Source organism: Polypterus senegalus, chromosome 6 (assembly GCF_016835505.1).
Source record: "Polypterus senegalus isolate Bchr_013 chromosome 6, ASM1683550v1, whole genome shotgun sequence".
Taxonomy (NCBI): domain Eukaryota; kingdom Metazoa; phylum Chordata; class Cladistia; order Polypteriformes; family Polypteridae; genus Polypterus; species Polypterus senegalus.
In genome coordinates this window covers 30131321-30548728 of record NC_053159.1, presented here as the reverse complement: position 1 = coordinate 30548728, position 417408 = coordinate 30131321, and the positions used below count along the sequence as shown (strand labels likewise).

The 417408-nt window shown below is 41.0% G+C and overlaps 1 protein-coding gene across 4 annotated transcripts; it reads right to left on the bottom strand.

Moving 5' to 3' along the window:
- Positions 1-14857: 14857 nt before the first annotated feature.
- ece1 (endothelin converting enzyme 1) lies at positions 14858-350935 on the bottom strand. 4 transcript variants are annotated; one of them, XM_039755712.1, is made up of 23 exons: positions 350835-350935; positions 271448-271503; positions 179456-179539; positions 122063-122204; positions 106279-106338; positions 106093-106167; positions 105739-105840; positions 93938-94150; positions 87076-87200; positions 81208-81354; positions 80912-80977; positions 79619-79807; positions 69036-69178; positions 68831-68945; positions 62362-62472; positions 52513-52611; positions 44593-44670; positions 44020-44123; positions 31489-31599; positions 31186-31253; positions 25584-25774; positions 22767-22862; positions 14858-15315 (listed from the first exon to the last, which is right to left on the bottom strand). In XM_039755712.1, exons 3-23 carry the CDS (start codon positions 179537-179539, stop codon positions 15139-15141), a joined length of 2496 nt encoding a protein of 831 aa, XP_039611646.1. In that variant the 5' UTR covers positions 271448-271503; positions 350835-350935; the 3' UTR covers positions 14858-15138. The 4 variants fall into 4 exon arrangements, with proteins under 4 accessions (XP_039611646.1, XP_039611645.1, XP_039611643.1 ...); XM_039755711.1 differs by lacking the exons at positions 271448-271503; positions 350835-350935 and adding an exon at positions 262349-262375; XM_039755709.1 differs by lacking the exons at positions 271448-271503; positions 350835-350935 and having other exon boundaries at positions 179456-180119.
- Between the last annotated feature and the right edge of the window lie 66473 nt (positions 350936-417408).

Genomic DNA, 417408 nt, shown 5'->3' with positions numbered 1-417408 from the left:
GGGTGCAAACATTAAATAGTGTGACGAAAAATATTAAGAGAAGAAAACACATGGAAACAGCATCAAAGTCAAACGTGCAGTCATGACAACCCGGCTGCCAACTCCTAAAACTAATCGTCTGTCCGGCAGCGACATCTCGTGGTCAATGGCAGCAATGCAACTTTTTAAAATAGGTAGAATACACGGTTCAAGTTCAAGTTTAAGCACTTTATTGTCATTGTGTAGCACAACGAAATTACTTTTTGTGACAGCCCCAAGGTGCATTTAAAGAAAAGTCAGATAATTCCAAATATGTCGTATACAGTGTTAAGTGATCAACTAACCAGAGCAAATTATTATTGCTCAAAGTTCAGCAGCATAAATTGTTATTGCAGCTGTTAATGAATAGCACATTACATATTATATATTGTATTACATTATTATATTGCACATTACCAATATAGCTTATTGCACATGTTCAATTAAAAGTGATCTCAGAGAGATTCAGAGTTCAGAAAGTTTATGACAGATGGGAAAAAGCTCTTTTTTTAGTCTGTTTGTGCGTACAGGGATTGACCTAAAGCGTCTTCCTGACAGGAGGAGCTCAAACAAAGAATTTCCAGGATGAGTTTTTTTTTCCTTGAGAATGTTTTTGGCCCTTCTCACACAGCAAGTCTTATACGAGAGTTCGAGTGATGGCAGTTCAGTCCCAATAATGGCCTCCGCTGTTTTTACGACCCGCTGCAGGGTTTCTTTAGCAGCCTTGGTGCAGCTGTTGTACCTACAGGCCATCATGCAGTTAGTTAAGATGCTCTCTGTAGTGCAGCTATAGAAATTAACCAGCAGCTTCTAGGGGAGGTCAGCTCTCCTTAGCGTCCTGAGAAGATAGAGGCATTGTTGTGCTTTGCCTATTATAGCCAAGTTGTTGTCAGCCCAGGGCAGGTCCTCTGAGATGGTGACTCCTAGAAACTTAAAGATGGAAACTCTCTCCACAGCATGTGCATTGATTGTTATCGGACTGTGATTGGTCTCTTTAGTGGTCCTAAAGTCCAGAATAACTTCTTTGGTCTTTTTGGTATTTAAGACCAGGTTGTTGGTGTTGCACCATGCTGTCAGATTCTGAACCTCTTCCCTATATGCAGCTTCATTATTGTCTGTTACAAGCCCAATGAGAATCGTATCATCTGCAAATTTAACAATAATGTTTGATTGGTGGATGGGTTGACAGTCATGGGTGAAGAGTGCATAGAGAAGGGGACTTAGTACAAATCCTTGCGGCACACCAGTGCTCAGGGTAAGGGTAGAGGATGTGTGTTTGCCCATCTTGACAGACTGGGGGCGGTTGGTGAGAAAATCCAGTAACCAGTTGCATATGGACGGAGCAAGTCCTAGTGCATAGAGATGTTGGATCAGCTGGTTCGGTATGATGGTATTAAATGCAGAGCTGTAGTCAATGAAGAGCATCCTAACATAGGTGTTGGGCTTTTCCAGGTGCGAGAGCGCAGCATGTAGAGCCACACCGATGGCGTCCTCAGTTGATCTGTTTGACCGATAGGCAAATTGGTGTTGGTCTAGATCAGCTGGGATGGAGGCTTTGATGCGGGTGATTACCATTCGTTCAAAGCACTTTGTGATGACAGGGGTGAGAGCGACTGTTCGACAGTCATTAAGACAGGTTATGCGTGTTTTTTTGTGGAACAGGTACAATGGTTGTGGATTTCAGACACAAGGGGACTACACCTGAGGAGAGAGAGAGGTTGAATATGTGTGTAAATACCTCCGCTAATTGGTCAGCTGACTGGAGGCTGGTTATTGTCCTTGTCAAACCATGCAAAGAAACTGTTAAGTTCCTCTGGTAGGTTGGCATTGTTATTGGCCAGTGTGTATTGTATGTCATTTTTCTTTTTGTAATCCGTGATTAATGGATGCCTTGCCACATCCGCTCTGAGTTTGAGTTACTGTCAAAGTCCTCCTTAATCTGTTGTTTGTACATTAGTTTACCAGACTTGATACCATTCTTGAGGTTGGTTGAAGTGTCTCCTAATTTAAAGGCTTTGTCCCTTTCCCTGAACAGCTTTTTGACTTTGCTATTCATCCATGGTTTCTCATTTGGGTAGACCTTAATCCTTTTATTGACGACATTGTCCACACAGTAATTAAAATATGACAGCACAGATGAAGTATATGTCTCTAGGTCTGTCTGATGAAAACAAAGTTACTTGGATTTCATGATTAGCTCAAAAGTACACAGGGATCAGGATTACCATACCTTGGATTTGGATCGCATAGTTATGTCGCAGTGTGTGGATTCAACGGGTTGGAAAATGGAAATGGAAAATGGATGGATGGATGAAGCCATTAAATATGGCCATGTCACCTATTGGGGTAGGACCTGAGCTTGAACCCACCACATGTACTGTACATGTATAAATCCTATTGACACAAAATTGAATTTGCAGCAAAAACCTTTCGCTTCCCCAAAAAATTTTAGAAAGCATAATGTTTCATGACCAGTGAATTTTGCATCACTAATACATGAGAAAAGGTGTTTGGTTGTATAAAGTTGATTCAGATGGTTTTATAAAGTGGATTTAGACTCCTTCACTTTCTGCACACTTTACTGTGTTGTATATTTAATTTTAAAATGGATACATTTGCAATTTCTTCTGCCAATCTACATTCAATCATCTGCATGTTTCAGAAACTGCGGTGGGTAGGTTTGTTTCCTGCCTTGCTCCCTGTGTTGGCTGTGATTGGCTCCAGGAGACCCCCGTGACCCTGTAGTTAGGATATAGCGGGTTGGGTAAGGGATGGATGGATGTTTCAGAAAGGTTGGCAAATATTTTAAAAATCAAAAAGTAAAATCTCTCATATAACTTTTCAGACCCAGTGCTTGAAGTGGCTGGTACTCATCAGTTAACTCTTCCAGTTTCAACGTAAAGTACCGGCTCCTTTTCTTGGTGTACTGGTAAGTACCGGCACCTTAACATGAATCTTTACGGGGGTCCCCCCCAGGGCCAGCTTAAAACCATCATTGGCCCCCAGGCAAAGTAGTGCACTGGGGACCCTGCTTTGATAGCAAAACAAAAACATACATAGGCATCAGAAACATCGTGAGACCCTGGCCAGTGCCCGTTGTGCCCCTATGTTAAGAGGGCCCTAGGTCCCCCCTCTCTTCGATTAACTTTCAGTGTATCCTGACGACTGAAGTTACACCGTAGCAGCACCTTTTCTTAGCGCATCAGTGAGTTGCACCTTTTTGCTAATCTTGAATGGAGTCCCCCCCTTTCATCAATCGACTGTCACCGTATCCTGACGACTGAAGTTACACAGCACCCACACCTTTTCTTATCATACTGTGCGAGTACCAGTGAGTACCAACACCTTAATGCAGGTCTTCACGGGGTCCCCTCTCTCTTTGTTTGACTGTGTCTGTATCCCGATGATCACCATACCAGCGCCTTTCCTTAGTGTACTGAGACTACTGGCACCTTCAGTGAACCTTAATGGGGTACACCTGCAATCCCACCCCTGCTCTTTGATCGAGTGCTGTTGTATCCTGGCACTTGCAGCTTTACAGCGACCTCCCCAACTTTTTGATCGAATGTCACTGTATCACCATAACTGGGTTCCACTTCAAGCACTATTCAAACAGTAATAGTAATAATACTACATTTTATTTATTTAGTGTCTTTCCTGTGCTCATTTATTAATGAGTCTGAAAGTCTCTTCACTGGCACCACCTCTCTCAAGCTCATTTCTGTCCAGTTTTATAGTTTCCATCTTTAAAGACAACAACCTGAGTATATATCCTACACCTTTGCTAGTCTCTTCACTGGTGCTCCCTCCCTCCAGTATGTTCCCTTAAAGCCTGCTTCTCAGTCTCTGCCATTATTTTCAAGGTGACTTTCTTGTGTGGAGGACTGCCGGCTTTGTGTTCCGGTCCTCACCCCCAGGCCGCCAGGAGGAGCTCTCCCGACAGCATGATCGTGCCCCGAGGTCCAGCAGAGGGCCTCATGGACTATGTAGTGTTTATACACAGCCCTGCTGGATACCTTGGGGGCCACAGGGAGTCACTGTAGGGGGGCTTGTGGGCTCTTATGTGACCTATGACACGGGAGTGCGTCACGTGACAGGAAGAAACAACGTGCTCCCGGGTTGAAGAAAAGGACTGTTTACCCTGACCCGGAAGGAATAAGGAACTGTGGACTGATTGGGCAGGAACACCTCCGGGTCAGGGGCTGTAAAAGGACTATGGGCCAGTCCAGACACTGAGCTGAGCTGGGAGGTAGAGAGGCGAAGTGTCTGGGCGAGGAGGAGAGATTCTTATTGTGTAATTTATGAGTAGAGTGGACGGTGCTTGGTGCACTGTGCTAAAGAAAAATAAAGAGTCTGGGACTTTTACCTGGTGTCTGGCGTGGTACCTGAGGGTCCAAGGGAGCACTAGCGCCCCCTACTGCCACACTTGCCTCCTTCTGGTTTTATACTTTCTGCCTCTGAAGGTGACTCTCTCAGCGTGCACCATTACTCATCTTTGATCATCTCACACTTGTGCTTCCTCTTTCAATGTGTCACCACAGCCAAAGTGACCAGTCAGATTGCTCTGAAGGACTGGGCACACAGACCTTAGCAGCCTACTTTATATACAGTCATATGAAAAAGTTTGGGAACCCCTCTCAGCCTGCATAATAATTGACTCTACTTTCAACAAAAAAGTTAACACTGGTATGTCTTTCATTTCCTAGGAACATCTGAGTACTGGGGTGTTTTCTGAACAAAGATTTTTAGTGAAGCAGTATTTAGTTCTATGAAATGAAATCAAATGTGAAAAACTGGCTGTGCAAAAATGTGGGTCCCCTTGTAATTTTGCTGATTTGAATGCTTATAACTGCTCAATACTGATTACTTGCAACACCAAATTGGTTGGATTAGCTTGTTAAGCCTTGAACTTCATAGACAGGAGTGTCCAATCATGAGAAAAGGTATTTAAGGTGGTCAGTTGCAAGTTTTTTTTTTTTTGTTTTTTTTTTTATTAATTTTATTACAATCCATACATAGCAATCAAGTTTTTACAAAAAAAAAAGAATTACGTTAAGAACAGATCGATCCCCACCCCACAGTTGCAAGTTGTGCTTCCCTTTGACTCTCCTCTGAAGAGTGACAGCATGGGATCCTCAATGCAACTCTCAAAAGATCTGAAAACAAAGATTGCTCAGTTTCACGGTTTAGGGGAAGGAAACAAAGAAATATCTCAGAGGTTTAAACTGTCAGTTTCAAGTGTAAGGAATGGAATCAGGAAATGGAAGGCCACAGGCACAGTTGCTGGTAAACCCAGAAGGTCTGGTATGTCAAGAGAAATACAGGAGCGGCATATGCACAGGATTGTGAGAATGGTTACAGACAACCCACAGATCACCTCCAAATACCTGCAAGAACATCTCGCTGCAGATGGTGTATCTGTACATCGTTCTACAATTCAGAGCAATTTGCGCAAAGAACATCTGTATTGCAGGGTGATGAGAAAGAAGCCATTTCTGCACTCAAGCCACAAACAGAGTCACTTGTTGTATGGAAATGCTCATTTAGACAAGTGCTTTGGACCTATGAAACAAAAATGGAGTTATTTGATCATAACAAAAAGCGCTTTGTGTTGGGGAAGAAGAACAATGCATTACTGAAACACCTGCACCTACTGTCAAATGTGGTGGAGGTTCCATCATGTTGTGGGGCTGTGTGGCTAGATCAGGGACTGGGGCCCTTGTTAAAGTCGACGGTCGGATGAATTCAACCCAATATCAACAGATTCTTCAGAATAATGTTCAAGCATCAGTCACAAAGTTGAAGTTATGCAGGGGTTGGATATTCCAACAAGACAATGACCCAAAACACAGTTCGAAATCTACAAAGGCATCCATGCAGAGGGAGAAGTACAATGTTCTGGGATGGCCGTCACAGTCCCCTGACTTGAATATCATTGAAAATCTATGGGATGATTTGAAGCAGGCTGTCCATGCTCGGCAGCCATCAAATTTAACTGAACTGGAGAGATTTTGTATGGAGGAACAGTCAAAAATACCTCCATCCAGAATCCAGACACTCAACAAAGGCTCTATAGGAGGCGTCTCGAGGCTGTTATATTTGCGAAAGGAGGCTCAACTAAGTATTGATGTAATATCCCTGTTGGGGTGCCCAAATTTATGCACCTGTCTAATTTTGTTATGATGCATATTGCATATTTTCTGTTAATCCAATAAACTTAATGTCACTGCTGAAATACTACTGTTTCCATAAGGCATGTCATATATTAAAAGGAAGTTGTTACTTTGAAAGCTCAGCCAATGATAAACAAAAATCCAAAGAATTAAGAGGGGTTCCCAAACTTGTTCATGTGACTGTACTTTATATACAGTATATATATTTATTTATATATAATATATAATATATGTCTGCGGTGGGCTAGTGCCCTGCCCGGGGATTTGTTCCTGCCTTGTGCCCTGAGTTGGCCGGGATTGGCTCCTACAGACCCCTGTGACCCTGTGTTAGGATATAGTGGGTTGGATGATGGATGGATATAATATATGCATAGGTCTGATCATGATCTGAAATTTGGGTGGTTACCTACCAGGTAACGCTTGTGGTTGGTTGGCCAGTTGGGCAGACATCTGCCAGGCCTCTTTCAGTTACGAGAAGCAGACCATAGAAATGTTGTATAGTACTTGCCAAATAATACAAAGACCAGAGAACATGTGTTTCACCGTACTTGGGGCTCATCTTTGTACATCTGATGAGCCCCAAATAGTACGAAACATATGTCATGTACTCTTTGTACTATTTGGCAGGTACTATGTAATAAATACAGTTAAGTCCATAAATATTTGGACAGAGACAACGTTTTTCTAATTTTGGTTCTGTACGTTACCACAATGAATTTTAAATGAAACAACTCAGATGCAGTTGAAGTGCAGACTTTCAGCTTTAATTCAGTGGGTTGAACAAAACGATTGCATAAAAATGTGAGGCAACTAAAGCGTTGTTTTAACACAATCCCTTCATTTCAGGGGCTCAAAAGTAATTGGACAAATGAAATAACCGGAAATAAAATGTTCATTTCTAATACTTGGTTGAAAACCCTTTGCTGGCAATGACAGCCTGAAGTCTTGAACTCACGGACATCACCAGATGCTGGGTTTCCTCCTTTTTAATGCTCTGCCAGGCCTTTACTGCAGCGGCTTTACTTTCAGTTGCTGTTTGTTTGTGGGCCTTTCTGTCTGAAGTTTAGTCTTCAACAAGTGACATGCCTGCTCAATTGGGTTAAGATCAGGTGACTGACTTGGCCAGTCAAGAATTTTCCACTTCTTTGCTTTAATAAACTCCTGGGTTGCCTTGGCTGTATGTTTTGGCTCATTGTCCATCTGTATCATGAAACACCGCCCAATCAGTTTGACTGCATTTAGCTGGATTTGAGCAGACAGTATGTCTCTGAACACCTCAGAATTCATTCGGCTGCTTCTGTCCTGTGTCACATCATCAGTAAACACTAGTGTCCCAGTGCCACTGGCAGCCATGCATGCCCAAGCCATCACACTGCCTGACTCCACCGTGTTTTACAGATGATGTGCTATGCTTTGGATAATGAGCTGTTCCACGCCTTCTCCATACTTTTTTCTTGCCATCATTCTGGTAGAGGTTGATCTTGGTTTCATCTGTCCAGAGAATGTTTTTCCAGAACTGTGCTGGCTTTTTTAGATGTTCTTTAGCAAAGTCCAATCTAGCCTTTCTATTCTTGAGGCTTATGAGTGGCTGGCACCTTGCAGTTCACCCTCTGTATTTACTTTCATGCAGTCTTCTCTTTATGGTAGACTTGGATATCGATACGCCGACCCCCTGGAGAGTGTTGTTCACTTGGTTGGCTGTTGTGAAGGGGTTTCTCTTCACCATGGAAATGATTCTGTGATCATCCACCACTGTTGTCTTCCGTGGACGCCCAGGTCTTTTGCGTTGCTGAGTTCACCAGTGCTTGCTTTCTTTCTCAGGATGACCAAACTGTAGATTTTGACACTCGTAATATTGCAGCAATTTCTCAGATGGGTTTTTTCTGTTTTCGCAGCTTAAGGATGGCTTCTTTCACCTGCATGGAGAGCTCCTTTGACCGCATGTTGTCTGTTCACAGCAAAATCTTCCACATGCAAGCACCACACCTCAAATTGACTGCAGGCCTTTTATCTGCTTAATTGATAAGACATAACGGCGGACTTGAACACACCTGCCCATAATATAGCCTTTGACTCAATTGGCCAATTACTTTTGAGCCCCTGAAATGAAGGGATTGTGTTAAAACAACGCTTTAGTTGCCTCACATTTTTATGCAATCGTTTTGTTCAACCCACTGAATTAAAGCTGAAAGTCTGCACTTCAACTGCATCTGAGTTGTTTCATTTAAAATTCATTGTGGTAATTAATGTACAAAACCAAAATTAGAAAAACGTTGTCTCTGTCCAAATATTTATGGACCTAACTGTATATATACTCACGAACAGTGGATTCTAAAAATATTTAAAGCTTTTCACATAATATATTTAATATAAACTTATCCTTCCATCAATTATCAGCACAAGGCTGAAATGTCCTCTTAGTATGGCACACAAACAATCACACACACATTTAGGACCAATTTAGAATTGCCAGTTAACCCTCACACATGTCTTTAGGCTCTGTGTCTTACCTGCATGGCTAATGTTTCCCCATAAGATGACAGAAATAAGGCCAAGGATGAGAGAACTTTGCATTTGGCAAACAAAGATGGAATGTTATTCTTGGATCAGGGTCACTGTAGCCGGTGATACCACACGTTATACTTGGATGTTGAGATGCCAGGGGCTGCCAGAGGGAGCTGACATATGCTGTCGATATTTTTTTTTTGTGGAGAGCCAAAGCTGAATCCCAGTAAAGATTTGCAGTGAAGCTGAGTTGAGGGCACTGAGATTCAGTAAGGTGGGCTGACTTTGTGGAGCAGCAGTGTGGCCCAGGAGCATTCTTGGGTCCAGAACTTGTGAACAGTAGGATGATGCTGAGCTCATCTGTGATTAGTTTGGTTTTAATTTCACTGTCCACACAATCCTCCCATTTTCTAAATAATCATCTTTTTAGGACAGTTAATCTATGTGTGGGATTTGTTTTTAGATTTCCAAGTGAAGATGGGCACGACTTGTTGTGTGGAGGTGCATTTCTTTCGGGTGAATTATACTGCAACTTTCCTTCAAAATCAACTGCAGATTTAGCAACGCTTTCCACAAAAATGATTTCTTTGGATATTTGCGCGTTAACGTTTGACTTCACCTACCTACCGTTGTAGTAGTAGGGTGTTGTACCATGTTAGCCATTATGAATACAGTGAGAAGTGAAGCAGAATGACATCTTTTAATGGCTACCAGAACAGATTACAGTGTGCAGGCGTTCAAGGCAGCTCAGGCCCCTTCTTCAGGCAAGTTGTAGTAAAAGATGTGTATTGCAGCTTGCCTGAAGAAGGGGCCTGAGCTGCCTTGAACGCCTAAGATTCAAGATGGCAGGTGAAGACCCCGGAGCACTGGATTATAGAGATTCACCTGAAGCTTCGGGGGAATCACAGAGAGAAGCACAGCAGAGTGGAAGACGACTGGGAACTGTGACCCGACATTTGCGCGATAGAAATATACGCGCCGACAAAATAGCGCCCATTAAAACGCGCCGTAAAAATCGCGCTGACAAAATCGCGAAAGTTTCATTAAATATGAATTACTAGTTTAAAGCATATATTATAATAATGTTTATTTTAGAAGTCAATATTATGAGACGCGGCATGCCATCAGCATGGCACGCAGATAGTCCTTACGATCACACCGTGCATATGTAAGAAGAATTGCAGGATTTGCAGCAAGCGCGTCCCACTCTCGCGAGTTTGTCGGTGCGCATTTGTCCAAAACCAGTTAGCGGGTTTGTCGGCGCTCATTTGTCTATCGCACTTGTCGGTGAACCCTGGGAACAGCACTAGAATGAATACAACTTCAGAAACAGAGCAAGAATAGCTGTGGCTGGCTGATGTCAGTAACTGCTACTTTATGAAGCATTTCCCATGGGCTTAATAGTGGAAAGGTGATTCTTCAGAAAATATGGCTGTAGATCATTCACTGTTAAATAAACAAGCCTGTTGCTGGGCTGTATTCTCATCTGGTTTTCTTTAGGTGGTTATTACAGTCTTATTCTTGATGTTATTACAAAATGGCAACAATTACGTGCAGCTTAGCGCAATATCCTAACTTATTATGTTTTCCTTCTTCTTCTTCTCATCCTGATTTAAATGTAATCACTATTACTAGCAGTGCCCCCATCTAAGACGGGTTAAAATCTAACTAATCAGTGTAGATCTCAGTATTAACCATCTATTGGAATGTATTTTGTAATGCATGATATCCATTGTTTTTTGTCTTTCCAACAAATGGAGCATCACAAACATTTAAAGCAATAAATGCATTACTACAAATGTTTGTGATGCACCATCTGTTGGAATGAAAAATGCAACATAAATAACTCTTATTTGCCATTTGCTTGGGATGCATACAGTGAAAAACTGTGATTGTGATTCACCATCTTTTGGAATGACAAATACAATGCATTTTTATTACTACAAATATTTGTGATGTGCCATCTGTTCGAATGACAAATGCAATGCATACATCTCTGTTATTTGACATTTGTATGGGATACATAAAAGCTGTGTTATTGCTTGTGATTTGCCATCTTTTGGAATAAAAAAAGGAAATGCATTTTATTGTTACAAATGTTTTGTAATGTGCCATCTGTTCCAATGACAGTGAAATGCATATATCTCTGATATTTGCCATTTGTATGTGATACATAATAGCAGTGTTAATGTTTGTGATTCGCCATGTTTGTAATGACAAATACAACACATTTTATTGCTACAAATGTTTGTGATGCACCATCTGTTGGAATGACAGGGACGTAGCAACTGGACAGACACACAAATATATAAACATGTACAGACTTATCCTTTTATTGAGGTATTTATCCTTGTGGTAAAGCCTTAGTGTTACTATCAGAAAAATAAAAGACGCCAATATGAGTGCCAATTTGCAGCTCGGGATGCCATGAAATTGTGATGTAATTCATATTCAAATGTGCTCCTTACTTTGTGTGGGTGTAGCAGGCTTCCTACTTCTCATGTCCTACTCTAAGGTAGAACATTTTTTTTTTATCTTAGTTCAATTCCTAGGATTAATTCTGAGACAGTTGATAAATGCAGGTCCTGGTCGCTCGTGCAACGTGAGGAGTCTGCATGCAGGAGTTTTGTCACATATCCAAAAGATGAGCATTTAGTGGGGATTGATCTGTTCTTAACTCAATTCTTCTTTTTGTAAAAACTTGATTGGTTTGTATGGATTGTAATAAAATTAAAAAAAGAAAAAAGAAAAGATGAGCATTTAAGTTAATCAGCAGCTGTAAAGAGATCCAGTATGACTTAAGAGTGCCCGACAGCCCATCCATGGCTGCTTTCTGCCTTGTGCTCAATGCCTCAACAATAAGCTCCAGCCCCTGAATCCCTGAACTGGATTTAAGTGGGTTCAATAATAAATGATGTTTCCAGAGTTTAAAAAAGGTGTTCAGATTATGGTGGACCTGCTTGGCTTTTAAATCACCGTTGAATTGTGAAAACAGAGGGTGGTAGGGTTTGAAAAGGTGATTGGGCCATAGCTTCTACTTAATTATAGTGACAGTCAAAAGGAATGTCATTCTGACATTTATACACCTTAACAGACACGGCTTCATCTAAAAATGACTTCTCAGACTGCACCATTATCGTTTCATATTCAAAGATACTAAAAGATATTAAAAAGGAAAGCTTAGTTATAGGACACACTCTGGACTCCTTGAAGGTTGTAGCAAAGGAGAGAAATAAAACAAAACTGAATGCCATTATGAACAATGCTGCTCATCTGCTCTCTGACACACAAACAAAAGTGCGTCAAGAAACACCACTGGGGCTCCTTTACACCAACAGCAATACATCTGCACAACGCTGCACTACGACTGTGAGAGCCAAGTCGGAACCTTTCTTTGCTTCGAATTATCTTCCTTTATGATCATCCTAGTGTGTGTTCAGAAAATAGTGTGTGTGAATAAATAATTACTTACTTAACTATCTATTTATGCATTTATTAAATGAGCTTCTGTAAAAAGCCAAATTTCCCCCTGCGGACAGTTCTTTTACTTTCTTTCTTTCTTTCTATTTTATAGTGCCCTTCAAGTCTATCTATCTATCATACTGTATAGTGCCTTTCCTATCTATCTATCTATCTATCTATCTATCTAACTATCTATCTATCTGTCTATTATATAGTGCCTTTCATATCTATCTATCTATCTATCTATCTATCTATCTATCTATCTATCTATCTATCTATCTATCTATCTATCTACACCAGCATGACACTTTATAAAGTTTAAAAATAATTATACATTTTGTGCTTGTTATAATGAAGGTGGAGATGTCAGTCATAAAACAGACTAAAATGAAACTTTGGACCAATCACCACCTTAACTTATAAATCTATAATATATGAGTGACTAGCAAAATACCCGCGCTTCGCAGCGGAGACGTAGTGTGTTAAAGAAGTTATGGAAAAGAAAAGGAAACATTTTAAAAATAACGTAACATGATTGCCAATGTAATTGTTTTGTCACTGTTATGAGTTTTGCTGTCATCAAGGATTTGATTATCATTATTTCTTTCAATCAGGTTCGGATTTGGAGGACGTGTTGTGTTCAAGTTACATTCCGTGTTTTTCTAGTTTATCCCTGACCATCTCATCTTCGTTGTCAACCGTTGTAAAGATAAGAGGTTTCATTCATTGACGTGATCACCACCCAAATCGGTACTCGTGAATCTAAGATGTTTAACAGGCATTCCAGGTATTAAGTTGTGAATTTGCCTGCGAATATTTAGCGGCAGCATGTCTATGAACGTAACTGTGTCCTCTCATTAAACTTGTATCTCATGAATATCATATTCGTCTTAGGCATGACAAACGCCAGCGGCAGCGTGTCTATGAACTTCATTTAAACTTAAGCTTTACACCTTGCTTTCCTACTGATATGTCTACAAAGGCTTGTTCAGATTCAGAGGGTTGTTCCTTTCTTACTGCATCAATAAACAGCTCGTCTTCCTCTTTATCTGAGACATCACACACTGCATGCACGGGTTTACCTTTCCCAGTCCTGCAAACTTTAGCGAATTGGTTCAATTTACCACATTTTTTATACCGTCTTCCTTTAGCTGGACATTGACTTTTTTCCACCGTGTGCTTTGTTTCCGCAGTACCCGCACTTATGAATATGCTTGTATGCGTCACTCGCTTCATATTCTTTTGCTGCCTTCTCAATTGTTTAATGCGTTTTTTGTTCAGTGCTCTTTGGAGCTCTTTGTTGTTGTCTGCGTACTGCGTTCACAGTCAGTTCACGTGAGCCGCTCGGAGTACATGCATCGAAGGTTGTCAGCTGTGCTTGTGCTATCTCATGTGATCTCTCAATGTCCACGGCTTTATTTAATGTTAGCTCAGACCCGGCACTTAAAAGTTTCTCTCACACTTTTGCTGAGTTTGTGCCAAACACTAGTCTATCCCTGACCATCTCATCTTCGTTTGCATAAGCACAGTCCTTCACCAGCAATTTTAACTCCGTTACAAAGTGATCAAAAGTCTCGTTTATACCCTGCGTCTTCTCATTGAACTTGTATCTCGCGAATATCGTATTCGTCTTAGGCATGACAAACGCCTCGTAGCGGCAGCGTGTCTATTGGATTGCTGCTGACGGACGTCCTTATATGGGCAGGCACTCAATTACGTGGGAGGCGTGACGATGAGGGACGTTATGCCGCCTCACATGGCGACCGAGCTGCAGGCTATGGCCGTATATATGTACGTATGTAGGATTCAGTTATGACTGTTACACGTCGAATTTTGAAATGAAACCTGCTTAACTTTTGTAAGTAAGCTGTAAGGAATGAGCCTGCCAAATTTCGGCCTTCTACCTACACGGGAAGTTGGAGAATTAGTGATGAGTCAGTGAGTGAGTGAGTGAGTGAGTGAGTGAGGGCTTTGCCTTTTATTAGTATAGATATCCGTGCATATTACAAGGAATTAAGACTTCCCAGAAAACAGCAACGGCTGGCATTTTTACAAGTACATGACCAATATGGCAGATGTGCATGGGTAACAATTACACTATAAGACTTTAACAGAAGATACTTACTCTTGTTTAAGAAAAACAATAAATAATAAAAAGAACTATGGAGACAATGACCATAACCACATAAAAGTTTAATTAAAAGCAGAAACAATCTTCTCTTTAAAAAAAAAAACCAAAAAAACGGACAGAATAAAACGGAGCAGAAACCAAGACCTCCGAGAAGCCAGATTCCCATCTTTAGTCTAAACAAGAAGGATCAAAATGAATGCAGCTCTCTGTGGCCGATTCAGTTTCTTTATGTTCTGTTTTCCTTTTCCTCAGAGATCAATTATTTACAAAGATTTAAAGGTGCAGCATTCCTGACTGGAGAGAGTGGATATCAGATCCCTCTGTAGTTCCATAAGACATGTCACAAAGGGTCAGATCTGTAGACAAGGCGAGTGAAGGCACATTTGGAGTTCATGGAATTCACGTTCTGCATATTTTGGCAGAAGTTTTTAGTGGTTTCAGAGTACAACTTGGAGCAAGACTGGAGCTCTTTGGTGTATTTGTTTTAAAAAGAAATGCAAAACAGGTGATTACAAAATGAAAAAAAAAAAAAAAAAAAAAAATATATATATATATATATATATATATATATATATATATATATATATATGCATCTATATAAAAAATCCATCTATTCTGCACAGCTGCATTTTCGCGCTTGCTGTGGAGTCCAGTGCTCAAATCATGTACAATGTCAAAAAATATATCATTAATCTTTAAAAACATCTTTATATATTTTTAGCTGAGCTCTTTATTCTCATTAGTCAACCTCTAGCTGGTCACTTGAAGCATTTTGTTATAGTGGTTTTCAATCCCAGAATTCCAGCTCCTCTTCACATTAAAGCTCTTGTAAGACTGGCTACTGGCAAACTACCAAAGTTGGCACTTTTGTCTTGGATTCATGGGGGAGCCAACTGGACAGTTGAAATGTTTGGAGAAGTCCAACGAATTAGATACCGTGCCAATGACTCTGTAACGGGATGGGCTGTGAGGGTCCGTGATCACGCCTTCATGAGAACTCTCTGGAGTCCGAACTGAACACCACACCTGTAACAAGGATGAAAGAGACAAATTTAAATGGTGTAAAGGCCTAATCTTACTGAGCATTACATGTGATCCACACACAAGCTGCTTCAGAAGACAGTATGTGACTACAGTCCCTCAGGATTGCATAACTAAAGGGATAGCAAGCAGCCATGTCCTGGGCAGTCACTCTAAATGCATTTTTGCATTGCAAATAGATAAAAAGGACTATCATTATTCTCTTATTTTAGACAGTATAGATATCCAAAGCAGCTTACAAAGGTCAGGATACATTTCAACTCTTTACATGTGTGTTTTACAGTTGGAGGGCACACAGGTAACATTAACCACCTCCAAACTACCAAGTCTTGTAGTTGAGGGAAACACCTTGAGCGCCTTTAAGAAGTATCTAGATAAGACATTAGGAGAGCTTAGCCATTAGCTAAACAAACAAGCCTGATGGACTAAAAGGTCTCTTCTTATTTGTCACATTTTTTTACGTTCTTATGACAGTCAGTGCATTTCGATGCCCGCACATAATTTGGGTAAGGCAGAGGTCTAGTTTCTTAATAATCTGCGTTTGCATGGGCAAGTAATCTTGTGGAGTTTTCCTCTGTCGAAACACTCCAACGTTATCATAACTAAATCCGAAACTAAGCATGACGCCTGTGATAATTTTCTTGTGTTTTATAAAAATGTTTAGTAAAAACTGATGCTTTATTTATAGGGGTCTGTTACCGAATTGCACGCAGCAAACTCCTTTCTGCCAGGCTGAACCCTGCAAATATCCAGTGCGTGTGCTTCTTGCCTAACATCTAGTGCTGCCGCAATAATAACACAGGTATTTACTTCAAAAAGATGTATGTTAGAATACTTGTTACTTTACAAAGTAATCAGACTACAGTGGAACCTCGGTTTGTGAGCATAATTCGTTCCGGAAACGTGCTCGCAGTCCACAGCACTCAAAGTGATTTTCCCCATAAGAAATACTGGAAACTCAGATGATTCGTTCCACAACCCAAAACTATTCATATAAAAACGATTAATACAAAATATAAAGTAAAAATACATAAAACAAAATAACCTGCACTTTATCTTTGAAAATAATCATGGCTGGTGTGAGTGAGTTTCTAAACTCTTGTGAGATTCCACCCAACGGGACGACACGCAGAAGAGCGTCCCAAAGCAATCGCGGTCTCCCAGCACTGTAGCAGTTCCCCATAAAAGTGGATCCGAAAAGATCGCGGACATGCTATCAGCGCCTGCCGTCGATGGGTGATACAAGGAATAAGGAACATTATAAATGCAGGGCACAGTACTGCTTGGCCACGACCCTGCCCGACTGCTCTGTCTGTGTACAGGAGAGTAGCAGATCCCGCTACAATAAATAACTGCGCTGTTGCAGTTTCAAGATGAATAAAGCTGGTGGCGCAAGACGGGGACTCGCACGTCACAGCACACACACACACAGTCACAATGCTGTAGTAAACAGTATACGCTCGTACAGATGTTGACTATATGAGTGAGGCACGCCAACTCAGACGGAGAATAGGAGATGATTGCCCACAATCCCACAGCGAGAGAGAGAGAGAGAGAGAGAGAGAGAGAGAGAGAGAGAGAGAGAGAAGAACCATCAGCTCAGTTGTGATTACATGACGCTCAGCAGACAAGGCGTATACATACTACTCGCATTGCAAGATGTCGCTCGTTTATCAAGTCAAAATTTATTAAAAATTTTAGCTTGTCTTGCAAAACACTAGTAAACCAAGTTACTCGCAAACCGAGGTTCCACTGTACTTCATGCACATTAATTTTTGGCATGTTATCCTACTGCTCTTCAAATTGTGCTGCTGAGTTTAGCACTATAAATTCAGTATATCAACATGTATTTAACGATTTCTGAAATATTACAACTTTCTTCAGCCAGGAGAACAAATAATGTGATCGCCTGAGCATCTGCCTCTTCTACCCTTGGCTGCTGGAAGCATGTGCAAAGCAAATACATGTGCAGGGTGACAGAGTGCACCGGACATGACTACAAAAATCTTAACAACAACCCGATTGAGGGTTTACATAGCCACATATTTGGCTTATTTGTGGAGAGATCTACCTCTGTTATTTAGGTTTCCCAGGGTGAACTTCTCCAGGCTGATGGTAAGGCTGTCCTCCTGGCATTGCAAGCAATCTTTGCTTCTCTTTGGGAGACGGGCGTGATCCCAACTAACTGGAAAACGGGACTTGTCCCTATCTGGGAAGGGAAGGGTGATTGCGTGGATTGTGACAACTACAGGGAGATAACACTGCTCTAGGTGCCGAGTTAGGTCCTTGTTAGGGTCGTCCTCAATAGGATCTGTGATCACTTGTTCACCTTCCAGTGACTAGAGTAGTCTGGTTTTACACCTAAGAGGTCTACCGTTGACTGCATCATTACACTGAGGGTTCTCATTGAGTGCAATGCGAATATAATCAGAGTTTCTTTGCAGCCTTTGTCAATTTTTGTAAAGCATTCGAGTCGGTTGATTGAGCTGCCCTGTGGGACACCTGGAGACTTTGTGGGGCCCAACCCCCAAGGTTTCTGGATATCATGGCCGGCCTGTACAATTGTACTGTAAGTGCTGCACAGAGGGGAGGTAGAACCTGTGTGTTTTCCCAGTTGATTTTATGGTTCATCAAGGGTGTATTCTTGCTCCTACTTTGTTCAATGCTTGTATAGACTGGGTGTTGGGCAGGGTCATGTATTCGAGTGGCTGTGGGGCATCTGTTGGTGAAGAAAGATTGACAGATCTTAACTTTGCTGACGATGCTGTGATCTTCACAGAGTCAATGGAGGCTCTGATTGGGGCTCTCGAGAGACTGAGTGAGGAGTCTGAGTGTCTGGGCTTGTGAGTGTCCTGATAAAAACCAAGAGCCAGGCCTTTAATGACCTCTTGGGCACAGCCATCAGCAGTGTGCCTGTCTGCGGAGAGAGTGTCAACCTTGTCGAGAGGTTTACTTACCTCAGCAATGATTTTCATGTGTCTGGTGACTGTTCCTATGAAGCCTTGGGGGTTCATGAGGTCACTGGAAAGGGGTGTGTGTCGCTCCAGATATCTTTGCTAAAGGATGAAAGTCCAAGTCCTAAGAGTCCTGGAACTTCCTGTTTTGCTATACGTTTGCGAGATATGGACACTATCCAGTGACCTGAGACAAAGACTGGACTCTTTTGGTACTGTGTCTATTTGGAGAATCCTTGGGTACTGCTGGTTTAACTTTGTGTTGAATGAGCGGCTGCTCACGGAGTCCTGAATGAGGCACATTACCTGCATTGTGAGGGAGTGTCAGTTACAGCACTACAGTCATGTGGTGTGATTCCCCGAGGGTGATCCGGCTTGCAGGATTCTCATTGCTGAGGACCTAAGCTGCTAGACCAGGACAAGGGGCCACCCACGTAATACCTGGCTGTGCTAGACAGAGGGTCATTTCTGGAGGGGGGGACTGGGGTGTTGCATGCAGCTTGATGTATTAGGATTAAAAGTCAAGACGGAAGTAAAAAACTGTTGACTGTAACCTGAATTTTAAATCACATATTCATCAGATCACTAGGACAGCATTTTTTCACTTAAGAAACATAGCAAAAGTTAGACTTCTTATATAATTGAAAGATGCTGAGAAATTAATTCACACTTTTGTTTTCAGTCGACTAGATTACTGTAACGCACTCCTCTCAGGACAACCCAAAAAAGACATAAATCATTTGCAACGAGTGCAGAATGCAGCTGCTAGAACCCTAACTAGGAAAAGAAAATCCGAGCACATCACCCCAGTTTTGATGTCACTACACTGGTTACCTGTGTCTTTCAGAATTGACTTTAAAATTCTGCTTATGGTTTACAAAGCCTTAAATAATCTCGCTCTATCTTATATATCGGAATGTCTGACACCTTATATTCCAAATTGTAACCTTAGATCTTCAAATGAGTGTCTGCTTAGAATTCCAAGAACAAAACTTAAAAGAAGTGGTGAGGCAGGCGGCCTTCTGCTGCTATGCACCTAAAATCTGGAATGGCCTGCCAATAGGAATTCGCCAGGCTGATACAGTAGAGCACTTTAAAACACTGCTGACAACACATTACTTTAACATGGCCTTTTTATAACTTCATTTAAATTTTATCCTGGTGATACTTTGTATGTTCAATTCAGTATAAAACTATTCATGGTGGCTCTAAACTCCATACTGACCCCTACTCTCTCTTCTGTTTCTTTTTCTGGTTTCTTTGTCGTGGCGACCTGCGCCATCACCACCTACTCAAAGCATCATGATGCTCCAACATTGATGGACTAAAAGCCACAAGTCTACATGACCATCATCATCAAGTCCTTCCGTGAGAACCCTAAATACAAAGAGGACTGTTTCATTTATGTGAGGTAGAAGGCCCAGAGGGGACTGGGCGGTCTCGTGGCCTCAGAACCCCTGCGGATTTTATTTTTTTCTCCAGCCATCTGGAGGTTTTTTTTTTTTTCTGTCCTCTGTGGCCATTGGACCTTACTCTTATTCTATGTTAATTAGTGTTGACTTATTTTCTTTTCTTACTGTGTCTTTTATTTTTCTATTCTTCATTATGTAAAGCACTTTGAGCTACATTTTTTGTATGAAAATGTGCTATATAAATAAATGTTGTTGTTGTTGTTGCCACCAGGGATCCCGAGTTGTTTCGTTGTGTGGTGGGTGTGACAATGTGCTTTGTCAATGCTTGCTCTCCAACCTGTCCTGACCTGAGAGGGCAATAATCCAATTTCCCCTAATCGGAATAAAGGTTTACATGGCATTTTAGAAATCAGGTTTCTGTGAATAATCAGGTTATTGAAGCACATGTAAGCATGCTAAGTGAATCACAAGCAGGAAATGAACCAGCAGCTTTAGGGTTTTAAGTTCGAATGCTTTAATCATCAGACAACGCTGCCTGAGTGATAACTGAAATGAACTTGTTGCTTTCTTAGACTTCATGCTTTCTCGTTTTGTTTTTGATGAAGTGCAAATAGGCCTGCTTTGTGGGATAAAGCAGACACTTACTGCTGAGTGCTTTCAGTTTCTATCTTGTTTTTAATTTTATCTGTCTGGTCATTCATCCATCACCTAAACTCCCTTTCAAAGACTTGCATTATGTGACTACCCATCCATTTTTTGGTCACTGTCTGGAAAAGGGTGACCTCTGGTGACAGGCAAAAGAACACCCATGTTATGTTTCTAGTTATCCCAGCTCGTCTGTCTATTTAGCACCCCATCTTTTTTCCGATCATTACATTGGCTCCCTTGTAACAGCACATGTTAAGTTCAAATCTTTGATGCTAGCCTACTGAGTTGTCAGTGGACCAGCATCTACAGATATGGAAACACTTGTGAGGTCCTATGCTCCTTCATGCCCACTTAGTTCTGCTGAAGAATGGCATTTTGCATTGTATCAAATCTTAGTCCAGACTCTTCATGTGTAGCTCCTAGTGGGTGAAAAATGCCCACCTTCATTAAAACATCTGACTACCTCACTGTGTTTAAGAAGCGTCTGAAGACTTTTGGTGAATTGCTGTCCAACTGATATTAGTTGGTAGGTTTTTGTAATCTAGGAATTGTAACTCACGTGTATTTTGTTCTTGCCTCTTCACTTGTGATGATGAATTTCGTAACCTTGTCCTGTAACACTTGTTCCCAAACAGTTCTCCCCTGACTGATGCTTACTCGATTATGTTCACTTCATTTGTGAGTCTCTTTGTATGAAGGTGTCTACTAAGCAAATAAATGTAAATCTGAAATGTAAATGTCATTTTGTTGTGGGCTTAATACTGTATATTATTGTTTAAGACTGGTCAGTTTTTAGATTTACCATTGTGTTCTAGTTTTATTTTGGAGTTATAGTTTATTTTTACTTTTGTAAAAAGTAGCAGCGCTGATAGTGGACCTAACAACAGAATTAAACAATGGCAGTGTCTAAGGACCCAAAATCATACCAAATCATGCTCCATGTCTCCTTTAACTGGATTTACCATTGCACGACCCAATGTTATTCTGTGTTGTGGTACGGTAAAGGACTTGTAATTTATCATAACTGGCAGAAGCTTTTTATAGGTGTACAAACCTGTGTTCCTTTTCATATCAGTTTGCAAACCATACAATTCACATAGCTCCTAATGGATGTATGCCTAACAAGCCTTCAGCCTCACAAAAGTATCTCCATCTTGTGGTGGGTCCATAGACCAAAGGGAAAAGTACAAGTGCAATCAGAAACGGGACAGTAATCCCCCATTAGCAGGTGGCCTAGATTTGTGTTAGGCAGGAACACACAATAAAATGGGGAAATTGCACACAACTGAGGAACAATTAATATCCCTACTCAATGTAGGAATTAAGGTTTCTTTTATATTTACTGTGTTCAGTTTTTTTCAGAAGGTGTTGTGTTTGGGAAATGTCAAAGGCATCATTGTAAAACAGTCAGCAGTCTAATAAAAGAAATCCTAAAGAATCTTTGATCAAAGCCAACAGAGACCAGGGAGAAAAAATATTATGAAAAATTTCAATTTTTAAAAACAAAATTACTGCAATAGCATCTTGGTTTTGTTACAGATGATGCCATTTTATACAAAAATGTGCATCCAGGTTGGTATGGAAATGAAAGGTCACGTTTGGTGACGTTACTGAAGCGACGATACATAAACCAGCTCCTCAGACCTTACGTACAGTGTTTCAGCATTCAGATTCATTGGCTATGATCTTATGACAGTTTCTTGACTTTGATTTTGGTTCACAGTTTGGTTTAGACATTTTTTAGGCTTTCTTTCCTTGTTTTGGCAACGTTCATTTATTCCTCTTCTGACTCATTTTCGATTTTTTTTCTCCATGGTCTTCCATTTTCCTTCTTTTGGCAGAATCCATCCATCCATCCATTATCCAACCCGCTATATATCCTAACACAGGGTCACGGGGGTCTGCTGGAGCCAGTCCCAGTCAGCACAGGGCGCAAGGCCGGAACAAATTGCCAGGAAGGGTGCCAGCCCACCGCAGGGCACACACACACACACACACACCAAGGACAATTTTAGAATCGCCAATGCACCTAACCTGCATGTCTATGAACTGTGGGAGGAAACCGGAGCACCCGGAGGAAACACACAGACACGGGGAGAACATGCAAACTCCATGCAGGGAGGACCCGGGAAGCGAACCCAGGTCTCCTTACCGCTACCACTGTTCCACCCTTTGGCAGAATAATCACTTTCTCAAATAATGTGAGTGGAGGACCCTCTACAATCTTAATCAAATAATGAAAGCAAGTTGTACAATTCAACATAGTTAAAGAAGACCAGCTGGGCTCATCTCACAGATGGCAAAGTAAGTATCAGAAACAGGACCTAATAGTATGTGGTCCACACAATATAAAGTCTGTCCATAAAAACAAAGTTCAAACCAGATATGGTGTAAGTCCACTTGCTTCACCATGGTAACCTACCTGTGCAAATCCTACAAAAAAGAGCTGCTCATTAGTTAATTCCAATGCAGGAAGAACTTCTTCTTCTCCATTTTTCTTAATCCAATTCTCATAGGCCTGTAAAAAACAAGAAAAATCAGATGCTCAGATCTTGTTTTGTGCTCCTCAAATCTATGTCACATTACATGACTTTTCAGTTGTGGACTTTTCTTACATAATCTTAGCAGTCAGGGGCAGCTGCAGTGTTCTTCCATGACTGCCAGTCTTGTAGAGTGACGTGCCCAGTGACTCAGTCCAACCAAATCAATCAGGTTTGATTTTGTCTTTAAACATAAGGGTGGAATTGTGTGCAAGAGAGCTAACAACCAATAAATACTGGTCTGGAAGTACAATGCATATAATGCAGTGATGAAGAATATACTGTAGAACACAGGCTTTTTGGACTTCATAAACATAAGACAGGCTCATCTGTCTGATGTCTTGTGTTTTAAATTGCATGACAGAATGGAAAAAAAGAAAACAAGGGGTAGAGACTGCAAGTGAAAATGTTATACTAGTAAACCCTTTACATGGGCATTAGCTCCTTCAGGTAGGGGGGCACATGATACTTTGAAAATGTGAAACTTTGAGAAAAGTGTCAAGCAGTTTTGTAATTTGACATGGCCTTACAGGATTTTCATCTTGAAAGGTCTGTCTTAATATTTCATTTAAATACATAATGGAACACAGTTACATAGTTGGGGAGGTGACTGCCCTTTTTAGCTGGGCATATGATTTTAGTAGCTGTACATACCACAATTAAATTATCAATTTAGAATGACAGAGGGGCTCAAAATATATTGAGTACATCTTTCTGCCTTGAACTCTTTTAACATACCATTTGCACTGTTATTCCAAAAAAATATATACTGTATATATCTGACCCGGTTAATTCAAATTAGGCTTACTGGGGCCTCAGCCTAACCCAGCAGGATCAGATACAAGCCCAAAACTAACTCTGGACAGGAAACTGTGCCATTCCATTGTAGCTTATACCAGGGACGTGCGTTTAGGGGAGGCAGATGAGGCCACCATGAAAAGTAAAAAAACTAATAATGTTAACATAAAATAAATTTCTCCACTGGTCTGTGCTATAAATTTGTTTTCTGTATGGTTCCAATAATTGTGATAATTTTTATAGTCAAAATCCCTGAATTTGTGCATTTCCTGTTCAAATAGAGGAGAGAAATGTGTGGTGCGGCAGTGACGAACTGAGCCTCCTCTTGGACTGCGCTCTTCCTCACACACTTGGCTGATGCATTCAATTGGTGCGTACCTGTTGCTCTCTCTCTGTATGTCGCCAACATAATGTTAGCAGACACGTTTATTATACACCCTGACTGTCCACAGTCTGGCTAATATATTTAATGAATGTGTGTGACATATTTAGCCTTGCTGATTGGACATAAAAATGCAGTGAAAAGGCACAAGGTGAGGCAGACAATACTATGCTGCACCAAAGGGGGCGCATGTGAATTTCCCCTTGGATTAATAAAGTATCTATCTATCTATCTATCTATCTATCTATCTATCTATCTATCTATCTATCTATCTATCTATCTATCTATCTATCTATCTATCTATCTATCTATCTATCTATCTATCTATCTATCTATCTATCTATCTATCTATCTATCTATCTATCTATCTATCTATCTATCTATCTATCTATGTGAGCCCAACAGGTGCTCGTTGCTGCTGTTCTTCTACGCAGAGGCGCCAATAAGTTAGCGATATCAGAAAGTCAAGTGCACTGCAGTGGTCCATTTATTTTTATTTGTTGATACGACTAACTGCAAAAATAGAAGATTAAGATTTTTTTAAAACTAAAGGAAAATAAGGAGGGACTTTTAGAAGAAGGTGACAGAGATTTTCGTGGAGAAGGATAGGCGCATGGACTTCATTTACAAGTAAAGGTAAGACCATAAACAGTTTTCAATTTTATAAAAAAAATGGGATCAGACTAAGAAAAAAAAAATCTCAATAGTTAAAAACTAAATTTTGTCCTTAAATAATATATTCTTTTGCTTTTCTTGTTGAACAGTCTCTTTTGCTTAAAGCATCAGAATAAAAACACTTAAAAAAACCTAAGTATTTCAATTAAGGTCAGGTTGAAATCAATTTTTTTGTATATCACTCAATACTTGCATTTGTATCGAATGAGTATGAATTGTGAAAATGCAACGGCAAATTTAGAACACACGGAGGATGCAGAGCAAATGTGATCCCTCCACTCTCTCTTGCTGCTATACATTTATCGTTCTTTCTTAGCCAAATATGTACCTTACAAATGTGTGTGTAAAGAATGCTGATGAGAAGTGAAACATAACCAGTAGTCAGTGTGCAAACTGTCAATTGAACAGTGAGTAAGCTACTCTTTGGGGTTCATATATTTGTAAATGAGCCATGAACCTTACCGAACGTCATTGGCTCATACTCACACACACAAACCTGACACACTGGGTCAATACAGAGTCACCAATGGAGTGAATGTGTACATATTTGGCATGTTAGGAGGAAAACTGGTGCAAAAATGGGAAGAAAACTTACATCTCCTAGTGACAGCAACAGGACTGGGGATCCAAACCTGAGACACTTGATTCATGAGACATCAGCATTAACCGCTGTCATTGTACTGCTACTACTACAAAATGTTTTAACTAGTATGGAAGACATCATCATAATTTAGAGGCAGATATTTAGAGAAAAACAGGGAAAAATGGAAAGAAACTACTCTTCAACTTTAATACTGAGCTCATGATCTGTCAGCGTGATCACAAATAGCCACACATGACTTACATTGTAGGCTGCTTTTAGTCCCCCGTTGTCAGCAATGTTCTCTCCAAGAGTGTGCTTCCCATTCAGAGCCTCATTGTTGATGCTGTAGTTCCCATACTGCTCTACCATGCATTCTGTTTGCTTCTTGAAGGCTTCTATCGATGAGTTTTTCCACCAAGGCCGCAGATTTCCTTCTTTGTCATATTCACGTCCTGCAATAGCATTTGTTTCACTCTAATTGACAATTAATGTAACATTTAAAGCTCAACTGTGAATTTTGCTCTCAGGCTGCCTGCACTTGGTACACAGCAAAAAATCAACCCTGGATGGGTCACATATACATTACAATGCACTCTCGCATTCGCTCTGATTAGGGCATTAGAGTGGTCAGTCTAACTTGACTAGTCTTTGGAATGATGTAGGAAACAGGAGCACCCAGGAGATAAGCGGAGCTCATGCAAACTGCACATAGACTAACTGAACTAGGATTTGAACATATGGATCTAGAGCTGTAAGGCCGTAGCACTAAGCACTTCTCTGTCTCAAAAAGCAGGCATTACGCTTCTAAAGAAAAAAGGCTAATACACACAGATTTTACATTTTATTTAGGCCTGATCTAATCAATTAAAACAGAAATAGGTAAACAGGAATTAACATGACATAAGATGCTCAGCCCTTCAGGGTTTCAAGTAAATAATTGATTCATGCATAAAAATATGTGCATTCATTCATTATCAAACCTGCTTAATTCAGTTAAAGAGTTGTGGCAAATTTAGACAAAAGACTGTAACCATCTCTGAAAAAGGCAACAGTCCATTCCAAGACACATTCATGCAAATGCCCACTCTTGCTCATATGGAGCAAATTTAGGGTCGCAAATTGACAGAACCTGCATATCTTTGGAATTTAGGAGGAAAACTGGGGTACCTGGAAAAAAAACCCAAAATAAGAGAATATTCAGATTCTGCACACACCATGACCAGGGGCTTCATTTACGAAAATATGCGCACACCAAAAAAATGGAAAATGCGTATGCATTAAAAAAATCAGACTTATAAAACCTGTTGCACACACATTTCTGCATAATTGACCTTTATAAATTGCAGTCATTTTGTAAATATGTATTCATGAACGTGCCTAAGTGCTAATCAACCTCATACATAGTATGTGACCATGATGTTGCGGATGTTTATTGGCTAGTAGTGCAGCCTCCCTCCTGACATGTCGAGACCATGCCACCTACATTCAAAAGAATCTGGATGTGCTCTGCAACTGAGTACACAAGATCATGCAGAGCATTATAGCTCCTCTCCTCTGCATTTTGGGGGTCCGGGAAAGGCATAAGGTGCCAGCGTTTGTGCAGTCAGCCACTATTACCTGGCACATGAAATGACATGATTGCTGATACAATGAATAGTTCAGTCCATATGAAAAACTGAGGGTTCAGCCAGTTACCTCACCAACAAGCCAGTCACCATGTACAGTACATTACTGTCATGTCTGCCAAAACTGGTCTGCCGCAAAATAAATGAAACACAGGTTGGCAAAGGCCACAGTGACATGATATTTGTTGGTATCATCTTGACATCTCATTTGACTTGTGCATTAATGGAATGTAACTGCCTATTGTTAGCAAAAGCAGCTTCATTCTCGCTAGGTGCCCTTATTGCAATATGAGTGCAGTAAAGTGACCCAATTACATTAGAAGAACTAGACACTCTGCTGTAAATTGCCTTTTGATGGTGGCAAAAATATGCTTTATGTATTTACAGCTACACCATACAGAAACTGAATAAAGCGCATTGTCAGTCGGTTAATGGCTTCCAGTAACGACAGCCATGATGCAGTAAAGCTTGGCTGAGATACTGAGGTGTCGGACAGTTTCCTGAGAAGTCACAACAGGTAGGTGATATAAACTGACAAAAAAATAACAATGTTCTTCAGTGGAAATACGTAGCATTGGCACTCTTAAAAGGAAACTAAAATAGAGCCTGAACATCATATTCAACATTTTTCCTGTTTAATATGTTTGTAATGTCAATGCACCTTATAACAACGACTCGGTGATATGAATTATTATTTGTGTGATTTGACATTTAGCTGGTCTGGCTGCATTCTTGATCAAGGGTGTCAAGTTTCTCTGAAAGGTTGTGTACACATGGTTCAGAGTAACCATAAGTATATGCAAGCTTTCACGTCAAGTTTCTTTTAGAAATCTTGATATTTTTGTGGGAAGTTCCAAACTCACATTTCAAGCTTCTTTTGGTGCAAGCTTTATAAATGAGGACCCAGGACTCTGAAACTGCAAAGTTGCAATGCTAACTAGTGAGCTGTCATTTAATCCTTTTGAGCTAATTCTTATTTGTGTATTTCTTTTTTTTTTTTGTTGTATTAATCAACATAAAACAAACATATTATTCAATGTCATGGAGTGCCCAACTACCAACAGGGTGCCAGTGACAAGGAAACAGTGATAACACAGGATAAAACAGCACAATGAAGTCCCACAGGAAATCCCTACAGAGAGGCAGACCCAAATTATCAGCGACAGAACATCTCTGCAGGCCAGTGGGAGACAGTGACCTTGGGTTTGGTGGGTTGAAACTGAAGTCCTCAGGATCACTGGTGTAAGAAATTGTGAGGGAACATGTGCTGGATGGTGGGCAACTTATCAGAGATCTCTGGACCTCTACTTGGAGATACAGAAATGCCATTAATGGTTGGCAAGAGTGACAAACCAGGGCTGCTATTCTGCCAGTTGGTTGCTAGTGACTGCATACATTCCTTGAATAGGATCAGTGGGACTGTGCTGCCCCATAATGGAACTGGCAATTTCTGCGGAGGCCAAGCCACTTTTAGTACTGCACAAGGCTTTGCGTGCCCAGACACTAGGTACACTAGAGGGAGTGGTAAAGTTGTGACCCAACAATAATAAAATAGTAAAAATGAATTGCATTTATATAATGCTTTTCTAATCTACTCAAAGCACTTGACATAGACAATGAAGAACCACTTTAACTACCACCAAAGTGTAGCACCCACCTAGATGATATGACTGGAGCCATTTATGTGTGAGTAGGCTCACCACACATTACCTCTAAGGTGATGATGGCGCAAGAGAGATAGTTAGCTAATAAGTGCCAGGGTATGATTAAGCTGCCAGAATGACCAGACTATTGTGGGCAATTTAGCTTGGACATCAGGGTACACCTTATTCTTTTCGAAAGATGCCCCGGGTCCTTTTATAGCAGTCGAGAATCAGGATCTCATCCAAAGGATGCACTGATTTTAACAGCACAGTGTCCGAGCAACTGCGATCCACAGACAAACCACAGAGTAAGCGTCCCAGATGGCTTCACTAACACCTCTACAAGCAGCAACCTAAGCTTATCCTAGATGCTTTGTCATCTATCAAGTACTGGCTGGGCCCAAACATGCTTAGCTTCAAGTGGACTACCTGTTCTGAAATGCAGGTGATATCGTTGCTGGCAATACTAGCTAAAAAAGGTGTCCCCCTAACTCCAAACATGGCTTCAGGGACTGGCTAAAACCAACCTCTTTTTGTCAGAGTTTATTTTAGGCAAATTAGTTGAAGCAAAGGTTCACTAGTGAGAGGAGGACAGGCCAAGACAACCACTCCATTTGGGACACTAGGGATAAAGACCTACCTGTATATAAGCTAGACCCAGGGAGGCAGCTGAACATCTGGCTTACTTTTGTCTGTGATTTTTGCATTCTCCTTTTGTGCCAACCTTTCCATTGTGGTTGCCTTAAATGCACTGATTTTGTGATATCTTTGCCTTCTTTGACATTATTTCAGCTGTGGAGTAACACTACAAGGGCACTCTTCTTTTACACCAGCGGCGCTACAGAATATTACAATCTGACCTTTTCACTGCTGTAGAAAATGTTTGTTTCTCTTGGTATGCAATCTGTAATCTCACTCAGTCTTTTTTTTCAGTCTGCAGTTGTATATTTGCTTGATTATTATAAACTGCTCAAAAAAATTAAAGGAACACTTTAAAAATGCATCAGATCTCAATGGGAAAAAAAATCCTGCTGGATATCTCTCCTGATATGCACTGGGTAATGTGTTAGGAACGAAAGGACGCCACATCGTTTCATGGAAATGAAAATTATCAACCTACAGAGAGCTGAATTCAAAGACACACCGAAAATCAAAGTGAAAAACTGATGTGGCAGGCTTGTCCATTTTGCAGAAATTTCATTGCAGCAACTCCAAATCGTACTCAGTTGTTTGTATTGCCCCCACGTGCGTATATACATGGCTGACAATGTCGGGAACGAGCATGCTCCTAATGAGACGATGGATGGTGTCCTAGGATCTCCTCCCAGATCTGGACCAGGGCATCACTGAGCTCCTGGACAGTCTGAGGTGCAACCTAGCAGCATTGGATGGACCGAAACATAATGTCCCAGAGGTGTTCTACTGGATTGAGGTCAGGCGAGCATGGGGGGCAGTCAATGGTATCATTTCCTTCATCCTCCAGGAACTGCCTGCATACTCTCGCCACATGGGGCCAGGCATTGTCGTGCACCAGGAGGAACCCAGGACCCACTGCACCACCAGAGGGTCCGACAATGGGTCCAAGGATTTCATCCCGATACCTAATGGCAGTAAAGGTGCCGTTGTCTAGCCTGTAGAGGTCTGTGCATCCCTCCTGGGATATGCCTCCCCAACCCACCACCAAACCAGTCATGCTGAACGATGTTACATACAGCATAACATTCTTCACGGCTTCTCCAAACCCTTTCATGTCTGTCACCTGTGCTCAGGGTGAACCTGCTCTCATCTGTGAAAAGCACCTGCCAATTCTGGTATTTTATGGCAAATGCCAATTGAGCTCCACTGTGCCGGGCAGTGAGCACAGGGCCTACTAGAGGATGTCAGGCCCTTAGGCCACCCTCATGAAGTCTGTTTCTTTTGGGCAGAGACCTTCACACCAGTGGCCTGCTGGAGGTAATTTTGTAGGCTCTGGCAGTGCTCATCCTGTTCCTCCTTGCCCAATGGAGCAGATACCAGTCCTACTGATGGGTTAAGGACCTTCTACGGCCCTGTACAGCTCTCCTAGAGTAACTGCCTGTCTCCTGGAATCTCCTCCATGCCCTTCAGACTGTGCTGGGAGACACAAGAAAACCTTGTGGCAATGGCACGTATTAATGTGCCATCCTGGAGAAGTTGGACTACCCGTGCAACCAAACTCTGTAGGGTCCAGTTTTAGACTCATGCTAACAGTAGTGACACTGACTGTAGCCAAATGCAAAACTAGTGAAAAAGCAGTCAGAAAAGATGAGGAGAGAAAAATGTGAATGGCCTCCTTCCTTTAATTTTTTTGAGCAGTATATTTTAAAGTAATTGCTTTATGAATAGAACAGTTAGCATCATAGAAATCAAGAACATTCTAATGCTCACAGGAAGAGTAGCTCACAGATGTGTTCTGAAGTTACTTGTGAGAACTTCATGTCAATCTAAGCAGACAGTAACCTGAGGTAGATTTGAACCCAGCTACTCTGGGCATAAGATGTCTGCATCTCATCTTTAAAAGACAGAACAAGGGCAGTGTTTCTGGGGAAGTTTAAACAGATTGCTGTAAGTTCATACCTTGGTCATCAAAAGCATGAGTCAGTTCGTGTCCCATTACTACTCCAATTCCACCAAAGTTTAAGGATCTGCAAGCACAAACAATCGATACAGGTAAATTGTGGCCAATGAAGACAAACAGGCTGGATGTGGACTGATAGAGGAATAGCCAGGAAACCACAAGCAAATGAGAATACTGATATCATTATTATACTAATCGGCAAAAAAACAATTAGGACAATGTATAACAGAAATACTGGGAAGACAGAGATATTAAAATGTGACATGACGTTTTTATTTGGTTAAGAATGTAAAATTTCTTACTTTGGCCACTTTCTGCTGTAGAAAGGAGCTTGGAGGATCCCTGCAGGAAAGACCATCTCATTTTTAGTGGGGGAGTAGTAGGCATTGACTGTTGGGGGGGTCATACTCCACCTGGGTAAAGATCAAAGCACTCTTAATATGCTAATCTGAGTCATGTGAATGTACGATCAAATGGAAATGATAGAAATAAAACACAGCGGATAGCCATTACTGAATCACAGACAGACAGGCAGGCTAAATATACTAAACAATCAGCAAGCACTTAAAAGAGCATCCTCAGGATCTAATGGTCAATTTTTATTATGATAGATAGATAGATAGATAGATAGATAGATAGATAGATAGATAGATAGATAGATAGATAGATAGATAGATACTTTATTAATCCCAAGGGGAAATTCACATAATCCAGCAGCAGTATACTGATACAAAGAAACAATATTGAATTAAATAGTAATAAAAATGAAAAGAATTAAAATAAAATTAATGTTCGCATTTACTCCCCCGGGTGGAATTGAAGAGTCGCATAGTGTGGGGGAGGAACGATCTTCTCAGTCTGTCAGTGGAGCAGGATGGTGACAAAAGTCTGTCACTGAAGCTACTCCTCTGTCTGGAGATGACACTGTTAAGTGGATGCAGTGGATTCTTCATGATTGACAGGAGTTTGCTTAGTGCCCGTCACTCTGCCACAGATGTTAAACTGTCCAACTTTAATCCTACAATGGAGCCTGCCTTCTTAACAAGTTTGTCCAGGCGTGAGGCGTCTTTCATCTTTATGCTGCCACCCCAGCACACCACCGCGTAGAAGAGGGCACTCGCCACAACCGTCTGGTAGAACATCTGCAGCATCTTACTGCAGATGTTGAAGGATGCCAACCTTCTCAGAAAGTATAGTCTGCTTTGACCTTTCTTACATAGAGCATCAGTATTGGCAGTCCAGTCCAATTTGTCATCCAGCTGCACTCCCAGATATTTAAAGGTCTGCACCCTCTGCACACAGTCACCTCTGATGATCACAGGGTCCATGAGGGGCCTAGGCCTCCTAAAATCCACCACCAGCTCCTTGGTCTTGCTGGTGTTAAGGTGTAAGTGGTTTGAGTCGCACCATTTAACAAAGTCTTTGATTAACTTTCTGTACTCCTCCTCCTGCCCACTCCTGATGCAGCCCACAATAGCAGTGTCATCAGCGAACTTTTGCACGTGGCAGGACTCCGAGTCATATTGGAAGTCTGATGTATATAGATTGAACAGGACCGGAGAAAGTACAGTCCCCTGCGGCGCCCCTGTATTGCTGCACACGATGTCAGACCTGCAGTTCCCAAGACGCACATACTGAGGTCTGTCTGTAAGATAGTCCACAATCCATGCCACCAGGTGTGAATCTACTCCCATCTCAGTCAGCTTATCCCTAAGGAGCAGAGGTTGGATGGTGCTGAAGGCGCTAGAGAAGTCCAAAAACATAATTTTTACAGCACCACTGCCTCTGTCCAGGTGGGAGAGGGATCGATGAAGCATATAGATGCATACTACTACTACTTCTACTACAAATAATATTAATAGTAAAATAATCCATCCATCCATTTTCCAACCCTCTGAATCCGAACACAGGGTCACATGGGTCTGCTGGAGCCAATCCCAGCCAACACAGGGCACAAGGCAGGAACCAATCCTGGGCAGGGTGCCAACCCACCGCAGGACACACGCAAACACACCCACACACCAAGCACACACTAGGGCCAATTTTGAATCGCCAATCCACCTAACCTGCATGTCTTTGGACTGTGGGAGGAAACTGGAGTGCCCGGAGGAAACCCACGCAGACACGGGGAGAACATGCAAACTTCACGCTGGGAGGACCCGGGAAGCAAACCCGGGTCTCCTAACTGCGAGGCAGCAGCGCACCCGTACCGCCCTAGTAAAATAACGTTAGTGGTAATTTTAGTAATAATAATAATAATAATAATAATAATAATAATAATAATAATAATAATCAATTTTATTTATAAGGCACTTTACATTTGTAGTAAACCGCAAAGTGCTACATAAAAAATTTAAACAAAGACACAACAAGATAAAAACAAAGATAAAACAATAATTAGAGGTAATTTTGTTAATATGCTTTCCTAAATAGAAAAGTCTTTAACTGTTTTTTAAAACAGCCCACAATCTGCTGTGTTCTCAAGCTCTCTGGTAGGGCATTCCAGAGCCGTGGAGCAGCAACTGCAAAGTCTCAGCCACCCATTATATGAAGATTGGTCATGGGGGGGCGCGAAGGCGGTAGGTATTTGCAAGACGAAGGTTTCTTGTAGTGGATTGTAATATAAGAAGTTCCTTAAGGTATTGTGGAATATTTCTATGGATACACTGATGAGTGAGCAAACAAAGTTTGTATTCAATATGGAGGTGAATAGGGAGCCAATGAAGTGAGCGAAGGATTGGTGAAATATGTTCATATTTCCGCACCCTCATTAGGATCCTTGTAGCACTATTTTGGATTTGTTGGAGATTTTGAAGGCTCTTGTTGGGGATCCTGATGAGGAGTGCATTACAATAGTCAAGCCTGGAGAAGACAAAGGCATGAACCAGCTTTTCAGTATCACAAAGGGAAAGGCAGGGACAGAGTCTGGCTTTGTTTTGAAGATGAACGACTGCAATTTTACAGAGGTGATGGACATGTGTATCAAATGACATATGGGAGTCTAATTTGACACCCTAATTAGTAACAGAAGGGGAGAAAGTAATGGTATGACCAGAAAAGGAAATACAATTAAAGGAGGAACCAAGTTGATGAGGGGGTACCAATTAAAAGAGCTTCAGTTTTGGTGCTGTTCATTAAGAAAGTTCTTGGACATCCAAGCCTCAAACTCATCCAAGATTTTCTGGAGAGACACAGTACCAAAGGAGTCCAGTCTTCATCTCAGATCACTGGATAGCATCCATGTCTCGCAACCATATAGCAAGACAGGAAGCACCAGAACTCTAAAGACTTGGACCTTCATCCTTTTGCATAGATATCGTTAGCGCCACACACCCCTTTCCAGTGACCTCATGACTCCCACCCCCATGCTCTCCCAATCCGTCTACTGACTTCATAGGAAGAGTCACCAGAGACATGAATGTCATTACCAAGGTAAGTAAACCTCTCAACAAGGTCAACACTCTCTCCGCAAACTGACACACTGCTGATGACTGTGCCCAAGAGGTCACCCAAGAGGTCATTAAAGGCCTGGATCTTTGTTTTTATCCAGGACACTCGCAAGCCCAGACACTCAGACTCCTCGCTCAGTCTCTCGAGCGCCACGATCAGAGCCTCCATTGACTCCGTAAAGATCACAGCATTGTCAGCAAAGTCAAGATCTGTGAACCTTTCTTCACCAACAGATGCCCCACAGCTGCTGGACCCCATGACCTTGCCCAACACCCAGTCCATACAAGCATTGAACAAAGTAGGAGCAGAAACACACCCCTGACGAACCCCAGAATCAACTGGGAAAAACACAGAGGTCCTGCCTCCACTCTGCACAGCACTCACAGTACCAGTGTACAGGCCGGCCATGATGGCCAGCAACCTCAAGGGGATCCCGCGAATCCTCAGGATGTCCCACAGGGCAGCTCGATCAACTGAGTTGAATGCTTTGTAAAAATTGACAAAGGCTGCAAAGAAACTCTGCTAATATTCGCATTTGCGCTCCGCTCAGTGCCAGGATGCGGTCGATGGTAGACTTCTTAGGTGTAAAAACCAGACTGTTCCAGTCGTTGGTAGGTGAGCAAGTGATCATGGATCCTATTGAGGACGACCCTAGCAAGGACCTTACCCAGCACCAAGAGCAGTGTTATCCCCTGTAGTTGCTGCAATCCAGGGGCCTCATGCATAACGCTGTGCATAGAATTCGCACTATAACATGACGTAAGCACAAAAGCCGAAATGTGCTTATGCCCAGAAAAATCCAAATGCATAAATCTGTGCATACGCCCACTTCCGCGTTCTTCCACTCCATAAATCCCAATCAGCGTGAAAACTAACGCGCCTTCTGTCCCATCCCGTCTCCTCCCAGAATTAAGCCTCTTTGAATATGCAAATCAATATAAATAGCCCTTAAGCTCAGCATTTTGTGAAAAGGCAACGGCAAAAGCAAGAGGGAAAATAGAAGAATTTCAGCGAATACCAAGCGGAGGCAAAGAAAAACGTACTATTTGTTGGTTTAAACAGTGGTATAATCAACAAAAGGAAGTTGATTGAGTGACATAGCGTGTTGGAGTAACTTGAAAGCTCAAGTTCACAAAGTCGCACAGAGCTCGAAATAAAAAAGAAGTTGTCAGATATCAAAGTCGCCATGAAAAGGCAAGACGTAGCACACCATCTGAGTGTCATATGAAAGCTTATTAGGGTACAGAGAAAAAAAGGCACATAGTAGGTAAAGAGCACGAAATGTTAAGTTCAATCTCGAAATTTCCACTTTAATCACATAGTTTATTTTGTCATTAAAGTAGAACATCATAAACCTCATCTTAAAATTGTTAAATTTACTAGTTCCTCAAATCCCATCGTAACTAAAGTAGCACGTTAAATGCTTTGTTTTGTATTTGATCTTTTGCTCTATGTGTGTGAATCACTACGTGCTTCCGCTTTCTCTTTCTCCGACTGGACACAGAATCCATTGCATTCATGATATTACAGCTCTCTGAATAATTAAAATACTGAGATGTATACGTGATATCTTTTTCATGATGATAGGAGTTAAAGCATGTCATTAAACGGGAACACGGTGCATGATTGTGTGCGACCTTCGATGAAATTATTGCAGCTGTACTGTCTCTTTCAAACGTACTAATCTCCAATTCCTGTCCTAACTTTTCTTTCTCCAAATACCCAATCGCCACACAATCAGCTCTGTAATAGACGTTAAGCCATCTGTAAGCTTACAACAACGATTCTTCAAATCTTTTAAGGAACATTAAAATATCTTTGTAGTACAAGTTTAATTATTCTACCCATCTATCCTTCCAGTGTCGCGTCAGCACCAGAAAGAATACAGCACAAAGTAGAATCAATCCGTGAACTAGCTAGCGCTGCGGCACCTGTCCTCACATGTTTAATTATTAACAATACAGATTATTTAAATGAAGTTAAAGTATTATCAATATAATATAATCAACGTATTTTGCTGAATTTCATCTTAAAAATGATATCGTCATCATATGTAAATACGTGCTTTATAAAGTGGCGCAGGTTGTGCGATATTATAACTGTAGTGCAAGTTTACAGTGGGGTGATGGTACTTATAAGTACAAACAGTTCTACAAGGTGCACTTGATGGACTGATTGATTGTTTAAAGTTCTTGGGGTGAAACTGTTTCTGAACGGCGAGGTCTGTACAGGAAAGTCTGTGAAGCGTTTTGCCGTGACTGAGGCAGCGTGTGCTTGATGCTGTATAACCGATAATTCTCTTTCCGATCAGCTGCTGCTGTGATTCCCCACTCAGATACAGTGATATAAATACTCCCGAGTGGTGCAGTGAGAGTAATATGGAAAAAGATGATCCGCTGTGGCAACACCTAACGGGAGCAGCTGAAAGAAGAAGAAGAAGGTGCAGTGAGAGTAACAACGCTAAAGCAGTTATGGTATTTGGAATACTATGGCTATTCCCTGGACCATTATATTGTTACAGGTTAATTACAATCAGATTCATTACACTGATAAACAATATGCGATTAGTTTCAGTGTATTTCTAAAGCTGTGTCAGGAAAATAAAGAGTAACCACACAGGAACAGTAGCACTGCTATGACGCTGGGTGCCGCCAGTCTGCAAAACCGAGCGGAGAACTTGCGTACGACAGGGTATGAGGTACCGTGGAAATGTGCGTGGCTTTACGCCAAGTTTAGGTTTTATAGATCGCGATTTGAACATGGAAACGTTCTTATGCAACATTTCTGTGCGTACGCACCGTTTATGCATGAAGCCCCAGGCGATCACCCTTCCCTTTCCAGATAGGGGTGACAAGTCCTGTTTTCCAGTCAGTTGGGATGATGGCAGTCTCTCAAATGGAAGCAAAGATTGCTTGAAATGCCAGGAGTACAGCCTTACCATCCGCCTGGAGAAGTTCATCCTGGATACCACAGATCCCTGCAGCCTTTCCCCCCCTCAGCTGGTTCACCACCTGCGCAATCTCAGTGAGATTGGGTGGTTCACAGCTAATTGTACGCTGCTATGCTAACAACAAGTCATGGATTACAAATGACATCAAGGGCCTTTTAAACCAGAAAAAAGGGCTTTTAAAGGCGGTGATCAACATGAGCTCAATCCCGTGCAGAAGGAGAAAGCTGGAGCAGAAGTTGCAGAATAACAGCATGAAGGGAGTGTGGGATGGGATGATGATCATCATTGGCTGCCACCATTGAGAGACGTGGAGAGAGCAAACCAGATGAACAACTTCTTTAACAGGTTTGACCACCCTAACCCACTCTCACCTCAGAGTACTGCATCCTCCACCCATCCTTCTGCTGATACCAGCATAGGAGAGGGTTTCCCCTCCATCCACAATTACAACAGCCCAGGTAAGCAGAGAGCTGAGGAGACTTCTTGCCAGCAAAGCAGTGGGTCCAGATGGAGTATTGCCACGACTGCTGAAGGCCTGTGCATTGGAGCTGGGGAGTCCTCTACAGTGCATCTTCAACCTGAGCCTGGAACAGGGGAGAGTCCCGAGGCTTTGGAAAACATCTTGCATCACCCCAGTCCCAAAGGTATCACGTCCTGGTAAGCTGAATGACTTCCGGCCTGTCGCTCTGACGTCACATGTGATGAAGACCATGGAGCGGCTGCTGCTTCACCACCTGAGGCCACAGGTCCGCCACGCCCTTGACCCTCTGCAGTTTGCATACCAGGAGAAGGTGGGAGTGGAGAATGCCATCATCTGTATGCTAAACCGATCCCTCTCCCACTTGGACAAAGGCAGTGGTGCTGTAAGAATTATGTTTCTGGACTTCTCTAGCGTCTTCAACACCATCCAACCTCGGCTCCTTAGTGACATGCTGACAAAGATAGGAGTAGATTCATACCTGGTGGCATGGATCATGGGCTATCTTAAAGACTGACCTCAATATGTGCGTCTCAGGAACTGCAGGTCTGACATTGTGGTCAGCAGCACAGGAGCGCCGCAGGGGACTGTACTTTCTCCGGTCCTGTTCAGCCTATATACATCGGACTTTCAATACAACTCAGAGTCCTGCCACATGCAAAAGTTCACTGACGACACTGTGGGCTGCATCAGGAGTGGGCAGGATGAGGAGTATAAGAACCTAATCAAGGACTTTGTTAAATGGTGCGACTCAAACCACCTACACCTGAACATCGGCAAAACCAAGGAGCTGGTGGTGGATTTTAGGAGGCCCAGGGCCCTCCCGGACCCCGTGATTATTAGAGGTGACTGTGTGCTGAGGGTACAGACATATACATACAGTGAAACCTCGGTTCACAACCATAATTCATTCCAAAACTCTGGTCGTAAACCGATTTGGTCGTGAACTGAAGTAATTTCCCCCATAGGATTGTATGTAGATACAATTAATCTGTTCCAGACCGTACGAACTGTATGTAAATATATATTTTTTAAGATTTTTAAGCAGAAATATAGTTAATAATACCATAGAATGCACAACGTAATATTAAACTAAATGTAAAAACATTGAATAACACTGAGAATACCTTGAACAACAGAGAAAACTAACACTGCAAGAGTTTGTGCTATAGCGCTATGAACTGCTCGCTAAAAACACTTTTTTTAATGAGTTTTAAGCACAGGGGAAAAAAATATTTACATTTGAAAAATCCGTAATTTAATAAACCACCAAGAAAAATAACACTGCAACAATGCACGCTACGAACCGATCGCTGTAAACAGACGTGAAGTGGAGGTTAAAATCCAATAGAAAAAAGTCTTCATTAAATACGAGGTTAAAACAATGCTCGGATCTGTCTCATTAAAAACAACCCTGGTGCATTCTTTAACTGCCTTCTCAGCCTTATGCGTCCAGCCGTGTCTCTCTCTCTCTCACGTGTGTGTTTCTCTCTAGCGTGCGTCTGTGTGTGTGTCTCTCTCTCGCGCACGTCTTGTGTGTGTCTCTCTCGCGTGCATCTTGTGTGTGTCTCTCTCTCACGCGCATCTTGTGTGTGTGTCTCTCTTGCGAGCGTCTGTGTGTGTGTCTCTCTCTTGCGCGCGCGTGTCTGTGTGTTTCTCTCTCACTGCACAGGGAATGCACAGGGAGAGACTGAACACTTGCGGAAATCATCGGCGAGCACAAACCGAAAGTGAAACTGGCTTGTTTGTATACCGAGTGTGTGGTCGTGAACAGATGCATAAGTTTGGCGAACTTTTTGGTCGTAAACCGATCTGTATGTGTTCTGAGACGTTCGTGAACCGAGGTTCCACTGTACCTGGGAGTGCAGCTAGATAATAAATTGGATTGGACTGCCAATACTGATGCTCTGTGCAAGAGAGGACAGAGTCGACTATACTTCCTTAGAAGGCTGGTGTCCTTCAGCATCTGCAATAAGATGCTGCAGATATTCTATCAGACGGTTGTGGCGAGTGCCTTCTTCTATGCAGTGGTGTGCTGGGGAGGCAGCATAAAGAATAGGGACACCTCACGCCTGGACAAACTGGTGAGCAACTGAGCTGGACAGTTTGACATCTGTGGCAGAGCGACGGGCGCTGATCAGGCTCCTGTCAATCATGTAGAATCCACTGCATCTACTGAACAGGATCATCTCCAGACAGAGGAGCAACTTCAGCGACAGACTGCTGTCACCATCCTGCTCCACTGATAGACTGAGGAGATCGTTCCTCCACCACACTATGCAACTCTTCATTTCCACCCGGGGGGGTAAACATTAACATTATACAAGATTATAGACTGTTATACCTGCCTCGCACTCTCCACCTTGCATTTTTTAACTTGCACTGCGCTTTTATTGCTCTTTAATTAATATTGTTTTTTATCAGTATACTGCTGCTGGAGTATGGGAACTTCCCTTTGGGGATTAATAAAGTATCTATCTATCTATCTATCTATCTATCTATCTATCTATCTATCTATCTATCTATCTATCTATCTATTTGTCTGTCTGTCTGTCTGTCTGTCTGTCTGTCTGTCTGTCTGTCTGTCTGATCAGCCTCAAGAACTGTGGACCCAGAGATATCCAATGTCCTAGCCGGAGGATCAACTTTGAACAACTACTCAAAGTAGTCAGCCCAGAGGGTCAGAACTGCAGTGTCATCAGTAAGGACCGTTCCATCAGCTGCCCTGACTGCGACTCTCGGAGGAACAGATTCAGATGTGCGTAATGCTTCGATTCCTCTGTAAACAGGACGTGGGTCGCTACACCACAGATGGTGTGTCACTTGCTCACAGATTCCTCTAATAAGCGCCTCTTTATCTGCCCTCAGAGCCATCCTTCTCAGTTCCTGGTACAGACCAGAGTTGCCACTGAGCCGTGCGCTGCGACTCCTCTCAATGATATCCAGGGTGCCCTACGAAATGAAACACCTCCTTCTGGGAACACTGGTAACACCAACAGAACCCTCAGGGTTTTGTCATGGAAGGTCTCCCACATCACATTAGGATTGGCAGTCGTATAATAGTAATAATTATACCTCATAATAAAAATAATGCATTATAAAATATAAACCAAAAAATCTTCTTGAACCTGCTTAATCCAACTATATACAGTATACTCATACAATTAAAGCAAATATAGCAAAACCTGCAATAAATCCTTTAAAAAAGTTTCAGATGCACTTGTACACATTAACTGTTGTTCAATTTTGCATTTCAGCAGTATCTTACTGCCTAAGTAAACTCGTTCTTGTTTATCTGCCACTTACTGTAGTCTTAAGTTTACTTGTTCACCTTTTATCGTTTATTTACATCCAAGTTCAGCTTGCACTCACTAAAATGTTCTTGCTAACCTAAAGATGTACTGAAGCTGCACTGACTCCGAGCGAGAGAGTAAGGTTATTTAAATGATAAGGATTTTGAGATGAAAAGTAGACAGGAACGAGCCAAGCTCATAGCCAAAAGTCTGTTGTTGATATTAAAATTGTTACTGACCAAAACGCTTAGCACAGCAGAATCCCGATTATCTGAGGTAATGTGGACTGATGTTACCTCAGATAATTGAAACATCAGATAAAACGGATGGCTGCTTTTCTCCTCATTCCAACTGTTTTATAGCTTTACTTACAGTACATACAGATAGTAAAAAAGAGTGTTTTGCAACAACGATACAGTGATAGCGTAGCAACAAATGTGAACAGCGAGAACACTAGAAGCAAGATGGCTCTAACAGAAGCCTGCAGTACAGTATCTATGCGGGCACCCGAGACGTCAGTCATGAAATGCCCTTTGAGTCAGATAACTCACCCACAACCATAATCTTAACCACAGTGTAAATGAGCATTTGATGGGCATTTTGTGGTTGACAATGTAGGCATTGCGTGGTGATGGGGCATTGGATGACTGGCCTCATAGGTATTATGGACTGCAATTACACTCTGTTGGTGGAAGCAGACTGGCTTGGAGTTCTGTAGAGAACTGTGGGTATGGAAACAAAGGGACATGAGTCACATATAGCCGCAACTGGGCTGATGGACTTTGCCATGTGACAGTGTGTACTTGTTTGGCGGGCGCATGGCTTGAAACTTATAAACTGTTTACCGTATTTTTGGAATTTTCCATTTTGTTTGTCATATCACGCGGAAAACTGAAAATGCAGATGCTGACATCTACTATATTTTACTCAGATAAATAATGCTGAATTGCTTGTTAAATGACACACATTTTTGAGTTGGCTAAATTATACAAAGTAACGTGAACATTGACATTTCTAACTGAAAAGGATAAGGAAAAGGACCCCTTCAACAATCTGCCATGTTTTATTAAATAAATAATTGTGCAGGTAACAGTTTCATTTTATGTTCTAAAAGCTATGCATTGTATTATATCTCATGTATTACAATGTATAATACAATAGCTTTGAATGTTGGCCCTCACATAAAATAGAAAATTTTAAAAGTAAATTAAACTGGCTTTAAACTCCAATATGTTTGGATGATATTAATACTAACAGACAGTACAGGGTCTTAGGGTCATTACTGTCATGAGTACAATGAAACTCTCACATGCATGTGCTAATCAACATGCAATATGTCGCCACTCTCCGGCACCATTGTAGTACCATGATTAAGGATACTTGAAAGAATTACATGGAGAAGATGCTGAATGAGAAGATGGGCTAATGATGCTCAATTTGAGGATATCGAAGGACTGGGTTGTATGTTTTCAAAAGAGCAGGTTGTTAAAGGACTAAAACAATGAAAGTAAAGCAGCAGGCCCAACTGGAATGGTGGAAGAAATGCAGAAGGCAGCAGAAGTTCCAGGAGCTGAAAGGTTGCTAGACCTGTGCAACAAGATTGTGTATGAAGTGAGGATTAATGAAGACTGGAAAAGAACTGTGCTCATTTTAATATACAAAGGAACGTGTGAACTACTGGAGTGTGGCTCATATTGAGTGATCAAGCTTTTGAAGCAGATACTGAAGATGGTTGAGAAAGTGTTAGAGAAAAGAATCAGGGATCAGGTAAAAGACAAATGATTTTGGAGGAATGGTTAGCATCTACAGTGGTTTAAATGTACGAAGAAGCACTAACTGTGGTCAAGAGTGCAGTTAGAGATAATCAAAGTTTTGATGTGAAGGTGGGGCTGCATCAGGATTCATTCTGAGTGCACTGATTTTTGTCATAGTGATGGAGGTGGTAGCCAGAGAAGTGTGTGAAGGATTTCCATGAATGTGCTTGTGTACCAATGATCCTGGTAAAAAAGAAATTGTAAATGAAAGGCTGTTTACAAGCAAAAGACCTCAAGGTAGATTCAAGAAAGACCAAGCTGATGGTTGGAGGTGAAGGTACAGGATGCGTGTTGTGGGACAACTCCACGCTGGGAGGACCAAGGGGGCAAGTGTGGCAACTCCCCTGGGTTGCAGCGGTGCCTCAGGCTCCCGCAGGGGTTCGTGGGAGTTGGGATGTGGGTGCAGCCCTGTTGGGATCCGCAGGAGCCACCAGGGGGTGCTACAGCAGGAGCTGCTAAGCCCTTATGGGCAGTTCTTCCATCACTCCCGGAAGTACCGCCAGAAATACACCATCAAGTACCTGGACCACTTCCGGGTGCCTGATAAAAGGAGCCAGCAGCCACTACTCAGGGAGTCAGTGTCGGGAGGAGGAAGATGAAGCTTGACCAGAGTAGTGGAAAGGAGAAGAGAAAGAGAAACAGAAAAGAAAGTATTGTGTATGTAGCTTTGGACCGTGCGGTGCCTGTGGGAAATGGGGAAGGCGTTTTTACATGAAGCTTTTAAAAGTAAACTTTAGACCTCTCCATTTGTCTAAAGATTTGATCTGAAAAATGAACCCACCTAACTCACAAAGTAGGAGACAGTCTGCACTTACAGCAGAAGTGAACGCAGGCATAATAAAACTTACTGTTCACGATTGGGGGCTTTTCTCAGCTGATCCACCATCACCTTTGCTGAAAAGTTATAATACTGCATCACATTCTGGAAATAGAGGTCTGACACCACTTCATACTACAAAAGAAGGAAAAAACAATCTGAAGAAACATGAAATTTACCATGAATTGTAATTACTCACATCCAGGATTCACACCAAATCTAAATGAGAGCTGCCTCTCGTATTCAAAGGTAGAACTAGACCTTTGACCACCAGGAAGACAGAAGGACCTGTTAAAGCTCAGTATGTGACATAAAGTGCTGATTACAACAGATTTGGTTTCTAGACTTGGTGGAGAGGCCTAACTGGTGCTTTTCTTTAGACATAAGACATAATCTGAAGGTATAAGATGCATGTTGAACAAAACGAGTCTATTAATTAGAGTCACTGCAGAATATAATTACCACTTACTAGAATTTGAAAGCTGATCAGTTCTAAAACATAAGACTACATGCATATTAATATTTTGATGGACATTTGGAATACAGAATAAGACATTAACAAGTATTTGTTGTTATTAGACTTCTTAGGTACTGTTTTACTTACATCATTAAACACTTTATCCAGTTCTTTGTTGTCCATAATGAATTTTGGGTAACCAATCATGTTATATATAGCATCAGCCTAGGTAAAGAAAGACAGCAGTTTGAAAATGGAAAAAAAACTGTCAGGAATGATTTCACATATAAATAGATATAAATAGAGGGTGCAGCAGACCGTGATCCTTTATCAGTAAAACACATTTCATCCTCAAATTTTAATCCAGATTTTATATCTACAGTGGTGTGAAAAACTATTTGCCCCCTTCCTGATTTCTTATTCTTTTGCATGTTTGTCACACAAAATGTTTCTGATCATCAAACACATTTAACCATTAGTCAAATATAACACAAGTAAACACAAAATGCAGTTTTAAATGATGGTTTTATTATTTAGGAAAAAAAATCCAAACCTACATGGCCCTGTGTGAAAAAGTAATTGCCCCCTTGTTCAAAAATAACCTAACTGTGGTGTATCACACCTGAATTCAATTTCCGTAGCCACCCCCAGGCCTGATTACTGCCACACCTGTTTCAATCAAGAAATCACTTAAATAGGAGCTGCCTGACACAGAGAAGTAGACCAAAAGCACCTCAAAAGCTAGACATCATGCCAAGATCCAAAGAAATTTAGGAACAAATGAGAACAGAAGTAATTGAGATCTATCAGTCTGGTAAAGGTTATAAAGCCATTTCTAAAGCTTTGGGTCTCCAGCGAACCACAGTGAGAGCCATTATCCACAAATGGCAGAAACATGGAACAGTGGTGAACCTTCCCAGGAGTGGCCGGCCGACCAAAATTACCCCAAGAGCGTAGAGACGACTCATCCGAGAGGTCACAAAAGACCCCAGGACAACGTCTAAAGAACTGCAGGCCGCAGTTGCCTCAATTAAGGTCAGTGTTCACGACTCCACCATAAGAAAGAGACTGGGCAAAAACGGCCTGCGTGGCAGATTTCCAAGACGCAAACCACTGTTAAGCAAAAAGAACATTAGGGCTCGTCTCAACTTTGCTAAGAAACATCTCAATGATTGCCAAGACTTTTGGGAAAATACCTTGTGGACTGATGAGACAAAAACTTTTTGGAAGGCAAAGTCCCGTTACATCTGGCGTAAAAGGAACACAGCATTTCAGAAAAAGAACATCATACCAACAGTAAAATATGGTGGTGGTAGTGTGATGGTCTGGGGTTGTTTTGCTGCTTCAGGACCTGGAAGGCTTGCTGTGATAGATGGAACCATGAATTCTACTGTCTACCAAAAAATCCTGAAGGAGAATGTCCGGCCATCTGTTCGTCAACTCAAGCTGAAGCGATCTTGGGTGCTGCAACAGGACAATGACCCAAAACACACCAGCAAATCCACCTCTGAATGGCTGAAGAAAAACAAAATGAAGACTTTGGAGTGGCCTAGTCAAAGTCCTGACCTGAATCCAATTGAGATGCTATGGCATGACCTTAAAAAGGCGGTTCATGCTAGAAAACCCTCAAATAAAGCTGAATTACAACAATTCTGCAAAGATGAGTGGGACAAAATTCCTCCAAAGCGCTGTAAAAGACTCATTGCAAGTTATCGCAAACGCTTGATTGCAGTTATTGCTGCTAAGGGTGGCCCAACCAGTTACAGTATTAGGTTCAGGGGGCAATTACTTTTTCACACAGGGCCATGTAGGTTTGGATTTTTTTTCTCCCTAAATAATAAAAACCATCATTTAAAAACTGCATTTTGTGTTTACTTGTGTTATATTTGACTAATGGTTAAATGTGTTTGATGATCAGAAACATTTTGTGTGACAAACATGCAAAAAAATAAGAAATCAGGAAGGGGGCAAATAGTTTTTCACACCACTGTATACTCACGTATAAGTCGAGTCTTGAAACCTGAAAAATCAATTATAAAATCAGACCCCGACTTATACTCCCGTTCAAAAATACGACACTTAAACAGTGCAAATGTTGCTTCGGGATATTTTGGGTATTACTGTGTGGTCACGTAGGCACAATAGGTAGAAAAAGAGGCAGTGTGTTCTGTGGTTACTCTCTCAGGTTGTCTTTAGTATATCATAATCTCTTGGATCAATAGCGTGAGTTTTCTGCATTCAACTTTTACAACCAACATTATAAAATACCAGAAATAATACAGTAAAATCAAGCCCTGACTTATCCGCGGGAGAACTTAAACGTGAGTATATACGGTAAATAAGTCAGTGTCTACCATACCACATCCAGGGATGATATGTCTCTTTATTCCTGATGCTACCAAGATAGGCTGTATTCCCCCAACTGTCATGAATCTTTTTTTTATGGATAAGACTTTACTAATTCTGTACATTTCTATCACTTAAGTTTTATTACTATCTATTAATAACATTACCGTTTGCATTGGCATTATTTGGTTTGTATTGTTTTCTTTCTATCCCTGCTATTTTGTGAAATTATTTCATAGCCAAGGCAAAGATGTTTATGGCTGCGATGTCCTTTGCCAGTTACATAACATGTGTTGCTGTGTGATGACATCATCAGCTGTAGACTATAAAAATGGAGGTATAATAGTCTAAATGTCATAGATGTGGGATAAGAACTCAAACAAAAACAGATCTGTTGGTGGGTGATTTAGTTAAGAACAGGCTTTCAGTTAGGATTAAGACCTTAAGTCGTGAAATATGGCTAGAATTTTTGGTACTCATCGGACAGTCAGAGTTTCTAACTTTTCTGACTTGTCGCTTGATTATGTCACTTCTCAAATGTGACAAATACTTCATCTCCTGATCTATTATTTTTATAGCGTTTTTCCTGCGCAGTTCTCTTTTGCAAATGAAAGCATCACCCCATGGCCCTTGTACTAGATGCTGGGGTTAAGAAAACAGTTGTGTGGATAGTTATACCAGCCTTAAAACCATTATTACTAAGGCTCACACCTATGTTCTTTACCCCATATTGTGTTCTTTTATTTATCCTGCAAGTGCATAGCAACCAAATTCAATGAATTCTCTCGTTGCAGGAATTGACTTAGGTTAATTTGACCTCTCCAGTGTATTTCATTCTACTGAAAGGTGCTTACCGTAAAAGAACAAATTCCAGTCATGTTTTTCATATTTTGTAATACAAATACTGTATATGGTACTTATTTGATATAATTTATAGCACTGGCTCGTTAGTTTGACACCTACAGGGTTTAGTTTATGTAATTTAAAAATAAATATTAATTGAATAATGAGGAATTCTTATTGATATCAAGTAGATATTTCACTGCATTGTGGACAAAAGAAGCTCACTAAACCAGCTTAAGAGGGAGCATGGCACCATGGAAAGTTAGGCTAAGCCACCCACTGTGGAATAACAGCAGTGGCCACCAACAGTTAGGTGACATTTTTAAATATGCAATCTGATAATTCAGCATTTGGTGTATTTTCATTAGGTACAGTGGGCTGAGAAAGTTTTCCTTCATTTCTGCCCATTTTATTGGGTTGTACATTTCATTTTAAATTGGTACATTTGCCATTTGTACCCATCAATCTATATACTCAATACAGCATAACGTTATGGGAAAGAGTAGTGGAAGCTACGTTGAAAAAGGGAGGTGATGATTAGTGAGCAGCAGTGTGGTTTCATGCCAAGAGAGAACACCACAGATGCGATGTTTGCTCTGAGGGTGTTGATGGAGTAGTATAGGGAAGGCCAGAAGGGGTTGCATTGCGTCTTTGTGGACCTGGAGAAAGCATATGACAGGGTGCCTCGTGAGGAGTTGTGGTATTGTATGAGGAAGTCGGGAGTGGCAGAGAAGTATGTAAGAGTGGTACAGGATATGTACGAGGGAAGTGTGACCGTGGTAAGGTCTGCGGTAGGAGTGACAGATGCATTCAACATGGAGGTGGGATTACATCAGGGATCGGCCTTGAGCCCTTTCTTATTTGCAATGGTGGTGGACAGGTTGACAGACTGCTGTCTTGCTGATGACATTGTGATCTGTAGCGATAGTAGGGAGCAGGTTGAGGAGACTCTGGAGAAGTGGAGATATGCTCTAGAGAGGAGAGGAACAAAACAGAATAAATGTGTGTGAATAAGAGGGAGGTCAGTGGAATGGTGAGGATGCAGGGAGTAGAGCTGGCAAAGGTGGATGAGTTTAAATACTTGGAATCAACAATACAGAGTAACAGGGATTGTGGAAGAGAGGTGAAAAAGAGAGTGCAGGCAGGGTGGAATGGGTGGAGAAGAGTGTCAGGAGTGATTTGTGACAGACAGATATCAGCAAGAGTGAAAGGGAAGGTCTACAGGACGGTAGTGAGAACAGCTTTGTTATATGGGTTGCAGATGGTGGCAATGACCAGAAACCAGGAGACAGAGCTGGAGGTGGCAGAGTTAAAGATGCTAAGATTTGCAATGGGTGTGACAAGGATGGATAGGATTAGAAATGAGTACATTAGAGGGTCAGCTTAAGTTGGATGGTTGGGAGACAAAGTCAGAGAGGCGAGATTGCGCTGGTTTGGACATGTGCAGAGGAGAGATGTTGAGTATATTGGGAGAAGGATGCTAAGGATAGAGCTGCCAGGCAAGAGGAAAAGAGGAAGGCCTAACAGAAGGTTTATGGATGTGGTGAGAGAGGACATGCAGGTGATGGGTGTAACAGAACAAGATTCAGGGGACAGAAAGATATGGAAGAAGATGATCCACTGTGGCAACCCCTAACAGGGGCAGCTGAAAGAAGAAGGAGAAGAATCTATATACTCAATAACCCATAAAGTGAAAACATGTTTTCAGAAAGGTTTGCAAATTTCTCTATTATAATAAAACAAATCTTGAGAAGAGAGACGAGACGTGACTTTCTCAGTGAAACACTTTTATGTCTGATTCTGACTGATTCTTTATTCTGTTTGGAATCACCACTGTACTGCTAGGGAAAGGTATTTACTCTCTATATATAAAAAATCCTAAGCCTAAAAGTGCAACGATTTTGTGCAACGATTTTATGTGACTTTTTATGTCACGTATTTTGTCACGCTTTAAATCGAGCTTATTTTAAAACCTCCATGTATATGTTTGGTATCATTCTTTTCAGAATTTATTGAACTTTAAAGTGATGTTGTTAGATTTTCAGATTCTTATTCTGTTTTTAAATTATGAACTAAAAAATATCAAGAACTCATGTCCCACGAGACGAGACTTTGTGCCAAGAGATTTAACCATGCCCAGGGCCAGAAATAAAAGACAAAGAGTAGATGACAAAGTAGAACGTCGTAAAGAATTAAAAAACATTGGCGCGATACACATGCAGAGCAGGTTAGAGATAATGAAAGTATGAAAATTCGAAAGTCTCAAAAAAATAATAGTAAAGATCGCATTAGCGCAAACAAACGGAAATTATTACTGGTGAAATAACGGAACAGCGAAAAGAGATCGAATATATTGTTCAGATTTAAACTTTACGTCGGAGACTTGTAGATCGTTTAATTTGTGTTGCCATCAGGGAAAAGTTGTGTTTCTTCCAAATGAAGAGGCGTATCCGTGAGAATTAAAATTTTTGTTGTTTGATAAAGGTGAATTCCCGGGAGAGAAAATTTCAAGGCCCACAAGACAAGACTTTATGCAAAGAGATTTGGAAAAGTCCTGCCCACACCTAAAGCATTTACAAGCACGCACACGGTTCAATAATTTCTCATTTGTGTGAATGCTATTGTCAGACACAGTTCATGTAGAGAGAAAGAAATGATATTCACTCGTGGGCAGTTATACGTTATGTTGTCACGATGTAATTCCAAACACGGAATCAAAAATGAGTGCGATATTGACAAAAAGGTAAAAGCGAAAAGAGATCCAATAGATGGACAAGGGTGATATGACAGAAGTATGTAGATATTGTATGGCTTTAAACTTTAAGTCGGAGACTTGTAGATCGTCTAATTCGAGTTGCCATCAGTGAAAAATAGTGTTTCTTCCCAATGAAGAGGCGTATCCGCAAGAATTACAAGTTTTGTTGTTTGGTGAAAGTGAAATCCGCATACGCGAGCGGCAGAGACGCGAAGTTGCTGCCGTGTAGCATAGGCCAGGGGGTTGGTGAGCGAAACGCCCCCTAGATTTTTAAAAATCACAAACTGAAATTTCTCATTTCTTTGCTGTGGTACCTCAAATTGTGCTTAGGCCAATCCTGTTTGCTTTAATTTTCCTTGAGATGTGTCTAGAACTTGATTGGAGTCCACCCGTGGCAAATTAAATTGACTAATCTTTGTTTAGAAAAGCACACCCCACATTTCCCACAACTGACACTGCATGTCAGGACAAAAAACAAGCCATGAAGACAAAGGAACTCTCTGCAGACCTCAGCAATCAACCTGTTGTGAGGCATGGATCAGGGCAAGGGTAAAAAACCATTTCTAAAACTTTGAGTGCTCCCAGGAGTGTGGTGGTCTCAATAATTGTGAAATGGAAAAACTTTACAACCACCAGAGCTCTTCCTGGAGTTGGCCATCTGACCAAAATGAGTAAACAGGCAAGAAGGGGTTTGGTCTCAGACGTAACCAAGAACCCAATGGTCACTGTATCAGACTTCAGAAGTTCCCTGCTGAGCTGGGATAACCTTTTGGAAAGGACGATCATCTCAGCAGCACTCCAACCATCAGGCACGTAATAACTCTCACAAGGAGTTTGCCAAATGGCATGAGGAAAAGTTTCTCATGTTTGATGAAGCAAAAATGGAACTCTTTTGAGAGAACTCCAAGCACTAAATCTGGCAAAGAACAGGCACTGGTCATCACCTGCCTAATACCATCCCTATGGTGAAGCATGATGTTAGCAACATCATGCTATGGGGGTGCTTTTTAGTGGCAGGTACAGGGAAACTGGTCAGAATTGAGGAAAGGATGAATAGAGTGAAAATACTGAGAGGTCCTTGAGGAAAACCTGCTATAGCATGCAGACAGCCTCAGATTAGGGTGACAGTTTACCTTTCAGTACGATGACCTGAAACCTACTTCCAAGACAATGCTGGACCGGCTTCTGGACAAGTGTCTGAGAGTTATTAAGTGGCTCAGCCAAAGTCCAGACTTAAACCCCTTAGAACATGTGTGGAGAGACCTGAAGATGGTGTGGAGCTTGACAGAACCTGCCAGGAAGAATAGGATAAATACCCAAAACCAAGGTGTGCAAAGCTGATAGAGAATAGCTGAAGAAACCAGAAAGCTGTAACTGCTGCCAAAGGGGCTTCTACAAAGTACAGTACAGAATTAAGTACTGAATACTTATATGAATGAGAGATTTCAGTTTTTGATTTTTAATAAATTTGTAAACCTTTCTGAAAACATGCTTTCACTTTCTTATTATAGGTTTTTCAGTGTAGACTAATGGGCAAAAATGGCATATTTATTCATTTGATCTACACCACATTTAAGTGTGCAAGAAGTGAAGGGGTCTAAATAATTTTGGAATCTGCTTAATATTATTTAGTAATCAGCAGAAATTGCAAATACAGATTTCAGATTACTTAGCTTGAGGAATGCTATAGATGTCTGGTTACACGGAGGCTGAGCTCCTATATTATCAGGCTAACTTTTCTTCTACAAAGCTATCAGGCTGTCTTTCTTCCTTCACTCTTCGGAAATTGATTTTGGCAATGCTCAAATAGCTCTACATAATCAAAGCGTACAATTCACTAGAGGTATGTGGGTGATATTCATAAAATGCTGTTAGAAGAACATCACAAATTAAAACAATGTGTGTTGGAGCAGTGCTACTGTGCATGTGGGCTTGGAGAAAAAGCACAGCAGCAACTAAAGCTATTGTCTGAATGATTTTAATTGGCTATACGCTGCCAGAAACGAATTATGGCAGAAGCGTAAGAAAATACCATACCCTACAAGGAAATCTGTGTTTCAAAGTTATTGCACAACTCGTAATAAAGACAGAAGTGGCAGCGGTGCCACTAACAAACTAGACACCTTCTCTTTAGCAGCTTGTCTGGTCTCGTCATCCATCCAGGTCACATCTTTAAGGCTATCTTCAAATGCTGTTTTTATTTCAGAGATCATATCTTCGGCCTGTTTCAAAGACAAGGGAAGCAAAGAAATGTCAGTAAAATAAAACTATCCAACTTAAGTGTTTCTAATAATAATACTACTACTACTACTAATAATAATAATATATCTAAATGTGTTTTTTTTTAATTCTGCTTTAGCTTTTTGGATTCAAGTTCTTGTTTTGCTTGTCTCAAGTTCTTGTTCAGATCTACATTTGTGATTCACTTGTCTTTCGATCTCACTGTACCTTTATCCTTTGGGAACTTATTATTGTTATTCACTGCTCATATATGATTCATTGCTTGTTTTTCTTTCGAACTTTTTAGATTGTCCATTCAAACAACCAACATCAGCAACCTTTTAGTCATAGCCATTTAATGCACTATATTGTTTTTTATGCACTTTGAAATATGCCTACGTCAGATGTGAGCAATTTCAAAAGTGGAAAAAAAAATATATAATTGCTACTACCTAGGATTCTCTCCAGTTATAGCTTTATTGTTTTTATGCACTTTTTGATATGCCTGCGTCAGATGAGACCAAATTTAAAAGGGAAACCATGAATAGACCTGACTTGTTTTTCAATACATTCATCTGTGTTGGTTTGAAATTTGTTATTACCTGCTGCTGAAAATGTCTGGCCCAGCTAAATTTCTTGGTTTGAAAATCTGGCCCAATTGAATCTGCAATTGAATAGTCTCGCTCTAGTGTATCACTCCATTAATCACTTAGCTAGTGTTCATTGTGCTCTCCTTTAGAATTTTGACTTTTGGTTTTTGGAGGTCTTTGGCCATTTAATGTTTTACCTGGCTAAGTTTGTTCTTTTCTCCTTCTCTTTTCCTTTCTTTTGGGTTTCACTTTCTATATGTTCTATCCATCCATCCTTTATCCAACCCACTATATCCTAACTACAGGGTCACGGGGGTCTGCTGGAGCCAATCCCAGCATATATGTTCTATTCCTTTTTAATTTTGCTCCGGGCTCAGTGAAAAGAGAGAGAAGAGTAAGAAATCAAAGACTGTGTTTTATTCTGGTTTCATCTTTGGATTGTTTATGGGAATTTTATGTCATGGACTGTCACTGATATTATGGATTATGTCTTTATTGGCGCTCTTTTAGCACTGCACTTTTGACACTTTGTTTGATTTTTTATTAAAACACTAAGTCATGCTGCACCAATGCCTTACTGACTAAGCGTGTCCTCATTTGAAACTATTAGAAACCTGAAACAGTTTAAATAACTCAATAAGTAGTCAGACTTATACAGTAAATGATGTGAGCAGCCGGATTAAATATTGTCACACCAATAACATCACCCAAAACTGTGCAAAGCTAAAGGGGACAGCATTTAGCAGCCGCTACGTCTCATATGTAGAATTCACTACCTTACTACATTAAGGAGACTCTTTCAATTGAACTGTGTGGCAGACGGCCAGGGACCTTGCCCCACTGGGATGCCTTGAGAAGGGAAGGACCGGAAGAGGGGCCATATCTGCGCTGGTGTGCAAGAGGGCAGCACCCCTGGATGGTTCCAGAGCCATGGACTGCAGCACTTCTGCCACACCAGGAAGTGCTGCCGGAAGAGGAGCCAGGTATGCCCGGAGTGCTTACGGGTGCAAGGGCGGCACTTCTGCCACACAAGGAGGTGCTGCCGGGAGATCATAAGGGAGCACCTGGAGCACATCCGGGTGTGCCATAAAAGGGGCCGCCTCACTCCATTCAGGAAGCCGGAGTCGGGTGGAAGAGAGGAGAGAGTTGGAGAGAGGAGTGGAGGCTGCTGGAAAAGAGAATTAAAGAAAGGACTGTGAGTGATTGGTGCACTGTGATGTGTGTACAGCGCAGAAAATAATAAACATGTCTGTTTCGGACATTGGTTGTCTTGGTGTCTGTCTGTGTCGAGGCTGATCTTCCACAACTGTTTAAAACTACAATGAAAAAATAAAGGCAATGATTCACACTTAATATTTTCAATCTGAACCAATATAACTCTTTTTAGCTTATTGATCCCACAATTTTTAACTTGAGGCAAATCATTTTAGAGTGATTGGGTGCAATTCACTTGTTTTATAATGAAGTAAATCTATTTTTTAAGTTGTTCTTCTTTTTTGGCAGTTGGAAAGCCATCACGCTGGAAAGTTCGACCAGAAGAATATACAAACGACCCCTCAAACACAGCACACGAACAACCTAAAATATTAGGTTAACTGTTACGTTTATTCCTTCCACCATAGCTTACTTTGGTACAAACACATTTTTTTACTTTGATTGAGATCTGAAACCAAATATTTCAAGCTACAACACTTAATGACTAATCTTAAGTTGTTTGAAAGAGAAAATGTACGTTGAATGAACAACATCAATGTTATACTTTTTTCAGTGTAGATTGAAGACACGTTTCTATTCTCTGGCTTTCTGTGACCTTCCCTCTTCTTAGTTCATTTGTATGGTTCAGTTTACTGCTAGCTGTATTGTGTTTTATTGCATTTTATTCTATGTATTTTATGTTTATTGTATGTTTTAATGTAAAGCATTTAGGCTACATAATTACCAATTGTTGTTTTCAATTTGCTCTATAACTAAATCGACGTTGACATTAACACTCACTAGAAACCTGAAACATTTTACCTCTTTGAGGGCTGAATATTTTTTTCCAAAAAATGCAGTTTTCTGAAAAGCAACCAAAGCAAGGGTCTCGCACATAAATGAACCTAAAATATAATTTGCTGGGTGTTGTGGCTGCCAGTTCATAGTCTCTTGTGGCTTGAGACTCTCACAGGCAGCATGGCGGCTGGCAGGAATGCGTGGCTGGCTGGCTGGCAGGCCGTCTTCATGTGACGGTGGTGAGGATGGCAGCAGCAGCAGTCGCAGTCACAGTGCGGCGCAATCAGGTTTTCACCTCGTGTCCTTATGAGTGGCGGTCGTCATCTACGTGTTTGGCACCATGATTAGCTGGAGATCAATTAGCTGATGCCGGTACCTCACTTTCGTTTTCGATCTCGATCTCCAGATCACTTGCATGAGAATCGGAGTCCAACGGGTCAGAGTCCAATTCAACGATAAAATACAAAATGTTGTTTGCTTTGTGCATTCGCTTCGAACTCTCACCACATGTCGTTGTTTGCTCTTCACTACTCCCACAAGCGCATGGAAATCTCCGTCAAACCCATGAAGCTGACTTTCCTTCTAGTAAAGAGAGTTGAACTAAAACGTGATGGGGGGTTTTGTCACCATTTTCAGAAGGACAAAAGTCGACATCCGCCCTGAAAGAGTTAAATAGCTCTAGCAGTAGTCAGACTTGAACAGGGAATGTAGCGAGTAGCCAGATTAATGCTCCAATGACATCCGTGAATGTGACTTCTAGTGGCTGTTAATCAGTAACCTGCAGTCACGCCAGCGCACAAAATGGTGATGCCCGTAACATAAAGAAAATGTCATTGCAGTAAAATAAAAATAAACAAGACTGAATTTATATTGTGCCATAACACTGATCCATAACACATATAACTGCACACTAATTTAAATCATCATATTCAGTGTAGCCAACATTTAAAGTTGTGATCTGTTAAGTTTATTTCATTGTATCTGATTTTATTCAGTGGTAGCGCTGCTGCCTCGCAGTTAGGAGACCCCGGTTCGCTTTCCGGGTCCACCCTGTGTGTAGTTTGCATGTTCTCCCCGTGTCTGCGTGGGTTTCCTCCCACAGTCCAAAGACATGCAGGTTAGGTGCATTGGCAATACTAAATTGTCCCTAGTGTGTGTGTGTGTGGATGTGTGTGTGTGTGTGTGTGTGTGTGTGTGCCCTGCGGTGGGCTGGCGCCCTGCCTGGGATTTGTTTTTGCCTTGTGCCTTGTGTTGGCTGGGATTGGCTCTGGCAGACCCCCGTGACCCTGTGTTAGGATATAGGGGGTTGGATAATGACTGACTGACTGATTTTATTCATCTGAAACAGAAACTGGACACATTCTGACAGAAAGGCACAAGAGGCAAGCTGACTGACAGAGGAGGCAGATTTGCTAGGTTACCAATATGACAAAAAGATAAGCAATAAACAACTGTTCACTGTCAAGGTAGGATATTCAGGGAAGTTCACTTTCTGGTTTAAAGTAGCTGTTCCATTTTCTATGAGTGATAAATGAGCAAACCAGAATGTACCCACCCATGTTGGGAGCTTGCATGATTGTGTTTTCAGACTCTTGAAGTGTAGGAAATGTGTAAATGCTTAGACATTGCCCAGAAGAGCAGAGCTCACCTACGGACGGATGGAAGTCATCACTCCTGGCCGTGCCTAGGAAAACATACTTTCCCACACTCTATCTCGAACTTGGACAAGCGCCGATTACAGGAAACCCTGACTGTATCATGCTTTGGCCAAGTAGATCTCCTTCAAGTATTATATTCTTGCGAGTGTTAAGCCAATAATAAACACAAGCTAGTATCATTTTTCTTTAGTGTTACTGATTCTTTGTTCTGTTTGGAATCACCACTGTACTGCTAGGGAAAGGTATTTACTCTCTCTATATATAAAATCCTAAGCCTAAAAGTGCAACGATTTTGTGCAACGATTTTATGTGACTTTTTATGTCGCGTTTTTTGTCACGCTTTAAATCGGGCTTATTTTAAATCCTACATGTATATGTTTGGTATCATTCTTTTCAGAATTTATTGAACTTTAAAGTGATGTTGTTAGATTTTCAGATTCTTATTCTGTTTTTAAATTATGAACTAAAAAATATCAAGAACTCATGTCCCACGAGACGAGACTTTGTGCCAAAAGATTTAACCATGCCCGGGACTGGAAATAAAAGACAAAGAGTAGGACTGCTGCTGTACAGGCTTTTAAATGTTTGAAGCACCGCGCGAGATGCAGATCACATGGCACGGCAGCAGCAAGCCAGCAGATAATCGAGCAAAGAGGAGTTAAAAAAAAAAACTATTTGTTTCCCATTGTAGCGACAGAGACGTGAAGTGGCTAGCGCATATCGCAGGTCAGGGGGGTTGGCGAGCAAAGCAATGGCTGCAACCTCTAACAAACCTCTTTCAAGGGTGCTTGCACCCCCTGCTGGATACATTCAGAAATATGCACAAAGATCAAAGAATTGTATAAAAAAAATGTGCTGAAGTCAGGAACATTATATACAGACACAAACGGACAACATCTGCCTTTCCTCCAGGCTCTTTACCTCTCTCTTACTAAGTAGAGCACGGGTGTCGAACTCCAGTCCTGGAGGGCCTCAGTGGCTGCAGGTTTTCATTCTATAATGGCATCTTCTTCAATAATGACCAGTTTTTCCTGCTAATTAACTTCTTTTGCTTTAGTTTCCATTAACTTGACTGAGGCCCCTTAGTTGTCTCTTTTTTCTTAATTAGCAGCCAAACAATAATGAGACACAAAACAAGCCGCCACATGGCCAGCTCACCTGTGCCCATCACACAATATGTGGAAGTAAAGAAAGATGAAGTTCTCAGTAAGGTTGATCTCTCAGGCCACCAAAACATTTTGACGGTGTTCTTAGAAAAAACAGAAAAATCAATTTTGGAAATGTCTGCTGTGGCATTAAATAACAGGTTTAATTAACAGCAAGAATCGGCTTCTCATTAAGAGATTAGTTGGAGTGAAATTGGTTAGAGTTTGAAATCCCAATTTAGCTGGTCGTCTGTTGGCTCTTTCACATCTCATTTCTGTTTGGTTGTCATTTAACGAAGAGAGGAATCAAATCAGAGGACTGAATCCTTAAAAACAAGGCTATTAAAATGAAGGGAAAAAGGAGTTAATTAGCAGTGAAAACTGCTCGCTGATTAGGAAAAGGATCAGAATGAAAACCTGCAGCCACTGCGGCCCACCAGGCCCGGAGTTCGACACCCCTGACGTAGAGAGTCTGTCGGGTCACGTGACACCCGGCAAACCAGGGAAATCACCTCCTGGGTGTTTCAGGGGATTTTACTTGCAGATGAACATGCATTATTAGGTCTACCCTAACTTACTGCCTTTTGTTTCACTACATTGGCTTGCAGGGTTGATCTATCGCTTGTATGATTCTTTCTCTTTTTGGAAGGTTTTCTTTGGGGATATCCTCCTCTCTTTTCTTTTTCATCTTGGTTGCGCCTTTTCCTTTGGTAACTTCTTGCCAGCTGGGATTTCTGTCACAATTAACCGTTGTTATGTACAAATACATACACTATGACTTGTTTCACTATAGTAATATTCTCTGTTTTCAAATGAGGCCAAATGTATTTTCCTGAAAGGAAAAATTGTCAAGAAAGAGATCAATGTAAACTTGGCACAGGTCTGAGGAGAGCGGGAATAACAAACGGTGGCTGTTCGGCAGTGTGCTTCCCCACGCTCTGCTGTTGGTCTAGAAGAAGCTTTAATGAATTTTGCAAACGTACTCTTGGCTTTCTGTTATAATTAAAAACAGATGCTGCCTAGACTTTGCAAGCTTGTGTCTGCAGTATAGGATGTGGAAAACACCTCTGCAATGCATATGGTGAGATTTTACGTTTTTTTTTTACTATCGACAACTTACTGAAATCCAACTCCTCATTATTAATTTCACCAATTATTTTCAATTTTAGGATGTAAACCTTTTCCAGATGCCTTTTTTGTCATTTGTTACTGCTTGCCGAAGCCTTGTATAATATCCTGTAAACTTGAAATGACCTCTTTAACTGCCTGTAGTTACTACGGTTCAGATGTTTTCTAATATGTGGTCTGCTATGAACAGCTCAACATTAACAGCCCCCCATCCAGACTTGGCAAAAAAAAAGAATACTTTCAGTTTCTATTTTTTAAGACTTCATCATAAACCTGTGACATCCTGTTTTGTGCTTGCTGCTTACAGAAAACTTTCAAGCTTATTGGGAAATTAAAATCAACTGGGGAAGGAAATGAATGTATCAAGATCTTTTAATTTACTGGCCATTTTTACCTCAGGTCTCCCAGATAGTTTTTTCTGCTCTTATCATTACACAAATATTTCAATTCAAACCAAAATGTATGTATTGTAATAGACGGCCGGGGACCATGCCCCACCGGGAGGCCTGGAGAAGCCAGGGATTGGTAGAGGGGCAATTCCTACCCCGGGATGCAAGAGGGCAGCCCTCTGGGATTGCATGGGAACCACGGAACTGGGCAGGTCAACCCTGTGGGGACCCTTGGCCACCGCCAGGGGGCGCCTGGATGGTTCCAGAGCCATGGGATGCAGCACTGCCGCCACACCAGGAAGTGCTGCCGAAACAGGAACCAGGCACACCCGGAGTGCTTCCTGGTGTGGCGGAAGTGCTACAGGAAGCTCATCAGGGAGCACCTGCAGCACATCCGGGTGCATTATAAAAGGGACGGCCTCACTTCATTCAGGGAGCAGGAATCGGGAGGAAGAGGACAGAGCTTGCGGAAGTGAAGTGAAGTGAAGTGAAGTGAAGTGAAGTGAAGTGAAATGAAGGTGATGGCGAATTTAAATGATTTTAGCATAAGCCTGCAACATATAAAAATGTGTAAAAGTGAGGGCGTCTGAATATTTTCTGAATACACTGTCAATAGCAGCGGTGTTTTTATATAAGCACACCACACTAAAAATGAGGTTGTTATTTTGGTTTGTTATCACTCCCTTTGTCTATTGTCCATTATACGTTTCCACTGAAAGTTCCTAAGTGAGCACTCCTCACGATTGTTGGGCTGTATGTCGTCTACTAAAAAAGCTCACTGCAATGGAAGGTGTGTTTTTAAAGGATTACAAGCAGGGTGACAAATGTTGTGACATATGAAACCCCTGTAAATGACAGATAGAAAATTTACTGCATGATAAACTCCATAACATTTTCGTTTGTTGTTTCATTTGCTTTCATATAAAATTAATATTTTTATATAGGCTAATGGGTGGCGCAGTGGGTAGCGCTGCTGCCTCGCAGTTAGGAGACCCAGGTTGACTTCCCGAGTCCTCCCTGCGTGGAGTTTGCATGTTCTCCCCATGTCTGCGTGGGTTTCCTCCCACAGTCCAAAGACATGCAGGTTAGGTGCACTGGCGATTCTAAATTGTCCCTAGTGTGTGTGGGTGTGTGTGTGTGCATGCCCTGCGGTGGGCTGGCGCCCTGCCCGGGGTTTGTTTCCTGCCTGGCGCCCTAGTGTGTTGGCTGGGATTGGCTCCAGCAGACCCCCGTGACCCTGTAGTTTGGATATAGTGGGTTGGATAATGGATGGATGGATAGAGGCTAATAACTTTTGTGCTTTGCACCCTCCCCAACGATAACCTATCATCTATGGGTTGAAAGCTTTAGATTTGTCAAAAATGTCAATCTCCAGTTTTCGACAGATCTCGATGTTTTAGGGACCCCTGATACTGAAAACATCAATAGCTCGATGATGGGTGTGTGTCACAGTTTCTTGAGGACGATCTACAGCTAAAACAGCTGGACGGAAAAATACCAAACTCGAAACTTAAGCCTGTTATGAGATGACGATGTGCTGATTAGTTTTTGAGCCAAATCATGCAAGAGAAAGAGGCACTCGAGAGCAGGGGTCTCCAACCCCAGTCCTGGAGAGCTACTGTGGCTGCAGGCTTTCATTCTAACTCTTTTCTTAATTGGTGAGCAGATTTTGCTGCTAATTAACCCTTTGCCTTAATTTTAATTGATGCACAACTTCAAGCTCAGGCCCCTTAATTATTTATTTTTTCCTTAATTAGCACCCAAACAATATTAAGACACAAAATGTACCAACACATAAACAACAACCTGCGTCCATCACACAATAACTGAAAATAAAGAAAGGTGAAGGCCTCAGTAATGTTGATCTGCGCAGGTCCATAAATCATTTTGACAGCGCTCTTAAAAACGAAAATCAACAGTTTTGAAAATGTCTGAGTGCCATGGAATTAAATAACGGGTTTAATTAGCAACGAGAATTGGCTTCAAATTAAGAAACTTAATGAAGTGAAGTTAATTGGAGTTTGAGGCCCAAAACTTAGTTGCTCATCTGTTGGCTCACTTCACATCAAATTTATGTTTAGGTGCCGTTTAAGGAAAAAACAATCAATTCAGTAGTCAGAGTCTCAAGAAAAGTCACTTAAAATAAAGGTAAATAATTAATTAGCAGCATAAACTGGTCACTAAATAAGAAAAGAGTTAAGAGTGAAAACCTACAGCCACGGTAGCTCTCCAGGACTGGAGTTGGAGACCCCTGTTCTAGATGAAACCTCAAATATCGTAATTCTGCACTTAATTATGAATTCTTCTCGTCAATTGCCATCGTAGTGACCTGTTTTATCAGAAAGGTCAGTATCAGAATGGTAAATAATTACTGAAATCTTATGGAATAGTTCAGGTAACTTGGTTCCGAGGGTGCAGAGCCTACTGATGCCAACGTCCAAATTTTAACTTTTAATGGCCTTGACTTGCTCGCAAATTCATAGTTCAGTCATAAAATTCTTGCAATTTGTGAGCCAAAACAATTGTTTGTTCTCTGTTCATGTAGTAAGCATGCACAATACTGCTGTTTCTGTTTTCTGTTAATTTCAGTGAATTGTATTTTAATCCATTCTTGTTTCTCATAGTGCCACAGAGTGCTAACGCATTTCATGCTGATTGGCCATGTAAATAAAAATTTCACTCTATACATGACTACTACTTTAATGAATAATTGATTGAATCCCACCTTTTCACAACTTTTAAATCTCCATTAATAGTAAGGCTGGTTTGAACACTTTTCTCAATGTTTATTTAATTGTGCCTTTAAGTGCAGACTTCTTTTATCGTATCAGGTATGATGGAGGGACCTACTATTTTCTTGCTGTCTTCGGCAAATGTGGCCTTCACAAACATGGCTCCCAGTGCAAAACCAAGGGCACTGTCTGTATCACTAACACATAACTTCCATCGAGGGGTACAGCTCTGAAATGTTAAAGAGAAGACAATAATCATTAGTTGTCAGTCATAGCCATTACTGAAAAGTAATTACCGGTTGTCACAAAGCTGAGACATACTCAAAGAAAGGTTTGGGGCAGCCACCCGTATAATCTCGAAACCTGGCTGCAAAATTGTTCTTTTCACAGAAATACAGCACTGATGTGTATATAACGAGTCCAAGACAAGACTGAGGGAAAGGGGAGAAAGGGCAGGCTTTTAAAGGGGAAGACAGGAAGTGAGGTTATGGGAATCGGGCACGTGTTCGTCATTGGATCAGGCCCGGACGTGACATCAGGGGGGCCGGCGCCGGTTAGTTCTGTCTCCATTGGTTCGGTCCCGGAAGTGATGTCACGAGAGCCAGGTGGAGTCTCCCAGGGATGGTCTACAGGGAAGTGAGAAAAAGAGTCAGTGCACTCTGCCACAGCCCGGCCTGTCTCAGAACTGCCGTCACTCAAGCCCTTTAGCTGCCTCCCATGCGCACGTGTGTGACACGGTATACGTGGGAGGTGTAACATTCTGAGTTAAGGTTGGGCGATTTGGCCTAAAATCAAAATCTCGATTAAATGAACATTTTAACTCGATTATGATTAATGAACGATTATTTTATTTATTTTTTTGCCCTCATAGTTTTTGTACAGTAAATATGCTCACATATTACAAGTGAGAGATTTTTGAATGAAAGGTGCATTACTTGATTTTAAAATAATTGAAGGAAACACACTATTATCTGTGATTATTTATTGAACATCAATGTTGAGCAACTGAAATTAAAGCACACATTGCCTAAAACGAACAGTCACTTTGTTCTTATAAAAAAAGTAAAAATAAATAACTTGCACTTTTGGAAACAAAATTAATTATTTTCAATAATTATTGAATTAATATTTTTTTAATATTCAAAAATTATTTATTTTTAATATGTTTTTCTTATTAAAAGTAGAAAATAAGCAGTATCTCTTCTAAATAAAATAACTCTTATATATCCTGTAAATAATATTTTAAACAGTGCATTTCTTGCATCTTCTGTAAACAAATATTTTAATGTGCGATGTATCAATGTAAACAACAGATTGTTGTAATGAAAATCGAACTCTCTAAACACTGTTGCATGAGGTGATCTTAGCGATCTTGTCATGTCACTATATGAACATGAATTTACTCTAAGTTCTTACTAAGAAACACGAGCATGTTGACCTTTTCAGGTTTCAGGCAGGACCTGAGGCATGTAACAATGTTTCTGCCCGAACTGAAAACCCGCTCTGATGGGGAGCTAGTAGCTGGTATGCAGAGATACTTTTTTGCCATCTTACTTAAAGTGGCAAAGTGTACATGATGCTTCCTCCACCAGTCCAGTTGATTTGCCTCACTATCCAGCATGGGGGACACCAAATAGCTGCTCATCTCTGCACCGTTGTCTGTCGTAATGGCTGAAAGTTTTTCTTCCGCGAGGTCCCATTCAGAAAGCATATCTTTCAGACCTTGCGCAATCATATCTGCCGTGTGATCGGCTGGAAAATATCTTCAATGTAGTGCAAAGTAAGGCTCAAGAATGGGTTTCTCCAGTTTTGATGTCACTACACTGGTTGCCTGTGTCATTCAGGATTGACTTTAAAATACTGCTTATGGTTTATAAAGCCTTAAATAATCTCGCTCCATCTTATATATCGGAATGCCTGACACGTTATATTCCAAATCGTAACCTTAGATCTTCAAATGAGTGTCTCCTTATAATTCCAAAAGCTAAACTTAAAAGAAGTGGTGAGGCGGCCTTCTGCTGCTATGCACCTAAAATCTGGAATAGCCTGCCGATAGGAATTCGCCAGGCAAATACAGTGGAGCAATTTAAAACACTGCTGAAAACACATTACTTTAACATGGCCTTTTTATAACTTCACTTTAACATAATCCTGATACTCTGTATGTTCAATTCTTCATAATAACTATTCATGGTGGCTCTAAAATCCGTACTGACCCCTACTCTCTCTTCTGTTTCTTTTTCCGGTTTCTTTGTGGTGGCGGCCTGCGCCACCACCACCTACTCAAAGCATCATGATGCTCCAACAATGATGGACTGAAAGCCAGAAGTCTACGTGACCATCATCATCAGGTCCTTCCATGAAAATATGATGATTTATGTTAGGTAGAATGCCCAGAGGGGACTGGGCGGTCTCTTGGTCTGGAACCCCTACAGATTTTTTTTTTCTCCAGCTTTTGGAGTTTTTTGTTTTTCTGTCCACCCTGGCCATCGGACCTTACTCTTATTCTATGTTAATTAATGTTGACTTATGTTTATTTTTTATTGTGTCTTCTATTTTTCTATTCATTTTGTAAAGCACTTTGAGCTACATTTTTTTGTATGAATATGTGCTATATAAATAAATGTTGATTGATTGATTGATTGAACATTTTTCAGTTCAGCAGCTACATTTTTACAACATGTCTTGTACATGTCTGGCAGCGCAGTTTTAGAAAAATGTGATCGCGATGGCACAGTGTATCTTCTGTCGAGAGTTTTAACGAGGTGTTTAAACCCACTTCGCTCCACTGTAGCCAAGGGAGTCATATCCTTTGCGATGTAATAACAAATAGCGTCAGTTATTTCTTTCCATCTTCTTGAACTCTTCTCATACTGTGTGGCATTTGTGAACATTAGTGTTATCGACATCTGCTTTGCGGAGGCACTTGTTGCTGGGCGCTTGTCAGTCTCTTTTTGTTTTTTTTGAGCCATGCACTGTTCATATTCAGTAACGTGATTGTGCTTCAAGTGTTGAAACAAATTGGTGGTGTTATCTTTGGGTGTCGAAACTGTTTTTCTACAGTGTCTACATCTGACTTCATTTTGTTCGATGTCATCCTTACTGAAGCCAAAATGTGTCCAAACGACAGAGACTGTGTTTTTCTTTGGTACAAGCTGCTCTTGTTGCTCAGTTGTGTCAGTGTTTAAGCTCTCCATGCTTGACATGTCGGCGGAATAACGTAACGTAACGGAGCAGGGTCACGTGATTCCACACGCAGTAGTGTTTTTAAAGGGAATGTAATCGAAATAATCGACCTGGAAAAATTTGATCGATTATAGGTTCTGAATGTCGATTTCGATTACTTTTCGATTAAACGTCCAGCCCTATTCTGAGTTTTCCTATTGTGACTACCAGGGGAATTTCGAGCTGACCCCAAACACAGAATGACCCAGACACACCACTGTAATCTAGTAACAAGGGATTTAATAAAGGAACAAAGTTCTAAGAGAGGTAAGAGGACAGAGGATCATATTCATATATAAAAGAAAACAACAAACACTAAGCCATCTGGGGCCTGACTCCATTACGTACAACACCTTGTCATCTGCCAGTCTTCCTCCACATTGTTCTTTCTTTCACCATTAATATTATCCTCCTCTTCCCTCTTCACCTTTTTGTCAGACAGACCCTTGTCTCCGACTCACTCCTGAATCTAGGCTCACCTCGCTAAAGGCGTGCGGTTCCTTTCGAAGGGAAGCATAAGACCTCTTCTGAGGTCATGGCTAATTGGCAAGCCTTTGGTCTGGAGTCATTTGTGAGCTCTTAGAAGGATGATGCAGCCATCTTCTTAAAGTGCTTGGTGCACATACACTGCTGGCCACGAAAATTGCAACACTGGTTCAAATCATCATACTGCTCAGAAACAGACAGGATGGCTAGGTCATGGTGGGGAGTGAAAATGATGTGTAAATGATGTGGGTATAAAGAATACCTGCAAAAAGAGCCTCATTGACTGACTGAGAAACAGTCAGGGACCCAACATGCTTCATGAAAGAGAACAACAGGAATACATCCAGGTCTTGAGTGACTGAGAATTGTGAAAGTGTATTAAGGCAGATTATCCAGATTTTAGCTCATGTTGGATGGAATGCAAGCACAGTGATGACAGTATAGCATCGGTGGGTAGAGGAGGGTCATATCCACCCAAATAAGGGCTTTGGATTAACAAACAGGAAGAAAGTTATCACACATGCACACCAGTGATTGACTGTACAGCCACATCTCAGACCCTAGTCCACGAGCTGGGTTCTTCCCACATCACAGCACTATTCAATGCCGTTTGCAGTAGCTCCTCTTGCTTGTCATCTATTGACTTGGATGTCCCTGACTCCTGACCACAGGCATCTGCGACTGTAAGCATGCTCAGAACATCATCAATAGCAGGATTATTGGCATCACAATGTGTTTTTGGATAAGCCTCAGTTCAATTTACTGCACTATGATGGACGGATCTGTGTTTGGAAGCACCATAGTTCTGAAGGCATCATTTGGCAGTGCTATATGGGCCCAGCACAAGGTCTTATAGTGTGGGCTACTATTGAGTTTCACCCCTTTTCCCAACTTATATCCTGTTCTGTTATCTTGACCAATAAGCGATACATCACAGAGGTGTTGCAGGATTAGGTGGTATGCTATCGGCAGAAGTTTCCTGGTCCCATATTTAAATAGGACAATGCTCAACTACATGTGGTATTATGTGCCACTTCCTCTGTCCCACATGTTAACTAGTTATGTCCCCTATTCACACTTCTAAGATATGGTTGGACAGTGACTGGCATTAAAGAGACCACCAGTGGTTACCCCAGATGAACTTTAGGCACATATAGAGGCTGCATGTCATGCAACTCCATAAATACACATCCAGAATCTCATATTGTCAATCCCAAGCCAAGTGCAAGGGATCATTTCTATGTGTGGCAGATACAAACAAAACTGATTTTTGTGTGTTTCACACACAAGGCTGAGTTGTCCTTCTAATCATGAATGCCATGCATTATAAATAACCTGCTGTCACACACGTGTGCATAAGTGGAAGCTAAAGGGCTCGAAAGAAGGTTATTCCATGCCAAACAAGGGGATGGCACAGTGTGCTACTCCTTTCTCTCTTTCTTTAGTAGACCAACTATGGGAAATTCCGCCCAGGCCTGACGACGTTACTTTCAGTTCTGGTCCCCGAATACACCAGTCCCGGTTTCGGTCCCAATGACAACACTTCCGGTTCTGGTGACATCACTTCCGGCTCCGGACCCTCTGATACCACTTCCTTTGAAGACGCCATTTTTGGTTGCAAGTCACTTCTGTTTTGGGCTCAAGTCCAAACCTTTTTCTTTTCCAACCTACCAATCTTCAAGCATACAGGGTGGCCACCCCAAACCTTTTTGTGGTGTCTCTGGCTTCATTTCACACTGCCAAATAAATATGGCTTGATATCTCATGCCTTTCTCGGTGCTGCAATTTTAATGGCCACTAGTGTACTGTATTTGGACCAAAGCTGCAGACTCCTGCTACTTCTGAGTGACCTACAGGATGAAACTTTTTTTGACCTCCTCTAAGCACCTTTAATAACTCATCTAGGAGGGGACCTCCAGCTCCCTGACAACCCAGTGGCCCCCCACCAACCAATGGTCAAGACCAGCATCCATATAAGCGGAGAAAAAACCATTGCAGTTCTCTACTGCCCTTCCTACTGTATTAAAGAAAACAGCTGTCAAAAATATAAATGTAAAAATGAATGTACAGTATGTGTGAGGCCAACTCTACTCATATCATTTCTTCTATTAGTTTTCTACCTATTTACTTTTGTTAGGAGTCAATTAACTATACAGGTAAAAGCAAGAACAATGAAAATGAAATGTGTCCATTTAGACCAGGGGTGTCCAACTCCGGTCCAGGTGGGCTGCAGGTTTTCATTCGAACCCTCTTTTTAATTAGTGAGCAGTTTTTGCTGCTGATTCACATGTTTTCCTTTAGTTTTAGCTGACGTGACTCCGACCCCTTAGTTGTTTCTTTTTTTCTTAAAAAGCAGCCAAACAATAATGAGACACAAAACAAGCCGCCACATGACCAGATCACCTGAAAATAAAGAAAGGTGAAGGTCTCGGTCATGTTGGTCTGCTCAGGTCACCTTGACGATGGTCTTAGAAAAAACAGAAAATCAACAGTCTGCTGTGGCAGAAAGAGAACAGCAACAAGTCATGATATTCAATAACGGCTTTAATTAACAGCACGAATTGGTTTCTCATGAAGAAACTGGTTGGGGTTTGAAGCCTCGACTTAGCTGGTCATCTGTCGGCTCATTTCACATCTCATTTCTATTTGGCTGCCATTTAATGAAGAAACAAATCAATTCAGAGGACTGAATTAACGGAGTTAATTAGCAGTGAAAACTGCTCACTGATTAGGAAAAGGGTTAGAATGAAAATCTGCAGCCACTGCGGCTCACCCGGACCAGAGTTGGACACCCCAGATTTAGACATAGAGCACTCCAGACACCAGTACACCGAATATCTGTTACAAACTCGGTACACCTAACTCAGTGATCTCACCTTCTTAGTTCCATACATGACCTCCAAAAACCTCTCCTCTGCATCCTGAAATCGCTGGTCAAGGCTGGATGCTGTTTTACGTACCACTGTTAAAATCATGTAGTTGTTGAGGATGCTGTAAATAGAGTTAAGGATGAAAACAAGGTACTTTATCACAAGATATATTGGGAAGTAAAGGTTATATGAGAAATGTATATGGGCTGACCTTTTATCAGTGCTATTAATGAGATCAGAGACTTTCTGAAGATACTCCTTGGCGTACACCACGACTAGCTCAGAGTCATTCAGCTCAATGGGTGCAAACATAACTGAGAGAAGGGGCATCCATTCCACAGCAGGAGCAAGAGTCTGGAAGACAGATTGAAAAACAACCGTTACACCACTGTGGCTGAACGATCAGAAATATTATCAAACTAGATGTGATGTACTATTTCCAAACAAATAAAAGCTTATTATAAGAACAACTCTTTTACAAAGAACGGATAGCAAATTCAAACCATTTTTGAACACTTAATTCTGGAAGAAAATCAACTCAAGTCAAATTAAGGGCCTGTAATAGGGAGGAATATTTTATAATAACATAATTACACATAAAGGTGAAGATGGAAGATACATCCTACGGATGCTCTGGCACGCATCACCAAAGATGTTTTCCTAGGTTCATAGGGTGTTTTGGGTCTCGCTCAGGTGACCCAGTCGGGGTTGTGTTCCAGCAGCATTAAGCCACAGCTCACCCCTCTCTTAATCCACAGCCCCCTGGGAATGGGAAGCTCATTCTGCTGCCTCTGTTGCAGACCTGATGGTTGTGCTTCTGAGCGGTCCACTCATGCCAAGTAGACTCTGTAGAGAGCGGCTGGCGTAGCTTCTACACTCTACTTCCACTGGATTCCACTCCCGACAATCCTCCAGAATCCCTAGTACATGGCCAGCTTCCTCTCAAAAGTCTCATCTATACAATCTTCCCAGGGCACAGTGAAATCTACCAGGGTAAGCTGTTTTGAGGCCCCGGACAGAATGACAATGTCTGGTCACAATGGTGTTGTCATGATATGTACCAGAAACTTAAGCTGCTTGCCCAGATCTACCATCATCTGCCAGTCATGTACTGTTTCAAAAGTAGACCTGAAGTAGCTCTAGGCTGCAGTTTCAGCTGCTCTCCTGCCTTGACGAATATAATCTTCTTCCTGGGGAGACAGTGGGGCCTGCTTATTGATATGCCTGAGGATTCACCCTCAGCAACTGGTCATGGTGCCACCAGTAGTTATCCTCCCCTAGGGCCTTTGGACAGCTGCTCAGGATGTGTCTGAGTGTCCCTGTCCCAGAACAGAGTGGACAGGAAGGTGTGTCATCTTTGTCCCACAGCTGGAGGTTTGCAGGGCTAGGTAAGATGTTATACACAGCTTGAATTGGGAATTGGATGTGCTGGGGCCCTGCTCGCCAGCCTTCGTTCCATTGCACTCTCCCATCTCATCCAAGCTCCCTACTGCATCCTGCCTGCTATCCTGCTGGTATTTTCCTCATCCATTGCTGCTCACACCTCCTCCTGGACAAGCAGTCACCTCTACTTGCCCTGGACCTTGTTGTATTGAGGCAATGGATGGCCAATCCTGTTGTTCCTATTGACACTGTCATCACCACAGCCTTGTGCCTCAGCCTCAATTCAGCCATCTCCAGCACTTCTTTCTGCCTGAGGGGACTGGACGGTCTCATGGTCTGGAATCCCTGCAGATTTTATTTTTTTCTCCAGCCGTCTGGAGTATTTTTTTTGTTTTTTCTGTCCTCCCTGGCCATCGGACCTTACTCTTATTCTATGTTAATTAATGTTGACTTATTGTGCTCTCACTTTGTCATTACAGGTTATTGAGTGTACTGATCAGCAAAAACAGGCAATTCATCCATTTAAAGTTAAATCTACAACACAATAAATAGTGCAGAACGTGATGGGGTCTGAACACTATCTGAATCCACTGTACATAAAGAAATAAGCAACAAAATTTGTGACAAATCAAATTTATGCTCAAATATCATTATGCTATTTATATATTGTCACATTTCAAAATACTTATTTGCATATGTTTTTGTATACTTAATTATTCTTGAAATATTGCTCCATATTTTTAAACTATAAGCCACCATCTCTGAGCCATGGCTTTAAATCCGCAGACTGGAAGAATGTCGACTCAATGTGAACAAATGAAGCAGAACAAAAAAACGACTGAATGTGAGCCGTGAGATCACGTGAGACAAACCACAGAGAAAGAACGACCTTTGGCACACATTCAGGCATGGATTTTTTTTTACCCTGCAGCTTAACATGTTCAGTAGGGTGAGTGGGGGTCCAAGGGAATAATTATTGTAGTGAGCAGCTGAGATTTATTTAGATTTTGTAAGGAGTATTTAACAGAGTTGGTTCATGTAAATCCTTACTAATCTTTTGACGTTACTAGGACAAAACCAAATCTACAACCACAAAATATAACATAATTCAAAACAAGTCATTTTTAACTATTTTTTTATTTTATTTGTTTGACTGCCAAGTTTCTCACAAAGTTATTCCTTTTGTTGGTCAAAATTCAAACGCTTCCCTGTACGTTGCAGTGCAGTCATGCCCGTGTCAAGTGTCACATACATGTGCACCAAATTGCAGCATCCATGGCCACAAAATTGAGATGCCAAATAAAAAAACGAGAACCTCAACATCTGGGAATTGCTCTCAGTCACCAAGCTTGTGGATGATTGGTTATCTGGTGGCTAGTGATGATGGGAACTTATCCTCGCTGTTGCCTTTCTTCTTCAGTCCAGCTCTAGACTGCCCCATTTTAGTCACTTTCTCCATTTATATTTATTATTGTTCCTCATTGGGCTGGTGATATGTATAAGTGTATGTGTGTGTGTGTATGGGATTATTTTATTATCTTGCAGCGGATCATCTTTTTCCATATCTTGTTCTGTTACCCCCATCACCTGCATGTCCTCTCTCACCCCATCCTTCTCTTAGGCCTTCCTCTGTTCCTCTGGCCTAGCATCCTTCTCCCAATATACCCAGCATCTCTCCTCTGCACATGTCCAAACCAACGCAATCTCGCCTCTCTGACTTTGTCTCCTATCCGTTCAACTTGAGCTGACCCTCTAATGTCCTCATTTCTAATCCTGTCCATCCTTGTCACACCCAATGCAAATCTTAACATCTTTAACTCTACCACCTCCAGCTCTGTCTCCTGCTTTCTGGTCAGTGCCACCATCTCCAATCCTTACAATATAACATAGCTGGTCCTACTACCATCCTGTAGACCTTCCCTTTCACTCTTGCTGATACCTGTCTGTCTCATGACACTCTTCTCCAACCATTCCACCCTGCCTGCACTCTATTTTTCACCTCTCTTCCACAATCCCCATTACTCTGTACTGTTGATCCCAAGTATTTAAACTCATCCACCTTCGCCAACTCTACTCCCTGAATCCCCACCATTCCACTGACCTCTCTCTCATTCACACACATGTATTCTGTCGTGGTGGTCCTACTGACCTTCATTCCTCTCCTCTCTAGAGCATATTTCCCGGCCACAGGGGATGCACAAACCAGTGTCTTTCTTCAATTGGTCCCAATCCCTGATAAATGGGGAGGGTTACCTCAGGAAGGGCATCCGGTGTAAAATTTTGCTAGATCAATATGCGGACAACAATACAGATTTCATTATCTTGCACATTGTTAACGTTAAGTTTTAATTATTTTATTCAAACAAATCTGGATGAACTAAATTTACTGGACTTTAATTACTAGCATTTCCCAGGCATTGCAAGCATTCTTTCTTGTACTTTCATCCTTTATTGCACCAGTAATTTATAACCTTAGTGCGTCTTGTTTAATTGGTTTACAACTTAATGGGTGAGAGAAAAGAAGTCAAGTACAAGACACAGAGTCACATAAATTGTTTTAGTATACAGTAGTTTATAACTTGGGAATGAATGGACACCTCAGGACTAGACATTACAGAACAATAGTTTGAAAAAGGAAGAAGTATGGAGATACTTAAAAGATGAAACACTCTGACCAGAGTCAATAATCATAAGGACAATATAGCCAATCAAATGTGTATAATGTCACGTGTCCCTGAATCCTACTGTTACAAAGGCACTATACGAGCGCTCAGCCCAATACAGACAGACGCAGGAGGCACACAGATAAAACAAATAAATGGTTTATTTTCTTTTTTTTTCTTCGCCTGTGAACAACGCCTTCCCCGTTCCCACAGGCACAACACAGTGCCAATAAACACAATACAAAACCAATACTTCTTCTCTTTATCTCCTCCACTTCTCTCCGGCAAGCTTTGTCTCCCTCCTCCCGATTCTGGTTCCCCGAGTGGAGTGAGGAGGCCTCTTTAATGCCACACCCGGAAGTGCTCCAGATGTTCCTCGATCAATTTCAAGCACTGCAGACCCAGGTGCCCCCTCGTGATGGCCATGGGCTCCTGCAGGGTTGAGCTTCTATGCCCCAAACCCGTGACCTTGATACAAACCAGGGTGGCTTCCTTCTCGTGTCCCAGGGGAGGTACTGTTGGTGACATGTCCATTCCCCCGGTCTTCTCCCCGAAAGGGTGTCCAGTCCGGGCAAGATCCCCAGCTGTCCATCACACGACGTGTGCATTTAAACATTTATATGGCTTGTCAGAGGGAACCAAAAAAAAAAAAAAAAGGGTGACGATAGAGGAAGTGATGTCAATTTTTGAGGCACATGTGACCATTTCTTCTAGATGCCGGAGAGTGTAACTTATAAATAACATCAACAGCTAAATCAAAAGCCATCCAGGACAACATTCCTTCCTTGACATTTCCAATTTTTACTTATCTTTTCTAAGACTGCTTATATCCAGGCTTTACTATCTATTTTATTTTCCATTATATTTTCTTCTATTTGGTATTAGTATACGTTAATAAATACCGCACTGCTTTTATATTTTCTCTACTTTGTCCGTTATCTACAGGGATTACCCAGGTATGGGTTAGATTGATACTTTCTTGCCCATAGGGTTTATCAAGACTATTGAGCTTGTTTCTCATTATCATTATCTCATTATTCATTAAGTAAGCCATTGGTTGGTTGGTAAGTGGCACATAACCAAAAGAGTTGAGCTTCTTTGTGTGTCACGAGGACCCCCACATGTTTGTGAGTGCTGATGGTAGTGAGTCCCTGTGTAGAGAATCCTATGCGGAATATGGTGGAGTGACTAGCAAATGGCACCACTCGAGACTTTGTCTGGCTAGGATTACTGTGTATAATGTGTATAGCTATGTCCTATGTCTGGACTGGACATGTGTATGTGTGTGTATCTTTGCGTTCGCTAATCTTAACATTGAGGTGCAGGTGACGAAGAACCAAATAATGAAGTCTCACAAAAATCTATGATAATATACTGTAATAAATATCCAGAAAATCTGAAAAAATCAAAAATGATAAACTAACATGTTCCTGGCATACCTTTGATTCTATTACATCAAGATTATATATAAAATGAAGATCTGTCAAAAATGCGCCACCAATAAATGGGGGTATTCATGTACACTGCACATACGTCTTCTTTGTACACCTTATGCAGTCCTTGATATGTGGCCTGAGCTCTAAAGTGGAAGGTAGAAGATTCAGTAAGATGTGGTTACACACCTGAGGTGAAATATTGTTTGTCATTTTCTATTTTGTTTTTGATGTATTTGAACAAATCTACATCCTTATATGCCAGACTGACATTTACAACCAGCGGGAGCTTTCCCGGTGGCCTAGCCTGGCATTCAGAGCAACCAGCGAAATAACCTAATGGTGAAATTATATAATTTTATTATTATACGGGACTATGAGCAGGCGTTATTGATCTGTAGTGGGCACAAATCCTTTTGGTTTAACGTTGGTTTCTGGTTGGATGGTTTCTTGTTTTTGTTCAAGTCAAGTTTTGACTTTGTGTGCGTCTCGCGCTCTGCTAGTTAAACAGGAGTGCTATGATGAGAGGTGCGCACGTCTGATGGTTTTGTGATTAAAGTGATATATGAAGATTGTTTAAAAGTTTAGAATATACTTTGAATTATATTTGGATGTTGTATGGGTTTTGGTATTTGTTACTGTGTGTTTGTTTTATTTTTGTTTCAGAATTTCATGGTGTAGCGTATGGTCACATTTTTTTATGTTTTTTTTCCTTTTCTCTCAGAGTGACTGAATAGGCTACACAAAATGTTTTATTTTATTATTTTATTAATGAAACACGTATGTGAGTGGAATGATTCTGATTTGTGCTTTTAAATGTACCGGTTGTTCTTTATTTCATGATAAGTTAGTTAATGAACGTGTCTTGTTTTTACTTTATTTTAATATTTTTAAAGTGCGTCTCTTGTGCTCCGACAGTTAAACCTTAGTGCTATGATGAGATTGTGACTGAATAAGCTACACGAAATGTTTCATAGCTTTTTGATTACTAAATGATTTCTTTAAAAAATGCTTGACAGAATTCTGTGGCACTGAGACATTTTTGAATCTTTTGTCTATTGAAGAAATTCAAAGTGATCTTTTTTGACCAACACTTCAAATGTTGTAGAAGAGTATTCAGCGTTACCATCCAGACACTGACGGCGGCTCAGCTGTGGAGATTCCAGACTCCCAGTTTAAACTGCAAGCATTATCTCTGCACTGGGGATTCCATTGACAACTACTTTTTGTGTTTCCGTGCTACATGGTAAACATATCTATGAAGTGTTGTTCCACACTTGATCACAGGATGTCTTGAGACTAATATTTAAGAGTGAAATGTAAGTGTAAAAGCTGAATCTACTGTCTCCTCATTCAGAACAAATTCCAAGACAAAATGGTGTTTTTTGAGTCTGTGCCTGTACAAGAAAACTGATGTGTATTTTGTGGCCTGGGATAGACTTGGGATTCCTGGCCTGAATAAGCTTCCCAGCCCGGCCCTGCTTATATGTGGTAGCTGTGTATTTAGTGAGTGGTGTAACCTATTCTTGCATTTTCTTTTGAGAGTTGTCACAGCTATCTACGCCTTCACTCAGCGAGCAGCGCTGTGCAAGAACAAAGTAGTTTGAACTGAGGTATTGTATTTCTGACCTGGCAAAAACAGATTGGCCATCTAGCTCTGGGAAGAGGATTACTTGTACTCTGTTTTGTTTGTTGTATTTACTCCATTTCTTGACACCCACTGCATGCCCAAACCAACCTGGAAGGGAGTCTCTCACTGAATCGCTCTTCCCAAGATATCTTCCAATTTTTTTTTCCTACACGTTTTATCTTGTCTTCATAGACAGCCTGTTAAAGCCCACTGAGGCATTCCTTTATGTGATTTAAGGTTATACAAGAAATACATTTTTGTTGTTGTTACACTCCTTGAGTTCAGCTGCCAAGGAGGAAGAAAGAAATGCAGGAGGAGTTGGATTCCTTAAACTTAAAGCAGTAAGCCATAAACGCACTTGACGAGAGAGGGGATCGACACTATACACAGTGTGTAACACTAACGGTACACCAGCCCCCCTTTCAGTTTATCACACCCTGAACTGCGTGCGCAAAAGCACCTCCTAAGCTTACTCCCAAAATGTCTTGCATAAGTGGAACATCACTGTCAATCTCTCACATAAGAAGGATACATCATCACCTAGGGTATCAAAAATGCTACACTGACTATACAAGTAGCTCACAAAGCTAACAGGAACCATTTGCAACTTACTTCATTCTTCATAGTACATACACCAAATACTAAAACGCTTACATTGCGTATTGACACAATACACTACATGTTGCATTAATAAATAGTCAACGGACTTTATTCACTTTACCCAATATTTTCTTCAACAGATCACAGCAATACATACAATGTATATTGATATTTTGTCTCTATATATATAAAATCCAACGTCTGTCTGTCTGTATGTCTGTCCGCTTTTCATGAGAGAACTACTTAACGGATTTAATTTGGGTTTTTTTCTATAATTTACTTGAACATTCCGGTTGATTTTGTCACTTCTCTCATCACGTTAAGTATCACTGATTTATTTGTGCAAATCTGAGAGAGACAGAGCGGGGCCCTACTCACTTGTACGCCTGCTTCGGGGCATTTCCTTACCTCTGTGTAACTAGCAAAAGAGAGAACTACTTAATAGATTTAACTTGGGTTTTTTCTATAATTTGCTTGAACATTCCAGTTTATTTTGCAACTTCTCTCAAAAAATCATAGTTCGCTTGCAGTAGCGATATATTCGCACTAATCCGAGAGAGAGGCTGTGGGCCGAGGGTAGAAGAAAGCTTGACGTCTGGAGTCGGGGGCCAGGCAGGGCCCTCCTTGCTGTCCTGTTTCACTACTACGTGGGCGGAGCCGCGAGGGACGGCTAGTACACTATATACGAACATATACTGACAACTGTAACAGAATTATAGCAGCAAAAAATATCAAGAAGGTTGTGAATTTGTGTGTTTTATGACATACACTTCCTGCCAAGCAGCATCTATGCATAAGCAAAAGTCCGATTCACACTCCAATGTAATGTGGAACTGAAAGGCTCATGACACACATTAGTCTCCTCACAACACAGAGAAATCTCTTCACTGATAGGTTTTATTAAACACACATTTATATTCAATTTTTTTTACATGTAATTTCATGGTCAAAACTGCTTAATCCAATTCCTGGGTCAAGGAGTATTTCCTCTAGGGGTTGCTTGCTCCCTGGTTGGAATAAGTTTTTTTGTAATTGCGGCATTTTAAGTAACCCGAAACTATATAGATATGATATTAAAAAGCAATACCTCTCCCATAGTGATACGACGGTATGAAATCACATAAGAGAAAATAACCTAGCTTTCTTTAATGACGATTTACACGGCATTACAGACAAAGGAAGCCAAATGGCAAGACAATTACCAAGGTGGGATCTTGATGTATATAGTCTGCCATTTTCGTCGCTATGCTGGAAGGATTTTCAGGACGGATGACATTATCACCCATCTGTCTGTTGGCTTTGAGGTGTTTGGCTGCTGTCCAAGTCTTTTATACTGTTTTCTTCACATGCAGGCCCTTACTTTAGGTTCCAAACAAGGCAAGGAGAGGATTCAATTTCATCTCTAACATACAGAAATAGTACAATGCCCATTTTCGTAGTTGCCCCCTTCTCTCTTGAAATGCTTGCCTAGCAGTTCTAAATGCTGAGAGCCCCTGGCCTGTACATGTGAGTGGATTTATAAAATAAGTTTTGTACAGAGCACAGTGACATTAAACTTATAATCTGATTACAAAGAGGTGTGGGTGGGAGGTGCATTTCAGTGTATGTGCCGTGTATGTGTTTTACTACATAATATAAGCATTTCAAACATTTAACTCATTGTACAGGCCACCTTAATGTAAGCATGTAAACGTCATTGCTTTTTGTAAAAAGTTCAAGTAGAACACGATTTAGTGCTACAAGTTTATTTTCTGGCTATGGCTATAAATAAATTAATAAATTGCAACCTTTCCTTGGCTGCTAAGGATAATAGGGATATTATCTGGGGGGTCTTAGAGGCCAAGGAATTATGTTTTTTAAATTACGATGTTTTTGAAGGCATTAGTTTTTGAAATACTGTCCTGTCTGTTATATTTAAATCAGGGATTCTCTCAGACTTATGTCATTACCTCATTAATCGTTAATAATTATTATTAGTTGTCTAATTATGTATTTTATGTTCATTTTATTACCTTTATGTTTTATTTTGTTTCTATGTGTAATCATGTTCTTTTATGTTTCATGTGTTTTGTGAGTAGAACCCCCATTACCTCACTGCTAAGGAAGCCCCCCCGTGAGGCTCATTACAATGCACTTTGGAGATTGTACAGTACTGGGACTTGGTCATTGTGTATTGTCTTTCAGGCAAATCTTTGTACCATGTGAAAGTTTTGGCTATTTTCCATCTTTTTTTATTCTTGTCAATAAAATCCCTCTTTTATTGTTGACTGTTCCTGTTGCCCTTTCTTATATAATTGCCATATGGCAATTCCTTTCCTTGTGGGGGATTCTTAATCTTTTTGTAATTTAGCCATTATCTTAGCACTTTCGAACCAAAGCCACATTTGGCCCAGTGTTGGCTGAAGCCAGCCAGTGGAGTATGCACTCAGGCTCTTGAAACATGAACCTTATCTGGGCAGGCTAATGAGGATTATGGCCTCCATTTTGGCTAAGTTTTTAGGGGGCTCACAACTTTTTCCGTTTCTGTGTACTGTGAAGAACAACACTGTCTTCATATAGCAACATTTATTTTTATCATGGGTGGTGCCATTGTTTGGTGTTTATGATGCAGGGTTGCCAAGCTGTTGCTAACTGGCCGGGAGTATGTAATGTGTGCTGTCATTATCATGATGGCATTATTATTATTGTTAAGGACATCTCTGGGTGCAAACTCTTTTCTGTTTGCCGACTTTGATGTATGTCTTGTATTTTGTCTTAGACTACATGAAATATTGTGGTTACTGACTCTCTTGCTATGATTCTCAATCTGTAGTTTTATCTCGCATCCTGACCATTGTTGATTTGATTTTGATTTACGCCTTGCATTTTAGCTTCAGATACAAGAAATATCCTGGTTATTGACTCTTATTTACATTTCTCCATTAACAATTGTATCTCATATCCTGACAATTATTTATTTTGAGACTTGTCCAACCAGTTGGGACTGTAATTAATATTACCGTACAATCCATCTTCCAATTCCATCTTATTTTAAGCTACTGCCGCCATTGTACAGTCAGTACAAATTGTAGCTGGAGTGACTGACCTGCAACTCCTTAGCTTGCATTCGATGATAGATTAGCTCCTCGTCTCTTCTGTCTTCTTGGGGCACAGTAATGTTGGCAAGGGCAGTCTCAAAGTCCAGAACCTTCTGCATTTGGTCCCATGTAGAAACGTTTGAGCCACCAAGTAGTACCCCCAGCTCCACCATGAAGCTGAGATAAGCAGTCAGCACCTGCAAATAATAATCGCTATATGTTAGACGAGAATATGCACAATAGCCTGGAACAGCTTGTCTCAAAAGAGAGATGGCCTTTTTTACATTGTTTTCCTTAGGTCCTGTCGTTTATATCTGTTATGTAACATGCGGTTAAATATCGATTGCCGTCATGAATGCAGCCAACAGCACACTAACATTGGCACCATCTCTTTGATTTTACCAAGGTGTTGGAAAATGGAGAGGCTGTGATGACTTATTACAGGAGCAGAATATCCTGGCAGTGGCATGCTCACATATTAAGACGCAGAATAAAATACTTTAAATCAAAGTTTCTCTCTCACATTCAACTTAAAGGAGATGCATTTGAATTCCTGAAATTTGTATGTTTTGAAAATATGTCAAGTAGTGTTTGAAAAGAAGGAAAACTGAATCTGTAGCTTGGAGCAAAGCAGGTTGTGTCTTTCTTAAACTAGTAACTTGACACCAAATGAGAATCCACCTTGACATTATTCAGTTGCTTTTCTTTGTCCACAGAAGTCAAAGGCCCACTAAAATGACTTTTCTGCTGTATAAAAATAATTGTGATTACAAAATTACGGCCAAAAGAACACTCACATTCACACCGATCAATTTTCAAACCACCTAATCCAGTTTTGATTTGCAGAGTGCTTCAGCAGTACCGCCATCTCACCTTTCTAGCCTGGTTGTCCCTACAGAGCTGTTTCTGTTCCAGTTAATCATTTTGGTTCAGCTTACACATGATGTCATTGATCATTAGTGCCTGTTTGTTAGATTTGATTAGTTAAGCACTGTACTATATGACAATACCAATCTAAAGTTTTGTAACTGCCAAGTGCTCTATTACTACAGCAAGTTAGTTTCCTACTTCACAAACGTTCAATTATGTTATTGCATTATTGCACTTTTTGCAAAAGGAAAGTCTGGAACTCTACAGTACGCTCTGTACTATTGACACACTAATTCATACAATAACCATCAATGACACATATTTATGAAATCTATTTCAAGTGACTAAAACCTCCACACAGTACCTTATATGTTTGGGAAAAAGTATTTTAACTTTGAGTCAGAACTATCTGGTGAGCAGAGCACACCTACCTTTTCATTGGCAGTTTTATTGAGGTAGTAGTTTCTAGAGGGAAGGCCCAATCCTGACTGATCTATCTGCAAGAGAAAAACAGACACCCTTCTTAGAGGAGACATGGAATATGACAAAAACATGTCTAAATTATGGCAAATTTATTTTATTATGCCAGTGTGCGGCAAGTGCAGGGACAGGTAGCAGAATGAATTGCAACCATCAATTTTTTTATGACCTGCGTAAATTTTCAATCATACTATGCAAGCACACAGTGATAAAACACAAGAAACCTTCAGGCATTCTGCCAACCTACCTGGATGATATTGCTGTTTGAGTTCTTGGAGTCTGTGCTCACATATATTGAGAAAAATGGAGACGTGTGGTAATTTGCAGAAACTCTTTGTAAGACCTCCTGAAAATTGTCTTTATTCCATGGACTAGTCACATTCCATCCACCAGTCTGAAATACAAAATGTACTTTAAGATAGTCCTCTTAGTCATACAGTATACCACACTGAGCAAGGTGTTCATTTAGAGCTCTTCATTTCAGTAAACATGTTCAACAGGAGGAAGCTGAGTGGACTCAAAGAAGGTAATTCCATGCCAGGCCAGTGGGTGGCAGGGCTCACTAAACCTATCTCTATTTTCTCTACAGACAAAAAACAGGAAAACCTGTTTGATTTCTCATATAATACATCACTTCTGGTTCAGACAAGCAGTAAGATGCCACTTCTGGCCCCCCAAGAAAGATGTCACTTCTGGCGCCGGCTCCCCAAAAAAGACACCACTTCTGGTTCCGGGCCCAAGAGTGATGTCATCCTGAGCACAACTGTGTAATTTCAATTAACCTTTGCAGCAGCTAGGTACAATATATGGGTGTCTGCCCCAAATCTTTTTGTGTGTCCTAGGCTGACTTCTTTCACAATGCAAACATGTGACATTTGTTTCTATTTTCCTCACCATTTACAGTTTAATAAAATGACATAACCAATACAGTATATGATTTTTGATAACTGAGTTACCCAGAGTGTGGTTTTAAAGGAATTTAGTTTATAACAAAAAGCTTCAAAAATACAGACTCTTGGCCCCACATATTTGTAAAAGTACTTTTAAGATACTTTGACAAGTTTCTCTTACACAAGCTAGAGCTTCTTAATGCAAAGGAGAGTTGCCTAGAAAGAGGGCCTCCATTGCTTCTTATTACATAATAAAATCTCCCTGTGGACAGACCAGTACATGTGACAATGCCACTAAAACTACTTTATACCCCACAAGGCAGGTGAAAGAAAAGAGTTGGCTAATGTCGGAATAAATCAGTAACTTGAGTTTAACCTTAGGCAATAGTCTTACCAAATAACGTGGCTTACATATTAAATAGATAAACGCAGTCCAATAATTAATAATAATATTATGATTTGCTTTTATATACTGGCACACATAGGAGTCAGAGGGTCTCCTTCTGGGCTCATATGAGGTAAGGGATACTACTCCGGGACACCAGGGAGTGATGCAGCTAACAGCATCATCCCTTTCTCCAACCACAGCTCAGAGAAGCCTGCCAATGACGGAAACTGACTCCACCCCTTCCAGTTTGGGGACTATAAAGCTGAGGTGCTCCTGGAAGGTGGCGTCTCATTTTGAAATTGGGCCAAACACGGAACAGAGCACTACACCAGTAGGACTGACCGCTTAAACGAGTTAATCTGTTACTGTGAAGGAACCACTGCATACCATGTTGTTGCTGTTTAGTGCAATTTATAATTGCTTTGCCAGCACCATTATTAAAACGGGTGACATGGTTGGCACCGCAACATTTTCTAGACTCGTGTTATACCTCACTTGACTACAATACACGCACGGCCTTTTTTTTGACAGTATGCGCCGGTACAGTACTGGCACTTCGACCGCGACAACTGGTCTACAGTTATCCACCGGAGACATGAGTCATGGGTTTCATCAGTACCTCATTAAAAACAGTCCAAAAAACTGCAGCCTCTATTGCATCCTCTTATTTGTATTGCACTTTCATCAGGTGAATGCGAATGTAGGTTTTTGCAAATGAATTTAGTTGTTACTCTAATGAGAGCCTTGTTACTGACAAGCACGGTCTCCACAATTCTCACTTCATATGATTGGTTGGCCCTCCACTCACACACTTCGATCCTGCGAGATATGTTAATAATGGCTTGTAAGAGAACGCCGATCAGACATTGACCCTCAAAGCAAAGAATGTATTAGGAAGGCTGTATTTGATGAAAACGTGCAAAAGGTTTGGAATTTTCCTTAAACCTCAATCAGATTAAGCAATTGATTGCTTTGTGGGACTACATAACAATTTTTTGTAAAATGTAGAGCTCAATATTAAGTTGCAGTTGATATTCTTCGATTTCGGAAATTCTGTGTTTGTAATTTTAAACCATCAAGAACAATATTATGCAGTATGGTACACCTGACGATTTGTCAATTTTAAATATTAAACATTATGTTTCACCACATAAACAAAACATGCAGCACTAGGAGTCTCAGCCTCCATATAATAATAATAATAACTCTCTACATTTATACTTTGCAAACTTCACGCAGAGAGAATCTGGGACTCAAACTTCTCCTAACTGTGAGGCAGCAGCTTTAACACTGAGCCACAATACCTCAACCTTGATCCAAATACAGCGTTTGTGTACCGCCATCTTTTTGTTTACAAAAAAAGCAGTGTATACACATATAGATACTGTTTATATTACATATACATATGGTAAAATAAAATACAATAAAAATTATTCAAAAAATAACAATCTGAAATTAGAAATAAAAACTAAACAAATTATAAGAGATGTTCCGTAGAGAAAGCACAAGTTTGAACAGGTAAGTTTTATTTTTTTAAAGAGGAAAATTAAATGCAGAAAACGATTATGAAGAGGTAGTGAATTACAGAGCAGAGGAACTAAAGAATGACCCTGTGGAGGAGAGGAGGACTGAGAGATGACAAAAAGGTCAGAAGATAAGAAGCAAAGTGAATGAGATGGATTGTAATTATAGAGGAGATGCTGCAAATATAAGAAGGGTCACAAAAGGAGGTGCTTTGGAAATGAACTTCAGTTAAACAGATTTAAAAACATACCTGTTTGACAAGTCATATTCTGTGTCGTTATTCTTTTCTGCTGTCTTTTTATGTATTTTAAACTATTTTGCTATGCTTTGTGCTGCATTCTTGAGCAGTGAAAGGCAAGTTATAAACAAAATGTGTTATTATTAGGTTAGGAGAGAATGAAGAGATCAGGCCATAAAGGCATGCTCTGGCACACTTAGTTTCCGTATAGAATCTATTTTATATCTCAGTGTCCATACAGTTGTATAAAATACCTTGAACACTTTAAAAACTATAGAATAAATAAATAAATAAATAGATTAATAAATGCCCTAAGATATCCCTTATCTGGAGAATAAAATGCTTCTATCAATAATTCTAAAAATACTGTTTTTTTAAAGATCTGTTCAATAAATACATTTTAAAACTATTCTGATCTATAAAACCTTAAGAATAAATTAATTAAAAGCTATCCTCCTTTATTGGGATATATAGCATCAAGCATCTATTTTATATTAGTGTAAGGCACTATATAAGATTTTTTAAAAAAAAATTTTTTTGGGGGGTTCTAGGGTTAATTTTAGGCCCCCAATATTAAATTAACAGGGTTACTTTAGGTTTAGGGCTAGTACAATATGTACAGCATGTCGAAATCCACTATCTCAACAATTTTACAAAGAAAAGATTTGTATAAGGAAGCTCCTTCCAAACAATAACCACCTTCCATTTCATTCTCCTCCTCCTCCCTTCCTGCAAGCCAAAGCTGCCAACTTAAATGGTGAGTACAGTATGAAATTGTTGTTTCTGGTACGCTAGGCACTTTTTATCTTTTCGGTTAGTACATTATAAAAATTATTGGTGTTTTTGGTAAATTATGCACATTATATAACCCATTTTTATTATGAAAAGGTTAACTAAGTGTTGCTGTGGGAGGTTCGGAATGCATTATAGGTATTTCTTGACTTACAACCAACTTGCGTTACAACCAGCCCTCGCGAACGAATTGAGTTCGTAAGTCAAAGTTTCACTGTATAATGATGGAGACACCTAAGCAGACTGGAAGCAGAATAAACTTCACTGGGAATGGCAGAAATATAAAAGCTGAATATTCTCAGTATTAAAATAAATGTGAACATCATGGTGATTGGAGTGAGCGATATGTATCATCTACAATAATATCGTAATTGTTGTTTTACAGATGTGCAAGCTGAAATTATCGAGTATGTCACTCACTTTGCAAAAAGCAATCAAAAACACTTGAGAGTCCACCCAATCAATGTCTCATGTAACCTAACAGTATAGTCTATTGCATGTACACAAAGTGACGCATACGCATGCACGGTCAGGGTGCCAGGAGTACGGAACCCCATAGATATCGTGCAAAAAAAAAATAATCTATTTGAACAAATTTTTGCGTATTACAAAGCACTTTTCTTTTCCTTAATTATTTAAAACACTCGCACAGATCCCTGCTTCCTTACCCCACTCCATCCTGCCCTGACTCATGTATAAAGTATGTACAATAATAACAACAATGTTAAAGCAATAATGAAGCAGAATGGAGATGCTGTGCCCACCTGTAAATCCCAGTCATCCTATGTATACATCTGAACTAATCATGGCTGGGTGAAAACGAAAAAGAAGTCTTTTGTCAGCTATTTCAAAAACACATAGGAATTCAGAGCAGGTGAGCCTGTGCAAACTGCCATTGAAAAAGAGATCACGAGCTACTTGATGATACCAGAGGTGGACATGGATGTAAGTACACCTGAGTGGTGGAAAAGTACATTTCCCCAAATTGGGGAAGCTTGCAAAAAAGTACCTGTGCATTCCTGCTTCAAGCAGCCCTTCTGAGAGCTTTTAGCACCGGAGGAAATGTTGTAACAGGTAACTGTGCTGCTCTGAAGTCAGATGCTGTGGATACACTCTGGTGTTTCTGTCATAAAACTTGAAGTGTCCTCAATAGAATTTTACAATTGCTTTACTTTTTCTGATATCTTTGTGCAATACTGGCCAGTCATTTGTTTACAAATATTATCAAATATTATAGGTTTTTATTGTATCTTTGTGCAATATATAACAGAAATTGTTTATAAGTGCTATACTTTTTGTTTTCTGTGCAGTATTTGACAGAACTTTGGATTTTTACACTATAGTACAGTATGTTAGGTTTTTGTTCTTGTTTATATGCTGCACAATTCACCTTACAGCAGAGCAGTTTATGTTTATCCATACTATAATGTTCATGCCCTGTAGTTCAATTATGATTAGTATTTTATTCCCTTTGGATTCATATCTTCTATAGGATAAGTGCCTGTTTAAAATGTTCTCTTTGGAATAGTTTTGTTGGTCTTTGTGTAAATCCTGCAGCCACTTTGAAATGGTTTACTCATAATTCCACTGTCTGATCTCACATACCTTGACTGGTGATTTTATATTTTTGTGTTACTTTATCTCTGTTTTAAGTAAATAAATAAGACCTGTTTTCCTTAACTGTTGCTTCCATTAATCTCATTATTAAACTACAATTAATATCCTATTAGTAAGACCAAGCTAGATCAGTATGACTTTCAACAAACACACTTTTAAAGGATGCAAAATATCGTCTAATTGCCATTATCATCAAAGTCCCAGAAAATATCAAGATATAATTTTTTGCGAAAATCGCACAACCCTATATGGTGATACATAATTGAGCCATAATCAGGTCAGGTACTAATCTCTGAAGCACACCTTGGGCAACTAATGAACAGTGAAAAGCACAGTTTTTCAACCGAATAAATTGAAATCTGTTAGTCAAGTATGTCTGCAACCATGAATAAGCGATATCAGTAACACTTAAAGAAGAGAGGCATTTAAAAGTAGTCTGAATGGTGAACTGGGATCTGGAAGGATAAAATTGCCTAGTAGTCCAGAATCAGCTGCGTTTAGTTAACCAAGGCTGTTTCTTTGCCATTTTATAATGGATACCAGATTGAAAAGATTCAGAATATTTATTAGAGTTCATATGGTCCTGAACTACCACAGTATCACGGTGAGGTCTGCGTTCAGATACGTATTAAGCCAGAGAGCAATTCATTCCAACTGCAGATTTACCTCGTTAATAAGTCTAATCAGAGGCAAGGCTCCCAGGTCTTCTATCTTCTGTTCATTCATGCAGGCCTGAAAATACCTTTGGGCTTTGCGCTCTGCCTCACTTGTTCCATTCATAGTTGTATTCTCTGCCAAGAATGAAGAAGCATGTTACAGGTAAGGCTGGAGCTCAATCACATTTACCTCTTAATGCTTGTCACTAAGGTCCTATCCTGTGAGCACTTCGAGTTAGTGACAAAAGTGCTACAAGCTGCAAATGTAAATAATAATAATTATTATTATAATTAAATCTTCCTCTAATTTAAAAAAAATACATCTCAAATTTTTAAACTTTTATAACCACTTTTTCTTTCTTTCCTTCTAATGAGGTAAAACCCACAATACTTACTTAACACTGAGAAGCGGTCCTATTTAAAGGAGTGACATGTCATAGGAGTGACATACAAAGAAGCAAAACCTCAGATATAAATTTCAAAGGAGTGACAACCATCCAACCAGCCATCCAAGTGGTAGGTGAGGCGACAAAGATTTTTTTGGCAAGTGTACTTTCAGTTGTGTGTGGTAGGTGACTCATTATGTCACTCCAATAACTTGTCACTTCTCTAACACAGTATTTATGTCACTCCTATGAAGTGTCACTCCTTCGTTATAGACCCCTGAGAAGGGACAGTCAATTGAGTAGTTCACCCACAATTCAAAATTTAGGAGTAATATTTGTACCTTAATAAACTGTCTATCATTGTAAGGAAAAACATTTGTACTAAACTTGAAAAAATGATGATCATGAAATAAAAAATAATATGGAAAAGCATAGCAATATACTGTAGATAAAGGAGTCATTAAATGGTGAAAAAATGCAGAATTTCAAATGCAATTTTATCTCCTTGTTTTTAAAATGTAGCTATACAAGGTGGTGCAGGGAAATGGGAAATTTTTAATTGATATTCAATGCATAAATAAACACATTACAAAATACATCTAATGATGAAATATATTGTATAGGATATGCAATTAATGATGGTAATCAATATTCATTCGATATTCATTTTATGTTTTGAAAGAAACATCATGAAGGTGTTGTCCATTTCTCCGTACACATTCTGACAGCCTGCGGTGGGTTGGCACCCTGCCCAGGATTGGTTCCTGCCTTGTGCCCTGTTTTGGCTGGGATTGGCTCCAGCAGACCCCCGTGACCCTGTGTTTGGATTCAACGGGTTGGAAAATGGATGGATGGCATTCTGACAGCCTGTTGTGAAAATTCTGCATTGCTCGATGTAACATGTCAAGAGGAATGCCGCCGATTTCCTCATCAATCCTTCTTTTTAGTTCAGCAGTGGTTGCAGGACGTACAGTGGGTACGGAAAGTATTCAGACCCCCTTCAATTTTTCACTCTTTGTTATATTGCAGCCATTTGCTAATCCATCCATCCATCCTCTTCCGCTTATCCGAGGTCGGGTCACGGGGGTAGCAGCTTAAGCAGAGAGGCCCAGACTTCCCTCTCCCCGGCCACTTCTTCCAGCTCTTCCGGGAGAATCCCAAAGGCGTTCCCAGGCCAGCCGGGAGACATAGTCCCTCCAGCGTGTCCTGGGTCTTCCCCGGGGCCTCCTCCCGGTTGGACATGCCCGGAACACCTCACCAGGGAGGCGTCCAGGAGGCATGCTGATCAGATGCCCGAGCCACCTCATCTGACTCTTCTCGATGCGGAGGAGCAGCGGCTCTACTCTGAGCCCCTCCCGGATAACTGAGCTTCTCACCCTATCTTTAAGGGAAAGCCCAGACACCCTGCGGAGGAAACTCATTTCAGCCGCTTGTATTCGCGATCTCGTTCTTTCGGTCACTACCCATAGCTCATGACCATAGGTGAGGGTAGGAGCGTAGATCGACTGGTAAATTGAGAGCTTTGCCTTACGGCTCAGCTCCTTTTTCACCATGACAGACCGATGCAGAGCCCGCATCACTGCGGATGCCGCACCGATCCACCTGTCAATCTCACGATCCATTCTTCCCTCACTCGTGAACAAGACCCCGAGATACTTGAACTCCTCCACTTGGGGCAGGATCTCTCCCCAACCCTGAGAGGGCACTCCACCCTTTTCCGGCTGAGGACCATGCTCGGATTTGGAGGTGCTGATTCTCATCCCAGCCGCTTCACACTCAGCTGCGAACCGATCCAGAGAGCTGAAGATCACGGCCTGATGAAGCAAACAGGACAACATCATCTGCAAAAGCAGTGACCCAATCCTGAGTCCACCAAACGGACCCCTTCAACACCCTGGCTGTGCCTAGAAATTCTGTCCATAAAGTTATGAACAGAATCGGTGACAAAGGGCAGCCCTGGCGGAGTCCAACTCTCACTGGAAGCGGGCTCGACTTACTGCGGCAATGCGGACCAAGCTCTGACACGGTTGTACAGAGACCGAACAGCTCTTATCAGGGGTCCGGTACCCCATACTCCCGAGCACCCCCCACAGGATTCACCGAGGGACACGGTCGAATGCCTTTTCCAAGTCCACAAAACACATGTAGACTGGTTGGGCAAACTCCCATGCACCCTCAGGACTCTGCTAAGGGTGAAGAGCTGGTCCACTGTTCGCGACCAGGGCGAAAACCACACTGTTCCTCCTGAATCCGAGGTTGACTATCCGACGGACCCTCCTCTCCAGAACCCCCGAATAGACTTTTCCAGGGAGGCTGAGGAGTGTGATCCCTCTATAGTTGGAACACACCCTCCGGTCCCCCTTTTTAAAGAGGGGACCACCACCCCGGTCTGCCAATCCAGAGGCACTGTCCCGATGTCCATGCGATGTTGCAGAGGCGTGTCAACCAAGACAGTCCTACAACATCCAGAGCCTTAAGGAACTCTGGGCGTATCTCATCCACCCCGGGGCCCTGCCACCAAGGAGTTTTTTGACCACCTCAGTGACTTCAGTCCCAGAGATGGGAGAGCCCACCTCAGAGTCCCCAGGCTCTGCTTCCTCGTGGAAGGCATGTTAGTGGGATTGAGGAGGTCTTGAAGTACTCCTCCCACCGACCCACAACGTCAGAGTCGAGGTCAGCAGCGCACCATCCCCACCATATACGGTGTTGACACTGCACTGTTCCCCTCCTGAGACGCGGACGGTGGACCAGAATCCCCTCCAAGCCGACCGAAAGTCGTTCTCCATGGCCTCTCCAAACTCCTCCCACGCCCGAGTTTTGCCTCAGCAACAACCGGCAGCGTTCGCTTGGCCTGCGGTACCTATCAGCTGCCTCCAGAGACCCACAGGACAAAAAGTCCTATAGGACTCCTTCTTCAGCTTGGCGGCATCCCTCACGCTGGTGTCCACCAGCGGGTTGGGGGATTGCCGCCACGACAGGCACCGACCACCTTGCGGCCACAGCTCCGGTCAGCCGCCTCAACAATAGAGGCACGGAACATGGCCCATTGGACTCAATGTCCCCACCTCCCTCGGGGCGTGGTTGAAGTTCTGCCGGAGGTGGGAGTTGAAGCTACTTCTGACAGGGGACTCTGCCAGCCGTTCCCAGCAGACCCTCACAACACGTTTGGGCCTACCAGGTCTGACCGGCATCTTCCCCCACCATCGAAGCCAACTCACCACCAGGTGGTGATCAGTTGACAGCTCCGCCCCTCTCTTCACCCGAGTGTCCAAGACATATGGCGCAAGTCCGACGACACGACCACAAAGTTGATCATCGACCTGAGGCCTAGGGTGTCCTGGTGCCAAGTGCACATATGAACACCCTTATGCTTGAACATGGTGTTCGTTATGGACAATCCATGACGAGCACAGAAGTCCAATAACAAAACACCGCTCGGGTTCAGATCGGGGGGGCCATTCCTCCCAATCACGCCCTTCCAGGTCTCACTGTCATTGCCCACGTGAGCATTGAAGTCTCCCAGCAAAACGAGGGAATCCCAGAAGGTATGCCCTCTAGCAACCCCTCCAGAGACTCCAAAAAGGGTGGATACTCCAAACTGCTGTTCGGCGCATACGCCATTTGCTAAAATCATTTAAATTAATTTTTTCCCTCATTAATGTACACACAGCACCCCATATTGACAGACAAAAAAAAGAAATTTTGAAATTGTTGCACATTTATTAAAAAAAACAACTGAAATATCACATGGTCCTAAGTATTCAGACCCTTTACTCAGTATTTAGTAGAAGCACCCTTTTGAGCTAATACAGCCATGAGTCTTCTTGGGAAAGATGCAACAAGTTTTGCACACCTGGATTTGGGGATCCTCTGCCATTCCTCCTTGCAGATCCTCTCCAGTTCTGTCAGGTTGGATGGTAAACGTTGGTGGACAGCCATTTTTAGGTCTCTCCAGAGATGCTCAATTGGGTTTAAGTCAGGGCTCTGGCTGGGCCATTCAAGAACAGTCACAGAGTTGTTGTAAAGCCACTTCTTCGTTATTTTAGCTGTGTGCTTAAGGTCATTGTCTTGTTGGAAGGTAAATCTTCGGCCCAGTCTGAGGTCCTTAGCACTCTGGAGAAGGTTTTTGTCCAGGATATCCCTGTACTTGGCCGCATTCATTTTCCCCTCGATTGCAACCAGTTGTCCTGTCCCTGCAGTTGAAAAACACCCCCACAGCATGATGCTGCCACCGCCATGCTTCAATGTGGGGACTGTATTGGACAAGTGAGGAGCAGTGCCTGGTTGTCTCCACACATACCGCTTAGAATTAAGGCCAAAAAGTTCTATCTTGGTCACATCACACCAGAGAATCTTATTTCTCACCATCTCAGAGTCCTTCAGGTGTCTTTTAGCAAACTCCAATTTTCAGGTTACATCACTGTTGTAGCAATGGAACTGTGTCGTAACCTGAGGACATCCTGTATTTATTTCAGAATGCTTCTTTTCAGCAGCCATGGACATTGCAATACCTCCCCCTGAACACCACAGGGGGTTCCCACAGGGCATTCTGGAAATTGGAGTTGGGTGCAGCCCTGTTGGGTCCCGCAGGTACCGCCAGGGGGCGCTGTATTTAGGACTCCTGAGCCCGCGTGGGCAACCAATTCGTCACACCCGGAAGTGCAGCCGGAAATCAGGGATCAAGCACCTGGAGCACTTCCGGGTGAACTATAAAGGGAGCCAGCGACCACCGCTCAGTGACTAGAGTCGGGCAGGAGGAGGATGAAGCTTGGTGAGGAGTGGTGGAGAAGGAAGACGAAATTTGTGTTTATTGTGTGCTTGGGACTGAGTTGTGTCTATGGGTACGGGGAAGGCGTAGCCCACAGATGAATAAAATAAAAGTTTATTTTATTTTACACGTGCCTCCCGTGTCTAATCTGTGTCGGGTCAGGCACTATACAGCGTCATTCTTTTTTTCACTCCTTCAACTTTTAGTGCAATTTCTAGGAGTAATTCTGAGACACTTGACAAATATTGGCCTTGGACTTGCTTTTAAATTTTTTAAATCTTTTCTTTGGCCTCTGAAATTAAGAGAGATATACATTTGGTGGGCTTTAGCCTCTTGAAATTAGACAAACCTATCCTCAAGTGATGAATAACACATAACAGATTTTATTTTGTTGTTATTCAACAAAATATAAATCAAGAAGCAGAAGCTATATAAGAAGTAGTATTATTAAGGTGATTTGAATGTGACGAGCCACAATGCTTCTGGGAGAATGTCCTTTCGACACATGAGACAAAACTAGAGCTTTCTGGCAAGTCATATCAGCTCTACATCCACAGATGAAAAAATGAAAATTTCAAGAAAAAGAACACCATACCTACTGTGAAACATGGAGGTTATGCTTTGGGGCTGCTTTGCTAGTAGCGGCGGGCCTTGAGTCTGCGCAAGAAGCAATGAAATCTCAAGACATTGTGGAGCGAACCGTACTACCCAGTGTCAGAAAGCTCTGTCTCAGTCTCAAGTCATGGATCCTCCAACAGGGTAATGAGCCAAAACGTACAGAGCTAAAGGCAACTAAGAATAACTATGAACAAAACATTGGACTACTCGGAAGTGGCTTCCTATGAGCTCTGACTTGAATCCTGTTGAGCATCTATGGAAAGAACTGAAACATGCAGATGGAGAAGACCCCCATCTGACACAGCTGGAGCAGTTTGCTCAGGAAGAGTGGGCCAAACTACCTGTGGACAGCTGCAGAAGACTCATGGAGAGCTCCAGGAATCGCTTGTTTACAGTGATGGCCTCTAAGGATTGTGCAGCAAAATATTAGGTTAAGGGTCTCATCATTTTTGTCCATGTCATTTTCATTTTGTATTATTATTTGAAATATTCTGTTGAATCAAAACTCTAAAGCAAACTCTGATTGTTGTTTTATATGGAACAAACAATGATGGGTGCTGATTACTTTTATCAGTTTCAGAGACAATTGTGAGTTCTTCTTTTTCCATGGAGGAGTAACCAACAAATTTGTTCAAGTCTGTACAAGTGCAGTCAATGGTGCGTCAATGTTGAAAATAAAGAACACTTTATTTCAAAGTGCAGCTTATTTTTATAAGACAGATTACAATGATATTTGCATTAGTCTCCTGTGACAAATGTGTCATATTTCTATTGATGTGAAAGATAACACCTCCACTTAACATGATTCTGCATAAACATCAGCTACACAAACTGTTACAGCTACCGTGACAAAATGTGGATTTAAAGAATTACTTGAGAGTTTCTTGTGCTGTAGATGGTGGTCTTAATTCATGAAGTTTCGACATGGATATGTTTTGTAAGTGTCAATCAAGTTTGAGTGGAATGGAAGGCGTGGAAGGGACTGTACCACTTCATTTTTATTCCTTAATACATTTAACTGTTACACATTGTTAATGAAATTAGAGCTATGTATGATGGATTCCTTGCCGTCACATCACACAGTGTTAAGGTGAACTTACCTAAAAGATGCTTCATTATTGCCTGGTTGTGCTCCCAAAGATTGTTAAAGGTTCCCCAGCGAGAGTGGCCATCAGGGAGTGGCTTGCTCTTCACCCATCCACCACATGCGTAGGAGTAGAAGTCCTCACAGGGGTTCACAGAGCGATCCAAAGACGCCAGTATGGAGCTGGACACGGTGATGCAGGACTCTGACAAGCAAAGCCTTGAGTGTGCTGAAATAAGACAAAAACAGAATTATTATTATTGAAGGAATTCTAGACAAAAACTTCCAGGGCAGAAGAGAAGGTATCTACATATTGAGCTGTGGAAGACAGTGTTGCACCTTAAAATGTTGTCATAATTGTTTACAAACAGCATAACATCTAAAAAATGAGTTAGCAGCTTTGAATAGAGGGCATATGATTCAAATACATGTAAGGTAATTCTCTAACCCATTTAATCCAGACAAGGTTTGCAGTTGGAGGCTGGAGCGTATCCCAGTTAGCACAGGGCACAAGGCAGGAACAAACCCTGGAATGGGTGGCAGTCTGTCGTAGGACACACACCCACACACCATATCACCAATTCACCTAACCTTCATGTCTTTGGACAGTTGGAGGACACTGAAGCACCCGGAGGAAACTCATGCAGACACCGGGAAAACATGCAAGCTCCATGCAAGGAGGAGCCAGGACATGAACCCTGGCCTACTTACTGTGAGGCAGCAGTAATACCACTGTGCCATCCACATTACATACAAAAATAATGTATTAAAAATATGGAACTAATCAGAAGATTATACTGTAAGATAGAAAATTAAAAAAAATATGAACGGCGGTATTATACAAAATTTACACCATAGGATTCATTTCCAGGCGACACGGTGGCGCAGTGTTAGCGCTGCTGCCTCACAGTTAGGAGACCGGGGTTTGCTTCCCGGTCCTCCCTGCGTGGAGTTTGCATGTTCTCCCCATGTCTGCGTGGGTTTCCTCCCACAGTCCAAAGACATGCAGGTTAGGTGGATTGGCGATTCTAAAATTGTCCCTAGTGTGTGCTGTGTTTGTGTGTGTCCTGCGGTGGGTTGGCACCCTGCCCAGGATTGGTTCCTGCCTTGTGCCCTGTGTTGGCTGGGATTGGCTCCAGCAGACCCCCCGTGACCCTGTTTTTCGGATTCAACGGGTTGGAAACTGGATGGATGGATTCTTTTCCATTATGGATATAGAGAGTGTGAAATGAGAGAAGTATATAACTACACAACCTTAGTGTGGAGCTGTGACAATTAAGCTTTTAAAATGTGTAAGCAGCCAAAATTGCCCATAGGCAGAGAAAAATTAATTGAAAGCTTCATATGAAAATCATTTTTGGATGTGGACAGATTCCAGAAATAGAGGACTAGAAGCAATATTGAGCCTGACATGCATAAGAAAATGTTTGATTTGTTTAAAATAGAATAAAATAAAAATGTATAAACTGAAATACTTTATGCCATGACATCCAGTGAAATGCTATGCTAATATAGGAATGCAATTGAAATGTAACGTCAGTTTTATATTGTGCTTGGTTTGGACATGCGCAGAAGAGAGATACTGAGTATATTGGGAGAAGGATGCTAAGGATAGAGCTGCCAGGTAAGAGGAAAACAGAAAGGTCTAAGAGAAGGTTTATGGATTTGGTAAGAGAGGACATGCAGGTGATGGGTGTGACAGAGCAAGATGTAGAGGACAGAAAAATTTGGAAGAAGATGATCTACTGTGGCAACCCCTAACGGGAGTAGCCGAAAAAAGTAGAAGTTTTATATTGTGCATGATTCAGAGTTTATTAATGATGCATGATGCTAGGCTTTGAGTAAATTAAACTCACATTCTTACAGTGCAGTGGATCTATATAAATGTAATGAATAATAATCTATACTAATAAAAGGCAAAGCCCTCACTGACTGACTGACTCACTCACTCTCACTGACTCACTCATCACTAATTCTCCAACTTCTCGTGTAGATAGAAGGCTGAAATTTGGCAGGCTCATTCCTTACAGCTTACTTACAAAAGTTGGGCAGTTTTCATTTCGAAATTCTACGCCTAATGCTCATAACTGGAAGGTATTTTTCTCCATTAACTGTAATGGAGTTGAGCTGGAATGACGTGGGGGGAGTTTGTGTGACATCATCACGCCTCCCGTAATCACGTGAACTGACTGTCACCGCAGTGCGTAGAAAACCAGGAAGACCTCCAAAAAGCGTTTAAGAAAACATGCATTATATAATTGAGAAGGCAGCGAAACAATAAGAAGCGAGCGAGTGACATATACTACCATATTCATGAGTGCTGCTACCTCGGAAAGAAAGCACAGTGTAAACCTAAACTTTAAATTAAGTTCATAGACAGGCTACCGCTGGCATTTCACATGCCCACAGGTAATGCGGGATACAAGTTTAATGAGAGGGGGACGGGATATAAGCGAGTTTTGATCACTTTGTAACTAAGTTAAAATTGTAGGTGAAGGGGTGTGCTTATGCAAATTCGAGACTGTGTTTGTGGGGATTGACAGTTAAAGGCGGGTGGGGAGTCCGTCATCATCTCCCTCCCATTTACCTCATTTCGCTCTGAGCTGAGCTCAGCTACGCCGTCTTCGAAGCAACCGTCAGACTGCCACCAAATACTCACAGAAAAATCCACAAGTTAATACACACGCTGTCTCTAGAGTTTCTCCACACTGAATCCTCCAGGCACTACTTACAAAAGGTCACATTGACAATCGTGTTACGTTATTTTTAAAATCTTTCCTTTTCTTAGCACAAGCACAGCTGAGAAGCTTGATGCATGTGCTCCATAAGCGTTAAAAATAATGCATTTAATCACACTTTGCATTACAAGCAAAGGGAGCTTTTGTCAATGCATGATTTCCTGGTACACCGATTACATTGATCAAGCGCATCCCGATTCATTTTACCCTCGCACCACCTTAGTTTGAGAAGAAGTATGAAAAAATATGAGGTTAACACAGAAAAACAGATCACCAATTCAAGCTTTATGAATAATCGATTAAGCCATCAATAATTGTTTTGGTAAAGCCATCCTCCTTCCATTTTATAATTTTTCCGCCATTAGCCATGATTAAATGAGCGGTAAATAAAGTAAGAGCAAAGCGAGGGTGACTTATTTAGGCAGGCATATATATGACAGCAACACTCATGACAATGTCAATCATGTTACGTTATTATTAAAATGTTTCCTTTTCTTTTCATTACTTCTTTAACACACTACTTCTCGCTGCGTAGGCGTGGGTATTTTGATATATATATATATATATATATATATATATCATATAATATATGAATGGCCTCCAAAAGGCTGAGACTTTTGATATCATGAGCGTGTCTGCAAAACTGGGGTCTCCTGCCCTGCAAAAGTCGAGCAGCCAGCTGGCGTGCATAGCTGTGCCGGCCTTTGACGCTGACTGCGCTTCTGCCTTAAGTCAAAGTGAGCACTTTTAATTATTTTCATCCTCCCCCTGCGCTATAGCCCAGACAAGTGCAAACACGGGACCCCTTTTCTACACCACGGCAAAATAATATTAAAGGCGATTCACACTTTCTTTTGCGTATACGATTATGAGGTCCTCAGCTCGGATTATGAAGACACGCACAGGAGTGGAGGACTGACAGTGCCATCACAGCCGATTAATGGCGGGGCGTCTCACCAGTCTACACAAGACCCACGTGACTGTCCCCAAAAGCGATCATAGCGTCAGCGAACACATCTCTCTATACTATATAAAAGAAAAAGGCAACTTTCCTTTCTTTACACCTTTTTCCTTTTATCCCAAACCAAAGCCTTTCTCTCTTAACACTGCAGAGGACACAAAACTAATTTTCTTTAAATGCCGGTAAGGCACATTACCAGAGGCACAAATTTGAGCGTTCACATAGAAAATGTAATTTCTATACCACAGCCGTCGTGTAGCGCCTTTCAAAGGGATCTACTACCGAGAGATGATCCATATACATTTTAGCTGCTGTTAGTTCTACTTACCTGTTGTGTTACACGTCTTTAAAATGTAGTTTACCATAACCACTCCAGTAGTGCTCAATGTACCTGTACTTCTTAAAACTTTAATGTTTTACTGTTTAATAACTTATAGACTATATTTTATTATTTTTCCTTGCACTCAGTGACCAAAGCTATACACACACATATAGACACATACAAACATACACACAAGTATATGTATGTGTATATATATGTATATATATATATATATATATATATATATACACACACACACCTATCTACATTATATATATATATATATATATATATATATATATATATATATATATATATATATATATATATATATATATATATATATATATAATCCAAACTGTGAGAAAACAGTAAAAAAGGAGGTGTGTCAGGCGTTGTGGTACATTTTCTGATGCAGCTACTGAAAACAACTTCGTGACGCTGCCGCCAAATACACAAAACAATTACTTTGACAATCATGTTACATTATTTTTAAAATGTTTCCTTTTCTTTTTCATAACTTCTTTAACACATGACATCGCTGCGAAGCGCGGGTATTTTGCTATATATATATATCACAGCGACACTCATAACAGTGACAAAACAATTACATTGACAATCATGTTACGTTATTTTCAAAATGTTTTCTTTTCTTTCTCTTTCCTTCTTTAACACACTACTTCTCCGCTGCCAAGCGCGGGTATATATATATATAGATAGAGATATATATATATATATATATATAGATATGAGAACAACATATATATATATATATATATATATATATAGATAGATAGATAGACAGAGATATATATATATATATATAGATAGATATGAGAACAACACTCATATCAATGACAAAACAATTACATTAATAATCATGTTACGTTATTTTTAAAATTTTTCCTTTTCTTTTTCGTACCTTCTTTAACACACTACTTCTCCGCTGCGAACCTGGGTATTCTGCTAGTATATATATATATATCTATACTAATAAAAGGCAAAGCCCTCACTCACTCACTCACTCACTCACTCACTCACTCACTCACTCACTCACTCACTCACTCACTCACTCACTCATCACTAATTCTCCAACTTCCCGTGTAGGTAGAAGGCTGAAATTTGGCAGGCTCATTCCTTACAGCTTACTTACAAAAGTTGGGCAGGTTTCATTTCGAAATTCTACGCGTAATGGTCATAACTGGAAGCTATTTTTCTGCATATGCTGTAATGGAGTTCAGCTGGAAAGCTGTGGGGGGCGGAGTTTCATGTGACATCATCACGCCTCCCCGTAATCACGTGAACTGACTGTCAACGCACTACGTAGAAAACCAGGAAGAGCTCCAAAATGTGCTGAAGAAAACATGCAGTATATAATTGAGAAGGCAGCGAAACAAAAAGAAGCGAGCGATTGACATATATACAACTATATTCATGAGTGCTGCTACTTCGGAAACAAAGCACGGTGTAAACCTGAAGTTTAAATTAAGTTCATAGACACGCTGCCGCTGGCATTTGATATGCCCACGGGTAATGCAGGATACAAGTTTATTGAGAGGATGCAGGATATAAATGAGAGTTTTGATCACTTTGTAACTAAGTTAAAATTGTAGGTGAAGGGGTGTGCTTATGCAAATTCCGAGACTGTGTTTGTGGGGATTGACAGTTAAAGGCGGGTGGGGAGTCACGTCATCATCTCCCTCCCATTTACCTCATTTGGCTCTGAGCTGAGCTCATGGCTAACGCCGTCTTCGAAGCAACCGTCACACTGCCACCAAATACTCACAGAAAAATCCACAAGTTAATACACACGCTGTCTCTAGAGTTTCTCCACACTGAATCCTCCAGGCACTACTTACAAAAGGTTACATTGACAATCGTGTTACGTTATTTTTAAAATCTTTCCTTTTCTTAGCACAAGCACAGCTGAGAAGCTTCGATGCATGTGCTCCATAACGCGTTAAAAAATAATGCATTTTATCACACTTTGCATTACAAGCAAAGGGGAGCATTTGTCAATGCATGATTTCCTGGTACACCGATTACATTGATCAGCGCATCCCGATTCATTTTACCCTCGCACCACCTTAGTTTGAGAAGAAGTATGAAAAATATGAGGTTAACACAGAAAAACAAATCACCAATTCAAGCTTTATGAATAATCGATTAAGCCATCAATAATTGTTTTGGTAAAGCCATCCTCCTTCCATTTTATAATTTTTCCGCCACTAGCCATGATTAAATGAACGGTAAAAAAGTAAGAGCAAAGCGAGGGTGACTTATTTAGGCAGGCATATATATGACAGCAACACTCATGACAATGTCAATCATGTTACGTTATTATTAAAATGTTTCCTTTTCTTTTTCATTACTTCTTTAACACACTACTTCTCCGCTGCGAGGCGCGGGTATTTTGCTATATATATATAATATATGAATGACCTCCAAAGAGCGCTGAGACTTTTGATATCGTGAAGCGTGTCTGCAAAAATTGGGGTCTCCTGCCCTGCAAAAGTCGAGCAGCCAGCGCGCGTGCATAGCTGTGCCGGCCTTTGAAACGCTGACTGCGCTTCTGCCTTAAGTCAAAGTGAGCACTTTTAATTTTTTTTATCCTCCCCCTGAGCTATAGCCCAGACAAGTGCAAACACGGGACCCCTTTTGTACACCGCGGCAAACTGATATTAAGGCGATTTGCACTTTCTTTTGCACGTATACGATTATGAGGTCGTCAGCTCGGATTATGAAGACACACACACGAGTGGAGGACTGACAGCGCCATCACAGCTGATTAATGGCAGGGGCGTCTCACCAGTCTACACAAGACCCACCGCGACTGTCCCCAATAGGCGATCATAACGTCAGCGAACACATCTCTCTATACTATATAAAAGAAAAGGCAACTTTCCTTTCTTTACACCTTTTTTCCTTTTATCCCAAACCAAAGCCTTTCTCTCTTAACACTGCAGAGGACACAAAAATAATTTTCTTTAATTGCCGGTAAGGCACATTACCAGAGGCACAAATTTGAACGTTCACATAGAAATGTAATTTCTATACCACAGCCGTCGTGTAGCGCCTTTCAAAAGGGATCTACTACCGAGAGATGATCCATATACATTTTAGCTGCTGTTAGTTCTACTTACCTGTTGTGTTACACAGTCTTTAAAATGTAGTTTACCCGCAACCACTCTAGTAGTGCCAGGGCCGTTTGAAGGAATTTGGGGGCCCCAAGCAAAATGGACATGGAGGCCCCCCGTCCGCACTACTTAAAGGAACAACAGCATAGCCATACAGTTTAAATTCACTCACACTTTATATAAATAAAAAAGGTTTACAGTGCAAATACTGCTGTTGCATATAAAGTGCATAAAATTTGAACATTTTCAACAATTGAACATTTGCAAAAAACACCACTGTACCATAAAATCAAATATACATTAAAAAAGTGCACAATAACTAAATCCAACATACTTAAAAACACACACACACATACATACTCACATTAACATTTTTCAGTTCTCTCAAACATGTGCAAATTATCTAAAACTGCTGTTTGCGAGCCTTGTTTTCTGCAAAGGCAATCACAATGTCCTCCATGTCCAAAGACTGGCGAACATCCCGCTCAATTGACATAAGTGCCAGTCCTGTGAGCCTTTCTTGGCCCACCGTGGACCTCATGTAATTTTTTATCAGCTTCAAAGCTGAAAAGCTCCTCACCAGAGGCCACTGACACAGGGAGAGTCAGGAGTAGGCATAAGCGATGCTTAAATTACTGTACAAATCCAGTAGCTTCTCACTGTAAATGTAATTAAGCATGTCAAATGGGGAAGTGGCTACATGGTCTGGAAAAGTGTAGAGAGATGAATTGATCTCAAGTGCCAAGTCATCAGCATCAATGTCATGGAGGGTTTGTTCCAATTTTTTGCATCATTCATGAAGCTTTCCATTCTTTATTGTCTGCTTCATGTTTTCCTTTGAGAACAGAAAGTCATAAAGGTCATAAACACCCTTCAGTCTTGAAAACCTGTCACTTAGGCTTCTGAGGGCTGTGTCAACCATGGGCAGAAAGAAGTCTCTTCTAAAAGTCTCGTCTGGAGTAGACCGAGTCTCGTTTGTACCTTCATATAGAGACTGTCTTTTCTTTTTACGCTGCCTTTTCTCAGGAAGGGTCATTTCCATATCCAGATTTTCTGCAATGTCTTTTGCATCAGTTTGACAGGAAGCAATCCCATTTTCCCTGAAGTCTTCAAGGTAGTCTTTTACTCCTTCTGTTTCTGATCTAAGTGTTTCCATGGAAACATTTGGACTTTGTAGCAGCTTGCTGACATGATTGATTTGGTACAAAACATTGTACCAGGTGATTGTGCAAAGCAGAAAAGACCAGGGGCCTCATGTATAACGCCGTGCGTAGAACTCACACTATAACATGGCGTAAGCACAAAAGCCGAAATGTGCTTACGCACAGAAAAATCCAGATGCAGGAATCTGTGCGTACTCCAACTTCCACGTTCTTCCGTTACATAAATCCCGAACAGCGTGAAAACTAACGCCGTGCACGCCAAGATTATGTAACGCCCAAATCCTCCCAGAATTACGCCTATTTGAATATGCAAATCAATATAAATCGCCCTTAAGCTCAGCCTTCTGTGAAAAGACAATGGGAAAAGCACGGGGGAAATATAAGAATTTCAGCGAATACCAAGTGGAGGCAAAGGAAAAACATACTATTTGTTCAAATAAACCGTGGTATAATCAACAAAATGAAGTTGATCGAGTGACATAGCGTGTTGGAGAAACTTGAAAGCTCACATTCACAAAATCGCACAGTGCCGGAAATAAAAGAAGTCACATATCAAAGTTGCCGTGAAAAGAAGAGTTGTAAGCCCACCGTCTGAGTGTCATATGAAAGTTTATTAGGGTACAGAGAAAAAAGGCACACGGTGGGGAAAAAGCACGAAATGTCAACTTTAATCTCGACATTTCCACTTTAATCACGTAGTTTATTTTGTCATTAAAGTAGAACATCATAAACTTCATCTTAAAATCGTTTAATTAACCAGTTTCTCAAATCACATCGTAATTAAAGTAGCACGTTAAATGCTTTGTTTTGTATTTGATCTTCTACTCGTATGTGCTCTATGTGTGTGAATCACTACTTGCTTCTTAAACTGGCTCTCTTCCTCCAACTGGACACAGAGTCCATTACATTCGTGATATTACAGCTCTCTGAATAACTAAAATACTGAGATGTATACGTGATGTCATTTTCATGATGATAGGAGTTAAAGCACGTTATTAAACATGTGTTTCACTTCGATGAAATAATTTATTGTCGAAATTTGTCGCTGCGTTTTTATTTTCTCTTTCTGTTTTATATTCAATATATATTGGCGTAGCCGTCACTGCAGTCAGTGCTTTTCTTTCCCCAAGTAACTGATCGCCACACAATCAGCTCTGCAATAGACGTTAAGCCATCTGTAAGCTTAGCGCAGATTCTTCAAAACGTTTAAAGAACATTGAAATATCTTCGTAGTACACATTTAATTATTCTATCCTTCACGACACTCCCAGTGAAGAATATAGATTATTTCAATGAAGTTAAAGTTTTATGTGTATAATTTAACAAACATATTTTGCTGCATTTCACCTTAAAAATGATATCGTCATCATATGTAAATACGCGCTTTATAAAGTGGCCCAGGTTATGAGATATTATAACTGTAGTGCAAGTTTACAGTGGGGTGATTGTACTTATAAGTACAAACAGTTCTACAAGGAGCAATTGATTGAGTGCATTTAAAGTTCTTGGGATGAAACTGTTTCTGAGCCGCGAGGTCCGTACAGGAAAGGCTTTAAAACGTTTTGCAGTGGCTGAGACAGCGTGTCCTTAAAGCTGTATACCGATAATTCTCTTTCCGATCAGCTGCTGCTGTGATTCACACTCAGATACAGTGATATAAATACTCCGAGTGGTGCAGTGAGAGTAATATGGAAAAAGATGATCCGCTGTGGCAACTCATAACGGGAACAGCTGAAAGAAGAAGAAGTGAGAGTAACAACGCTAAAGCAGTTATGGTATTTGGAATACTATGGCTGTTCCCTGAACCATTATATTGTTACGAGTTAATTACAATCAGATGCGTTACACTAATAAACAATATGCGGTTAGTTTCTGTGTATTTATAAAGCCGCGTCATGAAAATAATGAGTAATCACACAAGAACAGTACCATTGCTTTGACGCTGGGTGCCACCAGTTTGCAAAGCCGAGCGGAGAACTTGCGTACGACAAGGCATGAGGTACCGTGGAAAAGTGCGTGGCTTTACACCAAGTGTAGGTTTTATACATTGCGATTTGAACGTGGAAAAGTTCTTACATTAACATTTCTGTCTGCGCACTGTTTATACATGAGGCCCCAGGTCTTCAACTCACCATGTAAGCTTTTAGCAGTGGACATGGTCTCTGAGTCCCCCTTCTCTATACAAATGTCTGGAGTGCAGACAATGCATCCAGGATCTCTGGTAACTGGTATCGCACCACCTTCACGCTGTCAATCCGAGCTTCCCATCTTGTTGTTGACAAAGGTTTTAAAGTGAGCTGCTTTACATGTTCCTTTAGAACTGTCCAGCGTTGCACAGAGGAACTGAATAAGGTATAGAGTCTTTGCAACACACCAAAGAAGGAGATGGACAGCACTGAGGACTTGGCAGCATCTGCCACAACCAGGTTAAGTGTATGACTGCTGCATGGAATGTAAAATGCTTTGCTGTTCAATTGCAAAATTCTTGCCTGAACACCCTGTTTATGGCCCATAATATTGCTGCCATTGTCATAAGACTGACCACAGCAGTCAGAAAGACTCAGGCTGTGTTTCTGCAGGTGGTCAAGCAGGACTTCAGTCAGGCCCTTACCAGTTGTGTCTTCAACATCTAAAAATCCAAAGAAATGTTCTGCAATGGACACAGATGGTTCGCAATTGACAATTCTCAGAACAATGGAAAGCTGTTCCTTATGACTGACATCAGGAGTGCAATCCATAATAACAGAGTAATACTTTGCTCTGGGTACTCTTCTCACAATCTCTTCCAGTACCTTGTTTCCAATTAGTGCAATTATTTCATTTTGAATAGTTCCACTCAAGTAATGCACTCTTGTCTCTTGGTTTTCTATCCTTCTTATGTGTTCAGTCATAACTGAATCGAACTGTGCCATCAGTTCAACTTGTACCAGAAAATTCCCATTGTGTGGGTCATACAACTCACTCGTGGTCCCTCTTAAAGCCTGGTTGCATTCTGCTAAGTGACAAATTATGGCAATCACTCTCCTTATGACACCTTTCGAATGCTCAATCTCGATCCGCATCAAGTCTTGTTGTCTTTGATCTATGGTTGTATTGGTTTGCAGTCTCCTCTGCAGCTCATGCCAGTTTGTCATATTGTCACAATGCCCCTTTGAATATTCGTGTTCTTTTAAATGATGAGCTAGGTTCCTCCATGTACGGAAGCCACAGTTGCTTAAGGCATTGTCACGCTTCCCAAAAACAGTGCAGGCAAAACAGAACACTGTGTCTGTGCTCATGGAATATAACATCCATGATCGAAGAATTTTCTCCCCGTTTTTCATGCTTCTCATGTAATTGTCATTTGTAAATCTTCGAGGTGGATTCTCAGAATTTTGGGGGAATACAATGTTTGTGACTTGCACTGGTCCTTTTTAACAATTTGACAGCACACTATCAGTCAGGACTGCTGGCCACTGTGCAGGGTCATCAGCTATAATTACAGTGCTTGTGGTACCTTGAGCTGTAGAGGTAACCTCAGTGTTGGGAAGTGGTGTAGACACAATTTCTGTTCTGGATGCAGTATCTTCCACTGTGAGAGATGCTATTGACGGTGTAGCTGGGGAAAAATAATGTTTTTTTTTATTAATATAATCCATCTGTTCAGGTACAGAATGCATCACTGAGTATATATACTGTATATAAAAAATTCTGAAATGTCCATGGGCAAAAGTGACTAGTATTTACACAGTTTGATGGGAATTCAGTAGTGATTTGCACTGTTTTTTTCTAACAATATGACAGCACACACTTATCAGTTTAAACTCTGGGCTGTGCAGGATATCAGCTATAATTATAGAGCTTGTGGTACCTTGTGTTGAATAGAAAACATCAGCACTGAGAAGTGATGCATCTGTTGATGTTGAGGATGAAGTTGATGGTGTTGCTGGGAAAATAATAATTAAAAAAAATCTGAAATTACCATTTCACTGTTAGCATATTTAAAGAGGTCACTTTTAACACCTCAGCTCAGGTCAGTGAGAGAAATTCACTCTACCTTCATCAGTGGAGGTATCCTTAGGAAGAGCCTGAGGGCCGAGAAATTTAAGCAAAGCACCTTGAGGGAGAAAGAAAAGATGGTAACACTTTATAATAATAACAATCATTAATAGAAGGTAAATTGACAGTTAATTAATCTTTAGTCTTTAGCTATGCATTTACTGAATGAGCACTGTGCAGCTGTTCGTCCGACTGTACTGTATTTTATTTTATTTTTCTAAACTGTTTTAATTATTCTTATTTCTTTTTATTATTTTAATTTCTTCTATGTAAAGCACTTTGAATTGCCATTGTGTATGGAATGTGCTATATAAATAAACTTTTTACTGTTAACAAACAATGAAATTATAATTAAATGTTTACTAATTATTAGTAGTGCTGTGAGTCGACTACCAATGCTTAAAAACATCCCAAGCTAATGTTTGATGCACAGAATTTATTGTGTGGTTTTCCTAAATAGATTATCACAGTGGAATACAGTAATCCCTCCTCGATCGCGGGGGTTGCGTTCCAGAACCCCCCGCGATAGATGAAAATCCGCGAAGTAGAAACCATATGTTTGTGTGGTTATTTTATATATTTTAAGCCCTTAGAAACTCTCCCACACTGTTAACATTATTAGAGCCCTCTAGACATGAAATAACACCCTTTAGTCAAAAGTTTAAACTGTGCTCCATGACAAGACAGAGATGACAGTTCTTTCTCACAATTAAACGAATGCAAATAGATCTTCTTCTCTTCAGGAGCAGAGAATTTCAGAGAGAGAGAGAGAGCGCTCGCAAAGAAAAGCAAACAATCAAAAAATCAATACTTGTGCTTTTAAGTTTGCAGCTGCATTTTTAGAGGAGCGTCAGTATCTTCTAAGCAAACAGCCTCTGTGCAAACAGCCCCTCTGCTCACATCTCCTCCGTCAGGCGCAGAGAACGTCAGAGAGAGAGAGCGAGATTAAAGCAAACAATCAAAAAATCAATAAGTGTGTTTTTGGAAGCACCGCTGCCGGCATTTCTTAGAGGTGCGTTGGTATCCACTAGGCAAACAGCACCTCTGCTCACAGCCCCTCCGTCAGGCGCAGAGAATGTCAGAAAGAGTGAGATAGAGGCAGAGACAAGCAAACAATCAAGAACCGCTCAGGAAGCATATCATTGAGGAGTTTTAGTTAATATGTAATACATGCTCTGATTGGGTACCTTCTAAGCCATCCGCCAATAGCGTCCCTTGTATGAAATCAACTGGGCAAACAAACTGAGGAAGCAAGTACCATAAATTAAAATCCCCATTGTCCGCAGAAATCCGCAAACCAGCGAAAAATCCGTGATATATATTTAGATATGCTTACATTTAAAATCCGCGATAGAGTGAAGCCGCGAAAGTCGAAGCGCGATATAGCGAGGGATTACTGTAGTTAGTATAGCATGCTATGCCACTTTCATCAAAACCTATTACAAAGCTATAGCAATGTCATGTCATTTATGTATGATACATAAACATATTTCTGCTAGCCTACCTGCTGCAAAATTGCACCATTTGTACAAGACAAGTAGAGTTATTTTATGTGTGTAATTTATCACTTACCACTGTCTTGTTTTTTCTTATCCTCCTCTTCCTTTCTCTTCTTTCTTTTTTGGCTTCCGCTTCATGACTGCCGAGGAAGTTTTGTATTTTGCCGGCAGCAGAGATCGTGTGGTTGGCTGGCTGCTGTCAGCGAGGGGGGCTCCCTTGAGGGGGATCCCGATAACAGTGTCATTGCACTTTACTGCATTCACTATCAATGGGGCGCTCACACAGTTTGTCGCTGCATTTTATTCTTAACCAGTCGTTGTCTTGGGGCCCCAGGCCAGCTCGGGGCCCCAAGCAATTGCTTGGTTTGCCTGCCTTGTCGCGACAGGCCTGAGTAGTGCTCAATGTACCTGTACTTCTTAAAACGTTAATGTTTTACTGTTTAATAACTTATAGACTATATTTTATTATTTTTCCCTTGCACTCAGTGACCAAAGCTATACACACACATATAGACACATACAAACATACACACAAGTATATGTATGTGTATATATATATGTATGTATGTGTATATATATATATATATATATATATACACACACACACACACACACACATACATACATACATACATACACACATATATATAAATTGTGTGTGTGTATGTATGTATGTGTGTGTATATATGATGTAGATAGGTATGTGTGTATATATATGTGTGTGTATATGTAGATATGTATATAGATATGTAGATATGACGATATGTATGTGTATATATATGTATATATATATATATATATATACTAGCAAAATACCTGCGCTTCACAGCGGAGAAGTAGTGTGTTAAAGAAGCAATGAAAAAGAAAAGGAAACATTTTGAAAATAACGTAACATGATTGTCAATGTAATTGTTTTGTCACTGTTGTGAGTGATGAGTGTTGCTGTCATATATATATATATATACACACACACACATATATACATACATATATATATCTACATATATACACATACATATACATACACACACATATATACACACAAATACATATATATATATATACACACACACACACATATATAAACATATATATACATATACATACATATCTACATATATACACACACAGCTATTTCAGTATCAGTGCAATACGCTGCTTGTTAAAATGGATAACTCCGCTCTTACGTGCAAGTCTGCATGGATATTATGAACTATCGTATTTGTTCAAGTTCTATTTAAATTTTAAATAGAAGGAATTTTTATTTAGTCGACAGAAATATCTTTGGTAGGAATGGTAAAAACAGACAGGAATATTATTCCTGAATAAATCAACTCAAACCTTAAACAACTTATAATATTTTGCTCTCCATAAAAATATATCCTGTCTAAATTATACAAGTTAGAAATAAAGTAAACATTAAAAGAACAAACATTCAAATTTCTTTACTCTTATGTAATTTTATATAAAAATAAACTTAGATTTTAAATATCCCAAAAGATTTTGCTCTCCATAAAAATATATCCTGTCAAAATTATACAAATTCAAATATGAACATGCTGCATAACAAAACCTGGAAATATAAATAAAATGTGTTCCTTTCAGCAATAACAAATCAAATCATTCAGTTGTCTTTGCTCATATGTCATTTTAGAGCTGGACGCCTGGCATCTTTTTGGCACAAGTTCGTTTCTGTTTGGTGTGAGGTTCTGTGTTGTGGAGATTCTCAGGATGGATTGCAGGTGCTCATCAGTGAGGCGACTCCTGTGTGCTGTTTTGTTAGTCTTTATCACTGAGAAGAGCTTCTCACACAGATATGTGCTACCAAACATGCACAAGGTTCGAGCCGCATGTAGACGGACTTTTTTTGTTCTTCAAAGTCACCAAAGCGCCGTGCAAACTCAGTGCGCTCAGTTTATCAGCAAAGTGCGTTTGGGAACACCGTAGTGACGACTTGGTTTAACATTACTTGGCAACAGGGAAAGTGGGGCAAATTGCACTGGTGCATTTGTGTCTCCCATAAAAGCAGCTTCACTTGAAATCACTTTGTGATTGTGCACGGGTAAAAACGTCCGCTGAAGTGTCAGATTCTTATTTAATTCTTCTGCTTTCTGTATCTTCTGCATTGCATTCAGGTCTTTCAGGTTACCCTGATGTTTTGTCTCATAGTGCCGTCTTAGATTAAATTCTGTAATTACAGCCACATTAGCTCCACAAATGAGACACACGGGTTCAGTAAACATATACTCAGCCTCCCATCGGTTTTAAAGGCTCTATTTTCAGAATCAACTTTTCTCTTCAGCATCGTGTGAGCTAGCTTCGCAATAACTTGCAGCATCATAAGCTAGACTTGATTAACGCGGTAAGTGTTCAGAAGGCAGCTGAAGCGCTGCATTATGGGATCTGTAGTTTATTGTGTTACCAGCGCTTCATATACCGGCCATTAATAACAATAATACAGTATATAAAATGATCTCGGGCGGATATAATTACACGGGCGGATGTGGCCGGCCCTTGAGTTTGACACATATGGACTAAATAGAACTTGAAAAGATATATTTTTTCAAATGTGATCGCGCAATTCAGATAGAGTTGACGCAAGACTACAGCCTGCATGCCTCAATAAGTCATCCTCCCCTGCCTTACTTTTTACCGTTCATCTAATGAATACACTGAGTATGGCTTTACCAAAACAATCATTGATGGCGAATAAAGTATCCATTATTCGAGTATGTAGATCGGGTTATATATATATATATACATATATATATACCCGCGTATCGCAGCGGAGAAGTAGTGTGTTAAAAAGCTAGAAAAAGAAAAGGGAACATTTTAAAAATAACGTAACATGACTGTCAATATACAGTATTTGTTTTGTGAGTGTTACTGAGTGTTGCTGTCATCAAGGATTTGATTATCATTATTTCTTTCAATCAGGTTCGTATTTGTAGGATGTGTTGTGTTCAAGTTACATTCCGTGTTTGTCAATCGTTGTAAAGATGACAGGTTTCATTCATCGATTCGTTTCTTACTGCATCAATAAACAGCTCGTCTTCTTCTTTATCTGAGACCTGACACACTGCATGCACGGGTTTTTTACACTGTCTTCCTTTAGCGGGACATTGACTTTTTCCACGTGTGCTTTGTTTCCACAGTAGCTGGATTTATGAATATGCTTGTATGTATGAGACGCTTCATATTTTTGCTGCCTTTTCAATTGTGTAATTCGGTTTTGTTCAGCTCTTTGGAACTGTTGCTTTTATCTGTGCACTGCGTCAGTTCACGTGAGCCGCTCGGTGTACATGCATCGAAGGTTCCCAGCTGTGCTGGTGCCAGATCGTGCTATGTCCATGGCTGTATTTAATGTTACCTTAGTCCTGGCACTTAAAACTTTCTCTCGCAGTTTCGCTGAGTTTGTGTCAAACACCACCCTGACCATCTCATCTTCCTCTGCATAAGCACAGTCCTTCACCCGTGAATATTTACCCGTGGCAGTTTGCTATTGGATTGCCGCTGACGGACGGCCTTATATGGGCAGGCACTAAATTACAAACGCCAGCGGCAGCCTGTCTATGAACTTAATTTAAAGTGTAGGTTTACATCGTGCTTTGTTTCCAAGTAGCAGAACTCATGAATATGGTTGTATATGTCACTCGCCGCTTCTTATTGTTTAGCTGCTCAATTATATAATGCATGTTTTCTTCAGCGCTTTTGAGGTCTTCCTGGTTTTCTATGTACTGTGTGATTACGTGGAAGGCGTGATGATGTCACACGAAACTCCGCCCCACGGGTTGAAGCTCATCTCCATTACAGTAAATGGAGAAAACAGCTTCCAGTTATGACCATTACGCGTAGAATTTCGATATAAAACCTGCCCAACTTTTGTAAGGAAGCTGTAAGGAATGAACCTGCCAAATTTCAGCCTTCCACCCACACGGAAGTTGGAGAATTAGTGATGAGTCAGTCAGTCAGTCAGTCAGTGAGTGAGTCAGTGAGGACTTTGCCTTTATTAGTATAGATATATATATGTATGTATGTATATATATATATATATATATATATATATATATATATATATATATATATATATATATATATATATATATATATATATATATATATATATATATGTAGACTCAAACCCATTATGACAGCAGCAATCCAAGCTGTGAGAAAACAGTAAAAAGGAGGCATGTCAGACGTCGTGGTACATTTTCTGATGCAGCTAGACGAAAAAAACTTTGTGACGCTGCCGCCAAATACACAAAACAATTACTTTGACAATCATGTTACATTATTTTTAAAATGTTTCCTTTTCTTTCTCTTTCCTTCTTTAACACACTACTTCTCCGCTGCCAAAGCGCGGGTATTTTGCTATATATATATATACTAGCAAAATACCCGCGCTTCGCAGCGGAGAAGTAGTGTGTTAAAGAAGTAAAAGAAAAAGAAAAGGAAACATTTTGAAAATAACGTAACATGATTGTCAATGTTATTGTTTTGTCACTGTTGTGAGTGATGAGTGTTGTTGTCATATATATATATATATATATATATATATATATATATATATATATATATATATATATATATATATAAATATATATATATATTTACACACACACACAAACATATATATATACATATCTATACATATACACATACATATACATACACACATATATACACACAAATACATATATATATATATATACATACACACATACATACATAAACATATATATACATATACATACATATCTACATATATACACACACAGCTATTTTATCAGTGCAATACGCTGTTTGTTAAAACGGATGACTCCGCTCTTACGTGCAAGTCTGCGTGGATATTATGAACTATCGTATTTGTTCAAGTTCTATTTAAATTTTAAATAGAAGGAATTTTTATTTAGTCGACAGAAATATCTTTGGTAGGAATGGTAAAACAGACAGGAATATTATTCCTGAATAAATCAACTCAAACCTTAAACAACTTATAATATTTTGCTCTCCATAAAAATATATCCTGTCTAAATTATACAAGTTAGAAATAAAGTAAACATTAAAAGAACAAACATTCAAATTTCTTTACTCTTATGTAATTTTATATAAAAAAATAAACTTAGATTTTAAATATCCCAAAAGATTTTGCTCTCCATAAAAATATATCCTGTCAAAATTATACAAATTCAAATATGAACATGCTGCATAACAAAACCTGGAAATATAAATAAAATGTGTTCCTTTCAGCAATAACAAATCAAATCATTCAGTTGTCTTTGCTCATATGTCATTTTAGAGCTGGACGCCTGGCATCTTTTTGGCACAAGTTCGTTTCTGTTTGGTGTGAGGTTCTGTGTTGTGGAGATTCTCAGGATGGATTGCAGGTGCTCATCAGTGAGGCGACTCCTGTGTGCTGTTTTGTTAGTCTTTATCACTGAGAAGAGCTTCTCACACAGATATGTGCTACCAAACATGCACAAGGTTCGAGCCGCATGTAGACGGACTTTTTTTGTTCTTCAAAGTCACCAAAGCGCCGTGCAAACTCAGTGCAGCTCAGTTTATCAGCAAAGTGCGATTTGGGAACACCGTAGTGACGACTTGGTTTAACATTACTTGGCAACAGGGAAAGTGGGGCAAGTGGTTGTGTCTCCCATAAAAGCAGCTTCAATTGAAATCACTTTGTGATTGTGCACGGTAAAACGTCCGCTGAAGTGTCAGATTCTTATTTAATTCTTCTGCTTTCTGTATCTTCTGCATTGCATTCAGGTCTTTCAGGTTACCCTGATGTTTTGTTTTATAGTGCCGTCTTAGATTAAATTCTGTAATTACAGCCACATTAGCTCCACAAATGAGACACACGGGTTCAGTAAACATATACTCAGCCTCCCATCGGTTTTTAAAGGCTCTATTTTCAGAATCAACTTTTCTCTTCAGCATCGTGTGAGCTAGCTTCGCAATAACTTGCAGCATCTTAAGGTAGACTTGATTAACGCGGTAACTGTTCGGCAAGGCAGCTGAAGCGCTGCATTATGGGATCTGTAGTTTATTGTGTTACCAGCGCTTCATATACCCGGGCTTTAATAACAATAATACAGTATATAAAATGATCTCGCGGGCGGATATAATTACACGCCGGGCGGATGTGGCCCTGCCCTTGAGTTTGACACATATGGACTAAATAGAACTTGAAAAGATATATTTTTCAAATGTGATCGCGCAATTCAGATAGAGTTGACGCGCACTACAGCCTGCATCCTCCCTCGCTCTTACTTTTTACCGCTCATCTAATGAATACACTGAGTATGGCTTTACCAAAACAATCACTGATGGCGAATAAAGTATCCATTATTCGAGTATGTAGATCGGGTATATATATATACACATATATATATACCCGCGTATCGCAGCGGAGAAGTAGTGTGTTAAAAAAGCTAGAAAAAGAAAAGGGAACATTTTAAAAATATTGACTGTCAATATACAGTATTTGTTTTGTGAGTGTTACTGAGTGTTGCTGTCATCAAGGATTTGATTATCATTATTTCTTTCAATCAGGTTCGTATTTGTAGGATGTGTTGTGTTCAAGTTACATTCCGTGTTTGTCAATCGTTGTAAAGATGACAGGTTTCATTCATCGATTCGTTTCTTACTGCATCAATAAACAGCTCGTCTTCTTCTTTATCTGAGACCTGACACACTGCATGCACGGGTTTTTTTTACACTGTCTTCCTTTAGCGGGACATTGACTTTTTCCACGTGTGCTTTGTTTCCGCAGTAGCTGGATTTATGAATATGCTTATCAGACGCTTCATATTTTTTGCTGCCTTTTCAATTGTGTAATTCGGTTTTTGTTCAGCGCCCTTTGGAACTGTTGCCTTTTATCTGTGCACTGCGCCAGTTCACGTGAGCCGCTCGGTGTACATGCATCGAAGGTTCCCAGCTGTGCTGGTGCCATCTCGTGCTATGTCCATGGCTGTATTTAATGTTACCTTAGTCCTGGCACTTAAAACTTTCTCTCGCAGTTTCGCTGAGTTTGTGTCAAACACCACCCTGACCATCTCATCTTCCTCTCCATAAGCACAGTCCTTCACCCGTGAATATTTACCCGTGGCAGTTTGCTATTGGATTGCCGCTGACGGACGGCCTTATATGGGCAGGCACTAAATTACAAACGCCAGCGGCAGCCTGTCTATGAACTTAATTTAAAGTGTAGGTTTACATCGTGCTTTGTTTCAAGTAGCAGAACTCATGAATATGGTTGTATATGTCACTCGCCGCTTCTTATTGTTTCGCTGCCTTCTCAATTATATAATGCATGTTTTCTTCAGCGCTTTTGAGGTCTTCCTGGTTTTCTATGTACTGCGTGATTACGTGGGAGGCGTGATGATGTCACACGAAACTCCCCCACGGCGTTGAAGCTCATCTCCATTACAGTAAATGGAGAAAACTGCTTCCAGTTATGACCATTACGCGTAGAATTTCGATATAAAACCTGCCCAACTTTTGTAAGGAAGCTGTAAGGAATGAACCTGCCAAATTTCAGCCTTCCACCCACACGGGAAGTTGGAGAATTAGTGATGAGTCAGTGAGTGAGTGAGTCAGTGAGTGAGTGAGTGAGTGAGGGCTTTGCCTTTTATTAGTATATATATATATATATATATATATATATATATATATATATATATATATATATAGATAGATAGATATAAATATATATATATAGATATATATATATATATAGATATGAGAACAACACTCATATCAATGACAACACAGTTACATTAACAATCATTTTACGTTATTTTTAAAATTTTTTCTTTTCTTTTTCGTACCTTCTTTAACACACTACTTCTCCGCTGCCAAGTGCGGGTATTCTGCTAGTATATATATATATATTGTGGAGAATGGCCAGCCATTTATCCCGGCCAATACCCCCAAGCCGCCAGGTGGAGCCCTCATTTGCAGCATAGAGGTCCCCAGAAGACCAGCAGGGCATCATGAACAATGGAGTTTTTATGCACAGCCCTGCTGGATGCCATGGGGGCCACTAGGGGACGCGGCAGGGAGGAGTAATGGATATTTTCCCTATGCCCTGGAAGCACACGTGGACAAGAGGAATGACGTGGGGTGAAGAAAAGAACTGTGACTGAGAGCCAAATGGACTGGGGATTAGGAACACTTCCGGGTCAGGAGATATAAAAAAACTGTGGGAGCTCCCAGACGGCGAGCTGAGTTGGGAGGCAGGGTGGCTAAGCGTCTGGAAGTGGAGGATTGGTTTATTGATTATTGTGTATTTGTTTATTGAGTATTGTGGAGAGGAGCGTGCTTTGTGCACATTATTATTATAATAAATAATAATTGGACTTTTTATCTGGTGTCTGACGTGTGGTCTGAGGGTACAGGGGTGCGAGGAAACCCATAATCTGTCACAATATATATATTGTGGTGGACAGCCGGGTCCCATGTCCGGCCAGGACGCCTCTGCTGCATATGTTCCGGGGTAGCCACCATGGGCAGCTCAATACCTCCCTCGGGACACTTGGTGGCTGCCTCCCTGGCCGATGTTCGTTCCCCAGTCTCCCGCATGGCTCCATGGGACATGGAGTCCTCCACAACCTGGGTGGGAGCTGGGGTGGCTGCTAGGGGGTGCTGCAGAAACTCAAGAACCCGGCTGGATGAGTCATCAGCTCCACCCAGAGGTGAAATTGGGACCAGGTGGTCAAGCACCTGGATCACTTCCGGGTGGGCTATAAAACAGGCCAGCCTCCACCACTGAGGGGCCAGAGTCGGGTGGAGGAGGACAAGGCTGCCTGAGAGGAGTGGTGGTGCAAGGTGAAGAGGTGTTGTTGTTTGTGACAAAGTGCTTTTGGGACTGTGTATTACCTGTGGGTCACGGGGAAGACGTGCGCCCACGGGTGAAGAAAAATTAAAAGCCTGTGTGTCTTTTACATGTGCCTCTAGTCTGTGCTGGGTCAGGCGCTATATGTGTGTGTGTGTATATATATATATATGTGTGTGTATATGTATATATGTAGATATGTATGTATATGTATATATATGTGTGTGTTTGTGTATGTATATATATGTATGTGTGTAGATATGTATATATATATGTATGTATGTGTGTATATATATATATGTGTATATGTATATATGTATTGTGGCACCCGGCTGGGACGCCCACGAGGACCGGAGGAGGGCCTGTACCTCCACCAGACCACGAGGGGGTGTCCGCCCTGGTTATGTTGGTGGCCTCGGGTAAGGGGCATGGAAGCTCAGCCCTGTAGGGGCCCGTGGCCACCGCCAGGCGGCGCCCCGCTGCCTGAACAGCCCTGGAGCCCAGCACTTCCGCCACACCAGGAAGTGCTGGGGGGAAGACGACAAGGGACACCCGGACGGCTTCCGGGTGCGCAGCCGGCACTTCCGCCACACAAGGGCGTGTCTGCGAAGGAGTGACGGGAAGCAGCTGGAGCCCATCCGGGTTCCCATAAAAGGGGCTGCCTCCCAGAAGTCTTGGCGAGAGTCGGGAGGAAGGAAGACAGAGCTAGAGCGAGAACGGGAGGCGGCCAGGAGAAAGGCACCAAGACTGGAAGAGTGTGGCCTGGACTTTGGGGGATCGGTGCTGGAGGCACTGGGGTGTGACTGCACGGTAGACTTTGTACATAGTAGTTGTAAAATAAACGGTGTGTGGTGAAATTATGATGTCCGTCTGTCTGTGTCCGGGCCAGCGTTCACAGTATGTATATGTATATATATGTTTATGTGTGTGTGTGTTTATATATATATATACTAGCAAAATACCCACGCTTCGCAGCGGAGAAGTAGTGTGTTAAAGAAGCAATGAAAAAGAAAAGGAAAAATTTTGAAAATAACGTAACATGATTGTCAATGTAATTGTTTTGTCACTGTTGTGAGTGATGAGTGTTGTTGTCATATACTGTATATATATATATATATATATATATTTACACACACACACAAACATATATATATATCTATACATATACACATATATATACACATATATACATACATATATATATATATCTACATATATACACATACAGTACATATATATACACACATACATACATACACACACATATACACACAAATACATATATATATATACATTACACACACACATATATAAACATATATATACATATACATACATATCTACATATATACACACACAGCTATTTCGTATCAGTGCAATACACTGCTTGTTAAAACGGATAACTCCCGCTCTTACGTGCAAGTCTGCGTGGATATTATGAACTATCGTATTTGTTCAAGTTCTATTTAAATTTTAAATAGAAGGAATTTTTATTTAGTCGACAGAAATATCTTTGGTAGGAATGGTAAAAACAGACAGGAATATTATTCCTGAATAAATCAACTCAAACCTTAAACAACTTATAATATTTTGCTCTCCATAAAAATATATCCTGTCTAAATTATACAAGTTAGAAATAAAGTAAACGTTAAAAGAACAAACATTCAAATTTCTTTACTCTTATGTAATTTTATATAAATAATAAACTTAGATTTTAAATATCCCAAAAGATTTTGCTCTCCATAAAAATATATCCTGTCAAAATTATACAAATTCAAATATGAACATGCTGCATAACAAAACCTGGAAATATAAATAAAATGTGTTCCTTTCAGCAATAACAAATCAAATCATTCAGTTGTCTTTGCTCATATGTCATTTTAGAGCTGGACGCCTGGCATCTTTTTTTGGCCACAAGTTCGTTTCTGTTTGGTGTGAGGTTCTGTGTTGTGGAGATTCTCAGGATGGATTGCAGGTGCTCATCAGTGAGGCGACTCCTGTGTGCTGTTTTGTTAGTCTTTATCACTGAGAAGAGCTTCTCACACAGATATGTGCTACCAAACATGCACAAGGTTCGAGCCGCATGTAGACGGACTTTTTTTGTTCTTCAAAGTCACCAAAGCGCTGTGCAAACTCAGTGCGCAGCGCGCTCAGTTTATCAGCAAAGTGCGATTTGGGAACACCGTAGTGACGACTTGGTTTAACATTACTTGGCAACAGGGAAAGTGGGGCAAGGTGCAAGGTGCATTTGTGTCTCCCATAAAAGCAGCTTCACTTGAAATCACTTTGTGATTGTGCACGGTAAAACGTCCGCTGAAGTGTCAGATTCTTATTTAATTATTCTGCTTTCTGTATCTTCTGCATTGCATTCAGGTTACCCTGATGTTTTGTCTCATAGTGCCGTCTTAGATTAAATTCTGTAATTACAGCCACATTAGCTCCACAAATGAGACACACGGGTTCAGTAAACATATACTCAGCCTCCCATCGGTTTTTAAAGGCTCTATTTTCAGAATCAACTTTTCTCTCAGCATCGTGTGAGCTAGCTTCGCAATAACTTGCAGCATCATAAGCTAGACTTGATTAACGCGGTAAGTGTTAGGCAAGGCAGCTGAAGCGCTGCATTATGGGATCTGTAGTTTATTGTGTTACCAGCGCTTCATATACCTGGGCCATTAATAACAATAATACAGTATATAAAATGATCTCACGGGCCGGATATAATTACGCCGGGCGGATGTGGCCCGCGGCCCTTGAGTTTCACACATATGGACTAAATAGAACTTGAAAAGATATATTTTTAAATGTGATCGCGCAATTCAGATAGAGTTGACGCACTACAGCCTGCATGCCTCAATAAGTCATCCTCCCTAGCTCTTACTTTTTACCGCTCATCTAATGAATACACTGAGTATGGTCTTTACCAAAACAATCATTGATGGCGAATAAAGTATCCATTATTCGAGTATGTAGATCGGGATATATATATACATATATATATACCGCGTATCGCAGCGGAGAAGTAGTGTGTTAAAAAAGCTAGAAAAAGAAAAGGGAACATTTTAAAAATAACGTAACATGACTGTCAATATACAGTATTTGTTTTGTGAGTGTTACTGAGTGTTGCTGTCATCAAGGATTTGATTATCATTATTTCTTTCAATCAGGTTCGTATTTGTAGGATGTGTTGTGTTCAAGTTACATTCCGTGTTTGTCAATCGTTGTAAAGATGACAGGTTTCATTCATCGATTCGTTTCTTACTGCATCAATAAACAGCTCGTCTTCTTCTTTATCTGAGACCTGACACACTGCATGCACGGGTTTTTTTACACTGTCTTCCTTTAGCGGGACATTGACTTTTTCCACCGTGTGCTTTGTTTCCGCAGTAGCTGGATTTATGAATATGCTTGTCAGACGCTTCATATTTTTTGCTGCCTTTTCAATTGTGTAATTCGGTTTTTGTTCAGCGCTCTTTGGAACTGTTGCTTTTATCTGTGCACGCGCCAGTTCACGTGAGCCTTCGGTGTACATGCATCGAAGGTTCCCAGCTGTGCTGGTGCCATCTCGTGCTATGTCCATGGCTGTATTTAATGTTACCTTAGTCCTGGCACTTAAAACTTTCTCTCGCAGTTTCGCTGAGTTTGTGTCAAACACCACCCTGACCATCTCATCTTCCTCTCCATAAACACAGTCCTTCACCCGTGAATATTTAGTGGCAGTTTGCTATTGGATTGCCGCTGACGGACGGCCTTATATGGGCAGGCACTAAATTACAAACGCCAGCGCAGCCTGTCTATGAACTTAATTTAAAGTGTAGGTTTACATCGTGCTTTGTTTCAAGTAGCAGAACTCATGAATATGGTTGTATATGTCACTCGCCGCTTCTTATTGTTTCGCTGCCTTCTCAATTATATAATGCATGTTTTCTTCAGCGCTTTTGGAGGTCTTCCTGGTTTTCTATGTACTGCGTGATTACGGAGGCGTGATGATGTCACACGAAACTCCCCACGGCGTTCAAGCTCATCTCCATTACAGTAAATGGAGAAAAACAGCTTCCAGTTATGACCATTACGCGTAGAATTTTGATATAAAACCTGCCCAACTTTTGTAAGGAAGCTGTAAGGAATGAACCTGCCAAATTTCAGCCTTCCACCCACACGGGAAGTTGGAGAATTAGTGATGAGTGAGTGAGTGAGTGAGGGCTTTGCCTTTTATTAGTATAGATATATATATATATATATATATATGACAGCAACACTCATAACAGTGACAAAACAATTACATTGACAATCATGTTACGTTATTTTCAAAATGTTTCCTTTTCTTTTTCATTACTTCTTTAACACACTACTTCTCTGCTGCGAAGCGCGGGTATTTTGCTAGTTATTATTAAATAAGCTGTCATGTGACAGAAAACAAATGTTAATGGCATAGTGTCACAAGCCTGGAAGTTACTAGCACAAATATGTAAGTAGCAGGGGTAAAATGATGTTACAAGGGTTCCAGCACTTGTAGTGCATCACACTCTATATATTGTTTATTGGAAAATATAAAGGAATATTTTGATAAATTATTTAAAAAAAATATTTTCAGTTATGATGGAAATGTTATTTTTGGTTATTAAAGCCTAAGAGGCAGTTTACGTGAGCAAGAGCCACCGATAACTGCTCTGTTGAATCTGTGCCGAAGACTCTGTTTTGGCCTTTAGTAGTGAAGTCTGTTTTTGCTGCTGAACAAAATCTCTATCCTATTATGGGGGCCTATTATCTACTGTAGATACCCAAACTACAGTAGATGGACCATCTGTTTAAGTTTAGACTTTTCCTCTCAATGATATGAGAAGAAAAACATTCATAAATAAACAAAAGCAATGAGTGGACCATGAATGGGTAACCTGATCTGGACAAACATTAACGGCATAAATAATGTTGTGAACATTTAAGGAAACAGCAAGTCTTGTGTGAGAGGTCCTGTAAATCACATCAACAGCTGAGAGTTTGGGTTTAAGAAGGAATGAAACAAAAAAAAAAAAACAGCTGGGGAATAAAAAAGCAGATATGAAGGAACAATCCAAGAGTGAGGGACATCAACAAACCTCAGAGAAACCTTGCACTTGGCCCTGATGGCCCAATGGAGTGGGTATAGAATACTTCCTTGTGTATAAGCTTCTTGTTTACTATAAAATAAAAAACGCAAAATCTTCCAAACTGAGTGCTTGTCTGTTTGCCCTTTCTTCATACAACGCCTATAAAAATATTCAGTCCACTTTTTTTTGCTGTTCAGTGTCAAAAAAGCCAAATTAAGTCTGCTGTGATTCAACTTCCGAGGGGACGATTACTTTTTATGGCCACTGTAGTTGTGCTGCAGCAATGTAAAAAATAATAAATAAATAATAAATAATAAAAAAATACACAGTGTCTGTAAAAATTCAGGGACTTACTGTTCTTGTAGTGCAGCCCGAGGACGAGGATACAAATTAGCAGAGCAAGTGAGAGCAGTGCAGAGATAACCAGTAGCCTCTTCTCCACTGACGTCCTCTCAGACCAGCACTTGTGACCATGACTTTTCTGGCTGACAATCACCTAGGCATAATAACAATAACAATATTTAATAACAACTCACTTCGCTCGCCAACCCCTTTGCCAAGCGCTACGTTCCTTTGTGAAGAACGGAGCTGACCGCACCCCAAGCAGACGCATTCGCTCCTCTGAAACCCCTCCTTAAATGTGATACAATGGGAATCAAATCACAGTTGTTTTTTTTTTACCTCCTCTTTTCTCGATCAGCTGCTGGCTTGCCGCTGCTCCTGTGCAGCATGATCTGCATTTCGTTTTAAAGTCACTGCCTTGTCTCTCTTGTCCCACACACATCCTCAAACACTATTCAATCTTGTTTCTGTTCCTTCATTTCACCGAGTAATATTTTCCATTTGTTTGCGCTAATGAGAGCTTTACTCTCACTTTCTTGAGACTTTCAAATTTTTCTACTTCCATTATCTCTAACCCGCTCTGCATGTGCATCACCGGGCTTGCTTCTAAAGGTTGTAAGTATGATGTGACTTTCCTGTCTCGCGGAAAGTGAAAGTGTCTCTCTGTCTCTCAAAGATCTCCCTTCAAAAGATCACATCTCGTCCTAAGTTTTTTTTTTATAATAGAGAGATAATAATACAGTAGATTTTACTTATATAGCACCTTTCACATGCTTTAAGCACTTCACAAATATTCGGAAGGGTCCAATAAGAAAAGAAGCACATACAAAATTTACTGCATAACCTGGGATAGAAACACCTAAAGTATTATATACCAAATAAGAAATTGTGAGTGGTCCCCCCTAGACTTTCTTGTATACTCAGATATGGGAATGGATAATTGAGGAGTAAACCACAAGACAATTATTATATTTTTATACTATGTACATTACAGAATCATCAACAACAAATCAACCACCAAGGTAATTTAGTTCTGCACAGACTAGCAATTACATTTTAGAATGTGCTGAGTTGATTAAGTTTTCGTTAACAGATACAAAACAATGCATTTATGTACACAAGAAATCATAGTTCAAAAATTGTGCTAAAAGAAACAATTGATAAAAATAAAACTATAACAGATATAAATATAACAGATTCAAGAGACAAAAACATAGAAACATAGGCAGGAACAGAAAAACACAGATCTAGGTAGAAAAACACAGGACCAGCAACAGTGCTGGGGGGTCTGGAAAGTGGGTGGGGTCTAAAGAGGATGCTGTCGACAGGGGCGTCATCTTATGGGCCTCACAGTGTCTCAGGTCGCTGAATGAGCCTGAAGCTTCAGTGTGCCTTGTCTGCAGATGGAGTCTACTGGGTTTTGTACACGTCGTTCTAAATATACTGTGAGGATGCTGGTTTCAGAGAAGCACTGTTTTATTAGGTGGGCAGCCTGTTAAGCATGGGACATTTTACTGCTATTTATCACAATGTATTGCGTGAAAATTGGGACTGTCCCTTTCCGCTGGACGTCTGGCCATCCTAGTAAATTACAGGGAATGTGAAAAACTGAATCATTATAATGTGCAGATAATGGAGCTGTGAGCGTGGTTTAGTATATGGTAAGTGTTAGCTAAATCTGTTTTTGCTCTCTGCATATTGGCCTACACTTCTCAGAACACTTCATTCATATTCAGATAATCCTTTGTTTTCCTTGTTTGCATTTTATACTTTTACGGAATAGCAAGATCATTTACAGTATATACTTGCGGAGAAGTTCTCCAGCAGATAAGTCAGAACTTGATTTTACTATATAATTTCTGGTATTTCATAATGTCAGCTGTATAAGTCGAATGCGGAAAACTCACGTTATTGGTCCAAAAGATTATGATATGCTAACGCCCACCTGAGAGTAACCACGGAGTACACAACCTTTTTTTCTGTGTGTTGTGCCTACGTGACCACACGGTAATACCCGAACTATTCTAAAGCGTTGTGTTTATTGTATCTCACACCCTCATACACCTTTATTGTAAGAGCATCCGTTACCTACGACGGAGCATTCAATCAGAAGAAAATATGAAGCTGGTTTTAAATTAAACGTCATTAAAGTAGCGAAAGAAATTGGTAGCTGTGCTGCAGCAACAAAATTCGATGTGTCTGAGAAACTGATGAGAGATTGGAGGAGGCAAGAAAATGTTAAACAAAATTTAAGTGTCGCATTTTTGAACAGGCGTATGAGTCGGGGTCTGATTTTATGATCGATTTTTTGGGTTTCAAGACCCGACTTATACGTGAGTATATACAGTAAAATACCTGTTACTAATTAAAGCACTGTGAGGGGAAGATACTTACTGCAGTTTCTGTGTGCACTTCGCTGGAGCGGGGATTGCCGTCCACGCGTGCACAAGCAATCAGCAGTGAAAGTGACATCCTGCCCGCGCATGCAGACTGCTGGTTTTTCATTTAGTTATATTGAGTACTTGCTTGCCATCAGTAGCGTCTATCGAAGGTGAAATTATTCACGTTGGTGCGGGCACTCTTAAGGTACAATTGAAACAGTAAACTAATTCCTAGTTAAAGTTGCACAGAACATTTCTCCATTTTAAGTTAGACAGGTTTGCAATTTCGCCACTGCTTTCTAATGGGAGATTTTACAATTTTAAAACAGTGTACAGCGTGATCTGTTCAAGATATCTCAAAGAAAATTAAACAATAAGAACATGTGTGCCACATTTTAATAAAAATTGGGAGTGGTCTGCCCTAGACTTTTACGTATACTCAGATATGGAGATGGATATTTGAGGAGTAAACCACAAGACAGTGATTATATTTTATATTATGTACATTACAGAACCATCAACAACAAATCAAATCAAATTAATAATATATTGAACAATTATTATAAAAGTAAAGTTGAATAACTTGAACTCTGCACCTGCATGAATAAAAGGTAAAGTACCACTTCCAGTTAACGGAAATAGCCCACAAGTTGATAGAAATCTGTGTTTTGTACCTAATACTTGTATGCAAAATTTGGTTGACCTAAGTGAACGCGTACTCAAGTTATCATGTTTACATACACACACACAGACAGACGCACAGACATAATTCCAAAAATGGTATTTTCGGTTTCAAGGAGGTCTAAAACATCGAGATTCATCAAAATCTCGAAATCAAATTTTTGGACGATTCCAATACTTTTCCTATACTTCGTATATGAGAAAGTAAAATTGGTCCACAAGGGAGCTGAGTTGTTTCATGCATAAAGACAGACAGAAAGATATGGCTATCGATTGTCATAGGTACTATATGTGAACGCCCCTAAAAAAAGAACTGAAATAATATGCAAAATGCATCAAGACAATAAGCAAATAACACATCAAATATTTAGTGATGCACTTAGGCAGAGAACTACAAGATACATTCTACTTTATTAATGCTTTTCCATTGCTTTGAATTTTGGGATCCTGGAATGTAAATCCAGTCCTGACTAACTGAATATCTGAGACAGGAAGTGAACGATGCCTTAAGTAATTGATAAAGAAAGCTAGAAAGTACATAAGAGATGTATAGAAAGGAATTGTGCACGGGCTCAGTGCCTGGATTGTGAATAGATAACATTCATAGCCTTAAAAACGAAAAGAGAAGAGAGGATCTGCTTGACTGTACTTTGCACCTGCTAGCACATACAAGTAAGAATTTCACTGTGCATTGTGTATATGACAATAATGACCCTAAAAAACCTAGAACTGCTCTCCAATTAATTTTGACTTCTAAGAGTTAGTTTATGCATATTATACTCTATTATAAATGGCCAGATTAAGGGCTTGAAAGACTGCTGGAGTGTTACGCCACCTCTGTGTTCTTCCACCAGCTCAGTGGTTCCCAACCTCAGTATTCGGGAGCCCATGTGGCTGCAGGTTTTTGTTCCAATCAGATTCACAATCAGCAATAATAACTGACCTCATTTAATTGCCTGGCCTTTTTTCTCTTCTCTTATTCTGCATTCAGAAAAGCGCAGCACTGTGATTATAAAACATTTAGAAATATCTCATGCGATTGCTCCTAACCATCGTAAATGCAAAAATCCACAAATTCATTTTGGGCCCTGTAGTGAGGCGATGGGGGGTGTGAGTTAGTTTAAATTATTTAATTCCTTTTAGTGGTGGCACATGGATTGGTACAGGAAGCATACTCGCTGGCAGGAGGGATGATTAGTGATTGCTGGCCGAAAGCAGCATGGCAATTAGGCAGTCACCACTTCAGTATGACGTGGAGCATAAAAGTGTGTGGGGTCAGTGCAGGAAGGAGCTATAGAACAGAACAAAGAAACAACAGAAACGAAAAGAAATGGAGACAAGGCAATTGGCAAAATAGGGGAAAGGCACAGGATGGAGGATGAGTTGGGCAGCACCAGACAACTGAACAGTTTGTGGAGAGCAGGGCAGAGGGCTGGAGAACGTCTGGGAGGTGCCTACACTCTGATTGGCCACAGGGCTGGAAAAGCAGCGCGGGTGAGAAAGACAAAGAGACAGCAAGACTACATAGATCTGAAACATTGTAACATTTTACAAACTATAACTAATTATAATAAACTTGGGTGTACATTTATGGTAATAAGCGATTAATATTACAAATATTTTCTGCATTTAGGACTTACTAGACCTTTTTAGTTTTCTTTACATCTTCTAGCCTATGCACGTAGTCTGTGGTTTTCTGGATTAGGTTGCAAAACTCGCAAAATTAATTTCCATTGTAGGAGGAGAATGATCATCCCAGATGAGACAGGGTAAAATACACTACCTGGATTGGAGGCCAGAGTGATAATGAACAGGTGTGGGAGGAGAACTGTTAATATCAAGCTCTGTTACAAAATGTTAAGCAAAGCAAATGACAGACGAACCCCTTTAACCCCTGGCAATAGCACGTGTTTTGTATGGGGATGGTATATGCCTATATAATTTGGCAGAATTGTAGCCAACTGATATGATGCCTCCTGGATGACTCCCTGTGGAGTTTTTATAGGCATGACCAGCACTGGGAGGAGACCCTGGGGGAGACCCAGAGCTCGCTGGGGGGACTTTGTCTCCCAGATAGCCTGAGAACATCTTGGGATCCCACAGTATGAGTATGGGGGGAAAGGACGTTTGGGCCTCACTGCTAAGACTGTTGTCCCTGTGACCTGGCTTCAGACAAATGGTGGAAAATGAATGAATGAAATTTGCACATTGTGTTGAAATGTGCTCCCAGTGTCTGCTTTGTATCCAGATACAATCTGATGGCAATGGCCCAACCAAAACAAAAAACAATTTCTGTTTACATGGCTGGGGTAAGAAGACAGACAATGCATTAACATTTACACTTTTGTTAAATGTGGCCACCATCTGTGTCAGGCAACCTCTGAATGCGTTCTGAGTGATCTGATCACAATTTCATTCACTGGGTTTTAATTTGGACCAGTGCTATCCAGTTATGCCAGCTGTACAGGACGCCTACTACAAAGCAAAATACAAACCCACTGAACTTCCGAACGGTACAAGTGTCTACACAATGCCTGCAGTATGGTCTGTTCTCTGCGCTACATGTGCGCACAATTATTTGATAATAGTCTTCATATGCTCCTCAGCATGCTGTGTTACATTTTCATTTCAGATGTATACATCCATCCATCCATCCATTCTCCAACCCGCTAAATACTAACTACATGGTCACGGGGGCCTGCTGGAGCCAATCCCAGCCAACACAGGGTGCAAGACAGGAAACAAACCCCAGGCAGGGCGCCAGCCCACCGCAGGGCACGCACACACACACCAAGCACAAACAGTGCCTGGAAAAAGTATTCACTCCTTTGAAAGCTTTCACATTTTATTGTTATACAATAGTGAATTTCAGTGGATTGATTTTGGATTTTTTGACACTGATCAACACAAAGAGACTCTTTAATGTCAAAGTGATGAACAGATCTCTGTAAAGTGGTCTAAATGAATTACAAACATATCACTCCCTTCAAGTCAGCATTTAGTAGCTGCACCATTGACAGCCACGACAGCCTCGGGTCTGTGTGCACAGGTATCTAGCAGTTTGGCACTCTGGACTCTGCACTTTTCTCCATTCTTCTGCTTTGCAGAACTCTTCGAGCTCTGTCAGGTTGCATGTTGATCGTGACTAAACAGCCTTTCTCATGTCCAGCCTCAAATTCTCAATTGGACTGAGATCTGGACTCTGACTCAGCCACTCCAGGACATTAACATTGTTGTTTTTAGAGTCCATTCCTGTGCAGTTTTAGGTTTATGGTCATTGCCTTGCTGGAAATGAAATCTCCCAAGGTGCAAGTTACAGGACTGCATTTTGCTGCAATCATTTTACCCACACACCCTCCACCAAATTGGGGGACATGGTGGCAGAGTAGGTAGCACTACTGATTTGCACTCAGGACACCAGGGTTCACTTCCTGGTTCCTCCCTTCGTTTCCACGCTGTCCCCATGTCTTCGTGGGTTTCTTTCTGGTGGTACCAGTTTCCTCCTACTGTCCAAAGACACAAAGGTTAGGTGAGTTGGGTAAATTGTCCCTAATGTGTGTGCCTTTACCCTGTGATGGACTGGTGTCCTGTCCAGGGTTTGTTCCTGCCTTGTGACATGACAACGACCGTCCACTGAGTCAGCTTTGTGAGATCAATGATCCCCCGAGAGATGCTGCCGGGTGTCACGTACTCTAGGCAGGGTCACCCATGATTGACCCAACCCTCGATCCAACTAAGGGTTCATCCAAAGTGGGGCAACTTCCGGTCATACGTCATCATTCTGCACGTGTCTTGGCATGCGGAGTCCCGACAGGAAACTTTTTTTTGCATGTGAGGGTGGCACACAGTTGCTACCGATTATAATGTATGCTTCTGAAAACTTTAGTAGAGTCTCAGTTTATCAAATAAACTTTATATATAACATTTATTTATTATATGACTTCCTTCATATACCTTACTCCTGGTTTGTTTGTTTTTTTATTTCCCCATACAACCTCATCTAACACTTTTATAACATTTTAATTTGGATTACAGTGTTCCTTGCTATTCATACTTATTTTATGATGGCTTGCTTATGCAAACAATCAGCTCGAGATACCTCTAGTCATGTTCTACTCAAGCAGTTAAGCTTCATTTTATAACATAACATTCTCCAACCTTCTTAATCCAATTGCAGCAGGAGGAGACAACCAAAGACAGGGTGCCAGTTCAACGAAGGGGCTGCTCACACTCCCACCGTCACTAAGCCAAATTTGAACAAAACATCTAAAATGCATGACTTAGGGATGTGGGAGGAAAACAGCTAATATGCCCTGTTACAAAATGTGTGACTGAGGATTGCGCACCCTCACTACCAATATTAACAACTACTTTGCACAAGCTCATCATTCCATATATTTACCTCAAGGTCTTACCATCTTGTAGGGCCCGCTGCAGAGAGGGTTGGGAGTCAGTGCAGCCATGCAACACCTCAGCACCACACTGAAGAGTGTGAGGTTTTTTTTACGGTGGCTGGAGTGCCAATCCTGCCATCAACCCCCAGGTTTTCCCTGCAAGTTGGAGGACCTGGATGCAGATTAACGTCATTCCCAGGATGGAGAAATTGCAGGTTAAGGGCCTTGCTCAAGGGCCCAACAGATTAGAGTCACTTCTTGTGTCTTACAGGATTCAAACCAGCAACTTTCCGATTGCCGGTGCAGATCCCGAGCCACCACTGTGCCCAGCTGCAGCGAAGTGTCCTTAAAAATAGGATGCTGCCATTGCCATGCTTTTTGATTATTTTTATATACAATGTTTGGCTTACGTTAAATATGCTGTTTAGTCTGATGGCCAAAACGCTCAAATGTGGTCTAATCAAATGAGAGAACCTTCTTCCAACTGACTTTAGGGTCTTCCTTGTGCCTTCTGGTAAACTCTAGCTGAGACGTCATGTGACTTTTTCTCTTTGCCACTCTCTCATGAAGCTGTGTTGCTTGACATTTTTTCATAGTTGTCATAGGTTGTTTGGTGATCTCCCTCACTAGTCTTCTTTTTTTTTGCCCAATCTCTGAATTTTTATGGTGTGGTGGATGGCCAGGATGCCTCTGCCATGGAAGGACTGGAGGCGAGAGCGTGCTCGGGGCATTATCTCCCCAGCAACACTAGAGGGCAGACCATCTGTATTGCTGCGGCACCATGGACTCCCACAGGGCTTCATGGGAGTTGCAGTTTGGTACAGCCCTGTTGGGTCCCATGCATGCCGCTAGGGGGTGCTGTAGGAAATGTGGAATCCTTTATTGTGGCACTTCTGCCACACCCGGACATGCTGTCGGAAGGAGACTATGGGACACCTGGAGCACTTGCAAGTGCCCTATTGAAGGAGCCAGCTCGCTCCATTCGGGAAGGCAGGAAGACCAAAGCCTGCTGGGAGAAGTGGAGGCAGAAGGATAGAGAGAATGAGAGAAAGAAAGAGAAGAGGAGAGAAGGCAAAAGCAAAGTGTTGTATTTGTTGTATTATTCGTGTTTCCTTTATTGTGCTGAGCAGGTGGGAAATGAGTGGAAGCGTTTCCCACGAAAAAATAAAAAACACATAAGCTGAACTCGTGTCCTGCATCTGTCTGTGTCAGGTTTGGAGAGCTGTGTGCCCCCTGCAGACCACAATGGAGTGCCCGCCCTAGGCAGATTTATAGATATGCCTTAGCTTTTATATTTCTTAATGAATGATTTAACTGGACTCCTAGAAATATTCAGTGACTTGGACATTTTCTTGCCTCCGTCTACTGACTTGTGCTTTTCAATCACTTTTCACTGAATTTCATGGAGTCTTCTTTTGTGTTCGGTATACTGAATGCACCATACTGACCACTCACAGGTTGGACCTTCCAGATAAGGTGACTTTATACTGCAACCCCAGACAGAAGTCCTCCACTGAACATTTTGTGTGACTTTTAAAACCAATTGGCTACACCAAGGATTATTTAAGCATGTTATATTAAAGGGGGGATACTAATGGGATCAGTTATTTTGTGTTTTATATTTGTAATTAATTTAGATCACTTCACATAGGTCTGTTTTCACTTGGACATTAAAGAGTTTTTTTTGTTATGACCAACGTCAAAAACAACAACAAATGAAATCCATTGTGATTCAGTGTTGTATAATAAAATGTGAATATGCGTAAGGGAGTGAATGCTTTTCATAGGCACAGTGTTTTGTCTGTTTTGACATCTGTGCAGCACTGACTTTTCGGAAAAAAACTGGCTCATTCTCTGGACTTTGTGGCCTTGTCTCTTGTGCTTCTTTGGTATTCTGCTCCGATGTTCCAATAGATGCTCATACCAGGCATATGTGAAAAAAATCATAATCTGTTTTTGCTCTACTTATCAGTTCTTCAAAAATACTTCCTCACACTGCTTTAAGAATAAACTGAAATAAAATTCATTGCCCTTACTGTAAAGCATCAAGAAACATTAAATGGCTCTAAATAAGGAAACAAATGTTCAAAATGCCAACAATGCTAAAACCAAAGAGTTCTACTCCTCTGTTGGTGTCCAAACCACAAGCTCACAGGAAGCCAGGCAGATTCCCAGAAGACACTGATTGACAAGCTTGACCATGGAAGTAAACAGAATATTTTTCATGAACACAGCAACATTGTAAATATGTATTCTTCTTTCAGATTGATAAAACAAATGAAAACAACAAAGTACACATGTGATCCCACTCTGCTTTGGCAAACCCCACTGAACACTGAAACATGATGGTTTGTCTTCCTGCAGTTGGTAAACACCAAAGAATCACAAGATTTCCCGACTCAAAGACTACTATTCAGAGTAATAAATCAGATGATGAGCTGGCTTTAAATAAAATAAAAAAGACTTAAGTACGGAAAGAGAGAAACAAAGAATGAAATGGCTGGACTGCAGTGCTCCCTTTAAGAACTAACTAGCTGAAGTACCCGGTGTTGCCTGGATAGATTTATAGAATGGGTTAAGGAATGAAAGTAAAGGTCTATGTTTTTTAAAATGGTGTCCCTGTTACTGCAAGCTGTCTCATCTGTCATCCACCCTGCATGTTCATCAATGCCTCTGCTCTCGTGAACTGGGAATTTGTTCTTTTTGGGTCCAATTGGTTCCCAGAATTGTGGTAACTCCTTGCTTTGTTGTAGCCATAAATGCTGTCATGTCTGACTTATCCATTTAGTTCATGGTGGACAGTTCATAGTACTTAAATTATGACTTAAAGCTAATAAAGCAGGAGTTAAACAACAACCCCCTGATTCTATTTGTGTTGCTCTGCACTTCCACTCTTGATTAATCCTTAACAAACACCCCTCTGCAAAAAAACAAGATACTCCTTTTTATATTACACTAGATAGAAGCAAAACACAGGCTTCCACATTTTGGACTCCAAAGTAGTCTGTGTTGTCCGTATGGTCCTAGAGAGTAAAGCTATACAAAATTTGGTCCAGATCACTCAAAGGGTATAGGACTGTAATACTTGCTCTGAGCCAGCAGGTGGCACTGGTGTGCAAACCGTGGAATGCAGGAAAAACAAAAATCCACTGGGACCCCCCGGGTCAAAATTTTGAGTTCCAAAGTAACCTTTCTTGTCCGTATGGTCCTAGAAAGTGAAACTATGCACAATTTGGTCCAGATCACTCAAAGGGTATAGGACTGTTATACTTGCTCTGAGCCAGCAGGTGGCACTGGTGTGCAAACTTTAGCACACTGGAAAAAAAAAAAATCCACTGGGACCCCCAGGGTCAAAATTTTGGGTTCCAAAGTAACCTTTCTTGTCCGTATGGTCCTAGAAACTGAGTGCAAGGTAGGAGACAACTCTGGATGAACAGGCCACGCTGACACACATCCAGCTCACACATTGAGAACTAACCCAACACACATCTTTGGGAAGTGGGAAGGAAACTGGAGTAAAATATACACAAAAATGAGAAGGATGTGTAAACTGTGCAAAGGCAGTGCTTTTCTGGATGAAGGAATGGTGTTCATCCCAACCTTCACCTGTTTCATGATGTCTACAATTCATTTTGAGATATCACAATCCAACTTTCCGTTAATTTCAAAATATCTCAAAATTTGAACATGTGTCAAAAATACCTCATAACCAGGACTTACCAAAAACAGTACAGCTTTAGATGTTATGAAAGACAGCAGGCTGGCAGGGCATACCTTAATGACCCGTGAGCCTGGTATTTAGATGTGGTTCTAAATACTCCCTTGATGTTATGCCAAAGACAAGCTGGAGATGTACAGTAGAACACCATTCCAGATGGGATGCAAAAATAAAGAAAGCCTGGAGGATTCATCCTAAAGTGTTACTAGTCCTCAACATAACTGAAAGGGAACAACAGGCTGATGCCACAGTACTTTGGACAGCCTCAGACTTGTAGTCTTCATAGACAATCCACAGGACAGGCATTGCAAGGGCTGCTTTACGGAGTGCCAAAGTAATTTTCCTTCACATCCTGGGAGTGCACCTTACTGATGGCTTTTTGACATTCCCTGCAGCAACTGTTCTGAAGCACACCGCAAACCCGATACTAAACTCATTACAATGTGTCCTGCCACAATGTCTTGGAGTGTTTTTACTGCTGAGAGTCACAGTATGAGAGTTCCTAAGTAATTATAGATATAAACCTAGCCATCTATTCTCAAATCTGCTGAATCATGTTCAGTACATGGTGGCTGGAGTCTGATCTAGAAGTATCATTAGCAGCACAGGAATCCACTCCGGATGGACAGTCAGTCAACTGCAGTACCCACTCAGACGCGCGCACACACACACACACACACACACACTAGGCCAGCTTAAAGACAACCCTTAAACCTAACCTGTGATGGACTGGTGCCCTGCCCAGGGTTTGATCCCCTGCTAGGTGGGATAGGCCCCAGTCCTGTGACCCAGAGCTGGATTAAGTGGGTTACAAAATGACATGACATGACACTTAACCTAATGTCATGGGGATGGCTCTGAGCACATGGAGGAAAACTGCAAGCAGACACATGGAGAGAATATGTAAACTTCAAAAAGACATAGAGCAGCCCAGAAACCAAGCCTGGTGTCTTAGATAGTACTTCTTAATCTTTATGGTCTCATGACCCAGAGCGGGTTGGTGAGCCCACCCTTAGCAAAACAAGTGAGAATGGAAGAGCGAATAGTCTTGGGAGTTAGAAACAGGGAAAGAAAATATCATGTAGCAGCGCCGATCAACTCAGAGTTTGGCAAGTGGTTGAAACAACAAGTTGCGACCCACCAACGGCAACCCATGCTTTTCAAGTGCCTTGGCTTGAAAAATGGATATGCTTGAGAAGCTTTTAAGCTTTTCCTCTGTGGCCCATCGCCTACAATGTAAATCACCAGAGCGTGCCAAGATATTTTTTACATTTATAGAAAGCCCCTAACTTAAGAACACACTTTCACATAGCAAACACATATATAGCAGGTTTATGAAGAAATAGCACACTTGAAAAATGTGAAACTTATCCTTTAATCAACAAATAATAACCAATCGATGTAATTTGTTTATTACTAAAGTTAGAAGCTGGTGCATATGAAAGCTACTTAACTACACAATATTGTATTTCATTATTTTATCTGCTCAACTACTGTAATTACTTTCTATTAAAGTTATTTTTGAATGTGAGCTATTGTTACAAAAATATTCATTAAACAAAAATGTGATCTCTTTTCAAAACAATTAACTAAGTTCATGAATGTACCTGAATGTTACACTATGCGTGCATTTTCGAACCTGCACACATGGCACATTCATGAACTTAGTTAAACATTTTGAAAGATGGAAGATATTTCAGTTTTATGTTTAAGACAGATAATTGTATACAAGGTGGGACCCAAATGTTTTAGACAATTGTTATAAAATACAGATAACTTCTTATATGGACATAATATATTTTTATTCTTCAAAATACATTCCTCCTTGTTCAATACACTTGTTTACACGTTCCTTCAACTTCTTCCTGCCCTCCAGGAAAGCTGTTTATGAAATGTTGTTAAGCTTCCTTGTCACTGCACGCTGAATTTCTTCCACTGTTTGAAAATGTCGCCCAGAAAGTAGTTGGCAGGTGCAAGATCTGGTGAGGAAGGTGGGTCGTGAAAAACAGCAACATTCCTGTTCACCAGAAAGCAATTGCAGCATTATGAGATGGTGCGTTATCGTGGAGAAGGAACCACTCACTGGATTGGAATTTGGCCGTTCCAACTCGTCGAATTCCCTTCAGTAGCCGATCCAAAACACCCATGTAGAATTCTGCATTTAACTTTCTGCCTTTCGGGGACAAACTCGATGAATTACTACACCTTCTGCATCTAAAAAACAATTAACATCGTCTTCACTGAGAAGGGTCTAGCTGGAGCTTGCAATACCTATGACATAGATCAGGTAATGTCCACAACGTCAGTCACAAAACGCCCTTCGAGTCAGATAACCCTTCCACAACCCTAACCTTATCCATAGTGTAACGAGGTGCTAATGTTAACCATAGTCTAATGCGAAGGGTGTTACGTGACTGACGTTGAAGGCGTTTCGTGATGTTTGGGGCATTACAAGACTGACCTAATACATACTGCGGTCTGCAATTACACTCTGTTGGTCTTCACTCGCGATTTGCCCCACCACTCTGCACTCTGTCGTTTGGTGGCCGGATCACAGCTGAAACTCCATATTTCGTCACTGAAATTCCCAAAAATGTTAATCTTGTCCGATTAAAAGAGATCCTGGCAGTAACAAACACATTCTTATTTCTGCTCTGTGGTCAAAGCGTGAGGAACAAATCTCACACAGATATTTCTTTTTTCCCCCCAAGTCTTCAATTACAATCTGGCGATCAAAGGATCAGCGATCATCTGGAGAGTGGTATGACGGTACATGAAGAATAGTACTACGCAGTTACGGTGTCAGCCACTAGATGTAACACACAGTACTCTTTTAAAACAACTCGTCTAAAAACTTTTGGGTCACACCTTGCACAATATGAGGAAAATGTAAGATTTTTTGAATTAAAAAAAATGACAATAAATCAAAATTTTCAATGTTAGGTACATGTAAGGTTGAAAATGTTGCATGATTTATTGTCAAAGTTATTATTTTTAATCCTGAAATTTCTTATTTCACTCATACTGCAAATTTCCCAATAAAATTTGGTTTGGTTACAACTTTTTAGTACTGTAACTCAAATTATGAAGCTGAATTTAGGAGAACGATGCAATGTCCACAGGCTTAAGCTGCCACTTCATTTTCAGTGCTGCATGCAAATTCATTTTTGCTTAGTTATACTCGTTGTGAGTTCTCAATTCATCAGAGCAGACCGAGTAGATAGATAGATAGATAGATAGATAGATAGATAGATAGATAGATAGATAGATAGATAGATAGATAGATAGATAGATTGTGTGAACTGGGACCCGGACACAGGCAGACAGACAACATAGTTCCACCACACACCGTTTATTTACAAGTAATATATACAAATTCGTGCTCACAAGCCCCAGTGCCTCTTGCACCGATTCCTCAAAGTCCAGGCCACACTCTCAGTCACTGTGCCTCTCTCTCGACCGCCTCCCGTCCTCTCTCCAGCTCTGTCCTCTTCCACCCGACATCCACTGCTGACTGGAGGGAGACGGCCCCTTATATGGAAACCCGGATGGGCTCCAGCTGCTTCCTGGCACTCCCTCTTGGACACACCCCTGTGTGGCGGAAGTGCCGGCTGTGCACCCGGAAGCCGTCCGGGTGTCTCCTGTCTTCTTCTCCCCAGCACTTCCTGGTGTGGCGGAAGTGCTGGGGTCCAGGGTTCCTCAGGCACCGGGGCGCCGCCTGACGGTGGCCACGGGTCCCTACAGGGCTGGGCTTCCAAGCCCTCTAACCGTGGCCCCCAATACAACCAGGGCGATCGCCCCCTTGCGGTCTGGAGGAGGCACAAGCCCTCCTCCGGTCCTCCTGGGCGTCCTGGCCGGGCTCCAGCCCCGACCGGGTCCCACACGGGATACTCCAGCATCGGGGCGCCGCCTGGCGGTGGCCACGGGTCGCTACAGGGCTGGGCTTCCAAGCCCTTTACCCGAGGCCCCCTACATAACCAGGACGGACGCCCCCTCACTGTCTGGAGGAGGCACAAGCCCTCCTCCGGTCCTCCTGGGCGTCCCGGCCGGGGACTACAATACATACTTTATTAATCCCAAGGGGAAATTCACAATAATAATAAGAGAGTAATAAAGGGATCACGTACAGCACCCTCCACATGTGTATCTTTGATTCATCCAGGTGCCCGCTCACCCAATCTTTACCATTGTGAATATCTGACAGTGCAATTAAAATGCAAAGTATGAATCTGATTTGGGAACAGACAGCAGCTTCGAATGCAAATGTAAAGTGTCAGAAGACTCTCATAGGAGGTGATTTTGAAATCAAACAGATAACTGTTTTGCAATACCGTTGTGTCTTCATTTAGGGCTTAGCCTGGTGCTTGATAGTGGAAGCCACAGACTAGCTAAAATAATCCTTCTGCTTGTGTTCTAAGCTCGTCTGGTTAACCAAAGCCACACACAAGCAGACTGGAGAAATGTATGTATTTACACTTTGTCTACAGTACAATCCTGTGTGTATTGTACCACTAATCACCAGCAGATGGCAATACTTCCAAAGCTGGAGATTTAAATAGAGTGAGATTCCAAACCAAGAAGACCCCTTCCACTCAGGCACGCTGCACAGATGATTATGGACTACCTGTGGAAATGAGTCTGTCATGTGACTGCAGTCTACCAAGTGACACCGTTCCACAAAATCTGCATTCACACAAAGGCATACGTTTAAATGCTGTATGTCTGCTAGTTTCATGTCAGGAACTTAACAACTCACATACAACAAACATGAAAAAATTATAAGTGGTTGCTAGGAAAACATACATTAAATATGGTTATTTTATAAGATTGCATTTTGTGGTGGACGGCTGGGGATCCTGCCAAGCTGGCATGCCTAGAAGGACCGGGAGAGGGACAATACCTCTCCTAGACCATGAAAGGGTAGCTGCCCTGGTCTGCATTGGGGCCACGGGATCAGAGCTTAGAAGGTCAACCCTATAAAGCAGGGGTGTCCAACTCTGGTCCTGGTGGGCCGCAGTGGCTACAGGTTTTTATTCTAACCCTCTTCTTAATTAGTGAGCCGTTTTTACTGCTGATTCATGTTTTGCCTTAGTTTTAATTGACGTGACTCCAACCCCTTGGTTGTTTCTTTTTATCTTAATGAGCAGCCAAACAATAATGAGACACAAAACAAGCCACCACATGACCAGCTCACCTGAAAATAAAGAAAGGTGAAGGTCTCGGTCATGTTGGTCTGCTCAGGTCACCAAAACATCTTGATGGTGGTCTTAGAAAAAACAGAAAATCAACAGTCTGCTGTGGCAGAAACAGAACAGCAACAAGTCATGATATTCAATAATGGCTTTAATTAACAGCAAGAATTGGCTTCTCATGAAGAAACTGGTTGGGGTTTGAAGCCCCGACTAAGCTGGTCATCTGTTGGCTCGTTTCACATCTAATGACATTTAATGAAGAAACAAATCAATTCAGAGGACTGAATCCTTAAAAACAGGGCTAATAAAATGAAGGAGAATGAGTTAATTCAGCAGTGAAAACTGGACAATGATTTCGAGAAGAGTTAGAATGAAAACCTAAAGCCACTGTGGCCCACCTGGACGAGAGTTGGACACTCCTGCCCCACGATACCATGTGTCAGCAACAAGGCATGTTGACCTACCACACAAATATTTTATGAACGTTTATTTCTAATGCTGCAAGCAGGGTAATAATAACACAGAAAGTGAAAGACTTCAACTTACTTGCTGGAATGGAAACCAGCAAGTACACCAAAACCACAAGAACTTTTAAACACATAATCACTTGCTCAGGCTAGCCTGTTCAACACTACTACTACTACTACTACTAGCTCGTTTCAACTACAGTCAGCACATAAACACAATTATTTATGCTTCCACAATGTCTATTAAATGCAGCTGCCAGCATTTAGAAGTTTCAAATAGGATATGGCAGCATCCACATTTCACATAAAATCACATCAAAAGAAAAAAAGCAAAATGAACTACTGCACTGAGACATCCACTCATTTATTTGTGGATTTAAATTCATAAAAAGGAAAGCATAACATGCACTGATATATGAAGCGGACCAAATAACGCCAATAAAAACAAGAGAAGGCACTTCCCACGCTACTTATTAGTTTTGACAGACTTCAGATTCAATGTGTTTTACAGGTCACATGGCTAGGAGTATGCAATGTATAATAATGGGTGGTGGTGGGGGGCTTGTCGAAATGTTATGTAAAACAGATGTCATACGGCATATTTTTATATTGAGTGTCACAAACTGATCCCGGCAGCCATGACAAACAACTAGTGGAGGAGAAGGCTTGTTGCAGATGTGCAGCTCATCACATGCAGTACACATTAGGCCGGGATGAAGAGAAGGAGGAAGCACAGAAACAGAAAGCCACAAAAAATTCTGACCATGTAGCTTGAAAAAGGGTATATAAATTGTTTATATATAAAATAAACATGAAGTGTAAAATAACTTAAAATAGACAAAATAAAATGTTTTACCTGAATAAGGAGCTATGATACTGTACAGTCATGCTTCATTTGGCTGTATGGAACATTGGCCGCACGTACAGGTCATTGCAATTGGTGCTCTGTGGGTCTGGTGTGGGTCACTGGTACACAAACTTTAACTGCCAGTATGGAGTAGCCTAAGCTGATTTTTGTGTCTTGCTGGCTGCACACTCGGTCTGTGTAAGGCAGTGTTTCTCAGCCACTGGATCACGCTGCTCGTGGGTCGCTGTCACTGGTTCACAAGTGTGTTTTGGTGGATCGCTCAAGTGATTGGCAGAGCTGTACAATACGTTTCCCCATTTCTAAGTGACTAGACTAGACAAGACCCCCAATTGTGCTTGTTGCACAACAGGGCGGACTGCAACTATTGTTAGTGGGCCATGAATCCAGTTAAAAAGGTAAGAGTGTGGTGAGGACCATAAAGGTTGAGAAACACCTGTGTAATGAAGGAACGGCGGACCAAATGTGCAAGAATTAGCCATGTGGAGCAGCGTGATCAAAACAAACCTTAAAGGGCCATCCCAGAGTCAGAACACATATGAGGGTTTGAGAATTAGTAATACTTACAACAAAAGATTTATTACTTTGGCTGGTTTTGACAATGTGTGTCCTATTGTTTTTCTTTGGCCCTTGGCTATTGACAGCGGTCAGTTATAAATGTGGATTTCCCGGTATGTTTGCATGTACAGGTAACCCATTCACATATGCGCGGGTTAGGGGAAGAAGACCCCATGAAGGTGAAAATTTAAGAATAATACTTGGGTCCCCTAACACATAGATGAACATGGCATACCATTAGGTAAGTGGACCTATTTTTAAACAAGTTGAGTAAACTCATTAACACTGCATTGAGTTAATGTACTGGAAATAACAATCACAATTCTTAATATCTAATATAAAAAATGGGCGGAGTGGTGGCTCTGGGATCTGCACTAGTAATCGGAAGGTTGCCGGTTCAAATCCCGTAAACGCCCGAAGTGACTCTACTCTGTTGGGCCCCTTAACCTGCAATTGCTTTGTCCTGAGTATGACATTAATCCTCATCCAGCCCTGTAAGGACGTCCTCCAATTTACAGGGAAAACGTGGGGGTTGGTGGAGGGACTGGCACTCCAGCCACCGTAAAAAACCTCACACTGTTCCATTCCATCTGAGCTAGTGTGGTGCTGAGGGGTCTCATGGCTGCACTCAGGTCTAAATCTGGGATCTTGAGGTGGTTTCTCATGTGGTGGGTGTTGCAATTATGTTGTATAAGTGTGTACCCTTAACACCACCTAATACAAAAATGATTCCAAAACACAAAATCTAATGTAAAAAGCCAAAATTCCCCCTGGGGACAAATATCTATCTATCTTCATGCATGGTCTCCTTCCAGGCTTACCTAAAGTGGTACCAAGCGAGGGCGAGAGGGGGCGCTGATACTAACAGTCCAGTCTCCTTTTTCCTTCTCAGCCCCTTGAGGGCAGTGAAGCCAAAGAAGCCCCACCCTTCCCAGTCCATCCAGTATAAAAGGAAGTCTCATTTCAGAACTGACCATGATAACGTGTCAATCAAGAGTACAACATATAGTTGAGGAATATCTAAAGGGAGTTATCCCTCACAGAGAGCACCTACAAACACATATTTTGTATGTTATTTTTGGTCTTTGTTAGAATTAAATGGGGTTTTATCCCATTGGCACCTCAAGTATTTGGATTTAGTGCCTCATCATTAACTCTGCTACACTAGCTCTTATATAGTGCCCTTCCGTATCTATCTATCTATCTATCTATCTATCAATCATACAGTGCCTTCTATATCTATCCATCGTATATAGTGCCTTCCATATCTATCTATCTATCTATCTGTTATATAGTGTCATTCATATCTGTCCTTCTGTCTGATACACAGTGGTCTGTCTGTGCATTAAGTATCACTAGAACTGCCTCCCCAACATCTGCTTCTACTGTGTGCATTTTTATTTCTGCCCGAGTCTGTATAGCTTTGGAATAAGAAAAGATAAATGACATTTTCTGAAATAGTATACCTCTTTCTAATCACCACAAGCATACAGCAACTTTGGCCTCATTCAAAAAATTGAGCACATTCCACTTTTTCTTTTTTAAATAGCACTTGTCCACATGGACCCAAAGTAAAGGCATAATGCCACATTCCTTGGGTAATTTTAGAGAGGAAATGCAATAATCTTCTTGAAGACACAGAACACACCTCCCCTCCCACATTTAAATCAAATGATGCTTCTGTCTTAAATTAGGTATTGTGTTGGATAAACTCAGTTATGCACTCAGGGGCCTTTTTGAGCACAAACAGACCGAGTATAATGCAGTGTGATTTAGTTCATCCATGGAAAGGAAATAAAACAACAAAATCAAGCTGGTCCCACAGTTAAAAATAGCAGGAAGTGGTTTTTCTGGTTTCCCAAAGAGTTGAAATTACAGTCTAGTGTAAGGTCAGGAAGAGGTTTGGTTTTGGAGGTGTAACACTTCTCTTACTAGTTCTTATGTACTGAGTGTACATTTCACTCAGATTGTTCACAGCTAATTTGGTTTGCCTGAGCTGCGCCCCCTTTTTAAGACCCTAATGTAGCAGGAATTGGTGAAGTGCTGTAGGCTACGACAGTAGCTGAGAAGAAAAGTGGTTTAGGCTCTTTTTTTTAAATAGCTGTCCAAAAATGGAGAAATCTTGAGACAAAAAAAAGACATAAAATATTTATTAAAATATAGATGGTTTGGTGTTGCTGAAGAAGTTAAAAAAGGCCTCTCAGCATTTGAGTTGAAATGCCTGTCTTGAACTACAGCTATCAGTTATTTACCGCAGGCTCGGACCGCTTTGATCACAAATGGAACATCTTGGCACTGCATCACTTCTGGCCACATTCATTTTCCATAATAAGGATTGAAACAACCAAGTAAAGGTTATATATCAGTATACTGTATATCTCATCAAAATGGAACATATAGCAATATGTAAGTGCTGAAAGGGCCAACAAAACACAGGAAAAGAAGTATGTTCCGAAAGGAGGATTACAGCTGGAATAAACTGTCATACAAAGATGTGCACAGTGTCTGGGTAAAATGTTTCTTAAGCTTTCACTAGGTTTGTGCTCTAGCTGTCCTACGACCACACAATGACATGCATGTCAGGTGATCAATATGAATGAACTCGTAAACTATTTGCCAATTGAACTGATTTTTATGAAATTGCATGTGCTTTACCATTGGTCCAACTTAAACTATTTCACTATATTAGAACACTCTAGACGAGATCAGGCCATTCAGCCCAACAAAGCTCGCCAGTCCTATCCACTTATTTCTTCCCAAAAAACATCAAGTCGAGTTTTGAAAGTCCCTAACGTCTTATTGTCTACCACACTACTTGGTAGCTTATTCCAAGTGTCTATCGTTCTTTGTGTAAAGAAAAACTTGCTAATGTTTGTGCAAAATTTACCCTTAACAAGTTTCCAACAGTGTCCCTGTGTTCTTAAAGGAACTAATTTTAAAATAACAGTCTCGATCCACTGTACTAATAATTCCCTTCATAATTTTAATCACTTCAATCATGTCACCTCTTAATCTTCTTTTGTTTAAACTGTATAGGCTCAGCTCTTTTAATCTTTCCTTATAATTCATCCCCTGTAGCCCTGGAATCAGCCTAGTCGCTCTTCTCTGGACCTTTTCTAGTGCTGCTATGTCTTTTTTGTAGACTGAAGACCAAAACTGCACACAGTACTTCAGTTGAGGCTTCACCAGTGCATTATAAAGGAGGAGCAGAATCTCCTTGGACTTGTACTCCACACATCAAGGCGCTATATAACCTCACATTCTGTTAGCCTTCTTAATGGCGTCTGAATACAGTCCGTAATTCGACAGCTTAGAGTCCACTATGACTCCTAAATCCTTCTCATAAGGTGTACTCTCGATTTTTCGACCGCCCATTGTGTATTCAAACCTAACATTTTTACTTCCTATGTGTAATACTTTACATTTACTGACATTAAATTTCATCTGCCACAAATCTGCCCAAGCCTGTCTGCTGTCCAAGTCCTTCTGTAATGATATAACGGATTCCAAATTATCTGCCAATCCACCTATCTTGGTATCATCTGCAAACTTAAATAGCTTGTTGCTTATATTCCTATCTAAATCATTTATATGTATTAAAAATAGCAATATGCTGTTATGGGGCAGAAAGGTTGTAATGGGAGGCTACAACCCTGTAACCAGCACCGGCATGAGGACAACAATCGCCATTGGGCAGCAAGAGTGTGCTGGGGCTGATGGGAGGACAGCTTTATAAGTGCCAAAACAGGATCTAATCTTAAATTATATTTGGACAGGATTCATTTTACACCAGGTGGTGGATTTATGTAATAATAACCAAAGGACCCCTGTAATTTTAAGGCCTATTTGGACAAGATTAGTTCTAGAACAGGAGGTGAGGTAAAGTCAGTGCTTGAAGTAGGCCAGTGGGTGTTCATAATGGCACTTCCCCATTGCTATCTTATGAGTAATGGTAATTTATGCGTACTGGTGGGTGTGTACCATCTGTTCAGACCACATTAACAACTCTTATTTATAGCAACAATATGTCTGTTTGCATCCCCAAGGGGGGACCCCTCCTGCTTTTTGATACAAATTATGCCTATCAACACACCTGCACCGTTATTCAGCTTGCACATCAAGGAGTACTGGCGGCTCTTTTTTTTCCCACCTCTAGCACTGGGTGAAATGATTATTACCAGAGGACCTCTCTCATTTTAGTCCCATCCAAACTGCTCAAATGACAGAATTTATTGATCTTTTAATTCACACAGGACTACTACAACCTGGAGTTGGCTTTACTGACTTTTTATAGAATATAAAAAGCTCTGTAATCTTTACTGAGATGTGAATGTGCAGTCCATTAAAAGTTATGAGTGAGTTGGACAGGACAAAAATGACTGAAACAATAATTACTTACCTCACCACCTGTTATAAAACCAATCCCGTCTGAATAGGGCTTAAGACTGCAGATGCAGAGTTTTCTTTAGAGAACAATTTCATTACAGTTTATGTCCTCAGTAGTGGTTATCTGCTTGCTTGATGGCAAGACCAGAGCAGCGCAGGGAGCAATGAACACACTTAAGAGTCATGGCCGAGCAGTGTGAGCATGACAGGAGTCAGACTACTGTACAAAAACACCCACGGAACCCACTATGATACTCCTTGCACTGTGCCATGGTAGGTCAATAAATTACCTCTGACATTTATTGAAACACTGGCAATAGGAGCAACAGATGTGGACAAATTTGTTGATCCCCCTTACAGCTCATTGAAAAAGTACTGTATGCATATATGTTGGGTTCCATGGGGACCGCCAGTGGGAGCTGCAGAGTCCTACATTTGGCTCTCACCACACCTGGGAATGATTCTGTGTCTCCGATTAATGAGCCACCTGGAACACTCTCAGGGCCAGAATAAAAGGAGCCACCTCACTCCATTCGGGGAGTTTGCATACCAGGAGAAGGTGGGAGTGGAGGATGCCATCATCTATATGCTACACCGATCCCTCTTCCACTTGGACAGAGGCAGTGGTGCTGTAAGAATGATGTTTTTGGACTTCTCTAGCGCCTTCAACACCATCCAACCTCTGCTCCTTAGAGACAAGCTGACTGAGATGGGAGTCGACTCACACCTGGTGGCATGGATCGTGGACTATCTTACAGACAGACCTCAATATGTGCGTCTTGGGAACTGCAGGTCTGACATTGTGGTTAGCAACACAGGGGCGCTGCAGGGGACTGTACTTTCTCCGGTCCTGTTCAATCTATATACATCAGACTTCCAATATGACTCAAAGTCCTGCCACGTGCAAAAGATCGCTGATGACACGGCTATTGTGGGCTGCATCAGGAGTGGACAGGAGGAGGAGTACAGAAAGTTAATCAAAGACTTTGTTAAATGGTGCGACTCAAACCACTTACACCTTAACACCAGCAAGACCAAGGAGCTGGTGGTGGATTTTAGGAGGCCCAGGCCCCTCATGGACCCTGTGATCATCAGAGGTGACTGTGTGCAGAGGGTGCAGGCCTATAAATACCTAAGAGTGCAGCTGGATGACAAATTGGACTGGACTGCCAATACTGTAGCTCTGTGTAAGAAAGGTCAGAGCAGACTATACTTTCTGAGAAGGTTGGCATCCTTCAACATCTGCAGTAAGATGCTGCAGATGTTCTACCAGACGGTTGTGGCGAGTGCCCTCTTCTACGCGGTGGTGTGCTGGGGTGGCAGCATAAAGATGAAAGACGCCTCACACCTGGACAAACTTGTTAAGAAGGCAGGCTCTATTGTAGGAGTAAAGTTGGACAGTTTAACATCTGTGGCAGAGCGACGGGCACTAAGCAAACTCCTGTCAATCATGAATAATTCACTGCATCCACTGAACAGTGTCATCTCCAGGCAGAGGAGTAGCTTCAGTGACAGACTTTTGTCACCGTCCTGCTCCACTGACGGACTGAGGAGATCGTTCCTCCCCCACACTATGCGACACCCGGGGGAGTAAATGCTAACATTACTGAAAGTCACTGTCTGCTTTTACATGCATTTTTATTACTCTTTAATTTAATATTGTTTTTTGTATCAGTATACTGCTGCTGGATAATGTGAATTTCCCCTTGGGATTAATAAAGTATCTATCTATCTATCTATCTAAGCTGGAGTCGGGAGGAGGTGGACGAAGCTTGCCTGAGAGGGAGTGGAGGTGGAAGGACAGAACGACAGAGAAGAGAAGGACTAAGATTTATATTGTGCTTAGGGACTGTGCTGTGGGGAGCAGCGAAAAGCGCTTCCCAGCTGTAAATAAACCATATGTGTTGGACTGGAACCTGTGTCTGCCTGTCTGTGTCAGGTTAGGGCGGCTGTATGCACCCCGGTGGTCCACAACACATTAAATCTATCTATCTCTTATACAGTGCTTTCCATATCTATCTATTATATAGTGCCTCACATATATATCTATCTATCTATTGTGATAGACAGCCGAGGACCTTGCCCAGTCGGGACGCCCTTTTGAGGAGAGGACCGGGGGAGTGGACATATCACCAGCAGTACCTTCTCTGGGACATGAGAGGGGAGCCTCCCTGGTTTACATCGGGGTCATGGGACTGCAGCTTAGAAGCTCAGCCCTGCGGGGGCCCGTGGCCACCACCAGGGGCCGCCTAGACAGCTTCGGAGCCATGGTCTGCAGCACTTCCGCAACACTTGGAAATACTGCCAGAAGAGGAGTCGGATTCCCCTAAAGCACTTCTGCCACACCCGTAAGTGCTGCTGGAACTTGATCAAGGAGCATCTGGAGCACTTCCGGGTGCAGTATAAAAGAGGCCACCACACTCTATTAGTCGAGCCGGAGTCGGGAGGCAGACGACAGAGCTTGCGAGAGAGGAGTGGAGGCGGCAGAAAAGAAAAGAAGAAAAGAGGATTGTGAGCAATATTGTTGCTGGTTAGGGCATTGTATGTAGTGACAAAGACTGTAAAGAAAATAAACGTGTGTGTGTTTTGGACTTGGCTGTCTCAGTGTCTGTCTGTGTCCGGGCTAATCTTCATACCATCTATCTATCTATCTATTATATAGTGCCTTTCATCTATCTATCTATCTATTATATAGTGCCTCCCGAAAAGTGATCCAATGAAAAACCATTGTCTCCTGTCTATCTGCATGGCCTTATGGGCAGCAGTAGCTCAGTTGGTAGAGCGGGTGGTCCAGCAATCGGAGGGTCGCAGGTTCGATCCTGGCTCCCGGCATGAGAATGCAGCTGTTGTGTCCTTGCGCAAGACACTTAACCTACCTTGCCTGCTGGTGGTGGTCGGAAGGATTGGTGGCGCCAGTGTTCGGCAGCCTCACTTCTGTCAGTGTGCCCCAGGGCAGCTGTGGCTACATAGTAGTTTATCATCACCAGCGTATGAATGTGTGTGTGAATGGGTGAATGACTGTTGTGTTGTAAAGCGCCTAGGGGGGTTCTTGAACTCTAGTTAGGCGCTATATCAAATACAGGCCTTTTACCATTTTACCATTTATGTCTTTGAGTAAAGCAAAGCAAGCATGAAAAGAGATAAAGTATTGCTTATTCTACAAAGATATTATAAAATGGCCTGGACACATTTGCTGGTACCCCTAAAAAAGATCCTAAATAATTGAATTTGAGTGATTTTTCAAACTAGCTGTTTTCCTAATTTTGTTTCACACGTGTCTTCAATTGTGCAATCAGTCATTCAGCCTAAGGGGAAGTCATCACTCTGCTGTTTGGTATCATCATGTGTCCCAAACTGAACATGGACCAGAGATAGCAAAGAAGAGAGTTGTCAAAAAGAAAATTATAGACAAGCATGTTAAAGGCAAAGGGTATAAGACCATCTCCAAGCAGTCTGGTGTTCCTCTGACAACAGTTGCAAATATTATTAGGAAGTTTAAGGTCCATGGGACTCTAGCCAACCACTTGGCTCTGTGTAGAAAAAAACACCACAGAATGGGCAGAATAATAGTGGGAATGGCAGAAAAAAGGCCAAAGACAACTTCCAAACAGATATAAACTGATCTCCAAGGCCAAGATCCATAAGTGTCTTATCGTACCATCCACCATTTTTTGAGTGTCAGTCTCTCTTTCAGTTGTTTTTTTTTTTTGCATTTCAGGATAGCTATGTCATTCTACCTTTGCACAGACTAAACTGACTAAATTGATAAGTCTTTCTTTGTGGCTTATCGTTGACCTACGATTGCTACCAATAAGCTTTGTTTCCTGCTTTAAAGTATCTAATGTCCAGAAAAACAGAAAAACAAGCAGCATGACATTTGAAACAAACGAAAACAGAGAAGGTCCTCAATGTTTGCCAGTTTCCAGGTGGTCTTTTTAGTTTCATTCAAAACACTATCAAAGAAAAGAGGTGAAGTACCAACATACCAATCTAAAGATGATGTAAGGATGTGGTCTAGTGATGGGATAATGGGATCTAATTGGGGCCAGGGCAGAGTGCTGCTCTTTAAAAAAACAATAGCATGAAGTAGCAGAGGACAGCAGGCAAAAGCAAACCTGCGACAATGAGAGGTAAGTGGGAGTCTACATGGGTGGGTAACAGCTGCTTACACTACTGTTGTGTATTTATTCTATAAAAGACCCCATCAAAATGAGAGACTGATAGCCACTGTTGACTCCACTGAGTACTGAGGTACACTGGGACTCTGCTGACAACGGAGCAGCGCCAGCTGTAATTAATAAGGCACAGTCACCTGCGGTTATTACTTTTAATTAAACAACCATCAACATAAACAGCAATTAGAATAGAGGAGAGGACCCTTGAGTAAGCATAGCCTTAATAATAAAATAATTACCGTATATACTCGCATTTAAGTTCTCCCGCGGATAAATCAGGGCTTGATTTTACCATATAACTTCCGGTATTTTATAATGTCGGTTGTATAAGTCGAATGGGGAAAACTCACGCTATTGGTCCAAGAGATTATGATATGCTAATGCCCACCTGAGGGAGTAACCACGGCGAACAAGGCCTTTTATTTCTATGTTTTGTGCCTACGTGACCACACGGTAATACCCGCACTATTCCGAAGTGATGTTTGCACTGATTTGTGTTTTTTGTATCTTACACCCTCATACACATTTATCGTACGAGCATCCCTTATCTATGATGGAGCGTTCGATCAGAAGATAATATGAAAGTCGTTAAAGTGGTGAAAGAAATTGGTAACTGCGCTGCTGCAACAAAATTGGATGTGTCTGAGAAACCGGTGCGAGACTGGAGGAGGCAAGAAGATGTAAAAAAAAAAAAATTTAAGTGTCGTATTTTTGAACAGGCGTCTGATTTTCTGATCGATTTTTCGGGTTCCAAGATCCGACTTATACGCGAGTATATACAGTACTACACTTGTCTCTGCTATTAATTCTCTTTTAATATTTATGCAAGAAATAATGTTCAATTTGTAACAAAATTTACCTGAAGTTGAAGTGTTTTGAAAAAAGTCAGCAAACGGTTATGATTTTATATTGGTCGATTATTTTTGGATTAATTGTGTTATTTGTCAAATGAGGACACTAATCCACTGAACTGTTAGTGCAGTCAGTCTTGCCAAACTTACCCTTCTCAGTGTCTTTGACGCCCAGTTCATGATGACCACCAGATTTCTTCATGCAGAATCGCTTTGGTAGGTTTTATCCCCCTTGGAGATTTGACAGATACCATCACAGTGGGGGTCTCCCTTGAAAAATTATCGCTTATTTGTTACTAAACATAGGTATTAAAGGCTTTTGAGGACTAGGTAACTGTCAAATACATCTAAACATAATGTAACTTCATCAAAGGCCCAAAGATGATCAGTGTTGGTCCTGGAGGGCCGGAGTGTCTGCAGGCGTTTGTTCTAATACAGTTGCTTAATTAGAAAATGATCTTTGCCAATAACCGGTCCCATTTAATATCATGACTTGTTAGTGTTTAAACTCTGCCATGTCAGGTCTTCCTTATAGCTTTCTTTCTAATGATATCATGCAAATGATTTGAAGCCTAAAGTGGAGGAATAATTTCAGTTCTTCACTTTCATTTGCTTCATCCTGGATATGATGTTAACCTGCATCCAGCCCTGCAAGTAGCTCCTCCAACTTGCAGGGAAAATTCGGAAGTTGGTGGCAGGAATGGCATTCCAGTCACCGTTAAAAACCTCACACTGTTCCTGTGTGGTGCTGAGGTGTCATCTGCTGCACTTGGGTCCCAATCCAGGTGGTTCATCGTGTGGTGAGTGCAACAATGATCTATCAGCGCATGCTCCCAACCTCTCCTCTCCTCTCTTCACTTCACTCTCTCTTTAGTTTCCTTCTGAGTATAATTAGTAATAGGAGCAGCAAGAAGAAGAAGAAGAAGAAGAAGAAGAAGATGTTGACTACACGCAGGGGTAAGCGGAAACACCCCAGATGGAGAGCTGCTGGTTCGTTTGTCATTGGCATCTTATCACTAATAAGGAGCCATTAAAACAGTGAATGCAGCTGTTTAAGACTAAAATAAGCAATTAAGGGTTCAAAATCTTAACAAGCAAGACAACTAAAAGGAAGCAGAAAATGAGCAATACATGCATCAGCAGCAATAACTGACTTCTCATGACGCAATTGGGTTGGAACAAAAACCTGCCGCCATTAGGACCGACATTGTTCACCACTGATTTAACAAGTCTGAGTCTTAAGTAGCAAATCAATTACATGAAATTACTTAGTAGGAATGTTAATTACTGTTTCCTAATTTTAATTCTTATTTATTTTGTCTTTTTTCTCTTTCTTCATCATGTAAAGCACTTTGAGCTACATTATTTGTATGAAAATGTGCTATATAAATAAATGTTGTTGTTGTAATTAAGGAAATAGTTAGCATAAAAACCTGCAGACACTGTGGCCCTCCAGGATCAGAGCAGGCCGCCCCCTGATCTAGCCCATCCATGCAAGGTAGGAAAACGCTTTGGGAAGGGGAGAGGTGAATCTTATGAAAACTCGCTCTCACACAGGGCCCATCTGGAATTGACAATCAACTCAACCTCCCTATCCTAGTAGCAGCGGGCAAAAACAGCAAAAACAGCTTTGAACAAGGTGCCAGTTTCTGGTAGTATACCCACCCAAATGCTCAAATAGGGCAGATTTAGAATCAACTGCAAACCGAACCTGCACATGTTTGGGGATGTGAAAGGAAAGCCAGAGTACCCAGAGCAAAGGTCATGACAGACAATGGGACAAGATGCAAACTCAAAGAGATAACAATTAAGTCACACCATTTTTCCAACCTGTTTACTCTTTAATATTGTTTTTTGTATCAGTATGCTGCTGATGGAGTATGTGAATTTCCCCTTGGGATTAATAAAGTATCTATCTATCTATCTATCTATCTATCTATCTATCTATCTATCTATCTAATTCAGACCAGGGTCACAGGGAGACAGGAGCCTATCCCAGCTAGCACAGGGTGCAAGATAGGAACAAACCCTGGACAGAGTGACAGTCCATCACACACACACACTAGAGACAAATAAGCATCACCATTTCATCAACCCTGCCTGTATTTGGACAGTGGGAGGACACTGGAGCACCAGACACAGGGAGAACTTGTAAACTGCATGCAGGGAGGGACCCGGGACATGAACTCTGGTCTCACCACCGTGCAGGCCACACCAATTCCAACCCAGGATACTGGATTTGTGAAGCTGCAGTGCCTAGCGTTGTAACACCAGGCCCAGATATAATAAGCAATAACATTTTGAGGGGTATTCACTTTCCCAATACCCTACAGGCAGATCTGATTCTGTCACGCAGGGTCTTCCATGTCTCATATTTTTTTACCTTTTCTGGCACTCTGTTACAGAAACCACATTCTTTTGTTTCTGTTGCATTGAAGAAGAGAGCGTTCCCTAACAACACACTGCCTGGATATGACATCGAGGCACAGTCTTTTTATATTCCTGCCTGCTTCTTGGGTGTATGCCATTATTTTCCTCGACTGCCCCCTTGGCTCCTCTAGACAACCTTCGAACCACACAATTTGCTTTTATGAAACTCTTGCTCCCTATCAGCTTTGATTTTTTTTTACGATCAAGCCAGTCCCAGAGGCACTCATTTTTAGATTTAATCTAGTTTAATTCAACAATGCATGGTATGACAAAAGTATTGCCAAAGAACACAGTAATACTAACTGGAAAGTTGCAATCAACTTTGACAACGGGCAGCTTCAGAAAGCATGAACTGCATTCAAATTAAATTCATTTTGATTGAAATTTAATATGTTCAAGTAAATAAAAAGCAAACAGACATTACTGTAAATAGACTGTGTGGCGGATAGCCAGGACCCATTCCCGGCCGGAACGCCCCTTTGTCACTAGATCTGTGAGAACAGCCATGGGAGCCACACTACGTCCCTCGGAATCTTTGTCGGAGCTCATCTTGGTTGGGCCATAGACATATTTAGATAGACGCCGCATTTACTGTGTTGCCCAGTCGACACGATAAGTCAGTGCGTCTGCCCTATTGCGAGTGGCAAAAAAGCCATTTAAACTAATACACATAGACGTGGAAACTGGGTTTTCTGATGAAAAAACAATAATGTTTAAAACAGTCTTGTTTACATACAACAGATTTTGGCGAATCGTTTACATGCAATTATTTATATCCATTTATACACTAATAATGGCAATTATTAAATAATAATAATAATTATTATTATTAAATAATTCCTTCCATATAAGTAACATTTTTCAGACTGCCTTCTTCCATCTCTGAAACATTTCTAGACTTTGTCCTGTTCTTACGCAACACAGTACTGAAGTATTGGTTAATGTCCGAGTAACCTCACGTATAGATTACTGTAATGCTATTCTATTTGGCATCCCACAAAAACATATCCATTGCTTACAACTTATTCAGAATTCTGCTGCCAGGATAATAACCTGCTGTTCTAAATCCACTGAACATATTACACCTACTCTCTCAACTTCACTGGCTCCCTGTTAACTACAGAATACAATACTAAATACCGCTCTGAACATTTAAAGCTCTCCACAACCTCACTGATCTCCTCCTGACTCAGATCCTCATCTGCAGCTCTACCTTCTGTACCACACGTCAGACTGTGCTATGCGAGCTCGAGCGTCTCTCCTAATGCTCCTCAACTCGGGAATTCTCTTCCCTCTCATATACGTCAGCTTGATTCAATAGCACATTTTAAAACTGCCCTCAAAACTTATCTTTTCAAACTGGCATACCAAGTGTGAATTTTGCACTGTTACTGCCAGTTATCTTTGTTTGTTTGCTAATTATTGTGTTTTGATTTATCATTCTCTTGTTTTAATTTTACTAATGTTGTTTAATTTTATTGTAAGGTGACCTTGAGTGCTAAGATTATAAAACGATATTTTTCTGATGGCCAAATATAACCAAAACAATTGTTCAGCCTCTCCTATGAAATGTAATCCCCCGGGATCTGGTCTGGTTTGTACAATCCCAAGCAGCACATGCATGAGACATCTTTATCCATTACTTCACTCCACAGCAGTGCCACTCTCAATATGGCGGCGATGTTGACATACGATGTTGCTGGACATGCGGCGTGTTGTAATTCTATGTCTATGGGGTGGGCTCCGTGGCCTCCGCCAGGGGGAGCTGTATAGAGCTGCACGGCTTAACAAGCCCGTCTGGGCGGGAGCACAGCCACACCCTGAAGTGCAGCCAGAAGTAGGTCAACAAGCACCTGCAGCACTTCCAGGTGGGCTATAAGAGGAGCCTGCAGCCACTACTCAGGGCGCCAGAGTTGGGAGGAGGACGACGAAGCTGCCCTGGGAGGAGTGGAAAGAAGAGTGTGATTTGGGGTGATATTTCTTTGTATTTGGGACTATGTTGTGCCTGTGGGGTTCACAGGGCAAGACATGCCCCGCAGGTTAAGAAGAAATACAAGTTCTTTTGTTTATTTTACCCGTGCCTCCGTTGTCAGTTTGTGTCGGGTCGACGCCAGCCAAGCGTCAATATCACAACTGTTTTTTTTAATAATATTACTAATCATAATAAGTGATAAAATACTTTACTGTAATTCTTTGTTTTTTGTAACTCAAATTGGAGATTTAAATTAAGAAAGTGAGCAAACACTGGGCTTATGAAGTGGGACTCAGTTACTCATTTGGAAGCAGTGGGATAAGCAGGACTTTCTTTGTATTACTGTGAAGTTTATGAGACTTACCAAGAATGTTTATTGAGTTCCCCTACTCCCACCCTTAAAGATTAACACACACAGAGACACAGAGATCCTATCCAAACAAAGTCTCAAGTGGCGCCAATTGCAAATCACTCTGCAATATTCTACATAGGATTCTCTACATGGGGGCCACCAGCACAAAGAACCATGGAGGTGTCCTCGTGACACATATAAAAGCTCAACTCTTTTAGGTATGTGCCCTTTAATAACCAAACTATGTCTTGCTTTTACTGCAGTTGTTCTAATTTTTGAGGAGCAAACTTAGCCCTGATAAACCATGTGGGCAAAAAAGTGGCATTTTTGTGCTCACTTGGCACCCTCTTATTATTGCAATCATTATAGAAAAACATAAAAGCAATGTGGTATTGATTAACATATGATTAACAGTCGCCATGCTGGCCACTGCCGAGTGTTGATTCTACAATAAAATAAAATAAAAATAAAAAGAGAAATAAAAATCATCACCCCGAAAGTGGATAATAGAGGTCACGTAGTATATGTGTACCAAATTTCAGGTCAATAGGTCAAACCGTTTTTGAGCTACAGGTGATTTAAAATCCTGGACAGACAAACAGACAGCCACGGTAGCGTATTATATGAGAAGACTAGCAAAATACCCGCGCTTCGCGGAGAAGTGTGTTAAAGAAGTTATGAAAAAGAAAAGGAAACATTTTAAATATAACGTAACATTTGCTTCCTATTCGTTTACATAAGCATAGTCCTTCACTTGTATTTCGCGAATATCGTATTCATCTTAGGCATGACAAACGGCAGCGGCAGCGTGTCTATGAACTTAATTTAAAGTTAAGCTTTACATCTTGCTTTCCTATTCGTTTGCATAAGCACAGTCCTTCATTCACAAGTTTAACTCCGTTACAAAGTGATCCAAAGTCTCGTTTATACCCCGCATCTTCTCATTAAACTTGTATCTCACGAATATTGTATTCATCGTAGGCATGACAAACGCCAGTGGCTGCGTGTCTATAAACTGAATTTAAACTTAAGGTTTACACCGAGCTTTGTTTCCGCAGTAGCTGCATTTATGAATATGCTTGTATGCGTCACTCGCTTCATATTCTTTTGCTGCCTTCTCAATTGTGTAATGCGTTTTTTGTTCAGCACTCTCTGGAGCTCTTCCTTGTTCTCTACGTACTGCGTTCACAGTCAGTTCACGTGAGCCGCTCTCTTGTGCGATCTTTCGATGTCCACGGCTTTACCTGACCATCTCATCTTCATTTGCATAAGCACAATCCTTCACCCACAAATACTCAGCGGCAGCGTGTCTATTGGATTGCCGCTGACGGACGGCCTTATATGGGCAGGCACTCAATTACGTGGGAGACGTGACGATGAGGGACGCAACTCCGCCTCACACGGCGACCGAGCTGCAGGCTATGGCCATATATATGTATGTAAGTAGGTTCCAGTTATGACCGTTATGCGTAGAATTTCAAATTGAAACCTGCCTAACTTTTGTAAGTAAGCTGTAAGGAATGAGCCTGCCAAATTTCAGCCTTCTACCTACACGGGAAGTTGGAGAATTAGTGATGAGTGAGTGAGTCAGTCAGTCAGTGAGGGCTTTGCCTTTTATTAGTATAGATACCAAATAGAAGACAATGTAAAAGAAAATATAACAGATATCAATGTCTGGATATAAACAGTCTTAGAAAGGCTTACTAAAAATCAGAAATGCCAAGGGGCAGATGTTGTTGGTTTAGTGATTGGTGTTATTCATTGGTTATGTTTCCTGATGTATAAATCAGATGCTTTCACGTCCCTTGATATCTGATGTCGCTTATTCTGTCGTCGTCATTTCTATTCCATCTGATGAGCTACATTTATGTTAAATTGCACATGTGCATTTTGGGATATGTGACATTGCACACATTTGCTCTCTTGTCCTGGTGACGGATGACTCTGATCAAAGTGTTTGATCTTTTAAGTACCTCTGCACTTTTTTCCTTTCTCAAGCTGTAAACTAATTCTGTAATTCCTATTCCTATGGCGTCCATCTGTTCCTAGTTTATGAGTGAATTAAAACAGGTTTTGTAGCATCTGTACTAATTTCCCATTGCCAGGTCATAAACTAATTGAAAAAGAAAACGACTGGAACAAAAACATAAATTACTAGTACAATACAAGAAAATGTACAAGTCCTGTAAATTCAGTTCATCCTGGTTCATGTGAGCAAAATAATTAAAATTTAATATGAAGAGTCTGCAGTTCAGGATACTCTTTGAGCTCTCACTCACTTACACTTTCACAATGTATGCTCTGTGATTTCCACTTGCACAACTACAATAATTCTTACCTCTATGTACAGCTCACAGATGACACTTTAGATTTCAAAAATTTGAATCTCACACCAATATACTCAAGACGGCTTATAGCATAAAGCCACGCCGTGTCAGGCAGTCAGGTGTGGAAATGAATGCAATAAATATGTAGTGTAATGGATGGCATCAACAACTGGTGTCTCTGCCAGGGTGGACTCTCCACCCTTACCTGGTTGCAAGGCCCAGGTGGCAAATGGGCAGAGAGAGTGGCAGGGTTTTCCCTGCCTTAGCTAAGAGGATGGCAGAAGATGCCAGGACAGAAATGAGCAGGTTGGAATCTCAGCAGGGTTGAACTGAAGAACAATACCCGACTGCAAGGCCAGTGTGAAGGAAGGACAGGGGGAGAAAATCTGTCAGGGCTACGCTAAGTGGCAGAATCCCTGAGCCAGGATTCCCACACCGACACCAACAGGGAATGCTGGGACTTGTATTCCTGTGGGGCAGCCCTGTTGGGTTCCATGGGAGTAATCATCCCTACTTGATGGGACTTTGACCCAGAAGTGCTTCCATCGGGCTATGCTAGCATCAGAAGAACTTCCTGGTCCAAGATAAAAGGACTTCAAACGAGTTGAAGATGGGTGGAAGAAGACAAAGCTTTCCTGGGTAGTGTGGAGAAAGAAAGAAGAATAATATTATATTATAGTGCTTTTGTGGTATTTTGAATAATAAATATGGGTGTTTGCACCCGGGACTTGTGTCTATGTAGTTGTGTTTGGGGTGCTGCAACGTCCTGTACTGGTCAAAGTAGATAGACTGTAATAAACACACAACAGAACCTCAAATTTGAACAAACCATATACAGAATACAGATTTTAAGGCTAGTGCACACAATAATACTGCATTCATTTTTGTACATTTCATCATGCAAGCACATGTGCCATTTCCTCCATCTCCATTGCTTGACAGACTTTAAGGTTAAGGTTGTTACAGTATATGCAGCCACGATGTCTCCAAGAGCCATCAACCTACTTTCACTCGTTTATTTCTATATAGAAATTCTCAAGAATTAACTTTCTACATATGCAGCAGGTGAGAAATAGGCTCACAACTGCTGCAGCAGTTTATTTTATGAGCCAAAAGAAACTTAATTGTTGTCTTTATTCCTCAGCCTGAAATCGTAAGTTTAGCCAGGAAAACAAAATATACAGTAAGACTGAGGAGGATGATTTATGTAACTGGTGAGTTTGAAGACCACGACTTCAGAGTTACTTTAATGGCGCTTTTAAGTTGACCACACCTTTAATGCATGGCCCAAGTGATAACAAGCAATAATAAAAATAATTAAATAAAATGACAAGGCAAAGTAAGGATTAACACTGCTACTTCAAAGCCTCAAAGCCTTGGGTTCAAACCTTAGCCCCATCCACTGTTAACACATGGAGACAGCACAATCCTTCTATGCCCGTGTGGGTGTGCTATACATCTCCTTCCACATCCCTAAAATGTGCAAGTTAGTTTGAAACTATAAAATTAACTAAACAACAAAGAAGTTTAAAAATATTTTTTCAAAGCTCCGTGATTCTTTAGTACATTGGCCTGTAAGACTCTTGCTTCCACAGAGGTCATTCCATTGAGACCAGTCTGCTTTAAACAGCTCTTCCCTTCCCTTGCCTCCCCTCTTTCTTCACCGTCCTGCAACTTTACATTTTAATATAGTAAATCTCCCTCTGCATATTTCTGACCTCTAAAATATGACTGTTTCTGGGTTGGGCTGGTGAAATGATAATTCACTTTTCTGTTGAAATTTATACCGTAGGCTCTCATATATTTTCATGGTTTCTTTTATGACCTGTATGTAGACAATACCCAAATCTTCAATTCTTCTTTCTTTATTCAGTCCTCAGATCTCAACCCAGATGTCCAACTGCCACTTTGAATTAAGAATTTCATTATATTATGTTTTCAGGCAAGTATAAAAGGAGCTGCCTCATTCCATTCGGTGAGCCAGAGTCGGGAGGAGGTGGACAAAGCTTGCCTGAGAGGGAGTGGAGGCGGAAGGACGAAACGACAGAGGAATAAAAGAGATGAGAAGAAAAGTAAAGGATTGACATTTATATTGTGCTTAGGTACTGTGCTGTGGGGAGCAGAGAAAAGCGCTCAACAGCCATAAATATTGGACTGGAACTTGTGTCTCTGCCTGTCTGTGTCGGGTTAGGGTGGCGTATTTGTGGCACATATTTGTTCTTTTTTTTGAGCTTCTGTAAAGTTTAATTTCTCCTTGAAAACAAATTAAATCAATCAATCAATCTAAATAATTGACCTGAACTTGATTCTGAACTTGAGCTACTGTCAGGATACTTGCTGTGACCTTCAATGAACCTCAACATCCCCAGCCCAGTCCTTTTTCTTTTTCCTCTTCAGAGTTCCCAGAACCCCACCCTTCCTTACCATCTGTCATTAAACTCCTACTGTCACTGTCTGCTGGCAGGGCTCCCAGTAACTGCTATCCTGCCTCTCCCACTCATCCAAAATGCCACAGCTCGTCTTGTATCCTTTGCCCTCAGTCCTTCATTTTGGCCTCCTTCTGCTATTAGGACTGATGATAAAAACTCCCGGCTGCTACATCTTTGGTACTTCAGTGTATTTCTTTCTTCTTTCACGCTTTTAGAGCTTTAGTGTATGAATGGATATTAATAACATGATGACTTGTGTACACAGCCACAAATAAGTATGTGATTTCAGTAACATGCACGTAATATTAATGTATACTAAATATTCATGAAAAATTAAATCTGTAATTTAATAAACAACCAAGAAAAGTAACATTGCAACAATTCCAGCTATGAACCGATCGCTGTAAACAGAAGTGAAGTGGAGGTTAAAATCCAATAGAAAAAAGTCTTCATTAAATACGAGGTTAAAACAATGCTCGAATCAATCTCTTTAAAAGTAAGCCCGGTGCATTCTCTCTCTCTCTCTCTCTCTCGATGCACAGGGAATGCACAGGGTGAGACTGAACACGTGTAGAAATCATTGGCGAGTACGAACCGGAAGGGAAATGACTTTTTCGTGGTCGCGAACAGATGTGAAAGTGTGGCGAACTTTAACGCGATTTGCACACAGTCCGTGACGTTTGTGACCCGAGGTTCCACTGTATATGATATTAAATTTAATTTTTAAGTGAAAAGCAATGTGTGAGAATATCCCAAAATGTGTGCTGTAGATAGCCTCAAATAACAAATCACAATATTTTAAATTAACAATGGAAACAAGATGTTTATTTAGTATAACAAAATTGATGTGAAATATGATTCTCCGGAAAATTTTATCCACTTCCACAAGGCAAAATCAAAAAGTAAAGGCAGTTTGAAAATTACACAGTAACCAAACAAAACAGAAGGTGACACACTATAACATGCTCACAGTGGTTTATGGGTAGTTCAAACACTCCCTCTGCTGTTTGTCTAGCTAAAGCTAAGGTGAAATGAACACGGACGCTCCACTGCGGGATTGTATCATTGTTGGAGAGAGGGAGTGAAACCTCCTAAAATTCACTGAAGGATGTTAGTTCAGTATGGAAGTGAAAACAGCAAGATTCCACGAATGGTTTATGAATGTGTAGAAAGGTTTAAAATGGGACAAGAACAAGTGCAATCAACAAAGATCAAACAGATCGACCATCAACATCGCCCACACAAACTCACATCGACATGGTGAATGCTTTCATCAGAGAAGACTGGCAATATTACGTTGTCCGCTGTTGCTGGACATTTGGATATCAGCTATGAATCTGCACATGCCACAGTGCAAGATGACCCGGGGCACAAGATGGGTACCCAAACTGCAGAATCCAACATCCTTTGGTGAATTTCAGCAGGTTTCACTCCCTCTGCCCAAAGAAATCTCACCACAGTGCATTGTACAACAATGATGCAATCCCACAGTGGAACGTCCATGTTCATTTGACCTTTGTATCAACTAGACCAACGGTAGAGCGATGTGCTGTGCGTGGTCAAACTACCCACAAGCCACAGTGAACATGATGTATCGCCTCAGCTTCTACCCATTGTGGTTACCGTGTAATTTGTAAATGACTGTTACTTTTTCATTTACCCTTGTATTTTTCCAAATAAGCTAATACAAATATACTTTTCAAAGCAAAGGTTTCAAACATTTGTACAGCATTTTCAATTAGTGACCTGAACATTGCTAGGTGGAAATTTACAATATCCAGAGGTGAGTCGCTGGGAAGATGTGTTTGTGTTCACCCTGCAATGGGCTGGCGATCTGTCCAGGGATTGTTCATGCCTTAGGAGATGCTTGCTGGGACCTTCTCTGGATATGTGGATTTAGAAGATGGCTGAAGGGATGGATGGATATTTACAGTTCTGCAATATGTGGAATTGTGGAAGAAATCATTCAGAGGGCTACAGTTTTGTGGGAATGAACTGTCTCAGTTTCCCAAGGTGTTAGTAGGCCAAGGTGAAATGTGCCACTGAAAAGATGCTGCCCTGCTGCAGTTATTTAGATCAGATTCTAGTCATATTGAAAAGTAAAATGAAATAAATACGTAAATATAAGTAAACATTCATCCATCGTCACGCTTGCTTAATTCAATTTAATGTCATAGGGTACTGGAGTTCCCATATACTGTAAGTGAAGAGAAAAAAATGAATTTAACTTTTCACAGGTGCATGTTGAAATGTCAAATACAATATGCACAACACTTTGAAAGATAAAATGTAAAGAGAAAAAAAATTGAAATATAAACGTACAATATCAAAGAGAAGATGAAGCGTGCAGACAGCAATAATAGCTTGCATGAGTTTAGGCCCTGTCTGTTTGGCTCATTGTGTAGCACCACATCTAAAAGGAAATGTCTGCTTGGCAGAGTATACTGCTAGTCAGTTTATTTAATTAATTACTGATCTTAGATACTCCGCAACCAAAAATGGCTATTCATTTAATGCGATAAATTCCAGTACATTAGTGGCTAATCAACATGTGGTAAAGTGGGTCCAAAAGCTAAAAGAATGCACGCTAACAGAGAAGCGGAAATGTGCCTTACATATAAAATCAAGTGTTGCAATACGGTCTTGTATTGTAGTGACATTTATGAGTGTAACCTCTGCAGACAGCATGCGGAGGGCTCTGTGGGTGAGTTTTAGCAGAGCCTTATCTGGCCATGGTGGGTACCATGCTGTGCTTTGCCCCTTGGCCTGCTTAATCGAGCTCCGGAAGTCCTTGCTAAGGCTCTCACTTACTATACTAAAGTCTTTTACCAGTATTATTGTAACATAGTGTATCAGTGTGATGCCCTGGGTGCCCGCAGCCTTGGCATCTTCCTTTTTCGACAGTCATGTACCACGGATAGTCTAGTGCAATGACGACACAAACAACAAGGCCTGATGCAAAGTGCTTAGTTTAGTTTACTCTCAAACAATTTAGTGTCCCAGAAAAAGTCTTCAATAAAAAATTTAATAAGTCACACTGTGGGAGTTAAAACCAATCAATCAAGAAGTAGCTCCAAATAAATCTGTTACAATCAAAACTAAACACACAGAGTCAGAATAGGGTGGTTTGCCTCTTTCACTTTGAACCCAAGTAAGGTTCTTCTTTTTCTCCTGTCTCCCCTGCTCACACATCAGATCTGCTCAGTGGGGCTGAAAGACCGGTGGAGCACAAGTGGCTTTCATCCCTGCCACCTCAGTCATTACCTGTTGGGATGCCCAAAGCTCAGCTCCATCATCGCACTATAAGACAATCCACGAAGCCATCAGCCACTCCTGCTCCTGCAATGCTCAAAAGGAGTAACTCATACCTGGAGAACCGTCCATTCCCTTCTCTCACTCACTGCAGGTCCTCCTGATTGCCTGTAATTTGTGTATAAGTTTAATATGTCACTGTGCTCTGTACAAATATATTTTTATAAATCTGCCCTTTTTTACTCACATGCACAGTTGCAACTGCATCCTCTTTCGCCTTGTTTGGAATGGCATGATTCACCTAACTGTGGGCCTACACGTGATGAAAGAGTATAAAGCCTTTCAACACCGTCTTTGAAGCCGACAGACGGATGGGAGATAACGTCATCCGATCCTGAAAATCCTTCCACTGCAACAGCGAAAATGGCAGACTCTACACATCGGGCACCCACTCCCGAACTGGGTTCTTGCCGTTGGCTCCCTTCATCTATTATGCAGCGTAAATCGACATTAAATAAAGCTAACTTATTTCTCCTATGTGATTTCTTACCGCCGTATCACTAAGGGAGGGGTATTGCCTTTTTATATTATATCTGTATAGATTCGGGTTATGTAACACGCTGCAATTACAAAAGAACTCGTTCCAACAAGGGAGCTAACAGGGATACAGCGCCTCTGTCCACCGTGCTGGCTCACTCTACAAATCCGACTCTTTGTTCCCTCCTAACTTTCTTTTTTAATTTTCTCTCTCCCATAATCCCTTTCTTTCTTCCTTCTTTTTTATTTGCTTTATTTCTTTTTCTTCTACTACTCACATCCTTTTTCTGCTTATGGCTGTAAGTTGGCCTACGGAGTGTCAATGAGGAATGGCTGAGCTAATCACGACTGCATGTGAACCAGTGATTGGCTAGTTTCTCCATTGAATGGTCCATAGCCGGAAGCCTTTCCATTGGCACGCACCCACACCCATCAAGTCTGAACTGCACTGTTTTTAAAAAAAAAGTCACGCACTGCCACAGACCCCTGACATGGTGCAGTACAATCCACCAGCTATAAGCTGACAGCTTGCATGGGAAGGATGCACAGTCAGACCAACCCATGCAAACTCGAGGCCGAGATCTGTGGACTGCCCTCACGCACCTGCGATAAAAAGACATAAAACACTACAAATAAAACACACCTAAGCCTCTGTTTAAAACTCAGGACATTAAAAGATAGGAACTTTCAAACAAGACAAATTTAATAAACATATGGCTGGGTGTGACTATTTTAGTAAGACGTTTTACACTAGGAATATGGGTGAGTCTGCTTTGAAAAGCCATACAAAAGGAAGTAAACATTGTGAACTGAGGAAGGGCAAGGAAGTCAAAAAGAATTTTCTTGGATCATTTATGGTTGCTGAAAGCCTGTACTGTACATGGGTCCACCGCGCCACATAGCTAGAAAAATTCTGTGTGCAGCGCATGGCGACAACACAACATGCAGCTGATTGTGCCTCCAAATCTGACGTCTTTTCTGCTGCATGACCCTCGTACCCAGCCAAGTATAAATTAGGCTAAATCCACTGGCACTTGAACAGCTCACTGGTGCGGTGGTCAGATATGACGGTAGCCCTGTCTTCTTCTTTCGGCTGTGTTAGGGGTTGCCACAGTGGATCATCTTCTTCCATATCTTTCTGTCCTCTGCATCTTGTTCTGTTACCCCATCACCTGCATGTCCTCTCTCACCACATCCATAAACCTTCACTTAGGCCTTCCTCTTTTCCTCTTCCCTGGCAGCTCTATCCTTAGCGTCCTTCTCCCAATATACTCAGAATTTCTCCTCTGCACATGTCCAAACCAACACAATCTCGCCTCTCTGACTTTGTCTCCCAACCATTCAACCTGAGCTGACCCTCTAATGTACTCATTTCTAATCCTGTCCATCCTCGTCACACCCAATACAAATCTTAGCATCTTTAACTCTGCCACCTCCAGCTCTGTCTCCTGCTTTCTGGTCAGTGCCACTGTCACCAACCCATATAACATAGCTGGTCTCACTACCGTCCTGTAGACCTTCCCTTTCACTCTTGCTGATACCCGTCTGTCACAAATTACTCCTGACACTCTTCTCCATCCATTCCACCCTGCCTGCACTCTTTTTCACCTCTTTTCCACAATTTCCATTACTCTGTACTGTTGATCCCAAGTATTTAAACTCATCCACCTTTGCCAAATCTACTCCCTGCATCCTCACCATTCCACTGACCTCCCTCTCATTCACACACAAGTATTCTGTTTTGTTCCTACTGACCATCATTCCACTCCTCTCTAGAGCATATCTCCACCTCTCCATGGTCTCTTCAACCTGCTCCCTACTCTTGCTACAGATCACAATATCATCCACAACATCATAGTCCACGGGGACTCTTGTCTAATCTCGTCTGTCAACCTGTCCATCACCACTGCAAATAAGAAAGGGCTCAGAGCCAATCCCTGATGTAATCCCACCTCCAACTTGAATGCATCTGTCACTCCTACCGCAGACCTCACCATTGTCACACTTCCCTTGTACATATCCTGTACAACTCTCACATACTTCTCTGCCATTCCCGACTTCCTCATACAATACCACAACTCCTCACGAGGCACCCTGTCATATGCTTTCTCCAGGTCCACAAAGACACACTGCAACTCCTTCTGGCCTTCTCTAAACTTCTCCATCAACACCCTCAGAGCAAACATCGCATCTGTGGTGCTCTTTCTTTTCCTGTAAAAGGTCCAAAAAAATTTTAACAGAATTTTCTTGCCCTTCCTCACTTCACAATGTTTACTTCTTTTCGTATGGTGTTTCCAAGCAGACTCACCCAGGGTAAAATTTCATACAGTACTGACACCCAGTCATTGGTTGTCTTGCTGAAACCAATCTTGGTAGTCATCATTTGCCAACCATTTAAAGTTAAACACACACTTTTCTGCCATTTTCACTGCTCATTAAATCACAGTACGTCTAATATATACAATGTAATTCAGTCAGTCAGTCATTTTCTAACCCGCTATATCCTAACACAGGGTCACAGGGGTCTACAATGTAATTTCCCTGGCTAAATATTTACCAATTAACACTGACTGGCCAATAATAATTTGATGTGCAGGTTAATGGCTATTACTGTACATACAGTATCCATACCAGTAGGCCACAAACTTGCACACAAAATACAAAACAAGGTGATATAAATACACAAGGGCCTTAAACATAATATTAATGAGAGATGTGGGTGTTTTGTTGCAAAATATTAGATGTTTTGTCTCATGATATGTTATTATAATTCACTTTATATTTTCAGAGTTTTAAGTAACTTTTGCATTTTTTTTTTTAATTTCAAGGGTTTTCAGTACTGGATTTTGGCTTGTTAATTTTTAATGACTTTCCAGGTTTTCCTAGACCCGTATGAACCCTGACCTGGAATAAGTACCGTATATACTCACGTTTAAGTTCTCCTGTGTATAAGTCAGGGCTTGATCTTACCGTATAATTTCTGGTATTTTATAATGTTGGTCGTATAAGTCGAATGCGGTAAACTGACGCTATTGGTCCAAGAGATTTTGATATGCTAACACCCACCTGAGAGAGTAACCACACAGCACACGGCCTTTATTTTCTATGTTTTGTGCCTACGTGACCACACGGTACCCAAACTATTCTGAAGCAACGTTTGTATTGTTTTGTGTTTTTTGTATCTCACACCCTCATACACCTTTATCATGAGAGCATCCCTTATCTATGATGGAGCATTCGATCAGAAGAAAATATGAAGCTGGTTTGAAATTAAAAATCATTGAAGTGGCGAAAGAAATTAGTAACTGTGCTGCTGCAACAAAATTCGATATGTCTAAGAAACTGATGTGAGAGTGGAGGAAACAAGAAGATGTAAAAAAAAATTAAGTATCATATTTTTGAACGGGTGTATAAACCGGGGTCTGGTTTTATGATCGACTTATACAGTAGGTTCAGTAATGAATGAATATAACAGTTAGACCAATGTTTCCCAACCTTTGTGGTGCCACAATCCACAATTGGGTGTCCCATGAATTCACTAGAGCGTTAGATGAATCAAGAACATTCACCAATGCTTTCCCTCCTGTTCGTCCAGGATTGGCAGTGATCCACCTGTGATGTTGCTGCTTTGAATCAAGTGCGATTGTTGGACCAGTGGATTGAATTTCATCTGGGGTCGATTGCGATCCACCTGCATTACTACCACTGTGAAACAAGTGTGATTGTCTAAGCGATTTGTGGTTTCATCTAGGGTTACCTGTGGCCCAAAGGTTGGGCTGAGTTTCACAAATAAATGTTCAAAGATGTGAGGGACAACAGATGGAACTGGTTTGAGATCTTTAAGTGGCAGGAATACCAATAAAACAGAAGGACAGTTGGGAGCTATATTTCCAGCTTATTGTTCCCCTGTACACTAGGTGGCAGCTTCCCTGGGTATCTGTACCCATTCGGACAACAGCATGAAATGCCGGGAATTGTAGTCTGGTAGGGCAGCCCTGCTGGGGTCTGTGGGTGCTGCTAGGAGGTACTGCAGAGAATTACACTCCCTACTGTTTGGGACTTACGTATGACCCGGATGTGCTTCCAATGGGAAATGCCCTGGCACTGGAAGTACTTCCGGGTCCTCGATAAAAGAGACCACACCGTCTTGTCCAGGTGAGTCAGAGCCGGGAGTAAGGAAGACAACACTCGACTTTGAGGAGTAGCAGTGCAGTGGAGAGAGTAGAAGAGATACAGAATGAGAGATAACCTGTTTATTGTTTGTATAAGGTATTCTTGTAATAAATACCCTTTATTTGAACCCAGGACTGTTTTGTGTTTTTGTGATTGGAGTTTGGGGCTCAATGGTGCCCCCTAGCCTTCACAAGGGACACCACTCTATTCTGTTTATGTATAGGGTGGTCCAGATCTAATTATGCAGTTTTCATTACGCTATAACTTATTAAGTTTATTACATAGAAAATCACCTGAAAAATCCCAGACCATCGAGAAGTGTGTGAACTGATGACATGAAGAATCATCTTCGCGCTGAACTAGAATCATCCCCACATACTGTAAATCAAAGTCATCCAGACGATCTGGATCTGCATCATTAGATCTGGACCACCCTGTATTAATGTAATGTGTATTAATAACTGCTATGTTCATATTTCCACATTCCTTTCTGAGGCAGTAGTGACTTGGTATTCTGAAGGAAACTGCACTTACTCTGGGTTGTTATAAAGTATGATACGTGAGAGCGAGATCAAGAGAGCTACGTTTATGTTCAAATTTGCTGTTTCATTCATTAGTCACTACAACACTGGCTTCAATGTCTATTCCAAGCTTCTTTTAGCACACACTTGATTCACATTTTATTCTTGAAATAGCTGCTTGAAAAGTGAGAGGCTGGCCACATAAGTCAAATATCTTAGAAAATCATTTTGTGCATCTCTGCAAAAATCATTTTTATATTTTAATTTACGCTGGTTTAGACAAGTCCAGAGGAGAATTGCTGGATACATTGGGTAAAGGATGTTAAATATAGAGCTGTCAGACAAGAGGACGAAGGCCTAAGAGAAGGTTTATGGATGTGGTGAGAGACGACATGCAGGTGATGAGGGTAACAGAGCAAGATGTAGAGGACAGAAAGTTATGAAAAACGATAATCTGTTGTGGCGACCCCTAATGGGAGCAGGAAAAAAGAAGAAGAAGAAGATTTACTTAATTTATAGGAGGAATATTATGAGCACATTATGGAAGAATTTGACTCGATTTCAATAAAAAACACATACTACCATCCTGAACTGGTTAAGGGGTTGTAAAATGGTTGGATGGAGTGAACGTGGTGATGAAGTTGACAGATGTATAAAAAGGGCCCTCTTCTTTAAATTGAGATGAGTTGAGTTGAGAATGTATTGTCATATGTACAGTAAGCAGTCAGTCACACCTACAATGGAAATCTTACTCTGCACATTCATTTGGCCACCAGTATTAATAAATTAAACACAAGACAAAACAATTAACATGCTAATAGTTAATGGACAAAAGCTAAAAAACAAATTTCCACAATAAGTACACAATGCAATGTAAACATATATAGTGCAAATGCTGTGACTATTATGTCAACATATACTGTAAATCAGATAGTGAGACTAAAACATATAATCCAATAAAACATGGAATACAGATAACATAATTCAAAAGGTGACTAGAGTAGGTATATAACTAGCTCGACCTACAGTATTTGGAGCACTGTATTAATCACCGAGGGGAAATGGTCTTTTCACATGACCTTTGAGGGTCAGAGTGCAGGGTCAAGGCATTGTACAGCGTCCCTGGAGCAATTTTCAAGTTAAGGGCCCTGCTCAAGGGCCCATTGGAGTGTGCCAGCAAAGTCAGCTAGTCCAACTCCAATTGCTTGGGTTTAAAAACTGTCCCATAGACTCGTTGTCCTTGATTTCACTCTCCTATAGCATCTGGCTGATGGTAAGAGTATGAAGAGACTAGGGTTGCCAGGTCCATAAAAAATTTATAGCCCAAGGAAAGCTTAAAAATAGCAAATGTGCTCAAAAAAATAGCCCAACACCCGAGATAGACAAAATGACACACCGGAAAGTGGGGGGCAATGTCAGAGTGAGAGGGTTAGGTATGTACCATCAAAGCCCATGGTCGGGGCAGGTAGATGAGAAATATGGCAAAAATATGGTGAACGGGGTTGGAAAATAGTCCAAAATGCAGTGTTGTTTTTAAACAAGTAGCCAAAAAAAATACAACGTGCAAAGGCCCATTCTTTCCCATGGATTCTTTGTAAAAACGAATTTGCCAAACTCCCCCTAATTCACCTCCAATGGTCATAACACAAAATATTTTAACTACTTATTGTAGGAGAAGAATATTTGCAGCATTTCTGGACATTATATCAATTATTTGATAATTCACCATATTAATTCTTCTTGTATTTGTGTAAAACACAATGTAACATGGCTGACAATTGTTCACAATGGTTCATCTAAAAAGTATCAGGTATTTGAGAAAAACTATGAATGTTGCCAAGAACTCTAGCCTCGCTAGGGCATATATTTTGGGACTACCCAAATTGAAAGCTGTTTTATGAAAAAATTGTTTATTATCTGTTAGATATTGTAGGATTTATGATCCTTAAAGATGCTCCTTCAGCAGTCTTTGGGGTTATTTCAGATCAGTGTTTCCTACACTACATAGTTAATGTGTTGACTACTCCCGCTCTTTTGGAAAAATCCTAATGTACTCTTAATAGCTCAACGGGGAAAAAAATACATTCAAACTAGGAAAAATCGAATTTTCTTTTTGTGGGACTATGCAAAGCTTCTTAAAAATTTGATAATAATTTTAATGCTCTTCCAAAATAGGTCTGCTGCCAAGTTCCTGTCTGTGTCTCTACAAAATGTCTGTTCTTTAAATTAATACAAGTTTGTATAACACAGTAGGCCTCTTTTTTATTACTACTTCACTGTCTATTTGGATGAGTGTTGGAGATCTAGTGTGATTTATGATTATAAATTTTAATTGTCCGCGGTGGGTTGCCACCCTGCCAAGGATTGGTTCCTGCCTTGTGCCCTGTGTTGGCTGGGATTGGCTCCAGCAGACCCCCGTGACCCTGTGTTCGGATTCAGCGGGTTGGGAAATGGATGGATGGATGGATTTTAATTGTTTGTTTCTGGCATATTGAATCAGTTGCATTGCTGATTGTCTAGACTTGTGATTTTTCTTTTATATTGGTATACTGAAGTTATATATATTGTTATACTATCACATTATAAAGCTTCTTTTGTAATGCAGATTTCCATCCATCTATTATCCAACCCACTACATCCTAACCACAAGGTCATGTGGAGCCAATCTTAGCCAACACAGGGTGCAAGGCAGGAAACAAACCCCGGGCAGGGTGCCAGCCCACCGCAGGGCACACACACACCAGGGACAATTTAGACTCGCCAATGCACCTAACCTGCATGTCTTTGGACTGTGGGAGGAAACCCACACAGACACGGGGAGAACATGCAAACTCCACGCAGGGAGGACCCGGGAAGCGAACCTGGGTCTCCTAACTGTGAGGCAGCAGCGCTACCACTGCGCCAACATGCCACCCCCTGTAATGCAGAGATCTGAAACATAATACAATTTAATAAAATGGAAAACGCTGCTGTCTAAAATTATTTTTGGCTGAAGAAATGTTTTAAGAATAATCAGCAATAAGATATTCATTTAATAACACTTTTAAAGGAAGTAATGCTTGTTTTCTTGCTAATCCCACTTTTGGGATTTCTAAATCATAAAAGTTGAAAAAAGTATCACCAGTATGTAAATAAAATATAAAAAGTAGTGATATTTAAATGCATAATTGCATAGCTTTGTTTTCAAAAATGTTTTAAAAGCATTTTAAATCAAAATGTTGTACACTGCAGTCCCAAATTTTATTTTTAACATTTCCCCAGAGTAGAAACATTTTTAGGCTCATCCTCTTAAGAGACTGTAGCTATTTAAGAATTATGTTTCTTTAAATAGTAACAACTGAAATGCATTTTATGTGAAAGAATTCTAAACATTAATGCTGCATTTTTATTAAGTAAGTTTTCAGTTTGTTTTTCTATACAGGCCTGAGAAGGGACAACCAAGCAGGGACTGAATTTGACAGAATGAGAAGCAGTCAAAAAGTTTTGAAAGGCAGATTGATCAACTGATTATTACAAGTGCGCCGATTATGAGCTGTTCAGAGTCAACCTTACATTTTAGGAATGTAAATGGCCTGTCATTCAGTCAAGAGTCAGTAATAACAACAGCACCATGAAGACATTATTCAATATAAATACACTGGCATCAGTAGGTGATTCTTGTGATATGACAGGCATAGGCAACTAGGATGCAACTATCTGTCTGCTCCTCAAAGCAGGACAAAGCTGGCAGTACTATGAGGATTATGTTTTTTGATTTCTAAAGAGCTTTTAGCACCATCCAGCCATTCCTGTTAAGGGGCAAACTCAGAGGTAGGCAGGTGGAAGAGCCTGTGGTGTCCTGGATAATGGACTATCTGTCAGGCAGACCACAGTTTGTGAGGCTCAAGGACTGATTGAGCAACACTGGAGCACCACAAGGAAAACTCCTGTCTCCTTCACTCTTCACTTTGTACACCTCAGACTACAAATGTAACACCATGGCATGTCACTTGCAGATATTCTCAGATAATGCTGCACTTATGGGGCGTATCGGTAAGGTGGGTGAAACAGAGTATAGGAGTCAGGTGGAGAACTTTGTTCCTTGGTGGAGTACTAGGGTGTTGTAGCATGTTAGTCATTATGGATGTAGTGAGAAGTCAAGCAAAATGACACTTATCTACTGTATCTATTGTGGAACGTGACCCGGACACAGACAGGTGAACAACGGTTTATCACCCAACACACCCATTTATTATTTACAATATTTACAAGTTAGTGCACAACCCAGTGCCTCGAACACCGATCCCCCAAAGTCCAGGCCTCTCTTCGCAGTGCCTTCCTTTCGGCCACCTCCACTCCTCTCTCTCTCGTCTCTTGTCCTCTTCCACCTGACTCTTGACTCCGAATGAAGGGAGGCAGCCCCTTTTATACCAGCCCGAATGGGCTCCAGCTGCTTCCTGGCACTCCTCCGCGGACACGCCCTTTTGTGGCCCTCCGGGTGTCCCCAGTCTTCTTCCCCCCAGCACTTCCTGGTGTGGCAGAAGTGCTGAGGACCAGGGCTCTTCAGGCACCGGGGCCGCCCCTGGCGGTGGCCACGGGCCCCTACAGGGTTGGGCTTCCAAGCCCCCAACACAACCAGGGCGGTCGCCCTCTTGTGGTCTGGAGGAGGCGCAAGCCCTCCTCCGGTCCTCCTGGGCCTCCCGGCTGGGTACCACCCCCAGCCGCCCGCCACACTATCTATCTATCTATCTATCTATCTATCTATCTATTGTGCTGGACGGCTGGGGATCTTGCCCGGCCGGGACACACTTTTGAAGAGAAAACCGGGGGAAGGGACATATGACCAGCAGTATCTCCCCTGGGACACAAGAGGGCAGCCCCCCTGGTTTACATCGGGCCCACAGAACTGGAGCTTGGAAGCTCAACCCGGCAGGAGTCCGTGGCCACCACCAGGGGGCGCCTGGACACTCCGGAGTCCAGACATGAAGTACTTTCACCACGCCTGGAGATGCTGCCAGAGGAGGAGCTGAGATAAATCGGGAGACACTGTGAGCACTTCCTTGTCAAGTATAAAGGAGGCCACTTCACTCCTTTCGGGAACCTGAGTCGGGAGGAGGTAGACAATGCTTAGAGGAGTGGAGCGGAGGAGGCAGAACAAAAGAGAAGAAGACAAAAACAACTGTGTATGGTGGTGATTGATACACTGTGTTGTGTGTAGGAACTAAAAGAGAGAATAAATGTCTGTGTCCAGGGTTCAAGTTCACACTATCTATCTGTCATATAGTGCCTTTCATCTGTCTATCTATCTATCTATCTGTTATATAGTGCCATTCATATCTGTCTGTCTGATACATAGAGGTCTGTCTTTGCATTAAGTATCACTAAAACTGTCTCCCTAACATCTGCTTCTACTGTGTTCAGTGTTCTGAGTCCGTATAGCTTTGGAATAAGAAATGATAAATGACATTTTCTGAAATAGTGTCACTTTGCTTATACCTCTTCCTATAATTAGCACAAGCATATAGCAACTTTGTATTAGGCCGGGTCCAGGATATGTTAGGATATATCAGGTTGGGAAATGACTTACTGACCGTCTGATTATGCATAGTATTTAAATTGAACATTTCCCATGCTAAAAGTGCATCACACATTTTCAAAAGGGTACAAAAGGAATAGTAGCACAGAAAAACATCATATTAGTACCACAGTATCACCATAACTGCCACTGTGGAAGTTTCTAAAGACGGAGCGAGGAAATCACTACCAGCCATTTGTTTGTCCGGTTTTATTCATTTCAGGGTTGTGTGCACCTGAGACCCAATTGGGCAGCAATGTGCAAAAAGAGGGAACCAGTCCTTGGCAGAATGCCAGAAAATGACAGTGTAAATGTTTCTATACTTCTATGTATGCTTTCTTCTAGTGGTAGCAGCAGTCCAAAATCAGACATTAATATTTAGAATTGGTAATGTTATGAAGACTGAAGTAATATGGCACTGTTTACAAGAGTGAACAATAAGGTAGCACAAGTGGCCAGGGCTCCTAGGCTCACTGGGGACCACCAGAGTTCAAATCCCTGCCAACTCACTCTCTGTGCGGAGATTGCACATTCTCCTGTGTCCATGGGTGTTCTTTCTGAGTACACTGAGTGTTTCTCACCACATCCTGTAGACATGTTGATTGTACCGTTTTGATGAGAACAGGCCACTCAGCCCAACACGCTCCTCAGTCCTCTTATTTCGGATACATACAGTACAGGATAGTCAATCTGTATGAGTGAGTGGGAGTGTGCATGTCAGGCTTTCTTATGACAGACTTGCTTTCCATTTATGGCTCCCTCCTGCCTTGAGCCCAGTGCTGATGATATTCCAGGCTCTGGCTCCTCATGATCTTATATTGAAAGAAAGAAGAATTTATAATAATAGATGACGTCATGGAAGCTATTAGAGAGCGGAATAAGCATCCATGGATTTAACAGCCTTTTTAATGAATTAAATTAGGGAGTTTGAAGGCCGCGTGTTTAAAGATAACAGAAGAAAAACAAAATTTTTACAAAACTAATAGGATTCTTGTAGACTATAAGCACGGGTCAAACTGGGACACACTATTCAGTTTCAAGCTTTTAAAAGAAACAATAAACAAATACAGCTGAGAGTACAAATGCTCTATCAGGCTTTGCTCCTTATAATCTCTTTACAATAATCTCAAATGCACATTACTCGGTTCTGCGACAATCTAGCTAAACTGTACAAACCAGTTGATGGAAAAACTGGTCTTTGCCCATTTTGAGCAGGAGCCATTGCTTTTCCCAGAAAAGGAGCCTAACTGATTAGAAAGAAAAAGGTTGCAATATAATATGTAGTATGGCAATTGTTACAAAAAATGTATAATTAACCAGCACCTCGTACCAGCCTGCACAACCAGGGTAAAGCAAAAGTTCCTGTGACTACATAAAGAACTTCATTAGTTTATAGCCGTGTTTCCCAGATTCGGTCCTGGGGACCCCCTGCGGCTGCAGGTTTTGGTTCCAACCAGACTCCTAATCAGTGACAACACCTGATAGCACTGAGCACATTTAATTAGCTGGTATTTTCTTTTTCTTTTATTCAACATTCAGAAAAGCTTAGCAGCATGATTTTTACATTTATAAGATATTTTGAAATATTTCTGCTTTTGCTGTAATGCTTAACTCTGTTTTGTTGGTTTCATTATACTTTGCCCTTTCTCTGTGCAGTTTTCCTCTTCGTTGGATCTTAATAATGACAATTAAAAACAAGCAGAGCAGACACGCAGGCAAACAACACAGAATAATCAAAAGCCACTACTTTAGAGTCAGACCCACTAATTAGTAAATAATTAATTAATTAAACAATTAGAAGACCTAGAAAAGTAGAATGAAAATCAAGATAAAAAGAAAAAAAAATACATTATTCCTATATAACTGCTTGGTACATTTAAATTTTTTTTTTTAGCAAACTTAGTTTTCTAATTTCTATATTGTTCCCTAATCACAGAACTTGAGAAATACCACTTCACTTAATTATCCCAGGAGTTTAATTAAAAACAGAAGCTGGTTGGAACAAAAACCTGCAGCCACAGGGGTCCACCAGGACCGAGTTTGGGAAACACTCTTCTATACTACAGTATATATATGAATGCCCGTGAGAGGGCCATCAACCAGGTTCCACCCAGGTAGGTCGTAGCTCACAGAGGGGGTGCTACTGAGAGACAACTGACTTGTGACTGTAAAAGTCAAGCTGTCTGGAAGGATCCATCACTTGTTGACAAGAGAACTGGAGAGATGGAGTTCCTTCAAGCCGTAATAAGAAGGCTTGATAGGCAGCACTTTTCTGTAATCTCACCATCGAGTGCAGTTTTGTAGTGATGTTTGAAGTAAACGGGGATATCCAGGTTGACGCCTTAACATTTATTCTTGTTATAAACCAGTTATTCCCTTGGACGACCACAATGCATACACAATACACAATCCAAAGGAAGTAGGTGTCTCTTCAGTTAATAAAGTTAAAAACCTGTGGGCTTTTACGTGTCACATTATAAAGACCTTCGAGAGGCTAGTCCTGAACTAAATGAGTCCTCTTGTGAAAGACCATTTGGACCCACATCATGTGACTCTGAAGCACTGTAGCGTTACCTCTTTGTATTTATTTTCCAAACATGGAACACCAGAACATCCCATAATCTGCAGTTTTGCTAAGTACAATATAGAATAACGTTTTACACTACATCCAAATCACATAATGCCCTATTTCTAAGACCATATCACAGCAATTGTCATGGTTAGGGCTTAAATTTGAAGTCTTATAGTCTTTTCCTGTTACAGAAGCCTTTTTTGTTTGCTGTTGTCAGGGTCGAGGCCCGCGTTTCTGGTAGCGTGGTCTCTAGGGTCGTGACCTTGAACTACTCAGCAGACGGGACAAAAGGTCACCCTTTTGCAATGAGCTGTGTTTAACAGCTGAACCAGGAAGTCTGCTGGGTGTCGTAAAGGCCAACTGGATATCTTCTTTCCTTGTTTGTAAAAACAAAGCATATTATTCATAGATTTCTTGGAAACTGCTGACATAATGCAAGAATGAGAAATCCAGAACTCTTCCTTTAATTTAGGCTTGTACGATTTTGTATGTTACCTTCTTTTGTTTTATAATTGCACTCTTGGCTGCTTTACCAAAAACTCTACCACAGCGTTCACTGTGAAAGATACTAAATTGTAAATTCAAACTAAAGGATGAATTATACCTCACCACTACTAGCAACCTTGCAGAAATAGTTGCTTTTCCCACACAAATCCCATAAATGCAATTTTTCAATTGTCACCAAAATAATACAAATACTGTTAAAAGAGGAACCAACAGGTACTGTGAGTGCATGGCACTGCCATTGAGAAAGATGGGAATCGGGCAATTAGATGACCGGGTGGCTGGTACACTGGCAATGACTACTGGGTACACTTTTAAAAATAATGGTTTGAAAATGACACTATACTGGGCTGTGTGGTTTCTTTGGTAAGCTTTTAAACTTCTCCTCCATACCCTATAGCCTCCAGTGTAAAGTGCCAGTTTGGGTGAGATATTTTTCTAAATTTATAGAAGTCCCTACCATTAGAACACATTTTTGTGTGGCAAATTCATATTTATTCATATTCATAATTCAAATGAGCATGTTTGTGAAGAAATAACTTTCACTTGGAAAAAACAACTAGAAGGAGGAAGACAGGCCAGTCAGCAAAGACAAAGCATGAAAAAAGCAAGTGGCGATACGGGATCAGCCAAGACTGTACAGATAGGCCCAGAGTGGCACTAATGTATATACTTAAACTCCTTATTTGTATCTCCTCTTTATAACTCTGTGCCCTTTTTTAAATTTATAATACATCTTCCTTTCTTTTGATTTACTTTGGCTTTATTGGAGATCAGCATGTGCTTGGGTGCACCTCCCAAAACCAATTAATGTGAGGGGATATTAATGTATACGATATGCATTGATACAAAATATAAAAATTGTGAGTGGTCTCCCCTAGACTTCTCGTATACTCAGATATGGGGAAGGATATTTGAGGAGCAAACCACAAGACAATGATTATTTATATACAGTATATAATTCACTAAGGCACTGAGCGCAAGCAAGACACTGAGGGCACGCAAGACAGTAAGCGCAAGCAAGACAGAGCCCCGCCTGCCAACTCTAAGACCATGGGATACCCTTGACAGAGGCCTGCCCGCCTACTCTAACCCTCCTACCGCGTCATGGGATACATACGACAGAGCCACGCACGCCAACTGTAACCGTCCTCCCGAGTTCAGCGTCGCTCTTAAGGCACGCAACAACTCACCAAACACAGCCTTAGTCGCTTTCGTCTGTGCAAAAGTCCACATGCACCTCTGAACCACGTTGACTTTACACCACACGCAAGACAGAGAGCCACAATCGCCAACTCACAGAGCCCCGCCCACCAACTCTAACTAAGGGCAAGCAAGACAGAGAGCCCCACCCACCAACTCTAAGACCATGGGATACGCACACATTTAGTGTATAAATGGATATAAATAATTGCATGTAAACGATTCGTCAAAATCGTTATTTTTTTTTCATCAGAAAACCCAGATTCCACGTCTACCTGTATTAGTTTAAATGGCACTTTTACCACTCGCAATAGGGCGGACATGCTGACTTATCTTGTCGACTGGGCAACACAGTGAATGCGGCGTCTATCTATATATGTCTATGTTTTCCGTAGCCTGCTACAGGAAGGTACTCTCTCGACCATTGGCATTGGTTTCGCTCCTTGCTATTTTCGTTATACTGCGACGGTGGTTTCCTAAGACTTTGTTATACTGAATTACTTTCTCATCGTTTTCCATTGCTATTCTTACACCGCCGTATGCTACAGCGGGCTTTGGCTAGTATTTTAATATTATGTACATAATGGAACCAGCAACAACAAATCAAATCAAATGAATAATATATTAAACAATTATTGTAAAAGTAAAGTTGAATAAATCGGACTCTGCAACTGCATGGTAGAAATCTGTTTTGTACCCAATACTTGTATGCAAAATTTGGTTGACCTAAATGAAAGCGTACTCAAGTTATCGTGTTTACATACACACCGACAGACAGACAGACACACACACACACAGACCTAATTCCAAAAATGGTATTTTCGGACTCTGGGAGATCTAAAACGTTTGGTCGATAACAATACTTTGTATACAAGAAAGAAAAACGATCATAACAATTTTTTGACCACTAAGCAATCAAACGCCAGATAACTTTTTATAAAGCATTTCCCTGGAATGGCCAAATTGTGGTTCAAGCAGAGAAGGTCTCATTCATCCAGAGAACACCCTCAGAGCTGGAGGAACACACTTGATTTTTATTTTCTGAAAACAAACCCTAATGTAGTTTTGTGCCATAAATTCATCTGGTGCAGTTTAATTAAGTATTTATTTTGTACTGCTGCCATATTGCACCTGCAGATATTTTTCATGTGAAGGAAAGAATGATCTATGAAGCCAAACATTTAAAATACACTGCCTGAGCCTCACAAGAGCTCTCTCACTTGTTGCAGTGTCCTTAATTTCAATGTATTGCTCACTGACGGTCAGTTTTTTACCTGCCATAAGATCTCATTAGCCCCGCTGTTGTCTGTGAACCTGTAGCTAGTCAGAATGTGTCGTGTCGTTCTGCTGCTGTGTCACATGGGCGTGTTTGAGCCTAACTTTAAAAATCACCATTGTGGTCTCAATTTCCTGATTTACAAAATGCTGTAGGCATTTTACTTTCTAAATATAAACAGACTAATGTTATTTGGGAACCGGGGGGAAGCATTTATCTCAAGATTCATGTTAGATAGAGCCCTCTAATTACTCAGATTTTGGCCATCAGCTTTGTAAAACTTGATATGACAAGGCAGGCAGGCAAGCAGGTGTGTACTTGTGTGTACTGAAAATCTGTGGGGAGTCTAAGGAGGTGTCACTAATGGAGCAGGAGGAAGCTGCACCTTGTCACTCTGGAATTAGCAGGTTGTTACTGAAAGCAGCAAGAGGCTTGCCTAGCAATGGTGCCTGGACATTTGGTTACTGTAAGAAATAACTTGTCAGAAGAAAACTAAAAAAATGTATATTCTAGACAATACAAACATGCAAGATGCCTGAAGATGTTTACAGTTCAAAACAGCATACGCTTTCATAAGAGGTAACAACAACCTTATCAAAGTGATGGTATTTCCAGAAAATTCACATTGCACTTACCTGCATGCCATTAGGGTACACCTCATCTGCTGTTGAGTCCACGAGATCATCTTCCTCAAACGTAGCTCTCTTGTAGGTGGACATCTGAAATGTCAAGTGCAAAAAAGACTCCCTGAGTGTTTCCATAGTGAAGATAACAACTTCTGCCCTTCCACAAGAAGCAGAGCGCCGGTACAGCAAAAGGTACAAGTATGACAAAGGCTTCTATAAGCTGCCTCCCAGGTTAAGCCAGTCACGTGGAATAGTCCATGGCACAAGCTGCCGTGCTGCCCGCTTACATATTGTGCCTACTTTCTGCTCCCTCTCTCCCACTGTTAAATCCTTCAGTATGTATAATTCATGACACTTTAGTAAAAGGTTCTCTCTCATGTGCGACACAGTCTTCCTCGATAGAGTAGTAAGAGGGCAGATTGAAAAATAACACTAAAAAAAAACCCAAACAAAACCCTTAAAGAGAAATGAAGTAAAAAAAAAAAAAGTAGATAAATCAGGGCAGGCAGCAAGAGTGTAGATTAGGAAAATTCAGGCATTGTTAGTGCAGAGTTTGAAATCCCAGTCGGCATTCTTCTGATCACAGGAGCCCCGGTCTGAGCACTAACAAAAACAGGAAGCTGAGCTGCTTGATAAACTTTAGTGTGGTGAGTGTGAATTCCACTGTGTGGTTCAGCAAAGAAGTGGAAGCCAGTTCTCTTCAAATGTTTCAACCAAACCTGCCTCCAACCCCCGCTGGCTTCCAGGCAAATGGGTGGTTGCGTTCTTTTTGGCGACGCCTCTTTCCACTCCCAGCTGTGTAAGAAATTGTCATCTGAGTAGCTACCTCCAAACACTTATGTCATAGCCCCACCCTACAGGCGAGCGCCTCAGACCTCCCCCTTCAGAGGCTGAACGACCTCTGACCCTTAAAGACATGTGTGTTACAAATCCACCCAAAAAACTAGACACACACACTGCACTCCCACAATTGCCTAGAAAGGCACTTCCTCATTGCAGTCACTGGAAAGGATTTGTAAGTTAAGCTTGAAAACAGCCACTCTATTAATTAGATCAATTGAAAATAAACTCCCTTCCTTGTCTACATACAGAAGGACATAGGCAGCACAGACTGAGGTGAAATGTGATTTCATAAGGAGTCACACAAAGTTAAAAAAAAAAATAAAAATGCAAAAACAGCTACAGGCTCACATTGTTTCTGTATGTTTAAAACAGGTTTTTCTCCTTTTACATTCCAACATTTTAACCTCTTTTAAGAAGCCTGGATTGTGTCATATTATACTTCTTTAATAATATATACTGCTCAAAAAACTAAGGGAATACTTCATCATCACAGTCTACCACCAACTCAGTTAAGCTCCAGAGATAGCAGTCTGTCCCGTTAGGAAGCATAAGTATTAGTGGATCAACTTCAACTGCTTTGGTGCAAATGAAAGTGATGGGCCAATACACGAGAAGGCATCAATGTGTTTGTCAACCAGAAATCATCTATGCACTCTGGCCACATGAGGCCAGGCATTGTTCTGCACCAACCAGGAGGAACCACTGCACCAGCCTAAGGTCTGACAACAGCTTTGAGGATTTCATCGGCAGTCAGGGCACGTGGAGGTCTGTACGACCCTCCAAGGATATGCCCACCGCCAAATCGGTGCATAACATTCATCAAAGTGTCTCCAGATTCTTTCATGTCTCAGTGTGAACCTGCTCTCATCTGTGAAGAGAACAGTGGGCCAATGGCAGAGCCGCCAATTGTAGTATTCTCTGGTGAATGCCAATTGAGTTGCACAGTGATGGGTTGCAAGCATAGGTCTCACTAGAGACCGTCAGGCCCTTTATGCCAGTCTCATGGAGTCTGTTTCTGACAGTTTGGTCAGAAATATGCACACCAGTAGCCAGCTGGAGGTCATTTTGTATGGCTCTGGCAGGGCTCCTCCTGTTCTTCCTCGCACAAAGGAGCAGATACCAGTAATGCTGCTGGGCAGATGTCCTTCTACAGTCTTGTCCAGCTCTCCTTGTGTAATGGCCCATCTCCTGGTATCTCCTCCATGCTCTTGAGACTGTGCTGGGAGATGCAGCAAGCCTTCTTGCAAAGGCATGTCTGGATGTGTCATCCTGAAGAAGCTGGACTACCTGTGCAACCTGAATTGGCTGCAGGTACCGCCTCATGCTACCAGTAGTGACAAGGACACTAGCAAAACGCAAAACTAGACAAAAATCAGTCAGGGGGATAGGGAGAGAGGAATTGTCTGTGGCGACCACCTACACCTGCACCCTGTTTGGGGGTGTTTTGCTGTTGCCTCTCCAGTGCACCTGCTGTCACTTCTATTTGCACCAAAGCAGGTGAAGTTGATTCACAATCGCATATACTTCCTAACTGGAAAGACTGATATCCCTGAAGCTCAAGTGAATTGGTGTTAGACTGAGACGATTAAGTGGTTCCTTAATTTTTTGAACAGTGTACAGTATGTTAACAGTATACTGCAGTATCAGTGGGTGGCATGCTGGTGTAGAGTGCTGTAGAGTTCAGGCTTTGAATCTCAGCTCTCTGGCATGTCATCCTAAGTGGCCATTTCTCCATGCCACATTCTGAAAATGTATGTTACGTTAATTGTAGATTGTCCTAGTGTGTGCTTACCTTGTGACAAAGTGGCATCATGTCCAGGGTTAAGTCTAGGCAGCTCAATGCTCATGGGATAGACCCAGGGCCTTCATGACTCTGTATTGGATTATGTCAGTTTGCAATAGATGAGCGCAGCATTAATTAAAAGATAAGCGTGGCAATTTCCTCACAAAAATTATATATATATATATATATATATATATATATATATATATGCATTTGCCATGTGAAACAGTGTTCGAAAGTTAAGCACTATCTATAAATTAAAAAAATTACAAAGACAGTACCGGTGTTTTATAATGGAAGTTATGGGACATGGAGGTAGACTGGAAAACAACAGCATATAAACTTACAGAATAAATCCACTTTCAAATGACAACGTTTCAATATAAGAAAATATGCGATTCTTGTTTAATTAATCCTGTGGAAATAATCATTTTAGTACATATTCCTGGTGCTGTATTTCTTGAGGTAAGGATATGTTTCCTATTCACGTCTCTGATAGCACTGGCCTTCGTGGAAGGAATTCTCATAACCTCCTCTGGGAAAAACTGCCTATTTGCTCCTTCTGACTTTGACCGCGTCTTCCAGTTGTCACGCTTGCTTGTCAGAGGGTCACCTTTTGGGCAAGTCAAAGGTAAGCACTACCACCCCGGGACACCTGAGGGCACGATCCCTAACCACTTGGTTTCCTTTTCTACTCACAACTTTGTGATTATGCCCAATGAGGGCAACTAACTTTGCTCCTTTCGGTCTAGGAGCTATAAAAACATAATGCGTTTTCAGTTGCTCTAGTGGGGGAAGAGATACTTTTGTAAATGATGTGAAAATGCTAGTGCGGACTAAGATAGTTTTTGTTCAGAAATGCTGCTTATATCTTTTATAGAATTTATTCAAAGAATATAACATTCCATACAATCAAGTCAAAATTTAACATAACGAAATTCAAATCACACCCCACCCATGAGAAAGAGAGGAAGGCCAACAGCCACAGTAAAACTACTGAGAGTAGTAAAGAGAGAAAGGAGTCTTTTGCCCTAATATAAATGCTTATTCTAAAATATTATTGATTAGATCCTGCCAGGTTTTTAAAAAGTTTTGAACAGATCCTCTAAGTGAAAATTTGACTTTTTCCAATTTCAAATAGTATATAACATCAGTTATCTGCTGACTTAAAAGCGGTGGAGTGGGATTCGTCCAGTTGAGCAAGATAAGTCTACATGCTAATAGTATAGTAAAAGCCAATTCCAGTTTGTTTGTCCTTCTCCACTATAAGCCCATCTGGGAGACTGCCAAGCGCACAGCTGTTAGTGGATCAGGAGGGATTGTGACACCAAGGCTGTCTGAAAGGCATTTAAAGATTTTGGTCCAGAATGAGGTTAATTTGGTGCAGGCCCAAACTATGTGGCCCAGTGAGGCTGGAACTTGATTGCAACGTTCGCAGGTTGGATCTTACCCTGGAAACATTTTGGACAATTTTAATGCTCTTTTTAAATGAGGTAGCTTCAGTGCATGCTTCTGGTTGATATCTCATGCAGTGTAACGTTAGACAAAGAAAAAGCTGTTACTGGGCTGGACTCCCCCTGGATGAATGAAGTGTGGTTGGGGGGCATGTCTTTAACCCAAATGTTTGAGCTCATCTGTGTGTGTTGTACTTTGGTTCATGAGATAAGATGTGGCTTAAAAATACCAAATAGTGTTTGGGACGTTGTGAGCACATGACTGGCTGACAGGACATGTGGATTATGTGACACAAGTAAAATAAGACTTTTTCATAGCTTTTTTGACATTGCCTTCTGCTGTCCAGTTTTGGACACCATAATGATCACCATAGACTCCTCTTCTATCAGAAACTTTGTTATCTCCATTCTGCATGAAAATACGAGATTAAACATGTTTTTTTGTCATCACTACACACTACATGGGGTAAATAACACATAAAAAAATCATTTATGGGTGGAGTATTCCTTTAAATTTGATTTTAATGTAATCAAGCTCAATCCAGTTTTGATTGGACCATCACAAATGCATGTTAATGTTAGATGTAAAGGAGGCCTCAATATCAGATCTCATGATAATTAAAACTTGGGTTATCAATCAATCAATCCTGGGCCCTGCCAACTCCTCAAACTGCTTCACTCATTATTTTCTACAAGCCATGGTACCTGTCAATGACAGGTAGTAGAATAATTTTAAAATATTTGATGATTCTTGCCCTATGTGTATTCCAGAATGTTTACTCTGTATTCACGTGTGTCTGAACCTCTCTTCACCAGCGCTCCCCTCTTTCGAGTGTGTTCCCGTGATGCCTGTCATTATTTTCGAGGCGCCTTTCTCACCTCCCTTCCGGTTTTATACTTTATGTCTTTACTCCTCCCCGTGAGTCTCACACTCTGACCAATCACACCAAAAACAAACTGATCAATCAGACGACTCTGAGGGACTGGACACGCAGACATTAGTGTTTAATTATAGAGTAGAGAGCAAGATTTCCATTTATTGCACCACTTCTCTGTATGCCTTTATATTTACAAATATTTTAAAAACATGGAAAAATGTTGTGTACCACAATGCCACTTCTATGGACATCACTGTAAGCTTCTACAAAATATCATGTTGTAAAGTACAATATAATAAACAAAATGTTTTCACTTTAAAGGAATTGTATTAAACATATCCTTCCATATATTGTGTTTTGATATCTGACAGCCATCAGTCAGTAAATCATTCCACCTTCATTTCATACACGTATTGTACATATTTCTGTTTAAAACTTAAATATACCAGCTGACAACTACAGTTGTGCTTGAAAGTTTGTGAACCCTTTAGAATTTTCTATATTTCTGCATAAATATGACCTAAAACATCATCAGATTTCCACTCAAGTCCTAAAAGTAGATAAAGAGAAACCAGTTAAACAAATGAGACAAAAATATTATACTTGGTCATTTATTTATTGAGGAAAATGATCGAATATTACATATTTGTGAGTGGCAAAAGTATGTGAACCTCAAGGATTAGCCGTTAGTTTGAAGGTGAAATTCAAGTCCGGTGTTTTCAATCAATGGGATGCCAATCAGGTGTGTGTGGGCACCCTGTGTCATTTAAAGAACAGAAATCTATCAAAGTCTGCTCTTCACAACACATGTTTGTGGAAGTGTATCATGGCACGAACAAAGGAGATTTCTGAGGACCTCAGAAAGAGAGTTGTTGATGCTCATCAGGCTGGAAAAGGTTACAAAACCATCTCTAAAGAGTTTGGACTCCACCAATCCACAGTCAGACAGATTGTGTACAAATGGAGGAAATTCAAGACCATTGTTACCCACCCCAGGAGTGGTTGACCAACAAAGATCACTCCAAGAGCAAGGCGTGTAATAGTCGGCAAAGTCACAAAGGACCCCAGGGTAACTTCTAAGCAACTGAAGGCCTCTCTCACATTGGCTAATGTTCATGTTCATGAGTCCACCATCAGGAGAACACTGAACAACAATGGTGTGCATGGCAGGGCTGCAAGGAGAAAGCCACTGCTCTCCAAAAAAAAATATTGCTGCTTGTCTGTAGTTTGCTAAAGATCACGTGGACAAACCAGAAGGCTATTGGAAGAATGTTTTGTGGACGGATGAGACCAAAATAGAACTTTTTGGTTTAAATGAAAAGCGTTATGTTTGGACACTGCATTTCAGCATAAGAACCTTATCCCATCGGTGAAACATGGTGGTGGTAGTATCATGGTTTGGGCCTGTTTTGCTGCATCTGGGCCAGGACGGCTTGCCTTCATTGATGGAACAATGAATTCAGAATTATATCAGAGAATTCTAAAGGAAAATATCACGACATCTATCCATGAACTGAATCTCAAGAGAAGGTGGGTCATGCAGCAAGACAACGACCCTAAGCACACAAGTCGTTCTACCAAAGAATGGTCAAAGAAGAAAAAAGTTAATGTTTTGGAATGGTCAAGTCAAAGACCTGACCATAATCCAATCGAAATGTTGTGGAAGCACCTGAAGCGAGCAGTTAATGTGAGGAAACCAACCAACATCCCAGAGTTGAAGTTGTTCTGTACGGAGGAATGGGCTAAAATTCCTACAAGCTGGTGTGCAGGAATGATTAAAAGTTACGGGAAATGTTTAGTTGCAGTTATTGCTGTAAAGAGGGGGTCACACCAGATACTGAAAGCAAAGGTACTCATACTTTTGCCACTCACAAATATGTAATATTCGATCATTTTCCTTAATAAATAAATGACCAAGTATAATATTTTTGTCTCATTTGTTTAACTGGTTTCTCTTTATCTACTTTTAGGACTTGAGTGAAAATCTGATGATGTTTTAGGTCATATTTATGCAGAAATATAGAAAACTAGCCATGTGCGCCCAACTACGTTGCGCGTGTTAAAGTTGTCTGTGAAGGGCTCCCTGTTTAAACGCGGCTGCCAGTCGTGAACTGGGCCTTTCGTCGCATAGCATTATGAGTTTTTATAAGGGAAACAAAATTACAAAAGAAAACCCTTGGACATTGATTCGATAGGAACGGCCTACTCGGAATCACTGTCTGAATAGTAATTATGTGGTGGTGTAGGAGTATTTCTGCTTCTGTCCATTCACAGTCCGTCTCGTTTTCACGACGCTATCGTTTCCTCTCACAATGTCTTCTCAACCTTTCTCCAGTCTCGCAGGTTGCTTTGTGGCAATCCAAAGAGTAAGGCAATATACACGGAACAATGGTTATAAAAGGGGGACACACAGGTATCCAGGCTCTTTAAAGAATAAACAGGGATCACTTCACTGACATGTGAGCAAGCCACGGTAGAACTGTGAGACGCGCAGCACTCGCCGGCTACAACGTAACAATAATAATTTCCGGAACGTGCTGTTACGTTGTCATTCATTTTACCCACTGTCTTTCTTTCATTCATATGTTACGTAGACACGTACCTTTTAACTTCGGCAATCTCATTCTCTAACCAGGCCTCAGGAGCTAACCAGTGTAACACTGTCCACCACTCCTTTCGTTATTCTGGCACATTGTTGACATCCGTGAGTAACAACAACATACTAAACTGGAAGGTGGTCTACGCATGCGTGGAATTCGCGGACAAATAAAGATCAAGATCTAAACGAAGATCTCTTTAGTTAGCACAACAATTTGTTTAGTTTGAATGTCTGTGTTTTGAGGTGTGACTGGCGTTCTACAGTTTTCAGTAGTATAAGCCTGAAGGAGATTCTTAACACTAGAATTACCAGAGCCTACGAAAAAACTCGTAATTCCGTCCCACCTTAAACTGCTTCTTAAATCCCTTCACACCTCTCCGCCAGCGCCCTTTGTTCTCTAAATGTGCTGATAAAGAGAAGCTCGGAGCAGCCGGCTATTCCATCCCCCACCAATTTAGAACGTGCACGAACTTCTCTCAGCTCATGCCTTGATTGAGTATCTGGGAGTGAAGTGGAGTTTTAGAGTGAAATAATAGATCGTTGTTTGGAACACACGCATTTCATGTCTGTTCCGTTTCTACAGTAATCTGTGTCAACACATTGTTAAAACAGAAACTTTTTTATATTCTAGTAGTAGATGACAAAATGTAGGCATAAACTATATAATGTATGAAGCCTGAAGTCCAAATAGCAAAGAAACATTTTCACAAGAATAACACAATTGCACTTTTATTCAAACATATAACTGCAGAAAGAAAAAGCCGCCTTAACATGCGACATTGACACCAGCTTACTATAACTGACTCCGTGGTTCAATAGATACAGCCCCGCTTGGGAATCAAGGGTCACGGGTTCGATCCTGCGCCTCCCTTTTGAGAAGTAAACTGTTCTTAGTCTTACTGTTTTAGTATAAAAACATACATTTGATTTCAGTCTGTAACAGCCGGTGCAATTTATGATCTTTGTAAAGGTTAGCTTTTTTTTTATTCACTTTTCACTCTCTCAGTCGCTCAGAATCAATCCATACAACCCCATCTGACACGGCTGTTTTCACTAAAGACGCGCTTATAGCTCTGCAGTGTACCACGATGCATACTAACGCCCCCGGTTCTGACACACAAACGCTGGCGAAGCTGCCTTCTTCGATCTCACCGTCACTTGCTTTTCTTTTTATTCAGTTTTATTGAGTGTTCCTGCCAGTCCCCGCATGTTGCTGTATGCTTTTCTTTTGCACCCAGGACATGCAGAAGAAAGAATGGTAAAGACCAACTTCGGCACTATATGCAATCATCAGACACTCCCCATCTGCCCGTGTCGCTCAAACACAGGAACATATATTGGTGTAAAAGTATAACAAAAGTGCACTTTTATTCAAGTGCACTTTTTCCATCGCCTTTTCCTGTAAGAAGCAGTGTACACACTTCTCTCTATGCTGTGGTTTCTATTACACACCTGAAAGAAAGACAATATATGTGAAAATATAATCGCACTAATGCAATATTATTTGAAAACGAACAGCGCCAGATCGGTGTGAATTTATGCAGGAACTGGAAATTCTCTGATGCGGACCTTCCCCAGGGAAGAAAGTACAGTGTCAGGTGCTCATTCAGTGTAATAGAAACCATAGCACAGAGAGGTGTGTACACGGCAACAAGTACACGGTCGTAAATGTAGGAAGGACGGTCCTTGGGTGTGTGGGAACTGTTAATATTTGAATGTGATGATTTTATATAGCACGGAATGAAAATCTTCACTTCTTAGCATTGCACCATGCAAGATGTCGATCAATCGCCTACTGTATCTTGCTTTCTTTTTTCTTCGGTTATACAGGTAGTTTTGAATAAAAGTGCACTTGTTTTGTTTGCGAAATGAAGTGTCTGCGTGCACTTTTCGTGGCATTACACGTGTATTTTTGAGCATGCCCGCTTGAGCAGTATAAAAGTATTGAAAAGTATAACAAAACAACGGGCAGATGGGGAGTGTCTGATGATTGCATATAGCGCCGAACTTACTGCTCTTTACTATTCTCTCCTCTGCGTGCCCTGGAGTACAAAAGAAACAGAATACAGACGCGCTTATAGCTCTGTGCTGTACCACGATGCATACTAACGCCCCACCGGTTCTGACACACAGACGCTGGCGAAGCTGTCTTCTTCGTATCTCACCGTCACTTGATTTTCTTTTTATTCAGTTTTATTGAGTGTTCCTGCCAGTCCCCGCATGTTGCTGTATGCTGGATATGTTCATATGTATTGTCTCTTTCTTTCAGGTGTGTAATAGAAACCACAGCATAGAGAGAAGTGTGTACACTGCTTCTTACAGGAAAAGGCGATGGAAAAAGTGCACTTGAATAAAAGTGCACTTTTGTTATACTTTTACACCAATATATGTTCCTGTGTTTGAACGACACGGGCAGATGGGGAGTGTCTGATGATTGCATATAGCCGGTTGGTCTTTACCATTCTTTCTTCTGCATGTCCTGGGTGCAAAAGAAAAAGCATACAGCAACATGCGGGACTGGCAGGAACACTCAATAAAACTGAATAAAAAGAAAAGCAAGTGACGGTGAGATACGAAGAAGGCAGCTTCGCCAGCGCTTGTGTGTCAGAACCGGGGCGTTAGTATGCATCGTGGTACACTGCAGAGCTATAGCGCCTTTAGTGAAAACAGCCGTGTCAGATGGGGTTGTATGGATTGATTCTGAACGCGACTGAGAGAGTGAAAAGTGAATAAAAAAAAAAAAAAGCTAACCTTTACAAAGATCATAAATTGCACCGGCTGTTACAGACTGAAATCAAATGTATGTTTTTATACTAAAACAGTAAGACTAAGAACAGTTTACTTCTCAAAAGGGAGGGCAGGATCGAACCCGTGACCCCTTGATTCAAGCGGGTGCTGTATCTATTGAACCACGGAGTCAGTTATAGTAAACTGGTGTCAATGTCGCATGTTAAGGCGGCTTTTTCTTTCTGCAGTTATATGTTTGAATAAAAGTGCAATTGTGTTATTCTTGTGAAAATGTTTCTTTGCTATTTGGACTTCAGGCTTCATACATTATATAGTTTATGCCTACATTTTGTCATCTACTACTAGAATATAAAAAAGTTTCTGTTTTAACAATGTGTTGACACAGATTACTGTAGAAACTGAACAGACATGAAATGCGTGTTCCAAACAACGATCTATTATTTCCACTCTAAAACTCCACTTCACTCCCAGATACTCAATCAAGGCATGAGCTGAGAGAAGTTCGTGCACGTTCTAAATTGGTGGGGGGGATGGAATAGCCGGCTTCTCTTTATCAGCACATTTAGAAGACAAAGGGCGCTGGAGAGGTGTGAAGGGATTTAAGAAGCAGTTTAAGGTGGGACGGAATTACGAGTTTTTTCATAGGCTCTGGTAATTCTAGTGTTAATGCAATGCCTATGTTTTAGCTGTCTCTCTACTGCCATCTAGTTCTTCTTCTAATTCATTCGCGGACAAACAAAGATCAAGATCCAAATGAAGATTATATATAGAGATTCTAAAGGGTTTACAAACTATCAAGCACAGCTGTAACTAATGTTCTTTCAAAAGCATGTGATATTGCAATAAAAATTCTGATTAGAACATCAACCTAGCAATATTTGAAAAGTTTGGAAGGTTGACACTGTGTTGTGTTATGTTATAATATGGAGCTGTATGAAGTACTTAGCTCTGCTGCTTCCCTGATCCGGCATACTAGGGGATTAATCCTGAGCCTGGACACTGTCTGTTTGGAGTCTACCTGTGTTTGAGTGGATTTTGTACTCTTCGTACTCATTTTTTTTCCACCCTTATCTTCAAAGATGTGTTTGATGGGTTAAATGGCAATTCTAAACTGGTCCTTTGTGCATGTAAGGCCAGGTAAATACTTCACGTGTCGCATGCTGCAGCGGACGCTGCTGCTACACAAGCGTTTTACTGTTTATACTTGCGTGCGTACTTTACGTAAATCTGTAAGATTCCACCAGGTGGCAGTGTGAGATATCATCATGGTGAGAAAACGTTTGGATTCTCTGTGTTGTGAATTGCCTGAAACCTATTAAATTCCGATGGCACGTAACCGCAATATCTCTAAAAAGGATGTTTAATGATTAAATCCATGAATCCAGGGATAAGTCCATTCCAGCAAGCATTGGGCATGAGGCAGAAACAATCCCTGGACAAGGCATCAACTCATCGCAAGGTGAATACAAGCACTCACACACACTTGCGTCATTTTAGTGTCACCAAATCTGTGGAAACTCAGCAGGAAAACATGTAAACTCCAGGCAGGGAATACTAGCAACGTGACTACCTGTGAGACAGCAGCGCTACCCCTCCGCCACCATGTCACCCCTATGTGTGTAATCATTAACAGTATTCATTATTTAAACGAAATTACCGATTTATCTGTAAAATGTAACATACATACTTTAATGCATTTCATCATTAAAGTGTTATTAAGTTTAAATCTAAGGATTCAAAATGTGCAGAGAGCTGGACTATCATACATTTAATGTGCTCAGTGTGGCGATCTATTGCTGTTTGCCGCTGCTGTCAGGTCCGGAGGAAGCCCTGGAAAAAAAGACAGCACAGAAGATGTTATGTGAGACTTTTAAAATGTATTGTGTCATTACGATCAGGAATATGCAACTCTTTAAATATAAAAGCATCATGAATGCATCTATATGTCAGCATTTTGCTTCACTACATTGAACCATTCATCAAACATCGAAGAGCGCACATCAATCCCGTAGGATCCGCATAGCGGCTTTCTGTCACATGTTGATAGTAAGCAGAGACTCTGACGTCACATTAAAACTTTTATCACACTGCGCCCCCTGACATTTTGCTGGTACTGCAACTTGCCCACGTGTTGCGTTAGTTTCTGAGGACGCTCAGAGGACGTGTCAAATGAATGCTGGGAACGCGTAGCAGCCATGATGTGGGCGCGCACGTGTTGAGTGTGCAGTATAAACAAGCTCTTAGTGGAACCAGCAGTGGACTCGACCCCTGTCCAGAGTTGGTCGCTGATGTTTGCCTGACACAGTTAGGCTTCAGCTCGTTGTGAACCTCAACAGGATGAAGAGGAATATAATATAATATAATATAATATAATATAATGTATAAAGCAGACTGTAACAATCTTCCGGTCTTGTATGTACTGTATGTTATCATCCAGTTGACGATCCAAACGTTTCCGGTGTGTTCCATAAAAGCAACCAACAGTTTTAAAATGAAAAATCTGTAGTATTATTTGTTTGTTGTTTAATATTTGTTTATGTTAACTATATTTCTATCTTGCATTATTCTTATTGTAACAATGTTGTAGTGGTAATATAATTAAATCAACCTAATAATAATATTAATTTAATTGACATTGTTTTTTCATTGTCAAAAATACTGCATGTAAAAACTTATTACTACACCACAAAACAAAAATTAATCTGTCAAGTTGTGTTTTTTTTAATTATATTTTTCTCAAACAATTAAAAAAAACACTTCATTTTCCTCCCGACAACACTGGGTATTTCAGCTAATATAATATAATATAATATAATATAATATAATATAATATAATATAATATAATATAATATAATGATGAACTTGGTTTCTTGCCTTGCCACAATTTTCTGAGGTCCTAAACAGGATTACGAGGTCTCAGGAGTTTGTGGTTTAATGGCTAATCTACTGAACTGTAAACTTCAAGACTGCAGGGTAAATAAATACCTAACATATCAGTGAATCTCACAAAATGTTACTTAATATGGATGACAGAATTACAATAAATATGCTTTTGAATAGTTACAGACACCATATCCATGCACAGAATAAATCAATGCTCTTAATTCACATGCAGTATGTATTTCTATACAGGCTTTGCAATACAGTGCATTCTGTGAACACCAACTATAAAAATATAACATCCATTAAGATCAGCTTGAAAACAATAAAGCACAAAATACGCATTAAAAACAAAACAAATCTATAATATGAAATGGAATGTGAAGTGAAACTCTGCTGTGCTCATCTTCCTGTATGTTTCTCTAAGTACCTCAGCTGTTTCAAACAAGATAACAAGACACGACAAGATAAAAGGATGCCTGCCCTTTCAACAAAACATGCGCGGCGTGAATTTAATTAGACTTTTAACAGAAGTTGTGACTGTCACGTTAAAGACTTCCAAAATATTTTACAATTTTACAAAATGGCACAATCCGTATAATGGTCTTATATTAATACTTGCGTTAAAACACTGTAGTGAAATACCATCAATAACTTGATAATTATACTGTTCTCATTTGCTCCTGTTCCTGGCGCACTAAAAAATGTTCTCTCTAGTGGGAAAAACAGATGCCAAGCTTTGATTGGATGGTGACAATTCCTTATTTGCATACATTAGTGAAGATACAAAAACAGGGTTCATGGGAAAATGATTGGTGATAAACAATATACAGTACTTCGATTTCATTGAATTTGATAATAATATTAAGAGACACAGATTAGACTAAGAGCCTAAATATAATTTATATGGTTAAAGTTTATGGAGCTGAAATTTAAATTATAATAGTGTCAGCACCGTAATTGTAATCTACCTGGAAGGCTGGTGGTTTAAATAGAGAATTACCCTTCATAAAATTTTGTATATTTTGTCATTCACTCCTGTGAAATAGATTATATTTTTACAGAAATGTAAAATGAAGAAAAAAGACAGAAAGACTGCCAATACAACCCAACTGCCATGTTTTCTTCTGCAATGTCACTCCTCAAATGTGTATTCTTCTGAGGGACTCTTGTAGACAAATTCAGCAGAGATGATTCCATTCAAAGCATCTTTTAGCAACGTTAAATGTATTCAGCGGCATTTTCATAAATTACAAAGAGGATTTACAAGTTTGGAAGCAAAAATGTGGTAAATAAAACAAGAACAGGAAGAAAAGAAAAGCAGAACAGTGATAGGTAGTAGAGAATCTGTAATGTTGATTCTGTTAATTTAGTGCTGAGTGTAGTTAGTTAGTAAATTAGCTGGCTCGAATTTCAACAGTGCAATGTTTAAAGGGACCTGGAGGACATAGTGGCTGCATTTGCTGCAGCCAAGACCTGCAAACAGAGACTCTGAAAGTTACAGTAATACCTTTATGAGACATTTTTTTTACATTTTACTATTATGCACACTTCACGTTATGTGCACTTGCAACCATACCACATGCACATCAGAAGAGGCCATCCACCTGAAGCTAAGCATGTTTGGGCCCAGTAAACACTTGGGTAGGAGACCAACCAGGAAAAGCTTGGGTTGCTGCTGGAAGAGGTGTTCATGAGGCGAGCAGGGGGTGCTTATCCCAAATCCTCAGTGCAGTGATGGGGGCACAATGCTGTAAAAACTGCACCGTCCATGGGATGAGACATAAAACCGAGGTCCGGATTCTCTGTGGTTATAAATGATCCCTGTGCATCTTGGATAAAGAGTAGGGTGTATCCTGATGTCCAGGCTAAATTTCCCACTATGGCCTAGTCATATTGACTCAATAATCATCCCTTGTCTCTAATTGGCTATCTCTCTTACCCCTTCACCACATAATAGCTCATATTTGGTGAGCATACTTGTTAAAAAATGGCAGCCATCACTTCATCTGCATAGTAGTAGTTGAAGAGCTTCCTCCTTTTCTATGTAAAATGCTTTGAGTGTCGTCATCCATCCATCCATCCATTATCCAACCCGCTTATATCCTAACTACAGGGTCACGGGGGTCTGCTGGAGCCAATCCCAGCCAACACAGGGCGGAAGGCAGGAAACAAACCCCAGGCAGGGTGCACACACCAAGGACAATTTAGAACCACCAATCCACCTAACCTGCATGTCTTTGGACTGTGGGAGGAAACCCACGCAGACACGGGGAGAACACGCAAACTCCACGCAGGGAGGACCCGGGAAGCGAAATGAGGTCTCCTAACTGCAAGGCAGCAGCGCTACCCACTGCACCACCGTGCCACCCTATGAGTATCATCATTTATTTTTTTTAATATTTTAATATGAGATTTGTATTTATTTTTATTACCATGTGCACTTTACATTTACTATTCTACTTAGATTTTGAAAATGTACTTTATTCTATCACTGTTTTGTTTTCTATATCTTACATAATCTGTTTTTCACAATATTAAAATAAAGGATTTGTGTTTATTAAGTTCTCCATGTTGATCTTATTAATGTAGACTTTGTGCTGAAATAATAGTGATCAATTTTACCGTGTTGGGACGTGGGGGAAGATGACTTGGAGGGCCCAACGGAGTGTTTTTTGCCAAGGGCCCCAAGAGTCCCCTAGAGTTGCCCCTACGGCTCTGGTTATAAAGTTATCATTAACTAGCACCACCTCCTTTGTCAGTTAGTTTTTCAACTATTTTATGTATTGCCTTGTTTAGCACACATCTTGCAACCCCGAGTTGGACTACAGTAATTGGGTGAATGGGAAAAGAGGAACAACACATTTAAAAGTAGCCCTATTCTTAAACCTAAAGCAAAGGTGGACAAACCACAGCCCCCAGGTGAGGCCTGCACACAAGTTTAACACCTTTGTGATTTTATTAACAAAAATAACAGCAACGTCAATTTGAGCGGCCCATGGACAAGTGTAAAACGTTTGTGATTTTATTAACAAAAAGGACAAATACATAAAAAGTGCGTGTTTAAGAATGTGAACAAATGAGCAGGCTCATTTATAATGTTACATGTGTACAAGCAGAAACTTGTGTTTACGGAAGTGGACTTTGTACTGCGTGTAACCGTATGCATACTCTGACATCTCGACCGTACAGCAGTCAGAAGACATACGCATTCTTGTGTTTGAAACGCTCGGACTAATTTGACCGTTGTTGTCGTCTGAGCGCTAAATTATATCTCAAATATAGTTATCCCTAACAATGAGTGCTACTGTGAGAAAAACAAAACTGAAGATGAATGCCGTGTTTTTAACAAGGAATGGACATACAAGTCACTTTTATACAGTGTGCATAATATGCCATGACAGTCTTGCTGTTTTTAAGGCATTTTCAGACAAAGCAAGTAAGTAGTAGTGGAAGTAATTTATCAGAAAGTGAATTACAGCAAAAAGCTCATTTTATTTGCTATATAGTTATATGACTAAAATTTTTGTGTGAAAATAACATTCATTATTTAATAAATTTAGATTTTTGTCACATGTGGCTTACGAGAGACCTTACAGATGTCAATATGGCCCTCATGAAGAAAAGTTTGCCCACCTCTGCCCTAAAAGATATGCTCAAATGTCTCCCTTTTTATATCAAATGACTGTAAATGTACATCTTGTGAATGTTTGGCACATTACCTTTAACAAACTATTTTAATTTAGAAATATGAGTTTTTAATTCTTTTTGTTTCTGATTACAGGCTAAAAGTTTATTCAGTAAAACTTAGCAGACTGTCTGGGTGCACATGACATTGACTGCAGCACCGACTATCAGGCGAGCACAGAGGTGCAGGGGGTGTGATGATGGGAGTGATGTGGTTTTCAGATAATAAGCCTTTACTTAGGTGAAGAATCAGAGAAAACAACATTGTATCCCTAAAATATCTGTGGTCCTTTAATTCTGACAGATACTCTGTTTAAAGGCTCGACCTGATAGGAAAGTTTTGCTGCTACTATGTAACTAAACAAATGAAAAGGACTGAATTCTTCTCCAGTCTGGTAAGCATCTTCTCATGGCTGGCTTAGCATATTGGACTTGTGGACACAACAAGCCGGACTTTCTCTGCTCAAATGTCAAAGCCTTTAAATGTAAACCTGCAGTACAACTGAGCAGATCTGACTGCATCTTAATCGCACCTACAAGCCTGTGATTGCAGCTCTCCAAATCAAAGTAGATGCTCTTATGTGTGTTTGGTGGGTTGTTGTTTGCTTGTTTTAATACTTACATTGGGATGGGCGGCTATAGTTATTACCTGGCTTGAATGCCAACTGCATGGATAGACTCGGGAAAAGAGCATTGGCTGGGCAATACTTTCCACAGGACACCAGAGGGCAGCTTTCCTGGGCAGCTGTGGCACCATGGATTCCTGCAGGGTATGCTGGGACTTGGGAGTTTGGCATAGCCTTGTTGGGTTCCATGGGGGCTGCCAGGGGGAGTTGCAGAGTCCTACATTGGGCTCTGACCACACCTGGGAGTGATTCCAGGTCTGATTAATGAGCCACCTCGAACAATCTCAGGGCCATCATAAAAGGAGCCGCCTCACTCTATTCAGGGAGCCAGAGTCGGGAGGAGGTGGAAAAGGCTTGCCTGAGAGGGAGTGGAGATGGAAGGATGGAATGACAGAGGAAGAGAAGAGAAGAAAAGTAAAGGACTGAGATTTATATTGCGCTTAGGGACTGTGCTGTGGGGTGCAGAGAAAAGCGCTCCCCAGCCATAAATAAACCGTGTGTGTGTTGGTTTGGAACCTGCGTCTGCCTGTCTGTGTTGGGTTATGGCGTCTGTATGTGCCCCGGTGGTCCACAACACAAATTTGGTCTTTTTCTTGAGCTTCTGTAAAGTTTAATTGACCCTTGAAAACAAATTCAATCAATCAATCACAGATGTCAAACAATCTGCCATCAGTCATTTGGCCGATTTAAATGGAGAAAAGTCATCACTCAGCTCTTGATATTATCGTGCATTCCACACTGGACATGGACCAGAGAAAGCAAAGGAGAGAGTCGTTTGAGGAAATCAGAAAGAAAACAACAAACAAATATGTTAAAGGCAAAGGCTAGCAGACCATCTCTAAGCAGCTTGATGTTCCTGTGACAACAGTTGCAAATATTATTAAGAAGGTTAAGGTCCATGAGACTGTAGTCAACTTCCCTGGACGCGGCTGCAACAGGAAAATCAACCCCAGAATGGGCAGATGGATACTGTATACAGTGTTCTCCATTTTTAATTGATTACCACTTTCTTCCACGGTTTAATTAGACGTAATTAAAGTGAAATGACAGCACTTTTTCTACATGATCCCCCAATTTCAGGGCACCATAATGTTTGGGACAATTGGTGTCACAGCTGTTTGCAATTCCTCAGGTGGGTTTCACTGCTTCATAAGATACCTAGCTGTGCATGTACCCTTTGGAGTCTGTAGTTGCCATTGTTCAACATGAGGACAAGAGCTGTGCTAATGAAAGTCAAAGAAGCCATTAAGAGGCTGAAAAATGAGAATAAAACAATTGGAGACATCGGTGAAACCTTAGGAAGACCTAAATCAACTGTCTGGAATATCATTAAGAAGAAAGAACACATTGGTGGGCTCAGTAATCACAAAGGGGCTGAAAGGCCAAGGAAGACCTCCACTGCTGATAACAGAAGAATCCTCACTATGATAAAGAAAAAGCCTCAACACCTGTCCATAAGATCACATACACAGTCTTCAGGAGGCGGATGTGTGTGTGTGTGTCAGAGATGACTATCAGCAGAAGACTTCATGAACAGAAACACAGAGGCCACACTGCAAGATACAGACAACTAGTTAGCCACAAAAACAAGATGGTCTGGTTACAGATTGTGAAAAAGAACTTAAAAGAGAGAGCAGAATTCTGGGAACAGGTCTTGTTGTACAGATGAGACAAAGATGAACCTGATCAGAGTGATGGCAAGAGCAAAGTGTGGAGACAAAAAGGAACTGCCCAAGGTCCAAAGCAGACCTCCTCTGTTAAACATGGCGGTGGGGGTGTTATGGCTTGAGCATGTATGGCTGCCACAGGTCCTGGCACACTTGTCTTCATTGACACAATGAATTGTGAGGTGTACAGAAATGTTTGTGTGTATATATATATATATATATATATATATATATATATATATATAAAATATATATATGATATTTTACATATGTCATTGTTATAAATTGCATCGTAGATATAAACATTTTACAACACACTGAGCCTGTACGTCATTAAAAAAAAGAAACTCAATACTGCACATAAACTGCATGGTGCATTTCAATTAGGATTTTGCATTTATTGACTCTTTTTTTATGGCATATTGTCACTAGCAGGTGGGAGAAATTAATTGTTCTAAACAAACAAGGCAGTAAATTGAGTTTATACTTAATTTCATTTTAAATTATTTTGCCGCATTTAAAACCTACATTAATAAATATTCTGTATGTGTGTATATTGAAATGTGCACATGTCATGCTTTTTATATATTCAGCATTGGATTTTGGCATTTGGCATCACACTACAATATGTATTACTTTGTTTTAAGTGTATTGTACTTGTAAATATTTAGACAGCGCTCTGGCCTGTAAAATGCAAGTGTGATAAATAAGAGTAAATGGAACTGGATTTTTTCCTAGCACTATCAGCTCAGTTTCAAACTTCCCCGAACACTTGAGCCTTTTGGCCACTACTTGTGAGACAGATGTGTGGAAGGACGTGGGGGAGAGGAGGAGAAGATAAAGTGACTCACAGCTCTGCCAGATGTCCATTCCCCTAAGGCTCTTGGAGGGATTTTGACTTCATAAACAAACCCACTTCCCATTTACTCTTGTGGGTGTTGTTTTCTTAGACAGCTTTTTGGAGATAAGCTCTCCCTCTCTGCTTACCACAACAATCGATCTGTTGTTTTCTGAAGTCGCTTTGTATAAAGGAGGGCTGTGAGGATCTGCAGCTTATCCTGGTGGCAGCAGGGTGAAGAAATGCACCAGAAATTGAAGGGATGCCAGCAGACTGCAAGGAGCATTTTTACCTGTAATTCCTTTCATTCATCAAGTAAGTTTCAATATACCGGTGTACGTTTATCCTTAAAGATACTAACTAACAAGGCATGTTCTGTTCTTTGTGAATATCACTTACAAGAAGCCTAAGACAACTTTATCAGCCTCAATGTCATTAAATAGTACTGTTAAATGCTCAATCCAAGCCTGTTTATCTTCATTTTATTTACATTCCTATCAGCTTTCTCAGACAGGGCAGTGCTCAAGTAAAGTGAACCCTCTGCACCCACAGCAGTGCCAGTGAACACACAGCATGGAGCGAGTGAAGTCACTCAAGATGGCATCCTGATATAGAAATATGTGGAACTGCAGTTTCGCTTTTTTACTGGCATTTACTCTGAACATCTATCCATAAATTCCTACCTTTACATTAAGCACATTGCAGCACTACCCTTTGATCTTAGAGAAGTTGAAATGGGACGTTAAGACTAGAATTTAAACAATGTACTGTTTGTATATTGTAATGTATATACAGGGAGATTCACTCGAAAGTGGCCCCGAATATTCTGATGTAACTCCTGCTAGGATGAAGCAATCGGAACCAAAAAATACGATATATACCTTGACGTATGTGTAATTGATTGCATTACATGCGATGCTAGAAGTGGTTTCCGTTTTTCTGCCAAACACATTTCAACGCGGTGCTCCATGTTGAACAGCCCGTGGGAATAGCAGCAATTTCACGCTGGATGTTTTCCTTCAAATCTTCCACAGTGCGAGACTTGTTCTGATTGACTTTTCCTTTGAGCAGACCCCAAAGGAAGGAGTCTGGTGGTGACAGATCCGGCGACCGTGGTGGCCAAAGCCCCTTTGAACTTACCCTGTTGCTGAAGAAGGACTCGATTTCTGCCATGATCCTTGCCGATATGTGACACATTGCTCCACCTTGCTGGAAGTAATCATTCAGTTGATTCTGACATCGCTTCAACGAATTGGTGACCCAATAAGTTCGCACCATGAAGATCCGCTGCTCAATACTGTACACCACCATTCGGATAAGAAGTCGAGTGACTGACTGAAGGGGTACAGGTGGTATGCACCCAGAAGTTGCAAACAGAAGTTAAACATCGCAATGGCTGTCCGGCACCTACCTCATCGCTCAGATGCTGGGGCATCTCGGCTTGTTTGAAGCTCCATATAATGAGGAGCACATTGCACATTGTTTTGTTCAGATTGTTTCGTCCTAGCAAGAGGTATTACAGAATCAATCAAGTGAACCAATCAATCAATCAGTCAGTCTGTCTGTCTGTCTGTCTGTTATTTAAAACATAGTATTATATTTTAGAGGACAAGAAATAATAATGATTCAAGGTAAAGGTATATGTTTTCTACATGGGGTCTCAATTTCAATTATTACTATGTGGAGCCGCTCTATTAATCTGTTTAAGTGTTGTTCTTATGTAAGAAAAATGTACAGTTTAGCAGCTTAACTGAGAATGCAAGTGGAAAATGCTAAATGATTATATCTCAGATAAATATTTCAAGTAGCAGTACCTCAATATGTAAAACTAAAGTGGTAGAATTTCACAAAACATTTTCATTCCCTGCCAATCCAGTTTCATGTCAAACAGAGCTATTGTTGTTATCCCCACAGCATCATGGCAAGGCAGAAGCCAACCCTGGACAGGGTAAATTATATTTTTTAAATAAGATATTGTGTTTTCAAAAATAATCATATAATAAAGCCTCGAAACTGGAAAAACCTAATCTATCCACTTATTTTCTGACCCTGCTTTTCCACTACAAGGCACCCAAACCATAATTCTTTTGGACAGTATGGGACTAATTGTGGTGAGCTGGAGCCCCATTGTCTAAAACAATGGATTTGTGCCTTTTTTCTACTTTGAAAGACACCTTTTTTCCCTGTAAATTCAAAGGGTTTACTTTAATTGTGATATGATGTGCTTTAAGAATTCAGTTTGTACTGAAAACCTGACTCTGTCTGATAAGGGCAAAGACAAAATAGGCTTACAGTGAATATTAAAGCTCCACACACCCTTATTGACATTTCAACTCGTAATGACGTAGATTGAAATCAAACCAAACCACACCAGGTTTTTTTAATATAGCTTTATAACCAACAAACATTGAAGTGAAAAGCAACATTTTAAAAAAAAATGCCCACTCAGTCTGTTGTCTGATGGTCACAGTCGTGTCTGTGCGCCAAATGATTTTGTTTTTGATTGTTTCCACCTAATTAAAGATGATGATTTCCTATACATGGAGGAGGAAGTAGACATTTAAAGTCAAATTATTTCTGCAGGTCTTAATGAGAAGTTGTCATGTTCTAATCCCCAAATTAAAGATGACACAAAAGCTGGCAGTACGTTGTACCTATCGAAAGTATTCACCCCCTTGGATGTTTTCCCATGTTATTGTAATACAACCTTAAATCACAATGGATATAATCTGACACATCCAACCAACCATCCATCCATTGTCCAACCCGCTATATCCACACAGGGTCAAGGGGGTCTGCTGGAATCAATCCCAGCCAGCACAGGGCGCAATGCAGGAAACAAGCCCCAGGCAGGGCACCAGCGCACTGCAGGGCACACACACACACACCAAGCACACACTAAGGACAATTTACAATCGCCAATGCACCTAACAAGCAGATAATCTGACACACCTACAGTATATTATCCCTGGTGAAGCCAGTTTGTTTTAGGAGTCACATAACTACTTAAGGGGCGGCACATTGGCGCAGTGGGTATCGCTGCTGCCTCGCAGTTAGGAGACCTGGGTTTGCTTCCCGGGTCCTCCCTGCGTGGAGTTTGCATGTTCTCCCCGTGTCTGCATGGGTTTCCTCCGGGTAACTCCGGTTTCCTCCCACAGTCCAAAGAAATGCAGGTTAGGTGCATTGGTGATTCTAAATTGTCCTTGGTGTGTGTGTGTGTGTGTGTGCGGCCTGCGGTGGGCTGGCGCCCTGCCCGGGGTTTGTTTCCTGCCTTGCGCCCTGTGTTGGCTGGGATTGTCTCCAGCAGACCCGCGTGACCCTCTAGTTAGGATATAGCGGGTTGGAAAATGGACGGATGGATAACTACTTAAATTGTAAAATAAATGCTCCTGTATGTGTGTATTACTGAACTCTGATTTTGATGCAAACGATCTGGAAATTGCTCCACCGGGACGCCCGGAAAAGGGAAGGACCGCGAGAGGGGGAATATCTCCCCTGGGGCACAAGAGGGCAGCCCCCCCTGGATTACATTGGGGCCATGGATTTGGAGCTTGGAAGCTCAACCCTGTTGGGGTCCGTGGCCTCCACCAGGAGGTGCCTGGACGATCCTGGAGCCCTAGACTGCAGCACTTCAGGAAGTTCATCAGGGTGCACCTGGGGGTGCAAAATAAAAGGGGCCCCCTCACTCCATTCAATGAGCTGGAGTCAGGAGGCAGGGGAGGCAGCCAAAGAGAAAGAAAAGAGAAAAGGAGAAAAGCGACTGAACCTTATTATTGGTGATTTATACACTGTGTGCTGTGCAGGAGAAGAACGTTAATAAACGTGTGTGTTCTTGGACTTGGATGTCTTGTGTCTGTCTATGATGCTCCACACTACACAGATACAGATCCGTGGAAGGTAAGCTGGCAACTGTATTTCACCAAACGACACGGTGTGCTAGTGGTCACTACAGACTAATCAGCCACTCGACTACTTCAAGATATGACTTTCCAGAAAGTGCCTTTCAAGTTATGAGTGATGAGTCAAACAGGTAGTTAAGTATGCAAATTTACATACTGTAGGTCAGGGGTCTACCGGTAGCTCGCCACCCCTTTCCAAGTAGCTCTCCAAAGGGTTAATGAATCCTAGATAAATTTGAAAACTTGATTAGTCAAATTAGGGGTGGGAGATCTTCCCAAAAAATCATATTACGATCCTTTTAACACAAAATCACAATCCACAATCTGAATTGCAATCTATCTTTTCAATGTGGCATACACTTAAGAGAATATCCGGACTCAAACTCATTAAGACCTAAGTAACACTTTATTTTAAATATCAAGGTAGAATTCAATTGTTCTCTCGTTCGTTCGCTAGCTAAGTGGAGTTAAGGGACACGCCCCAAAGCTGGTGAGTGAGTGAGGAAGGCCCCTCCCCTCGGCCCACTGCGTATTTCTCACATACATAGTGAAATGAGAGAAGTCGCAAAATCAACCAGAATGTTCAGCAAATTATGGAAAAAAAAACCAATCTAAATCTATTAAGTAGTTCTCTCGTTTAAAGCGGACAGACAGAGAGACATTGGATTTTATATATTACTAGCAAAATACCCGCGCTTCACAGCGTAGAAGTAGTGTGTTAAAGAAGTTATGAAAAAGAAAAGGAAACATTTTAAAAATAACGTAACATGATTGTCAATGTAATTGTTTTGTCACTGTTATGAGTGTTGCTTTCATCAAGGATTTGATTATCATTATTTCTTTCAATCAGGTTCGTATTTGGAGGACGTGTTGTGTTCAAGTTACATTCCGTGTTTGTCAACCGTTGTAAAGATAACAGGTTTCATTCATCGAAGTGTTCACTACCCAAATCGGTACTCGTGAATCTAAGATGTTTGACAGGCATTCCCGATAGTAAGTTGTGGATTTGCCTGCGAATATTTAGCTGCAGCGTGTCTATGAACTAAATTTAAACTTAAGCTTTACACCTTGCTTTCCTACTGATATGTCTACAAAGGCTTGTTCAGCTTCACAGGGTTGTTCCTTTCTTACTGCATCAATAAACAGCTCGTCTTCCTCTTTATCTGAGACATCACACACTGCATGCACGGGTTTACCTTTCCCGGTCCTGCAAACTTTAGCAAAATGGTTCAATTTACCACACTTTAGCTGGACATTTGACTTTTTCCACCGTACGCTTTGTTTCTGCAGTACCCGCACTTATGAATATGCTTGTATGCGTCACTCGCTTCATATTCTTTTGCTGCCTTCTCAATTGTTTAATGCGTTTTTTGTTCAGCGCTCTTTGGAGCTCTTGCTTGTTGTCTGCGTACTGTGTTCACAGTCAGTTCACGTTAGCCGCTCGGAGTACATGCATCGAAGCTTCTCAGCTGTGCTTGTGCTATCTCGTGTGACCTTGCAATGTCCACGGCTTTATTTAATGTTAGCTAAGACTTAAAAGTTTCTCTCGCACTTTCGCTGAGTTTGTGCCAAACACTAGTCTATCCCTGACCATCTCATCTTCGTTTGCATAAATACAGTCCTTCACCAGCAATTTTAACTCTGTTACAAAGTGATCAAAAGTCTCGTTTATACCCTGCGTCTTCTCATTAAACCTGTATCTCGCGAATATTGTATTCGTCTTAGGCATGACAAACGCCTCAAAACGGTTATAATAAGTTTTCAGTACCTTGGCATCCTCCTGGGTGAGAGTTCATGTGTTAAAAATGTCTCTTCCTTTTTCCCCAGTCCACAGGAGCCCTGCGAATATTTAGCGGCAGCGTGTCTATTGGATTGCTGCTGATGGACGGCCTTATATGGGCAGGCACTCAATTAGTGGGAGGCGTGGGTATGGGGGATACAACTCCGCCTCACACGCCGACCGAGCTGCAGGCTATGGCCGTATATATGTACATAAAGTAGGATTCAGTTATGACCATTACGCGTAGAATTTCGAAATGAAACCTGCTTAACTTTTGTAAGTAAGCTGTAAGGAATGAGCCTGCCAAATTTCAGCTTTCTACCTACACGGGAAGTTGGAGAATTAGTGATCAGTGAGTCAGTCAGTCAGTCAGTAACGGCTTTGCCTTTTAATAGTATAGATATATTAGTAAAACTTTCAAAATAATGCGCAGTTAAAGTATCAACAGCGTTCTCAGTATTTCTGGAGCTTAGTAGAGGCAGATAACTATAAGAATCTTCACCAAGCAGCTATGAAAATGTCTGCTTTGTTTGGGTCTCCATACCACTGTGAGTTTGCCTTTTCTGACATCAGTCAGTCAGTCATTGTCCAACCCACTATATCCTAACTACCAATCCCAGCCAACACAGGGCGCAAGGCAGGATCAAACCCAGGCAGGGCGCCATCCCACCGCAGGGCACACACACACCCACATACTAGGGACAATTTCGGATCACCAATGCATCTAACCTGCATGTCTTTGGGAGGAAACCCAAGCAGACACGGGGAGAACATGCAAACTCCACGCAGGGAGGACCCGGGAAGCAAACCCTGGTCTCCTTACTGCGAGACAGCAGCACTACCACTGCGCCACCGTGTCATTTTCTGACATGAATGTCATGAAATCAAAGTTCAGAACAAGACTGACAGACGAACATTTAAATGACTCCATAACAGAGTGAACCTAAGTGGCTCCAATTCACCAGACACCCGCCATTCTTGTTGAGTCATCTGACTAACTGAAAAACACATCACACGTGCAACTGGACATGTGAAGAAAGTGAGACAGTGACATGTGACAAAATGACAAATGAATAAGGAATATTTGTGTATTTGGAATTGCATTGCTTTGTTTTGACAGCATTCATGTTTTAATTCAATAGTGTGAGATACACTAGAAAATGCACACAGATATACAAAATGCACTTGCAGGTGAACTCAATATTTTTTGTGATGTTTTAATGCAAAATGTGAGTTGTGGACACCAACATTTTGTAAATGTTCCGGCAAAACAAGCTTATTCAGTTTGTTTGGGTTGAAATAAGCTATGAAAATAAACATTAGAAAACATGAGTAGCTCTTGGACATTTTCATTTTGTAAAAGTAGCTCTCAGGGAAAAAAAGGCTGGAGACCCCTGCTTTAGGTGCTCATAGAATATAAAACAGAGTGACATTGGTCATAAATAAGTATTTTATGTTGCTTTATGTGATGAGTTTTTTGGAAAAATATTCATCCCTGCAACAAAAGGAAACAAAAATAGCCCCAAAAGAGTTAATGTACTAGAGTGGCCAAGTCAGAGTCCAGATCGCAATCCAACGGTTCACTCAGGATCAACATGCAACCTGACAGAGCGTGAGCAGTTCTGCAAAGAAGAATGGCAAACACAGCAGTGTGCAGACATTCAAAGCTGATAGAGGGAGACCCTGTGCACACAGACTCAAGGCTGGCATGGCTGACAAAATAAATACTGACTTGAAGGGGTGAAAACTTATGTGATCAATTACTTTGTGTTTTATATTTTTAATTAATTCAGAACACTTTGCAAAGATCGGTTTTCACATTGACTTTAAAGAATCTTTTTCATGTCAACAAAGCCAAACTGAAATCTGAAAACTTTCAAGGGTATGAGTACTTTTAATAGGCACTGCATAATTTGCTTATCTGTTTACCTTCTAGCACTGACCCAGACATACAAGCGTTGCAGTTGACCTGCCCGTGCCCATTGGCTCAACATCAAAAAGGGTGCCCAGAATATACCTGACTGCCTGATTACCAAGGAGGGAGATGGGACAGGACTGCTCTTATAGTGCACTTCCAATTACAAAAAGAACTGTAGAATCCTGGCTGAATTCCTAAATCTCTGCTTTGTCTTTGCAGGGCCATACTATGATCATTAAGGACAGATGGAGTTGCTTTGTCTGACAGAATTTGATTTGATTGCTGCACAGCTAAGCAAACATCTTTTTATTTATTTTTTTTTCACGACAAGTTGAGTGATCTTTCATTGAAACCAAAAGGCTAAGCAGAATTTGCCAAAGAACAAAACAGCAGTGACAAAAGTTCCCTAAATGGCATTTTGATTTAATGTTTGAGCTGAATGGTCTTAGTATTCAGATACTTTGCTGTGCCACAAACCACACAAGTGCCCACCACATCGTTCAGCAGCATGCCATGTCCGTGGCCAAAAAATACAAAGAATGATCACACATTTCATACAATGGAATAAAAACGAATAAAGTTCAGAAACAAAATAAACCACACGCGTTTCTAAACTGTTATTTCACACAATCCGAAAAATTAATGAGAAGTGTTCCTTTGATACTAATAATAGCCTGAGGCTGTCAGCAAAAATATTAAAAACCCTGCACTTTCTTTCAAAGACGTCTGTTAAAATCAGCTGGAAAAAACTTTCTTAGTAATATTAATAATGAGTTAGCCTGGGAGAAAATAATTCCTTCAGGATTCCATTGCAAAACAAAAACAGATTAAAGAGAGTATTAAAATATTTTCATACGCCAAACATTAGGTGAATATCTGTTCTGGTGCCCGAACATGCTGTGCCACTGTTCAAGCCTCCATTTTCTCATTAAGCAATTTGTAACTTTTTGTTTTCTTTTTAACTTTGATGACATTTGGTTGCGCAGTTTGAAACCTCTATTAGATGAATTCTTTCCATCCCTTTAATTCCCCACAACTGTCTATTGTGCACTTGAACATCAGGATCCCATGCCCTTGTCTTGCTAAGGTGGTGGACTAAGATCAAAGCTGGTCTGTGGGCCCAAACTCAACAGCAGTAATGTCTGTAATTGACTCTAAGGCACAATTATTGGATATATTTAGATTATAAAAAGTAAAGTAAAAATATATTTATAAAGTGCCTATCACAGATAAAACTCACAAAGTGCTGAACAGAATAAAATGAAATATCAAACCAACATAAAATACAAGGAGATATAAAAGTCAACCATAGATGGCAAAGCTACCCAAATGCCAGTCTGAACAGTTGCGTCTTAAGTTGGCACCTGAACAATTCAATTGATTCTGCTCATCTCAGTATCACTGGTAAACTATTTCATAACCTTGGAGCGATGGAGTGGAATGTGCGATCCCGCCATGTACTTAGTCTGGTGTTAGTAACTGAAAGCTGGTCTACCTGACCAGATCTCTGAGGCGTAGTGCTGAAGGAGGTTCATGATCTACTGGGGAGCTTGAGCATGCAGAGCTCCCCAAGTGAATTCTGAACTGGATCCTAAATTCCACTGAGATCCAACATAAAGAGAATAAACTTACTTCATACATCATGAAGACCTTTGAGAGGCTGGTCCCTGGTTTCAGAACACCTGTATCCTCTGCAGTTTGCATATCAGGTGTGCAGGATACTGTCATCTCCGTGTTCCACAGAGGCTACTCCTACTGGGACAAAGCTGGCACCACAGTCAGGATACTATTCATTGACTTTTCCAGTGCTTCTAAAACCATTCTGCCTCATCAACTGGAGAAAAAGATCATCTTGAGGCTTACAAAATCTCTTGATTCATTGACTACCTGACCAGCAAACAGCAGGAGATTGGTGAACCGTACTTCATCAGGCTTCCACCTCACTCAGAAGACCACGCTAATGGGCCAGCGGAAGTACTCCTGGGTGCAGCATATAAGCAGTTTGTGAGGCTGAGGGACTGTGGTGTGTAAAACTGGGGTATCTCAGGGAACTTCCTGTCACCCTTTCCGATTCTCCTCAACACAACAGACTTCCAGCACAATACCAGCACTTGCCATCTACAGAAGTTTTCAGATGACTCCTCCATCCATGGCAGCATTAATAATGAAGATGAGTCGGAGGACAGAAAAGTCGTGGAAGACTTAACCTTGTGGTGCAGGGACAAGAACCTGCAACTCAACTTCAACAAGACAAAAGAACTGGTGGTGGACTTCTGACATGAGACCAGTTCCATTCTGGGCGAAGATGAGGAATTGGTGCATATCTACAAGGGGTTCACATAAACAACAAACTGGACTGGTCTGACAACAGAGTGGTTTTCTACAAGAAAGGTCAGAGCAGACTGGACTTTCTGTGAAAACTCAGCTCTTTTGATGTATGCAACAAGCTGTTGGAAATGTTCTACCAGTCCACAGTAGCTAGTGTGGTGTTCTACGCTGTGGTCTCCTTGGGAAGCACCCTGAGCTGAAAAGATGCACAATGACTGAACAAACTTATCATGGAAGCATGCATCATCACAGAGTGCATCCCGGACACACTGAAACCTATTGTGGAAAAGATGATGATGGAAAAATTGAATGCCATCACGAAAAAAACCCTTCCATCCCCTACAGAAGGTGCTCTCTTGGAGCACTTTTAGCTACAGGCCCGTTCTACCGTTGTGTGCTAAAAGGTGTTTCTGGGGATCTTTTCTGCCCACTTCCACCCGATGTACTCATTAACTTCACTTTAATTGATTGTACTGTTAGTTCTGTGAGTCTGTATCCTTGTTTTTTATGTTTCTCCTGCGGTATGCATTTGAATTTCCCCTTCAGATTAATTAATCTGAGTTCATTTGTGCTAACATGTGTGGAGGACTGCCGGCTTTTCATGCCGGTCCTCACCCCCAGGCCGCCAGGAGGAGCCCTCCCGACAGCAGGATAGTGCTGGATACCTTGGGGGCCACCAGGAGTCGCTGTGGGGGGGCTTATGGGCTCTTTTGTGCCTTATGACCCAGGGGTACGTCACGGTCACGTGATGGGAAGGAACGACGTGCTCCCGGGTTAAAGTAAAAGACTGATTGCCCTGACCCGGAAGGAATAAGGAACTGTGGACTGCTGGGACAGGAACACCTCCGGGTCAGGGGCTATAAAAGGACTGTGGCTCAGTCCAGACACTGAGCTGAGCTGGGAGGTAGGGTGGCAAAGTGTCTGGGCGAGGAGGAGAGTATTGTGTTTTGGGATTGTGAGCTTATTGTTTATGAGTAGTGTGGAAGGTGCTTGGTGCACTGAAGAACAAAATAAACAGTCTTGGACTTTTACCCGGTGTCTGGAGTTGTACCTGAGGGTTCAAGGGAGCACTCGCGCCCCCTACTGCCACACATGGTAAAAGCCAGGCAGCTGCATTCTGGACAGACTGAAAACAAGATAAGGTAAAAAGGGAACTGCAATGATCCAAACATGATGAGATGAAAGTATCGATAAGCATCCGTCATGGTAAAAATAAATTTTGGCTTCGATAAGTTTCTTAAAAGAAAAGAACAAGAGCGACTGAGACACCTGACAAGAGCTTCAAAGCTCAGAGATTGAACAAAGACGGCATCTAAATTATGCAGGGATACATGAGAAGAATTAGAGGTGGAAGAATTTAAATATTTGGCTATATGGGCGCTCCAACTCTGGACACAAGCTGATGCAAACACAAGTCCAGCACAAACACAGGCTTTACTTCTGTTGTGGGAAACTCTTCCCTTAAGCATTTCCCACCACAGCCAACACAGTATATTGATAAAGCAACACAGAGCCCTTTCTTCGCCTTCTTTGCCTTTGTCTTCAGCACCTTTCTAAGCCTCCACTCCTCCTCATGCAAGCATTGTCTTCTTCCTCCTGACTCTGGCTCTTGGAAAGAAGGTGGTGTGCTTCTTTTATGCTGCACCCAGGAGTACTACTGGTGGCCATTAGTGTGGTCTGGGAGCACTTCTGGGTGACGCGGAAGCCTGACGAAGTAGGGTTCGCCAGTCCCTGCAGCACTCCCTGGTGGCACCCAAGGAAACCAACGTGTTACAACTCAGTGTTGTAGCAACCCAAAGGAGCTGCTATCGAGCGCTCTGGTGGAGGTAATGTCCTGTGCATGTTCTCTCCCCGGTCCTTCCAATACGGAGGCTGGGTAAGGGTCCTGGCTGTCCGGCATAGCTAGTAACCGATGACTGAAGTCCTTCAGACAGCTGAACAAATTGTTTCAGCTTAAAAAAACAATAAAGCTTAATATCGTTGAAATCCTATTATGTGGTATCATCTACTATTGAATTCTGGTCTGTACTTGTAATATTTCTATTGCACTATTATATTGTACTAGCCAACACCCGCTGTGGCATACGGCGGTGTAAGAATAGGAATGGAAAATGGTGAGAAAGGAATTCAGAAATCAAGAAGAAATAAATACTTCTTGAAAGACACAGTGTGCATGTAGAACTTCTGGTCAAGCAGGATTACATGTGAAAGTGATAAATAAATCAGGCTTTCTGAATTTAGGTACTGTGGCCATGGCATCCTGATTGTTTTGTTGCATGTATCTTGGACTTCCTGGAAATGTGGATGGTAATACGATCATTTTGCCTACACGTACGTTGTTATTTTCAGCCTTTGCTTGCAGCACGTCTGATAGTAACTTGTATTGTTCCACACGCAGATCTTGTTGATGTAATCTGAGATAGTTGAGACACATGCCCTCTGTTTTAACATACACATCTACGACTTACTATTGGAATAGTTTGCCGCTGGAGTGCAAAATACTAAATGTATTCCTCATTGCTAATCTGTACGTGTAAAACTGGCATTGAGTAAGCCTTATTCGCTTGGCGGTTCTTTTATTGGGAACGTGTTGTAAATCTTTGTGCCAGCCAATGTCTCCGTAAGGGAATAAAAGTGGGTAAACCATAGGATCGCAATTCATATTGAGCGTGGAAATCTGTTTACAGGAGTTGCCTATGTGATAGATGCAAATGTCCCTTTCAGCAGGTGTTTCGCCATCTTCTCCGATGAAAATCGCTGCAACATCGGTGTGACATGTCGGGGCATTGTATTGCCGTAAATCCTGCCTAGGGGTTTCCTTGAAAAGCATTCGTACAGATGCTGTTGGATTGGACTGAGTGATTTCATACATGTGTTTGTATGATTTAGCGAAGGGGTTGATCGTTCTGAGCATGGAATCTAGCTGGAGAAGTAAATTTTCACTGCATGCAGAATTTGCTTTATTTTGTAGGCATACTTTAGTAGCTTACGCTGTGTCAAAAACATACAACTATCCATATCCTGGAGAGGTAGAAGTGTTAGCATATAGTGGAGAGATTTGGTGATAAATTTGCCCATGTATTTTAAAACAGTATGGTCCGTGGCCAGGAGGTTGAGTTATCTGTGCACCCATGGAAACAAACGCTACAGAAGAGTTGTATTCTCGAATGTGTTCACAATAATTTTTAGCTTCTGATGTTTGCTGTGTAAGAAGCCGTTGTAAAGACACAGGTGGCTCCCGCAAGGGTGGTAAAGCTACTTTACCGTTGTGGCAGCACCTTGAGTACTTGTTGGATGCATTACGCTCAGCAGGCCAGTATAGAGCATGACATGGAAGACGACGAATAGGAATCGAGAAATGCCGTGTCGACTGCGTGTGGGCGGTACCGGTTTTGAAGTGAAAGCAGGACGAACCTGAAGAGAAATACATTATAAGAGATTGAGGATTACTTGGGCTCTGTTCTGTGCATTGTATTTACTCCCTTTTTTGACACCCACTACACACTCAACCTACCTGGAAAGGGGTCTCTCTCTTTTTTTTCTATAAGGGTTTTTTTTGGGAGTTTTTCCTCAAGGCTGGGGGTGTCAAAAGGTAGGTCTTGTTAAAGCCCACTGCGGCACTTGTGTAATTTAGGGATATTTAAAAATAAATTGTATTATATTGTATTGTATTGTCAGCATAAAAACAGTGGAAGACACCATGAAAAGAGTTGATCATTTGAGCTAGAGAAAGCACACTGTGTGAAAACAAGATTGGTCTGAGGACAAGTCAAAGAGGCAGAAGCAGAAATGTAGTCACCCACATGGACAGAGAAGCTCTTATCAGATAAACAGGAGGTAAATCAAGCCAAGGCTGAACTAGTGATACCCACAGAGTGATTTAACCTTGTTAAGAGGGTCTTATGATCAACCATATTAAAAGCTGAACTAAGATCAAACAGCACTAACACGGAACACTCGCCGGCATCTGCAGTCCATTAATAAATCATTGGACACTTTAAGGGGAACTGTTTCTGTGGAGTGATGCTTTCAAAAGCCTGACTGGAAGAGGTCCAAAAGCTTCTAGTTCTCAAGGAAAACACCCAGCTGTCGCTCACCAACCTTGTCTGAAATTCTTGAGAGAAGCAGCCGTTTAGAAATGGGCCTGTTACTTTTAGGAATGGAGGGATCAAGATTGTTTTTTTTTTTAGTATCGTAAAATGTTTGCATCACATTAACAACATTTTGTTCTCAGGCTACTCCAACCTAAGAGCTCACCCTATCCTGCTCAGAAGGAGTAGTAAAGAAATAATTAGTCTAGCATGTCAGGCAGTCAAGTCCATCTGTGGCTTCATGACTAGGCTTGTAAACACCCCAGCTGGCGCTCCGACTCTATTATTGCATCTGCCGTTCTCTCTGATCCATTCCGAACACAAATAAATAATATTTCTTGTCATAAATAAATAATATGCAAACTTGAAATAATTACAATAAAAATGTCTTCTAATGGATTACAACATAATGTTAGAACATGGCATGATTGCTATGACTTGTTCCCTGGCTTATTGTACACCTTTTTAGCAATTTTTTGCTACAAGAGTATTGAAATGTGCTGAATCTGATTCTGCTTTTTAAAAATTGACATGAAACGTATTTAAAGATGTTTGCTTATTTTAATGACTTTTTTCAATAGCTTCTTGTTTTGAGAAGGACATCGCCATTTTTTTTGGAACTTGCTTCTTCCATTACAAGGTAATTAAAAAGGCAGACTCAGTTATGGGAGGCACACTTGACCTCCTGGAGGTAGTAGTGGAAGAGAGGATGAAAGCAAACCTGAGTGTCGTTATGAACAAAGCTGCACATGAACGAAAACTTGGGTGTCGTAGAATAAGGCTGATGTAAAACCATGAGTGAATTTCATATTGATAATTCAAGTCCTAAAAAACCACACCAAGATTCAGATCAGCAGTCTAAAACTCTGCTCATGAAGGGTGGCTTTGCCTTTAAGTGAAACTTTCTTGTGTCTCTGCTTCTTAAAAAATGAATAAAAACTATTAGCAAGTAATGATAAGTAAAATGATTCAATCAAAACTGAATATTTAGCTAAATTCAGGGTTTGTGAGCAGAGGGTCTGTTTGCACAGAGGCTGTTTGCCTAGAGGATACAGACGCTCCTCTACAAAATGCCGCTTTATCGCGGTGCTTTGGCATACTTAAAAGCACGTATTGATTTTTTGATTGTTTGCTTTTATCTCGCTCTCTCTCTCTGACATTCTCTGCTCCTGATGCAGACACTCCTTTGAAGAGAAGATATGTTTGCATTCTTTTAATTGTGAGAAAGAACTGTCATCTCTGTCTTGTCATTGAGCACAGTTTAAACTTTTGACTAAAGGGTGTTATTTCATGTCTAGAGGGCTCTAATAATGTTAACAGTGTGGGAGAGTTTATAAGGGCTTAAAATATATAAAAATAACCATACAAACATATTGTTTCTACTTCGCGGATTTTCATCTATCGCGGGGGGTTCTGGAACGCAACCCCCGCGATCGAGGAGGGATTACTGTATAAGATCCACAGCCGCAGTGTCCTTTTAACCAGGGTGCAAAACGAGTTGTAAGTGGATGTAATATGGCAGGAGGCTGGATGGAATCTGCTTTAGGGATTTGGATTGAAGAAGAACAACGGCTGTGCTACACAGTCGCCTGAAGAGGCTCCTTTAGAAGAGCTGTAACGCTCTCCATTGTTGTGCAGTAAAACTAAACTCATTGTTATCGGACAAGTCATCGTGTCATTGTTGGTGAGTAACCATAATTAATTTTCTACTTACAGTACTTAGTACATGTACGTACGTTTAGTGTCACTGTACACACATTTACTGTATACAATTTTTCTTGCATTGTACGTATTTATTGCTGGTGGCCTGTCTATTGTAATGTCTGTAGCATATATGTGATATTGGAGACACTCGATATCTTTAAAATAATATTTAGGTTTTACTGTATATAAACCTACGGTGGGTTGGCACCCTGCCCAGGATTAGTTCCTGCCTTGTGCCCTGTGTTGGCTGGGATTGGCTCCAGCAGACCCCCGTGACCCTGTGTTCAGATTCAGCGGGTTGGATAATGGATGGACGGATGTATATAAACAGTGTGTTTACATACATAATTTCAATGAATCTTACCTAATATCTAAGAGAATACAAAGGGTTTATGCTGTATAACTGTGTGGGGAATATTTATAAACAGTGTGGGAGAGTTTATAAGGGCTTAAAATATATAAAAATAACCATACAAACATATGGTTTCTACTTCGCGGATTTTCACCTATCGCGGGGGTTCTGGAACGCAACCCCCACGATCGAAGAGGGATTACAGTATACACAAATTGAAATTAATGATACATATAAAACATAAAACAATCGATCACATAAAGTGTTCACCCCCTACAAGCCAGTAATTAGTAGATGCACCATGTTTGGGTCATGCAAAACACAAACACAACAGCACATCGGAATGGCTGAAAAGAAGCAACTGGCCAACTTCAGACCTAAACCCAACAGAGAAGCCGGAGGCGCATCTGAAACAAACTGTTCAGATTTGAAAAATAGCAAGTATTTCGTAGTTAAAGCAGTTTGGTATGAAAGAGCAATTGCAGCTAAATGTTGTGCAACCAGATATTAGGTGTATTGGGATAATTGCTTTTTCACATAGTGCTTGTTGGTGTTAGATAATGTTGTTCATTCAATAATTGGTTTAAAAAATATTGCATTATTTCATTCAATGAGGAGCCTTTATCTCACATTAAATGCTGGTTGAAGACAGCTATGCCTACTCCCACCTTTAGTGAGCACCACATTTATATATGCGAGTAGAGCAAACAATAATTACTACAGTACAAGTACAGACTACAGTATAAAAAAGGTTGAGAACCACTGATAACTTGTCGAATTAAAGTATACAGTGTGTGTCGGGGTTGGATGGGTTTGTTATGAACTTCTAGCTTTCTGAATTCAAGTCCGGCACCTTAGTAGGGGGCACAACCTGTACAGTCACCTCAGATCAACTCCATTTAAGGCCAAAGGACACTCTGACATGCAGAACTCAATGCACTGGCCATTGTAATAACTGGACTTTGTTCCCCATAACCATTAACAGTGGACTGTGTATTCCAAAGTGGATTAATATATTTGTAAGCATTAACCTGATTCTGGTTATTTTTATGGCAGGTAATAAAAATGGCAATGTAAAAATGACTAACTGTAACTGGTAATTTGCCAAGATATGGCTGCCACAGAATATGATCCAGGAGTGGTTTAACATTTGCCATGACTTTAAAACTCAATCCCAGATCTATCCATCTTTCACTCAATAGCTCCTAAAAACTGGCAGGCCGGAGACAGGAGGTGAAACAAGAGTAACGGACCACCCAGCCGCTGGGCTTTCATTTTGGTCCAGTCGAAGCAGCTGAATTTTATTTCTGGGATGAGAAACAAAATTCAAAGGCGGCATTCTAATGACATCAAACAACTTTGCTTTTGTCTGATTTGAGTTTATCCAGAATGCAGCTGCCCAAGTCCTAAAAGAAACAAACGGCTGGGGGCTTCAGAAAAACCCTGAAACTAAGTGGTTCTGAATGAGGAGGGCAGCTCGGTCTAAGTGGGGGAGTGGAGAGGATCTGCCAGGTGCTGAGGATCATCTCTGGTGATGCTCTGCCAAGCCTCTAATGCCAAGACATCTTCAGCTCTTCTTTGTTTCAATTGGGTTTTCGGTTCAGCATATGGAAGGCCTGCTCCATTGGATTAAAATCAGATGACTGACTTGGCAATTCAAGAAGTTTCCATTTTTTAGCTTTGTAAAACTCCTGTGTTGCCTCACAAGTATGTTTGGGTCACTATCTTGTTTTAGGATGAAGTGCCATGCAATGAGTTTGGAGGAATTTCCTTGAACTTGGGCAGATCAGATGTTTCTCTACACCTCAGAATTCACTGTGCCTCTGCCACCAGCAGTTCCATCATCAGTGAAGAGAAGTGTGCCAGGACCTGTGGCAGCCATACATGCTCAAGCCATAACACCCCCACCAGCACAATGTTTAACAGATGAGGTGGTCTGCTTTAGATCTTGGGTGGTTCCTTTTGGTCTTCACACTTTGCTCTTGCTATCACTCTGATCAAGTTCATCTTTGTCTTATCCATTTTTCCAGAATTCTGCAGGCACTTTTAAGTTCTTTTTCACAAACTGTAATCTGGCCATCCTGTTCTTGTGGCTAACTAGTGGTCTCCATTTTGCAGCGTGGCCCCTGTATTTATGTTCCTGAAGTCTTCTGCAGACAGTCGTCTATGACACACATACATTGGCCCCCTGAAGTCTGTGTATGATCTGTCGGACAGGCGTTTGGGGCTTTTTCATTTTCATAGTGAGGATTCTTCTGTCATGAGCAGTGGGGGTCTTCCTTGGCCTTTCAGCCCCTTTGTGATTACTGAGTCCACCAATGTGTTCTTTCTTCTTAATGATATTTCAGACAGCTGATTTAGGCAATCCTAAGGTTTTACCAATGTCTCTAATCATTTAATTCTTGTGTTTCAGCTGCTTAATGGCTTCTTCAACTTTCACTGGCACAGCTCTTGTCCTCATGTTGAACAACAACAGTTACAGACTCCAAAGGGTACAAGCATAGTGAGGTATCTTATGAAGCAATAAAACCCATAAGAGGAATCACAAACACCTGAGACACCAATTGTAACAAACTTTATGGTGCCCTGAAATGGAAAGAGACCATGTAGAAAAAGTGCTGTCATTTCTACATGTTGGGACTGAAATGTATGCAGATCCCCTTAAACGTCTGTAATGTGCACTTTAATCATACCTGAATTGTTTGATTGGTAATTTTAAAGTGTGGAACAGAGGTGAAAATCAAGGAAAAATGTGTCTTTGTCCCAAATATTATGGAGGGCACTGTACACATGTGTATATACAGTATAGATTCTCGCACAAGTGTGCTTGGTAGACAACTTCCAAGGCTCATATAAATGTAATATCACTTCCAACCAGGGGATGGCGCTATTGCCCAATTCCCTTTCTCTTCCTCCCACTGCAGAAGCAGTGATTGATAGTCGTGTCCCTAATGATATCACTTCCAGTTCCTGATCACCTAAACCCGCCTCTTCCTGCCTACCAGACTGAAAAAACGCTCCACTGCCATCATGAAGTCAATTATTTTTGTGTTATGCTTCAGCTACCATTTTTCCCCTGGTTGGAGTTCTTTTTGTTTATAGTGTCTAATTTCATGTAATTTATTTGTATTTATGTTTCTTCTATTGATTATATACCAGTTTCTTTGTGAATGTTTGTATGTGGAAATGGCCGAGGTGATGTCCTTTGTGTTTTGTGGCTGGTTCCACAATGTGTGGGGCCACCAGCCAATCACCGCCAGTAATGGACCACCACCCTATGGGAGGGCCTTCAACAGATCCTGGCGGATCATAATGAATGCGCTAGGGAGTGGAAAATTTATCGTGAATATCTGCCTTGTTTTGCCTTATGATTTTCTGAATTTTGTATTGGGACTGTGTTAATTCATTTTTTTTTTCAACCTCTGCTCTGTTTTTGACCGCAATTTTGAATTCTGTATTGGAACTTGGTTCACTGTGGTTTGCCTTGATTTTCAGGCCATTACTTGTGCTCTTTGGAGCTTCGTGTATTGCAGAATATTAGGATTTTCCAAGGCCCTTTATGGTTTCTAGTTGAGGTTTTAGATTGTGTTTTCCCCCCGTGTAGTGTTTTGGTACCTGTGCTTTGGAACTTCCTAGTTTCATGACCGTTTGAAAAGACCAAAAAACTTGTACTTGCTATTATAAACTGCCAATTATATGGGGATCACTACAGTGCCACAGCTGTTTGTCTTTATATATATATATATTTGTTGTTATTACATATATATATATATATATATATATATATATATATATATATATATATATATATAACCTATCCCAGAAATAAGGCTCAAGGCAGGGAACAATCTTGAATGGATGCCAGTCTTTCGCAGGGTACCCTCATGGCCACACTCACTCCATGCCTATTTGGAACCACTAGTTTCCCTAACAGAGGACATGATAGAAGGAAACCAGAGGACCTGAAGAAACCCCATGGGGAGAACAAACTGAGGACAGACAACGAGCGGGAATGGAGGTGGCCACCCACTTTGATGAGGCTGCAGCATTTATCACTGCGCCACACATATCTAAATATATAGTACAAGATTTTTATCAGCGAACTATGTCAAGTTTAATCGCTATTCACATCTCCACTGATTACCTGGAACACCTTTATTCAATAGTATGTACTGAGGTAAAATTCAGCAAAATGAGAGTGTTTTTTCAGGGTAGCGTATCCCCCCGAAAAATATGAGAATGCATTAAAATGCAACAAACCCCTGAAACACTTACATATGTAAAAATGAAAACACTTCATGTTGGACAAATGAGAAACTTTATGATATCTGAAAAATAAAAACCACACAATATGGAAGTGTCTGGGAACTGGAGCAAAGCCTAACAAACATGTAGTTATGTATCACATTCACTGCCCAATGAACACTGTCAATCTACATTTATCTTCAGTGCTACAGTGAGTACCGTATATACTCGTGTATAAGTCTAAAAATTGATCATAAAATCAGACCCTGACTTATACGGCCATTCAAAAATATAACACATTTTTTTCCTCCATTCTCGCACCAGTTTCTCAGACACTTTTGTTGCAGCAGCGCAGTTACCAATTTCATGCGCCACTTCAATGACTTTTAATTTAAAACCAGTTTCATATTTTCTTCTGATCGAACGCTCCATCGTAGATAAGGGATGCTCTTATGGTAAAGGTGTATGAAGGTGTAAGATACAAAAAACACAACAGTGCAAACGTCACTTCGGAATAGTTTGAGTATTACCGTGTAGTCATGTAGGCACAATACATAGAAACTCTCTCAGGTGGGCGTTAGCATATCATAATCTCTTGGACCAATAGCGTGAGTTTTCTGCATTTGACTAATACAACCAGCATTATAAAATAACAGAAATTATACGGTAAAAACAAGCCATGACTTATCCACAGGAGAACTTAAAATGCAAGTATATACAGTATGTAGCCATGCCACATGAACTACAGAACAGGTCATTCTACCTGAAGCTAAGTACTGTATGTTCAGGTCCAGCCAGTACTTGGATGGGAGACCAACCAGGAAAAGCTTGGGTTGCTGCTGGGAGAGGTGTTGGTGAGGCCAGCAGGTTGCGCTTACCCTGAGGTCTGAATGTGGAGCCCAATGCCCCAGTGCAGTGACAAGGACACTATGCTTTGAAAAATGGTGGCGTCCTTCGAATGAGACGTAAAATCAATATCCTAACTCCCTGTGGTCACTAAAGATCCGGGGCAGCATTCACAAAGAGTAGGGTGCATCCCAATTGCCCACCCCTAATCATCCCCTGTCTCTAATTGACTAACTACCTCTCACCCCTTCACCACCTAACAGCTAATGTGTGGTGAGCATACTGGCGCAAAGTGGACTGCCTTTGCATCATCAAGGTGGAGCCTACACATTGGTGGTAGCTGAAGTGGCTCCCCATTGACTGTGTAAAGCACTTTGAGTAGTGAGAAAAGCGCTATATAAATGTAAAGAATTAGTTTTATGATGTCACCCTATAAGCTCTTTGCAGATTTACTCTGAAACTTTACACTTTGGTTTTACGGCTCACAGACCCAAATGCTGGGTCACTTAATGCTTCCCCTCCTCCCCATCAGATTATTTCAGCTCCTGGCACTGCCGCGCTCGGCCATTCCCACACCCTGACATAAGAATTTTTTTTTTCTTTATTTCCACACCGCCACTGGACGTTCCATGTTCCGTAACTCACCGTCACTAGTGGACCTGTAATGAAAATGACAAAAGAAGAAGAACATGCACCATACTACAAGTGCCTCCTTACAAACTCAAGTGGTCCCAGAAAACTGAAGACATGCTTCTTTGTTTTTATTTTCTCTTGCTAAATGCTCCCTGCTTAACAGCCTTCAGCGTCTGTTTTCAATTACTCACAGTAAATCAGAGGCAGAGTACTTCCCACAGCCATGTCTTGCTCTTATGCTTAGGCAAGAAAACTGTCAATACGCTTTCACCTCGTATATACGCCATTACAGTGCCCATCACTACCCTCAATTGCACCTGCACCAGTGACAGGTAATTCTCTTCTATCGTCCATCAATGAGCAACATTAAATCCTCTTACCCACCCTGCCCTCTTCCCCTTCTTACCACCGTGCTCCTTCTTCTTTCACATCAAGCTGCATGACATAACATTTTATAGTCTAGCTAACTGAAATATACCACAAGCCTTTTACCTCATTACTGTATAACATTTTTATACTGAGCTTCACCATCTTCTTCTCCACTGCCTGAACTTTTAAACAGAAGGCCCTCCCCATAATTTACTGTATTCATTGCACCATCGTGCTATCCTTTCACCTGCTTGTCCTCCCTGCTTTACATTGTTCTAGAAGGAGATGCATCACCTCCCTTTTCCTTCGATACTTTTTGCCTGTCACAAGTGAGTAACCAACATCATCTGAATGCCAGTTTTAGTGTTCTCCACAGTGAGTTGCATCGTCCACAGTTAATCCACCGTTTAATTTATGGCAGAAGGTGGGATTCCTCCCCAATGTAAAAACTAATGGGAGGTGAATTTTATAGGCTTGGGGGCATTTCAGCATTGTTTTTCAGTGGAATGATAAGATCAACATGGACTACCTGATTTAGTGTATATTACCATGCATATGTATTACATTTATTCACTGACATTTTCTGTTTGGTAACTGATGTGAGTACCAGAGGGAATGGACTGGCATTCTAACTGGGATTGAGGATATACCACCATACCCAGCTGGGAGCCCATAATGTAAGGACCAAACAAGTGGAGGCAAGGAACCTCAGCTCCGATCCCAGTCGGGATGAACAAGTAATAAATCTGAACAGTTCATCCGCCATTGTGAGAGGTGGCAGCATATCTCTGGCTGGCTCCCAATTTTGGTTGCCTGGGAATTGTACTGCAGAAGGAAGGTCCTGTCAGGGTCCTTGGGGGCACTGTAGGATGACAAACTTCCTGCTCCATACAGCTTCTGTGTGGCCCGGAAGTGCTTGCTGGATATCACATTAAAGTTAGACAGAGCTGGGAGGGAATTAGATAATGCTCAAGGAGAAGGATTGTAAGGAGACAGAAACTATTTTTTATATACTAGGGTACTTGGCCCCCTGCTCGCTTCGCTCGCCAACCCCCGGCCTGCACTACACGGCAGCCTCTTCACGTCTCTGCCACTTGCGTTTGTGGATTTCACATTCAGCAAACACCAAATCTTTTAATTCTCACGAGTACGCCTCTTCATTAGGAACAAACACTGTTTTTCCCTGATGGCAACACGAATTAGATGATCTACAAGTCTCCGACTTAAAGTTTAAATCCAAACGATATATTCAATCTCTTTTCGCTGTTCCATTATTTCACTGAGTAATAATTTCCATTTGTTTGCGCTAATGTGATCTTTAATATAATTTTTTGAGTCTTTCGAATTTTAACAGTTTCATTATCTTTAACCTGCTCTGCATGTGTATCGTACCAACGTGTAATTTCTTTACGACTTTCTACTTTGTCATCTACTCTTTGTCTTTTATTTCCGGCCCCAGGAGTGGTTAAATCTCTTGGCACATCTCACGGGACGTGAAAGTATCTCTCTGGAAAAGTCACGTCTTGTCCCAGGCTAAAGAGGCTTGTCTCGTCCCAGGATTTGTTTATATAATAGAAAGACTTTGTTAATCCCTGAGTTGAAATTGCCTTTTTGCATGACCTTTTGGGGGTCAGTTTGATGTGTAACAGGATTAAAGCCTGGAAAGGTACTGTTGTTAATAAATTACTACTTAATTAAACTTGGAACTGTCTGGGGTTGAGCTGTGTCTGGAGATGGGGCACTGAGACGTTCTCTGGTGCTCACACTGAAAAATACTTTTTTAAAATCAATATTTAAAAAAATAAAAAAACACATTATTAGTATTATTTTTAGTGCCAACAAAAATATGATGGATATGTTCAAAAAAATCGTTTTAAGACAACATTTGTGGAGACACACTTTTCATATCAGATTTTTCAGATTCGTACCTTGACTATTGATGGCCTTTCTCTCACCTTCAGTGGTGCTGGTGATTTTATTGATTCTGATCTTTCATTTAACATCCATGTTGTAAGAATTTCTAGTGTAGCCTTTTCCTCATGTGCTAAACTTTGCAGAGTTCATGAGAATCCTCTCCTTCCATTATGTGGAAAAATTATAGTCAATGCCTGCATTACAATAATGACCCTATAAACCTATTACTTTGAAACTGAATTATTGTAACGCTATTGGTTTATTTTCGCTCTTTGCTATCTTTATATTTTCTTGAGAGTGGATTTTTTTAAAAAAGGGTTGGCAGCTATTGTAGTTGCATACCAACTTGACTTCTCCACATGACCAGCATCATCAAATTCTTTCATGTGAAGCCTGAAAATCATAAGGACTAATTGAGACAATTTATGCTAGGTAGAATGTAGAATCCTGCCTTCTTTCGTATGAAAATGTGCTATAGAAATAAATATTGTTGTTTATTTATATAGCGAAACTTAAAGAGCGGCTCATTTTGTCAAAGTTGTAGGCTATCCAGAGGTGCAGAGATAACCACTTGGTTGGTGCTTTGACACTCCAAGAACAGAATGGTCAGTCAAAGAAACCGAGAATAAAGGAGCAGGAGATGAAAGGCTGATGGGGCACTCAGGAAATGTATTCAGGCAAACATTTGGGAATTAAGTTAAAAATTATTTGTGACTAACTCAAAACACTTAGTCAAAAATCAGTGGTCAAAAAAAGTAGGGGGCAGCTGCCAAAGCAAACAAGAAAGTCCCTAAGAAACAAGAATAATTTAAAAAATGCAACACACAAGAGGTTTGCTTTTTTTTAATAACCCAAGCTTGTGATGATCTGACATGCAACTCTTTTTTTTTCAACTGTTCATTGGTCTCTTAATTTTCTATGTACATTATGTCTAGGGATTTGGAGACCAGGGAATCTTCTGGTCATATTTATTTTGCATGTCACAATATTGAAAATAAAGTGTTCTCCCATGTGGCCCTGTTGCTTGTCTTAACGGAGCCTCCTCTTTGACAGTTATTTATTGATGGTTGCTATGGTGTGTGACAGATGGCAGGGACAGACTGGTGTTCCCTTACCTGTCACAGAGGCTGAAAGAATGAATGAACGGTGACAGACATCCTTCCAAGACTGCATGCTCCTCTGATACTCTGGGTTGCAGCATTCCTGAGCTAGTATGCTCATGCATAAGCATGCTGGGAGCTGTAGTCCTGTGGGTCAGCCTTGCTGGATTTCGTGGGTGTCACCAGAGGGAGCTGTAGGTAATTGGCTGTCCCTACATTTCAGGGTTTCTGCAATGCAGCAGTGTCCCGAAATCAGAAGTATTCTGGGGGTCCTCTGTAATGAAAAATGACCTTTTTGCACCCAGAACTTTTGCTGCATTAATTGTGTATGAGGTTTGGGGCTCAGCAATGCCTTCTAGTGGACACAGTCGTGTTATTAGGCAAAGGCAACCAGAAGTGTGTGAAGTGACATCACCAGGTCAGCCTATTCGCTGTCCAAGATTGTGGATAAAATTGTATAGTTTTATAGTTTATAGATTTAAGAAGTAACTAAATCCAAATAAATAACATATAGCATGGAACGGAAATCAGTAGTTCTTAGCATTTCACCACACAAGCTGTCGTATCAACCACCTACTGTAACTTGCTTTATTTTTTTCTTCGGTTATAGTCTTGAATAAAAGTGCACTTGTTTTGTTATGTTCGGATATAGTTACTTCCTACAGTGTCAAGTCACAAGTACACTGCAGAGCTTCCTGTGTTTGAGCGACACGGGCATGCTCAAAAAATATGCCACGAAAAGTGCACGCAGACACTTCAGTTCGCAAGCGTTGTTATGAGAATGCAGTCACAAATACACTGCAGAGCTATAAACTGAATAAGAAAAAAAAACAAAGCTAACCTTCACAAGTATCATAAATTACACTGGCTGTTACAGACTGAAATCAAATGTATGTTTTTATTCTAAAATAGTAAGAATAAGAGCAGTTCACTTCTCAAAACGGAGTCGTGACCTTTTCATTACCAGTCAGCAGCTGATATCGTTGTGCCACGGAGGCAGTCGCAGTAAATGCGTGTCAATGTCGCACCCTAAAGCGGCTTTTTTTATGCAGTTATATTTTTGAATAAAAGTGCACTTGTTCTGTTATATTTGTACCTTTTGTGAAAGTGTTTCTTTCATATTTGGACTTCAGGCTTCACACATTAAATACTTCATGTCTACATTTTGTCAATTATTACTTAAACATTAAAAATGTTTCTGTTTTAATGATGTGTTTACATAGATTGTTGTAGACATGAAACACACATGAAATGCATGTGTTCCAAATAACGATATAGTATTTATAAAAGGTGTGATTTTGATTGACTTCTCACTCTATACAACTCTAAGCAACTGATACGCAGGTGAACAGACTTGAGCTGAGAAAACTGTGCACCGGTGGGGGATGTGATAGCAGACTGCTTGCTGTTTGGTGCTTATCAACACATTTAAAGGACAAAAGACGCTGACGGAGAGGTGAGAAGTGATTTAAGGTGGAACGGATCTACGAGTTTTTTTATAGGCTCTGGTAATTCTAGTGTTAATAATATACTGAGCACCTCACCACCCACTGTGATACCTCAGGAGTTGGCACAGACCACTGGCACACCATCTCCAATTTCCATACCAACAAGTATTCAGGAAAGGGGGTATCATTTTTATAATAGCACAGGGTGTCTCCTTGGAGGTAAGACCATAATGTGCCGCTGTGCTGTGGTTTGTAAAGCAGAAACATGGAAGTGCTGGTATGGTGTACAGGCCTACTTCAGGCCTGGGTAGAACTGAAGCCAGGAGTGATGGAATGCCTTGTTTGGTTTAAGTGCTTGTGCAGAAGGGTCCTCACCGGACAGAACACAGATGATTTGGAGACTGTAAATAGTTCTCCATATTTCTTTTCACCTGTTCTTTTCTTTACAATACTTTAACTCTTTCAGGGCTGATGTCGACTTTTGTCAAAAGGAGGAGTTGACGATGGTAATCTGTGAGAAAACCAACTGTTATGTTTTAGTTGGACTCTTTTTGCCTGAAGGAACGTTAGATTCATTGGTTTGACCGAGATTTCCTTCGCTTGCTTGAGTAGCAAGGCACAAACAATGGCAAAAATGGGACTGACATCTGGCAAGAGATCAAAGCGAATGTGTAAAGCAAAATACTCTGCAGATGACATTTTGCCTGTTATCTCTGAACTGGACTGTGATTTTGATACAAATAATCAAAAACAAATGTGAGGTTCCAGCTTCAGCTGATTGGTCCCCCAGCTAATCGTGGTACTGACAATGTTCACCAGGTAGAAGTGCCACTTAACAATGATAAGAGGTAGAAACCACATTGCAATGCACTGCCCCAGCCACGCGAAGACAGCCTGGCTGCAAACCTGCTGCACATTCTTGGCAAACTGGCAGCCACAGTAGGCAGCAACAGACATTTTATGTTGATTTTTGCATGAAACCATTGCTTTTCAGAAACTTGTTTTTTGGAAAAAATATTCAGCCCTCAAAGAGTTAAACTTTCAGTTCATTGCAATGTCCACCTAAATGTGCAGCCTGTAAACATCAAAGCTGTATGGGATGCTGTATGTAATAAGTTAAAGTAAACCGCGATTCAGTGTATACTGCTTTTGATCTAAACCTTTAAAAAGCAAACAGTGTCCCAAAAACACAAATCCAGAAAGATTGGTCAAAAACACAGCATGAAGGTCACAAATCCAGGAAATCTCAAAAGAATGATAAAGCAATAGAACTCATCAAAACTGTCAGCCTTTATAGGACTGGGGGGGCGGCTGCACATGGCGACAGACAGGTGGTCCCACCTCTTGGGGACCCACCCTCAAAGAACAAGGGACATAACAGAACATGTGATGTCACACAGAAACTAAACAACACAATAATGAAAGAGTATAACCAAAACACAAGTCAGGTGAGATCAGGTCAGGTCAGGCGAGGTTGGGGAGCCTGCGCTGGCACAAGGCATTGCCACACCCTCTGTAGTGCTCTTTGCTCACATGACTATGTGGTCAGATGATGATGACACCACCATCTCAGGTCTTATCACCAGCAATAATGAGAGAGCTTACAGTGGAGAGATTTGCCTTCTGACTCAGTGATATCAGGTATAACAATCTCTCTCCATTAGTGTCAGCAAGTAACCAGGGAGCTGGCCAAAGGATTCACAAAGCAAGAGACAGACTGCTTTCTCATCTGAATTGAGGAACATGCTAGGCAGAAGATCAGCAGCTTTAAATCTCTGTCACCATCACTGATTTAACACGGATCACATTTTAGGTATCATCACAAATCCTTTTTAATGCCTTTTCTTCCTCAGATGTCTGAGAAAAGCCCGGCTGTCTCCTTCTATGAGCACCAGTTTTTACAGCTGCATAGTGAAATTTGTCCTCTCTGGCGTTATGCCATCCTTGAATGGCACCTGTTTAGCTCAAGACCCCAAAGCACTGCAGATGGTGCTTGACTCGGAGTATAAACCTGAAAAGAAAGGAAATTGAACACAGTGCTCGCTACAATAGAAGCAAATTAAAATCAAGATGTCACAAATCCCATTTATTTTCTTCTCTGAATGGTTCATGTCCAGTTTTAAATGTTAATGTTCTGCTTACTAAACAAAGAACAAAAGGGGTAACCAAGGAAAAATGTGTCTGTGCCCCAAACATGATGGAGAGCACTGTGTACAATATCCATCTGGCCATTCTGGGGTCAATGTTCCTCTTGTAGTCACGTCTAGGGAGGTTGGCTAGAGTGACATGGACCTTAAACGTTTTAATAATATTTGCAACTGTTGCCACAGGAATACCAAGCTGCATGGAGATACTCTACTAGCTTTTGCCTCTAAAATGCTCATCTATTGTTTTCTTTCCTCAGACGACTCTCTCCTCTGCTTTCTCTGGTCCATGTTCAGTGTGGGACAATCAATGATACCGAACAGCAGAGTGATGACTTTTCTCCATTTAAATCGGCCGAATGACTGATAGTACAATTGGAGACATGTGTGATACAAAATAAACAAAACACCTAGTTTGAAAAATCACTCAAATACATTTACTGTATTTAGGATCTTTTCTAGCAATACCAACAAATGTGTAAAGGCCATTTTATAATATCTTTGTAGAATAAGCAATACTTGGCTCTCTTTTCACACTTGCTTTGCTTTACTTGATGACATATCTAAGGCATAGATAGATAGATAGATAGATAGATAGATAGATAGATAGATAGATAGATAGATAGATAGATAGATAGATAGATAGATAGATAGATAGATAGATAGATAGATAGATAGATAGATAGATTTATTTAATTTAATTAATTAGAAAAATCCTTGCAAATAATTTAATTTCATGGCTTGTTAGTGCTTTAACTCTGCTATATCAGGCCATTCTCGTATCCTAGATGTTCTTGCCCTTTGTAAGGAAATTGTCCAAATGATTTGAAGGCTAAAATGGATGAGAAATACTCAATCCTTTACCCTTTTCTCTTCACTTTCCTTCCAAGTATTTAATTAAACCCAATAGTGCATGATAAACACACACGTGTAAATGGTAACAAACTAAATGGAGAAAAGCTGCTTTCTTTTGTCATTTGAATCTTATTGCTAATAAAAAAGCAATTAAAAACCAAGAGAACAGCTGTTTAAGAATAAAACAAGCAATACGGGTTCCGAATCGTAATAAGCAAGACAACTAAAGTGAAGCACAAGCGTTACCTGAGCAGTAAGTGCTTCTTATTAAGCAACTGGGTTGGAACAAAAACCTGCAGCCACTGCGGCCCTCCAGGAATGACTTTGCCCCCAGGATATTGATGGATGATGTAAAAAAAGCATGAAATTGTTCCATTACTTCAGGATACTGGAAAGCAGACATGACCCCAGCACATATCTGTTTTCCAGGATAAACAAAGCTAAAATTGCCAAAGATGACCATGATTGTCTGCTTCCATACTGAGAATTGTGCAGCTCACCACCAAAAAAAATGTAGTATTAAAAAACATAACCTGCCATTCCGTAGCCCAATTAGGTCAGTGGGTACACACACAGCGTGACCCTGGTCAGAGTGCCAGTCCATTCCTTGGATTACTTGCACACTCATCCACACTCACACCAAATTCATATTTTTCCTTGCTATATTTATTTACCATGATTTAAAATGCTCATTTAAGTTCAGAACAATTTGTCCCTATAAAGCACAAATTTTAAAACTCCAGCAGGTTTACACTAATTACAGATAAAGCATGGAGCCAAGGTATATAATTACAATAGTAAGCACAATAAACCCAACAGAAAACAAATAAAATACTACATGCAAATAATTTGAAGAGTTTTCACTGTCATTATAAAGCAGCTTCTTTTCAAGGAATAAATCTTTGTGAAATCGTCCATAGATGTTATGGTAGCACAGCGATTAGCACTGCTGCCTTCTGTCAGGAGTTTGTATGCTTGTGCCATGTCTACAGTGCATCTGGAAAGTACATGTTATTTCTCAGTTTTTTTATTTTTAATAAATTTGCAAAAACCTCAAGTAAACTTTTTTCACATTGTCATTATGGGGTGTTGTGTGTAGAATTCTGAGGAAAAAATGAATTTAATCTATTTTGGAATAAGGCTGTATCATAACAAAATGTGGAAAAAGTGATGCGCTGTTAATACTTTCCGGATGCACTGTATGTGGGTCTTCATCCAACATCCCAAAGAGATGCGTTTTGGGTACACACTGTGACCAGTAGGGGCAGCACAGCACCCCAAACACAACTGTCACAACTCAAGTTTCATGTGTACTTTATTCTTTATAAATACATTTTTACTCTGGAATTCCCATATGTAAAAGACAGGTGTGGGGTGTTCACAAGCCCTGGCAGAGTAGCTGTACAATTGGTCTGGTGGACAAGATGGCTGCCTTGATGCAGCTATGAGACGCAGAGGGAAAGTCTGACTGTTGCTTGTGTATATGCACCAAACAGCTGTTCAGAGTATTCAGCGTTCTTCAAGAAGGTGGACGAGGTGCTTGAAAGAGTGGCACCCACTGACTCGGTAGTCTTATTGGGTGACTTCGATGCTCATGTTGGGAATGACGGAGATACCTGGAGGGGAGTGATTGGGAGGAATGGAGTGCCGGATCTGAACCAGAATGGTGAGTTGTTAAAGGATGGATGATTAACAAACACCATGTTTAAATACAAGGAGGCTCATAAAGTGTACCTGGTACCAGAGCACCATGGGCCAAAGGTCGGCGACAGATTTTGTGGTTAGATCTTCTGAACTAAGACCATATGTTATGGTTACTTGGGTGATACGAGTGGCAGAACTGTCAACTGATCACCACTTGGTAGAGAGTTGGATTTGAAGAAATGGGGCATAGGCCGTTTAGACAAGGAAAGCACAGAAAGAGTAGTGAGGGTCTCCTGGCAAGATTTGGCTGAGGCTTCCGTTCGTGATGAGCATGATGAACTCCTACGTTCAATAGGGCTTTGTGAGTTTGAGGGCATTAAGTCTGAATGGACCTTGTTCAGGATCTCAGTTGTGGAAGCAGCTGTTAAATGCTGTGATCTTAAAGAGGCTGGGTCACTTCACGGTGGAACCTAATCCATTCAGTAGCAGCTAAGGACCACAACTGGGCTTCCCTCCAGAACTACAACTCCAATGCAGTTCTACGGATGTCTACATAGGAACTACACTAGAGGGATGCTACTAACCAGCGTACTGGGGGAACTAATGTCTCCAGTAATCTCCCTCTGTCTTTTCATTATACCTGCCTCCCAACTATGAATGCATAGAGCAACTAACCTGGCCAAGATCATGCCAGTCTATCAATGTCATCTATCAAAACCTGTACTGCTGATTCACGTCCATGTGTGTGAACGTATGAGTGGGCCATGGGAACGACTGATGCCCCATTCAGGGTTAGTTCCTGTCTTGTGCCAAAAAGCTCTAGTCACTGCAACCTTAAACTGGATTAAGAAGGTATGTTCAACATCTTTTTCCTAAACCCCAGTAACTTTGGTTGTAATCTTTATCATCTCATCTCCTCTCATTCTCAGACCCACCTAATTCAATGCAGGGTCACTGGGGGCCAAAGCTTCTCAAAACTTAATTCAAGGCAATCCAGTCCATCTAAGACACCCATTACCAGATACTGCACATTAAAATGCTTAATAATGTAGACTTGATACCTTGTCTTTAATGAAGTTATTAACATGTTAAATATCTGAATATATAAATAAGCACTTTATAAGAGGCTTTCATTTCCTTCTTCATAAGTTTCACAGTTAAACAGTAAGTGATTAACTGTAGCTGTGAGGAGACCACAAGCCACCTTAAAGAAGGACGCTCACTAAGCACTGGCTCATGTGGTCGCATTGCCACCTGCTGGCCAAATGAGACATCACACATTTTCTACACATATAGACCAGGATTTAATCGCTGGCACAAACTACTACTCTGCCTGAAAAGAAATCCAGCTGTCACCGGGGTTCTCCCTGAACCAATAAAACCAAAGCAACACTACTTCAGCAGTACACCCCACAAATCCTTCTTCTTAATCCAAGTCTTAAGTTTTCACGTACACTGACCCAGTTCACAGCCACTGACATAATTCTGGATACCGGGCAGTCATTAAAAGCTGACTTGGTGTCTTCATATATGCTGTACCTTGAATGCCTATCCAGCGAGAATTGGAAAAATAAATAGTAACAAGTTAAAACACGTCAGCTCTGCCTGCCTGAAGAAAGAGGATGTCAAAACAAATCCACGGCTATGTCTGGGGAGTAAAACTAGATCTGGGACTGGCATTTCAAATATTCAGATCAGCCTTGGCTTGATTAAAATTAAACCAAGTGAGACACAGAGTTATTTGGGAACTGGGATTCAAGCATCTCTGCAGAGGACTCACTTCATATTAGACATATATAAATGAAAGACCTGTGTGCATGTGCGTGTGTGTGTGTGTGTGTGGAGCCATCCTCTCTGCTCAACCACAGCCAGTAGATGGCACCCATGCATACACTTTTACATTTTATCAGCGCTTGCATGCACCTCACTTCTCACTACAAAGACCTGCGTGCAGTAAACGGCGCCACGCAACAACAGTGTCATGCTAATGCTATTGACACCCATGAAGGGACACAACGTCAAACTGAAGCAAACGCCGCGGCTCAACAACATGCAAAGAGAAACACCTCAGCAATGGACGGAAAGGCTTGGGGTTTTCACTAAAAACACTGTCTATCTGGAGGTATTTTCTCGAGGCAAAGATTAATAGGACTCAAATGCCAGTGATACGGCTAAGATATGGTATCACCAGTGTCTTCTTATGAAAGCCAGTGAGGCAGCAAGCACAGGTGGGTCCATGTCATCTGCACTGGGTAATTCTTAAGAGTTAGCTGACGCCGCTCCAAGTTCACGAATAGAGTAAAACTGCTAGGGACTCTTTTGGTTGTTTTTTGTCCTGAAGGCCACACATATCCAGTTAGACATATATAAATGAATGTGTGTGTGTGTGAAGCCGTCCGCTCTGCTCAAACTCAACCACAGTCACTAGATGGCACCCATGCATGCACTTCAAAATTTTTTCAGTGCTTGCATGCACCTCACTTCTCACTACAAAGACCTGCATGCAGTAAACTCCGCCACGCAACAACAGTGTCATGCTAATGTTAATGACACCCATGAAGGGACACAACGTCAAACTGAAGCAAACGCTGCGGCTCAACAACATGCAAGAGAAATACCTCAGCAATGGAGGGCAAGGCTTGACGTTTTTCACTAAAAGCATTGTTATTCTGGAGGTACTTTCTCGAGACAAAGATTAATAGGACTCATATGCCAGCAATACAGATAAGATATGGCGTCACCTGTGTCTTCTTATAAGAGCCAGTGGGGCAGCAAGCACAGGTAGGTCCATGTCATCTGCACTGGGTAATTCTTAAGTGTTAGCTGATGCCGCTCCAAGTTCACGAATAGAGTAAAACTGCTAGGGACTCTTTTGGTTGTTTTTTGTCCCGAAGACCACATGTCGCTAAATAGACATATATAAATGAATGTGTGTGTGTGTGTGTGTGTGTGTGTGGAGCAGTCCACTCTGCTCATGCTCAACCACAGCCATTAGATGGCGCAGGTATGCAGTTTTAAATTTTTTGGAGGTGGCATACACATCACTATGAAAGACTTGTGTGCAGCAAACGCTGCCGTGCAACAACAACATTGTGCTAATGACACAGTTGAAGAGACACAATGTCGAATGGAAGCAGCTCAACAACATGCAAGTGTCAACACCTCAGCAATGGAGGACAGGGCTTGACGTTTTCACTAAAAACATTGTCTATCTGGAGGTATTTTATCTAGACAAAGATTAATAGGACTCATATGCCAGTGATACGGCTAAGATATGGTATCACCAGTGTCTTCTTATGAAAGCCAGTGGGGCAGCAAGCACAGGTAGGTCCACGGCCTCTGCACTGGGTAATTCTTAAGAGTTAGCTGACGCCTCTCCAAGTTCACGAATAGAGTAAAACTGCAAGAGAGTCTTTGAGTGGCCCGAAGACCACATGCAGCTAGTCAGACATATATAAATTAAAGACCAGTGTGTGTGTGTGTGTATGTATGGCACAGTCCGCTCTTCTCACGCTCATCCACAGCCACTAGATGACGCATGCATGTACTTTTACATTTTTTTGGTGCTTGCATGCACCTCACTTCTCACTGAGCTCAAGCAGACAAACTTGCTTTGTGGTACATCCACATTCTACGTTCACACAGTGAACTACCATATGTTATCCTGAGACAGGTTCCAGCCTGTCCTGTTCAATTTGTGCCAAGTCCCAGCCTACTTAGCTGACGCCTCTGCAAATTCACCAATACAAAAAAAAACTGCTGGGGAGCCTTTGTGTTGTTTTTGTCCCGAAGACCACCTGCAGCTAGTGTTTTATGTCATCTCCTTGTGAAGCGCACTTAATCCTGTCAGTTGGGGTTCAGGGGAGTTTTGGGCTTTTATGGAATACTGGCCAAAATGCACAGAGACCCAGGTTCCCTTCCCGGGTCCACCCTGTGTGGAGTTTGCATGTTCTCCCCATGTATGCGTGGGTTTCCTCCGGGTACTCCGGTTTCCTCCCACAGTCCAAAGACATGCAGGTTAGGTGCATTGGTGATCCTAAATTGTCCCCAGTGTGTGCTTGGTGTGTAGGTGTGTGTGTGTGTGTGTGTGTGTGTGTGTGTGCTCTGCGGTGGGCTGGCACCCTGCCCGGGGTTTGTTTCCTGCCTTGTGCCCTTTGTTGGCTGAGATTGGATCCAGCAGAGCCCCGTGACCATGTAGTTGGGATATAGCGGGTTGGATAATGGATGGATGGATGAAATACTGGCCAAAGTATGATACATAATAGTGAGTCATGGCCGTTAATGATATAGCAATGATTAACAATCTACTGTCTGATCTGTTTGTTTTAAAATACGGGTTTTTATCTCAATATATTCTCATTATTACTTAGTATTACTAGGGCGCTATTTGTTTATGTTTTATTGTGCTTAATTAATCCTTTTTTTTTTTTTTTATTTTATCTTTACCCTAAACGAGACTGTTCAATATCATACCCTTGGTTTATTGTTATTGCTATTACTGCATTAAGACATGTTATGCTTATTCTGGACACATTTTTAACACCATCCCCCGGGTTTATTATCTGGGTGTATTATCTTAATGCACTAAAATTGCTGAAGACTATATATATATTTTAAGTGCAAGATTCTTTTTTTTCTCTCTCTTAAAGACTATATTGGTAACAGATATCTCTATCTTTTAACCTAAAGCGCCACTGCATGGGGCTTGTTTTGCTTTGGACGTGCTCTGTCTCTGGGTATGTCAGAGGACTGGGACTGCGTGAAGTGGGTTTTAGCCTCACTTGGGGAGGCAAAGAGGGAGGGTGGGGGTTAAGGGGGAGAGAAAGAGAGCAGGCTTGATCTATACCTAATCTATCCTCAATCTTTATAATTATAACTATCAACGTAATAATAAGCTGCATGGCAACAACTCTGGGGAAATAGGAAATTAAGACCTAAACTATTCTCACTTCCAGTTAAGACTATAAAATGACATCAAAAACTCAGAATCAGTGTCTCCATGATGGGACAGTTAACTTCGTAAGCTGGAATGTTAAAGGCCTGAATCACGAATTAAAGAGAAAGAAAGTACTCTCTCACCTAACAGGTCTAAATGCTAAAATAGTATTTTTACAGGAAACCCACTTACTAAGCAAGGATCAGTTCCGCTGCAAAAGACTGGACTGGCCAAATGTTCCATTCTAGTTTTACAAAGAAAACTAGAGGTGTGGGAATTCTCATACATAGAACAGTACCATTTGTAGCATCAGATGTAGTATTGGATCCTGAAGGGAGATATGTGATGGTCATGGGAGACTTATCTAACTGTAAAATGATTTTGATAAATGTTTATGCACCTAATGTTGATGATAAGGAATTTATACAAAATTTATTTGCATCCATTCCCAATCTGAACACTCATAAAGTTATAATGGCTGGGGACTTTAATTGTGTTCTAAATCCACTTTTAGATAGGACTTCCTCCACAGGGGAACAACATCTAACACTGCAAAGATAATTACAAAGTTTATAACTGATCACAACTTATCAGATCCCTGGAGGTTTTAAACCCAAATTCAAGAACATATTCTTTCTACTCACCAGTACATCATTGCTACTCAAGGATTGATTACTTCTTTATAGACAATAACTTCTTGCCTAAGATTAAATCTTGTAAATACGATGCTATTGTTATTTCGGACCATGCACCTATGATCTTGGAGCTGAAATTACTAAGCCCCATACACTCACCCGCAGATGGCCTCAACCGCTTCTATTAGCTGACGAGAATTGTACTGAATTTATATCCAAACAAATCAAATTCTTTCTAGAGACAAATACATCCCCTGAGATCTCTGCAGGAATACTCTGGGAAACTCTTAAGGCCTTCTTAAGAGGACAGATTATCTCATATCTTTCCCACAGAAATAAATCCAAGCCAAGAAAGTAGCAGAGATAAAAAGCGAAATTACTAAAATAGATGAAGAACATGCCAGACTACCAAGTGAGACTCTACATAGAGGAGGCAGGCTCTACATTCAGAATTAAACCTCTTGACAACTAAAGAAACTGAACAACTAATTTACAAATCCAGACATCATTATTATGAACATGGAGAGAAAGCTAATAAGCTTTTAGCTCAACAAATTCACAAGCAAGAAGTGCAATGCAATCTCGTAATTACTAACACTAATGGAGATAAAATATCACAAAAATATAATGCACACTTTCAGAGACTACTATAAATCCCTATATACTACTGAGTTTAAAGAAGACAATACACAATCTAATGCATTTCTGGATACATTACAGATACCACAAATAGACGCTTTTAGTGTGGAGGAACTATCAGAATTACTAGATGCTATAAAGTCACTCCAAGGCGGAAAAGCAGCAGGCCCTGATGGCTACCCTGCAGAGTTTTACAAGAAATTCTCCGCTCAGCTAGCTCCCTCCTATTAGCAACATTTACAGAAGCCAGAGATAACCAATCTCTTCCACAAACCTTTCGCCAAGCACTAATCACTGTCTTTCCAAAACAAAATAAGGACTTATTACAATGTGCATCATACAGACCAATTTCACTTCTGAATAACGACGTTAAAATACTCTCTAAAATCATAGCTAGAAGGATGGAGAAAGTGCTCCCTCGTAATATCACAAGACCAAACTGGATTTATTAGGGGCCGACACTTATCTTCAAATCTTCGACGCCTGTTTAATGTAATATACTCACCAACTAAATCAAACACCCCAGAAATATTATTATCATTGGATGCAGAAAAAGCATTCGACATGATTGAATGGAAATACCTTTTTACTACATTGGAGAAGTTTGGGTTTGGCCCGAACATTTGTGCATGGATTAAATTACTGTATACTAACCCAGAAGCTTCAGTTTGCATCAATAACATTTGCTCAGACTACTTTAAACTAGAACGTGGCACAAGACAAGGATGCCCTTTGTCACCACTGCTGTTTGCAATTGCCATTGAACCACTGGCAATACATTGTCGAAATACTGATCAGATAAAGGGGATTAGCAGAGAAGGACTGGAACAGAAAATCTCATTATATGCAGATGACATGGTACTGTATATATCGACCCAGAAAATTCTGTGCCTGCAGTCTTAGCAGCACTCACAGAATTTCAAAAGATCTCTGGTCTCAGAATTAATCTGAATAAAAGTGTACTCTTTCCAGTGAATTCTCAAGCATATAATATTAGATTAGACACCCTACCTTTTATCATTGCAGAACAGTTTAAATACCTCGGGTAAACATCACAAGTAAACATAAAGCTCTTTATCAACAAAATTTCGGCGTCTGCATGGAAAAAATTAAACAAGACTTGCATAGATGGTCAACCCTTCATCTCACACTAGCTGGAAGAATTAACACTGTTAAGATGAATATTCTTCCTAAGCTCCTTTTTTTATTTCAAAACATACCAATATACATTAATAAATCATTCTTTAGGCAATTAGATTCAACAATAACCTCATTTATTTGGAATTTTAAACATCCACGCATCAAAAGAGCGACCCTACAAAGACAAAAGGCAGAAGGTAGCATGGCTCTACCTAACTTCCAGTTTTATTACTGGGCAGCAAATATACAGGCGATAAGAACCTGGACACAAATAGAAGAACATACACAGGCTTGGACCGCAATAGAAGTAAAATCCTGCAGTACTTCTTTGTATTCCTTGCTCTGTGCTCCAATAAACACACGTTATCGGCAATACACTAATAACCCAATTGTGCTCCACTCACTTAGAATCTGGAACCAATGTAGAAAGCATTTTAAGACGGAGAAGCTTCTATCTGTGGCACCTCTGCAAGAGAACCACCTCTTTCAACCTTCACAAACATATGCAGTTTTAAATATCTGGAAAAAATTTGGAATTAACTTGCTTAGAGATCTTTATATAGACAACGTCTTTGCATCCTATGAACAATTACATTCCAAATTTAACATTCCAGCTACACATTTCTTTCACTATCTTCAAATCAGGAACTTTGTTAAACAGAACCTTCCAGATTTTCCTCATCTTGCACCCTCATCCATGCTGGAAAAATTATTGCTCAATTTCAAGGAGTTAGACTCCATCTCTACAATATATAAAATCCTTTTACAATCCCTTCCTTTCAAAGATCCAAGAGGACACTGGGAAAAGATCTCTCAATTAATATATCAGAAAAGGAGTGGAAAGTAGCAATGCAGAGAATTCACTCAAGCTCCATATGCAAAGCATACAATTATACAACTCAAAATTATATATCGAGCACATCTGTCTCGACTAAAACTCTCCAAAATGTTTCCAGGGCATGATCCAACCTGCGAACGTTGCAACCAAGTCCCAGCCTCACTAGGTCACATGTTCTGGGCCTGCACCAAATTAACATTATTCTGGACAAAAATTTTAATTACCTCTCAGACAGCCTTGGACTCACAATCCCTCCTAACCCATTAACAGCTGTGTTTGGGGTTCTTCCAGAGGGGCTTAAAGTGGAGAAAGACAAACAAATTGTGATTGCATTCACTACACTGTTGGCACGCAGACTTATTCTGATAAACTGGAAGAACCCAAACTCTCCTCTTTAAGTCAGTGGGAAACTGATGTGTTATATTATTTGAAATTGGAAAAATCAAATACTCAGTTAGAGGATCTGTACAGACCTTTTTCAAAACATGGCAGGATCTAATCAGTAATATTTTAAAATAAGTTCATAAAGCACAGAGAATTTTTAATTTAGGTATGTTTACAAGCCTTAAATTTTAACGTTATTTGGCTTGCTCTCTCTCTCAGGGTGGGGATCGATCTGTTCTTAACTAATTTTTTTTTGTAAAACTTGATTGCTTTGTATGGATTGTAATAAAATTAATAAAAATTTTAAAAAAAAAAAAAAAAAAAAGAAATACTGGCCAAAGTGCACGATGTTGCTCAAATGTATACGCAAAATGGGTTAAGATAAGATGTGTTTTTCAAAGAACAAAACACGGAGAGAAAATGAAGTGCCAACATGGAAACACACACATGTAAACGGAGTGACCTGAGTATGGCTACAGGCAAAACCAAAGAACCAAACCTGTGGGCAGGATAAGCAGCACCAAAAACAAAAATGAAGAACAATCTGAATCTCTAAAGAAGACAGCATAAATGGACAGAGATGGCATCACCCTGACTAACGGCACAATCATTACTGAAAACAGGCTACCTGTAGTTTGATGATGGAGAAGAGACAGGCTGTGGCTCAAGGCAGCTTTCCACATTATGGTATTTTTTTATTTGTTTGCTTTTATTTTTACAATATCCATTCATTCATCCATCCAGTTTTTAACATGCAGGTCGCGATTACTGAGAGCTGGAGATTATCTGTGTAGCATAGGCTGCCCAATTCACATTATCAGACTGGTAGATTTCATTGATATTTAAGGAATAATTCACCCAGCATGTTATAGATCTTTCCTTTCCTTCAAAAAAGACCGTAGGTGATTCTTTTTAATGAATTAATCTATATAAATGAATTCATAATACCCTTTATCTGTCTTTGAACTTTTTTACTTTTGGTAAAATTTATTCATCTGTTTCGCAGACTTAAGATCTCAATTTAATCGTCAGACTGCTCATCTGTTTGTTTGTTCACCACCTTTGTAAAAATGATATTCATGAAATTTGCATGTAAGTTGCCATTGGTCCAAGTTAAAATATAAGTTTATGTGGCGTTTCATAGGCTTCATCAGGGAGGGAGGTTATAATGAGGGGCAACTGTGCTTTATTCTAAAATAGCTGACTGTCAAGTCTCAGCCAGGATTTGACAACACTCTTGGTTTCAAATTCATGTCTCTTGTTCAATTTTTGATTCTTTGATTTTTGTTGATTCTGCTAGTTACTTTCTTTGATTATGTTTCTCTTCTGTTGATTATCCTAATGCTACTTTTGTTGATTATATTTCTGATGTTGTTTATGTATGTACGCTGCCAGTGTTCTGCCCCATGTGTTTTGTGGGCGGTCCCCTAGGAGGTGGGACCAAATGCCAATCACCAGCAGGAACTGCCCTCCGCCCTATAAATCTGGAGGATCTCCCACAGTTCCTGGTGGTTCATTTTGAACATGCCTGGGAATGCTGAGTTTTCTTGTGTTTATTGTGAATTATGATAATTAGTTCATCTCTGACATTTTGAATTTCTGGTTTATCTTTTTTTTTTATCTTGCCTTTGGAATCTGCTCTGGGACTTGTCTGATTTGGATTGCCTTTGGTTCATTTCAAGCGTGCCTGCGAGTGATGAGTTTACTTGTGTTTTGCTGTGCTTTTTGTGGTTACGGATATTCTGACCTTTTTTCTTTGGTTCTGACTTCACCCTCTGGATTGTGTTTTTTGGAAATTGTTCGCCTGGGATTGCCTTGTTGGCAACTCATTTATGCCTTTTGTGCTCTTCAAGGCTTCTTGGTGAGAAAGAGCATTTTGATACTAACTCTTTCAGGGCTGATGTTGACTTGTCAAAAGGAGGAGTTGATGATGGTAATCAACCGTAAACTGTGACAAAACCAACCATTAAGATGGACTCTCATTGCTAGAAGGTAAGTTAGATTCATTGGTTTTACCGAGATTCCCTGCACCCACGTGAGTAGCAAGGCGCACACAACAGCAAAAATGGCACTTACATCTGGCAAGAGATCAAATCGAATGCGAAAAACAAAAGACTCCGTGGACAACATCTTGCCTATTATCTCTGAACTGGACTATGACTTGTCTGACTCAGATTTTGATACAAGTGATCAAAAACGATGGGAGGTTCCAGCTTCAGCTGATCGGTCCCCAACTGACAAGGTTCGCCAGGGAGGACTGCCATTTAACAATGATAAGAGGCAGAATACCAGACTTCAATGCACTGCAACCATGACCCCCACTGCTGCTGTCCTAGCCACGTGAAGACAGCCTGGCAACAAGCCTGCCACTTATTCTTGGCAAACTGGCAGCCATGGCATGCAGCAACAGACATTTTATGTTGAATTGTGTGTGAAACCATCATTTTTTTGGAAAAAATATTCACCTCCAAAGAGTTAATAAATCTTTTTATTTACACAGTCTCTGTTTGCCCTTATTACAAGCTGAGGTTTGATGGTGATATCCCACTCTGATGTGCCTTTGGAAGCTATTGGGACTCCTAGTCCAAGACACTGAATCAATCCTAATAAAATTGTGCATTTATAATAAATCTGAAGTAACTTTAAATAGAGATGACATGAGATTGGGTTGGTGGGAGTAGATGGGCTCAAAACCAAAAACCACATTATCCCTCCAAAACAGTTCAGCCAATGACAATGCATGATTTGACATCCAGCTGTTTCTCACATGGCCAGCTGTACTCTATGTGGCATTTCTCGGGTCAGCAGCAGCAACAATCTGTTTCTATGTATACCCAACAAAAAAACCAAAAATAAGCAAGCCTTAGTGTGATTCCAAATATTCCAACATTACGAGGAAAGTATTGTTCATACTGCCATTAGAACTCTCTATTTATATTTAAACAGCCTTAAAATGAGTGAGCATGATACAAGGATATAATGAGAGAAGGAAGGTGGTACACCAGAAAAAAAATCATTTTTGAGAAAAACTGAGTATGATAATAATTATAAAAATCGTTAGATGAGCGCAAAGAAATCAGTCATTTCTAAAAGTAGAGACAAAAGGGTCAACATTTGAAAAACACATTTTATCTTAACCCATTTTATGTATACATCTGAGCAACTCCATGTACTTTGGCCCGTATTTCATAAAAGCCCAAAACACCACTGAACCCCAACTGACAGGATTAAGTATGCTTCACAAGGAGATGACATAAAAGCTGACGCCAATACCATCCAATGTTCATTCATCTAATAAATAAGCAAAAAAGTTTGTCTGTCCTGATGTTCATCACAATTCAATCACCAAGAGATAAGAAGAGTATACACAACGCTACAGTTTCGGTGATTAATAAAAAAACTTAAATGCGTGAACATGATTTGAAAAATTAAGGAAAACCCTAAAACAGTAAAATCCAATTTGATTCAGAAAATAATGATATATCAAGGTTGTGAGAAATGTGGCAACACTGTCACGTCATTCACACGTGATCCAGGCTATTATTCTAACCGAAAAGGGAGAGGACATTTTTATTCCACGTACACCTATGATTTCCAATTAACTCCTTTTCCAATTCAACCAGCCTCAATTTCCAGTACATCTTTCATTTGTGATGTTCATAAAAAAAGCACAAGGACAATCATTTAAAGATACTGGAGTTTACCTCTAAGAACCGTGCTGTTCACATGGTCAGCTATACGACACCTGTTCCAGAGTAGAATCAAGAAAGAATTTATACATTCTTACTCCTAGTGGCGAAATGAAAAACGTTAGGAACTTTTAATCCGTTATTCGTTAATAATTTCACTTTAACTTTTGAACAATACTCGAATAATAAATTAATTGCCAAATAATAAATGGAAACTGTTTCACTTTTTTCCAACCCAAACAACAGCCGAGCATCTCCACTTGATGATATAAATTTAGTGTAGTAAAAGTAATGTGTCTACAATGACAATTTATTGGGTATTATTTTTTTGTTAATTTTCATTTGTTTTCATTGATATATCTATAATAGTTGCCACCTACTGTATCTAGTGACGTGGTGCACCTCCTCCGGCTTTCTAAACAGCATCAGTTCATTTGGGCATGGACTCTACAAGATGCTGGAGGCGTTGTGCCATGCAGAAATGACAGCATTGTGCCGTCGTTGCAAATTGGACAGTCGCCCAGTCTTCCTTTCAACAGCACTTTCCACCTCATCCCAAGGATTAAATGCTCAAATGGCTTGATATCTGGGGACTATGCAGGCCACTAACTCATTGGAAACTTGCAGTAATGCCCCTGGGACCATTTGGTGATTATACAGCACATGCCCTGTGACATTATCAGTCTATAGGAGTCAATCTAATTGCGAATAAACTTGGTCATAAGTGATGTTCAGATATGTCCTGCTCTTCAGATGTCCTTTGGAGGGTAGCAGGGGACCGAATGTGTGTCAGGAAAACATTCCCTATGCCAAGACACACACTGTGGCTCCATGGACTCAGGTTGTTGGAGCCAAATTCTCATTTCTCCATTAGCATGATGCAAAAGGAACCTGGATTTGTACGACCCAAAAACATTTTTATACTTCTCAATGGTCCAGTTTTGATGTTTCTGTGCACACTGGACATACATTTTCTTGTTTGATTTACTGATGGAATTGGCAGCTGATCTCATCTAAAACAATCTGCAATCTGAAACAATCTCCCTTGTTCTGTTCTTGTTGTTAACACGTTTCTAACCATTCTCCTTCATACCCCACTGTCCACAAGCCGTTTTCACCTAGTGGATCACCTAATGTTTTCACACCATTCTCAGTAAACTCTTTAAACAGTTGCATGTAAAAAACCTGTGAAGATTGCCATTTGAGAGAAGCTAGAACCAACATGCCTAGTGCCAACTGTTACGCTATATTCAAAGTCACCCAGGTCGGTTGATTGGTCGTTTCCATGCACAACTGAACACTAACTCACTGCACACTCTGGTCTGTTTGATCCATAAAGCAGACTGTTATCATGTGATGTGCTGGAATGTAGCATTTACATGAAGTTGGTGGATGTAACTAGTAAACTGGCAACTCAGTATATGTTGACATTAAATCTCTAAATATCTGCTCCAAAGCTACTATATGTAGCTAAGAAATGTCCCCAAGCCATTCTGTCACAGCAAATAAATTCCTTACAACAACCAATGATATACAAAAGGAAAATGTTGGCAGCAGAAAAGGATTGGAACAGTGATGGCATGTGGCTAAAATCAGCTCATTTTATCTGACAGACTAGGAACAGTAGATTAGTGAGCAAATGCTTAAACATTATTAATTGGCTCCCAAAATAATGAAATTTAGTCTGTCAAGTGCCATTGAAAGAGTAATGAAGAGTTATACAAATGAAGGTTAGTGCGTCATCATTTTATGCAGAGCTCTTCACAGCTTAAATACAATATAACGACAGGTTAGTTCTTTTTATTATTATACAGGAAGATTCACTCGAAAGAGGCCCCGAATATTCTGTTGTAACTCCCGTTAGGATGAAGCAATCTGAACCAAAAAAAATACACTATATACCTTGACGTATGTGTAATCGATTGCATTATATGCGATTCTGGAAGTGGTTTCCGTTTTCTTATCACATTTCGACACGACGCTCCATGTTTCTGAACGTATTGGCAAACATCTCGGGGGGAATAGCAGCAATTTCACGTTGGATATTTTCCTTCAAATATTCCACAGTGTGAGGCTTGTTCCGATAGACTTTTCCTTTGAGCATACCCCAAAGGAAGGAGTCTGGTGGTGTCAGATGGCAGCCAAAGCCCCTTTGAAATTACCCTGTTGCCAAAGAAGGACTAAATTTCTGCCATGCTCCTTGTCTATGTGTGGCACGTTGCTCCATCTTGCTGGAAGTAACCTTCCGTTAATTCATGATCATCCAGTTGATTCTGACATCGCTTAAATGAATCGGTGACCCAATAGGTTCGCACCTGAAGACGCGCTGCTCAAAACTGTACACCACCGTCCTAATGAGAAGTTGAGTGACTGAGTGAAGTGGTATGGATGGTATGCACCCAGAAGTTTCAAACGGAGGTTAAGCGGAGGTTAAGGGCATCCCGTCAAGCTTCATATACTGAACAGCTGTCCGGCGCCTACCTCTTTGCTCTGACACAAGGGCATCCCTGTTTGTTGATTCTAACTAGCTTCATATACTGAGCTGCTCAAAACTGTACACCACCGCAGTGCATGTTGTTTCATTCAGATTGTTTCGTTATGACACAAGGGCATACAGAATATTGAGGAGCGCAGTGCATGGTTTCATTCCTCTTTCGAGTGGATCTCCCCGTACTAAGAATTCAATGAGACGATTATTTGCCATGTTTTGTGGATTCTGATAAATGATGCACGAACAACGTCTATTTTGTTTCCTCATTTGCGGTCATATTGAATTTTTTTATGAAATTAGAATGATTATGATTATGTCATAATTTGTAATGAGTGAAACAGGAATGTTTAGATTTGCATACACTAAAATTCAATTCACAGGGTTAAGAGTTAGGGTTTTGCAATTGTAAAATGCATAGCTCACTTTAAAAAGTTCTGGGAGATTTAAAGATTTTTTGGGATGGAAAACAAACAATACTACTACCTAAAGCCTTGTTCACACTTCTGTCTTTACCTGTGTTCTCTTCTGCAAATCTAGACCATGCTGGTAAAATCAATTCTACTGAAGACTCTTGTTCTCAACCCACTCCACCATTCTATCTCCATCGCACTGATAGCTGCCAACCACACTTTCCTGTTTCTTGATGCCGGTAGAAGAGACTGAGGATTGTGCACTCTCCAAGCACTGTGCACCAGCAAGTTTCCTTTCTGTCTTCAATGTATCTTTAGGATTACAATTGACAAGATTGTTCTCATAACTGATTCGAGTCGGGGATGTACTACTGGAACTCATTTTACAATTTTTTACAGCAATCCAAATGAGTACAGGCCATTCAGGCCAACAAGCTCACTAGTTCTATACACTTAATTCTTCTAAAATAACATCAAGTCAAACTTTGAAGGTCCCTGAACTCCTAATGTCTACCACACTACTTGGTAGCTTATTACATGTGCTTCACTTCAGTAATGTCTCCTCTTGATCTTCTTTTGCTTAAATTGAAAAGGTTCAACTCTTTACATCTTTCTTCATAATTCATCCCCTTGTAGCCCTTGCATCAGCCTAGACTCTCTTCTCTGGACCTTTTCTAGTTCTGCTTTGTCCTTTTCGCACCCTGGAGGCTAAAACTATACCCAGTAATCCAGGTGAGGCCTCACCAGAGCATTATAAAGTTTAAGCAGAACCTCACTGGACTTGTACTCCTCACATCAGGGCGCTATATAACCTCACATCATGTTAGCTTACATAATGGCTTCTGAACACTGGCTTCTGTTTGGCAGTTGATGGTGCTGAGTCCTCCGACTCCTAAACCCTTCTAATAAGGTGTACTTTCAATTTTCAGGCCTCTCATTGTGCCAGCTCAACAACATGTCATCACATGACAGGATAAGAGTCCAATTGCTTTTTTTTCTCTCCGATTTATCTTTAGGATTGTGACCAATAACATTATAGGGGAGTGGGGTTTGAACTACTGGAACACATGTGGTGGCTCAACAACACGTCTTCACATGACAGGATAAGAGTCAGTGATTTACTTTTTCTTTTTTTTTTACTAGAGAGCTTTATTTAAATACTAAATGACAAGCAGAGGCACTTAAACACGGGTGGGAACTAAATATCTTTCTTCTTGTGCAAATGGCAGGAATTTTGCTAGAAGCAAAACTTTATTTATTTTGGCATTTTTTTTTAGAGGCAAAACACCATATCTACCTGATAAATTAATCTTTGCATGAACCATTTTGCTTCTCATCAGTCATAGGTCTATATTATATTATCAGTCTAGGCATTTGTGCATATCAGGTGTGCCAGAGTGCCCAGGAGGGATGTGGGCTGCAGTTCATTATATATAACTAGACATTAAGCCTGTTACAATAACGGGCGCTAGAACAGTAGTGCATAAACATTAGCAGGAACAGTCTATATTAAATGGCAAGGGACCTTGTATGTGGCTGTAATATGTGTCACTGTACTGTGTGCCTTTAATTTTCTCGCACAGTAATACTTGTTTGTATTTCCGTAAAATGCCTCTAATTTTTTCTGACAGTAACACAGTGGAACCTCAGTTCAAGACCATAATTCGTTCCAAAACTCTGGTCGTAACCCGATTTGGTCATGAACCAAAGGAATTTCCGTCATAGGATTGTATGTAAATACAATTAATCCATTCCAGACCGTATGAACTGTATGTAAATATATATTTTTTTAAGTTTTTAAGCAAAAATATACAGTAGTTAATTAAACCATTGAATGCACAGCGCAGTAGTAAACTAAATGTAAAAACATTGAATAACACTAAGAAAACCTTGAACAACTTGAACAACAATTTAATAAACAACCAAGAAAAGTAACATTGCAACAATGCACGCACGTGCCTGTATGTGTGTCTCTCTCGCATGTCTGCATGTGTGTGTGTCTTTCTCTTGCACGCCTGTGTGTGTGTGTGTGTCTCTCTCTTACGCGTCTGTGTGTGTGTGTGTCTCTCTCTCTCGCGCATGCCTGTGTGGGTGTGTCACTCTCGTGCCTGTGCGTGTGTCTGTCTCTCTCGTGTGTGTGTGTGTGTGTGTCTCTCTCTCTCACGCACACGCCTGTGTGTGTGTGTCTCTCTCTCTCTCTCTGCACAGGGAATGCACAGGAAGAGACTGGACACGTGCCGTGCGGCCCCGCGCATGCGCATTTCACCAGAAGACACAAACACACACCTGGACGCACACAGAGGTTTTATTAAAGAGGATGATACAGGACATGAGCTGGCTCATTAGATGGCCTGGTAGGGAGTATCCTGTTAATAATAACATGAAATGAGTTATGACCAGGAAGCTGTACTGCAACCAGCAGAAGATGATTATTCATAGTGTCCCATGAACAGTGTTAGCTGAAACTGAAGATGTCGAGAGTAGTCAACTCAATATTCAATATTGTTTACTCTCTACAAGGGTGCAGTAACCATGGTGTTAATTTAGATGAAGGACAGTGGAGGGCAAACAGTTTGGGGTCTGAGCTTTCTAAGTCTGGGAGGAGACAGCAGATGATTTATGGCTCTCTGTTAGTTACTGTAATTGATAGAAGACCTTGGGTTGGCCCAGCCTTTTCAACTGGCACTGTTCAGAACTTCAAGGACACCTTCTGCAGTAGTTGGGTGGTCCTAAGATTTCTTGAGGTTAGTCCTAACCCCATCAGAAAATGCAGAAATCTTCCCTGGAAGTGATTTCTATTTGAAAATTAAGGGGTCCTTCCAGTCTGTCTAGTACTGAATGTGGAATCTGGAGAAACTGTAGTGGCAGAAGAAAGATTGGCCAGGATAAGGTGAGGAAATGATTAGTCAAAGTACTCAGGAGAAAGGAAAGTGGGCAGCAGCCCTTTCCTACAGATGCAGACAATTGCAGCTTCATTCTTACACGCCATTATGTTTTGGTTGAAGGCTCCGCCCCACTCATAAATAATAATGAGCTACCTTAGTGTGGCAAAACGCATTTGACTTTTTGCAGCATAATGCTATTTTGTCCACTATATGGCAGCAGAATACTGCCTTGAGAGTTATTCAGGTCTAACATTGTAAAACATGTCATTATACGTCACCCCAAGTCTGACTCGGAATTAACGATAACATAGAATTCTGTGGCCAAGTTATACTTGGGGTTAAAGGTGTTGAGTTAAAGACTCTGACACTGAATTCATAGCTTGATTTTCCACACTAATGGACTGTAATGGTTCATACACAAAGGCTTGCTATCTTTGTGATTAGAGGAATGGTAGCACAGAGGTTACCACTGCTGCTTCATGGATCAAGCACCCTGAGTGTGAATCCTACACCCGATCACTTTTTGTGTGGCGCCTGCATGTTCTCCCCATCTCTGTGTGGCTTTCCTCCTGCTAGTCCAGTTTTCCTCCCACCTCCTAAAGATGAGCAGATTAAGTTAATTGGTGACTCTAAGTAGGTTCCTGTGAGGGTGTGTGTATGAGTGGGCCCAGTGCTGCTGGGATAGGCTCTGGTACCCCTTAACAACAAACTGGGCTATTTAGAGTTGAGAATGCCATGTTTTTGTTTTTTTTTTACAATTTTCCACTCTGTCTGACTGACTATGTGCCAACACAGCAGTATTTTTAAAAAAGCTGATAAAATAATGCCTAAAAACTACAAGCGGAATAGTAAAAGGATGGCTGCATGCCCAAAACCACTTTTTAAATAAAAAATAACCTAATCCTCTTTGAAGTGCCACAATTGTGCTGAATTCTTTTAAGGTAAATCTGTGCGTTCTGCTCTCCTTACTTTTCACTCCCGCACTGTCTTCTTTGCTTCCAGTCTCATTCATCACTGGTATTCTACCTGCAACACCATTACTTCAGTCGTCCCGATGTTCAGGTTTTCTTGCTAAAATATTTATGCTTCGATTAAAACAGACTATTGTGTGTCATTCTTGTCTGCCCTTAGGCCAGCAAGAAAAAAACAGGCCTTCAGTTATCTATTCTGCACCATTTGGGAACTCAGATAAGAAAAGAGACCCTCCTTTCCTCACTAAAATTCTTCAATGCATTATTTCCAAAGATGCATGTTTACTGTATATTCAGTCGTGAGAAATGGAGGTGCCCACATCTGCCCGGCTAGAGTGCCCCTAATGGCTCTGTGCCATGTCAGGTTTTCCACATCTAAATGCTAACTCTGAGTAATCTGATTTATTAACACAACTTCATGCTAATGACATCAAGGCCTGAGCACTCATGCGTACCTCAGCCTTGGATCAGCTGCCTTTGTGATACCACCAATAAAATGGAGCATCTCCTTGTCCAGCTGCATGGTGGTGCAGCGGTCAGTAACTCTGCCTCATGGATTCACTGTCTTGGGTTTGATTCCCACGTCTGAATGTTTTCTGGGTGGAACAGAGGAAGTGGAACATTCATATTGTCCTGAGGATCCATCTGTGCAACCACTTCAGGTATCACTTGTCAGGCTTGGTTCACACAGTTGCACAGATTCATTCAGGGTTTTCAAGAAACATAAGCAGCATAATAAAGCATAAAGAATAAAGTAGAGGATGTCGGTGGTAGAAGAGAGACAAGGCAATAAGACAAAAGGACAGCTGCAGTACAGGCTTTTAAATGTTCAAAGAACTGTGAGAGATGCTTATCACGTGACAAAGCAGCAGCAAGCCATCAGCTAATCGAGCAAAAAGGAGGTAAAAAACTGGATTTATTTCCCATTGTATCAGTGTTTAAGAGGGGGTTTCAGATGAGCAACCACATATTCTGGGGGTGCATTCAGCCCCCCTCTTCACAGCACATTTTCCCTCTGTCCATGTCAGTTTTCATCAAAGTACTCCAGCTTTCCTCCCAAATCCCCAAAGGCATGAAGGTTAGCTGAACTGAAAATTCAAAATGGGACCCAGTGGGCATGTGTAGGTGAGGCCAAGCCCTGGTGGATCACACAGGTTTGAGAAGGGGATGAGATCTTCTTTTCTAGTAGCTTCCTCCCAGAACCTCATATTTGACAAACTACTCTCACTGTCTTCGACAATTTGCTTTGACAACACATTGAACTTTGACTTTCACACTTCGGCTATAACTGTGTTCTCACACTGCTAACACTTCCAAAATCAGACAGTAGCTCTTCATTTATAGAGACAGAACTGCACCACTAGGCCCACCATGCACACACTTACAACAAAGTGATGCATCTTAAAAGCAATATTAGAGGCCCTTGGTTTTTTATCTACAAGAGCAAACTATTGATCCTCTGCACAAGGTTGTAAAAATGAAACACCCAGATGTCTCCATAACACTAAAGATCCTTTGAAGCCATTTCAAAGCTTGTAACATGACCAGATAACATTTCTCTTTGACAGCTTAAGGAAGTTAGTCAGTAAAAATATAATACCTTAGCCCATATTTGAGAATCTTTGCATACTGGGGAAATTCCTAAAGATTTGAGGCTAGCAAATCTTGTCCTGTTATGTGGCAGATCCAGGTAACTATTGGCCAGTAAGTTGAACATGAGTCACAGTTAAATGGAAGCAGCTACTAAAGAAAAGGTCAAGCAGCATATTTTTAGACAGGCGAAATAAGCAGATAGTCAACATGCGTTGAGACAAAGAAAGTCAGGTTTCACTAATATGCTGGAATTCTGTGGGGAAGGAACAAAAGTACATTATAAGAGAGGTCCATATGACATTATCTTGATTTTTCAGAGGGCTTTTGATTAGGTACTTGTGATAAATGGTCCGTGGCGTCAGGTGAATTTTAAATAAATAATCGAGCCCCAAGAAGGTGCAGGTGCCAACTGGATGCAGGTGTGTGTGAGTGTGTTTCGCTCTGTAGTTAACTGAGGAGCTGGCTGACCGCACTGCATACACACGAGTAGGTGGGTGGATCAGTCAGGCATCTCAATGTTGCTGTGGAGGACCCAATTAGGCAGTAGTGTATATGAGAATCCTGCATGGGCACAGGGGAGAGAGAAAAAGAAAGAACAGAATTAGAGCCGGGACAGCAGCATTGGGAGGAGAGGCAGGACGAGCCAGTCAGTCAGACAGCCAGCCAGTGTGGGGAAAGGCAGTATGGTCATAGGCCAAGGATTGGCACTCCAGGGGTGGATAATCCCCACTGATTGTCAGATCGAGGTAGGGTCCTTTCCAGTGATCTGATGCACACCAGAGCGGGAGAGAAGGATGGGTAGAGGACAGCCGACAGGAGTAGGCTTGGTGAGGACCGTGGCTGCTGGAGTCTCCGCTGGCTGAGCAAGTAACAGGGAAGTCAGGGAGACAAAGAGGGAGATGTGCTGGTCCCGTCTGAGAATGGAAGGAACATTGACCCGATGAGTGTGCTGTTGCTTTTTATTCTCATTTTAAGGCTCGATTTTATTCTCACAGATTGTCAATGGATTATTTATTTATTGGGGATTTTGCACAGCACTTTGGAAACTTTGACTTGGATTACTTTAATAAAACCACTATTCTCTCTATTTCACACCTAACCCTTGATATGTGTATGTGTCCTAATGTGCTTGGCTCATTTCGGTAACATCATTGACGGTGGCGGGTTTCAAGAGGTTCCTGAACGCAACAGGAGCGTGGAGCCAACCTGCACCGTCACAATCCCAAATGAAAAGTTAGTGATCAAGGTAGAATGCAGGGTGGGAATGCAGAGTGTAGTGTGTAGATGGATGTAAAATTGGCTCAAACACACAAAGCAAAGGGTTAATGTGTGGGGAACCTTTTCAAAATTACAGTAGAGGATATTAAGAGTATTGTCTCTCAAAGATCAGGGCTGGGGCTGCTGCTCGTTTTAATATACAAAAATAATCTAGAAAAGAAAATAATCGATAGGTTGGTGAAGTTTTCAGATGATACCAATCTAGGTGACATGGCAGATAATGTTGAATAAGCTAAATGGTTACAGAGGTACCTAGACAGAATGCAGGCTTGGACGGATTTTTGACAGATGAAATTTAACGTAACTAAATGTAAACTATCACATGTAGGTAGAGGAAATGTTAGATTTGTATACAAAATGGAAGGTCTGAAACTTCAAAGTGCACCTTTTGACCAGAATCTAGGAGTCATAGTAGGCTCATCGCTGTCTACATCCAGACAGTGTTCAGAAACTAGAATGTTAGGCTATATAGCACAATGTGTAGAATGTAAGTCAAGGGAGGTTATGCTTAAGCTTTACAACACACTGGTGAGGCCTCATCTGGAGTATTGTGTGCACGTTTGGTCTCCAGGCTGCAAAAAAAGACATAACAGTGCTAAAGAAACGCCAGCGAAGAGCAACCAGGCTGATTGCAATGCACCTAGATGTAGATGTTGACACTAAAACTCTCGGGTCCTTCTCATTAAGGAGTCCTTTCAAGTCTCAGACCTCCCATTGTGTATTCACATCAACACATTTCTAATTCCAATATGTAATACAGTAAAACCTTGGATTGTGAGTAACTTGGTTTTTAATAAATTTTAACTTGATAAACGAGCGAGGTCTTGCAATATGAGTAGTACGTATACGCTCTGGCCGCCGAGCATCACGTGGGGATTGTGGGTAATCGTCTCCCGTGCTCGTTCTCAGTCGGCATGCCTCACTCATATAGTCAACATCCGTACGAGCGTATACTGTTTATTGTAACATAGTGACCACGTGTGTGCTGTAACGTGTGAGTCCCTGCCATGCACACCCCAAAACATGAGGCTGAGTCTCAGTACTTTAGCAAAACCAGCTTTATTCAGCATGAAACAGGAACAGCACGGTTAATTATTGTAGCGGGATCTACCGCTCTCCTATATAGAGACACAGCAATCAGGCAGGGCCGTGACCAGGTTAGTGGCTAAGTAATACTGTGCTCTTGCATTTACAATGTTTCTTGCATCACCCATCGACGGCAGGCGCTTATAGAATGACTGGGATCTTTTCTGATTCTCTTTTACGGTGAACTGCTACAGCGCTGGGAGCCTGCAGTTGCTTGCTTCAGGACGCTCTTCTGCGTGTCATCTCGTAGGGTGAAATCCCAAAAGAGTTTAGAATGCTTACAGTGTGTAAAACATTTTTTTTAATTTTGTGTCCATGTGTAGTGACTCTTCAGACAAAACTATCATTGGATAGGTTTCATTGTTAAAGTCGCAAAAAGAAAAAGATTCCAGTGAGCCAACAGATAGCAGTGATTCTAATAGAGTTAAGATTTGTATTAATAATTTTTATATAAATATTTGTGGGTTCTGAAACAAATTATCTGAGGTTCCATTATTTCTTATGGGGAAATTCGCTTTGATATACGAGTGCTTTGGACTACAAGCACGTTTCTGGAATGAATTATGCTCGCAAACCGAGGCACCACTGTACTTTATATTTACTTACATTACATTTTATCTGCCATAAATCTGCGCAAGCATGTATGTTGTGCATGTTTCCCTGTGATGATTTATCGGATTCTACATTAGCTGCTGTTCCACCTAGCATGGCATCATCTGCAAGTTTATGTTGCTTGTTATTTATATTCCTATTGAGATTCTTTTCATATACTAAAAAAAGCTGCAGCACCAGCACTGACCCCTGAGGGACCCCACTTCTAATACCACCTACCGTATATACTCACGTATAAGTTGGGTCTTGAAACCCGAAAAATCGATCATAAAATTAGACCTCCTGACTTAAACACCCGTTCAAAAATGCGACACTTTTTTTTTATTACATCTTCTTGCTTCTTCCAATCTCGCACCAGTTCTCAGAAGCATCAAATTTTCTTGCAGCAGCAGTTACCAATTTCTTTTGCTACTTCAACAATGTTTCATTTAAAACCAGCTTCATATTTTTTTCTGATTGAACGCTCCATCGTAGATAAGGGATGCTCTTACGATAAAGGTGTATGAGGATTTGAGATACAAAAAACAAAAAACAGTGCAAACGTCGCTTCGGAATAGTTCGGGTATTACCGTGTGGTCACGTAAGCACAATACATAGAAAAAAAAGGCTGTGTGCTCCGTGGTTACTTGCTCAGGTGGGTGTTAGCATATCATAATCTCTTGGACCAATAGTGTGAGTTTTCCGCATTTGACTTATATGACCGACATTATAAAATACCAGAAATTATACGGTAAAATCAAGTCCCGGCTTATCTGCAGGAGAACTTATCCACGAGTATATACAGGAATTCTAATAAGGTTCCTTGCGCCACAATGTCTTCCTTCCTGCACTTTTCTAGTCACATCATCAAAGAGTTAAATATAAAAATTTTCTTTTACATATTTTTGTAACAGTAAAAATAGCATTGAAAATGAAATGTAATTACATGTATTACTAGAGTAAATACAATCATGTTTTTTAATACCATTTTAGAATTATCATGTACTTCAAAATGGAGCCCAAATAGGCTTGTGGTGGCTGAAATAGCATTTATAAACTGTAAATTCCAACTCACAATGAAGCAATAATATCGATTAATGTCCTATTGTTAGATGACAGATGTGGAAGGTCTAACTGTAGTTAAAATTTCATAAACATAAAACTGTCCAAAGTTTCCAGCGCTGTGTGTTAAAGCCTACAATTGTTGGCTGTATCTGACCATGCTATACACAGAAGATCATTGTGACACCATGTCAATAAAGTACAGTGCCACAGAAATATAGAATCAGTAGAATCTGCAGTTATGAAGTTGTTTATAGTGGGACAGAAACCCTACACATTGCACATTTAATCATTGCATGCATCAAGTGCTGCAGGCCCACGGGTAGGGAGCTGTTTTCCTCTTTTATTCATTTCTTCATTCTAAAATTGCTCTGTTTAAAAATGTAATGAAACAGGACAGAAATCTTCTGATGAACACAGACCATTGTCCACTGTATAATTGAGTGTTTGTCCGTTCGCCATGTTATTGACTGTGTTGCAGTAATGGATTATGAAAATCTCTTGGAAATTCAGCATGGGAAACACAGTTATGGAAACTCGAGTAGAATACAGGCTGTGATTCTCAGAATTGTTGAAATTCATTAATGTTAAGATGTATGAGTAAGGCTGAGCAAAAATATATAATAAAATTGACATTAGATTAGATTAGATTAGATTAGATTAGATTCAGTTAACTTTATTAAGATCAAGGGGAAATTTACAGCAGCAGCAGCAACATAAACAAAAAAAAAATAAGAATACAAACTCATTGGACAAATAATATAATCAATCAATCAATCAATTATGAATCAAAATGAACTTAAAATTACAAAATGAATTGAAAGAGGATCAGTGTTTAGTTTGAGGTGTTGAGAGGAAGCATTGACTTGCCTGACAGCGATGGGCAGAAAGGACCCCCAGAGGGGCTTCTTAGCACACTGTGGTGAACTGAGCCTGTTGCTGCAAATGCTCAGAGAGAGAACCTCCTGGAGGGGATTTTTCATGAGGACATGAAATTGTACCTCCATCCTGTTTTCTACAACAGCTTCCCGTGTGTCCAGGGTTCGTCCTGTGATAAAGCAGGCTCTCCCGATTAAGTGTGTTCAGGCCTTGCGTTTCATTTGAGCTCATATTGCTCTTTAGGAGTACCTACAGTGTAGAATCCCCACTCTGACTACTAACAACTGGTAGAACTTTTCACAGCTGCTTGCTGCATATATCAAAAGAGCTGAGTCTCCTTAGGAAGCACAGTCTGCTCTGGTCCTTCTTGTATAGTACCTTTGTGTTGTCAGATCAGTCCAGTTTGCTGATTATATAATTTGCATTTACATACATTTACATGTATTTGTTTGCCAGACACTTTTACCTAAAGTGACTTACAAAAGAGGTAAACATAATTGAGTAACATTAGGCTAGGGCCTGTTTGATCAGCAAGTGTAACAAAACAGGTAACTAAAGTCGATTGCCATAAGTGAAGAGATGTAATAACTAATAATTTACAATCTAAGATTACAATCAATACAGCAGTTAAACTTAAACAACAAATTAACCAACAATATGAAATACTAGCTATGCCAGCCCGTGCTGTAAAAAGCCCGGGGTCCTAGAAACTATTGAAATCGCCAGAAAAAAAAAATTGAAATGTAGAGATGTCAGGTAATTGAAAGGACCTACTCTGGGGGTCTCTCTCCTAGGAGGACTCGTTTTGCCGACATACTTGCATCACTTTAGCGGCGGGAGGAAAAGTAAAAGGGATACAATTTTGCCGATGTTAGCAGCTAAACGACTTTGTCTTTCTTCAGATATTTCACTTTGCCGACGTGCTCGCCTCACTTGTGTTATTAGTGGCTAAGCTACTCCGACTCCACCTCTCATTTCCAGGTCGGACAGACAGACACACACACCTCAGTGCATAGAAGTTTATATATAAGATGTAACATACATGTATCCAGTTATATTAAATGACTAGCAAAACGCCTTAAAATTTTTATTAAGAAGAAAATTAAACCTTTTTAAACTGATGGAATATATACCAATAATTATTTGTTATGGATCTCTTTGTATACCACATTGTGAGTTCGGCCCTCCGATTGTAATATGACCAAGTTGTGCGCTGAGCTTACTCTTGAGCATGCAACGTACAGTTGGCCAGGTGAAAAGTAATCTTGTTTCAAATCTCACAGCTTGGATTGCTGCTGTCATAATCGGTTTCAGTTTCATGGTTTGTTTCAATTACGACAGTATTTGTAGGACTTGTGTTGAAGAGACATTCGGCATCTGTCAAGCGTTGTAAGTATACAATCGGTTTCATCGATAACTTCACATCCAGCTTTTGAGAGTTTAAACATTCATAAACATCAAAGTGTCCACTACTGAAATTGTCACCTGTGAATCTAAGATGTTTAAGAGGCATTGGCGGTTGTCGAAAGGTGTAAAATATTTGACCATTTCGGTACACTTGAAAGCGACAACCGAACAATTTAGCGGCAGCCATCAACTCACATGCAGAACCATAGGTGAAGGGTTTAAGCATTTCACTCTTCTAGTGCTCCTGTGTAGTATAATTATCTCCTGTACCGTCATCAGTCCACACCTTGAACCTGTCCCAGTCATTCAATACATAAGACACAATGTTCCGCCGGATATCAAGAGTGAGCCTGATATGGCCGTGCAATATGTAGCAAAGAGAATGGAAAAGTTAGGTGCCATCTCCGGGCATGGAAACCACTCGGTAAGTGACAGTTGTTTGATCACCTCGATAGACATGTTAATGCGGGTACGTTTGGAATGATAAAGGAAATGGGTACCTGAACAATGTAAAGTAAGTCTAAAATACCTACACAATAACTATGTATAATCGTAATAAATGAACAATAAAACAGCGGAGAAGCCGTGGATTAAATTAAAAGGCTGTAGTTATCAGCAGGGAGACGTGAATCCCGTGGCGTAGCAAGGAAGGGAATGTAGAGACTGGAGCGACGGACGGCCTTATATAGGCAGGCAGCCAACAACATGGGAAGCGTTGAGATGGGGGACTCAACGCTGCCTCACACGGTGACCAAGCTGCAAGCTATGGACTTATATATGTACGTAAGTAGGATTCAGTTAGCGTTGGGAACCCGCGTACCAAATGTCTTGAAGATGGGCCCATAAGTAACAAAGACCGTTGAAAAGTTCAATATGGCGGCCGGCAGTGGCATCATACCACTGAAATAAGTACCAAATTTCAGCCTTCTACCTACACGGGAAGTTGGAGAATTAGTGACGTTGGAAAGTTTAATATGGTGGCTGACAGTGGCGTCATACCACCGAAATAAGTACGCACATTTGTTTCGGTTAGCGCAGGGAAGCCGCCTACCAAATTTAATGAAGATGGGGCCATGAATAAGAAAGTTCAACATGGCGGACATTGTTGACTGTTATGACTGTCACATAGAATTTTGAAATGAAACCTGCTTAACTTTTGTAAGTAAGCTGTAAGGAATGAGCCTGCCAAATTTCAGCCTTCTACCTACACGGGGAGTTGGAGAATTAGTGACGTTGGAAAGTTCAATATGGCAGCCGACAGTGGCGTCATACCACCGAAATAAGTACGTACATCGGTTTTGGTTAGTGCAGGGAAGCCACCTACCAAATTTCGTGAAGATGGGGTCAGCCTCCTACTTACACGGGAAGTTGGAAAATTAGTGACGTTGGAAAGTTCAATATGGCGGCCGACAGAGGTATCATACCATCGAAATAAGTGTGTACATCGGTTTCGGTTGGCGCAGGGAAGCCGCCTACCAAATTTCGTGAAGATGGGGCTATAAATAAGAAAGTTCAACATGGCGGACGTTGTCGACTGTTATGACCGTTACGTGTAGAATTTCGAAATGAAACCTGCTTAACTTTTGTAAGTAAGCTGTAAGGAATAAGCCTGCCAAATTTCAGCCTTCTACCTACACGGGAAGTTGGAGAATTAGTGATGAGTGAGTGAGTGAGTCAGTGAGGGCTTTGCCTTTTATTAGTATAGATACAACATTGGGACTATGCTGGAAGTGAGTGATTGAGTCAGTGAGGGCTTTGCCTTTTATTAGTATAGATACAACATTAGGACTATGCTGGATTGCAGATCTATACTAATAAAAGGCAAAGCCCTCACTGACTCACTCACTCACTCACTGAGTAACCGTAATAAACAAACAATAAAACAGTGGAGAACCCGTGGATTAAATAAAAAGGCAGCTTTCTTGGTAAAGCAAGGAAAAAGGATGGCTTTATATGTCGTTCATTTATAAAACAGCGGAGAAGCTGTGTAAAGGCTGCTTCACAAAAAACCAGCGGAGCACCTTATATGAGCAGGCTGTCAGCTAAAAAAGGGAATCAATAAATATCGATAGTCGTAATAAACGAACAAAAAATAGCGTACAAGCCGCGGATTAAATAAAGGAAATGGGTACCTGAACAGTAAAGTAAGTCTCAAATAGCTACACAATAACTATAGCAATCGTAATAAATGAACAATAAAAAAGTACAAAACCGCGAAGCAAGGAGAAACGACGGCCTTATATGGCGTTCATTTATAAAGCAACAGAGAAGCTGTGTGAAGACAGCTACACAAAAAAACAGCAGAGCGCCACACTCTGAATGTATTCCTCGCATCACCGTTATACCCTCTGATCTCCCATTTCAATTCGAATGCCTCAAATTTCCAGTAAGGCTCTGTTTCGCGATGACAATTAATAAGTCTCAGGGACAGACCCTACAAAAGGTTGCCATTGATTGGAGGCAACATTGCTTTTCTCCTGGACAAAACTATACGTTGCATTCTCAGTGCACAGCTTGGTCATATTACAACCGGAGTGCTGAACTGACAACGTGGTATACAAAGAGATCCTTAACAGATAGTTATTGTTATATTTTCCCTCAGTTTAAAATGGTTTTCTTTTCTTCTTAATAACAATTTAAAAGCAGTACTTCGTCGCTGCAAAGCGCGGGGATTTTGCTATATACAGTATATATATATATATGTACTGTAGATATGTATATATATATATATATATGTATGTATGTGTATCTATATATGTAGATATGTATATATATATGTATATATATATATGTGTCTGTGTATATGTGTGTGTGTGTATGTATGTATATATATATGTATGTTTATGTGTGTATATATGTATATTTATCTGTATGTATGTATGTGTATATATATGTTGATATGTATATGTATATATATATAGATATGTGTATGTGTAGATATGTGTATATGCAGATATGTACAGTATATATGTATATGTTGTGGAGGATGGCCGGCTGTTTATCCCGGTCAATACCCCCAAGCCGCCAGGTGGAGCCCTCCTTGCAGAATGGAGGTCCCCAGAAGTCCAGCAGGGCATCATGGACAATGGAGTTTTTATGCACCGCCCTGCTGGATGCCATGGGGGCCACGAGAGGGAGCTGCAGGGAGGACCGAAAAGTTCTTCGTGCCCTATGACCCGGAAGTTCGTCATAGGAAGAGCGACGGGATTCCAGGGTGAGAAAAAGCATTGTTTACCCTGAACCGGAAGGAATAAGGACTTATGGACTGTTGGATTGGGAACACTTCTGGGTCGGGGGATATAAAAGGACTGTGGAAGCTCCCAGATGGCGAGCTGAGTTGGGAGGCAGGGTGGCTAAGCGTCTGGGAGTTTGGAGGATTGGTTTATTAGAGAATTGTTGGTTTATTAGAGAATTGTGGAGAGGAGCGTGCTTTGTGCACATAATTATTATAATAAATAATAACTGGACTTTTATCTGGTGTCTGACGTGTGGTCTGAGGGTACAAGGGTGCGAGCAAGCTCTTAATCTGTCACAATGTATATATGTTTATATGTGTGTGTATGTATATGTATATATACTGTATATGTAGATATGTGTATGTGTAGATATTTGTATATGCAGATATTTATATATATACTGTATATGTATATATGTTTATATGTGTGTGTGTGTGTGTGCATATATATATGACAGTAACACTCATAACAGTGACAAAACAATTACATTGACAATCATGTTACATTATTTTTAAAATGTTTCCTTTTCGTTTTTCAAAACTTCTTTAACACACTAATTCTCCGCTGCGAAGCGTGGGTATTTTGCTAGTACTCTTATATGTGCCAACTTTTTCAGATTGTATGTTTTCCTTTTTTTCCCTAATACACAAAGGCAAAATACAGTATTTCATTTTGTTTTTCAAAATTATATATGAATGGGTCTTTTTAGGCTTACAGTTATAACTTTGGAAATGTTTTGATGTTTTATATGGTAGGCAGCTATGCACGTATTATTCAATTAGAGACACACACGTACTTGTAGAGAGAATGTCCTTGCCCTACTGTTTCTCATGGCACTTGACATTCTGAAAGCCTGGCGGGCACAAAGCCAGGATCCTATTAGCAGTATAGCACTACGCACTTTTTGTTTTATATAGCCACATCCTTAATATTTTATGTGAGAGTGGCATAATTAAAAGTGAGTCTGTTTTAGGCAGCACAGTGACCATCAGTGACTCTGCAGCTAAATGGACCAGCATTCTCATAAGGACTCATTCGAAAAGGACTAGCGGTCTCATAAAACAGACAGTGAATTGCTTTTTGAGCTACATTTTATTTGTATGAAAATGTGCTATATAAATCAATGTTGTTGTTGTTGTTTTCTTCTGTGGGTGGACTGGGACCAAGTAGAGATTGTAAGTTTACACCCTGTGAAAACTGGAAGAATATCACCCTGGGACAATTTTATAATTTTGCTTAGAAAAGAAAAATGAAAACTTAATTTAGGGTCAAGTTTTTTTTGTCAAAATGTACAGAGGGGGCTGTCTTAACGTATGAGCACAATGGGCACTGACCAGGGACCCCAGGAGCTTAGGTGCCCACGATGTTTCAGATGCCTATGCATGTTTCTGTTTTGCTATCAAAACAGGGACCCCAGCGCACTACTTTGCCTATGATGCTGTTAAGATGGCCCTGAGGGCAGCAGAGTTCTTACTTACATAACTGAGCATTTCTATAAGTTCAACTCAGAGGCTGTCCAGTGAGAGCTCCTCTAAGGACCTCTTGGAGTTTGTGCAGCTCCTCTCCTAGTCAGGGTGAAGTGCAAATGAAGCAGCATTAATGAAGATCATCCTAGCATTTCAGAACGCACTTTAGTACTAGAATGTTGTACTGTGTTAGCCATTATGAATGTAGTGAGAAGTCAAGCAAAATGACACCTTTTATGGGCTAACTAAAAAGATTACAATATGCAAGATTTCAAGACAACTCCTGAAGAAGGGGCCCGAGTTGCCTTGAAAGCTTCCATATTGTAATCTTTTTAGTTAGGCAATAAAAGGTGTCATTTTGCTTGACGTCTCACTAGAGCTCACTTTCTAATTCTGCTCTGGTGTGTCCCTATGCAGTTGCTCATTATGGACTAATTACGGTGCTTGTTGCTCTAAGTCAGTAGTTCCCAAACTTATCTATGTCCCCAACCCCTAGAAAATGTTTGATTTCTGTTTGCACCCCCTAAAAAAGTAATAACACAATTGAAGACGAATAAGTCAAACTTCTAAGTTATGAATCACAAATTGAACCACATTCACAAATTGAAGTCAAAATATAAGCTTTTAACTCAGTGTATAAAATTCAAATATAAACTGAGCAATTTACCTTTGCACACCTCAGTAATCTTGTAAAGGTGTCCGGGGGTTCCTGTGAAGCATCAAGCATCATGAGGAAACAACAGACGATAAACGCTAGAGGGTTTTGGGGGATTGGAGACCCCTGTGAAGCAATGGTGCCAGCATGCTGTTAAATTAAACACTGCTGACAAGCTATGCCCCCACCCCGTAACACCTGCACTGCAGTTCAAAAACAGATGTGCTGCACAGTTAAAATTTCTGTGCTACTGCCAGGACCACCAGCAGGACAGATGGAGTGTAAGCAGCAGCAGGTGTTGCATTCAATTCAGTCCCCCTTCCCCCCCTTGGCAAAAATGTCAAGCAAACTACACAATCAGTGGTGTTTCATGATCAGGGCTTGCACAGAAATCAATACTAGATCACCCCCTTCCCTACAGATCATTGCAATGTCCAAATTCCACTCTCTTAAAAAAATGTATTACGAACGCGCCGTCCGCAGCAAGGAACCTGCGAGAACACACATTTCTGTGGCTCATTCACAGGTGACAACTGTGTGCGCAATACTTGATTCTTTGCATATCATAGTACAGGGGCACTAACTAATAAATTCCCTACAAATGATGGCACACTGCATGACACAGATTGCACCATGAAGTGCTAGCCAGTCACATGGTCGGAAGGACAGAAGCACTTCCGGGTCAAAGGACTACATAAAGGACGGCTGGAGACCCAGCAAGCGAGCAGGTGTTGGGAGGAGTAGGACAGATCTTGCTGGGAGGTGTGGAGGAGAGAATAGTGTTTGTTATTGTGATTATTATAGTGTATTGCCTGTTTATTGTGGTGGAGGTGCTTCTGGGCACCGTAAGAAGAAGAAAATACTTAAATACCTGTGTTAGGACATAGTGGGTTGGATAATGACTGACTGACTGACCTTCTTGGTGCTTTTAATCTGTGTCCAGTGTATCTGTCTGTTGGGGTTAAAGGGGTGACAGCGACTCCTAGCGTCTTACACTGTCAATCATTAAAAAGAGACACCATGTTCTGTTAGAATTAATCAGCACACACAAAAGAAAATATTGGCTTCCAGAAGCACTGCATGTCCTACCAAGTGTATCTAAACATGTGACGGGAAAATGAAGCAGAAAAAAAGCTTGTGGCGTAAACCATTTTAGCTCTATTCGTTAACCTGCAAATAACTTTAAAAGAGCAGCTTTTCTCAGCTCCTACCTGAATTAGGCAGGCACAAAATAGAAAAAAAACACTGAGTGGTTCTGAGAGTGAATTCACTGTTTGAACATGAAGACTTATCCAGCTCTTCTAAAAGATCAGAAAACACTGAAAGCACACCTGGGTCCCTCTGCTACTTGTCAGTGAGTGCAAGACTGCGGCCATGATGTCAAAGAAGTATCTAATCGGCTAAGACGACGGCAGGAATGCAAAATGCATACAGACAAAGCTTGACATTAACTGAGTGTAAAGCCTGACATTGCTGAATAATAGACAAATAATGCTGGGATACAACAGATTTCCCAGAAAAACGTTTTATTTATGCAATACAGGAGTGAGAAGCTGATTTTATATTTTAAGGGTAAAGGACTACCTGCCTCTCTCTTGACACATTGGCCAAGAGTCCTGTCATCAATTTAAAAGTGAGACCCCCCATGTTGAACTAGCTTCTGAGTTGTGGACTACTTTTGCTTTATGGTAGGAATTGATTTAATAGAATATTAGCAAAAAATGCATGCATTTTGCACATTATGAGTACACGACTGGATCACTAAAAGTGGATTATGTGACACAAGTAATGTAAGATTTTTTTTCACGGACGTTTTGATATCGTTTGGTTTTGTCCAGTGTTTGTCACTGCCCACTTCCATTAACGCACAAACTTTGTTAATTTGTTTTTTGTGAAAACATGGTTTCTTTCTGTCCACTTTGCACATCTCCACACTGACACTTTCCTCCATTATTCTTTGCTGTGACTGAACAGCCCTTTTCAAGTCCAGCCACAAATTCCCCATTGGACTGAGATCTGTACTCTTGACTCGTCCACTGCAGGACATTGAATCTATTCCTGTGTAGCTTTGGCTATTTTCTTGGGGTCGTTGTCTTGTGGGATGTCAAATCTTTTCTCAACGCACAAGTTACTTGCAGACTGCAACAGGGTTTTCCACAGAATTTCCCAGAATTCATTTATTCCCACAAGCCTTCCAAGACCTTGTTGCAGAGAAGCATCCTCACAGGATCATGCTGCCACCACCATATTTCATGGTGGGGATAGCGTGTTTTTGACAATGTGCATGTCAGTTGGTCTGATGGCCAAAAAAGTTCAATTTTGGCCTTATCAGACAACAATACCTTCATTCAACTGACTTCAGAGTCTTCTGTGTTCAGCAGGGGGCGCCAGCCAGAGTTATTTCGTGCTTGCGGCATGTTACGTAACAAAAAGGCTGTTACCCCTCTCTAGTGAGAAATCAGTCAGTCAGTCATTTTCCAACCTACTATGTCCTAACACAGGGTTACAGGGGTCTGCTGAAGCCAAGCAGGAGAAATAACTTAGCTTTGTTTAATATCGGCTTACACTGCATATCAGATGAATGAAGCCAGTGACAAATCCACGTCCAGGAGTCGGGGCCCGAGGGGTTGAGTCTGTCAGTGTTGTCGGTACAGTGGAAGGCATTTTCAGGAACAGATGACAGTATCTCCCATCCGTTCGTTGGCTTCAAAGGTGTGTCAGGCAATGTTCCAAGGCTTTATACTGTTTTCTCCACGTGCAGGCCCCCCTTAGGCGAACATGCAATTCCAAACAAGACAACAATGCTTAATTGAGGATACAACTGCACACTGACTTAACAGGCAGAAACAGTACACAGTTACAGTATCTTACAGTCTGGTTTCACTCTGTCCATTTGTTCCATATGTCATACTGCTTGCCTAGCAGTTCTATGTGGTGAACTCCTGTTCCTAATCTACAGTAGTTATGTGTCAGCTGTGCATGTGAGCAGATAAAAGCACATTTATATATTTGCACAGAGCACAGTGACATATTAAACTTATGCTTACATTTCCATGTGCTTTCTGGCAATCTCGATCTGTTGTTGGTTTTTGTTTTTTAACAGTGACTTTCTCCTTGCCACTCTGTCATAAAGCTATGACTGCTGGAGCCCCCGGGCAACAGTTGCTGCCTGCCCAGTACCTCCTATCTCAGCCTACTGGAGCATTTAGCCCCATTGAAGTTCTCATAGGTCTCTAGGTGACCTCCCTCACTAGTCATCTTCTTACACGGTCACTCAATTTTTGTGGATGGCCTGCTCTGGTAGGTTTCCAGCTGTGCCACACCATTTACCATTTCTTAGTGATTCATTTAACTGGACTGGATATTTTTTTGTCTCTATCCACCTGACTTGTGCTTTTCAATCCCCTTTTCCCGGAGTTGCTCAAAGTGATTTTTTGTCTTCACTGTGCAGGTTAAGTAACCACACTGACTCGCCACAAGATGGCCCTTCCCAACAAGGACCTTTAATATGACTATCAACTGAAACCAGACACAGGTGAACTCCAATGAACTAATTCTGTCACATCTAAAGCCAATTGGCTGCCCTATTGGTGATTTAGGGGTGTCACTTTAAAGGGGGTGGAAACTTATTTAATCAAATATTTTGTGCTTTATATTTATAATTAACTAGTCATGTGCGCCCAACTACGTTGCACGTGTTAAAGTTGTCTGTGAAGGGCTCCCTGTTTAAACGCGGCTGACATTCGTGAACTCTGCCCTTCGTCGCACAGCATTATGATTTTTTTTGGTTCAAAATTTCAAAAGAAAACCCTTGGACATTGATTCGATAGGAACAGCCTACTCGGAATCACTGTCCGAATAGTAATCATGTGGTGGTGTAGGAGTATTTCTGCTTCCGTCCGTTCACAGTCCGTCTCGTTTTCACGACGCTATCGTTTCCTCTCACAATGTCTTCTCAACCTTTCTCCAATCTCGCAGGTTGCTTTGTGGCAATCCAAAGAGTAAGGCAATATACACTGAGCAATGGTTATAAAAGGGAGACACATAGGTATCCAGGCTCTTTAAAGCATAAATAGGGATCACTTCACTGACATCTGAGCAAGCCACGGTACAACTGTGAGATGCGCAGCACTCGCAGGCTACAATGTAACAATAATAATTTCCGGAACGTGCTGCTACGTTGTCATTCATTTTACCCACTGTCTTTCTTTCATTCATATGTTACATAGGCACGTACCTTTTGTCTTCGGCGATCTCATTCTCTAACCAGGCCTCAGGAGCTAACCAGCGTAACACTGTCCACCACCCCTTTCGTTATTCCAGCACATTGTTGACATCCGTGAGTAACAACAACGTACTAAACTGGAAGGTGGCCTACGCATGCGTGGAATTCGCGGACAAACAAAGATCAAGATCTTAATGAAGATCTCTTTAGTTAATTTAAAGCACAACAATTTGTTTAGTTTGAATGTCTGTGTTTTGAGGTGTGACTGGAGTACTACAGTCTTCAGTAGTATAAGCCTGGTGGAGATTCTTAATGCAATGTCTATGTTTTAGCTGTCTCTCTACTGTAATCTAGTGCTTCTTCTTCTAATTCATTCGCGGACAAAGATCAAGATCCTAATGAAGATTATATATAGAGATTTAGACCACCCTGCAGAGATCTGTTTTCATTTTGACATTACAGAGTCTTTTTCTGTTTATCAGTGTCAAATTAAATCCACTGTGGTTCAGTGTTGTTAATAATAAAATGTAAAAACTTCCAAGGACATGAATACCTGTTGTAGGCAGCATGTTTTAGTTGGTAGGTGTAGCTGGTATGGTTTCTATTAAAGCCTTTTGGGAGGAGAAGGACAGGAATGCATTTCTCTCTGCTTTCATAAAGAAAAGTCAACATCACTTTGGAAACGAAACAGTTGAACGTCAAGAAGGCAAAATGAGCTGCTGGGAATCTTCTTATATAATATGCTACCGTGGCTGTCCGTTTGTCTGTTCAGGATTTTAATCACCTGTAGCTCACTATTGACCTGAAATTTAATACACATATACTACATGAAGTCTACTATCCGCTTTTGTGGTGATGATTGACCTCCAAGGTTATTCTTCTTTTTATTTTTATTGTATTTTATTGTAGAATCAACTCTTGGCAGCGGTCAGCAGGGCAGCCGTGCACCATTCTCATTGCTACCACCTTCGCCATCACTTCCCCTATCTCTTCATATCTCAAATCATTCTTGAGGCAGATTGAAGACTTGAGTGCCAGCTTAAGTGAAAATTAAGGAAAACATATTAAGTAATTGCAACACAAACACTGACTTAATCAGTTTTAACGCAGAAAGATGCTGACAAAAGAAGAGAAGAAGTGGGCCGCTAGGGTGAAGAAAAGAAGAGCTGCTCAGGAAGCAGCAAGCGTATCAACCTCATGAATGCTAAACGTACAGAGAAAGAGGATGAAGACTAGGAAGGCTCAAGTCAAGTGTATTCGTGCAGTGCGCCATTACTGGTATCAAATAAATGGTAATCCTTCTTGAGTTAATTTGGATGTGTGGTAACATCAGTGACTTATGTGTTGCAGTGTAATGGCTTACGGAAAGTGAAAGCTACAAAATAGATATGCAAATAACAAAGCATGGCTGAAACATTGTTTCTAATATTCTTTTAACTGGAATTAGCTTTGACATGTTTTCATATCACTCCTACTATACACTCACATCTGATGTCAGCCAAGGACACACTTTTATCAGGACATCGTATTACTATTTAAAACCCAGAATCATGTAATCGGTTAAAAGCAACATAGGAGTCCACATTAAAAAAACAAATCAGTCATATCCTGTTTTTGTAGTCTGAATGAAATGGAAAAAAGAAAACAAATAACTGCCAGAGAGAGAAAGGAAAAAGCCCATTTGCAAATAATATCTGGTAGTTTAATGCTAAGGTCTACAAAACAGTAGTTAGACCAGCTATGTTATATGGGCTGGAAACGGTGGCACTGACCAGAAAGCAGGAGACAGAGCTGGAGGTGGCAGAGTTAAAGATACTAAGATTTGCACTGAGTGTGACGAGGATGAACAGGATTAGAAATTAGGACATTAGAGGGTCAGATCAAGTTGGACAATTGGGAGACAAAGTCAGAGTGGCGAGATTGCATTGGTTTGGACATGTGCAGAGGAGAGATGCTGGGTATATTGGGAGAAGGGTGCTAGGGATGGAGCTGCTAGGAAACAGGAAAAGAGGAAGGACTAAGAGAAGGTTTATGGATGTGGTGAGAGAGGACATGCAGGTGATGGGTGTGACAGAGCAAGATGACGAGGACAGGAAGATATGGAAAAATATGATCCATTGTGGCGACCGTTTCAGAAGCAGCCAGAAGAAGAAGAAGAAAAAGCAGAAGCAAAAGAAGAAGAGGAAGAAGAAAAAGAAGAAGAAGTTTAATGCTAGGAATGTGTGCCTGTCTTGGAGAAATATACAAGGACAAGATGAATACAGCAGATTTTAGAAACACTATTAAAAGTGAATGAAGGATAGGTAGTGGAGAACAACACAGATGAACAATGAAGAAGAAGAGAAGTTCTAACTTTAGTCATTTTGAACAAATTACATCTGAGCTGAAAGATCAGAGGATTTGGAAAATTCTCGAGGGCATGAAAAGGGCAATGGGAAAAAACTCATACTGGCACAGACAGTGTTTTGGGGGGGTGGTGGTGGTGGTAGGCAAAAGAGCAACCAGCCCCACCAATCTTTGAGCAATGCTAGAGAAATGTCTCAATGGTAAAAATGAATTAAAAGGTCCATATTTGCTACAGGCTACTAAAGCAACATCCAGCCTGATGGTCAAAGTGACTCAATTGCAATTTTTAGGCCAACATCCAATTGTTCCATTTGACTTTGCAAATGAATTCTGCAAGTGTTTCAAAACCAATATGACTATGTATTGATACTGTCACACATGTGCACCTTGGGGACAGCTTAAAGGCTCTGATAGTGGTAATTCTTTGCCAATGCACAGGGTGGCACTGCATTCTAATGCCTCTTCCTCCCTATACAGACTGGATGATTGACAACCTCACCACCTCTGACATCACTTCCGGATGCTGTCCCCCTGCACCCACCTCTTCCTGTCTGACTGGTATTTAACTGGAAGTGTCACCATCTTTGATAGTCTAAGCTATGACGTTCTTATTGGCGTTTGTTACATTTTTTTTTTTGCTGGAAAGCTACATTTATTTTTGCCTTATATTATACAGGGTTGCATTGTTGCCCCAACTCTTTTATCTTTGTCTTGTGCTCTTTTACAATATCTACCCTGAATTTGCAAAATTAACAAAAATGAATTAATCAGGCAGATATATAACAGCTTATAATGGCAGCAGCTCACAGATGCACCGAGTGGAAGCATCACTGCTGGATCTACACATAGAAACCTGTGAACACGAGAGAGGAACCACTCAACTAGACATTTCCTGGAAGTCTCATTGTATGATATCATTGACATCACTTTATAAAACAGCATGACAGATCTTTAGCATACAAAACTGGAGAAAATCAATTTGAGAACATTAGTGTTTCTCACTGTTTTATGACTGCCCAGCAAGGACACCTTAATAATGGAAGGAATGGGAGAGAGTGTGCATAGGGCTTTAACTCTCCTATAATGCTAGATGGCAACCCCACTGGATGCTGCAGCTCCATGAATCCTCACATGGGTTCATGGGAGATGGAGTCCCATTGGCACCGCCAGAGGTTGCTGCAGGAACTGGGGAGCCCTACTTTGTTGGCCTCCTGCCACAGCCAGAAGTGCTTCCGGACCACGCTAACAGGCTACCAGAAGTACTCCCGGGCGTCACATAAAAGAAGTCAACTGCCTTTAATCCAGGAGCCAGTGTTGGGAGAGAGAAAACGACAGTTGCTGGGAGGAGAGAAGGCATAGAGAGGTGCTGAAAAGAAAGACAAAGAGATAAGAAAGGGCTGTGTGCTGCTTTATTATTATATTGTGTTGACTGTGGTAGGAAACACTTGTGAGGGAAGAGTTTCCCACAACCAAATAAAAGCCTGTGTTTGTGCTGGACTTGTGTCTGTGTTTGTCTGTGTCGGGTTGGGAGGCTGGAGCGACCCCTTCAGGCCTCATAATGTTTGGAGAATCCACCGCCTTTGACCCAGTTCTAATAAGAAACCAACTGACAAGTAAAACACCCTTAAGGAATGGGAGAACAAAACAGGGAAAGGGTAGAACCACAGCCATAGCTCCGGCTTAACCATGATGTATTGCTGGACATGTAGTGTACCAGTTACAGTGCTAATTTTATCTTTAACTACTAAGATATAATCAACATTTTATTACTCAGGGAAGGGCACCACCACAAACAACTAACAAGTAATAAACATTTAACAGATAACTCTGCTTCAGGTACAGACTGTGCTAAATCAGAAATGACATTCCAAGCATGTATACTTACTTTATGCGTGATGAAAAGCTCAGGGGGAACCGGTTAGAATTAGTGACTGTGCGGCTCTGTATAGAAAAAAAGAGAGAAGTAATTAGTATTGTCAAAAAATGTTTCTAGAGAGCTCATATTGCAAGTATTTTACAGAGGGAAGTGCAATTTGAATACAAACCAGTTGCGCAAGATACTTCATCTTGAGAGAGCATCTGTCAGTCATCAGAAGATTGTCTGTTTTAAATAAGAACACCATAGCCGCAATTGCTCTGTAATCACCAAATCTCCAGGGAGGTATCCCTAACTAAATGTTTTCTTTGAAGGATCACAGTGTCAGTTCAACACCACATTAGCTTAACTCACGAGGTCTTCAAGTATCCTGTGCCTTTTGGCTTTCGATGCAACCAATTAACATACTTACGGCTCATGGCTGCCACAAATAGTGGCATTGGTTCATTTGATGACTTAATTTTGTTCTCAGTGTGAAGGGACTTTACACAAGTGGGATTATACAGATTTTAATTGTTTCAAAAATGTATTATCCTTAAACCTCAAATCCATTTTGTAAAAGTAAATTAAACTAAATGGTGCTGAGTCAAAGTTTCTTCCAATGGTTATTGTTTTTCTTACTTTTGAATCAATCAGTATCTGATAATGAATTAAATGCATGTTGTTGTCACCTTTATTTTAAATAGATCAGTAGATTTTAGAAAGCACGGCTCAGATTGAATTCTCAACAAGAAAATGAGACTTGGTAAAGTAAAGATCTCTGATGATGTGACAAAATATCTCACAAAAGCAAAGCAGATGCCAGATGTTGTCTTCTTTACTCTGGGAATTGAAGAAACAAGAAGCATGGACTATAAATAAGTGACAGGAGGTGTCTAATTGGTGGCAAAGCTACCCTGTAGGCCCCAAGGACAAGGACTGAGCACAAGTGACGGTCTCATTATTGTTGGAGCCCTCGTCCGTCTTGAAAGGCATCAACTAGTCTGAAAGGAATGCAATTCTCTCCTAGAGTATAAGGAAAGAAGGGAGGTGAGGGGGCTAAGCGGGCTAGTCAGACTGAGCAAGAGAGTTAGTGAGAGCGAGCGTAATGTATGCACAGTTTCTCTGATACCGGTCCCAGGGGCTCCATTTACACCAGACACATCTAATTAGCTTATCATTGTTTACATGTGTCTATCATATGGCACTTCACAGAGCTAATGAGGATCATAATCACCTGAGCACAGAGCAGCCAATCAGCAGCCTCTTGTGACACAGGAAATTAAATGTGCATTATTCTAATCTACAATTTGGTTTGCTTCTAGGCTGCAAAAAAGGACTATAATAAGCTATTCAAAAATATCAATTTTGCTTTTATGCTTTGTAGCAGTATGCTTTTTTACTATCTAAAGTGGCATATTTTTTTCTTTCAACAGGAAAAGAATCAGTAAGAAAAGAAAAAAATGAAGGATGCAATATATTTCTTTGGATTAAAACTGAATTTCTGCACTCTACATTCCATCATCTTATTTAGGGGATATTTTTTTCATTTATGCCATATTTAGTCAGGCATGCTTTGAGTTATTTTGCTATTACACACCACACTGATCTCTGTGGTACATCTGGCAGGATATTTGTTCAATTTCTGTTACTCGCGTGTTAAGGGAAAAAAAAAAAACACAGCTGCTTCCACCATATAAACCAAGACAAACGGTCAGTTTTCTACTACTGAACACTAACTCGGCTCATATCAGCCTCATTTGCAAACTAAAAATGCGTGTTTGAGAGCTATCAGCTTCCTGCTTTTGACGAACGAATGCTTTTTTCTGTCTTTGCCATTCTTCTCTTTCTTCTGTAGGAACTCAGTGTTCAGGAATCAGACACATTTAGGGGATACTATTGAACATTTCATTCTCAAATTTTCAAACAATCAAGTAATGAATGCTTTATGATAACTGAGAAGAAGGAGCCAGGAAGAACCAAAAGATATATGTCACAAAAGGAACAGGCAAAAAAAAAAACATGGCCAAGGAACACGTTAGGGTTAATAGTATAAGGATGAAGAAGAGAATTGAATATAAGACTGAAAAAATCAAGTCACCGTCAAAAATCATGTTACACAAAGGTCCTACCAGTAACCATGGAAGCAGATGACTTGAAAAAAGTGATAGATGATGTTTGAGATGGTGACATAATAGACACAGTAACACAGGAATGGCTTGAGGTCTTTGAGAATAACATTGAAAAAATAGATGGAACCATTCAAAACAAATACAGTATGACTGATACAAACACTGCATAAATATAATCTTCAATACGATATTATTCATCATTGTCGTCCAACCCTGTTACTTTCTGCAAAAATTATGACGCGTTCCCAAGTATTATTTCATTATCCTGTTACCTCTCATAAATAGACTTGATTACTTCAGTAGGTGTTTCATTATTTAACTTGGATTGAAAGTCTACCATTTTCCAGTCTCTTGATTTATTTAGCTGAGCCTGAACTTATATACTCCTCACACTACAGTTTTTTTTATTATTATGTTCTGTAATCTGTCCAAAAAATGACAAAATGGAGGCCCAAGACTCCCAAATCTAGGCCAGGCTTAAAGGAGTACTCCACCTAAGAAGGATATTTTATGTAAATGTTACTTACCCACACGTGTTTCATAGTGATTGTCGTGATTTCATATGATTTTATGTCCTCAGATGGTGCCAGTGTTTCGTTTTGTCATTAAGCCCACTTCCAGTATTGCTAAGGGCGTGGCCTCTGTGGTTCAGAGTGATGCGTAATAAACGCAACGGGATAAAAGGATGGCTATGAGTGCAAATCCTGCCGATACCAAATCTGTGAAATATTGAAACTTTATCTTTGTGGTCTTTTACTGTGTGTACTTTCAGTTTTGATCCTTTTGCTCTCTCAACCACAATTGTCTCTTCTATTAGGATTCGGTTTCGTTTTGCTTTATAGCCTTTTTTTTTATTTGTTTTGTTTTTAAGCATATCTCCTCGTTTTTGTTCCAAAAGTTTAACTGCTAGTTCGCAGACTTTTTTTTAATTTTCAATGTTTTAATGCTGAAAGGAGGTACGAAAGTTTATAATTCAATGGTCATGGAAGGTGATCAACACAGGGCAACATCAAACCATATCACAATGTACTTAAAAAATACCATTTAACTCATGTCGCATAATCCGCATGCAAAGTCATTCCTTTGTTTGCTCAGAATGTCACAAACAAATATTTTTTTAATTGCATATGTTTATGCAGAACAAGAAAAAAGTTCATCATATAATGAAACCTAACCGTCACCGATGCCTCACAACAGCAAACAACATGAAAAAACACCACAAAAAAAAGAAAATAAATTCTCATGTTACTCGTGTTGCATAATCCACATGTCCGTTATTCAGTCAAATGCTCCTAATATGCAAAAAGTCTGCTGCTTTTGCTAAATTATTATTAACATTTACTTCCAGAAAAAGCAGCATGCTTTGAAAACAGTACAACACATTCTCACAAATGTGTGCTTTTGGATTGAAGACAGAGCTCTGGACCAATGAATGTGGGGGAGAGGCGGGTCTTCAATATAGATGCCTGTTCATGCACATTTGTGTACGTTCCTTCCTCCTCATGACAGCGTTCTGGAAGTATCTTACTTAAAAATATTTTAGTGAAAATATTTGTATGGGACACCGTGAGCAAACGAATAGATGACTTTGCATGTGGATTATACGACACGAATAACATGAGATTTAATATTGTTTTCTATTGTCCAGTGTTGGTCACCTACTGTGAACATTGAATCTTAAACTTTCTTACCTGCTTTATGCTTGAAAACGTGAGGTTAAAATTTTTTCTCAGCCATCACTAATAAGGCAGACGGGGTAAGTAACATTTAAACAAAATATCTTTTTCAGGTGGAATATTCCTTTATGGCCTGCTGTTCAAAAGTGTCTTTCCCTTTGATTTTAAAGTAGGCTACAGCCTAAGCAGGCACACATGGGGAAAGCACAGCAACAAATCAAAGTATTAATATATATAGAGAGAAAAACTCACGGCTTAATGCAAAAAATAATAAAGAATTATTATAAAGAATAAAGGAAGAGGCAAATAAACCTATGGCTAAAAGGCAACCAAGGACAAACAAAGCCAAACCTACAAACCAGAAATCAGAAATAAAACAAACAAAGAAAAGATGAAAATTCACAAAAAGCCACGAAAAACAAGTACAAGAAATCTAAAGGACACAACCAGGCACCTAGGCTTTCACAGGTAGAGGGGAGGCCTTGTCCCCAGAACTCAGTTTTGAAGAGACACATAACCAGTCACATAAGCATAACAAATAAACAACCTTAACCCTAACCCTAATTCAACATAAAAAAAAAACTAAAAAAACCAAAAAGCAATCATTTACATGTAAACTCTAATACAAAGCTTGGACATCAGAAGCTGTGCACTGTCATCTTAAACAGGGATGGCAGAATAAGGTCAAGCCGTGCCCCTGTGACCAGTAACAGGCATTGATCTAATGAAGAATATGGCCTCAAGCAGGAGAAATAAACAGAAAATGAAGACACCCGAGGGAAACTAGTCACAAGATGGCACCAAAATGATGTCATTGTCATAACAAGAGAATATTCCAGCAACTGGAAAAACAAATTACACAAACCTGAAATGGCTGAAAATGAGTTCCAGAGGTTTAAAGGGCAAAACGGGAATCCCAACTTTCCCAATATTAAGTATGTAAGATTATAATTAATGTTATGAAAGTAAAAAATAAAATCTTTTGAGAAGCTTACATAATGGGCTCTCTCTTGTTTCTGAAAGCACTTATGTGTCATCTTCCTCTGCACGACACTTCTGGGTTTAACTACAGTTGTGCTTGAAAGTTTGTGAACCCTTTAGAATTTTCTATATTTCTTAGGTCATATATAAATATGACCTAAAACATCATCAGATTTTCACTCAAGTCCTAAAAGTAGATAAAGAGAAACCAGTTAAAAAATGAGACAAAAATATTATACTTGGTCATTTATTTATTGAGGAAAATGATCGACTGATTTCCCCAAGTCCAGGGCCCCAGTTCTGTGCCTTGCTTCCTGGGCCTCCTGTCCTCGCTCTCCAGCTCAGTCCGCTTCCTCCCGACTTCCACCAATGACTGGAGGGACCTAAATAAGGCTCCCGGATGAGCCCCAGGTGTTCCGTCCTTAGCCACGCCCCAGCGTGGCGGAAGTGTCGGCTGTCTTCCTGGCAGCTCTCCGGTGCCACACAAAGTCTTCCCCAAGCACTTCCTGGTGTGGCGGAAGTGCCGGGCTCCCGGATAATTAGGCACGGGCGCCGCCTGGCGGTGGCCACGGGTCCCTACAGGGCTGGGCTTCAAGCCCTGTACCCGAGGCCCCTGCCTAACCAGGACGGACGCCCCACTCTGTCTGGAGGAGGCACTCGCCTCCTCCGGTCCTCCAAGCGCCCCGCCGGGCTCCAGCCCCGACCGCAAACGGATAAACCGCATCGGGCGCCGCCTGGCGGTGACCATATTACATATTTGTGAGAGGCTTAAGTATTTTAACCTCTAGGATTAGCAGTTAGTTTGAAGGTGAAATTCGAGTCCGGTGTTTTCAATCAAGGTGTTTTCAATCAATGGGATGACAATCAGGTGTGAGTGGGCACCCTGTGTGATTTAAAGAATAGGATCGATCAAAGTCTGCTCTTCACAACACATGTTTGTGGAAGTGTATCATTGCACGAACAAAGGAGATTTCTGAGGACCTCAAAAAAAGAGTTTTTGATGCTCATCAGGCTGGGAAAGGTTACAAAACCATCTCTAAAGAGTTATCCACAGTCAGACAGATGGTGTACAAATGGAGGAAATTCAAGACCATTGTTACCCTCCCCAGGAGTGGTCGATCAACAAAGATCACTCCAAGAGCAAGGCGTGTAATAGTCGGTGAGGTCACAAAGGACCCCAGGGTAACTTCTAAGCAACTGAAGGCCTTTCTCACATTGGCTAATGTTCATGTTCATGAGTCCACCATCAGGAGAACACTAAACAACAATGGTGTGCATGGCAGGGCTGCAAGGAGAAAGCCAATGCTCACCAAAAAAAAACATTGCTGCTCGTCTGCAGTTTGCTAAAAAACACGTGGACAACCAGAAGGCTATTGGAAGAATGTTTTGTGGGCGGATGAGACCAAAATAGAACTTTTTTGGTTAAAATGAAAAGTGTTATGTTTGGAGAAAGGAAAACACTGCATTCCAGCATAAGAACCTTATCCCATCTGTGAAACATGGTGGTGGTAGTATCATGGTTTGGGCCTGTTTTGCTGCATCTGAGCCAGGATGGCTTGCCTTCATTGATGGAACAATGAATTCTGTCCATGAACTGAATCTCAAGAGGAGGTGGGTCATGCAGCAAGACAACGTCCCAAAGCAAACAATTCGTTCTACCAAAGAATGATTAAATAAGAACAAAGTTAATGTTTTGGAATGGCCAACTCAAAGTCCTGACCTTAATCCAATCGAAATGTTGTAGAAGGACCTGAAGCGAGCAGTTAATGTGAGGAAACCCACCAACATCCCAGAGTTGAAGCTGTTCTGTACGGAGGAATAGGCTAAAATTCCTCCAAGCCAGTGTGCAGGAATGATCAAAAGTTACTAGAAACGTTTAGTTGCAGTTATTGCTGCAAAGGGGGTCACACCAAATACCAAAAGCAAAGGTTCACATACATTTGCCACTCACAAATATGTAAAATTCGATCATTTTCCTTAATAAATAAATGACCAAGTATAATATTTTGTCTCATTTGTTTAACTGGTTTCTCTTTGTCTACTTTTAGGACTTGAGTGAAAATCTGATGATGTTTTAGGTCATATTTATGCAGAAATATAGAAAATTCTAAAGGGTTCACAAACTTTCAAGCACAACTGTATTTATGAATTGAAGTTTAGCCTCACAGTGCAACCATCTCAAAGAATGCCCCATCAGAACAGTTTGGTGCCGTGATGTTGCGTGCCATTACTAATAACATTTGGATGCTTGTTTGATGTAGTCTGACTGTCTGAAGGTATGTGGGACAACCACTCTTGACAACATTCTATGGCCGGCTTGTCTGTTCTCAAATGAAACAATACCTGACCACACGCAGCTCAGTGCTGAAGTCATGTCCGCCCTGACTCTAATGGAGCACGATTCGCACTTAATGAGATAAAACACACAATGTGCTCCACACTCACCATTAACCACTTCTTTTCTGCATTAACAGTTGATTGTACACCTTTTAAGTCCTACATGACTCAAGGTGATGACTCCCGCCTGCTTATGTCACTCATGGCTGAGGTTTAACCATTTACTACCAAAGTACAGCTCAGTTCTGATCTAATAATTGTTCCTTTGTTCTGGTTTTGAAGCCTTTTCTGAGAAGTCGCCTTTTATTGTTTGCAAATTTCATGTAGATTGGATGAACAATTTGGAGCAAAACTATTTTTTGCCAAAGTGTAATAATATTACATATAATAATAAGTGTTTATTTATTAAAATAAAAACTAGCCTTTTTAACCAATAGTCCAAGTCTTGCTTCTTTTAGATTATTTCTATTTGTAAATTAACATCACCAAAATCTCAATGAACAACTGTTTGTCAACAGAAGCACTTACAGTGCACTTTACTTGAAAAACAAAATGGTGAAATATGTCATTTTGAAGCCACAACAGGCCTTGTACATACTATATACTTAACACTGAACAAAACAAAGCAGGAAGTCATGTTGTACACAGACATCCATTGGTCTCCATGTGTGGCGAGGAAGCAAAAGAAAGCTGCTCTCAGCAAGCCAATTAGAACTTTGAAAGACTTTGATTTGTAAATGCAGGATTGGAGTGCCACAGCATGACCACGCATATCTCCTTAATATTTTTTTGGTTTCTCCTAGTCAACAATGGGATCAGAAAGAAATAAAATGAACGTATTTTTTGTGTCCTGCTTCTTAGATGTTTCACCTGAGACAAAATATGCCAGCAGTCATACAAGTGTCTCCTCTTGAGTTTCAGCAGAAAGTTCAGAAAAGTCACACAATGGGCTCAGATTTTCCAAGTAGTGTCCTGACATCTTTTTGCAGTGTGAGGTTTCTGAACTCTTTTAAGGACCCCCAAATAGGACAGCAGTCTGAAGCGCGCTTGCCATGTCTGTGGAGGACTGCTTCTCCGTTGCCGAGACCACCATAGGTTCGCAGCACAGCAGCAGAGCACAGCAGAAACAACTACAAGCCAAATGAAAACGCGCTGTACGCACCTGTCGCCGATGAGTGATGCAAGGGACATTATAAATGCAGGGAACAGTATAACTTGGCCACTGACGTGGCCCCGACTATGCCTGTTTGTTGGGTCTGTGTAATAAGAGAGTGGTAGATAAATAAATAACCTGCTGTTCCTGTTTCAAGTTGAATAAAGCTGGTTTTTGTTGAAGTACATAGACTCAGCCTCATGTTTTGGGGTACAAGACAGTGACTCACGCGTCATAGCAGTTTGAAAGTATTTGCATTGCGTGCTCATGAATATAATATGTGATGTATGGAAAGTAGTTGGTGTTAATAAAGCACTTTACTATGATTAAAAAATAATAGCCCTTACTTCGGAATAATACTATTACCTGCTCTAACTTATATTGCTGTGCTCTACTTAGATCATAGTCATTCAAGAAACTAAGGCAGGCAGTGTGGCATAGCGGTCAAGACTGTGGAGTTCAAAGTCAGAGGTTGTGGATTCAAATACTCTTAACGGACACTAAAAGGTCACTTCATCTGCCTGTATTCCAATTGGAAAAACAAAAGAAATATAACCAATTGTATGTCAAATGTTGTTAATCACATTAGATAAAGGCATCAGTCTAATAATAAGTAAAATAATTCAGACAGTAGGCTTTGCGTCCTAGAAGCCAAGTTACATAAAGTTACAAGTCATAAAACAGGTCATTACAATAGCAATTGTCAAGAAGAATCCAAAATTAAGTGCTTTCCAACAAATGATTTTCCCCTCACATTCCCAAAGATAATGGGTGATCGTAAGTTGGGCCAGACAGCGTGTGTGGGTGAATGGGCCTTGTGACGGACTGGTACCCTGTCCACATCTGTTTCTGAGTTTGTGCTGTTTGGAAAGGCCCCAGCTTTCGTTTATCCTGAATTATTTTAAGTGGGTGTAAGAATGTCATATCATGTTAGTCTACTTTACAGATATTTTCTGCTGACCAGAAGTGACTAAATCTCACTGCATCAAAGAGACTCATTTTGTACCGTAATGTAAAGAACAAATTAAACGTTTCACCCCAACCCCAAATATAAACAGCACTTGTTGCTACTCCTAAAATACCTAGAAATGTCATACAGGCATACAGCACAGCAGGGATTCCCAGCGAGTGTGACAAAGAGGAAGGCTTGCCAAAATTGAGAGAGGTGTGTTTTCCAAACTTTATTGTGGTGCAATCAATGTCTTGCACTGTGCCATCATTTGTAGGTCATTTATTAGTTAGCACTCTTGTTCTATGATATAAAAAGAATCAAGCATTGCATGCGCAATTGTGTCCTGTAAGAAATGAGCTGCAGAAATACGTGTTCTCATGGGTGTCTTGCTGTGGTCGGAGTGTTAGCTTTTTTTAAGAAAATGGAATTTGGACCTTGCAATGATCTGTAGATAAAGGTGAGGTCTAGTACTGAGCAAGCCCTGCCTGACGTTGAAACGCTGATGATTTCAAAAGTGGATTGAATTGGATGTAACACCTGCTGCTTACACTCAGCCTGTCTCTCCTGCTGGCGGTCCTGGCAGTAGCGCAGCCATTTTAAATGTGCGGCACATCTGTTTTGGAACTGCAGTGCAGGTATTACCGGGGATACAAAGCTTATCGATTGTGTTTCACTAATTAGCAGCATGCTGCCCCACCTGTTGCTCCATGGGGGGTCCCCAATCCTCCAAACCCCTTGATCGTTAATTGTGTTTCATTTCCTCGTGGCGTTTAATGTCATGCAGGACACCCAAAGCCCCAGATCATCAACCAAGTGTCTAAACTTCACTTGGGACACATTTACAAGATTATAGAAATTTATAAAGGAAAATTGCTCAATTTATATTTACATTTTTTGCACTCATTATTTTAAGTCAATTTGTTCACCCACAGTTACTGTATCAAGTTAAGTCAAGTTGGGAGGCATTGTGGTGTTATGGGTCCACAGCTTGTGGAGAAAAGGCCATTGATTTTAAATAAATAATCACCGCACCCGAGGCGGCTTCGTGAGGGGGTGTTGTTAGCGAGCAGCGGGCAGTCGTCGATGTGGGCGTTTCTCACCGTGTGCACAGGTGAGGAACTGCCCACATTCGTGATTGCTCCCGTGGCTAATGCTGCAGCTGTGATGGCCCCTCACGTTTTTAAAAAGAAGCGCGAGTCGGTTGGGGAGAAGAAGAAAGAAATGTTCGGGAATAGAGAAAGAAACGATCGGAGAGAGAAAGGAAAGGAGAGGACGGAGGTTACCGGGAGCAGGAGAGGAAGCAGGTCGGTGAGAGGGAGAGAGCGAAGAAGCGGCGGACGTGCGGCGAATGAGCGCTCGTGGACAGCTGCATGGAAGCTGGGTGTTAGGCCGACACCCACGTGTTTGTGTTGATGTCGCTCCCGCTGAGCGAGCAGGTAGCGGGAGTGACCAAGGTGAAAGCGACGAGCCGCAGAAGGCCGCAGAAAGGCAGCGGAAGTCGGGAGGCTTGGAGTGGCAGTCCTTGGTGTGAGCGTCCTGGAGACCAAGGAGTCCAAGTCTCGAGGCTGGGATGAGAGCCAAACCGAAGCCAGGGATCGGGAGGTCTCCAGTCTTGCGTGTGTTTGAGGAGGGCAGCTGTAGAGAGCGTCTTGCCTGCTGCTTGGCCCATACGGGATAAGCAGGTGAGACGCATACAGAAAAGCACCGGATTTGTTTTTTGTTTTAAAGACTGCTTCCAGGAGAAGATTTTAACCTTCGTTTTTAAAGGATTGTTGTGTTTCTATTTATTGGTTTTTACGTTCGTTTTATGGATTATTTATTTAATGAATATGAAGATCTGCACTATTTATGAACACTTGTTTTGTTGGTTTTTAATAAAAGCACTTTTGCACTTTCTACCTTCCCCTTGCTCAGTAATTTGCCTCCATTGACTAGCTCACTCGGTTACATTATCGACGGTGTTGGGTTCAAGGGTTCCCAAACATCAAAGGGAGTGTGGAGCCTGAACCCACATCGTCACAGGCATGCACTGGTACAGTGTGTTGCCGCACCCACTATACAACAAAACAACTCAGGATCCTGGTTTGCAACCCCCCATTCATACACGCGATGTAACCATATAGCAAGACAGGAAGCACCAGGACTCTAAAGACTTGGACCTTCGTCCTTTTGCATAGATATCGGGAGTGCCACACACCCCTATCCAGCAACCTCATGACGCCCCATGCCCTCCCAATCTGTCTACTGACTTCACAGGAAGAGTCACCAGAGACATGAATTCTCTCCGCAGAGAGACACACTGCTGATGGCTGTGCCCAAGAGGTCATTAAAGGCCTGGATCTTGGTTTTTATCTAGGACACTTGCAAGCCCAGACAATCACACTCCTCGCTCAGTCTCTCGAGCGTCCCAATCAGAGCCTCCATTGACTCCACAAAGATCACAGCATCGTCAGCAAAGTCAAGATCTGTGAATCTTTCTTCACCAAAAGATGCCCCACAGCCACTGGACCCCACGACCTTGACCAACACCCAGTCCATACAAGCACTGAACAGATTAGGAGCAAAACACCACTGACGAAACCCAGAATCAACTGGTAAAAAAGCAGAGGTCCTGCCTCCACTCTGCACAGCACTCACACTACCAGTGTACAGGCCGGCCATGATCCACCACCAACCTCGAGGGGATCCTGCAAACCATCAGGATGTCTCACAGGGCAGCTCAATCAACTGAGTCGAATGCTTTGCGAAAATAGACAAAGGCTGCAAGAAACTCTGTTGGTATTCGCGTTTATACTCCTTAAGAACCCTCAGTGCCAGTATACAGTTGATGGTAGACTTCTTAGGCGTAAAACCAGACTGTTCTGGTCGCTGGTAGGTGAGCAAGTGATCACAGATCCTATTGAGGACGACCCTAGCAAGGACCTTACCCGGCACCGAGAGCAGTGTTATCCCCCTGTAGTTGCTGCAATCCAGGCAATCACCCTTACTTTTCCAGATAGGGACGACAAGTCTCGTTTTCCAGTCAGTTGGGATGATGCCAGTCCCTCAAATGGAAGCAAAGATTGCTTGCAATGCCAGGAGAACAGCCAGAGTTACTGTATGTGGTTCAAAAACTAAAAATTTCACTTCTCATCTTCAAATCTGTTATTACCTTTGTAGCGGGTGCGAACATAAATCAAACATTTTCCAGGGCTGTTGGAACCACTGCAGTGTGATACATTATTGAAATGTAAAACTGGAGGATCATCCTTAACCATGCATGGTATAATTATTCTTACGTTTAAACCCAATGTTTATGCTGTAAATTACATCCCTTACACATAATAAAAGGTAGAAGCATGACAGATGTGTGGTTTTTGAATAAACATTTGCTTTGACAGTCATTCAGCTAAAGCATAACAAATCAAAAATATGTCCAAGCACTGCCAGTGCCATTAGCTCTTTCACGCATGGATAATTGTAAATTGCAGCAGCAGTGTCACACCTCGGCTTGTTACCTCTTGTCTAAAGTCTCATTCAGGAATGCATGAAATCAGACTTTTAACACTTTCAAACCAACCTTTGGGTTACAGCAGAGATACCACAGGGCAGAACATGTGGACCTGCGTCTGCCAGCTGCACTCATTTAGCATTTGTTTAGAACATCAAGACAAATGGAAAAGGGAACTTACACAGCAGTAGTCATTCAATTTAGAATACGGTGTATCCAAACAGTTTGACAAATGTTAAGGTCACAAGAAATGATTTCATTACACAGACAGCTTATCAAGATTTGGCCCTCTGACATGACGCCCGCAATTCTTCACAACAATCACATCCTTGAGGAAAACAAAGCACTAAGATGTGTGCATTTAATTCTGCGGTCTCCAGCCATGTTGCTCAGATTCTGTGGTTCACCCTCAAGATCCCACACATTCCATCATGTCAGAAGACAGAGCTATGTGAATTATGACTTCCACCGCTGACATCTGTTAGTCCTGTGCAGAAGATTATGGACAGGCATGTACAGAGTTATGGTTTAAATTTGGGGATTAACACTTCTGTCAGAATAGATACTGAAAGCTGAATATAATATAAATGTAGACAAAGAAGTGTGCTAATATGAGATCACGGGAATTTGGCCTTCCTGAACTAATCATCCCAGTCTATATTGGGCACTTACTGAGCACAGATTGAGAAGGAAGATGAAGAATATAGATAATGAAAATGAAGACCATTTTACAATTTGAGCAATAAAATACAGTCTCAACAGTCTCACAGACCAGTTTTACTAGCAGAGAGTATTTTGTCAGAGTGGACTTGTCTACTACGTTCTCAATTTCAGTTGTTGTTATAAAGTCACGAGTACCAAGGATAAAATGCATGGGATGAGCAGGTGGCATTGGCATCAATCATCACTCAAGTCTAAATGCTGGTTTAATTTTTACGTCTAATATGTTTGTTCTAATGTCTCACCAGAAGCATTATGCTCACTGTTATATTTTGCTAGGGGATTCACCCCTTGCTCGCTTTGATCACCATGCACTTCTCTGCTGCTCGCGTTGTGTAGAGGAGGGCTGAACACACCCCAAGGAGACGTGGTCTCTCCTCCGAAACCCACTCTTAAACGGTGATACAATGGGAAACAAAAAGTTTTTTTTTAACCTCCTCTTTGCTCGATCAGCTGTTGGATTGCTGCAGCGGCAGCTGCTGCTGCTGCTGCCGCTGTGCCACGTGATCTGCATCTCGTGCGGTGCGTCGAACATTTAAAAGCCTGTACAGCAGCTGTCCTGCTCTTTGACTTTTATTTCCGGCCCCAGGCGTGATTTAATCTCTTGGCACAAAGTCTCGTCTCGCAGGATGCGATTTCTTGATATTTTTTAGTTTATAATTTAAAAATGGAATAAGAATCTGAAAATCTAACAACATCACATTAAAGTCCGATAAATTCTGAAAAGAATGATAGTAAACATTTATATGTAAGTTTTAAAATAAGCCCGAATTAAAGCGTGACAAAAAACGTGACATAAAAACGTCACATAAAATCGTTACACTTTTAGGCTTAGGACTTTATATAGAGAGAGTAGATTTATTTGTTTTAAGTTTATGCTTGATGGCTGTTTAATTTGTTATGTGCTTTAATGCTATGTCATGGTCTCTCTATAAAACCTGCTGACAAACCAAATTTGCATTTTGAGACAACAAAATTGAATTGAAGTGAAGTGAAGGCACTCCTCAAGCATGCATGGTGGACCTAATATGAAAACACAGACTACAAAGATTAGACATTACGCTCTGTGACCGACCACAAGGGGACGTCAGAGAGCCCCAAACCACAGACACAGTAGTGGCTTTCGCATTGCCACACTCCCATAAAGCTGTGACTGGTGACGCACTAGTTGTATGTAGAGTCTCTCAAATCGCAGCCGCTGTACCCTGTAACTCCTTCAGGGTTCTCATGGGTGTCTTGGTGGTATCTCCCTCACTAGTCTTCATGGCCTGCTCTTGGCAGATTCACAGCTGTGCCGCACTATTTCCATTTCTTCATAAATGACTCAACTGAACTCCTAGAGAAGTTCATTGACGCATGAGTCCCTGTCTTGCACCCTAAAAACGGGTCTCAACACTTTAGCAAAACCTGCTTTATTCTACTTGGAACAGGAACAGAAAAGTCAGTTATTGCAGCAGGATCTACCTCTCCTAAACACAGACACAGCAAACGGGCAGTGTCGGGCCCAGGTCAGTGGCCAAGTTATACTGTTCCCTGCATTTATAATTCTCCTTCCATTACCCATCAGCGACAGGCACTTATAGCGTGACTGCGATTGGCTTGTATTTTTTTCCACAAGCAGCCATCCACAGACATGGCAGTTGCACTTTGGTGAGTCTTCCCGTTGGGGGGTCCAAAAGAGTTCAAAAACTTCACAATATATATATTGTGGAGCCCTACTTTGTTGGGTATCTGCCAAACTCGGAAGTGTTTCCAGACCACACTAATGGGCCACCAGAAGTACCCCTGGGTGTAGCTTAAAAGAAGCCCACTATCTTCATTCTAGGAGCCAGAGTTGGGAGGAAAGTGACAAAGCTTGATGGGGGTGGAGGTGGACAGAGGCAGAGAGAGGGAAAGAGAGAGAGAGACAGACACAAAGACAAAGAAGATAAAGTATTGCAGTGGGCTGGTCGCTGCTCTATTGCTGTACTTGTGCTGTGATAAATGACTGGCAAGAGTTTCCCATAATAAAAAACCTGTTTGTGTTGCTGAACTTGTCTGCATCAGTCTGTGTCAGGTTTGGGGAGCTAGAGTGGCCCCTGTATGCCACAATACATTATGTATATGAATAAATACATATATAAGTGGTGTGTAATGAAGAAAATAATTCTAAAATGAGATATTTGTCTGAATTATTGTCTAATGTGTTTTGAATTAATACAAACTGGTGGCAGACACTACATTTGGAGAAAACAATCTCTTAATCAGTGCCAGCTAGGGGACCTATTGAGGGTCTGCCCATGCAAGGATTTTTGATGTTTGTGGAGAAGATGCTTGGTTTAAAATGACCTTAAGGTGGACACATTTTTAAAATAAAATGTTTTTTAAAGAGAAGTACGTGTGAAAGAACAGCAAGTAGGAGAAATGCAGGAGGTGTAAAAATCAAAAGACACCATTCATTTTCCACCAAGGTTTTGACATTGGTTGAGGGTTGTCTGTTCACTCTGCTTTGTCAAATGTTAAACATTAACATTACCTAACCTTACAACAACGCTCCAAAAGAACAAACATTCCTCACATTCTTTGAATCTGGAAACACCCGCAACCATTTTTATTTCAAACATAGTTCAACAAATCTGCACCTAACTTCTGCTAACAGAAGATGAAACAAGTGCTACATGGTAATGACTGATTATGCCACTGTGGCACATGCTGATGACAATTTCTGATAGGAATGCAGTGGTTCAAAGCTGTTTGGAGTGTTCAACTGTAAAGGCTTCAACACTTGTAAAGGCCCTGTCACACTGCACAACTTTTCTTGTGATTTCCAGCCACAGACTTTGTGTACATAGTTTTGGCTTGTTGGGAACAGACTATGAGGACCACCTATCGTGCAGTCTGACATCCCCAGTGAGTCAGTCAGAACAGTCAGTGACTTGGGCCCCAACACCATCAAACAGGACAATTACAGAGCCAAGACTGCATCTAAACCCCTGAAGCCTTCATACAGGCACCAGCACTGGCTGTCATAATGTGGCGTGAGTTCACAAAACTTTGAAAATATGAACCTAAGCTGAAAAGACTTTGAATATGTCATCCACTGTGATTCCTAGTCTTGTGATCTGACATCCTCAAGGCACCAAGATCCAGCAACTGTGGTAGTGAAGTTTGACATCTTCTCCAAAGTAGACATTGCACAATATGCCGCCTGCTTAGAGTACTTGACTACATGAATTTTACAAATGAAACAGACTATTAATGATGTGAATAAATAAACCACAAAAATATTTGTAGTTTTTTGGGTGATCAAGCACTTTATTAAGGATTAGGTATGTCACTCATGTTTTTCTGTTTAGATATTGATCATAAGTATCTATTAACAGTCTGCGTGTCATAAAACATTAATATGTTAGAACAGTAATACCTCAGTTAATGAATCAACAAAGCTCCTTTATAACAAAATCAGCATAAAATATGCTATGGAGCCTGTACAAGCTGGAGTGTGTAAAGCTCTGAGGAAGCCGTTGTGCAACATCCCTGCATAGAACTCTCATTCCTATTATGCATACCGTAGAACACAAACTTATTATACTTGAGTGCTTAGTTACTGTAGTTTCTTTAATACTGTTTCTAATGTAACATGTCTAATGTACCCAGCATGCTTCTAAAATGTGATATATTTAGAAACTAAAAAACAGCTTATAAGCATGACAAAAGCTGGAGACAGGAAATGACATGCAGCAGAATTATTAGAGTTAGCACCTGGCCATTAAAGGGACTGATGCAGAGCATGGAAGACAACATACAGATTGTTAGCCCATACCTGTAAACAATTAGAAGGTGCTTCTCCATTGCTAATATCTACTGTCCCAGGAACATCCTCACCAGCGAATCTCTTTTAGGGTCGGTTCATGGAATCTGGGAAAGTGAGACCGGCAGTGCTGCCCATAACTGTGAGTGTGTCATGTGAGGTGGCAGATGAGAGTGCTTGGAGCCTTATGGAAGGGTTAGTAGAAGATCAGGGATGTGGCAGTATTGCTGGAGGGCAGTCAAGGAATTAGATGGCAATTTTGGCTTCAGAATAAACAACAATGCCACCACACCCAATTCCCAGGCTGTTAGAATACGTATCATTATTCCTCTTACAGTACATCTACCTCCAGTCATGAAATTTCTTACAATGAATTAAAGTCATGGAACTGCGGTATTATTATTGTCTTTTTAACATGCTATTTAACAATGAAAAATGTTTCATGAGTCTTATTTTTAACAATTTATTATTCTTCGTAGCATAGACAATAATAATAATATATACAGGCTGTGTAGCACACGTGCGTAGAGGGAGGCTGCTTAAAGGTTCAGTTAATGGTCATTTCCCACCGGAGCACAAGGGGGGTGCCGTTGACTAAAAACGTATCTCTTCCTTCCTGTGCAGACTGCAAGATCGATGGCTTGAACACCCTTGATGTTATTTCTGGTGTCCGTCTGCCTGGACCTGCCTCTTCCTGCCAGAAGTCCTTATCAACGGGAACTCCATAACTTTGAATAGTTTGTTTTAGAGACTCAAGTCTGCAAAGATGTTTTTCTTTTCTTTTAACGAGTTTATAACTGGCGTTCTCTTTGAAATACAAGGTTTGCCTAAGGGTGTCCCAACTCTTCACAGTTGTGTGTGTTCTTTCTTGCAGCTCCTAATAGCTACTTTATAATTCGTATAAAATGTGTTTTTATCTTTTATTGAAATAATAAAACCTACTGACACTTAGCAAACAACACAAGATAGCATTCTCAAACATGCCAAATCCAAATTAGGGTTCTGGGGGTGTCCGGGACCCCAACTTTGTCAGCATCAGGAACAAAGCCAATAAAGCAGAAACCAATCCTAGATGGTGTGTCAATCCATCATATGGTGCACTCATTCATGCATTCACACACGGCCAATTTGGACTGACCAGTCAACCTGATCTGTTTCATTTTTGGGATTGTGGGAGATAAAATCAATCACCTGGAGAAAAAACAACTTAGGAAACAAAGAAACCAACAGAGGAAGCACAGAGGGTTATGATGCAACCCTAACAGAATTGACTGATGCTAAAAATGGTGTTCCACAGCGGTGACTGCATTGCCACTGCTATTTTTAATATTTATAAATGATTTGAGTAGGGATAAAACCAACAAGCTGGTTAACTTTGCTGATGATACTAAGCTAGGTTGATTGGCAGATAATCTCAAATCCGCCGAGTCATTACAGAGGGACTTGGACAGCACATAGGCTTGGGCAGATTTAAGTAAGTAAAAGTAAGTAAAAGTATTACATGTAGAAAGTAGTGATGAGCGAGCATTGCCGGGCTCGCTTTATTGTGCCAAACTTGGCGAACTGCATTAAAGTCAACGAGGAAGGATTAACTGAACTAGATCTGATTGGATTATAATGGTGCAGTCGCCTTTTAAATTGTCCCTAAAGGTTAGGGAAATGTCTGCCAACTATACTGGACCAATTATTGGTGCCAAAAAGGTGACATGAGCTGTGTGGCAGCAATGCCAACCACTGTACCTCTGTGCCTGCCTGATATCAAAGAAGAAAGAACGTAATCGGAGAAGCGCAATCATAGATTTCGTCAAAACAAATGCTAATGCTAAATGCTAAAATGATACTCAAAAGTCATAAAAAAATATATAGATCTTTTAAAGGCAGAAAATTCAAACTGTCTGTGCTAATGCTTTGCACTCTTAATTCCATCGAAAAGATAGAAATGTCTTGTAAATAGTAATAAATCTTTTGTTTTTTTATTATTATTTCATAGAGTCTCCTCAGTTGTCATGGGGGGGATCGGGCTTCTTCAAGGTTTGTTTTCACTCTCTTTGCAACACATGGCTAATTATTATGCATGCGTAGGGCACATGCCTCCTTCTCTTATGTTAACATGAAACTCGAACATCGACCTGCACATTTGGCTACACATACAGATAACTTGTCCCACAGACTCTGTAATGCAAATGGAGGTCCCATCAATGTTGGCAGTTACAACTCCAAAGGAAGTTGCACTGGCCTGGCAAAGCATTATGGGGCGCTGGTAATAAAAAACAAATTCCTAAACCAGCCAAATTATCAGTAAATAATTTGAGGAACAAAGACGAATAAGAATGCAGCAAATTCGCTGCGAATAATGCTTTGGTGAAATTCGCTCATAAACACTAGTAGGAAGTAAAAATGTTAGGTTTGAATACACAAATGGGACATCTGCAAATCAAGAAGACACCTTATATGAGGAGGAATTTGTAGTTGTGGTGGACTCATCACTATCAGCTTAGACAATGTTCTGAAGCCATTAAGAAGGCTAACAGAATGTTAGCTTATATAGCGCCCTGATGTGTGGAGTACAAGTCCAAGGAAGTCATGCTCATGCTATATAAGACACTGGTCATCTGGAGTACTATGTGCAGGTTTGGTCTCCATATTATAAAAAAGACACATTAACGCTGGAAAATGTCCAGAGAAGAGCAACTAGGATGATTCCAGAGCTACAGGGGATGAGTTATGGGGGAAGATTAAAAGAGCTGAGCATTTTCAGTTTAAGCAAAAGAAGTTCAAGAGGTTACATGTTTGAAATATTTATGAAGGCAATTAGTCCAGTGGATCGAGACGGTGATTTTAAAATGAGTTCATCCAGAACATGTGGACACAGTTGGAAACTTGTTAAGGGTAAATTCTGCACAAACATTAGTAAGTTTTTCTTTACACAGAGAACCACAGACACAAATAATAAGAGTTCAAATAGTGTGGTAGACAGTAGACATTTAGGGACCTTCAAAACCCGACTTAATGTTATTTTGGAAGAATTACATGGATAGGACTGGTGAACTTTGTTGGGCTGAATGGCCTGCTCTCATCTAGATTGTTCTAATGCTCTAATAATCATCAGGACAATGTGACACAAGCAGTGATTGATTGTTGGATTCAAACCTCAGACGACTAAAGTGTAAGGCAGAAGTGGTAACTGTCACTTAAAAATGAAAGGTACAATTATAGTCTCTACCTTCAATAATGTCACTTACAACAAAATATTTGAGAAGGGTCTGGTTTATTGCATTACTAACTAAACACAACTACCCAGTTAACTAACAGACACACAACTAACTACAGCAACCTAATAAAACACATTATAACTCACACACAAAGCTTTTCAAAATGAAAGCTGCCTTACACAACTGCATAGAATGTAATAACAGAAATGTACTTATTCATTTTAACTTGTATATCAAAAACTCCTTGGGGGCACAGGGCTTGCTTCATGTGGTTTCTCAAAGTTATGTCTGTTAACGTAGACAAATATATATATTTTTTGGTATTTTGCCATACTGTATTAATCCCCGAAGGGAAATTGTCTTTTCCCATGACCTTTGGAGGTCAGCATCAAGTAGTCTACCATTGTCCTATAAGCCTCTGTTGAAACTAACATGACTGCTGCATCGGTACCTAGCATCATTTATAATAGAATTCTATCAGTTTCAGACCTTATAGTGATGCGTGATAAGTGATTCCTTATCATTGTGTCGACCTCCATAAAGTACATTTTACATTTTAAAAAGTGCATTTTAGCATAGTCGTTTACCTCACTGTCTTCTGGCTTCTGTTCTTCTTTATTGTCACTTGTTCTGTCTCTCTTTTATCAAAAAAGATTTGCAAACAGGCCCAGTGTGTCCCTTCTTGCCACAAGAGTTACAGTTCTGGTCCTTAGAGCAGCAGTTACCATCATTTTGTTGTGCTTTGACACAGTATGTACATTTGTGTGTGGATTTACTTGATGGCAGTGAAATAATATTTATCTTGACTGATCTGCTGAGCTGCTGCTCTGTCTCCACGGCTCTCTGATATGAGTGCAGCCTCCGAGTGGTTTTATCTCTCGATACACATATGATTGCTCAAATATCCTTCAGACTTGCAGTATTCGGCCAGTGTTTTAAGTATAGCCTCTGTTTCTCCCTCTTTTTGATTCTTTCTGTGAATACTAAAGTGCTCTGCAACTACAAGGTTCTTGATTGTCAAAAGAAAAATCAGAACCCAAACTCAGGACTATAATGCTAAAATCACAGATTTGTTTGTCAGTAACACTAACTAAAAAATCCATCCCTTTTCCTAACCCGCTTATCCAGAGTGTGGTTGTGGTGCAGTTGGAGCCTATCGCAGCGATCACTGGGTACAAGGCAGGAACAAGGCATGGCACCAGTCCATTGCAGGGTGAACACACACACACATATAACAGGGGCAATTTTTCAATGCCAATCCACCTAACAAGGAAACCGTAGCACCTGGAGGAAAAACACGCAGACATAGGGAGAACATGCAAATCCCACGTCTCCTCACTACGAGGTAGCAGTGCTACCACCGTGTCACTGTTCCACCACTAACTCCTATTTGTATTTTCTCCATAAATAAGAATAATTTCAGAGGCACACAGTATGACTTTAACACCAGCGTTACACTGACGTCATGTGCTGCACACTTCCAGTTTGTTTCGTAACGATTGTTAACATTGGCCTCTCCAGAAAACACTCCCGTGATAAACAAGAAAGACAAAATAAATATATTTTATTTAAACAAACTCCAAAGAGAAAAAAAAGGTTAAGGGGATTTGAAATCTCCATGTTTCAAAGCATATTATGGAATTAACAAATCCATCAAAGTACCAGAGGAAAGACAAAAGTAACATTACGAAGGAATGGAATCACAACAATTCATTTTTACTAGGTTTAAAGTACTAGGGTAGGGTGTTGTACCGTGTTAGCCATTATTTTATCTTGATCACATATTGTTCTTCTCTCTTGTTAAATGAATCTTAGCCTGAAGAGGTCTATTAATTTTTTACATTTAAGATTTCTCACTTTAGGATTTGCCAATGTTGTTACTTGTCCTAGTGTGTTAATAAGAACAGGGAATTCCACTCTCTATATTACATCTCGCCTGAAGAAGGGGCCTGAGTTGCCTCGAAAGCCTGCATAGTGTAATCTTTTTAGTTAGCCCATAAAAGGTGTCATTTTGCTTGACTAGGTCTTAGAAAGCTAACTCATTATTTTTTTGCGATTAATCGGGCCTGTTTAACGCGTTAAAACATATTGTTGCTTCCAGGGTCAGAAACAAGGCATATGCCTCATGCAGTGCTTCGGTCAAGGCAGAATTTTCATATAATTTTCTTTTTTTTTAAATTACGAAATAACAATCCAATAAAGTTAAGTGCCACCCTAAAGAATTACATACACATCCAGTCCTGTATTCATATACTACTGAGAAATAAAATTTTATGTCAAAGTTTCAAATTAAACATTTCACAATGACTTGACACACGTCAGTACGTGGTACTGGTATTCATTTCCTTGATTTATACTTACCAACTCTGGTGCAGGGGAGTGGGAGGAAAGGGGGTTATGGTATTCCTGGAGCAAAGTAGCAAAGGTAAAAATTACGCAATCTCTTTGATTTCATGTTTCTGGAAGAAGATCAATTCAATGTCATATCGCATATCAAAATAAGTTATCTTTGAGTGGTATTTAACTCGCCAGTCTGCCAGGTAGCTTACAGTGCTGACTGCCCTAATATAATGACAATATTCTACAAAACAGAAGTGTAATGATTATCTCTACCCATTATTCCAGTTTGCAGTATCATTACTAAATTATGCAAAGAATGCAACATAACCATCCAAGTGACATACCGTGTCAGTTTTTAAGTGAGATAAAAGCTACACAGATCTTTTTTGTGTGCCAGGAGCAAAGGTGTAGGCAGAGCAGTGTTTCCAACTGTTTTTCTGTGATGATACACATATTTTATAACCCACTAAAGGCCAAGGCACAGCATGATTCTACTAACCACAAAAGCAATAAATCTATACAAGTATTAAACTGTTCAAAGGGATGGGACTATCAGAGACGTCGGCTAAAAAAGCAGCTTGGAGGTTGGCGTTCGCAGACACAGCACTTAGTGAACACTTTGGATGTGTTTTCCCAGCTGTTTCGTCCCTTTGCACACTCATACAGGTGGTTCAATATGGCAGGGGTCGCCAAGTCCAGTCCTGGAGGACCACCATGGCTGCAGATTTTCATTCTAACCCTTTTTTTAGTGAGTGCCCTGTTTGTGCTGCTAGTTGACTTCTTGTGAATTCATTTCAATTGAATTGCTTTTTAAGATTTGGTCCCCTGAATTTCTTCATCGTTGCTGTGAATTGCTTTATTACTTTCCTTAAACGGCACCCAAACAGAAATGAAATGTGAAGTGAGGAAGCCAACAGAAGGCCAACTAAGTCAGGGCATCAAACTCCAACAAATTTCACTCCAACCAGCTGATCAATGAGGTGTCTATTCTTGTTGTTAATTAAACTTGTTCTTTAATCTTGTGGCTTGTTGATGCTAACTGAATTTCTTCTGAAATTGTTGATTTTCTCTTTTCTAAGAGCACAGTTAAAATGTTTTGGGGACCTGAACAGACCAACATTCCTGAGACCTTCATCTATCTATCTTTATTTTCAGATATTGTACAGTACTTTGGACACCAGTTGTTTTGGCTGATTTTGTATCACATTATTGTTTAAATGCTAATTAAGGAAAAAGAAACAATTAAGGGGTCTGAGTCTACAAGAACAAGCCAATTAAAATTAGTTCAAACGAAGTTAATTAGCAGTGAAAACAGGTCACTCATTAAGAAAAGGGTTAGAATGAAAACCTGCAGCCACGATGGTCCTCCAGGTCTGGAGATGACGACCCCTGCTATATGGCACACCAGGGGGGTATTTTTCGTACGTGGATTATTCGTTTAGCAGGATGTAATTGTTGACGATTTGGCATGATCCTGGATCTGTCGGTTTTTCGAAACTCTTGCTGGATGTGGTGTCATAGCAGCAGATCCAAATCCTCAAATCTGCTCGGAGCAGGTTTGTTTGATGTAAACAAGGATTAGCTCACACATGTAATCAGTTCCCATGCATGGAATTCATTCAGTTATGGCTTCACCGTTCATGTATGAGCAACCAATTGATATCGGTGCGCAAATTCTAAGAATATAATTTCATATAGAGAGGGTTTTGCTCGATCAGCAAGATCCTTTATTGCTCCCGGAGGAAATTCTTTTCGAAAGATACCGCTTTAGCCCTGGGGGAGATATTGTACCTCAAAGATTTATATTCAAAGTCAAACTAGGCGAATTCGGGCTTTCTCAACCACACAGACAGTATGCATTGCTTTTGGAGTTTTTTTGCAAGCGCATTTTTTTTATATACTGTAGGCGATGCGGAAAATCTATCTAATTGCAGTTTGCCACGCAATTCGTAAATTCTGTTTGGCTCTGAAATATTTCCTTTGGGTTTTGATAGTGTTTCCTTGACACCGGCGTGTGCAGACAATAAAAGAGGCATTTCATGCCATTGCAGGTAGGTAATACACAGGCAAAAACACCCATAAAGAATCTCACGATCAGCCTAACATTCTCATTACCCAGGATTTCCAAATGTGATTGGGGCACATGGGACTGATCAGAGTGAAGTTTGATCAAACATTATTTGGAAAATGTACCTCTCCTCCTGATGCATAACCAGACACATTGTCTTCATCAAATATTTAACCTTCGTCAATATCTCGTTGGTCAGACACAAGCTCTAGGGCTATGACATTCCCTGCAACTGACCCAACAAAAAAATGCCCTTAGAAACAGGGCGATGGGCATTTTGCCAGAGAGCCAACTCTTCTGCAAGGGTTAGGTCTGGACCGCGTGGACCTCCACCTGTTTTTTGCTTGTCTGCCTTCTTATTAGCTTTAAAATTAATGTTTTTTATATTATATGATTCTTTATGTCAACAGTTCTTTAAATAGTTATATACCAATATTTACCAGTTTGAAGTATATTCTTGTACTTCATTATAAGGCTGAATTGGATTAAACAAGTCTGAAATTGTCACATTGTTATGCTTATCATTTGTTAAACTCAAGCCAGCCATGCCAAGATTAGAGCTAACACCAAGCAGCTAGAAAGGCAGATAGTTCAAGCCCTTGGATGTGCGAAAGAGAAGCACCACATATTTGACTCCTACACACTTCAGCGTTATCTAGTGACCTAAAGTATAAATTTCCACTCCCTTAACAAAGAGAGGGGACGGCCATGGCAAGACTCTCCTATCATCCTTGGCAATCGTGTTCAAACGTAAGCACAATTAGCAAAAGCACTGGAAAGAAATTCTTACACCTACACACATAAACAGCATTTATCTAAGATATTTTCATCTTGGCGCACATGCTTCAATTTTTAAAGCATGACTATGATCCAATTTATTTTATTTTACCTTTGGATCTTCATCCAGGTCATTCAGCTCACATATTTACTCAACACAAAAACCCTCATGCCCCGCATGTTTACTTAAGAATAAAGTGATGATTTAAGTTATACAAGTGCTAACATAAGCAAAGTAAAAGCAATAGCTTATTCCTATCAGGGCTAAAGGAACCCTCTGACAAAAACAGAAAATCAACGTGGTCTTTCAAAATATATGTACTAACATCTGTCAGGAAGAACATTCAGTCCTTTGGTCTGAGCAGCACATTTGAAAACCTAAGTAAATTCTGCCTGAAACTGGATGGGAACAATTAGACGTCTCACTGAGTGACACATTTCTAAACCAATCCAGAGTCTTGTGAAGGTGATACTCAAAGTAGGGGCGGGGATTTTGAACTGCAAAGAGCACAGGTGGCCTCAGTAACTTGATACAACAAGGATAGAGCAAGCTTCTGATTACAATAAACTGTCTACAGCCACAAAGTCCCCCAAAAAGACCCCTATTAAACACACAAATATGTTAAAAATAAGCAGAACTTGTTGCAAATGAAAAACCTTTCTGTACCCTCAGATTATACATTGGCATTGAAAGATATCAATAGATCAGCAGTAAAAGTGACTGATTCGTTGTTGCAAGCACTGAGTGAGCTCTCTGTTGTTCAGTTAGGACAATAGTGTTGGTGTAGATGTGAGATTGAAAGAATTGGCAACTATGTTTGTGAAAATATGAATTGCAAAGAATACATTCGACATAAAGGATGTTTCATACCCCATCGAAAGGAAGTGAAAAGGACTACCGTGAAGAGAGCTGATAACAAAGAGCGACAGGAGATGAAAATTTGGGAACTCAACACACTCGAATCACCAAATCTGCCTAACGACACCAGTAGAAGCACAACAGGGCTGCATACCATCCACACTTCTGATTGTATAACTAAAGGAAGTTAACATTACAAATTAGACATGCCAGAATGTCCGTAGCGTTTTAACACGTAATATATCCATGGTCTACATACTGTATATATATATATATATGTACAGTACAACCCCAAAATTCACGGGAGTTATGTTCCTAGAGCACCTGCAAATTGTGAAAAACCACAAATTTTGGATGTGGTTAAAAAATGCCTATTTTTATCGGTTAAACCCTAAATATGTCCCCAAAACACTTTAATTTAATATTAAACGCAGCTTAATACATTACCTAAAAAAAGAATGTAAAGGTAAACCGGTCTACCGTACTGCTATGTAACCCACAGTGCTAGAATATAAATTACTGATCTTACCGATAATAGTACTATAATTCATCCAAGTGTGTTTTCATTGCCAGAAGCCTTAGAAGGTGCAGGGTGTTTCGATGGCATCTTGGGACTTTAACCCTTAAACTGCCACATACTTGGGGGTTAATGTACAGTATCTCTGGACGTCAAATACTTTTTTGCTGCACTTTAAGTAAACGTCACAATTCACAAAGAAAAAGTGAAATTTTAATAGAACACATTTTTTCCCATGCAAAGAGCATCAGAATTACTAATTTTACACACTGCTAATGAACTGCAAAAACTATTTAAAAAACTACTGGAACAATATGTACAAAGTGCAACAAACGCCCTGGATGAAATCACTGAGCTAACTGCGCTTGAACTAGCAGCACGCAAACAAACAGAGGTAAATGCTGACGCTGTCTCAATCCCAGAGACAGTGAGGCTGCAGGATGTCACGCTTGGGTCACATAATTGCACAGAAACACAGGAGATTGTAGAGACAGGAACTTTATTCAACCACTTCAAACAAACAAACATGTCTCTTTCAGAAAAGTAAAACGAGCTCAGTATGCATTGTCACGCACGAGTGTTTGGGGAACAGCGGATCGACCCGGTTTGCTTCGGAAAACGTCCTGCGAGGGGTCGACGGCAGTGTACTAACTTGTCTTTCTTTCCTTCTTCAGAAAGCCCAAAGTCTCACAGCCGTAAACAACGCCCGGACGGCTATAGGAAGCACACACTTCCGGGTCTATTCAATCCCACTGTTGACCCTTGATGACGTCACAATCCCAGAATCCATCACGACTATCCCAGCATCCCTCACATCAATGTCCGGTCCGCCTCCATAAAATGTCCGTCCTTTCTCCCTTCAGGGTCTTTTGATTTCTTGTATTGGAACAACTAACGAATTTTGTGTTAACAGTATACGGGGCTAAAACCCCCAAACCTTGAACGATTCTTGTCTCTTTATTACAGCAGTAAGTTATCCATTAAAGAATAGACAAACATCATAGGGGAGCACAACCCCCAGCAGGAGCAGAGGATGTCTGGGGGAGGAGAGAGAAACAAAGCAATCAGCCAAAAAGGACAGGTGCTGCTCAGGCTTTTAAGTCAGCTCCTGTGTGCTCGCAAATGGCACTGGGAAATGACTATAGCTGGTTGTGACGGTTTAAGGGTTAAGAGGAACAAAACAGAAAAAACAAGAACACTCAGCTGGAGATGCATCACAGTCAATCAGCAGCAAGGAGAAATGAATAATGCTGTAGCGGTCCGGTGCCGCTAAGATTCACACCGTCGAGAAGATGGCAATTTATTTATTTTTATGGTGGAGACGCACCAGCCTGGACCAGACCTGCATACACTCACAAACAGAGACAAAAACAAAGCAATCCAGTAATCAAACAGCAAATAAAGAATGTAATGAAAACAACGATACCGACCATGTTCCCCTTACAGCGATTACACATTAAATACAACAAAGCACCAACAAAACACACACAGTAAATCATGAAAAACGGCAATGGACGAAATGTAATGATGAAAATAGATAGTCCAGAGATCCGAACGTTGAATGGGAATGTAAAAAAAGCCCTACCGCTAGTTCCGGATGTGGTGAAGACGGGTTCAGGAGCGTTTCTTTCTTTGCAGGATGGCCATGAATCCACTTACAGTCCTCATGTACACAGACAGACGGCAGACAATGCAGACGCCAAACACGAAACGATCCAGGACAAAATGAATAAGTACAGGTACCCCAACAGAAGGCAGGCAGAGAGACAGGAACTTGAAGAAACACAAATTACAAAAACTTTTTTTTTTGCTTTTGGTCACCGGCCCCCTTTGTAAAAGCCGCGCTGACATCCTTTGACCCCAATAGCACCAGCACCTTCAGCATATATATATGCAGAATGACAGAAAGATATCTTAGCAGACAGTAACACTTCTCAAATGCATGGAGCCAAGTAGCTGTCTCTTCTGTCACAGCGCTCATTATAGTGAACAAATCAATCATTACGTTTCCGTTACCTTGTGCTACTGAGCTCCTGAATTGATAACAGCAATTTTAGCTATTTTATTTTCTCTCAGCATCGTGTCTTTCATTCAGTTTCTTTTGCTCTCTCCCTGACATAAGGAATTGGGGGCATATATGTTAGGAAGAAGCCCTTTCAGTGCAGCCTTTGTATTGTCAGATTATTCAGTACAAACTTTTTAATGGTTTAATGGATGGCTGGGGTCGCCTCCTTAATGGAAGGACTGGGAGAGCATGCATAGGTCACTACCTCCTACATAGTGCTAGGTCGCAGCTCCCCAGGGTTGCAGAAGTGCCTGTGTTTCCCGCAGAGCTACAGTTGGAGTTTGGCACAAGCCCTGTTGGGTTCCATGGGTGACACCAGATGGTGTTGCAGTAGCGTTGGAGCCATACTACAGCTGAGAGTACCTCGGGATAATGCTGATGGACCACCTGAAGTGCTCCCAGGTGCAGAATATAAGGGACCCAAGAAGCCAGAGTCAGGAGGAGGAGAAAGATGAACCTTGCTGGAGGAGGAGTGGAGGTGGAAGGAGACAGAGAGTGGAAGAGAAAGAACAGAAAGAAAAGAAGTTAAAGTATGGTGTGCTACTTTTGGTACTGGGTGGTGGGAAACGAAAGAAAAATGTTTGTGACTGTCTATGTCGGGTTTGGGGCGCTGGTACATCCTCTGGTGGCCAAAATGGGTTGTCGCCAGGTGTGTATTCTCATTTGAGACTAGAAAACCTCAAGTTAAATTGCAATGACTAAAGCAGCAAGCAGAATGATAGTGTATCATAAAACGTTGATGAAGAGGCTATATAATGACATTATAAAAAAGCTAAAGTGAGATCCAGTCCTTAGTCATCCTAATGATTCTTTCCACAACAAATTCCAATTTAGCAGTTTGACAGATTCTTTGAACATTCAGCAGCTGGGCTGTTTCATGCTAAAAGGAAGATCGAAAACAACTTGTAATAGGTTAACAGAACAAACTGAATAGAATACAAGTGAGTCCATAGTTTGGTATTATTTGTTATTCATTTGCACTCAGTTAATGTTCTATTATGTGATAATAGAGTTTATGATTTTCTTTGGAATGTGAAACGAAAACCAGAATACTTCGAAGGAAACCCATGTAAGCCCTGGGGAATCATTTAGACTGAACAGACATGACAAGCAGGAGTGGGATTCAAACCAAGAACAACAGATCCATGTCAGCAGCACTATACACCATATACACATCTGTGTGCACATGAGGTCAACAGTTATTCTTAAGAAGGAGGCTGAATACTGAGTATTGCTAATTTGCTACCTGTGTCTACTCCAGGATGACTGAAGAGAAAATGAAATGAAAATAGGCACAAAACCACATCTTAATACGTTAATGTACAGTACCCTTCTTATAATTGATAGTTATCAGTTCAAGATCAAGTGTATTCATTTTCACATTTTCATAATTACTTTCTTACAGGTTTGGTCATTTGGATACTGACTGCTCTGTTGGATTCATTACGCTTGAACTTGTGATATCATCATGGCTGAAGGCTGTTTGCAGGGAAAATCACCCAAATTCAAGCCATCAAAAGAATTACTCACACTCAAGCAAACAAATTTTTTAGGAACTGGATTCTGAATACAGTTTGTGTCACATTCCAGCTTCTACTCTAGTTTTCCCTTTGGTCTTTCTGAAAGACTTGATGACTTATTTGTTTGGACCATTGCTTATTTGCCCTCTCTATTCTTCTGAAATCCCTAAAAGGAAGACTTTAAAGTTATTGCTGCCAACTTTTCTAACAATTTCGCTTTTAGGATATATTGCTTTTGTGATTCTTGGCATTCAAAATGGCAAAAGGGTGTGAGGCCTCCACAAAGACCCAAAAAAACAGGCCAGAGCCTTCTCTAGCCTGCCTAAAATAGGCCTCACTCCATGGAGCCTGAACCAAACTCTATTGGAAGGCTTCAGGCTGCCCATACCCTAAACATTGGGATATGAAGTTCAAAAAATACAAAACATGTCCAAAAATATAACAAATTCACTTAGAGAGGGACAAATAATAAAAATCTCGGACTTACCATCAATGCAGATTATAATATTTGTAAATCTATATGTATATCTCTATTATAAAAAAAATCTTGCAATGAGACATGATCTTTGGAAGAGAGATCTTTAGAACTGAGATCTTTTGAAGAGAGACAGTGACACTTTCACGTCCCCCGAGACGGACAAGTCACATCATACTTACAACTTTTTGAAGAAAGACCCGTGATACACATGCAGAGCAGGTTAGAGATAATGGAAGTAGGAAAATCCGAAAGTCTCAAAAAAACGAGAGTAAAGGTCGCATTAGTACAAACAAATGGAAAATATTACTCGGTGAAATAACAGAACAGCGAAACAAGATTGCATAGTGTTTGAGGATGTCTGGGAGACAAGAAGGTGCTGTACAGGCTTTTAAACAATCGCAGCGCTGCACGAAATGCAGATCATGTGGCACGGCAGGAGCAGCAAACCATGCAGCTGATCAAGCAAAGAGGAGGAAAAAAACCTGTTATTTGTTTCCCATTGTATCACCGTTTAAGAGGGGTTTTGGAGGAGCAACTGCGTCTCTTTGGAGTGCGTTCAGCCCTCCCCACTTCACAACGATGCATCGCGGCGCTGGCAGGGGTGGGGATAAGGATAGGCGAGTGAAGAGCAGATCACACAGCACGGCAGAGGCACCAAGCAGACAGCTGATCAAGCAAACAGGAGGTTTAAACAACACTGTATTTGTTTTCCATTGTATCACCATTAAAGAGGGGTTTTGGAGGGATGACTACATCTCCTTGGGTTGTGTTCAGCCCCCCTCTTCACAACAGCCTGTGGTGCTGGTAGTGGGGGGAGGGGGATGAGGTTGGTGAGCGAAACAAGCAGAGCCCCCTAGACTATAATAATTATGTCTGTCCTACACAAGCAGGTAAGGTAAAAGAGGAATGGATTTTCTACCTAGAAAACAAGCTGAACTTTAACTGCACATACAAAGGAATATTATGAGGTGTTTACTCATACAGTTGTGCTTGAAAGTTTGAGAACACTTTAGAATTTTCTATATTTCTGCATAAATATGACCTAAAACATCATCAGATTTTCACTCAAGTCCTAAAAGTAGATAAAGAGAAACCATTTAAACAAATGAGACAAAAATATTATACTTGGTCATTTATTTATCAAGGAAAATGATCGAATATTACATATTTGTGAGTGGCAAAAATATGTGAACCTTTGCTTTCAGTATCTGGTGTGACCCCCCCTTTACAGCAATAACTGCAACTAAACATTTCCGGTAACGTTTGATCATTCCTGCACACGGGCTTGGAGGAATTTTAGCCCATTCCTCCATATAGAACAGCTTCAACTCTGGGATGTTGGTGGGTTTCATCACATGAACTGCTCACTTCAGGTCCTTCCACAACATTTCGATTGGATTAAGGTCAGGACTTTGACTTGGCCATTCCAAAACATTAACTTTATTATTCTTTAACCATTCTTTGGTAGAACGACTTGTGTGCTTTGGGTAGTTGTCTTACTACATGACCCACCTTCTCTTGAGATTCAGTTCATGGACAGATGTCCTGACATTTTCCTTTAGAATTCTCTGATATAATTCAGAATTCATTGTTCAATCAGTGAAGGCAAGCCGTCCTGGCCCAGATGCAGCAAAACAGGCCCAAACCATGATATTACCACCACCATGTTTCACCGATGGGATAAGGTTCTTATGCTGGAATTCAGTGTTTTCCTTTCTCCAAACATAACGGTTTTCATTTAAACCAAAAAGTTCTATTATGGTCTCATCCATCCACAGAACATTCTTCCGATAGCGTTCTGGTTTGTCCACGTGATCTTTAGCAAACTGCAGACGAGCAGCAATGTTTTTTTTTGGAGAGCAGTGGCTTTCTCCTTGCAACCCTGCCATGCACACCATTGTTGTTCAGTTTTCTCCTGATGGTGGACTCATGAACATGAACATTAGCCAATGTGAGAGAGGCCTTCAGTTGCTTAGAAGTTACCCTGGGGTCCTTTGTGACCTCACCGACTATTACACGCCTTGCTCTTGGAGTGATCTTTGTTGGTCGACCACTTCTGGGGAGGGTAATAATGGTCTTGAATTTCCTCCATTTGTGCACAGTCTCTCAGACTGTGGATTGGTGGAGTCCAAACTCTTTGGAGATGGTTTTGTAACCTTTTCCAGCCTGATGAGCATCAACAACTCTTTTTCTGAGGTCCTCAGAAATCTCCTTTGTTTGTGGCATGATACACTTCCACAAACATGTGTTGTGAAGACCAGACTTTGATAGATCCCTGTTCTTTAAATAACACAGGGTGCCCCCTCACACCTGATTGTCATCCCATTGATTGAAACCACTGGACTCGAATTTCACCTTCAAAAAACTAACTGCTAATCCTAGAGGTTCACATACTTTTACCACTCACAAATATGTAATATTTGATCATTTTCCTCAATAAATAAATGACCAAGTATAATATTTTTGTCTCATTTGCTTAACTGGTTTCTCTTTAATTACTTTTAGGACTTGAGTGAAAATCTGATGATGTTTTAGGTCATATTTATGCAGAAATATAGAAAATTCTAAAGGATTCACAAATTTTCAAGCACAACTGTAAGTATCACACAGAGCAAATAAATAAGTGTTAGTCAGAACACCTTGTGACTTTTTGAATAACATGCTCACATGACAGACTCTATAGTTATAGCCTAAACTGCAATGCCCTGTGAAGGTGGCACTCATTTATGACCAGATAATGCAGTCCTGTGCCCATGACTCATGACAATGCCTCCTGCTATCCTGAAGGGGACTCACATGAGCACTCTGGATCCCACCGCAATTTCATGCTGTTCAATTTGCCTCCTTCAGAGGTTCACATTTCACAGCGTAGGCCAGCGTAAAATATTGTCTGAATATTTCTCGAGTGGACAATGGTGGGGCTACTTTTGCAAAAGGAAGAAGACATCTGGCTTCCATTGGATATTCTGTAGCTAATCAGGGTCATGGTGTTACTTTAAAATGAGTTCAACATTGGGAACTTATAAAGAGCAAATTTTGCTCAAACTTTAGGACGTTTTTCTTCACACAGACCACCACAGACACATGGAATAACTTTGACAGTGGAACTTTCTGGACCTTCAAAATGCAATTTGATGTTATTTTGGAAGAATTAAGAGGATAGGACTGGTGAGATTTGTTGGGCTGAATGGCCTGTTCTCATGTAAATTGAATAAAAAAATCAAATAACAGGCTTAACTTCACTGTTACATTGAGTTTATGGCATTGGCAATTCATATTCTTTTTGTTTGTTTCCAGTGCCCCAAGATGGTCAATGCATCATGACAGTATGGGGTATGGTCATGTGGTATGATGGTCAGGGCGTATCTGGTGGGTGTGTGGTCACATGGTGTTTGTGGTCATTTTGTTAGGCTCAGTTGAAAGCATGGTCACACTGTCAGCTCTCTGATCTTGCTTGATGAGGCCAGACTCCATTATTGTGGAATTTCAGTTACTTGGCTATTTTTAAGCAAGTCTCTCATCTCTATCTGTGCTTATATACACTGCTTTTCTTTCTACATCTGAGCAAGTTTTTGTTATATGGTGCTCCCGATTTTCTTTGTCTACCTAATCTTCTCAGCACTGTCATGTTTTGGTGGTCATAAATAGGAGGGTGCCCACACTCACTGTGCAAGAGTTGGAGGATGAAGAAAGCTTTTGCCAGCTCAACACAATTCTGCTATTTGCTTCCTGTTTTTCAGACTAACCTTAGGACCTATTGGGCTCCTAAACCATTTATTGTTTTTTTAAGTTTATGTCTTCTTGTCATTGCCAAAAACCAGACAATTCAGTGGCACATTTTTAAATATTTTTTATTTCTACATTCCTGCGGGTTGGAACACCAACAATAGACTGAAGTACCCTCTGGAAATGTGCCCAGACCACCAAAGAGATTTGGATTGGTATGCAAAAATTTGAGCACCCTTGCTTAAAATGCCTGCTACTGTGAATAGAGAATTAAGCAGAAGATGAACTGATCACCAAAAGACATGAAGGTAAAGATGACACATTTCAGCATTTTTTGCAAGATTAGTGTATCGCTTTTGTTTTGTACAACTGTACAATAAAAAAGGAAAGGAGCGGCATGCAAATGTTTGGGCACCCCAAGATATTTGAGGCCTCAGATAACTTTTCACAAGGTGGTCTCAGACCTTCATTAGCTTGTTAGGGCTGTGGCCTGTTCACAGTCATTGTTAGGCAAGCCCAGGTGATGCAAATTACAATGCTATATAAATTCCCTGACTCCTCCAACATTGTACCAACAATTGGCAGCCATGGGCTCCTCTAAGCAGCTGCCAAGCACTCAGAAAAATAAAAGAACTGATGCTCACAAAGCAGGAGAAGGCTACAAGAAGATAACAAAGCGTTTTCAGGTAGCTGTTTACCTCAATTTGTAATGTTACTAAGAATTGGCAGTTAACAGGAACGGTGGAGGTCAAATTGAGGTTTGGAAGACCAAGAAAACATTCTGGGAGAACTGCTCATTGGATTGCTAGAAAGACAAATAAACCCCCTGTTTGACTGCAAAAGATCTTCAGGAAGATTTAGCAGACTCTGGAGTGGTGGTGCGCTGTTGTACTGTGCAGTGACCCCTGAACAAATATGACCTTCATGGTAGACTCAGCAGAAGAAAACCTTTCCTGTGTCGTAGTCACAAAATTCAGCACCTGATGTCTGCAACTGAACATCTAAACAAGCCCTGAGGACTGATGAAGGCAACATAGAACTTTTTGTCTACAATGTGCAAAGGAATGGTTGGAGAAAAAAAAAGAGTGTGGAATTCCAGGAAAAGAACATGTCTCCCAACTATTAAGCATGTCAGTGGATCAATCAGGCCTTGGACATATATTGTAGCCAGTGACAATGGGAATAGGTCATTGGTAGAGTAAAGAATGGATTCAAATAAATAACCAACAAACCTGGAAGCAAACATCATACCATCTGTAAAAAAAAATGAAATTAAAAACAGGATGAGTCCTAAAACAAGACAATGATCCAAAGCACACCTCAAAATCTACAATAGAATAATACCTCAATGGAGCAAGCTCATGGTTTTACCATGGCCCTCACTGTCCTCTGAAATAACATCATTGACAATCTGTGGAGAATTAACAAAAGAGCAGAGTGTGCAAGAAGACTGAAGAATCTTGCAGAATTAGAAACCTTTTGTGAGGGTGAATGGGCAAAAAATACTCCAACTAAGAACTGAAAGACTCTACGCTGGCAACAAAAAGCATTTACAAGCTGTGATACTTGCTGAAGTAGGTGTTAATAAGTACTGACCAGGTTGGGTGCGCAAACTTTTGCTTCAGGCCCTTTTGATTTTTTTGGTATTTTGTACTTGTGAATGATGAAAAAAAATGTAATTTTGCTTAAAATATTAAAGTAATTAATCATCTTTAACTGTATGCCATTTGGTGTTCAGTTCATCTTCTGCTCAATTAAATATTCACAGAAACAGACGGGGGCCCAAACTTTTGCATGCCACTGTAAATCTTTTAGAATGTTCTAGGTCTGCCCCTTAACCTCTCCTAATGTGTGGCAGACATATTTCAGTTGGATGTTATGGTACAGCCAGGGTTGTTTTCCTGGCTCAAGCTTGCTTTTTAAATATTATATTTTTATACTATGTTATTAGAACCCCAAATCAGAAAAAGTCGTGACGGTATGGAAAATGCAAATGCAAAAAGAAAAAGCAGTGATTCTTAAATTTACTTTGACTTTTATGTCATTGCAGACAGTATACACCCAAGATATTTCATGTTTTGTTTGGTCGACTTCATCATTTGTTAATATACAGCACATCCATTCCTGCATTTCAAGCCTTCAACACATTCCAAATAAAAGCTGGGAAGGTAACACATTCACCACTTTGTAATGTTGCCACTTCTTCTCTCAACACTTAAAAGATGTTTTAGCACTCAGGATACCAAGCAATGAAACTTTTCGGGTGTTATTTTGTCCCATTCTTCCTGCAAACAGTTCTTAAGCTGTGAAACAGTATGGAGTCGTCATTCCCAAATTTTTGTTTCAAAATTCTACACATTCTCCAATGGGGACAGGTCAGGACTGCAGGAAGGCCAGTCCAGTACCCGTACCCTCTTCTTCAGAAGCCATGCCTTTGTAATTTATGCAGAATGTGGTTTTGCATTGTCTTGTTGAAAAATACATGGATGCCCCTGGAAGATATGTCATCTTGAAGGCAGCATATGTTGCTCTAAAATCTCAATGTATGTTTTCTTCGTTAATGCTGTTGTCACCACAGAAGTATAAATTACCTTTGCCATGGGTACAGACACGTGACTGACCCCAGCTGATGGGCTGATAACAGTCTGGATAGTCCTTATTATCTTTGGTCAAACGGCATCCATTTCTTCCAAAAAAGGTCTGGAATGATTTGTCTGACCACAATACATGTTTCCACAGTGTCATGGTCCATCCCAGATAAAGTTGACGTCACTTCTGGACATGGTTAATGTAAGGCTTCTTTTTTGCACAGTAAAGTTTCAAGTGGCATTTGTGAATGTAACTCTGCATTGTAGTGCTTGACAAAACTTTGCCAAGGTATTCCCTTGCCCATGTGGTTATACCAGCTATTAATGAGTGAGGGCTCTTGATGCAGTGCCATCTAATTATGCCACGCAACTCCTTGTTCAAGCACTAGTTCGCTCTCGGCTGGATTACAACAACTCTTTCCTGGGTTGACTTCCTTCAGCTGTTATCAGACCAACACAGCTCCTCCACAGTGCAGCTGCTCAACTGGTGCTCTCGGTTTCTCATTTCACTTCTGCTGCTCTCCTCAGCTTTGGTTTCCTCCATGACTTCCAGCTGCTGCAAGGATCTAGTTCAAAACTCTTATCTTGACCTATCATTCTCTGAATGGTTCTGCTCCTCAATATCCTCAGTCTATTGTCTCTCCATAAGTCACTTCAAGAAGTCTCCATTCTGCCTCTGGCTGTCTGCTGACCGTTCCTTCTCTTGCCAGACGTCTTGCTCCACAGCTGCGGAATGATTTCCCTTTATCTATTCATACTGCATCCAATGTACTTGTGTTTAGACATCTTTTGTAAACACACCTTTTTATTAAATATTCTCTCCTACAGGATAGCGGCTGTTGTACTCACAAAGAGTTTAGGATAAAGGCATCTACTAAATAAATATTAATAATAAATGGTGCAGCTTAGGGATCACACCAGGTGTATAAAAATAGAACTGGCAGTCGTCGCTGCCGTTTTGACATGGCATCTTGGTTTTGATTCCTGTTTGTTTGACACTTCTTTCTATTGACCCTGCATTTGTTTAAAGTATTCTTTACCAATTGTGTGAATATCTGGATTTTGAGGCTACTTTTGTTCCTCCGTGTGTTTTGTTCATCTTTTTAAAATTTGTGTAAATATCAAATGTACTTTGCTAGGTTTTCTTAGACCAGATGTTTTTCATGGTTTTTCCTTCTGGATATTTGAGACATTAAAGCTTTTTTCACATTTATGTGCCTTGCCTGTCTTTTAAGTTTGGGGCTAGGCTGTCTGAGTTGGTCAGGCCTCTAATGATGCCACACAACTCTTTCTTCAGGCATTGGTTCACTCTAGGCTGGACTACTGCAACTCTCTCCTGGGGGGACTTTCTTCAGTTGCTATCCGACCTCCAGTTCCTCCAGAATGCAGCTGTTCGACTGGTGTTCTGAGTTCCTCATTTTGCTTCTACTACTCCTCAGCTTTGTTTTCCTCCAAAGCTTCCTGATGTTGAAAGGATCTAGTTCAAAACTCTCGTCTTGATCTACCATTCTCTGAATGGTTCTGCTGCTCAATATCTTCAGTCTATAGTCTCTGCATAGGTCACTTCATAAACTCTCTGTTCCGCCTCTGGCTTTTGGCTGACCATTCCTCCTCTTGCCAGACGTGCCAAGGCTGAACAGTGTTTCTCTGTTCTTGCTCCAAAGCTGCGGAATGATCTCCCTTTATCTATCGTACTGCATCCAATTTACTTGTGTCTTTTGTAAACACACCTTTTTCATTAAATATTTTGGATCTGCTTAGACACTCTCTGCTGTTGTACTCACAAAGAGTTTAGGATAAAGGCATCTACTAAATAAATATTAATAATAAAAGATGCAGCTTGGAGATTGCTCCAGGTGTATAAAAATAGAACTGGCAGTGGTCACTGCCGTTTTCACATTGCATCTTGGTTTTGATTCCTATTCTTGCTTTTTACTTCTGTTTCTTGTTTGAAACTACTTTCTATTGACCCCTGCATTTGTTTAAGGTGTTGTTTACCAATTTTATGAATATCTGGATTTTGAGGCTGCTTTTGTTCCTCTTTGTGTTTTGTTCGTCTTTTTTTAAATTTGTGTAAATATTAAATGTACTTTACTATGTTTTCTTAGACCAGAGGTTTTTCAAGCTTTTTTCTTCTGGATATTTGAGACTTTAAAGCCTTTGTCGCATTTATGCGCCTGGCCTGTCTTTTAAGTTTGGGGCTAGGCTGTCTGAGTTGGTCAGGCCTCTAATTATGCCATGCAACTCCTTGTTCTGGCATTGTTCCACTCTCAGCTGGACTACTGCAACTCTCTCCTGGGGGGACTTTCTTCAGCTGCTATCCGACCTCAAGCTCCTCCAGAATGCTGCTGTTCGACTTGTGTTCTCGGTTCCTCATTTTGCTTCTACTACTCCTCAGCTTTGGTTTCCTTCCTGGCTTCCTGTTGCTGCAAGGATCCAGGGGGTTCTGACCTCTTTTGAGGTCAGGTCTGAGTAAAATGCAGGTCTGGCCTTTGTTTTTGAGTCTTGAGCTTTTTGAGTGGCAGGATCACAACACACAGAAGACATCTATCTCTATGTGATGCCTAAACTACCTCAACTGCCTACTCTCAATCTAGAGAAGCCAATGTCTCTACTTCTGAGGTTGTCATAGACTTTTGGGCCCCTCACCTCCCTTTGAAAGAACCTTCTTTCGGAAATGTGCATCCACTTTCAGTATGGTTTTGATTAAAATCCTCAGATGATAACCAAAAATGACCAGTAGATCGAAAGTTCCAAAAACCCCCACCTCCTGGTTGAATACCTGCATTAAATATGGAGTCAGAAGCATTCTGGTCCTGGTACTGTTATAGTCTGTAAATAGGTTTGGATTAGAGCCAGAGCACAAACTGATTCATATGATGTTTCAGATAAAACCTAATGGACCCCTTGCTCTAAAAGTCATACCGGGACTCACACCTGGAGCCAAGTCTGCAGGAGGTATTTTTCAGTGAGCTTAGTCTAAAGAAGTCACATGGAGCTCATGTCCCCCAAGGCAAAGCACTGGGGTCAAGTGCAAACCCATGCTGGATACATCCACACTGCATAGACCTTGCAATCTCATTCTTACATGTGCTATGCACTTCAAAATTCATATAAAGATGTTAAGCATCTTCCTTGACATACTGACTCACCACTTTGTTGCTCAGGGAATAAAAAATATGAAAAATGTTTGGTCTAGGATTCACATCAAGGTCCATCGTTAGGTCACTCATTTTGCACTGTTACAAGTGTTGGTGATCAGCTGCAAACCTGTGATGTCTGGATTACGAAGCCCCTCAGATGCAGCTTGCCATCAGCTATAAGAGAACTCTTATCTCCAGGTGCTATAAGCACTTCCTGGTGACATCACCTGAGCTCTCTCTTACTAAGCTCCCACTTTCTGCACAGCACCATTACAATTCACCCATCCACAGTGCAAACCTTTCTGCCCAGGCCAAGAATTTTATCAATGCATCACACCATAGTCCATCGCTGGTTTAATGTTTTGCACTGTGGTAATTGCTGGTGGTCAAATGTGAACCTGTGATATCTGGATATAAGGGCTCGTTGAAGTAGTCCTTTTACAGGGACAGCAATAAGAGAAAAGAGGTGGCCTGTAAGAACTTCAAGAGAAGTGCTACCTAGTGACGTCAACTGAGCTGCAATATCTCTCTCTCTCTCTGCCCCCACCTTCTGCACAGAACCACCACTATAAAAAAGATTAAAGCGCAAGGTGATTCCAATCACATTACCAAAAACATCCATCACCTCATTTTCTGACCCTGCTCTTTCCAGTGAAGGGATACTGGAACCTTTACTGGTTCCCAGTTATGTAAGACAGCAAACCAGGTTTGACTTTGAGAGAATGCAGAGTTGCGCATCAAGCTAACAGCACATCTTTGAACTGTGCAAAGAAAAACTGGAGAACTGTTAGATAGATTACAAATGTTTGACTTTGGTCTCAATATCTGGTTTCAGACCACAGTACCACAGCATATAATGGATAATTCCAAACCCCTCCAGCGTACTCGAACCTCCCTGGTGTGCCACACAATTGCTCACCACCTTTGGTGTGCCATGGCATCACATTGCACTGTGCATCGCTTCTTTCTTAACAGCAATGTACTCCTGACTGCTTTGAAGCAATGAGTGGAGGTGAATCTCCCATGAAATTCCGATCTTGTTAAAGATTGTAATTTCGTTTCATCACTTCTACGAAATGGACGTGTTTCCACAACTGCAATACCGAATGTCAAGTGAATGTTGGTTATGAGAGGAAAGTTGATGCTTACTTCTGGTACCAAAAACCCCCAAAATGCTGGTACCATACTGTCTTAAAATTTGTTTTTTTTTTGGTACTTTTCCAATATCCATATACTAAAATATGGAGAGCATGAATTTTCCACAACATCTGCAGAACCTTCTTGTGCACACAACCAAATTACTCTAATGCGTATGCCTTCAGGATGTGAGGGGAAAGCCAAAGTACTGACAGGAGACATACATAGAAAATACGAACAAGAAAATATGAACACATAACTCCAGTTCTTAAGTCCTTACACTGGCTCCTGGTTAAGTTTAGGGAAATTTTCAAAATTCTCCTTTTAACATATAAAGCATTAAATGGCCAAGGTCTGGCTTACTTGTCTGAACTTATCATGACTTACAAACCAGAGCACACATTAAGATATCAAGATAAAGGTCTGCTTAGGATTCCAAGGATTAATAAACTAACAGTGGGAGGTCAAGTTTTTAGTTACAGGGCCCCTAAACTGTGGAATGGTCTGCCTGCTACTATAAGAGATGCCTCTTTGGTCTCAGCTTTTAAATCCAAGCTGAAGACTCACTACTACAGTTTAGCATACCCTGACTAGAGCTGCTGATTTACTGTACAGACTGCATCTCTGATGTTAGTCATTAGCACTAAAACATAAGTAACATGATAGTTATAATTGAATACTAACCCTCACCTATTCTGTTTCTCTTCTCAGTAATCAAATGTGGCACTCTGTGCCACGGCCCACCTGCCAAGTTGTTTTGCCTGCCTAAGGTAAAGTCATCCCTGATGGAGGACCGCAGGAATCATGGGAAAGAGGGGTGCTTTCATCGGATTGGCTGGCCCAGCACTGTTTCAGCTGTGGAATGGCCATATGGGGGAGGCAACTTGATGGATGAGGTCTCCAGGACTCTAAACAAATTCAAATCATATTATGTGATATCATCTACTGTTAAATTCTGCTCCGTACTTGTAAAATTTTTATTTGTATACTGTATTGAGGATTTGTTCTGTTCTGTGTATTGTATTGACCCCCTTCTTTTTGACACCCACTGCACGCCCAACCTACTTGGAAAGGGGTCTCTTTTTGAACTGCCTTTCCCAAGGTTTCTTCCATTTTTTCTCTACTGGGGTTTTTTTGGGAGTTTTTCCTTGTCTTCTCAGAGAGTCAAGTCTGGGGGGCTGTCAAGAGCCAGGGCCTGTTAAAGCCCATTGCAGCACTTCTTGTGTGATTTTGGGCTATACACAAATAAACTGTATTGTACTGTATAGATGCAGGCAGACATGCAAACTCCACATAGACAGTGACAGGACATGGAAGTTAAACGCAGTTGAGCTAACCACAGCATCACTAAAACTGGTACATCACAACACACAGAAGACATCTCTATTCAAATATTGTATTATTGCCTTTGTAATATGTTGCCTGGTGGTTTATTGTCAGTGCTGAATACCTCTGGTTTATTGTCAGTGCTGAATACCTCTAAGTTATTGGTATTTACAGTTACTGTATGTGTTGTACTTATACATTTTATTCCCTCCTTTTCCTTTACTTGTCTTTTTGCCCTAGAGTCTTGTACTTTACTTTATAAATTCTGTTGATGGTGCACACTTGGACAGACACCATGGATCAATGATTCCTAAGTCCTGTGGCGGTGTGGTGCTTTTTCTGTCAGTTTCTAATTTAGAGGTCTGGTCCAGTTTTCAGTCTCTAACATAACGTGCTAAGGCATTTTTCATACCTTTGTTTAATATGTCAGCTTTTTCTTGTCTTATTTTGTAGTGACTGAGTAAGTGTGACGTACCCAAAAAAGTTCTTTCTGACGATAAGCAAACAGAGGGCACAGGTGTAACTGATGATGTATTGGAAATGGGAGCGACTCACCATTAAACAGCTGCTTTGATAACAGCCTTTGTGAAAGAAATAGAAAAAACAAAACCTCAACACGTGCTCTCAATGTAATTCATTTCCATGACTAAAACATACAAATCATGTGTTTTGTTTCTGCTTAAAATATTAAATATAGAAACAAAGAAATAACAGAATCAGTCAATTAAACTACAAGTCAAATTATACACATGACTGGTGTCCTGATTAAAACCGGACGACCCAAAGACGACCCCAAGACAGAAGATTAGTCCATTTACTATAGATCGATAGATGTGAAAGGCGCTATATTATAGATAGATAGATAGATAGATAGATAGATAGATAGATAGATAGATAGATAAGAAAGACACTATATAATAGATAGATAGATAGATAAGAAAGGCACTATATAATAGATAGATAGATAGATAGATAGATAGATAGATAGATAGATAGATAGATAGTGTCACGCACGCGCGAGTAGGAGACCGCGGATGGATTCGAACGCACCTGGGGACACATTCGCCGGCAGGGAATGGCGGGGTACTAACTTTCTCCCTCTGCTTCCTCATAGGAGAAAAGACCTTCCTCCACCATAAGCCGGGTTTTGACCGCAGTACGGTACTTCCGCCCTTCCTCCGCCATCTTGCCCTGACGTCATCAATCCCATCCTCCCTCACGGTCCTTCCCAGCATTCCTCCACTTCCGGCTCCTCCCTAATAAAATGGCCGCTGACGCCATGATACGGCGTTGCGCATATGAACTGTTTAGTTTATATTTTGACCTGTTTTCATTTGATTTATTGTGGATTGTCTACAATATACGGGGCCGGAAAACCCCAAACCTTTATGCTGTGTGCTTCTACATCTTTTACAATAGATAGATAGATAGATAGTGATGCCTTAAAAATAAATATGATAATAAAAATAAGTGTATCCAAATTATCCAAATGATATTTAATATATGTATAGTCTACAACTGAAAATTCATAACTTTCGCTTTTCAGCAATGGATGACTAGAAACCTGTTATAAAACTTTATATTTATTAAGAAGTGATAAAATCATTAAGACGATTTCAAATACACAGCAAAATATTGATGCAGACAGTAGAAAAAGCTGTTTAGGGAATCTGAAACATGATGGCCTTGTGTCCACTGAGGAAAGGCCAGGACTATCCTTCAATGGAGAGTGGACACTGCAGAAAAAATCATTGGGCCCTCTCAGTCTTCCATTGAAGACATCTTCCTAAAGTGCCATATCTGCAAAGCTAACAGCATTGTAAAGGACCAATCCTACCCGTCCCATGGTCTCTTTGTCCCACTTCCATCTGGCAGAAGGTAATGTATCATCCAAACAAGTTCTCAAATTGTTAGTTTTACTGTTATTTATTTATTTATTACAAACTATTTCAAATTATTACTGTTTACTTACCTATTTTTTATTTATAGTATAGTATAGTTTTTTATCTGTCTTGCATTTGCCTTGTGCTTATTTTGCACTGTGGTCCTGGAGAATGTTATTTCATGCCACTGTATGCTGCAATATGGCATGTGGATGTTACGAAAATTAAGCCAGTTGACTTTTTTTGAGAAAACAGCACAACTGTCCAATGAGCTGCAACAAAAAGTACCACCATAATATTTCTCAAATTTTTTATTCAAATTGAGTTTTATTACTGATATATAACCATCTACCGATCCACATTCTGGTGCCATGTTTTCCATTACAGAATTTCCACAGATGGTAGGAATCATCTCTATATGGGAAAAAGGGAATATTTTATCACACATTCACTCTTACACCAGGCCAACTTAGTGTTGCCAGTTGATACTAGAATTTATAAAGAAGGATTAACCTCCACACAGATGATGATGAGCCAAGCAATCAGCAGTAATCAGAGTATCTGGAGCTTTGAGGTGGCAGCATTCACCTCTCACAACTGTGCCAGTGTGTTGACCAATATGTAATCATTGCAATCCTAATTTATGCTTGTTTTCCAGATAACAAATTAAAGGGAAATATACTCAATAAACAAAACAAGGAAATTGCAATCACATAATATAAATTGCACAAAAACCACATAAACAATATAGATTTTATAAAAACAATCTCACATTGCATAACAGGGTCCCATAGGCTACATCACTCATGCTGTCCAGCAGTCCTGACTCATCCACGGATGGCATGGCCTCGGCATAACACACATGATAATTATTTTTTAAATTCAGGTTCTTGCCTGATATACCGTATCACACTTCTTGCAATTTGAGCTGTGTGGTTTGTCACATGGCCACAGAATCTATACAAAAACTGACAACGTGCACTTTGCATGTGCAAAGACCTAAACCTTTTTAATTCTCTAAATGCCATGGCATTAATACATTGTGGGTTGCCAAGATTTGTCATGCCCAAACAAGAAAACCAGAGGTTAGATGAAGGTTAGCTCATTGTTAACTGGAAGCGAAGGCAACTGTTTATAATTTTACTTTTTCCTCCTTATCGGCACAACTCTGATAAAAAAAAAAATCTAAATCAAAAAGTACATGAAGCCAACATAAACACACAGACCTACAAGTGAGTATTCTTAAAGAGGGATGAACACTAAAAAAGAAATGTGAAATGAGATATGGATTTCTGTTATTAATCTGTTGAAAACTTTAAAGGAAAATTTTGAACTTGTCAAAATACTTTCCTTATAATGAATAATTGCTGAGAGATGGAGGTAATTGCCAAACCCATAATCATCAGGAGCCTCATTTATAAAACTTTGTGTGGATCTGAGTGTGAACATATGCACACACCCCAAAACAAAAAACAGGAAAATGTATACATCAAAAGAAATAAATCAGATTTACAAAAACTGGCACGCGCACATGTCTACCCAATTTACTGTTTATAAATCACAATCACCTTGTGATATGCATTTGGAGAAGCACCTCGATCACAGCACTGAAACATTCATATATGGAGCATGCTAATCAGCCTCATGCATATGCAATCACGATGCTACAGAACTTCACTGGCTGGTAGAGCAACTTCCTCCCGATGCATCGAGAACCCACCTCCTACATTGAAGAGTATCTAACTGTGCTCCACAACTGAGAGTACAAGATTACATGTGGCATTATACTGTAGACTTCTCCTACGTGTTCTTGAGGTCCTGGAGAGGCATGAGGCACCAGTGTCTGAGCGAGCAGCAGCAATCGACTGGCACACATAATGACGTGATTGTTGTTACAATGAATAGCACGGGCCATATGAAACACTGAAGTTCAGCCAGTTACCTTATGTCGTGGACGGCCAGGGCCCTTGTATGGCCATGACGCCTCCACGCCGGAAGGAGCAGGGGAGGAAACGTGGCCAGAACATTACCGCCCCGGAGCACTAGGTGGCAAACACCCTGGCTGACAGCGGTGCCTCGGACTCCCGCAGGGCTCCATGGGAGTTGGTGTTTGATACAGCCCTTTTGGGGTCCATGCAGCAAATGCTGAGCTCTGGAGTAAAGTTCTTCTGCCACACCCGGAAGTGCTGCCAGAAATCCATCAACAAGTACTTCCGGGGACTTTATATAAGTTGCTAGCAGACACTACCTGGAGAGCCAGAATCGGGAGGAGGAGGACAAAGGAGGAGTGGAGGCAGCAGAGAAGAGAAAGAAAGAGAGAGAAGGGACTGAAAGATATTAGCTGGTGGTTTTTGCACTGAAAAGAAAAGAAATAAAAGTGTGCGCTTGGACTTGTGTCTCTGTGCCTGTCTGTATTCAGATTAGGGGGCTGCACGACACCCCAATCTGTCACACTTACCAACAAGTCAGTCACCACAAACAGTACCGTCACATCTGTCCAAACTACTTTGCCCCATAATAAATGACTCAGGACACTTAGACACAACATTTTCCAGCCACAACATGGTGTCACAGATGACATGTACATTTAAGGATTGTAACTGCTTACAGTTAACAAAAGCAACTTCATTCTCCATAGATGCCCTTTTGCAACATGAGTGCAGTAAAGTGACCCAATTACATTAGGAGAGCCAGACACTGCTGCAAATTGCGTTTTCATGCTGGTAAAAACGTGTTTTTTTCATGTATGTACACTCACACTGGATGTAGTGCCTTGCCAGTCAGTTAATGGCTTCCAGCACAGCAGACATGACATAGTGAAGCTTGGCTGAAATACTCCTGACCTGTTGGCCAGTTCCTTGAGATGCAACAACAAGTACTGTAGATGATATAAACTGCCAAAAAAACAAAAAAGTTCTTCGGTCCAAATACGCAGCATTGACCCTCTTAAAAGGGAACTAAAATGCAGTCTGTACATCATATTCATCGTTTGTGAGGTAAAATATGTTTGTCACATCAACACAAATTATAATTATGACTCGGTCATATGAATTATTATGCACGACTTGTCATTTAGCTGGTTTGGCTGCATTTTCATACTGGATTAAGGGTGTCCTTATTGCCCGGTGTCTCTAAAATTTTGCATACGCCCAGGTCAGAGTTGTCATAAATATACTCATGATAATCCAATTTTATAAAACCCAACGTTTGCAGGGGAAGTTGCATGTGCACATTACCAGCCTTTTTTTATGCATACGTATGCTTTATAAATGAAGCCCCTGGTCAACTTACAGACCTGTGTTTGGACAGAATGAAGAAATCCAGACCTGATCCCCATAAGAACATGGAGAAAACTTGTAGGTTTTTCACAGGAGGGTGCTCTAAAAAGGACTCAAACAAGTGCTTAAGTGATCCAATAAAAATGGCAGTGACATAATTAAATAAAAATATAAAAATACCACAGACGTCAAAACCAAAATCTAACATAATAAAGAAAATCCTGCTTTTCATAAACTCAGAAGGATAAGAATAAAAAAACCTAGGAAAATTACACAGAAACCACTGCAATAAATTAAATAAGAAATACCATCATAACACTCACTACTTGTACAAATGACTTTTTTTGCTCAACAGGAAGAATCCTAAGCCCACCTTCTCTAACTCAGTGGGAAATCAATGCTCTATATTATCTCAGATTTGAAAACATCAAACTCTCTTTACGAGGATGTGTTCAAAACTTCCTTTGAACTTGGCAAGAACTCATTAATGTAACCGTAAAGTAAACATTTTTTACTCTACTGCATGTTTTACATTATACAAAGATTTGTTTTAGATGAGACTGTCTATTTACATTGCTCTCTTTGTCAGATGGGAGCTGAGTGCGAAGTTCTTTTTAAATTGTTTATGAAGCATATCTTACTTTCATTTGTCTGATTGAGTTGTGTTTTGTTATGATATTTTGTGTCCAAATAAATTACAAGGAAAAATAAATAGATAAGCTAGGTGGGTTTGACAATTTGACCTCCCAATTTGAGCTAAATTCAGCTGGACCTTCTCCTGGCAGCATATGGTATGTATTGTGAGTGTTACAAACACCAAAGTTAAACTGACATGGCTGCCTTGTGAGTGTGTGTGCCTATGTGAAAAGCAGGAAAACTTTGTAACTTTATTTTGTAAAGGGACTCTTATCTTTTATCCTCACCTGGCAAGAACATCTCATCCCTTGAGTTAAGCAGAGCTATGCCTAGGTGAGCCTGCATGCGCCTGACAAGTCACACGACTGTACCAATAGTTGGCTAGAAAAACATGCAAATTTGTTTGTAAACCTCCAAGAAAAAAGAATAACCCACATTTATCTCTGAAATAACTTGAAACTGACAAAAGCAATTTGCACCCATCATTGTTGATTCCGTATTTAACAAAAATTAGACTTTGCTTCAGAGTTTTGATTCAACTGAATATTTCAAATCATAAACCAAATGAAAATGGCATGGACACATATGATCGGACCCTTAACCTAATATTTTGTTGTGCAATCTTTTGAGGCCATCACTGCCAACAAGCAATTCCTGGAGCTCTCCATTAGACTTCTGCACCTCTCCACAGGTAGCTTGGCCCACTTTTCCTGAACAAACTGCTCCAGCTGTGTCCGGTTTGAAGGGGGCCTTCTCTAGACTGCATGCTTCACTTGTTTCCATAGATGTTCAATAGGATTCAAATCAGGGCTCACAGTAGTTCACTTCAGTGGTCCAATGTTTTGTTCTTTGTCATTTTTAGGTGCTTAGGTGTGTTTCGGCTCATTATCCAACTGGAGGATCCATGTGACCTGTGACTGAAACAGAGCTTTCTGACACTGGGCAGTACATTTCGCTCCAGAATGTCTTGATGGCCTTGAGATTTCATTGTTCTCTGTATGAACGCAAAGCACTGTGACGATGCGGGCTCTTACTCCATACTCCCTCTTCCTTTTTGGGAGCTCTTGAAGCCGACATCGTCGGTAATTTAACCGGACGAGTTGGACAGCAAAACAAAGCAAGGGGAAAAGGTGCAAAAGTGCAAAACAGTACTTTTATTAAAAAGCAATAAAACAAATCCAAACAAAATCACCAAAATAGTGCAGTGCTTCAAAATGTCAATAAATAAATAATCCATTAAAAACAATGAAAATGTGGAGGTTAAAATCCAATAAATAAATCCTTTAAAAATTAGGTAAAACAACAATAAGCGCTGGAAACTGTCCTCTTTTAAAAACCCGGCGCCTCCTTTAGCTGGCAACTCCCCTGCTTCTCCCATCTGGGCTTAGCAACAGGGGAGTCGCCCTACCTGCAGTTGACCTGCTCCACGTACGGTTGCCTTCCGTTCTCTGGCTCCGTATGGCACCACTACCCGGACATAGACTTGGTTTCCATCAACAGCCAGGGCGTTCACACTGGGGCTCTGATCCCAAATCTCCGACTGCCTTCTCGGTCTTACATGGCAAGCCGTCCTCGATTGTGATCACTCCTGCTCCTCTGCAAAACTCAGCAGGAGTGACCCAATCCGTCCCCACGTGCTGGCCAAACACCCCGCTTTCTCTTTCTCTCTCTCTTTCTTTCTTCCTCCTCTATCATCTGTTCTCTGTTTTCTTTTTTTTTCCCCTCCACACTCGCATTTCTCCTATTTATAATGGGGATGTGGCACAGGTGTGGCGATTAGCAGCTCCCAGCCTCAATTACGGATACGGACGATTCCTCACCTGTGCTCTTAAGCGAGGAAACACCTGCACAACACCGTGTCCAAGAACCGCTTTGGCCACACTACTATGCTGCCTCTTTAAGCCGCAAGTGCGGCGATTATTTATTTTAACTGGCCTATTATTCTGAGCCACGGACCAACTAAACCACAAGCACTCAGTGCCAGACACAGAGAAGCAGCCCCAAAACATAACTGAGGCGCCTCCATGTTTTCCAGTAGGTATGGAAAACAGATTATCTGACATGTGAAGTGATCACTCCCTGCCTGTATAAGATGGTGGCACTTGTCTCTCTTCATCTATAGGTTGAATTCTCAACAAAAACCTTGCTAAATCTCCTTGTTGTGTTAGATAGAAGAACCCCATATTTCTACTAACTTTTTTTTTTCTATAATTCTGAGTTTTTTTTGATGAACTTTTTATTTTTCTTCTTCTATTCCTTATGACCCTCACCCACTGTTAGGCCTCAGTATTGCCTCTCTCTTCTGTATTTCATTTCCTGATTGCTCCTCTACTGTATGTCTCTCCTTCCAGCAATTTTATTCTTAATGGTTACAAGTTGATCTAATGCACCATCAGTTTCTTTCAGCTGTTCCTGTGATAGAAGCAGTAGATATACGCTCAGCTGGGCTGGGCTGGCCAGACCTCACTATTCCCTGAACTTCCTGGGAAATACCAAGACGCTCTGTGGATATTTAAAGATATAATAGTCTCCAGCTTCTTCTGGGTCTGTCCCTCAAGGGTATTAATTCTTCAGCGCACTGTATTTCATAGAAAAACTGCACGCTAGCTTAAAGAAATACTAATATCCACTATGCATTTTTTGCCCTAGAGGGAGAAATATGCATTCACCAAGAAAAGCAAGAAGATGGAAGCTAGCTATGTTTATAGTTCTAAAGTAGAGAAAATTAACCTTTAGCCTGATCCAGTTTAAAAAACAGTTACACTGAAAAAGAGCTCCCTAAACTATCTGCTTTATTATTACTGAACTTCATTCAAGTCAAACAATGTGTCACATTTATAAATATGAGGTCCTGGTTTAACCTTCAAGCAAACAGCAAGTCATATTTTCTCATTTTTAATATACAGTTCAAGCATATGCGTGACTCTAACTGAGAATTGTGTTACAGCCGTATCGCTTCACTCATTCTGTAGAAAGTGACTTTTCTCTAAAGTGAAACTCTGCTCTTAATGCCCTCACTTGTCACTATTTAGAGTGCTGTGTTAAGGCAGGCAATGCTATTTTCAGAATTACTTTATTCTCCAGCTTCCAGTAATCTTCAATTGGATAAGTGAATAATGAAAGGGAACAGATGGATGCTTCCTATTACACTAAACAATCTGCATATTCCTTATTACTAATAGAAACTTGCCTGATCTGGATATAAGATCAAGGTATGTCCAGAGCATGAAGTGAGCCGGTACCAGCAGCAGAGGTGGTATTGGGGGTGTACGGGGCCTAGGGCTGAGCAACCCCACGTGGGGCCGGTTATGTCAAACGCTGTTACCGGTATGTGTGGACTGTATAAACTTGCGTGCGAATTTAATAAAAAATAATGTTAACATACACTGGATTTTCTCATTACAGTATTCAGCTACATTTTTGCAGGATATTTATGGCCTACAAATAAAATGTGCGTTTCAGTGTTTCAACAGGAAGTGTGAAGTTAACGTAGAGGTATCATCACAAAATCTCTTACTGGTTTCCAACTTCAGAGACAAATATCCACTTTTCTTGCCTTCCGATTGGAAAAGTCGTTGACATCTTAGTAGTCTAATCAGGATGCAATGTCTTTTTCTATAGATAGGAGAAGCCAACCCAGCAACTAATGGGCTATACCTATTTTAGGAAAAGAGATTATACTGGCAACCCTTTTCGGGTGATGAAGGTGTACTATGGAATGTTTTCAAAGACATACATGTACGGAATTTCACCTTGAAGAGAGATTTTATAAGGGTTCCTTTTAGAAGCATCTCAAATATATATATACTGGAGATTCTACATTGTCCCTGGTATGTGCTTGGGGTGTGTGTGTGTGTGTGTACATGCCCTGCGGTGGGCTGGCGCCCTGCCCAGGGTTTGTTTCCTGCCTTGAACCCTGTGTTGGCTGGGACTGGCTCCAGCAGACCCCCGTGACCCTGTAGTTAGGATATAGCGGGTTGGATAATGGATGGATAGAAAGATATAACTTGACAAATCCACTCGAACGGGACATGCGGACCTCAAAAGCAGGGCCCCCTTAGTCGCAGGGCCTGGAGCAGTTGCCCCACTTGCCACCCCCAAATGCCACTCTTGACCAGCAGTATACCATTTCAGTGACTGAGTACCTGCTAAAAGACTGTGTAGTGGCACCTCACCCCCTGTACATCCTCCAAGGCTGTCTTAGTTGTAATGCACATATAATAATACATTCAAACTGAGAGTACCAGCAATGATTTGTTTCCGCTTCAAGAACTGAGTGTCATGGCTCAGCCAGGGTCAAAACACCCCCCCCCGGTTCAAACCAGGGCTCTAGAGTGCGACCAATTCGGACGTGCGACCTAATTTCTCAATAGTGCGACTAAAAAAAATCAAAGGTTGCACCGGTGCAACCAGCCGTTCGAGGGGGAAAAAAAACGAAACTCCGTGACTCTTAAAGTCTCCCTGTTGTTCAACAACAGACACACATTAGGCCCATATCGTGGTCTAAACCAATCAGAGATAGTGAAGGGAGGATCCCGCCCCTCCCCCCTCTGATTGGCCGTGGTCCAGATATTCCTGTACGTGTGTGTACGTTTGAAAATGCATGTGATGCAGTCAGAGAGAGAGAGGTGAGTAGGCCATCAGGTAAACAGTGGATGTAGCCGCGGATTATGAGAGAAGACGAAAAGAACGATTGACAGCTTTTTCGTTAAGAATGTTAAGTTAGGGCCTGATCCGTCTGAAAATCATAACCAATGCTCTGACACGGAGCCATCAACCTCCCAAGTTATAGCAAGCCCTGGTCCGGAGACGGCATTAGATAATGAGCCACATACGATCGAGTCCGAGCCCACTGAAATTTAAAAGGGGTAAAGTGTATACATTTGAAAAGAGTGGCTTGACCAGTTTCCCTGGCTAAGATACAGTAAAGCCGATAATATAATGCACTGTATTTACTGTAAAAAGTGTGGGAAGACCATGGCGGCAGTAGTGCATTTGTGACTGGTTCTAATACATTTAGAATTGAAACGCTGAAAAAGCACAATGCATCTATAAAACACATTACATGCCGCGATAAATGCACTGCTCAAGTGTCCCCTCTCCCCGCTGCCTTTCAGCGGCAGGCAGCAGCAAACAGATCATCAGACGAGGCCGAGATGATAATTATGTTTAACGTTGCCTACAATATTGCAAAAGAAGAACTTTCCTTCACTAAATTCAAGTCCGAAATAATTCTTATGAAGAAAAATGGCTTGAACGTAAACCCGACGTACAGCAATGATGTCGCGTGAGCCCAATTTATAGGAGTCATCGCAGATACATTGAAAAAAAAGACGTCTGTGCAAATTGCGAACAGTGCGTACATGGCATTCCTGATCGACGGAGACACAGATATCGCCACAAAGGAATGCGTCAGTGTGTACGGTCATATCTTGCGGAGAGGAAGACTGGTGAATATACTTATTGGACACATTGAGGTCGAGTATGCTCATGCCCAAGTCTGGAAGATTTTGATGCTAGAGAGAGTGTGGCCAGCTGGTTTAGTCAAGGCCAAAGATCAAGAAGGCCAAACTACAGGAGTTGGCCATCCGATGGGCATGTGACTGCAATGGAGGATAGTCCATAAGACATTGAGCCATGAGATGTTCAGTTTGAAGCCCTTAAAACACTTAATTTAGATTTTCTTTTTAGTTAATTTATCTTGAGATTTTTTAAGTTTAAATTTCAGCTCAGTAAAGCACTTTAAGCACCAACACTTTTTCAGTAAGTTACCTTTCTTGTAGAATTGTGCTTGCCTTCAAATAAAGAACTTTATATTCACCAGATTGTTAGTTAATCATTTACAAGTCAATATTGCCTATATGGACAGCGATTAAAAAAAAAACCCAAACAAATAAATAAATAAATAAAGTGAACTTGTAAAACTGTGGTGTTAAATGTGATGCGGTTGAAAATTTGGGTGCACCTAACTTTTGTGCTGGTGCACCTAAGAAAAAAAGTTAGGCACACCAGTGCAACCAGTGCAAAAAGTTAGTCTAGAGCCCTGGTTCAAACTAATATTTTATGCTGTCTTTGTTAACTTTGGTTTCTTGTGTATGTAGTAAATTTTTGTGCTTATATTTCAATGCCTCGGCTATGTTGGGTGGGTGGTCCACTAGGGAGCAGGGCCACTTGCTTATCTTGCCCTATACATCTGAAGAGTCTTCCACAGTTCCTGGCGGTTCATTGTGAATAAGCTCTGGAGTGAGGAGTTCTTGTGTGTTTTTTTTTTAAATTTCAGGTTCTTAGTGATTTACTGGACTTATTGACCTATCGCTCTGTATATCAACTATTCTTGGAACCTCGTAATGGGATTTGTTCTCCTTGGATTGCACTTGCTGGCAACTCACTTAGCTTTTTATGAAATAAACCTTTTTGTTTTATAAAGATTCACTGCATGCCCTTATTTCTAGATGGGGTATGATGGTGCTATCCCCTTCTATTGGACATTACTTGACGTGCTTTTGGAATGTATTGGGATTTACTGTGTATGTGCCTTGGGACAAAGGCAAGCAGAGTTTTAAATAAAGACCTTTAGAGGCTTGAAGCACTTAACAGATTTTGGTACATCCAAATATAAGCTGCACTCACTCTCAGGAGATGACTGAAGGGGACAGCCAACATGATCAAGACAAGAACAATCACATGAGCCTTGGTGGATCGTGTGGCAGTTACCACTTTCTAATTTTGTTGTATTCCTAAGATTAATCACACATCATAAACTTCCATTATTACTATTTTATTGCTATTTTTATCATTTTATATGTATGTTATTTCTTCATTTAATGTGGGAGCTCCTTTTCGTGGAACCTGGTTCGGCTGCACCATATGGTCCATGGTAAAGCCAGCAATGGAAAATTTCTGTGACCCCCCCACCCCCCCTTCATGCCCACCAAAGCATGTGCTTATTTTGCTTAATGGTTAATCCAGTCCTGAATAAAGCTGTTGGCTAACTATGACTCTGATAATGACAGCACCTGAGTGCAATAATAGATAATAATAAGGTAAGGGACTGGGGTTAAATAAACAAATAATAAAACAAACTATAAGCAAGAGATTAGGGAGAGGTGACAGAAGAGAACGAAAAGGATAACAAAGCCAGGCCACAGCTGAAATTCTGGTATTAAGAGTTTAATGTATCTCCTAATGTCAAGCTGCACTGTTGAGATATTGCCAAATGCAAAAACTGGGCATTTGCATTTCAGAATGGATTTGTTGCCATATCAAATGTTTATTAATGATTCATCTATTGTTGAGTTTGAATTATGATATTAAACACTGTGTGCTCTTTATGACTTGCTATTTGGAATGGCTGAAATGATGAAAGATGACACCTCACAATTACAGTAGCAAATTTTGCTCCATGGAGTGCCTGATGATTAACTGTGTATACTGATGTGTATTTGTAGTGTGTAAATGTGATAATGGCCTAGTGTTGTTACAGTGCCTACTGCGGCTGCATTACAGGTACATGAACCTGGGTTCTATTTCAGGATCATTAATTATCTGTCTGAACTTTCACTCTTTCCTCTAGGAACCCTGGTTTTGCTTGTTAATTATCACTCTAAATTATCTGTTGTCAGGTTTACTGTTATCCCACCCCTGGCTGGGTCTTGCTTTGTACTTGAGACAATCAATCAATCAATCATGTTAATTAATGTTAATTAAATTAACTAAATGTTAATTTAAATTAAATGTTAATTAAATGTTAAATTAATTAATGTTGACTTATATTTATTTTTTATTGTGTCTTCTATTTTTCTATTCATTTTGTAAAGCACTTTGAGCTACATTTTTTTGTATGAATATGTGCTATATAAATAAATGTTGATTGATTGATTGAGACAATGGCTCACAGCAGTTCTCTTTTTATATATATTTTATTTTATTAAAAAAAAAAAAAAATTCCCTGTGGTGGGTGGCGCCCTGCCCGGAGTTTGTTCCTGCCTTGCGCCCTATGCTGGCTGTTTATTGGCTCCAGCAGACCCCCCGTGACCCTGTGTTAGGATGTAGCGGGTTGGAAAATGGCTGACTGACTGACAAAAAAAATTCCATACATGCAAGTCAAGTTTAACAAAACTGGTCTGAAACAAATCAACCCCCACCCATGAGAAAGAGAGCTAGCTCAGCAGAGTAACCCTTTAACAATAGTAAAAATATGTAAATAAATAGAGATAGACAGATAGAATAGAAAAAGAGGGAAGAGAATCTACTTCCTTAATTTAAATGCTTATTCTACAATGTTATTTATCAAATCCTGCCAGGATTTGAAAAGGTTTTGTACAGATCCTCTAAGTGAGAATTTCATTTTTTCCAATTTTAGATAATACATCATGTATATAACATTAGTTACCCACTGACTTAAAAGAGGTGAGTTAGGATTTTTCCATTTGAGCACGATAAGTCTACGTGCCTCCCAGCAGTTCTGTAATAGATAAGATGTATGAGTTGGGTGGACGGGTGTGCACATTGCAGAACAACTGAATGACATAATGGAGTGGTCCAGTTGTTAGCATTGCTGCCTCAACACAATAGAATCCAGCTACAGACGAGACACTCAGAAGCCTCAGGACTTTTGAGTGATCTGAGACATTCTGAGGCCATTAAGATGACGTTAGCATTCTCTTTAGACCCCGCCCACTCTCTAGCAATCTCAGATATTATCAAGTCTCGGAACTAATCATTTACTTAAACAAGAGGATATGGTGCTATACAGGTCGTGCAATTCAAAAGCCACACAAATGTTGTGTTTTAAAAGTAACACTAAAAAGTAAGACTTACAATATCTAATTTAAAAGTAAATTAACATATTATATTTATTACCTGCAATAAGAAACTGTCTAACTTTATTAGATTAGATAAAATAATATTAGGTTAGACTGCATTAGATTAGATAAAACATTATTAATGCCAAGCGGCACAGTGGTAGTGCTGCTGCCTTGCAGTTAGGAGACCAAGGTTCACTTCCTGGGTCCTCCCTGCATGGAGTTTGCATGTTCTCCTCCGGGTACTCCAGTTTCCTCCCACAGTCCAAAGACATGCAGGTTAGATGCACTGGCGATCCTAAATTGTTCCTGTAGTGGGCTGGTGCCCTGCCTGGGGTTTGTTTCCTGCCTTGTGCCCTGTGTTGGCTGGGATTGGCTCCAGCAGACCCCTGTGACCCTGTAGTTAGGATATAATGGTTTGGATAATGGATGGATGGATTATTAATGCCATGTGGAAATTCAAGAATAAATAAAGGTAAACAAATTGATAAAGGTAGTCAACAATAGTATTGTACAGTAATGTTGATTAAAAGATTATGCGAGGACAACTTTGACATAAATAGAAGTTTTCCATCCTTCCAGAATAAAATTTTGTGCTTCTCTTTCTGGGCTTCACAGTGTCTGAGGTGCGCAGATCTGTCCGACGTATAAACAGTACTTGCTGAAACTGGATACTTCTCGATTCACATGCGACTCTTGGTCATTGTCGAGAAGTCTGCCTATTCTCGATATGTCTGCATGGGGATTTCTCCTGGTAAAATGGCTTTTTATTTTTCTGTCCAGCATCCTACAGATGCATGAGTTAAAATAAAAGATGATTCGAAACTGACCATTTGTGTGTGTGTACAGTACAGGCGAAAAGTTTGGACACACACATACTTTCTATTATAATAAAACAAGAATGTAAGCCAGAGATTGAAGGTGAAAGGAAAATCAAGGACTTGAGAAGAAGGAATGCTGGAGAAACACACACACAGAATTTATCAAATTTTGTTAATCCTAATCACAGATGGATACTAAAGCACAGAACTGTTTCACTCGTACTGTACTATCTTCCAGAGAGCAGTAAAAATACAAAAAATGACTAGAAATGTTCTAAAAATCTCAAACCCAATGTTTTCACGACAAAACTATGGACAAGACTTTGATGTTTTGACGCACAGACACACATAACAGACTTAGAGCCACATCCTCAGACTCTACACAGACATACAGTACAGGCCAAAAGTTTGGACACACCTCCTCGTTCAATGTGTTTTCTTTATTTTCATGACCATTTACATTGGTAGATTCTCACTGAAGGCATCAAAACTATGAATGAACACATGTGAAGTTATGTACTTAACAAAAAAAGGTGAAATAACTGAAAACATGGTTTATATTCTAGTTTCTTTAAAATAGCAGAGTGAAGGCAAAGGGGCCAACAAGTGCTAAACACCTCTGGGAACTCCTTCAAGACTGTTGGAAAACCATTTCAGGTGACTACCTGTTGAAGCTCATCGAGAGAATGCCAAGAGTGTGCAAAGCAGTAATCAGAGCAAAGGGTGGCTATTTTGAAGAAACTAGAATATAAAACATGTTTTCAGTTATTTCACCTTTTTTTGTTAAGTACATAACTCCACATGTGTTCATTCATAGTTTTGATGCCTTCAGTGAGAATCTACCAATGTAAATGGTCATGAAAATAAAGAAAACACATTGAATGAGGAGGTGTGTCCAAACTTTTGGCCTGTACTGTATGTCTGTGTAGAGTCTGAGGATGTGGCTCTAAGTCTGTTATGTGTGTCTGTGCGTCAAAACATCAAAGTCTTGTCCATAGTTTTGTCGTGAAAACATTGGGTTTGAAGTTTTTAGAACATTTCTAGTCATTTTTTCTATTTTTACTGCTCTCTCTTTTTTATTTTTACATTCTGCTATGCCATCTTGTTTTTATGGGGGTGCCACCATTTTGTGGGGTCTGCTGCCTAGACAAGCGAGCACAAGTGAAACAGTTCTGTGCTTTAGTATCCATCTGTGATTAGGATTAACAAAACTTGATAAATTCTGTGTGTGTGTTTCTCTAGCATTCCTTCTTCTCAAGTCCTTGATTTTCCTTTCACCTTCAATCTCTGGCTTACATTTTTGTTTTATTATAATAGAAAGCATTAGACTCCCGGCATCGGCAGAACACTTGTTCTGTTCCTCGACTACAATTCATTTCCTGGTCCCATGTGTTCACCTCACTGACAGCACAAACTCCAGGGCTGCTTCTCACCAAGATGGCCCATATAGTCGAATGACCCCCTTATAATCTGAAATGAGTGAAGTGGGTTTGAGAATGTTACAGTTAGTAATGTAATTTATGTTTTATGTACGGCTGCTCACGTCAGCTTGCACCGTGTTTATTACCATTTCCACCAGTGTGCTTTAGTAAAGACAGTTTAATTATTTAGTGACTATTAAAATGACCAGCATGTCTAAAAAAAAAGTACTGTATATACTCGCGTTTAAGTTCTCAAGCGGATAAGTCAGGGCTTGATTTTACCGTATAATTTCTGGTATTTTATAATCTGGGTCGAATAAGTCAAATGCAGAAAACTCACGCTATTGGTCCAACAGATTATGATATGCTAACGCCCACCTGAGAGTGTAACCACGGAGCCCACTGCATTTCTTTTCTATGTATTGTGCCTACATGACCACACGGTAATACCCGAACTACTCCAAATTGACGTTTGAACTGATTTGTGTTTCTTGCATCTCACACCCTCATACACCTTTATCGTAAGAGCACCCTTTATCTACGATGGAGTGTTCGATCAGAAGAAAATATGAAGCTGGTTTTAAATGAAAAGTCATTGAAGTAGTGAAAGAAATCGAAAACTGCACTGCTGCAACAAAATTCGATGAGTTTGAGAAACTGGTGTGAGATTGGAGAAAGCAATAAGTCAGGGTCTGATTTTGTCTTATACGCGATTATATACGGTAGTTTATACATTTGTGGTGAGGGAGTTCCATGGCGGTGTGTTTTTCTTTTTGAATAAAAATATTGTTCTCAGGCTCAGAGGGGCATGGGTACACATGACAGTGTAGAAAACCAGCTCTAGGTTGTTGATGGGGGAATTGGCACGCCAGGTATTCATGTGCAGACGTGTGTCGTTCAGCCAGTTTCCTTGTTAGCACTCTGAGGTTCATGATTGCAACACCACTGAAGGACAGAAAAGGAGCCTGAACAGGCAAACAGGAGGGATTAAAGGGACACAAAAACAGGAAAAGAGACGCAGCTTAAAATGAAAGTGAACAGAAATGATAGATAGAACGTCAGAATCAGAACTGAGCCAGTGTGATTGAGGAGAAGTGGGAGGCAGTCGGGGATAGCCCTATGAGGAGCGAGCGGACGGCACTCGAGTGGCAGGGGAAGTCTACTTCTGCAAATGGCTCCTGTCAAAGGCTGAAGAATGGCGGTGGGGGGGCAGAGTTAGGCTTGTATGTTTGTATTTTGGTATCTGTTACACTGTATTAATCCCTGAGGGGAAATTGTCTTTTCATAGTGGGGGTTCACTGCTGAATGCTTGGGGGAGCTGGCAGGAAATCAAGCCTGTTACAATGGTTGACTGTGCTTGTCGGCGGACATCTCTACTGTGTAAGCGGTTTGGTTGGGTGAGCAGCAGAGACGTGGTTTTTAGAGTGGGAGCACCGTGGCTTGTGGTTCTTTTAAAGACAGGATTCTGCCAGTGATTTTCTATGTTTGGATTATTTACTGTCAACTGAATTATTGGCATTTAATCTCCAGCAACATGCCTGTTATTATCCTGGATTATTTGTGTGTTATTAATGAAGAGATGAAGAGGTTACACTGCACTGGTTGCACCTTGTTTGGATTTGCACCTTCTCCTGCTGTTCTGTGTCCTCATTGCCTGGTTCATTCTCAGACATGACAACTGTCAGACTATCGACAGACCTGGGTTCAAAGAGTATGGCAACTGCAGCCAATCCGGGGGCCGTCACAACAGTATACTTGAGTACAGCGTACAAAAGTGTAATCAGTGCTTTATATACTGACGTCTTTACTGTAGGATGTACAACACATAATACATACTGCTCAGGCACTTTACTCCTAAAAGCAAACACTAATACAATCTCAATATTACAATACAGAATTATATTACAATACAGTATAGAATTACAACACCTCTGAGTAGTCTCCAGTTACATTCCCAGGAGTTTTAAAGAGTTTTATTTTCTAATTATTGACCACAATGGGGGCTTACTGATTCATGTTCTAAAACAAGACTATAAACAGAGGCAGTGGTACTGTAAGAATTATGTTTCTGGACTTCTCTAGTGCCTTCAACACCATTCAACCTCTGCTCCTTAGTGACAAGCTGACAGCAATGGGAGTAGACTCGTACCTGGTGGCATGGATCATGGACTATCTTATAGACAGACCTCAGTATGTGCGTCTCGAGAATTGCAGGTCTGACATTGTGGTCAGCAACACAGGAGCGCCGCAGGGGACTGTACTTTCTCCAGTCCTGTTCAGCCGATATACATCAGACTTCCAATACAACTCGGAGTCCTGCCACGTGCAAACATTCGCTAATGACACTGCTATTGTGGGCTGCATCAAGAGTGGGCAGGAGGAGGAGTATAGGAAGCTAATCAAAGACTTTGTTAAATGGTGCGACTCAAACCTCTTACACCTGAACACCAGTAAGACCAAGGAACTGGTGGTGGATTTTAGGAGGCCCAGGCCCCTCATGGACCCCGTGATCATCAGAGGAGACTGTGTGCAGAGGGTGCAGACCTATAAATATCTGGGAGTGCAACTGGATGATAAATTGGACTGGACTGCCAATACTGATGCTCTGTGTAAGAAAGGTCAGAGCCAACTATACTTCCTTAGAAGGCTGGCGTCCTTCAACATCTGCAATAAGATGCTGCAGATGTTCTACCAGACGGTTGTGGCGAGCGCCCTCTTCTACACGGTGGTGTGATGGGGAGGCAGCATAAAGAAGAAGGACGCCTCACACCTGGACAAACTTGTTAACAAGGCAGGCTCTATTGTAGGAGTAAAGTTGGACAGTTTAACATCTGTGGCAGAGCGACGGGCACTGAGCAGGCTCCTGTCAATCATGAAGAATCCACTGCATCCACTGAACAGGATCATCTCCAGACAGAGGAGCAGCTTCAGTGACAGACTGCTGTCACCGTCCTGCTCCACTGACAGACTGAGCAGATCGTTCCTCCACACTATGCGACTCTTCAATTCCACCCGGGGGAGTAAATGCTAACATTACTCAGTTATTGTCTGCTTTTACATGCATTTTTATTACTCTTTAATTTAATATTGTTTTTTTTTTTGTATCAGTATACTGCTGCTGGATTATGTGAATTTCCCCTTGGTATTACAGTTTTTCTCGATTGGTTTGGCTCATTTCTTGAAACCGAGATGACATTCTCAAAATAACATGGACAGATCTCCAAACCACCTTGCAAATGTTCACAACAGAATGGCATTTCTCATTGATTTCATCAAATTGCAAATGCCTTAGTACATGTCTCAAGTGTCTCAGTGCATCTTTGCAAATGGTTAAGTACAAGTAGCCTGCAGTTAGCACAATAAGCCCACATTTAGCACATTTTCCAAATAAATAGATCTTGCTGATCTAAACTGATTAGTTGATTCTCAGTCTAATGGTTGTTCTCTCCAAAACATGTCAGCATGATTTCATCGTGCAAGTCATCATATGCACAATAGTCTGTTCAATTGTCAAAATTAGTCAAGAACATAATACCATGAACACCATATATGAATTTCTTGGAACATTTGATAAATTCATGACAGTAATTGACAATCAGGTGAAATTAGAACTTGACCAACGAAGGAGGAGTTTCCCACATCTCAGATGACCAACCAAACAGTTTGTTTAGTTACCTGACAGGTGCTGTCTATTGTTGTGAATGCTGCCAAACGTGTATATATAGAGCTTGGCTAGGGCCAGTACCATTTGAACATGGAGGTACCTCACCAAGTAAATCAAGAAGGGCAACCTCCTGCTCGAGGAGGAGGAGGAGGAGGAGGAGGAGGAGGAAGAGGAAGAGGAGGAAGAGGAAGAGGAAGAGGAAGAAGAAGAAGAAGAGGCGGAGGAGGAGGAGTGAGGATGCGTGGTGGTGGAATAGGGGGAAGAGGCCGAGGAGCACGAAGACACCATGCTGTCCCGGATGAGATTCGGGCCACAATTGTAGACCATGTGGTTAACCATCGCCTGACAATGGCAGAGGCTGGGGCGAGTGCAGCCTAATGTGCCTCGCTCTACTGTCTCCTCCATCATCCAAACCTTTCGCAGGGAAAACAGGTATGTACTCAGTCAATGATGGAGTCATTACAGTATACAGTACTGTGCATACTGTAAAGCAAGACATGTATAAACTCTTCATTCCGTGTGTGTGTGTGTAGGCCTACAGTACTGTAATATATTACCTCAATGTGATGTTGCAATATGATGTTACAGTACAGTAACTCATTCTGTAACAAATACGGCATACATTACGAATTGTCATACAGTGTTGTCCTTTGACTTCTACGTCTAGGATTGGACGACAACCTCACATGGGTGGCAGAAGAAAACTTCTCAATGAACAACAAGAACAAGAGATCTGTAACATGGTGATTGCAAATAATGCTCTCACTTTGAGACAGATCCGTGATGCAATCCTTCAAGACAATGCCATATTCCAAAATGTCAACTCTATCAGCATCTCCACAATAGACCGGTATTGAAGAAGCATCAGATGACCATGAAGCAGATTTACAGGGTACCATTTGAGAGGAATTCTGACAGAGTGAAAGAGCTGCGGTACCAGTATGTGCATGTAAGTCAGTTATTGGTTGTCTATTATAGTAACATTACAGTAAGCAGTGGTTCCCAATTTGTTTGGTTTTCAGTATCCTCTTTACCTTTAGAATCCAGCTTTATCTGACTACAGCATTTTGCCTAAAACTGCAACAGTGTTTCTCCCTCTTTGTGTCAAATACTCCCTGCAGTGCCTCTGCATAGGCCTGTACCCCAGGTTTGGAACCACTGGAGTAGTGGCCAGTAGCAGGCTATATTGAACTTGTGGAGGAGAACATAGAACAATCCCATGTAATTTTCTATTTCTGTTGTGTATGACTCCTCTATATGACTGATTTGATTTTTTTTACTCTATTGTAGAGAATAATGGCATTGGAAGGGAATGAAACATCTCACATCCTTGTATTTGTCGATGAGGCTGGTTTCAACCTGGCCAAGGGCCGCAGACGTGGCCGTAACATCATTGGTCAGCGGGCCACGGTGGATGTCCCAGGCCAGCGAGGGGGCAATTTAACAATGTGTGCTGCCATATCTGAGAATGGTGTGGCCACACACATCCCCAGTTTAGGCCCATATAACACTCAAAGCTCCTCATTTTCTTGGACCGTCTTTATACACATCTGGTCCCAGAAAATGAGAGAGGTCTCGAAGGGCCTCACCTACCACACTATGTGATCGTGTGGGACAATGTAAATTTCCACCGTGGGCGCTCATCAGGGCCTGGTTCACCACCCATCCAAGGATGCTCATGGAGCTACTACCACCATACTCTCCTTTCCTTAATCCCATTGAGGAATTTTTTTCCGCTTGGAGGTGGAAAGTCTATGAACATCAGGCTCAAGACCAGAGATCCCTGCTCCATGCAATGGATGCTGCATGTGAGGACATTACAGGGGATCAGTGTAGGGGATGGTTGAGACATTCGCCGTTTCTTCCTCGCTGCATCGCAAGGGAAAATATCCGCTGTGATGTGGATGAGAATCTATGGCCAAACAGAGAGCAGCGTGGATGGCCAGGAGGATGAGGATGGTGGCCAGGAGAGGGACGGTGACGACAACAACCAGTGAAAGTTACCTTAGTTGTGAAACTTTATTTACTGTAAGCCCTACTGTAGGCTAGATATAATTTTTCTTGTTTTTTGTTTGTGTTTATATTTCGTACATGTACAGAATACTGTATACATTTTTATGTACTCTAATGTATGGAAGTTACTTTATGTGTGTCAATAAAAATGATTACAATTTCCTTGGAAGTAGGAGTGCAGTGTGTCTGATGTCAAACTTTGGAGGCTGCTCTTACTGTAAAATCCTTTTTTCAGTTTTATACATAATTGTATTCTGTTGGCTAGACCTCTGCCATAGTGACAAAACATCTAGGCATTTTGACTTGCAGTGCTTACACGATGCCAAAGGGACGATGCATTTTGGGGGCACTAACTATTTAAATGGGAAAGGAATTTAGTTTTGACACATGGGTAAACTATTTTGGGAGAGATACGAGCTTTTGCAGGTGATCCATGGTGTTGTGCTAAACCATCCAGGTTATTTTGGAAAAACGCACTAAGTGAATGCAAATGAGCCAACGCAATTGAGAAAGATCTTTGACATTTTGATGGTACTGACTCTTTATATGGGAAAGGAATCTATTTTGAAGCATGTATGAACAGTTTTGGGAAAGATATGACCTTTTGCTAGTGAGCTGTAATGTTGCGCAGAACTGTAAGACTGTTTGGCCAAATGATCTTATAGTTTTAAGAATGTAATTTCTGTTTCAAGAAATGAGCCAAACCAATCGAGAAAAACTGTAATATAATATCTATCTATCTATCTATGAGCTCTCTCTTTGTTATGCAGGTTTACCAAAGAAAAGAACTGACAGCGTGTTCAATTTGAGCTTCACTTCTGTTCTATTGTACTGTACATTATTATGGAGGGAAGAACCAGAAACTCAGCACAAACATGTAACTTATGATCAAAGATCACTGAACCCTGGATCTGTTCCCATACACATTTTTTCAACATAGCAAGACACCCAATAATCCACCTTAATAAAAGGACAAATGTCTTTGTGTGTGTGTCTAGGCATTGGTGTGTCCATCTGATTGCTGTGTCTTTGCTATATGCCATTTGGTATGGGATTTGTGTAAGCAGTGCTAATGTTTGCAATGTATCATTTGTTACTACATGCATTACAAAACACATACTAATTGATGGTGCACTGAAAACATTAATGGGGAAAACATCAGGGTCTGTGTTGATTACTTAGATTTCAACCCGTCTTAGAAGAGTACCACAGCTAGTTTTATGATTTTTTGGTGTCTGTTTATTTTAATTTTATTTTTAAAAATGCAAGTCACAGTAACAGCAGACTCACTGCAGAACACACAACTGCTGCATGGAGGATCTCTTCCATCAATGACAAAACAGTGAATGACAGAAATCAAATGCATGACTGAACATGCTATAACGGACATTTCCTTTACTCAGCGTCTTGCAATATGGTAGCCTGATTTGAGTGTCAAATGACAATAGACGTCTGGGGCCAACCCATTAAAACGTGTGTAGTGAAGAACTGTGAAATCCTGCACTGCAAAGGCCACACACATGGGGCTTCTTCCTAAAACACACAGGCTGAACAAGTTCACTATGGGGGCGTGAGGCAAAGAAAAGGCTGGGAATGACTGGGATATGTGGATTCACAGGTGACTGACTGCCTCTTAAATCTGACCGGAAGAAAATGACTCTTCTCCATACAGAATTATTTAATGTTTTAAATGTCAGTCAGTCATCATCCAACCATATATCCATATCCACCCATCCATCCATTATCCAACCCGCTATATCCTAACTACAGGGTCACGGGGGTCTGCTGGAGCCAATCCCAGCCAACACAGGGCACAAGGCAGGAACAAATCCCGGGCAGGGTGCCAGCCCACCGCAGTATTTTAAATGTGTTGCTTGAAAACCATAGCATTCTCTCTGTGCAAATGATAAAACAGCAAAATAAGGGGCAATACAAATAATATGTATTATAATTATTATTATTATTACAAATTAAATACACAGTATGTAACAACTACTACAATATTTCCATTCATTTTATGTACAGCTTGGAAACTTATGTACTACAGACAATAATAATACATTACTAGATAGATAGATAGATAGATAGATAGATAGATAGATAGATAGATAGATAGATAGATAGATAGATAGATAGGTACTTTATTAATCCCAAGGGGAAATTCACATAATCCAGCAGCAGTATACTGATACAAAGAAACAATATTAAATTAAATAGTAATAAAAATGAAAAGAATTAAAATAAAATTAATGTTCGCATTTACTCCCCCGGGTGGAATTGAAGAGTCGCATAGTGTGGGGGAGGAACGATCTCTTTAGTCTGTCAGTGGAACAGGACGGTGACAAAAGTCTGTCACTGAAGCTACTCCTCTGCCTGGAGATGATCTTGTTCATTGGATGCAGTGGATTCTCCATGATTGACAGGAGTTTGCTTAGTGCCCGTCGCTCTGCCACAGATGTCAAACTGTCCAACTTTAATCCTACAATGGAGCCTGCCTTCTTAACAAGTTTGTCCAGGCGTGAGGCGTCTTTCACCTTTATGCTGCCACCCCAGCACACCACCGCGTAAAAGAGGGCACTCGCCACAACCGTCTGGTAGAACATCTGCAGCATCTTACTGCAGATGTTGAAGGATGCCAACCTTCTCAGAAAGTATATTCTGCTCTGAGCTTTCTTACATAGAGCATCAGTATTGGCAGTCCAGTCCAATTTGTCATCCAGCTGCACTCCCAGATATTTATAGGTCTGCACCCTCTGTACACAGTCACCTCTGATGATCACAGGGTCCATGAGGGGCCTGGGCCTCCTAAAATCCACCACCAGCTCCTTGGTCTTGCTGGTGTTAAGGTGTAAGTGTTACTGACATATTCTTAACTGTAACATATCCATTTCAAGTTTCTTACAGCCTTTTAGTATCATCATTATTTTCATCTTTTTACTACTTTTGGTTTACTCAAAAGAGCTTTCCAGATCACAGGTGTGTGAATACAGTCAGATAAATATTATTTACTCTTGGATTATTCAAATTTAATATGCAAGCCATATACAAAGTCATTGTGTTTCATCAGGATTTAGCAGCTTTTCAAGTTCTTGGGGTTCCACATTAATGACAGGTTGGACTGGTCTCAAAACACAGAGGAACTACAGAAGAAAGAGCTAAGCAGGCTCTTTTTCCTTAGGAGGCTGCATTCCTTTAATGAATGAAATGGCATCCTTCACATCTTCTACAACTCTGTGATAGCCAGAGTGATTTTCTACACTGTGGCATGCTGGGTTGGTAACATCACTCACCAAATCCACAAGCTTATAAAAAGGACAGGCTCAGTTATAAGACACAGTCTGGACCTCCTAGTGGTCGTAGCAAAGTAGGGAATTAAAACAAAACTGAGTGCCAATATGAACAAAGCTGCACATCCTTTCCCTGACACACTAACGCTGAGGGCTTTCAGACAACAAATCATTCGGCAAAAGTGTATCAAGAAATGCTACGGGGGTCCTTTATACCAACAGCAATTTGTCTGCATAATGCCTCACTGGCAATGGTACTGCTAAGTCAGAATTTTTCTTTCTTTTTAATTTTCTTGTTTTTTAGTCATTCTGGTGTGTGATCAGACCAAAGTGTTGTACTGTATATATTTATGTATTTATATACCTACCTACTTACTTATGTATTTAAAGAGCTTCTCTAAAAAGCCAAATATCACCCTAGGGACAAATAAAGTTCTATCTATCTATCTATCTATCTATCTATCTATCTACACAAAACCTCTTTATTACTGTTAAATGTTAAAACAAAATTGTGATCATTTTTGTGAAAATATAAAACAGGAGATACCAGTGAAGAGATATATAAGTGAACCATAGCAACACTAAATGACAGATCTAACATTATGTTATGTCATGCATGCACATCTGTGGATCTTTCTCCGGGCTCATCTGAGGTACGTACTGCCACCCCAGGCTGAAAGGGGGCACAGGAGCTAACCTTCTCCTCTTTTATTTCCTCTGCAGTAGGGAGAAGATGCCCAGTGAGGACAATTGGTCCCCTACCTATAAATCCTTCAGCTACTGGAAGGAGGTGTTCCATTTTGAACATGAAGAGCTCTTATTTGGCAACCGAAAGAAAAAGAAATAACTAGCTGGACATCCTTTTTTTTTCCTTTTGGACTTTTCAGTTACGTTTGCACACTTAGCAGCCATTTTTCTTTATTTTTCCTTACTTGAATTAAATGGGAATGACTACCTAGTTGGTGCCCCAACATGTATTGGTGGGCCTTGAAATTCTTTTACTCAACTACAGTTACTTCATACCTGGCTGTACAGGCATCACAGTAAAACAACATAATTTAATGGATTTTTGTGCGTCTGTGATAGAAAAAACAGAAACAAATGTAAGAAATGATGTCAAAAGTGTTAGGGTAATGAAAAAGATTATTTATTTACCACATTTTGTATAGGAAGTGGCCAGCTTTTAAGTTTCGTAAGTTAAATAAAGCACCAGGTGGCGGATCTTTGGTTCTTTTTAAAAAGTGTACGTGTGTTCAGCAGTTTTATTTATGTGATAACCCCAATAACTGGAAAAAGGAGCTTGACAGCAGGTGACTAAGGAGAGAGACATTGACTGATGAATTGGTCTCGAACACCAAAGGAATGAGCAACTTAAAACCAGTGATCTGAAACAGTCATTTCTTTAATCAATCTGACACTTCCTATTCATACTTAACTGAAAATAGTTCAATTTTGTCCATTAGGTTGCAGAAAAGGAACGCAGAACAAAAGCATTTTGCAATTCACGCAAACCAACCCTGTATACACTTGCCAATGTGGGAGCAGTCAAGAACTGGAACATGCGAGTTTAAAGCATCAGAAATAACCAGTGCATACTGACTACAACTGCAGGCGTTACAGGAAGTCAACCCAGAAAACAAGCACATAAGCACAAAGGAGCAAATTAGATATGGAACTGGCATATTTTAATGAAGCACAGGAAACCTGAGAAATACTAGGCGAAAATGAGCACAAAAGAAAAAACATCAGGCCTTGGGCAAAGTCTTGTGTGCTGTGAGTAACACTGCAAGACAAAAACATCTCTTATCAGCTTCTGCGGAATTTCACATCACTTTTACTTCCTGTCTCTTAGTCATCTGGCAGTGGAGAGAACTCAGGCTTATGTTCTCAGGATCTGCTTTAAGCATGATACGCTCCATATTCTCTCATCTGGGATGTCCACAACCACCATCGCACTCCTCAGACTTGATCTCGGCTTTTTTAATAGAATTAGCATCCAATATAAATCGCTAGCAAATTACCTGACATTAACTTTAATTGGCAAGGACTGCTGGGACTAGTATGCAAACTATTTTTCATTGTTATTATTCATTTTCTAAACCCGATTTTCCCATTACAAGGTTACAATGAAGCTTTTCTGCCAGCATTGAGCTCAAAGAAACCAGCCTTGGATGGCATATCAATCCCTCACCGGGCACATACCCATACTACATGAACCCAAAATGGTACAATTTAATATTACCATTAACCTAACGTGCATTGTGGGAGGAAACTGAAGTACAAGGAAAATATCAAGCTGATAGTGCAAATGCCACAGGGACAGTGACCTGGACAGAATCTGACTCTCTGGAGCTAGAGGCTATCGATACCAGAATACATTCAAAAGATTTAAGTACTCAAAGCTTAAATAAAAATTATGAATGCTTTACTTTTTGTCTGCACATTCTGGAAATGAATACCATGGTTCGTTAACATATTTTAAGCATCCTAGGTTTGAAGCCAGGCATTATCCTGCCCTCCATGACTCCAAAACAAGCACAAAACAAGTAAAATCATTTTGACATGCACACTGTCACTCAGCGTTTGGATCTTGCTTTGGCTTTACACTAAATCGTATGGTCGTGACTGATGCGTGTCTCGGCCCAGAACGTTATGCTCAGTGTAGTGGCAGGCCATCAGGGGAGTAGGAACGGCGGCGGGATAGGAACGGCGGCTTTGTTAATCGCGCTTGGGCATGGTGCCTAGTGTGGGTACACCCTAAGTTAGACATCAAGGATGCCAGTCCATCAGATGGTACACTCTAGTACAGACTTGTGAAAGCCCAAAGTTGATACTGAGCACAAGCAGTGTAAAATTAACAAAAAGGAAAAGCAGATTTTTACATGGATGATGCATCAAACATTCTTATAATTTTTGTTACTTTTAGAACAATTTCTATACGTCCCATAAAGCATTTCAGTTGCCTGTTATTGACTAACCCATATTTCATTCGTTTATTTTTTTGGACTTCCTTATTCCAATACATGGCTGAGTGTTCTGGAGAACATCTCAAGAAGTATCTGATCCTGAAAGTGCCATGAGTTGGCCAATCCACCTAGTCTGCACATGTGTGTGATGTGAGAGGAAACCCAAAGAGACTTGGGAAAACCACGCAATCTCAGCATGTGAAGTGCCAAACCATAATCTGAAGCCACACGTTGTGAAACAGTCGCCTTAAATGCTGCACCATGATTCTGCTCTAATCATCATCCATTCTTCCTTAATGTTAAATTTATTTAGGAATGCAAATTTGATTTGGGGGCTTTGTGGGTGGGAGAGCATTATGCATAAAGAAGACAAGATTTTAAAGATTAACAGACATATTGCTCTTTTTGTGTAGACACGCAGGGTTGGTCACGTCAGGTCATGTCATGGTTGGGGAGCATGTACAGGTACAATGCGTTGCTGTACCCACCATAAAAACAAAACAGCTCGGGATCCTGGTTATCAACCCCCCAGGCAGACACTCGGTCCAGTCCCACCATCCGGAAATGACCCTCTATCTGCCGCAACCAGGTGTTACATGGATGTCCCCTTGTCTTGGTCCAGCCACTGAGGTCCTCAACAAAGAGATTCCTGCAAGCTGGATCAACCCTCGGGGAATCACACCACATGGTCATAGTGCCATAACTGACGCTCCCTCACAATTCAGGAAGTGTTACGCATTCGGGACTCCATGAGACACAAAGTCAACCAGCGTTACCCAAGTATTCTGCTAGGAGACACAGTACCAAAGGAGTCCAGTCTTCTTCTCAGATCACTGGATAGCATCCATGTCTCACAACCATATAGCAAAGACAGGAAGCACCAGGACTCTAAAGACTTGGATCTTCGTTGTTTTGTATAGGCGACCTCATGATGTCCCATGCTCTCCCAATCCATCTACCGACTTCATAGGAAGAGTCACCAGAGACATGAATGTCACTGCCAAGGTAAGTAAACCTCTCAATGCGGTCAACACTCTCTCAGCAGACAGACACACGGCTGATGGCTGTGCCCAAGAGGTCATTAAATACCTGAATGTTGTTTTTTATCAGAACACTCACACGCCCAGACACTCAGACTCCTCGATCAGACTCTTGAGAGCCATGATCTGAGCCTCCATTGACTCCACAAAGATTACAGCATTATCAGCAAAGTCAAGATCAGTGAATCTTTCTTCGCCAACAGATGCCCCACAGCATCAGGGTTGACATGCCTGATATTACAGAGGTAATAGAAAACTACATGAAAAAGGAGTTTACCTTTGAAGTAACTAAATCACGATTATAAATTCAGCTGCAAACGCAAGTCCTATTAGTCTGTCTGTCAATTAGCAATGAGTGTCCACTATAAAAGAGCTCTGACAAGCAGAGCTTTGATAGGGGAGTATGGTAAGTGGCCAAACGCTCAGTGTTAGAATTACAGACGTATTGATTATAAAACATCAAGGGGAAGAAGCAAACAAAATGACATGCCAAATATGTACAAACTGCATCGACAAAGAGAAACAAAAGTCACAAGATGAAGCTCAGCAAGATGTAGACCTCACAGGATAGCTGCTGAAATACCACAAACTTACAGCCTTCAAAATCGATCACAGAATTGAGTCAGCACTCCTATGACTCCTTCCTCTAAAGTAACTCCTCACAAAGCTGGAACTTATAGCAGGAATAAGATTCAGAAACCTCTTGTATAAAAACTCAACACACAAGGATGAACCTTAACCTGGTTTAAAGATTTACAAACCCTGAATTCCTAAACAAGGAAGAAAAGTAATATGGGTCCTCATCCACCCTATTTCATTTTTGTTTAAAGATGCCTTCGATCCTCAACGTCTTCTAGTAGCTGTTAAATGTGGTGGCAGGTCTACAGACAGCCAATACCTCTTCACTTTTATCACATCTTGCTATGTTGCAGCCTTGTGCTAAAATCATTTAAATTCCTTTTTGCCATCAATTCAGAGTGCAAATACTGTTACCTCATGATGTTTCCTTATTCTAGGATGATAATGACTCCATACATACTGCTAAACCACTTCAAGACTGGATTCATGTTTATCAAAATGAAGTCAGTCCTCTTCCATGTCCTCTCCAACCACGAGATCTACACATCCTTGAAACTTTATGTGAAGATCTGGAGTGCACACTGCAAAATAGATGTCTACTTCCTTGATCCTTCAGAAAACCTGGAGACTTTTCTTTAGGAAAAATAATGCAATAAGCCACTATACACAGTTCAGAACATGTATGACGGCGGAGTGGTGGCTCTGAGGCTAGGGATCTGCACTGGCAATTGGAAGGTTGCCGGTTTGAATCCCGTAAATGCCAAAAGGGACTCTGCTCTGTTGGGCCCTTGAGCAAGGCCCTTAAACTGCAATTGCTGAGCGCTTTGAGTAGTGAGAAAAACGCTATATAAATGCAAAGAAATTATTATGACAGCAATCCAAGAACGTCAAAAGTTGTTCTGAACACAAAGGCCAGCCCAGATAGATGCATATTAGGTTCTTTATATTAATATGCTGTTGGGTGCCAACCCAAAGATGTACAGGATGAGCTTTACACAGGCATTTAATCGAGAAACTGGCTCCAATTTTGACTTCTTAAGGCGGATATCTGGAAGCAAGTGAAAAGGGTCCTATAGTTTGTGCACAGCTGTCAGACTGAAGTGGGCATGTCTGGTTTGGCTTCAGGTACATGGGTCAAAAAGAAGAGAATGAATGGGGGTCAAAGTGCACTGAGTAGGAGGCTGGATATACAAATACATAGGGCCAGATGTCATGAGAAGAATTATGCTGCGTTCCGTTTGAAGTAGAAAGTCAGAATTTTCAACTGCAGTACCCACTTAGGTCAGAATAGGCAACTTGGAAACTCGGGGCTGGTCTGTCAAGTCAAGTCCGAGTTTGTCTGACTGCAGATCATGACGTCAATCCAAAATTGCAACGTACACCGCAAACTTTAGTGAAATCTATACTATTAGCATTTCTATCTGGATCTCATTAAATCAGTACTGTCCAACTTCTATGCATAGAAATGTTGTTACTGTGTTTGGATATACAAAATACCACGTAATGCATTTTATCAACTACTACTTATTCCAATGTTGCAAGCCCAACAACGGTTTTCATGGATGCGTCCATATTGTTTTTCTGAATGTTTTACCGGAATGCGGTCAACTGAAGTGAGATGTCAATGCAGCAGTACTCTCATCTTTATCAGGTTGAAGAATGCAATTAGTGAAAAAAAAGTAATGCTGGTGGGGCAAAGTGGCAAACTGGAAACACTAAGAAATGGTTGTGGCCATTAAACTGGCTGTTGAGTCCAAAACTATGTTGTTATGTTGACTGGAAAATCTAAACTAATCCACCGTGACTGAATGTGTTGTGTCCGTGTTTATGTGTGTGTGTGACCGGAGTTTTGGTTCCTTCCTTGTGTCCACTGCGGCTGAATTTGATCTCCAAGTCATTGCCAGTCTGGATAAGAAAATAGAGAGAGAGGTTGAACGTCTGCACTGATAGCACATTGCCACACACACCACTCCACCAGGATTGGGACCCGAGAGCAGCAGGTGACACCTCAGCACCACAATGGAACAGTGTGAGGTTTTTTTTTTACTGTGGCTGGCGTGCCAATCCTGCCACCAACCTTCAAATTTTTCCCTGTAAGTTGGAGGACGTGCTTGCAGAGCTGGATGCAGATTGACGTTGTACCCAGGACAGAGCAAATGCAGGTTAAGGGCCTTGCTCAACGCGATTTGAGCCGGAAACATTCTGATTGCTAGCACAGATCCCTAGCCTCATGTCACCCAAGCATGAGAAAATAGGATGTTAGAAAATAAAATATCTGAATGGTGTAGTGTTTTTGCTTTTTGCATGATATTTCCATAAAGCTGACTAAATGCTCTGTTGCAGATATTATTTCACGATAGTGATAATACTACTTATTCTGAAAGATTTCTACCTGCCAAGGTTCCTCTCTCTTCACAAATCACCTGTACAGCAGCAGCAATGCATTTCTGGAGAAAAGAGGTGAACAGCAGTTTACTCTTTAATAATGAATAACTTTACTGTTAATACAATGGCCAGGCAGCTGGAAACTAACCCTTTGTATTCCATTATTATTTAGATACAAACAACACAACCCCAGCTAGGCCGGCTACATCAGGTTTATTTTGCTTTCAGTCAGAATGAGAATGGAAAGCTTGCTAGAACCAGATTGTCTGTTATCACCTTAAACTTCTTCCAGACATTAAAGGGAATCAGATGTAAATATTTATCTTACCTTGTGTGTATTCTCACTCTGAAGATGGTGGTGCAGTCGAACAGAGGCTAGTATTAACTATTCTGCGTGCTTGAATCTTGGTAAATTTCCTAGGCAGAAGGCCTTCTATTTCAGGTTTGAATGTTGTTCTTATGCTGACACACACACATTACAAACTGTACGCATGTACGTAAGATTTATTTTAAATGGGCAGCACTAAATTAAGTGTGAGTGTGTATATGTCTGCACCTTGTCACGGACTGGCACCCTATCCAGCATTATTTTCCACATTGCATTTGGTACTGCAAGAGCATGGCATGGGCCAACTGCGACCCTGAAAAGGACTGTCCCTTCCAACCAAGGGACTGCTGTACCATTCTGTCTCTTTATGTGAATTTCCCCTTGGGATTAATAAAGTATCTATCTATCAGTTATATAGTGCCTTTCATATCTATCTGTCTATCAGTTATATAGTCCCTTCATATCTATCTATCTATCTTTAAGGCCAATACTTGGTTTGAGATTTCACAGACAATAGGAGTGGCTGGGCGGAGGGTCTAACTTGGTGTCACTTGTTCAAACAGAGATTTGCCCCAACCCAAAACTACCTCTAAGGGGAACAGAGGTGACTCTAAAGTGCTAAAGGATTTAAATGATCTTCTGCTCAGAAAGCCTTTAAGGCTTTTAGTCAACTCTTTTTTCTACTTTGTGTCCTTCTTATATTTAACCCTCTCTTGTGTAATTTATTTTTATTAAAAAAGCACCATTTTGTGTATGTTTGATCTCTTAATAATTATTTGGGCTTGGGATTAGGTCAACAGCGCCCCCTTCAGGTTACAGCAGGTTTGAGAAGTTCTGTATTATCCAGGTATGTGAAATCTAATGCTCTCCCACTCAATAGCATCTCTAAATTAGCTGTATGGGTCTGCTGTGGGGTGCAAGGGTTTTCAGCATTTAGCTTCTTACTGATTAGATAGGTTCAGGCTTCCTATGAACTCTATACTAGAAAATACAGGCTCAGAAAAATGATGGAAAGAAATGCCTTATCTGTCCATACTTAATCAAAACATCAGTCTAACTTCCACCCGCCATTTCATTTTGAAATCTGTTTTATTCCATAGGGATAGGGAGAGAAACTGCCCTTCCTTGCCGGATCACTAGTGATCTGGAACCTATCCAAACTTTGTCATGTGTGAGTTAATCTTGAGCAGAAGTCCCGTTCGTCACAACACCTAATTTATTGTTACTTGTTGATTCTTTTGCTGCCTTATACAAAATAAATATACGACCACCCAAAGCCATTCACAGTCCACTGAGAGTCTGACCAGAATTAAGTGGGTTAGATGGATGGATGGGCCCTGCAGTGTAGGGCTAACTTCAGCCTTGCACCCCGTGCTGCCAGGACAGACACCTGTGCTCTGTGACCCTTAAGCAAGTTTGACAAAGAATGAATGAATGAATGAACATGGGACAGGCGCTATATAAATAAAATTTATTATTATTATTATGGTTGGATGAACAAACATACGGATGTATTTTGCTACACTCCTTTTATCACTTGGTCTTCAGTCTTATTGGGTTTAAGAGACACGGTAAAACACATTTCCTGCTTCATTTGGGGTCACAAAGAAAAGCCCCAGAATGTCTACACAGGATAAACCAATAAGACAGCTAAAGATCTTTGCACTAAAGTGTTTTCTTTACTTCTACATTCTTGGGAGAAATATAATGGCCCCTACTCTCCAAGAGCTTTCCACATCAGTCTGTTTGGACGAATATATGAATGAAACATCTACATACTGAAGGCCAGCATCTTTGCTGTTGCTGTTTTTGAAATACTGCTCTGCAAGGGGCTTCCCATTCCTAAAGCCTTCTCTTGAGTCAGTTGCCTTCCACTTTTCATGTCTGAAGTTGAGTCTTTTCTGAGCATCTCCTAAAGTCTGCCAATACTGCATATGCGTGAATGGTGGTGTGGTGTAGCGGTTAAGATTTTGGACCTCAAACTATGAGGTTGTGGGTTCAAATCCCACCATGTCACTTTAACCTGCCTGTGCTCCTATTGGAAAACCAAAAGAAATGTAATCAGTTGTATCTCAAATGTTGTAAGTTGCCTTGGATAAAAGTGTTAGCAAAATAAATAAACGTGTCTGTTTGGATCTCAGTTTCCAAGATGTTTAACTACTCGAGAGTATTGAGATAGTGTTCAGTAATCTTGAATTTTGGTGAGGGGATGATCGCAGCTCCTCAACAGATACACTGTCCTGAGTTCAAATTCAGCATGCTCTCCTTACGTGTGTGCATTTTCCTCTAAGTTTTCTAGTTTTTCTCTCACACCTCCACAGACGGTCTGAACTGGTCTTACTGAAGAAGTCCAAGTGCGGATCTGTACGCATGCATGGGTAGTGCCATGAACTGGGGTCCCGTCCAGGGCTGTTTCCTAATTTTCACCCAGTGCTGCAGGGACAGGCTCTGTCATCAAGCCAAAGCCCCAACTGTGAAATGGATTAAACAGGCCTGAGAATCTTCTGCTGTCTTATTTGCTGTCTAAAGTTCATTGTGCTGATGAATGCTGCTAAAGGCACTATATATAATCAAGTTGGATTGTTGTTTCTCCCGTTCAATACCAATTCTGCAGATTGTTCAGCGAAAGGTAAGAACAACTGTAATCCCTTCCTGCACTTCCTGCTTCCTAATGTTAGCAGTTAGGCGTTTTAAAATGCTTATTGTAAAGGGCACTTTTTCCTGAAACAGGAACACATGCGCCTGTTCTTTTGGTCCTGCATTTGAAATAAAGTCATTATGCCACTGACAGGCATTTAGCGAATGTGAAGGTGAAAAGTCAAACGCGGTGCATAGAATGGAAAAATAGGTGCAGAAATGACCCGTGAGGACTTCTCGACCCGGCGATTAAATTGAAAGCTCCGAATGGTTCCGCGCTGCCGGAAAATGCCGAGCCGCACTGCCAGCTCCGGCGGCAACTTCCGAGGAGCGAGTACCTAGGGGGCTGACGAAGACGACTCGACGGGCGACGCGATATGATTTTTGTCACCTAAAGCAAAGAGACCTCCAGTCAACAAGCAAAACCATGCGTTCTTATAAGATATAAAGCTTTCAAGCAACATGGGCCAGTGTGCTCTCCTCAACAACGTGCATGTGCAATTGTCATTGACACTTAGGTAATTATGGCAACAAAAAAAAATGTGGCCGCGAGCAAACTCCGGTCTTAGAAGTGTTAACGTCAGTCCACAGGAAGTCCCACAATAACAATTTTATTAATAAATGATGGCGCGGCGTGACCATGAGCACCACGATATTCCCCCCTTAAACCCACTCCCATTTAACTTACCTTTCTGTTCTGCTGCTTCACGACTTGCGGACTTAAAGCAGAGTTAAGAAATGGTGTCCGATCCAGTGCGCTACTGATAAGAGCCACACTGCGGCGCCTTGTCACTTTGCCGAGCTGAGGGGCGAAGCCTTGAAAATGAGCCACGTCCGGTACAGCCAATGGTGACAGCCGGAGCGGGCGAAGGGGCGTGGATTTGTCAGAACTACATTAACTATTTCAGTGTTAAATACGGACGATCTGCTCGCTCGTCTTCTATTTTGACACCTTTTACGAGACTGGAAATATTAAATTGTCACCATGTGACATCCTGCTGTTTAGTATCTAATTTCTATATGTGATCTACAACTATAAACGTCCTTGTTACTCTGTGTACAAAATGACAGTTACGCATTTAATTATGCTGTCCTTATTGAGCAATAGCTGTATGAAATGTATGTTTTTGACAAGGTGGTTGCCACTTCGAGTTTCGCCTTTTAACTGCACGGTTATTCGTGCGATAACCTTTCTCCTAATCTTATGAACCAAATGGAATACATTTGTGAAAACTGAAAATTGTTTTGTGTGTTTGCCCTTCTCATATTTACCGCGTCGAGCAGCCTGTTTTATTTAACCTTGTCATGAATACTTTTTTTTAGCAAAACCTTCATGACTCCTTAAATATCTGTGCCAGGGGTTTTGAAACTTTTTTAAGCCAAGACCAAGGACAAGTAAAAACAAAAAGATGTACCACCTATTCAAGGACCTCCAACCCCCCCTAATATGAACACAAAGCTGAAAAGCTGAAGATGATCCTGCACCTTGGTTTTCAGCTATCAGCAGTACCAATGCATGCTTTTGGGCAATAGCAGACCTGTTATTCAAAGCAAATACTTAACTAGACTCTTAAAAATACTGGTTCTTAAGACACTTTATGGTTCTTTACTATAGGTTGTCTGGTTCCTTGTAGAACTATTGCTTGACAAAGCAGCATTTCACTCGGAAGATTTCTTTGCATATGAAGTTGGTTTGTTGTGCTTTGAAAACCTTCTTAATATCTAGAAAAAGACTGAAAAATGTAATAGGCTACCTAGCAAAACACAAACAGATTAAGAAAACCTTGTGCAACTGTACATATGCAGCAAGAGTCATTTTAAATCCATGATCTATTAGTGTTTCACAAATCTGTTACCATCTATTCATGGATATTTACTGCAGGAAGCCTGTTATGGATCTAAATAAATAAATGGTTCTTTCTGGAACCTTCATGTGGATGGGTCTTTTGGGACACCAAAATGGTTCCCCTATGGCATCGCTCTGAAGAACCACTCTGGCACTGTCATTTTTAAGAGAGCATAGCAGAATGTTGATGAATATGTGATCAAATATCATGTGGTACCTCTAGGCTGGGGTTCTAAACCCCTTTTTTCTTTTGCAGTCATTTTTTTGAATCTTAAATTGTAAAAGAATAAGTTTTGGTGTTTTTTAATTGGAAGTTATTTCTTCACCATGCATCATGTCATATATTAATTGATCACATAAAATTGCATTCTATCATGACTTATTTTAAAAATACCTTTTCTGATCTTGCAGCATGTAATGGGGCTGAATGAAACAGCCTTTAAACTTACCAAGTATGTCCACGATGAAGCAGCAAATGTTTTGATTGAAGAAAGCATGCCTTTCACATTTATAAGCAATCCCTGTTATAATGAAAGGAAGTAATTCTTTAATCACAGATTGTTGGATCTAACTTTCTCGAAGTAAGTATATTTACTGTTCACTTCTCTGTTCACTGCCGCCATTGTGGGTTTAGTTATGGCAGCCCTAAAGCCCCCAGCATCAAGCAATATTCTGGTTATTATCCTACTGTTGCTTCTGTAAGTTTGTTTCTGTAGCAATTATGTTCTGCCTTGGCTTGTGAGAACAGACAAATAATATAACAGTGATTTGGCACTGCTAAGTAGCTCCAGTGTGTGTGTGAGTGTGTGTGTTCACCCTGTGGTGGACTGAAACTCTCTCCAGGTGTTGCTCCTGCCTTGTGCCTGATGCTTGCTTGGGTTAGGCTTTTGCTGCCCATGGCCCTGCTCTGGATGAATGGATGCCTGCCTGTTCCGTTCTTGTCATCTGATTACATACTGCGCTTGCTCAATATTTATTCTCACTGAAGCTTAGACATTCCTTATCTATTTTGTGGCAGTAAGTAATCTTTTCAACATAAAACATATGAGCATCCTTCCATATATTGACAGAGCAAAAGCAACTTCAAGTGTGCCCTCTTCAGTTATTATTCACTCTTAAAATTAAATGTGCCAGAGTAGTTCTTCAGAACAATGCCATAGATAGATAGATAGATAGATAGATAGATAGATAGATAGATAGATAGATAGATAGATAGATAGATAGATAGATAGATAGATAGATAGATAGATAGATAGTGTAATGGATGTCAGATATGGGCTAGCATCCAGATCAGGATGGGACAAATTTCATTACCCAGCCAGGAGGCTAATGTACTTAAGGAACAGGAGGAGACATTATATTCGGAGCAGTGGCTTCCCAAATATGCTAGATGCCAGCACATCGCAGGGCATAATGGGAGTTGCAGTCCCATTGGGCATCCCAGTTGCATTCAGTGGGTGCCACCAGGGGAAGCTGGCGAGATTAGCAATCCCTACTTTACACGACTTCCCACTGACCCGGAAGTACTTTCATCGGGCTATGTCCTAGCACCGGAAGTTCTCCTCAGTCCATGATAAGGTCATTTGGAGCTAGGAGTGTAGACAGGCAACACTCTCCTGGGAAGAGTAAAGGAACAAGAGAGACGAAGAAACATAGATGTGAAGAAGAATATTTTTAAAGAACCTTTTTGTAAGGTATTTTGGTTAATAATCCCTTGTTATTTGAACCCAGGACTGAGCTAATGTGGTTGTGTTTGGGGTGATGCAAAACCCTCTACTTGCCTTGATAGACAGATAGATAGATAGATAGATAGATAGATAGATAGATAGATAGATAGATAGATAGATAGATAGATAGATAGATATTTTCAAGCGTGTTGTCTAATTGTCTACACAACAGAGCCAGGAATTCACCTTTGCACATCACCATTTAATGATGTCAATAATGGTGAACATAAGCAAATCTTAAAGCTTTCCTGTGTTGATTAATACTGCATTAATAACATTGAAATGAAATGTCAGATATGTGCATTTTATTGTTAGTAATTGTCAATTTTTGCATTTTTTTCTCATTGTACTGTATATTCTGCAGTAGTCTGCTGTTTTTTTAAGTTGTTCTGAAAATGATGATGCAAGTTAACCAAAACTGCTATGGTTGAGGTGATTAAGACAGCACTCCTCTGTTTTCAAAAATCCGTCGATCTTGGTACTTTGTTCCCGGGCAGTCTCCACCCTGTTGTAGATCAGCTCAAAGAAGTGGAGAGTGGGATGGAACTGTGACCTTGAACTCCTTGAGCACAAATTTGCACGGATGGTGGGCATGAAATAGGAGAACGATGTTGGGTGAGTGAGACAGGAGTGGAGAATTGCTTTAGGAGTTTTATGAGATGGAACGGTGAAACTGAAACCACGGCCTAACATGTTCAGGTTTGGCTGCTGTGTAACTAATTGCGTTTTTTAAAGGCCCACTCTGCAACACCCTGGCTGACAGCAGCAACACTACACTGACAGATGACTATTCTTATGCTGCAGTCACACAGCATCTTCAGTTATGTGTATTTAAAAACTATGTGAGTCAATTTAAAGATAATCAGCAACTTTGGAATGGAGTTTTTTTTTAAACACAGTCTGACAAAATTTCAATGTGAAAACTATTGATCTATGCAACAGTGGAGATTTGAACCATTTTTGCATAAGAATAAAAGAATATGCATGGCTTTGTTACCTTCTAGATGGAGTCTCTGTGGCACAGGCTTTCTGAAGGCTGATAATTCCATGATAAATGAAGCACTTCCTCCAGTATCTGTTTTGGAAAATCAATACCAGCTCACCAGTCTGCTAATCCTCTTGTTGCCTTCCATGTAGCACTGAAGATGCCCTTAAAATATGATGCCCCCACAATATTCTGCACTTTCAGCATTTCCAGCCAGATGTCATCGACCAGTGAAGCCTCTTCAATGAGAGTGACTTCAACCAGTCACAAGAGACTTCTTCTCCCATTTAATGATACACCTAGTTGAAGGCAACATTTCTCCACCCTTACTAGAACCTCAAAATCATTTTCCAAGGTGTTACTAATATCCTTCAACATCTGCAACTTTGTCTTACTCACTACTCTACCACATCTCCTACCTTTTTGGTTGGCTGGTATGTCTCAAATCCAGAGACCCTCCTATTGACACTGCATAGCATGATTTGTATTTTAAGTATCGAGTTTCTTCACTAACAGGTGTTAGCACTGCCACCATGATAAACACCAATGCTAATCCCTTGAGAGTCATCTGTATCACTCAAGTAATGAAGAGGGTCCTTTCAGATTCAAATTCCTTCTGAAATGAGGAGGGAGCTCATCTGGAAGAGAGAGATAACTTTATTTCAGACTGCCCCTTCTGATTGCCTTTTCCATAAAACACCTATTCCACAGTTTGGTCTCCTGGACCTGCACAGCAGATGGCATGGCTATGTGAATTGACTCACAAACCAAGCAATGAGTTGATAGTTCATCGCCTCTATTCTAGTGACATCAGCTCTGATAGGATTCAAGATTTTTTAAAATTTTATCTCTCTATTATAAAAAAAAAATCTTGAGATGAGATGAGACGAGACTATTTCCAAGTGATTTTATTAAGTCCTGCCCTCCTCTCAACCATTTACGGTTAATGGCCCATGTCCACGGTCCTCTCACCTCTCTTTCGTGTAAATGCTATTGTCAGACACAGTTCCTGTGCTCTCAGCTCTTATAAACTTTTACATTTTCCACACTTTAAGTTCCCAATAAAAGAAGGCTTATTATGTCCAAATCCAACCCGAAGGGTTGTCAACAGAAGAAATGAGTACACGGGCAATCCTAGCACTGAGAAACAATGAAGTCAAACAAATTTATGCGAAAATTGTTGATCGGTTACACGGCAAATTGGTTAAATGCATATCAATAGACTATGCTGAAACAGTTGGTGGTGATTGTGCAGAAGATCAAGACAGCTTACAATATCCTGTAGAATATCTACAGCCGTTAACAGTGTCTCGTCTTTCACTGGCTGAATTACTGTTGAAAGAAGGATGTATTGTAATGTTATTGCGTAATTTATGTATGAGTGATGGGCTATGCAGTTGTATTGAAAATTGGTCGAACAATTCTGACATTGAAAATTTTAATAGGCGACAAGAAAGGTAACGTAGTACATCTTCCTCGGAAAACATTAGACACCATTCGTATTAAAACATTTACAGTTTCCTATTAGAATAGCTTTTGCTGACAATTAACAAATTACAGGAGCAAACATTTGAAAAAGTCGGTTTATTAATTAGAGAGAAAGAAACGATATTCACTCACGGGCAGTTATAGGTTGCATTGTCACGATGTAAGTCCAAACACGGAATCAAAATTCAAAGTGATATTGATAAAAAGTTAATTACAAACATTGTTTTTACTGAAGTTTTACAGTAAAAGTGTAAGTTTAAAAAGTATTTACGTGTTAATTTCAAAGCCAAACAGCACAAAAACGTATAACACAATGAATACTGTACCTCTAGCGCAACATGAAACATAATTTTCTGTCTATTTATTACGTTTTTACGGCTTTTTACTAGGGTTAATTACTTACTGTAATGTAAAATACTGTAGTGAGGTCTATTATGCATATGTAGCAATTCCCATGAAAATAACAATTACATCTGCTTCCCCATATGCTAGCGGCAGAGCTGTGAAGTGGCTAGCGTGTAGTGCCTACACAGGGGTTGACAAGCGCAGCGAGCAGGGAGCAGAGTCCCCTAGTTTATTTAAATAACAAAACACAATCCACAATCCCCTTACTCTCAAACTTAAATAATAGGTAACCCCATGTTGAGCGATTCTTCTTATAAAGCAAAAATTAAATCAAAAGGTTCATCCCAGGTCTGTGTTTACTGTAGAATTACATTTCAAAATACTCGCTAAATTCTGAACACTTCCTGTTTTATATGCTTTTCTTTATTTTGTCATTTCCCATTTCCTTACTTTTGGCCTGTCTAGGTTTTATTTTGTATTGTCTTTTTATTGCTTCTCCTGTATCCTAACCTGTGTCAGTTATGACTCTCAAGTGCTGTATTCATTCAATCTGCAGTTACCAGAAGGTCTTATGTAAGAGGCCTGCTGTTGCTGCCACATTAGTTTGCTTTGTTAGTGTCATAAAGGGTGCATTTAAAAAATGTTTTAACCTTTTTGTTTGCCTGCACAATACTTTTTTCCAGTATTATTTTGAGGGCACTGAATTAATATTTTGTATTTACGAATTTATTTAAAATCATTTTAAATATACAGTATTAAAATATTTTTACATCTTCTGGCTGTGTGCATTTTGTTGAAAACGCACTTGTCGTTTTCCAAACTAGTGAGAAATCTTTTTTGAAAGTAAAATAGCTCTCTACACTTGACATACCTGAGCAAAATGTTGTTGTTGAAATGTCACATGGTTTGGAAAGGTCATTTGACAATGAAGTAACACAAATCGTGCCTTTTACAAAAATTCAGTTATCATATCTGTAATGAACAAAAGATATGTTTATTGGTAGGATGATAAAAATAGCCAGAGTTAGCAAACTGGTTATGGTGTGCTGTAAAAATTGCATAGTGAATTCAAAATCCATTATTTGAACCCGTGACTGTATTTGGTATTACTGGGTTTGGCGCTCAGTGGTACCCTCTACTAGTTACTATATATATATATATATATATACTAGCAAAATACCCGCGCTTCACAGCGGCGAAGTACTGCATTAAAATTTTTATTAAGAAGAAAATTAAACCTTTTTAAACTGAGGGAAAATATGCCAATAATTATTTGTTAAGGATCTTTTTGTATACCATGTTGTCAGTTCGGCCCTCCAGTTGTAACATGACAAAGCTGTGCACTGAACTTACTCTTTAATCGGTTTGAGTTTCATGGTTTGTTTCAATTACGACAGTATTTGTAGGACTTGTGTTGAAGTGACATTCGGCATCTGTGAAGCGTTGTAAGTATACAACCGGTTTCATCAATAACTTCACATCCAGCTTTTGAGAGTTTAAACATTCATAAACATCAAAGTGTCCACTACTGAAATCGTCACCTGTGAATCTAAGATGTTTAAGAGGCATTGGCGATTGTCGAAAGGTGTAAAATATTTGGCCATTTCGGTACACTTGAAAGCGACAACCGAACAATTCAGTGGCAGCCATTAACTCACATGAAGAACCATGGGTGAAGGGCTTAAGCATTTCACTCTTCTAGTGCTCCTGTGCAGTATAATTATCTCCTGTACCGTCATCAGTCCACACCTTGAACCTGTCCCAGTCATTCAATACATAAGACACAATGTTTCTCCGGATATCAAGAGTGAGCCAGATATGGCCGTGCAATATGTAACAAAGAGAATGGAAAAGGTAGGTGCCATCTCCGGGCAAGTGACAGTTCTTTGATCGATAGTGATCACCTCGATAGACATGGTAATGGGGGTTGGAATGATAAAGGAAATGGGTACCTGAGAAATGTAAAGTAAGTCTAAAATGCCTATACAATAACTATAATTGTAATAAACAAACAATAAAACAGCGGAGAAGCCGTGGATTAAACAAAAAGGCTGTAGTTATCAGTAGGGAGACGTGAATCCTGTGGTGAAGCAAGGAAGGGAATGTAGAGACCGGAGCGACAGACGGTCTTATATAGGCAGGCAGCTAACAACGTGGGAGGCGTTGGGATGGTCGAGCTGCAGGCTATGGACATATATATGTACGTAAGTAGGATTCAGTTAGCGTTGGGAACCCGTGTACCAAATTTCTTGAAGATGGGCCCATAAGTAGCAAAGACTGTTGAAAAGTTCAATATGGTGGCCAACAGTGGCATCATACCACCGAAATAAGTACGTACATTGGTTTCGGTTAGTGCAGGGAAGCCGCCTACCAAATTTCGAGAAGATGGGGCCATAAATAAGAAAGTTCAACATGGTGGACGTTGTCGTTATCGACCGTTATGACCGTTATGTGTAGAATTTCGAAATGAAACCTGCTTAACTTTTGTAAATAAACTGTAAGGAATAAGCCTGCCAAATTTCAGCCTTCTACCCACACGGGAACTTGCAGAATTAGTGATGAGTCAGTAAGTCAGTGAGTCAGTGAGGGCTTTGCCTTTTATTAGTATATATATATATATATATATATATATATATATATATATATATATATATATATATTTATATATATTTATATATATATATATATATATATTTATATATATATATATTGTGGAGGATGGGCGGCTGTTTATCCTGGCCAATACCCCCAAGCCGCCAGGTGGAGCCCTCCTTGCAGCATGGAGGTTCCCAGAAGACCAGCAGGGCATCACGGACAATGGAGTTTTTAAGCACCGCCCTGCTGGATGCCATGGGTGCCACGAGAGGGAGCTGCAGGGAGGACCGAAGAGTTCTTTGTGCCCTATGACCCGGAAGTTCGTCATAGGAAGAGCGGACAGGCTTCCGGGTTGAAAAGAAAAGGACTATTTACCCTGACCCGGAAGGAATAAGGACTTGTGGACTGTTGGGCAGGAACACCTCCGGGTCAGGGAGTATAAAAGGACTGTGGGAGCTCCCAGACGGCGAGCTGAGTTGGGAGGCAGGGTGGCTAAGCGTCTGGGAGTGGAGGATTGTGATTAATTATTGTATTATTTATTGAAGAATAGTGGAGTGGTGGTGCTTTGTGCACATTATTGATATAATAAATATCATTATTGGACTTTTACCTAGTGTCTGACGTATAGTCTGAGGGTACAAGGGTGCGAGCAAGCACTTAATCTGTTACTATATATATATATAAATATATATATATATATATATCTATACTAATAAAAGGCAAAGCCCTCACTCACTCACTGACTCACTCACTCACTCACTGACTCATCACTAATTCTCCAACTTCCCGTGTGGGTGGAAGGCTGAAATTTGGCAGGTTCATTCCTTACAGCTTCCTTACAAAAGTTGGGCAGGTTTTATATCGAAATTCTACGCGTAATGGTCATAACTGGAAGCTGTTTTCTCCATTTACTGTAATGGAGATGAGCTTGAACGCCGTGGGGCGGAGTTTCGTGTGACATCATCACGCCTCCCACGTAATCACGCAGTACATAGAAAACCAGGAAGACCTCCAAAAGCGCTGAAGAAAACATGCATTATATAATTGAGAAGGCAGCTAAACAATAAGAAGCAAGCGAAAGTGACATATACAACCATATTCATGAGTTCTGCTACTGAAACAAAGCACATGTAAACCTACACTTTAAATTAAGTTCATAGACAGGCTGCGCTGGCGCTTGTAATTTAGTGCCTGCCCATATAAGGCCGTCCGTCAGCGGCAATCCAATAGCAAACTCCACTAAATATTCACGGGTGAAGGACTGTGCTTATGGAGAGGAAGATGAGATGGTCAGGGTGGTGTTTGACACAAACTCAGCGAAACTGCGAGAGAAAGTTTTAAGTGCCAGGACTAAGGTAACATTAAATACAGCCATGGACATAGCACGAGATGGCACCAGCACAGCTGGGAACCTTCGATGCATGTACACCGAGCGGCTCACGTGAACTGACGCAGTGCACAGATAAAAGCAACAGTTCCAAAGAGCTGAACAAAACGAATTACACAATTGAAAAGGCAGCAAAAATATGAAGCGCCTGATAAGCATATTCATAAATCCAGCTACTGCGGAAACAAAGCACACGTGGAAAAAGTCAATGTCCCGCTAAAGGAAGACAGTGTAAAAAACCCGTGCATGCAGTGTGTCAGGTCTCAGATAAAGAAGAAGACGAGCTGTTTATTGATGCAGTAAGAAACGAATCGATGAATGAAACCTGTCATCTTTACAACGATTGACAAACACGGAATGTAACTTGAACACAACACATCCTACAAATACGAACCTGATTGAAAGAAATAATGATAATCAAATCCTTGATGACAGCAACACTCAGTAACACTCACAAAACAAATACTGTATATTGACAGTCATGTTACGTTATCTTTAAAATGTTCCCTTTTCTTTTCTAGCTTTTTAACACACTACTTCTCCTGCGATACGCTGGTATATATATATGTATATATATATAACCCGATCTACATACTCAATAATGGATACTTTATTCGCCATCAATGATTGTTTTGGTAAAGCCATACTCAGTGTATTCATTAGATGAACGGTTAAAAAGTAAGAGCGAGGGAGGATGACTTATTGAGGCATGCAGGCTGTAGCGCGTCAACTCTATCTGAATTGCGCGATCACATTTGAAAAAATATATCTTTTCAAGTTCTATTTAGTCCATATGTGTCAAACTCAAGGGCCATGGGCCACATCCGCCCGTGTAATTATATCCGGCCCGAGATCATTTTATATACTGTATTATTGTTATTAATGGCCCGGTATATGAAGCGCTGGTAACACAATAAACTACAGATCCCATAATGCAGCGCTTCAGCTGCCTTGCCAACACTTACGCGTTAATCAAGTCTAGCTTATGATGCTGCAAGTTATTGCGAAGCTAGCTCACACGATGCTGAAGAGAAAAGTTGATTCTGAAAATAGAGCCTTTAAAAACCGATGGGAGGCTGAGTATATGTTTACTGAACCCGTGTGTCTCATTTGTGGAGCTAATGTGGCTGTAATTACAGAATTTAATCTAAGACGGCACTATGAGACAAAACATCAGGGTAACCTGAATGCAATGCAGAAGATACAGAAAGCAGAATAATTAAATAAGAATCTGACACTTCAGCGGACGTTTTACCCGTGCACAATCACAAAGTGATTTCAAGTGAAGCTGCTTTTATGGGAGACACAAATGCACCAGTGCACCTTGCCCCACTTTCCCTGTTGCCAAGTAATGTTAAACCAAGTCGTCACTACGGTGTTCCCAAATACGCACTTTGCTGATAAACTGAGCGCACTGAGTTTGCACGGCGCTTTGGTGACTTTGAAGAACAAAAAGTCCGTCTACATGCGGCTCGAACCTTGTGCATGTTTGGTAGCACATATCTGTGTGAGAAGCTCTTCTCAGTGATAAAGACTAACAAAACAGCACACAGGAGTCGCCTCACTGATGAGCACCTGCAATCCATCCTGAGAATCTCCACAACACAGAACCTCACACCAAACAGAAACGAACTTGTGCCAAAAAAAGATGCCAGGCGTCCAGCTCTAAAATGACATATGAGCAAAGACAACTGAATGATTTGATTTGTTATTGCTGAAAGGAACACATTTTATTTATATTTCCAGGTTTTGTTATGCAGCATGTTCATATTTGAATTTGTATAATTTTGACAGGATATATTTTTATGGAGAGCAAAATCTTTTGGGATATTTAAAATCTAAGTTTATTTTTATATAAAATTACATAAGAGTAAAGAAATTTGAATGTTTGTTCTTTTAATGTTTACTTTATTTCTAACTTGTATAATTTAGACAGGATATATTTTTATGGAGAGCAAAATATTATAAGTTGTTTAAGGTTTGAGTTGATTTATTCAGGAATAATATTCCTGTCTGTTTTTACCATTCCTACCAAAGATATTTCTGTCGACTAAATAAAAATTCCTTCTATTTAAAATTTAAATAGAACTTGAACAAATTCGATAGTTCATAATATCCACGCAGACTTGCACGTAAGAGCGGGAGTTATCCATTTTAACAAGCAGCGTATTGCACTGATACGAAATAGCTGTGTGTGTATATATGTAGATATGTATGTATATGTATATATATGTTTATATATGTGTGTGTGTATGTATATATATATATGTATTTGTGTGTATATATGTGTGTGTATGTATGTATGTGTGTATGTATATGTATGTGTATATATGTAGATATATATATGTATGTATATATGTGTATATGTATAGATATGTATATATATATATGTTTATGTGTGTGTGTGTAAATATATATATATATATTGTCACACACGTGCGCATGGGAGGCAGCTAAAGGGCTTGAGTGAAGGCAGTTCGGAAGCATGCCGGGGTGTGGCAGAGTGCACTGACTCTTTTTCTCCCTTGCCTGTAGACCATCCCCGGGGGATTTCACCTGGATCTCCTGACATCACTTCCGGGACTGAGCCAATGGAAGTCGGCCACACCAGCTCCAGTCCCTCTGATGTCACCTTCCAGCTACGAACCAATGGTGGAAGACCACGTGCCAGATCCATACGACCTCACTTCCTGTCTCCCCCTTTAAAACCTGCCCCTTTTCCTTTGTTTCCTCAGTCTTGTACTGGACTCGGTTGAATGCACTTCAGTGCTGTTTGTTCTGATAAAACGACTTTTTGCAGCCAGGATACACATTATATGGGTGGCTGCCCCAACTCTTTATCTGTCCATGTCTCGTTCTTGTGACAGTGGCGTAGCCGGCAGGATGGAGAAGTCCCAGAAGAGAAGGGGACAGGACCTGCAATATACCCAGGTGGGAGCGTACCGGGGCCGAGTCTTCAGGCGGGAGGGTGCCCGTGGTTGGCGTGACCGGTGCGGGCTCCGCCCCGGCACTCATAACTAGGCCATCTGGAGAGGCCAGGGAGTGTGCGGGTGGGGCTCACAGAATTGGGCTGCCCTGAGGGGGAGGCAAAAGGGACTCAGTATGCTCTCTTGGGGGAGAGTGCCTGCCTCCCTGCGAAACCAAAGCCCCATTTACCACCTAGGGGTGCCCCAGACTGGCAGGTGAAAAAAAAAATGGAGGTTGGACCCTGAGCGGCCGACCAACAAACAAGCCTGGTCCTTATGGGCAATGGTAGGGCATTGGCTACGCCATTTGAAAACACGCCCTACCAAATAATAGAGCAGGTAGCGTGCTATCTGCTCCTGGAAGCGCTTCCCGTGGCTTCACCCAGCCGGTTTGGGGCGAGCGGTTTAAGAACATGTCTGAGCTCATAGAGCTTATGGAGACGCAGAGGGCGGCCTCACACTCTGGGGGAGCAGAACCGTCCTCATGTCAAACCCAGCCGGGGTACGTTCCAAGACCTAGCCCCTCCCTGTACAATCCGGAGCTCGTACTGGCGTCCGCGGTGCCGCGGCAAACCGCTTGGGGCAGGAGGAATGCAGGTGGAGGCGAGGAGGGTTGGTGTGCTCTGGCTAATCCGTTGGCGGTCCCACATACTGGCGTGGTGATCGCCAACGGACACAAGACCACAGGTTTGTTCGACTCCGGCAGCAACATTTCCATTGTTGCCCGCGCTTTGTGCAACCGCAACAGTGGCTAAAATTTAAGACCGGTATAACCTGTGTCCACGGAGACATCCGCTGGTACAGGTCCGCCGCTTGTATCATCAGTTACGGAGGGTCAGTTCGTAAACTCACCGTAGCGGTCCTACCTGATCCTCCACACCCGGTGATACTAGGGCGGGACTGGTCTAATATCAAAAGCGGTGAGACACATACCACTCCCGGGGTTAATTTGGGCCTCGTTATGGACGGAGATAACCCGTCTCAAGCTGCCTCCACGCCGTGTAATCAGCCGGCAGAGAGAGACGGCGTCGCCCTGACTGGCGTGGCAACTCCGGGCGTCGCGGGCTAACACGCCATCCACCAACGCCGGCGGAGCGGGAGGAAACCACGCCCATTGAGGTCGACGCTGACCCTCTCTCCGTGTTGCGGTTCCAATTTAAAGAAACGCCGGCTTCTTTTAGAAGGGAGCAATGGAATGACGACTCCCTGAAGTTTGTAAAAAATGCAGTGGTCCTTGTCAATGGCCAGCGCACTAATCAGTCGATGCCACAGGGCCCCTACTTTGTGCTAGATAATGACCTCCTTTACCGTGTAGCAATGCATGACGGGCAGGAGAGGCGAGGCTGCTGCTAGTGCAGCGTGCCTTCCAGCGGCAGGTCTGCGAGCTAGCACACGCCCACCTCCTAGGTGGCCACCTGGGCACGGAAAAACTCTGGAGCGGATCAAGCTCCGTTTCTACTGGCCAGGAATTAATGAGGAGGTTCGTCGCTTTTGCGCTTCCTGCCCGGAGTGTCAACTGCGACAAATTCCTAGGAGGGACCGTGCTCCTCTTGTTCCTATTCCACTGATTGACGTTCCCTTCCACAGAATCGGGTCGACCTGGTGGGACCCCTGGAGCCCTCAGCCCGAGGACACAAGTACATTTTAGTCCTTGTGGATTACGCTACGATACCCGAAGCTGTTCCGTTGCGCTCAGCTACCTCTAAAGCCATCGCACGGGAATTACTAGGGTATTGGCGTGGGGATCCCCAAAGAAGTCTTGACAGACCAGGGGACCCCTTCACCTCGGAGACGTTCAAGGAGACTGCCAGATTACTGAAAATAAAGCATTTAAAGACCTCGTGTATCATCCTCAAACCGACGGATTAGTAGAGAGGTTTAATCAAACTCTCAAGCAAATGCTGCGTAAGGTGGTCAGCGGGGATGGAAGGAACTGGGATCAGCTCCTCCCCCTTGTCCTTTTTGCCTATCAGGAAGTCCCACAAGCCTCCACGGGGTTCTCCCCTTTTGAACTACTGCAGGCTGACAACCCTCGGGCATATTAGATATTTTGAAAGAAGGCTGGGAAGAAGAGGCTCTTCCCTCCACAAACATACTGGAGTATATCGCGCAGTTACGCGATAGATTTGGAAAGATTCGGCCTGTCCTTAAAAGTCACATGGAGGAGGCTCAAGCAGCACAGGCCCGGTACTACAACCGCGGCACGTCTCTTCGGGAGTTCCGCCCGGGAGATCGGGTCATGCTGCGGTGGAGAGGGAGGCTCTGGCGATTAAATGGGCGATTACTCAGCTGAGGTACTACCTGTTGGGCCGGGAATTCACCCTTGTCACGGACCATGCACCTCTACAGTGGATGGCCCTCCACAGGGAGTCGAATCCGCGGGTCACCCGGTGGTTTCTTGACCTGCAGCCATACAAGTTTTCGCTCGTTCATCGTCGGGGCGCTCTCCACGCCAACGCTGATGCTCTTTCTCGGGTTCACGACCTCTCGGTTAGGGTCGCCCGACCGCGGGTCTGGGCTAAGGGGGGGGGGCCTTGTCACACACGATGCGCATGGGAGGCAGCTAAAGGGCTTGAGTGAAGGCAGTTCGGAAGCATGCGGGTGTGGCAGAGTGCACTGACTCTTTTCTCCCTTGCCTGTAGACCATCCCGGGGATTTCACCTGGATCTCCTGACATCACTTCGGGACTGAGCCAATGGAAGTCGGCCACACCAGCTCCAGTCCCTCTGATGTCACCTCGACTCTGAACCAATGGTGGAAGACCACATGCAAGATCCATACGACCTCACTTCCTGTCTCCCCCTTTAAAACCTGCCCCTTTTCCTTTGTTTCCTCAGTCTTGTACTGGACTCGGTTGAATGCACTTCAGTGCTGTTTGTTCTGATAAAACGACTTTTTGCAGCCAGGATACACATAATATGGGTGGCTGCCCCAACTCTTTATCTGTCCATGTCTCGTTCTTGTGACAATATAGATATATATATAAATATATATATATATATATATATGACAACAACACTCATCACTCACAACAGTGACAAAACAATTACATTGACAATCATGTTACGTTATTTTCAAAATGTTTCCTTTTCTTTTCATTGCTTCTTTAACACACTACTTCTCCGCCTCTGGCGCAGGTATTTTGCTAGTATATATATATATATATATATATATATATATATATATATATATATATATATATATCTATACTAATAAAAGGCAAAGCACTCACTCACTCACTCACTCACTCACTGACTCACTGACTCACTCACTGACTCACTGACTCACTCACTGATTCTCCAAAATCCCGTGTGGGTGGAAGGCTGAAATTTGGCATGTTCATTCCTTACAGCTTCCTTACAAAAGTTGGGCAGGTTTTATATCGAAATTCTACGCGTAATGGTCATAACTGGAAGCAGTTTTTCTCCATTTACTGTAATGGAGATGAGCTTCAACGCCGTGGGGGGAGTTTCGTGTGACATCATCACGCCTCCCACGTAATCACGCAGTACATAGAAAACCAGGAAGAGCTCAAAAAGCGCTTAAGAAAACATGCATTATATAATTGAGAAGGCAGCGAAACAATAAGAAGCGAGCGAGTGACATATACAACCATATTCATGAGTTCTGCTACTTCGGAAACAAAGCACGATGTAAACCTACACTTTAAATTAAGTTCATAGACAGGCTGCCGCTGGCGTTTGTAATTTAGTGCCTGCCCATATAAGGCCGTCCGTCAGCGGCAATCCAATAGCAAACTGCCACGAGTAAATATTCACAGGTGAAGGACTGTGCTTATGGAGAGGAAGATGAGATGGTCAGGGTGGTGTTTGACACAAACTTAGCGAAACTGCGAGAGAAAGTTTTAAGTGCCAGGACTAAGGTAACATTAAATACAGCCACGGACATAGCACGAGATGGCACCAGCACAGCTGGGAAACTTCGATGCATGTACACCGAGCGGCTCACGTGAACTGGCGCAGTGCACAGATAAAAGGCAACAGTTCCAAAGAGCGCTGAACAAAAACCGAATTACACAATTGAAAAGGCAGCAAAAAATATGAAGCGTCTGATAAGCATATTCATAAATCCAGCTACTGCGGAAACAAAGCACACAGTGGAAAAAGTCAATATCCCGCTAAAGGAAGACAGTGTAAAAAAAACCCGTGCATGCAGTGTGTCAGGTCTCAGATAAAGAAGAAGACGAGCTGTTTATTGATGCAGTAAGAAACGAATCGATGAATGAAACCTGTCATCTTTACAACGATTGACAAACACGGAATGTAACTTGAACACAACACATCCTACAAATACTAGAAATAATGATAATCAAATCCTTGATGACAGCAACACTCAGTAACACTCACAAAACAAATACTGTATATTGACAGTCATGTTACGTTATTTTTAAAATGTTCCCTTTTCTTTTTCTACCTTTTTTAACACACTACTTCTCCGCTGCGATAAGCGGGTATATATATATATGTATATATATATATCCCGCTCTACATACTCGAATAATGGATACTTTATTCGCCATCAATGATTGTTTTGGTAAAGCCATACTCAGTGTATTCATTAGATGAGCGGTAAAAAGTAAGAGCGAGGGGAGGATGACTCATTGAGGCATGCAGGCTGTAGTGCGTGTCAACTCTATCTGAATTGCGCGATCACATTTGAAAAAACATATCTTTTCAAGTTCTATTTAGTCCATATGTGTCAAACTCAAGGGCCGCGGGCCACATCCGGCCCGGCGTGTAATTATATCCGCCCTGAGATCATTTTATATACTGTATTATTGTTATTAAAGCCCGGGTATATGAAGCGCTGGTAACACAATAAACTACAGATCCCATAATGCAGCGCTTCAGCTGCCTTGCATCAGGGTAACCTAAATGCAATTCAGAAGATACAGAAAACAGCATAATTAAATAAGAATCTGACACTTCAGCGGACGTTTTACCCGTGCACAATCACAAAGTGATTTCAAGTGAAGCTGCTTTTATGGGAGACACAAATGCACCAGTTCACCTTGCCCCACTTTCCCTGTTGCCAAGTACTGTTAAACCAAGTCGTCACTACGGTGTTCCCAAATCGCACTTTGCTGATAAACTGAGCGCACTGCGCACTGAGTTTGCACGGCGCTTTGGTGACTTTGATGAACAAAAAAAGTCCGTCTACATGCGGCTCGAACCTTGTGCATGTTTGGTAGCACATATCTGTGTGAGAAGCTCTTCTCAGTGATAAAGACTAACAAAACAGCACACAGGAGTCGCCTCACTGATGAGCACCTGCAATCCATCCTGAGAATCTCCACAACACAGAACCTCACACCAAACAGAAACGAACTTGTGGCCAAAAAAAGATGCCAGGCGTCCAGCTCTAAAATGACATATGAGCAAAGACAACTGAATGATTTGATTTGTTATTGCACGTAAGAGCGGAGTCAACCGTTTTAACAAACAGCGTATTGCACTGATCACGAAATAGCTGTGTGTGTATATATGTAGATATGTATGTATATGTATATATATGTTTATATATGTGTGTGTGTATATATGTATATATATATATGTATTTGTGTGTATATATATATGTGTGTGTATGTATGTATATGTGTGTATATATGTGTGTGTATATATGTAGATATATATGTATGTATATATGTGTATATGTATAGATATGTATATATATATATATATGTTTATGTGTGTGTGTGTAAATATATATATATATGACAACAACACTCATCACTCACAACAGTGACAAAACAATTACATTGACAATCAGGTTACGTTATTTTCAAAATGTTTCCTTTTCTTTTCATTGCTTCTTTAACACACTACTTCTCCGCTGCGAAGCGCGGGTATTTTGCTAGTATATATATATATATATATATATATACTCAACAAAAAAAAAGCGTCCCTTTTCAGGACTGTGTATTTCAACAATAATGTTTTAAAAATCCAAATAACTTTACAGATCTTCATTGTAAAGGGTTTAAACAATGTTTTCCATGCATGTTCAATTAACCATAATCAATTAATTAACACGCACCTGTGGAATGGTCGTTAACAGCTTACAGAAAGTAGGCATTTAAGGTCACAGTTCTAAAAACGCAGGACACTAAAGAGACTTGTCTACCGACTGTGAAAAACACCCAAAGAAAGATGCCCAGGGTCCCTGCTCATCTGCGTGAACGTGCATTAGGCATGCTGCAGGGAGGCATGAGGACTGCTGATGTGGCTAGGACAATAAATTGCCATGTCCGCACTGTGACACGCCTAAGACAGCACTACAGGGAGACAGGAAGGACAGCTGATCATCCTCGCAGTGGAAGACCACGTGTAACAACACCTGCACAGGATCGGTACATCCGAATATCACACCTGCGTGACAGGTACAGGATGGCCACAACTACTGCCCGAGTCACACCAGGAACACACAATCCCTCCATCAGTGCTCAGACTGTCCGCAATAGGCTGAGAGAGGCTGGACTGAGGGCTTGTAGGCCTGTTGTAAGGCAGGTCCTTACCAGACATCACCAGCAACAACGCCGCCTATGGGCACAAACCCACCTTCGCTGGACCAGACAGGAGTGGCAAAAAGTGCTCTTCACTGATGAGTCACGGTTTTGTCTCACCAGGGGTGATGGACGGATTCGTGTTTATCGTCGAAGGAATGAGCGTTACACCGAGGCCTGTACCCTGGAGCGGGGTCGATTTGGATCGATGGCTAGGGCATTCCCCCCAGAAATGTCCAGGAACTTGCAGGTGCCTTGGTGGAAGAGTGGGGTAACATCTCACAGCAAGAACTGACAAATCTGGTCCAGTCCATGAGGAGGAGATGCACTGCAGTACTTCAAGCAGCTGGTACTTTTGATTTTGAGCCTCCCTTCATTCAGGGACACATTGTGAAACATTTTTAGTTTATGTCTTATGGTGTTGACTCTTTTAGTGTTCATACAAATATTTACACATTAAGTTTACTGAAAGTAAAAACAGTTGAAAGTCAGAGGACGTTTCTTTTTTTGCTGAGTATATAAGTTATGAAAAAGAAAAGGAGACATTTTTAAAATAATGCAACATGATTGTCAATGTGATTGTCATAGGCTTATTTTAGTATTGACAGTGAATTTGATGATTGTAAAGATTTTAATTTATGATTGTAATTGTCATTTTTAGGATGTGAGGATCTCTTTGTAAACAACATTTACAGTAAGTGGCAGGCCCAATCTCCAATCATGGAAACCACTGGGTACGGGTCCGTGAAATTGTGATCGATGGTGATCACTGGAATAGACATGTTATTTGGGGTAAACTTGCACCTGTTGAGAAAGTACGAAGGAAGGTGAGAAACAGTGGAGCAGGGAATGAAAAGTCAGCACCAGGAAGACGTACGTGAGCAAGTAAGGAAGCCCAACAATGACAGACTTGAAGCAGTGCAGTAAAAGAAAAGGCAACAGTAACGAGGAGGGAGACGTGAGGAAGTAAGGAAACCCAACAATGGCACGCGCGAATGGGAGACCACAGACGGACCTTAACACACTTCGGAAGTCGTTCGCCGGCAGGGAGTGGCGGGTTACTAACCTTTCTCCTATGCTTTCTTACAGAAAAAAAGACGCTCCGCCACCATAAGCCTCATTTGCCCTTAGCACGTGACTTCCGCCCTTCCTCCGCCATTGTTCCTGATGTCATCAATCCCATCTTCCCTCTTCCCTTTATGCTGCTTGTTGTTGCATCTTTTACAATATATATATATATATATATATATATATATATATATATATATATATATATATATATATATATATATATATATATATATATATTGTGACAGTAGGGGCACTGGTGCTCCTTGAACCCTCAGGCACGACTCCAGACACTGGATAAAAGTCCAAGACTTCTTTATTATCGTTATCCCAGTGCACCAAGCACCTTCCACTCTTCTCATAAATCACCAAACACACACAATAATCTCTCCTCCTCGCCCAGACACTTCGCCCTCCTACCTCCCAGCAGCCCCCAAGGTAGGGCTGTGTAAAAACACTCCAAGGTCCATGATGCCCTGCTGGAAGTCGGGGCACGATCCTGCTGTCGGGAGAGCTCCTCCTGGCGGCCTGGGGGGGAGGACTGGAGTACGAAGTCGGCAGTCCTCCACAATATATATATATATATATATATATATATTAGCAAAATACCCGCGCTTCGCAGCGGAGAAGTAGTGTGTTAAAGAAGTTATGAAAAGGAAAAGGAAACATTTTAAAAATAACGTGACATGATTGTCAATGTAATTTTTTGTCACTGTTATGAGTGTTGCTGTCATATACTGTATATATATATACACACACACACACACAGACACATACATATAAACATACATACATATACATATATACATATAAACATATCTACACATACACATATCTATATATATATATATATATACATTGTAAAAGAGTGAGGAGGAGACAGCAAAAAGGTTTAGGGTTTTCCGGCCCCGTATATTGTCGACAATCCACAATAAACTCCAATAAATGGTCATAAATATAAACACAAAACTGTTCATAAGCGCAACGCCGAAGCATGGCGTCGGCGGGCATTTTATGGAGGAGGAGCCGGAGGTGGAGGAATGCTGGGAAGGAACCGTGAGGGAGGATGGGATCGATGACGTCAGGAAAGATGGCGGAGGAAGAGTGGAAGTAGACGTAGTGCGGGCAAACCCGGCTTATGTTGGCGGAGCGTCTTTTTTCCTGTAAGGAAGCATAGGGAGAAAGTTAGTACCCTGCCATTCCCTGCAGGCGAATGTCTTCCCAGGTGTGTCAAGATCCTTCCGCGGTCTCCCACTCGCGCGTGTGTGACAACATATACACATCTACATATATATACATATATATACACATATCAACATATATACACACATAAATATACATACATACACACACACATATACATATATACATACATACAGATAAATATACATATATATATATATATACACACATACACATACATATATATATATATATATATATATATATATATATATATATATATATATATATATATATATATATATATATATTGTCGAATGCGGCTGGGGGTGGAGCCTAGCCGGGACGCCCAGGAGGACCGGAGGAGGGCTTGCACCTCCTCCAGACCGCGAGGCGACCGCCCTGTTTGTGTTGGGGGCTTGGAAGCCCAACCCTGTAGGGACCCGTGGCCGCCGCCAGGCGGTGCCCCAGTGCCTAAACAACCCATGACCTCAGCACTTCCGCCACACCAGGAAGTGCTGGGGGTAAGAGGAACAGGGACACCCGAAGGGCTTCCGGGTGCGCAGACAGCACTTCCGACACACGGGGGTGTGTCCGCAGGAGATTGCCGGGAAGCAGCTGGAGCCCTCCGGTTCCTATATAAGGGGCCGCCTCCCTTTATTCAGTGGTGGAAGTCAGGTGGAAGAAGGATGGAGCTGGAGAGAAGACTGGAGGTGGCCAGAAAGGCACTTGGTGACTGTGAGGCCTGGACTTTGGGGGATCAGTGCTGGAGGCACTGGATTTGTGCACTGGACTGTTTGTTGTAAATAGTGTATATAATAAATGAGTGTGTTGGGTGCAGAAACGATGTCCGCCTGTCTGTGTCCGGGTCTCATTCCACAATATATACACATACATACATACATACAAACACACACACACATATACAGTACAGGCCAAAAGTTTGGACACACCTCCTCATTCAATGTGTTTTCTTTATTTTCATGACCATTTACATTGGTAGATTCTCACTGAAATGGTTTTATTTCAGATCACTACCTGTTAAAGCTCATCGAGAGAATGCCAAGAGTGTGCAAAGCAGTAATCAGAGCAAAGGGTGGCTATTTTGAAGAAACTAGAATATAAAACATGTTTTCAGTTATTTCACCTTTTTTTGTTAAGTACATAACTTCACATGTGTTCATTCATAGTTTTGATGCCTTCAGTGAGAATCTACCAATGTAAATGGTCATGAAAATAAAGAAAACACATTGAATGAGGAGGTGTGTCCAAATTTTGGCCTGTACTGTATATATATATATATATATATATATATATATATATATATATATATATATATATATATACATATATATATACACACATACTGTATACACACAGACACACATATATATATATATATATATACTGTGGACGCCCAGGAGGAGGAGAGGAGGGCTTGTGCCTCCTCCAGACCGAGAGAGGGCGTCCGTCATGGTTATGCAGGAGGCCTCGGGTAGGGGGCTTGGAAGCCCAGCCCTGTAGGGACCCATGGCCACCGCCAGGCGGCGCCCCAGTGCCTATTGATCCCGGGTGCCCGGCACTTCTGCCACACCAGGAAGTGCCGAGGGGAAGACGAAAGGGGATACACGGACGGCTTCCGGGTGCGCAGCCGGCACTTCCGCCACACAGGGGTGTGGCCAGGACTAAGTGCCGAGGAGCAGCTGGAGCCCATCCGGGCTCACATAAAAGGGGCCGCCTCCCTCCAGTCGGTGGTGGATGTCGGGAGGTAGCAGGACTGAGCTGGAGAGAGAGGACGGGAGGCGGCCAGGAAGGCACAAAGACTGTGGGCCCTGGACTTTGGGGAGATCGGTGCAAGAGGCACTGGGGATTGTGAGTGTGCACGTGATATTGACATTGTAAATAGTGTAAATAAACAGTGTGTGGGTGCAAAATATATTGTCCATCTGTCTGTGTCCGGGCCAGCTTTCACAACACATATACACACAGACACATATATACATATATATATACACACATCTACCTATATATATATACACATACATACATACATACATATCTACATATACAAAGTATATATACTGTATATAGCAAAATCCCCGCACTTCGCAGCGACGAAGAACTGCTTTTAAATTTTTATTAAGAAGAAAAGAAAACCTTTTTAAACTGAGGGAAAATATACCAATAACTATCTGTTAAGGATCTCTTTGTATAGCACGTTGTCAGTTCAGCAGTCCAGTTGTAATATGACCAAGCTGTGCACTGAGATTACTTTTGAGAATGCAACGTATAGTTTTGTCCAGGAGGAAAGCAATGTTGCCTCAAATCAATGGCAACTTTTTTTATTGTCTGTCCCTGAGACTTATTAATTGTCATCACGAAGCAGAGCCTTACTGGAAATTTGAGGCATTTGAATTGAAATGGGAGATCAGAGGGTGTAACGGTGATGCGAGGAATACATTCAGAGTGTGGCGCTCTGCTGTTTTTTTGTGTAGCTGCCTTCACACAGCTTCTCTGTTGCTTTATAAACGAACGCCATATAAGGCCGTCGTTTCTCCTTGCTTCGCGGTTCTGTACTGTTTTATTGTTCATTTATTACGATTCTTATAGTTATTGTGTAGCTATTCGAGACTTACTTTACTGTTCAGGTACCCATTTCCTTTATTTAATCCGCGGCTTGTACGCTATTTTTTGTTATTTTATTACGATTATAGATAGTTATTGATTCCCTTCTTTAGCTGATTGCCTACTCATATAAGACACTCTGCTGGTTTTTTGTGAAGCAGCCTTTACACAGCTTCTCCGCTGTTTTATAAACAAACGACATATAAAGCCATCCTTTTTCCTTGCTTTGCCAAGGAAGCTGCCTTTTTATTTAATCCACGGGTTCTCCGCTGTTTTATTGTTCGTTTATTACAATTGTTTTAGTTCTCTTTATATATCACGTTGTCAGTTCAGCACACTGGTTGTATTTTGACGAAGCTGTGCAAACTCACTCTTGAGAATGCAAAGTATAGTTGTCCAGGAGAAAAGCAATCTTGCCTGAAATCAATGGCATCCTTTTGTAGGGTCTGTCCCTGAGACTTATTACTTCTCATCGCGCAGCAGAGCCTTACTGGAAATTGGAGGCATTTGAATTGAAATGGGAGATCAGAGGGTGTAACGGGGATGCGAGGAATGCATTGAGTGTGGAGAAACTCTAGAGACAGCGTGTGTATTATTGTTGTGGATTTTTCTGTATTTGGTGGCAGCGTGACGAAGTTGCTTCCGCAAGACTGCATTAGCTGTGGAGTTCAACTCGGAGCATATTCTTTTCCTACCTTGTCTATTGTGTAATGCGTTTTTTTAACAGGTTTGATGCATGGAAGTAAGTGATCACTCGTACTGCGTTCAGTCAGTTCACGTGAGCTGCTCTCTTTTGTGATGTTGCAATGTCCATGGCTTTATTTAATGTTAGCTAAGACCTGGCACTTAAAAGTTTCTCGCTACAGCAATTTTAACTCCGTTACAAAGTGATCCAAAGTCTCGTTTATACCTCGTGTCTTCTCATTAAACTTGTATCTCGCGAATAAAGTATTCAGCATTTTTATTCAACGCTCTTTGGGAGCTCTTCCTTCTTTTCTACGTACTGTGGTCACAGTCAGTCCACGTGATTACGTGGGAGGCATGATGATGTCACATGCAGCTCCGCCCCCACAGCCATCGAGCTAACATCCATTACAGTATATAGAGAGAAATAGGTTCCAGTTATGACCATTACGCATAGAATTTCGAAATGAAACCTGCCCAACTTTTGTAAGTAAGCTGTAAGGAATGAGCCTGCCAAATTTCAGCCTTCTACCTACACGGAAAGTTGGAGAATTAGTGATGAGTGAGTGAGTGAGTGAGTGAGTGAGGGCTTTGCCTTTTATTAGTATAGATAATATATATCCATCCATCCATTATCCAACCCGCTATACCCTAACTACATGGTCATATATATATATATATATATATATATATATATGCACTGGTCCCAAAAATTTAGAGGCCGCAGACAATTACTGTCTCCTTACTCCTTATCCTTCCTGACTGCTTCTTGTCTAGTTTTGCATTTTGTTGTTGTCTGCTGATTCAGGTTGCATAGGTAGTCCAGCTTCTCCACCATGACACAGCTATATGTGCCATCCCAAGAAGGTTTACTGTGTCTCTCAGCACAGTCTCAAGATCATGGAGAAGATACCAGAAGGAGGGGTGCTTGTGTGTTTGTGTGTGATATCTGTATGATGGGCTGGAGACCTGTCTAGGGATTGTCCTTGCCTTGCAGTTGATGCTGGCAGAGATAGCTTCCCCAGTATCCTGTTGAGGATGGGCTTTTAGAAGAGAGGGTAGATGGACGGACGCTAGAACAAAGCCCATGATAGATGAAAAGAGCTCATTGCAAAACCCATTCATGCAAATTCATATTGGGCCTGTTAACCCAACACTTGCGTCTTAGGGAATAAAAGTAGAGCACCATGCTGCCTCTGGGATTTCATTGTATGATTCATAATTCTGAACTTCAGTACTACTACATACAATCCCTGCATGTTGACAATCTCCACAAATGTATATATATATTTTATTTTTGAAGGCTTAAGGCTGTGAAAGTGTTACTGCAAATGTTCTTTTTTAATCATCCATCCATCCACCCACAAATGCATCCTTTTGTTGTCTAAACCTGCTTCATCCTGAGTAGGGTCACAGGGAAGCCAGTCTATCCCAGATAGACAGGAACAATCCCTGAATAGCATTAAGTTTAGAATATACCTTTGCTCCGAGAATTTCGACAGACCCAGAAGGTTCAATTTGTTCTGCAGACAACTTTGTGCAGATTTCGTTCACAAGTGACAAATGACATTAAGGAGTGACCATCTAAGTGAACATCAAATCTGCAGAGAATTGTTCATTTCATGAAGCATGGATTTGCATATTGTTAATGTATTGTGCAATCCCACATGGAAATCACGCAGATTAGTTAAATTATATCCAGGTGCTGAGATGAGGCCCTGCAGTCGTAACAAAGCAGTGTTTGCTGCATTTGATTTGGACTGAAACTTAAACTCAGTTTGAGCAAAATGCACATTTTGAACACTGTCCAATTTTTTATGTGCATCGGTTTGGTACCAAGGCCACCTGCAGATTGCGCACTGAGATAAGAGACCTGTATTTACAGTGGGGTCTTAAGAAAGACAAGGGTGCTGTATTATCCACTAAGATTAGACACTCTATGAGGTAACAGAAATCAACATTTCTTACCCTTACATAGTACTAGGGTGTTGTACCGTGTTAGCCATTATGAATGTAGAGAAAAGCCAAGCAAAATGAGACCTTTTATCGGCTAACTAAAAAGATTACAATATGCAAGCTTTCGAGGCAACTCAGGCCCCTTCTTTAGGTGATCTTGCCTGAAGAAGGGGCCTGAGTTGCCTCGAAAGCTTGCATATTGTAATCTTTTTAGTTAGCCAATAAAAGGTGTCATTTTGCTTGTCTTTTCTTTACCCTTACATTGAAATCAAATGGAATCTGTTTGATTCTGACGAACATTTGTAATTACATTTACCAGACCTGATTTACTGTATTTTTGCAGGAACAATGATTAAATCTATTTATTTTTTTCTTACATTGGGGTCATACAGGAACAAATTTTTGAAATACATGCTTTGTAGTAACATTTTATTTTACATATACAATACAATTCAACAGATAGCCTTTGCTAATAATACCTTGGAAACAAATAGAATAAAAGTCAGTTATTAAAAGATTTGGATTTAATAGCGGATGCTCCTTTTTGGCACCATTCAGGTCAGCGTAAAACAATGGAAGCCTCTGCAAAATGTCTCATTAATTACTACCACTGCCAAAAAGCATTGATGGTTTAACATCTACAACAACAACAACAACATTTATTTATATAGCACATTTTCATACAAACAGAAGCTCAAAGTGCTTACTTAATAAAGAATAGAAAAATAAAAGACACAATAAGAAAACAAAATAAATCAACATTAATTTAACATCGAATAAGAGTAAGGCTCAATGGCCAGGGGGGACAGAAAAAACAAAAAAACTCCAGACGGCTGGAGAAAAAATAAAATCTGTAGGGATTCCAGACCATGAGACCACCCAGTCCCCTCTGGGCATTCTACCTAACATAAATGAAAGTCATCTTTGGATTTAGGGTTCTCACGGAAGGGCTTGATGAAGATGGTCATGTAGAGTTCTGCCTTTTAATCCTTCCATCATTGTTGGAGCATCATGAAGCTTTGAGTAGGTGGAGGTGGCGCAGGCCACCACCACAAAGAAACCGGAAAAAGAAACAGAAAAGAGAGTTGGGGTCAGTACGGATTTTAGAGCCACCATGAGTAGTTATTATGATGAACTGAACATATAGAGTATCAGGATTAAGTTAAATTGAAGTTAAAGTGAAGTTATAGAAAGGCCATGTTGAAGTAATGTGTTTTCAGCAGTGTTTTAAATTGCTCTACTGTATCAGCCTGGCGAATTCCTATTGGCAGGCTATTCCAGATTTTAGGTGCATAACAGCAGAAGGCCGCCTCACCACTTCTTTTAAGTTTCGCTCTTGGAATTCTAAGGAGACACTCATTTGAGGATCTGAGGTTACGATTTGGAATATAAGGTGTCAGACATTCTGATATATAAGATGGAGCGAGATTATTTAAGGCTTTATAAACCATAAGCAGAATTTTAAAGTCAATCCTGAATGACACAGGTAACCAGTGTAGTGACATTAAAACTGGAGAAATGTGTTCGGATTTTCTTTTCCTATCTATACCCTGTGTTGGCTGGGATTGGCTCCAGCAGACCCCTGTGACCCTGTAGTTAGGATATTGTGGGTTGGATAATGAATGGATGGATGGACATCCATTGAAGAAGCATGCTGTATTCTTTTAGAACACTAGAGGGCAGAATTAAAAAAAATGTCAAAGAACGGGATCTTCTATTAGGAAAGACAGCGCAAAGCCAGGAAGGTCTGGCCTGGAGACTACAATTCCCAGAGGTCAATGTAGGGCATGTAGAGTACATGAAGCTGAGCCCTAAAATGTGAGATCATTTTATTTTAAGAATAGGGACTGGCAGGAGGACAGTCGATAGATAAATACAAGATGGGAGACATCATCCTAAATGAAATGACCTCTGGAAAGGATTTAGGAGTTTATACTGACACAACATTTTAATCATTTATGTGATGTGCAGAAGCTATTAAAATACAAATAAAAGGTTAGGTTATATAGTAAAAACTGCTGAATAGAAATCAAGAGACATTATGCTCAGACTATGTAATACATTAGTGAGACTGTCATCATGCTACAAGAAAGACATAGCAGCACTTGAAGATGTGCAGAGGAGACCTACCAGCTGTACCCCTGGGGTCTTATTTATAAAAACATGGATTTGAGTGTGAACACATGCACACAAAAGAAAAAGAAAAATGCACACACTTAAAAAAACCTGGTGTATGCACATTTCAGTGCAATTTGCCATTTATAAATCACAATCACCTTGTAAATGTGTGTACGTGAATGCCCCTCTAAAACATCCATATATGGCGCATGCTAATCAACCTCATGCATATGCAATCACAATTCTGCAGATCTTCTTTGGCTGGTAGAGCAACTCCCTCCTGATGCATTGAGATCCCCCAACCTGCATTTAAGAACTGAGAGTGCAAGATCATGTATAGTGCCTCTCCTCTCTGCTCTGGGCGTCCGGGAAAGGAGTAAGACACCATCAACTGAGCAGGAAGCCAATATCGCTTGGCACATGTAATGATGTGATTGCTGTTACACTGAATAGTTCGGGCCATATGAAAGACTGAGGATTCAGTCAGTTACATTACCAACAAGGCAACCATCACTTACGGCACCTTCTCGTCTGTCAATGCTACTTTGCCTCAAAATGAAGGAATCACAGGTTGGCCCAGGTCATCAAGAAGCAATGTTTGCCAGTCACATCTTGGATGATTTTCGCATTAATGGAATGTAACAGCTTATGACTATCAGAAGCGACTTTATTCTTGCTAGATGCTCTTATTGCAATTTGAGTGCAGTGAAGTGATCCAATTACATTAGAAGAACCGGACACTGCTGCAAATGGACTTTTTATGTTGCCAAAAACATGTTGTTTTATTTATGTACACCTACACCATACAAAAACTGGATGTAGTGCCTGACCGGTTGTTTACTGGCTTCCAGCACAGCAGGTATGATGGAACGAACCTTAGGCGAGATATTTCTGACCTGTTGGGCAATCCCCTAAGGAGTAACAACAGGCAGTCGATATAATGACTGATGAGAAATCAGAAAATGTATTCAGTACAAACATGTAACATTGGCCCTTTTATAAGGGAACCTCAGCAGTCTGTACATCATCTTCATCATGTTCTGGTGTAATATTTGTTACACCACCACATAATATAATAACGGCTCAGTAATTTGAATTATTCTGTATGAGAGTCATAATTTAACTGATTTGGCTGCTTAATCAAGGGTCTCATCATTTCCCATTTTCTCCACATTTGTCAAACATATATGTATGCTTTTGCATCGGGTTTTCTTTAATAAATTCTGATGTTCTAAAGGGTAGTTATACACGGTCATTTCAAGCTTCTTCTTGTGTGTATTCAAGCTTTATAAATGAGGCCTGTAGACTTAAAGACATGTCATCCTGTGACAGAGTCACAGAATTAAACCTGTTTGGTTTCAAGCAGAGGAGACACTGGGGGACCTGATCCAGGTCTTCAAAATTCAAAAAGGGCATTGAAAAAGTAGATCCAGCTGAATTCTCTCAATTTAATGGTGAATCACATCCTCATGGACATGAGTGGAAGATAAGGGGAAGATGTTTGAAGAATGAAGCCAAGAAGCACTTTTTAATGTAAAGATATGTATGAATCTGAAAAAAACTACTGAGGTAGGTAGCTGAAGCTGAAACCTTGACCATCTTTATGAAGTATCTGGATGAGATATTAGGACAGCTTAGCTGTTAGCTAAATAAACAAGCATGATGGACTTAATGGTCTCCTCTCATTTGTCAAATTTCTTATGTTCTTAATGTTATGACAGTTGTAAGCCTTCAGCCTGGTTGGAGGCATCATACTGCTTTGGACTGGAGTAACTGGGATCCCATTGCCTTTTTAGGGTAAACTGCAAAGGGAGGTCAGGTTGGGGAGAATGCACTGGTATAGAGTGTTGCCGCACCCTCCACATGATGAAACAGCTTGGCAACCCACCAGGCCGCCACGTGGTCCAGAACCACCTTCCATAAATGACCCTCTATCTGGGCTTGGGCTGGTCCAGCCCCTCAGGTCCTCAACAACGAAGATCCTGTGAGCTGGGTCACCCTCAGGGAATCACACCACATGGCCGTAATACCGAAACTGATGCTCCCTCCTAATGCAGGTAATGTGACTCATTCAGGACTTCGTGAGCAACTGCTCATTCAACGCAAAGTCGAACCAGTGGTACCCAAAAATTCTCCCAGGAGACACTTCGTCTCAGGTCACTGGATAGTATCCATGTCTCACAACCATATAGCAAACCAGGAAACACCAGCTTGGACCCCAAAAGACAGGAAATCTTGTGGGAAAACCTGATGCAATCTGCAAGAAAGCTGTGCCTTGGGAGAAGATTCGTTTAGTGTGCTTTGGATTTGGTAACTCAGTTTTTTGTGGACGGCTTGCTCTAATAGATTTACAGTTGTGCTGTAGTCTTTCCATTTCTTCACGTCTGATTTAACTGGACTTCAAGGGATATTCTCTTTGTCTCCATCCCCTGACTTATGCTTTTCAGTCCCCTTTCCACAGTGTAGCTTGGAGTTTTCTTTTATTTTCATTATGTGGGTCAGACCACCAAACTAACTCATAACTCTCCTCAAGCGGGCAATTCCAGATAAGGTGCATTGACATGACAATCGATTGAAACCCCAGAGATGTGATCTCCATTGAACTAATTCTGTAACTTCTAAAAACCAGTTGGCAGCACCAGTGATGATTTAGGGGTGTCATATTGAAGGGGATGAATACTTATGGGATTAGTTATACTGTGTTTACATTAGTAATTAATTTAGATCACTTTGCAGAGATCTGTTTGCATTTTGACATTGAAGAGTCTTTTTCTGTTGATCAGTGTCAAAAAACCCAAATTAAATCCATTGTGATTCAATGTTGTATATTAATAAAATGTGAAGACTTCCAAGGGGATGGATACTTTTTGTAGGCACTGTATTCAAACTGTGGCCTTTATTTATTTATATAAATCCACATTTTTTATGACTTTTGGCCACCTTGCTATACTTCTGGTCAGGGGGAGTCACTGTGAGCTCACCTTCTCCTGTCTGGGGATGTCATTTTATTCATTTGGGCTTGGGTTGTCTACACACTTTTGGAGGATGAGTTTGAGTACTTTATTTTTGCAGAGGATGGTAAGAATAAAACCCCAGGGATAAGCAGTACATCTCGGAGGTTGGTAGCTCTTACAATATAAGCCTTAACAAAGATTGGCACATTGATTAAAGAAAGTGACCATCTCGTCTCCAGGTTCACCTGCAGGTTCAGTATTAGGAAGTTGTCCTGGTGATCAATCACAGCCGATGACAATTGTTTCATTTTTTCACACACAATTACTTTCTAGTAGTTCTTATAGACCTCATGTTTATGACATAATTACATGACCCTTTCGCAAAGTGAGTCCTTCACCGGGGTGTAACTTGAGATGGGAAGAAGTCTGCTCTAGCTCTGAATTTGGGCTGTTTTAAATGATATGGATGAACACAAAAGTCATCAATCTGAAAGTAGACAACAGGGCCACTCATAAAGCACGCCCTAACCCAACCTGACTTGGTCTGTTATCCTGTTGGGGGCAGTATTGGCTTTAATTATTCTCTGCCTGCCACCTCATCTCCATTGTCATTCTTCCCATTCTTAGCTTGAACACCAGCAAGACCAAGGAGCTGGTGGTGGATTTTAGGAGGCCCAGGCCCCTCATGGACCCCATGATCATCAGAGAGGAGACTGTGTGCAGAGGGTGCAGACATATAAATACCTGGGAGTGCAGCTGGATGACAAATTGGACTGGACTGCCAATACTGATGCTCTATGTAAGAAAGGACAGTGTCGACTATACTTTCTTAGAAGGTTGGCGTCCTTCAACATCTGCAATAAGATGCTGCAGATGTTCTACCAGACGGTTGTGGCAAGTGCCCTCCTCTACGCGATGGTGTGCTGGGGAGGCAGCATAAAAATGAAGGATGCCTCACGCCTGGACATACTTGTTAAGAAGGCAGGCTCTATTGTAGGGGTAAAGTTGGACAGTTTAACATCTGTGGCAGAGCAACGGGCATTAAGCAAACTCCTGTCAATCATGAAGAATCCACTGCATCCACTGAACAGGATCATCTCCAGACAGAGGAGCAGCTTCAGCGACAGACTGCTGTCACCGTCCTGGTCCACTGACAGACTGAGGAGATCGTTCCTCCCCCACACTATGCGACTCTTCAATTCCACCCAGGGGAGTAAATGCTAACATTATTCAAAGTTATTGTCTGCTTTTACATGCATTTTTATTACTATTTAATTTAATATTGTTTTTTGTATCAGTATACTGTTGCTGGATTATGTGAATTTCCCCTTGGGATTAATAAAGTATGTATCTATCTATCTATCTATCTATCTATCTATCTATCTATCTATCTATCTATCTATCTATCTATCTCACTAGCCATCAACACACGACACACAAGGAAAGTGTTGCACACCTTTGCATTGATATTAGCAGTATGTCACACTATAATTGATGCCAGGTAAAAAGTCTTATTGATAAAGCAAATAACAGCACTTTGGCCATTAGCGAAGCTCTTTTAGCTTAATATTTAAGGGTTAGAAGAAAATCACAGCAAAGCAGAGAAGAAGTGGGTAACCGTTAGCATTTAGTAGAGTAAACATTTACCTACCTAACATCCAATAGTTCATTGAACAGGAAGAAGAAAACATTCTTATTCAAAAGCCATTCAACAACCTCACTGCTCGTCTTCTGTGTTATCGAATATAAACAGTGTATGCGACACATACAGTGAGAATTAGGAGGTCAGCATTGCACATCAGTGCGTTATACACAAGCTGTGATCTCATGGCTATAGAGCTGTAATGGGTACTTGAGTACAATCTGATACAGCCACTTCCTTTGGGAATTAGCAGACAGCACGATACCCCACATTTATTTCTTGTCTTTGTCGAGAAGGGTTAGAGGGTACAATAAACAAAAGCCATGTGCAAAAGTAGCCTACAAAATAATATAAATGGAATAAAGCTTTTTGACACTCTGGACTGTGTGGTTGTAATTGGTCTCTCTTTGTTCAGGTAGCACTCCTCTTAATGGAGGCAATATTGTCATGTTTCAACCAGGGTTCCTTGTGATATAGCGGGTCCACGGTTTAGAATAACAGGCCAGTTTTTAAATAAATAATCGCCTCACTTGCTGCTTAAAGAGGGGGCATAGTAATGACGCTGGAGAGGTTCTCAGATGCAATGTGGTGCGGGCGTTTAGTCGCTTAATTGCATAGGTGAGGAATCGTTTGTATCCGTAATTGATGTTGGGACCTGATAATCGATGCACCTGTGCCATGTCCCCATTATATATAGTAGGAACGCGAGTGCAGAGGAAAAGAAAAAGAGAATAGAAAGACGCTTTATGCGAAGGCCAGCAGACAGAATGAAGACAGGAGTTGGAGTAAGCCGATACTTATCAGGAAGAAGCAGGCAGACGGAGATGGTGTCTCGGGAGGAGGCACGAGGATCACTCCTGCTGAGCTGCCTGGAGCAGGAGTGATCGCTAGGCTCTGGGATGTCTTCTCACTGGGTGGAGCCTGGATAGGCAGCAATGGGAGCAGGAGCAGGGTCGGGCGGCTCTCTGCAGAATGCGATGGATCAGGTGGCAGGGACATGGGCCAGGTATAATGGATGTCTGCGCCTGTTCGCATATGTCTCTCTGGGCTGCAAAGCCTATGAAGGATAAGCTGGAGAGGCATCAGTTTAAAGAAGGGAAGCACCTGGCAATGAAATATTTTTTAATGCTCCTGGTGGTATTTTAACTTCGGTTTAATTGGATTATTTAAACCTCCACTTTTTCACTGTTTTTAATGGATTATTTATTTCATGACGCTTTGATTGCACTGCACTATTTATATGAAAACGTTTTGGATCTGTCTATTTTAAAATAAAAGTACTTCTGCACTTTGCACCTTTTTCCCTTCCTTCATTTTGGTGTCCTCATTGTCCAGCTCATCCAATTACATTACCGATGGTGTCAGGTTCAAAAGGGCTCCCAAATGGGAAGTGGGAGTTTGGAGCAAGAACCCACATTGTCACATTCCTCCCCTTGCTGGGGTTTCAAATTAAAATTTTATGGCTGGTTTTGATTCTGTTATTTACAGTATGATAACGTTACTTTTGTTGATTACATGCATTAATCTTTGGTTTTGATTTTTCTTATGTATGTAAGCTGCCTGTGTTATGTTCCATGTGTTTTGTGGGTGGTCCCCCAAAGAGTCGGGGGCCAATTGCCAAACACCAGCAGGAAGTGCCCTCTGCCCTATAAATCCAGAGGGTCTCCCACAATTCATGGTGGTTCATTTTGGCCATGCTTGGGAGTGCTGAGTTTACTTGTCTTTATTGTGAATTCTTTTAATTATAGGCTCTCTCAAATTTCTAATTTCTGCCTTGGCTTTTGATTTTGCTTTTGGAATTTGTTTTGGGACTTGTTTAATTTGGATTGCCTTTGTCAGTCATTTTCTAACCTGCTTAGTACCTAAACAGGGGCTGCTGGAGCCCTCCCAGCTAGCATAGGATGCGATTAGAAACAAACCCTGGACGGGTTGCTGAACTCCCTTTGTGTTTTGGGCAGTTCCATTTTATTTGTGTTCTCCACAGAGCTTCACTTTTTGTGAAGCACACATGTTTGTGAAGAATACATTTTATTTAGGGTTTGATAGTGATATCTCCCTTTAGTGATTATTTTTTATTAGAAGTGTTTGGAAGTATGTGCTTTTAAACTAATTGGGGCTTATATGCTTTGAGATTCCTAGTTCATGACATGTATCAGACTCCCAAGAGAGAAACTAAGATCTACATACTGTGCAGAATGTGGAAAGGAACGGTCTTTGCCAGTTGAGTTGAAGAAACGCTTTTCTGATTCATGTAAAAAATCAAAATTCCTCAGGCTTATTCCACTTGAGCCCCACTACACAATGGCCACAACATCGAAATTCACTCACAGAAAGGAGCCTGCAGTAAAAACAGAGAAATTGGGACTGGTAGAAAATGGTGTAACATTTTTGGGTTAAAATGGTCATCATCTTAAAGTAACAGTCTAATGTGGTTTAGCCTCCTTTGTGTCATTGCCAAGGAAGTCTTGGGCTTGGAATTGTATGAGTCAGTCATGAGGTGATGTGACTTGGTTATTGATCTGCTTTACAGTGTGTAATAAGACACAGGAAACATTACAAAGAGTTGAGGCACCATTGTGATCTTCATACTGTATATTGTATGGTATAAAACAAAAAAATATTTAAAATACAAAAAGTCTTTTTGAAATGCAAGGCCTCTTCTGAGGAAGTCCCAAGATAGCATTAAAGGCAATTATGACATCTGCAAGCTGGAAGAGGTGGGTTCAGGAAGGTGGAAACGGGAAGTGACATCAGAGGTGCCAGCAAACATCCTTTCTGCCAAGGGGAGAAGACAGAAAGCATTAACCCAGGGGTCCCCAACTCCGGTCCTGGAGGGCCCCAGTGGCTGCAGGTTTGCATTCAAACCCTTTTCTTAATTAGTGACCTGTTTTTGCTGCTAATTAAATTCTTTTGAATTAATTTTAATTGACTTGTTTTTGAAGATTTGTTCTCCTGAATTTCTTCATCCTTCCTCTGAATTGCTTCATTTCTTTCCTTAAACGGCACCCAAATAGAAATGACATGAAGTAAGTGAGCCAACAGAAGACCAACTAAGTCAGGGCCTCAAACTCCAACCAATTTCACTCCAACCAGCTGCTTAATTAAGCGCCAGTTCTTGTTGTTAATTAAACCCGTTCTTTAATTCCATGGCTTGTTGCTGCACTCATTGAAAAACAGCAGACATTTCTGAAATTGTTGATTTTCTCCTTTCTAAGAGCACTGGTCAAATGTTTGGGGCACCTGAGCAGATCAGCATTCCTGAGACCTTCATCTTCCTTTATTTTCAGATATTGTATGATGGTCACAGTTTGTTGGTCACGTTTTGGCTCATTTTGTATCTCATTATTGTCCATCCATCCATCCATTATCCAACCCGCTATATTCTAACACAGGGTCACAGGGGTCTATTGGAGCCAATCCCAGCCAACAGAGGGTGCAAGGCAGGAAACAAACCCCAGGCAGGACGCCAGCCCACTGAAGGGCACACACACACACACAACAAGCACACACTTGGAATAATTTAGAATTGTCAATGCACCTAACCTGTATGTCTTTGGACTGTGGGAGGAAACCGGAGTACCCGGAGGAAACCCACGCAGGGTGGACCCGGAAAGCAACTGTGAGACAGCAGCACTACCTCTGCGCCACTGTGCCGCCCATCTCATTATTGTTATACTGACAATTAAGGAAAAGGAACAATTAAGAAGTCTGAGTCTTCAAGAGTAAGTCAAATAAAATTAATTCAAAAGAAGTTAATGAGGAGCAAAAACAGGACACTAATTAAGAAAAGGGTTAGAATGAAAACCTGCAGCCACTGCGGCCCTCCAGGACTGGAATTGGGGACCCCTGCATTAGACAACAGCTTCACCCTCTGGCTCAGAGTATAACAGTTACTAAATGAGTCCTGAGGCTGTCTCTCAGATGCCCTAAAAACTCCCAGAAACCCCAATAACTCTCGAACAGTATTGTGCTACCGTCTAGTGGATGAAATAACAATACGCTGCAAAATATCATGAATATTCCTATGGATTCTGCCACCTTATAGTGTGTGGAGAATGGCCGGCCGTTTATCCCGGCCAATAACCCCAAGCCGCCAGGTGGAGCCCTCCTTGCAGCATGGAGGTCCCCAGAAGACCAGTAGGGCATCATGGACAATGGAGTTTTTATGCACAGCCCTGCTAGATGCTATGGGGGCCACTAGGGAACGCTGTAGGGAGGAGTAATGGATATTTTGAAGAAAAGAACTTGTACCTGACCCAGAAGTGATTGAGAGTCACATGGACTGGGGATTAGGAACACTTCCGGGTCAGGAGATATAAAAGGACTGTGGGAGCTCCCAGACAGCGAGCTGAGCTGGGTGGAAGGGTGGCAACGTGTCTGGGAGCTGGAGGATTGATTATTATTGTAGTTAGTGATTTGTTTATGAGTATTGTGGAGGAGAGGGTGCTTTGTGCACGGTGGAAGTTTAATAAAGTCAATTTGAGGACTTTTACCTGATGTCTGGAGTCGTGGACAGGGGTTCAAGGGAGCGAGAGTGACCCCTATCTAACACAAGTGAAACTGATGCATACAGCGCTGTAAGACCAGACCATCATGATATGCCTGGTGAATTTGGTCGCGTGGTGCTTCAAAGTGGTGTGACAGTAGCTGCATGGCAAAAAGGAAAAATAACTGCAATAAAGTGGAAGAACAAGAAAGACGTTAGCCCCCTAAGCATTGTTCACAAAGCAACAAATGTCAACGTTCATGTCAGGAGCAATTTAGAAGTCACTAAGCCTTCCTATGTGGTAACTCACAATAACACATTAGGGGTGCTAGTTGTGTGGATCATGCCCTGACATTGTACCCTCTCATGTGCAAGCAACAGATAAAATATTATAAAAGAAATGTGCAAAGAAACCCGCTTCTGCTGTTCCGACTACAACATCGGGCTGTGCGTTGGTGGCTGTTACAAAACATATCACACAAAGGGCATGTACTAAACCTGCATCAGTACAGCAATGGACACTCGGCATACCTTCACTACTGCATGTATGGTGATGTTTTGGTATTTACATGTTCCATTACATATAATAATATTTTCTCTTGTTTAAAAAATTTTGGCTAGTTTATACAGGGTAAACATATCACTAAGTAGGCTGCTGCTTTTTAATTCAAGTTATGATGTATTAAATGTAATGGAGCATTTCAAATATAATCTATCAATGATCTAAATGTACCTAATCGAAGTCAAGTTATGTGTACATTGCACACTGAAATTCTTACTTGTGTGTCTTCTCAGAACAGTTGAAAATAAAACAATACCAGCAACGGTACAATGCCTGTCTCAACATAGGTGCAAGCAGAAACCAACCCTGGGCGAGGGTACCAGTGCATCTCAGGGTACACTCAAGGACACCTGAGACAAGACGAGACTATTCAAACCAACTACTTGTCCATCCTGTTCACCTAGAGGTTGGGAGCATGCACTGATACAGTGTGTCGCCACACCCACCACATGATGAAACATCTCAGGATCCCAAATTAGGACCCGAGTGCAGTCATGAGCCACAGCACCACAATTTGAATGGAGTGGAACAGTGTGAGGTTTTACTGTGGCTGAAGTGCCAATCCTACCACCAACCCCCAAGTTTCCCCTGCAAGTTGGGGGGGACCTGCTTGCAGGGCTGGATGCAGGTTAACGTCATACCCAGGACGGAGCAATTGCAGGTTAAAGGCCTTGCTGAAGTGTCCAATGGAGTGGAATCAAGCTTCTAATTGCCAGTGCAGATCCCTACCGCGGATTATCTAATATCCAATATCAAGTTAAGATATGAAAGTTCCTAAAGTCCTACTGTCCACCACACTACTTCATAATTTATTCCATGTGTCTGTGGTTCTTTGTGAGAAGAAAAACATCTGTTTGAAATCTGCCCTTAATACATTTCCAACTGTGTTCTTGTTGAAGAATTTGTTTTAAAGTAATAGCTGGGATTCACTGTCTTAATTCCTTTCATAATTTTAAACACTTCAGTCATGTCACCTCTTAATCTCCATTTTCTTAAACTGAAAAGGATCAACTCCTTCAGTCCATTCACAGTCCTGGAATCAGCCTAGCAGTTCTTCCCTGGACTTTCTCGAGGTCTGCTATGTCTTTTTGTGATATGGAGAGGTGCGGCCAGGAACTCCAAATGTGGCCTTTTGTAACTTTAGCATAACCTCAGCTAACTTGTACTTCAAACACTGTGATATATAACCAAACATCTTAGTAACATTTTGGATTGCTTCTGTACTCTCTCTTGATGTAGACAGTGGCAAGTACACTATGACTTCCTTCACATAAGGTGTACGTTCAAGTCTTGGACCTCCCATTGTTTATTCAAAGCTGACATTTTTACTTCTTATACAGTACTAGCTGTCCCCCTGCAGCTGTACCCATCTAATAGTGAAATAGGACAAACTTTAAAAATCAATAGACATTGCCACTGTACCTGATCGTGTTTAGCTCTAACGGGAGAGCATCCCCTACGTGGGGAGAAAAGTATGTGGCCATGATATCTCTGCTGATCACCAGCTACCCTCTAAAACACACGTAGCTCTGATCTGTCTCTCAAAAGTGTCAAAAGTTACAATCTGTAGATGATAATGTCTGTTGAACAAACAGGTATTGCTAGCTAAGCGGAGGCAAGGTACACTCTAACACATGGCAAGAGGTAGACAGACTTGAACGGAGGCTGGCACGTGAGTGAGGATTCACACAAATAAATTGGTGCTGCAAGCAAACTATGATACTTAGCATGATGAGAGAAGTTGCAAAATCAAAATGTTCAAGCAAACTATAAAAAAAAAACCCGATCTAAATCCATTAAGTTGTTCTCTCGTCAAAAACTGACAGACAGGCAGACAGATGTTGGATTTTATATATAGATTGTGGGAGATGGCCCAGACACAGACAGGCAGACATCGTTAATTCACCCACGACACATTTATTAAACAACTAATATATACAATAGTGCACACAACCCCAAACAACTCCCCAAAAGTCCAGGCCCTCAACCAATGCCTCTTCTTCCTTCAGGCTACCTCCACTCCTCTCCACCAAGACCTCGTCTCTCGTCCACCCGACTCCAGCCATCGAATGGTTGGAGGCGGCCTCTTTTATCCCCACCTGGATGTGCTCCAGGTGCCTCCCGATAATCTTCCGACGGCACTCCCCCGTGTGGCAGAAGTACCGGCTGCGTACCCGGAAGCAGTCCGGGTGTCCCTCGTCTTCTTGCCCCCAGCACTTACGGGTGTGGCGGAAGTGCTGAGGGCCCGGGCTCCTGAGGCATTCGGGCGCCCCCTGGCGGTGACCACGGGCCCCTATAGGGTTGAGCTTCCATGCTCAATTCCAATGGTCCCCAAATCCACAAGGGCGGTCGCCCCCATGTGGTCTGGAGGAGGCATAAGCCCTCCTCCAGTCCTCCTGGGTGTCCCGGCTGGGTACCACCCCCAGCATCCTGTGACAAGATGTAATACTTTGCATTTACTTACATTAAATCTGCCACAGCTCTGTCTCCAGTCCTATTCTCTCTGTAACAGTTTTATCTGATTCTACATTATCTACTGTTCCACCTAAACATACACATAGTCACTCACACAGGGCCAGTTTAGTGTAACCTGTTCAACTGAGAGAGCAAAACTAATGGAGAAATAAACCATGTCACTGCAAAGCAGAAATGGCGTATGTAGGTATAGTGGAATAAACCCGGTTAGGATTTTCCGGTCTGATGTGATAATGAAACAGCACACAAATTCATATGTTCTTAGTATTATGCACATTCCAGCTCTTATACAATTATAACAGTATTATGGAATCCAGCTTGTGCAATTCTTTATTACAGGAGATGAACACTAGAGGGCCTCGGGGAGGCAGACTTTGAATCAGCCAGAGGTTTATTTTCTACTGTGTTTGCTTTCTTCTTCTTCTTCTTCTTCGTCTTCTTCTTCTTCTTCTTCTCCATTCTGCACTCTCAAGTAATTCAAGATTTTGCTACATTCAGAGGATTAAAGTTTCTTTGCTTCTTTGGGAGCAGACGCAATAAAGTTTCTTCATCTCTCTTTCTCTTTTTAAAAATATGTGTGTACTTTATGGATGTTTTTTCCTTATCATTTTATATGAATAAAATCAAAAAGTTGTATTGAATGCTTAATTTTATTACATTAAATTATAAGAATTAAACTGAATTAATCTGACCTAGCTGGAATGAAAATGAAAAACTACAGCTATTCCCCTGAGACTTTTGTCATAAAGTAAACTGATTTTTTTTCTGCTATGGATTATACATCATATTTTATTAATTATAAAAGGATTCTGGAATAATAATTTTTAATAGCACCTTTGCCAGTGAGCAAATTTCTAGTGTGTTTTACACACAAAGTACAAACGTTTACATACGTCCTCAACGTAAGAAGAGATGGTGCAGTGAGCAGTCAAATAATCCCTAGCACTGGGTGAAAATATTTCCCTGAATTAATATAGGTGAATCTTACAATATTTTTCATGCTGAACTCATATATCTAATCAGACTTTCTCCATCGCACAAGGATTTTAAGTGTCACATGATTGAAATTTCCAATAACTGTTGTGGTTGTCAGAGGGAATGACAGTCTCTGCAAAATAAATATTGGGGCGCCAACCCAGCCGTCCCCATTTACATCGATTGGAAAAAGAAAACAAGCACACAATGGTGTCATAATATAACAAAACAGAACCCTCCAGTTAACTCCGAGCAATGTAATTCATGAGTTCTTTCAAGTTATAGAAGAGCTCCATCTGTCTGGTTGCTCAGTTGTGAAGTGATGCCCCCTTCTGGGCTTTCATGCTCTTATGGCTCAAGGACCAGAAGGGGTGGAATCAGTGACCCTCAATGGACAGTTTCTTAGTATTATGTGGGAAAAAGAAGACAGCACACTTAGCAGCTGTGCCCCTCTACATACCTGAGTGGAACTCAGAGGGGAACGTCACCTGGACAGGGCACCAATCCATCGCAGGACGAACACACACACACTTGAGCCACTTTACAGGCTATTCATTTTTTAAAACTTAAACAATAAGCTTTTTTTTGGAATGCAGTTTTATGTGGCAAACTAATATACACCCTGATTGTAAAGAAATAGCTTTGGCATGAAAAATGCTGCAATTACTGTTTAACAGCTTCATGAAAGTCTAGCCTTTCCTCTGGGATTAAATGATCAGGGGGAGGGGTCAGGAGTGGGGATGTCAGTTGTGGCCCCGCCTCCTGAGGAACCACCCACACAGGACAGAGAACATAGGCACACTTTAAGAAAAAAGTACATTATTACAAAATAGCAGAAAATACATAAAAAATAATGATTCAAAAACAACACAAATAGTCATAACACATAGAAACACAAGTACATAACAATTATTTTACCAAAAAAAATGAAATAGATTTTTAACAGAGCTGAAAAACAACACTGTAGCCCAACAATGTTATGTTAGATTTGAAATCCAATGCATGTTGCATATTACTATAATGATCATAATTTAACAGATACTTGACTATCAAAAATAATGCTGTAGTGTTTAATTAAAGAATAAGTGTCTGTGTGTCCATCTAGGTTACTCAGTCCCTTATCATTCCAAAAGATGGGGCATCACCAATATTAGCGCTTCTTTTAGGAGTCCCAAACCAAATGGCATATAACAGACACATATACATTGTGATGCGCTACCTGTTGAAATTACAAATGCAATGCAACTTATTAGTACATACATTACAAATACATACCAATAGATAGCACGGTAAATATTAACACTTAAATCTATGCTGATTATTTAAATTTCAACCTGTTCTATATGGGTAGCACAGCCAGTACTTAAATAAATGCATTAAACATTTAAAATACTATCAATATTAATATTACATTGAATTATTTCTAGTAAGGATGCATATTTGGCTGAGCTGCTTATAAAGGGTTGACCTATTAGCCATTATATTTAAGCAAAGGTAACGTTTCAGTAAATAATACATAACATTTTTCTTTTATTTATAGATTCCTTCATTAAAACTGGTTTAGTGTTAGTATTTTTAGAATATAATATGAGAAAAAAACTGAATGCAGTGGATCAGAAATTTTAGTGTAAAAACGTGTACTACAATATTTTTATAGAACATATAATATTTTTACAGGCATTATATGTTTTATCACAGCATCATTGTGAGTCTATGGCAGTACAATATTACAATTATCAATAAAATATTTCTGCACAATAAAGCAATTAATTTATACTGGCAGCTCAAACAAGTGTAAATATACAGTACATACAGTACATATTTTGTTTTAAAAAAAATTTTTAACCATTAATTAGGTTTTTTTTACTGGTAAAATAAATGTTTAATTTACTGTGTTTTTACAGGTTTTTTTCAGTTTGCTAAATATAAATAAAAAATAATCTTTTAATTATGCAGTACTTGTTTCTTATAAATCTCTATATTATATGTACATAAAAGGACATAAACTGTGATAAGAAAGAGACAGGTACCTCAAAAAAGGTTTGGGGCAGCCACCCATATATTGTGCCCTGGCTACAAAAAGTTACATTTTGATGAGTTGTGTTCAGGTTGAAGTCCAAAACAGAACTCATTTTGGTTTGTCAAAATGGCGGCTTTAAACGCCATGACAGGAAATGATGTCATCTGGACAGGAGACGGAAGTGACATCTTTGGGAACTGGAAGTGACATCATCTGTGGGTTGGGACCAGAAGTTGTGTCATCTATGTGGTCAGCACCTAGTGGGATTTCCTGGAAATACTCTGCAGAGGATGGAGAGAGACAGTTAGTCTGGTCTGGCGTGGTACTATTATTATTTAGGCCCTCTAGCTGCCTTGCAATCGTATGTGTGTGACAAAACACAGTACTATTTTGTCAAAATATGTATTTAGCAGTACTAGAGCTGCTGGGCTTGTTAAATGTTATGGTGGAATGTAAGCAGTTGGTGACTCTCTTACTGTCCGTATGCTGGAAGTCCTTTCACCTGGTGCTTTTGATGCAGGTGATTGTCTCTCTTGTGTTTTACGCCATCATTACTGCTGTTCACAGATGCAGAGATTTGTTTCTCTATGGGCTTTTGGCCCATTTCTCTTCAATTGCTGTTAAAAATACCAAAGAAAATCTCCCTGTCTTTATAAGCACTTTCACCCTTCTGTCTCCATGCTCCGTTTTTCACTTTCTAATGGCGCTTTTCCACTGCATAGTACGGCACAGCACGGTTCAGTACAGCTCACCTTGGTTCGGCTCAGTTCGGCTCGGTTTGCGTTTCGACTGCAGTTTAGTACAGTTTAGAGTGGGCGGGATTATTCACGTGTCATTATAGTTGCGCCGCGTCGCCCCATCCAGCTCTCGATGGATCCGCTCCTCGGCTACCAACGAGAGGAATGTCTGTACTTCCTCAATAGACCACGAAACAGCCATTTTGGTTAAAACAAAATGGTGCGTCCGAACCTTCGCTGGCTGTGCTAAAAATCTAGCGGGTCTGTTGTGTTTCGTGTCGCAAGTTCAGTGACGCAGTAATGACGATTTTCTCCGGCCAATCAGTGACCAGCAGAGTTTACACGTCACATTTTGGTAACGGTTCGGTGCGCTTGGAACCTCGGCTGAGGTGGTACTAAAAAAAGGACCAGGTACCAGGTACTGTTCCCAGTGGAAAACCCCCCAAAAGTGAGCTGAACTGAACCGTGTCGTGCCGTACTATGCAGTGAAAAAGCGCCATAAGGATATTGAAATTAGCAAAAAGCAGACGACCAGGCACTGCTTGTCACCTGCCCAATACCATCCACATGGTGAAGCATGGTGGTGGTAGCATCATGCTGTAAGGGGTCTTTCTCCATGGCAAGGAAAGGGAGACTGGTCAGAATTGAGGGAAGGATGAAAAGGGCCAAGTATAGAGAGGTGCTGCTCCAGAGTGCATTCACCTCAGACTAGGGTGACATAACAATAACTGGAAACATACCACCAAGATAATGCTGGAGTGGCTTTGGGACAAATGTATTAATGTCCTCGAGTGGGCCAGCCAAAGCTCAGACTTAAACCCCATTGAACATACTGTATGTGGAGAGACCTGAAAATGGCAGGTTGCAAAGTCCAATCCAGCTGGAGCCGGAGAAGATTTTCCAGGCAGAATGGGATAAACTACAGGCGTACTAAGCTGGTAGAGACATACCCAAGAAGATATAAAGCTGGAATAGCAGCCCAAAGGGGCTTCTATAAAGTGCTGCTTTAAGGATCTAAGTACTTGTATGAATGATAGATTTCAGTTTTTGGCTCATAATAAATTTCGTAACAAAGATATGGTAGATTAATGGTCAAAAATAGTAAATGTATCCATTTAAAATCAAATCTATAACTCAATTAAGTGTGCAGAAAATGAAGGGGTCTGAATACTTTCTGAATCCACGGTGCTTGTTTTGAGTGTTAAATTATTTAGTTGAGTAATCCAGTTAATTGACAAAATGTAAGCAACTGATGATGGGCCAAATGAGGACAATTGTATTTATTGTGGAGACCAGCCCGGACACAGAGAGGCAGACACCGACGGTTCAAAGCCACACAGGCGTTTATTATACATATTTACACTTTTTACATGCACAACTCAGTGCCTCTGCACCACACATCCTCAAGTCCGGGCTCTCAATAGTCCTTTCTCTGCTGCCTCCACTCCTCTCCTCCGAGCTCTGTCCTCTTCCATCCGACTCCAGCTGACGAATGGAGGGAGGCAGCCGCTTTTAAGTCCACCCGGCCGTGCTCCAGGTGCCTCCAGACGAGCTTCTGGCGGCACTTCCTGGTGTAGCGAAAGTGCCTCACAAGTACCCGGAAGCACTCTGGGTGTCTCTGGTATTCCTTCCACCAGCACCTCTGGGTGTGGCAGAAGTGCTGACGTCCAGGGCTTCTCAGACATCTGGGCACCCCATGGCAGTGACCATGGGCCCCTATAGGGTTGTGCTTCCATGCTCCAACCAGGGTGGCTGCCCTCTCGTGGTCCAGAGGAGGCATGGTTCCTCTCCCAGGTCCTTCCAGGCATCCTGGCTGGATACCGCCCCCAGCTGCTCGCCACAGCATGTATTAAAAAAATTACATTTTGTTGGAAACAATGAAAAACTGTATTCTGTTGTGCAAAAGTACACCATTATACACCACTACTCCACAAATGCAAATTGTCATTCAAGAAGTGTGTCAAAGCAATTGAGAAAAACAGCTAGACTTAGGCTAATGGGCCAAAATAATTGTTACAAATGAAAGTAAAGCTCTGGGTACTCTATTTTTAGAGTGGACATTGTTAAATGACTGTGTCTGTTAAAGCCATCAATGTACTGGTGTTTGTTTTACAAAGGCGCAGTGAGCCATACACTCAGATGATGAATGAGTGTTTCCACAGGATTTACATTGTGCTAGAGCAGCTTGAAAAGATGATTTTGATGGCACAGTACATGAAGCAACTTCACCTTTTTCAGGTGTTTTTTTTTCATTGAAAACAGCTGATGTGACCTGCAGTCTTATGTCTGCTTGTGGCGGAGCATGTTGAGGGTCTGTTGCATATCTGTGCAGGTTGTGGGCGCTAGGTGGCACTGTTGCCCCTTTAACAATAGAATTACCAGACCCTACGAAAAAACTTGTAGATCCGTGTAAATCACTTCTCACCTGTACGTCAGTGTCTTTTGTCCTTTAAATGTGTTGATAAGCAGCAAACAACAAGCAGTCTGCTGTCACATCCCCCACCGATGCACAGTTTTCTCAGCTCATGTCTGTTTACCTGCGTGTCAGTTGCTTGGAGTTGTATAGAGTGGGAAGTCAAGCAAAATCACACCTTTTATAAATACTGTATCGTTATTTGGAACACATGCATTTCATGTGTCTTCCGTGTCTACAACAATCTATGTACCTTTTCCATTCTCTTTGTTACATATTGCACGGCCATATCAGGCTCACTCTTGATATCCGGAGGAACATTGTGTCTTATGTATTGAATGACTGGGACAGGTTCAAGGTGTGGACTGATGACGGTACAGGAGATAATTATACTACACAGGAGCACTAGAAGAGTGAAATGCTTAAGCCCTTCACCTATGGTTCTGCATGTGAGTTGATGGTTGCCGCTGAATTGTTCAGTTGTCGCTTTCAAGTGTACCGAGATGGCCAAATATTTTACACCTTTCGACAACCGCCAATGCCTCTTAAACATCTTAGATTCACAGGTGACGATTTCAGTAGTGGACACTTTGATGTTTATGAATGTTTAAACTCTCAAAAGCTGGAGGTGAAGTTAATCGATGAAACCAGTTGTATGCTTACAACACTTGACAGATGCCGAATGTCACTTCAACACAAGTCCTACAAATACCGTCGTAATTGAAACAAACCACGAAACTCAAACCGATTATGACAGCAGCAATCCAAGCTGTGAGATTTGAGACAAGATTACTGTTCACATGGCCAACTGTACATTGCATGCTCAAGAGTAAGCTCAGCGCACAGCTTGGTCATATTACAACCGGACGGCCGAACTGACAATGTGGTATACAAAGAGATCCTTAACAAATAATTATTGGTATATTTTCCCTCAGTTTAAAAAGGTTTAATTTTCTTCTTAATAAAAATTTTAAGGCAGTACTTCGCCGCTGCGACGCGCGGGTATTTTGCTAGTTAGATATAAAGGCCAAGTATAATGTGTCATTTCTTTAATTCATCTGTTGAAAACAAAGATGAATAACTCATGTATTAAATTATATCAGAGGCTGCTTCCTAATTTTGTAAAAGGAAGCCGTTTTATTATCACATGGTTTGACCAAGTTATTATTATTATTATGTATGTAAATTAATCTTGAATGGAAACAATAAAAAGTCTGAATTAGCATAAGCCACCTTAATATGGGGTGTTCATAACAAATGTAATGATTGACTTTATGAGGTACAAGTACATAATAATTAATAATAGCTAGCTCAGGTACTAAATATTAAAATGTGTGCTTCAATTTAAATGTTTAAAATCTAAATATTCTTGATTGCCATAGAAATGTGTCATTTTTCACCATCTCGTAGAGGTCCATAGAGAGTTAGACTCCTAGTAAAGGATTGAAAATCAAACCTAACATCATATTCACTTAACACTAACCATGAAACAGTCTAAAATGATAACCCAGATGTTTGGAATTTATGATTTTTAACCTTCTTGAATTGGCTCTTAGAGGGCTCGGACCATTAATAAAGTATTTCAATATCAAAAACATCATTTTTGTGATTGGCAACCTCGAAAGAGCATAAAACAAAACTCCATGTGACTATACAGTATTACTGATACAACAACAACAACAACAACATTTATTTATATAGCACATTTTCATACAAACAGTAGCTCAAAGTGCTTTACATAATAAAGAATAGAAAAATAAAAGACACAATAAAAAAACAAAATAAATCAACATTAATTAACATAGAATAAGAGTAAGGTCCAATGGCCAGGGGACAGAAAAACAAAAAACTCCACACGGCTGGAGAAAAAAATAAAATCTGTAAGGATTCCAGACCATGAGACCCCCAGTCCCCTCTGGGCATTCTACCTAACATAAATGAAACAGTCCTCTTTGGATTTAGGGTTCTCACGGAAGGACTTGAAAATGATGGTCACGTAGACTTCTGCCTTTTAATCCATCCATCATTGTTGGAGCATCATGAAGCTTTGAGTAGGTGGTCTGCGCCACCACCACAAAGAAACCGGAAAAAGAAACAGAAGAGAGAGTAGGGGTCAGTACGATTTTAGAGCCACCATGAATAGTAATGATAATAAATTGAACATACAGAGTATCAGGATTAAGTTAAATTGAAGTTATAAAAAGGCCATGTTAAAGTAATGTGTTTTCAGCAGTGTTTTAAAGTGCTCTACTGTACTCAGCCTGGCAAATTCCTATTGGCAGGCTATTATTTTAGGTGCATAACAGCAGAAGGCCGCCTCACCACTTCTTTTAAGTTTTGTTCTTGGAATTCTAAGGAGACACTCATTTGAGGATCTGAGGTTACGATTTGGAATATAAGGTGTCAGACATTCCGATATATAAGATGGAGCGAGATTATTTAAAGCTTTATAAACCATAAGCAGAATTTTAAAGTCAATCCTGAATGACACAGGTAACCAGTGTAGTGACATCAAAACTGGAGAAATGTGTGATTTTCTTTTCCTAGTTAGGATTCTAGCAGCTGCATTCTGCACTAGTTGCAAACGATTTATGTCTTTTTGGGTAGTCCTGAGAGGAGTGCGTTACAGTAATCTAGTCGACTGAAAACAAACGTGAACTAATTTCTCAGCATCTTTCAGTGATATAAGAGGTCTAACTTTACTTATGTTTCTTAAGTGAAAAATGCTGTCCTAATGATCTGATTAATATGTGATTTAAAATTCAGATTACAGTCAACAATCACCCCTAAGCTTTTTACCTCCGTCTTGACTTTTAATCCTAATGAATCCAGTTTATTTCTAATAGCCTCATTGTATCCATTATTGCTGATCACTAAATTTCAGTTTTCTCTTTATTTAACTTGAGAAAATTACTATTCATCCATTCTGAGATACAAGTCAGACATTGTGTTAGTGAATCAATAGAATCGGGGTCATCAGGTGCTATTGATAAGTACAGCTGTGTGTCATCAGCATAGCTGTGGTAGCTCACGTTGTGCCCTGAGATAATCTGACCTAACGGAAGCATGTAGATTGAGAATAACAGCGGACCCAGGATAGAGCCTTGTGGAACACCATATGGATATCATGTGTCTTGAGTTGTAATTCCACAACTAACAAAAATTTTCTCCCTGTCAGGTAGGATTCAAACCAATTTAAGACACTGCCAGAGAGGCCCACCCATTGACTAAGGCGATTTCTAAGAATATTGTGATCAATGGTGTCAAATGCAGCACTCAGATCTAAGAGGATGAGAACAGATAAATGGCCTCTGTCTGCATTTCACGCAAATCATTTACTACTTTAACGAGTGCAGTTTCTGTGCTGTGATTTGTTCTAAAACCTGACTGAAATTTATCAAGAATAGCATGTTTATTTAGGTGGTCATTTAACTGCATAATGACTGCCTTCTCAGAACTTTACTTAAGAAGGCAGGTTAGAGATGGGTCTAAAATTTTCAAGAGCAGGGTCAAGATTATGTTTCTTAAGTAGGGGTTTAACTACAGCAGTCTTAAGACAGTCTGGGAAGACCCCCAGTATCTAATGACGAATTTACTATGTCAAGAACATTATCAATTAGCACGCCTGATACTTCTTTGAAAAACCTTGTTGGTATTGGGTCAAGGACAGGTGGAGGGTTTTAATTGAGATATTATTTTTGTAAATCAGGTAAATCTATCCTAGTGAAAGAGTTTAATTTGTTTATAACAGGATGCTGGGGTTTAGGAGGATCCTTAGTGTTGGGGAGATATACTATGTTATTTCTAATATCATTAATTTTTGATTGAAAATACAGCGACAGCCTCACAGGTTTCACTGGAAGCACTTAGGAGGCATTCCTTTGAGCTACCTGGGTTTAGTAGGCGATCAATTGTAGAAAATAAGACTCTGGGATTACTAGCATTGTTATTTATAATCTTGAGAAATAGCAGCGTCTCTCAAGACGGACAGTGTTATTGTATTCTGTTATTTTGACTTTTAATATTTCATGGTGGATAGTAAGTTTAGTCTTCCTCCATTTACGCTCAGCTCTCGGCATGTTCTCTTTAAATCAGACACTCTTTGGGTCTTCCATGGTATAACAATGCTAGAAGATTTTTCACTGTCTTTTCAGGTGCAACTATGTCAACAGCAGCTCTCACTTTAGTATTAAATCTTTCCACCTTACTATTTACATTATCCTCGCTATTATAGCTGGCACTATAAACGGACTGATTGCTTAAAATGTTTGTAAGTTTTAAAGCTGCTGCGAGTCAAAGAAGCGTTTTTAACAATATGCTTCTCATGAGTGTTTTTATCATTATTTCTATATTAAAAGTAGAAGAAAATGGTCTGATAGACCAATATCAATGATCTGTTTTATATCAACTTTCAGTCCTTTAGTAATCACTAAGTCTAACGTATGACCTGCTTTATGTGTAGGCTGATTTATGAGTTGTCTCAAATCAAAAGAATCCAGGAGGTTCATAAATTCTTTTACTTTTAGATCACACTGATTATCTATATGAAAATTAAAGTGCCAACTATTAGGAGTGTGTCATAGTTAGTAATTAAAATTGACATTAAGTCAGAGAATTCCTCAAAAAAAGACCGTTATATTTAGGAGGTCTATACACGGATAATACTAGAACTTGAGAATCTCCATGGATAACAACGGCGAGATACTCAAAGGACTTGAACTTACCAAAACTGACATCTTTACATTTTAATCGGCTCAAGTAAATGTTAGCCAATCCTCCCCCCCTTTTTCCCTGGCGGTCTGCACGAGTAAAACTGTAATCCGGGCGCAGATTCGATTAAAACAGCTCACCATCTGAATTAAGCCACGTTTCATTTAGTGCAATAAAATCTATTTTTTTATCACTAATAAGATCGTTGATAAAAAAACGTTTTGTTAGTTAAAGCTCTAACATTCAATAGTGCCATATTTAATGTTTGGAGGTGCAGAGATGAGTACTATATGCGTTATTGATATTTGGAATAGGAACTAAATTATTTTATTAGCGCTCTGTGTGTATTTTTGTTTAATCTGTGATCTGTTTTATAGTTTTAATACATTGTTCCTCTAAAATAGTAATTTTAATTAGATTATTGGAGTTTATGCCGTATTTCCTAGATTTTCTACGTGCATTGAGATTGCTTATTACAGTATTAATGTGTGCACTTTAACGGAAGACTCTATTAAACACTTATCATGTCCTAGCACAACAGTATCATTTGGAAGGGGTTAAGAGCAGAGATAGATAGTCAAGAAAACGAATTACCTTCGATATGTTTTCGGAGAGGACCCGGGCACCGAAACTATTCGGATGCAGGCCATCTCGCTTGAAGAAACACGGCCTTTCCAAAAGAGATTCCAATTGTTGATGAAACCGACATCCTTCTTCTTGCAGAAACCCTGTAGCCAGTTGTTCAATCCTAGCAGACGACTGTAGTACTCGATGGATCGTCTGGCGAGAGGTAGTGGACCCGAAACGAAGATCTTTGCAGATGGGGTCCTCTCCTTCGTGTCTTTAATCAAAGCTGCGAAGTCAGCCTTGAGGATTTCTGATTGTCTGTGCCTTATATCGTTTATGCCGGCATGCAAAACGATTGCTCCATCTGCCCTCTCCTTGTGCTTCTCGTAGACTGCTGGCGCACGTTTCATCACATCTCGGACACGAGCACCGGGAAAACAAGAAACAAACGATTTTCCATTAGGGCATGCGATATTAAGGTTTCTAACAATAGGATCACCTACCACTATTACATCACCAGGGGCTGAAGGCGAACTGGGGACGCTGAGAGGGTCGAACCGGTTCTGAGATAGGATGCTCGCCTGTGCCGATGGAGGTGCTCTGGCCTTGAACCCCCGCCTGCATAGCTGAAATCCACCGAGGTCATCAGCAGTGTCGCTCCTACGAGACGCGGGTGTGAGGTCGGCACAACGCGGGGTTAATGTTTCGCCGGTTACAGATGGCGAGGACGGTTTATGCAGCAGCCGGGCCTTCACATCTCTAATGTATCTCCGTCGGGACAGCAGTTTCTGAATCAGTTTGTCGAGTGCCTGGAGTTCTTCAACTACGATTGTAACGCGATTTACCCCACTGTCGGCCATTGTCTGCTTCTGCTTCGTGTCCTAGGAGGAATCAGAGAGAGAGAGAAGTTAGGTGAAGTGTCTTTCAATTTTTTTACCAATCGCTATTTTATCAATATTTCGTGAAAACAAGTAACTTTGACCACTCGTATCCCATCAGGGGGTAAACCCCTATGGTTGGTTGATGTGGTCTGCCCAGCTTCAAGTTCTTCTGATAACTTTTGCTGCAGACACCTATTGGTTAACTTGAACTTTCCTACACAAAATATGGTCCAATAAATGATTTAAAATGAGGGCTGTTTTGGGTTTAGAGGGACAAAATTAGGGGAGAACTCCTAAAAAAGTTTGACATCTTGCATAACATCAAAATGAATCAAACAGTATAAAATTTTAAGTGATTCCATAGCATTCATAAGTAAATCTTATGAACACTTCTTCTTCTTCTTTCGGCTGCTCCTGTTAGGGGTTTCCACAGCAGATCACCGTTTTTCTGTATCTTCCTGTCCTCTGCAACTTGTTCTGTTACACCCATCACCTGCTTGTCCTTTCTCACCGCATCCATAAATCTCCTCTTAGGCCTTCCTCTTCTCCTCTTGCCTAGCAGCTCTATCCTTAGCGTCCTTTTCCCAATATACCCAGGATCTCTCCTCTGCACATGCCCAAACCAACACAGTCTTCCCTCTCTGATTTTGTCTCCAAACCATCCAACTTGAGCTGACCCTCTAATGTACTCGTTCCCAATCCTATCCATCCTCATCCCACCCAATGCAAATCTTAGCATCTTTAACTCTGCCACCTCCAGCTCTGTTTCTTGTTTTTTGGTCAGTGCTACCATCTCCATCCAATATAACATAGCTGGTCTCACTATCATATTGTAGACTTTGGTGGACAGCTGTATCTGTTCCGGGGGAGCAACCATGGGCAGCTCAATACCTCCCCCGGAATGCTTGGTGGCAGCCTCCCTGGCGTTTGGTGATCCCCCAGCCTGTTGCATGGCTCCATGGGAGATGGAGTCCTCCACAGCCTGGTTGGGGGCTCGGATGGCCGCTAGGGGGAGCTGCATGGAGTCATATAAAAAGGGCCAGCCACCACCACTCAATGGCCAGAGTCAGGAGGAGAAGGACTAAGCTTCAGGAGGAGTGGTGGTAGAGGAGAGAAAAGATTTGGGACTGTGTTAGGCTGTGTGGCACGGGGAAGACGTGTCCCACAGCTGAAGATAAATAAAAGTTTGTTTATTTTTATACGTGCCTTCGTGTCCATCTGTGTCGGGTCAGACACCTATATAGCGCCTTTGTTACAAGACCTTCCCTTTCACTATTGCTAATAACCAGCTGTCACAAATTACTCCTGACGCTCTTCACCACCCATTCCACCCTCACTGCACTCTCTTTTTCACCTCTCTTCCACAATCCCCATTACTATTACTGTTGATCCCAAGTATTTAAACTCCCTGCATCGTCACCATTCCACTGACCTCTCTCTAATTTACACACATTTATTCTGTTTTGTTCCTACTGACCTTCATTCCTTTTCTCTCTAGAGCATATCTCCTCCTTTCCAGGGTCTCCTCAACCTGCTCCCTACTCTCACTGCAGATCACAATGTCATCAGCAAACATCCTAATCTACTGGGACTCCTGTCTAATCTCGTCTATCAACCTGTCCATCACCATCGCAAATAAAAAAGGGCTCAGAGCCGATCCCAGATGTAATCTCACCTCCATGTTGAATGCACTCCTACCGCAGACCTTACTACTGTCACACTTCCCTCATACATATCCTGTACAATTCTTACGTACTTCTCTGCCACGCCCAACTTTCTCATACAATACCACAACTCCTCTCGAGGCACCCCGTCATATGCTTTCTCCACGTCCACAATGACGCAATGCAACTCCTTCTGGGCTTCTCTATACTTCTTCTACTTCTCTATAATTCTTTGTCAGCATTACGCTTTATATCGCTCATTGTTTCTCTTCCTACTCCATAAATTGAAGCAATACTTGTAGCAATTTTGTTATTTCATAAACTTTCAATAATTTCAATTTTTACTTTGCGCCCTCCCCCACCATAATCTATTGTTTAGGGGGGAGGACTCAAAGGTTTAGATTCGTCAAAAATTTCGGTCTCCAGTTTTTGATGGATCTCGATGTTTTAGGGTCTCCTGATACTGAAAACATCAATACCTTGATGATGGATGTGTGTCTGTCTGTGTGTGTCACAGTTTCTTGAGGATGGTCTAGAGCTAAAACAACTGGACAGAAAAATACCAAACTCGAAATTTAAACCTGTTATGAAATGACAATGTGCTGAGTAGTTTTTGAGCCAAATCGTACAAGAGAAACAGGCAATCTAGAGGAACCCTCAAATACCATAATTCTGTAATTAATTATGAATTCTTCTCATTAATTGCTGTTGTAATAACCTATTTTATGATCAGAAAGATCATCATCAGAGTGGTAAATAATTACTGAAATGTTATACAATATTTTGTGTAACTTGGTTCCTAGGGTGCAAAGCTCACGTCCAATTTTTTTGTGATAATTTCAACACCACACATTTACATTTATCAGCCATAAGAATGTACAGTATAGTAGATTAATTATAACAAAAGAGAAAAGCTATGAAATGCTATTAAAACTGAAGGTACATAACACTGTGATTTCAAAATGCGGCCTGACACGTGGTGCTGGGGTAGAATGCTACGCGCTAACACAAGGGAGAGTTGTTCCAAAGTGCAGAGCTTGCAATATACAGCATAGCAGTAGTAGGACAGTAACAAGTAAGTATTGGTGTGAGCAATTTTTTTTGTTTTTCTTTGGCCCTGATGGTTAACTGACACTAATTAGAGTTATTTACAGAGGCTTTACTCTATTTTGTTTTGTTTGAGTAAATTGGGACACCCCAACATTTCCTCATGGAACTTATAGTCCTTTACTCGACCACACTGTATTGTGCACAATCCAAATCAGTCCCCAAATGAGGCATACAATGGTCATACTTTTGACGATATATATGAGGTATAAAAATAATATTAGTAATAATAGTAAGTTATAGTGGTTGCTCTTCTAATGTAATCGCAGACATTTAATTCACTACTAATGTCTAATGAGTGTAGCAGTTGTTCCTGTATAACAAAAGTTGAAGTTGTGGACACTGCACCATGAATGACAGTAAAATCAGATAAACTCCCTTTCGTACCATCAATATCAGAACATAAAAGGACTGTGGAAAGGATGAAGAAAGTGCCTGGCCAGGAAGATAGGCAAGAGTTAGTAACCAAAAAGACCGAGCTGAGAAAGAGACTCCAAAGCCAAACCAAGAACAGATGATCGTAATTCAGAGGAATGTGAGGTCTTAAACAGAGAAACTCTGGTATGGAACTAAATATAGAAAGATCTCTAGAGGTTTTAGAAATTTGGATAATCATCTGGTTCTACTGGGGACTTAAATACCATCACAGTTAATTCTGGTAAATGCCCCCTAACAACCCGTGATTGTGTGTAGATGACAAGAATCCAGAATTCAAATAATACATTATTAATTCTTATTAATTAAATATAGAACTTTAGAATGAAATGAAAATGAAATAATAACCCCTGAGGGAACAGAAAACCTACAGTAGGGAGATTTAAGTTTAATATGAGAAAAATTTCTTAAATGAGTAAGATACAATAAAAGCCTAAATATCCGCACCTTCAGTAACTGAGATCCCACATTATCTGAGGTGAACCTGTAAGTGTAATATACTACTTTTCTTATAGTTCATACAAGCTTTGCTGTTTATATACTATCCTTTTAACCTCGATTGTACCTAGCGAGGGGTTGAGGAACTTTATGGAAATGTGGGTGGGACTCACTTACTCCTCCTGAACTGTGCCCCTCGGCTACTGTCAGTGTGCCAACGGCGCCCACCGTGTTCAGGTGCTTTACTGTTTTGTTCATGTAGGATTATTGAGTTTATACTTTTCAAAGCGCTGTGGTGAACTACCGTTGGGAACTGTGAAACCGTGTTTTCTGGCTCAGAGATGAGCGCTTTCCAGTGAGATCTAAATGGAGACCTTCATCTGTTCACTGCACAGAACCCATCTCTGAGCACCATGAGCTCATCCATCTTTCTCCCAGGCCCTACCTGCTCTGCGCAATGTTGCCACTCCAGCAGCCGTTTGTTTTATCTGAATTTTCAGTTCTCCGAGGTAGCATCAGTCCATTTTACCTTAGGTAATCAGTGGTCAACTGTGTTTATAAGTTTTAGCTATCATTATGACACCTTTCAGCTTCTTTTAGCAAGGGTTTTCATGTACTGTATGTATGTATGTATGTCTATGGGCAAAATGAACTACTGAATGTTTTACACTAAATTAATTTTGCCATGTAGAATAGACCAAGGTCCCATTCAGCCTTAAATCTTCCCTCTTTTTTTACTTCTCAGAATGGCAGATTAATATAAAAAATATGGGCTAGACTAATGAATTTTAATATTTAAACAAATCAATTTCAGTGAAAAATGGAGGGTAAAAATTATTATTATTATGTCCATTTTAGGGCTTAAGTTAAAATTCAATTTCACCCTTGATCTTTTATCAGAACCCGGCAACATAATTACAAAACTGAGTTTGCTCTTTGAAAAGTGACAGCCATTCAGTTCAGGACCAACTGAATCAGTTCACTCACCATTATTATTACTGTGTTCTGTTTACAGGATTAATTATAATAAAAAATTTTTTTTTGCAGAAACGATTGATTTAAATTCATAAACCTGGAAAAACATAACTCGTTGGAGACTAGCCGTACATACTGTATTAGGACAAACCTTTGCTTCAATTTACACAAGATAACCAAGCAATGCCACATCTGTCGTGAAGCCCCCGAGACTACACAAGTTCATTAGTTATGTCTAAGAAAAAGGAAGGCTTATCATCTAATGCCAGCATTTTAGAATTTTGCCAGCTCTTTTTTCAGCCCTTTCTTCACAATTCAGAATTCAAATAAGACATTATTAATTCTTATTGATTAATTCATAAATTTTCATTAATTCTTATTAATTCTTACTGTCTTGCTGGATTTGAATCCCTCTGTCTGTCTTTGTTGTGCCAGTTCTGTATTTCATGTTTTATATGTGTTTTACATATCAATCTTTTCATGCAGTAATTATTTTCTAACTTTTTTATATGTACTGTGGCCTGCAGAGGGCGCTCCAGCCACAGAAACCCAATACAAGCAGAAGCAGGACACAAATTCAGCACACATTTTCTTAATTTTTCCCATGGGAAACACTTTATCCCGTTTCCCTCCTGCATAGCACAGTTAACCACAAAGCACACTTCTTCTCCTCTCTTCTTCTTTTTTCTTTCTCCCTCATTCTCTCCACCTCCACTCCCCCTGACAAACTTTGTCCTCCACCTCCTCACTCTGGCTCCTGGATCAGTGCCAGCTGGCTCTGTTTATAGACCACCCAGAAGTGCTCCCCCTGGTGGTGCCCACGGAACCCAATATGGCTGTTCCAAACTCCAACTCCCATGGAGCCCTGTGGGAGTCTGAGGCAACGCTGCAAACGAGGGGGTCTGCCATCTAGTGCTGTTGGGGTGGTAAAGCCCTGCATATGTTTGCTCTCTCAGTCCTTACACTATATAGGCAACCCTATCTACTTGTAGGAATATTTCTACTCTCAATTGACTGCTGACTTGCAAACAAAATTGTTAGACCATCAGAACTTAACACAGATTTTTCTGCAAATATTTTTGTGAAGCAAAACACAGTTTTGCTGTAAATTCAATTTCTTGTGATACATTTTAGCAATAATAGTAACTTTAGGTACTTACCCTTTATCTGTAACTCCTTTTAATTTATCATTATTCTCCCATATCCCTCCAGTGGATTATTATCACTGCAGGTTTTCATTGCAAGTGGTATTGATGTTTTATTGGGAGCTGCTACACTATATAGTCAAACGTGTATGGACACCTGACCATCACACCTATATGAGCTTATCGGACATCTTATTCCAAAATCTTGGGCATTTAATATGGAGATAGCACTCCCCTTTGTGGCTATAACAGTAGACACTATGCCAAACCCAGCTTTGTCCATCCGGTGGCCAAATAGTGAAGTGTGACTCATCAGTCCAGACAACACGTTTCTACTGCTCCAGAGTCCAATGGCAGAGTGCCTTACACCTCTCCAACTGATTATCAGCATCATGCATAGTAATCTTAGGCTTGTGTGCAGCTGTTTGGCCCTGGAAACCCATTTTAAGAAGCACCTGATGTACAGCTCTTGTGCTGATGCTGCTTCAAGAGGTAGTTTGGATCTCTGTTGTGAGTGATTCAACAATGGATAGGTGATTTTTTTAGGCTATGCACTTTAGCACTTGGCTTCCCCACTCTGTGATTTTGCTGGTCAGATCAGGTTAAGGCTGGGGAGCTGCACCCACTACATGACGATACATCTCAGGTTGGCAGCACCCCCGGGGAAGATATGCGGTTCAGTCCTGCTGCTAGCAGGTGTTACATGGGCATCACCATGGCCTAGTCCAGCCACTTATGTCCTCAACAATGAGGATTCAGCCAGATCTACCTCAGGGAATCGCACCATATGGACATAACTGACGCTCCCTCACAATGTATTTGGGACTCATTCAACAAAAGTCAAACCAGCAGTACCCAAGGAGACACAGTATCAAAGGAGTCCAGTCTTCATCTCAGGTCACTGGATAGTGTCCATGTCACACAACTATATAGCAAAACAGGAAACACCAGGACTCTAAAAACTTGGACCTTTGTCATTTTGCAAAGATACTGAGAGTGCCACACACCCCTTTCAGTGACCTCATGACCCTCCTTGCTCTCCCAATCCATCTACTGACTTTGTAGGAAGAGTCACCAGAGACATGAATGTCACTGCCGAGGTAAGTAAACCTCTCGACAAGGTCCTGATGGCTGATGGGCTGTGCCTAAGAGGTCATTTATGGCCTGGATCTTGGTTTTTATCCAGGATACTTGCAAGCTCAGACACTCAGACTCCTCACTCAGTCTCTCAGTCTCTTGAGATCCCTAATCAGAGCCTCCTTTGCCTCTGTGAAGATCACAGGATCGTTGGCAAAGTCAAGATCAGTACATCTTTTTTTTAACCAGCAGATGCCCCACAACCCTTTCAGCATTGAACAGGGTAGGAGCAATGAACACATCCCTGACGAACCCCAGAATCAACTGGGAAGAACACAGAGGTGAGTTTGCATGATCTACCATTTGCATGATCTGAGCTGTTGTTACTTGTTGACACTTCCACTTCACAATCATTGCACTTACACTTGACCAGGATAGATCTAGCAGATTAGAAATTTCACATACTGACTTGTGACAAAAGTATCCTTCTGTGACAGTGCCATGTTTAAAGCCGCTGAGCACTTCATGCAGATTGCATAGCTATGTACTGACTTTCATGCACCTGCTAATAATGGCTGCGGGTGAAACTCCTGAACTAATTTGGAGGGGTGCCAACACTCTTTTGGCCATAGAGTGTAGATTACTGACATTTTCCATGTTCCCTCTTGCAGTCTTAATATTCCCACCTAGGCATTGGTAGGCATTGTTTTGGGATGCTGGTGTTAGTGCAGCTGCTGCATGTGCTAATGCCCTGGGTTCATTTCTCATCTTAGTCACTTCTATGTGGAGTATGCATGCTATCCCCAAGTCTGTCAAAGTGGTTCTCTGAAGGGTATGAATGTTAAGTAAATTTGTGACACTAGACTGGCCTTTGTGTAAGCATACCTGTGATAGACTGGCACCACGTTCAGTGGCAGTTCCTGCCTTCAGCCTAGTGCTGCTGGGATCAGCTCCAGGTTAGTGTGGAATTGTGTGGGTCATAAAAGGTTTGTATGATGTTTATATGATTTTTCAGATTCTGCTTTACTATTGACATTTCCTTATCGTGCCATTCTCAAACCTAGAATGGATACATTTTTTTAATCTGTGTTTCATATCTTGCACAATTTTCAACAAAACCATAATGAACAATAAAAACTGAAACTGAACTATATTAATACAGAAAACATATAAAATATGAAACTGCTCAAAGGCAAGAGATGTCATAAAAACATAACATATTCAAAACTGTTAAATCCAATTCAAGGGTCATGGATGCTGCATTGGGTATAAGCGTGCCATCAAAGAGCCGGCACACACCCCTGACATGGAGCCAATTTAGAGTTGCCAGTCAAACCAATTTGAAACCAGTGTGTGAAATACTCCGTAGTAATTGAGGGTCCCGTTAGTGCTACACTTTTGGCTGAAAACTGAGATCTTGCTATGTTAGGATAAAATCCATGCAATAAATCAGATGTGGAGAACGCTGTCATATGTGCAGTACATATCTTAAGCAGACACAAGTCACATCACCTTGTACTTCTGATCAGCCTTACGTGGATCATCCACTTTTCATGTGAGAGGGATGGCTGGCATCTCTGACTGGGAAGTACCGGCATACACAGGGCACCATGGTAATTGGAGTTCTTGGACTCAGCCCTTTTGGGTTCTGTGGGTGATGCAAAAGGTTGCTGTGGGGACTGGGCAGTCCTACTTTGTGGGGCTCCAGCCTTATCTGGAATGATCCTGGGCCAAGCCTTGGGAATACTGGAAGTACTTCTGGGGATAATATAAAGGGAGCTGCCTGCAACTGGTCCAGGATGCTAGAGCCAAGAGGAAGGAGGATGAAGTTTTCAGAGAGGAATGAAGGAGGCAGATCCCAGTGACAGAGCGAGAGAAGACACAGAGAGAAATCAAAGCATTGCTGTGTGTTATTGTATTGTGCTTGTACTTATGACAGTGGCATGGGAAACATTTGCCTGAGAAGAGTTTCCCATAATAAATTATCTTATTTTTTTTTATACTTGAGTCCGAGCCTGTCTGTGTTGGGTGCTTGAGAAACTGGAGTGCCCCCTACAGTCCACACATGTTATACACAAACTCAGGTTCTGTGCGTAGAATGCTAAAATGGCTATTCTATCATTACACTGACTGAATGTCGTAACCCTATTTACCAGTCTGCTACCAAACATCATGGCAGTACCAGAAGACAGAAGCAGGTCATTTTAAGAGTTCCTCAGTATAGAATGATCTACCTGCTATATTTTGCCCTTTGCCTGTAACTCTATAAAGATGTGACGGAAAAACCTAACTTGAGGAAAATACACACAGTCATGGGGAGGACCTGCAGCACTGCTGCCTCGGAGTTAGGAGATCATGGGTTTGTGTCCCGGGTCCCCCTGCATTGAGAGTACTTTGACTAGTGAGAAAAGCGTTATATAAATGTAAAGAATTATTAGAACCAATTCATTTACTGCTAAAGCAATATGTTTTTTGTGTTTAGTTTTAGTTAACTTGTTTGTTATGATTTAGAACCCATAATTGCTTATTTTAGTTTTAAACTGCTGCATTAAAGTTTTAATTGTTGCCCGCTTTTTTAACTAGGTCAGATGAGGTTGAGCAGCATGGGCTGGTACAGCATGTTGCCGTACCCACCACAGTGCAGTGGGCAATGACTCAGCACCACACCAGTTCTGATCTCCAACAGGCCTGACCCCACTGGCTCCCCGACAGTTTTGACTCATCCGGGGTTGGGGTTCCCAAGGGCTTTCCCCCATCAACTTCATAATGTGAGCAGCCTTCCTATGGGTGGCTGCAGCAGAGCTACTCCTGGGGAGAGCAGAAAGGAGTCCTACCTGCCGTTTCAGAGATGCGTTAAGTTTTTACAGTGGCTGGAGGGTCAATCCTGCCACAACCCCCAAGTTTGCCTGCAAGTTGGAGGACCGGATGCAATTTAATGTCATACCAGCTATCTGCTTTTTTTTAACTACCCATCTGATAATAATGAGGTGCAGATAGCAAAGGAGCCAGCAGCTCTCCAGCTAACATGCTTCCTTTTAAATCTACGTACAGTCAGCATGAAGTATCTGTGTTAATAGAATGATTTGAAATAAATGAGAGAGAAAGGGAGGACAAAGAGGCTGTGGCAGATGACCATGGTTCTTGCCCCATCGTGACGTCTGGAAGAAGGATGGACCGGGAGAGGGGCACTATCTTTCTCTGGGCGCAAGAGAGCAGCCCCCCGGGCGGTATTTGGGCCGCAATCGTGGAACACCGGAGCTCATGCTTTTTGGGCTCCGTGGCCACCGACGGGGGGAGTGGAACGACTCAACGAGACCGTTTGGGCTGTGATGAAGCCACACCCGGAAGTGCAGCCTAATTAGGCTAATTACCACCTGAAGCACTATTGGGTGGGCTATAAGAGGAGCCTGCAACCACCAATCGAGGAGCCGGAGTCGGGTGGAAGAGGACAAAACTTACGAGAGAGGAGTGGAGGAGAAAGAGAAAGGACTGAGTAGAGTGTGGTATTCATGTGCACTGTGTTGGTGTTGTGTGGTCTGTAAATAAACGGTGCGTGTTTTGTACATTTGGAGTCCGTGTCTGTCTGTGCAGAGGCTGATCTTTCACAAGGCACAAATCTGTTCTGTTCCACCAAACATACTGTGACCAGTAAGGGGCACCACCAGTGTTGTGTAAGTTCACACCTCACAAGAACTCGCTCAAAGGTCATTTCACACAGATTAAAATGAATGAATTCATGTTCAGAGTTCACCATTTCAGTTTTGAACTAGTTCATGTTCAGTTCATTTTGTATTTTTTAAGGAGTGAGAATAAATGACCTATGAGTTTACTTTTTTTAATTTTGCATGCCATGTATTAGGCTATTACAGTGTTTTTCAATAAAATACAATAATTATGAAGACTTTATTATTTAAATACACTTGATTGAGTTATACCCAGCAACAAACACATATAATAATATCCATCCATCCATTTTCTAACCTGCTGAATCCAAATACAGGGTCACGCGGAGCCAATCCCAGCCAACACAGGGCACAAGGCAGGAACCAATCCTGGGCAGGGTGCCAACCCACCGCAGGACACACACACACACACCCACACACCAAAGCCAATTTAGAATCGCCAATCCACCTAACCTGCATGTCTTTGGATTGTGGGAGGAAACTGGAGTACCTGGAGGAAACCCACGCAGACACGGGGAGAACATGCAAACTCCACGCAGGGAGGACCCGGGTCTCCTAACTGCGAGGCAATAGTGCTAGCACTGCGCCACCGTGCCACCCATGCTAATATCCTCCCGGTCAAAAAATAAACGAAATAGATGCAAGTATACACATAAATTACCGCTCTGTTTCCAACATGTGACACAAATGGTGACTGTGGAATCCGTCGTGTAGGTGAACTAACCGATTACCCTGTCAGTCAAATTACGCTGCTGGTCAAAATTCTCTCACATATTGCACGTCCAATGGGGAAAAATATAAAGTGGCCTTGCGAAGTACACCGTTTTCCTAAAAGCGAAAGCAGAGCTTCACCACGTGCTCGTGTCAGCGGGGATGCAGCTTATATAAGCACATGCAGACAGACATAGACGGTGCCTATTTGATTTGACATTTTTTCCAAATACAAATAAATGGCAAAAAATTTGTACGAAATAAACATTTGTAAAACTCCACGAATTGTGCTTATCTGAAAACCGTATTTGGATTCGGCTCCACCCCTACATTACAGGGTAAGGCAAAACGTTTAATCTGGACCTAAATGTCACCTAAAACTGAACTCGCTCACACTCGCTTCACTTGCAAATGCGTTACGTTAAGTTCACCGTTCTTAGAATAATGTGCTTGCCCAATGAACGCGCTCTTTTGAACTAGTTTATTCACAACACTGGGCACCACTGAGCCCCAAACCTCAGACAAACTCACACTCAAATACAGTCTCAGGTTCAAATAGAGTCCCTTTTTATTAACAAACATTATCTTCAAAGATAGAATTAGACTACTGAAGTACAAATAGCCTAGAATACAATCCCTTGATCTATTGTCAAGGCTTGTCCATGTCGTTCTGACTCTGACTGACTGGTCAAGAAGACATGTCAGCTTTTATCTTTAACCTGGCAGTACTTCTGGGGCTATGAATGATCCATAGGAAGCACTTCTGGGTTAGATGGGAGTCTCACAAAGTAGGGACCATTCCCTACTGGCAGCAAGCCCTGGTGGTACAGACGGAACCTAAGAGTTATGAATTCCCAAACTTCAATTCTCAAGATGCCCTGTGGGTATCCGCAGGGGGCCGAAATCCACAGGACACTGCCCTTTTAGTGTATCGGGGGACACAATACCCCTGGTGCTGGTGTCTCTCCTGGTCTTCCCAACATTCTGACCTCCTTTCTGGGTACAGATTCTTGTTCTCATCCAGTCAGAGGGCCTGCCCTTCTGTTGTCTTTTATCATGGCATCCTGTCCGGTCAAGGAATCACCCTCCCGGATGCCAGTCCATCTCCAGCGACACTCACAGTATGCATAATATTCTCAGAAAATTAAAAATCTACAATGTGATAAAGATTTCTCTTGGAAAAATGAAAGAACGGACAAGCCATATAAATAAATAACCAAGTTTCACGATCTGCTAGGCCTGCCTTCTAATTACAAAACTTGTTGGGATGAAAATCTGCAGCCACTTTGGACCTCCAGGACCCTACACTACACTGATAACCAACAGAGAGTGATTTTGAACCCAGAAGACTAAAACTCTGAAGCAGCAGTGAAAGCTGCACCTCAACACAGCCCAGACTTTTTAATATTTAGAAATAAAACAGTTGTTTACTAATGAGAACTGATTATGCTGTTCCTTTAGGGCCTTCATTGCAATTTGCACCTGCGTTATTAAATGACATTTAATTAAAATATATTTAACTGCAGTTACTTAATTAAACTTCTAAGTAAAAGAAATTAAAAACAAGAAAATAGAACAAGAGATTAAAGAGATCTCCAGTGCCTCAGTACACCAGGGGAAATTAAGCTCATTGTAATTTTGATTTCATATTTTGCACTGCAAAAGAGAGAAGAGGAAAAATGACCAAGGAAATAAACACGAGAGAACGTTAGATAAAGCAGAGCTGGGTGACTGGAGAGGAAAATGTGGGGCCCAAGAACTAACAGTGGGAAGCCTTCATCTATGCACTGTTTGCCACATTAATCTTTGTGGTATTATTTACATGATGACTACAAACCAAGATTCAATATTACGGATTCAAGTTTTAAAACCGAGCATGCTGGTCTCCTAATTTCTGGTCCTCAATTAGTACAGTGGGACTCCTCAGATACAAAGATGTGACTTCTGGGATATCAGCAGCAGAGTCTCAAGGAGAATTCTGCCCAAAGATTGGTGACCTGCCTTTCTTCTTTCCAAGATTTATATAGAAATTCCCCTGGGGCTATGTGACGGGTAGCAGGAAGGACTCTTGCATCCGTTTAAACCTTTTATGTCCCACTTTGTCCCTCAT

Coding starts and splice junctions, on each gene's coding strand:
- ece1 (XM_039755709.1), bottom strand. CDS start 179,581: ATGGAAACACTCAGGGAGTCTTTTTTGCACTTGACATTTCAGATGTCC. Junction 106,168..106,278: donor GGATACCTCCACTGATGAAG/GTAGAGTGAATT, acceptor TTATTTTCCCAG/CAACACCATCAACTTCATCC. Junction 81,355..87,075: donor TGATTAGACTTATTAACGAG/GTAAATCTGCAG, acceptor TTTGTATTTCAG/ACTGGTGGATGGAATGTGAC.